Source organism: Trachypithecus francoisi, unplaced genomic scaffold (genome assembly GCF_009764315.1).
Source record: "Trachypithecus francoisi isolate TF-2019V2 unplaced genomic scaffold, Tfra_2.0 Lachesis_group3, whole genome shotgun sequence".
NCBI classification, from domain to species: Eukaryota; Metazoa; Chordata; class Mammalia; order Primates; family Cercopithecidae; genus Trachypithecus; species Trachypithecus francoisi.
In genome coordinates this window covers 33,039,765-33,483,520 of record NW_022681468.1, presented here as the reverse complement: position 1 = coordinate 33,483,520, position 443,756 = coordinate 33,039,765, and the positions used below count along the sequence as shown (strand labels likewise).

At 43.9% G+C, this 443,756-nt stretch overlaps 10 protein-coding genes and 1 long non-coding RNA gene across 45 annotated transcripts; 7 read left to right on the top strand and 4 right to left on the bottom strand.

The window, feature by feature from the left end:
* Nucleotides 1–44,755: 44,755 nt before the first annotated feature.
* Nucleotides 44,756–82,116, top strand: PTGR2 (prostaglandin reductase 2). Of its 11 annotated transcripts, none has more exons than XM_033187489.1 (10): nucleotides 44,762–44,911; nucleotides 51,866–51,949; nucleotides 53,915–54,033; nucleotides 68,954–69,145; nucleotides 71,941–72,111; nucleotides 74,745–74,954; nucleotides 75,711–75,832; nucleotides 77,233–77,320; nucleotides 78,794–78,833; nucleotides 80,771–82,116. In XM_033187489.1, the coding sequence occupies exons 2-10, from the start codon at nucleotides 51,913–51,915 to the stop codon at nucleotides 80,845–80,847; spliced, it is 1,056 nt and encodes a 351-aa protein (XP_033043380.1). In that variant the 5' UTR covers nucleotides 44,762–44,911; nucleotides 51,866–51,912; the 3' UTR covers nucleotides 80,848–82,116. The 11 variants fall into 11 exon arrangements, with proteins under 11 accessions (XP_033043389.1, XP_033043387.1, XP_033043380.1 ...); XM_033187487.1 differs by having other exon boundaries at nucleotides 44,809–44,972; XM_033187488.1 differs by having other exon boundaries at nucleotides 44,892–45,086.
* A 787-nt stretch (nucleotides 82,117–82,903) lies between these two features.
* On the top strand, nucleotides 82,904–126,721 carry ZNF410 (zinc finger protein 410). Of its 7 annotated transcripts, none has more exons than XM_033187483.1 (12): nucleotides 82,904–83,619; nucleotides 86,083–86,264; nucleotides 87,794–87,929; nucleotides 91,264–91,482; nucleotides 93,030–93,221; nucleotides 99,772–99,922; nucleotides 100,720–100,872; nucleotides 105,198–105,287; nucleotides 118,132–118,257; nucleotides 119,217–119,357; nucleotides 120,540–120,667; nucleotides 125,949–126,721. In XM_033187483.1, the coding sequence occupies exons 5-12, from the start codon at nucleotides 93,201–93,203 to the stop codon at nucleotides 125,985–125,987; spliced, it is 849 nt and encodes a 282-aa protein (XP_033043374.1). In that variant the 5' UTR covers nucleotides 82,904–83,619; nucleotides 86,083–86,264; nucleotides 87,794–87,929; nucleotides 91,264–91,482; nucleotides 93,030–93,200; the 3' UTR covers nucleotides 125,988–126,721. The 7 variants fall into 7 exon arrangements, with proteins under 7 accessions (XP_033043374.1, XP_033043375.1, XP_033043372.1 ...); XM_033187479.1 differs by having other exon boundaries at nucleotides 82,908–83,619; nucleotides 86,083–86,163; nucleotides 100,691–100,872; XM_033187477.1 differs by having other exon boundaries at nucleotides 82,908–83,619; nucleotides 100,691–100,872.
* Nucleotides 126,719–145,000, bottom strand: FAM161B (FAM161 centrosomal protein B). 3 transcript variants are annotated; one of them, XM_033187456.1, is made up of 9 exons: nucleotides 144,770–144,941; nucleotides 141,092–141,411; nucleotides 139,153–139,703; nucleotides 137,211–137,557; nucleotides 135,432–135,559; nucleotides 132,464–132,628; nucleotides 131,799–131,898; nucleotides 130,134–130,273; nucleotides 126,719–126,932 (listed from the first exon to the last, which is right to left on the bottom strand). In XM_033187456.1, the coding sequence occupies exons 1-9, from the start codon at nucleotides 144,821–144,823 to the stop codon at nucleotides 126,893–126,895; spliced, it is 1,845 nt and encodes a 614-aa protein (XP_033043347.1). In that variant the 5' UTR covers nucleotides 144,824–144,941; the 3' UTR covers nucleotides 126,719–126,892. The 3 variants fall into 3 exon arrangements, with proteins under 3 accessions (XP_033043347.1, XP_033043348.1, XP_033043346.1); XM_033187457.1 differs by having other exon boundaries at nucleotides 126,851–126,908; XM_033187455.1 differs by lacking the exon at nucleotides 126,719–126,932 and adding an exon at nucleotides 127,533–128,626 and having other exon boundaries at nucleotides 144,770–145,000.
* An 11-nt stretch (nucleotides 145,001–145,011) lies between these two features.
* COQ6 (coenzyme Q6, monooxygenase) lies at nucleotides 145,012–159,518 on the top strand. 2 transcript variants are annotated; one of them, XM_033187485.1, is made up of 12 exons: nucleotides 145,012–145,280; nucleotides 149,533–149,667; nucleotides 151,437–151,495; nucleotides 151,789–151,912; nucleotides 154,497–154,627; nucleotides 155,330–155,437; nucleotides 155,521–155,583; nucleotides 155,773–155,880; nucleotides 157,569–157,771; nucleotides 157,851–157,966; nucleotides 158,136–158,302; nucleotides 159,382–159,518. In XM_033187485.1, exons 1-12 carry the CDS (start codon nucleotides 145,118–145,120, stop codon nucleotides 159,409–159,411), a joined length of 1,407 nt encoding a protein of 468 aa, XP_033043376.1. In that variant the 5' UTR covers nucleotides 145,012–145,117; the 3' UTR covers nucleotides 159,412–159,518. The 2 variants fall into 2 exon arrangements, with proteins under 2 accessions (XP_033043376.1, XP_033043377.1); XM_033187486.1 differs by lacking the exon at nucleotides 155,521–155,583 and having other exon boundaries at nucleotides 145,091–145,280.
* ENTPD5 (ectonucleoside triphosphate diphosphohydrolase 5 (inactive)) lies at nucleotides 154,331–220,734 on the bottom strand. Of its 4 annotated transcripts, none has more exons than XM_033187474.1 (16): nucleotides 220,655–220,734; nucleotides 216,666–216,748; nucleotides 211,299–211,361; nucleotides 186,725–187,011; nucleotides 185,356–185,435; nucleotides 182,711–182,854; nucleotides 176,491–176,566; nucleotides 176,201–176,236; nucleotides 175,483–175,571; nucleotides 175,097–175,176; nucleotides 174,092–174,153; nucleotides 173,054–173,155; nucleotides 172,068–172,208; nucleotides 170,746–170,802; nucleotides 167,994–168,109; nucleotides 154,331–157,981 (listed from the first exon to the last, which is right to left on the bottom strand). In XM_033187474.1, the coding sequence occupies exons 2-16, from the start codon at nucleotides 216,719–216,721 to the stop codon at nucleotides 157,949–157,951; spliced, it is 1,422 nt and encodes a 473-aa protein (XP_033043365.1). In that variant the 5' UTR covers nucleotides 216,722–216,748; nucleotides 220,655–220,734; the 3' UTR covers nucleotides 154,331–157,948. The 4 variants fall into 4 exon arrangements, with proteins under 4 accessions (XP_033043365.1, XP_033043364.1, XP_033043366.1 ...); XM_033187473.1 differs by lacking the exon at nucleotides 154,331–157,981 and adding an exon at nucleotides 163,796–164,747; XM_033187475.1 differs by lacking the exon at nucleotides 154,331–157,981 and adding an exon at nucleotides 163,796–164,747 and having other exon boundaries at nucleotides 216,642–216,748; nucleotides 220,655–220,708.
* Nucleotides 220,735–220,753: 19 nt separating this feature from the next.
* Nucleotides 220,754–271,107, top strand: BBOF1 (basal body orientation factor 1). 12 transcript variants are annotated; one of them, XM_033187460.1, is made up of 14 exons: nucleotides 220,761–220,939; nucleotides 224,208–224,436; nucleotides 233,685–233,750; nucleotides 239,147–239,290; nucleotides 245,663–245,743; nucleotides 250,806–250,876; nucleotides 252,844–252,988; nucleotides 253,262–253,369; nucleotides 254,693–255,186; nucleotides 260,612–260,713; nucleotides 261,932–262,006; nucleotides 262,171–262,285; nucleotides 262,931–262,976; nucleotides 269,715–271,107. In XM_033187460.1, the coding sequence occupies exons 1-13, from the start codon at nucleotides 220,884–220,886 to the stop codon at nucleotides 262,973–262,975; spliced, it is 1,731 nt and encodes a 576-aa protein (XP_033043351.1). In that variant the 5' UTR covers nucleotides 220,761–220,883; the 3' UTR covers nucleotide 262,976; nucleotides 269,715–271,107. The 12 variants fall into 12 exon arrangements, with proteins under 12 accessions (XP_033043357.1, XP_033043351.1, XP_033043353.1 ...); XM_033187462.1 differs by lacking the exon at nucleotides 262,931–262,976; XM_033187467.1 differs by lacking the exons at nucleotides 262,931–262,976; nucleotides 269,715–271,107 and adding an exon at nucleotides 221,711–221,761 and having other exon boundaries at nucleotides 220,844–220,939; nucleotides 262,171–262,378.
* On the bottom strand, nucleotides 265,976–288,809 carry ALDH6A1 (aldehyde dehydrogenase 6 family member A1). Its single transcript, XM_033187471.1, has 12 exons — nucleotides 288,655–288,809; nucleotides 280,207–280,269; nucleotides 277,598–277,672; nucleotides 277,262–277,423; nucleotides 276,955–277,033; nucleotides 276,253–276,555; nucleotides 273,892–274,013; nucleotides 272,398–272,587; nucleotides 271,711–271,892; nucleotides 270,208–270,387; nucleotides 269,849–269,947; nucleotides 265,976–266,553 (listed from the first exon to the last, which is right to left on the bottom strand). The coding sequence occupies exons 1-12, from the start codon at nucleotides 288,709–288,711 to the stop codon at nucleotides 266,449–266,451; spliced, it is 1,617 nt and encodes a 538-aa protein (XP_033043362.1). The 5' UTR covers nucleotides 288,712–288,809; the 3' UTR covers nucleotides 265,976–266,448.
* A 302-nt stretch (nucleotides 288,810–289,111) lies between these two features.
* LIN52 (lin-52 DREAM MuvB core complex component) lies at nucleotides 289,112–406,365 on the top strand. Of its 2 annotated transcripts, none has more exons than XM_033187501.1 (6): nucleotides 289,112–289,309; nucleotides 296,928–297,002; nucleotides 302,538–302,575; nucleotides 304,954–305,020; nucleotides 308,631–308,714; nucleotides 405,455–406,365. In XM_033187501.1, the coding sequence occupies exons 1-6, from the start codon at nucleotides 289,183–289,185 to the stop codon at nucleotides 405,508–405,510; spliced, it is 447 nt and encodes a 148-aa protein (XP_033043392.1). In that variant the 5' UTR covers nucleotides 289,112–289,182; the 3' UTR covers nucleotides 405,511–406,365. The 2 variants fall into 2 exon arrangements, with proteins under 2 accessions (XP_033043392.1, XP_033043391.1); XM_033187500.1 differs by lacking the exon at nucleotides 405,455–406,365 and adding an exon at nucleotides 310,594–310,708 and having other exon boundaries at nucleotides 289,169–289,309; nucleotides 308,631–308,712.
* Nucleotides 322,565–323,431, top strand: LOC117069354 (39S ribosomal protein L47, mitochondrial-like). The gene has a single exon (XM_033187499.1). The coding sequence runs from the start codon at nucleotides 322,593–322,595 to the stop codon at nucleotides 323,238–323,240; it is 648 nt and encodes a 215-aa protein (XP_033043390.1). The 5' UTR covers nucleotides 322,565–322,592; the 3' UTR covers nucleotides 323,241–323,431.
* LOC117069356 lies at nucleotides 343,506–364,541 on the bottom strand. The gene is made up of 3 exons (XR_004431512.1): nucleotides 364,429–364,541; nucleotides 363,327–363,352; nucleotides 343,506–343,546 (listed from the first exon to the last, which is right to left on the bottom strand). It is a non-coding gene; the product is annotated as an uncharacterized LOC117069356 (long non-coding RNA).
* Nucleotides 406,366–420,863: 14,498 nt separating the features above from the next.
* Nucleotides 420,864–421,319, top strand: LOC117069346 (28S ribosomal protein S36, mitochondrial-like). The gene has a single exon (XM_033187454.1). The coding sequence runs from the start codon at nucleotides 420,942–420,944 to the stop codon at nucleotides 421,251–421,253; it is 312 nt and encodes a 103-aa protein (XP_033043345.1). The 5' UTR covers nucleotides 420,864–420,941; the 3' UTR covers nucleotides 421,254–421,319.
* Nucleotides 421,320–443,756: the final 22,437 nt, after the last annotated feature.

The window sequence follows — 443,756 nt, the reverse complement described above, 5'->3', positions numbered from 1 at the left end:
CTCATTTTTCCCCTGGACAACTGAAAAAGCCTCTTTAGTGGCTTCCCTGCTTCACATCAGTCCCTCCCTAATGCATTCTCCACCAGAAGTGAGAATGAACACTTCAAAAATGTAATTTGGGGCCGGGTGCGGTGGCTCATGCCTGTTATCCTAGCATTTTGGGAAGCCGAGGCAGGCAGATCATTTGAAGTCAGGAGTTCCAGACCAGCCTGGCCAATGTGGTGAAACCCCATCTCTACTAAAAATACAAAAATTTTCTGGGCATAGTGGCAATGCCAGCTACTCGGGAGGCTGAGGCACGAGAATTACTTGAACCCAGGAGGTGGAGGTTGCAGTGAGCCAAGATATGCCACTGCACCCCAGCCTGGGCAACAGAACAAGGCTCTGTCTCAAAAAAAAAAAAAAAAGGTAATTTGGTGATATATAGTCATCGTCTCGTCTCATTAAAGGAGTATTTATTGAGTGTCTGCTGTTGTGCTATGTATCAGACAGTGAACAAGTCTCTGCTGTTGAGAAGCTTATGGTCTCATGCTGAGAGAAAAGCAATCAACAAATTCATATGTTAGAAGGTGATTACAGGCCGGGCGCGGTGGCTCAAGCCTGTAATCCCAGCACTTTGGGAGGCCGAGACGGGCGGATCACGAGGTCAGGAGATCGAGACCATCCTGGCTAACACAGTGAAACCCCGTCTCTACTAAAAATACAAAAACTAGCCGTGCGAGGTGGCAGGCGCCTGTAGCTACTCGGGAGGCTGAGGCAGGAGAATGGCGTAAACCCGGGAGGCAGAGCTTGCAGTGAGCTGAGATCCGGCCACTGCACTCCAGTCCGGGCGACAGAGCGAGACTCTGCCTCAAAAAAAAAAAAAGAAAAAGAAAAAGAAGGTGATTACAGTCTCACGCTGAGAGAAAAGCAATCAACAAATTCATATGTTAGAAGGTGATAACCGTATGGAAAAAAGTAGATCAGGTAAGGGGATCTCAGGGAACATAGGTCTATGTGTAACTTGCAGGGGGTTGTAATTTTAAATAGGGGAGTAGGAAATGTTTGATCTCTAAATATCATTTCCTACTAAAAGAGTTCCTAAGAGAAATGTCTAGTTCCATGCCAGAGCTAAGAAATGCGTAAGATGATTCTGGAATATCTTGTTACACCAGAAAGCAAAGAACCTAACAAAGACCGTTGGGGTGGCATCGAAAGTACCCAGTAGCCAAGTTCAAGAGACTCTGATTTGCCAAATATGGAACAATTTGAGTGTCTGAAAGAATAACAACTGCAATGGGTTAAAATATATACATGTCCAAATACCTGAGTTTGGCCAGGCACGGTGGCTCACGCCTGTAATCCCAACACTTTGGGAGGCCAAGGCAGGTGGATCACGAGGTCAGGAGATCGAGACCATCCTGGCTAACATGGTGAAACCCCATCTCTACTAAAAATACAAAAAATTAGCTGGGCATGGTGGCAGGCGCCTGTAGTCCCAGCCACTCAGGAGGCTGAGGCAGGAGAATGGCGTGAACCCGGGAGGCAGAGCTTGCAGTGAGCGAAGATCGCGCCACTGTGCCCCAGCCTGGGCGACAGAGCGAGACTCTGTCTCAAAAAAGAAACAAAAAACCTGAGATCATAGTGATACTTTTAAAGTCAAGAACACAACCCATTGGTCACTTTTGGCAAGTTCTAGGGAACCGATTAATTATTCTGAAAACTGGTAAAGAAAAGGACAAAAATAAGCATGTCGCCTGCTTTCTCTGTGTGAAAATAACCAAGGAAACCAAATAGTTGACAAGGAAAAGTTCCTCTTTATAGACATATTCCAGCTAAGAAATGAAGAAAAAAGATAGAATTAGAATATCATCATTTTACAGCCTCTAGGGAAATAATCAGTCTAGGCCATGACCATCAACAGCTTCTAACATCGCAAAAAGAGCGAGAGCCAGATATTCAGCTCCTGACGAGTGGACACCATACATTTTATGAAGTAGTTTGGGTTTCCAGATAAAATACGCAGTATCCAGTTAAATTTGGATTTCAAATATCAAATAAATTTTAGTATAAATGTATCCCAAATGTTCCATGAGACGTACATATGCTGAAAAATGTTCAAGGACCAGGTTGGGCACAGTGGCTCACACCTGTAATCCTAGCACTTTGGGAGGCCAAGGCGGGCAGATCATGAGGTCAGGAGATCGAGACCATCCTGGACAACACGGTGAAACCCAATTTATAGTAAAAATACAAAAATTAGCTGGGCGTAGTGGCCCATGCCTGTAATCCCAGCTACTCGGGAGGCTGAGGCAGGAGAATCGCTTGAACCAGGGAGTTGGAGGTTGCAGAGAGCTGAGATCATGCCACGGCACTCCAACCTGGGTGACAGAGTGAGACTTTGTCCCCCTGCCCCCTGCCAAAAAAAAAAAAAGTTCAGGGACTGTGCGCAGTGACTCACACCTATAATCCCAGCATTTTGGGAGGTCGAGGCAGACAGATTGCTTGAGCCCAGTAGTTCAAGACCAGCCTGGGCAATATACCAAGACCTCATCCTTACAAAAAATTGGCCAGGCAAGGTGGTGCATGCCTGTGGTCCCAGCTCCCTGGGAGGCTGAGGTGGGAGGATTGCTTGATGGTTGAGCCTGGGAGGCAGAGATTGTGGTGAGCCGAGATCGCCACTGCACTCCAGCCTGGGTGACACAGCAAGACTCTATTTCAAAAAAAAAAAAAAGCTTATTATCTGAAATTAAAACTTAGCTTGGCATCTTGTATTTTTATTTACTAATCCTGGTAACCCTAGAAGTAGTCGGGCCAAAATAGTCACACCTGAACCCGCTTTAACCTCAAACTCTAACTACCAGGAAGTACAGCAATATTATAATCAGCAACATTCAGACTGTGAGAAACTGTGCTGCAGAACAGACCACTCAACTTTTTCATCAAGTAGAAAAAGAGAGGGAGAAAAAGAGACAGAATTTTGTTTAGATTCTGATTCAGAAAATCAAGGGTAGGTGCAGCCACTACAAAAATTGGTCTGGCGGGCCGGGCGCGGTGGCTCAAGCCTGTAATCCCAGCACTTTGGGAGGCCGAGACGGGCGGATCACGAGGTCAGGAGATCAAGACCATCCTGGCTAACACAGTGAAACCCCGTCTCTACTAAAAAATACAAAAAAACTAGCCGGGCGAGGTGGTGGGCGCCTGTAGTCCCAGCTACTCGGGAGGCTGAGGCAGGAGAATGGCGTGAACCCGGGAGGCGGAGCTTGCAGTGAGCAGAGATCCGGCCACTGCACTCCAGCCTGGGCGACAGAGCAAGACTCCGTCTCAAAAAAAAAAAACAAAAAAAAACAATAACAAAAAATTGGTCTGGCTTCTGAGATCCCCCTTCCGCTGACTCCAGGCTTCCCCTGGGCTTTCACATCATGGTGCAGCAACACCAAACCACTTTGAATTGAAGCCCCTTAGAGACAATCTTGAAAGATGCTTGGGGCCAAGTCTTGTTTTACTAAACCAGATGACAAGTGGAGGGGTGATGTGAGGAGAGGAGAAAAAGCTAAGATCCTAGTTTTTGGGGTGGGATGGGATGAGAGCTGAGGTGCAGCAACTGCGATGAGAGGGCACTTTGGGGAAGGAGCAGAGAGGTTTTTAAAAGGCAGTGATTGGCCGGGCACGGTGGCTCACGCCTGTAATCCCAGCACTTTGGGAGGCCGAGACGGGCGGATCACGAGGTCAGGAGTTTGAGACCGTCCTGGCTAACATGGTGAAACCCCGTCTCTACTAAAAATACAAAAAGCTAGCCGGGCGAGGTGGCTGGCGCCTGTAGTCCAGCTACTCGGGAGGCTGAGGCAGGAGAATGGCGTAAACCCGGGAGGCGGAGCTTGCAGTGAGCTGAGATCCGGCCACTGCACTCCAGCCCGGGCGACAGAGCAAGACTCCGTCTCAAAAAAAAAAAAAAAAAAAAGGCAGTGATTGGGAAGTTTTTTTGGTAACGTGTGATGTCTGCTTGTCCTTTTCCTGCTCATGTCTTTGGCGCAGGGTAATTTAGATGCTGGGCTGGATCTACAGGGCTTAGAAGTGTGGATGGGCCGGGCGCGGTGGCTCAAGCCTGTAATCCCAGCACTTTGGGAGGCCGAGACGGGTGGATCACAAGGTCAGGAGATCGAGACCATCCTGCCTAATACGGTGAAACCCCGTCTCTACTAAAGAATACAAAAAAAAACTAGCCGGGCGAGGTGGTGGGCGCCTGTAGTCCCAGCTACTCGGGAGGCTGAGGCAGGAGAATGGCGTGAACCGGGAGGCGGAGCTTGCAGTGAGCAGAGATCCGGCCACTGCACTCCAGCCTGGGCGACAGAGCAAGACTCCGTCTCAAAAAAAAAAAACAAAAAAAAACAATAACAAAAAATTGGTCTGGCTTCTGAGATCCCCCTTCCGCTGACTCCAGGCTTCCCCTGGGCTTTCACATCATGGTGCAGCAACACCAAACCACTTTGAATTGAAGCCCCTTAGAGACAATCTTGAAAGATGCTTGGGGCCAAGTCTTGTTTTACTAAACCAGATGACAAGTGGAGGGGTGATGTGAGGAGAGGAGAAAAAGCTAAGATCCTAGTTTTGGGGTGGGATGGGATGAGAGCTGAGGTGCAGCAACTGCGATGAGAGGGCACTTTGGGGAAGGAGCAGAGAGGTTTTTAAAAGGCAGTGATTGGCCGGGCGCGGTGGCTCACGCCTGTAATCCCAGCACTTTGGGAGGCCGAGACGGGCGGATCACGAGGTCAGGAGTTTGAGACCGTCCTGGCTAACATGGTGAAACCCCGTCTCTACTAAAAATACAAAAAGCTAGCCGGGCGAGGTGGCTGGCGCCTGTAGTCCCAGCTACTCGGGAGGCTGAGGCAGGAGAATGGCGTAAACCCGGGAGGCGGAGCTTGCAGTGAGCTGAGATCCGGCCACTGCACTCCAGCCCGGGCGACAGAGCAAGACTCCGTCTCAAAAAAAAAAAAAAAAAAAAAAAAAGGCAGTGATGGGAAGTTTTTTTGGTAACGTGTGATGTCTGCTTGTCCTTTTCCTGCTCATGTCTTTGGCGCAGGGTAATTTAGATGCTGGGCTGGATCTACAGGGCTTAGAAGTGTGGATGGGCCGGGCGCGGTGGCTCAAGCCTGTAATCCCAGCACTTTGGGAGGCCGAGACGGGTGGATCACAAGGTCAGGAGATCGAGACCATCCTGCCTAATACGGTGAAACCCCGTCTCTACTAAAGAATACAAAAAAAAAACTAGCCGGGCGACGAGGCGGGCGCCTGTAGTCCCAGCTACTTGGGAGGCGGAGGCAGGAGAATGGCGTGAACCCGGGAGGCGGAGCTTGCAGTGAGCTGAGATCCGGCCACTGCACTCCAGCCTGGGCGAGAGAGCCAGACTCCGTCTCAAAAAAAAAAAAAAGAAGTGTGGATGAAGGCCGAGTGCAGTGGCTCATGCCTGTAATCCTAGAGTTTTGGGAGGCCAAGGTGGGTGGATCACTTGAAGTCAGGAGTTCAAGACCAGCCTAGCCAACATGATGAAACCCCGTCTCTACTAAAAGTACAAAAATTAGCTGGGCATAATGGCGCATGCCTGTAGTTTCAGCTACCTGGGAGGCTGAGGCAGGAGACTCACTTGAACCTGTGAGGCGGAGGTTGCAGTGAGCCGAGATCGCACCACTGCACTCCAGCCTGGGCGACAGAGCAAGACTCCATATCAAACAAACAAACAAACAAAAAACCATGCCGGGCGCAATGGCTCATGCCTGTAATCCCAGCACTTTGGGAGGCCGAGGCAGGTGGATCACGAGGTTAGGAGTTCGAGACCAGCCTGGTCAACATGGCGAAACCCTGTCTCTACTAAAAATACAAAAATTAGCTGAGCATGGTGGCGGGCACCTGTAATCCCAGCTACTTGGGAGGCTGAGGCAGGAGAATTGCTTGAACCCGGGAGGCAGAGGTTGCAGTGGGCCGAGATCACACCATCACACTCCAGCCTGGGTAACAGAGCAAGACTCCGACTCAATAAAAAAAAAAAAAAAAAACGATGAGAAGGGTGGACGAAGAAGTCATGGCTACCTTCAGGCCATATCACACCAGATTCTATTTAGATCTGTCTCCCTGCCATGAACCCCTCAAGGGCACAGACTGTGTTTCCAGTTTTAGATTTCCTATTGCCTATTAAAGTGTCTGTCACTTCGTACATATCTGGTGAATAAATGAATGAATGAGTGAGTGAATGAAGCCTCCTCATTTGCAGAGATGGTGGTCTTCTGATATAACAAATTGTGGTCATCAGATATACAATTGCCTTATGGAACACTGAATTTAACCTTTGCTATTTCCACACATCAGGAAGGAATATTCTAGACTTAACAACTAGGCTCGGGCTGGGCATGGTGGCTCACACATGTAATCCCAGCACTTGCAGAAGCTGGGATGGGAGAATCACTTGAGCCCAGGAGTTTGAGACCAGCCTGGGCCACGTGGCAAGACCCTCTCTCTACAAGTCGTGATTGTGCCACTGCACTCCTGCCTGGGCAGTGACGCAAGACTGGAAGACCCTCTCCAAAAAAAGAAGAAAGGAAGAAAGGAAGAAAGGAAGAAAGGAAGGAAGGAAGGAAGGGAGGGAGGGAGGGAGGGAGGGAGAGAGAGAGAGAGAAAGAAGGGAGGGAGGGAGGGAGGAAGGAAGGAAGGAGAAAAAAATGCATAGAACATATTTGGACAATTTAACAAATAATTACAAAGCAGCTCTCTGTGTAACTGACACTTGAGTCAAGAAATAGTAATGACCCGGTATGGCAGTTCACGCCTGCTATCCCAACACTTGGGGAGGCCGAAGTGGGAAGATTGCTTGAGCCTGGGAGTTAAAGGCTGCAGTGAGTTATGATTGCACCACTGCACTCCAGCCTGGATGGCAGAGCGAGAGAGAAAGAAAGAGAGAAAGAGAGAAAGAAAGAGAAAGAAAGAGAGAGAGAGAGAGAGAAAGAAAGAAAGAAAGAAAGAAAAAAGAAGGAAAGAAGGAAGGAAGAAGGAGGAAGAAGGAAGGAAGAAGGAGGAAGGAAGAAAGGAAGGAAGGAGGAAGGAGGAAGGAGGAAGAAGGAAGGAAAGAAGGAAGGAGAAACTAGGTTCAGTTCACTGGGTCACAAGCCCTGGAGTCACTTTCCCAGGCATCTTGAGACGCTTTCCTCTGTGAATGGAAAGCCCAGCCTGCTTCCTGTTTTCTCTTGCAGTTCAGCTTTGTGAGTGTCTGCAGTGTACGTGTCTTGTGATGTGTTATGGGAGCTGTGATGAGGCTCACATCACAACCAGAAAACGACCTTGGAAGGAAAACCCTGGACAAGGCAGGAAAAATAATGAGGGCAATCAAGAGTCTGGAAAGTCCTGGCAGCTATGAAAGGTTTGAGCCATGCGCCAGTCACCATCAATGTACTCAAGAGAAAGAAAGAAGAGATGAAAGATACCGCTCCCTTCACCCTGCGCCTCTATCTAGAGGAAAGAATAACACAAAGAAAAAAAAACATGAGAGAAAGGCTGCCACGTGAAAACTCCGGGCTTGACTTAAAAGGTTCTCCTTCTATGACCATGATGTAATAAGTCATTTTTTATATCTGAATAACATTGTTCTTCTACAGCATCATCTTATGAGCTATAAATGTATCCCATTGGTATTGCCATTAAAATATTTTGGGTTTTTTTCCTGAGATTTTTAGAGGAAAATTCGGCCATCTTCGGAAAAACCGAGACTTAATCTTTTTTTTTCCTGCTTAATCATACATTTTATTCTTCAGACATGGTTCTGAAGGCTCCAAAAACTCATATTTGCCTGCAAAGGTGGAGGTTTTCACCACTGAGGACATGCTATGAGTTGGGCAGACATTATTCAGTGAGGAGGCCTGCAAAGGCGTAGAGGCAGCGGCAGCACAGGTGCAATAGTGAGAAGGCGCCCCGGGGTTCCACACTCTGTGAGGGCAGAGACCATCCACCATTGACACACAGTAGATGTGCTGTACAGGTTTGTTGAATGAATAAATGAAAGAAAGAGAAAGACTATCACATATATGGAAATATAAGTTCTTCAGTGTCTTTTAAAAACTAGAAAAAAGCGCTGGGTGCAGTGGCTCAGCCTGTAATCTCCCTTAACTGGAGAATTGCTTGAGGCCAGGAGTTCAAGACCAGCCTGGGCAAAAAATTGACAACCATCTCTATAAAAAAACAAAAAAAATTAGCTGGGTGTGGTGGTGCACATTTGTAGTCCCAGCCAGCTACTCTAGAGGCTAAGGTGGGAGGATCACTCCAGCCCGCAAGTATGACACTGTAATGAGCTGTAATCACCCCAGTAAACCCAAGCCTGGGTGGACAGACTGAAACCTTATCTCCAAAATATATATACATATACTGGGTGCAGTGGTTCATGCCTGTTATCCCAACACTTTGGGAGGCTTTGGGAGGCTGAGGCAGAAGGATTGCTTGAGCCCAGGAGTTCAAAACCAACCTGGGCAACATATTGAGACCCTGTCTCTATTTCCATTTAAAAATATATATATATATTTTTTCTAAGACTGAGTCTCTCTCTGTCACCTAGGCTGGAGTGCAGTGGCATCATCTCAGCTCACTGCAACCTCCATCTCCCGGGTTCAAGAGATTCTCCTGCCTCAGCCTCCAGAGTAGCTGGGATTACAGACACCCACCACCATGCCTGGCTAATTTTTGTATTTTTAGTAGAGACAGGGTTTCACCATGTTGACCAGGATGGTCTCAAACTCTTGACCTCAAGTGATCCACTTGCCTTGGACTCTCATAGTGCTGGGATTACAGGCATGAGCCACCATGCCCAGTCGCACCCACCCCCAAAAAATAATTTATTTCTTAAAAAGGTAAAAAAAAAACAGGATGGGCGTGGTGGCTCACACCTGTAATCCCAGCACTTTGGGAGGCCGAGGCGGGCAGATTACCTAAGCTCAGGAGTTCGAGACCAGCCTGAGCAACATGGTGAAACCCTATCTCTACTAAAATACAAAAAATTAGCCGAGCGTGGCAGCGTGCGCCTGTAATCCCAGCTACGCGGGATGCTGAGGCAGGAGAATTGCTTGAACCTGGCAGAGGTTGTAGTGAGCCGAGATCGTGCCACTGTACTCCAGCCTGGGAGACAGAGCGAGACCCCGTCTCCAAAAAAAAAAAAAAAAGTAAAAAAACCAAAACCCTAGAAAAAAGAAGCCCAATTTATCCATTATTTCAGCCTCACATAGGACCTGAAAATGGCATTTCCAGGTGCTTCTCAAGGAAGCTGAGTCCATTTCACCAGAGTAAGATGTACTAGAGCCAGCACCAGACTCCATCAGGAAACCAGCACTCTTGGGAACAGCTTTGGAATCCCAGGGGATTTGAAGGTATTTGTTGTTGTTGTTGTTAATGGAAACAACCCCTCAAGTAAAGACTACAAACTTTTTTTGTGTGGACGTTGATAGAGCCTCAGCTTTGGGAGGCTGTGTTAGTTTCCCTGGGCTGCCATAACAAAATACAACAAAGTGGGTGGCATAAAACAACATAAATTCATTGTCTCGCATTTCTAGAGGCTACAGGTCCAAAATCAAGGTATCGGCAAGGTCGTATTTCCTCTGGTAGAGGTCACGGAACCCTCCCTTGCCTCTTCCTAGCTGCCGGTAGTTTGCCTTGGCTTGCAGCAGCAAGGCTCCCCGCGTCCTGTTCTCCCTGTGGGTCTCTGTCTTCACATGGCCATCTTCTTTTTGTTGTTGTTGTTGTTGTTGTTGTTGTTGAGATGGAGTCTCGCTCTGTCGCCCAGGCTGGAGTGCAGTGGCCGGATCTCAGCTCACTGCAAGCTCCGCCTCCCAGGTTCACGCCATTCTCCTGCCTCAGCCTCCCGAGTAGCTGGGACTACAGGCGCCCGCCACCTCGCCCGGCTAGTTTTTTTTTTTTTTTTGTATTTTTAGTAGAGACGGGGTTTCACCGTGTTAGCCAGGATGGTCTCGATCTCCTGACCTCGTGATCCGCCCGTCTCGGCCTCCCAAAGTGCTGGGATTACAGGCTTGAGCCACCGCGCCCGGCCGCACATGGCCATCTTCTTACGACACCAGTCATGTTAGATTAGGGGTCCATCCTACTCCAGTGTGACCTAACCTTAACTCATTACATCTGCAATGACCTATTTCCATTTAAGGTCAGACTCTGAGATACTGGGTTAAGGGGTTAAAACGTCAACATATCTTTTTTTTTTTTTTTTTAGACGGAGTCTTGCTCTGTTGCCCAGGCTGGGGTGCAGTAGCGTGATCTCAGCTCACTGCAACGTCCACCTTCCAGGTTCAAGCGACTCTCCTGCCTCAACCTCCCAAGTAGCTGGGATTACAGGCTTGCAACCACCACGCTCAACTACTTTTTGTATTTTTAAGTAGAGACAGGCTGGGTGTGGTGGCTCACACCTGTAATCCCAGCACTTTGGGAGGCCAAGGCAGGCAGATCACAAGGTCAGGAGTTCAAGACCAGCCTGGCCAACAGAGTGAAACCCCGTCTCTACTAAAGATACCAAAAATTAGCCAGGTACGGTGGCTCACACCTGTAATTCCAGCACTTTGGAAGGCCGAGGCAGGCGGATCACAAGGTCAGGAGGTAGAGACCATCCTGGCTAACGCAGTGAAACCCCAACTCTACTAAAAATACAAAAAATTAGCTGGGCGTGGTGGTGGGCACCTGTTGTCCCAGCTACTCGGGAGGCTGAGGCAGAAGAATGGCGTGAACCCTATAGGCGGAGCTTGCAGTGAGCCGAGATCGGGTCACTGCACTCCAGCCTGGGTAACAAAGTGAGACTCCATCTCAAAAAAAAAGATATATATATATATATATATATGTATATGTATATATATACAAAAAAAATTATCTGGGCGTGATGGCGGGCGCCTGTAATTCCAGCTACTCAGGAGACTGAGGCAGAAGTGTCGCTTGAATCCAGGAGGCAGAGGTTGCAGTGAGCCGAGATCATGCCATTGCACTCCAGCCTGGGTGACAGAGCAAGACTTTATCTCAAAAAAAAAAAAAAGGTAGAGATGGCATTTTGCCACATTGGTCAGGCTGGGCTTAAACTCCTGTCCTCGGGTTATCTGCCGACCTTGCCTGCGGTGGTGTGAGCCACTGCGCCAGGTCCAACATATCTTTTTGAGGGGATCATAACTTAATTCGTAACAGGCATTTGGAGGAACACACTCCAGTTAAAACTGAGTTGAATTGGCCAGGCGCGGTGGCTCACGCCTGTAATCCCAGCACTTTGGGAGGCCGAGACGGGTGGATCACGAGGTCAGGAGATCGAGACCATCCTGGCTAACACGGTGAAACCCCGTCTCTACTAAAGAATATAAAAAACTAGCCGGGCGAGGTGGCGGGCGCCTGTAGTCCCAGCTACTCGGGAGGCTGAGGCAGGAGAATGGCGTAAACCCGGGAGGCAGAGCATGCAGTGAGCTGAGATCTGGCCACTGCACTCCAGCCTGGGTGACAGAGCAAGACTCCGTCTCAAAAAAAAAAAAAAAAACCTGAGTTGAATTCAGCATCTCAATTGACAGAGAGAATCCAATTGTTACCTGCTTGGTCACTGTGTTCTACCTGAATATGATGACCCTTATCTGTACTCTGGTACCTATTTTCACCATAGCAGCTGTCGTACTGTAGAGTGACTTACCATCTGTCATTTTTACCAGGCTGTGAGTCTTGGCTCTTACTTTCCCTTTTTTTTTTTTTTTTGATGGAGTCTCATTCTGTCACCCAGTCTGGAGTGCAATGGCAGGTTCTCGGCTCACTGCAACCTCTGTCTCCTGGGTTCAAGCAATTCTCCTGCCTCAACCTCTGGGGTAGCTGGGACCACAGGCACGCGCTACCACGCCTGGCTAATTTTTACATTTTTAGTAGAAATGGGGTTTCACCATGTTGGCCAGGTTAGTCTCGAACTCCTGACCTCAAGTGATCCACCCTCCTTGGCTTCCCATATTGCTGGGATTACAGGCATGAGCCACCGCGCCCGGCCTTACTTTCCTTTTTATTGCCTCAGTCTAGCACCACAGTAGGCATGCAAGCTTACTGAATAAAATGAATGTCATGTCATGAATCACTTTGGAGGTAGTTGATGACTACTTACACAAGTCAGTCTCCTTAAACACCACACATTTTTTTTTTTTTTTTTTTTTTGAGACAAAGTCTCGCTCTGTCTCCCAGGCTGGAGTGCAGTGGCCGGCTCTCGGCTCACTGCAAGCTCCGCCTCCTGGGTTCACACCATTCTCCTGCCTCAGCCTCCTGAGTTGCTGGGACTACAGGCGCCCGCCACATCGCCCGGCTAGTTTTTTGTATTTTTTTTAGTAGAGACGGGGTTTCACCGTGTTAGCCAGGATGGTCTCGATCTCCTGACCTTGTGATCTGCCCGTCTCGGCCTCCCAAAGTGCTGGGATTACAGGCTTGAGCCACCGTGCCCGGCCAACACCACACAATTTCTGCTTAGTGCCCTTAATAGTTCTCTGCTCACACCTTGTTCCAGGCAACCTATAGAATTGGCTGTGCTCTTTAATTTGGGAAATACCTTGGCTCCCACCTTCCTGCCCATCCCTCTTGCTCAATTCCAGTTGCCTCAGTTTCCCTGGGTTGCCACCTAACAGGAGTTTTTCCAGTGAGCAGTGACGATGGGTGTCGATTCCATTTCTGCCCGTGGGTGCTGTCTCCTGACTGTCCTCACTCCTCCCTTGGCAGCTGGTGAGCCAGGCCTGGTCACCCCACCCAAGTCACTACTCAGCACTCCGGGCTCCTGCTCAGCTGAGAGATGGGATCAGACAGTCTGTGACCTCCCTTTATATTTTTATTTATTGAAGTCCTCCTAGTTTATGTATTTATTTTGACAACTTTATTGAGATATGGTTCACACACCCATAAAATCTCCCTTTTTAAAGTGTGCAATATAGTAGCTTTAGTGTATGCGCAGAGCTGTGCAACCATCAGCATTTCCTAACTCCAGAGCATTTTCATCACCCCCCAGGAGAAACCCCACATCTATTAGCAGTCACTCTCCATTCCTACTTCCCCTTTGGCCTTAGCTACCACTAATCTACTTTGTCCGTCTTTGTGGATTTGCCTATTCTAGATATTTTATATGAATGGAATCATACAATATGTGGCCTTTTATGTATGGTTTCTTTCTTTCTTTTTGAGACAGGGTCTCTCTCTCTCTGTCGCCCAGGCTGCCCAGGCTGGAGTACAGTGGTACAAACACAATTCACAGCAGCCTCAACCTCCCAGGCTCAAGCGATCCTCCCACCTCAGCCTCCTGAGTAGTTGGCACTACAGGCACACATCACCACACTCAGCTAGATTTTAAATTTTTAATAGAGATGGGATCTCACCATGTTGTCTAAGCTGGTCTTGAACTCTGGGGCTTAAACGGTCCACCCACCTCAGCCTCCCAAATGCTAGGATTGCAGGCATGAACCACCACTTCCAGCCTGGGTTCTTTCACTTAGACACTTAGCATAAAGTTTCCTTCCTTCCTTCCTTCCTTCTTTCCTTCCTTCCTTCCTTCCTTCCTTCTTTCCTTCCTTCCCTTCTTTTTCTTTCTTTCTTTTTTTTTTTTTTTTGAGATGTCATCTAGGCTAGAGTGCAGCGGTGTGATCAGTTCACTGAAGCCTCAAACTCCTGTGTTTAACCGATTCTCCCATCTCAACCTCCCAAAGCTCTGGGATTGCAGGCATAAGCCACTGCACCCAGCTAGCATACTGTTTTCTCTGCTTTTTCTTTTTTTTTCTTTTTCTTTTTGAGACAGGGTCTCACTCTGTTGCCCAGGCTGGAGTGCAGTGGTACGATCTTGGCTCACTGCAACCTCTGCCTCTCAGGCCCAAGCCATCCTCCCATCCACCTCAGGCTCCTAAGTAACTGGGACTACAGGCACACACCACCACACCCAGCTAACTTTCGTATTTTTTTGGCAGAGATGGAGTTTCACCATGTTGCCCAGGCTGGCATAATGTTTTCAAGATTCATCTGTGTTGTAGCCTGTATCAGTACGTAATTGCTTTTTATGGTTTAATGAATAAATAGAACATAAGTTCATACCATGTTTATTTACCCACTTATCAGCTGATGAACATTTATTTGGGTTGTTTCCACTTTTTTGGCCATAATGAATAATGTTTCTATAAACATTCATGTACAAGCTTTTGTTGGAACATATGTTTTTCACTCTCTTGGAATGGGATTACTGGGTCACAAGGTAATTTTTTGTTTTAACTCTTTGAAGAACTGCCAGATTGTTTTCCAAAAAGTCTGTACCATTTTACGTTCTCATCAGCAATGTGTAAAGGTTTGGTTTCTCCAAATCTTTAACAAAATTTATTATTATCTATCTTTCTTATTACAGCCATTCTAGTAGGCATAAAGTGGTATCTATTGTGGTTTTGACTGGCATTTCCCTGATGGCTAATGACACTGAGTGTCTTTTCGTGTGTTTATTGAGCATTTGTAGGTCTATCCCTTTGTCCACTTTCAAAATTGAGTTTTTTTTTATTGTTGAGTTGTGAGAGTTTTTATATTCTGGCTACAATTCTCTTAAGATACATGATTTGCAAATATTTTTTCCCATTTTGTGGGTTGTCTTTTTACTTTCTTGATGGTATTCTTTGGAATGCAAAAGTTTTACCTTGATGAAGTCCAATTTATCTATTTTTTTATTTTGCCACTTGTGCTTTTGATGAGGTATCTGACAAACTGTTGCCTAATCCAAGATTGTGTTGATTTACTGCTATATTTTCTTCTAAGAGTTTTATAGTTTTTAGCTCTTAACATTCATTCATTATCCCTTCCCTTCATTTTTAGCTTATCATCTCCTAAAGGTAAATGCAGTTTACAGCAGGTTTGCTTGGTGTAATCTTCTCTATATCATCTATTGCTGTCTTTACCCTGGGATGAGCTATCTCCTTAATAAAACTGTTCATATTTAGTTCTGTGAAACAGACATTCATAATGTCAACAACCTTTGCCTTCCATCCTATCAAAAAACAAATACATATGTAATAAAATATGCTTTCCAGCTTCCTGTCAGCTTTGTCTGCCCTACCACAGACAAAGACTGGAGTTCCTCCAGGCATTGACAACTTTGGAAGTGGTTTGAAGCTTGGTGGTTTAAAGCAGGACAATCTCCTGTGACCTAAATCCTGAGGAAGAAGGAATACAACTGCAGAACTCTTCAGAGGGGCCCTTGCTGGTTGGCAAGCTGTCACCCCACCACAAGCCTGACCACCCAGGTCCCTTTCTGCATCTGTGGCCCATTGTTCCTGGGGTTTTGAGTATTCAGTTCAGCCATTGTCTGAGCCATTGTCTGCCAAGATGTTTGGGTTTGGAAATTTTTCATTATGCTTTTGAGAAAATAATATCTCACTTTCTCTCTGAATTCTGTATTCACTGATCTTTGTAAGTTGGTGGCAAAATTAGTTTTTGTTTCCTTGGGCGTTGGATATGTATGGCGGTTGATCCCCTCCAAATGGTATATTTGTTCTCATATTTGTTGGCAAATCTTTTAACTTTTTATTTACCGGAACACCTTCCAAAACAAGAAACAATTCACTTAAAAAAAAAAAATCAGATTTCTTTTTTTTTTTTTTTTTGACAGTGTCTCACTCTGTCACCCAGACTGGAAAGCAGTGGCACGACCACGGCTTAGTGCATCCTTGACCTCCCGGGCTCAAGCGATCCTCCCACCTCAGCCTCCTGAGTGGCTGGGACTACAGATGCACACCACCATGCCTGGCTAATTTTTTTGTATTTTGTATTTGTTTTTAGAGACAGGGTTTTGCCATGTTGCTCGAACTCCTGGGCTCAAGGGATATGCCTGACTTGGCTTCCCAAAGTGCTGGGATTACACGTGTGAGTCACTGCACCCAGCCCAAACTATTTTTTATCTGGTTAAGTTTTCTAGGCACTCCTGGAAGAACAGGGCCAGAAAGAAAGACAGTTTAAATCTGATATGTCTTTGCATATGAAGCCACTGCTTTATTCTTTTTTGAATCAAACCTTCCCAAACAATGTAGTTAGCAAGAGCTACATTTATAAATTTCTATATGAGATAATCACTTCCCCTAAGGGAGAAGCAACTAAAATCTGGCAGTCCAAAGACTTCATTTTCTAGTAAGTCACTCCACACAATACATAGACAAATCAGTCACTTTTCCAAGGGAGATTTTTGAAGCTGATGTGCATCTATTTTCTGTTATCTAATAAATTGAAATAGCATCTATTATTCAAAAAGTCGTGACTGTGTGGCTGGGCACGGTGACTCATGCCTGCAGTCGCAGCACTTTGGGAGGCCAAGGCGGGCGGATCACTTGAGGTCAGGAGTTTGAGACCAGCCTGGCTAACATGGTGAAACCCCATCTCTACTAAAAATACAAAAAATTGTCTGGGTGTGGTGGCTGGCGCCTGTAGTCCCAGATACTAGGGAGGCTGAGGCACGAGACTTGCTTGAACCCGGGGGCGGATGTTGCAGTGAGCCGAGATCATGCCATTGCACTCCAGCCTGGGTGATAGAGCAAGAGAGAGACTCTGTCTCAAAAAAAAAAAAAAAAAAAAAGAACGGAAAAAGAAAGTCACTGTGTAAGGGAACCTACAAAAGACCACAAAGCCCTTGACTGCCAAAACTCCACAGCCATTTAGAAGTGTGGATCCACGGAAGCACTTGGTCCCTTCACTGCTGATTTGTTCCCAGAAATGGCAGGTCCTCTGGTCAGAATAGCATAACCAGATCTAAAGCCCAAACAGTGGCATGGGTCTTGGCCTATCTCAGTGAGTGTCAGGATGCTTTAATGGAAATAATTAGGTTAATAACATGTATGTAAATTTTATTTACCATTGAGCCCTTAAAAGATACCCATGAGATCTTATTGATCCAGTTGAAATGAAGCAGCTATAAAATGATATGTATAGTATGAATAAAATGAAGCAGCTATAAAATGATATGTATAATATGAATAAATCTTTTAGTAAAATGTTTGTGTATAAAAAGAAATACATTCAAGTGTTTTGTTCAGGTAATAAAAATGTGTTTTTCTCATTTTACACTTTTCCAAAAAATTTTTATAATAAGTGTATTTTTACTTTTATAATCATAAAGAAAGAAAGTAGGGTAATTCTATTTTGAAAAAAAAATTAGGTCGTTACTTTTAACTCAAATGCATGTTCAGAATTTTGAAAATATGCAGCCAAGAGCACATATGTGAATCTGCTGCTCTGCAGAAAAACTTAATAAGCAGCCTTAATGGCTATGAAGCAGGCCGGGCCCAGCCCTAAATTTCAGGTCACAGGGCAGTTTGCCAGGGCAGCCGGCTCATAGGTGCTTCTGCCCCCCGGTGGGCATCTCTGGAAAGTGCAGGCTCTGGCCTGCGCGTTTCTCCAGGGACAGGGCCCTGGAGAGATGAGCGTTTCAGAACCCAGAGACATTTGGAAAAACTGGCCTCACTGCTCAAAACTGTTCTGGAAGATCTTACCATGGAGCAACTAATCATGTAGCAATCCTTTCATACTCCCTACACTCGTTTTCAACACATATGTTTATTTATTTTAATTTGCACACTTCATTCTAGACACTGATGTATGTGTAGAATATACAGATCAAATTATAAATTCCTTTTTGTGTTCCCCTGCCATTTAAAAAAAAAAAAAAAACTGTAGATACATAGTAGGTATATCCCTGCCATTTTTACAGTACAAATTATATTGTATTGTACTTTTATTCTTTTTAATTTTATTTTATTTGAGAGAGAGTTTCACTCTGTCACCCAGGCTGGAGCGCAGTGGCACAATGACAGCTGACTGCAGCTTTGACCTCCTGGCTCAAGTGATTCTCCTGCCTAGGCCTCCCGAGTAGCTGGGACTATAGGCATGTGCCACCATGCTCAGCTAATTTTTTTTTTTTTTTTTGAGACAGAGTCTCACTCTGTCGCCCAGACTGGAGTGCGGTGGCGTGATCTCAGCTCATTGCAAGCTCCCCCTCCTGGGTTCACACCATTCTCCTGCCTCAGCCTCCCAAGTAGCTGGGACTACAGGTGCCCACTACCACGCCCAGCTAATTTTTTGTGTTTTTAGTAAAGACGGGGTTTCACCGTGTTAGCCAGGATGGTCTCAATCTCCTGACCTGGTGATCCACCCGCCTCAGCCTCCCAAAGTGCTGGGATTACAGGCGTGAGCCACCGCGCCCGGCCTATTTTATTTTATTTTAGATGGAATCTTGCTCTGTCACCCAGGCTGGAGTGCAGTAGCGTGATTTCAGCTCACTGCAACCTCTGCCCTCCCCACCTTGGGTTTGAGCAATTGTCCTGTCTCAGCCTCCCGGGTAGCTGGGATTACAGGCATGCACACCATGCTCAGCTAAGTTTTGTATTTTCAGTAGAGACAGGGTTTTGCCATGTTGGTCAGGCTGGTCTTGAACTCCTGACCTCAGGTAATCTACCTGTCTCAGGCTCCCAAAGTGCTGGGATTATAGGCATGAGCCACCACGCCTGGCCACTTTTGTTATTCTTTGACTTGCTTCTTCCCCTATAGATATACCCTGGCAGGATCAGGACCAGGGTGAGGCAAGCAGAACCCTCTGTGACCCTGAGAATGACCTCCTTGCACTCTGTGCCCTTTCCCAGTACATGCAGGTTCACCTCATTCTTGTTATGCTTGCATAGTACTCTATGGTAAAAATGGAACACCACTAACCATTTCGTTTTCAATTTCTAGCTGTTACTAAAATGCTGTGTTGACACCCTAATAGATGTCTTTTTTTTTTTTTTTTTTTTTTGAGACAGAGTCTTGCTCTGTGGCCCAGGCTGGAGTGGCAGTGGCATGATCTCAGCTCACTGCAATTGCCACCTCCTGGGTTCAAGCGATTCTCCTGCTCTAGCCTCCTTGAGTAGCTGGGATTACAGGCGCCGGCTACCACACCTGGCTAATTTTTAATATTTTTGGTAGAGACAGGGTTTCACAATGTTGGCCAGGCTGATCTCAAATTCCTGACCTCAAGTGATTCTACCGCCTTTGCCTCCTAAAGTGCTGGGATTACAGGTATGAGCCACTATACCCAGCCAGATATGTTTTTATGTATGTAGTGGTTGTAATTTTTACTTTAGCATGTATACATTTTATTTTACTTTTTTTTTTCATGGAGAGTGGGTCTTGCTCCCTCACCAGGCTGGAGTGCAGTGGTGCAGTCATGGTTCACTGCAGTCTTGACTTCCCCAGCTCAAGCAATCCTCCCACCTCAACCTCCGAGTAGCTGGGACTATAGGTGTATACCACGACACCTGGCTAATTTTTTTTTTCCAGTAAATATGAGGTCTCAATAAATTGCCCAGGCTGGTCTTGAATTGAGCTCAAGCGATCCTCTCTCCTCAGCCTCTCAAACTGCTGGGGTTACTGGTGTGAGTAGCTGCGCCCAGCTGTATTTAGCATCTTATACCTTTTTCAAGGCCTTCCGTACTTTAAGGTTATAATACTATCTCCCTGTACTTCTTTTCTTTCATTTTGGACCTCAGTTGAGTTAATCTGCTCCTTAGCTCCTCAGCTCACGTTCCGCATGGTCAGAATTGGTCTGTGTGAGACATCTCTTTGTCTATTTATTCCCTTTTATCCCATTTCCCATTCCTATCCCCCCAATACACCATAGACAACACAGTAATGCATTTGATAGGTTTTACAGCATTTGCATGTTTCCTTATAGAATATATGGCCGGGCATGGTGGCTCTCGGGCTGGGCACGGTGGCTCATGCCTGTAATCCCAGCACTTTGAGAGGCCGAGGTGGGCAGATCATGAGGTCAAGAGATGGAGACCATCCTGGCCAACAGGGTGAAACCCCGTCTCTACTAAAAATACAAAACTTAGCTGGGTGTGGTGGTATGTGCCTGTAATCCCAGCTACTCAGGAGGCTGAGGCAGGAGAATAGCTTGAACCCAGGAGGTGAAGGTTGCAGTGAGCCGAGATCATGCCACTATACTCCAGCCTGGGTGACAGAGCGAGACTCCATCTCAAAAATAAATACATACATATATATATATATATATAATATACCTTCCATGGGAAGCATATAAATAAAATATGTTTATATATATATATATATATTTAGGTAAATGATATTGTGCCATAGGCCTTATTCTGACTGTCTTCTCTCAACACTGTTTTACAGCCCTTCCACATGGCCATGGTACCCTCAGTTTCTTCCTTCTAACTGCTACCTTCATCCCTTCCCCCAGCATTGACCCCCTGGAGCCTCCAACTCCCCTTACCACAAACAGCCCTGTAATGAACTACCTCATGTATAGTCCTTTGTGAGAATTTCTGAGGACTACTTTCACAGGATTGCTTACATTTTCTTCTGATACTCCTGCAGTTTGTTTTTTCTTCTATTCATATGCCTCCTCACGTTTGGTTTATCTGAGCACGTCTACCTTATGCAATGATTTTGACTCTATTCTTTTTTTTCCCCCTCTTTCTCTAGTTACACCTGCTGGAACAAGATCTATTAGTTCTTGACATTTTCCATTGGCAAAAACACTCCTAATTTCCACTTTGACCATGTTTCTTCAACATTCTATTATATTTATTTTTAGTTTATTATTGATTATTTTTTTGAGACAGTGTCTTGCTCTGTCTTCCAGGCTGGAGTGCAGAGGCATGATGGCAGCTCACTGCAGCCTCACCCTCCTAGGCTCAAGTGATCCTCCCACCTCAGCCTCCCAAGTAGCTGGGACTACAGGCATGCACCACCACACCTGGCTAATTTTTCTATTTTTTTTATAGAGATGAGATTTCGCCACATTGCCCAGGTTGGTCTTGAACTCCTGGACTCAAGCGATCCATCCGCCTTGGCCTCACAAAGTGCTGGGATTACAGGCATGAGCCCCCACATCCAGACTACATTATATTTAAGTTAGTTTTTGTTTCCGTTTTTGGAATCTCAGCTCCAGATTTGTGTTAGTAATAATACCACTTAGGTTTGGTGCCTCCTAAAGCAGTCCCTGAGACAAGAACTTGGGTGACAATAGTTTACTTGGGAAGATATCCAAGGAAGACAGGGAGGGAGAGCGGAGAGTGATATGGGAAGGAGGGAAAGCCAATGAAAGGTACACTGCTGAGCTAGGTTTCACTGACAATTGGCTCATTCTTCCTGCACACCTTTGAAGAACCATGTAGAAACCACCCAAAACTGTCCTGCTGAAGTGTGAGAGGTTGGGACATTTATCCAGCAACTTTCATCCTCCACTGGCAATCTCCCACTCCCCTACCAGCCAGCTCCCACCCCTTTCTTCTGTGGCTGTCTCTGCAAGTTGGACTGAACAAGCTTCCAAGCCAAGGGAAAATTCTGAGGCAGAAAAGCTGAGAGACTCCACTGGTGCTTGAGACGTGAAGCCATCAGCATGCATAGGAGCTGTTAGCCACAGCTGCATCACAAGCCACAGACCTCAGTTCCAGTAGATCTACAGCAATCCTGTGGGGATGCACACCTTTACTGTTGTCTGACCTACTCCTTGCCCTGCACCTTCCTATTCATATATTGACTACACCTGACCTCTCTATCCTGACGCACTCAAACCGCTTCTTGGGCCTCATCTAGGTGAGCAGCCCCTCTGCCTCTCTGGCCCAGCCTCTCCACTTACCCACCTGCCCCTGAAAATTTTGCACTTTTCATCTTGCCCAGCAGATATGTGGTTCTCATTTCTTTCCTTCTTTTCCTCTTGTCTCCCATTTACGCTTTGATCTTACCAGACTCTCCAATGGTATCATTAAGCCCTACTCAGATCATTGGCTTATCCCAACTCACAGAAAGTGCCCACACTCAGCATCAAATAATACAAATAAACAGAAGGATGCCCAATACTATTTGATCACTTACACTATAAAGCGCTGTGTGAAATGTGATTCAGTCATTATTTTCACAACAGCCTGATGAAGTAAGTACTCTCATTATGTCGATTTCACAGAAGAGGAACTGAGGCTGGGAGAACGTGACCCGTCTAGCTGATGGAGCTGAGGTTCAAGTGCTGGTATCTGGCCTTGAGGACTTACTTTTGACCACTCTATCACCAGTTAACTTAGCCATTAACTACCAACTGATCCTCAGAGACGAGACCTCACTTCTTTTATTTCTTTTGAGACAAAGTTTAGCTCTTGTTGCCCAGGCTGGAGTGCAGTGGCGTGATCTTGGCTCACTGCAACCTCTGCCTCCCAGGTTCAAGCGATTCTCCTGCCTCAGCCTCCCAAGTAGCTGGGATTACAGGCACGCACCACCCCGCCCAGCTAATTTTGTATATTTAGTAGAGACGGGGTATCGCCATGTTGGTCAGGCTGGTCTGGAACTCCTGACCTCAGGTGATCCACCCACCTCGGCCTCCCAAAGTGCTGGGATTACAGGCGTGAGCCACCGTGCCCAGTGGGACTTCGCTTCTTGTATGTGGTTTTTGACCTTTCAAGTAGAGTATAACACCTTGGCTGGTTTGTTGTTGTTGTGTATGTGGATTTTTTCTTTTTCATTTTCTTGGTTCATGGTATTACAACCATGTGATGCTTTTTTCTAGGGCTAACTGTAATGGATTTCTCTCCACCAATCTCTTGATACTAAAATTCTACAACTAGAAATTAATTCCTTTGGTCCCACCTCACAGTTATGTGGGAGAGACTACAAATTAATCCTTCTCAGCCATTTATACCTTACCATGAGTGAATTTCTAATCCTTTCCTGAGAGCTGGTTTTGAAAGAGGAGACGGAAGAATCGTGAATGCACTAAACCCTGATTAAAGGGAAACCCCTCTATGCCATCACTTTACAAAAGCTCTTGCACATGGGTATCAGGATTTAGGTGCAAGAATGTTCTTGGCAGCATTGTTCATAACAGACTCAAAGCAGAAACAATCCTATCTATCTTTTTTTTTTTTTTGAGACGGAGTCTCGCTCTGTCGCCAGGCTGGAGTGCAGTGGCCCAATCTCAGCTCACTGAAACCTCTGCCTCCCGGGTTCAAGTGATTGTCCTGCCTCAACCCCCGGAGTAGCTAGGACTACAGGCACCTGCCACCACACCCAGCTAATTTTAGTAGAGATGAGGTTTCACCATGTTGGCCAGGATGGTCTCGATCTCGATCTCGTGATCCGCCCGTCTCGGCCCCCCAAAGTGCTGGGATTATAGGCATGAGCCACCGCGCCCGGCCCAACAATCCTATATATCAGGAATAGAATGAAAGACCAGCACTTTGGGAGGCCGAGGCGGGCAGATCACGAGGTCAAGAGATTGAGATCATCCCGGCCAACATGGTGAAGCCCTATCTCTACTAAAAATACAAAAATTAGCCAGGCATGCTGGCGGGTGCCTGTAGTCCCAGCTACTTGGGATGCTGAGGCAGGAGAATCGCTTGAACCTGGGAGGCAGAGGTTGCAGTGGGGCAAAATTGCACCACTGCACTCCAGCCTGGCAACAGAGCAAGACTCCGTCTCAAAAAAAAAAAAAAAAAAGAAAGAAAGAAATAGAATGAGAGAGATGCAGCCAGGTGCGGTGGCTCATGCCTGTAATGCCAGCACTTTGGGAGGCTGAGGCGGGTGGACCATGAGGTCAGGAATTCAAGACCAGCCTGGCCAAGATGGTGAAACCCTGTCTCTACTAAAAATACAAAAAAAATGAGCTGGGCATGGTGGCAGGTGCCTGTAATCTCAGCTACTCGGAAGGCTGAGGCAGAGAATTGCTTGAACTCGGGAGGCGGAGGTTGCAGTGAGCCAAGATCATGCCACCGCACTCCAGCCTGGGCGACAGAGCGAGACTACGTCTCAAAAAAAAAAAAAAAAAGTAGAAAAACAATGAAAGAGATGCATTGTGGTGGATTCATACAATACAGCAATGAAAATGAGTGACCTGCGGTGACAGCCAGTGAGTTAGTTGTTTGAATCCCACAAACATAATATTGAGAGAAAGAAGCATGATACAGAAGAATGTACACAGTGGGAATCCACACATATAAAATTCAAATACAGGTGGTAGATTATAAAGAATAAGAAGGAATTAACATCATGAAAGTTAGGGTAACAGTAATTCTGATAGGAGGGAGATGGTTGTGATCACTCAGGGGATGCACAGGGAACTTCTTGGGTGCTGATTATTACTATTTATTTTATTTTATTTTTTTTCTTTTTGAGACAGGATCTTGCTCTGTTACCCAGGCTTGAGTGCAATGGCACAATCACAAGTCATTGCAACCTCAACCTTCCGGGCTCAAGTGATCCTCTCACCTTAGCCCCCCAAGTAGCTAGGACTACAGGCGCATGCCACCATGCCCAGCTAATTTGAAAATTTTTCATACAGATAGGACATCACTGTGTTACCCGGTCTGGTCTTGAACTTCTGGGTTCAAGCAGTCCTCTGGCTTTGGCCTCCCACTGTGCTGGGATTACAGGTATAAGCCACCATGCTTGGCCATTATTATTTCTTGATCTGAGTGTTGGTTACACAGGGGGCTGCTTTGTAATTATTTTTTAAACTGTCCAAATATATTCTATTCATTTTTCTTTTTTCTCTTGTTTTGAGACAGAGTCTCACTCTGTCACCTAGGCTTGAGTGCAGTAGCTCTATCTCAGCTCATGCAACCTCTGCCTCTAGGGTTCAAGCAATTCTCCTGCCTCAGCCTCCCGAGTAGCTGGGACTACAGGTGTGCGCCACCATGCCTGGCTAATTTTTTTGTATTTTTAGTAGAGACAGGGTTTTACTATGTTGGCCAGGCTGGTCTCGAACTCCTGACTTCAGGTGATCCGCCCGGCTAGGCCTCCCGAAGTGCTCAGATTAGAGGCGTGAGCCACTGTGCCCAGTCTTCTATGCATTTTTCCATATGTATGTTGTATTTTACTATTTTGAAAAGCAAAAATAAAGGAAGAAAGAAAAGGAGGGAAGGCAAAAGGTAAAAAGAAAGGAAGGAAGAAAAGGGAGAAAGGAGGGAGAGAAGAAAGGAAGGAAGGAAAGGAATGCCAGGTCCTTGAACCAGACCTCATTTGTTTGTATAGCTAATCCAGATAAGGTTCTGGGAGACCTGCAAGAGAAGTGGTCAGGTTTTTGGGACAAATGGCACATAGCATGTGTGAATAATCAACTGTGCTAGGTACTGCCAAATAGTTTTCTAAGTGACTGAATCCAATGTGTTCCCTCCCCAGCCATGTATGAGTTCCCATTGTTACACATCTTCTTTACCATTTGATATCATCAGATGTAAAGACATCTTATTGTTTTAAGTTGCATTATTCTGCTAATTAATGAAGATGAGCGTCTTTTAAATATACTTTTCATCTTTTGTGAAATGTCTATTTTTTTCTAGTGGGTTGCTTTTTTTTTCCTATTGATTCATTGGAGTATGCATTTTGGATATTAGGGCTTCGCTGGTTGAAAATGTCTTTTTGATGGCTTGTTGCCTGTGTTTTTGTAAGTGGGAGGGGTGGAGGCAGCAGGGGCCCACCACCTCTGAATTCCTTTGCCCGCTGTTTGGGTGCCTCGGGGAATTTGCTCAGCCTTCATGGGCAGCGGCTCCCCTTTCTGACGCAACTAGGAGTTCCTGGCACCATGACCAGGGGCCCTGCTCTCCCCTCTAGAGGCAAGCTGCCCAGGAAGCCAGAGAGGCCCTTGTGAGAATGACAGTGTGTGTGCTGTGCACACAGGGCTTGTTTTGTGTTTTCTTCCCTCTACTCTCTTCATTAGCAGAGAAAATGGAGTTTGGGCGCTGTGTCAACCACGTAAACTTTTACTCATACATCAGTGCAGAAAAGAACGAAATAGGAAAGGACTTCGTGGTCGGCCAATTTCTGAAGCCCTTTTTACTAGCCTGGATTTTAATTCTAGAACACAATAGTAGGGGCTACCTAAGAACATTAGTGCAACTGTGCCAGGGCAGAGAGAGAAGTTCCCATCTTGCCAGGGGCAGTCACATCACCTGCATCAGCATGTGAAGCCAACATGAAGAATGTCACTAATGGGCTTGGAGGTCATTAGCAACCCTGCCTAAAATACCTATCTCAATAAGGGACTGGCTCCCAGCAGGAAGTGAGAGGTAACTGAGTTGTTTCTAATAGTCTGTTCCTATTATCCTATGCTAATTATCCCTGAGAGGAGGCTTGGCTGGTAAGGAGGGAGTGGTGGATCCTGAATTTATAATCATTTAGGCAATTAATTTTTGCATGTGACAGGGACAATAATTTTTGAGGTATAATTAGTCAGTTTCTCCCTGCCCCCCAATCCCATTCTTTCCCCAACTCCAACCTCTTGAGGAAACTCTTGGTTTGTGAGTCATTGAGACTCCAACATTTGTGAACCAGTAGAGACTTGGGGGTGGGACTTGGGGGCACGCACCCACAGGGGCGCTGGAGCCTTTGGTGAACTGAAGAAAGATTTAAACAATTTCCTTAAGGTGGAATTTTGAAGCTTGAGAACTTGCTATTGTTTCAATAAGGTAGCTCCTTCCTCAACTTCCTCAACCAACCCTTTGAAAGAGATTTATTTTTACTTTATGTGAGACAGGGTCTTGCTCTGTTACCCAGGCTGAAGTGCAGTCGTCCCATCAAGGTTCACTGCAGCCTCAACCTCTTGGGTTCAAGTGATGCTTCTGCCTCCAACTGGCTGAGACTACACGCACATGCCATTACACCTGGATAAGTTATATATGTTATATATATATATAATATATATATAAATATATATGTGTGTGTTTTTGTTTGTTTGTTTATTTTTGGTAGAGACAGAGTTTTGCCATGTTGCCCAGGCTTGGTCTTGAACTCCTGGGCTAAACAGATCTGTCTGCCTCGGCCTCCCAAAGTGCTGGGATTACAGAGTGAGCCACCGCACCCAGCCTGAGAGAGATTTAGTATAGGCTTTGTTACTTTCAAGGTTGTTTGGAGTCAAATTTGCATTTCTTTTGACTAAGATGCAGCACTGATGTAGGCCTTGGGAAGGAGATGGCAGCTCAGATGTATTAGGGTGATACTGGTGTGCTTCTCTTTATCTGCTCAGCATCATCTTAAACACAAACAACACTTATTCATCTGGTATAGTTGAACAGGATGTAAAGTTATTGAAAACCTGGGACCCTTGGGATCACCCCTGAACTTCCCCACAGACATAGCCAGAGACCTGCTCCAACTCGAAGACCTGCGACTGCTCAGGTGTGAGTATATCCCTGTTATACGTGAAGATGGTTTTTGAATCTAAGGGCAGATCTTATTTATTTATTTTTTTTTGAGACAGAGTCTTGCTCTGTTGCCAGGCTGGAGTGCAGTGGCGCGATCTCGGCTCACTGCAACCTCTGCCTCCTGGGTTCAAGCGATTCTCCTGCCTCAGCCTCCTAAGTAGCTGGGACTACGGTCCATGCCACCACTCCCAGCTAATTTTTGTATTTAGTAGAGATGGAGTTTCACCATGTTGGCCAGAATGATCTCAATCTCTTGACCTTGTGATCTACCTGCCTCGGCCTCCCAAAGTGCTGGGATTTCAGATGTGAGCCACCACGCCCAACCAGGCAGATCTTTAAATTTAACTTTATCTGACCAGGTGTGGTGGCTCATGCCTGTAAACCCAGCACTTTGGGAGGCCGAGGCGGGTGGATCAATCACCTGAGGTCGGGGGTTTAAGACCAGCTTGGCCAACATGGCAAAAGCCCGTCCCCACTAAAAATACAAAAATTAGCTAGGCGTCATGGTGGGCACCTGTAATCCCAGGAGGCGGAGGTTGCAGTGAGCCGAAATCACGCCACTGTACTCCAGCCTGGGTGACATCACTGACATTCTAGCCCCTGTCTCAAAAAATAAAATATAAATAAATAAATTTAACTTTATCAGGTTCAGTCCATTGTTCCATCTTACGAGGTCTGCTTTAGGTTGGGTTTTCTCAGAAGCCAGCCCTGAGATAAAGATTTGATCCCAACACTTTGGGAGGCTGAGGCTGGAGAATTGATTAAACCCAGGAGTTTGAGACTCAGCTAGGGCAACATAGGGAAACCCTGTCTCTACAGTTTGTTTATTTATTATTATTTTTTTAATCAGCCAGGCATAGTGGCTCATGCCAGTAATCCGAGCTATTTGGGATGCTGAGGCAGGAGGATTGCTTGAGCCCGAGAGGTCGAGGCTGCTGTGAGCCATGATCGGGCCACTGCACTCCAGCCTGGGTGACAGAGAGAGATCCTGTCTCAAAAAAAAAAAGTATTTGAATGCAAGTAGTTTATTTGGGAAGCATCCCAGGAAGCATCCCTGGGATGGGAGCTGGAGGAATGGTGGGCCAAGTTGCTGCCTCACACCAAGGGAAGTCAGCAGGGCAGTCACAATGTATGTGAGGCTTTCAGAGCGTTATGGCCACTGCTTCACTTCTGCCATCCAAATCGCATGCAGTCTTTCACTTGTGGCCAAGCCTAACTCATACACTATGGGGGAGGGAATTCTGGGAAATGTAGTTCCAGTTGAGCTATATCTGCGCAACTTCACTGATGAATGCACAGAGAAAACCAGTCTCAGTACCCAGGGCCAGACCTGCAGAACAGGTATTTTGTTTTCCATATCAGTTGAGTTACTGCCTCTCTGTCCCAGTCAGACAGGCAGGCAAATATTTAACTTTGGTCATTTCTAATGTTTGGCACCTTGCAATCAGGCAAAGATTCCACAGTCTTACCCAATTCCAAGTTGAAGGTGACCTTCTTACAGTGAGTCCTGCCTGGCTGTTGAAGATCCCTGCGGAGACATTGTCCCTTTCCCAGTAGCCCCTTCAGATCTGCTGACACCTTCGTTTCTACGCCCACTTGAGACATGAGACTTGTTTGCAAGACTGAGGGCCCCAATTCCTTTCCTCTCTGGGGCTTTGCCACCTCCTTGGGGCCCTGCCAGGAAAACAGGACTAAAGGAAATACGTTCCCTTCAACTTTATTTCTTTTTTTTTGAGATGCAGTCTCACTCTGTTGCCCAGACTGGAGTGCAGTGGCGCCATCTCAGCTCATTGCAACCTCCGCCTCCTGGGGTCAAGCATCTCCTGCCTCAGCCTCCTGAATAGCTGGGATTACAGGTGCCCACTATCACGCCTGGCTAAATTTTGTATTTTTAGTGGAGACGGGGTTTTGCCATGTTGGTCAGGCTGGTCTCGAGCTCCTAGCCTCAAGTGATCCATCCGCCTCAGTCTCCCAAAAATTAGGATTATGGGTGAGAGCACCTGGCCCCCTTCAATTTTCTTAAAGACACTTCTGTAAAATTCTTGAATCTTTCTTTTTCTCCTCCTTGCATTTCTATCGCAAACCTCCTACATTCTCCCAAGGACCTGGTAAAAAAGGACAGAAAAGATTATCTCTCTTTTCCTGTTAATCTATCTTTTGTTGTAGGGGGGTCAGCCAAGAACTTAGCAATGAGTGATGAAAGATAATTACTTTTCTCCCCTACAGAGGCATAAATAAAAAAGATAAATTAAAAAAAAAAAGACAAGTTCAATGGATCTCACAAGCATGGCCACCTGTATACCAGGCCCACACAAGCTGACCCCTGGGAAGCACCAAAGCATCTAGATTTAAGGAAAGTCTTGTCAGACCTCTGGGTCTAAACAAGCTGCAGAATTAAAGGTAGCCCAGGGAGGCTGACTTTCATAAAGTCAATCCAGGAAGAAAAAGCAGCAAGCTTTCAGGTGTTCCAATGATGCAACATGCCTTGAGCTGGATTTTATGCTGTTCTTTTTTTTTTTTTTTTTGAGACGGAGTCTCGCTCTGTCACCCAGGCTGGAGTGCAGTGGCCGGATCTCAGCTCACTGCAAGCTCCGCCTCCCGGGGTTTACGCCATTCTCTCGCCTCAGCCTCCCGAGTAGCTGGGACTACAGGCGCCCGCCACCTCGCCCGGCTAGTTTTTTGTATTTTTTTAGTAGAGACGGGGTTTCACCATGTTAGCCAGGATGGTCTCGATCTCCTGACCTCGTGATCCGCCCGTCTCGGCCTCCCAAAGTGCTGAGATTACAGGCTTGAGCCACCGCGCCCGGCCGCTGTTCTTTACAATAAGAGGTGAGGTACTGTGTGTACATATATGCTTAGTATGTGGGGACTGTGTGTGCACCGGGCATCTAAGACAAGGATTTCAGCAACTGTTGCAGCACAGGCACCACAGAACATAGACAGTCTTGGCCAGGCGCAGTGGCTTACACCTGTAATCCCAGCACTTTGGGAGGCCAAGGTGGGTGGGTCACCTGAGATCAGGAGTCCTAGACCAGCCTGGCCAACATGATGAAACCCCGTTTCTACTAAAAATACAAAAAATTAGCCAGGCATGGCGATGGGCACCTGTAATCCCAGCTACTCGGGAGGGTGAGGTGGAGAATCGCTTGAACCCAGGAGGCAGAGGTTGCAGTGAGCCGAGATCGCACCACTGCACTCTTGCCTGGGCAACAAGAGTGAAACTATGTCTCTCTCTCACACACACACAAATAATAATTTTTACAAAGGCCAGGCACGGTGGCTCATGCCTGTAATCCCAGCACTTTGGGAGGCCGAGGTGGGTGGATCACGAGGTCAGGAGATCGAGACCATCCTGGCTAACAGTGAAACCCCATGTCTACTAAAAAAAAAAAAAAAAATTACAAAAAATTAGCTGGGCATGGTGGCGGGCGCCTGTAGCCCCAGCTACTCATGAGGCTGAGGCAGGAGAATGGCGCGAGCCAGGGAGGCGGAGCTTGCAGTGAGCCAAGATTGCACCACTGCACTCCAGCCTGGGCGACAGAGTGAAACTCCGTCTCAAAAAAAAAAGAAAAAAAAAGAACATAGAGAGCCATGTTGGATGACTATATGATCAGTAGAAACCCACTGTCCCCTAAAGAGCTACTTAACAAGAGTTTCTTCTTGCTGAGCCTTAAATTATAAAACTCTTTAATAATTCACTCACAGCAATATAACTTCAGACACACAAAACACTTACATCTTTATTCATGTGTTCATTACCCGCTTTGGTGCTGCACCTGTCATTTAGCTGTTTCTCAAGATGATGTTCAACAGTTGGCTGCTTATTACTCCTTTTTCAACTAGTTCCTGAAAATAGTGGCTTAATTGAATGTTCTCCCTGCAAGTAATTTCCTATTATTGTCAAGGATTTGGTTGTGCGTTGTGTTTTAGACTAGTCGCACTTGACACCCCTTTCAGTTCATCTTCGTTTCTGATTTTGTTTTGCATAGCCCTCTCCTCCCCCGTTCAAGGTACATCTTCTGCCTCCCACACACCCCAACACATCTCAGTGGCACTATGCTATCTGTCAGAGGATATTATTGCAATACCAGCCTAATGGAGTTTGTGTTCAGGTTGGTGAAATGATGAAATCAACTGAAAGAGGTATGTTCACAGCAGTGTTTATTAAGGAGATCAGAAGAAATGAGAATGGGCCAGGCACGGTAGCCCATGTCTGTAACCCCAGCGCTTTGGGAGGCTGAGGTGGGTGGATGACCTGAGGTCAGGAGTTTGAGACCAGCCTGGCCAATATAGTGAAACCCTGTCTCTGCTAAAAATACAAAAAATTAGCTGAGTGTGGTGGCTTGTGCCTGTAGTCCCAGCTACTCTGGAGGCTGAGGCACGAGAATTCCTTGAACCTGAGAGGTGGCGGTTGCAGTGAGCTGAGATCGTGCCACGGCACTCCAACCTGAAAAAAAAAAGAAGAAGAAATGGAGAATGACTACAGTCGTGAACAGATAAGTGGTGAAACACCTGAGTTTGCTGTTCATGTGACACATGTGTTGTTCACATGCACACCAGTGAGTGCTGGGAAGGAAACATGCTTCCCTCAACTCTTCTAGGCTCTTTGGCTGGTCTGTGAATGTAATTAACATAAGACATTAACAGGAGAAACACAATTTTATGTATGTATGTATGCACAGGAGTCTCTCAAAAATATAAGACGCAAGGAAGAGGCCAGATGATCCAGATTTGGGTATCATCCTCAGCTATGGAAAGGAATAGGGTTTGGGGCTTCTGGAGATAAGGTACAGACAAATGATGGGAATGTATCTATTGTACATATTATGTAATATGTACAATATATACTATATACTACAGGTTGAATATCCTTTATTCAAAACGTTTGGGACCAGAGTGTTTTGGATATGGGAACATGAGGGGAGAAAATGTATGGGGAAGGGCGGGTGCGATGGCTCATGCCTGTAATCCCAACACTTTAGGAGGTGGAGGTGGGTGGATCACCTGAGGTCAGGAGTTTGAGACCAGTCTGACCAACATGGTGAAACCCCCGTCTCTACTAAAAGTACACAAATTAGCCAGGCAAGGTGGCTCACACCTGTAATCCCAGTCCTTTGGGAGGCCGAGGCGGGCGGATCACAAGGTCAAGAGATCGAGACCATCCTGGCTAACACAGTAAAACTCCGTCTCTACTAAAAATACAAAAAATTAGCCGGGCATGGTGATGGGCACCTGTAGTCCCAGCTACTCAGCAGGCTGAGGCAGAGGAATGGTGGGAACCCGGGAGGGGGAGCTTGCAGTGAGCCGAGATCGTGCCACTGCACTCCACCCTGGGCGACAGAGTGAGACTCCGTCTCAAAAATATAGATATAGATATAGATATAGATATAGATATGTATATATATAAAAATGGAAATTCTGTATGTTTTTGTTTTGTTTTTGTTTTTGGGTGGGGACAGGGCCTTGCTTTGTTACCCAGGCTGGAGTGGTACGATCATAGCTCAGCATAACCTCAATCTCCTGGGATCAAGCAATCTTCCCATCTTTGCCTCCTGAGTAGCTGGGACTACAGGGGTGTGTCACCACACTTGGCTAATATTTTTAAGGATTTTCTGTAGAGACAGGGTTTCACTATGTTGCCCAGGCTGGTCTTGAACTCCTGGCCTCAAGTGATCCTCCCACCTTGGCTTACCAAACTGCTGGGATTACAGGCATGAGCCACTGTGCCCAAATTCTATATGTTTTTATGTCAAGGAATTTGAACTACTCATGTGCAGATATATATACATACATATATACTATATATATATGGCATAGAGTAGTGTTTATGATGTGTATCTACATCATCATATGGATGTATACATATAAATAAAGTTATTACTTAACAAAATACCACCCAGTCACATGTGGTAACTTCTTAGGACTGAATTCTGGCCACAGCAAGAGAGCATGGTAGCAAATATCAATGGGAGACGGAAATTAAAGAGCTTTTGCAAGTGCCAAGAGTCATCACAATTGAGACTGGTTGATGAGAATGCACACTGAGGTATGGATTGGCAGCTCACCTAAACCACAAGCTCTTGCCCACTATTTCTTCAGTAGCCAACAAGAAAAAGGGAATAGCTAGGGACAGATATCAGGAAGTCCCCCCGGACTATAAGAAGGGTGTCTCATAGGCTTGGCGGTACAGCTAGAGGAGAAACAGCAGCTATTATATTTAAAAGAAGTGTTTGAATGTATATGATGCTAGGGCTTATCTACTCCTGGGTTCTCAAGAATTGAACGTAGAAAAAGGAAAATGCAAAGAACAGCAGCTAAGGTTGTTCCTACAGCTCATGCTTTTACTCTGAAGGTCTCTCCTCTAAGCCGTAATTTAGCCCAACTCCTGTTTCAAGATTCTTATGAGGCTAGGTGCTGTGGCTCACACCTGTAATCCTAGCACTCTGGGAGGCCGAGGCAGGCCGATCGCTTGAGGTCAGGAGTTCAAGACCAGCCTGACCAACATTGTGAAACCCCATCTCTACTAAAAAAAAAAAAAAAAAAATTAGCTGGGCATGGTGGTACGCGCCTGTAATCCTAGCTGCTCAGGAGGCTGAGGCAGGAGGCAGGAGAAACACTTGAGCCCCGGCAGCAGAAGTTGCAGTGAGCCAAGATCACACCACTGCTCTCCAGCCTGGGCGACAGAGCAAGATTCCGTCTCAAAAAAGAAAAAAAAAAAAAAAAGAATCTTGTGAAATGACAAGATCACAAGTAAGAGTGTTATTATTGCAATAATGTACACTTCCTTTTTCCACTACTGAAGGAGAAAACTCTCTGGGGAGTGAAAATCAACACTCAATTTAACGATAGTGCTGCATAGAAATTCACATCAATATATAAAACCAACTTAGTTAAAAAAAATCCAGATAAAATGAAATAGGCCATGATAATGGTATAGTCTTTCAATGATGAGTCTCATGTTATGAGAATTATATATTATTTCCTAAATGTTGATTAAGGTTCTCAAAACCACTGGTGATAAATAGAGGGGTAGCCATTTCATAGATGAGAAAATTAAGACAAGAGAGACTCTATGACTGACCCAGAGATGAATGAGAAGTCACAAAGAAGATGCAGAACTGAATTTCTGATCTCAGTTCCTTTCTCAACTGGTTATCGAATACTTTCCCTTTCTTTTTCTTTTCTTTTCTTTTTTTCTTTTTCCTCCCTCCCTCCCTTCCTTCCTTCTCCCCCCGTCCCTTCCTTCCTTCCTTCCTTCTTTCCTTCCTTCCTTTGTTTTCTTTTCTTTCTTTCTTCCCTGCCCCCTTTTTTTTCTTTTGAGGCAGGGTCTCACTCTGTTGTCCAGGCTGGAGTACAGTGGGGTGATTACAGCTAACTGCGGCCTTGACCTCCTGGGCTCAAGCAAGTCTCCTACATCAGCCTCCCAAGTAGCTGTGACTACAGGCACATGCCACCACGCCTGGCTAATTTTGTTCATTTTTTGTATAGACAAGGTCTCACTATGTTTCCCAGGCTGGTCTCAAACTCCTGAGCTGAAATGAAACTCCCACCTCGACCTCCCAAAGTGCTAGGATTATAGGTGTGAGCCACTGCACTCAGCGTATCTAATGCTTTTCAAACCCTGACCACAGAGCTTAAAAGTCTTACTGAGATAATGCAGACAACTTGAATTAGGAGAAGAGCCCCAGATTTTCCATTAAATTTACAAATATATCTTGTACTTTTTATATATGTCAAAGATTATGCTAGGCACTGTGGCTCTAAAATGAGTAAGAGGCTGGGAGCAGTGGCTCATGCCTATAATTCCGACACTCTGGGAGGCTGAAGTGGGAGGACTGTGTGAGGCCAGGAGTTTGAGAACAGCCTGGGCAGTATGCAAGACTCTGTCTCCATAAAAAATTGAAAGAAAAAAATAATTTTCCCTGGGTCTTTGGGTCTTCATTTCTGAAGTCCTCCTGTATCTTGTAAAACCTTGATTAGCCCTGGCACGGTGGCTCATGCCTGTAATCCCAGCACTTTGGGAGGCCGAGGTGGGCAGATCACCTGCGGTCAGGAGTTCGAGACCAGCCTGGCCAACATGGCGAAACCCCATCTCTACTAAAAATATGAAAATTAGCTGGGCATGGTGGCAGGTGCCTGTAATCCCAGCTACTCCGGAGGCTGAGGTAGGAGAATCACTTAAACCTGGGAGGCAGAGGTTGCAGTGAGCCGAGATTGCGCCACTGCACTCCAGCCTGGGCAACAGAGTGAGACTCTGTCTAAAAAAAAACAAGCAAACAACAAAAAATCCCATCTTGATTAAATAAATTTGTTATGCTTTTTTCTCTTGTTAATTTGTCTGTTTTTATGGGAGTGTCAGGCATATCACACCTTTCCACCCCTACAATTATTATACAAGTCCTGGACATGTATCCATAGAAACAGTACATGCAAAGAAAGACAGAGATGATCAACAGATGGCAGCAAATTAAAGAAATTGGAAAAAATATTCTAGGATGGGTAGCTTTATTCACCACTATGAAAATATAAAATAGGCGGGATGCGGTGGCTCACACCTGTAATCCCATCACTTTGGGAGGCTGAGGTGGGCGGATCACGAGGTCAAGAGATGGAGACCATCCTGGCCAACATGGTGAAACCCTGTCTCTACTAAAAATTCAAAACTTAGCTGGGCGTGGTGGCAGGCGCCTGTAGTCCCAGCTACTTGGGAGGCTGAGGCAGGAGAATTGCTTGAACCCAGGAAGTAGAGGTTGCAGTGAGCTAAGATCAAGCCACTGCACTCCAGCCTGGTGTCAAGAGTGAGACTTCATCTCAAAAAATAAAAATAAAAAAAAAAAAGAAAATAAGATAGCTTAATTTGCTATTTTAAAAACTAACCAAGATAGAATTATCTTGGGTAAATAATATAACTTTTATTTTTTTTCTCTGTACAATGAGAGAGTTTAATTAGATCAGAGTTTCTCAGAAAAAAAATTTTAAAGCCAATGCTTTTTTTTTTTTTTTTTACAATACTACTCCCCCTTTTATTTTTATTTTACTATTTCTATAGTTTTTAGAGATGGGGTCTTGCTGTGTTGCCCAGGCTAGAGTGCAGTGACTATTCACAGGCACCATCACAGTGCACTGTAGCCCCAAATTCCTGGGCTCAAGTGATTCTCCTGTCTCAACTTCCCAAGTAACTGGAACTAGAGACATACATCACCACGTCTGGCTGTGACAATGTCTCTTTTGAGTCGCACAGAAATGTCAAGTCTTTCTCTAAAATTATTTGGAATTCATAAAATAAACAAACAGATTTCTCATAATAACCAAGTGAGGAGATTGGTACATCCAATCAACCCCCACTAGAAAAACAAAAAACAGCTATAAAGCTGGACAAAATTAACATAAGCAACCCTTTTGTGCTCCAGAAATTGACCAAAAACATACAACAATGAGAAGCATTTATGCTTGAACACTGAACTTTAGGTAGGAATCAGAGGGATCTGAGGTATTCTGACCTGGGGCTACTCCCATTTCCCTACCACCACTCCAGCTGAATATGTGGAGGTTCTGCCAGGGCAGGGCAGGTCATGAAGACTGGCAGCTTTTTTGCTGTGATGGAAGGGTGATGCTTTATTTGGAGCAGTGGACAATGTCAATGCTTAGAGCTATTGTCAATGGAAGTGACTTCTCTGAGGCCGATGAGCAGGAGAAGGCCAACAGCCTGGTTCTATGAACCTGTTGTGGTTGGGGCAAGCATATTCCTAGCTGGGGCAGAACGCATGCATAGTGGAGACCAAAGAGGGGCCAACCTATTCACACATGCCTAGCTGACACTGGAGCTGTGCATGTGTATGTAAGAGACTCGAAAAGGCCCTGTAGAAAGGAAAACATGGAGCATACTTGAAGACAGTCTCCACTTTGAATGTACGCACCTAAACATACACAGATCCATCAGCATATGACGAAAGACTTACTAGCTCAGTCTGGAGTGCAATGGCGCAATCTCAGCTCTCTGCAGCCCCCGCCTCCCATATTCAAGTGATTCTCCCACCTCAGCCTCCCGAGTAGCTGGAACTATAGGCAGGCGCCACCACGACTGGCTAATTTTTGTATTTTTGGTAGAAACGGGGTTTTACCATGTTGGCCAGGCTAATATCAAATTATTGGCCTCAAGTGATCTGCCCACCTCAGCCTCCCAAAATGCTGGGATTACAGGTGTGAGCCACCATGCCCCCTGTTTCACTCCTAATATCACTGCCACCTATTTCTCTACATCCCTTATAGGTAGCCACCTTTGTTGTTTTTGTTTATGTTTCCTGATTCTTTTAGTAAAAACAAGCATACACACACACACACCACACACACACACACACACATATATATATATATTTTACTTTTTTTTGTTTTTTTGAGACAGGGTCTTGTTTTGTTGGCCAGGCTAAAGTGCAGTGGTATGATCACGGCTCACTGCAGCCTCGACCTCCCAGACTCAAGCCATTCTCCAACATCAGCCTCCTGACTACCTGGGACCACAGGTGCACACTACCACACCCAGCTAATTTTTGTATTTTTTAGAGTAGAGATGGGGTTTCACCTTTTTGCCCAGGCTGGTCTTGAATTCCTGGGCTCAAGCGATCCATCCACCTCGACCTCCCAAAGTGCTAGGAGTATAGGTGTGATGAGTCACTGAGCCTGGCCCATATGTATGTTTTCTTACTTTCCTTCCTTTCTCACACAAATGTAGCATACTACATATGATTATTTGCACTTTACTTTTTTCACTTAGTAATATTTCTTGGAGGCCAGGCGTGGTGGGTCATACCTGTAATCCTGGCATTTTGGGAAGCCGAGGTGGGAGGATCGCTAGCTAGAGCCCAGGAGTTCAAGGCTACAGTGAGCTATGATCATGTGACTGCATTCCAGCCTGGGCAGAGTGAGACCCTGTTTCTATAAAAAGCCCGGTCTTCATAACAGTCCATAATGATCTGTCTTGAATTTTTTTGTATAGCTTGATGGTATTTTACTAGGTGGATATATCATAGCTTATTTAACCAATCTCTTACACTTGGACACTTCACGTAGTTGCCAAGATTTTACCATGATAAATAATGCTGCAACAAATAACCTTGAACATATCTGTCTCTATCTATCTTCAAGTTAAGTTTCTAGAAGTGAAATTGCGGAGCTGAAGGATAAATGCATATATAGTTTATTAGTTGCCAAATTCCCCTCATTGAGATTGTTCCAATTTTCATTCCCAGCAATAATAAATGTGGACTAGTCTGAAGGTTGTGAGCTATATCAATTGACTGTTCAGTTACAGATTGAACTCCTTGTTCTACTCTTTCCTCCTTCTTACAACTGCGCTTGACTAGTCTTTAATAATAATAATAATAATAGGGCCGGGCACGGTGGCTCATGCCTATAATCCCAGCACTTTGGGAAGCCGAAGTGGGCGGATCACCTGAGGTCGGGAGTTCGAGACCAGCCCGACCAATATATAGGAACCCCATCTCTACTAAAAATACAAAATTAGCCAAGCATGGTGGCGGGCACCTGTAATCCCAGCTACTCAGGAGGCTGAGACAGGAGAATCCCTTGAGACCAGGAGTTTGAGACCAGCCTGGCCAACATTGTGAAACCCTGTCTCTACTAAAAATATGAAAATTAGCCAGGCATGGTAGCGTGCACCTGTAATTCCAGCTACTTGGGAGGCCGAGGCATGAGAATCGCTTGAGTGAGCTGAGACTGTGCCACTGCACTCCAGCCTGGGCAACAGAACAAGACTGTCTCAAAAAAAAAAAAAAAAAAGCATGCTTGGAAGTGGATTCTTCCCCAGCTGAGTCTTCTTAATGAGACCACAGCCCAGCCCAGACTGGCAGCTTGACTACAGAGCCCTTGAGCCAGAAGTATCCAGCTAAACTGTGCCTGGCTTCCTGATCCTTCAAAACTCTGAGATAATATCATAAAAGTTCATAGTTTTTGTTTGTTTGTTTTTTGAGATGGAGTCTAGCTCTGTCACCCAGGCTGGAGTGCAGCAGCACAATCTTGGCTCACTGCAACCTCTGACTCCCGGGTTCAAGTGATTCTCGTGCCTCAGCCTCCCGAGTAGCTGGGATTACAGATGCCTGCCACCACACCCAGCTAATTTTTGTATTTTTAGTGGAGACGAGGTTTCACTGTTTTGGCCAGGCTGGTCTCGAACTCCTGACCTCGTGAACAGTCTGCCTCGGCCCCTACAAAGTGCTGGGATTACAAGCGTGAGCCACTGAAAACTTCGTTGTTTTAAACCACTAAGTTTTGGGGGTAATTTGTTGGTAGCAATAGATAACGATACAACAGCCAATCTTCAAAGGTTTTTCTTTCAAGGTTATTTTCACTTGGCATGCAAGAATTTCTAAACCTCTAAGAATTTTCAAGCTCTCTTTTCTGAAATTATGCTTCAAAGGACAGATATATTAATGGGGAACAAAAAAAAAGGTTGATCACATTTATAAATGTCCATACAAGTTGGTAATCATATGAATGTTCTTAATTTAACACCTTATATGGTTAGAGTCTTTGAAATGATTTTATGAAATGTCTCTTTCCATCAGTAACTGCAGGGGAGAGGAGAAATCTCATTCATCTCTTTCTGGGACTCTTTTTGTTAATTTTGAAGAGTTGGCATTTTTAAGGTCAGGCTCCGGATTTCATTAGTCAACATTATAAGTAAAATGTAGGCTAGTAGAGCTAAATTTTACTGGCAGAAGTGGAGGAGGAAATATGGCCGGGTGCAGTGGCTCACGCCTGTAATCCAAGCACTTTGGGAGGCCGAGGCAGGTGGATCACTTAAGATCAGGAGTTCAAGACCAGCCTGGCCAACATGGTAAAACTCCGTATCTACTAAAAATACAAAAATTAGCCAGGCATGGTGGTGGGTGCCTGTAGTCCCAGCTACTTGGGAGGCTGAGGCAGGAGAATGACTTGAACCTGGGAAGCAGAGGTTGCAGTGAGCCAAGATCCCGCCACTGCACTACAGCCTGGGTGATAAAGTGAGACTCCGTCTCAAAAAAAAATTAAAGTAAATAAATAAATAAGCTTTTGTTTAATAGCAGTGAAATAGGGAGCTTATTGCATTCAAGCCCCTAAAGAGATCAGTCATACCAATAGGAGGTACAGGGGAGAAAATTATGCTTTGCAAGTTTGAGATACATTACCCACAGTGACTTTAACTAAAAGCAGTGGGAGAAACTTCAGGTCCAACAGAGGACAACTCTGACTGGCCATGTTAGTTCCAAGCTCCCTGTGGAGTTCAACTTCTCCTGTTGCCCAGTCCTGCTTTCTTCCTCTTCCTCCCATAGGTATTGATTCAAAAGATATTCCATAATAGACATCCTGCATACCAAACTCCCCATCAGAGTCTGCTTTCCAGAGAACCCACCTTGTAATAGGCAGAAATATGACCTTTTTCTAAATACTCAATTTTTATGAAAAAGCATTTATTTAAGCTTGAGTGTCACAGGATTCAGTTACAGCATTCTTTTTTTTTTTTTTTTTTTTTTTGAGATGGAGTCTAGCTCTGTCACCCAGGCTGGAGTGCAGTGGCATGATCTGGGCTCACTGCAACCTCTGCCTCCCAGGTTCAAGCCATTCTTTGGCCTCAGCCTCCTGAGTAGCTGGGATTACAGGTGCTCACTAACACACCCGGCTAATTTTTTGTAGTTTTATTTGTATTTGTATTTTTAGTGGAGCAGGGTTTCACGATGTTGGCCAGGCTGGTCTCGAACTCCTGACCTCATGTGATCCGCCCACCTCAGCCTCCCAAAGTGCTGGGATTACAGGCATGAGCCTCTGAGCCTAGCCAGGTGTGGTTTTTATCTCCTACTTTGTTCTGTTATATCTTTATGTTGTATGTTTGGGTATGAATTTGTGTCATTATGAACAATTATCACCTCCATGGAAAAACGTTTTATTTAGCGACCAATAATCTTTGATATTGCACTAAGTGTCATATATCATGCGGGTTGGTCAAACTTGAATGATTTCTCCTAAGTAATTTGCTATCATATGAAGTTATTTTCATTTAAAAATAATTTAATGAATAAAAAAACTAAAACATGATTTAATGAGTATACAAACATATCAGATTAAGTATTTATATTTATTTATTTTATTTTTTTATTTTTTTGAGACTGAGTCTTGCTCTGTCGCCCAGGCTGGAGTGCAGTGGCGTGATCTCCGCTCACTGCAAGCTCTGCCTCCCAGGTTCATGCCATTCTCCTGCCTCAGCCTCCGGAGTAGCTGGGACTACAGGCGCCCGCCGCCTCACCCGGCTGGCTAGGTTTTTGTATTTTTTAGTAGAGACGGGGTTTCACCGTGTTAGCCAGGATGGTCTCGATCTCCTGACCTCGTGATCCGCCTGCTTCGGCCTCCCAAAGTACTGGGATTACAGGCGTGAGACACTGCGCCTGGCCAAGTAGTTATATTTATTACGCTTTTTTTTTTTTTAAGAGACAGAATCTCATTCTGTTGCCTAGGCTGGAGTGCAGTGGTGCAAACACAGCTCGCTGCAGCCTCGCCTTCCTGGGCTCAAGTGATCCTCCTACCTCGGCCTCCCAAGTAGCTGAGACAACAGGCACGTGCATCATACCAGGCTAATTTTTAAAATTTATGTAGAGGTGGGTTTGTCATGTTGCCTAGGCTGGTGTTGAAATCCTGGGCTCAATTGATCTTCCTACCTCTCAGCCTCCCAAAGTTCTGGGACTACAGGTTTGAGTCACAGTGCCTGGGTTTTTTTTTTTTTTTTTTTTTTTTTGAGACAAAGTCTTACTCTGGTACCTACGTGGAATGTAGTGATGAGATCGTAGCTAGCTGCAACTTGGAATTCCTGAGTTTAAGTGATCCTCCTGACTCAGCCTCCTGAGTAGCTGGGACTGCAGGTGTGTGCCACCACACCTGGCTACTTTTCTTCTTCTTCTTTTTTTTTTTTTTTTTTTTGCGTAGAGATAGGGGTCTCCTATGTTCCTAGGCTGGTCTGAAACTTATGGCCTCAAGGGATCCTCCTGTCTCGCTTCCCTAAGTGCTGGAATTATGAGTGTGAACCACTGCACCTGGCCTATATTTATCATGCTTGAATGAAACAATATATACTATGTATATTTTTTTGATAAGATGGAGATGAGAAGAATTGACACTTCCTTCTAGTGAAGTCTAGAAAATTATTCTCAGAGCCGGGCGTGGTGGCTCACGCCTTTAATCCCAGCACTTTGGGAGGCCAAGGTGGGTGGATCACCTGAGGGTCTGGAGTTTGAGACCAGCCTGGCCAACATGATGAAACCCCGTTTCTACTTAAAATACAAAAATTAGCTGGGTGTAGTGGCACGCGCCTGTAGTTCCAGCTACTCAGTAGGTTCAGTTGCTTGAACCTGGGAGGCGGAGGTTGCAGTAGGCCGAGATCGTGCCACTGCACTCTAGCCTGGGCGACACAGAGAGACTCCATCTCAAAAAAAAAAAAAAGAAAATGATTCTCAGGAATTGCTTGAATGATGAGAAGGGGGCAGTACAAAGTTCTGCAAAGGGGGAGGAGTAGGGAATTCCAGATTTATGGCAAATATAACAAAGGGTCAGGTGCTTGGACTGAGGGAGGATAACTTGCTCCTTTACTTATTAGTTACTTAACCTGAGTTGGTACTTAACTGGTTTAACTTTGGTTTCCTCATTGGTAAAATGGTAATAATAGTAACAGGGCTGTTTTGAAAATTAAATCATGTAGGCAAAAAATCATATAAGGCATTATCCAACTCAAACTAAGCATTATATAAATGATAGTAATCCTGGTGTTAGAGAAAATTTAGAAGTAGGGGATAAACAAGATTAAAATGTACGTATAAATCCTCTACTCATTTATTGAATTTTTGAGAACTCATTTTGGTGAGAAAAATCACACTTGTTACAAGGAGTTCACAGATCCTAGAATCAAGAGAGCTAAAACTAATTAACATACATGTATTTAAAATTTTTAAGACAAGGTATCAGTCTGTCACCCAGGCTGGAGTGCAGTGGTGTGATCAAGGCTTGCTGCAGCCTACTGAGCAGCTGAGAGACTACCAGCAAGCATCACCACACCTGGCTAATTTCATTTTATTTTCTATTTTTTGAAGAAACTCGGTTTCACCACGTTGCCCAGGCTGGTCTGGAACTCCTGACTCAAGCAATCCACCTGCCTGTGCCTCCCAAAGGTCTGAGATTACAGGCATGAGCCACTGCGCCCAGCCCCAAAACTAATTTAATATTGCAGGGTTTCTTTTCTATTTTGATTGAGTGTTTCTTTTAAATCAGGTTCTAGATTACCTTTATTTTATACTACCACTTTTTGTCTATTTGAGCATTTTCTTTTTCTTTTTTTTTGAGACGGAGTCTCGCTCTGTCGCCCAGGCTGGAGTGCAGTGGTGCGATCTCGGCTCACTGCAAGCTCTGCCTCCTGGGTTCACGCCATTCTCCTGCCTCAGCCTCCCGAGTAGCTGGGACTACAGGTGCCCGCCACCTCGCCCGGCTAGTTTTTTTGTATTTTTTAGTAGAGACGGGGTTTCACCGTGTCAGCCAGGATGGTCTACGATCTTCTGATCTCGTGATCCGCCCGTCTCGGCCTCCCAAAGTGCTGGGATTACAGGCTTGAGCCACCGTGCCCGGCCTTTATTTTTCATCATTTGGTTTAAGTCATTACAAAAGGTATTGAAGGTCTGTCTACCTGTCCATGACGGATAAAAGAGATTAGCTCCTGTCTGAAAATGTTTGCAAAGTAGTATAATTCTCCTAGTCCTTCCTGAAGCTTTCCCAAAGAAGCAAAAATATTCAGACATAAAGCTACCAGGAGCTCCAACCTGTTTGATCACTATTCCCTTGCTCACCAACCTTGTCATCTTTCAGCTACTCCATGCGTGACTTGTGCTGAGCTATTAGCTCTCACGTGAATACAAGCAATTCTTATACCTGCCTAATTCACATGATCTTTCTTAGGGTCTGAAGTCCCTGAGGATCCGAAGCTGTCCTAGGTATACACTTTGCTCAACCCAGTCCACCACAAAAGGAGACAACTAACAATGAATGAAATTGAGAAATCAGCCCACACTGGGTAATCTTGGAGGAATTTGATATTCTTTGTGAAATAAAAGAGGCACAAAGGGGCCCTGGATCAGGGTCCGGAGACAGGCGTTTTATCTCAGCACTGCCCCTAACCAGCTGAAAGGTAGGTGATGCCATCACATCAGCTCTCCGAGACTCAGTTTCCCCGTCTATAAAACAAGGAGTAGGCTTGACAGTCCCTCTCTCCCTATGATTTCCCAATCAAGGTTCAGGGAGAAATCCACAAAACAAATACAGCTTCTTCAAGGACTGCTAAATGTGAACTCGCTGGTCAAGGTTGCAAGATTTGCTTTTTGGGTCAAGGCAGTAGGGGTGGCCACAGGGAACCAATCTCGGTTAAGTTACTAACGCACTTTATCCAGACTAGTAACTCTCCCCTGACGTGCCGCATTTCCCCTGCTTCTCCCGGAAACGTGGGGCGTCCAGGAATCTTCCCTAAGCTTCCAAACCCCGCCCCTGGGAGGGGAGGGGGCGCTGAGCCGGGCCTAGCCGCGCGCCTGCGTACTGCGGTCGGAGGGCCGAGGCCTGGGGGCGAGCTGGGGTCGTGAAATACAGCCGCTTTCAGGCAAATCACGCGAGATTTCGTTTACCCGGGCTCCACTACGGTCAGTGACGCGCGAGCGGCCGCCGGGACTGTGGCTGCCGAAGCTGCTTCGGGCCTCAGCGGTGAGGGAGGAGACTCAACCAGGGTGACTTCCAGGCGTCCTCCCGGAGCTACCGGGGACACTGGCGTTATTGCCCAGAACACTGAGATAGGGAATGCTCGAGAAGCAGAAGCAGGTTTTGGGGTGTTTTTTTGAATTCTTGCGGGAAAGCAACCTGAGGTTTTGACGTAATTGTGTTTGAGGTGCCTCTGGAACTTTCATTTAACACAGATTAGTTGAGCACCTACCATGTGCCGGGCTTAGGGGATTGGACTCACATTTGTGTGTGTGTATGTGTGTGTGTGTGAGAGTGAGACGGAGTCTCGCTCTGTCGCCCAGGTTGGAGTGCAGTGGTTTGATCCCGGCTCACTGCAGACTCCGTCTCCCGGGTTCAAGCGATTCTCCTGCTTCAGCCTCCCGAGTAGCTGGGATTACAGGTGCTTGCCACCACGCCCGGATAATTTTTTGTTGTTTTTGGTAGAGACGAGGTTTCGCCGTGTTGGCCAGGATGGTCTTGATCTCCTGACCTCATGATCTGCCCGCCTCGGCCTCCCAAAATGCTGGGATTACAGGCGTGAGCCACCGCGCCCGGCCCGGACTCACATCATTGAACAAAGCAGACGAGTCCTTACCCTCTTAGCGCTGACGATCTGGGCAGTTAGTTTGAAATTCTGGGCTAGAGACGCAAATTATTATCAACTTCCATATAAAGTGGTTGGTAGCAAGAGCCATAGGGCTCAGTGAGGTCGCTGAGAAAGGGAAGAGCCAGATAGGAATCTCCACATGCAAGACTTCGGGAGGGGAAGGAGGAGACTGGCAGAGAGATCCAGAGAGACATGTGGTTTGTTTGTTGAGACAAAGTCTCACTCTTTCCCAGGCTGGAGTGTCCTGGTTGGATCTCGGCTCACTGCAACCTCAATCTCCAGCCTCAGCCTACGGTGTAGCTGGGACTACAGGCGCCCACCACCACGCCTTACTAATTTTTGTATTTTAGTAGAGTGGGGTTTTGCCATGGTGGCCAGACTGGTCTCACATTCCTGGCCTCAAGTGATCCTCCCACCTCAGCCTCCCAAAGTGCTGGAATTACAGGTGTGAGCCACGGCGTTGGGCCCGGAAAGACATGTTTTATAACAAGGTGTGGTCAACAGAGTTGCTAGTGGTAGAATAATTGCACGAAATAAGGGTATTAAAAGGTATTAGGAAGCTAATGTGATTGAAATAGTAGGTGCCGCGTTGGAGTATGGGTTCTAGCGTTATTACAAGTTTTGCGACCTTGGGCGAATTATTCAATCTTTCTGTGCCTCTTTTTTTTCTCTCTCTCTTTTTTTTTTGAGACGGAGTTTTGCTCTTGTCACTCAGGCTGGAGTGCAATGGCGTGATCTCAGCTCACTGCAACTTCCACCTCCCGGTTTCAAGTGATTCTCCAGCCTCAGCCTCCAGAGTAGCTGGGATTACAGGTGCCCGCCACCACGCCGGGCTAATTTTTGTATTTTTAGTAGAGGTGGGTTTTCGCCATGTTGTCCAAGCTGGTCTCTAACTCCTGACCTCAGGTGGTCCGCCCACCTCAGCCTCCCAAAGTGCTGGGATTACAGGCGTGAGCCACCATACCCGGCCCCTTTTCTCATCTATAAAATTGAGAGGATGATATTACCAACCTCACAGTTTTTTGGGGATGCGGGTGGGGGAGGTGGTTTAAACAGGCTAATGAATGAGTCTTTGCTCAGTTCCTGGTGTTTAGGAATATTAAGGAAACAGGTTGACAGAAGGGATTTTTTCCAAGTTCCCACCTGGTTAGAACCAGGACAAGTACTCTGTTCTTCCTAGTTAAATGACCTTTCTCTTTTCCAGGCTGCAAGGTAAACACTCAACACACTCTTTATCATCACGTCAGAGCAAATTCATCTGTTATTATTTTGGAATATTAGCACCAAGTAGGAATAGCATTCCAGGCAAATAGGATTTGCTCTTTTTTTCCCCTACTTGGGATGAATTTAACAATATACCCTTCTTTCAGATCTTGGAACTTGGTGTGTCTTATTTTAGCTGTTAATTTTATGACTAAATCCAGTTATCTATATTTTATTTTTATTTATTTATGTTTTTGAGACGAAGTTTTGCTCTTGTCCCCCAGGCTTGAGTGTAATGACTCAGTTTTGGCTCACTGCAACCTCCACCTCCCAGGTTCAAGCTATTCTCCTGCCTCAGACTCCCGAGTAGCTGGGATTACAGGCGCCCACCACCACGCCCGGTTAATTTGTATTTTTAGTAGGGCGGAATTTCACCATGTTAGCCAGGCTGGTCTTAAACTCCTAACCTCAAGTGATCCACCTGCCTCAGCCTCCCAAAGTGCTAGGATTACAGGTGTGAGCCACCATGCCCAGCCAAGTTATCTATATTGTAAATGTGTGTTTTTTTGGTACTGTGGAGGGATATCATACAATTATCCTGTATTAATTGTAGTATTTGACACTTGAAAAGTTTCTAATTTAATAGAGAGTGAGAGAACTTTAATAGTATATTTTTCATGCTGATAAGCAGTGTTTGGACAAATCTATAATATACATATTAATATTTTAAAGAAATAAAGCATACCATTGACAGTAATTAGAGAAGAGGGCAAATATGACATTTCATTTGGAAAGACTACTTTGAAAATTTAGCCGTTATGGTTCTATTACTACTTAAGGCCTCTTAGACCCACTTAATTTGGAAACCTTTGGCTTTTTAATCCTTATGTAATTGACACATATGAAGATTCTGTAGAAAGTTTTCTTTTTAAAACACGTGTAGCCCTACATGACATTATGGACCTCTTGGTGTGATGAATGGATGTGGCACCACCCTTAAAGATTCTTGCCTGAAAAATTCAACCTGAAGTAATCAAGCCTCTGGATGTAACTAGCAGTCATAGATAAGGGAAGGAGATAGAAGAGACATTTCCTTCTTTCTTTAAAAGCTAGTCATTTACCTTGTGATGGTAAATGACCCCATGAGGTAGCAGTCAAAGAACATTCTACAGACAAAGTAATGAAACAAATCAAGGGCATGAAATAGGGAGGGAGACTCAAACCGTAGTACGTGGACCTTGAGTTCTGATTTTAATGAACCAAATGTAAAAAGACATCCTTGAAACATCAGGAGGTTTGAATATGCACTAGGCATTAGATGATGATAAGGAATTACTTGTACTATTACTTCTATTAGGTGTAATAATGGCATAGTGTTTATGTTTAAATCTGTGATGGCTGGGTTTTGCTTCAAGGGGAAGTTGGAAAATGTAATCTTTTAGCTGGGCAACATAGTGTCCAGTAGGAGAGGATAGTCACTGAGGGCAACTAGCTGTTCTGTCACAACCAGTGAGATGATACAATCATTTGCCACATAATGATGGTTAAGACAATGACAGACGATGAGCCTCCCATAACATTATAATGGAACTGAAAAATTCCTCTTGCCTGGTGATGTCATAGTCATCAGAACTTTATAGTGCAATTACTTTATTTATTTATTTGTTTGTTTGTTTGTTTGTTTATACATACAGGGTCTCACTCTGTCACCCAGACTGGAGTGCAGTGGCGCAGTCTCGGCTCACCGCAACCTCCACCTCCTGAGTTCAAGCGATTCTCCTGCCTCAGCCTCTCGAGTAGCTGGGATTACAGAAGTGCGCCACCATGCCCGACTGATTTTTGTATGTTTCGTAGAGACAGGGTTTCACCATGTTGGCCAGGCTGGTTGTGAACTCCTGACCTCAAATGATCCACCTGCCTCAGCCTCCCAAAGTGCTGGGATTACAGGCATGAGCCACCACGCCTGGAGTATTACTTTATTTTTTAAGAGATTTAGTGGGGCCAGGCGCAGTGGCTTATGCCTATAATTCCAGCACTTTGGGAGGCCGAGGCGGGTGGATCACGAGGTCAGGAGTTCGAGACCAGCCTGACCAACATGGTGAAACCCTGTCTCTACTAAAAATACAAAAATTAGCCAGGAGTGGTGGCATGCACCTGTAATCCCAGCTACTCGGGAGGCTGAGGCAGGAGAATTGCTTGAACCTGGGAGGCGGAGGTTGCAGTGAGCTGAGATTGCGTCACTGCACTCCAGCCCATGCTACAGAGCAAGACTCCGTTTCAAAAGAAAAAGAAAAGAAATGTAGTGTAGTCTAAGTGTATAGTGTTAATAAAGTCTAAGTAGCCTACAGTAATGTCCTAGGCTTTCACATTCCCTTACCACTCACTCACTGACTCATCCAGAGCAACTTCTAATCTGGTAGGCTCCATTCATGGTAAGGTGCCCTATATAGGTATACCATTAAAACATTTTTTTTTGCTTTTCTTTTGGGGACAGAGTCCCACTCTGTCACCCAGGCTGGAGTGCAGTAGCGCGATCTTGGCTCACTGCAATCTCTGCCTCCAGGGTACAAGCGATTCTCCTGCCTCAGCCTCCCAAGTAGCTGGGACTACAGGCATGCGCCACCTACCCACCGGCTAATTTTTTTGGTATTTTTGGTAGACACAGGGTTTCATCATGTTAGCCAGGCTGGTCTCGAACTCCTGACCTCAGGTGAACTGCCCACCTTGGCCTCCCAAAGTGCTGGGATTACAAGGGTGAGCCACTGCGCCCCGCCCATTTTTAAATCTTTTACCTCATATTTTTACTGTACTTTTTCTGTGTTTAGATACACAAATACTTACCATTGTGTTCCAGTTGTCTGCAGCATTCAGTACAGCAATATGCCATATAGGTTTGTACCCTGGAAGTTATAGGCTAAACCACGTAGCCTCGGTGTCTAGTGTCATCTGTACCATGTAGGTTTGTGTAAGTACACTTTGATGTTCACACAATGATGAAATCACCTAATGTCACATTTCTTGACATGTATCCCAGTAGTCAAGCTGTACAAAGCACTCACAACAGTGCTTGGCACATAGTAACACTAAGGGCTTGATTTTCTAATTTTCACTGGTGGATAAAGTAAGCAAAGTGATTTTCAACAAGTCAGATAGTGCTAGTACTGGAACTTCTTTTGCTTGCTTCATTAGCTCAAATTGTAAATCCAGAATAAACTGGCCAGATGTAGTGGCTCACGCCTGTAATCCCAGCACTTTGGGAGGCTGAGATGGGAGGATCACTTGAGCCCAGGAATTCGAGACCAGCCTGAGCAACATAGTGAGACCTCATCTCAAAAAACAAAACAAAACAGAATAAACTGGTCCTTTACTTATTGGCCATATCGTGATATGGAATTTCCTATAAGGTAAGGATTTTTAAATTCCTTCGATATGTTACTTTTATTGTTAGCTAAACTATAAAGGAATTTCCTTTTTTTTTTTTTTTTAAATTCACCACTGATATTTAAAAGAAGGCAAAGGAATTTCTATTTTGATAAACAAATAGAAGAGCTTTTGGAAATTTGGTTACGTGGCTCGGCTTGGTGGCTCACGCCTGTAATCCCAGCACTTTGTGAGGCTGAGGCAGGCAGATCACTTGAGGTCAGGAGTTCAAGACCAGCCTAGCCAACATGGTGAAACCGCGTCTCTACTAAAAATACAAACAAAATATTAGCAAGGCATCGTGGTGCACGCCTGTAATCCCAGCTACTTGGGAGGCTGAGGCAGGAGAATCGCTTGAACCGAGGAAGCAGAGGTTGCAGTGAGCTGAGATCCTGAGATCACGCCACGGCACTCCAGCCTGGGTGACAGAGTGAGACTCCATCCCCGACTCCAAAAAAAAAAAAAAAATTTGATTACATATCAGTTAAGCAGTTAGTGGTTTTTTTTTTTTTTTTTCTTTTTTTTGAGATGGAGTCTCGCTCTGTTGCCCAGACTGGAGTGCAGTGGCGCGATCTCAGCTCACTGCAAGCTCCGCCTCCCAGGTTCACGCCATTCTCCTGCCTCAGCCTCCCGAGTAGCTGGGACTGCAGGCACCTGCCATCACGCCCGGCTAATTTTTTTGTATTTTTAGTGGAGATAAGGTTTCACCGTGTTAGGCATGATGGTCTTGAACTCCTGACCTCGTGATCCACTCGCCTCGGCCTCCCAAAGTGCTGGGATTATAGGCATGAGCCACCGTGCCTGGCTGCAATGTTTTTATTTTGCCACTAGATTAACTACTAACTCTGGAGGAATATATCATGTTGTTTGTTTTATGTTTTTTTCTTGTCTTTATTTAAAAACAAGTCAGGTGCAGTACTGAGAAGGGGGAAAGAGTAGAACAAAGGGGTCTGACCTGTTACTGACTGAATAATCAGTTGAGATAACTCACTACCTTTGGACTAGCCTTGTGTTGTTTTCTTTTAATCGAGCCATAGGAGGCTTATTCATGATGGTGTGCTTGAAGATGAATGAGCTTGAATTACCTGAGACCAAAAACATTTTGCCCCACTTGGGCCGGGTGCGGCGGCTCACGCCTGTAATCCCAGGCAGGCAGATCGTGAGGTCAGGACATCGAGACCATCCTGGCTAACACGGTGAAATCCCCTCTCTGCTAAAAATACAAAAAAATTAGCTGGGCATGGTGGTGGGTGCCTGTAGTCCCAGCTACTCAGGAGGCTGAGGCAGGAGAATGGCGTGAACTTGGGAGGCAGAGCTTGCAGTGAGCAGAGATTATACCACTGCATTCCAGCCTGGGCGACAGAGTGAGATTCTGTCTTCAAAATAAATACATAAATAAACAAACAAATATTTTGCCCCACTTAATCTTCAGTGAACTTGTTCCTATTAGTTAAAAATTCTAACTAGATTTAGTCTTTCTTCGTGTATTTGCTTTAGGAGGCAAACTGACAGGAGAGTTTATCTTTTTGGATCCTAAATGTGATTTTTCTCCCTCTTCTTTGGGAAACACAAATGGACTTCTTTTTTATTTTTAAATTGTTGAATACTTAAAATCTTATTTGTGATTTAAAAATTTTTCTATTTATAGGAGTATTTTATACAGAAATCTTGTGAAACCACTGCCCAACCAGAGCGATGATTGTTCAGAGAGTGGTACTGAATTCTCGACCTGGTATGTATTTGTGATGAATGAACAGCTGTGATCTTTGATAATTACTAATGCAAATGAAGGAATAAAAACTAATGTGATGTTCATGTGGTAAATTAAGGTAGTAAGATATTAACACTAGTAGAGATATTAGAAGAAACTCTTTAAATGATGTAATAGTTTTCAAGTGTTAGCTTATCAAGGCCATTTTTAAACAGTGTACTAGTTTTTTTTTTTTGAGACGGAGTCTTGCTCTGCTGCCCAGGCTGGAGTGCAGTGGCTGGATCTCAGCTCACTGCAAGCTCTGCCTCCCGGGTTCGCGCCATTCTCCTGCCTCAGCCTCCCGAGTAGCTGGGACTACAGGCGCCTGCCGCGTCGCCTGGCTAGTTTTTTGTAGTTTTTAGTAGAGACGGGGTTTCACCATATTAGCCAGGATGGTCTCGATCTCCTGACCTCGTGATCCGCCCGTCTCGGCCTCCCAAAGTGCTGGGATTACAGGCTTGAGACACCGCGCCCGGCACAGTGTACTAGTTTTTTAAGTGGTAACTTATCCAGGCATTTGTTGATGAAATAAAGTATTTTGGAATCATAACATCTGAAAGGTTACATTACAAATATATATGGCTTTTCTTTCTTTAGAGTATGTTATTATTGGTCTTAAAATTTGCTTTTTTTTAATGTGAATTGTACTAACTAATATCAGTGCTGACATGTAAACTGCATCATAAAAACAGGTATGGAAAGAACCTAAGAGATTTGGGTCACTGCTGCCCACTTGGGGAAGTCACTTAACTTTTCTGAACTCAATTTTAGTAAATTGAGCAGTTAGATTAAGATCTTTATGTACTATTCCCACCTTATAAATGTAATAATTCTATGAAGAGTAAATATGCATTAAACGTATCTGAAGATGAGTACCTTCTACTGGTAACCTTTCCTTCTTACAGATTTTTCTCATACCTCAAATTTTCTAATTTCCTACTTCCTATTTTTTCAGACTTTATTATTATTTTATATTCATTTAAGTTTCTATAATGATGATCTTTTCTTACAAATTTTTCTCATGCCTCTAATTTTTAAATTTTCTAATTTCCTAATTTTTCAGACTTTATTATTATTACTTTTGTATTCATTTGAGTTTCTATTTGCTTCTTAAAATGAGGAAGGAAAGTTTAGCCGCACTCCATCCTGGGTGACAGAGTTTGACCCTGTCTCTAAAAAAAAAGAAAAAGAAATACATACTGAGTCATTTCTATAGTTACAGAAGAATTACAAAACAATATAGATTTACTTATGCCGGTTTTTTTTTTTTTTTTGGAGACAGAGTCTCACTCTGTCATCCAGGCTGGAGTGCAGTGGCACGATTTCGGCTCACTGCAACTTCCACCTCCTGGGTTCAAGCGATTCCTCTGCCTCAGCCTCTGGAGTAGCTGGTACTACAGGTGTGCACCACCATGCCTGGATAATTTTTGTACTTTTGGTAGAGTCAGGGTTTCACCATGTTGACCAGGCTGGTCTCAAACTCCTGACCTCGTGATCCACCTGTTTCAGCCTCTCAAAGTGCTGGGATTACAGGTGTGAGCCACCGCACCTGACCCCTTGTGCCTGTTTTAAAAGGAAGTGCTCTGAATCCTAGAGTGACCCTTTAATAAGTATATCCCACCACTTTGGGAGGCCAAGGTGGGCAGATCAAGAGGTCAGGAATTCGAGACCAGTCTGGTCAGCATGGTGAAACCCCATCTCTACCAAAAGTACAAAAAAGTAGCCAGGCATGGTGGTGCGTGCCTGTAATCCCAGCTACTCGGGAGGCTGAGTCAGGAGAATCACTTGAATCCAGGAGGTAGAGGTTGCAGTAAGCCGAGATCGTGCCACTGCATTCCAGCCTGGGTGATAGAGCAAGACTCTGTCTCAAATAATGATAATAATAATAATAATAATATATAGTAAAGTGGCTTTTTTTTAGTTTATATTTTTTGCCTAATATTTTAGGAAAAAATGGTAATCCAGTGGCAGAGAATTTCCGAATGGAAGAAATCTGTTTAACAGATAATATTAATGAAGGACAAGTGCAAGTTAGAACTCTTTATCTTTCTGTGGATCCTTACATGGTAAGAATCAGGATGTTGTAACTTGGTGAAAAATAACTTTATTATTTTTCCTGTTGTTGTATCTGAATTTTTTTGTTCAGTCCCTTATAGATTGGTAAATATTTGAGCAGTTATATATTGATACTTTTTAATTATAGATTGCCTTTGTTTTTTTTTGTTTGTTTGTTTTTTTTTTTTTTTTTTGGAAACGGAGTCTCGCTCTGTCGCCCAGGCTGGAGTGCAGTGGCCGGATCTCAGCTCACTGCAAGCTTCACCTCCCGGGTTTACGCCATTCTCCTGCCTCAGCCTCCCGAGTAGCTGGGACCACAGGCACCCGCCACCTCGCCCAGCTAGCTTTTTGTATTTTTTTAGTAGAGACGGGGTTTCACCCTGTTTGCCAGGATGGTCTCGATCTCCTGACCTCGTGATCCGCCCGTCTTGGCCTCCCAAAGTGCTGGGATTACAGGCTTGAGCCACCGCGCCCGGCCCGCCTTTGTTTTTATTCACTAGTGTAATTAAGGAATGTTGTAGAGGGGACAGATAATAGTAGCACATGTATGTGATTCAGGTGCTTTCAAATGTTCAGATTACTTCCTAGGAGTAAATAAAGCTTGAAGATAGTAAAATAGGATTGCAAATTCGGTAAATAAAGCTTGAAGATGGTAAAATGAGATTGCAAATTCTTTCAGATCCACTTTATAAGAGAGGCTATGTATGAGATCTTTATTTATTTCTAGTTGACCTCCTTTTCTTTACTTTTTCTTGTTTTTAAGAGATGAGGTCAGGCCGGGCGCGGTGGCTCAAGCCTGTAATCCCAGCACTTTGGGAGGCCGAGATGGGCGGATCACGAGGTCAGGAGATCGAGACCATCCTGGCTAACACGGTGAAACCCCGTCTCTACTTAAAAATACAAAAAACTAGCCGGGCGACGAGGCGGGCGCCTGTAGTCCCAGCTACCCGGGAGGCTGAGGCAGGAGAATAGCGTGAACCCGGGAGGCGGAGCTTGCAGTGAGCTGAGATCTGGCCACAGCACTCCAGCCTGGGTGACAGAGCGAGACTCCATCTCAAAAAAAAAAAAAAAAAAAGAGATGAGGTCTAGCTATGTTGCTCAGGCTGGTCTCATGCTACTTCTAGATAAAGAAGATTTATTGAAAACGTATATATTGCCAAAGACTGCAGATAAGAAGCCATTAGGCACAGGGTCTTTGGCTCTATGAGCTGGCATCTTGCTTTACTTCTCCCAGAGGTCATACAGTCTCTTCTTTACTTCTAACTTTTTCCTATGGCCATGAGAAGCACAGCTCTATATGTCAGTTTACCCCCTGCTATTAAGAGTCTCGGCTGGGCATGGTGGCTCTTGCCTGTAATCCTAGCACTTTGGGAGGCCAGGGCAGGATTGCTTGAGCCCAGGAGTTCAAGACCAGCCTGGACAAGAGAGTGAGACCCCATCTCTACAAAAAATTAAAAATTTAGACAGGTGCGGTGGCCTGTGCCTATAGTCCTAGCTACTTGAGAGGCTGATGTGGGCGGATTGCTTGAGCCTGGGAGGTTAAGGCTGCATTGAGCCATGATTGTGCCACTGCCCTTCTGTTCAGGTGATGGAGCAAGACCCTGTCTCAAAAAAAAAGTCTCAGTGCGTGGAATCAGATTGTTGCAGTAGGGAAATTGGCCCCATGTGTCTGTTTTGTTTAACTGTTTCATAGGTTGCTGAACAACTGTATGAGTTTCATGTTGCTGTTTTAACATAGTACTATAAACTTAGTGGCTTTTTTTTTTTTTTTTTTTTGGGACGGAGTCTCACTCTGTTGCTGAGGTTGGAGTGCAGTGGCACGATCTCGGCTCACTGCACCCTCTGCCTCCTGGGTTCAAGTGATTCTCCTGCCTCAGCCTCCCGAGTAGCTGGGATTGCAGGAGTGCACCACCATGCCCAGCTAATTTTTTGTATTTTTAGTAGAGACGGGGGTCTCACCAGATTGGCCAGCCTGGTGTCAAACTGTTCTTTTTTTTGTTATTTAGGGGCTGATTATCTTTTTCATTATTGAAGACATTTTTTAAAAATGAGCAACTTGATTATTTTTATTAACATTCTTTTTTTGTTTTGTTTTGTTTTGTTTTTGAGATGGAGTCTTGCTGTGTCGCCCGGGCTGGAGTGCAGTGGCATGATCTCGGCTCACTGCAAGCTCTGCCTCCTGGGTTCACGCCATTCTCCTGCCTCAGCCTCCCGAGTAGCTGGGACTACAGGTACCCGCCACCATGCCCGGCTAATTTTTTGTATTTTTAGTAGAGGTTTCACTGTCTTAACCAGGATGGTCTCGATCTCTGACCTTGTGATCTGCCCGCCTTGGCCTCCCAAAGTGCTGGGATTACAGGCGTGAGCCACGGTGCCCGGCCTATTTTTATTAACATTCTAAATAGGTGAAATAGAAGTGTATAAAGTAGGAAGTGAAAAAATGCCCATACAAAGGATTGCTTATTGATCTGCTGTCTAGGTAACAGCAATGTACCAATGTTAATGTCCTGGTTTTGATATTATACTGCAGCTATTTAAGATGTCACTACTAGGGGAAGCTGAGTGAAGGACTGTGTACTTCATTTTATTAATTTTTAACTTTTTTGAAATGAGATCTCTATTGCTGAGGGTGACTGTGGTGGTGTGAACACAGCTCACTGCAGCCTCGATCTCCTAGGCTCAAGCAGTCCTCCCATCTCAGCCTCCCAACTAGCAGAGACAACAGGTATGCACCACCACGCCTGGCTAATTTTTTTGTTTTTTTGTAGAGATGGGGTCTTGCCATGTTGCCCAGGTTGGTTTTGAACTCCTGGACTCAAGCAATACTCTTATCTTGGCCTCCAAAGTGCTGGGATTTCAGGTGTGAGCCACTACATCTGTCTCCATATACTTAAAAAATTTAAGTTTTATTATATTCACACACTATACAATTTACTCATTTAAAGAGTACAATTAAATTGTTTTTAGTATATTCATGGAATTCTGCAACTGTCATTACAATCAGTTTTACAACATTTTCATCATCCCAAGAAGAAACCCTGAACTTACGGTATAATTAGCAATCATTCCCCGTTTCCCCTGCTCACCCTGCCCTCAGCAGTATACAACCACTAACCTACTTTTTGTTCCTATAGATTTGCCTATTCTGGCCATTTCATATAAATAAAAACATACAATATGTTATTCTTTTTTGTTACTGTTAAGAGACAGAGTCTTGCACTGTCACCCAGGCTGGAGTGCGGTGGGGTAATCATAGCTCACTGCTGCCTTGACCTTCTGGGCTCAAGCAGTCCTCTCACCTCAGCTGAGAGCTCCTGAGTAGCTGAGACCATAGGTGTGTGCCACCATGCCTGGCTAATTAAATTTTTAAAAAAATTTTTTTAAATTATTTATTTATGAATCATTGCAAAGAATAAACATTTATTTATTTATTTATTTATTTAGAGATGAGGTCTGTTTTTTCTTTTGTCATTTATACTCTTATACTTTCAGGCTCTTTTTTTTTTTTTTTTTGCAGACGGTTTTGCTCTATCCCCCAGGCTGGAGTGCAGTGGCTCAATCTCAGCTCACTGCAACCTCCACCTCCTGGGTTAAAGAGATTCTCATGCCTCAACCTCCTGAGTAGCTGGAATCACAGGCATGCGCCACCACACCCAGCTAATTTTTTTATTTTTAGTAGAGACGGAGTTTCACCATGTTGACCAGGCTGGTCTGAAACTCCTGACCTTTGGTGATCCACCCGCATCAGCCTCTCAAAGTGCTAGGATTACAAGTGTGAGCCATCACACCTGGCAGACTCATATCTAAGAAGGCTTTTCCTCACCCAAGGTCACCTCTTGCTATGAGACAGCCCAAGCTGGTCTTGAATTCCAGGGATCCTCCTGCCTCAGCCTCCTGAGTAGCTGGGATTACAGGTGGGAGCTACTGTGCCTGGCATAATATGTGACCTTTTGTGTCGAGCTTCTTTCATTTAGTATATGTTTACAAGGCTCATCATGTTATAGTTTGTACTTCTTTTTATTGCTGAATAATGTTACATTATATAGATACAGTATCTTATCTGTTCATCAGATGATGGACATGTGGGTTGTTTACACAATGTGGCTATTAGCAATACTTCTGCTGTAAACATTTGTGTATATGTTTTTGTGTGAACTGTGTTTTTGTTTCTCTTGGGTATGTATGTAAGAGTAAAATTACTAGGTCTGTATGACCTAGTACATATACTTACTGTATGTAAGTATATGTTTAACCTTTTGAGGATCTACCAAACTGTTTTCCAAAGGGGCTTTACGTTTTCCAATCCCACCATCAGTGTATGAAGATTCCAGTTTTCCATATCCTCACTAACACTTGTTATTATCTGTCTTTTTGGTTACAGCCATTCTAGTTGGTGTAAAGCGATAACTCATTGTGGTTTTCTTTTGTATTTCCTTGATGGCTAATAATGTTGAGCATGTTTTTGTGTGCTTATTGGTCATTGCATGTCTTTTTTGGAGACATGTCTATTCAGATCTCTTGTGCATTTTAAAAGTTGGATTATCTGTGTTTTTTATTACTGAGTTGTAAGAGTCGTTTATATATTCTCAATATAAACTCCTTGCTGGATATATGATCTGTAAATATTTTCTTCTATGTTGTAGGTTGTCTATTCTCTTGATGGTATCCATTGAAGCACAAAAGTTTTTAATTTTGATAAAGTCTAATTGATCTCTTTTTTTGTTTGTCACTTATACTTTCAATACTTTCAGACTTGTATCTAAGAAGGCTTTGCCTCACTTAAGGTCACGAAGATTTAGTCCTATATTTTCTGCTAAGAGTTTTATAGTTTTGCTCTAACATTTAAGTCAATAACACATTTTGGGTTAAACTTTGTGTATGAGTATGAGGAAGGGGTCTGTATTAATCAAGATTCTTTAGAGAGACAAACACAAACACACACATAGGCATGCACCCACAGACATGTACACACATGTATATGATAGGGGACTTGTAAGAGGAATTGGCTCATGAGATTATGGAAGCTGAGAGTTCCCATGATAGGCTGTCTGCAAACTGGAGAATCAGAGAAGCTGGTAGCATGGCTCAGTCCAAGCTGGAAGGCCTAACAACCAAGGAAGCCATTGGTATACTTGTCAGTCCCAAGGCCTGAGAGCCCAGGAAGCCATGGGTGCAGTCTCAGAGTCCAAAGGCTGAAGAACCTGGAGTTCTCATGGCAGAGGGCAGGAGCAGAAGGGTGTGCTGCTTTGCAGGAGAGAGAATTTGTCCTTCACCTGCCTTTTTGTTCCATCTGGGCTCCTGTTGAATGGATGGTGCCCACCCACGTTGAGGGCAGATCTTCGCCACATAGTCTACAGACTCACATGCTAGTTACCTCTGAAAACACCCTCAAGGACATACCCAGAAACAATGCTTCACAAGCCATCTAGGCATCCCTTTATCCTGTCAAGTTAAGTTGACATCTAAAATTATCCATCACAGGGCCCAACCCATTCTTGTTTGCAATCTTTTTTTTTTTTTTTTTTTTTTTAGAGACGGAGTCTCACTTTGTCACCCAAACTGGAGTGCAGTGGCCGGATCTCAGCTCACTGCAAGCTCCGCCTTTTGGGTTTGCGCCATTCTCCTGCCTCAGCCTCCTGAGTAGCTGGGAGTACAGGCGCCTGCCACCTCGCCCGGCTAGTTTTTTGTATTTTTTCGTAGAGACGGGGTTTCACCGGGCTAGCCAGGATGGTCTCGATCTCCTGACCCTGTGATCCGCCCGTCTTGGCCTCCCAAAGTACTGGGATTACAGGCTTGAGCCACCGCGCCCGGCCTCTTGTTTGCAATCTTAAACTCCCTGGGCTCAAGTGATTCTCCTGTCTCAGACTCTCAAGTAACTGGGACCATAGGTGCAAGCCCACCACACCTGACCTAACTTCATTTTTTTTTGCAAGTGAATATACAGTCATGTCAGCACTTTTTTTTTTTTTTTTGAGAGACCAGAAATATATGACCACGAAGTGACATGAACCAGCACTGTTTGTTGAAAAGATAATTCTTTCCTCATTGGTTTGTCTTAGTACTCTTGTTGAAAACCAATTGACCATAAATGTGAGGGTTTATTTCTGGACTTTCAACTCTATTCTGTCAATCTGTGTATCTGTCATGCTAGTACCTCGCTCTCTTAATTACTGTAGCTTTGTAATAAGTTTGAAATGAGCAACTGTGAGTCTTCCAATTTGATTTTCTTTTTTTTTTTTTTTTTTGAGATTGAATCTTGCTCTGTCGCCAGGCTGGAGTACAGTGGTGCTCTCTCGGCTCACTGCAACCTCTGCTTCCCAGGTTCAAATGATTCCCCTGCCTCAGCCTCCTGAGTAGCTGAGACTACAGGTGTGTGCCACCACACCTGGCAAATTTTTTTTTTTTTTTTTTTTTGAGAAAATGTTTCACTCTTGTTGCCCAGGGAGTGCAATGGTGCAATCTTGGCTCACTGCAACCTCTGCCTCCCAGGTTCAAGCGATTCTCCTGCCTCAGCCTCCCAAATAGCTGGGATTACAGGCACCTACCACCACACCTGGCTAATTTTTTGTATTTTTACAAAAAATGGGGTTTTTAGCAGAGAAGGGGTTTCAGCATGTTGGCCAGGCGGGTCTTGAACTCCTGACCTTCAGGTGATCCACCCACCTCGGCCTCCGAAAGTGCTGGGATTACAGGCGTGAGCCACTATGCCTGAACAATTTTTTTGTATTTTAGTAGAGACAGGGTTTAACTGTGTTGGCCAGGATGGTCTTGATCTCCTGACCTCGTCATCCACCTGCCTCAGCCTCCCAAAGTGCTGGGATTACAGGTGTGAGCCACCCCGCCTGGCCTGTTTTTCTTTTTTAAGATTGTTTTGGCTCTTCTGGGTCCCATGAATTTTCATATGAACCTTAGAACCATCTTGTCAATTTCTGCACAGAAGATTTTGATAGGGATTGCTTTGAGTCTGTAGATCAATTTGGGGAGTATTGTCTTCTGTGATGGTTCATTTTATGTGTCCACTTAACTAGGCCATGGGATGTCTAAATAACTGGTAAAACGTTATTTCTGGGTGTGTTTGCAAAGGTGTTTCTAGAAGAGATTAGCTTTTGAATTGGTGGACTGAATAAAGCAGATGTCCTTCTCTAATGTGGGTGGGCATCATCCAGTCCATTGAGAGCCTAAGGAGAACAAAATGTAGAAGAAGGTTGCCGGGCATGGTGGCTCACACCTGTAATCCCAGCACTTTGGGAGGCTGAGGTGGGCAGATCACCTGAGGTCAGAAGTTCAGGACCAGCCTGGCCAACGTGGTGAAACCCCATCTCTACTAAGAATACAAAAATTAGCTGGGTGTGGTGGCAGGCACCTGTAATCCCAGCTACTCAGGAGGCTGAGGCAAGAGAATTGCTTGAACCCGGGAGGCGGAGATTGCAGTAAGCTGAGATCGTGCCACCGCACTCCAGCCCGGGCAACAGAGCGAGACTCCATCTCAAAAAACATATAAATAAATAAAAGAAAGAGTGCAAGCAAGAGGATGGGGAAAGAGCCAAACTCATTCTTTTATCTGGAACCCACTGCTGCCATAATGGCATTAGTACATTCATGAAGGCAGAGCCCTCATGACCAAATCACATTTTTTTTTTTTTTTTTTTTGAGACAGGATCTCACTATGTCCCTTTACCTGGAATATGGTGGTGTGATCATGGCTCATTGCCCCACCTCGAACTCCTGGAATCAAGTGATCCTCCCACTTAAGCCTCTGGAGTAACTGGGACTATAGGCATGTGCCACCATGCCTGGCTAATTTTTGTATTTTTTGTAGAGACAGCGTTTTGCCATGTTGCCCAGAACTTCTGAGCTCAAGCAATCTGCCTGCCCCAGCTTTCCAAAGTGTTAGGATCACAGGTGTGAGCCACTGCACCTGGCCGAGACCCTGCTCTTAAAAAAAAAAAAAAAAGATTTTAGGGGAGGAAAAATGATGGAACAATAGGATTATAATATGAATTGAATTAATGATCTTCACTTAGAACACTCCCAACTTCAAAGCAAAAACAAAAACCAAAAAAAGTCTTTTTCCTCCAGGGAAGTAAATACTTTGTCTACTTACTCATTTCAGTCTTGAGAATTTTGCCTCTGCGAAGTCCTGTGGATCCCACCTCCTAAATACCTCTCAATTCAGTCAATGTCTTAGTAGTTCCAGAGAAGTCTATGTAGTCTGAATTACCATTGTTTCTTTCCTAATAGGGTAGGTACCCTTGCATACACACGTTGCCCCTTTAAGCCATTTTTCACACTGCAGCCAGAGTGCCAGAGTGATTCTTTTTATAACATCAACTAATTGTGTCACCTTGCTTAAAGTGGTTTCATGGCTTCCCATTAGTTTTGGAATTGAGACCAATCAGCCTTGACATGGTCTAAGAAGCTACATAACCTAGGCTAGGCGCAGTGGCTCATGCTTATAATCCCAGCACTTTGGGATACTGAGTTGGGCGGATAACCTGAGGTCAGGAGTTTGAGACCAGCCTGGCCAACATGGTGAAACCCCGTCTCTACTAAAAATACAAAAAATATTAGCCAGGCGTGGTGGCACATGCCTGTAGTCCCAGCTACTTGGGAGGCTGAGTCAGGAGAATCCCTTGAGCCCGGGAGGCGGAGGTTGCAGTGAGCCATGATCATGCCACTGCACTCCAGCCTAGGCAACAGAGCAAGACTGTCTCAAACAAACAAAAAAAAGCTACATAACCTGACTCGTTTACCTGTCCAGGCTCAGAGAAACCTGCCAATTACCCTTGCACTGTTGCCTCAGGGGATGTCTTTCTTTTCTAACACATCAGTGCCCCCTTCTGCTTAATCTTTGTATTAATCATGTTTTTAATTTAGTGTATTTTAGGATGTTTTGACATCTTAGGGGGCTTGTGAATCCTAGAGTAACTGTCCCTGGCAGGATTTGCTTATTTTTAGAGATAACAACTTGCATTTAAGTCTTGCCATTCATAAACAAACCAACCAATCCAAAGCCCATATCCCTAAACTCCTCCTGTATCTAACTCACACTCCCCTGCCTTAAATCACCCCAGGGCCAGATGCTGCACAACTTAAGAACCACCCCTGTATATCAGAGCCCTCTAACGTTATTAAAGCTGTCATGTAATATACTCGAGTTTACCTACCCTGCCTTGCCCCTTCTTCCCTGTGGAAACCAAAGATACTTCCTCCTAAAAAAAAAAAAAAAAAGACAGACTCTGGGCCATGCTCTTCCTCGCTCCTTTGCCCTCATGACCAACTCTCGTGCTTCCCCATACGACCCTTCTTGGCATATTGTGCCCCCTGCCTCCTTGGCAACTGTAAGAAATTCTTTCTTTCTTTTTTTTTTTTTTTTTTTTTTTTTGAGACGGAGTCTTGCTCTGCCACCTAGGCTGGAGTGCAGTGGCCGGATCTCAGCTCACTGCAAGCTCCGCCTCCTGGGTTTAAGCCATTCTCCTGCCTCAGCCTCCCGAGTAGTTGGGACTACAGGCGCCCGCCACGTCGCCCGGCTAGTTTTTTGTATTTTTTAGTAGAGACGAGGTTTCACCGTGTTAGCCAGGATGGTCTCAATCTCCTGACCTCATGATCCGCCCGTCTCGGCCTCCCAAAGTGCTGGGATTACAGGCTTGAGCCACCGCGCCTGGCTGAGAAATTCTTCTTTCAAGGCAGTTGTCTTCGTATCTATCACTTTACCATACCTAGTTAAAACAGAGTCCCAGATACATATTAAAGCAAGCCTTCATACATGTTGGCCCTCTATCTAAAAGCCTCCTCCCACTCCTTTCCCTTTACCCGGTAATCCCTGTTATTCCCTAGATGCCTGCTTTAAAGAGATTTCCTTTGGTAAATCACCCTGAACCCCCAGACTAGTCTAGACCTCTCTTTTATATTTTCCTTTTGACATTCAGCATTTATGCCAATTGAAAGTAATAATTACATGTGTGTAATTGTTAGATTATCTGTCTTCCCTAATAAAAAGTCAGTTTATGGTCTGGGTGCCATGGTTCATGCTTATAATCCTAGCACATTGGGAGGCTGAGGCAGGAGGATCACTTGACCCCAGAGTTTGAAACCATCCTGGGCAACATAGAAAGATGCCATCAATACCAAAAAAAGGAAATTAGGTGAGTGTTAAGGTGCACCAGCCACTCTGGAGGCTGAGGTGGGAGGATTACTTAGCCCAGGAGGTCAAAACTGTGGTGAGCCGTGATCGTGCCACTGCACTCCAGCCTGGGCAACAGAGTGAGACCCTGCCTCAAAAAAAACAAAACAAAAAAACAAAAAAGTTTATGAAAACAAAGTTTTCTATTTATCACTGTATCTCCAGTGACTAGCATAATGTTTATTAAATGTTAATTGCATAAAGGAAGAAAAATCACTTTGGGATACTTCCACTAGACATTCTCTATGCATCATTCCTTTAAAAAAAAAAAGTCAGGCTGGGCAAGATGGCTCATTCTGGTAATCCCAGCATTTTGGGAGGCCGAGGCGGGTGGATCACTTGAAGTCAGGAGTTTGAGACCAGCCTGGCCAACATGGTGAAACAGCGTCTCTACTAAAAATATAAAAATTAGCCGGGCATGGTGGCATGCGCCTGTTAGCTACTTGGGAGGCTGAGGCAGGAGAATCGCTTGAGCCGGGGAGGTGGAGGTTGCAGTGAGCTGAGATTGTGCCACTCTGTTACACTCCAGCTTGGGCGACAGAGAGAGACTTTGTCTCAGAAAAAAAAAAGAATCGGCTAGATGTGGTGGCTTGGGCCTATACTTCCAGCTACTTGGGAGACTGAGATGGGAGGATGGCTTGAAGCCAGGAGTTCAAATCCAGCTTGGGCAGAAAGCAAGACCCCAACTCTAAAAAATAGAAAAACCCTAAGCACCTTTTTTTTTTTTTTTGAGATAGAGTCTTGTTCTGTGCAGTGGCACAATCTTGGCTCACTGCCACCACTGCCTCCTGGGTTCAAGTGATTCTCCTGCCTCAGCCTCCTGAGTAGTTGGGATTACAGGCGTGCGCCACCATGCCCAGCTAATATTTGTATTTTTAGTAGAGACAGGCTTTCGCCACATTGACCAGGCTGGTCTCAAACTCCCCACCTCAGGTGATCTCCCCGCCTTGGCCTCTCAGAGTGCTGGGATTACAGACATGAGCCACCACACCAGGCTTTTTAAGCAGCTTTAAAAGGGAAAAGGGAGTCTAGCAAATGTTAAATAATTGAGATTTTATATCATTCCAATTCACAACTAAAATTAATCATTATGTGTACACAGTATTTTACATGATTATCCTTTTTTTTTTTTTTTTTTGAGACGGAGTCTTGCTCTGCCACCCATACTGGAGTGCAGTGGCCGGATCTCAGCTCACTGCAAGCTCCGCCTCCCGGGTTTACGCCATTCTCCTGCCTCAGCCTCCCGAGTAGCTGGGACTACAGGCGCCCGCCTCGTCGCCCGGCTAGTTTTTTGTATTTTTAAGTAGAGACAGGGTTTCACCGTATTAGCCAGGATGGTCTCGATCTCCTGACCTCGTGATCCGCCCGTCTCGGCCTCCCAAAGTGCTGGGATTACAGGCTTGAGCCACCGCGCCCGGCCTACATGATTATCCTTAATGTGCATATACAACTTGGCTTTCATATTCTTTTTAATTTTTTATTTTCATTTGATAGAGAAGAGGGTCTTATTATGTTGGCCAGGCTGGTCTCAAAGTCCTGGCCTCAAGCAATCCTCCTGCCTCAGCCTCCCAAAGTGGTGGGTTTATAGGTGTGCTTTCATATTCTTTAAGTGACTCTAATGGGAAAACTAGTTCAAATATTATTATTTTGGTGGTTAATAACATTCTGTTCTGTTGACATCATTTGTTTAGCTCTAGGGAATTACTTGTGTGATATTGTGATTTATAATAGGAAATATTTGGTCTTCTTGTTCTTTGCTGGCACACAATTCCTAAAGCCTTTGGAATCTCCAAGGTGTCTTTCTGTATTCTAATGAGATGACAAGTGGTTGGGGGGCTCCTGGATAGCCTCAGGATGGGGGCTGGTTACCAAGGCAACCAAACATATATGCTCAGAGAGTTGGAACTTTTATTCCTGCCACCTTACCCCCAGCTAGGGGACAGCAGGTGAAGGTTGAGTTTATCACCAGTGGCCAGTGGTTTAATCAATCATGTCTATATAATGACGCCTTCATCAAAACCCAAAAGGACCTGGTTGAGGAGTTTCCAAATAGCTGAACACATGATGATTCCTGTAGGGTGGTGCACCTGGAGAGGGTGTGGAAACTCCGCACCTTTTCCCATATACCTTACTCCATGCATCTCTTGTATTTGGCTGTTCATCTTTTTTTTTTTTTTAATTAATTTTTGTTCTTTGTCTTTTTTTTAATTTTTATTTTTATTTGACTATTCATCTATATCCTTTGTAATATCCTTTATAATAAACAGTAAATGTAAGTAAAGTATTTCTCTGACTTCTGTGAGGTGCTCTAGCAAATTAAACCAAAGGAGAGAGTAGAGTGGGGACCCTGATTTGTAGCCAGTTTGTCAGAAGCACAGACCATAACCTAGGGCTTGAGATTGGCATCTGAAGTAGGTGCAGTCTTGTGGGACTGAGCCTTTAATCTGTGGGACCTGACACTATATCCAGGTAGACAGTGTCACAGTTGAACTGAATGGAATTAGGGGACACCCAGTTGATGCCCTCTGCAGAATTACTTGGTTGGTGTATGGGGAAATACCCCACCACATCTGTTTTTAAAAGTGTTGAGTGGTGAGTGAAAGGAAGAAACAGCAGATTTTTTTCCTATATCTCAGAGAACTTATTTCCGTTTTTCCTACTAGCTGTGTTTAGTGTCAGGCCCTTGGTCTGGCCAGTGTCTGTGGCTGCACTTGCTTTTAAGGAATACGTGGGAGGTGGCAAACAGAAGCAAATGTATTCTTACAGAAGCTTCTGCATCAGTTCTCTGTTTCGTATTTTACCCAGTTTTACCGGGTACACAACCACATGGGATCAGGCGTCCTTCCATGTTTTCTACTTCCTGGTCCATGCTGTGGTCCTCTACATTTTGGATTTCATGATAGAGGCAAGAGTGAGCCACAGAGGAAGAGAGCCTTGACTACTACCCAGAGAAGTTGTTAGCCCTCCTCTTGAGACAGGGTGTGGTCCCACTGTGACACTCTTGTCTTCGAGGGGTGAAGAGAGCACTCATCTGAGGTTAGGGGCCATGAAATAGGGAGAGTGCTTGGTCTGAAGTTGGGATGAGCAACGGTATAAAAATTACTTCACTTCTTTTTGGCTTATTTCCACTGGGGAGACAGAATTCCTAGCCCAAAAGAAATCAAGTTTTATGGTGTATATGTTGCTAGTTTGTTTTCCATAAAAAATAGTTTTATAGTATCAGCAGCATGTGAGTGTACCTAATTGGCCACAATCCTTTGAAACCATCAAAACACTATTTTGTATTACTTTTTTTTTTTTTTTTTTTCTTTTTTTTTTTGAGACGGAGTCTCGCTCTGTCGCCCAGGCTGGAGTGCAGTGGCGGGATCTCAGCTCACTGCAAGCTCCGCCTCCCGGGTTTACGCCATTCTCTCGCCTCAGCCTCCCGAGTAGCTGGGACTACAGGCGCCCGCCATCTCGCCCGGCTAATTTTTTGTATATTTTAGTAGAGACGGGGTTTCACCATGTTAGCCAGGATGGTCTCGATCTCCTGACCTCGTGATCCGCCCATCTCGGCCTCCCAAAGTGCTGGGATTACAGGCTTGAGCCACCGCGCCCGGCCTGTATTACTTTTTGCTAGTATAATGTGTATAGTATTACTTCAATTTCCTTAAGTAATTCTTTAAAATTTTTAGCTTTATTTACTAGCATACGTTTCATGCATTTAAATGTACAATTCAGTGACTTTTAGAATACTCACAGAGCTTTCTTTGCAACTGTCACCTCAATTTTTTAATTTTTTATTTAAAAACAAATTTATTGACAAATAAAAATTGTTGCCAGGCGCGGTGGCCCACACCTGTAATCCCAACACTTTGGGAGGCCAAGGCCAGCAGATCACAAGGTCAGGAGTTCGAGACCAGCCTGGCCAATATGGTGAAGCTCCATCTCTACTAAAAATACAAAAATTAGCCAGGCGTGGTGTCGCATGCCTGTAGTCCCAGCTACGCAGGAGGTTGAGGCAGAAGAATCGCTTAAACCCAGGAGGCGGAGGTTGCAGTGAGCCCAGATCGCACCATTGTACTCCAGCCTGGCCAACAAGAGCGAAACTCCACGTCAAAAAAAAAGAAAAAGAAAAAGAAAAAAAAGAAATATGTTTACATTGTGCAGTGGTTATGTCATGCTAACATGCTAATTAACATGGATTACATCACATACTTATTGTTTGTGGTGAGAACACTTAGAATCTACCCTCGCGGCAAGTTTCTTTTCTTTTTTGAGACGGAGTTTCACTCTCATTGCCCAGGCTGGATGGAGTACAGTGGTGCAATCTCAGCTCACTGCATCCTCCGCCTCCCGGTTCAAGTGATTCTCCTGCCTCAGCCTCCTGAATAGCTGTACAGGCAACCGCCATCATGCCTGGCTAACTTTTGTATTTTTGTAGAGATGGGTTTTCACTATGTTGGCCAGGCTGGTCTTGAACTCCTGACCTCAGGTGATCTGCCCTCCTCAGCCTCCCAAAGTGCTGGGATTACAGGCATGAGCCACCGTTCCCAGCCAGTGGCAATTTTGAAGTATACAATACATTGTTATTAACTATAGTCACCATATTGTTTCAGGTCTTATGTTTAAGTCTTGAACGTATTTTGAGTTGATTTTTGTGTATTGTATGCGATATATTACTCATTATATACTTTTAGTCATTGAGTAAATTGGTAGAGTGGTTTGACATTATTGGATAAAATTATCTTAATGTTTTCTTTTTTCAGCGTTGTAGAATGAATGAAGACACTGGCACTGATTATATAACACCTTGGCAGCTATCTCAAGTCGTTGATGGTGGAGGTATTGGAATTATAGAAGAAAGCAAACACACAAATTTGACTAAAGGCGATTTTGTGACTTCTTTCTATTGGCCCTGGCAAACCAAAGTTATTCTGGATGGAAATAACCTTGAAAAGGTGATATATATATGAACGTATCTGATTTTTTTTTTCCCTGTGTAACTCTTACTTTGTGCATTTGATATTCAGTTGTGTTTGTAATCAGGGAAAAATAAAAGCATATATTTTCTTTTAGCTGCCAAAATGCGGAAAATCTTTGTTCCTTTTCCACTGTTAGCTGTATAGGGAAGTTTAAATTTTCCTTCTGAAGGTTTGATAATTGAGCCTGCTAAAATAAACTGACAGTAAACAGATTAACAGGAGAAAAACCATTTTAATTCATATATGTGCACTGGAGCCTCACAGAAGAATAGGAGACTCAAAGGAGGGACCAGATGGTTGAAGGTTTTTTTTTTTTTTTGTTTCTTTGCTTGTTTGTTTGTTTTAGAGATGGGATATCACTGTGTTGCCCCATCTGGTCTCAAACTCCTAGGCTCAAGCAGTCCTCCCATCTCAGCCTCCCAAAGTGCTGAGATTACAGGTGTGAGCTTGAAGTTCTTATAGCTTAAAGGAATGGGACTTGAGGCTTTTGGGGGAAATGGCAACAAAAAGGGAAAGGGGAGGAATTGCGTGGTAAACAAAGGTTATCTTATTTTAAATAAAGTCTCTCAGGTAATAAAAGTTGTTTCAGAGCAGCTACCAAAAGAATAGGCAATAGCCTGACTGGGTCTTTTATTTATTTATTTAGAGACAGCATCTCACTCTGTCACCCAGGCTGGAGTGATCTTGGCTCACTGCAACCTCTGCCTCCTGGGTTCAAGTGATCTTCCCACTTCAGTCTCCCGAGTAGCTGGGATTATAGGTGTGCACCACTACGCCCAGCTAATTTTTTGTATTTTTAGTAGAGACAGGGTTTTGCCATGTTAGCCAGGCTGGTCTCAAGCTCCTGACCTCAAGTGATCTGTCCGCCTCGGTCTCCCAAAGTGCTGGGATTACAAGCGTGAGTCACCATGCCCAGCCATTTTTATTAAACTTTTTGTAGAAACAAGAGTCTCACCATATTGCCCAGGCTAGTCTTGAACTCCTGGCCTCAACCGATCCTCCCGCCTCAGCCCCAGAAAGTGCTGGGATTACAGTTGTGAACCACTGTGCCCAGCCTTAATGGTACATTTTAAACATCAGTAATGAGAACTGTTGGAATTTGAGTTGATTTTTTTTTTTTTTAAGACAGTCTTGCTCTGTTGCCCAGGCTGGAGTGCAGTGGCGTAATCTCGGCTCACTACAACCTCTGCCACCCGGGTTCAAGTGATTCTTCTGCCTCAGCCACCTGGGTAGCTGGGATTACAGGCACCCACCACCACGCCCAGCAAATTTTTGTATTTTTAGTAGAGACGGGATTTCAGCATCTTGGCCAGGGTGGTGGTGAACTCCTGACCTCGTGATCCACCCGTCTTGGCCTCCCAAAGTGCTGGGATTACTGGCATGAGCCACCATACCCAGCCAGAGTTGATTTTTATAGGTACATGTTCATGTTGGAATTGCTCAGAGACTTAAAAATCTTCCAGTGTTGCCAAGTATTTTTCTGTTAAGCATTTCCTTTTTTTTTTCATACTTGGGGCATTAACAGAAAGAATATTTTGTCTCTTATGTGAGAATTGGTTTTAAAAGTTTCTTTTTTTTTTTTGAGACGGAGTCTTGCTTTGTCGTCCAGGCTGGAGTGCAGTGGCACGATCTCGGCTCACTGCAACCTCCACCTCCCGGGTTCAAGCAATTCTCTGCCTCAGCCTCCCGAGTAGCTGGGATTTGGGCACCCGCCACCACGCCCGGCTAATTTTTTGTAATTTTAGTAGAGATGGGGTTTCACCATTTTGGCCAGGCTGGTCTTGAACTCCTGACCTTGTGATCCATCCACCTCAGCCTCCCTAAGTGCTGGGATTACAGGCGTTAGCCACCGCACCCGGCCTTAAAGTTTCTTTTTAATATAAAGAGAAGTAATATTGCTTTTTTACTCTTTACAAATAAAGTATAGAATTTTAGCAAGATTGATGAATGGTTTACTCTTCTATAAACCATATTGGGTTGTTTATTATACTGATGGACTGCCATAACAAAATACTACAGGCTGGGTGGTTTAAACAACAGAGATTTATTTTCTCACAGTTCTGGAAGCTAGAAGTTCAAGATTAGAGTTCTGGAAAATTTGGTTTCTGGGGAGGCCCCTCTTCCTGGATTGCAGATGGCCGCCTTCTTGCTGTGTCCTCAGGCAGCCTTTCCTCTGTGGGTGCGCAGAGAGATAGATCTTGTTTTGTTTCTTCTTCTTATAAGGACACAAGTCCGTTTTGTTTTTGTTTTTGTTTTTTTCCTTTGAGATGGAGCCTCACTCTGTCGCCCAGGCTGGAGTGCAGTGGCATGATCTCAGCTCACTGCAACCATCGCCTCTTGGGTTCAAGTGATTCTCCTGCCTCAGCCTCCCAAGTAGCTGGGATTACAGGCACATACCACCACGCCTTGCTAATTTTTTGTATTTTTAGTAGAGACGGGGTTTCGCCATATTGGCTAGGCTGGTCTTGAACTCCTGGCCTCAGGTGATCCGCCTGCCTCAGTCTCCCAAAGTGCTGAGATTACAGATGTGAGCCACCGTGCCCGGCCACGACACAAGTCTTATTGGACTAGGACCCCACCCTTATGTCCTTATTCAATCCTAAATATCTCCTTTAAGTCCCTGTCTCCAAATAAAGTCACACTGGGGCTTAGGGCTTTACTATATAAATGTTATGGGGACACAATTAAGTCCATAACATATTGTCTCTACTTTGTTGTCTCAAAACAGGAATTCCTAGTATTATTTTTAAAGAGTATATATTTTATTTTAGGTAGACCCACAACTTGTGAATGGACACCTTTCATATTTTCTTGGAGCTATAGGTATGCCTGGTTTGACTTCCTTGATTGGGATACAGGAAAAAGGTCATATAACTGCTGGATGTAATAAGACAATGGTTGTCAGTGGGGCTGCAGGTGCCTGTGGATCCGTGGCTGGGCAGGTAAACTTTCTGAGAATTATATGATTTTCTGATTATTTGAGGATTGTTATAATTCATAATTGAAATCTGGATATATGTATACCATTAAAAATGTAAAATTGGATAATTTTTTTTTTCTTTTTTGAGACAGAGTCTCCAGGCTGGAGTGCAGTGGCACAATCTTGGCTCACTGCAACCTCTGCCTCCTGGGTTCAAGAGATTCTCATGCCTCAGCCTCGAGAGTAGCTGAGACTACAGGTGTGTGCCACCACACCTGGCTAATTTTTGTATTTTTAGTAGAGATGGGGTTTTGCCATGTTGGCCAGGCTGGTCTTGAACTCCTGGCCTCAAGAGATCCACCTGCTTTGGCTTCCAAAGTTCTGGGATTATAGGCGTGAGCTACCATGCCCAGCCAAAACTGAATAAATTTATAATGACTTACGTTTCTTGTAGAAATGGGTTTTTTTTTTTTTTTACCTACTTAGACTCTCTTAATAACAGTATAAAAAATGCAGATTTTAGTATCTTATTCTCTGTTAACCAAAAACAGATGTAGTAAACGCTAAAGCTTTGTTTTCATTATTATAAGGAAGAGAATGATAAAGAAGCTGTTTGGAATTCATGAATTAAAAGTCAAACTCACATTTTTTTTTTTTTTTTTTTTTTTGAGACGGAGTCTCGCTCTGTCACCCAGGCTGGAGTGCTGTGGCCGGATCTCAGCTCACTGCAAGCTCCGCCTCCCGGGTTCATGCCATTCTTCTGTCTCAGCCTCCCGGGTAGCTGGGACTACAGGTGCCGCCAGGTCGCCCGGCTAGTTTTTTGTATTTTTTAGTAGAGATGGGGTTTCACCGTGTTAGCCAGGATGGTCTCAATCTCCTGACCTCGTGATCCGCCCGTCTCGGCCTCCCAAAGTGCTGGGATTACAGGCTTGAGCCACTGCGCCCGGCCCAAACTCACATTTTAAATTAATATCCTCAAATAAGAAACCACTTGTTGAATTCTAGAAGTGTAAACATTTTGATAGAATTTTACAAAGTCGGCCTGGCACAGTGGCTCACGCCTGCAACCCCAGTGCTTTGGGAGGCCAAGGTGGCAGGATTACTTGAGGACAGGAGCTCAAGACCAGCTGGGCAACATAGTAAGACTCTTCAGTAAATAAATTAGCCCAGTGTGGTGGCACTCCTGTTGTCCTAACTACTTGAGAGGCTGAGGCAGGAAGAGTACTTGAGCCCAAGAGTTTGAAGTTACAGCGAGCTATGAATATACCACTGTACTCCAGCCTGGATGACAGAGTGAGACCCTGTTTCTTTGAAAAAAAAAAAAAAAAAAAAATCTTATAAAAGTACATCCTTTTATAAATAATAGCCTTTATAGGTTGAAACCATTGAAAACAAACATTGTGTCTGAGCTGCGATTTTAGTTCGCCACAAGCCTGAAAAATAATGAATTGCATGTGATGCTTTGGGTCTGAGTATTTATTCCTTTTATGAAATTAGATTTAAGTTGTGAAATTTTATTTTTTAAATTTATTCTTTGATTTTATATTTTTCAATGAGTGAAAGCCAAAAATTGTGAGATTTTAACATTTAAACTACAGATGGTCCCTAACTTATGATGGTTCTACTTTATAATGATGCAAAAGCCCTATGCATTCAGTAGAAGCCATACTTTGAATTTTGAATTTTGGTCTTTTCCCAGGCTAGTAATATCAGTATGACACTCTCTTGAGATGCTGGGCAGCAGCAACAAGCTGTAGCTCCCGGTCAGCCACTGTATGTGGCTGAACAACTCCGTGAATCATGCCCGGCTGGAGTGGATGTTTATTTTGACAATGACCATGAGGGTAAACAACTGGTACTTTGCGGTGTACCGTATTGCCACATGATTTTGCCCAACCATAAGTGTTCTGAGTACGTTTTAGGTAGGCTAGGCTAAGCTGTGATGTTCAGTAGGTTAGGTATATTAAATGCATTTTTTGCTTAGGATGTTTTCAACTAACAATGGTTTTGGCTGGGCGTGGTGGCTCACGCCTATAATCCCAGCACTTTGGGAGGCCGAGGTGGGTGGAGCACGAGGTCAGGAGAGCGAGACCATCCTGGATAACATGGTGAAACCCCATCTACTAAAAAATGTAAAAATTTTTACATGGATAACATGTAACATGGATAATTTTTCCTGGATAACATGGTGAAACCCCTCTACTAAAAAATGTAAAAAAATTAGCCGGGCATGGTGGCAGGCGCCTGTAGTCCCAGCTACTCGGGAGGCTGAAGCAGGAGAATGGTGTGAACCTGGGAGGCGGAGCTGGCAGTGAGCCAAGATCGTGCCACTGCACTCCAGCCTGGGGGACAGAGCGAAGACTCCGTCTCAAAAAAAAAAAAAAAAAAAAAAAAGATGGTTTTATTGGGACATATCCCCATCATAAGTTGAGGAACATAAGTCTAACTTTGTTCAATTTTAATAATTTTTTTGGGGGGATGACATTGTCTGCCCTCAGTTCTTTTACTTTCAAATTACTCTTCATTAAAAGCAGCGTAATCTAACCTAAATTGTAATGAACACTGTCATATACCTGTAATATCTTGTATACTTGTACATTTTTACATTTAAATGTGACAATATAAAGCCATTTAATCTTCAAATTTCCCCCCTAGATTGGCCATTTGTTAGGTTGTTCCAGAGTGGTGGGGATTTGTGGAACACATGAGAAATGCGTCCTCTTGACCTCAGAACTGGGCTTTGATGCTGCGATTAATTATAAAAAAGAGAATGTGGCAGAACAACTCCGTGAATCATGCCCAGCTGGAGTGGATGTTTATTTTGACAATGTTGGTGGTAACATCAGTGATACAGTGATAAGTCAGGTTGTTTGCTGATTTCTATTACAAATTTGAATACTGCATTTTATATGTTGTGATATCTTTTTACCTAATACTGAGAAAAAAATTTATAAAATTGGAGGGATTATTGTGACTTAATGTGATCAGTATTGTATTTAAGTGATACAAAAGAGCTTGCTGATACCTACTTCCCTTTACTTGCAGATTTGTACTATGAATTTCAATTTCAGTTATTTGCTACCAATATTATATTTTTCACTTTTGGTTTATTTTTGTGAAAAATTACAGTTGCATTGTTGAAATGGTGAAGCTCTGACCCCTAACTCACCACTGACCAACTCACAGCTATGGCCCCAGACCTTGTGTGGAGAATGGGTTTCACAGACTGCATGTATTTATGTATATTTACTAACAATATTATAAAATATCAACATGAGGTATTAACACTACATAGTCCTTTGCTGCATCTAAAATTATTTGCAGTTGAGATTATTAAATTATTTAAATCCAAAAAAATACAGTTCTACCACTAATAAGTAGCAACAACAACTAATGCAATTATTTTGCTGATTACCAAACATTTATTTGCCTCTATGTTCCTTTGGAATGTAATTATTTCTAGCTAGTTCAAATTCTCAAATACCTCTAACAGGTAAATTAAAAAAAAAATCAAACTAGTTGACAAAAAGGATTAAATAGTCAAGGAGGCTTTCATTATGGCAGCCATAAAATCAGTAAACATAGGAAAGGGATATTTTATCATCATTTTTCTTTGTGCAGATGAATGAGAACAGCCACATCATCCTGTGTGGTCAAATTTCTCAGTACAACAAAGATGTGCCTTATCCTCCCCCGTTATCCCCTGCTATAGAGGCAATCCAGAAAGAAAGAAACATCACAAGGTGTGTTCTTCCTCTTTGCCCTTATTACCGGTTCATGGGGTTTTAAATATCATAGATGTGTATGAAATCTATTGTTCTTCATAGACACTTTTTCTTTATTAAATAAAACCTTAGGTCGGGTGTGGTGGCTTACACCTGTAATCCTAGCACATCCCAAAGCAAGCAAGGTGGATTGCTTGAGGCCAGGAGTTCAAAACTAGCCTAGCCAACATGGTGAAACCCCATCTCTACTAAAAATACAAAAAATTAGCCGGGCGTGGTCGTGGGCGCCTGTAATCCCAGCTACTTGGGAGGCTGAGGCAGGAGAACCACTTGAACCCGGGAGACGGAGGTTGCAGTGAGCTAAGATCATGCCACTGCACTCTATCCAGCCTGGGCAACAAGAACGAAACTCCGTCTCAAAAAAAAAGCTTTAAAATACACATTTTTTGGCCGGGCGCGGTGGCTCAAGCCTGTAATCCCAGCACTTTGGGAGGCCGAGACGGGCGGATCACGAGGTCAGGAGATCAAGACCATCATGGCTAACATGGTAAAACCCCGTCTCTACTAAAAAATACAAAAAACTAGCCGGGCAAGGTGGCAGGTGCCTGTAGTCCCAGCTACTCGGGAGGCTGAGGCAGGAGAATGGCGTAAACCCGGGAGGCGGAGCTTGCAGTGAGCTGAGATCCGGCCACTGCACTCCAGCCTGGGCGACAGAGCGAGACTCCGTTTCAAAAAAAAAAAATACACATTTTTTAAGCCCGTTCAATATTTAGGTTTTGGCTAACTAGCTCCCTGAAAACATACTTACTGGCTTTGACTGGCCTGGATTAGGTCACATGAGGGTCAAGAAAGGATGTTACCCACAAAGGAAAAATCACGGTGCTATTAACAAATGGGGTTGTAGATACTGGGCAGACAAAAACTTACTATTTTGAGATGGAGTCTCGCTCGGCCGCCCAGGCTCCGAGCCCATACTCCGCCCAGGAGTATAGTGGCACGATCTCAGCTCACTTCTACCACCGTCTCCCAGGTTAAAGCGATTCTCCTGTCTCAGCCTTCCGAGTAGCTGGGACTACAGGCACCTGCCATCATGCTAATTTTTATGTTTTAGTAGAGACGGGTTTCGCCGTGTTGGCCAGGCTGGTCTTGAACTCCTGACCTCAGGTGATCTGCCCACCTCGGCCTCCCAAAATGTTAGGATTATAGGCATGAGCCACTGTGCCTGGCAACAGAAATTATTAATGGAAGTCTTCTACAGTTATACCTGTAACTCCGCATAAAACTATCTGACCAGATTCAATGTGATTATGTCCTAATATTTTAAGGATTAACAGATATTAGAATTCTGGAATGGTATGATCTTGGAATACCACTCCCGTCATATTCTCTGATCATTATCCTTTTCTTCCTCACTGCAGGGAAAGATTTCTGGTGTTAAATTATAAAGACAAATTTGAGCCTGGCATTCTACAGCTGAGTCAGTGGTTTAAAGAAGGAAAGCTAAAGGTAGAACTTCCATTGTTTATCAATATAATTCTTCCTGCTACTTGATATAATTTTGCATTATTTAAATGTACTATAGCAAACATATTAGTTTCATTATAAAAAACTATAAAATATAGTTTCATATTAGTTTCTTTTCCTACAAAAGAAAAGTATGCTGAATATTATAAATTAACTCTACCTCCCAGGTGAGTATAACCTCCTGATTACCAAACCCTTAACAAACCCTTGTTTGTTATTCCCTTTATCTAAAATTTTTTAGCTTTACCTTCCATAGATTATATTACAAAATCAATAGGTTTTCCCCCAAATGTAAAATTGTTATGTTTATTAATTTAACAAATATTTATGGGATGCTACTATGTGTTAGAAGCTGTGCTTTCTCAAAAATCATGTAAGCACCTCCTGATGCCTTTACCACCATACTTCTTCCCTGTCCTCCCTGGACATCCTAATGTATGTCTTAGTTGTTGATTGAAAGTCAGGAGTTATTAATCTGGGCCTCAGACATACTGGCCTAGGCTGTTCTTTTTTTTTTTGAGACAGAGTCTCGCTTTGTCACCCAGGTTGTAGTGCAGTGGCGCAATCTCGGCTCACTGCAACCTCTGCCTCCTGGGTTCAAGCAGTTCTCCTGCCTCAGCCTCCTGAGTAGCTAGGATTACAAGCACGTGCCATTTCGCTCAGCTAATTTTTGCATTTTTAGTAGCGATGAGGTTTCACCATGTTGGCCAGGCTGGTCTCGAACTCCTGACCTCAAGTGATCTGCCCATCTCAGCCTCCCAAAATGCTGGGATTACAGGTGTGAACCACTGCACCCAGACTGGCCTAGGCTATTCTTGAAACCTGCAGATGATAGGCAAAGTTGTACCTTTGTATGCTTCTGTACTTTATTTTTCTGTTTTAGAGTGTATAGCTTGTGATCTGTTACTAATTGAAGAGATTAAACAACGGGAAAATAGGATATTACTTTCAAAAAATCAATTGACGGCCGGGCGCGGTGGCTCAAGCCTGTAATCCCAGCACTTTGGGAGGCCGAGACGGGCGGATCACGAGGTCAGGAGATCGAGACCATCCTGGCTAACACGGTGAAACCCCGTCTCTACTAAAAATACAAAAACTAGCCGGGCGAGGTGGCGGGCGCCTGTAGTCCCAGCTACTCAGGAGGCTGAGGCAGGAGAATGGCGTAAACCCGGGAGGCGAAGCTTGCAATGAGCTGAGATCCGGCCACTGTACTCCAGTCCAGGCGACAGAGCGAGACTCCGCCTCAAAAAAAAAAAAAAAATAAATAAATAAATAAATAAAAATAAAAAAATCAATTGATAGGAAGCTTTTCTGGACTACCTACATGAAATAAAGAGTATCTGTTTTTAGACAGAAGGTGCTAAATAGTATTGCTGCCTTTTGTTAAGTATGGAAACTATTATATAGAAACATTGAAGTTTAAAGACTATTAAATCTACCTATTTTGATTTACAGATTAAGGAGACGGTGATAAATGGGTTGGAAAACATGGGAGGTAAGATGAATGTAGACTTATTTATTATATACTTGTGCTCAGCACACAAAGATAAAGTCTTTTTGTTTTTTTTTGAGACAGAGTCTTGCCCTGTCGCCCAGGCTGGAAACAGTGCAGTGGCGCGATCTCAGCTCACTGCAAGCTCCGTCTCCCAGGCTCATGCCATTCTCTTGCCTCAGCTCCCAAGTAGCGGGGACTACAGGTGCCCACCACCACACCCAGCTAATTTTTTGTATTTTTAGTAGAGACGGGGTTTCACTGTCATAGCCAGGATGGTCCCAATCTCCTGACCTCGTGATCTGCCTGCCTCAGCCTCCCAAAGTGCTGGGATTACAGGTGTGAGCCACCATGCCTGGCCCTTTTTTTTTTTTTTTTTTGAGATGGAGTCTTGCTCTGTCTCCCAGGCTGGAGTGGTGCAGTGGTGTAGTGGTGTGATCTTGGCTCACTGCAACCTCCACCTCCCGAGATCAAGCAATTCTCCTGCCTCTGTCTACCAAGTAGCTGGAACCACAGGCGTGCACTAGAATGCCTGGCTAATTTTTGTATTTTTAGTAGAGACAGGGTTTCAACATATTGGCCAGGCTGGTCTTGAACTTCTGAACTAAAGTGATTTGCCTGTCTCAGCCTCTCAAAGTGCTGGGATTACAGGTGTGACCCACCCCACAGGCCAAAGTCTTTTATCTTTTTATCTTTTAATGCTACCTCTCTGGCCTCCCCTTCCCTGCCCTTCCTTCCCCTTACCTCCCCTTTTTTTTAAGAGGTGATCTTGCTCTGTTGCCCAGGCTGGAGTGCAGTAGCATGATCATAGCTAACTGTAACTTATGAACCCATGGGCTCAAGCAATCCTCTTACCAGAGTAGCTGGGACTACAATTACCTGCCACTATGCCCAGCCTTTTTTTTTTTTTTTTTTTTTTAATTTTCCATAGAAACAGAGTCTCACTATATTGTCCAGGCAACTCCTGGCCTCAAATGATCCTCCTGCCTCAGCCTCCCAAAGTGCTGGAATTTACAGGTGGGAATGCCTGGCCCTTTTTTTAATTTTTGAGGTAGGGCCATGCTCTGTCACCCGGGCTGGAGTGCAGTGGTGCGATCAAGGTTCACTGCAGCCTCTCCCTCCAAGGCTCAGATGATGCTCCCACCTCAGCCCCCAGAGTAGCTGGGACTACAGGCACACACCACCACTCCCAGCTGATTTTTGTATTTTTAGTAGAGATGGGGTTTCACCATGTTGGTCAGGCTGGTCTCAAACTCCTGACCTCAAGTGATCCGCCCACCTTGGCTTCCCAAAGTGCTGGGATTACAGTTGCGAGGCCCCATGCCTGGCCTTCACTGACATTTTATTCCCATATTTTTTTTGCCTCTAGTCTTCAGATACTGTAAACAATGAACCTTGATGTACATACCAATTAAATACTTTCAGTATAGGCAAAAGTTTTTTTAAAGATGTTAATGGGGTTTGTGTATAACTTTTTACTTGAGATTTCTTTTTTTTTTTTTTTTTTTTGAAACGGAGTCTCGCTCTGTCGCCCAGGCTGGAGTGCAGTGGCCGGATCTCAGCTCACTGCAAGCTCCGCCTCCCGGTTTACGCCATTCTCCTGCCTTAGCCTCCCAAGTAGCTGGGACTACAGGCGCCCGCCACCTTGCCCGGCTAGTTTTTTTTTTTGTATTTTTTAGTAGAGACGGGGTTTCACCGTGTTAGCCAGGATGGTCTCGATCTCCTGACCTCATGATCCGCCCGTCTTGGCCTCCCAAAGTGCTGGGATTACAGGCTTGAGCCACCGGGCCCGGCCGAGATTTCTTTTCATGACAATTTTCTATGCTTAATATTGAAAATCACTGAAAAAGTTATTGAAGATAATTTTGTATTATACCTTTTGGAAACAAGTATGATAGTGGCATTTACCTTTTCAGATAATCTACTTTCTCTTTTTCCAGCTGCATTCCAGTCCATGATGACAGGAGGTAACATTGGAAAGCAGATAGTTTGCATTTCAGAAGAAATCTCTTTGTAATCGCTGTAAATGTCTTCAAGGCAATCATAGATTTCTTTTCCATTTTGCATATTTTCAAAGATACATTAAAAAAATGCTTAGAATATCCATAGCTCTTGATTTAAATGTGATCATAGGTGTTATTTTTAGTTGCATAGGGGATTTGATACAACCATTAATGGATCACACACAATAGGTTTTTAATAGTAACTTTTAGAAATTACTTTTAATTTAAAAGAATGCTTGAGAGGCACTTTGTAAAGATTTGTTAAACTGGAAAGGTTTTACATGATCTGATACAACCATTAATGAATCAGACACAATAGGTTTTTAAAAATAATAACTTTTATTAATTTAAAATAGAATGCTTAAAATAGAATACTTGAGAGGCACTTAGTAAAGATTTGTTGAACTGGAAATGTTTTACATGATTCTTAAACTGAAACTTGATGTAAAAATAGAATTGAGATGGCCTTTTTTTCACATTGTAGACAGAAAAGAGACTTAATGGTATGATGCGTACATAGGGACTAGGGGCAGAATTGGGGGGTTTCAGAGCTTGTGTAACAGTTTTTGGGATAGGAGACCAGTGGCTTTGGGTTGGGATTAGTATGGGAAGATAAATAACTTAGGTTGACAAGATTTACTCCAGAGGATGATCTCTTTGTATTTGCCAAATAATTTACTGTATAGCCTAAAAACTCAATATATATTGAGAAAAGTGTATGTTTATTTTAGGTTAGCAGGCACATACTGTCAAATAGTTGTGAAGATTGAGAGGGCAAACAGATGTAAACATCAGTTGGAGTTTTAGGTAATTAAAAAGATTGCCGGCCGGGCCTGATGTCTCAAGCCTGTAATCCTAGCACTTTGGGAGGCAGAGGCGGGCAGATCACTTGAGGTCAGGAGTTCGAGACCAGCCTGGCCAACACAGTGAAACCCCCTCTCTCTAAAAATACAAAAATTAGCAGGGCATGGTGGTGGGTGCCTGTAATTACGGCTACTCAAGAGGCTGAGGGTGGAGAATCATTTGAACCTGGGAGGGGGAGGTTGCAGTGAGCTGAAATCGCACCATTGCACCCCAGCCTGGGCGACAAGAGTGAAATTCCATCTCAAAAAACAAAAACAGATTGACAATAAAGACAGTTTCAGAAAATGACAGGACTGGGCAAATTAACAAATGTTTGTAAACATGAATGTTCAGGAACTGCTGATGTACCTCAAGAGTTTGTTTTATTAATTGTACTCAACCCTCACAGAACAGTAAAACTGAAGATTATTGTTTCTGAATGTTTTGGCTGATGATCGTCTGTCTACACACTGCCAATATACTTTTGTATGCAACATTTGTAACAAGTAGATTCAAATTGCGTTGGTAATCAGCTTCTCCAGTTTACCTGAGTGGCCCTTTCTTGTTACTTTTCCTGGACCATTTCATCTCCTGAGGGGGTTTCACCTTTTCTTTGTATGTTGCTAACTCCCAAATCTCCATCTGTATTTCTCACCTCTTTCTTGAGCACTGGACCTTTACCTCCAAGTAAATATCCTCAACTCTGGATTGGCACCTTATACTATGCTTTTTCTTTTTCTTTTTTGCCTCGCTCTGCCGCCCAGGCTGGAGTGCAGTGGCACGATCTCGGCTCACTGCAACCTCCGCCTCCCGGGTTCAAGCGATTCTCCTGCCTCAGCCTCCAGAGTAGCTAGGATTACAGACGCCCGCCACCACGCTCGGCTAATTTTTGTATTTTTAGTAGAGACAGGGTTTCACTGCGTTAGGATGGTCTCTATCTCCTGACCTCGTGATCCGCCCGCCTTAGCCTCCCAAAGTGCTGGAATTACAGGCGTAAGCCACCGAGTTCGGCCTACTCTGCTTTTCTAAAGTGGAATTATCTTCCCCTGAAACGTTTCTCCTTTATTTTAAATCACCATTAGTAATTTGTGTACCCAAACCTGTCATCAAGGCTTATCTTTAACCTTGAAAATCCCTTTTTTCGAGACCATCCTGGCTAATACGGTGAAACCCCGTAAAAAAAAAAAAAGAAAAGAAAAGAAAATCCCTTTTTAAAGGTAACTCCTTTAATTCCCATTGGTTCAGTCTCTCATTCTTCCGCACGCAAATATTTAAAAATAAGTAATTTCAAGAAGTCAGTCAAACTCACGAAGCTTTAACAAGGTGGCATCTAGCTTGGAAGTCAAGTGTTCAAGGCCGCAGTCAGGACATCCAAGAGCTCTTTACATCCTAATTACAACACCGAACCCAGACTCACTGCATACCCCGTCCCGTATATAATGCAAAACTTGATTCTGCAAGTTCCTTTCTCATGCGGTGAAACTTCGAGGTCCTCTCCATGGAGACCTCTGATAAATGTTTAAGAGTGATCCTTTCTCGTTTGCCTCCATTGCAACGCCTCCGCTGATGGTAAAAACTACTCCCTCCGCTACTGCGGGGTGGCAGTGACGTCAACGAATTAGCTGACCTGTTTTTTCGGGCTTCGCGGACCTAGGTGTCCCAAAGGCCGAGAGTGAGTGGGAGCAGGGAGGCTGCGGCTCCTCCTGTCCGGGGCGGAGCCCTGCGTCGCGGGCCTGGGCAGTCCCCGCCAGCAGCCTTGACGTCTGCTTCCCCAGCGGTGCTGCAGCCACCCAGCCCTGAGGCGAGCGAGTGGGTGTGTGCGTGGGGGGTCGGCCAAACTTCCTGTCCCGCGCTCGAGCTGCTTCCGGCGGGAGCCGGAAGACGTTGTGTGTGGACGGAATTCGGGACCGACAGACGGCCGGCCGGCTGCCCGGAACTGGAAGGTGAGCTCCGAGGTGGGCCTGGCCACACCTGCTCGGCTAGGTAGTAACCGAGAGGGTGGGGACCAGTACCGGCTACTTGGGGCCTGGGGCCGAGTTCACCCCGAGAGAGGAAACCGCCCTCCTTGGGCATCCCTCCAGGATCTGGCAGGCCTGGGAGCGGCCAGTCTGAAGCCCTGCGGCTTTGGCCCTTCCCCTCGCGGGTTTTTAGGGGCGATGTTCCTGCTCCTTTGCTTGGTTTTGGGGGCAGGGATATAGGAACGGACTGTCCTGAGAAAGCCGGAGTCAGCGAGTCCCCGGGGCGGGGGCTCTTGGACTGCACTCGCAGCCGGGGCCTGCCCACGGACCTTGGGGCCTTATTACTAAGGCCTTTGTGGTGTGGGATAGAGGATGCCAGGAGGCCTTTTCCTGAATGTTTCAGTCCAGAGCTACCCTCTCCTTTCATACCACTTACTTTCTGCGTCTGGAAAAGGGACAGCTGCCTTCTCGACTGGGCTGGGTCGCCCGTTTCACCTTTGCCTGTCAGGAGGGTAGGGGAGAGTGTGTCAATTGTGTTCACGGCCTTTATACATTTCGTGTCGAATTTATCTTCTGAAGTTTCTCAAGATAATCCAATTTATTAAAGTTTATCCCACTTGCTCATGAGGCTCAGAAATGCATTTAGGCACCATTTGGAAGTTAAATATTGTTAAGTTGGGACTTAAGAATTAGTACTTAGGTTGGCACGAAGGTCAACGCAGCATCTTTGCAGTAAATAAAAGAAACATTTGGAAGTAAAGTCGGGCATTTTGTTAGGGGGTGAGAAATTGCACTTGTTTTTTTCTTAGTGTGGTGCAGAGTAAAAGACAACTAAAGTAGCAGTCAGAAGTTTTAAGCTCTAGTTTTTTACGTTTTGCATCCAAGTAGATGTCTAATTTTTGGCAAGTTGCTGAATCTCTAGCTCTGGGGAGTTTTTCTATATAAACGAAGGGGTTTACCCTTAGGGTTATGACAATTATTCCGAAGCACTGAACTTTGAATAGAAGTGACATAAGCATTTCTTTGTTTTGGAAAGGTAACTTGAATGGCTGCCTAAAGGATGCATTGGAAAGAGGAATTTTAAAGGCGGGATGACCAGTTAGAAGCCTGTTTTAATAGTATAGTAGAAAGTTACTGAGAGACGTAAATAGGGCTTTACAGTAGGGAACAGAGAACATTCTGGGAACAGAGAATCATGGGAATTATTTTAAAATGGAGAAAGAGAGAGATTTAAAGACCTAGAATTTGCAGCTGAGTGGGAGGAAGATTGGGCGATCATTGAAATAGATAATACAAGAAGAACAGGTTTGGTAAGGAAGATAATAATCTGGATTTTGGACATTGTTAGATTTGAGATGCTGTTGGATGTGCATACATGTGGAGATACCTAGCAAGCAGTTAGAAATGAAGGTTTGGAGTTCAGAGATGACTAGAGAAAAATATGGGTATCATTTGTAGTGTCATTCATTCATTATACAAATATTTAGTATCTACCAGTTGCTTACTGGGAAGCTTGTATGGAAGCCCTTTAAGCTCATAATAAACACATTAGAAGTGGGAAGTGACTGTTAATGGACACAGGGTTTCCTTGTGAGGTGATGAAATGTTGTAAAATTGGTTGTGCTTGTACAACTCTGAATAAACTAAAGACGTTTTAATTGTACTCTTTAAATGAGTCAATAGTATGGTATATGAACAATGTCTTAGTGAAACTAATTTTTAAAAAAGATTTACATTGCAGTTTTGGAAATCTGTTGAGTAAGGAATTGGGAATACGAATGTTTAATTGCATATTTGCTGTTACACCTGTAGCCAATTAGTACGTTACTCTGTTAAAGATGAGATCCTCACAGTACACTTGATAAGATACTGAGTGCTGGCCGGGCGCGGTGGCTCAAGCCTGTAATCCCAGCACTTTGGGAGGCCGAGACGGGCAGATCACGAGGTCAGGAGATCGTAGACCATCCTGGCTAATACGGTGAAACCCCGTCTCTACTAAAAAATACAAAAAACTAGCCGGGCGAGGTCGCGGGTGCCTGTAGTCCCAGCTACTCGGGAGGCGGAGGCAGGAGAATGGCGTAAACCCGGGAGGCAGAGCTTGCAGTGAGCTGAGATCCGGCCACTGCACTCCAGCCTGGGCGACAGAGCAAAGCCTCTGTCTCAAAAAAAAAAAAAAAAAAAAAGATGGACATCTTTGGACATAGCTCTATCCATATTTAAGATAGTTTCTTAGATTATTAAAGGTTGAAATACTGCATCAAAGCATAGTATTTTTATGGGTTTTGATCAAAGCCTGTTGAGCTTGTTGTATTTTAAAACAAGTGTTTTGATTTGAATTCTTTATTTGCTTACTTGTGATTTTTTTTGGATATGTGAAGAAGTGTCTTTATGTACCTGTGTTTTCCCACTGCTCTTAATGCCCCTTCTCTCTTTTTTACCCTATTCTAGGTTAAATTGATTACCCACCTAGTACAACATCTTACAGGAAGAGCATAGTATTTCCTAGAGGAGTATGAACATAACAGGAAGGTATCATTGGCTCTGAATTAAATTTGAACTTGTCCCCTGAATAGCTACAGGTTTTGGAAGCTGAATCAATGTTATCAGATGAGTTAGAATCCAAACCAGAGGTGAGCCCAGTCAGTTTGTTTCCTTTTCTTTTGGTGGGCTATATTTCAAAGTTTATCTTTAGGGGTCAGCAAACTTTTTATTCAATGAGCCAGATAATAAATATTTTAGGTTTTATAAGCTATGTATGTTTTTCAGTATATGTAAAATCATTATACATTTAGATAATTATGTAATAAAATCTTGTAAATAAAAATATGTTTATGTATAAATATGTACTCACATAAATATGAGATACAAGCGATGTATGTAGGTGTATACATATATAAATATTTACTACTACAAGTTCTTTTGTTTATTTTATATATATAAGTATTTTCTTTCTAAATGTGATTGGGGATTTAAACATTTTTTGTTGTTCACTTTTCTTACTTTAAATTTAGCACATCTGTGTTGCAGAATGGACACTGAATTTGGAATCAGATTACTTAAATTTGAGGATTGGCATTGCTCCTAACTAGTCATGTGACCTTAGACAAGTCACTTAATGTTTCGATTTGATTCCTCAGCTGTAAAATACACCTTAAGGCCGGGCACGGTGGCTCATGCCTGTAATCCCATCACTTTGGGAGGCCGAGGCAGGCGGATCACGAGGTCAGGAGATCGAGACCATCCTGGCTAACACAGTGAAACCCCGTCGCTACTAAAAATACAAAAAAAATTAGCGGAGCCTGGTGGCGGGCACCTGTAGTCCCAGCTACTTGGGAGGCTGAGGCAGGAGAATGGCGTGATCCCGCGAGGCAGAGCTTGCATTTAGCCGAGATTGTGCCACTGCACTCCAGCCTGGGTGACAGAGCGAGAGACTCTGTCTCCAAAAAAAAAAAAATACATCTTAAATCTTACTGGGTTAATGTGATAATTAAATGAGCCAGTACACAGAAAATTGCTTTGTAAAATGTAATCAATATGATACAGTTGATTTTTTTAAGCCATTATTTTAAAATGTAATTATTTTTATCATTTCTCTGTTTGACAGAAGGTGGCAGAGGTTAACTTAATTACAGTGAAGTGTCACTTAGCAATAGAGATACATTCTGAGAAATATGACATTAGTTGACTTCATTATTATGCGAACATGGTAGAGTATACTTACACAGACCTGGTTGGTTTAGCCTGCTACATTCCTAGGCTGTATGGTATACCCTATTGCCCCAAGCTGCAAACCTATACAGCATGTTACTGTACTGAATACTGTAGGCAGTTGAAGCATAGTGGTAAACATTGTGTATCTAAACATATCTAAATGTGGAAAAAGTACAGTAAAAATAGGGTATTACAATCTTACGGGACCATAATCCTGTATATGGTCTGTTAACTGAAATGTTGTTACGCAGCACATAACTTTATATAAATCAGCTGTTCTCTAGAACAGAGAACTTGATAAAATAACTTTAGATATTATGGTGTTTAGTTTTTCTTTGAATATGGATGAGACTAGTGAACAGTCTTAATATTACCTTTTGGTAAATTCGGAGGTTTAGATACATTTCTAACAACTTGTATTTCTCAGTGTTGTCTTTTCTCCCCCTAGCTCCTGGTACAGTTTGTTCAGAATACATCCATCCCATTGGGACAGGGGCTTGTAGAATCAGAAGCTAAAGATATTACTTGTTTGTCCCTCCTTCCTGTGACTGAAGCCTCAGAATGCAGTCGGCTAATGTTACCAGGTAAAAATTAAGATCACTAGAGATAGGATAAAGAAGTCTTAAGAGCTTAGCCTACTCTATGTTACTGGTGGAATGAATATATCTCTTAATAACTGACTGGTGGAAACTGTAAAAATTAGGAGTCATGGAGAAAAAGCAACCATGAAATCATTAGTGCTTTGGTAGTTTAAGCCATAGGAATGGATATGATCACCCAAAGAGTGTGAGAGTGGGGAAAAAAGGTCAATGCAAAACTATGGAACTATTTATTTAAGGTACAGGGTAGGGCAGGAGAACTTGTAAAGGAGGAAAGAAGCAAAGAGTAAAATAGTTGGATGAACATCAGCAGAGTGGAGGCATGAAACCCAGGGGAAATCATTGTATCAAATGCTACTGACAGGCCCAGTGAAATAGGGACTAAAAGGACACCATTATTGACTTTGGCAGAACCTGTTCCATGGAGAGAAGAGGATGGAAAGTCAGGCTGCAGTGACTTGAGTGTACAAGCTTTTTTTTTTTTTTTTTTTTTTTTTTTTTGTTAAGACGGAGTCTCGCTCTGTCGCCCAGGCTGGAGTGCAGTGGCCGGATCTCAGCTCACTGCAAGCTCCGCCTCCCGGGTTTACGCCATTCTCTCGCCTCAGCCTCCCGAGTAGCTGGGACTACAGGCGCCCGCCATCTCGCCCGGCTAATTTTTTGTATTTTTTTTTTTAGTAGAGACGGGGTTTCACGGTGTTAGCCAGGATGGTCTCGATCTCCTGACCTCGTGATCCGCCCGTCTCGGCCTCCCAAAGTGCTGGGATTACAGGCTTGAGCCACCGCGCCCGGCCGCTTTTTTTTTTTTTTTTTGAGACGGAGTGTCACTCTGTCGCCCAGACTGGAGTGCAGTGGCGCGATCTCGGCTCACTGCAACCTCTGCCTCCCCTCTCGGGTTCAAGCTAGTCTCCTGCCTCAGCCTCCTAAGTAGCTGGGATTACAGGTGCGCGCCACTATGCCTGGCTAATTTTTGCATTTTAAGTAGAAACAGGGTTTCACCATGTTGGCCAGGCCAGGCTGGTCTTGAACTCCTGACCTCAAGTGATCAATCCACCTTGGCCTCCCAAAGTGCTGGGATTACAAGTGTGAGCCACTGCACCAGGCCTATCAATACATATTTTCTTTTTTTTGTTTTTGTTTTTTTGAGACGGAGTCTCGCTCTGTCGCCCAGGCTGGAGTGCAGTGGCCGGATCTCAGCTCACTGCAAACTCCGCCTCCCGGGTTTACGCCATTCTCTCGCCTCAGCCTCCTGAGTAGCTGGGACTACAGGCGCCCGCCATCTCGCCCGGCTAATTTTTTGTATTTTTTTTAGTAGAGACGGGGTTTCACCGTGTTAGCCAGGATGGTCTCGATCTCCTGACCTCGTGATCCGCCCGTCTCGGCCTCCCAAAGTGCTGGGATTACAGGCTTGAGCCACCGCGCCCGGCCTCAATACATATTTTCTAAAGGCTGTCCTGGTACTAGAAGGAAAACGAGAGAGTGATGAGATAGAGGGAAATTTTTTGTTTGTGTTAAGATCTGAGATATTTGAGGGTTGCTTTATGCTAAGAGGAAAGAACCAGTTAGAAAAGTTGAAGACAAGCCAGGTGTGGTGGCTCATGCCTGTAATCCCAGCACTTTGGGAGGCTGAGGCAGGAAGATTGCTTGATCCCAGGAGATTGAGACCAGCCTGGGCAACATGGCGAGACCTCGTCTTTACAAAAAAATTAAAAATTAGCTGGGTATGGTGGTGTGCACTTGTAGTCCCAGCTGAGGTGGGAAGATCACTTGAGCCCAGGAGTTTGAGGCTGCAGTAACTGTTTTTGCAACACTGCACTCCGTCCTGGGTGGATAGAGCAACACCTTAAAAGAAATAGTAATAATAAATTAAAAATATATATATATATATAAACAAACAATAATTAAGGAAATGAAAACAACAGAGTGTCCATCTCCCCTTAGAATGACTGTTATAAAGATGGAAGATAACAAGTGTTGGCAAGTATATGGAGAAAAGGTAACCTTTGTACACTGTTGGTGGGAACGTAAATTAGTACAGCCATTATGGAAACTGTATGGAAGTTCCTCAGAAAACTAAAAATGGAGCTACCATATGACCCAGCAATCTAACTTATAGGTATATATCTAAAGGAACTGAAATCAGTAAGTCAAAGATGTCTGTACTTACATGTTAATGCAGCATTATTCACAATAACCAAGATATGGAATCAGCTTTAGTGTTCATCAACTAATGAATGAATTTTTAAAAAATGCTTTCACCTTCTTTTCCACATTTCCTTTAGTTTTAATTTTGATTTAAAGTATTTGAGACATGGAAACAAGTATAGATAAAAGTAAATGAAAATCCAAATACTTGGGCCGGGCGCGGTGGCTCAAGCCTGTAATCCCAGCACTTTGGGAGGCTGAGACGGGCGGATCACGAGGTCAGGAGATCGAGACCATCCTGGCTAATACGGTGAAACCCTGTCTCTACTTAAAAATACAAAAAACTAGCGGGCGACGAGGCGGGCACCTGTAGTCCCAGCTACTCGGGAGGCTGAGGCAGGAGAATGGCGTAAACCCGGGAGGCGGAGCTTGCAGTGAGCTGAGATCCGGCCACTGCACTTCAGCCTGGGTGGCAGAGCAAGACTCCGTCTCAAAAAAAAAAAAAAAAAAAAGAAAATCCAAATACTTGCCTCCCAGCTCATAAAACACAGTATTACAGCCTGGGCGTGGTGGTTCACGCCTATAATCCGAGCACTTTGGGAGGCCGAGGCAGGTGGATCACTTGAGGTCAGGAGTTTGAGACCAGCCTGGCTGGTGAAACCCTGTCTCTACTAAAAATACAAAAGTTAGCCAGGCGTGGTGGCGCAGAAAAAATACCACAGCTTGAGATACAACCAGAGGTAAAAAGGTAATGGCAAAAACTGCAATAGCTTTTGCACCAAACTAATATAAAAGTTAAGAAGAGGGAGCTCTCTACAAGAAAAATAAAATGTAAATCCTATTCTTGAGCTAGTATTCATTGTATAGCTATATTTTTCAAGGAAAAAGTACTGATTTCTGGCTTCAAAAAGGACTAAATTCCGTGGTCCAAATGTGAATGGTTGGTTATTCACCAACCATTACTGCCAAGTGACAGAGAATTCTGTTCCTCACATTTTGGCTGACTGCTTTAGAACATAAAGCCATCTCTCTGTTCTTCTGTGAGACAAAGTTTTTATTTGTATAATGAGAATGCTGTCTGCTCCTATGAGGATGTTAGCTTCCAAGAGATGTTGGGTGCTGTGTATCAAAATGGTGAGCCCCTGGAGATAAAGCTGTGATATTTTCCCTTTACTAGATGATACTACAAATCATTCTAACTCCTCCAAGGAGGTCCCTTCCTCAGCTGTTTTGAGAAGCCTTCGGGTGAATGTAGGTCCAGACGGAGAGGAGACGAGAGCTCAGACTGTACAGAAATCCCCGGAATTTTTGTCCACTTCAGAGTCTTCTAGCTTGTTGCAAGATCTACAGCCAAGTGATAGCACTTCTTTTATTCTTCTTAACCTAACAAGAGCAGGTATTCTTTCCTTTTCTTGAGCTCTGCTAATGCCTAAGAAAAAAATTAGGGGTGGGGCATATTTTACTTAGTCATACTTAAAATAGAAAGAAGCTTTATTATTTTATTATTTTGGAGAATTGGTGTGTCTGGTGACCATTTGAATATGTAGAGGGAGTGGGAGGACTCTAGTATGACCCATCTTGTTTGGGAAATTATGTAGTGCCATTTACTGAGATCGAACAGGAAGAGCAAGGCTTGGGGGAGGATGATTAGTTCCAATTTATGCCTATTTATGTTGAGATTTTGGAGGTACATTCAGGAGGACGTGTCCTTTAGAGAGTTAGAAACAGGAATCCAGAGTTCTAGAAAGGTCTGTTTTGGTGCTTATCAGCATTCAGGAAATGTATGAAACAATGAGTGTGGATTCTTTGATTCAAGAGAAGTCTGAAGCATAAACAGAAAAGAAGGCAAGTCTGGGACCCTAGGAAAAAACATTTAAGAGGACAACAGAAGAACAGGAAGGAGCAGCTGGAAGGGGATGAAGAGAACTGGAGAGATTGGTAGCGGGGAAGCCAAGGGAGGAAGAAGTTTTAAGGCAGAAAATACACTAAATCATGCCAAATGCTACATGATGGGCTTATTAGTGAGAAGTGTGTGTCTGGTGACCCTAGCAAGAGCAGTTGTTACTGTGGTAGCTAAGGTAGAGGCCAGGGTTAAAGAGATGGGGAGTGGATGGGAGGTAAGACAGTAGATATGCAAGTTAGAAGGTACACTTGTTCAAGAAACTTGACTTTAAAGGAACAGGGAAGAAGGTAATAGCTAGAGAAGTACTTGGGGTTTTCTACTTCTTTTAAAAAATAAGGGTGAGAGACTTGAGTTAGGACATAGTTAAAGACTATAAGGAAATGCTGGCCGATAGGAAACTGGTTGCAGATGGGAGAGAGGAGATAACAGAAGTATATGTGAGGGGATAATTGAAGAATGAGAATGAAATACTGTAGATGGGGGTTTAGTCTGGTTGACCAAGAAAGACAGCTTTGCCTCTGAAACCAGAGGAGGCAAGGTAACGACAAGCCTGTAGACTGAAGGTAGAAAGGTGATTGCCTACTTTTCAATGAGAAGTTTGAGGTAAAAGGCGAAGGTCAGGAATAGCTTATTTAGGACATGGAGAGTTTCTGAGCCAGGCGCAGTGGCTCACGCCTGTAATCCCAGTACTTTGGGAGGCCGAGGTGGGCGGATTACAAGGTCAGGAGTTCACAACCAGCCTGACCCACGTGGTGAAACCCTGTCTCTACTAAAAATACAAAAATTAGCTGGGCATGGTGGCGCATGCCTGTAATCCCAGCTACTCAGAGGCTAAGGCAGGAGAATCGCTTGAACCTGGGAAGCAGAGCTTGTGGTAAGCCGAAATCGTGCCACTGCACTTCAGCCTAGGTGACAGAGCAAGACTCCGTCTCAAAAAAAAAAAAAAAAAAAGCGGGGGCGGGGGTACATGGAGAGTTTCTGAGCCAGGGCAAATAAAAGGCTTGCTTGGTTGCTAACTTTTCATATTTTGTTTCTTCCAGGTCTGGGCTCTTCAGCTGAGCACTTAGTGTTTGTACAGGATGAGGCAGAAGATTCAGGGAATGATTTCCTCTCCAGTGAGAGCACAGACAGTAGCATTCCATGGTTCCTCCGGGTTCAAGAGTTGGCCCATGACAGTTTGATTGCTGCTACTCGTGCACAACTGGCAAAGAATGCAAAAACCAGCAGCAATGGTGAGGCCTGTTGGCATTTTCCTTGCCACTATTCTGTGCAAAGAGATTTTGGTAATGCAGTGGCTGGTTTGAGTTGTATATAATTCAAGTTATTTTATTGATGAGAGCAGAAGGGTAGAAATCTGTTAATTTTTTAAATTTTATTTTCTGTAAAATAACTTGGCCATACTAGATTTGTGTCCAAAACCAACTAGTATTCTGAATTCTCAACTTTAAAAATGTACAGAGCCCCTTTTAAAGAAAAAATAATATACATTCTGGGGTTTGAATTGTTTTTATTGTAATGTCTCTTAAATACGCAAAAACAGAAATTCTGTGTAAACTTCATATACTTAGAGCTCTTACAACCTCATGAAATCAAAACAGTTTTATTAGTTAATAGAAATAAAACTACCAAACCCATGAAAATAAAAATAACATTAAGTCATTGTGGCAGAGGATTATGTTTTGCTGAAACTGAATTGCTGCTCATGGCAGTTTAACAATTAGCTATGATGGTTTTAATGCTTTTTCTTTTTCAGTTCAGCATGCTTGTACTAATTACTCTGTGCCACTTTTCTCTGTTCTAGTAATTTTCTTTTCTTTTTTTTTGAGACGGAGTCTCGCTCTGTCGCCCAGGCTGGAGTGCAGTGGCCGGATCTCAGCTCGCTGCAAGCTCTGCCTCCCGGGTTCACACCATGCTCCTGCCTCAGCCTCCCGAGTAGCTGGGACTATAGCCCGCCACCTCGCCCGGCTAGTTTTTTGTATTTTTAGTAGAGACGGGGTTTCACCGTGTTAGCCAGGATGGTCTCAATCTCCTGACCTCGTGATCCGCCCCTCTCGGCCTCCCAAAGTGCTGGGATTACAGGCTTGAGCCACCACGCCTGGCTGTTCTAGTAATTTTCAAAGCATTGTCACTGGTTCATTGATGTCACATGGGAACTGAGAAATGCAAACTCTCAGGCCCATGCCAGACCTACTGAGTTAAAAACTTGGTTCTGATACGTGTTAAAGCTTGAGAACCACGGCTCTATTCAGACCACTGCAGAATCTTTGCTTATGTAGCATGTCATGAATTCTTTTTTATGTCTGCCTCTGTGTTTTCTCATTAACATGTGACAACTCAGTACTACATGGTTTAATGCTATCATTATCACAAACTAAGCTTAAGCACTTAGTACACAGCTGTTTGGAGTTTATGCAGATTATTTAGTATATGCTTATTGTTATTTTTTGATTACCATTCAAATGAAAATAAAACGTTTCTAATAGAGAACTATGAATATTTTGAAACATTAAATTTTTTTTTTGTCTTCTTTTTTTTCCCTTTTTATGGAGAATGGGGTTTTGCTCTGTTGCCCAGGCAGGTCTCAAACTCCTGGACTCAGGTTCTCCTCCTCCCTCTGGCTCCCTAAGTGCTGGGATTATAGGTGTGAGCAACCATGCTCAGCCAAACTCTAAACTTCTGTTCGTTTTCAAAATACTTAGTTCTATTTATGACTACCATAGTGCTACTCAGAATGGTTCATTTTACCATTTTGGTAGGACCCTTAAAGTTCATATTCTTCCTGAGATGTATGTGCCAATCTCTGGATGCTGAAACCTTCAGCATTTCCTCTTACAGTGAAGAAATAGTGCCATATTTGCCAATGAGAAGCGGTGTAGGTAGGGGAGCTTGCAATTTAGAATCTGGGGGCTGGGATCCAGGCCTGGGATCATCATTTATCAGTTCCCTGCCTTGGGCAGTTTAACCTCCCTTAGCTTCAATTTTCTTATGATCTGAACATGGAGATCAGGCAGCTTACCTGATTGACCTGTTATGGAGATTATGTAACATTCTATCTGGGAAATGTTACAATCAGCAAAGCATTGTGTGGATGTTTTTCTTACTCTCAAAATATGTTGCCTTACTATCTTAACAACTACCTTGTATGCCTGAATATAAAATCACCCCAAATAGGCTGGGCGTGGTGGCTTACGCCTGTAATCCCAGCACTTTGGGAGGCTGAGGTGGGCGGATCATCTGAGGTCAGGAGTTTGAGACCAGCCTGACCAATGTTGAGAAACCCCGTCTCTACTAAAAATACAAAATTAGCTGGGCATGGTGGCACATGCCTGTAATCCCAGCTACTTAGGAAGGCTGAGACAGGAGAATTGCTTGAACCCGGGAAGCGGAGACTACGGTGAGTTGAGATCGTACCACTGCACTCCAGCCTGGACAACAAGAGCGAAACTCGATCTCCCCCCCAAAAAAATCACCCCAAATATAAGACAGTCTTATTTTCCAACAAGGTAATTCCCTAAAAGCCTTTTTTTTTTCTCATAACTTAGTTATGTAAACCTTTAGGCATGTAGATAAAATTAACATTATAGGTTGCTATTTGGAAACTTTATGATCTTGGTAATACATACTCATTTTATTTATTTATTTATTTTTTTGAGACCGAGTTTCTCTCTGTCGCCCAGGCTGGAGTGCAGCAGTGCAATCTCGGCTCACTGCAAACTCCGCTTCCTGGGCTCAAGTGATTCTCTGCCTCAGCCTCCCAAGTAGCTGGGACTACATGTGCATGCCACCATGCCCACCTAATTTTTGTATTTTTAGTAGACACAGGGTTTCACCATGTTGGCCATGGCTGGTCTCAAATTCCTGACCCAAGGTGATCTGCCTGCCTTGGCCTCCCACAGTGCTGGGATTACAGGCGTGAGCTACTGCGCCTGCTCCCACATAAACATTTGAATCATATGAAATATATCCATATTGCTTTTACCCACTAACACAAGCTTGTCCAACTCACGGCCTGTGGGCCGGCCACATGTGGCCCAGGATGCCTTTGAATGCAGCCCAACACAAATTCGTAAACTTTCTTAAAATATTATGAGTTTTTTTTTTTTTTAAAGCTCACCGGCTGTCGTTAGTATTAGTTTTTTTCATTCTTTTTTTCTTTTTTTTGAGACGGAGTCTTGCTCTGTTGCCCAGGCTGGAGTGCAGTGGTGCAGTCTCGGCTCACTGCAAGCTCCGCCTCCCGGGTTCATGCCATTCTCCTGCCTCAGCCTCCCGAGTAGCTGGGACTGCAGGCGCCTGCCACCACGCCCGGCTAATTTTTTTTGTATTTTTAGTAGAGGCGGGGTTTCACCATGTTAGCCAGGATGGTCTCAATCTCCTGACCTCGTGATCTGCCCGCCTTGGCCTCCCAAAGTGCTGGGATTAAGGCATGAGCCACCGTGCCTGGCCAGTATTAGTATATTTTATGTGTGGCCCAAGACATTTCTTCTTTCAGTGTGGCTCAGGGAAGCCAAAATATTGGACACCCTTGCACTAACATGTAACGAAGTGATTTTATTCAATATTTTAATGCATTTTTAACATAAATATCTTTGTCATTGTCGACACTGAAGTCAGTTTATGAGTCCTCTAGCATAGATTTTCAGAGCACATTATCTTCACTTACAATCTAAGTTGTTTGAAATACAGAAACATTTTAAGTTTGCTTAAGATGTTGTGTATTAGGTCAGCAAAGGCCTTTGGGCCAAATCCCCACCTGTTTTTTATTTTTGGAGACGGAGTCTCTCTCTGTCGCCCAGGCTGGAGTGCAGTGGTGTGATCTTGGCTCACTGCAAGCTCTGCGCCCCGGGTTCATGCCATTCTCCTGCCTCAGCCTCCCGAGCAGCTGGGACTACAGGTGCCCACCACCACGCCCAGCTAATTTTTTGTATTTTTAGTAAAGACAAGGTTTCACTGTGTTAGCTAGGATGGTCTCGATCTCATGACCTCGTGATCCGCCCGCCTCAGCCAACCGAAGTGCCAGGATTACAGGCATTAGCCACCGTGCCTGGCCAGCACCTGTTTTTATAATTAAAGTTTTAGAACATAGGCATCCACATTACTTACAAATTGTCTAAGGCTGCTACTATGGCAAAGCTGAGTCGTTGTAACAGAAACCATATGGCAGCCGGACGCAGTGGCTCACACCTGTAATCCCAGCACTTTGGGAGGCCAAGGTGGGCAGATCACTGGAGGTCAGGAGTTCAAGACCAGGGTGGCCAACATAGTAAAACTCAAATGCACTCTTTTCTGAGGGATTTTTTTTTTAAGGGAAAAATTTGCCTTATATTTCTTTGAGCATATATTGATAATCTTCATTGTTGAGCAGGAGGAGTTTCAATAATTTCTTAGTCTTTCCTTATTCTTGTATTCATTTTTCCTATTTTATGATTATATTAACATTCTTATTATATCTATAAAACTGAATCCAGAAAGCCCCTACTATCACTGATTTGAATCACTGTATTAGCATGATGTTTTTGGCCGATGCAGTGGTTCACGCCTGTAATCCCAACACTGGGTGGCCAAGGTGGGTGGATCTGTTGAGCTCAGGAGACCAGCCAGGCCGGGTGCGGTGGCTCAAGCCTGTAATCCCAGCACTTTGGGAGGCCGAGACGGGCGGATCACGAGGTCAGGAGATCGAGACCATCCTGGCTAACACGGTGAAACCCCGTCTCTACTAAAAAAAAATACAAAAAAAAATTAGCCGGGCGAGATGGCGGGCGCCTGTAGTCCCAGCTACTCGGGAGGCTGAGGCGAGAGAATGGCGTAAACCCAGGAGGCGGAGCTTGCAGTGAGCTGAGATCCGGCCACTGCACTCCAGCCTGGGCGACAGAGCGAGACTCCGTCTCAAAAAAAAAAAACAAAAAACAAAAAAACAAAAAAGTCACCAGGTGTGGTGGTGCACACCTGTCTCTAGTCCCAGCTACTTGGGAGGCTGATGTGGGAGGATCTCCCGAGCTGGGGAGGTCGAGGTTGCAGTGAACTGAGATCATGCCACTGGATTCCAGCCTGGGCAACAAAATGAGACCCTGTCTCAAAAACAAAAACAAAAAAATTTAAAAGAAAAAAGCATGATGTTTAACAGACCTTTCATTAGAAATCAATTAGCTGGAGTTCTGGGGTCGGTGGGAAGATTCCTTCATGGCATATGTATTTTTGTGCTATATGTGTAGATATTTTTTAGGTAAGCACATTTTTAAAACTCTTGGGGCAATAATAAAGAAAAAGTTAATAGTAACTAGCAGGAAGCATCCTAGGTTCTGCTCTGACCTTGGAGCAATCAGCTTTATGACTAGTATTTGGTAAAGTATAGCAAGGAGAAGATTAGTAGATGGGACAGAAACTGCCTTTGATTAACCATCAGGTTCTAGGGGTTGTGATAGGTACAACATATATATTCTACTTTTGGCTATTGAGGGGGAAATTTGGAGATACAAATCTTATTGCTAAGGTGTATATAGTGGAAAGATACACTGCCTGCATATGCTCATAGCAGAATTAAATGACTATTAATTTTTTTCTCTATTGATGTTCAAGTATTTCTTGAAGAAAGTGAAAGGACCACCACCTACTAATCTGGAATTTATATAAAAATTTTTAACTGATTTTGTTTACATTTAAGGGAGGCACTTTATACTCCTCTCCTCACCTCTCTTTATTCTGTTGAACAAAACTGCAGTAGTATTTTCTCTTATTTTTTAAAATGTGGTTAGAAATTTAAATTTTGTATGCCTTAAGTATTTTATAACTAAAGAAGGGTGGTACAGGAAATTGGAAGGTGGTGCTTAGTTTCCAGAATGACAGGAAATGGCCAAATTCATTTCAGAAGATGGAAATCTAAAAATGGCTATCTGTCAAAGAAAGCCCACACTGAACCAGAATGACTATTTCTCCTTAAAATACAGTGGGATTTTTTGTTTGTTTGTTTTTGAAACAGGGTCTTACTCTGTTGCCCAGACTGGAGTGCAGTGGTGCAATCTTTGGCTCACTGCAGCCTCCGCCTCCCGGACACAAGCAAAATACAGTGTTTTTAACTACTCAGAACTTTGTCATCTTTGTAGCATACTACTCAGGGATAGTGTTGCTATCTGTGCTTCTCCACCAAACTGTAATGCAAAGTGGGTTTAATTCTGCTTTCTAAGATTTGTAATAGCAAACCATTTTGTATATCTCTTAAATTTGTCAAAGAGGCCTAGTCTTGTGAAACAAAGCATGATAGTTTTTGGTAGTTTTTCCTGGAGTAAGGGAATAAATATGTAGAACACTTGCATTTCTATTGTTTTGTTATATTTATTTATTTATTGACAGATTCTTGCTCTGTCACCCAGACTGGAGTACAGTGGTGCAGTCATAGCTCACTATAGCATCAATCTCCCAGGCTTAAGTGATCTTCCTGCCTCAGCCTTGGAGCCTCAACTAGAGGCCTGTGCCACCATGCCTGGTTAATTTTTGTGTTTGTTTGTGTTTTGTAAAGATACGGTTTCACCACGTTGCCCATGCTAGTCTCGGAACTCCTGGGCTCAAGCAGTCCCCCCAGCTTGGCTTCCCAAGTGCTTGGGATTATAGGTGTGAGCACCACGCCTGGCCCAGTTTCTGCTGTTAAGTGCGTACACGGAGGACTGAGGAAGATGAAGATAGATATCTGATTAATGATCTCTAGGAGGAAAACATAGGAGCTTTATTGTTTGAGCCTAAGTATCTGAGTAGGGTCCTTTGCTGGATTATAAATATGTGACTCTGTTACAGGAGAAAATGTCCACCTTGGTTCTGGTGATGGGCAACCAAAAGATTCTGGGCCCCTTCCTCAAGTGGAAAAGAAGCTCAAGTGTACAGTTGAAGGCTGTGACCGGACATTTGTATGGCCAGCTCACTTTAAATACCACCTCAAGACTCATCGGTGAGCAAATCTGAGATCTCATATTTGGATATATGTTGATGCGAAAGTTGATTCTTCCAGAGGAGCTTGTCCCTCAGGTTGACAGATTACAGAAAAATAGGGACTCCAGTTAACTTCTAGTTAAGATGTCTTTTTTTCTTTAATAGAAAGATTTGCATTGTCTCATTTATCTCATTCTTGATAAATATTTAATAAGACATTTGGGACCTAAAGACCTTAAACCAAGAGTTCTCAGATTTTATTATAAAACATATTTCCTTTGAGAACTTAAAAGTAACAAGTAAGCATGGGCCCCTACCTTGAACCTATGAAATCAGTTTAAGAGGTGGTGCTAGGCATCTGTAGTTTTTTGATTTTTTTTTTTTAAAGACACAGGATCTCACCCAGGCTGGAGTACAGTGGCGCCATCATAGCTCACTGCAGTCTCAAACTCCTGTGCTCAAGTCATCTTCCTACCTCAGCCTCAGTTGGGATTACAGACTTGCACCACCACACCTGGCTAATTAAAAAAAATTTTTTTTTGAGACAAGGTCTCGCTATGTTGCCCAAGCTGTGCTCAAGTAATCTTCCTGCCTCAGCCTCCAGAGTAGCTGGGATTACAGGCTGTGAGCCACCACCCAGCTGTAGTTTTAACAAAGTCTTCAGTTGATTCTGATATATCCAGTTTTTGGACTTACTGTTTGCCTTGAGAGTCAATAGGGGCTTTGACTTGTCATCTCTAGCAAAGAGTATTTTCAGATATTTTTGCTTATGTGATTATTTTTGCAGAAATGACCGCTCCTTCATCTGTCCTGCAGAAGGTTGTGGGAAAAGCTTCTATGTGCTGCAGAGGCTGAAGGTGCACATGAGGACCCACAATGGAGAGAAGCCCTTTATGTGCCATGAGTCTGGCTGTGGTAAGCAGTTTACTACAGCTGGAAACCTGAAGAACCACCGGCGCATTCACACAGGTATGTGTAGCACCAACATTCCTTTGGGCAGTCTACTCCTTGGCTCTGCATGTTTGCCTATCCTTAGGAAAAACTCAAGTGGGAATAGAAATGAAGGTCTGGGGTTGTTGCTACAACTCTGAAGATGGGATTTCTTTTTCAAATGACTTGTGGCACTTATAATAATATTTATTGTATTTTTACCTGTGTGTTTAGAGTGGACGATGTTGATTTCTGTCTCCAGGAGCCTAACCTGTAGGGAGAGTTGTAAGACCTTCTCAGACAATAATGATGTGGGGAGATCTGGACAAAATCAGTCTGTGTTCAAATCTTTCTGAACACTGTGCAGTTAAGATTTTGGGCAGTAACATTTATTGAGTCACACAAATCATGCAGAACCTGTTCTAGGCACTAAATGGGGCAGGGTGGGAAAAAATACAAAAGATAAGATATAATCCCCGACTTTCTCGTTAGAGCCTCACAACATGAGAAACAGAATAGAGAAGTTAATTATTCTGGGTCACACAGCATGTTAATATCACAGGAACAAAATAAAGATGCCTTGACTCATAGTCTAAGAGTCTAAGGGTGATTTTCCAAGCCACTTGGTCTAGCATGTTCTAGTCTCTAGCCAAAGTGTAATCACTGAACCCAGACCACTCTTAAAATGTGTAACTATTCTTCCCCACTTTCGTTGACTCTTCTTGATTCTTGCATTGGTAAAATGACAGCAGGTAAAATTAAAAGGCGAATATATATATGGCATATATAATAAAACATAAGGCATATGTAAAATATAAAAATAAAAGGCATATATATATATATATATACTTTTTTTTGTTTTTTGTTTGTTGGTTTGTTTGAGACAGAGTCTTGCTGTGTCGCCAGGCTAGAGTGCAGTGGTGAGATCTTGGCTCACTGCAAGCTCCGCCTTCTAGGTTCATGCCATTCTCCTGCCTCAGCCTCCCCATTAGCTGGGACTACAGACCGCAGAAATGACCGCTCCTTCATCTGTCCTGCAGAAGGTTGTGGGAAAAGCTTCTATGTGCTGCAGAGGCTGAAGGTGCACATGAGGCGCCACCACGCCCAGCTAATTTTGTGTGTGTGTGTGTGTGTGTGTGTGTGTGTGTGTATGTGTGTGTGTGTTTAGTAGAGACGGGGTTTCACCATATTAGGTAGGATGGTCTCGATCTCCTGACCTTGTGATCTGCCCGTCTCAGCCTCCCAAAGTGCTGGGATTACAGACGTGAGCCACTGCGCCCAGCCTATACTGTTTTTTAAAATTAGTCAAATGCGGTAGTGAGAAGAGGGGAAAAAGTAAAACAAGGCACTTGATCTATAACTGAACATCAGTTGAGATAACTCACTACCTTCGTACCAGCCCTTTGTTGTAGCATTTGATAACACTGAACATCTTCTTAAAAAGCTTTCTTTTTTTCTTATTTATTTATTTTTGAGACAGAGTCTTACTCTGTCACCCAGGCTGGAGTGCAGTGATGTGATCTCAGCTCACTGCAACCTCTGCCTCTTGCGTTCAAGCTTTTCTCGTGCCTCAGCCTCCCAGTAGCTGGGATTACAGGTGTGCACTACCATGCCCAGACAATTGTATTTCTAGTAGAGACCGGGTTTTGCCATGTTGGCCAGGCTGTTCTCGAACTCCTAACCTCAAGTGATCTGCTGACCTTGCCCTTCCAAAGTGCTGAGATTACATATGTGAACCACCACACCCAGCCTTAAAATGCTTTTACTTCAAAATATGGCCTGATTTTCCCGTTCTTTTTTTGTTTTTTGTTTTTTGTTTTTTTCTTTCTAATTCTTTCTGACTTTTATCTCTGTTAATCTCTGAATTTTTCACCAGTTTCAGAATTTCTCGTTCCTTCTCTTTTACTCAGTGCACTCTCTTGTCATAATCTCAGACCTCAATTTAATTATTTCTCCCTAGATGCCTCACAGATCTGAATCTCAATAATAATTAATAATAATAAAAGTTAGCATTTGTTGAGGCACTTTAATATGTACCAACCACATATATATTATCTCATTTGATCTTTAAGGTAACTTTATGCCTTAGATACTGTACTTATTGACAAAGGAACAGAATGTTAGAGAGAGAAGTAACTTGCCCAATATCATGCAGGTAGGAAATGGCAGAGCTGGAATTTGAATCCTGATATGATCCCAAAGCTCTTTCAAGGATTTTATATTTAAATGCTGACAACTCAGTTTATCTCAAATGTCAAAACTGACCTCAAATCTTTATTAGTAGTATTGATAGTAATTAAAGCTGCAGTTCAGGTCGGGCGCAGTGGCTCACACCTGTAATCCCAGCGCTTTGGGAGACTGAGGCGAGCAGATCACTTGAGGGCAGGAGTTCCAGACCAGCCTGGTCAACACAGTGAAACCCCCATCTCTACTAAAAATACAGTTAGCCAGGCATGGTGATGGGTGCCTGTAAACCCAGTTACTCAGGAGGCTGAGGCAGGAGAATTGCTTGAACCCGGGAGTTAGAGGTTGCAGTGAGCCAAGATCGTGCTACTACACTCCAGCCTAGGAGACAGAGCAAGACTCCATCTCAAAAGAACAATTTTGACTGGGTACAGTGGCTCATGCCTGTAATCCCAGCACTTTGGGAGGCCGAGGTGAGTGGATCATCTGAGGTCAGGAGTTCCAGACCAGCCTGAGCAACATGGTGAAATCCCATCTCTACTAAAAATACAAAAATTAGCTGGGGCATGGTGGCACATGCCTGTAATCCCAGCTACTAGGGAGGCTGAGGCAGGAGAATCGCTTGAACCCAGGAGGCAGAGGATGCAGTGAGTGGAGATCGTGCCATTGTACTCCAGACTGGGCAACAAGAGCAAAACTCTGTCTCAAAAAAAAAAAAAAGTAAATAGAGCTGCTAATTCAGTGACTTACTATGAGGGCTTACGATGTGCCAGGCACCATGCTGAATATTTACCTGGTATTATCTCATTTAATCCTCAAAACACTTTTGAAATTGTATTATCTCCATATTATAGATGAAAAGCTGATTTTTAAAGAGATTAAACACCTTCCCCATACAAATAAGTGGTGGTGCCAGGATTTGAAGTCAGAATTGGATTAACAGACCCCAAAGGCCATGTTTTTCACCATTTTGCTGCATTGTCTTTTAAACCTGTTCCTTCTCCTGTGTCCCTTATCCCAGTGAAATAACCATCCTCTCAAGTTTCCAAATAGGTATATCCCCTAACCAGCTTGATGCAGATTATTTCATGCCATTACATTCTTATGTAGAATCTTTTTCTAAATCCTTTTCGTATTTTTAGTTCTTTAGTTACTGCCTTCTTTTGAAACATTTGACCTTGTAATTACTAAAATGTTCTGTTTTCTTGACATTTGTTCTGTTACATATATTAATATATTGTTCATTCTTTCAATAACTTTTGAGTACCTAGCATTCTGGGGTAGGGATGAGTATACAAATAAAGCATTGAAAAAAGCTACCGCTGGAGAATCGCAAACATTAAACTGTGTGGTACAGTCTAAAAGAATAATATAATCTAGCAGTGCTGTTCCCTTCTAGAAAGCTCAGCTCCCGTAATGTCACTGTGCCAGCCTTACTTGCCATTTTCTGAACTTTCCCTGGGCACTCTCAGTTTCAAGGCTCTGCTCACACTATTCCTTGTGCCTGAAATTTCCTTCCATCCTTGTCATCTTTTAGATGAACTCAAATTCAGCTGCTTAAAAAATTACTGCAAGGGAGCACTTTTTTTTCTTTTATGAATTCATTTGTCTGTCTCACACTGGTCTGTGAACTTTAGAGGATAGAGACTGCATCTTTTTTGTTTTGATTTTTTTTTTCTTTTTTGAGACAGGGTCTCACTGTCTATCTGTAGCACAGGCTTGAGCCCAGGAATTTGAGATCAGCCTGGGAAACACAGTGAGACTTCATCTCCAAAAAAATTATACTTTTAGATGGATCTAGAAACTGAATCATAAAGAAAATTGATATAAGGTAAAAATCCTGACCGCATATACAGTATTAATCTTGATATCCTCAGAGGGTGGGAATCGCTGAAGAAGGTAGGTTAATGCAACTCTCTAGCTCTTGGGCCAGGAGGGAGAAGGAAGTATAGGCTTAGAGGCAGCCATTCCAAGGAAAAGGGCAAGGCTGTCAGCGGGATGTATACTAAAAGATCATTGAGAGACAACACTTGCTAGGTAGCCCAGTTAAAATTATAACATGAATTAAATAAATCAGAGTAGGTAAGTCATTCGACTCTGAATAAAGTTGGTGGGAAAAGAGAGTAACAGGTAATCAGTTCATCAGAAGACTGAATCTTTATCTCATTTTCTGTCTCTAGGAGAGAAACCTTTCCTTTGTGAAGCCCAAGGATGTGGTCGTTCCTTTGCTGAGTATTCTAGCCTCCGAAAACATCTGGTGGTTCACTCAGGTATCAGAACCTTTGCCATTCATAGATTTTAGGAAAAGTAGACAAAAGAATAAAAGGGTTGTGGGGGTGATATAAAGACATCTAAAAAGAAACAAACTGTTCACTATAAAGATAGAAAGCTTCTCATTGTGACGGAATCAGAAATCTAGGGCCTTAATTCTTTTTTTTTTTTTTTTTTTTTTTTTTTGAGACGGAGTCTTGCTCTGTCGCCCGGTCTGGAGTGCAGTGGCCGATCTCAGCTCACTGCAAGCTCCGCCTCCCGGGTTCACGCCATTCTCCTGCCTCAGCCTCCCGAGTAGCTGGGACCACAGGCGCCCGCCACCTCGCCCGGCTAGTTTTTTGTATTTTTAGTAGAGACGGGGTTTCACCGTGTTCGCCAGGAGGGTCTCGATCTCCTGACCTCGTGATCCACCCGTCTCGGCCTCCCAAAGTGCTGGGATTACAGGCTTGAGCCACCGCGCCCGGCCTGGGCCTTAATTCTTATAATCAAGGGGGGGAAACATCTATTATTTTCAGCTGTGTTTCTAATACAGCCTTTTTTTGAACAGCAAATTTGTTTGGCACTCTGCTGGGTGCTTTATAAGTTACATGAAACGTGGACGCTCCTCTTTAGGAACTGATGTTTTTATCCTTGGGGAGGATTTCATATCAGAAGAAAGTAAAAAAAATTGATATAAGTTGTAGCAGCACCAGTAATAGTACTGCCTTCTGAGCAGGTGTTAGTGATCCTGCTTGAGTCACCATTTTGGCAGAAACTGTGCCTTTGGCAAATAGAACCACAAACCTTATCATTGCAGATGTGGAGAAGAGAAGAGAGGAGTAAGATTTAGCGACCCATTTTCTGTTTGGAGCCTTAAATTAATTCCCTGCAATTCTGTCAGTTTGCTCACTCTGAAGGTATATCTCATCTTCTCAACCAGAAGTCAGGTGCAGCCCAGGGAAAAACCTGTTATCTTGTTAGAAGGACTTTTTTTCCTGTAGGACATGGTGATTTACTTGGAAAACAAGATGGGGAAGGTAGTTTAAGAAGGGCCTAGAATGTCAGAAAGGAGAGTTTGTGGAGCCTACTGGAAGTACAACCTGATGAAAACTTGGCTTACTGAAGGTTAATCTGGCAGTGATGCAGAAGCTAAACTAAAACAGGAAGAGATGAGAAGACTTTTTTTCAGTCTGGTCAAGAAGTCTGCTCCAGTGTAGTGGCAGGGAGCATGGAAAGAGACCCAGTGAAAGAATCTGTTCAACTCCACAAATGATTGGCTATAAAGTGATACAGAAATGGAGGCAGCAGGTGAGGATTATTGATTCAAGAAGCATGGTAGTGGCCGGGTATGGTGGCTCATGCCTGTAATTCCAGCACTTTGGGAGGCCGAGGCGGGTGAATCACTTGAGGTTAGGAGTTTGAGACCAGCCTGGCCAACATGGTGAAATCCTGCTGAGATCAGCCTACTAAAAAAATACAAAATTATCTGAGCGTTGCAGCACATGCCTGTAATCCCAGTTACTTGGGAGGCTGAGGCAGGAGAATTGCTTGAGCCTGGGAGGCGGAGGTTGCAGTGAGCCGAGATTGTGCCATTACACTCCAGCCTGGGCAACAAGAGTGAAACTCCGTCTCAAAAAAAAAAAAGCATGATAGTTTCAGGAGGTTGAGGCTGCAGTGAGTTGTGATTGTGCCACCGCACTCCAGCCTGGATGACCGGGGGAGACCTTGTCTCAAAAAAAAAAAAAAAAGTGGTAGTGAAGATAAGGAGGGAAAGGGGGCTTTCCAGTTGTCAGGGTGACTCACATATTTATGAGGGGTTAGAAAAGTGTTGGATGATGAGTGCTAGAGGGGGTCTGTAGACTAGCCTTGTAAGTTCGTTGGAGGTGAGAAAAAAAAAAAAAAATCCTGGCGTACAACAGCTGTTTAGAATTTGTTGATTGAGTGAACCAATTGGAATGAATAAAAGGATTGCTAAGTAACAGTGAGTGAGGAGATAGCTGAGAGTAAGTAGCATAACTTTTTTTAGTAGATGTTCAGATTTTATTACTTTTTTCTGCTGCTGCTCAACAATTTAAAACCTGGACACTGGAGAAAATAGGTGATGGAGGTTAATCAGAACAGAGGCTTGCTGAGTAAGAGATGAACTCAAGGAGGAGAGGGATTCTAGAATGGAATCAGGTCATTGTTGAATGACGGGCCGTGGGAAACAAGGGGAAGCCAGAACATGACAAGTGGAAAGGAGGAACTGGAAGTTATGAGGAAAGCAAGCTACTGCAGCAGGAGCAAGGAAGTTGGAGATTACAATCAGGAATGTACATTTCAGAGTTGAAATATTAGGAGTGGAGCAGTGTTTTAATATGATGACAGGTTCTAAGCAGCGGTGGCAAACTGGTATCCTGTAGGCTAGATGTGGACTTCAGATGTGTTTTGCTTGGATTGTAGAGCATTTTTATTTTAGTTTACTGTGTCAGATTATGTGAAAGATTCACCAAAGTAGAGAAGTTTTTTTTTTTTACATAGCAACAGTGGTGTTATACCTATCAAAATTAATAATTCCTTGGTTTTATCTTATAACCAATGTTCAGTTTTTTCTACTTGTTTCGAAAATGTCTTTTAAAGTTGGTTTGTTTAAATCAGGATCCAACAAGATCCAATATTATACTAGGTTATTAAGTCTTTAAAACTCTAGATCTTTCTACATGGAGTTTTTGTTGTTGTTTGTTTGTTTGTTTTTCATAGTGTTGTTCCAAAACAGAGTCAGTTGAGTCCTGTAGAATACCCCACATTCTGGATGTGTTGGTTTGCTTCCATTTATGTCATTTAACTTGTTTCCCTACATTTCCTATAAATGTAAGTAAGCTCTAAAAGCTTCAAAGTTTGGAAGTTTTGGGCAAGAATATGTGAGAGATGGTTCTGTGTGCTTCATTTTGGGTCACATCAGGAAGCTCACAGTGCTTGGTTGTCAAAATTGATCCATGGGTTCAGCTGGCCTAATCCCTGTATTGTAAAGTTCCCTATGAACCTTTCACTTTCTCTCTTTTTTTTTTTTTTTTTTTTTGAGGCGGAGTCTCGCTCTGTCGCCCGGACTGGAGTGCAGTGGCCAGATCTCAGCTCACTGCAAGCTCTGCCTCCCGGGTTTACGCCATTCTCCTGCCTCAGCCTCCCGAGTAGCTGGGACTACAGGCGCCCGCCACCTCGCCCGGCTAGTTTTTGTATTTTTAGTAGAGACGGGGTTTCACCGTGTTAGCCAGGATGGTCTCGATCTCCTGACCTCGTGATCCGCCCGTCTCGGCCTCCCAAAGTGCTGGGATTACAGGCTTGAGCCACCGCGCCCGGCCTTTTTTTTTTTTTTTTTTTTTTTTTGAGACAGTTATTACTCTGTTGTCCAGGCGAGAGTGCAGTGGCGTGATCTTGGCTCACTGCAGCCTCCACCTCCTGAGTTCAAGCAATTCTCCTGTCTCAGCCACCCGAGTAGCTGGTATTACAGGCGCATGCCACTATGCCCCACTGGTTTTTATATTTTTACTAGAGATAGGGTTTCATCATGTGGCCAGGCTGGTCTTGAATTCCTGACCTCAAGTGTTCTGCCTTCCTTGGCCTCCCAAAGTGCTGGGATTAACAGGCATGTGCCACTGCACCCAGCCAACCTTTCGCCTTTTGATTTCATTCCTAAATGATGCCCGAATCCCTTATTTTTTTTTTTTTTTTTTTTTTTTTTGAGACGGAGTCTCGCTCTGCCGCCCAGGCTGGAGTGCAGTGGCCGGATCTCAGCTCACGGCAAGCTCCGCCTCCCGGGTTTACACCATTCTCCTGCCTCAGCCTCCCAAGTAGCTGGGACTACAGGCGCCAGCCACCTCGCCCGGCTAGCTTTTTTTGTATTTTTTTGTAGAGACGGGGTTTCACCGTGTTAGCCAGGATGGTCTCGAACTCCTGACCTCGTGATCCGCCCGTCTCGGCCTCCCAAAGTGCTGGGATTACAGGCTTGAGCCACCGCGCCCGGCCTCCGAATCCCTTATTTCATTGAGGATTGTAAAATGGTGGTTTTTCTTATTCATTTACTCTTTTCACATTAGTTGGAATTCTTCTGTACTGTGGGACTCTGTAGTTGGACTCTTTCCCACTAATATCAAGTAGGGCTATTTGGTCATTTGCATAGCCAAGACAGGATCAATGTGTAATTCTTTTAATTGTGAATTTTGGGAATCAGGAATTGATGCTCTAGTTACTTCTAGTATTTCATGTTTGATGCTATTTCAAATGAAATGTTTCCTTGATTTTATTTTTGAGTTGTTCATTGCTAGTATGTAGAAATATAATTGAATTTTGTACATTGATCTTGCAACCTTGGTAAGTGCTTGAGTTTTAGTAGTTTCTTTTTTTTTTTCCTTCCAGCTTTTTAGTTCAGGGGTACATGTGCAGGATGTGCAGGTTTGTTACATAGGTAAAGGTGTCTTTTACCATGGTGGTTTGCTGCACAGATCATCCCATCACCTAGATATTAAGCCCAGCGTCTATTAGTTATTCTTCCTGATGCTCTCCCCCTCCTCCTACACCCCATTTTTTTCTTTTCTGTTTATTTTTTTAGAGACAAAGTCTCACTCTATTGCTCAGGCTAGAGTGCAGTGGCACCATCATAACCCACCGAAGCCTTTGAACTCCTGGGAACAAGTGATCTTCCCACCTCAGCCTCCCCAGTAGCTGGGACTGAGGCAGAAATTTAAAAATAAATATGCATTCATTCACTCCAAGAAAAGTAACAGGCAAGGCAAAGGTTAAAAAGAAAAGAATAAGTTTTCCTCTGCCTAGCAAGCTCACTTCAAGGACAGTTAAAAGGTAACGCTGTTTGAGAAGCCAAGGCCAAAAGCTTGACTCCAGACACCCGCTCTTCCAGAGCAAGGTTGAAGGAAAAAAAAAAGAGAGAAAGACAAATTCCTTTACTGTTACTCATTTCCCTGGCTTCTTAAGCATAACTATGTTTTTCAAATGTCTGTATTTAGCCAGTTCTTATTTTTCTTTCAATGCAGTTACAAGGCCATCAGCTTTGCAAGGCCACAAGTTATGCTATGCTATAGATTATGTGACCTGTCACGATTAACTGCTTTTGTTTTACTTTTGTAAGTCTGTTTATAAAAACCCCACTCCATCTTTGTTTAATGCTCAGCTTTTTGGATGTGAATCCACTGAGCTGGTGCGTACATAAAATAAACAATCCTCCCGTTCTCCATATCAGCCTCTCCAGTCCTTAATTTCCCACAACAGGACTACAGGCTCACACCACCACATCTAGCTAATTTCTATTTTTTTTTGTAGAAATGGAGTCTTTTTGTGTTGCCTGGGCTGGTCCTGAACTCCTGGCCTCAAGTGATATTCCCACCTTGGCCTCCCAAAGTGTTGGGATTACAGGCATGAGCCACCACACCTGGCTGAGTTTTAGTAGTTTTTAAAAAACAGATTTTTTAGTGTTTTCTACATAAAAGATCATGTCATCTGAGATTAAAGATAGTTTTGCTTCTCCCTTTCCAATCTAGGTGCCTTTAATTTCCCTTCTTTTCTTTTCTTTTCTTTTTTTTTTTTTTTTTTGAGACATGGTCTCCCTCTGTTGCTCAGGTTGGAGTGCAGTAGCATGATCATGGCTCACTGCAGCCTCGACCTCCTGGGCTCGGGCAGTTCTTCCACATCAGCCTCCCAAGGCTGAGACTACAGGCGCATGCCTAGCTTTTTTTTTTTTTTTTTTTTTTGAGTCTCACTGTGTTGCCCAGGCTGGAGTGCAGTGGCACAGTCTCAGCTCACTGCAGTCTCCACCTCCCAGGTTCAAGTGATTCTTTCTTCTGCCTCAGCCTCTCTAGTACTGGGATTACAGGCATGCACCACCACGCCCAGCTAATTTTTGTATTTTTGGTAGAGACAGGTTTTCACCATGTTGACCAGGCTAGTCCGGAACTCCTGACCTCAAGTCATCTGCCCACCTCGGCCTACCAAAGTGGTGGGATTACAGGCATGAGCCACAATGCCTGGCCCCCAGCTAGTTTTTTTTTTTTTTTTGAGACGGAGTCTCGCTCCGTCACCCAGGCTGGAGTGCAGTAGCCGGATCTCAGCTCACTGCAAGCTCTGCCTCCCGGGTTTACACCATTCTCCTGCCTCAGCCTCCCGAGTAGCTGGGACTACAGGCGCCCGCCACCTCGCCCGGCTAGTTTTTTGTATTTTTTAGTAGAGACGAGGTTTCACCGTGTTCGCCAGGATGGTCCTGATCTCCTGACCTCGTGATCCGCCAACCTCGGCCTCCCAAAGTGCTGGGATTACAGGCTTGAGCCACTGCGCCTGGCTCCCAGCTAGGTTTTTAAAAAATTTTTACAGAGACAGGGTCTTGCCATGTTGCCCAGGCTGGTTTCACACTTCCTGTCTCAGCCTTCCAGTGTTGGGATGACAGGCATGAGCCACTGCACCTGGCCTTAACTTCCTTTTTTTTTTTTTTGGAGACTGAGTCTCGCACTGTTGCCCAGGCTGGAGTGCAATGGTGTAATCTCAGCTTACTGCAGCCTCTGCCTCCTGAGTTCAAGAGATCCTCTTGCCTCAGCCTCCCGAGAAGCTGGAATTACACACGTGAGCCACCACACCTGGATAATTTTGTATTTTTAGTAGAGACGGGGTTTCAGCATGTTGGCCAGGCTGGTCTTGAACTCCTGACCTCAGGTAATCCACCCATCTTGGCCTCCCAAAGTGCTGAGATTACAGGCGTGAGCCATCACACCTGGCCTAATTTCTTTTTCTGGCTAGAACCTTCAGTACATTGTTGAATAGAAGTGGTGAGGCCGGGTGCAGTGACTCACACTTGTAATCCCAATGCTTTGGGAGGCTGAGGCAGGCAGATCATCTGAGGTCAGGAATTCGAGACCAGCCTGGCCAACATGGTGAAACCCCGTCTCTACTAAAAATACAAATTATCCAGATGTGGTAGCTCATGCCTGTAATCCCAGCTACTCAGGTGGCTGAGGCATGAGAATTGCTTAAACCCAGGAGGCGGAGGTTGCAGTGAGCCAAGATCATACCACTGCACTCTGACCTGGGCGATACAGCGAGACTCTGTTTCCAAAAAAAAAAAAAAAAAGTGGTGAGAATATGCATCCTTGTCTTTTTCCTAGTCTTAGGGGAAAAGCATTTATTCTTTCATGAATAATTTTTTTTTTTTTTTAAGACAAAGTCTTACTCTGTTGCCCAGGCTGGAGTGCAGTGGTGTGATCTTGGCTCACTGTAACCTCTGCCTCCTGGGTTCAAGCAATTGTCCTGCCTCAGCCTCCTGAGTAGTGGGGATTATAGGCGCCCACCACCATGGCTGACTAATTTTTGTTTTTTTTAGTAGAGGTGGGGTTTCAGCATGTTGGTCAGGCTGGTCTCAAACTTCTGACGTGAAATGATCCACCTGCCTCAGCCTCCCAAAGTGCTGGGATTACAGGTGTGAGCCACCGTCCCTGGCCTTTCATGATTAAATTTGATGTTAACTGTAGTTTTTTTCATAGATACCCTTTATCAGATGAAGGAATTTACATTCTCTTCCTAGTTCGTTGAGAATTTTTATTATGAATGGGTATTGGATCTTGTCAAGCACCTTTGTGTGTCTATTGAGATGATCTTATTGTTTTTGTACTGTATGCTACTAATGTTACTGCTAACAGTTGATTTTTGGATGTAAAACTAACTTTGTATTTCTAGGGTAAATCCCATTTGGTCAGGGTGTATAGTCCTATTTATATGGTGCTAGACTTGGTTTTGTCATAATTTGTTAAGAATTTTTACAACTGGCTGGATGTGGTGGCTCATGCCTGTAATCTCAGCACTTTGGGAGGCCAAGGCAGGAGGATTGCTTGGGCCTAGGAGTTCTAGACCAGCCTGGGCAGCGTAGGGAGACCTGTCCTCTACAAAAAAATCAATCAGTAAGAGAGAGGGAGGGAGGGAGAGAAGGAAGGATGAGAGGAAGGGAGAGAGAGAGAGGAGGAGGGCAGGAGAGTGGAAAGGAAGGAGGAAAAGGAGTCTGTATGTTCATGAGGGATATTGGTCTGTAATGTTTTCTTGTGATATTTTTAGCTTTTCTATCAGGGTGTAATTATAGTGGCCTCCCTAGTTCAAGCGATTCTCATGCCACAGTTTTGCAAGTAGCTGGCACTACAGGCATCTGCCATGTCTTGTTAATTTTTGCACATTGTTTAGTAGAGATGGGGTTTTGCCTTGTTAGGCTGGTCTTGAACTCTTGGCCTCCAGTGATCCACCTGCCTTGGCCTCCCAAAGTGCTGGGATTATAGGCGTGAGCCACCGTGCCTGGCCTGGTTGTTATTTTCGGAGCTTCTCATGCCGTATTTATGCTTTTGACATGACCCATTTGTGTTGTTACAGCCTCTTTGCTTTATAACACAACAACAGTTCCCAGGCTTACCTTAGACTTGGAATCAGCTTTTCCTCCATGGAGTCCTGGTTCCTTATAGTTGAACCACAGTCTGGGTGCCATGTGCCTGTTGCTGTTAGGTTGTCATTGTTGGCAGGGCGCAGTGGTTTATGCCTGTAATCTTGGTACTTTGGGAGGCTGAGGTGAGCAGATCACTTTGGCCCGTGAGTTCAAGACCAGCCTGGGCAACACGGTGAAGCCCTGTTTCTACAAAAAAGATACAAAAATTAGCTGGGTGTGGTGGTACGCACCTGTAATCCCAGCTACTTGGGGGGCTGAGGCATGAGGATCGCTTGAACCCAGGAGGTGGAGGCTGCAGTGAGCCAAGATGCACCACTGCACTCCAGCCTGGGAAACAAAGCGAGACTGCATCTCAAAGAAAAAAAAAAGGTTGTTACTGTTTCTAGAACTTTTTAGTGGAAAGAACTAGAGAAGACATATTTTCGAAAATAAAATAATTGGTTCATATTGATAATTCCAATTTAAATTTTCACATTAAACAATTTTCAGGGGATTTTTTTTGTACTTTTTATTTTTTTCTCTTACACTGAAAATCTTGGTTCCTAACATTAATGCAATATTGTTTCAAAATGATAATACCAATATTATCAATTTGTCTACAGAATGAAGTTTAAGACTCTTGCAGCTGTATTTTTCTTAGAATAATACTGTGTTTAAATACCTTTTAAATCATTGTTTTAATATATCACCAGCCTGATATATAGATTTGCTTCAGTTTCTTTTTCAAGTCTTTTTAATATGTAGAGTCAAAGCTAGATGTATTCAAAAAGCCTTGATTATAGGTGTGTCGCTTTACCATGTTCCCTCCCTCCTTCTCTTATAGATATAACCACTTTTTATTTCCTATTTGGTTTACTTTTCCAGTGGTTCTTTTTGCATATACAAGCAAATGCAGGTTATTTTTCGTATTTCCCTCCCTTTTCATCCATACATTAAGTTGAGATATAGTTCACACATCATAAGATTCATCTCAAAAAAGTGTGCAGTCCGGCCGGGCATGGTGACTCATGCCTGTAATGCCAGCACTTTGGGAGGCTGAGGCGGGTGAATCACCTGAGGTCAGGAGTTCAAAACCAGCCTGGCCAATATGGTGAAATCCTGTCTCTACTAAAAATACAGAAATTAGCTGGGTGTGGTGGTGTGTGCCTGTAATCCCAACTACTCACAAGGTGGAGGCACAAGAATCAACTTGAACCCGGGAGGCGGAGGTTGCAGTGAACCAAGATCATGCCACTGCACTCCAGCCTGGGCGACAGAGTGAGACTCTGTCTAAAATATAAAAAGAAGACAAGTATGCAACTAAGTGATTTGTTATCTGTGGTGTATAGGTTCCAGGACCCCAGCAGATACCAAAATCCACAAATAACCCAAGTCTCTTAACATAAAATGGCATGATATTTGCATATAACCTACACATATCCTCCCATATGCTTTAAATCATCTCTAGATTACTGATAGTACCTAATACAATGTAAATGCTATGTGAATAGTTATGCTATATTGGTTTTTTATTTGTATTTTTTATTACTATATTGTTATTTTTTATTTATTTATTTTTTTAGATGGAGTCTCGCTCTGTTGCCCGGGCCGGAGTGCAGTGGCCCATGATCTTGGTTCAATGAAACCTCCACCTCCTGGGTTCAAGTGATTCTCCTGCCTCAGCCTCCCAAGTAGCTGGGATTACAGGCATGTGCCTGGCTAATTTTTGTATTTTTAGTAGAGACAGGGTTTCACCATGTTGGCCAGGTCTTGAACTCCTGACCTCAAGTGATCTACCTGCCTTGGCCTCCCAAAGTATTAGGATTACAGGCATGTAACACCACACCTGGCCTGTTATTTTTTATTTTTATTTTTTCTGAATTTTTTTATCTGCTTGGTTGAATCAATGGATGTGTATGGCCAACTATATATTCATATATTCATAGTTTTACAGTTTTCTCTACTGTCCAACTTCACAACATTTCATCATCCCAAAAAGGATCCCCATATCCAGGAGATGATTAAAAAAAGAAAAAGAATTCCCATTATTAGTATCATTGCCCATTTCTCTCTTCCTCCAGCCCCTGGCAACCATTAATCTGCTTTCTGTCTCTGGATTGATTTGCCTGTTCTGGACATTTCATGACTTTTTCTTTCTTTTTTCTTTTTTTTTTTTTTGAGACGGAGTCTTGCTGTCTCCCAGGCTGGAGTACAGTGGTGTGATCTTGGCGCACTGCAAGCTCCACTTCCCGGGTTCACGCCATTCTCCTGCGTCAGCCTCCCGAGTAGCTGGGGACTACAGGCGCCTGCCACCATGCCCGGCTAATTTTTTGTATTTTTAGTAGAGATGGGGTTTCACCGTATTAGCCAGGATGGTCTCGATCTCCTGACCTCGTGATCCCCTGACCTCGGCCTCCCAAAGTGCTGGGATTACAGGAGTGAGCCACCGCGCCCGGCTTTTTTTTTTTTTTTTTTTTTTTTGACGGAGTCTCACTCTGTGGCTCAGGCTGGAGTGCAGTGGCATGATCTTGGCTCACTGCAACTTCCACCTCCTGGGTTCCAGCAATTCTCCTGCCTCAACCTCCAAAGCAACTGGGATTACATGCATCCACCACCACGCCTAGCTAATTTTTGTAGAGATGCGGTTTCACCATGTAGGCTGGGCTGGTCTTGATCTCCTGACCTCAAGTAATCTGCCTGCCCAGCCTCCCAAAGTGCTGGGATTACATGTGTGAACCACTGCACCTGGCCAAAATAAATTTATTTTAGATTCAGGGGGTACATGTGCAGGTTTGTTACAAGGGTATATTGCATGATGCTGAGATTTGGGCTACTAATGATCCTGTTGACCAAGCAGTGAACATAATACCCAATAGGTAGTTTTTCAGCCCTTGCCTCATAGCTGCTTTTGGAATCCCCAGTGTTTATTGTTCCCATCTTTGTGTCCATAAGTACCCAGTGTTTAGCTCCCACTTACAACTGAGAACATGTGGTGTTTTTCTGTTTCTGTGTTAATTTGCTTAGGATAATGGCCTCCAGCTGCATCCATGTTGCTGCAAAGGACATGATTTTATTCTTTTTTATGGCTGCATAGTATTCCATGGTGTGTATGTGCCACATTTTCCTTATCTAATCTACCACTGATGGGCACCTGGGTTGATTCCATATCTTTGCTGTTGTGAATAGTGCTGCGGTGAACATGTGAGGGCAGGTGTCTTTTTAGTAGAGCAGTTTATTTTCCTTTGGGTAGATAGTAATGGGATTGCTGGTTCAAATGGTGACTCCGTTTTTAGTTTTAAGGTTTGTAATATTCTACCCTGTTTCTATTGTATAGCTTTTTTTTTTTTTTTTTTTTTTTTTGCTATGCAGGACTATTGCAGTATCTATAGCTTTTTAGTCAGTCTCTGTGATGAATATTTACGTTGTTTCCAGTATTTAGCCATTTAAAATAATGTTGCAGTGATGAATAACCTTGTGCATAGAGTATTTCACATTTTGCCACTATAATTTTGGGACATATTCCTAGAAGTGGGATTCCAAGGTCAAAGGGCAAGTGCATCTACAGTTTTTCTAGATGTGGTCAGATTCCTCCAAAGAGGTTTTTTGTATTTTGCATTCCCAGCAAAATACAATCAGCAATGAAGATTGCTGTACCATGTGTTTATCAATTGTGAATTTGTTCCTAGCATTTAGAAGAAATTGGGAGATTCTACATAAAAATCCTTATTAAAAAAAAAAATCAGAACCTGGCTGTGCTAGGCCTTAATCTACCCATGGCAACAGCTGGCTAGAGCTGAATAATAACTGCCCCTTTTCTAGGTACTCTCTAGGTTACTACGGCCTCCACTTGGCCATTTTACTTAACTTTTGCTCCCTATCAGTCCCCTACAGACATGAGTTTTTGACCTCTGCTCTAAGTATGGTTGTCTGGGTGGGTAGAATGGAGACGGAGAGTCTGGGACTTGAAGACATAGAGGACAATTTAGATTATTATGTTAGAAGAGCCACCAGTGTGAATGTTGACCCTAAAGAGGGTGGCAGGGAATATGACAAGGGGATATTAGGAACCCAGGATTGGAATCCTTGAGGAAAGCACATGTCCTAGAGGTCCATGGAAGACCATCTGAAAAAGAAGGCCTATTTTTTGTGGTTGCCGTGGTCCTATACCAAAGAGGTTTTGTGAAGGCAGCATTACAGTGAGTCTGGAAAGGACCAGGGGCTGGGAGCAGGGAGTGTGCTAAAGCCCTCCTGGTGTACTCTTCCTGCCTTCCCCCATATACTGAAGTTTGAGAGGCTGGGAAGGTGGGGAATGGGAAAAGGAGCTGCTGCTTATGTTTAGTTTAACATTCTCTGGGCTTCTCCATCTAGGTCTTGAGTTCATTCTCTTCCTGTCCTTTTGGCTTCCCTGTTTAACCTGGTCCCTGTTTCAGGAGAGAAGCCTCATCAGTGCCAAGTCTGTGGGAAGACCTTCTCTCAGAGTGGAAGCAGGAATGTGCATATGAGAAAGCATCACTTGCAGCTGGGAGCAGCTGGGAGTCAAGAGCAGGAGCAAACTGGTGAGGAGGGTGGGCAGAGTGGAGGGCTATACCTTCTAGGGTTCAAAGAGCCAAATCACTGTCCTGCCTGGTTATCTGGAAATTTTCTGATTCTGTTTTAGGTAGATAGCCCTGGTCTCATTTGATGGGCTGATGGTTTCCAAACATAGCTGTACAGTAGAATCATCTGCAACCTTTTAAAATTTATATACTTTTTGTTGCTTGTCCCCCCACCAATAAAACAAAGCAATCTGATAAATGAAATAATTTGCAAGATCCCAGAATCTGTAGTTTTAAAAGTTCCCCTAGTGATTTTGATGGTAACTAGTGCTGATCCATGAACCAGCATTTGAGTAACACAGTGATAAAAGATTTCTGCATGGCAAGAGTTTAAGCTTTTTTATTTTTTTAGACGGAGTCTCGCTCTGTCGCCCACGCTGGAGTGCAGTGGCGCCATCTCGACTCACTGCAACTTCTGCCTCCTGGGTTCAAGCACTTCTCCTGCGTCAGCCTCCTGAGTAGCTGGGATTATAGGCAGGTGCCACCACACCTGGCTGATTTTTGCATTTTTGTAGAGACGGGGTTTCACCATGTTGGCCAGGCTGGAAGCGTATTTTACTTACCAGTCATGACTACCTTTTTGCCCTGTCTGAAATTTGATAACTCTTTTTAATTGTTATTCCTTTGCCATATCTTTCCTTAATTATTCCAAATATTCCTTTCTAAAGATCCACCTATCCTGTTTCATACGCTAATTCTTCAGATGCTGAACACAAGCAAGGATCATTATCTTCTAAGGCTTACTCTTTCCCTTCTAGGTTTATTCTTATTTCTCGAAAGTAGGTGAAATAGGAGGTGGCATCCCATCTATAGGTTAACTTCTAGTAATGAAAGAGAAGGCCAGCTTCCTGTTGAAAGAAAATGAGGACTAGGCACAGCCTTGATTGCTGTATGTCTCTCACAACCTATTCTCTGTGCAGCTGAGCCACTAATGGGCAGTAGTTTGCTTGAAGAGGCTTCAGTACCCAGTAAAAACCTGGTGTCTATGAATTCCCAGCCCAGCCTTGGTGGAGAGTCCTTGAACCTACCAAATACCAATTCTATCCTGGGAGTTGATGATGGTAAGACTTCCAACTCTCCTTTATTTGGGAAAAATGGACTGCAACTAGGGGCTAAGGAACGGGGTGTCTCCACAATGTATGTTTAAATTGCATTTCTTATGAGTAGCTGTGGTATGAGTAGCATTTGTGTTCTTATTCTCTGGGGTGGATTAGTGAATCTGTTTAAAAAAATTTTTTTTTCATTGAAGATAATATAATAAAAGAATAAAAAGAAAAAAATTCTTAAGAAAAGATTATTCATAATCCTAGCATCCTTAGCCCAACTATTTCTATCTTTCCTATTGCAGTTATGGAAGAACTTAACTTTTAAAACATTTAACAGAACATAACCAGGTTTTACAGAGGAGATATAAAGCAATTTCTCCATACCTTCAAAAGCCATATCTTCTGGAGAAAAGAAAGGGCTCTCTAGGAAACACTTGCTCCTCTCTGGTATAGAAATTTCACCCAAGTTACACAGGCCAGGCCCTCTTCTCTGAAAAACTTAACAGGTGAGGTCAGCATGCATTTATTCAGTGCCTACTGTGTGCCTGGCACCATGGGAAAGACAAAAGTAGAAGATAGGAACCTTAAAATCCAGTTGAGAACTGAAAGCTTACATATATATGGGAAAGAACATTGAGAAATAAAAGACAGTATATAAGCCAACATTAAATTATGGTACAGCATAAAATAGTCATATAAGCTAGAAAACCCCTAGAAGAAACTTTTAATTTTTTGAGGGCTAAGTGGTATAACCGTAAACTATTTCCAGAAGATTTTCATGATGATCCCACTGATGAACATTTAATAACTGTGAGGCCCTGTGTTTTTGTTACTCTCATCATATTCAATTAGTAAGTGCTATTAGTATCATTGGCGACTGCTTTAAGGGTGGCTTTGGTTCCCTTACCTGCTTGCCTATGAGCTTTTGCCCATTTCATACATAGTTCTAATTCAGTTAACAGTGCTAACGCCGTATTCTAAATTCTGTATTAAGATTTCTTGCCTTTCTATTCTCTTTTTATAATACTTTCCAAATTTACTGATAATGCTCATGAGACAGGATTAACTTGGAAGAAATAGAGGAATGTGGGAAATAGAGGAATAGAGTTTTAGAGTTGTTAATGAGAGGCTTAATGATCCAGATAGGTATATCTCTGGATTCACTTTTCATTGAAACATTTTTCTGTTGCTTCACAGAGGTGCTTGCTGAAGGATCCCCACGTTCCCTGTCTTCAGTGCCTGATGTGACACATCACCTGGTGACCATGCAGTCAGGGAGGCAATCATATGAAGTTTCTGTCTTAACTGCAGTAAATCCACAAGAGGTAAAGTGGTCTCTTGCCCTTTGTTTCTGTGGCAATTTGTGTGGGGAATGATTGAGAATTTAGGGGACCTGAAAAAGTCTCCAGTTTCCATTTCCTGGAAACTTTGACACGAATATTTTCCTTTAAATTAAGCATGAGTTCAGCTTGAAAGGAGCCTGACGGTTAGGGTCTTAACGAATTGGAGATTGGTCTGTCATAGCTGGGACTCACAGCTTTAAAGTTCTTTTATACATATTCATCGTTGATGTCTGTTCCTACTATTCTCTGCCACACTAGAACATGAAGATACAGCTTTTATTTTATAAAGGCACACAGCAGGCACTGAATAAATGCATGTTGACCTCACCTGTTAAATTATTCAGAGAAGAGGGCCTGGCCTGTGTAAATTGGGTGAAATTTCTGTACCAGAGAGGAGCGAGTATTTCCTAGAGAGGCCTTTCTTTTCTCCGGAAATAACATCCTGGAAAAAGTCTCTCAGCAAAAAAGATAGTAACAAAATAATTAAACGTAATTATTGCTCATTCTGCTATGGTCATATGTCTGGAAGATACCAGGCTTAACCAAATGGGCATATACAAATTTGTTCACTTGCTTGCTAAGTGAGAACCATTATCTAAATCAGTGGTCTCCAACCTTTTTGGCACCAGGGACCGGTTTCGTTTCACCTCAGATCATCAGGCGTTAGATTCTGATAAGGAGTGCGCAACCTAGATCCCTCAAATACACAGTTCACAGTAGGGTTTGTGCTTCTATGAGAATCTATTGCTGCTGCTGATTTGACAGGCGAGGTGGAGCTCAGGTGGTAATGCTTGCTCACCTGCTGCTCACCTCCTGCTGTGCGGCCCAGTTCCTAACAGGGCACGGACCAGCACTGGCTTTGACTCAGAAAACAGAATGCAAACTGGTCAGTCTTTTAGAATCTTAGGATATTTCACTGGTCTTGTGTCATGGGAGTGGATTACTTCATCACGAGCACATTTCATATGCATAAACTTTTGTCAAAACCTATGTAGCTTGGATCCTTTCAGTATTACATTAGTTTTTATGGTGTTCTTCCATCTTTTTTTTTTTTTTTTTTTTTTTTTGAGCCAGAGTCTTGCTCCGTTGCCTAGGCTGGAGTACAGTGATGCGGTCTTGGCTCACTGCAGCCTCCGCCTCCTGGGTTCATGCCATTCTCCTGCCTCAGCCTCCTGAGTAGCTGGGACTACAGGTGCCCGCCACCACGCCCGGCTAATTTTTTTGTATTTTTAGTAGAGACAGGGTTTCACTATGTTGGCCAGGATGGTCTCGATCTCTTGACTTCGTGATCTGCCCACCTCAGCCTCCCAAAGTGCTGGAATTACAGGCGTGAGCCACTGTGCCCAGCCTTCTTTCTTTTCATTATAACCTTTATACCACAGTAAGCTATTACATCATTTGAATGATTCTGCATCCTATATTGAATATTCTCCATTATTCTTTAGTATCTTTGGGGGTACCCAGGATTATAGGGTTCTGGGCATATATGTTAATGCTTTTGCCAGGACCTTTCTTTTTATTCATTGTCATGACCCATTTTCTTTGCTTGTATTTAAAGTTTTTGCTCTTGATATCATTGGTTCTTTCCTAAGTCACTTCTTCTGGTAAGTGCTTTGGAATGAATCATACATGTCTCACAGAGTCTTCCTCTTTCTCCTCCATTTTTCTTGTCTTCATTTTTCTGTTTTAAAGCTTTTATTATGGAAATTTTCAGAATATAGTGAGAGAGAGACTAGTATGATAAACACACGTCAAAGTTAGGGCTGAGAGCAGCAGCTCACACCTATCTCCTAACTTTGACAACTTTTTTTTTTTTTTTTGAGATAGAGTCTCACTCTGTCGCCCAGGCTGGAGTGCAGTGGTGCGATCTCAGCTCACTGCAACCTCCGCCTCCAGGTTCAAGCAATTTTCCTGCCTCAGCCTCCTGAGTAGCTGGGATTACAGGTGCCCACTACCAAGCCCAGCTAATTTTTGTATTTTTGTTAGAGACAAGGTTTTACCCTGTTGGCCAGGCTGGTCTTGAACTCCTGATCTCAAGTGATCCACCCGCCTCAGCCTCCCAAAGAGCTGGGATTACAGGTGTGAGCCGCCGTGCTCAGCCCTAACTTTGACAGTTTTAATACTGTATCTGTTAGAGGCATATACTGAAATACATACAGAAGAAATGACATGCCTACAATTTGCTTTGAAATACTCCATCACAAACAGCAACAACAACAAAAGGAGGAAAGAGAAAAAACAAGAACAGTATAATGTTGTGTCTTTGTTTTTTGAGACAGGGTCTCACACTGTCACCCAGGCTGGAGTACAGTGGCACAATCACTGCTCGCTGCGCCTTCAACCTCCCAGGCTTAGGTGATCCTCCTCCTTCAGCCTCTCGAGTAGTTGGGACCACAGGCACATGCTACCACACCTGGTTAATTTTTTTTGTATTTTTTGTAGAGATGGGGGTCTTATGATGCCCAGGCTGGTCTTGAACTCCTGGACTCAAGCAATCCACTTGCCTCCGCCTCCCCAAGTGCTGGGATTACAGGCGTGAGTCTTGGAATTGGCTTCAGAGCATCCATGTGTAATAGGTGCTGCCTATTTACAGCCTCAGGGAGACAGCATAACACAGGCTGCCTAAAAAACAGAAGACAGACCTCGGTGTGGTGGATCATGCCTATAATCCCAGCACTTTTGGAGGCTAAGGTGGGAGGATCACTTGAGGCCAGAAGTTCGAGACAAGCCTGGGCAACAGAGCAAGATCCTCTGTTTACAAAAGGTTTTTAAAAAATTAGCCAGGCATAGTGGTACATACCTGTAGTCCCAGCTACTCCAGAGGCTGAGGCAGGAGGATCAACTTGAGCCCAGGAGTTCGAGGCTGCAGTGAACTATGATTGTGCCACTGCACTCCAGCCTGGGAGAGATCCCATCCCAAAAATCAAACAAAAAAAAGGAAGTATGGTCTTCACTCCAGGAGGGCACAAAGGGCCTGCAGGCCCTAAGTACCCAGTTTCATAATGGAAGCCCAAAACACTTAGAAAAATATTAATAACACAAAGGGGAAAGTGCTGTCCTTGATGTAGCTGAAAATCCTGCACTGTCACTTTTTCCTCATGGGTTTTTGTATATTTACAAACATACCCTCTGTCTGAGCCTCACTTATTTTGTGTTTTCTTCACTTTTACCATTCTCCTCCTCTCATCACAGGCATTTCCATTGCTTATCCCCTCCTTTTCTTTCTTCACTAGCTTGGGTCCTCCAATACCTTCCGTTTTTTTTTTTTCAAGCTGTGAGGTCCTCAGGGTTCCAGGCTTAGTCCTCTTCCTCATCCAAGGTCTAGGTAATAACTTGCCATTTCTCCAGTGAGTGAGGAATGTTGATTGCTTAAGAACTTTCAGGTGCCAGAGAAGGTGAAGGCTATTTGCAACACATGTCCATTTCACCTTTTTGGAGATCACCAAGCACTATAGATCAAAATCTACTGATGAACTTGTAATTCCTGTAAATATGCTCTAAAAATAAAAATAGCTTATCAAGAATATCAGAGAACAACCAAATCTGTTATCAGAAATTGTCGTGAGGGGCTGGGTGCGGTGGCTCATGCTTCTGATCCTCGCACTTTGGGAGGCTGAGGTGGGAGGATCAGTTGAGCTTAGGAGTTTGAGACCAGCCTGGGCAACACAGGGAAACCCCATCTCTACAAAAAATAAAATAAAATTAGCTGGTCCTAGCTGTAGCTGCTTGGGAGGCTGAGGTGAGAGGATCACTTGGGCCCAGGAGGTTGAGGCTGCAGTGAGCCATGATCATGCCACTGCACTCCAGTCTGGGTGACAGGGCCAAACTCTGTTTAAAAAAAAAGAAAGAAAATAAATTACCATGGGAAAAATATCAGAAACTACAAGTCACCTCTCTTTGGTTCAGATGGAAAATCTCTTTTTCCTCATCATTGTACCACATCTGAGAATTAGATGGAGGACTCCTTGCACAGGCCCAACTGGGACCCCCAGGGCTTTGGGCTCTAATACTTAAAGGTCATTCTAAATGGGGCTCCATATTGACATTGAGTTCACATTCTTGAACTCAAGAACCAGTATAAGAGATTCCCAGCTAGGGTTGACTGCATCTTAGATTGCTTTCCAGATAAAACAAGGCAAAAATAGAAATTACAAATTCTATAATATTTCTCATGAAGTACCTTTGCTAAGTTTGACTGCAAAGGTCTGGATCTTGGCCTCCATTAAAAACACACTATTCTTAACTTTCCTGCCACACTTACTAGATTTTAGTAAGTTCAGTTTTTGTCCTGAATTTTACTGAATTATTCCCATCTCATTTTTGTTTGTCTGAAAACAGTCTCACTCTGTCACCCAGGCTGGAGTGCAGTGGCATGATCATGGCTCACTGCAGCCTCAACCTCCCGGGCCCAAGTGATCCTCTCACCTCAGCCTCCCAAGTAGCTAGGACTGCAAGCATGTACCACCATGCTGAATTTTTAAAATTTTCTTGTAGAGATAGGGCCTCACTGTGTTGCCCAAGCGGGTCTCAAATTTCTGATCTCAAGCAGTTCTCCTGCCTCAGCCTCCAGAAGTGCTGGGATTACAGACGTGAGCCACTGCATCCAGCCTCATTTTGTTTTTATATTAAAATGGAAACCAATTTCATTTATTATTTCAAAAGCTCCTTTGAATAGAGCCTTGTGTACAGAGTAGAATGTTAGTGGTAGCTGCCATTGTGCAGGAGTCCCTTAGGCTTATCTTCCTTCATCACAGCAAAGGTATTCTTGTAAGCCCAAGGAACCCCTATATCTTTTATGAGCGGGTTTCAGCTCTCATATAGTATTTACAAAGGAATAGCTCCTCTTCCTATTTCCTTCTCCTACTTGAGTCTTCAGCCTGTCCTTTGGCTGACATGTATAAGATTTTGGTTCCACCATTTCTGTTTTCCCTGTAAGTTAAGAGATTCCTCTGTCACTGACTGGTGAGTAGATAACTATACAAACAATAGTTTGGCTTATAGACTCAGAATATTCTATTGCCAGAGTTAAAATGCAGCCTCATGACATGGCTAAAGTGCTGTCTCAAGGCCACAGTGACATCTGTCAGTCTGTGCATGTGTTTGCTTTGGAATAGATGCCCTTCATTTACCCCTTCAGTGCACTCTCCATCCTCCACTCTTAATCCTTTTCCTGCAGTGCCTTTTCCATCCTCCTTCTTACTTAGTATGAATTATTTTTTCTGTAATTCAACTGTAACCTAGATTTGCTTTCCATCTTTTACAGTTACTAAACCAAGGAGATTTAACTGAAAGACGGACATGAGCGTGGGTGCTGACTCCTGGAAGAGCAGCTCTATCTGATCTCAAAATGCATAATACTGGGAACAGGATGCCATAGCCCACAACAGAACCAGAATGAATCTCTGAAGGACACGACTCTGCTTTTGCCACTCTTCCTCTTTCCTGGTATAGAAGATGGATGTAGCAGAGCTTCTTTTCTAACTACCATTTGATCCAGACAAGGAATGAAGCAATGACTGTGGGCTGGGAAACTGTACCTACCTCTCTTCCCAATGCAAAATTCTGGGATAGACCAAAAGTGAATTTGATTATGTGTTGGCTGAAGTTCTTCATTCTGACTGTTGAGGGGAGGTTTTCCTTTGAAGAGTTTTCATCCCAGACTCAGCTGTCTTTTCACATGGATGAAATAATTCCTGCTACCAACAACAGACCTTCACCAGGAAGTTGAGTTTTCAAGATGCCTTGTTGCTTTGAAGAAGGGAGTGATGTCAATTCTCTTGTTACATTCTCCCTTTAGCAACCTGAGTAAGAGACTCTGCCACTGGGCTGCAAAAAAATAAATTACTTGAATCTCCCCTTGGCCCAGGCTGAGGTACTATCTTGTCCTATACACTTCTACTTGGTCACTTTGCTTTCTTCGTTAATGGAACGTACAGTAGCATGTTGAGGGATTTCATGTTTTTGTTTTTTTAAAGTTAAAAATTACATGATGCAGAGATTCAGGTTTTCCTTTAAATAAACAAAACAGCCCAGTCAGTCCTTTGGCTCTTGTTTTACACAAAATTTGTTTTATTAGAGATTAAGAATTTAGTCTTTCTCTTTAAGATAGTGTACTAATTTACCCTTAGAATTCCATGCAGGTGAAACTGAACCGAGGAGTCTTAGGAAACAACAAGAACATTGTCATTTCTTAAGCCCAGGTGGCAGTTACTGGATTATCACTCTGTCACCACCAAAAAAGATACATCTGAGAAAATGGCAATAAAAACAGAGACTTTTGAATTTTTCCAGAAAGACAGTTTTTTTAAAAAAGGATGAGAAAGGTGCTTTAGTTAGAGCAGGCACTCTTGCTATCATCCTGTCTCCACAGCTACTGAGAAAATATCCAATCATCATCATTATGATTTGAGATAGGGTCTTGCTGTCACCCAGGCTGGAGTGCAGTAGTGTAATCGTAGCTCACTGTAACTTTGAACTCCTGGGCTCAAGGCATCATCCCACCTCAGCCTCCTGTATAGCTAGGACTACATAGGCATGCACCCCCAGTCCAGCTAGCTTTCTGTGTGTTTTTTGGTAGAAATAAGGTCTCACTATGTTGCCCAGGCTGGTCTTGAACCCCTGGCTTCAAGTGATCCTCCTGCCTCGGCCCCCTCAAGTGCTGGGATTACAAGCATGAACCACTGCACCGGGAGCCACAATATCCAATTATTGGTGAGAAGAAAAGTATTCCAAAGTTCACCTACTAGTAGAAAAATCTTGGTTGTCTGGGAAATTTTAAGTTTATTTAAAATGAACCTCATGCTTACATAAACACACAGGCACATTCTAAACAGGTAACAGGAGAGAATTGTTTTAAATTATTCTTAATTTGTTAATAACATGCGTAATCACATAGTATGTAGACTGTGTTCGTGGCAATTACTTGTATTCTTAGAATGCCAGTTTTTGCTTCATGCAGCCTTTTATATTAGAGCAGTGGTTCTCAGCCAGGGACATTTTTCCCCCTTGCAGACATCTGGCAATATCTGGAGACATTTTTGGTTGTCACAACTGGGGAGAGGGGTACTACTGGCATCTAGCAGGTAGTGGCCAGGGATGCTGCTAAAGGTTCTACAATGTACAGGACAGTTCCCTTCCCCAACCCTCAACAAAGAATTAGGTGGCCCAAAATATTAATAGCACTGAGGATAAGTCTCCTACTGCCTACACCCACTCCACTGATGCATTTATGTTTCTGCACTAGCCCCTATAGGCATTTGGGCCTGTGCTGTCTTTTCTGTACCTATTCTCTAAATGTGAGGCACAAAGCAGGAACCCTTAACTCTAGGCTATGATCCCTCTACCTGGGCCTCCCCATTTTGATTTCCTTCAAACATTACCTGTTATCTGCTACTTTTTTTTTTTTTTTGAGACAGTCTTGCTCTGCTGCCCAGGCTGGAGTGCAGTGGCATGATCTCAGCTCATTACAACCTCTGCCTCTTGGGTTCAAGTGATTCTCTTGCCTCAGCCTCCCAAGTAGCTAGGATTACAGGCACGTGTCATCACGCCCAGCTGTATTTTTAGTAGAGACAGAGTTTTGCCATGTTGGTCTCAAACTCCTGACCTCAGATGATCCGCCAGCCTCAGCCTCCCAGCGTGCTGGGATGACAGGCGTGAGCCACTGCGCCCGGCCTATTAACCTGCTACTCTCATTGCCCCATCTTCTAGCAGTAGCCATGGCTCTAAACCCAAGTTTTTCCTGCCTTGACTCAAACCCAAGTTAGCTGCTTAATATTTTTCAAAAGCAGAGATTTTAAGTGTAGTGATTAAGCAAGTGATAGATTTTCTGGTGATTGATGAGATAGCTCCTCCAGTACTTTCCTGGGGCTTGCAGGCTGTTCTAGAGATCCTTCTAAACCCTGCTCTGGATCTCTGATGCTGAATTTTGTAGTTTCTTGGAACCTGCAGAATAAATGAAAACACAAAACACACAAAAAAAAAAAATTTTTTTTTCAGACAGGGTCTCACTCTCACCCAGACTGGAGTGCAGTGGCGTGATCTCGGCCCACTGCAGGGTGGACAGCCCAGCTCAAGCAACCCTCCCACCTCCACTTCCCAAGAAGCTGGGGTTATAGGCACGTACCACTGCACCCAGCTAATTTTTCTTTTTACTTTTTGTAGAGATGGGGGTTGCCATGTTGTCCAGGCTGGTCCCAAACTCCTGGGCTCAAGCAATCCATCCACTTCAGCCTCCCAAAGTGCTGGGATTACAGGCGTGAGCCACCGTCCCCGGTCTGAAAAAAGAAAATCTTGCCGGGCGCGGTGGCTCAAGCCTGTAATCCCAGCACTTTGGGAGGCCGAGACGGGCGGATCACGAGGTCAGGAGATCGAGACCATCCTGGCGAACACGGTGAAACCCCGTCTCTACTAAAAATACAAAAACTAGCCGGGCGACGTGGCGGGCGCCTGTAGTCCCAGCTACTCGGGAGGCTGAGGCAGGAGAATGGCGTAAACCCGGGAGGCGGAGCTTGCAGTGAGCTGAGATCCGGCCACTGCACTCCAGCCTGGGCGACAGAGCGAGACTCCGCCTCAAAAAAAAAAAAAAAAAAAAAAGAAAATCTTAAAGCACTGTGTAAGGTTTAAGAATGGTCTCTCCCAGCACTTTGGGAGGCCGAGGCAGGCGAATCACGAGGTCAAGAGATCAAGACCATCCTGGCCAGCAAGGTGAAACCCCATCTCTACTAAAAATACAAAAAATAACTGGGTGTGGTGGTGGGCACCTATAGTCCCACCTACTTGGGAGGCTGAAGCAGGAGAATCGCTTGAACCTGGGAGGCGGAGGTTGCAATGAATCGAGATTGCACCACTGCACTCCAACCTGGTGACAGAGCAAGGCTCTGTCTCAAAAAAAAAAAGTATCAACATTATTACTATTTTATATGGGATGTAAAGGAAACTTTCTAGGGGTATAAAACAGATAGGAATTAGGGTAGGGGCTGCTAGGATCTAAGATACAAAACAATTGAGAAGAGTGGAGATAGATACTATTTTCGTCCTTTGACTCAATATCAAAATGGGTTATGGAGAAGGTGATACTAATGAGCTACCTTTAAGGAATGCTAGAAAAACAGTTTTATAGTTTCATAAGAAGTCAAAATATACATGATTTTTCTTCAAAAATAAAGTAGAAATAGTTTCGGCTCATGGAATTGGAACTGGAATTGGAAAATGATCTGTTTCAAAATGGAAGAAAACGAAACATAATTTGTCAGATTTTATTCACAACTGCACCACTGTCTAAAGTCAAATGTGTTACTTGGAGGGAGATCTCTGGATTACTTATGAATATTATATAAATATAGGATTATGATCTCAAAATACCAGTGGCTATTCTAAAGTTTCCTCCCAGTGGTATTACTGGGTATGACAATTTAGAAAGCTGCAGAATGACAGCAACATCTCAGGTTACCTGGGAAAATCCTTGACTTTGGTCTCCTTCTCTTGAACAGCCCCAGTGCCTTGACCCTTGTTTCTCACAAAGTCTTCCTCCAGCCCAGCCTGCTTCAGGGTGTCTAGATAGCATTGTTCTGCTTCTTTCTTGGCTAGATCCTGTGGGATGGAAATTAATCTGTTGTAGCTATCTTATGAATTACCAGACAATTCTAAAGTACTTAATCAGTATTCTTACAATACTGCCACTACCACCACCACCCTTATTATGGGGCACGGATTTGCATGAAAATTATTTAACCCTTGTTTTCGAGCTTTATATAAATCACCTGAGGTCTTGTTAAAATGCAGATTTCACATTTGGTAGGTATCAGATGAGGACCGTAATTGTGTATTTCTGACACTCCCCAGAGATGCCAAACTGTTGATTTAGGAGCCAAAATTTTGAAAAGCAATGACTTAGACTTTTGGGAGACAAATGAGACCCAGATTTAAAAGGATGGACTAAAAACCTTCTAAGATTTTAAAGCAACAAAGCATTATCAGGAGCACTAAAATAAAAAATAAGCTACACCAAGACTCTTAATGGAAGGACAGATGGTCTGCATGTGGACCAGAAGATTATTATTTTTTGTTTAAGTATTCCAAGAAAAACATCATAGAGTACTTTGTATTTTTCCTAGACAGGTGAAAGACCTGTTGAGATCTGAAGAGCGAGCCTGCTTAACATTAACATAAAGAAGCATGAGAGATTTTGAACAATGCAGGTTGCTAAGTAAATCCAAGACCATGCGTGCTTGTGTGTGTGAGAGCAGAAAGATTTACGGCGGGAGGAGGAAGTGGAGCCAGCAAATGCCTAGACTAACTATAAGATGGAGCTAATGCCCCACCATTGGAACTAGGTCACTAGGGAGCCCCAACTTGTCTGAAACTGGAGAGGAAAGGGATCCACAGAGCCTAATGCAGCAGAACCAGGGCATCCTTACATCCTTATGGAGATCTCAGCTGAGTCCAATGTCCCTAAAAGTCTATAGAGAATATCTTAAAATGATAGTCTTCCAGGATACTTTGGGTACACTGCCTATGGGTTAGCCCTGCTCCACAAGGAACACACACACACACACACACACGCATACAAAATAAAAGAAGAAAAAAAAATTTCAGGCTTCCAGCCTGAAAGCCACTTAGTCTAGAAAAAGCCAGTGGGGTGTTTGTGGGCATTCTAATCCTTGGAGACTTATAAATGTGCCATAGCTCTAGAGACTGGGGAGGCCCAGGGCCAGCAGCACAGGCAGAAGAGAGAGACCTTTCCAGCACTGTGAACAGTGGCTCCAGAGCGCAGAAAGAGCCAAATGGTCCCTGTGTCTCTGGGGTTTGATGAACTCTGAATGCTATCCCTGTGTCTCTGGGGTTTGATGAACTCTGAATGCTAGACTACAGTGAAAGTTCTAGGAAGTGAAATATCCCCTTACCAATGCCTTTGGAGTCCACTCTTGGATGAAATCAACACAAGCAGCATTCTCTACTATACTATTTATTTTGGGAAAAGAAGGCAGTAATGAAATCAGAATTTCTGGGCCTCAAGGAAATTTTTAATACCCACATATTAAAATTGTTTCATAATTTCTTTCTCAGAGCCTTTTTATCTAAGGCAGAAAGAAAACAAATGATGGTTTAGTTTTACCTTGGCAACTTGTTCAAAGAGATACGGCCTTGTTTGTATTCGCTTCTTCATTTCTTCCAGTTCTTTCTTATATTCTTTCACTCTTTTACGGTCATTGTTCCTGGAATTAGCAAGATTTTTAGAATTACATCGTTTCTAGGCCAGGCGCGGTGGCTCACGCCTGTAATCCCAGCACTTTGGGAGGCCAAGATGGGCAGATCACGAGGTCAGGAGATCGAGACCATCCTGGCTAACATGGTGAAACCCCATCTCTACTAAAAATACAAAAAAAAAAAAAATTAGCCGGGCGCGGTGGCGGGCGCCTGTAGTCCCAGCTACACCGGAGGCTGAGGCAGGAGAATGGCGTGAACTGGCGGGGCGGAGCTTGCAGTGAGTGGAGATCGCGCCACCACACTCCAGCCTGGGCGACACAGCCAGATCTGTCTCAAAAAAAAAAAAAAAAAATTACATCGTTTCTAATCCCGAATACCCTTCATTTCCAGTTAAGCAGTGTAACTCTCATGTACATTGTAAATTCCTATCTGACTTGGAAAATCATGACCCCGCCGCTGTGATTACAGGAGCCTACCTACCCCAGTAACTCCATTTTGCATTTTCTGGCAACAGGCCAGTGGTCTGTTGGATCCCAAGGCAAGCACCCCTTTTGACACATAGGGGATACTGACCGGTTTTCTTTCAGTTTTGCTTTGAACACTTCCTCCAGGCTTTTATGGGGATCCATGGCTTTTGCACGCAAGGTCACAGATTTGGACATTGCTTGAGACTTCTTTTTGTGTATCTCCAGCCACTGAATACTCTCATCTGCTTTGTTCTTTTTTTCAAGTGCACTTCTAAAGGGAGGAGGCAGAAAGAGAGTATAGATTACCAACCTGGGCATACTGAAAAGCAATCTCAGGCCAGGCGTGGTGGCTCATGCTTGTAGTTCCAGCACTTTGGGAGGCCAAGGCAGCTGGATCACCTGAGGTCAGGAGTCCAAGACCAGCCTGGCCAACATGGTGAAACCTCAACTCCACTAAAAATACAAAAATTAGCTGGGTGTGGTGGTGTGCACCTGTAATCCCAACTACTTAGGAGGCTGAGGCAGGAGAATTGCTTGAACTCAGGAGGCAGAGGTTGCAATGAGCCAAGATCGTACCACTGCACTCCAGCCTGGGCAACAGAGCAAGATTCCATCTCAAAAAAAAAAAAAATTAAAATAGCCGGGTGTGGTGGTTCATGCCTGTAATCCCAGCACTTTGGGAGGCCGAGGCGGGCAGATCACAAGGTCAGGAGATTGAGACCATCTGGCTAATACTGTGAAACCCCGTCTCTACTAAAAATACAAAATATAAGCTGGGTGTGGTGGCGTGTGCCTGTAGTCCCAGCTACTTGGGAGGCTGAGGCTGGAGAATGGCGTGAACCTAGGAGATGGAGGTTGCAGTGAGCTGAGATCGCGCCACCGCACTCCAGCCTGGGCGACAGTGAGAGACTCCGTCTCAAAAAATAAATAATAAATAAATAAAATAAAATAAAAGCAATCTTAGTAACCTTTTCTGGAAAGTAAGTTGGTGTTTTCAGTGAATGTGGCATGTAATTTACCTCAACTGGCATTTTAAAAAATAATAAAATTCTAAGATTAAATGCACTGGCAGATGAAGCCTTTCCAGCACTAGGGACATAGTGACTTCCTACCCGAGAAGTGCATTTACTGAACTGGAGAAATGTCAGTTAAAATACCCTTACTTAGGCCAGGCGCGGTGGCTGACGCCTGTAATCTCAGCACTTTGGGAGGCTGAAGTGGGCTGATCACGAGGTCAGGAGTTTGAGACCAGCCTGGCCAACAAGGTGAAACCCCATCTCTACCAAAACTACAGAAAAAATTAGCTGGGCGTAGTGGCACATGCCTGTAATCCCAGCTACATGGGAGGCTGAGGCAGGAGAATCACTGAACCCAGGAGGCAGAGGTTGCAGTGAGCTGAGATTGCGCCACTGCACTCCAGCCTGGGCAACAGAGCAAGACTCCATCTCGAAAAAATATATATATATCCTTACTTAAATAGCCCAACACTCAATAGGTCTTCACCTATTGATCCAAAATAATACTAATAGCTGGCATTTACTGAGTTCCCTATTAGGAATCAAGTACCATTACATTTCACGTAGTCCTCCTAACTGCTGTATGAGGTAAATACTAAATCCCCTTTTTATAGGGGAGGTGATTGAGGCTCAAAGGAGGTAAGCCACTTGCTCAAAGCTACCCAGCATGTCAGTGGAAAAGCCCCTATTGGACCAGGATCTTTGGCTCCCAAGCCTCTGGCCTTGACCACTCTGCTGTAAACAGTGGGCTGGAAGGTATCTGGGTTCATGGTCCTTTGGGAATACAAATCTGCATATTCAGAGAGAACTGGAAATGAGCCTCCTTCAGTGCAAACTATTTGGCTTCAACTTGTAGCACTTAGTTTGTTCAGTTATCTAAAAGGTAATATGCTGAATTCTTCCAAAAGGAAAATCAGTCAAGACTCTTCTATTTGGATGTTTACATTCAAATGGACAGACTAGGAAGGACATGCAAATTTAATCTGCTCATATGTCACATTCCCTGTGGCTGGAAAGCAGTTGTGGATGTCCTCCATAGGTGGGCCAGCCTCTTTGTTCATGAGGCCTGGGTTCTTGGGCCCTCAGGATACTGAGCAATTAGCCCTGATTTAGTAGGTCTAACTGAAGTCTGAAGAAGAAAGGAGTATCCCTTGGACTGTAAGTACTTTTCTACAATCCGTGCTGTGGGGCTTAAGGATCCAAGTAGATTCTGAGTATTCCCCTACATGCCCCATGGGAAGGCAGTAAGACATTAGTCCTCTCCCTGGCCTAAGCTGCTCATTACACCATGACCTCTCTTGCCTACTTCAGCTCCGAAGCCTGATGGAAGAACCCTTGCTGGGGGCTGGCTCAATGAGAACAACATCGTAACAGAGTCAGGTGAGTTGAAGAGTTAAAAATAAGCAGGTTCTTGCTGCCCAACGGACTCTGACATCTTCCCAAGATGAATCTCAGAGAATCTCAAATCTAGGCAATGGATGTCTCATCTTTGCGGCAACTTCAGCCACCTGCTAGCATGCTTCTCTGAATTCTTGTTCCCTGTTACTCCCTTCCTCTCATCCATGGGCTTTTATCCATGTTCTGTCTGGAACCTTCCTTCTCTCCAGGCTTTGTCTGGCCAACTCTTCCTTGTTCTTCAGGTTTCAGGTTTCACTTTAGACATCTATTCCACAAGACAAGACCCTCCTGCTCCAGGCTGCCCAGTGCCCTCACAGTCCCCTCTACCCCCCATCATTGCACTACTCAAAAAATACGGCCATTGCTTCTTTGCTTTTCTCTATTTCAGACTAGACAATAAACTGTAGGTTCTCGAAGATCTCCAGCCTTAACACTGTGCCTGGCACAGAATAAGCCCACTGTGAATATGTGCTGAATGATGGCTAGCTGTTCTCCAAGCCCCAGGTGTGGAGAACCGCAATTGTTCCTGTCCTGATCAGAAAATTCCCTTTGACCCCTTGAGGTGTCTCTGATAACAGGAAAGGAGGTCCCTCAGTAGAGAGGTTTCCAGCATTTGGGGCCAGAATCAGAGCATGGGTCTTGTGCAGCCTGACCACTCACCTGACTGCAGATTCCCTCTTCCTGGAGGCATCTGTGATGTGCACAGGGAGAGTGTTGGCAGAGAGGGAAGCAAGGCCACTCAGAGAACGACTCCTTGGCAGGGGTGGAGCTGGTGGCTGTGGGGAGTCCTAGAAGAAACAAAGGCTGGTATTGGTGGGACAGCATGTGTGATTAGTTTCTCTCTCTTTTTTTTTTTTTTTTTGAGACAGAGTCTCGTCTCGCTCTTTTGCCCAGGCTAGAGTGCAGTGGCGCAATTGAGGCTCACTGCAACCTCCACCTGCCTGGTTCAAGCAGTTCTCTTGCTTCAGCCTCCCACGTAGCTGGGACTATACAGTTTGTGAGCCACCATGCCCAGCTAAATTTTTGCAGTTTTAGTAGAGACAGGGTTTCACCATGTTGGTCAGGCTGGTCTCGAATTCCTGACCTCAGGTGATCCACCCGCCTCGGCCTCCCAAAGTGCTGGGATTACAGGTGTGAACCACCACGCCCAGCTGTTTTCTATCTTTACTATGATTCAATTTAACTGAAGGACTGAAAATGAGAATCTTTTTTTTTTTCCTGGGAATAAGGCAAGGATAATGAGATCTCAATTTTCGTAATCAACCCAAGCCTTGGATATCAATCCTAAAGTTTTGAGTCAAATGAGAAGAGTTCCTTGGAATTGGTATAGGGACATCAACAACTGGTCCCACCTCCTTGCCTCTCAGGCCTGCTTGGACTTACTTCTGTGAAATCCTTCTAGAGCAAGGGAGGAAGAGAAGTGTCCCTATGGTTTGTTTTTGTTTTGTTCTGTTTTTGAGATGAACTTTCACTCTTGTTGCCCAGGCTGGAGTGCGGTGGTGCAATCTCAGCTCACTGCAACCTCCGCCTCCCAGGTTCAAGCAATTCTCCTGCCTCAGCCTCTGGAGTAGCTTGGATTACTGGCGCCCGCCACCACACCCAGCTAATTTTTGTATTTTTATCAAAATTAGAGATGGGGTTTTGCCATGTTGGCCAGGCTGGTCTCAAACTCCTGACTGCAGATGATCTGCCCTCCTCAGCCTCTCAAAGTGCCGGGATTAGAGGCGTGAGCCACCATGCCCGGCCTGTTTTTTGGTGTTGTTTTGAGATGGGGTCTCACTCTGTTGCCTAGGCTGGAGTACAGTGGCGTAATCTTGGCTCACTGCAGCCAGAAATTCCTGGGCTCAAGTGGTCCTCCCACCTCAGCCTCCTGAATAGCCTGAACTACAGGTACATGCCACCACGTGTGGCAAATGTTTGCTTTGTTTTGTTTTTAAGAGATGGGGTCTTGGCTGGGCGCGGTGGCTCAAGCCTGTAATCCCAGCACTTTGGGAGGCCAAGACGGGCGGATCACGAGGTCAGGAGATCCAAACCATCCTGGCTAACATGGTGAAACCCCGTCTCTACTAAAAAATACAAAAAACTAGCTGGGCGAGGTGGCGGGCGCCTGTAGTCCCAGCTACTCGGGAAGCTGAGGCAGGAGAATGGTGTAAACCCGGGAGGCGGAGCTTGCAGTGAGCTGAGATCCAGCCACTGCACTCCAGGCTGGGTGACAGAGTGAGACTGTCTCAAAAAAAAAAAAAAAGAGATGGGGTCTCTATGTTGCCCAGGCTGGGCTGTGGTCTGGAGTTTATAGGAAAGTGAATCTGTTTACAACTGAGCTGGTGTTTTAAAAAAAGATAGGAAAACCTTGTTGAGAAGTGCTTTCCAGAAAGACCTGGCCCCACCCTGTATTTCAGGCTTTAGCCCTGACCCTCCCACAGCTTCCTGGGCTCTCACCGGCCTCCCTCCAGTGGTGGCAGCATCGCAGGGCCGCTGAGGGTGGTGCAGGTTGGAGGTCCTCAGCAAGAAGGGCTTGTTGCGAGTGGCCTCTTGGGTTTCTCTTCTTTTGGCTGCTTTTCTCTGGAAGGCCTTGTAAAGGGCCTCATAGTCAGGGACCATAGGATTCACCCGAGGCTGGAATCCAAAGTTAGTGTGCAGAAACCCAAGCTTTTCCTGCTGGGTTCGGGTGGCTGTGCGGGGCTGTGGGTTAGCCCGGTTACTAGAGGAGGCGATAGGGGAAGAGGCCATCTGGAGCATGTCCAGGGCTCTCATCTGGATGCGAATTTTCCTGAAGAGCTCAGCTTCTGTGGAGAAAGGATGGTGATGGGTAAGAAAGGACCAGGCATGAAACCTACAGGGTTGGAGAACCTTCCCTCCTTTACACGCTAGCCGTAAGTGTACTGGAGGCAACTATGAACTTATCAGGAATTCTGACACGTTAACATCCTTGCGATGCTTGCAGGTGGCCTTAATAGGAGTATTTATGCCACAGAAAATAACAAACATTACAAACCAGCTTGCTTGCTTTTTTCTGGAGAGCTTGTTAATAAATGCCATCCAGAACACCACTGCCTGTGCCAGTCAGGCTGCAGAAGCAGCGACCATCTACACTCACTGAGCACTTTCTATGACTACTTCTTTAGAGATGAAGCAGAGGAAGTGCGCCAGTCACCTGCTCCTCTCCCATGTTTCCCCATCTCAGAGAAAGGCCCCACCATCTACCCAGCTGCCCAGGCCCTTTGCCCACATCACTGACTGCTCCATGTCTCTCATCAGTCACAAGTTGTCACTTCCTCCTCTTTAACCTCTCTCCAGTCCATCCTCTTTTCTTCATCCCTGCAACCGGCTGCATAATTTCTCAATTGAACTGTGAAATAGCTTCCTCTTGGCTCAGCAGCCCTCCAGTCTTGCTGCCCTCTTGGATTATCTACACAGCAATCAGAAGGATCCTTCTGAACTAGATTTCTGATCATGGGTCACCCTGCCTCAATCCCTCAGTGGCTCCCCTGTGCCCTTGGGATGAAGTCCAGACTCACTAGCGTGGCTTGCAAAGCTCCTCATGTCTAGCCCATGCCTGCCTCTCCCTTCCCACTCCCTCTTCTCTCAGCCCTCTACCTTTCCAGCCCTTGCAGATGCTCCACTTTCTCTCCCCTCCATGCCACATTCTGCCTGCTCCACTTCTCCTCCCTCTTCGGCCCTCCTTTAGTTCAGCCCCAGGACCCACTTTCTTAGGGGACCTTCCCTAACTGCTCCCTTCCTTCACCAATCCCCAGGTTAGGTCCCTCTGATATATGCTTCCATGCTTCCCCCTTTAATCCTTGTAACTAACTCACCACATTTGTATGTATTTGTCTTTATCTGTTGTCCTCACATGTCTACAAACTCCATGTCTGTGTGTTCACCATGGCACATGCTACTGAAAAGTGAATCAAGTCTGAGCCCCTTATTTGGAGCTATACTTTTTGAAATGTATAAATAATCATCCCCCAGGTAATTTCAGTGACTGATGCCACCTCACCAGGACGAAGGGGCCGTGGGGGAGCATCTCAGGGCAGTATGCTGGTGGTGGCATGAGCCCAAGCTGGTCCTCAGGTGTCTCACTGGTTCTCTATTCCTGCACCTCTTGCTGGTACAGAGGCCCTCATGTGCATTCACTCAGCTGTCAACAGGATGAGCCTTGGGGACACTGTGGGACCTTTCAGTCCTTCCTCCATACAGGCCCCTATTGTGTAGACAGACCTAACCCTCCCCGATGGCCTGCACGAAACGTGCAGCCTCTAGTGGGTCCACCCAAGCAGCAGATCTCCAAGCCACACCAACCACTGGGCCCTGACTAAATCCCTACGGTGGAATTGGTACCCCAAGGCAGGAGGTAGCAAGGTGGCAAGGATGTCTTTACCCTGGAGTTTCTCCCCAAGGGCTGGCTCCAGAATGGACTTGGGGATCCTTCTGGTGGCCTTCTGCTTGGAGATCTTGGCTTCAGCTGTGGCAGCCAAGTCTCTCTGTCGAGCAGCTTCCTTTAGTTGCTCCTCCTTCTCCAGGAAGCTGAAGGGCTTCAAAGAAGAGAGGAGCAGTTCCTTCCTCTTCTGAATCCCTGCCCGCCTTCGGGCCTCACTGCGCTCCATGATCTCTTGGTAGAGGGGCAGGTAGACATGTGCAGGCACAGGCTGTGCCCGGAACTGCCTGTGGCACTCAGCCTCTTCCTCGCCCTGCCTCTGGGCCCGCTGCCTCTCCTGCTCAAAGGAGGCAGGTGAGCCCAGCCACTCGGCCTTCTTCCGGGCCTCACGCAGTGTCATGCGGAATGGCCGAGGCACAGTAATGGATGATGCCCAGGAGCCAACACTTCTGTGCTGGGAGGGAGGCCGGGAGCCTGAGGGTGGCTGGGTCGGAGCCCTGGGAATGTTGGAGGGAAGGTTGCTCAGGGAGCTGCAGCGCCTTGTGGAGCCACACCTGGGAAGAAAGCAGATCCACGTGTGGAGGACAGGGCAGTCAGGAGGCCCTGCTCCCTCCAGACCTCCTCCCCAGTCCTCCCTTCCCACTGGTCACAGCTGGCTGCTTGGCCTAACACCACAGCCCCACAGGCCTCTATGTCCATGACCTTCCCACAGACAATCCTGGCAGCCCTAAAGGAAAGTCTCTTCTCAGAAGTGATCCCAGAACTGCCACTTTGCACTCTAATATTTCATATGAGAGAGAACAATGAGCAGAGTAGAGCGTGAGAGTCAGACAGGCCTGGGTTTAAATCTTGCTTCAAACTTTGAGCAAGGTTCTGTTAAAACCTCAATTTCCTCCTACATAGAATGACAAAAATTAATGTCTACTAACCAGGTTATTGGAGGATAAAGTAAATATTAAATGATATAAGGTAATGAGATAATGTACACTTTATCTCATTAAATATTTACTTTCTAAGACTTGACCAAGATAAAGGTACTATGTTGTCATTCTCAGGGAAAGTGTATTTAGGAAAGGCTTCCCTGTATTTTTTTTATTTTTTTATTTTTTATTTTTTTTGAGATGGAGTCTTGCACTGTTGCCCAAGCTGGGCGTGATCTTGGCTCACTGCAACCTCCACTTCCCAGGTTCAAGCAATTCTCTGCCTATGCCTCCCGAGTAGCTGCGATTACATGCACCCGCCACCATGCCTGGCTAATTTTTTTATATTTTTAGTAGAGACAGGGTTTCACCATTTTGGCCAGACTGGTCTTGAATTCCTGACCTCATGATCCACCCACCTCAGCTTCCCAAAGTGCTGGAATTACAGGCGTAAACCATGATGCCCGGCCCATTTTTAATTTTATTTTTATTTGTTGAGTCAGAATCTTGCTCTGTCGCCCAGGCTGGAGTACAGTGGCATGATCTCAGCTCACTGCAACCTCCATCTCCTGGGCTCAAGGGATCCTTGTGCGTCAGCCTCCTGAGTAGCTGGGATTACAGGCACACACCATGACGAGTGGCTAATTTTTGTAATTTTAGTAGAGATGGGGTTTCACCATGTTGGCCAGGCTGGCCTCCAATTCCTGACCTCAAGTGATCTGCCTGCCTCAGCCTCCCAAAGCGCTGGGAGTGCAGGTGTGAGCCACTGCACCTGAGGTAAGGCTTCCCTTTAATTAATTCCAGTGCATCACTGGATTAAGTGTTGCCCAAAGTGATGTAGGATTCCTGGGGAGGAATCGGAACACCTGTTTGGAACCAAAAGCTGATTCTGAGCTACAGCCTCAGTAAATGGCAACTTGCAGAAGTGCTCTTTGCTTTACAGAGGAAGATGAAGCCCAGAGACACGATGTGACCTGTGTGGAGGTGTGGAGTGAGGCGGCCGTGGAGCTGCAGTGCCTTACCTGAGAGCCTGGGGGCACTGGACCTGTACCTTCCCCCTGCCCTTGTCTCGGAAGAAACTCTCCAGGTCCTCCTCATCTTCAGAGAGGTTTTCATCACTCTCTGGGTCAGACTGAAAGAGAGACTCCAACAGACACGGTCTGCCTTTCTGCTTCAGTATGTGTAAGGTCTGGTAAAAGCTCCCAGTTGAGTCAGAAGTAGAATCTATCTCCTCCTCTGGGCTGAGGAACTCATCAAGTTTGCTGGCCCTGGGCAAAACCAGCCCATCCCCAGACAGCTCCTCTCCTGCCTCTGTGTCTGGGGAGGATCTGGGGGAAAATATCTAAAATAGAATAGAAGTAGGCTGTGAGTGAAACAATAATTTCAAAGGTATTCAAATCATAACTTAATTTCACTTTGAATAAGCCTCCGTATATTAGGGACTGGGGAGAATTTGGGGTCTGCCAGGTGTGCTGGCTCATCCCTGAAATCCCAATACTTGGGGAGGAATTTTTAAAAATAAGATGTGTTTCTTGCTCTAAAGACATTTCACAACTTGGTCCATGAAGTGCGCTTCATTGAAGGGATGGAGAAGGAAGTGAAGAGCTGAAGTTGGTTCCCTACGCCATACAGTGCAGTAAGCTTTTACAGAGTCCCTCACCTGTACCATGCATTCTGACCCCTGCGCTCCAGGAATCCTGCCCATGATGATGGCCGCACTCTGCCTTACTTGGGTTCTACCTACTTCTTGCTCATCTTCCTTACCCCCCTTCCCTTGCCTCTACTCCTCTGCTTTCCTCATGTTCTAGCTAATTTGCACTCTGTCAAGGAATGGATGATGGCTGGGAGCAGTGGCTCATGCCTGTAATCCCAGTATTTTGGGAGGCCGAGGGAGGTGGATCACCTGAGGTCAGGAGTTCAAGACCAGCTTGACCAACATGGTGAAACCCCATTTCTACAAAAATATAAAAATTAGCTGGGTGTGGTGGTGGGTGCCTGTAACCTCAGCTACTGGGGAGGCTGAGGCAGGAGAATCGCTTGAACCTGGGAGGCAGAGGTAGCAGTAAGATGAGATCGCACCACTGCACTGCAGCATGGGTAACAAGAGCGAAGCTCCATCTCAAAAAAAAAAAGGAATGGATGATTAACAAGAGAGACAGTACGGTCTGGCTGGAAGAGCAATGTCCTAAGAAGCAGGACACACAATTAACTTTTTCAGTACTCCATTCATTCATACCATATTTACTGGGTCCCTGATGTGCACTGGGCATTTGGCTGAGAACAAGACAAACAAGATCCCTACTCCCTTGAAGCCTACACTGTAGTAAGAGAAGACAGACAATATAAGATGATAATAAATTCCATGGAAACCATAAACAACTGTGAGGTTATAAAAAGATGGAGTGCTGGCCGGGCACTGTGGCTCATGCCTGTAATCCCAGCACTTTGGGAGGCCAAGGCAGGCGGATCAAGAGGTCAGGAGATCGAGACCATCCTGGCTAACACAGTGAAACCCTGTCTCTACTAAAAATACAAAAAATTACCCGGGTGTGGTGGCGGACGCCTGTAGTCCCTGCTACTCGGGAGGCTGAGGCAGGAGAATGGTGTGAACCGGGGAGGCGGAGCTTGCAGTGAGCCGAGATTGTACCACTGCACTCCAGCCTGGGTGACAGAGACTCCGTCTCAAAAAAAAAAAGATAGAGTGCCTATGGAAAGCTTTTTGGTTGATAAAAGTCTATCAGATTAAGATTATTAAGAATGTACTTGTAATCGGTACATCAGTTAGGTTTATTAACTTGCTGCAGGACACTATGGAAAACCATAGGGAACTTAGGTCGGAGGTGTGATTTTTATAGGGCTGGCCAGCTTCCCTGATTGATTCTGGAATGGTGTTGTCATGAAGTGGGGACAATTTAGTAAGTGAATGATTGAGCTTTTTTTTTTTTTTTAGGCAGGATTTTGCTCTGTCACCCAGGTTCTGGAGTGCAGTGGTGCAATCACGCCTCACTGCAGCCTGAACCTCCTGAGCTCACGTGATGATCCTCCCACCTCAGCCTCCCGAGTAGCTGGGACTACAGCACGCACCACCACATCTGGCTAATTTTTAAATTTTTTGTAGAGACGGGGTTTCACCATGTTGCCCAGGCTGGTCTCCAACTCCTGAGCCCAAATGATTCGCCTGCCTTGGCCTCCCAAAGTGCTGGGATTACAGGCGTGAGCCACTGGGCCCTGCCCAAAGGCAATTCTTATTCAAAAGGTGAGAAGAATAAAGTAGGGTGGATAACTAATTGATCAGTAAGCAGTATCCTTTGGAAGAAGGAGTGTTAGTAATTTTGCACCTATAGTATGGACCTGAAACACTGTGTCCTGATGCTCTTGCCATTGGCATTATCTATGCCTATGACAGTCTGAGTTATACTTTCTCAGTCCTGGGCTGATTTTTATTTTTCATTGTGGAGGAACTTTGAATTGACAATTGATTGATGAGGAGCCAGCCTTACTAAAATCCAGGGTAAGAGTCAGAGGTATGTAGGCACCCTAGCCCTGACTCTGCTACAAAGAGTGTGCGATCTTGGGCACATTTTTTCTTTTTTTTTTAAAGACAACTTTATTAAGATATAATTTCTATACAATATATTCGCTCATTTAAAGTGTACAATTCAGTAGTTTTGATATATACACAGAGTTGTGCAACTACCATCACAATTTTAGAACACTTTCATCGTCCCTAAAATAAACGCCATACTCTTTAGTAGTCACTCCCTATTTCCCCTAACCATCCACACCACGCCCCACCAGCCCTAAGCAATCGCAAGTCTACTTTCTGTCTTTTAAGAATTTGGGGTGCGCGAGGCGCACTGGCTCACGGTAATCCTAGCACTTTGGAAGGCCTTGGTGGATCACTGGAGGCAGGCGCCACCACACCTGTTTTTTTTTTTTTTTTTTTTTGAGACAGAGTCTCGCTCTGTCGCCAGGCTGGAGTGCAGTGGTGCGATCTCAGCTCCCTGCAAGCTTCGCCTCCCGGGTTCAAGTGATTCTCCTGCCTCAACCTTCCCAGTAGCTGGGACTACAGGCGTGCGCCACCATGCCCAGCTAATTTTTGTATTTTCAGTAGAGACGGGGGTTTTGCCATGGAAACCAGCCTGGTCTCGATTTCTTGACCTTGTGATCCGCTTGCCTCGGCCTCCCAAAGTGCTAGGATTACAGGCGTGAGCCACCGCGCCTGCCTTTTTTTTTTTTTTTTTTTTTTTTTAATTTTTAGTAGAGACGGGGTTTCACCATGTTGGCCAGGCTGGTCTCGAACTTCTGACCTCTGGTGATCCACCCGCCTCGGCCTCCCAAAGTGTTGGGATTACAGGAGTGAGCCACCACCCCGGTCAAATGTGGGGGGCAATTTTCTTAATCTTTGTGTGCCTCAGTTTTCTCTTCTACAAAAAAGGGACGACAATTGGTCATAGAGTACTAACAGAATAAGCGAAAACTTATGTGACATTGCCTATAAGGAGCCTCGTATGAAGTCCGAGAGGTTCCGGTCTCCAAATCAGAATTCGCCTCCTGGTCCCTAAACGCTCATTTTTAACCCCACGCCCCTCCGTGACACGCCCCGGCTGTCTGTTTCCAAGGCAACGCCAAACAGTTTCCTCTCTAGGATTCCTTTCCCGGGGGCAGTCCTGCTTCCTCCCTTCTCTTTCTCTCCTCACCTGACAGCTCCCCTCCGCGCCTCCGGGGGCTCCCTCAGGCCTCTCCACGGTCATTTCAGCTGGACAGAGGCAGCAGCCGCTGTAACAGCGATAGGGACAGCAGCAGCTGCAGCTCTAGCTATGCGGAGCCAGGGTCCACCCCTTTGTAGCTTTGGCGTCTGATTGGCTTCCAGGGCAGCCCGCCCGAGGAGGCAAAGTTCGTTTTCCGATTGGCATATTCTCTTCGCGCATTTTATTTCCGGTTCTGAGGACGCCGCTGAAGCGGGACGGGATTGGAGTGCCCTGCTCCGGAAGCACTACCTAGTTGGGCCTGCCGGAGGCCTGAGTGAGACGGCGCAGGTCTGCACCATGGCGGCACGGCTCGTTAGCCGATGCGGGGCTGTGGGTGTAGCTGCCCACAGCAGCCCGCTGGTGTCCTGCCGCAGGTGGTCCGGCGCCTCAGCAGACACCGTGTATGACGTGGTGGTGTCGGGTGGAGGCCTGGTGGGCGCTGCAATGGCCTGTGCCTTGGGTAAGCTCCTCTCCAGGCTACTAGTGGCGGGAAACTGGGCCGCGGAGGCCCGATGAGAGCCGTGAGAGCCCTAGCACGACTTGTCCAAAGACAGTTTCTCCCCTGCCCTCCTAGAGGAACCCCAGGGCAGGCTGGAATGCGTGTGGTCCTTCAGGGTCCAGTAGGGTCAAAAGTGGGAGGGGCGTTCTGAGTCTATTCTACTCATGGGAAAGCAGGTCTTCCCAGGATTATTTATATATGAGAGTTCCAGTTTCTCCAGATCCTGGACAGTGCTTGTCATTGTCTTTTTGTTTATAGACATTGTAGTGGGTGTAAGTAAAGTGGGATCTTCAGGTTTTGATTTGTATTTCCCTAATGATTAATGATGTTGAATATCCTTTCACACGTGTTTTGGTCATTTGTGTGTCTTCTTTGGAAAAATGCCTATTCAGACCCTTTGCCCGGTTTTTAATTGAGCAGTTTGTCTTTTGAATACTGAGTGGTAAGAGTCATTTTTATTTATTTTTCGAGACAGGGTCTTCCTCTGTGCCCAGGCTGCAGTGCAGTGGCATGATCACAGCTCACTGCAGCCTCAACCTCCCTGGCTCAATTGATCCTCCTGCCTCTGCCTCCCAAATAGCTGGGACTGCAGGCATGCGCCACCACTCGGCTGATTTTTGTATTTTTTTGTAGAGATGAGGTCTCACTATGTTGCCCAGGCTGGTCTGGAACTCCTGGGCTCAAAGCAATCCACCCGCCTCAGCCTCCCAAAGTGCTGGGATTACAGGCATAAGTAACCCTGCCTGGCCATTATTTTGTTTATTCTGTATACAAGTCCCTTATCTGATAAATGACTTGCAAATATTTTCTTCCATTTTGTAGTCTTTTCACTTGCCCCCGCGCCCTCCCCCCAGACGGAGTTTTGCTCTTGTTGCCCAGGATGGAGTACAATGTCACGATCTTGGCTCTCTGCAACCTCTGGGATTACACGCACGTGCCACCACACCCGGCTAATTTTTGTATTTTTAGTAGAGACAGGGTTTCACCATATTGGCCAGGCTGGTCTCGAACTCCTGACCTCGTGATCCACTGCCCCTGCCTCCCAAAGTGCTGGGATTACAGGCATGAATCACCATGCCTGGCCCATTATGAGATATTTTTTGCGATTTTTTTTTTAAGCTCCTCAGCTATCATTAGTATTAGTGTTTTTTATATGTGACCCAAGACAGTTCTTCTTCCATTGTGGCCTGGGGAAGCCAAAAGATTGGACATCCTGATCTGAGGACAGCTATTCTACCCTATGATCCTCATCTCACAAGATACACAAAATTTAACTTAAAGCAGATCATAGACTTCTGTAACAGGGTGGTTCTCATGGCTACTTGGGAGGCTGAGGCAGGAGAACTGCTTGAAACTGGAAGGGGGAGGTTGCAGTGAGCCGAGATTGTGCCACTGCACTCCAGCCTGGGCAACAAGAGCGAAACTCCATCTCAAAAAAAGAGAAGAAGCTAGTGCCCTCTACAGAGCCTGTGCCCCATCCTCCACAGCAAAAGCTGCTGTGATACTGCAGCAAGAGGGGCCGCTCACTGTATGGATGGAGCTAACTTTCTTTTTTTTTTTTTGAGACAGAGTCTCCGCTCTGTCACCCAGGCTGGAGTGCAGTGGCAGGATCCCAGCTCACTGCAACCTCTGCCTCCCAGGTTCCAGTGATTCTCCTGCCTCGGCCTTCTAAGAAGCTGGGACCACAGGTGCCCGCCATCACACCTGGCTAATTTTTGTGTTTTTAGTAGAGACGAGGTTTCACCATGTTGCCCACACTGGTCTCAGACTCCTGAGCTCAAGTGATCTGTCCGCCTTGATCTCCCACAGTGCTGGGATTACAGGCGTGACCCACTGTGCCTGACTTTTTTTTTTTTTTTTTAAGTTTTTGAGAGAGGGTTTTACTGTCCCCCAGGTGGAGTGCAGTTGCACAAACATGGCTCAGGTGTGCCACCATGCCTAGCTAGTTTTTAAAAAAATATATTTTTGTAGAGACAGGGTCTTGCTATGTTGCCCAGGCTGGTCTTGAACTCCTGGGCTCGAGCGATCCTCCCACCTCGGCCGCCCAAAATGCTAAGATTACAGGCGTCAGCCACCATGCCTGGTCCCCCTTTTCTTTTTTTTTTTTTTTTTGAGACGGAGTCTTGCTCTGTCGCCCAGGCTGGAGTGCAGTGGCCGGATCTCAGCTCACTGCAAGCTCCGCCTCCCGGGTTCACGCTATTCTCCTGCCTCAGCCTCCGGAGTAGCTGGGACTACAGGCGCCCGCCACCTCGCCCGGCTAGTTTTTTTTTGTATTTTTTATTAGAGACGGGGTTTCACCGTGTTAGCCAGGATGGTCTCGATCTCCTGACCTCGTGATCCGCCCGTCTCGGCCTCCCAAAGTGCTGGGATTACAGGCTTGAGCCACCGCGCCCGGCCCCCCCTTTTCTTTTATAAACTCTAATTCTTTTTTTTTGAGGTGGAGTTTTGCTCTTGTTGCCCAGGCTGGAGTGCAATGGTGCAATCTTGGCTCACTGCAACCTCTGTCTCCCAGGATCAAGCGATTCTCCTGCCTTAGCCTCCCGAGTAGCTGGGATTACAGGTGCCTGCCATCGCTCCTGGCTAATTTTTTTGTATTTTTAGTAGAGACAGGGTTTCACCATGTTGGCCAGGCTGGTCTCGAACTCCTGACTTCAGGTGATCTGCCCACCTTGGCCTGCAAAGTGCTGGGATTACAGGTGTGAGCCACCTCACCAGCCTTTATAAACTCGTAATTCTTTATTCTTGGTTTAATCTTGAGACTGCATTGAATTTTGCTTATTTATTCCACTTTTTCTTTTGAACAGGAGTTGTAATTTTTAGTGACTTTATTTTATTTTATTTTTTTTTTGAGACGGAGTCTTGCTCTGTCGCCCAGGCTGGAGTGCAGTGGCCGGATCTCAGCTCACTGCAAGCTCCGCCTCCCGGGTTCCCGCCATTCTCCTGTCTCAGCCTCCCGAGTAGCTGGGACTACAGGCGCCCGCCACCTCGCCGGCTAGTTTTTTTTTGTATTTTTAGTAGAGACGGGGTTTCACCATGTTAGCCAGGATGGTCTCGATCTCCTGACCTCGTGATCCGCCCGTCTCGGCCTCCCAAAGTGCTGGGATTACAGGCTTGAGCCACCGCGCCCGGCCTCTAATTCTTTTTTTTTTGAGGTGGAGTTTTGCTCTTGTTGCCCAGGCTGGAGTGCAATGGTGCAATCTTGGCTCACTGCAACCTCTGTCTCCCAGGATCAAGCGATTCTCCTGCCTTAGCCTCCCGAGTAGCTGGGATTACAGGTGCCTGCCATCGCTCCTGGCTAATTTTTTTGTATTTTTAGTAGAGACAGGGTTTCACCATGTTGGCCAGGCTGGTCTCGAACTCCTGACTTCAGGTGATCTGCCCACCTTGGCCTGCAAAGTGCTGGGATTACAGGTGTGAGCCACCTCACCAGCCTTTATAAACTCGTAATTCTTTATTCTTGGTTTAATCTTGAGACTGCATTGAATTTTGCTTATTTATTCCACTTTTTCTTTTGAACAGGAGTTGTAATTTTTAGTGACTTTATTTTATTTTATTTTTTTTTTGAGACGGAGTCTTGCTCTGTCGCCCAGGCTGGAGTGCAGTGGCCGGATCTCAGCTCACTGCAAGCTCCGCCTCCCGGGTTCCCGCCATTCTCCTGTCTCAGCCTCCCGAGTAGCTGGGACTACAGGCGCCCGCCACCTCGCCCGGCTAGTTTTTTGTATTTTTTATTAGAGACGGGGTTTCACCGTGTTAGCCAGGATGGTCTCGATCTCCTGACCTCGTGATCCGCCCGTCTCGGCCTCCCAAAGTGCTGGGATTACAGGCTTGAGCCACCGCGCCCGGCCTTAGTGACTTTAATACTTGAGATTGGAAAGAAACTGGTGTGTAAATACTATAACTTTTTCCATTCATTTTTCCTTTCTAGGGCTTTCCGTTTGCTAGTTAGGTGTTTGCCATTACTTGCTTCTTGGCACGTGGCATGTAGTGGTCTTTGGAGAAGGCTTACAGTGGTGGGCAGGGTGGTTCTCATGGCTAAAATGGTGGTATATGTTATTGCTTAGGACTCTGCATGGGTATAGTGTTTACTTTATGTTCTCTGTAAGAAATTCATACTCTAAGGGTTAAGTAGTTACTCTGTTGTTTCTCTTGGTAATGGGAAAAGAAATACTTGATTTTCCTGAAATGATATAAATTTTTTATTTTATTTTTTTAGGGTATGATATTCACTTTCATGACAAGAAAATCCTGTTGCTAGAAGCGGGTCCAAAGAAAGTATTGGAGAAATTGTCAGAAACTTACAGCAACAGGGTCAGCTCCATTTCTCCTGGCTCTGCGACGCTTCTCAGTAGTGAGTAGAAGATCCTCCTTCAAAGATCTAGTCTCCTTTCCCACTCAGCTTTCTAGTGTATCCCATGGGGCAGAGTCATCAGAGCATCTGACAAGGAGGGAATTCACTGAGATGGGTGGAGGGGGGTGGGATTGGTAGTCTAATGCAGATGTGGACCCCTGCAATTGCCACTGCATCAACTCCCTGTCAGGAATGCATCCTTGAGGCATGTGGGTCCATCATGTTGACTTCACTCGTGATGTTGTGTCATTATGAATTGGTGGAACTGAAATCATATGAACTAATCATGAACATTCACTTTGAATAGCAGTGCTCTCTTCATCCTGAGTCAAGCCCTCTAGCAAGCTAGGGAGCTTGCATGTGAAATGCTCCTGGGGTGCAATGAATAATGTGTACACGTGGAACCAGTTAGCCAACTGTCATTAGGTCTGCTGGATATTTCCCTCAGACCATCCTGTCTGAAATCACCCTATCTCAAATTAAACTCTTCCATCACTTTCTAGCCCCTTTCCCTGCTCTATTTTTCTTCATAATGCTTACTACTACCTGGCATTATATTATGTGTTTGTTTTTTATTGTCCATCTCTCCAATTAGAATGTTAACTGCAGAAGGCCAGGGACTTTGTCCGTTTGGTTTCCCGCTTTACTGTATTTGGCACATAGTTGGTGATCAGTAAATGTTTCCTCAGTGAATGAATCTGTTCAGTGCTATGAAGAGCTAAAAAATAAAAAATAGGCCAGGCACAGTCATGTGTACCTGTAGTCCTGGCCACTTGGGAGGCTGAGATGGGAGGATCGCTTGAGCCCGGGAGTTTGTCTAGCCTGGGCAAGATACCGAGACCTTGTATCTTGAAAAAGAAAAGACCAATGGGCCGGGCGCGGTGGCTCAAGCCTGTAATCCCAGCACTTTGGGAGGCCGAGACGGGCGGATCACGAGGTCAGGAGATCGAGACCATCCTGGCGAACACGGTGAAACCCCGTCTCTACTAAAAATACAAAAAACTAGCCCGGCGAGTGCCCGGCCACTGCACTCTAGCCTGGGTGACAGAGCGAGACTTGGTCTCAAAAAAAAAAAAAAAAAGACAGATGGTTTTAAGTTTCTAGAAATCCTTTGTAAAATAATTTTTTAAAATTTGTCTTTAGGAGTTTTATAACTTCAATAGGATGATGAAGAAAAAGAACAATGCGGATTTGGTTTTCTTTTTTTATTTCCCCTACTTTATGTGATTCGACCTTTTGATCATGGAAGCTGGGTCTTTATTTATTTATTTATTTATTTGAGATGGAGTCTTGCTCTGTCACCCAGGCTGGAGTGCAGTGGTGCTATCTCGGCTCACTGCAAGCTCTGCCTCCCGGGTTCACGCCTCCTGGGTTCATTCTTGTGCCTCAGCCTCCCAATTAGCTGGGACTACAGGCACCCGCCACAACGCCCGACTAATTTTTTGTATTTTTTAGTAGAGACTGGGTTTCACCGTATTAGCTAGGATGGTCTCGATCTCCTGACCTCGTGATCCGCCCGCCTCGGCCTCCCAAAGTGCTGGGATTACAGGCGTGAGCCACCGCGCCCGGCAGAAGCTGGGTGGTTTTTCATGCTATGCAACCTGGAACTGGGGAACAGAGTAGCTTAGGTACTAACATCAAACAAGATAGAAGTGGAGAGTGTTATTGAAGAACACTGAAAACAACCCTTTACATAACAGGATGGAGGGACAAGGGGGAGCCCAGGTCCCTGTGAGGTCACTCTGGTCTATAGATCCTTTCTTTTGTAGGTTTTGGTGCCTGGGACCATATCTGCAACATGAGATACAGAGCCTTTCGGCGAATGCAGGTGCCCCTTTTATGTTTTTCAATTTTGTCAAGATGTTTTGGTCTGTCTTGTGTTAAGCTATCAGAGTCCACTTTCTCCAAGTGTTCTGTGAATGTAAGAGGAATCAGACAAGGTTCACAGTCCGAGGAAGTGGGGAGAAGCATTCCCAGAATCTTCTTCTAATTTTATATTTTCCTGCCAGAGAGGGTGACAATTGTGATTTTCTGCTCTGTCACTTGGGAAAGCAATATGGTTTCTGATTGGAGTGATGTTTCTTCTTGGTTTTAATGCAAACTTTCCTTTTGTGTTTCCAGGTGTGGGACGCCTGCTCAGAGGCCCTGATAATGTTTGATAAGGATAATTTAGATGATATGGGCTATATCGTGGAGAATGATGTCATCATGCATGCTCTCACTAAGCAGCTGGAGGCTGTGTCTGGTGAGGCCCCCATCTTCCATCTTGCATTCATTGGGAAGTGAACTGCTTAGGACTTACTGGAAGAAAGGATCTCTTTTACAATATTCAGTGTCCACCATAAAGAAATCCTCTGATGGCCAGGTGCGGTGGCTCACGCCTGTAATCCCAGCACTTTGGGAGGCTAAAGCGGGCAGATCATGAAGTCAGGAGATCGAGATCATCCTGGCTAACATGGTGAAACCCCATCTCTACTAAAAATACAAAAAAAAAAAAAAATTAGCCAGGCGTGGTGGCAGGTGCCTGTAGACCCAGCTATTCGGGAGGCTGAGGCAGGAGAATGGCGTGAACCCAGGAGGTGGAGTTTGCAGTGAGCCGAGATTATGCCACTGCACTCCAGCCTGGGTGACAGAGCAAGACTCCATCTCAAAAAAAGGAATCCTCTGATGATTATTTCACAGTGCTGGATACTTAAGGAATTGCTGGGTCACATAATAATTCTATGTTTAATATTTTCAGAAGCTGCCAAACTTTTCTAAAGAGGCTATGCAGTTTCACTTTCCCACCAGTATATAAGGGTTCCAATTTCTCTACATCCTCACCAACACTTATTTTCCTTCTTTTAAAAAAAAAACTGTAGCCATCCTGTTGAGAGTGAAGTGGTATCTCATGGTAGTTGTGGTTGCGTTTCCTTAATAACTAATGATGCTGAGTATCTTTTCCTGTCCTTACTGGCCATTTGTGTATCCACTTTGGAGAAATGTCTGTTCAAAATCTTTTGCCTGTTTTTTTTTGTTTTTGTTTTTTTTTTGAGATGGAGTCTCGTTCTGTTGCCTAGGCCGGAGTGCAGTGGCGCGATCTCCGCTCACTGCAAGCTCCACCCCCCTGGTTCATTCTCATGCCATTCTCCTGCCTCAGCCTCCCAAGTAGCTGGGACTACAGGCACCTGCCACCATGCCCGGCTAATTTTTTTGAAGTTTAGTAGAGACGGGGTTTCACAGTGTTCGCCAGGATGGTCTCAATCTCCTGACCTCGTGATCCGCCTGCCTCGGCCTCCCAAAGTGCTGGGATTACAGGCGTGAGCCACTGTGCCCGGCCTTGCCTGTTTTTAAATTGGATTATTTCTCTTTTTGAGTTATAGGAGTTCTTTATATATTCTGAACATAAATTTATCAGTTACGCGATTTGCAAATATCTTACTGTTCTAGAGAGAGAAAAATTGGAAGCAACTTAAATGCTTTTTGATATTGAATAGTAGTTCATGTAATGAACCACGATGTACCTTTTAAAGATAATCTGGATCTAAAATTTAGTAACTCAGAAATTTGTTCCATAATATATTGGGTCATATGATTACACTTGTGTGTGCATGTACATGCATAGGAAATTGTCTGGAAAGCCATACACCAAAGCTGTAACTGCAGTTGTCTCTGAGTAGTTTCATTAAGGGTGATTTTTCCCCACTTTAACCTTTCTTTGTTGTCCAAACTTTTTTTTTATTTTTTTATTTTTGAGACGGAGTCTCGCTCTGTCGCCCAGGCTGGAGTGCAGTGGCCGGATCTCAGCTCACTGCAAGCTCCGCCTCCCGGGTTCACGCCATTCTCCTGCCTCAGCCTCCCGAGTAGCTAGGACTACAGGCCCCCGCTACCTCGCCTGGCTAGTTTTTTTTTGGTATTTTTAGTAGAGACGGGGTTTCACTGTGTTAGCCAGGATGGTCTCGATCTCCTGACCTCGTGATCCGCCCGTCTCAGCCTCCCAAAGTGCTAGGATTACAGGCTTGAGCCACCGCGCCCGGCTGTTGTCCAAACTTTTACAGCGAGCTTACTATTACTATTTAAATCGCTTTGTTGAGGGTATGACTGACTGACTGACTGACTGACATACAAAAAGCTGTAAATGATGCATACAGTCTGATGTTTTTGGAAATAGTGTTTTGTTTTGTTTTGAGACAAGGTCTTGCTTTGTTCTCCCTGGCTGGGGTGCAGTGGCTCAAGCAATCCTCTCACCTCAGCCTCCTGACTAAAACTGGGACTACAGGTGCGCACCATCATGCCTGGCTAATTTTTTGTAAAGATGGGGTTTTACCATGTTGCCCAGGCTGGTCGTGAACTCCTGGGCTCAAGTGATCCTCCTGCCTCAGCCTCCCTAAATGCTGGGATTACAAGCATGAGCCACCCGTGCCTGGCTATAGAGTTATTGTTTTTATGACCAGAAAAATGAAATGATTTCCAGCTGGAAGAAAAACTTTTGTAGTCTAGGATTTGTTTCAGCCTAGGGTATTCCCAGCTTGTCTACTGTAAAAGCACACACGGGCTCATTTAGGCGCAGAGTGAAAATGGAGGCGCAGAAGCATGTGGACAGTAAGAAAGAGTGCCTCTGACAGAGTTCACTGGGAACTTCAGTGTCTTTTTTTGACATTGAATTATCTCTGTGGCTTCTGTCATTTATTAGCTCAGACCATAGCATTAATTACTGATTTTTTTTTTTTTTATCTTAAATGACAAGACACTGCTGTCCTGGGGCCTTGCTTTAGGTTTAGTTACGGCTTTTTCCTCAGCCTATGTGGCCCACTTTTCTAATTTTCTTTTCTCTCTTTTGAACTCCCCAGACCGAGTGACGGTTCTCTACCGGAGCAAAGCCATTTGCTATACCTGGCCTTGTCCATTTCCCATGGCAGACTCCAGCCCTTGGGTTCATATTACCCTAGGTGATGGCAGCATCTTCCAGACCAAATTGTTGGTAGTTGAAGATTCTTATTTTGCTAGGGGTCTTGTATATCTACATCTTATCCTAGATTCTAGGGATTCTGGTTTTAGATCTAAGCTCTAGTTTAATTTTAGGCAAAGCTTTTGGTTATAAGGATCAGTACCCATTCAGGCCAGCTCAAGTTGAGATGGTCTCATCCTAAATCCTGTACAGGAAGCAATCTCATGGGCTGTCTTAGGTCATGAAATAACAGATAGCTGGGCCTCACAGGGCAGGCACCAGAGTGTAGGGAATGGAGGCTGTTCTTTCCCTCTGAGGAGTCTGTGGTCATTGATCTCTTGCCTCTCATTTTTCTCCTTTTGCAAGCTTCCCTTTTTGCATGGCAGCCATTCCTAACCCTACATCAGAACTATTCAGCTCCAGTGTGTGCCCCATACTGAAACTTTCCTTATTGCTCTCTAGTTCAAGTATCAGGAGGGCCTGGCTGAGTTTAACTCATGGCTGGCACCTTTTGCGTCATGTCCAGCTTTGGCTCTGTTGGCTGAGGCTGAGGTGACACAGTGCAGGGGCTCCGCGTCTAGGGGCTCTGAGTGGAGCAGGCCTGATGGAATTATTCTGCCACAGAATGGGCTCACCAACAGTCAGAGCTGGAGGAAACTTTAGCGGGCAAAGAAAAACTTCTGAAGCAGTTTAAGGAGAGGCTGTAAGACTTAGCAGGCTCGTGTGTCCATGCAGATAGGTGCAGATGGTCACAACTCCGGAGTACGGCAGGCTGCTGGAATCCAGAATGTGAGCTGGAACTATGACCAGTCTGCTGTTGTGGCTACTCTATATTTATCAGAGGTAAGATCCTGAGCTGCCATCTGGGGACTCTATTCATAGGCACTAGGTACTTCGCAGAGAAACTTTTCTCCTCTCTGTTGCAGGCCACAGAAAACAATGTAGCCTGGCAGAGATTTCTTCCCTCTGGGCCTATTGCTCTGCTCCCGGTAAGAGGTCCTTCTGGCCAGTCTGCCCACATGCATGCAGCCTTTCCTCTTCCCTTTCTCTCAGCCTTTTTCTGGTTTCAAGGGAATCTGTCCAGGCTGGTTGTAAGTTCCCTTCTTGTCTTTTTATGCTTGAGAGTTCCCAAGTGCAGAAGAATCTTAGCCCTTGGTATTGGTGTTCTTTTGACACAGCTCTCAGACACCTTGAGTTCCTTGGTTTGGTCTACATCCCATGAACATGCAGCACAGCTAGTTAGCATGGATGAGGAAAAATTTGTGGATGCCGTTAACTCTGCCTTTGTGAGTATCAATATACCCAGCTAATGATGTGTTGCAGGAGGACGTACAGAAAGGTGTGGTTTTGTTTTGTTTTTTTTTTTTAAACAGAGTCTTGCCAGGCTGGAGTGCAGTGGCGCGATCTTGGCTCACTGTGCAATCTCTGCCTCCCGGGTTCAAGTGATTCTCCTGCCTCAGCCTCCCAAGTAGCTGGGACTACAGTCATGTGCCACCACGCTTGGCTAATTTTTGTATTTTTAGAAGAGATGGGGTTTCACCATGTTGGCCAGGCTGGTCTCAAACTCCTGACCTCAAGTGATCTGCCTGCCTTGGCCTCCCAAAGTGCTGGGATTACAGGCGTGAGCCACCATGCCCAGCCAGAAAGGTGGTTTTGAGTCAGGAAAAAGGAGTAACCAGTCAGCTGTCCCTTTGTACTTTGTAACTATAGTGCTTGGTCTGGATTATGTGGAGGAGGGCATACAGGGAAATGCAAAACAATAGAAATAATAATAACCTTTTGAGGGTTGTGGGCTGCTGTTAGGCTGACTGAAACAGCTGCCTGGGTGGTGGTTATCATTGGCCTTTTTTTGAAGCTGTAACACTTGCATCACTTTCAACAGTTCTGCTAGGTTCCAGCTACCTGAACCTTTCAAGCCTAATTCATTGGAAGTATTCCTAGGGAAAGGCTGAGCGAATGTCAGCATGGGGCTTAAGAGTAAGCTTAGTAGGTGGGTTCAGTACTGGTTCTACCTGTTCATTTCCTGAAAAATGTAGATAGTATCACTAACTTCTCAGGATTGAATGAAGACTTTCAAAATGAGAGAACTTTTGTAAAATGCATGGAACATCTTTAGTACATTGTAGGTGCTCAACAAATACAAATAACTATTCTGGAGTAGACACAGCCTTTGGATAATAGGGGTACCAGTATTACTTTTGGAGCCTAAATGACACTCAAAGCCTGCCACCTTCACACCAAAGAACTGAGACTCCACTGCTCTGTAGTAGCAACAAGAATAAAAGGAACTGAACATACTGAAGTGGATTCTGAGATAAATGGTGAACACTACCCCACTGTGGGCCATTTAGTATATATTCCTGGCACAGGTCTAGGACCTCTGCAGTGCAGTCATTCACCATTAATTGTCCTTTCTATGTAGCAGGCTCTGGAGATATTGAGAACAGTCTCTGCTTTCAGGAAGTTCATAGTTAGGCGAGGAAGACCGTAAATGACAATCTCCGTACAGTGATAGAAGTATGCATAGGATGCTGGGGAAGCATACAGGAGGAAACACAGAGAAAGACTGGAGGAGTTAAAAAGAGGCGACATCTTCTGGATGCTCTGAGGTGTTATCCTAATGAAATAGAGACGGGCATTCTAAGCAGACGAGAGTCGTGGAGGTAGAAGGATACTGTGTGATGAGCTATACTGTGGCCGGTGTATGGTTATTGAGGGTGGGGACTAGTGAAAGGTGAAGCTCAGCAGTAGGCAGGGGCCAGCTCATGTGCAGTTTGGCCTGATCTTAAAACCTGTGGGGAGTGATGAGAAGTTGAGCTTTGTACTTGAAGGGCTTATCACTTGTCAAGATCAGTGTAGGCAAGTTGGGTAGCATTAGCCTAAGCTTTGGTTACAAACAAGGTTTCTTTGTTGAATTTTTAATTCCCTGCTACTCAAATTTCACCTTGTGTGTCTTGTGGCTGGTGCTGCTCAGTGGAGTGATGCTGACCACACGGACTTCATCGACACAGCTGGTGCCATGCTGCAATATGCTGTCGGCCTTCTGAAGCCCACGAAGGTCTCGGCTCGCCAGCTGCCCCCAAGTGTAGCCAGGGTGGATGCCAAAAGCCGAGTTCTGTTTCCTCTTGGGTTGGGACATGCTGCTGAGTACGTCAGGCCTCGGGTGGCGCTCATTGGGTAAGATGATAACAGAGCAGGGCCACTCCCTTCTCACCTTGCTGCCAGAGGTCACACCTGAACTCTGCTTTATTCTTAGGGACGCAGCCCACAGAGTCCATCCGCTTGCAGGACAGGGTGTCAACATGGGCTTTGGGGATATCTCCAGCTTGGCCCATCACCTCAGTACGGCAGCCTTCAATGGGAAGGACTTAGGTAAGGATTCAGGTACTGTGGAGAAGTATCCAGAGGTCATATACTTAGGCAAAATCAGGGCCCACAGTAGCAAGAGGGAGTGGACATAAAATATATATGGTGGCTTGCTAGGAGAGGGAAGAAAACCTTATTACTGGATGAGGGATTTAATCTTTCCTCTGCCTTTCAGGTTCCATGAGCCACCTCACAGGTTATGAAACGGAAAGACAACGTCACAACACTGCTCTTCTGGCTGCCACAGACTTACTAAAAAGGCTCTATTCTACCAGTGCCGCCCCGCTTGTGTTGCTCAGGACATGGGGCTTGCAGGCCACAAATGCAGTGTCTCCACTCAAAGTAAGAGGTTGCTCAGAGGAATGACTTTGCAAACAGCTCTCAATTTCTTTTTTTTTTTTTTTGAGACAGAGTCTTGCTCTTATCGCCGAGGCTGGAGTTCAGTGGCACAATTTCTGCAGCCTCTGCCTCCCAGGTTCAAGTGATTATCCTGCTTCAGCCTCCCAAGTGGCTGGGATTACAGGCACCTGCCACCACACCCAACTAATTTTTTAATTTTTAGTAGAGATGGGGGTTTCACCATGTTGGCCAAGGTGGTCTTGAACTCCTGACCGGTGATCCACGTGCCTCGGCCTCCCAAAGTGCTGGGATTATAGGCATGAGCCACTGTGGCTGTAATTCTTTGAATTAATTTTCTTGGCTGTAAAATTATTATCTTTATGTGTCTGCCTTCTCAAGGGTTACGAGCAGAAGAGTACTTGCTAGGCTTTTAGGTGTTACAGCCCACATCTAAGTAGTAACTTTATGTATAAGAAGGGCTTAAGAATAGTGAATAGGGAGTGTTGTGGCACATGCCTGTAGTCCTGGCTATTCAGGACACTGAGGCCAAGAGGATCATTTAAGCGCAGGAGTTTGAGGCTACAGTGAGCTATGATCACATCACTGTACTCAGACTGGGTGACAGAGTAAGACCAGTCTCTTGAAAAAAAAAAATAATAATGAATAGGGATTTCTAATGATGAAGATGTTTAAGCTCCTTTTGCTGCTTGGCTGGTTTCATCCTGAAAACTTGCATTTAAAGATATGTTTTTTCTGTTGGGTGCAGTGGCTCATGCCTGTAATCCCACCACTTTAGGAGGCTGGGGAGGGAGGAGCGTTTGAGTCCAGGAGTTTGAGACTACAGTGAGCTATGATCATACTACTGCACTCCAGCCCAGTCAACAGAGTGAGACCCTGTCTCCAAAACGTGTTTATAGATATGTATATATTTGTTTTTTTAGCCAAAATAAAACAGGGACTCTTGGGAAGAATATCTACATGATTATTATCTACAATAATAATTCAGTAGAGAATTATCTACAATAATTATTTTCTTCACCTTACAGTGTTAAGAGTTTCACTCACTTATATTTTTTCTCCAGGAACAGATTATGGCCTTTGCAAGCAAATGAGTACTCCTCTCCTAAAGATTATGTTGATGAAAAAGAACATCCTCTCCTAAGACCCATCATACATATTTTCAAGATCTTATTTAATTTAATAAACTTACTTTACATTAGAATTCTCTTTTTCTTCTTTACTTAATGGGCCTGTGGCACCCAAATAATGAATGATAATTTGCTGTGAGGAGTGTACATTAGCCAGACCAAAGGAAAAAACTTTGAAGGAAGATTTACAATGTGGTTGAAAAGAGCTTTTTATTACTAAAAAACCCACAAGGTGCTGTCACACTCATTTCCAATTGTTAACAATCATTTCTAAAGAGAAAATTTACAGTTTTTTTGTTTTTGTTTTAGTGTTGGTCTTAAATTTATACAGTTTTTTTTTTTTTTTTTTTTATTTTTTTTTTTTTTTTTTTATTTTTTTTTTTTTTTTTGAGACGGAGTCTCGCTCTGTCGCCCAGGCTGGAGTGCAGTGGCCGGATCTCAGCTCACTGCAAGCTCCGCCTCCCGGGTTTACGCCATTCTCTCGCCTCAGCCTCCCGAGTAGCTGGGACTACAGGCGCCCGCCACCTCGCCCGGCTAATTTTTTTGTATATTTTAGTAGAGACGGGGTTTCACCGTGTTAGCCAGGATGGTCTCGATCTCCTGACCTCGTGATCCGCCCGTCTCGGCCTCCCAAAGTGCTGGGATTACAGGCTTGAGCCACCGCGCCCGGCCTACAGTTGTTTTTTGATAGAGGTAAGAATTAGAAATAGTTGATGCATTTTTGTTAGAATTGCTGATTAAAAGTTAACATCAGAATGCAAATTAAATATAAATTGCTTTAACCTTTGTTACAGGTGCACTGGACTTTCTGAAAGGAAAACCAGGTCTCATTAATGCTAGTTATTACTTTATCACAGCACCAGATTTCCATTTTATTTATGGTTCCTCTCTGGGACACCACTGTCTGTTTAATAAAACAATAAATAATTCATTGCACAGATCTGAAGACCTCAGGAACCAGATCACAAGGGAAACCGATTAGCAGCAGAATTTGTTCGTGTTTGGTGGCCAACTGGTGGCCAACTGGAGGGAAGGGAGTTTTACTGTGGGTTTTTGAAGAGGTCTCTTCACAAGACCAGAGATGCCACTTGAAGAGATTTTTAGGTTGTGGATTTGCTTACTCTGAAGAACATCTTGCCCAAAAGTCTGATCTGAGATGAAATGAGGAGAAACAGTCTGCTTTTGAACCAAGTAAGGTATTATTGGGAATAATTTTTAGAGCCATGGGAAATCTATTCTTGTAGGGGCGCTTTTCAGGCAAATGCAGAAAATTTAAAAGATTCTAGAACAAAAAAGTGACAATGTCACAACCTTCCTGGAATCTCAGGAAAAAGAATTAAAGATGGCAGCTGCTGTGAAAAGCTGTGTGACTACTGGCGGAGACTGCAGGGACAAGGTCATCTTTCACAACAAATGGAAAGGTGGCCTAGATGAGGAGGACACAGACTCTCCAGAAGTTATGCAAACAAAATCAGGCAAGACGAAGAATTTTAAGGCACACCTCCATTGGCCCACAGAGTGTTCTTCATATGACAATGATGTTAAACACCATCTGTCATGTACCAGGCCATGTCCTAAGTATTTTAAATATATTAACACATCTACAAAGAGGAAACCATTAGAATCTGTAGGACCTCTTAAGAAGCCCAAAGGCTCTGGCCGGGCGCGGTGGCTCAAGCCTGTAATCCCAGCACTTTGGGAGGCCGAGACGGGCGGATCACGAGGTCAGGAGATCGAGACCATCCTGGCTAATACGGTGAAACCCTGTCTCTACTTAAAAAAATACAAAAAACTAGCCGGGCGACGAGGCGGGCGCCTGTAGTCCCAGCTACTCGGGAGGCTGAGGCAGGAGAATGGCGTAAACCCGGGAGGCGGAGCTTGCAGTGAGCTGAGATCCGGCCACTGCACTCCAGCCTGGGTGGCAGAGCAAGACTCCGTCTCAAAAAAAAAAAAAAAAAAAAAAAAAAAAAAGAAGCCCAAAGGCTCTACTGCAGGCAGGATGGGCCTTACAGAAAAAAAATAAAAATTCTCATTCCAAATTGCTCCTAAGATGGACAAATTGGTTACTTCTCCAGAAGGTCTAATCAAAGTTAACAAAATAGATATAGGTAAGTTTCTGGAGTTAGAATGCTTCTACCTTAGAGTTCGGAGGTATTTGGGATGACCAAAGGAGTCTGTTGGACGGTATTTGTGCTTTACAAAATGGCCCCCGCCGTGATTAAAGACCAGAGACTCTTGACATCTCTGCATTTGTCAAGCTGGAACAGTCTTTAGTGAAGGCAGCTTATGTCTTGTAAAATACTGGTTTCTACTGGAGGAAACATGGACAACATTAGTGTTATGTGACTGGTCTGGCACCCTACTTTTATTGACAAAGATCGGAAGGGGTCTGAACGTCATGTCACTTAATAAAGAACTTGGGAGAAGCTTTCCTCAAAAGATCCAAAGATTTTGGAAGGAGAGATTAGAGAACTAAGACCACTTAGAAGACAGATATATTTCAGCTCAATATAAGGAATTTTTTTTAACATCGGTGCGGTTCCAAATGGAATAAGCTGTTTGAACATGCCTTAGCAGAAGCTGAATGACAGCCTGTTAGGAATTCTAGGGAATTCTGTACCGAGTACAACCTTGGCTTATTTCTTTGGACTGTTTCCAATTCCAGATTCTGTTATTTCATTATAAGCATTTTGAGGAAGGCAGTTGGTATAAAGGTGACCTTAGTAATAAAAGTCAGTGTGAAGTCTAAACAAATTCCACAATGAATTTAAAGAGAAGAATTTTAGGGACAAGGAAACAGAAATTTGCCTAGTAACTTGCACGTAGCAGATGGTAAATATTTATTGACTCAATGGAGTAATGTTAAAAATAAGGTTTCGGCCGGGCATGGTGGCTCATGCCTGTAATCCCAGCACTTGGGGAGGCCGAGGCGGGTGGATCACGAGGTCAGGAGATCGAGACCATCCTGGCTAACATGGTGAAACCCCGTCTCTCCTAAAACTACAAAAAAATTAGCCAGGCATGCTGGTGGGTGCCTGTTAGGCCCAGCTACTCGGGAGGCTGAGGCAGGAGAATGGCGTGAATCCAGGAGGCAGAGCTTGCAGTGAGCCGACATCGTGCCACTGCACTCCAGCCTGGGTGACAGAGCAAGACTCCATCTCAAAAACAAAAACGAAAAATAAAATAAGGTTTCCCATGGACTGTGTGAGGGCTAGGCATATTTAACATCCTTTGTGAGAGAGCATGGAAACAGTCTACTGTGAAAGCCACCAGTTTGGGGAAGTACAAACACTCCTGGAAAGAAGCTGGAGGTTAAGAACCAAGGCAAAGGGGCCAGACCACAGGGAGGTCTTCCAGGTCCAAGAGCACTACAGGGCAGATGAGAAGCAGGGATGATTATGTAGAAAGTGCAAGAAAAAGGCCGGGCGCGGTGGCTCAAGCCTGTAATCCTAGCACTTTGGGAGGCCGAGGCGGGCGGATCACGAGGTCAGAAGATCGAGACCATCCTGGCTAACATAGTGAAACCCCGTCTCTACTAAAAAATACAAAAAACTAGCCGGGCGAGGTGGCGGGCACCTGTAGTCCCAGCTACTCGGGAGGCTGAGGCAGGAGAATGGCGTAAACCCGGGAGGCGGAGCTTGCAGTGAGCTGAGATCCGGCCACTGCACTCCAGCCCGGGCCACAGAGCAAGACTTCGTCTCAAAAAAAAAAAAAAAAAGAAAGTGCAAGATAAGGCCAGGCACGGTGTCTCATTCCTGTAATCCCAGCACTTTTGGAGGCAGGTGTATCAATTGAGTTCAGGAGTTGGAAACCAGCCTGGCCAACATGGTGAAACCCCATCTCTACTAAAAATACAAAAATTAGCCAGGAATGCTGGTAGGCGCCTGTATTCCCAGCTACTCAGGAGGCTGAGTCATGAGAATCGCTTGAACCTGGGGGCGGAGGTTGCAGTGAGCTGAGATTGCGCCACTCCACTCTAGCCTGGGCAACAGAGCAAGACTCTGTCTCAAAAAAAAGTGCAAGATAATGAATTTGGGGTAAATAATTCACAGTCAAGAGCTCTGAGCACTTGGATTGAAAAAGAGAACATGAGGGATATTAAATATGGTTCTCCCTGGAAATGTTGGTCCACTGTACTGACGTGGGCTGAGACAGCCAACCAAATCCAAGTGGGCTTTTGTCAGGAACGGTATTGGAAACTCTGAACTAGATAAATAATTCAGAGGATATTAGCGAAAGTGGTAAGGGGCCACGACAGGAAGGTACTGTTACAAACGGAGAGAATAAAAGAGTAAACTGAAATAACAGATCCTGGAATAGCACAGACACTGACCTCTGACCACAGACCAAAAGTTAGGGCCTAGTTGTATTTCTTAGAAATACAAAGAAAACAAGTTTAGAATCATAGAAAACACTGTTAACACATTAGCCTGGGAGGTGGTACTGGCACTGAATATACACATACCCATAAAGTCGGATATGTTCATTAATCCCAGAGTTGACTGATAAAATGCTGATTAAAGAAAAGGTAGGCTATATGAGGCTGCCACACCCTCCCAAAACATGTCCCCAGAGACTGGGTGGCCTCCTTTCTTAAGGCTGTAATCTATGCACAGTTAGGAGTTACTCTCCATCCTATTAATATTTAGGATGGCTCTCAGCTGGCTGATTGGAGCTAACACAGAATAGGATCATACAGATTCTGATATGGTCCCATTTTGTGTTGTTGAATTATACGTGGAAAGCAAAATCAGGTATCTTTTTTTCTCTTTTTCAGGGGAGGTGGGTGCAGATAAGGGTGGGCAGGGCACTGTACAGGGAGGAAAAAAACTACTGATATTGATGGGTCGTGGGATTGCAGTAAGTCAACTTAGTTTACCATTTAAGAGGAAAATTTAAATATTCAGTGGAATGAGGCACTCAAAGAGTTGAAATGAGATTTTTCTTTGGTTCCCAGGGACCTATCCCTGGGCTGTCACTCCAAGGTTAAGTTCCAAAGCTTCTTGGCTCACAGGGCTCTCTGTGATGCTCAGGTACCAGCTGTGTACTCTTGAGTGGTTAGGCAGCAGTTCACATTAGATATGTAAAATTAATTAAACCTAAATCTCTAGGCTCAAGTCCAGGATGTCCCCAGACTAGCTCAGAAACTGAGTGCTCTCTCCTCCCCTTAAAAAGGTGTTGGCAAATGCAGGCCTCCAAGGAAGTGTGTGGCCTCAATGGGAGATGCCCAAAGACTGCAGCAGGTGAAAGGTGGCCCCCAAGGCCCAGCCCGTCTCTATGTTGTTCACTTTCTTTGTGAGCTGTTAAGAAGAAAAAAAAGTCTTCACCTTTTCATCCAATTTCCAACTCTAGCAAGCACAGCTCTTGGGCAGACGATATTGGCAAAGAATATCCACATGGGCAAACCATGGCGAAACTGACAGGAGCCAGTCTTTGCAGGCTTCCCACTACTCTGTAACAATTTCCTTCTGGCCATGGCCCACTGGCCATTGCCCCTACACCTGCCATTCTCATCTCTGAACTGAATGCTTCTGGCCCAGGTCGTGGCCCATCAGGCCTTCTAGAGAGATAGTTTAGGCCGGGCGCGGTGGCTCAAGCCTGTAATCCCAGCACTTTGGGAGGCCGAGACGGGTGGATCACAGGGTCAGGAGATCGAAACCCTCCTGGCTAACACGGTGAAACCCCGTCTCTACTAAAAATACAAACAATTAGCCGGGTGAGGTGGTGGCGCCTGTAGTCCCAGCTACTCGGGAGGCTGAGGCAGGAGAATGGTGGGAACCCGGGAGGCGGAGCTTGCAGTGAGCTGAGATCCGGCCACTGCACTCCAGCCTGGGTGACAGAGCAAGACTCCGTCTCAAAAAAAAAAAAAAAAAAAAAAAAAAAAAAAAGAGAGAGATAGTTTAGACAGACAGTATTCTGAACTCTCCCTAACCTTGAAACTACACAAAGTATCCCCTGCTTTATTTTCTGATTCACTAATTTCAGATAAGGCAACTTACAATGTAATGGTAATAGATGCAGTAGAAAGGGCATGGTCAGGAGATGAGAATAGATTTAGGGGTAGAAAAGAACAAACCAAGCTTCTCAACTCCTACTACATAAGCGAGTGCCTCTTCCTAAGCACTAATGATAACCAAACATGGGGCCAGGCACAGTGGCTCACACCTGTACTCCCACACTTTGGGAGGCCAAGGCAGGCGGATTGCTTGAGGTCAGGAGTTCAAGACCAGCCTGGGCAACATGGCAAAACTCCGTCTCTACAAAAAAATTAGCCAGGACTGGTGGCACACACTTGTAGTCCCAGCTACTCAGTGGGCTGAGGTGGGAGGGTTGCTTGAACCCGGGAGGGGCAGAGGGTGCAGTGAACTGAGATCATGTCACTGCACTCCAGCCTGGGTGACACAGCAAGACCTTGTCTCAAAAACAAGGCCAGGAGTGGTGGCTCATCCTATAATCCCAGCACTTTGGGAGGCTGAGGTGGGTGCATCACCTGAGATCAGAAGTTTGAGACCAGCCTGATGAACATGGTGAAACCCCATCTCTACTAAAAATACAAAATTAGCCAGGCGTGGTGCCGCATACTTGTAATCCCAGCTACTTGGGAGGCTGAGGCAGGAGAATCGCTTGAAACCGGGAGGTGGAGGTTGCAGTGAGCTGAGATTGCACCACTGCACTCCAGCCTGGGCAACAAAAGCGAAACTCGGTCTCAAAAGAAAAAAGAAAAAAATAACCAAATAGGGAACTTAACACATTATAAGCCAGTATCTATCTCAATTAGCTTAGTGACCTTGGGCAAAACTTTAGACCCAAATTCCTCAACTATATAAGAAGAGGATTAGATTAGTGTGTATCCGTTTTATCAATTTGTTTTCTTCAGAATTTTAGGGGTTTCTTAGAAATGCTTCAAAGGAAAAAGGGAGGCCAAATGATAGAGGAGTTTCAGGCCCCCAATCTCTGCTTCAACCAGAATAATTTTGTATTACTGATTTATTTTTTTTTGAGACGGAGTTTCCCTCTTTGTTGCCCAGGCTGGAGTGCGATGACGTGACCTCTCCTCACTGGAACCTCTGCCTCCCAGGTTCAAGTGATTCTCCTGCTTCAGCCTCCCAAGTAGCTGGGATTACAGGCACCTGCCACCATGCCCGGCTAATTTTTGTATTTTTAGTAGAGATGGGGTTTCGCCATGTTGGCCAGGCTGGTCTTGAACTCCTGACCTCAGGTGATCCACTCGCCTCAGCCCCCCAAGTGCTAGGATAACAGGCGTGAGCCACCACACCCGGCTGTATTACTGATATTCTACGTAAGTTTTCGTTGGATAAAGATGCTACCACCATCAAAAAAAGTCTGTAAACCAGTTGATTGTTCTCTGTTGACCTGATGTAATCGAGCCTAGACATGTACCCAAAACTGGGGATAAATAACTTACTACAGATAAAGTAGAGCCTGCATGTATTGAAACAGATGGAGAGAGACAGGAGGACAAAGAGAGACCTAAGATTCAAGAGGCACTAAATATACGAGGCACACATGAAATATATATGACACATTATATATGCATGAGGCATTCAGTGTTCATGAGATCTTAAATAAGCCACTCACTGGTGACACCCTTTTGGTCCCTCATGTCCTCTGCCAAAGAAAACACATCGTACATGTTGATGGCTGAGCTAATGCTACTGGCCAGGTGTGTCTGCCACTGGGGCCTCTCCAAATAGGGCAAGTTTGTGTGGTGGCCTCAGGCACTTTTGTCTTTGTGCTCCCATGACCAAACTTCAGCTCTAGTATGTGTAACCACTCTATTAGCAGCAGAGAGAGGCAGGACATATAAACCCAGGACAAATGGAACCCAAGATTTAGAGAGAGTGGTACTTGCATCCTGCTTGCATCGTGTCTTCTGTGTTCATCTCTTCATTTCTTTCCCCTTGCTTCTCACCCTGAGTTCTAAATTGATTTAATAAACCATGTGGGCCAGGTGCGGTGGCTCACTCCTATAATCCCAGCCCTTGGGAGGCCGAGGTGGGCGGATCACCTGAGGTCAGGAGTTTGAGACCAGCCTGGCCAACATAGTGAAACCCCATCTCTACTAAAAATACAAAAAAATTAGCTGGGAGTGGTGGCGCACACCTGTAATCCCAGCTACTCAGGAGGCCAAGGCAGGAGAATCACTTGAACCCAGCAGGTGAAGGTTGCAGTGAGCTGAGATCATGCCACTGCACTCCAGCCTAGGAACAAGAGCGAGACTCCGTCTCAAAAAAATAATAATAAGTAAATATATAAACTATGTGACTTGGCATCTTAATTTGGGCTGCTAGTCTTTCTGTTCTGTGTCCTCTGCAATAGCTTGCCTGGTAATACACTTGGAGGCTACCATTGCATCGAGGTAATTTCCCACATTCATGGTGCCCAGCACAGTACCTTGTCCATAGCCCAAACAAAACTACCTCGTAATTTCACTTCTAGCTACTCTGATTACTGAACAAGCTCTTACTCCTTCTCAGCCCCCACAAAAGAGGGCTGTTATGGGACTCTGGTGTCCTGTCTCTTACCTGTAAGACTGTGCTGTCTGCAAAGCCAAAGCCATCCTTTAACAGGGCAGTGATGTAGCTGAGATCCATGCACAGGAAAGGACTGCCTGAGGTGAAGTTTTCCAAGTTATCACACACTGAAAGAAACAGAGTAAACAGTGGAGTTCAAGTTTGCAACTAACTGAGAGGTGTAGGATTTTCTCTTAGAAAGTAGAATAGGGGGCCAGGCGCAGTGGCTCACATTTGTAATCCCAGCACTTTGGGAGGCCGAGGCAGGTGGATCACCTGAGGTCGGAGTTCAAGACCAGCCTGGCCAACATGGTGAAACCCCAACTCTACTAAAAATATAAAAATCAGCAGGGTGTGGTGGTGTGCCGCTATAATCCCAGCTACTCGGGAGGGTGAGGCAGGAGAATCACTTGAACCCGGAAGGCAAAGGTTGCAGTAAGCCGAGATTGAACCACTGCACTCCAGCCTGGGTGACAGAGCAAGACTCTGTCTCAGAAAAAAAAGACGATGAGGAGAAGAAGAATAAGCAAAGCAGAAGTCTCCCTCTGGTTAATGCCTAGGCATCTCAGAGGCTAGACAATGCGCTGACTGCCTCTGTAAGACTGCAGCTTCTGAAGAACTTGCAGTTCTCTGGTATGATTATCTATTCACATTTACATGGGCTCTAGTTTATTTGCTAAGTTTCTTTTTTTTTTTTTTTGAGATGGAGTCTGGCTCTGTCGCCCAGGCTGGAGTGCGGTGGCCGGATCTCAGCTCACTGCAAGCTCCGCCTCCCGGGTTTACGCCATTCTCCTGCCTCAGCCTCCCGAGTAGCTGGGACTACAGGCGCCTGCCACCTCGCCCGGCTAGTTTTTTGTATTCTTTAGTAGAGACGGGGTTTCACCGTATTAGCCAGGGTGGTCTCGATCTCCTGACCTGGTGATCCGCCCGTCTCGGCCTCCCAAAGTGCTAGGATTACAGGCTTGAGCCACCGCGCCCGGCCTATTTGCTAAGTTTCTATGACCTATTGTGGGGGCTTAGTCCTAAGTCCCTTATCTATTTTTTTTTTTTTTTGAGACAGACTCTCACTCTGTTGCCCAGGCTGGAGTGCAGTGGTCCGGATTCACGCCATTCTCCTGCCTCAGCCTCCCAAGCAGCTGGGACTACAGGCGCCCGCCACCACGCCCGGCTAATTTTTTGTATTTTTTTTTTAGTAGAGATGGGGTTTCACCGTGTTAGCCAGGATGGTCTTGATCTCCAGACCTCATGATCCACCCGCCTCAGCCTCCCAACGTGCTGGGATTACAGGCGTAAGCCACCACACCCGGCCCTAAGTCTCTTATCTATTATTAATGCTGAGGCCCAGAAGACAAGGAGATATCATTTAACCCTACTGTGGGTTACTGGATAAGATCATTTGTATTTTATTTTTTAATTTTTAAAAACTTTTTATTAATTTTTTTTTTTTTTTTTTGAGACGGAGTCTTGCTCTGTCGCCGGGGCTGGAGTGCAGTGGCCGGATCTCAGCTCACTGCAAGCTCCGCCTCCCGGGTTCACGCCATTCTCCTGCCTCAGCCTCCCGAGTAGCTGGGACTACAGGCGTCCGCCACCTCGCCCGGCTAGTTTTTTTTTTTTTTGTATTTTTTTAGTAGAGACGGGGTTTCACAGTGTTCGCCAGGATGGTCTCAATCTCCTGACCTCGTGATCCGCCCGTCTCGGCCTCCCAAAGTGCTGGGATTACAGGCTTGAGCCACCGCGCCCGGCCAATTTTTTTTTTTTTAGAGACGAGGTCTCATGCTGTCACCCAGGGTGGAGTGCAGTGGCATGATTGGAGCTCCCTGCAGCCTCAAGCCCCTGAGTTCACATGATCCTCCTGCCTCAGCCTCCCACATAGCTGAGACTACAGGCTCAAACCACTGTGCCTAGCTCTCATTGGCAGTTTTGATCCTCTCAAGGAAGCCTCTGTGGCTATTTCCCATGTCTTTTGATGCTTAGTGTTTCATTAACACTGATAACACTATTTCAATTAAAAAAAGAAAGCGTAGAAGAAAAAAAGGTCTTCACCATTTCCCTAAAGCCCTAAAGACTCTTTTTTTTTTTTTAGGTGGAGACTCACTCTGTTGCCCAGGCTGGAGTGCAGTGGCACGACCTCGGCTCACTACAACCTCTGCCTCCCAGGTTCAAGTGATTCTCCTACCTTGGCCTCCCGAGTAGCTGGGATTACAGGCGCCCACTGTCTCGCCCGGCTAATTTTTGTATTTTTAGTAGAGACAGGGTTTCACCATGTTGGCCACGCTGGTCTTGAACTCCTGACCTCGGGTGATCTGCCTACCTTGGCCTCCCAAACTGCTGGGATTACAGGTGTGAGCCACCGTGCCCGGCCTCCTGAAACCTCTTATATTCCCATATTCTTGCCCATAATTATATGCTGCATAAAGCTGAAAAAAAAAATGTTTTTTTTAGAGACATAGGTCTCGCTATGTTGCCTAAGCTGCAATGCAGTGACTATTCACAGGTGTGATTATAGTGCACTATAGCCTTGAATTTCCGGCCTCAAGCAATCCTCCCACCCTGTGTAGCTGGGACTACAGATGTGTGCCACCATACCTGGCTACCACCCAGTGCTTCTAACTTTTAGCAAAGACTGGAAGACTCAGAAAGGAAACTAGCCTTCTGACAGGCCTTCTGTGCTGACTGAGGTGCTTTAGGTCACTTTAGGTCACGAGAGTTGGCAGGCAGTCTCACAGGCTTACCTTCAAGGGCTTCCCCTGACACTCAAACTCACCTTCCCTGGCTTTTCTTTCAAAATCTTCAACTTTTAAAATACCGCCCTTTTCATAATCTGAAATAAAACAAGATTATCTGATATCAGAACGCCTTCAAGGAAGCATAAGGAAATTCATCCATTATATACACATGTACATAATCTATGCAGCCTATTTTTTTTTTTTTTTTTTTGAGACGGAGTCTTGCTCTGTCACCCAGGCTGGAGTGCAGTGGCACGATCTCAGCTCACTGCAACCTCTGCCTCCCAGGTTCATGCCATTCTCCTGCCTCAGCCTCCCGAGTAGCTGGGACTACAGGCGCCCACCACCACGCCCGGCTAATTTTTTGTATTTTTAGTAGAAACGGGGTTTCACCTTGTTAGCCAGGATGGTCTCGATCTCCTGACCTCATGATCCGCCCGCCTCGGCCTTCCAAAATGCTAGGATTACAGGCGTGAGCCACTGTACCCGGCCTATGCAGCCTATTTTATTTATTTACAATCTATTCCATGTTATGTATATTTAACCACAATGAAAAAAAGAGACCCATAAAACACAATAGGCCGGGTGCGGTGGCTCATGCCTGTAATCCCAGCACTTTGGGAGGCTGAGGCGGGCGGATAACGAGGTCAGGAGTTCAAGACCAGCCTGACCAACATGGTGAAATCTCGTCTCTACTAAAAAAAAAAATTAGCCGGGTATGGTGGCAGGCGCCTGTAATCCCAGCTACTCAGGAGGCTGAGGCAGGAGAATCGGTTGAACCCGGGTGGCAGAGGTTGCAGTGAGCCGAGATCACACCACTGCACTCCAGCCTGGGTAACAAGAGTGCAACTCTGTCTCAAAAAACAAACAAAAAAACAAAATAACAACAACAAAACCCCCACAACAATAGGAAATTAATTCGTATCTCTCAGGCCATGACAGATCAGGTACATATACTGTCACAGTTAGGCAAAAATATTACTTTTGTGATAAGAAGAAAAGTTATCATAAAGAGACAGGAGGAAACTTTTTGGGGTGAATATGTTTATTATCTTCAATGTGGTGATGGATTCATGGGTGTATACATGACAAAACTTAACAAATTGTATACTTTAAATATGCACTTATTGTATGCCAATTATACCTCAATAAACATGTTAAAAAAAAAGACATCATATAGTTGTTTTGGTCATCTCTCAGCTCCAAAGATTCTAAGTCATTTCTACCCTTTTGTTCGAGTGACTAGAAAAGAGGTGGGTAATCAGCTCAACAAAGCACCTCAAGTACTCTTTCTCCTTGACCTTCCCCACCACAGCCCTACCCACCTTCCTCTCTGGACTGACACCTGGGGTGAACTCACCAATCATGTCTGTGTCAACAGCTCGGTCGTAATAGTAAGAGAAAGCATAGAAGGAGCCTCTCTGGACCTCCTCTGGCTGGTGAAGTTTTCCTTGTACCACCCTCAGCACTTCGGCATAGCAGGGATCAAAGCCCACCTCCCCTGCCAGGCAAAGGTGCACAGGGGTAAGGTGAGAACAACGCTGGGGGAAGGGGACACTCTCTGAGGCAAGCTGCTAGAGACAATGAGGGAACAGCAGGAAGGTCAAGGAAAGCAAGAGAAGGCTGATGCCTGGGACAAGAGGCTTCAAAACAAAGATGAGCAAACGTCTGCAGCCTCACCACTCTTATTTCTCCATGCCTGCTCCCCTGCCTAATCTGTATTCACCAAATCATGGCCAACCTGTGCTGCTGCCTAGCATTACATTCCACAGCATTTGCAAGCAAGTAGCTAAAGGGCTCGCCTGCTTCCTTCACTGGGAATTCAAGTTCATTCCTTGATATTCAGGTATATACCTTTTATAAGAAGATGAATCATTCTTGTCGTGGTTTTAAGTTTTACTATAATTTAAATAGCTAACTATTAACTAAACAGGGTTTCACACTGCTGCATTTGACCTAGGCTTAGATTAGATTTCTTAATTAATTTGTAAGAGGTGGGGTCTCCGTTGCCCAGGCTGGAGTGCGGTGGCATTGTGCACTACAGCCTTGAACTCGTGGGCTCAAGTGATCCTCTTGCCTCAACCTTTTGAGTAACTGGGACTCTAGATGTGCACCACAGCACTTGGCTAAGCGCGGGTATCTAATGGGTCCATGACACTTGGTCGATGCAGAATGACAGCTGCTTTGTTCACTGTCACTTCATGTTAGTCTTTGGAGGCATGCCAAGATCTCTGGAACAAGTCCCTGCAACAAGATAAGCTTGAGTTCTGGAAAAAGCTTCCCATGGGACTTTTCCAGAGCTTCCATTGTAAACGTAAATTTAACCAGTGAAAAAACATCACTTGCCTTCTTGGTTGCCACCATACTGGTATTTCACACCCCCAAAGATCCACTCTGCTTCCAACCATCTCGGTAGACAGGCACTCCGGAACGTGTGTCCATCAGTCCCTGAAAGAATCCAGGGCACAAGGTAAGAAGTAAGTAAGTGAGAGAGGGAGGAAGGCAAACAAGAAGCCAGTGAGGCGGAAACAAATCACCATGGGGACTGGGCCTTAAAATCCGATGACATTAATTCCGTGACAACATCCTGTGACAGGAATCCTTAACTCAGGGTTCACAGACAGGCTTCGTGGGGTTGGTGAACCCCCTGAAACCAGAAGCCAATGTTCGTGCACATGTGCTTCTGTCAGAGGGGTCCATATATCTCAAAGATCCAAAACCTACAATACAGTAAGTTTTCACCTTTCTACAAACAAGAAAGAAATGCCGTGCTACTTTCCTCACTGGTTGCTGAGAGGCTTAAATGAAATACACTTGAAGATGTTTTATATACTCTGAAATGAAAAATAGATGCCATCCCAATAACAGATCACTGTACAAAGTGCCTTAAATGCAAATTCTCATTTACTGTGAGGAAAGGGGCACAGATAGGTTACTTGCCTCAAATCACAATGCTGGGACTGAACCCAGTTCTGCCTGACCTCAACTGTGAAGAGATGAATGGAGTTACTCTGTTGTTCCACCTGCATATAGAACAGATCCTGCTTCCTGTGCCTCCAATGTAAAGCTCAGGGCTTGAGCAAGCTCCTGCTAAATGCATTCTTAAAGCCTGGGATTTCTGCAGACACTTCACCTGCCTAGACATAGGCTGTTCCCCCTGTACAGGTAGACCTCATTCTAAAAATGGCTAATAATATACATCAAAACTTCTGAACTTATAAAATAGAAAAGGATTTGCTATTATTAGGTCCATTATACAACATTTGCCTCCCAATTCAACATAATCTTTTCCTGCATAGAATGGCTATCAAAGAAGGGAAGAAGCAAGCAGAGTATCTGTGTCACCCTCACCATTCCCCACCCAGCACAGGTACCCAGACAAACCTTCTGTCTCCAGGGCTCCCAGGGTTGCTAATCTTGCAGCTTTCAATCCAAATCCCAAGTAACTGTAAAATACAGGATTGACCAATTTCATGCTGGTCCTGAAGTTCTCTAGCCTAAAGCTACCTCTTTCAAAAGTAACATGGTTTCTGTTTCCCTCTGGAAGTATGAAAACCTTGTTCTGTCTCTGTGACATATTCATCTCCTGTGGTCAACAAGGGGTAATTTCTGCACAGTTTGGATCAAGGCTATACAGTAAGAATTCCCCACAGTTATCCTTCAAAGGCCAGAGACGGTGACAATTCCTAGGGTCCCACACTAGGAACCATTCCCAGAAAAACTCTCTTTAGCTTAGCTCCTAGCCCCAACTAGGATCAAATTCCAGGCTGGATTCTGAACCTCTGAAGGCCAGCTCAAAGGAGTTGGCAAGGAGCTTTGCCTGAGCCTTCTTGAAGTGTCCTCTCCCTAGAGAAAACTTTTGACTCTTTTTTTTTTTTGAGACCGGGTCTTGCTCTGTTGCTCTGGCTGAAGTGCAGTGGCATGATCTCGGTTCACTGCAACCTCCACCTCCAGGGTTCAAATGATTCTCCTGCCTCAGCCTCCTGAGCAGCTGGGATTATAGGTATGCGCTGTCATATCCAGCTAATTTTTGTATTTTAGTAGAGATGGGGTGTCACCATGTTTGCCAGGCTGGTCTCAAACTCCTGACCTCAGGTGACCCACCCACCTCAGCCTCCCAAAGTGCTGGGATTACAGGCATGAAGCCAACTGCATCCAGCAGAAAATTTTTGACTCTTAAGTCATATATTAATGCTTTTGAGGCCAAGAATGGAGAAGGCTTGTAGGTTCCTTGGGCTTTGTAAGTGGCCTGGGTTTCAGTGATAGGCCTTAGGGAATTGGCACAGACTTTGTTTTGCTGATCAGATACAATAACAGATTTGAGAACACTTAGAAAAGTTAGGAGAACATACAACATGAAATATTATTCTTCCCTGTCCCTGTTCTCACCTATGCGTATAGAGCTTATAAGTGCTGTTAAACATCTCAAAGGAAGTGAGGTAGCCCCTAGGAGTTTGTTCCAGAGTTTTCTGCAAATCAGAAAAAGAAAAAAGACTATTCAGGATCTGTAATTACCTGAAGATGTTCACACCACCACCCGTCCCTCCCAGTAAAAAGTCAGATGAAGACAGATTAAGCGGCTAATCTCATTAGGCTTGAGGAATCAAAGGGATTCTGAACAGTGAGATGGCAAGGGAACATTCACCCAGTTATTAACTGACTTGACTCTGCCTAAGCGTGGTAGAACTGCTGGCTGAACATGGGACTCCTCTTTCTTGGCACCATGATATGCCTGCCAAGTGCACTTCTAACCAGATCTTCATGAAATGACTCACCTCAAACTGGGGTAGGAACGTGATTTGGGTGGAGGCTCCCCCTAGGTCCAAGGTCCCCACAGTCTCCTGTCTGTGGTCATGCAGCTGACCTGTCAAATGAGAGCCAGCTCTAAATATCCTCCACATCCTGGGCAGCCCAACACTTGTTTCTCTTGTTCTTATCATGCACTGAAGGTATTCCATACATACTCCACTGCTCCCCAGCCCTGATGCTGCAGGTGAATGTCAACTCAGAAGGACTCTCATTGCAGCAGAGGCCTTCAAGGCAGGTGTTTTTTTTTGTTTGTTTGTTTTTTGTTTTTTGAAGGCCTTTTTGGAGACAGAGTCTTGCTCTATCATCCAGCCTGGAGTGCAGTGGCACAATCTCTGCTCTCAGCTCACTGCAACCTCTGCCTCCTGGGTTCAAGCAATTCTCCAGCCTCCCGAGTAGCTGGGACCACAGGCACACACCACCACGCCCAGCTAATTTTTGTATTTTTGGTAGAGACAGGGTTTCGCCATGTTGGCCAGGCTGGTCTTGAACTACTGGCCTTAAGTGATCTGCCCAACTCAGCCTCCTAAAGCGCTGGCATTACAGGTATGAACCACCACACCCAGCCTCCTTTCCTTTTTTAAAGAAGAAGAAACAATACAGAATGAAAGAAAGGGCTTTTTTACTCTTCTGACTATGCATGTAAAAGCTAGTTAAGCTCTAGAGATAAACTTGAGGATGTATTACCTGTCAGAAAATTCACAGTAACCCAAGCTAATATGCCTAAAAAGAAAGAAAGACAAGGATTAGATCCCAGAGCATATTTTTCTCTTTCCTGGCCCCATCCTTTTTTTTTTCTCTCTAAATTTCATGTCTAGAGCACATGTTCCTTCTCCCTGTCTTCTATTTCCTGCTATCCCATTCCTTCTGTTTATTCCTTTCTCTTCAGGACCCCGTCTCTGGCCCCAGTTCCTTTAGTTAGATCTTTCACTGATCCTGCCCCTCTCCCCCAGAACACATATCAACACCTCTCCCACCTTCGTCGGATCCATCCATGATGCCAACACTGTCCTTTGGTACCAGGAAAGGTGACTTCCTGAAGATCTCCTTTACCTAGAGAAAAAAGAAGAAAAAAAAAAAAAAGAATTCCCTAAGGCAATATTTCCATACTTTGACAGTGTCCTGTAAGACTTAGAAAACTACTCCATTTTTCCTAGATAAAATTTTGGCAAAACTCATTTCTTTGCCCTAAGAAACTAGAGAAGAAACTAGGCAAGCCATTACCAGTTTCTTGCAAAAACACAAACACAGGGATTCCTTTTACTTTAAGTAAAGCTAAATCAAACCATCTAAATATATAGGTGAACTGGACCTACGGAAAGGCATATATTTAATCCTGCCAGTTCAAATCAGGATCCTGTAACTTTTTAAACCTGATAAACTCTACCAGACATATACTGGAAACTAGGAGGAGCCTTCCCACTCCATTCCTTAGATAAGCTGACATGAACCCGCCGTGGTGGAGTTCACACCTAAGGGCTGAGGTACTCTGCTGCCAGCACCGGTTAGATTCTGGCACATGGCTAGGGCCTCTAGAGTGTAGGGAGATTCCAGATCTAGACTTAAGGAACCCTGTTTCAGGAGATGGGAATGAACATCTTGCAAAAACATCTTGCCTCTCCATAATATAGACCATTGATATGGGTGTTATGTCTTATGTTTATATAATTATCAAGGGAAAGGAAAAAGAATTCTCCAGGATAGGAAGAACTCTAGTCTGTTTGCTGTTCTCATTTCTGATAGGATAAAACATACCACATGATGACCTCTGGACCCTGTTTCAACCAGGAAAAACCAGTTAAGTGATATATAAACAAACTTTTAAAGAAAAGACAGATAAGTGAACAGGATGAAGCACAGCAAGAGAGCTTCTGCTTTTGCCTTCTCTGCTTTTCACCCCCATCCTACAGTTTGTTCTCAAAACAGCAGCCAGAATGGTGCTTTAAAAATGGATGTCGCCGGGCGCGGTGGCTCAAGCCTGTAATCCCAGCACTTTGGGAGGCCGAGACGGGCGGATCATGAGGTCAGGAGATCGAGACCATCCTGGCTAACATGGTGAAACCCCGTCTCTACTAAAAAATACCAAAAACTAGCCGGGTGAGGTGGCGGGCGCCTGTAGTCCCAGCTACTCGGGAGGCTGAGGCAGGAGAATGGCGTGAACCCGGGAGGCGGAGCTTGTAGTGAGCTGAGATCTGGCCACTGCACTCCAGCCTGGGTGACAGAGCGAGACTCCGTCTCAAAAAAAAAAAAAAAAAAAAAAGGATGTCAAATCATGTTTTTCCTTGGCTCAAAACCTTCCAGTGGCAGCCAGGCGTGGTGGCTCACACCTCTCAACCCAGCATTTTTGGAGGCCAAGGCAGGTGGATCACCTGAGGTCAGAAGTTCAAGACCAGCCTGGCCAACATGGTGAAACCCGGTCTCTACTGAAAATACAAAAAAATTAGCACGGTGGTGGGCAACTGTAATCCTAGCTACTTGGGGGGCTGAGGTAGGAGAATCGCTTGAACCCAGGAGGCGGAGGTTGCAGTGAGTGGAGATAGCGCCACTGCACTCCAGCCTGGGCAACAAGAGCGAAACTCAGTCTCAAAAAAAAAAGCCAAAGTAATTACACTGGCCTTTGAGATCCTACATGATAAGCACCCCTTAGCCCCGCCTCTCTGACGTTACCTCCTACTTACCTCTCATATTACTCTTTCCTCTCCAGCTATGCTGACCTCCTGGATGCTGTTCCTAACATACCAAGCTCATACCTGCCTCTGGCCTTTGCACCTGCTGTTTCTTTAGCCTGGAATATTCTTCCCACAAATGTCTTGTATAACTTGCTTCTTCATTCCCCTCAGATCTCTGATCAACTGAATTTTATCAAAGACATCTTCCCCGACTGCCCTATTTAAATTAGCATTTCCCCCACTCGTATCACCAGATTCCCTACCTGCCTTTCCCTGCTTTTTTTTTCCCCTCCATAGCACCTACAGCACCTAATATAACTTTCTTTTGACTTGTTCAGATGTTTATTTTTTGTCTTCCTGAAAGTAGAATGTAAGCTCCAGGAGTGCAAAGACCATTTTTGTATTTTTGGTTCCCTGCTGAATGTATTCCAGTAACTTCACCAGCGCCCAGTACATAGTAAGCACTTTTTTTTTTTTTTTGAGACAGAGTCTCGCTCTGTCACCCAGGCTGGAGTACAGTGGCCCAGTCTTGGCTCACTCCAAGCTCCGCCTCCCGGGTTCATGCCATTCTCCTGCCTCAGCCTCCCGAGTAGCTGGGACTACAGGCTCCTGCCACCACGTATACCTAAGTTTTTGTATTTTTAGTAGAGACCGGGTTTCACCACGTTAGCCAGGATGATCTCCATCTCCTGACCTCGTGATCCGCCCACCTAGGCCTCCCAAAGTTCTGGGATTACAGGCGTAAGCCACTGCACCTGGCCCAGTAAGCACTCTTATATTGAATAAATGAGGAATAAATCAGGAATCAGGATTCAGGTTCTCACAGAGACATACTAGGCTGCTTGTCCTTGGATAAGGGACTTAAGTCCTCTGTACTGACAGTCAAAGGAAAATGGATTTAGGGGATTGAATTAGTACACCTGTAATACGGAGTCCTTTTTTGCCGTGATTTTTTTTTTTTTTGAGATAGAGTTTCACTCTTGTTGCCCAGGCTGGAGTGCAATGGCCCAATCTTGGTTCACTGCAACCTCTGCCTCCCAGGTTCGAGTAATTCTCCTGCCTCAGCCTCCCCAGTAGCTGGGATTATAGGTGCCTGCCACCACGTCCAGCTAATTTTTGTATTTTTTATTAGAGACAGGGTTTCACCATGTTGGCCAGGCTGGTCTTGAACTCCTGACCTCAGGTGATCCACCCACCTTGGCCTCCCAAAGTGTTGGGATTACAGGCATGAGCCACCATGCCTGGCCTACTGTGATTTTTAGCTTCAATCTTTTTTTTTTTTTTTTTTTGAGACAGAGTCTCACTCTGTTGCCCAGATAGGAGTGCAGTGGCGCGATCTCAGCTCACTGCAAGCTCTGCCTCCCAAATTCAAGCAATTCTCCTGCCTTAGCCTCCTGAGTAGCTGGGACTACAGGTGTGTGCCACCATGCCCAGCTAATTTTTGTATTTTCAGTAGAGATGGAATTTCACCATGTTGGCCAGGCTGGTCTCAAACTCCTGACCTCAGGTGATCTGACTGCTCTGGCCTCCCATAGAGCTGGGATTTTGGGTGTGAGCTACCGTATCCGGACTTAATTTTTTTTTTTATAGAAATAAGAGTCTTGCGGGCCGGGCGCGGTGGCTCACACCTGTAATCCTAGCACTTTGGGAGGCCGAGGTGGGCGGATCACAAGGTCAGGAGATCGAGACCATGGTGAAACCTCGTCTCTACTAAAAATACAAAAAAAATGGCCGGGCGCGGTGGCTCAAGCCTGTAATCCCAGCACTTTGGGAGGCCGAGACGGGCGGATCACGAGGTCAGGAGATCGAGACCATCCTGGCTAATACGGTGAAACCCTGTCTCTACTTAAAAATACAAAAAACTAGCCGGGCGACGAGGCGGGCGCCTCTAGTCCCAGCTACTCGGGAGGCTGAGGCAGGAGAATGGCGTAAACCCGGGAGGCGGAGCTTGCAGTGAGCTGAGATCCGGCCACTGCACTCCAGCCTGGGTGGCAGAGCAAGACTCCGTCTCAAAAAAAAAAAAAACAAAAACAAAAAAAATTAGCCAGGCGCAGTGGTGGGCGCCTGTAGTCCCAGCTACTCAGAAGGCTGAGGCAGGAGAATGGCATGATCCTAGGAGGCGGAGTTTGCAGTGAGCCGAGATCGCGCCACTGCACTCCAGCCTGGGCGACAGAGCGAGACTCTGTCTCAAAAAAAAAAAAAAAAAAAAAAGAAATAAGGGTCTTGCTTTGTTGCCTGGACTGGTCTCAAACTCCTGGCCTCAAGCAATCCTCTTGCTCTGGCCTCCCAAAATGTTGAAATTACAGGCATAAGCCACTGCACCCAGCCTGATTTTTTGTTATAATGAGATTCTGCTTATATTCTTCACAACATGAAATTTAAATCTTATTAACTTACATGTTTATTGCATAACGAATATGTACAATAACATTTAAAAATATTGAGTTTGGCCAGGCGCGATGGCTCATGACTGTAATCCCAGTACTTTGGGAGGCTGAGGCGGGCAGATCACCTTAGGTCAGGAGTTTGAGACCAGCCTCACCAACATATAGCGAAACCCCGTCTCTGCTAAAAGATACAAAAATTAGCTGGGAGTGGTGGCACATGCCTATAGTCCCAAGTACTTGGGAAGCTAAGGCAGGAGAATCACTTGAACCTGGGAGGCAGAGGTTGTAGTGACCTGAGGTTGCACTACTGCACTCCAGCCTGGGTGACACAGCAAGTGTCTGTCTCTCAAAAAATAAATAAATAAATAAGAATAAAAATATTGAGCTTAACAAAACTCTCTATACTTAAATTTTTGATCTGAGTAAGAAGAGAGTTGAAATATATGACTTGGGGCCGGGTGCAGTGGCTCACGCCTATAATTCCAGCACTCTGGGAGGCTGGGGCAGGTGGAGTTTGAGGCCAGGAGTTTGAGACTGGCCTGGCCAACATGGTGAAACTCCGTCTCCACTAAAAGTGCAAAAATTAGCCAGGCATGGTGATGCATGCCTATAATCCCAGCTACTTGGGAGGCTGACACAGAAGAATTGCTTGAACCTGGGAGGCGGAGGTTGCAGTGAGCCAAGATTGTGCCACTGCACTCTAGCCTGGGCAACAGAAACAAACAAACAAACAAACAAACAAACAAAAAATATATATATATATGACTTCACCAGGCATGGTGGCTCATGCCTGTTCCTATAATCCTAGCACTTTGGCAGGCCAAGGCAGGTGGACTGCCTGAGCTCAGGAGTTTGAAACCAAGCCAGGGCAACATGGTGAAACCCCATGTCTACAAAAAAAATTATAAAAATTAGCCGGGTGTGGTGGCACACGCCTGTAATCTCAGTTAATTGGGAGGCTGAGGCAGGAGAATTGCTTGAACCTGGGAGGTGGAGGTTGCAGTGAGCCAAGATCGTGCCACTGCACTCAAGCTTGGGATACAGAGTGAGATTCGGTTTCCAAAACAAAATTCAAACTCTTCTCAAAAACTTCATGCTGAGAGGAAAAAAGCCAGATATACAAAAAAAAAAAAAAAAACAAAAAAAAACAAAAAAAAACCCCTATAATTCCATTTATATGAAAAGAATAAGCAAAACTTATTTATAGTCACAGAAAGCAAATTAGTCATTGGTTGGTTTCAGGGGTGAGGGAAACTCACTTATTATAAAAGAGCATGAGGAAATTTCTATTTCTTATCAAAACTCATTTAACTGTACACCTAATTTTTTTTTTTTGTGATGCAGTCTTGCTCTGTTGTGCCGGCTGGAGTGCATGGTGTGATCTCAGCTTACCAGAACCTTAGCTTCCTGGGTTGAAGCGATTCTCCTGCCTCAGCCTCCTGAGTAGCTGGGACTACAGGTGTGTGCCACAATGCCTGGCTAATTTTTGTATTTTTAGTAGAGATGAGGTTTCACCATGTTAGCCAGGCTGGTCTCAAACTCCTGACCTCAGGCAATCTGCCCGCCTCAGCCTCCCAAAGTGCTGGGATTACAGGTGTCAGCCACCGTGCCCAGCCTAAAATAGATACATTTTATTGTATGTAAGTTTATCTTAATAAAGTTGATCAGAAACAATTTCTGAAATCTGCTTTAAAATTCTAAAAGAATGAAGAATACCGGCCGGGTGCAGTGCCTCATGCCTGTAATCCCAGCACTGTGGGAGGCCGAGGTGGGAGGATCACGAGGTCAGGAGATCGAGACCATCCTAACACAGTGAAACCCCGTCTCTACTAAAAATACAAAAACTTAGCTGGGCGTGGTGGCGGATGTGTGTAGTCCCAGCTACTCGGGAGGCTGAGGCAGGAGAATGAAGAATATCCTAGATAGAAAGTACTTTAAACTTTTTAGGAAAAGCTCTATACATTTAAGAGTGATAGTTAAAAATGTAAACAACTAGCTATAACAAGCGGTCAGAGTCATCATACTGCTTTGGCAGTGGTGGAATATTGAAGATGGTGGTCACATTCCAAAAGACTAAAACCTCATTAAGTATTCACATAGGGAAAAGGGCAGAATGATCCAAGATGCAGTTTTAAACTTACCTCAAAGAGCAGAGCCTTGGCTTTGTGTTCTGGCAGTAAGCGTAGTCCTGCCGTTGCCTTTAGAACCACTGGGGTCTTTTTCCAGTGACTTCGGGGGATTGAGTCTTTGGCCACCTCTAAGAGCCCCTGAACGGTCTCAGCACCCTGCAAAAGAGACAACCCATTCATCTGATGAACAGTCCATTTAGTGGCTGGCGCTGGTCTATTCTGTCAGCATACTTTGTGGGAGCAAGAGGAGGGAGGTGGCATAGGGCTCCAACCTCTCTCTGCTCTGTAGCAGGAGAAACCTAGAGAAGTGGGCCACTTTGAAGAAGGAGAATCCAGGCCCGGTGTGGTGGTGGCTCACACCTGTAATCTCAGCCCTTTGGGAGGCCAAGGTGGGTGGATCACTTGAATTCAGGAGTTCGAGACCAGCCTGATCAACATGGTGAAACCCTATCTCTACTAAAAATACAAAAATAAGCCAGGCATGGTGGCACACGCCTGTAGTCTCAGCTACTCAGGAGGCTGAGACAGGAGCATTGCTTGAACCCGGGAGGCAGAGGTCGCAGTGAGTCAAGCTCATGCCACCGCACTACAGCCTGCGCAACAGGGGGAGACTCTGTCTCCAAAAAAAGGAGAATCCATTTTATTTTGACAGTCCTAATAAAAATCCTTCTTCTTTTTATTTGAGACAGTCTTGCTCTGTCGCCCAGACTAGAGTGCAGTGGCGTGATCTTGGCTCACTGCAACCTCCGCCTCCCAGGTTCAAGCGATGCTTGTGCCTCAGTCACCCAAGCAGCTGGGATTACAGGCATGTGCCACCACACGCAGATAATTTTTGTGTTTTTAGTAGAGATAGGGTGTCACCATGTTGACCAGGCTGGTCTCAAAAACCTGACCTCAAGTGATCCACCTGCCTCACCCTCCCAAAGTGCTGGGATTACCATGCCTGGCCAAATTATTCTTTTATATCGTGATCATTTTAGTTGATTATTTCTTTTTCTTTTTTTTTTTTTTAGGTGGAGTTTTGCTCTTGTCGCCCAGACCAGAGTACAATGGCGCGATCTCAGCTTACTGCAACCTCTGCCTCCCAGGTTCAAGCGATTCTCCTGCCTCAGCCTCCTGAGTAGCTGGGATTACAGGCGTGTACCATCACACGTGGCTGATTATTTCATGTTTCATATAAATCAGCTTTAGGCTGGTATAGTGAAGAAAACACAGGAGTTAGAGTTGGAAGACTTGCTTGCTAGCCCTGTGGCCTAACTTCGGTCATTTGGCCTTGTTGGGACTTGGTTTCCTCACGTGTGGGATGGGAGCTACACCTCCTACCACCACTAAACTGTTGTGTGCATGAGGCAGAGTGAGTGTGGTTCAAGCTGTGGCAGCAATGATGTGATACCTTTGATGATCTCCTAAAGAACATGTCAGACTCATTTCTGTATCATCATATGGCACACAGTAGATGCTCAATTTGTAATAAATGAAAACCATTATTTTAAATCCATTATTTCCCTGAGTGAACTTTTATTCTGATATCTGACTGCCCTTTGATCGTTGTTAGCAACTATAACACAATCATCTTTTCTAAATGCCAAGTCAGTTTCTAATAATGTAGTTGCTTTCAACAGCTCCTAATTTTTCTAGTAGATTTGCTATCCATGTACTACTGAACTAAGAAAATACATCCTCTCAGAGCCGGGCATGGTGGCTCACGCCTGTAATCCCAGCACTCTGAGAGGCCAAGGTGGGCAGACCACAAGGTCAGGAGTTCAAAATCAGCCTGGCCAACATAGTAAAACCTCATCTCTACTAAAAATACAAAAATTAGCTGGGCATGGTGACACATGCCTGTAGTCCCAGCTACTCAGGAGGCGGAGGTTGCGGTGAGCCGAGATCAGGCCACTGCACTCCAGCCTGGGTAACAAAGCGAGACTCCATCTAAAAAAAAAAAATATATATATATATCTCCATATATCCTCTCAGTTCTCCAAACTCAAATCATTTTTAACATCAGGCATTTGGGTAATGATTATTCTTGTGACACTGAATAATAAATACCTTTACATTTGCTCCCCAAGTTTAACATTCTGCCTTATTCTATTTCAACGTGGCCTCAGACACATAGGATGCAATACGTTGTGGGTGCTCAAATATGAAATACGGTTACCACAAACTCTCTATTCATCTTCTACCACCAAAGATTTTTGTCATCACAGGTTGTTGCCTAATTTCTCAAGTATAGGTATGGTTCCATCCTGCATCAAGGCACTCTGAAATGGAATTCACTGCTCACCATCCCTTCAACTGCCGTGTTTATGCATCATACCCTATAGAACTTCATGTCTATCTTCTGCATTTACATGAACAAATGCAACTGATGGCTTCAACTCAAAATTTTAAACAGTAAGTACACAGGGAACAATCTCTTCAAAGCTAGTGTCATCCTTAAATTACCACAACCAATTTACCAGCCTTCTTCCGCCCAGCCTTCATGAGCGTGGGAAATATAATTAATGTTATCCAGGAGATTAGCTGAGGAGAGAAAGCTGATCTCACACATGACCTCAGTCTCATTAGTGAGTAGCAGGAAATATTTAACAGCAGTGGTGTCATCAAGTTATCAAGGCATTGAGAATCTAAACATCATATCATAAGAAACTCACCTGCTTAGGTTGATCTACAAAAGCAGAAAGTCCTGGCTTCACAGAATCAAAAACTTCCCCTTCTAGAATTGGAAGCTGTCCTATTTTGTCCATGGAACAAAACAGAAGAGAGAGCTGGTTACCAAAAGTTAGGCTGCTTCAGATCCTGGGCTCTGCAAGCTTTCCTATGACTTCCCTGAAGTTATCCCAAATGATCCCACTTGTGAGGAATATCTTGCAGGAGTATAGAAAGAGGGACTAGAGCAACCTCTGAGGGTCTATTTCTGCTACCATTTCTCTGGTGGACACCTAGCTCCTCCGCCTTTCCCCAGGCGCCATAAGTTACCTGAGGAAAAAAAACTGACAATGCAGAAAAAGTTAATCTTTCAGGGTCTCCTAGCCTCGTGTCCAGCGATGGCAGTGAAATTCTCACGTGATCCTTCTCCCAAAACCACTCCCCATATTCTGAATATTATGGATCCCTGGAGTATCGCATGTTTAGAGAAGAGGAAGAACAAATTATAGCTATTCTTTTTGAACACATGGGTTTCACACTACAGGCAGCCCAGCTCTCTCCTAATTTCACACTGAATTAAAACCATGTGCTCTGGGCAAGCATGGTGACTCACATCTAAAATCTCAACACTTTGGGAGGCCGAAGTGGGAGGATCACTTGAGCCCAGAGTTTGAGGCCAGCCTGAGCAGGTCTCTACAAAAAATTTTATGGTTTTTTTTTTTTTTTTGGAGATGGAGTCTTGCTCTGTCACCTAGGCTGGAGTGCAGTGGTGCGATCTTGGCTCACTACAACCTCCACCCACCGGGTTCAAGCAATTCTCCTGCCTCAGCCTCCTGAGTAGCTGGGATTACAGGCACATGCCACCACACCCAGCTAATTTTTGTATTTTTAGTAGAGATGGGGTTTCACTGTGTTGGCCAGGCTGATCTTGAACTCCTGACCTCAGGTAATCCCAAAGTGCTGAGATTACAGGCGTGAGCCACAGCACCCGGCTACAAAAAACTTTAAAATGAGCTGGGCATGGTGGCACACACCTGTAGTCCCAGCAACTCAGGGGGCTGAGGTGGAAGGATTGCTTGAGCCCAGGAGGTCAAGGGTGCAGTGATGTGTCATCATGCCACTGCACTACAGATCAGGCAACAAAGCAAGACTTTGTCTCAAAAAAAAATTTAAAAAATAAAAATGAAAAAAAACAAACAAAAAAACTCCAAATAAACCATATGTTCAATTGTAGTTCAAAGTTCTCTGAAGAAAGATATCTGCTAGGTGTTCAATTCTGTAATTCACATAATAAACTCTAAGCGTATTTGTTGCTGGGAGGAGATTCTAAAGTGTGGATTTACAGACTCTAGTAAGGGTCCCAGTTGCACTTACCTGGCATTTTCTGCACAAAGGTGTAAACATGAATTCGAGTTCCAGTGCTCCCTGCATCAAACATAATTCCATACAAGGTGCTGGCGCTGACACTGATGGGGCACATGGAAGACAGGAAGATACCCTCAAACCAGGTCTGCTGGTCCCTGTGGCAGGCAGGGCTGCAAACACAGGATACCACCAGCATGAAAAAGACTGCGCCCTGAGAAGTGGCCATTCTTTTCCCAAGATGTGGCTGGGTGGAGGCTTTTGTTGCAGAAGCAATCCTGTTCACACACCTGCAGAGGCTTACAGGACAAAGACACACAAGTCAGAGCAATCACCTTTTTTAGTTACACCTGTAAAAGCAGAAGCACTCACTCCTGGGCCCAGGGTGTTCCTTCTCTGTTCTAATAACCTGCACAACAAGCCAAACCAGCGTCATGTGGGCTCTTAGCACCTTTTCTGAAGGCATCTGGTTCCAAAAGGAAATTGGAATTGAAGATATATTTTCCCATGTTTTGCTTTTTAAAAATTAATACAAATTGTACATATTTATGGTATACATGTGATATTTTGATATACGCAGACAATGTGTAAAGATCAAATCAGAGAATCTAAGATATCTGTTACAACATTTATCATTTTTTGTGTTGGAAACATTTCAAATCCTCTAGCTATTTGGAAATACACAACAAAATATTGTTTTTTTTTTTTTTGAGACGAAGTCTCGCTCTGTCGCCCAGGCTGGAGTGCTGTGGCCGGATCTCAGCTCACTGCAAGCTCCGCCTCCCGGGTTTAGGCCATTCTCCTGCCTCAGCCTCCCGAGTAGCTGGGACTACAGGCGCCCGCCACCTCACCCGGCTAATTTTTTGTATTTTTAGAGGAGACGGGGTTTCACCGTGTTAGCCAGGATGGTCTCGATCTCCTGACCTCGTGATCCGCCCGTCTCGGCCTCCCAAAGTGCTGGGATTACAGGCTTGAGCCACCGCGCCCGGCCCAAAATATTGTTAACTATAGTCACCCTACTGAACTATCAAACACTAGAACTTATTCCTTTTATCTAATTGTAAGTTTGTACCCATTAACCAACTTCTCTTCATCTCTCCACACCCCACCACCCTTCCCAGCCCATCTGGTAACTGTCATTCTACTCTACTTCCATGAGCTCCCATATGTGAGTGAGAACATGCAGTATGTATCTTTCTGAGCCTGGCATATTTCACTTAACATAATGACCCATGCTTTGCTTTTTTTTTTGGAGACAGAGTCTCACTCTGTCGCCCAGGCTGGAGTGCAGTGGCACAATCTCAGCTCACTGAAACCTCCGCCTCCCGGGTTCACGCGATTCTCCTGCATCAGCCTCCTGAGTAGCTAGAATTACAGGGGCACACCACCATGCCCAGCTAATTTTTGTATTTTTACTAGAGATGGGGTTCCACCACGTTGGTCAGGTTGGTCTTGAACTTCTGACCTCGTGATCCACCAGCCTCAGCCTCCCAAAGTGCTGGGATTACAGGTGTGAGCCACTGTGTCCAGCCATTTTGCTTCTAATTATAGAGTGGGGGCCAGGAACAGTGGCTCCCGCCTATAATTCCAGCACTTTGGGAGGCCCAGATGGGAAGACTGCTTGGGTCTAGGAGTTCACTACCAGCCTTGGCAACAGAGCGAGAGCCCTGTCTCTATTTAAAAAAAAAAAAAATTGGCCGGGCACCGTGGCTCATGCCTCTAATCCCAGCACTTTGGGAGGCCAAGGTAGGAGGATCACGTGAAGTCAGGAGCTCGACACCAGCCTGGCCAATATGGTGAAACCCCGTTTCTACTAAAAATACAAAAATTAGGCCGGGCCCAGTGGCTCATGCCTGTAATCCCAGCACTTTGGGAGGCCGAGGTGGGCAGATCACTTGAGGTCAGGCGTTCAAGAACAGCCTGGCCAACATGGTGAAACCCCATCTCTAAGAAAATACAACAATTAGCTGGGCATGATGGAAGATGCCTATAATCACAGCTACTGGGGAGGCTGAGGCAGGAAAATTGCTTGAACCTGGGAGGCAGAGGTTGTAGTGAGCAGAAATCGTGCCAATGCACTCCAGCTTGGGTGACAGAGCAAGACTCCATCTCAAAAAAAAAAAAAAAAAAAAAATTTAGCTGGGCATGGTGGCAGGAGCCTGTTAATCCCAACTACTCGGGAGGTTGAGGTGGAAGAATCACTTGAGCCCGGGAGGTGACGATTGCAGTGAACTGGGCCTCCATATCTGGCTTTGTTTTTTTTTTTTTTGTAGAGATGGGTTCTGCCATGTTGCCCAGGCTGGTCTTGAACTCCTGGGCTCAAGAGATCCACCTGCCTCAGCCTCCCAAAGCGCTGGGATTCCAGGCATGAGCCACTTCACCTGGCCATATTTGTTATTACTGGGAAATAATTTTTTAAATGTATAGGAGGTTTTTTTTGTTTGTTTTTCATCATTCTGCAACAAAGCCATTATAGTGAGTTTGAATGGTCTTAAAACCTGTGATAAAAAACACTTGTGGGCCGGGCACGGTGGCTCAAGCCTGTAATCCCAGCACTTTGGGAGGCCGAGATGGGCGGATCACGAGGTCAGGAGATCGAGACCATCCTGGCTAATACGGTGAAACCCTGTCTCTACTTAAAAATACAAAAAACTAGCCAGGCGACGAGGTGGGCGCCTGTAGTCCCAGCTACTCGGGAGGCTGAGGCAGGAGAATGGTGTAAAACCGGGAGGCGGAGCTTGCAGTGAGCTGAGATCCGGCCACTGCACTCCAGTCTGGGTGGCAGAGCAAGACTCCGTCTCAAAAAAAAAAAAAAAAAAAAAAAAAAAAAAAAAAAAAAACTTGTGGCTGGGTGCAGAGGCTCACACCTGTAATCTCAGCACTTTGGGAGGCCAAGGCGGGTGGATCACATGAGGTCAGGAGTTCAAGACCAGCATGACCAATATGGTGAAACCCCATCTCTACTAAAAATACAAAAATGAGCCAGGCATGGTGGCGTGCACTGGTAGTCCCAGCTACTCGGGAGGCTGAGACAGGAAAATTGCTTGAAACTGGGAGGCAGAGGTTGCAGTGAGCCAAGATCGTGCTACTGCACTCCAGCCTGGACAACAGAGTGAGACTCTGTCTCAAAACAAAAACAAAAACAAAAAAACACTTGGTAGTGTTCAATGGAATAATGGCATCCATCCTTCATAGTTGCTTTACTAGCAACTTTTTTCCCTCTTTTTTTCTGGATGGACATTAAATGAGAAACAAAAAAATTAAGTGCTTTTTGTTTTGGTGATTTGTATCTGGCCTCCTGTAAAGCTCAGACTGTGTCCTGTGTTCTCATCCACAAAGGAGAACTGGAGTTCCTCAAGGTCAGGGTTTCTTAATCTTAGCACTGTTTACATTTAGGGGCCAGGAGTAGTGGCTCACACTTGTAATCCCGGCACTTTAGGAGGCCAACGCCGGCAGATCACTTAAGATTAGGAGTTCAAGACCAATCTGGCCAATGTGGTGAAATCCCATTTCTAATAAAAATACAAAAATTAGTTAGTTGTGGTGGTGTGTGCCTGTAATCCCAGCTACTCAGGAGGCTGAGACAGGAACATCACTTGAACCCAGGAGGCGGAGACTGCAGTGAGTCAAGATTGCACCACTGTGCTCCAGCCTGGGGGACAGAGCAAGACTCTGTCTCAAAAAAAAAACAAAAAACAACAACCAAAAAAAAGCAAGACAATTAGGGCTGGATAGGTTTTTGATGTGGGCACTGTCCTGTGTAAGGTAGGATGTTTAGCAGTATCCCCAGCCTCTACCCACTAGAGGTCAGTAGCACATCCCACCCCTCCACCCACAACCAGTTGTGATAAACAAAAACGTCTCCAGACATTGCCAGCTGTCTGCTGGCTACTTTTCTTGCTCTATACATTTACATATAAAATATATTCTAGGTATTTTAATTTTATGTTTATTTTTAAAATATTTTTTAAATAGCCTGTAATCCCAGCCACTTGGGAGCCTGAGGCAGGATAACTGCTTGAACCCGGGAGGCGGAAATTGCGGTGAGCTGAGATTGCACCATTGTACTTCAGCCTGGGTAACAAGAGCAAAACTCCATCTCAAAAAAAAAAAAGTATATATACACATATTTTTAATATTTTCATATATATGTATATAAAAATATTTTTTCTCTGCCATTTTCTTCTGGTATTAATGAATAATGCTGTATCTATCCTCTAAGGCAAGGCCTCCTGACTTGCACTTTATGTACTTTGCACCAAACAGTTTTGGGTCTTCTGATCCAGCTTTCATCTCTGGATCTCTTATGCAAGTCATAGTTTACTAGTTAAGTGACAAGATCTCATTCCAAAGTTCCCATTGCCCAGGGCCTTCAGCTCTAAAAAAATACTTTGGAGTACAGATTAAGGATTCCCAATCATCTAAACTTTATTGAGTATCTAGGGTTTATCAAAATGTCTCCCTCCCCAAGGTGACATATTACATAAAATAAAGCAAATTAGGCCACGCGTGGTAGCTCACGCCTGTAGCTCACAAGCTCGCGCCCGCCACCTCGCCCAGCACTTTGGGAGGCCAAGGTGAATAGATCACTTGAAGTCAGGAGTTTGAGACCAGCCTGGCTAACATGGTGAAACCCCGTCTCTATTAAAATACAAAAAGAATTAGGCATGGTGGCGCATGCCTGTAGCCCCAGTTACTTGGGAGGCTGAGACAGGAGAATTGCTTGAACCTGGCAGGCAAAGGCTGCAGTGAGCGGAGATTGTGCCACTGCACTCCAACCTAGGCGACGGAGCAATACTGTCTCAAAAAAAAAAAGGCTGGGCGTGGTGGCTCAAGCCGAGATGGGCGGATCACAAGGTCAGGAGATCGAGACCATCCTGGCTAACACGGTGAAACCCTGTCTCTAATAAAAAAATACAAAAAACTAGCCGGGCGAGGTGGTGGGCGCCTGTAGTCCCAGCTACTCGGGAGGCTGAGGCAGGAGAATGGCGTGAACCTGGAAGGCGGAGCTTGCAGTGAGCTGAGATCCGGCCACTGCATTCCAGCCTGGGCGACAGAGCGAGACTCCGTCTCAAAATAAAAATAAATAAATAAATAAATAAATACACAAAACTAGCCGGGCGAGGTGGCGGCGCCTATATTCCCAGCTACTCGGGAGGCTGAGGCAGGAGAAAGGCGTTAACCCGGGAGGCGGAGCTTGCAGTGAGTTGAGATCCGGCCACTGCACTCCAGCCTGGGCGACAGAGAAAGACCCCGTCTCAAAAAAAAAAAAAGAAAAAAGCAAATTAAAGTTAAATGCAGCTGGGTGTGGTGGCTCACGCCTATAATCTCAGCACTTTGAGAGGCCAAGGCAGGCGGATCACTTGAGGTCAGGAGTACAAGACCAGCCTGGGTAACACGGCGAAACGCCGTCTCTGCTAAAAATACAAAAATTAGCCGGGCATGGTGGTACAGGCCTGTAGTCCCAGCTATTTGGGAGGCTGAAGCACAAGAATCGCTTGAACCTGGGAGGTGGAGGTTGCAGTGAGCTGAGACTGTGCCACTGCACTCTAGTCTGACAGACAGAGTGAGATTCTATCTCAAAATAAATAAATAAAATAAAGTTAAGTATATTTGAATTTTAAAATATTTAGGCTGGGCAAAGTGGCTCATGCCTATAATCCCAGCACTTCAACAGGCCAAGGTGGGTGGATTGTTTGAGCTCAGGAGTTCAAGACCAGCTTGGGCAACATGACGAAAGCCCATCTCTACCAAAAGTACAAAAATTAGCTGGGCATGGTGACATGCACCTGTGGTCCTAGCTACTTGGGAAGCTGGAGGTGAGAGGATCTCTGGATCCCGGGAAGGTAAGGTTTAGTGAGCTGTGATTGCGCTACTGCACTCCAGCCTAGGTACAGAGTGAGACTCTGTCCCAATAAATAAATAAATAAAATATTCAAAATAACTAGAGTTGATCTTAGGTACTACAAAAGCATAGTTGGAACCATCCATTTGAACGCTATTCAAGGTTGAACTTCTATCCTGTAGTTAAGAATAAGAGCTGTTGGTTAGGAGAGGAACAAACAAAATTGTTTGACCTTTTACAATCCCAAACAAAGGAAACGTCATCCCAGGAAATCAACCACTGATACAGGACAGCTGTCTGGCCAGGTTCACACTCTGGCTGATTCTTTTACAGCAAATGAGCTAGACATATAGATCAAACTAAATAACTCAAAACAGAAACAACTCTTCAGAGTCTCTGAGTGTTAACAGATCCTTGCTTTGCCCAACTCTTGGTCCCTCTTCTCCCTCAGAAAGTGAATTAACGGCATTCTAGGCAGCAGCTTTCCTTCCTCTCTGTGCCTGCAGTTTCTTCAGGGGTCATCCATATTTTGTATTAATATATCATTGTAGTTTTTGAAAAACCTCTCCAGGTTCTATTTCTATTAAGTAAATATTTGTTTTTCTTCCAGAGATTTCAAAGGTGAAAAAAAGCATCCTAAGTATCTGTTTTCACAAGAAAACAAAGAACAAACAAAAAACCCTGCAGAGTCATACCAGTTGTTCAGTGTAAAATCAAACGATAGATTTGAGAGAAAGCAAAGGATGAACAAATAGAATGCCACTTTCTGCTCTCAGTAACTACATTCTAACACCACTTGCAATCACACTTTTAAGATTAGTTATTTTTAAGTGGCATTAGGTATTATTTTATTTTTTCAAATTTTATTTATTTATTTATTTATTTTGAGGTGAGTCTCACTCTGTTGCCCAGGCTGCAGTGCAATGGTGCACTGTTGGCTCACTGCAACCTCTGCCTCCCGGAATCAAGAAATTCTCTTGCCTCAGCTTCCCTAGTAGCTGGGATTACAGGCGCACACCAACACACCCAGCTAATTTTTTGTATTTTTAGTAGAGACGGGGTTTCACCACGTTGGCCAGGTTAGTCTCAATCTCCTGACCTCAGGCGATCCACTCGCCTCGGCCTCCCAAAGTGCTGGGAAAATAGGCACGAGCCACCGCACCCGGCAATGTAAGCCATTTTAAAATAATGCGCCAGGTGCAGTGGCTCACGCCTGTAATCCCAGCACTTTGGGAGGCCGAGGTGGGTGTATCACTTGAGGTCAGGAGTTCGAAACCAGACTGGCCAACATGGTGACAACCCATCTCTACTAAAAATACAAAAAATAGGCAGGTGCAGTGGCAGGCACCTGTAATCCCAACTACTTGGGAGGCTGAGTCAGGAGAATCGCTTGAACCTGGGAGGCAGAGGTTGCAATGAGCTAAGATTGTGCCAGCACTCCAGCCTGGGCGACAGAGCAAGACTCCATCTCAAAAAAAAAAAAAAAAAGGCTTACATTTATAGAATGACATTCTATTTTACAGAACCCCAGTCTGTACAGCTTGCTCATTCACTATATTAAAATCTTTGCTCAAATATGTCAGCTTCTCAGTGAGACCTTCCTTGTCTACCTTATTTAAAATTATAACCCATCTGACCACATGCATGTTTTCCTTCCTTCCTTTTCTGTTTATTTTTCTCCACAGGACTTTTTATCATCTAACACATTATATAATTCACTTTTGTTTATTCTCATAATTCCTGTTTCCTGCTACCTTTACCCACTATGTGAACTATACATAGGTAGGCAGAATTTTTTTTTTTTTTTTGATACAGAGTCTTGCTCTATCACCCAGGCTGGAGTGCAGTGCACCTCACTGCAACCTCCGCTTCCTGGGTTCAAGCGATTCTCATGCCTCAGCCTCTGAAGTAGCTGGGATTACAAGCATGTGCCACCGCGCCTGGTTAATTTTGTATTTTTAACAGAGACAGGTTTTGCCATGTTGGCCAGGCTGGTCTCAAACTTCTGGTCTCAAGTGATCCGCCCACCTCAGCCTCCCAAAGTGCTGGGATTACAGGCATGAGCCACCTTGGCTGGCCCATAGGCAGGAATTTTTATCTGTTTTGTTTTTTATGTGTTCCTGGTGCTGGAATGGTGGTGTGAGCACACAGTAGATATTGAATGAATACTCCAAAGGGATAAACAATAATACAGTAACTCAGGCACTAGATCTCATCCATTTAATAAAAATATAACAGCTGGTTGGGTACAGTGGCTCACACCTGTAAATGCGCCACTGCACTCCAGCCTGAGTGACAGAGAGAGACTCTATCTCAAATAATAATAATAATAATAATAACTGACTGTTTTCCAAAAGGAGATTACCTAGCCCTTGAAAAAATCACAATTCCAAGCTTCCAGTGAAGGTTTTCCCCACATTTGTTATATAAAGGTGACATTTATCCAAATGTGTCAAGTTTTATATGCTACTCAAAATAGTACAGATAGGCGTACTTTTTATAGACTAGGGAGGTATGTATACATCAGTACATTTAAATCTACTCCTTTCAGAATTGGTCTTCTCATTTTCTCCTGCTCACTATCTCTTATTCACCCCCAACAAAGCCCTGTTTCCAATTCTTTTTGTTGAGACTCCGGTGCCAGCCAGTGTTTGTCACTATCTCCATCTCCTTCTATGGTCTTTTGTGTCTCTTTATACCTGGAGTAAACATGAATCCTCCCCACTCAGCTTTCCCAGAGCGTCACACTCTGGCTTCCCTTCTTTCATGTCCCCAGAAGCCTGAGAGACCACAATCGCAGAGGACCTGGGCCCCATTCACGTGCTCACCTGCTGTGTCTGCCTGTTCCGAGTCCTTGCTTTCGCTGCAGGTTGCCTTTTGCTCTTTGCTCCTGTTTCAGCTCTTCTTAATCAAGCAAGCCTCATGAACCACATTCACCTTTGTGCCAGTTTGCAACTAACAGTGTGGCATTTTGCTAACTCACTCCCTTCTCTATCCTTCTCTCCTCCCTTACTCTCTTTTTCTCTGGGTACACAATTGGTTCATCTACTTTTATGATAGTTAACTGCCAACTAGTAGGATTAGTGCTTATAGGGTGGAAGTTGCTCAGGAACTAATTTCTGTGTTTTTGTTAGCCAAACAGAAAAGTTAATAGCACTTCTCAATGCCTTCCATCCGTGACACAGAATTTAGAAACATGGTTGGAACATAACTTGGTCTCTTAAAAAAAAAACAACTTTAGATACCTGGGCATTGAACTGTCTAATTAATAAGCATGTACTGAGTATCTAATATATACCAGCCACTCTGCTAGGTTCTTGATATACACAGTGGAATCAGATATAGGCTCAGATATAGAAGAAATTTCAGCTTACTGGAGAAAACAGGGCTGGGCACAGTGGCTCATGCCTGTAATCTCAGCACTTTGGAAGGTCGAGGCAGGAGGATTACTTGAGGCCAGGATTTCAAGACCACCCTAGGCAACACAATGAAGCTCTGTCTCTACAAAAATAAAAAAATTAGCTGGGCATGGTGGCATGCACCTGTAGTCCCAGCTACTCAGAAGGCTAAGGTGGGAGGATCGCTTGAGCCTAGGAGGTCAAGGCTGTGTGAACCATGATTCTATCACTGCACTCCAGCCTGGGCTACACAGCAAGAACCTGTCTCAAAAAACAAACAAACAAACAAACAAACAAAACCCAGACAAGTAAACCAATGGCTGTAATGTACTGTGATAAGTTCTCTGACAGAAATGCACATAAAGTGCTACAGGAACCGATTTAAGGGGTTAGAAACTCGGCTTGGAAGGGAAAGGTGAAGGTGGGATGGGACTGGGAGGCTTCTTGAGGGAAGAGAGGTAGGAATTATCCTGGGAAAATGACACAAGGAGAATTCTGAGAACTTCAAGTATTAAGAGCTGGGTATAGCTGGAATATCGAGGTGTACCAGAATAAAGACGGCCAATAAAAAAAGGGCTCTGGAAGCAGAGAACCAGATTTCAAAAGAAGTGGACTTGTTTTCCTTTCCCATAGTGACATGTGATTGTTAGTTATGTCTTTCTGTTCCCTCCCTAAGCAAATATCATTTTGATTGACTTGGATAAAATGACACAGTATCTCACAACAGTGGACAATGGGATAGCTGACTAGAAAGGTCCACCAAAAGGTCCAAAAAGAGTGAAATGTAAAAGCTCCCACTGACAATTCATCTGAGCTCCATAGAAAAGCTAGCCTTAACAAGTTAAAAATTAAACATAAGACAAGTTTAAAATGTAACTAGAATGTAATCAGTAAGCTGAACTATGGAACCAATATAGTCAAACCACCCAGTGTGTAAGTAAGCCAAGGCAAGCAAAACCAAGGTAGGTCTAATAAGCTAAGTTCAAGACAGGCTGCAGCAGAGTGAGATATGCCTCATTTGAGGATATAACTTAAGACCTACATACCTAATACAAAGGGCCACAGCCCTGACACACCTTGCTATCTGAAGGATGTCTAAGGTGGGGGGTGCATGATATCTTTTGTATTCCCAAAGTCAAGAATTAATATTAGGCCTGGAACATGCTGGACACCAGTAACTGAATCCCAAATGGACTTGGTACAATTAGGCTAATGGAATATGCAGGCAGAAGCAATAGGGCAAGGAGTACTCCCTTTCCCAGTGTCCCACGACGGCCTGTGTATCACATGTCCAACTCCCAATTCCCCTCCAAACCAGCCCATGGATAGGGCATGTGAAGCCTATTTATTCACATATTAATTCTTTCATTTGGCCATTTGTTACAGGCAGAAAGAATGAGGGCTGTGACCAACTCAGTATACCACTGGAGGCTATATGAGCAAACAGAAAACTGTTCTCATGAAAGCAGAATGTCGGAAAACTGACAAACTGCGTCTGCCGCCAGAAGCGGTGCTGAGGGCAGTCATATCCCCAGCGCAATGTTCTTTGTGATTATCTATAGGAACATCTGAAGCCTGTTGTACAAAGAAAGCAATTATGTATACCTGTGATAAATCAAGCAGCTGACCAACTGTTAACTCTCCCTCCCTGCTCTTTCTACCTAATAAATACCAAAGGCTGTAGAAGCAGCTCAGGGCTGCCTTTGCTCAGTAGAAGCAAGGAGCCCCCTGACCCCTTCTTTCAAAACAGATCCTTTTGTCTTTGTCTTTATTTCTGCGTTCGTTCCCTTTGTTCACCCTGTAGTAACTGACAGTGACAGCCATTCCAGAAATTAGCAATTTCTTACTGCTGCTTGCAAGTACAGCATCCAAAGATAAATCATCTAAGAAACTTTAAGAAACCCTAAGAAGGCCGGGCACGGTGGCTCAAGCCTGTAATCCCAGCACTTTGGGAGGCCGAGACGGGTGGATCACAAGGTCAGGAGATCGAGACCATCCAGGATAACACGGTGAAACCCCGTCTCTACTAAAAATACAAAAAACTAGCCGGGCGAGGTGACGGGCGCCTGTAGTCCCAGCTGCTCGGGAGGCTGAGCCAGGAGAATGGCGTGAAACCGCGAGGCAGAGATTGCAGTGAGCTGAGATCCGGCTACTGCACTCCAGCCTGGGTGACAGAGCGAGACTCCGTCTCAAAAAAAAAAAAAAAAGAAACCCTAAGAAACTATACTAAGTTGGAGAAAAAATACATGTCCATAAATTACCTCCATAAGGTGAAAATGTGTCAAGCAGCACAGTTACTATGCTCTGAAACTTGAAAGCTGGGATGATAGAGAAGGCTCTGTGAAAAAGGTGGTATCTGAGGAGGGGCCTGAGGAGGGAAATGAATTAGGACAGGCAAGGAGTGCTTTTAAGGAATAAAACCATGAATCAAGACATGGATGTGGAAAAGGGATGGGGGTCCCTGGGAAACAGTGAATGATCAGTTTGACCAACTATAGTAGGAAATAAAGTTGAAAAGGCAGGTTGAGTTCACATAGTAGAGGACACCAAATACTCAGCTAAGAAGTCTGGACTTTACTCTGCAGGTGATAGGAAGCCACTGAAGATATTGAACAAGGGAGTACCCAAATACAAATCTGGTAGTTACATGTAAGGACTGCAATCAGGAGCCTCGTCAGGACCACACAACTGCTTAATTGTACAAATGTTTACTGATGCCTACTAAGTGCTAGATGCCAGAAAAGTAAAGGTGAGGAAAACAGACCTTTTTATTCAAGATGATGAGTCTGGCAGAGGTGGCAGACATATATAAAATAACCGTAACCTTTAAAACTAAGCATAAAAATGGTAAAGAAGCTAGCCGTGGTACCTCACGCCTGTAATGCCAGCACTTTGGGAGGCCGAGGTGGGCGGATCACCTCAAGTTAGGAGTTCGTGACCAGCCTGGCCAACGTGGCGAAACCCCGTATCTACTAAAAATACAAAAATTACCCAGGTTTGGTGGCACAGGCCTGTAATCTCAGCTACTCAGGAGACTGAGGAATGAGAATTGCTTGAACTCAGGAGGCGGAGGTTGCAGTGAGCCAAGATCGCACCACTGCACTCCAGCCTGGGTGACAGAGTAAGACTCTGTCTTAAAAAAAAAAAAAAAAAAAAAAAAAGGCCGGGCGCAGTGGCTCATGCCTGTAATCCCAGCACTTTGGGAGGCCGAGGTGGGCGGATCACGAGGTCAGGAGATCGAGACCATCCTGGCTAACATGGTAAAACCCTGTCTCTACTAAAAATACAAAAAATTAGCCGGGCATGGTGGCGGGCGCCTGTAGTCCCAGCCACTCGGGAGGCTGAGGCAGGAGAATGGCGTGAACCTGGGAAGTGGAGTCTGCAGTGAGCCAAGATCGCGCAACTGCACTCCAGTGTGGGTGACAGAACAAAACTCCGTCTCAGAAAAAAAAAAAAAAAAAAGGTAGGCCGGGCATGGTGGCTCACTCCTGTAATCCCAGCACTTTGGGAGGCCGAGGCAGGAGGATCATAAGATCAGGAGTTCGAGACCAGACTGACCAATATGGTAAAACCCTGTCTCTACTAAATATACAAAAATTAGCCAGGCACGGTGGCGCGTGCCTGTAATCCCAGCTACTCAGGAGCATAAGGCAGGAGAATTGCTTGAACCTGGGAGGTGGAGGTTGCAGTGAGACAAGATCGCGCCACTGCACTCTAGCCTGGGCGATAGAGCGAGACTCCGTCTCAAAAAAAAAAAGGTAAAGGGCCAGGAGCGGTAGCTCACATCTGTAATCCCAGCACTTTGGGAGGCCCAGGTGGGCGGATCATGAGGTCAGGAGTTCCAGACTAGCCTGACCAACATGATGAAACCCTGTCTCTACTGAAAATACAAAAATTAGCTAGGCGTGCTGGCATGCCCCTGTAATCCCAGGCACTGCACTCCAGCCTGGGCGACAGAGCGAGGCTCTGTCTCAAAGAAAAAAAAAAAAAACAAGGTAAATAAACTGAAAACACAGGACTAACTCCCTAGAGGATTTGGAAACACATCAAGAAATGGCATTTGATGCCAGGCACAGTGACTCACGCCTGTAATCCCAGCACTTTGGGAGGCCAAGGCAGGCAGATCGTTTGAGCTCAGGAGTTCAAGACCAGCCTGGGCAACATGATGAAACCTCATCTCCACCAAAAATACAAAAACTAGTCAGGCATGGTGGAATGCTCCTGTAGTCCCAGCTATTTGGGAGGCTGAGGTGGGAGGATTGCTTGAGGCCCCTGGGAGGTGGAGGTTGCTGTGAGCCGAGATTGCACCACTGCACTCCAACCTGGGTGACAGACTGAACCCTGTCTTAATTTAAAAAAATATATATATATATATAAACATATATAAAAGAAATGGCTGGGCACAGTAGCTCACACCTGTAATCCTAACACTTTGGAAGGCCAAAGAGGGGGAATTACCTGAGGTCAGGAATTCGGGACCAGCCTGGCCAATATGGTGAAACCCCGTCTCTACGAAAAATACAAAAATTGGCCGGGTGTGTGGTATGCCTATAATTCCAGCTACTCGGGCGGCTGAGGTGGGCGAATTGCTCAAACCTGGGAGGCGAGGCTGCAGTGAGCCAACATCATGCCACTGCACCTCAGCCTAGGCAACAGAGCGAGACCCCGTCTCAAAAAAAAAAAAAATGAAATGACATTTGAAGCGATCATGAAAAATGAACAGAAATAACTACAGAAAGAATAGAGACCAGATATGTATAAAGACCAGAGGGATTATGAACAGATGATAGGAAAAGTATAGTTTGATTTCATTTAAAAATTTCTTCAAGAGTCACACGCAGTGGCACGTGGCCACAGACCCAGATACTCAGGAGGCTGAGGAAGGAGGGTCACTTGAGCCAAGGAACGCAAGTCCAGCTTACACAACATAGTGAGACCCTATCCATATGAAAATTAAAAATAATGATGAGGCCAGGTATGATGACTCATGCTTGTAATCCTAGCACTTTGGGAGGCCAAAGTGGGAGGACTGCTTGACCCCAGGAGTTTGAGACCAGCCTGGGCAATATGGTGAAATGCTATCTCTACAAAATATTTAAAAATTAGCAGGGTGTGGCTGGGCACAGTGTCTCATGTCTGTAATCCCAGCACTTTGGGAGGCTGAGGCGAGCAGATCACGAGGTCAAGAGATCAAGACCATCCTGGCTAACACGGTGAAACCCCGTCTCTAATAAAAATACAAAACATTAGCCAGGTGTGGTGGCAGGTGCCTGTAGTCCCAGCTACTCAGGAGGCTGAGGCAGGAGAATGGCGTGAACGTGGGAAGCACGGTTTGCAGTGAGCCAAGATGGCGCCACTACACTGCAGTCTGTGCCTCAGAGCGAGACTCTGTCTCAAAATAAATAAATAAACAAATAAAACAAAAATTAGCTGGGCATGGTGGCACGCACCTGTAGTCCTAGCTACTCGGGAAGCTGAGGCAGGAGAATCGCTTGAAGCTGGGAGGCAGAGGTTGCAGTGAGCCCAGATCGCACCACTACACTCCAGCCTGGTGAGAGAGCAAGACTTCATCTCAAAAAAAAAAAAAAAAAAATAGCCAGGTGTGGTGGTACACACCTGTAGTCGCAGCTATTTGGGAGGCTGAGGTATGAGGATCATTTGAGCCTGAGAAGAGGAGGCTGAGGTGAACTGTGATTGCACTGCACCACTGTACTCCAGCCTAGGCGACAGAGTGAGACCATGTCTCAAATAATAATAATAATAATTAAAAGCCGTCCTCAAGAATTTTTTACATGAATTTAAGAAACAAAAAGTAGAAGACGAGTGAAAGACGATATAGAAGAAGAGGGTTAGCATTTAATACAGAGGATAAAGATTGTGGTCAAAGGAACATAATCTGAGATTTTAAAAAAATAGTAACCAATATTTATGGAGATCTTAGTAGATGCCAAGCATGATGTTAAGTATTTTACATAGATTAACTCATTTAATCTCACATTACTGCTCTGTGAGTTGGGTACTATTATTAAGATTCCAATTTTATAAATGAGAAAACTGAGCTTAGAGAAACTACGTATCTTAAGATCACATAGTAGTTAAGTGAAAAGAGCCAGAAATCAAACCCAGATGGTTTAATTCCAGAGCCACAGTCTTAACTACTAGGCCACCCAAGAAAGATTATCTAACAGGGCTCTTGGAAAAGATGGATATGGGAGTGGGGAGGCGAGTGTAGAGCACAGAATAGTCTGGGATGAGGCTGGAAAGTGAGACTTCTATCAGGATGTGAAAGTCTTACAGCAGTCTGACCTTCCTATATACAACCAAGAGCTTATTTATTTATTTATGTAGAGACAGAGTCTCATTATGTTACCCAGGCTGGTCTTGAACTCCTGGCCTCATGCAATCCTCCAGCCTCAGCCTCCTGAGTAGCTGGGATATACAGGGTCGAGCCATTGTGCCCAGCTAATCAAGAGCTTTTGAAGATCTTAATTTCCTGCTGTTGAATATATTTCCAGAATCCAACCATTTCTGACCACTTCCATTGCTACCACCTTCGCCCAAGCCACTATCATCTTTCATGTGATCTGCTAATATTGCCCTAACAGATCTTCCTGCTTTTATCCTCACCCCATTGGAGTCAGTCTCCCTTTAAAAGCAACCAAAGTCATCCTTTTATATAAATTAGAGTATGTCTCTGTTTTATGCAAAATCCAGCACTGGCTCCCCATTTCAGAGAAACAAGGCCCTGACAATAGCATTCTGCTTCCAACCCCAGTACATCTCTGACCCTATCTATTAATAGTTTTCACCTTACCCTCTTCCCCAACACTGATCTCTGTGCTTATGCAACTCAGGCTGCTGCCTCAGGGCCTTCACTCTAAGCTGTCCCCACTGCCTAGAAATTATTTTCCTATATATCCACTTGATAAATTCCTGCAACTCTTTCAAACACTTGTTTAAATGTCACTTTCTTATTGAGACCTATTTAATACTATAACCTCTCTTTCGCGTGCTCCCACCTCTACCTGCTTTCTCAACTCCCCTTACTCTGATCTACTTTTTCTTTTTTCCACACCACTTATCACATTCTAACACACTGGAAAGGCTACTTATTATATTTAGTGTCTGTGTTCCTCTGATAGAATACAAGCTCCTCAAGGGCAGAAATCTTTTTGTTTACTGATGTAACCCAAGAACCTAGAAGAGCGCCCAAGGTGGAGTTCAATAAAAACTGACAATAGAAATGGGCTGGGGTTTCTCTCAGCCTTAGCACCATTTTCTTGGACACCTCCACACCAAGAGAGCCAAGCGGAGGAAGAAGCGAATGGACAGGCTGAAGTGCAAAAGAAGAAAGATGAGGCAGAGGCCCAAAAGTAAACCGCTAGCTTGTTGCATCATGGAGGCCACAGGAGCAGAAACATGGAACGCCAGATGCTGGGGATGCTGGTACGAGTTGTGGGACTGCATGCTACTGTCTAGAGCTTGTCTCAATGGATCTAGAACTTTATCGCCCTCCGATCGCTGATCACCTCTGAGATCCACCTTGCTCATAACCAAAACTGCCCATGTTGGTCTTTTGCCCTGGACCTGTGACATTCTGGACTATTTCTGTGTTTACTTGTGGAAGAGTGTAACCACCATACAATAAATCACCTCTTCTGCTGTCTTAGCTGAAGAATCAAAAAAAAAAAAAAAAAAAAAAAAGAAAGAAAAGAGAAATTGACTGGGTATGGTGCCTCATGCCTGTAAATCCCAACACTTGGGAGGCTAAGGCAGGAGGATCACTTGAGGCCAGGAGCTTGAGACCAGCCTGGGCAACACAGCAAAACCTTCTCTATTTAAAAAAAAATTTTTTTTAAATGAAAAAATCAGCCAGGCGTGGTGGTGCACATTTGTAGTCCCAGCTACTTGGGAGGTTGAGGCAGAAGGATCACTTAAGCCCAGGAGTTCGAGGCTGCAGTGAGCTAGAATCATGCCACTGCACTCCAGCCTGGGAGACAGAGCAAGACCCTGTCTCAAAAAATAAATTAATAAAGTAAATAAGTACATTTATTAAGCAATAAAAATATTTATTATCTCATCCCTTTTTTATTTTTTTGAGACAGAGTCTCCCTCTGTTGCCCAGGTTGGAGTGCAGTGGTGTGATCTTGGCTCACTGCAACTTCCACCTTCTGGGTTCAAATGATTCTCCTTTCATAGCCTCCAAAGTAGCTGGGATTACAGGCGCCCCCCCACCACACCAGCTAATTTTTGTATTTCTAATAGGGATGGGGTTTTGTCATGCTGGCCAGGCTCAAACTCCTGACCTCAGGAGATCTGCCTGCCTTGGCCTCCCAAAGTGCTGGGATTACAGGTGTGAGCCACCGTGCCCGGCCTATCTCACCATTTCTGTGGTTTGGGAATGTGAGAGTGGTTTAATTGGATAGTTTTGGCTCTGAGGCTCTCATGAGATTGTAGTCAAGATGTAGGCTGGGGCTGCAGTCAATCTGAAGGTTTGACTAGGCCTGGAAGACCCACCTCCAAGACGGCTCACTCAATGGTTGGCAAGTTGATGCCAGCTGTGGGCAGGAAGCCTCAGTAGCTCCCCGTGTAGATCCTCCATAGGGCTGCTTGAATATCTTTATAATACAGTAGCTGGCTTCCTCCAGAGCAGTCAATCCAAGAAGAGCAGGGCAGAAACAGTAATGTCTTTTATGACTTAGTCTGGGAAGTCATACACTGTCATATTTCTATATTCTAATGCTCATGCATACCAACCCTGATGAAATGTACAAGGGGACTACACAAAGGCATGAATATTAGGAGGTGAGCATCATTGGGGAGCATCTTGGAGGCTGGCTACTGTAAGATGTAACCAGTATTTGTGTAATATTTTGTGGGTTTTTTTTCCCAGTATACCGTATATATATTTCAATAAACACATCTTACATACTTCTTATTTTAGGAACTGCATGTTATTCCAATGATAGTAACTGTTTTTGTTCATTTGTTTATTCTTAGAAAAAAATAATATATAGAAATAAGCCAGGTTAGCTGGGCGTGGTGGCACATGCCTGTAATCCCAGCTACTTGGGAGGCTGAGGCAGAAGAATCGCTTGAACCCAGGAGGCAGAGGTTGAAGTGAGCCGAGATCGCACCATTGCACTCCAGCCTGGGCGATAGAGTGAAACTCAGTCTCAAAAAAAAAAAAGAAAAAGAAAAGAAAAAAAAAGAAATAAGCCAGGTGCGGTGGCTCATGCCTGCCTGGGCAAGAGAGCGAGACTTGGTCTCAAAAAAAAAAAAGAAAAGAAATATAGGCAGGATTTCACTATGTTGGTCAGATTGCTCTCAAACTCCTGGCCTCAAGCAATGCTCCACCTCAGCCTCTCAACATGCTAGGATTACAGGTGTGAGCCACCACATCGGCTGATATTAACTCTTAAAAATGAACAACTGGCCAGGCGTGGTGACTCACGCCTATAATCTCAACATTTTGGAAGGGCGAGGGGGGGCGGATCACCTGAGGTCAGGAGTTCAAGACCAGTCTGGCCAACATGGCGAATTCCCATCCCTACTAAAAATACAAAAATTAGCTGGGTGTGGTGGTGCACACCTGTAATCCCAGCTACTTAGGAGACTGAAGTAGGAGAATTGTTTGAACCCAGGGGCGGAGGTTGCAGTCAGCCAAGATCATGACACTGTACTCCAGCCTGGGAGACAGAGCAAGACTCTGTCTCAAAAAAAAAAAAAAAAAAAAAAAAAATTAGGTATGGTTGGGCGCAGTGGCCCACGCCTGTAATCCCAGCACTTTGGGAGGCCGAGGAGGGCAGATCATGAGGTCAGGAGACCAAGACCATCCTGGCTAACATGATGAAACCCCGTCTCTACCAAAAATATAAAAAATTGGGGGAAGGGATAGCATTAGGAGATACACCTAATGTAAATGACAAGTTAATGGGTGCAGCACACCAACATGGCACATATGTAACAAACCTGCACATTGTGCACATGTACCCTAGAACTTAAAGCATAATAAAAAAAATATATATATATATATATATAAAATTAGCTGGGTGTGGTGGTGCATGCCTGTAGTCCCAGCTGCTCAGGAGGCTGTGGCAGGAGAACTGCTTGAACCCGGGAGGCAGAGGTTGCAGTGAGCTGAGATCACGCCACTGCACTCCAGTCTAGGTGACAGAGCAAGACTCCATCTTGGGGAAAAAAAAAAAAAAACTGGTACTGAAGAGGTATTGAGTGAAAAGGGACACGACTGACAACTGGAACAGATTTGAAAACCATAGAAAAATTTTATAGCAATATTTTTCAAGTCAATAAAACTAATAAAAAGGTTTATTTAAAAGTCAGCTTTTGAGCTGAGCATGGTGGACACACACCTGTAGTCTCAGCTACTCCAGAGGGTAAGGCAGGAAGATCTCTTGAGCCCAGGAGTTTGAGGCTGCAGTGAGCTGTGATTGCACCACTGTACTCCAGCCTTGGTAACAAAGTGAGACCTTGCGTTGAAAAAAAAAATTTTTTTTTGGGCCGGGCGCGGTGGCTCAAGCCTGTAATCCCAGCACTTTGGGAGGCCGAGACGGGCGGATCACGAGGTCAGGGATCGAGACCATCCTGGCTAACTGGTGAAACCCGTCTCTACTAAAAAATACAAAAAACTAGCCGGGCGACATGGCGGGCGCCTGTAGTCCCAGCTGCTGGGAGGCTGAGGCAGGAGAATGGCGTGAACCCAGGAGGCGGAGCTTGCAGTGAGCTGAGACCCGGCCATGCACTCCAGCTGGGCGGCAGAGCGAGACTCGTCTCAAAAAAAAAAAAAAAAAAAAAAAAAAAAAATATATATATTTTTTTTGAGATGGAGTCTCATTCTGTCGCCAAGGCTGGAGTGCAATGGTGTGATCTCGGCTCAGTGCAACCTGCACCTCCCAGGTTCAAGTGATTCTCCTGCCTCACCCTCTAGAGAAGATGGGATTACAGGCACCCGCCACCATGCTCAGTTAATTTTTTTGTATTTTCAGTAAAGATGGCGTTTCACTATGTTGGCCAGGCTGGTTTTGAACTCCTGACCTCAAGTGATGCGCCCACCTTAGCCTCCCAAAGTGCTAGGATTACAAGCATAAGCCACCACCCTGGACAAAGAAAAAAAATTTTTTTTTTTTTTGAGACGGAGTGTCGCTGTGTCGCCCAGGCTGGTGTGCAGTGGCGCGATCTCGGCTCACTGCAAGCTCCGCCTCCCGGGTTCCCGCCATTCTCCCGCCTCAGCCTCCGAGTAGCTGGGACTACGGGCGCCCGCCACCGCGCCCGGCTAGTTTTTTGTATTTTTTAGTAGAGACGGGGTTTCACCGTGTTAGCCAGGAGGGTCTCGATCTCCTGACCTCGTGATCCGCCCGCCTCGGCCTCCCAAAGTGCTGGGATTACAGGCTTGAGCCACCGCGCCCGGCCGAAAAAAAATTTTTTTTAAACTCAGGTTTTCTTATATCATTGTCAAGGACTTACATACAATAAGACCAGTGAACATGCAACCTCCGGGGGAGAGACTGAACAGAATGAACTTCCAACAATATGAGCCAACAATATGAGCTGCCTCAAACTGGTAGGGAGAGAAGGGTCCTTGCTCCAAATCTGATCATGTTTCCAGAATAGATTCCCAGATCAGAGGGCTAGTTGAATGATATAGCCGTTTATTTTTTATTTTTTTATTTTCTTTTTTTTTTTTTCTGAGACAGAGTCTCGCTCTGTCGCCCAGGCTGGAGTGCAGTGGTACGATCTTGGCTCACTGCAACCTTCACCTCCCGTGGGTTCATGCCATTCTCCCGCCTCAGCCTCCCGAGTAGCTGGGACTACGGGCGCCTGCCACCTCGCCCGGCTAAATTTTTTTGTATTTTTAGTAGAGATGGGGTTTTACTGTGTTAGCCAGGAGGGTCTCAATCTGACCTCGTGATCCAACTGCCTCAGCCTCCCAAAGTGCTGGGATTACAGGCCTGATCCGCCGCTTCCGGCCCAGCCTTTTACTTTTTCTTTCTTGAGACAGGGTCTTGCCATGCCCAGACTGGTCTCAAACTCCTGAGCGCTAGTGATCCTCCCACCTCAGCCTTCCGAGTAGCTTGAATTATAGGCTCATACCACCATGCCTGGCTGGATATATCCTTTAAAGTCTAACTCTAAAATCAAATACTGTATCTGCTAATTAAGAAATGAGAATTGATGTCACTGGTAGTTACCAACAAATACATAATTCTTTCCTGTAAACAGGTCATTTTTGTATGCACATTATTTCATTTTATCAAAACGTCATTAGACAAGTGTCAAGAAGGCCCATTCTGTACAATGAACTCATTTGGGTATAATAACAAAATGAGTCAGGCATGACCTCATTCTCCATTGTTTCAGGCTTGACTTCGCTACAATAATCACTCCTCAGGAAAGCTGTTGCTATTGTTGCCTCTCTTTCTTCACATATCAGGAGGTCTTTTCCTGCCCATTCATTAAGAATCAAAGTCCTGGCCGGGCGCGGTGGCTCAAGCCTGTAATCCCAGCACTTTGGGAGGCCGAGACGGGCGGATCACGAGGTCAGGAGATCGAGACCATCCTGGCTAACACGGTGAAACCCCGTTTCTACTAAAAACTACAAAAATCTAGCCGGGCGAGGTGGCAGGCGCCTGTAGTCCCAGCTACTCGGGAGGCTGAGGCAGGAGAATGGCGGGAACCCGGGAGGCGGAGCTTGCAGTGAGCTGAGATCCGGCCACTGCACTCCAGCCTGGGCGACAGAGTGAGACTCCGTCTCAAAAAAAAAAAAAAAAAAAAAAGAATCAAAGTCCTTTAGATAAGAAGATATCAATCAGGAGGGGGTTCATATTGCCCCAATGAAAAAACAGAATGAAAATCTGAGGTGATGAGCTCTGCCTCGAAACCCATATCCACTGTGGGAGGCACTATGTACAGAAGAGTAACTGCCACTAGGATTAGTGCCACTGGGCACCGTTTACATTGGATTTTAACTTTGGGAAGAGAATAAAACATTTTCCCTTTCTTGTCATCAACTGAGAACAGTTAAATCAAACAGTTAAATCAAAATGAAAAACATAAGAAAGATAAAAATATTACAATGATAGTTCCATGTATAAAGGAAGGACTAGGCTGGGTGCGGTGGCTCAAGCCTGTAATCCCAGCACTTTGGGAGGCGGAGACGGGCGGATCACGAGGTCAGGAGATGGAGACCATCCTGGCTAATACAGTGAAACCCCGTCTCTACTAAAAAATACAAAAAACTAGCCGGGCGAGGTGGCGGGCGCCTGTAGTCCCAGCTACTCGGGAGGCTGAGGCAGGAGAATGGCGTAAACTCGGGAGGCGGAGCTTGCAGTGAGCAGAGATCCGGCCACTGCACTCCAGCCTGGGCGACAGAGCGAGACTCTGTCTCAAAAATAAATAAATAATAAATAAATAAATGAAGGAAGGAAGGAAGGAAGGAATAGCGGTTCCCCATAATTACATTTTCCCAAATTTGTCTTTCCCCCACCAAATGTGCCTTCAAGATGCTTCCTTCTAAATACCAAAAAAACTTCAGGTTTTAAAAAAAACTTATTTTTATTGACAAGGTCTTGCTCTGTCACCCAGGCTGGAGTGCAGTGGAACAATCACAGCTCACTGTAGCCTTGAACTCCTGCAATCCTCCTGCTTCAACCTCCCAGAGGGCTGGGACTTCAGGCATGAACCACTGTGCCCAGATAATTTTTATGTGTTTTCAATTTTTGTTGTTGTTTTTTGAGATGCAGTCTCGCTGAGTTGCCCAGGCCGGATGGCGTGCAGAGGCATGATCTCGGCTCACTGCAAGCTCTGCCTCCCAGGTTCATGCCATTCTCCTGCCTCAGCCTCCCGAGTAGCTGGCACTACAGGCGTTTGCCACCATACCCGGCTAATTTTTTGTATTTTTAGTGGAGACGGGGTTTCACCATGTTAGCCAGGATGGTCTCGATCTTCTGACCTCGTGATCTGCCCGCCTCAGCCTCCCAAAGTGCTGGCATTACAGGCGTGAGCCACTGTACCTGGCCGTGTTGTCAATTTTTTTTTTTTTTTTTTTTTGAGACGGAGTCTCGCTCTGTCACCCAGGCTGGAGTGCAGTGGCGCGATCTCGGCTCACTGCAAGCTCCGCCTCCCGGGTTTACGCCATTCTCCTGCCTCAGCCTCCCGAGTAGCTGGGACTACAGGCGCCCGCCATCTTGCCCGGCTAATTTTTTGTATTTTTTTAGTAGAGACGGGGTTTCACCGTGTTAGCCAGGATGGTCTCGATCTCCTGACCTCGTGATCCACCCGTCTCGGCCTCCCAAAGTGCTGGGATTACAGGCTTGAGCCACCGCGCCCGGCCGTCAATTTTTTTTATAGAGAAAGGAGTCTCGCTATGTTGCCCAGGCTGGTCTCAAACTCCTGGACTCAAGTGATCCTCCAGCTTCAGACTCCCATGTCCCAAACCTCTCAAGGGATTACAAGTGTGAGCCACTACACCTGGTTCCACTATAACACTTTAACAGTGTTTGGTAAATGTGTTTTCGGCCAGGTGTGGCAGCTCACACCTGTAATCCTAGCACTTTGGGAGGCCGAGGCGGGTGGATCACCTGAGGTCGGGAGTTTGAGACCAGCCTGACCAACGTGGAGAAACTCCGACTCTACTAAAAATATAAAACTAACTGGGCATGGTGGCCCATGCCTGTAATCCCAACTACTCGGGAAGCTGAGGCAGGAGAATCGCTTGAACCCGGGAGGCGGAGGTTGCAGTGAGCTGTGATTGAGCCATTGCACTCCAGCCTGGGCAACAAGAGCAAAACTCCATCTCAAAAAAAAAAAAAGCGCTTCCATTGTGAATTATATAATTTCCCACAGGGAATACCACCTTTTATTTATAGTTCAGAGTCATGATTATGATTATCAGTTATGTTTTCCTGTAAAACTGAGATGCTTCTAAGGGCTACAGTAGGTCTACAGGACTGTTTGCCCTTCTGTCACCAAATGGCCCCAGCTTGCTATCCTTTCTGAGCTAGTTTTTTCTGACATCATGCTATCTATTATCACTGATCAGTATTGTCATGTGCCCAACTCCTTCAATAAACCACCATTACCTCCTAATTTTCTTTTTAAATCTGTTGTAGGATGTAAATCAGGAAGCCATAATTATTAGAATTTCAAGTCAACATAAGCAAATGAGGGCCTCTCTAACAGAATAAGGCTACTGGACTTTGTGACAGCTCTTTCAGTGCCTTATAGACCCTTTTCCATCTACTGTGATCTCTCAGCTAGGAACAACAAAGCAGAAATTGCAGAAATCTGACCTATGAAAAAGTGAGGTATTATATATGTTACTTACCAATTTTTTCCTTCCTTCTGAATTTTCTCCTTTGTTCCTTTAACTATTATATCACTTTTCAACCTGTGTAAGATGGAAATGAATAATTATGAGAACAGTTTCCTTTTTTCCTCTGCTGTCAGTATGCCTATTTTTGACTCAGTTATCTCTTCTACATTTTCATTTCTAATCTTTCCAGGCTTTGGAATCCAGATCATCAAGCTCATCTCCTGACTTGTAATCTAATGCTCTCCAGCTCTTTCTCCTCCCCTACACTTTCTTCTCAAATTACAACCTCAGCCACTTTACCACATATCCAGCTCATTTAAAAAGTCACCAACAGCAAGAGACGCAAGTCACACTCCCTCTAGAAGCTGGTGTATATGTGTGTGTAAAGGTGGAGAAGGAAATGACTAAGGAGCTAATTCGTAAGTAAAGTACACAGACTGGACGTGGTAACTCATGCCTATAATCCTGGCACTTTGGGAAGTCAAGGCAGGCAGTTAGCTTGAGCTCAGGAGTTTGAGACCAACCTGGGCAACATGGCAAAACCACAACTCTACAAAATACACAAAAAATTAGCCAGGTGTGGTGGCATGTGCCTATAGTCCCAGCTACTTGGGAGGCTGAGACAGGAGGATTGCTTGAATGTGGGAGGTCGAGGCTGCAGTGAGCCGAGATGTGAGGTCTTTTTTTGCTGCTAAAATGCCAGCCATATGTTCCACAATATAATCAATGAGTGGCTACTATTACATGCACGAGTATGTGGTTAAAAGGGACCAAGCAGATGGGGGCTTGGTGGCTCACACCTATACTCCCAGCACTTTGGGAGACTAAGGTGAAAGAATCATTTGAAGAATTTGAGTTTATATATTATTTTCTATTCCCTCAGGAACAAAAAAGTTAAACTTACCTACACAACATAAATCTGAAGATGACACATTGAAGACAGGATTTGAATTATGGATATGACTCATGCAACCAATGTTATAAATTCTAACTATAGGGTCTCCAAAGTAAATATTTCTTTTTTCTTTGAGATGGTGTCTTGCTCTGTTGTCCAGGCTGGAGTGCAATGGCATGATCTTGGCTCACTGCAACCTCCGCCACCTGGGTTCAAGCAATTCTCCCGCCTCAGCCTCCCGAGTAGCTGGGATTACAGATGCCCACCACCATCCCCGGCTAATTTTTTATTTTTAGTAGAGAGGGGATTTCATTATGTTGGCCAGGCTGGTCTTGAACTCCTGACCTCAAGTGATCCACCAGCCTTGGCCTCCCAAAGTGCTGCGATTATAGGCATGAGCCACTGGTGCTAGCTGGGACTCATTCATCTTTGAACACTGATTACGTAACAGAGTACAATCTGGCATATATGTTTGTTTAATGTTTGTTAAATAAATTAACAAATAAATAAATCTCGTCATTCTGCTTCTCAAAATTTTCATTAATGTCCCACTGTCCACAACAGAAGTTACAAACTCAAATACCTACAGGCACCAGGCAGGAAATGTAAATAAGTAAAGGTGTGTGTAAGACAAAAGGAACTGGTAGGGATTGTGGCAAACTGGACAGCATGTGTCCCATCTGAAGGGGTAGCTTCTTGCTATTCCCACCAATTGCTACCATAGTGGAATGTAGGCCCCATACTGCCAGGTCTTCTGATTTTTCAAGGTAAGCTGAAAGCACAGATTTCTTTGTAAAATCTGCTGATTTTTAAATGATGACAACTAATTCCATTTAAAATCCCCCAAAAACACACCTTTCAGGCCAAAGAAAACACATTCTTTGAGCCAAATCCAGCCAAGTCACAAGCTGGTGGCTCTAGTCTGCAGGATAAAAGACAAACGCCCTGCCTGACATTCTAAGTCGTTCACAACGAGTTCCCAGCCTATCTTTTTAGAGTTTTTGGCCTACTCATTCCATACAATAACCCTCTGCTCTAGTCTAGTGGTTCTGAAACTTTAGCATGCATCAGAACCGCCTGGAGGGCATAGATTGCTGGACCTCATTGCCAGTATTTCTGATTCAGTAGGTCTCAGGTGGGGACTGTGAAACTGCAGTTCTAATAAGTTACCAGGTGATGCTGATGCTACCAGTCTGTGGACCACACTTTAGGAAACAATGTTCAAGTTTAAGCATACTCTGAATTGTGCTCACATTGTTCTAACTTCCCAGATGAACTTCCCTCTGCTTTCAGTCCATCTCCTTCTGTAAACTTTCCCTGACTACGACAGTCTTAAATGCCTCCAAATTCAATAGCACCTAGGGTTTGGGCCAAGCTTAGTCAACCCACAGCCCATGGGCCGCATGCAGCCCAGGACGGCTTTGAATGCAGCCCAATACAAATTCGTAAACTTTCTTAAAATATTATGAGATCTTTTTTGTGATTTTTTTTTAACTTCATCAGCTATCATTAGTGTTAGTATATTTTACTTGTGACTCAAGAGAATTTTTCTTCTTCCAATGTAGCCCAAGGAAGCCAAAAGATTGGACACCCCTGGTCTACACCGTCTCTCCTTTATCAATCCCTGCTTGGTACTGTTTACTGTTAAGTGTTTGTGGATGGGTGACAATGAGGTTGTATATTCTCAGAGATCAACATCCAGGTCAGAGCTTTACACATCTGACTGTAAACAACTTGAGGGCAAGGGCCTTCTCTCGTTCCTTACTGTACCCATCAAGTTATCAGACAGGTTGTTATACAGTTGGTATTCACTAAATGTTTCTTTTCTTTTTTTTGAGACGGAGTCTCCCTCTGTCGCCGAGGCTGGAGTGCAGTGGCGTGATCTCAGCTCACTGCAAGCTCCACCCTCGGGGTTCACGCCATTCTCCTGCCTCAGTCCCCTGAGGAGCTGGGACTACAGGTGCCTGCCACCACGCCTGGCTAATTTTAGTAGAGACGGGGTTTCACCATGTTGGCCAGGATGGTCTCGATCTCCTGACCTCATGATCCGCCCGCCTTGGCCTCCCAAAGTGCTGGGATTACAGGCGTGAGCCACCGCGCCCGGCCTCATTAAATGTTTCTTAAATGAATGAACATTTGACAGATCCATGACATGAAAATGCAGACAAGTGGGCCTAAAATTTGGGTAATTTTTCTTTGCTTTTTTAAAAAATTAGAGAGGATCTTGTTATGTTGTTCAGGCAGGTCTCAAAATCCTGGGCTCAAGCAATCCTCCTACCTCGGCCTCCCAAAGTGCTAGGATTACAGATGTGAGTCACTGTGCCCAGTCCAGGTAAGTTTTCTTAGAGAACTTTTAGTCTGTGGCTCTGTTGGGATGGACAACTAATAAAAATGGGATATTTTGCAAATAAAGTAACAGTAATTAATAATTATTTGTAGGCATCGTGGTGCACGCCTGTAGTCCCAGGTACTTGGGAAGCCGAGGTAGGAGGATCTCTTGAGCTCAGGAGCTTAAGTTCAGCCTGGGCAACATAACAAAACCCCATCTCAAAAATATATGGCCAAGCATGGTGGCCCACAACTATAATCCCAGCACTTTCGGAGGCTGAGGTAGGAGAACCATTTGAGCCCAGGAGCAACACAGTGAGACCCAGTCTTAACCAAAAAAAAAAAAAAAAGAAACAGCTGGGCATGGTGGCACAAACCTGTGGTCCCAGCTACTCAGGAGACTGACGTGGGAGAACTGCTTGAGCCCAGAAGATTGAGGCTGCAGTGAGTCATGATTGCACCACTGCACTCCAGCCTGGGTGACATAGTGAGACCCTGTCATTCATTCAGAAACAAATAAATTAAATAAATAAATAAATATCTGTGGTAATGTATCTTGTATATAAGTAAAACAGTGAATGCTTTAAATTTTAAAAATTTATCTAAAAGTGATAAGATGAAACCCTTGACCACCAGGATTTCTTAAAATGCCCCTGGAGAGATGTGAACTAGTTTTAGTATCACAAGAAAATGTCAATTTAGTAGAATTCTATATTTGCAGCACATGCAATAAAAAAGCAGGATGAAAGTAACTCCTGGCCAGGTGTGGGTGGCTCAAGCCTGTAATCCCAGCACTCTGGGAAGCCAAGGCAGGCAGATCACCTGAGGTGAGGAGTTCAAGACCAGCCTGGCCAACATGATGAAACCCCATCTCTACTAAAATACAAAAATTAGCCAGGCATGGTGATAGGCGCCTGTAATCCCAGCTACTCTGGAGGCTGAGGCAGGAGAATCACTTGAACCTACGAGGTGGAAGTTGAAGTGAGACACGATTGTGCCACTGCACTACAGCCTGGGCGAAAGAGCAAGACTACCTCTCTCAAAAAAAAAAAGTAACTCCCAAGAGAAACACTGATTAGGCCGGGCGCGGTGGCTCAAGCCTGTAATCCCAGCACTTTGGGAGGCCGAGACAGGTGGATCACGAGGTCAGGAGATCGAGACCATCCTGGCTAACCCGGTGAAACCCCGTCTCTACTAAAAAATACAAAAAACTAGCCGGGCGAGGTGGCTGGCGCCTGTAGTCCCAGCTACTCGGGAGGCTGAGGCAGGAGAATGGCGTAAACCCGGGAGGCGGAGCTTGCAGTGAGCTGAGACCTGGCCACTGCACTCCAGCCTGGGCAATAGAGCAAGACTCCGTCTCAAAAAAAAAAAAAAAAAAAAAAAGAGAAACACTGATTATTCCCTTCAAATACAGTTTGGATAATAATATATTTATTTAGGATTCTAAAGGCTATGTAAAAACAAAATCTAAAGCTGTTCACTTAGCCTGTTCTACCTATAAAGTACCATCTGCTATAAGGTGATTTCAAGAATGATTTATGAACAGAAACATGGCTTCTAAGGTAAACCCAAATAAAGTTACAGATGAGTTTATAAAGTAAACCCAGTTCTGGAGCTACTAGAAGAAACAAGCAGAAGTACTACCCCTGTCTCCCCGCACCCCTGCCCTTTTTTTTTTTTGAGAAAGAGTCACACTATTGCTCAGGCTGGAATACAGTGGCACAATCACGGCTCACTGAAGCCTTGACCTCCCTGGGCTCAGGTGGTCCTCTGAACTCAGACTCCTGAGTAAGCTGTAACTACAGGTACATGTCACCACACCTGGTTAATTTTTGTACTTTTTGTAAAGACAGGGTTTTACCATGTTGTTCAGACTGGTCTTGAATTGGGCTTAAGCAATCCACCTGCCTTGGTCTCCCAAAAGTGATAGGATTACAGACATGAACCACCATGCCCTGCCAGAAGTTCTATCTATTTTGATACATAATAGTTCTAAATTTTATATATGGTTTATTGAACAAAATTAACATCACCTGGCAAAATAGTAGAGAATTAAATTCAGGAAAAAAAGAAAACCACCATTCAGGAGCATTTGAAATACATTTACAACTTTAAGCTGGTGGAGATATTACCTTACATCTGGATACAAGTCCTACCTAACAGCACCATAATGATCTTGTCTGTATGAGGATTCAGCCAAGACACTCCACATTTCTTTGTTGACCAGGAACAAGGAAAACTGGACAGAAAAAGAATTACAAAACCAAGTCAACAAAACGAAGTGGTTTATTCCAAGTTTAAAAGCATTAGTGTTCTAAACAATGAAACAAAGCAAATTTATTTAGTAATAATTCCTGAAACTTCACAGTAAAGGCACCTACCAGTAACTGTGGAAGGAAATGCTACCACATGAACTACTAAAGAGCAACTTCCTACTCTACTATCCACACTATCAGTTGTTGCTCACCAGCAGATGACAGTAACAACATTCAGTTTTTTGGTAGAAAATGAGGGAATTGGGCCGGGCGCGGTGGCTCAAGCCTGTAATCCCAGCACTTTGGAAGGCTGGGACGGGTGGATCACGAGCTCAGGAGATCGAGACCATCCTGGCTAATACGGTGAAACCCTGTCTCTACTTAAAAATACAAAAAACTAGCCGGGCGACGAGGCGGGCCCCTGTAGTCCCAGCTACTCGGGAGGCTGAGGCAGGAGAATGGCGTAAACCCGGGAGGCGGAGCTTGCAGTGAGCTGAGATCCGGCCACTGCACTCCAGCCTGGGTGGCAGAGCAAGACTCCGTCTCAAAACAAAAAACAAAAAACAAAAAAAAAAAAAAGAAAATGAGGGAATTCAGAAGACTGTAGACTCTAGACCCACCTCTACCGAAGTATGAAATCTTGGCATTTCTCTGAGTCATATTCATGTCACAACAGCTTTATCTACAAAATCAAACTTAGTCAATAAAAAATATATACAATAAAATAAACTAGGTCAGGTGTGGCTGCTCATGCCTGTAATCCCGGCACTTTGGGAGGCAAAGGCAGGAGGATCACTTGAGCTCAGGAGTTCAAGACCTGCCTGAGCAACATGGCAAAACCCTGTCTCTACAAAAAATACAAAATTAGCCAGGCGTGGTGGTGCATGCCAGAGGCTGAGGTGCATGCCAGAGACTTGAGTCCAGGAGGTCGAAGCTGTAAGGAGCCATGACCCTGCCACTGTACTCAAGCATGGGCAAGAATAAGACCCTATCTCAAGAAAACCACCAAAAAACCCAAAAACCAATAAAAGAAACTAAAAAGTACTATAACTAAGGTACTATGCATATATTAATAATCTTGTTATAGTCAAATTTTTGTTTATAAATTAATTAATTTATTTATTTATTTTTTTTTTGAGACGGAGTCTGGCTCTGTCGCCCGGGCTGGAGTGCAGTGGCCGGATCTCAGCTCACTGCAAGCTCCGCCTCCCGGGTTCACGCCATTCTCCTGTCTCAGCCTCCCGAGTAGCTGGGACTACAGGCGCCCGCCTAGTCGCCCGGCTAGTTTTTCGTATTTTTTAGTAGAGACGGGGTTTCACCATATTAGCCAGGATGGTCTCGATCTCCTGACCTCGTGATCCGCCCGTCTCGGCCTCCCAAAGTATAAATTAATTTATAAGCCTATGTTCAAATAAGGAGTCTTGAACTGACTTTCATATTATAAAGTTACCAATTTCTGGCCGGGCTAGGTGGCTCACACCTTTAATCTCAGCACTTTGGGAGGCCGAGGTGGGAGGATCACAAGGTCAGGAGATCGAGACCATCCTGGTTAATACGGTGAAACCTGGTCTCTACTAAAAATACAAAAAATTAGCCCGGCGTGGCGGCGAGCGCCTGTAGTCCCAGCTGCTGGGGAGGCTGAGGCAGGAGAATGGCATGAGCCCAGGAGGCGGAGCTTGCAGTGAGCTGAGATAGCACCACTGCACTCCAACCTGGGCGACAGAGCAAGACTCTGTCTCAAAAAAATTAAATAAATAAAGTTACCAATTTCTAGAATAAATTCCCGAATATACAGCCTGTGACAGAAGATGCCCTACTCTCTTTTCGGCAGCTTATCAACAGTGTGCTTTTTTAGAACCTTACACATACAAAATTAATAGTAACTTTATAGATTTTATATCAGAGATAACCCCTTCAATATATGGCGATTCCACCTATGGATTCACGGGAGTGTGAAAATGTACCAGAAATACAGTCAGAAAAAGCCATGATCAGCCAAGTGCGGTGGCTCATGCCTGTAATTCCAGCACTTTGGGAGGCCGAGGCGGGCGGATCACCTGCGGTCAGAAGTTCGAGACTGGCCTGACCAACATGGAGAAACCCCATCTCAACTAAAAATATAAAAGTAGCCGGGCGTGGTGGCACATGCCTGTAATCCCAGCTACTCGGGAGGCTGAGGCAGGAGAACTGCTTGAATCCGGGAGGTGGAGGTGGTGGTGAGCCGAGATCATGCTATTGCACTCCAGCCTGGGTGGGCAACAAGAGAGAAACTCCCTCTCAACAAAAAAAAAAGAAAAGAAAAGAAAAGAAAAAGCCATGATCATGCTGACAGATGGTATGTATAAAAAGGTTTACGCCAGCCTGACCAACATGGTGAAACCCCGTCTCTACTAAAAATACAAAATTAGCCAGGGATGGTGGTGGGCGCCTGTAATCTCAGCTACTAGAGAGGCTGAGGCAGGAGAATCGCCTGAACCCGGGAGGCGGAGGTTGCGGTGAGCCGAGATCGCGCCATTGCACTCTAGCCTGGGCAACAAGTGCGAGACTCCGTCTCAGGGAAAAAAAAAAAAAAGTTTACAGCCGGGGGCGGTGGCTCACACCTGTAATTTCAACACTTTGGGAGGCCGAGGTGGGTGGATCACCAGAGGCCAGGAGTTCGAGACCAGCCTGGCCAGTATGGTGAAACTCCATCTCTACCAAAAATACAAAAATTAGCTGGGTGTGATGGCACGCACCTGTAGTCCTAGTTACTGGGGAGGCTGAGGCAGGAGAATTCTTGAACCCAGGAGGTGGAGGTCGCAGGGAGCTGAGATGCCCCACTGCACTCCAGCCTGGGCGACAGGAGACTCTGTCTCAGAAAAAAAAAAATTTACATGGCTTATCATTACCAAATCGGCATGTTCCCTCAGAGCAGAAACAGAACTTCAGAAACAGAAATCATGCAAGTGGCAAAAAAGGTGGGGGGGAGTAATTAGAGGTCAAAGACCTCGGGAAGGGGTGTATGAATTAAGTCCTCCATAGAGAAATAGTGAGGAAGGATCTACAACGACATTTAAAATAAACTTTTTAAATTGAAATGGAGTATAACACAGAGCAGAGCTTCAACCACAAGTCTCCTACTGGCTTGACACTCAGAATACCGTATCTTCCTTAATGACTGAGTCTCATTGAAAAATGAGAATATTTGTGAATATACTCCTTTTCAGAGGTGTATTCGGGATTTCAGGAGTCGGGGAAGCAAGTTGAAGAGCTTTCAACTTTATGTAACTTTCAGGAAAGAAGGCTGCGGACGGGTGAGGTATTAGCAAATCGAAATCCGGGGGCCGGTCGTGGGCGGGAAGTATCGGCCACACAGGACCCAATGAGGCCCAGGACCCTGCTCCCGACCTCGGTGGCAGCACTCCCCTCCCTGCCGGCTCTCTGGCGTGCTACTGCTCTTGGGAGGCAGGCAGCCTCGCCCCCAACCACCGCCCTCGGGAAAGTCCTCAACAGCCTATCAAAAAACGTTTGGCCTGGGACGTCCGCTGGCTGCGCTATCCCTTACAGAATCAGCAAGGATGAAAAGCCAGGAAAGGGATGGAACTCAAAGAAGTCGGGCAGTGCCGGGAGCGGCGGAGATGGAGCGGGGGCGAGGGCTAGACAGCCGCAGCCACGTTGGCTGCGGCGTGGAGGCACGGAAAAGGGCTGCGGCTCAGACCACCGCGGCGGGGCGGGCGGACCAGCGGGGATCTAAGCCTCCTGAAGCAAGGGTGCCCCGACCGCAGCGACTCCTGACACACCCGGGCCGCAGGACGGAGCGCTACCGCCCGGGGCTGCCAGCTCGCGCCTCCCGCCCGCGGAGCCCGGGCCCCACATAGAAGATCAGGAGCAGCCAACTCTCGCACACTCACCGCGCGCGCGCCACCCTGGCGCGGCAGCCCGCCACCCTCGGCGCGACCTCCGCCCCGCCCCGCGCGCGGCAGCGTCTGGGCCACGTCACGGGCGCTTGCGCTGTCCGCGCGCCGCCAGCGGCGGGGGCGGGGCGTTGCCCGTTCGGCGTCCAGGTTCCCTTGGAGACGGAGCCGGCCAGCGTGGCGGCGGCTGGGCAACGACGACAGCTGAGCCGCTGGGGAAGCCAAGATGCCGTCGAAAGGAAAGGACAAAAAGAAAGGCAAGAGCAAAGGCAAAGACACCAAGTAAGGAGAAGCCACGCGAGAGTCCCCCTCTCCCTGGGCCTGCCTGAGATTTCGGGTCTGGGGCTGGTTACCTGGCGCCCCCTGCGCCGGCCCCCTCGGACCCTCTTGGCTCTCCCGGCTTGAGAGGATTACAGTTCCCATGTCCATAGTCTGACACATCTCTACTATGTGGTTCAGATGATCTTAAACGTGTAGCGGATGTATAAAGCATTTCCTTGGGCCTTTTCAGAGATCTCTTTTGGTTCAAAGGGGACATCTGAAGTATTTTACCAAGTTGGATAATTGTTGAGGTTTTCCCAAACTGATCCGAGCCACTGAGGTGGGTAATGTTCTAGCACTAACCCCTTACAGGCCTGGAGTTGCTGCTAGATTGCCACTAGCCCTGTTAGGGGACCCCGGTGGTTTCAATATCATATATGGGAACACAGAGTTGGCACCAAACTTGAGATGTTTGTAAAGTAACTTAAGAGAGTAATTCATGCTCAATACAGAAAGTTTGGGAAACATGGGAGGTACCAAAAGAGAAAACAAAAACCTGTAGTCTCATTATCCAAAAATAAACACTACTATATTTTGGAGTATTTTATTTTTTAATAAAATGATAGCCCAATGTACATACTTAATGTGACTTTTTTCTTCCCGTGTATTAATGTAAGTATTATCTTATGGGTTTTTTGTTGTTGTTGTTTTTACATAGCTGCACAGTTAGTCTAGCACTTAAAGTGCCAAGGGCTTATCACATTCCTAGAACTCACTCACATATGTTTTCAGATTTTGACCATGCTTCTACAGTACACATTTGAACAATGAGGAACACTGAGGGTAAGAGACCTTATTCCTTGGATTTTCCATGACCCATTGTTTGAGAAACCTGGCTTTTTTTCTACAGTGAGTATAAGTGGTCCTATTTAGAGTGTCTTAATTTCTTGCATCAAGTACTTTTTTTTTTTTTCCTTGAGACCAAGTTTTGCTCTTGTTGCCCAGGCTGGAGTGCAATGGCGTGATCTTGGCTCACTGCAACCTCTGCCTCCTGGGTTCAACCAATTATTCTGCCTCAGCCTCCTGAGTAGCTGGGATTACAGGTCACCATGCCCAGCTAATTTTTTTATTTTTAGTGGAGACGGGGTTTCACCATGTTGGCCAGGCTGGTCTTGAACTCCTGACTTCAGGTGATGCACCCACCTCGGCCTCTCAAAGTGCTGGGATGACAGCCATGAGCTACCATGCCCTGTCGCATCAAGTGCTTTGAGCCACTTAGACCTGATACCTGGATGGTCGTAGTGAGACTGTGTATCACCAGTGCCTAAATCATGCCAGAAAGGGACATCAAGAGTTATAACAGGCTGAGGGGTTGAGAATGGAGCTGGCCTTAATTTGAAGAGAACAAAAGGTGAAAGTGGGACTTTGGTTCTCTCCATTGCAAACCCATTACCTCTGTGGAAGAGGACTGAGAACCAGAGGTAGGAAAGTGGATGTGGAGGGTGGCAGCATAGAAAGGTCCACATATACACATGTGTGAAAATATTTAGAATTCAAATACAGGTGAAATATTCTTTTTTTTTTTTTTTTTAGTAGAGACAGGGTTTCACCATGTTAGCCAGGATGGTCTCGATCTCCTGACCTCGTGATCCGCCCGTCTCGGCCTCCCAAAGTGCCGGGATTACAGGCTTGAGCCACCGCGCCCGGCCGAAATATTCTTAAATATTATGTACGTATTTGTGTATCATGGTACCTACTATATATAAGGAGTAGTGTTTTGTTAATGCTCATACGATAAATATTTAGAAAAATCTCTTCCTTTACCACTTTAATCTTCGAATCCCTCCTTTTTCCTCTCCACCTCTATATAAATGATTATGGTTTCTCAGGCATCCTTAAAACCCGGTGGGCGGGGCATGATGGCTCATGCCCAGCACTTTGGGAGGCTGAGTAGGGGAAGATCACTTGAGCCCAGGAGTTCAAGACCAGCCTGAACAACACAGGAAGACCCTGTCTCTACAAAAATTTTTGTTAAAAATTAGTTGGGCATGCTAACTCATGCCTGTAGTCACAGTTACTCAGGAGGTTGAAGTGGAGGATTGTCTGGGCCTGGGAGGTCAAGGCTGCAGTGAGCTGTGTGTTGCTACTACACAACATCCTGGATGACAGAGCAAGAGCTTGTCTCAAAAAAAAAAAAAAGTCCGGTGAACCGTGGCACCAGCTGATAAAGTATTTAACATACTTGTCCTAGTGACTTGACTTTTTGTCCAAGACCTAGCCAAAAACAAACCAAAACAAAAACAAAAAAACTCAAAAGTGGAGGGTGAAGTGGGTGGGAGATTATAGTTACACTACCAATGGGTATACTCATGCAGAAAACGAAAAGAGATAATGGGTTTGCAGTGGAGAGAACCAAAGTCCAGCACTGAGTGAGTAGGAATAGAAAAGATAGTTTAACTACAGGAGAATCAGGCCAGGGCACTGGTTCACACCTGTAATCTCAGCACATTAAGAGGCTGAGGTGGGAGGATACTTGAGCCCAGGAGTTGGAGACCAGCCTAGGCAACATAGTGAGACCCCATCTCTATTAAAAAAAAAAAAAAAAGGGAGAATCAAATAAGTAAATGAAAAGATATAAAAACTGTCCAGGCACAGTGGCTCACACCTGTAATCTCAGCACTTTGGGAGGCTGAAGTAGGAGGATCACTTGAGCCCAGGAGTTCAAGACCAGCCTGGGCAACATGGCGAAAACCTATTTCTATGAAAAATACAAAAATGAGCTGGGCATAGTTGCGTAAGCCTGTAGTTCCAGCCACTTGGGAGGCTGAGGTGGGTGGATGGCTTGAGCCCCGGAGGCGGGGGTTGTGGGGAGCCGAGACCGTGCTTCTGCACTCCAGCATGGTGGTGGAGCCAGGCCCTGTCTCAAAAAAAAAAAAAAAGATATGAAAGCTTTATGAAATGAGTTTGGTTTATCCTGTCTTTTCCCTTTGTTTTTCCAGTCTTTTCGAGTTATGCTCCGGGGCTCGCCTCTTCCAGGAAGAGGCACTTACTTAATTCTCTTACGTGAATACGAGTGAATATGTATTTTTTTTTTCGTTTTTCAAATGTGAATATGTATTTCTTGTTAACTTATTCATTCAACAATGTTTTCTCATGTGTGCCAGGCAATGCCAAGCAAAACAAATTCAAAAAGAGAAAAATTTAATAGTAATATAGTAGAGTTATATACTGTCTGCATATTAGAGTTGTATAAATAGTCATATACTGTCAATGTCCTCTTCCCATGCAGGAAGTTAATAAAAACAGATGAATCTGTGGTGGACAGAGCCAAGGCCAATGCCTCCCTTTGGGAGGCCAGGTTGGAAGTCACAGAACTCTCTAGGATTGAGTATCGTGATACTTCACGGACACTGGCAAAAAGTAATGAGGACTTAAAGAAAAAGCAATGTAAAATGGAGAAAGACATAATGTCAGTATTAAGTTACCTAAAGAAGCAGGATCAGGAGAAAGATAATATGGTAGGTAGGTAGAAAACCTCCTCGGCCTCATTAACTACCTCTATGGTGATACTGATGTGGTTATGTATTTCAAAGATTTTTAATTCCTTGAAATCTTAACATATAGTTAAGACATTTCAATTGACCTTTACCCTCCTTGAAGCAAGACACTTTTTCAGAATGGTTTTACTGTTATTGGCTCTCTTATTTTCAATCCTTGTTCCATGTTTTCTTCTCTGAAGCAAACAGAGATTGATGATCGTAAGGGAACATTATGATCCACTTTATTTTAAGGACAAGAGCATGGTATATGATCTATATATTTTTTGATGCTAATTTTTAGTTTTAAAAATTTGTAAAGCCGTTCACTGGTAATCTGTGATAATGTTCTGAACCCAGCAAGTTGAATCTTGTATCTTATTGTACCTTATTAAAGTGTTGAGAGTAAAGCTATCATTTTATATTTGGAAGAAAAAGGGAGGCCGGGCGCAGTGGCTTACGCCTATGATCCCAGCACTTTGGGAGGCTGAGGTGGGCAAACTGCCTGAGCCCAGGAGTTCGCAACCAGCCTGGGCAGCACGGTGAAACCCCGTCGCTACTAAAATACAAAAATTAACCGGGCATGGCTGCATGTGCCTGTAGTCCCAGTCACTCGGGAGGCTGAGGCAGGAGAATTGCTTGAACCCGGGAAGCAGAGATTGCAGTGAGCTGAGATCATACCACTGTACTCCAGCCTGGGCGACACAGTGAGACTCCATCTCAAAAAAAAAAAAAAGAAAAGAAAAAAGAAAAAGAAAAAAGGAAGGGAACTAACATTTTGGAGCCACTACAATGTACTATACTGGGTGCTTTACCTCTCTGATTCTTTTACTAACCTCCTATTATTTTAATAACCCCGTGTAGCTATAATATTGTTATTTCCATGTTACAGATGAAGAAATTGACTCTCAGAAAGGACAGGTAACTTGCCCAAAGTCACACCCCTAGTGGATGTTAAAAGTAGAAATTCAGGCTGGGTATGGTAGTTCGTGCCTATAATGCCAACACTTTGGGAGGCCGAACTGGAGGATAACTTAGCCTAGGAGTTCAGGACCAGCCTGGGGAACAACGCAAGACCCAGTCTCTACACAAAATAAAAAAATAGCCAGGCATGGCAGTGTGCATCTGTAGTCCCAGCTACTCAGGAGGTTAAGGTGGGAGCATCACTTAAGCCCAGGAGGTTGAAGCTGCAGTGAGCCATGGTCATGTCACAGCAGTCCAGCCTGGGCAACAGAGCAAAACTCTGTCTCATATTATTTTATTATTATTTTTGAGACAGGGGCTCACTCTATTGCCTGGTCTGGAGTGCAGTGGTGTGATCATGGCTCACCACAGGATCGACCTCTGGGCTCAGATGATTCTCCTGCCTCCATCTCCCAAGCAGCTGAGACTGCAGGCACGCACCTCCATGCCTGGCTAATTTTTTGTATTTTTGGTAGAGACAGGGTTTTGCCATGTTGCCCAGGCTGGTCTTGAACTCCTGAGCTCAAGTGATCCACCCACATTGGCCTCCCAAAGTGCTGGGATTGCAAGCATGAGCCACCATGCCTGGCTGATTTTTTGTAGTTTTTATAGAGACAGGATTTCGCCATGTCACTCAGGCTAGCCTCGAACTCCTGGGCTTAAGCAATCCTCCCAACTCAGCCTCCCAAAGTGCTGAGATTACAGGTGTGAGCAATAGCACCTGGTCCAGCAATTTCTATCTTTATTTTATTTATTTTTTGTATTTTTAGTAAGGACGGGGTTTTGGCATGTTGTGGGCCAGGCTGATCTGTAACTCCTGGCCTCGAGTGATCCGCGCCCCTCACCCTCCCAAAGTGTTGGGATTACACGCATGAGCCACAAAACCTGGCCAATTTTTATTTTTAAAATTACTCTTTTAATAGTAGGTATTATTAAATTGCCCTCTATAAAGTATTATTCTAAAGTAAGTTGTTTAGTCAGCCATAGAAATAATTTCCAAATGCATTACTTAGATACTTTGTTTTGTGGCTTGTAATAGCTCATTTGTATTGGTCTATATCAGTATCACTTGCATTTTCTGATTCTCATCTGCCTCATTATATCAAAGGGCAGCATCTGGCAGTAACAAATGGGTAATTTTTGTAATCACGGATTGCCATTAAACCAAAACAACCAACCTTGGGAGAAAGAAACAAAGTAGACTAAATATATCCTCATTAACTAGCTTTCCCATAGTTTTGATACTCATTTTGCTATATACTAGAAAGATGTTATTATGTTAAACTTTGTTTAAACTGTTTATAGCCTTATGTTAATTATAGAACTATTAGAAATGAGATGTGTTTTTTTTTTTTTTTTTTTTTTTTGAGACGGAGTCTTGCTCTGTCGCCCAGGCTGGAGTGCAGTGGCCGGATCTCAGCTCACTGCAAGCTCCGCCTCCCAGGTTCACGCTATTCTCCTGCCTCAGCCTCCGGAGTAGCTGGGACTACAGGCGCCCGCCACCTCGCCCGGCTAGTTTTTTTTTTTTTTGTATTTTTTTAGTAGAGACGGGGTTTCACCGTGTTAGCCAGGAGGGTCTCGATCTCCTGACCTCGTGATCCGCCCGTCTCGGCCTCCCAAACTGCTGGGATTACAGGCTTGAGCCACCGCGCCCGGCCGAGATGTGTTTTGAAAACTATTTTACTGTGAACAAAATTAGGAGATTCCCCTTAAGAGAATTTAATGCTGTACTGAATTAATCACAAAATAATCTCATTAAATGTCACACCTGTTTTATGTGATTTAGGATTGTCCCAGTTTGTTTTTTAGAATATCTAGATTTTTTCTTAAGGTGGTCTAAAACATTGTACACAGTATCTCACTTGTGTCAACAACCATGTCAACAAGTCTTCAGTTTAAAAAGCTACTCATATTCCCTTCTAAAACAAACCAGCATTCCTTGGAGAAATGGTTCATTTCAGGACTGGAGCAGGGAATATAAAAGATGAGGCTGGGCTATTCATGGTGGCCCACGCCTGTAATCCCAGCACTTTGGGAGGCTGAGCGGGGTGCATCACATGAGGCCAGGAGGTCGAGACCAGCCTGGTCAACATGGTGAAACTCCATCTCTACTAGAAAAGTAGCTCTCTCTACAAAAAATTAGCTAGGCATGGTGGCGCATGCCTGTAGTCCCTTGAGAGGTTGAGGCACAAGAATCGCTTGAACCCAGGAGGCAGAGGTTGCAGTGAGCCAAGATTGTGCCACTGCAGTCAAGCCTGGGTGACAGAGTGAGATTCTGTCTCAAAAAAAAAAAAAAAAAAAAAAAAAAAAGAGGCTGGCCCGTAATCCCAGCACTTTGGGAGGCCAAGGCGGGTGGATTACTGAGGTCAGCAGTTTGAGACCAGCCTGGCCAACATGATGAAACCCCATCTCTACTAAAAATATAAAAGTTAGCCAGGTGTGGTGGCAGGCACCTGTAACTCCAGCTATTCAGGAGGCTGAGGCAGGAGAATCATTTGAACACGGGAGGCAGAGGTTGCAGTGAGCCAAGATCACACCATTGCATTCCAGCCTGGGCAACAAGAGTGAAACTCCATCTAAAAAAAAAAAAAAAAAAAAAGAGTGTGGAATATGTAATTGTGCCAGAAAATAAAAAATTTTAAAGGACATGGCCTTGTTTGAAGGGGCTGCCATTGGCCAAATCTGGGACAATCAAAATATTAGGTTGGTGCATTAAAAGAATGTCAAAAACCACAATTACTTTTGCACCAACCTAATAAAGAATAGCAAAAATGGCTGGGTGCAGTGGCTCATGCCTGTAATCCCAGCACTTTGGGAGGCCGAGACGGGCAGATCACCTGAGGTCAGGAGTTCAAGACCAGCCTGGCCAACATGGCGAAACCCTGTCTGTACTAAAAATACAAAAATTAGTCGGGTATGGTGGTGCGTGCCTATAATCCAGCTACTCAGGAAACTGAGACAGGAGAATCGCTTGAACCCAGGAGGTGGAGGTTGCAGTGAGCTGAGATCGCGCCACTGCACTCCACCCTTGGGGACAGAGTGAGACTCTGTCTCAAAAAGAAAAAGAAAAAGCCGGGCGCGGTGGCTCAAGCCTGTAATCCCAGCACTTTGGGAGGCCGAGACGGGCGGATCACGAGGTCAGGAGATCGAGACCATCCTGGCTGACACGGTGAAACCTCGTCTCTACTAAAAAAATACAAAAACTAGCCGGGCGAGGTGGCGGGCGCCTGTAGTCCCAGCTACTCGGGAGGCTGAGGCAGGAGAATGGCGTAAATCCGGGAGGCGGAGCTTGCAGTGAGCTGAGATCCGGCCACTGCACTCCAGCCCGGGCGACAGAGCGAGACTCCATCTCAAAAAAAAAAAAAAAAAAAAAAGAAAAAGAAAAAAAAGAATGGCAAAAACTGCAATGCTTTTGCAGTAACCTAATAAATAATGACAGTAATAGATTATAACTTATTGAATGAAATAAAAATCCACACGTGTATACTACTAATAAATACATACATTAATAAATAAGGGAGAAAGGAAGCTTTTTTTTTTTTTTTTTTCCGGATGGAATCTCGCTCTGTCACCCAGGCTGGAGTGCAGTGGTGCGATCTTGGCTCACTGCAACCTCCGCTGGGTTCAAAGGATTCTCCTGCCTCAGCCTTCTGAGTAGCTGGGATTACAGGTGCACCACCACCATGCCTGGCTAATTTTTGTATTTGTAGTAGAGACAGAGTTTCACCATGCTGGCCAGGTTGGTCTTGAACTCCTGACTTCAGGTGATTCACCTGTCTTGGCCTCCCAAAGTGTTGGGATTACAGCCATGAGCCACCTTACCCGACTTTTTTTTTTTTTTTTTGCGGTAGAATGCCAATTAATAAATTTCCAAGGATAGATGGAGTTAGAAAAATCACCCTTTGGCATCATAGTAATAACTGAATCAGTCAAGAATCATCAATGGATGCTAAAACCTACTGGGTGAAAGTTTAATGAGGAGGATAATTGCATAGTCTCAAAAGATCTTCTCACAAATTACTTAATAATTGCAAAAGAAAAAATAATAACTTTTAGGTGGAGAAAGTGGGCAGACACAACTTTAACCAACTGGTTAAAATTAGCATCAGTCAGTACACACTAATGATGTGATGTACTGAAAAGGATACATCATCACTTGGTACTATATATAGCCTACCAAAAATGGACAACTTGAATCTACTCATGAAGAAGTATCAGCCAAGCCCAACCCTGGCCAATATCCTTTTTAAAAGGTCAATTTAAAAACAAAGACTGAGAAACTGTTCCAGATTAAAGGGGACTAAGACACATGACAGCTAAATGCGATGCATGATCAAGGGTTGTATCCTAGATAAGAAAAATACAAAATTGTAATAAAGGACATTATTGGGATAATTATAGCAGAATTTAAATATAGAGTATATATTACATAATACTATATTAATGTTAAACTTCCTCATCTTTATAATTTTATAGTGCTTTTAAAAGGGAATGCCCTTTTTCTTCAAAAATAGATACTGAATGGCCAGGCATGGTGGCTCACGCCTGTAATCTCAGCACTTTGGGAGGCTGAGGCTGGTGGATCACCTGAGGTCAGAAGTTCGAGACCGGCCCGGCCAACATGGTGAAACCCCATCTCTACAAAAAATACAAAAAATTAGCCAAGCGTGGTGGCGCATGCCTGTAGTCCCAGCTACTTGGGAGGCTGAGGCAGGAAAATTACGTGAGCCTGGGAGGCAGAGGTTGCAGTGAGCCAAGATTGCGCTGCTGCACTCCAGCCGGGGTGACAGAGCAAGACTCTGTTTCAAAAAAAAAAGAAAGAAAAAGAAATAAGGAAATAGATAATGAAGTCTTTAGGGGTAAAAGGTCATCTTGAAATTGACATTACCCTTTACCACTAAAAATACACACACACACACACACACACACACACACACAGACAGAGAGAGGGAAAACAAAGGTGGCAAAATTAATGTATATGAGTGAATAGTATGGTAATATTTTGTACTTGTCTTGGCTAGGCACTATGGCTCATGCCTATAATCCCAGCACTTTGGGAGACCAAGGCAGGAGGATCACTTAAGCCCATGACTTTGAGACCAGCCTGAGCAACATGGCAAGACTCCATCTCTTTTTTTTTTTTTTTCTTTTTTGAGACGGAGTCTTGCTCTGTCACCCAGGCAGGAGTGCAATGACGTGATCTTGTCTCCCGAGAATCGCTCCCTGTTCAAGCGATTCTCCTGCCTCAGCCTCCCGAGTAGCTGGGATTACAGGCGTGGGCCACCACACCCAACTAAGTTTTGTATTTTTTGTAGAAACAGGGTTTCACCATGTTGGCCAGGCTGGTCTTGAACGCCTGACCTCAGGTGATCCACCTATCTCGGCCTCCCAAAGTGCTGGGATTACAAGCTTGAGCCGCCACGCCCGGCTGACTCCATCTCTATTTTTTAAAATTATTTTTAGGCCGGGCGCGGTGGCTCATGCCTGTAATCCCAGCACTTTAGGAGGCCAAGGCGGGCGGATTACGGGGTCAGGAGATCGAGACCATCCTGGCTAACACAGTGAAACCCCGTCTCTACTAACGAATACAAAAAATTAGCCGGGCATAGTGGCGAGCACCTATAGTCCCAGCTACTCAGGAGGCTGAGGCAGGAAAATGGCGTGAACCCAGGAGGCGGAGGTTGCAGTGAGCCGAAATTGCACCACTGCACTCCAGCCTGGGCGACAGCAAGAAAAAAAAATATTATTAAAAAAAAAAAAACTTTTTGGCCGGGCGCGGTGGCTCAAGCCTGTAATCCCAGCACTTTGGGAGGCCGAGACGGGCGGATCACGAGGTCAGGAGATCGAGACCATCCTGGCTAACATGGTGAAACCCCATCTCTACTAAAAATTACAAAAATCTAGCCGGGCGAGGTGGTGGGCGCCTGTAGTCCCAGCTACTCGGGAGGCTGAGGCAGGAGAATGGCGGGAACCTGGGAGGCGGAGCTTGCAGTGAGCTGAGATCCGGTCACTGCACTCCAGCCTGGGCGACAGAGCAAGACTCCGTCTCAAAAAAAAAAAAAACATTTTGGGTCAGACACAGTGGCTCATGCCCGTAATCCCAGCACTGTGGGAGGCTGAGGCGGGCGGATCACCTGAGGTCGGGAGTTCGAGACCAGCCTGACCAACATGGAGAAACCTCGTCTCTACTAAAAATACAAAATTAGCCAGGCCTGGGGTGGCACATGCTTGTAATCCCAGCTACTCGGGAGGCTGAGGCAGGAGAATTGCTTGAACCCCGGAGGTGGAGATTGCAGTGAGCCGAGATCATGCCATTGCACTCCAGCCTGGGCAACAAGAGTAGAACTCCTGTCTCAAAAAAAAAAAAAAGAAAAGAAAAGAAAAGAAAGTAAAAAAAGAAAGTTTTTCTTTTTTTTTTTTGAGACAGAGTCTCACTCTGTCGCCCAGGCTGGAGTGCAGTGGCCGGATCTCAGCTCACTGCAAGCTCCGCCTCCCGGGTTTACGCCATTCTCCTGCCTCAGCCTCCCGAGTAGCTGGGACTACAGGAGCCCGCCACCACGCCCGGCTAGTTTTTTGTATTTTTTTAGTAGAGACGGGGTTTCACTGTGTTAGCCAGGATGGTCTCTATCTCCTGACCTCGTGATCCGCCCGTCTCGGCCTCCCAAAGTGCTGGGATTACAGGCTTGAGCCACCGCGCCCGGCCAAAAGAAACTTTTTTCTAAAAAAGTTATCCAGATAAGGCTGGGCACAGTGGCTCACGCCTGTAATCCTAGCACTTTGGGAGGCCAAGGCAGGCAGATCACAAGGTCAGGAGTTCAAGACCAGCCTGGCCATATGATGAAACCCTGTCTCTATTAAAACTACAAAAATTAGCTAGGTATGGTGGCATGCACCTGTAGTCCCAGCTACTCGGGAGGCTGAGGCAAAAGAATCACTTGAACCTAGGAGACAGAGGTTGCATTGAGCTGAGATTGTGCCACTCCACTGTAGCCTGGGTGACAGAGAGATTCCATCTCAAAAAAAAAGTTACCCAGATAAGAGAAATGTAAATAAAAACGACAACAAGATATCACCTCATACCGATTAGAATGGCTACTGCCAAAAAAACAAAATAAGTGTTGGCAAGGACGTGGAGGTGTTAGAACGCTTGTGCACTGGTGGTGGGACTGTACAATGTTGTAGCCATTGTGGAAAACAGTATGGAAGTTCCTCAAAAGATTAAAAATAGAAATACCAATCTCACTTCTGGGTATATTTAATATATCCAAAACAATTCAAAGCAGGAATTCTGTTGTTGTTGAGACAGGATCTCACTCTGTCACGCAGAGTGGAGTGCAGTGGCGTGATCTTGGCCCACTGCAACCTTCTCCCCCCAGGCTCTAGCTGGGATTACAGGTGCTCACCACCACACCTGGCTAATGTTTATATTTCTTTGTAGAGATGGGATTTTGCCATGTTGCCCATGCTGGTCTCAAACTCTGAGCTCAAGCAATCCACCCACCTCAGCCTCCCAAATTGCTGGGATTACAGGCATGAACCACCACGCCCAGCCCAGAGCAGGATCTTGAAGAGATATTCGCATGCCCATATTCATTGCAGCACTATTCACAATAGCCAAGAGGTGAAAGCAACCCAAATTATCCATCGATGGGTGAATGGATAAGGAAAAGGTGTATGCATGTGGTGCAATATTATGCGCCTTAAAGGAAATCCTGTCACATCGTATGACATGAATGAACCTCAAGGACATTATGCTTAATGAAATAAGCCAGTCACCAAAGGGCAAATAATGTATGATTCTACTCATGAAGTATCCAAAGTAGTCAAAATTATAGAAACAGAAAGTAGAGGATGGTTGCCAAGTGCTGGGGAGAGGTAAGGGGAAATTAGGATTTATTTGGTATAGTTTTAGTTTTGTAAGATGAAAAGTTCTAGAGATTTGTTGCACAGCAACATGAATATACTTAACACTACTGAGCTATATGTTTAAAATGGTTAAGATGGTAAATTTAATGTTGCTTTTATTTTTAACCACAAAAACAAAAAAAAAGTTGCCCAGGTACTTCTGATGATAGCCAGGTTTTAGAAACTGGCAATAGCAGGTTGAAGGTATGGGAAATTTCCTGTCCCCTCTTCTTCTCTTTCCGTCTCACTCACCTTTTTTGCCATACTGGTTTTAGTATTGTTTGAAACTAGTCCACTTAATAAAGGTATAGACATAGAGCAGTTTCTCTATCTTCCCGACCTTGTATTTTGATTTTCCACAGATTGAAAAACTGAAACAGCAATTAAATGAAACAAAGGAAAAAGCCCAAGAGGAGAAGGATAAATTGGTGAGTTATCTATGTATACTAATACTCCACTTACTGGATGGTCAGGTTTCTGGCAAGCTTAGGTATTTAAGACCCAATGACGGTGAGTGAGTAAGTTCTCTGGGTAGCCTAATGACCTTAAAGCTTGATTGTATAGAAATTCAAAAACAAGGCTGGGCATGATGACTCATACCTGTAATCCCAACACTTTGGGACGCCAAGGCGGCAGATCACCTGAGGTCAGGAGTTCAAGATCAGCCTGGCCAACATGATGAAACCCTATCTCTACTAAAAATTTAAAAATTAGCCAGGCATGGTGGTGCACGCTTATAATCCCAGCTACTTGGGAGGCTGAGACAGGAGAATCGCTTGAACCCCAGAGGTGGAGGTTGCAGTGAGCTGAGATTGCACCACTGTACTCCAGCCTGGGTGGGAAGAGTGAGACTTCATCTCAAAAAAAAAAAAAGCTATTGTAAAAAACATATGATATTCAGATTGCTTCCTGATACTGAATTTGTTATTGTTTCTAGTGCTTTTCAGTGGATGGAGCTAGGAAATGTAAGTTTTTTTAAATATTAAAAGAGGTCATAACTCCATATTAGTACTTTCAGTTTAGATGCAGGAATACAGAATTTTTTTTTTTTTTTTTTTTTTTTTGAGACGGAGTCTCGCTCTGTCGCCCAGGCTGGAGTGCAGTGGCCAGATCTCAGCTCACTGCAAGCTCCGCCTCCCAGGTTTATGCCATTCTCTCGCCTCAGCCTCCCGAGTAGCTGGGACTACAGGCGCCCGCCACATCGCCCGGCTAATTTTTTGTATTTTTTTTTTAGTAGAGACGGGGTTTCACCGTGTTAGCCAGGATGGTCTCGATCTCCTGACCTCGTGATCCACCCGTCTCGGCCTCCCAAAGTGCTGGGATTACAGGCTTGAGCCACCGCGCCCGGCCAGAATACAGAATTTTTACTTAACTTTATCTGTGTCTCCTTTATCCCTTGACAAAAGTCCTTCTTCTTAATGATACCAATATAATTACCTAGTTGCTTAAACCCCAATATATCAATCTCAGAATACTAATATTACCACTAAAAATAAATTACTGAAAACAGTTTAAGATTTTGGGGGGCATTTTTCTCCCTTAGGATGTATACCAATAAGGATCTATGATAAAATTGCAAGGTTTAAGAACCATTTGAAATTCTTTTCTATGAGGTTATTCCACCAACTCAACAACACATTTTGCTTTTGGTTTTTAGAGGTTGCTTTTTTTTTTTCTTTTCATTTTACTGTATTTATTTAATTTTTTTAGAGATGGGAGTTTTTCTATATTGACCAGGCTGGTCTTCAACTTCTGACCTCAAGCAGTTCTCCTTGCCTCAACCTCCTGAGTAGCTGAGACTACAGGCATATCCCACCACACCTGACTTAGAGGTTGCTTTTTAAAAAATTAGTTTTGCCTATAAAATTATGTAAAATATTTACATGGTTCTAAAGTCTGTAAAACAAGTTATATGCTGAGAAATCCAACTTCTTTTTTTTTTTTCCTTTTTTTTTAGATGGAGTCTCATGTCACCCAGGCTGGAGTGCAGTGGCGCGATCTCTGCTCACTGCAAGCGCCGCCTATCGGGTTCACTCCATTTTCCTGCCTCAGCCTCCCGAGTAGCTGGGGACTATAGGCGCCCGCCACCATGCCTGGCTAATTTTTTGTATTTTTAGTAGAGATGGGGTTTCACTGTGTTAGCCAGGATGGTCTCGATCTCCTGACCTCTTGATCCGCCCGCCTCAGCCTCCCAAAGTGCTGAGAAATCCAACTCCTATCCATGTCTTTTCCACACTATCTTCTCCTTCTCCCTGTAGAAAACCATTTTATTTCTTTTGTGTTTTATCCTCTCTTTAAAAAAAAGTTGCTAAAGAAATTGTTTCCTGGCCGGGCGCGGTGGCTCAAGCCTGTAATCCCAGCACTTTGGGAGGCCGAGACGGGCGGATCACGAGGTCAGGAGATCGAGACCATCCTGGCTAACACAGTGAAACCCCGTCTCTACTAAAAATACAAAAACTAGCCGGGCGAGGTGGCGGGCGCCTGTAGTCCCAGCTACTCGGGAGGCTGAGGCAGGAGAATGGAGAATGGCGTAAACCCGGGAGGCGGAGCTTGCAGTGAGCTGAGATCCGGCCACTGCACTCCAGTCCGGGCGACAGAGCGAGACTCCGCCTCAAAAAAAAAAAAAAAAAAAAAAAAAAAAAAAAGAAATTGTTTCCTTATCGGAAAAGCTAAAAAAAAGTCATAAACATATATATATAGATAGAGAGAGAGATTATATATAAGGAGATTATATATATAGATTATATATAAAATCTTTCTTAGATAAAAGGTAGCATGCAATATACATAGACCTGCACCTGCTTTTTTTATTTAACAGTATGCCTTGGTGATCACTCCGTAGCAGTATGTAGAGACATTCCCTTTTTTTTTTTGGCTTTTTTTCTTTTTTTTTTGAGACAGGATCTCCCTCTGTTGCCCAAGCTGGAGTGCAGTGGCACAATCATAGCTCACTGTAACCTCAAACTACTGGGCTCAAGGGGTCCTCCCACCCCAGCCTCCGGAGTAGCTGGAACTATAGGCGAGTACCACTACACCTAGCTAAATTTTGTATTTTTTGTAGAGATGGGATCTCACTGTGTTACCCAGGCTGATCTTGAACTCCTGGCCTCAAGCGATCATCCCAGCTTGGCCTCCCAAAGTGTTGGAATTACAGGTGTAGGCCACCACGCCTGGCATCATTCCCTTTTATAGCTATGTGATGATTATTGTGTGGATGTATCATAGTTTATTCAAATGATCCCTGTCTTAGTTCAGGCTGTTATGACAGAATACCATAGACTGAGGTGCTCAAACAACAAACATTTATTTCTCATCATTCTGGAGGCTAGAAGGTCAGGGTGCTAGCATGGTTGAGTTCTTGGTGGAGTCCCTTCTTCTGGTTCACAGGTGGCCACTTCCTGCTGGATCCTTACTTTTGGCAGAGAGAAAGCTCTGGTTTCTTCATCTCTTTCTTCACCAGTCCCATCATGGAGGCTCCACCCTCATGATCTCATCTAAACCTAACTACCTCCCAAAGGTCACACCTCCAAATACCATCACATTGGGGATTAGGGCTTCAACCTAGGATTTTTTGGGTATACACATACAGCTCATAGCAGTCCCTTTTTGATGGATAGTTGGATTGTTTCCAATCTTTTTCTATTACAATGAATGTGCCAGTAAAGAGCTTCATGCATATATCTTTTCACATTTTGGCCATTATATCGTTGGGATAGATTCCTGTAAGTGGTATTGCTAGACCAAAGAAAAGTATATAATTGTTCTAGATATTGCCAAATTTCCCTTTATAGATACTGTGCTGTTCCGTAATACCATTAGCCATGCATGAGATTGCCTGTTTCCTCACAGCTTTACCAACAGAGTCTTTTGTCAAAGTTGATTTTTTTTTTTGAGACAGTCTCACTCTTGTCTCCCAGGCTGGAGGGCAATGGCGCGATCTCAGCTCACTGCAACCTCCGCCTCCCGGGTTTAAGCGATTCTCCTGCCTCAGCCTCCCCACTGGCTGGGATTACAGGCACCCACCATCACACCTGGCTAATTTTTGTATTTTTAGTAGAGACAGGGTTTCACCATGTTGGCCAGGCTGGTCTTGAACTCCTGACCTGAAGTGATCTACCTGCCTTGACCTCACAAAGTGCTGGAATTACATGTGTGAGCTACTGTGCCTGGCTTCAAACTTAATTTTTGCAATGTGATAGGTGAGAAATGGTGTTTCAGTGTCATTTCAATTTATGTTTCTCTCTCTTTTTTTTTTTTTCTTTTTTTGAGATGGAGTCTTGCTCTGTCACCCAGGCTGGAGTGCAATGGCGCAATCTCAGCTCACTGCAACCTCCACCTCCTAGCTGCAACCTCCATCTCCCAGGTTCAATTGATTCTCCTGCCTCAGCTCCTGAGTAGCTGGGATTATAGGCACTTGCCACCACACCTGGCTAATTTTTGTATTTTTAATAGAGGTGGGGTTTCACAATGTTTGCCAGGCTGGTCTCGAATTCCTGACCTCGTGATCCACCTGTCTCAGCCTCCCAAAGTGCTGGGATTATAGGCGTGAGCCACTGCACCCAGCCCAATTTGCGTTTCTCTTATTCGGAGGTAGTTTGGAAGGCAATTTGCATTTCTTTTAGTACCTTTTGTTCATTTGTTGTTAATTGGCCTTTCCTTCTTCCCCACTTATTTTTCTCTGTTCTCTTACTTTCTCTTCCCTTTCCTCCTCCTGTTTCTCCTTCTCTTCCTCTCTTCTTTTATGTCTCTTTCCCCTTTTCTCCCTCTTCCTTCTTCCTCATCCTCCTTCTTCCTCATCCTCCTTCTTCCTCTTCCCTTCCTCTTTATTTTTATTTTTTTATTTTTGAGACGGAGTCTCGCTCTGTGGCCCAGGCTGGAGTGCAGTGGCCGGATCTCAGCTCACTGCAAGCTCCGCCTCCCGGGTTCACGCCATTCTCCTGCCTCAGCCTCCCGAGTAGCTGGGACTACAGGCGCCCACCACCTCGCCCGGCTAATTTTTGTATTTTTAGTAGAGACGGGGTTTCACCGTGTTAGCCAGGATGGTCTTGATCTCCTGACCTCGTGATCCGCCCGCCTCGGCCTCCCAAAGTGCTGGGATTAGAGGCTTGAGCCACGGCGCCCGGCCCTCCCTTCCTCTTTATTTATTAGGGATATTTACCACTCTCCCTTTGACTCCTAGCTAATTAATTTTAACTAGTTTGGGATGTTATTTATATTAGAGATAAAAGATGTGTTTAGTCTTCTCATATCCCTTTTTAATAAACATCTGCATTTTTTCCTTTCTATACAATCAGCTTATATAGAAACTTTTCCAAAACTTTTTCTTATTCACACAAATGGTATCTTTTTACAGAAATGAAAACTTTATGCAAAAATAAAAGGGGGGCTGGGCATGGTGGCTCACGCCTGTAATCTCAGTACTTTGGGAGGCCAAGGCGGGTGGATCACCTGAGGTCAGGAGTTCAAGACCAGCCTGACCAACATTGTGAAACCCCATCTCTACTAAAAAATACAAAAATTAGCTGGGCATCGTGGCAGGCACCTGTAATCCCAGCTACTCGGGAGGCTGAGGCAGGGAGAATTGCTTGAATCTAGGAGGGCAGAGGTTGCAGTGAGCTGAGATCACGCCACTACACTCCAGGCTGGGTGACAGAGTCAGACTCCATCTAAAAATAATAATAATAATAAAATACAAATAGAAAAAAAATAAAAGGGGGTATTTCTTCAAAGAAGATATGCAAATGGCTTAAGGCTTCAAATGAAACATGACTCTGTGGGACTTCTGTTCTTTTTCCTAACTCGTTTACCTCTTTTTTGAATACAGGAACAAAAGTATACCAGGCAAATCAATGAACTAGAGGGACAGTTCCATCAAAAAGCCAAAGAAATTGGCATGATTCACACAGAGCTGAAAGCAGTAAGACAATTCCAGAGGAGAAAAATCCAAGTGGAGAGAGAGTTAGATGATGTAAGTTTCATTCCTTTTATACAAAAAGGAAATTAGAATTAACTATTTAATGCCTACAGAAGGCTTCACAAACATTTACTCCTGTGAGACAGCAAAGAATTCTCTTTGACATTTTAGAAATTATTTGAGAGAAAAAGGAGAAGACAGACTGGATGCCAAAGGTCTTGACTTTAGACTTCTCTTTTTCTAAGCACCGATTTCTTTGGGAACCCACCAAATCTCAGCCAACACATCCTCCTCTGTTTATCAGCAGGTAACCCTTTGGATTGACTTCAGTAAGAAACAAACTACAAGTTCTTACAAAACCTCAGGGGAAAAGTAGCAGACTTCTAAATAAAAATGTTTAGGCTGATGAATGATAGTTTTAGAGAAATTTAGAAGGCTCTATGGTAGGGATCAGTGGGGTGAGAAACACTGAGTACTTTCAGAAAATGTATGTTACCTTGCTGTGCTCTTTCTCTTACTTTCCTTGGCTTGGAATATAGTTTTATTACATTATTGATAATTCAATAAGTGGCACAGGTGAGTGCCAAGAACAAGTAGCTGAAATCAGCTTTGTAACTATAGGCAAGTTACTTAACTTTTCTATACCTTGGTTTTCTTATCTGTAAAATGGGATAGTAAGAGCTAGTATCTCAGCCAGGCATGGTGGCTTATGCCTGTAATCCCAGCAGTTTGGAGGCCAAGGTAGGAGAATCTCTTGAGGCCAAGAGTTCAAGACTAGCCTAGGCAACATAGTGAAATCCCACCTCTACAAAAAATTTTTTTAAATTAGCCAGGCATGGTAGCTCATGCCTGTAGTTCCAGCAACTTGGGAGGCTGAGGTGGGAGGATCACTTGAACCCAGGAGATTGAGGCTGCAGTGTGCTGTGATTGCACTACTACACTCCAGCCTGGGTGACAGAATGAAACCATGTCTCAAAAATAAAGTAAAATAAGAGTTACTATTTTATAGAATTGTTATAGGATTAAATGAGTTAATATACGTAAAGTGCATAAAATAACATGTCACATGGTAAAAATTATATAAACAGTGGTGTGCAGCTCTCTGTTAAAATAAAAAAGGTCTTGATTTGTAGCATTTGCTGATTTCTCTGGAGGAAATACTTTAGTATAGCACAGGTTACAGTCATCTGTCTTAAGGCTTGATTGGAGCTTGAGGCTCTGCTTCCAAGGAGGCACACTCAAATGACTGTTAAGTTGGTGCTGGTGATTAGTGGGAGACCTCTCCTCCTATGAGCCTTTTTTTTTTTTTTTTTTTGACACGGGGTCTTACTCCATCACCCAGGCTGGAGTGCAGTGGCACGATTTCAGCTCCCTGCAACCTCCGCCTCCTGGGTTCAAGCGATTCTCGCTGCCTCAGCCTCCCCAGTAACTGGGATTACAGGTGTACACCAACACCCCCAGCTAATTTTTTTTTTTTTTTTTTTTTTTTTTTTTTTTTTTTTTTTAGTAGAGTCAGGGTTTCACCGTGTTGGTAAGGCTGGTCTGGAACTCCTGACCTCAAGTGGTCTGGCCACCTCGGCCTCCCAAAGTGCTTGGATTACAGGCGTAAGCCACTACGCTCAGTGCATATGGGCCCTTTTATAAACTGGTTGAGTGTTCTCATGACTTGGTGGATGACTTCACCCAGAGTAAATAATCTGAGCAAGATCTAGACAGAAGCTATCTTTTTCATGACCTAGACTTCAAAGTCACATAGCATTACTTCTACCATATTTTATTATTAATAGTTAAAAGTGAATCCTTAAGTCTGGCCCACATTCCTAGCAGTGGGGAATTAGGTTCCATCATTTGAAGGGAAGAGTGTCAAATAACTTGTAGACATATTTTAAAACTACCATACCACTACAGTCCAGTGTATACGCAGCTACAGAAATACTTTTAAAATTATCACAGTTCTTTTTTTTTTTTTTTTGAGATGGAGTCTTGCTGTGTCGCCCACGCTAGAGTGCAGTGGCGCGATCTCGGCTCACTGCAACCTCCACCTCCTGGGTTCAAGCGATTTTGGTGCTCAGCCTCCCAAGTAACAGGGACTATAGGCGTATGTCACCGTGCTAAGCTAATTTTTTGTATTTTTAGTAGAGACAAGGTTTCTCCATGTTGGCCAGGCTGGTCAAGAACTCCTGGCCTCAGGTGATCCGCCTGCCTCGGCCTCCCAAAGTGCTGGGGTTACGGGCATGAGCCACTGCACCTGGCCTAAAATATCACAGTTCTGATCATACCTTTCAAGAGTTGTCTTTAGGTGGGGCACAGTGGCTCACACCTGTAATCCTAGCATTTTGAGAGGCCGAGGCAGGTGGATCGTCTGAGATTTGAGACCAGCCTGTCCAACATGGTGAAACCCTGTCTCTACTAAAAAATAGAAAAATTAGTTAGGCATGGTGGCATGTGCCTGTAGTCCCAGCTCTCCAGAGGCTGAGGCAGGAGAATTGCTTGAACCTGTGAGGCGGAGGTTACAGTGAGCCAAGATCACGCCACTGCACTCCAGCCTGGGTAACAGAGTGAGACTCTGTCTCAAATAAAAATAAAAAAGTAAAATAAAAAAGAGCTGTCTTTAGTGTTTCTCCACTGTAAACAGAATATTGTCCACACACCTTAATGTTAAAGTCAAGACCCTGTACCTGTCTGGGAACATTATTATCTCCTTTTACTACATCACCCACCCACCTCCATAATTCCTGTAATTCACCCAAAATAGATATTCATTAATCCCTGAAATCTTGTCTCTTTGCTACATTGTTCACACTGTTTTTATCTGGAATATATTCCTGGTAGGTCTTTGCCCATTAAAATATTATCTTTCTTTTTTTTTTTTTTTTTTGAGACGGAGTTTCACTCTGTTGCCTAGGCTGGAGTGCAGTGGTGCGATCTCAGCTCACTGCAACCTCTGCCTCCCAGGTTCAAGTGATTCTCCTGCCTCAGCCTTCCGAGTAGCTGGGACTACAGGCACGTGCCACTACACCTGGCTAACTTTTTATATTTTTTAGTACAGGTTAGCCAGGATGGTCTCGATCTCCTGACCTCATTATCTGCCTGCCTCGGCCTCCCAAAGTGCTGGGATTACAGGCATGAGCCACCACACCTGGCCTCTTTTTTTTTTTTTTCTTTTTTTTTCTTGAGACAGAGTCTTGCTCTGTCACCCAGGTTAGAGTGCAGTGGTGCAGTCATGGCTCACCTCAGCCTCTACTTCCCTGGGCTCAAGTGATCCTCTTATTTCAGGCTCCTCAGCAGCTAGTACTACAGGCAGGTACCACCACACCTGGCTGATTTTTTTCTTTTTTTTTTGAGATGGGGTTTCGCTCTTGCCGAGGCTGGTCTCAAACTCCTGGGCTCAAACAGTCTGCCTGCCTGGGCCTCCCAAAGTGCTAGGCTTATAGGCATGAGCCACCATGCCCAGCCACCTGTCTTTCAAAGTCTCAGCTCAAATTCATGTTCTCCATGAAGCCTTCCCCTAGAGTCCTGTTTCAAAGTAATGATTTTCGGCCAGGCGTGGTGGCTGATGCCTGTAATCCCAGCACTTCGGGAGGCTGAGGCAGGTGGATCACCTGAGGTCTGGAGTTCGAGACTAGCCTGACCAACATGGAGAAACCCTGTCTCTACTAAAAATACAAAATTAGCTGGGCCTGGTGTGGCACATGCCTGTAATCCCAGCTACTCAGGAGGATGAGGCAGGAGAATCGCTTGAACCCGGGAGGCAGAGGTTGCAGTGAGCTGAGATCGCACCATTGCACTCCAGCCTGGGCAACAAGAGCAAAACTCCATTTCAAAAAAAAAAAAAGTAATAATTTTCATTTCTGTGTGTATCCATAGCATTTTCTGTTTTATACCACTTAGCCCCATTCCGTCTTTTTTATCTTGTCTTTTTATGTACCTAAAGATATTGTCTTGATATTACATTTATTTATCATTTATCTTATCTCCCCTAATAGATTGCACTCATTTAAGGCATCAATAGTGTTGTCCTTTGTATTCATTGAAATACAAGATACACAGTAATGTTGAATCAATCTTCGTTAAATGCTGAGTGGATCTTTTGTTAAAAACATAAATGAAGGAATGTCAACTTTTCTGGAAGGAATACAAGTTATGTTTTATATGAAAATGCTGTAGATTGAATCAACATAATTAACTTTTCACAAACTCTTAAAATAGCCTATGTACAGGTATACATTCTGAATCAAAATGAATTAAGAACTAGTTGTGCATATTCAAGTAGGCCATGATGTAATTTTTTTTTTAAGAACAGTGTTGCCACCTAGTGGAGAAATAGATTTCAGACCTTTCAAAGTGGGCCGTTGAGGAAGGCTTAAAATTCAAAAGATATTGGATTATGGGAAAAAATAAGGTGGTTCTGTGGAATCCCAAATGTAGCAGAATTGTGGCGGGTGTGAGGGCCCATGAATTTTAAATTAGGAGGTAAACATTAGGGAAGAAAATTAATTATACTGTGTATATAGAATTCATTATACAAATTACATAGAGAACTATTAAATTGAGATTCTCAAAAGGTATTCAAGATATGTTTTAAAGAAAAAAATTATTTCTGGCTGGGCACAGTGGCTCATGCCTGTAATAACAGCACTTTCAGAGGCTAAGGTGGGAAGAACACTTGAGCCCAGGAGTTCAAGACCAGCCTAGGCCACGTGGCAAAACACCATCTCTACAAAAAAAATCACTGCACTCCAGCCTGGGCAACAGAGCCAGATCCTGTCTCCAAAAAAAGAAAAAAAAAGAAAGAAATGAAAAATTAAAAAATGATTTCCATATACCTGATTAACAGAAGAAGCATATATTGCATATGTTGTTAGATTGCAGTTATTATTTTAAAAATAGTTTTAATCTTTTGACAAAATGATAATACTCATTACAGCAAATTTAGTTTGGCTGATAAAATTAGAAAATAAAAATACTCTATCCCTTATAATTACACTATGTAACCATTGTATAGTTTCTTTTTTCCTCTGCTGTAGAAACATCTAAAAATAACTATGTGTTATTTTTATAAAAGTGAAGTCATGATATAAATTGTTAACCTGATTTTTCACTTTATATATTGTGAACGTTTTTCAATGCCATTAAACATTTTCTGCAAAATTTTTTCAATAGATGCATGGAATTCCATTGGGGTAGATATATCTTAATTTATTGATTGGTTGCTTGCTGTTGGACATTTGGACTTTTTCCTCATTTTCACTATTATAAACTGTGGGGATCATCTAAGGAATGAACTCTTTTTCTATATCTTTAGTTTTGTTTTTGTTTTTTTGAGACAGAGTTTCACTTTTATTGCCCAGGTTGGAGTGCAATGGCACAATTGGCTTACTGCAACTTCTGCCTCCCGGGTTCAAGCAATTCTTCTGCCTCAGCCTCCCAGGTAGCTGGGATTACAGGCATGTGGCACCACACCTGGCTAATTTTTTTTTGTATTTAGTAGAGACGGGGGTTTCACCATGTTGGTCAGACTGGTCTTGAACTCCTGACCTCGGGTGATCCTCTGCCTCGGCCTCCCAAAGTGCTGAGATTGCAGGTGTGAGCCACTGTACCTGGCCTATATCTTTAGTTTTTAGGATAACTTCTTAGTAGAATTTATGGTTTAATGAACATGAACTTTTAAAGGTTTGTGATCTGTGCTGCCTACTTATCCTTTGAAAGCTTTATTAATTTATAGATTTTTGAGGGAGTCTAATGGTAGATGAAAAATCCATCTCCACATACCATGAGATAGTAGATATTTTTATAAACTTGTATGTTGATACTAATTTTGAAAGTCTTGTTAATGTTGTCTCTCTCTCTCTCTTCCAAAACATCTTTTTTTTTTTTTTTTTTTGAGATTAATCTCGCTCTGTTGCCCAGGTTGGAGCAATCTGGGCTCACTGCAGTCTCTGCCTCCTGGGCCCAAATGATTCTCCCACCTCAGCCTCAGTTCTGGAGTAGCTGGAACTATAGGTGTGCACCACCACATTCAGCTAATTTTTGTATTTTTTGTAGACAGGGTTTAGCCATGTTGCCCAGGCTGGTCTCAAACTTCTTCAAGCAATCTGCCCACCTTAGCCTCCCAAAGTGCTGGGATTACAGGTGTGAGGCACTGTGCTCAGCCTCCTAATATTTTTGAACCATCGTTGACTGCAGTTATCTGAAACTGCAAAAAGTGAAACTGCACATAAGGGGGACTACTGTACTAATGTCATCAATCTGTAGAAGATTGAGGGAAATTTGGTACTCAGAGGCAGGAACACAGATTTTTTTCTGTGTGTTCAGGATTAAGAGGTAATGTATAACAGAAAACGTTTCCTTATTGATAATTTCTGAGTATATGCCCAATGAACCCCATTTTCTATTGACCATTTTTGTTTGTTACTTTAATTTTAGCTGAAGGAGAATTTAAGAAACACAGAGCGGATACATCAGGAGACTCTTAGAAGACTGGAAAGCAGATTTTTTGAAGAAAAGGTACAGATTATTAGGGTTAATTTAAAATGTTTTGTTTACTAGAGCAACATAAGTGTATTTACATGCATTCTGAAACATCAACCTTCCATTTGGTATCTTAATAGAAGATTAGAAGATTGTTACTAAATTATAGCACAATAAAATCAGGGAAAATAAAACCTTCTAGAAATCTCAAAATCTAGTCCTTGTTTTCATTCCCATTCAGAAATTCTTGTCCTCTTCTGAAGGCTTTGGGACATGTCTCCCTCAGCTTGATACTCCCCTGGTAAGACTCCATTATATAGGGAATGTACTCCATTATATAGGGAAGATGGGAGTGGAGAAGTCACTCTCATATGTGTGCAAAGATGTTTCCTTAGTCAAGCCGAGCTAAAGATGCTAATAAAAGGCCGGGCACGGTGGTTCACACCTGTAATCCCAGCATTTTGGGAGGCCGAGGTGGGTGGATCATCTGAGGTCAGGAGTTTGAGACCAGCCTGACCCTATCTCTACAAAAATACAAAAATTAGCCAGGCGTGGTGGCACGTGCCTGTAGTCCCAGCTACTCAGGAGGCTGAGGCAGGAGAATCGCTTGAACTTAGGAGGCAGAGGTTGCAGTGAGGCGAGATTGCACCACTGCACTCCATCCTGGGTGGTAGAGCAAGACTCCTTCTCAAAAAAAAAAAAAAAGTTCCTTAGCACAACACAGCTTCCAACTTTTTCTGTGTTTCTGAAGTTAACTCTCCAAATTGTGGGAAGTACATTGGAACACTTCTACAGAATCCTTTCAGAGGATTCATGGTTGTTCTTTAATCTTTTCTTTAGTTTTTTATTCTTCGGAAAGAATTAAATAGATTATTTCAGAAATTGGTAGGAATGTAGGCACTTGAGGGTGGGGCAAATGAGGTTTTGTTTGGTTACTTGTTTGTTTGTTTGTTTGTTTGAGACAGGGTCTTACTCTGTCGCCCAGGCTGGAGTGCAGTGGCGCAGTCACAGCTCACTGCAGCCTTGACCTCCACCTCCTGGATTCAAGCAATCCTCCTACCTCAGCCTCCTAAGTAGTTGGGGCTACAGGCATGTATCATCACACCTAGCTAATTTTTATTTTTTGTAGAAATGAGGTCGTGCTGGGCCTGGCGTGGTGGCTCACGCCTGTAATCCCAGCACTTTGGGAGGCTAGGGTGGGTGGATCATTTGAGGCCAGGAGTTTGAGACCAGCCTGGCCAACATGGTGAAACCTCATCTCTACTAAAAATACAAAAATTAGCCAGGCATGGTGGTGTGTACCTGTAATCCCAGCTACTCAGGAGGCTGAGGCAGGAGAATTGCTTGAACCCCAGAGGCAGTGGTTGCAGTGAACCAAGACTACTCCACTGCACTCCATCCTGGGTGATAAAGCGAGACTGTCTCAAATAACAACAACAACAACAAACTGAAATGGGGTCTCACTGTGTTGCTGGTCTTGAACTCCTGGGCTCCAGCAGTCCTTCCACCTTGACCTCCCAAAGTGTTGGGATTACAGGCATGAGCCACCATGCCCTGCTCCTGTGGGGTTTAGATAAAATGAATTGCTATAGAAAGTGGCTCTAGGTTTCCAGTTTGTGTATGGAATAACCAGAAGGAAATGGGGCAAGAGCAGCACTCTGGTGCTTTCCCTCTGAGACCCTCCGTGGCACTGTCAGGAATGGAAACCCTCAGGAATAGGCTGTTCTCAGGAGCCTATTCCATCCTAATCTTGATCTCTTTTCTATTTGGTGTAGAAAATAAAGGTTAGAAAGAGTTGATCAGTTTACAGAATACCCGAGTAACAGTGCTTATGTAAACATGATTTTTATATATGAGAGCAGATGGCTGCTGACCTTTCCTTCATGGTTACAAGACAGTTACTGCAGTTTGAAGCTTTGTGTTCAAGACAAGAAGGGAGACTCCAGCTGTGTCACTCCCTTTTATCTGGAAGCCATAACAACTTGCCCAGAAGCAGCTAGCACATTTCATCTTACATATCACTGACCAGAACCATGTTATAAAGAATGCTGGGTGGCACACACTGTCGTCCCACCTACTGTGGAGACTGAGGCTCGAGGATTGCTTGAGCCCAGGAATTCGGGGCTGCAATTATCCATGATTGTGTCACTGTATTCAGGCCTGGATGACAGAGCAAGGCCCTGTTCTCTCCTCTCTCTCTCTCTCTCTCTCTCTCTTTCTGTTTCTCTCTCTCTCATACATACACACACACACACACTACTGGGAAAGTGAATGTTTTGTTTTCCTCGCCACTAGTGGAAGCTGGGAAGGAAAAAGAAGGATGGGAATGAATGTTCACATCACAGTAGGGTCTGCCTTCCCATGTTAGGTGTAAACTTTGTGGATATTTCTCCTGTGCTAGTTTGAGCCCCGATGCTGCTGCTTCATGGCTTTGGGCTTTCCAATAGGCCTGTTCATTTACTTCATACCTCAGCATGCCCCAACCGGCCATATAAAGGATTTCCCAGGTCATTGGTGTTTGTTTGACTTTCCCATTTATTTCTTTCTGTTCTTTGAATCACAAAGCCCTGTCCTACATACACACACACACACACACCACACACACACACACACACACACACACACACACATTTTAAGACAGGGTCTCACTCTGTCACCCAGGCTGGAGTGCAGTGGCATGATCTCGACTCACTGCAACCTCTGCCTCCTGGGTTCAATTGATTCTCCTGCCTCAGCCTCCTGAGTAGCTAATTTTTGTATTTTTAGTAGAGACGGGGTTTCACCATGTTGGCCAGGCTGGTCTCGAACTCCTGACCTCAGGTGACCTGCCCGCTTTGGCCTCCCAAAGTGTAGGATTATAGGCATGAGCCACCACTCCTGGCCTCTACATCCATATTTTTATATTGCTAGTCCCTCTTTCTGGAATGCTGTTCCTCCAGCTCTGGATTATTCTTATTTAGAGCTCATATATCATTTCTTTAGAGAGAGATTTCCTAAACTCTAATCTAAAATGAAGCTGGGCACAGTGGCTCACGCTTATAATCCTAGCACTTTGAGAGGCCAAGGCTGGTGGATCACTTGAGGACAGGAGTTTGTGACCAGCCTGGTCAACATAGTGAAACCCTGTTTCTACTAAAAACACAAAAATTAGCTGGGCATGGTGGTGCACGCCTGTAGTCCCAGGTACTCGGGAGGCTGAGACATGAGAATCACCTGAACTCGGGAGACAGATGTTGCAGTGAGCCAAGATCGTGCCACTGCACTCCAGCCTGGGTGACAGAGTGAGACTCTGTCTCAAAAATAAGAATAAATAAATAATAAAATGACCTCCTCTAGTTACTATCTACCTTATTACCCTGTTTATTTTATTGATAGCATTTATCACAATCTATAAATTATTTGTTTACTCGTTAGGGGACTGTATAGCATCAGATTGCCTGCATATAAATCCCTGCTCTGCCACTTACTAGCTTTGTGACTTTGGGCAAGTCACCAACCTCTTCTCTTTTTTTTTTTTTTTTTTTTAAGACAGAGTCACCCAGGCTGGAGTGCAGTGGCACAATCATGGCTCACTGCAGCCTCCACCTCCCAGTCTCATACAATCCTCCTGTCTCAGTCTTCCGAGTAGCGGGACCACAGGTACACACTACCATGCCTAATTAAAAAAAATTTTTTTTTGGCTGGGCATGGTGGCTCACGCCTGTAATCCCAGCCCTTTGGGACGCTGAGGCAGGTGGATCACCTGAGGTCAGGAGTTTAAGACCAGCCTGGCCAACATGCTGAAACCCTGTCTCTACAAAAATACAAACATTAGCTGGGCATGGTGGTAGGTGCCTGTAATCCCAGGTACTCGGGAGGGTGAGGTGGAAGAATTGATCGAACCCGGGAGGCAGAGGTTGCAGTGAGCCGAGATCACGCCATTGTATTTCAGCCTGGGCAACAGAGGAAGACTCCCAGAGATGGGGAGTCCTAGAGCTGGGTTCTAACTCCTGAGCTCCAGTCATCCCACCTTGGCCTCCCAAAGTGCTAGGATTACAAACATGAGCCAGCACGCCCGGCCAACCTTTCTTTTTCTGTTTCCTCAGTCCCTGCTTTTGGGCATAATAGTAGTATCTATATTACAGGGTTGCTGTGACAGATAAATGATACATGTAATGTTCTTAAAACTGTTCCTGGCACATAGTAAATGCTCAAAACATGATAATTATTGCTTATTGTTTAGATTTCACCCTAGAATATAAGCTTCATGAGATCAGGGACCTTGTCTGTTTTGTTCACCACAGAATTTCAGTATCTAAAACAATCTGTGTTAATTATTAGTGCGCATAGTATTCTTTTATTTTTTATTTATTTATTTATTTTCTTGAGACGGAGTTTCGCTCTTGTTGCCCAGGCTGGAGTGCAGTGGCGCGATCTCGGCTCACTGCAACCTCTGCCTTCCGGGGTCAAGTGATTCTCCTGCCTCAGCCTACGGAGTAGCTGGGATTACAGGCATGTGCCACCACACCCGGGTAATTTTGTATTTTTAGTGGAGATGAGGTTTCTCCATGTTGGTCAGGCTGGTCTTGAACTCCTGACCTCAGGTGATCCACCCACCTTGGCCTCCCAAAGTGTTGGGATTACAGACGTGAGCCACCGTGCCCAGCCAATGCTCATAGTATTTTGTAGACTGACCAAGCACTTCTAATTTTTATTTTCTATACCAAGTAAAAAAGAAATCAAGATTAGGGTGGAGTAGAGGGAGAGGCTACTGAGAACAGCCTAGTCCTGAGGGCTTCCATTCCTGAATGAATACATGAATAACTCTCATTTCAGTGCATTTAGCAGAAATTCCTCCTGGCTCTGCTTTCCAATATGGAAGTGATTTTTCTCCCCTATTTATATGTCATATTGCTTGCTTAAGTGGGGAAATGGGGCGGTACCCTAAGGTTCCTGTGTTTACACTGTCCTCTTTTTTGGCTTCTCCACCAGCGCTTGGGAGTTCTTCTTTCAGGTCATGGGGATAGGAGTTTTTTATTTGACATTCTAAAATACTTTTTGATGAGTAAAATTTGTTGTTAGAGGCATAACTATTTAAGCAGCCCATTTTCTTTTTTAGCACCGACTAGAACAAGAGGCTGAAAAGAAGATAATAATGCTGGCAGAGAGAGCCCACCATGAGGCTGTTGTGTAAGAGACTGCTGCCTCCTTTCTGACTCTGATAGCCTCGCTTGCCTCTTTGCTGGTCTGTTTTCTTCTTACCTTCTTGTCTTCCCCCTTCTGTTCTGGCTTACTTGCTTCAAATGTTCTGGTCTACTGTCCCTCACTGTTTTTCTTTGTGTACTCCTACCCCCTTTCTCCTCCACTCTTTCTGTGGCAGCAAGGTGTGGTGGGAAGAACCTGGGCTTTGAACTTATTTTTTTTTATTTATTTATTTATTTATTTATTTTTTATTATACTTTAAGTTCTAGGGTACATGTGCATAACGTTTATATCATGTATAACTCCCCAATGCAATCCCTCCCTCCTCCCCCCTCCCCATGATAGGCCCCAGTGTGTGATGTTCCCCTTCCCAAGTCAAATAAAAAGTCAAATAAAAATAAATAAAAAATGTGAACTTATTTATTTATTTATTTATTTTATTTTTTTGAGATGGAGTCTCGCTCTGTCACCCAGACTGGAGTGCAGCGGCATGATCTCAGCTCACTGCAACCTCTGCCTCCCAAGTTCAGGCGATTCTCATGTCTCAGCCTCCTGAGTAGCTGGGATTACAGGCACCCGCCACCACACCCAGCTAATTGTTGTATTTTTAGTAGAGACAGGGTTTCACCATCTTGGCCAGGTTGGTCTTGAACTCCTGACCTCAAGTGATTCACCCACCTCGGCCTTCCAAAGTGTTGGGATTACAGGCATGAGCCACTGTGCCCAGCCTGAACTTGACTTTGGTTCTCAACATGTATACTAACTAACCATAGGAAGATTTCTTACCTTTTTGTTTGTTTCTTTGTTTTTGAGACAGGTTCTGGCTCTGTCACCCAGGCTGGAGTACATTGGCGTGATTGTGGTTCACTGCATCCTCCACCTCCTGGGCTCAAGTGATCCTCCCACGTCAGCCTCCAGAGTAGCTGGGACTACAGGCATGTGCCACCACGCCCAGCTAATTTTTGTATTTTTTGTAGAGATTGGGTTTTGCCATGTTGCCCGGGCTGGTCTTGAACTCCTGGGCTCGAGCAATCCACCCGCCTTGGCCTCCCCAAGTGTTGGGATTACAGATGTGAGCCACTGCGCCAAGCCACATTTCTTAAGTTTCTTGAAGTTAAATTTCTTCATCTAAAAGTAGGGCTAATTTACTTCTCCCAGTAATCTGAGTTTATAAAAATAAATAGATAATAAAAGCAGGGCTAATAATAGCAATCTTGCAGGGTTGTCATGAGGTATATTAGTGGAAGTATATCTAACTCTCAAGTCTTAATGGTTTATTTCTTGTTCATGGAACAATCCTATGTGGGTCTGGCAGCTCTCCTCCAGAGATGATTCAGGAACCTCGCTGCTTCCTTCTTGCACCTCTGCCATGTTTGAGTTTTTCATGTCCAGTCATGTGGACAGGAAACAGCATGGGAGACTCATACCTGCTCTTAACTGCCTTGGACTAGAAGTAACCTGTCCTTTTTCACTTTATTGATTTATTTATTTTTGAGACAGGGTTTCGTTCTGTCACTGGTGCAGTCATGGCTTACTGCTGTAGCCTTGACTTCTTGGGCTCAAGTGGTTCTCCTTCCTCAGCTACCTGAGTAGCTGCGACAGACTACAGGTGCAAACCACCATGTCTGGCTAATTTTTTAGATTTTCTTAGAGATTGGGTCTCACTGTGTTGCCTAGGCTGGTCTGAAATTCCTAGACTCAAGTGATCGTCCTGTCTCAACCTCCCAAAGTGCTGGGATTATAGATGTGAGCCATTGCATTCAGCCGTTTTCACTTTTTTATTGGGCAAGAACTTAAATTACAAGATTCCCACCTAACTATTGAGTACCCACCATAAGCTAAATAAGTGGTGGTCACTATTGCTAATATTGGGGGGTGCAGGTGGTAAAGCAATCATTTTGCTATTTTGGCGATATCTAAAAGACCTGTGTTTTGAGATCTTATATCTATTTCAGGCAATTGAACGATGCTGGAAGAAATGTTTTTAAAGAGAATGTTTATCTCCAGAAAGCCCTGGCATATCACCTGAAGGAAGCTGACGCTCTACAAAAAAACTCCCAGAAGTTGCAAGAGAGTCATACTTTACTTTTACATCAAAAGGTTCCCTCTCATTTAGACTTGGTGTCCTTTTTTTCTTTATTTAAGGATTGGGTTGATAAATACCAAAAATCGAGTGTAATAATGATATATAAGGACAATGAGACCATTTTTCATCTGTCTGGATGATGTACTTTTTTTATCTGTAAAGGTTAAATACTCAATCTTATAATGCTTATAAGAAGCATTAGACTCAACTTTATAAAGAATATATCAGAAACATAAATAAGACCCTTATCCTCTACTACCTTAGAATATTCACTTTTCTTTGCCTAGAGTTGGTCCCTGAGTCACTTAGGAATACATTTAGCTGTGAGTAACAGTCCTGACATCAGTGGCATCACCACACAAGGGTTTATTCTTTCACCTAAAGGAGTCCTGGAGGTAAGCAATCCACAGCAGGAATGGTAGTGCCACAAAGTTAATAGACACTCAGCTTCCTTAACTCTGCTCTGCAACACTTGGCTTACATCCTCAAACTTACCTCACAGCCCAGTGGGGGCTGCTGGAGCTCTAACCATTCCTTTAAATAGCAGGAAGGAAGAAAAAAAGAAAAAAGTGTGCCTTTAAGAGGTCTTTCTGGAAGTCCTACACACATTTCTATTTACATATCATAGACTAGAAAATGGCTATGCTGAACTTCAAGGGAGACTGGGAATTTTCAGATGGACTTAACTGCCTTTCTGAATGAAGTTGGGGTTTTACTACTAAGGAGGAAAGAGAAAGGGAAAATAGATATTGGTATAAGCAACAAGGATATGCCACAGTTTCCAATATAGTTATTAATGTTTTGCTGTATAGTTTATATATGTGTGTGTTTGTGTATATATATATAGAGAGAGAGAGACACACACACACACACGGGGAGAGAGAGAGAGAGAGAGAGAGAGACGGAGTCTCATTCTCACCCAGGCTAGAATGCAGTGGCATGATCTTGGCTCACTGCAACCTCTACCTCCTGGGTTCAAGTGATTCTCCTGACTCAGCCTCCTGAGTAGCTGGTACTACAGGCATGCACCACCATGGCGAGCTAATTTTTGTATTTTTTAGTAGAGGCAGGGTTTTGCTATGTTGGCCAGGCTGATCTCGAACTCCTGACCTCAGGTGATCTATCCACCTTGGCCTTCCAAAGCTCTAGGATTACAGGCATGAGCCACCATGCTCAGCTCTTCATTCTTTTTTTATGGCTGCAAGAAAGTTTCTTAATTAGCAAAATTCACAATTAGTAGATTGCCTTCCCAAGTCCCGACAAGGATCCTAGGATGTTTGTTACTCTCTACATACAATACCAAAATATCACCTCAGCCTGGCATAAAACTCAAATCTCATGCAGTAATGGAAATTAGTGAGGAACTTCCTAAGTTCTGGAATGATTTAAAAAAAAATCCGCCAGGCACAGTGGTTCATGCCTGTTACCCCAGCCAAGGCAGGCGGATAGCCTGAGGTCAGGAATTCGAGACCAGCCTGGCAAACATGGTGAAACCCTGTCTCTACTAAAAATGCAAAAATTAGCTGGGTGTGGTGGTGGGCACCTGTAATCCCAGCTACTCAGGAGCCTGAGGTAGAAGAATTGCTTGAACCCAGGAGATGGAGGTTGCAGTGAGCTGAGATCGTGCCACTGCACTCCAGCCTGGGCGACAGAGCGAGACTCCATCTCAAAAAAAAAAAAAAAAAAAAAAAAAAAATCACCTCTCTTTCTATTTTTAGGAGATCAATGATCTGTTGATTAAGGAAAAGATTATGCAACTTGTCCAGCAGAGATCACAAATCCAAACCCTTCAGAAGAAGGTAGTAAACTTGGAGACTGCTCTGGGTTACATGACCAAAGAGTTTGAGAGTGAAGTTTTAAAACTGCAGCAACACGCAATGATAGAGAACCAAGCGGGTCAGGTAGAAATTGATAAGCTGCAGCACCTTCTTCAGATGAAAGACAGGGAAATGAATCGTGTGAAGAAGCTGGCCAAGAACATACTGGATGAGAGAACAGAAGTGGAAAGATTCTTTTTAGATGCTCTACACCAAGTGAAGCAACAGATCCTAATTAGCAGGAAGCATTATAAGCAGATAGCACAAGCTGCTTTCAATTTAAAAATGAGAGCAGCATGTGCAGGAAGAACAGAATATCCCAAAATCAGAACATTTGATGGCAGAGAGCACAGCACCAATAGTGTGAATCAGGATCTTCTGGAGGCCGAAAAATGGTACTAGCAATACTTTATTATCTTTTCTTGCTGCTATTTTTGTGTCCTTTACAGAAATAGGAAGTCTGAAAAGTTTAGTTTTATAATATTCAAGTATTGAATAGATTTCTCAGTAGGTTACTTGAGGACAGGAACTGACTTATTCATCTTTGTAATCTCTAGGCTTAGCATAGCATGTGGGGCTTTGGATGTATTCATAGTACATTCCCCTCTGTCTCATGATAGAAGTCTTGTTAAGGAGACTATTTGTACCATAGGTTGTTTTTTATTTAAGATATATAAGGTCATTATGTATCTTTTCACTTGTTCCTTTGTTTCCCGTAAATTGGAAATTTGTTATAAAAGCCTGATTAGATTCAGGTGAAAATTTTTTTTTTTTTTTTTTAAAGACAGGGTCTCACTATTTTGCCCAGACTGGTCTTGAACTCCTGGTCTCAAGTGATCCTCCTGCCTCAGCCTCTCAAAGTGATGGAATTATAGGCATGAGCCACTGCATCCAGCCAGGTTAAACATTTTTGATAAGCATACTTTCAGAAATATTTTGTACTATTTTCTTTACTATCCTGAGATGAAATTCATAGGTAATAATATCCAACCATATAATTAAAAAAATTAATATAACAATTATTTGTAGGCCAGGCATGGTGGCTCACACCTGTAATCCCAGCACTTTGGGAGGCCAAGTCGGATGGATCACTTGAGGCCAGGAGTTCAAGACCAGCCTGGCCAACATGGTGAAACCCTGTCCCATTAAAAATACAAAAATTAGGCTGGGCGTGGTGGCTCACACCTGTAATCCCAGCACTTTGGGAGGCCGAGGAGGGTGGATCACCTGAAGTCAGGAGTTTGAGACCAGCCTTGGCCAACATGGTGAAACCCTGTCTCTACTAAAAATACAAAAATTAGCTGGGTGTGGTAGCACATGCCTGTAATCCTAGCTCCTTGGGAGGCTGAGGCAGGAGAATCGCTTCAATCCAGGAGGTGGAAGTTGCAATGAGCCAAGGTCATGCCATTGCACTCCAGCCTGGGTGACAAGAGCAAAACACTGTCTTAAAAGAACAAAACAAAACAAAACCCAAAAATTAGCTGGGCGTGTTGGCGGGGGCCTGTAGTCCCAGCTACTCAGTAGGCACAAGAATCGCTTGAACCCAGGAGGCAGAGGTTGCAGTGAGCCAAGATCGCATCACTGCACTCCAGCCTGGGCGACAGAGTGAGACCCTGTTTCAAAAAACGAACAAAAACCCAAAACAATTATTTGTAACAATTCTTTGTTATAGAGAACTGTCCCATGGATTGGAGGATGATCAGTAGTGCCCCCATCATTGTATTAACCAAAAGTCCCCCAAAATTTTGTAAAATTTTAGAGATCTGCCACTATGATAAAGGTAACAGAATATTTGAGACAGTTTCAGACTATATATTACATAATGATTAACTTTGTTTCCTGTCAGCATTTTTGTTTCTTAGAGCAGTCTCCCCCCTATAAACCATGGATTAAATTATAGTCCATTTTGAGGTTATTCTGAAATAAAATTATTTTATATTCCAATGCAATTAGATTCTTCAAAGGCCCTAACTCAAGAAACTTAAAAGGACTGCAGCCTGGAACTCCTGGGCTCAAGTGATCCTCCTGCCTCGGCCTCACAAAGTGCTGGGATTACAGACACGAGCCACCATGCCCAGCCTAACATTTTCCGCATGTTTTTTGCTTTAAATTATTTTTAAAGGACTAATTTTATAGGTTGTTTTGAATTACATGGCTGTTGAGAAGGTTGGACATGCTCATTAGTCTCTGATAGATAAGATTCTTCTTCAAAATGCCCAAACTATAATTTACTTCTTGTCATATTCAGAAATCTGTAATACTACTACTGTTACCAAGAGATTTGCTGTAATTTCTCTTTTTTTTCTCTTTTTTATTTCATACATCAAGTAAGTTGAGTCCCTACCATATATAAGGCAGTTTTCTTTATACCCTTTTGTTTATGGAATGCTAAGTGTTATACATTTTCAGAGGAAGTTAAATGATTGTCTACATTGTTACTGCAGTAACTGGACTCTTCCTATTCTGTGTTCTATGTGACATTTTTGCTACTGACCACCTTAACACTTTAGTCTTAGTGTCCTATTGCCTCTATCAGCAGGGCAGAAATGGTGGTTAAAATATTACATCATCGGGCGCAGTGGCTCATGTCTGTAATCCCAGCACTTTGGGAGACCAAGGCAGGTGCAACACGAGGTCAGGAATTCAAGACCAGCCTGACCAAGATGCTGAAACCCCGTCTCTACTAAAAATACAAAAATTAGCCGGGCGTGGTGGCACACACCTGTAATCCCAGCTACTCAGAAGGCTGAGGCAGGAGAATCGCTTGAACCCGGGCGGCAGAGGTTGCAGTGAGCCAAGATTGTGCCATTGTACTCCAGCCTGGGCGGCAAAGCAAGACTCTGTCTAAAAAAAAAAAAAAAAAAAAAAAAATTACATCATCTATTTAAATGGTAGATTGGAAAAGGACAGTTGAAGTATATGGTAATCGGCTGGGTGTGGTGGCTCATGCCTGTAATTCCAGCACTTTGGGAGGCTGAGGCAAGAGGATCATTTGAGTCCAGTAGTTAAAGACCAGCCTGGGCAAGACAGTGAGACCCCACCTCTACAAAAAAACAAAACAAAAAGTAGCCTGGCATGATGGTGTGCGTCTATAGTCCCATCTACTTGGGAGGCTGAGGTGGGAGGATTGCTTGAGCCCAGGAGTCCAAGGCTGCAGTGAGCCATGGCTGCAGTGAGCCATAATGATGCCACTGCACTCCAGCCTGGCAACAGAGTGAGACCTTGTCTCAAAAAAAAAATAATAATAATAATAAATAATTTTTTTTTTTTTTGAGATGGAGTCTCACTCTGTTGCCCAGGTTGGAGTACAGTGGCCGGATCTTGGCTCACTGCAAGCTCTGCCTCCCGGGTTTCCGCCATTCTCCTGCCTCAGCCTCCTGAGTAGCTGGGACTACAGGCGCCCGCCACCTCGCCTTTTTTTTTGTATTTTTTAGTAGAGATGGGGTTTCACCGTGTTAGCCAGGATGGTCTCGATCTCCTGACCTCGTGATCCGCCCGTCTCGACCTCCCAAAGTGCTGGGATTACAGGTTTGAGCCACTGCACCCAGCCATAAATTTTTTTTAAAAATGAAGTATATGGTAATCATAAGATGAAACCTAGACTTTTAAATTTAATTAATTTATTTATTTTTTTGAGACGGAGTCTCGCTCTGTTGCCAGGCTGGAGTGCAGTGGTGATCTTGGCTCACTGTAACCTCTGACTCAAAGGTTCAAGCAATTCTCCTGCCTCAGCCTCCCGAGTAGCTGGGATTACAGGTGTGTGCCACCATACCTGGCTAATTTTTGTATTTTTAGTAGAGACGGGGTTTCACCGTGTCAGCCAGGATGGTCTCGATCTCCTGACCTCGTGATCCACCTGCCTTGGCCTCCCAAAGTGGTGGGATTACCGGCGTGAGCCACCACGCCCAGCCACAAAAATATTTTTTACAATACCAGTACTCTACATGTTAGCTTTTATTATTATTATTATTATTATATTATTATTATTTTGAGATGGAATCTCACTGTGTCGCCAGGCTGCAGCACAGTGACGTGATCTCGGTTCACTGCAGCCTCTGCCTCTGGGGTTCAAGCAATTCATCTGCCTCAGCCTCCCAAGTAGCTGGGACTACAGGCGCCCGTCACCACACCCAGCTAATTTTTGTATTTTTAGTAGAGACTAAACAACTTTTTTTTTATCTTGTTCCCTTTGTGTGTATTTCATTTCACCATGTTGGCCGGGATGGTCCGATCTCTTGATCTCATGATCTGCCCGCCTTAGACTGCCAAAGTGCTGGAATTACAGGCGTGAGCCACTGTGCCAGGCCTCATGTTAGCTTTTTTTTTTTTTTTTTTTTGAGACGGAGTCTAGCTCTGTCGCCCAGGCTGGAGTGCAGTGGCGCGATCTCGGCTCACTGCAAGCTCCGCCTCCCGGGTTTATGCCATTCCCCTGCCTCAGCCTCCCGGGTAGCTGGGACTATAGGCGCCCGCCATCTCGCCCGGCTAGTTTTTTGTATTTTTTAGTAGAGACGGGGTTTCACCGTGTAGACCAGGATGGTCTCGATCTCCTGACCTCGTGATCCACCCGTCTTGGCCTCCCAAAGTGCTGGGATTACAGGCTTGAGCCACCGCGCCCGGCCTTCATGTTAGCTTTTATAAACAGAAAGTAGACTATGAGTCCTCTGGGAAAGTTGTAGTGTAGATAGAGACCTGTCTGGAAAGCTTACCTGCAGCTTTGTTTGAAGGTAAGAAAATAGACTACGTAAGTTTTGCGTTATTTTTTAAATTTTGTTACACTGTTTTCACAATAAAATATTTAATACAAAAAGAAATGTTAATGGAAAAACACGTCAGTAATTTCACCAAACAACTTTTTTTCTTTTTTTGAGACAGGTTCTCGCTCTGTCGCCCAGGCCAGAGTGCAGTGATGCCATCTTGGCTCACTGCAACCGCCTCCCGGGTTTAAGCGATTCTCCTGCCTCAGCCTTCCGAGTAGCTGGGACTACAGGCACGTGCCACCACGTCTGGCTCATTTTCTTTTTTCTTTTTTTTCTTTTTTTTTTGAGACGGAGTCTTTGCTCTGTCGCCCAGGCTGGAGTGCAGTGGCATGATCTCAGCTCACTGCAAGCTCTGCCTCCGGGGTTCACGCCATTCTCCTGCCTCAGCCTCCCAAGTAGCTGGGACTACAGGCGCCCGCCACCACACCCAGCTAATTTTTTTGTATTTTTTAGTAGAGATGGAGTTTCACTGTGTTAGCCAGGATGGTCTTGATCTGCTGACCTCATGATCCGCCCACCTCGGCCTCCCAAAGTGCTGGGATTACAGCCACCGTGCCCGGCCTAAAAAACTTCTTTTTTTTCTTGTTCCCTTTGTCTGTGTGTGTCTCTAGATAAATAATGCTATATTACAGTTTTTTATTTTTTTTATTTTTTTTGAGTCAGAGTCTCACTATGTTGCCAAGGCTGGAGTACAGTGGCATGATCTCAACTCCCTGCAACCTCCGCCTCCCAGGTTCAAGTGATTCTCCTGCCTCAGCCTCCTGAATAGCTGGGACTACAGGCATGTGCCACCACGCCTGGCTAATTTTTGTATTTTTAGTAGAGATGGGTTTTCACCTCATTGTCCAGGCTGGTCTCGAACTCCTGACCTCAGATGATCCACCCGCCCCAGCCTCCCAAAGTGCTGGGATTACAGGTGTGAGCCACGGCGCCTGGTCTCTAGTTGTTTCATAATATTCAATTATGGTACGGAATTTATCACATTATATATTTTTTAAAAAGAGGAGAAGCCTATTTGATGATATTTTTCCTTTTTGCATGCTTTTCCTCTGAAATTCTTCAGGACACATATTGAAGGAAATGTGGATATTGGAGATTTGACCTGGGAGCAGAAGGAAAAAGTCTTGCGATTGCTCTTTGCAAAAATGAATGGCTGTCCTTCTAGGTAACTCCCAATTTCTGCATTGAAATACCAAGTTGCTATCAAATCTAGAAACCACGTAGGAATAATGAACTTATTTTTCTTACTTAGAACTAAAGGGATGGGAAAGGACCAGAAAATATAAAAAGGCCCTACTGCTTAACCACTGCAGCTCCCAGAGATAAAGAGTGGGAGATGAATGAGCATGAAAATGAAAGATGAATTGGAATTACAGGGGGAGGGGAAAGATTCATCTTAGATGTTTAAAGTAGTGCTTACTAAGAAGTTACAATATTGCTCAGCTGAATGAGTGGCAACTGAAGATAAACATAACAATATTAAGATTTTATTCGTTTGCAAAGATAAGTAAATTTTTTTTTTTTTTTTGAGATGAGGTCTCATTCTGTCACCCAGGCCAGAGTGCAGTGGCACAATCACAGCTCACTGTAACCTCCACTTCCCAGGCACAAATGATCCTCCCACCTGAGTCTACTGAGTAGCTGAGACTACAGGCATGTGCCACATGTGGTCTGGCTAATTTTTTTTTTTTTTTGGAGAAGCAGTCTCATTCTGTCGCCCAGGCTGGAGTGCAGTGGTGCAGTCTCGGCTCACTGCAACCTCTGTCTCCTGGGTTCAAGTGATTCTCGTGCCTCAGCCTCCCGAGTAGCTGGGATTACAGGCGCCACCACCATGCCCGGCTAATTTTTGTATTTTTTGTAGAGACGGGAGTTTCACCATGTTAGCTATGCCGGTCTTGAACTCCTGACCTGAGGTGACCCACCCGCCTCAGCCTCCTAAAATGCTGAGATTACAGGCACTCAGCCACTGTGCCCAGCCCTAATTTTTTATTTTTAGTAAAGACAGGGTTTCACCATGTTGGCCAGGCTGGTCTCAAACTTCTGACCTCAGGTGATCCACTCACATCGGCTTCCCAAAGTGCTGGGATTACAGGCATGAGCCACTGCACCTGGCCAGTTGTACATTTTAAAATAACTAAAAGAGTATAATTGGATTGTAACACAAAGGATAAATACTTGAAGGGATGGATACTTCATTCTCTACGATGTGATTATTTCACATTGCATGCCTGTATCAAAACATCTCACGTACCCCACAAATACATATACCTACTATCACCCACCAAAATACAAAATAAAAAAAATTAAAATATGAAAAGAAAATATGACGGCATGAGGAGACACTGCCTCATTCATTATCTTTGTTGACTTTCACCTACCACAGGAAATACAACCAGAGTTCTAGACCTCCAGTTCCAGACTATGTTGTTTCTGACAGTGGGGAAACAAAGGAATTTGGGTAAGAGCTCTCTTGCTAAAGTAATAAACATGAGCCCAACATGATGGTTCTTGTGGGCATCTTGAATGTGCTAATTGAAAGTTAATATGACAAGTCTGTTATTCTAAACCAGGTTTTCTGTGTGTACAGTTGTTGATGGCTCTGTTATTTTGTCATTATTGCAGGGATGAAAGTAAGCTTCAAGACAGAATCTTCATCACCCAGCAAATTCCAATATCAGACTCTTCTGGTAAAGTGGTGCTACCCACTATTCCAAAAGGACCTCAAGAGTCTGACACAGTAAGGAGTCTCTCTTATCAAACAATACATATTGTTGTCACCCTTCCCCATGTTGCTTCTTGCTAAATCAGTTATTTTCTCTACTAGTTAAGAGACGTCGGCCGGGCGCGGTGGCTCAAGCCTGTAATCCCAGCACTTTGGGAGGCCGAGACGGGCGGATCACGAGGTCAGGAGATCAAGACCACCCTGGCTAACACGGTGAAACCCCGTCTCTACTAAAAAAAAATACAGAAAACTAGCCGGGCGAGGTGGCGGGCGCCTGTAGTCCCAGCTACTCGGGAGGCTGAGGCAGGAGAATGGCGTAAACCCGGGAGGCGGAGCTTGCAGTGAGCTGAGATCCGGCCACTGCACTCCAGCCTGGGCGACAGAGCGAAACTCCGTCTCAACAAAAAAAAAAAAAAAAAAAAAAAAAGAGACGTCAGGGATCAGTAGAATGAATAATAAATAGCATTAGTAGATTACATAAAATTTTAAAGCAGTATCCATACAAATGCATATTATACTAACGCAAATGCAAATGTGTGCCTCTTTTTGCGTGGAAACCTATAGGTTGCCTTTTGAAGTAAGCAGCCTAGCCACAATGTGTACTATCTTTTATGTAAGAGTAAACATAGTGACCTTGTGACTCTTGGCTTTCCATCACAGGTGGGAAGTCAGAGTCATTACAACCTAGAGGACAAAGGCTTATAAGGAAATATGAAATGATTTTTTTTAAGCCAAGTTTTTCTCTTTGAGTTTTTTATTTATAATTTGTTATTCATAATCAATTAGTACAATGTAGAATCTGAGAAATTTCAAAGGAAGCCACATTAGAGTAAAAAAAAAAAAGAAAATACTGACTTTTTAGCTGCGATCACATGAATATAACTGATGAGTTTTTTTCATCTAAGAAATAAGAAACTCTGAGCAGCACAATTCTGATTAGTGTGTTTTTTAGAAGTGACTTCCCTTAAATATAAGGAAAATGTTAGGAGTCTCTGTGACTACATTTAATTCCACTTGGAATATAGACAATAATGACCTTTTATTTAACCCAGCCTATAGTTGTTGGATTGGATTAAATATCACTACCAGGGCCAGGCATAGTGGCTCACACCTATAATCTCAGCACTTTGGGAGGCCGAGGCGGGCGGATCATGAGGCCAGGAGATTGAGAACCCAGGAGGCGGAGGTTGCAGTGAGCTGAAATCATCCCACTCCACTCCACCCTGGGCAACAGAGCGAGACTCCATCTCAAAACAAAACAAAACAACAACAACAACAAAATCACTACCAGTTGCCAGCTGTGATAAGAGCTAAAACAAGGGGCACTGTAGTCTCAAATTATAAATTTCTATTGCCTCATCTTTAGGAAAGCACCAAAAAAAAAAAAAAAAAAAAAGGCCCAGTAGGGTCATAAGTGTATTTTACAAAAGTTCCAGTCACCTTAAGTGATTGAAGGTTTTGACATTCTATCCAGCCAGGTGGTAGTAATAAGCCTCAGATCCACAGGGTACACAACATTTTCAAGGTCTTTTTTTTTTTTTTTATCATCCTTAATTCATGAATAACCCCCATAGTGTAGGTTAGTTAGCACTATCAAAGTGACTAGTAAGGACGCAGGAAAATAAAGAGAGGATTCAATTGGGATGGCACTGCAAAAAGAATCCATTCTGTTCAGCACATGAATTTCTGTTCTAATCTTAAGTTTAGATATATCAAAGAAACAAAAAGCATAAAGGCGGCTGGGGGTGGTGGGACACACCTGTAATCACAGCACTTTGGGAGGCCAAGGCAGGCGGATCACCTGAGGTCGGGAGTTCAAGACCAGCCTGACCAACATGGAGAAACCCCGTCTCTACTAAAAATACAAAAACATTAGCCAGGTGTGGTGGCGTATGCCTGAAATCCCAGCTACTTGGGAGGCTGAGGCAGGAGAATTGCTTGAACCCGGGAGGCGGAGGTTGCAGTGAGCCGAGATCACGCCATTGCACTCCAGCCTGGGCAATAAGAGCGAAACGCCATCTCCAAAAAAAAAGCATAAAGGCAGTTGAACTAATGGCAGAAGACTGTCAAAGCATTTTTTTTTAACCACTTTATGTCATGAAAAGCTTTGAAGTTTCTTAGGCCCAGTCAATTGCTCTACATGAAGAATTCTTTTTTTTTTTTTTTTTTTTTTTTTTTTTTGAGGCGGAGTCTCGCTCTGTCGCCCAGGCTGGAGTGCAGTGGCCGGATCTCAGCTCACTGCAAGCTCCGCCTTCCGGGTTTACGCCATTCTCCTGCCTCAGCCTCCCGAGTAGCTGGGACTACAGGCGCCCGCCACCTTGCCCGGCTAGTTTTTTGTATTTTTTTAGTAGAGACGGGGTTTCACCATGTTAGCCAGGATGGTCTCGATCTCCTGACCTCGTGATCCGCCCGTCTCGGCCTCCCAAAGTGCTGGGATTACAGGCTTGAGCCACCGCGCCCGGCCTGAAGAATTCTTTATTAAAAAAATCACTAATTAGAAATACAGGCAAGAGAAAAGAATATATAAAATTTGGCAAGTAATAGCAGGTTACATTGCTTAAGGCAGGTGTCTTACCCTTTTTTTTTTTTTTTTTTTTGAGACGGAGTCTTGCTCTGCCACCCAGGCTGGAGTGCAGTGGCCGGCTCTCAGCTCACTGCAAGCTCCGCCTCCCGGGTTCACGCCATTCTCCTGTCTCAGCCTCCCTAGTAGCTGGGACTACAGGCGCCCGCCTCGTCGCCCGGCTAGTTTTTTGTATTTTTTAGTAGAGACGGGGTTTCACCGTATTAGCCAGGATGGTCTCGATCTCCTGACCTCATGATCCACCCATCTCGGCCTCCCAAAGTGCTGGGATTACAGGCTTGAGCCACCGCGCCCGGCCCTGTCTTACCCATTTTCATGGTTGGAATACTCCTTGATTTCTGGACCTAAAATAACTTTTGAAATAATTTTCTAAAGAAAATTATTTGCATCTGGCCAGGCACGGTGGCTCATGCCTGTAATCCCAGCACTTTGGGAGGCCGAGGCAGGTGGATCACCTGAGGTCAGGAGTTCGAGACCAGCCTGACCAACATGGAGAAACCTCGTCTCTACTAAAAATACAAAATTAGCTGGGTGTGGTGGCACATGCCTGTAATCCCAGCTACTAGCGGGGCTGAGGCAGGAGAATTGCTTGATCCTGGGAGGTGGAGGTTGCGGTGACCCAAGATCGCACCATTGCACTCCAGCCTGGGCAACAAGAGCAAAACTCCATCTCAAAAAAAAGAAAAAAGAAAATTATTTGCATCTGAATTAATGGCTGAAGCATTAATTAATGATTGCTGAAGAGAACCCTGAAAGTTAGTACTTGGCACATATAACAAAAAGTTGATTTGATTTATCCATTGCTTACTGAGGTATCCTTGAGAAGTGATCTTAAGAAGCAGGAACAGTGACAATGATAGAACTAATAGTGGTCATAAATTACTAGGAAACAAAGTGGCATTGAGCAGAAAAGAAAGAAGCTGTTGCCATAACTTTGGGATATATAAAAATGGATTATATCTTGTGTATTGTGGGATAAAAGAGGGGCTAAAGAAAGCTTTGCGGGAGGTCTCTCCCAGTGGCATTTAGGTAGTGCTATGTTTGAGGATCAACCAAAAACAGTGAGTTATTTCTGTCCTGTTTCCCCATCTAAGAGTTCTTCTTGCAATTATTGGAACATTTTCTTTTTTTACTTTTTCAATTTTTTTAAAATAGAGACAGGGTTTCGCCATGTTGCCCAGGCTGGTCTTCAACTCCTGGGCCCAAGCAGTCTGCCCACCATGGCCTCCCAAAATGATGGAATTACAGGCATGAGCCACTGTGCCTGGCCGGAACATTTTCTTTACATACACTGGTGTTTCTCCCCTTCAAATCATCAGAAAAGGGGAATCAGGTTTAAGCACTAATTTCAGATAAGCATTTCATAGTTACAACAGTTACCTCAAAAATGTATGAAGAGCAAGTGAAAAATCTGATTTCATTGTTACACTAGGCAGCTCCCTATAGAAACTTTGCTGGGGTTAATAGTCCTGAGGAAGATTTTAGTTACAGTGTAGTCCAGTCCCATAGATCTGATCTGAGCAAAGCTGACAAATGAAGCTGCTCAAAAATAAAGGGAGATTACTCAGGATGGACTGAGTCTTAAACAAACTTATGTCTAACGGCCCATGGTAGGCATGACAACAGCAGGTGAGGAAAGAGTAGCATCCTCTTCTTTCCACTGAGAAGTAATGGTCTTTAACTGAGTGTAGAATTGGATGCCCTAAGGAAAACAGAAAAAAAGTTAGCATATATTTCTGGGGTTTCATGATTCTTCTTTTAATTAGCTTTTGAAGGAGGTATTATAAAGTGCTACTCACGGCCGGGCGCGGTGGCTCAAGCCTGTAATCCCAGCACTTTGGGAGGCCGAGACGGGCGGATCACGAGGTCAGGAGATCCAGACCATCCTGGCTAACACGGTGAAACCCCGTCTCTACTAAAAAAATACAAAAAACTAGCCGGGCGAGGTGGCGGGCGCCTGTAGTCCCAGCTACTCGGGAGGCTGAGGCAGGAGAATGGCGTAAACCCGGGAGGCGGAGTTTGCAGTGAGCTGAGATCTGGCCACTGCACTCCAGCCTGGGTGACAGAGCGAGACTCCGTCTCAAAAAAAAAAAATAAAAAATAAAGTGCTACTCACTTTCCTAATTGAGAAATGTAATCAGAATCCAATATATATTGTTCATAAGATAATTGATCTAAAACATTTAACATAATACCTGGCAGATAGTAAACAATCAAACCTTAGCCATCATTATTATGCTGAAACTAGTATTTCTTTCTTTTTTGTTTGAGATGGAGTCTTGCTCTCTCACTTAGGCTGAAGTGCAGTGGCATGATCTCAGCTCACTGCAACCTCTGCCTCCCAGGTTCAAGCAACTCTCCTGCCTCAGCCTCTCAAGTAGCTGGGATTACAGGAACCTGCTACCATGCCTGGCTAATTTTTGTATTTTTAGTGGATATGGGGTTTCACCATGTTCGCCAGGCTGATCTCGAATTCCTGGCCTCAAGTGATCCGCCTTCCTCGGCCTCTCAAAGTGCTGGAATTACAAGTGTGAGCCACCGTGCTCCCAGCCATTATATAGTAGGCCATTTATCTATCTATCTATCTATCTATCTATCTATCTATCTATTTAGAGAAGGAGTCTCTCTCGACTCACTGCAACCTCTGCCTCCCAGGTTCATGTGATTCTCCTGCCTCAGCCTTCTGAGTAGCTGGGATTACAGGTGTGTGCCACCACACCCAGCTAGTTTTGTATTTTTAGTAGAGACGAGGTTTCACCATGTTGGCCAGGCTGGTCACCTGACTTCAGGTGATCTTCCAGTCTTGTCCTCCCAAAGTGCTGGGATTACAGGCATGAGCCACTGTGCCTAGTCGGCTATTTCTGATAATTATCAGAGATCATGAGCTCTATATTGAAGTGGCAAACCCAAAGCATCTTACAAATCTAAAGTAAAATATCTGACATTATACAAATTCACTTCTAAATTACCTATAACATGTGAGCCCAAAAATTCAGCATATTTAACTCTCTCTCTATATAGATAGATATAGTTTATTTTATTTTATTTTTTTGAGATGGAGTCCCACTCTGTCGCCCAGGCTGGAGTGCAGTGGTGTGATTTCAGCTCACTGCAAGCTCTGCCTCCTGAGTTCATGCCATTCTTCTGCCTCAGCCTCCCGAGTGGCTGGGACTACAGGTGCCCGCCACCACGCCCGGCTAATTTGTTGTATTTTTAGTAGAGATGGGGTTTCACCATGTTAGCCAGGATGGTCTCGATCTTCTGACCTTATGATCCACCCGCCTCGGCCTCCCAAAGTGCTGGGATTACAGGCGTGAGCCACCGCACCCAGCTAGATATAGTTTATTTTAAAGAGTAGGCTTGAGCAAAAGAGAATAATACATTGTGCAGATTTAACACATATAATTACTAGCAAGCTAGAATGACATTTTACCAGATTACCAGAGTAATTTATAATAATTAAATTGGGGGGTGCAGCCAAGAGTGGTGGCTCACTCACACTTGTAATATCAGCACTTTGGCAGGCTGAGGCAGGCGGATCACTTGATGCCATGAGCTCGAGACCAGCCTGGCCCAACGTGGCGAAACTCCGTCTCTACTTAAAAAAAAAAAAAAAGGCCGGGCGCGGTGGCTCAAGCCTGTAATCCCAGCACTTTGGGAGGCCGAGACGGGTGGATCACAAGATCAGGAGATCGAGACCATCCTGGTTAATATGGTGAAACCCCGTCTCTACTAAAAAATACAAAAAAATAGCCGGGCGAGGTGGCGGGTGCCTGTAGTCCCAGCTACTCGGGAGGCTGAGACAGGAGAATGGCATAAACCTGGGGGACGGAGCTTGCAGTGAGCTGAGATCTGGCCACTGCACTCCAGCCTGGGCGACAGAGCGAGACTCCGTCTCAAAAAAAAAAAAAAAAAAAAAAAAATTAGCTGGGTGTGGTGGCCGGTGCCTGTAATCCCAGCTACTTGGGAGCTTGAGGCAGAATTGCTTGAACCTGGGAGGTGGAGGTTGCAAGTGAGCTGAGATTGCACCACTGCACTCCAACCTGGGCAACAGAGCAAGACTCCCATCTCAAAAATAAATAAATAAATAAATGAGAGGGTGGGCAGGCAACAATTTTTAAACAATAGTTGTACTCTGTTTTGCTTAAAAGAAATGTAACTAGTATCAAATTAGTCATTTTTACAAAAGCTGTGACTAAGCCGGGTTCAGTGACTCACTCCTGTAATCCCAGCACTTTGGGAGGCCAAGGCAGGCAGATCACCTGAGGTAAGGAGGTTGAGACCAGCCTGGCCAACATGGCAAAACCCCATCTCTACTACAAATACAAAAACTGGGGGGCGTGGTGGTGCGTGCCTGTAATCTCAGCTACTCAGGAGGCATAGACAGGAGAACTGCTTGAACCCTGGAGGCTGAGGTTGCAGTGAGCTGAGACCATGCCACAGCACTCCAGCCTGGGCAACAGAGCGAGACTGTGTCTCACAAAAAAAAAAAAAAAAAAAAAAGTAATAATGTCTGCTACAAAGAAGGTGCTCAATAACATTTTTTGTAAATGCATAACTATTACAGAAAAACTACGTGCAATGGGAACACACTGGGGGTCACACCACCCAGCACTGAGGGAGGGGTGGTGGCAGTTGGAGGAGGTTTTCTGGAGGAGCTCATTCTTTAAATTGAGACATGACAGATGATTAGGAGTTAGTCAGATGAAAGGGGAGAGATGGCGAAGAGGGTCACACGCTCAGGAAGTGGCATATACAAGGGCTTGGACTTCCCCATACTCTTTCCTCAAAACTTTGTTGCTTTGAGTTATTCAGGAAGCAGCAGCTTTGGCAAAATTTTGTTAACTTTTAAATCTTTTTTAGGGAACCTTCTGAGAAGCACTGATTATGACCCCACAGATGCTGCTGGCAGGCCCTTCCTTACAGAATCCTTGCTCCTGAATATCTTTAAGAAAATTTCTTAAGGGAAAAGACAAAAATTTTAACTCAGAAGTTACCTGTTTGCCATAGAAATTGGTGTCTCCCCTGAAGGAGGATCGAGAGCCGGTGAATGAGAACATTGGCAAAGGCACTGGAATGGGGACATTCACTCCCACCTAAAACAGAACAAATCCATGTCATACCCTAAGGACAAAGAAACTCTCCATTTGGAAGCACAACGGCATCAGAGACCAGTTTTGAATACCCACCTTCCACCCTGTCCTCTACCCCATGAACTTTCATTCCTGAGGAAGAAATGGGGCAATGTGGGAGGTCATGGGGACAATCTTAAACCAATGACTCAGTATTATTTACTGTTTCCTCTTAGGAAACAGTAAATAGATATAAGAATCTCTTAAAAATTCTGTTCACAAACCTGTCCGACATCCACCAAGTGGGCATATTTCCGAGCAGTGGCTCCATTGGTGGTGAAGATGGCAGTTCCATTTCCATATGGGTTGTTATTTACAATCTGGATGGCTTCATCCAATGTTTCTGTCTCCAGAACCACAAGAACTGGACCAAAAATCTCCTCTTTGTAACAGGTCATATTTGGCTGCCAGGAGTGATGCATCCAGAAAAGAAGTCAGCTTTTTGGATTCTGAGTATTTTACACTTATTTGGTACTTTCATTTACTACACATCATTTACATGGACAACTTTCATATTAGTAATCTCTTTTCATTTCAAATCACCTATTTTTAAAAAAGTCCTCTCTTAACTGTGTTCCATCTTCCAAGTTACCAATCATATAAAAAACTTGGAATTCCTATCAACAGTAACCACACTTCCTCTAAGGGACTGTATTTTTAGTTCATGACCCATCATTAGCTTCCTTTTTAATACCTGAACAACTTGTTTCATCCAATTGTTATCAAAAAGTTACATGAAAATTTATTTTTTATAAATCCAATCTATATTAAATATACCAGGATAATTTTTCTCTTTATAGAAACCCAATGCTGTTTTCTATAACATAAACAATCCATTCTTTGCCTCCCAAATAAGTCTGTATGTTTATATTTTGGTATCAGGTCATAGACACTCAAAACATCCTTCACCATGCAATTAATGTTTGTTGCTGGTAAATGGACTTTTCTGTATGGTTCTGTGGCAAGAGATTTCATAATTTCTACTGCACTTACATTCAACACTTGATGATTCACTATTATACTAGGGCTATATGAATTTCAAAAAATGCCTCATTACCTCAATTTTTAAGTCATGTTAGCTGAGAGACTTTCAAAGTTTTGATAAATAAAAATTGACAAGTCAATTTTTTTGTCACTTTCAATAAATATCGGGTGGTTGATATATTGATTGAGACACTGCAGTAGCCATAAGCTAGGCAGCAAGAGGGAGACAGGAGAGAAAACATTAACAAGCCAGTATAAGATAGCGTTTGGCAAACTATAGCCTGTGGGCCAAATGTGGCTTCCTGCCTGTTTTTGTACAGTCCCCAAGTTAAAAATGGTTTCTGCATTTTTAAATGTTTGAAAAAATATTTAATCATATATAAAATGATATGAAATTCAAATATCAGTGTCCATAAATAAAGTTTTATTGGAACACAGCCACCCAATGTTTATGGCTGATCTCACACTACAACATCAGAGTTTAGTTGCAACAGACACTATATTCCTGCAAAGCTGAAAATATCCCTTTATGGAAAGTTTGCAGACTGCTGGTATAGTGGAAAGAGTTTGGTTGGGAGTTAGAAGGGGAGGCCAATTCAGACTCCAGATAAAATAACTGATCAATCCTGGCAAGAGATGAAGTGTTAGTCATTAAGTATTTTCATTAATAAATTAGAGGGATGAGATTCTATAGCCTTTAAGGTGCCTTCAGCTCTCATATTTGTGAAATAAAAGTTGTTCACCTTGACATTCGAGATGATGGTTGGTCCAACAAAGTTACCATTTTCATAGCCTTTCACTTTAATTTTTCGTCCATCAAGAAGGATGGAAGCTCCCTCCTTTGTTCCACTATCAATCAGATTACAGACTCGCTCTTTGGCCTGGGGAGTGATCAGCGGGCCAAGATCAGCTCCAGGCTGATCTCCTGTAAAACAACACAGAAGAATTTAAGGTCCTCATTAACATAAATTATGACTGCTGTCAGAGCTCATGCCTGTAATCCCAAAACTTTAGGAGGCCAAGGCAGGAGGACTGCTTGAGCCCAGGAGTTCCAGACCAGCCTGGGCAACAAAGTGAGACTTCATCTCTACAAAAAATAAAAAAATTAGCCAGGTGGTGGTGCACACCTGTGGTCCAAGCTGCTCAGTAGGCTGAGGCAGGAGGATCACTTGAGCCCAAGAGTTTGAGGCTGCCATGAGCTAGGATGGCACCACTGCACTCCAGCTTGGGTGACAGAGAGCCTCTGCCTTTAAAAACAAAACAAAACAAAAAACTGCTAATGAGATGAATCCAAATGACAAGTACAATATAAAGAGAGGAAATGGCAAGAATAGACATGATTGTTCCCACTGGCCAAGGCCAGTGACAGAACCCAAGAGCTTAGTGCCACAGATGCAAAATCTAAGGGAGCAAGGCAGGTGATTGATTACCTGCATTGACTCTCAGGTTTTTGGCACGCTCCACCAGCTCTGGCAGCCACTTCTTGGCTTCTCCCACAAGGACTGCTGTTGAAAGAGCCATGCAGCGCTGACCAGCAGCTCCAAATGCTGCCCCAACCAACTGGTTCAGGGTATTTTCCTTATTGGCATCTGGCATGACTACCCCATGGTTCTTGGCTCCCTAAAAAAAAAAATACAGAAAGCACAGGAATCTTCCTTGGGCAAATACAATTAAGCTAAGAAATTAAACAGTGGACCAGGTGCGGTGGCTAACGCCTGTAATCCCAGCACTTTGGGAGGCTGAGGTGGGAAGGATCACTTGAGGTCAGGTGTTCAAGACCAGCTTAGGCAACATGGTGAAACACGATCTCTACAAAAAATTAGCCAGGAATGATGGCACAAGCCTGTGGTCCCAGTTACTTGGGAAGCTGAGGTAGGGGGACACCTTGATCCTGGGAGGCAGAGGTTGCAGTGAGCCAAGATCACACCATTGTACTCCAGAGTGGGTGACAGAGTGAGACCCCTGTCTCAAAAAAAAACAAAAACAAAAACAAAAAACACAAAAACAACAAAAGGAAAGAATTTGTTGTCTGCTGGGTTTTTCAGTTATAAGAAGAGCAATGTTAAAAAAAAAAAAAAAAAGAGAACTTACAGCCTTACAGCAATAATGCCAGTAACCAGCTGAAAGGCAAAACAGAAAGTAGACCTCTTGATATAGAATTTCAAGAAAGAGCCAGACATGGTGGCTCATGCCTGTAATCCCAGCACTTTGGGAGGCCGAGGTGGGCGGATCACTTGAGATCAGGAGTTCGAGACCAGCTTGGCCAACATGGTGAAACCCCATCTCTACTAAAAATACAAAAATTAGCCGGGTGTGGTGGTAGGCACCTGTAATCCCAGCTACTTGGGAGGCTGAGGCACGAGAATTGTTTGAACCTGGGAGGTGGAGGTTGCAGTCAGCTGTGATGGCACCACCGCACTCTAGCCTGGGTGACAGAGTAAGACTCTGTCTCAAAAAAAGTGATTAACGTGACTTAGAATGAAGCTCCTCTAAAGGTTCATGATTAAAGAGAAGACATTCAGGAGGACATGATAAGGCTTACGTCTGTAATCCCAGCACTTTGGGAGGCCAAGGCGGGCAGATCACGAGGTCAAGAGATTGAAACCATCCTGGCCAACATGATGAAACCCCATCTCTACTGAAAAAAAATAGAAAAATTAGCCAGGTGCGGTGGTGCATGCCTGTAGTCCTAGTTACTCAGGAGGCTGAGGCAGGAGAATCACTTGAACCCAGGAGGCAGAGGTTGCAGTGAGCCAAGATAGTGCCACTGCACTCTAGCCTGGCGACAGAGAGACTCTGTCTCAAAAAAAAAAAAAGAAACACTGACATTGGGGTGGGATTAGTGGCCTCTCTGCTGAAGGTCTGTTCCTAGGTAATTTTCATATATAGAATAAAGATTGGAGAAAAAAGGAATAAGAAGTCACCATATTGGCTTGAACCCTCTTGCCATGTCTTGATCCTCTCTCGAAGATATACTCTCCTGCCTGGTTGGATCCCACAAAGCTGATTGCTTTGATGTCCGGATGATCGCAAATAAAATTTACAGCTTTAAGAAGAAAATAAATGATCACTCACAAAGGAGCAAATGGATTCTCAACATGGAAAATTTCCCCTTTCCCCACTGTTATGAATTTGAAGTTTTCCTGTGTTTTTCTTTTCTTCTTCTTTTTGTTTTTTTGAGACGGAGTCTTGCTCTGTTGTCCAGGTTGGAGTGCAGTGGTGCGATCTTGGCTCACTGCAACTGACGCCTCCCAGGTTCAAGCAATTCTCTGTCTCACCCTCCCAAGCAGCTGGGATTATAGGCACCTGCCACCACGCCTGGCTAATTTTGTATTTTTAGTAGACACGGGGGTTTACCATCTTGACCAGGCTGGTCTTGAACTCCTGACCTTGCGATCCACTCGTCTTGGCCTCCCAAAATGCTGGGATTACAGGTGTGAGCCACTGCGCCAGGCCTGTGTTTGTTTTTCTATACTGGATTCTCATTGTAAAGTTCTCTCCTTGTACCTTTTAAATTCTATTTAGCTGGCTGGACACGGTGGTGCATGCCTGTAATTCCAGCACTTTGGGAGGCTGAGGCAGGTGAATCACCTGAGGTCAAGAGTTCGAGTTCATCCAATATGGTGAAACCCTGTCTCTACTAAAAATACAAAAAAATTAGCCAGGAGTGGTGGTGGGCGCTTGTAATCCCAGCTACTTGGGAGTCTGAGGCAGGAGAATTGCTTGAACCTAGGAGGCAGAGGTTGCAGTGAGCCAAGATCATGCCATTGCACTCCAGCCTGGGCAACAAGAGCAAAAGTCCATCTCACAAAAATAAAAACTAAAAAATAAAAAAATGAATTCTATTTAGCCTCTTTCCTTTCATGATTTTTCTCATGTGCTACTCCAGAATTTCCACTTCTAATCTAACTTTTATTTTTTTATTTTTATATATATTTTTTGAGACAGGGTCTCACTGTTTCACCTAGGCTGGAGTGCAGTGGTGCAATCTTGGCTCACTGCAACCTCTGTCTGCCAGGCTTAAGCCGTCTTCCCACCTCATGGGACTACCTGCACATGCCACCATTCCTGGCTAAGTTTTGTATTTTTTTTGTAGAGACAAGGGTTTTGCCACATAGCCCAGGCTGGTCTCGAACTCCTGGGCTCAAGTGATCCGCCTACCTTCGCCTCCCAAAGTGCTGGGATCACAGGTGTGTGCCACTGTACTCGGCCTTAATCTAACTTTGAAGGCTGCAACTCCTATTTTCCTCGAAAACAACAGTCTTTGAATACTGAACTCTTCTTTTTTGTCCTTTAAGAATAACAATAGGCAGTGCACGGTGGCTCACGCCTGTAATCCCAGCACTTTGGGAGGCTGAGGTGGGTGGATCACCTGAGATCAGGAGTTTGAGACCAGCCTGGCCAACATGGTGAAACCCCGTCAGTACTAAATAGTTTTACCAAAATTAGTGGGGCACGGTGACACATGCCTGTAATCCCAGCTATTCAGGAGGCTGAGGCAGGAGAATTGCTTGAACCTGGGAGGCAGAGGGTAGAGTGAGCTGAGATCGCACCACTGCACTTCAGCCTGGGCAACAGAGGGAAACTCCATGTCAAAAAAAAAGAATAACAATATTTCCTCAATGGTGACTATGTACTGGGACACTCAGACACTATTGTGTTCTCATGTGAGAGGTCATATAGCGTAGTTTTTAAAAGCAAAAATCAGAGTCAGCCTTCCTGAATGGGTATACACATCCTGGCTTTGACGGTTTCTAGCACTGTGACTTTGGGCTAATTAATTTTACTATGTCTCATTTTTCTCTTCTGCAAAATGGAAAAAATAATACCTATCTCAAAGGGTGATTATAAAGATTAATAGATAAAAAGCACTAGGAACAGTGCCTGAAACACAGACGCACTGTTTTAAGTATTAGCTATTATTACAAGAATTGGAAGGCCTTCAGTATCTCTGAGATCTGCAAATTCTCCAAGTTAAATCCTCATGTATTCTCTTCATATTGAAGAAAAAAGTTTCTTTTTTAATCTTATCTGTGTCTAGCCCTAATCCAGATTTCTAGTGTCCCAATATGTACTGTAGGGCAAGAAGCAAGAAGCACTGCTATTCCCCAGTTGGTTACCTTGGCGCACAAAGATGGCAAAATCATCAACAAACATGGAGGTTAAAATGAGTAAATACTTTCCTCCTTACAAGTAGGTTCCTTATCCTAAAACATCCAATCATCACTAAACACCTTGATTTTTTGGTAGCCAGATTAAGTAGCCATATGCAGAAGGGCAGTTACCTTCATGTTGTCCATGGATGATGTTTAATGTTCCATCGGGGGCACCAGAATCCTGGAGCAACTTAGCAAGAAGCATAGTTGCTCCAGGGACCCGCTCGGATGGCTTCATTAGGAAGGTATTTCCACACACCATAGCCATGGGAAACATCCAAAGGGGGATCATGGCGGGAAAATTGAATGGAGCAATGCCTGCACACACTCCCAGAGGCAGACGGTAGGAATAAAGGTCCATGTCTTTGGTGATGGATGGCATGGTCTCTCCCATCATGAGGGATGTCACACTACAGGCATGCTCAACCACCTCTGGAACACAGAAGTCAGGCCATCAGCTCTCCACACTGTGTACTAGTTAGCTTTGTCCTGTTCTCTTCAGCCCTGAGGACAGGAAGTGGCTCAGGCCAATGAAGGGGTGCAGGGTACACTGACTTGCCCTTCCAAGTTAAGGGTTTGTGCAAAATGAGATTCTCTGAATGGGAAAAATACAGCGATATGTATATACCCACTGGAAGATCATTTGAGTAAAGAGTAAAAGTAAACCAGTCTTAGGGATACTGAATACTGCCATTTTTCACAAGCGTTAAAAAAGATATCATGGGATGGCAAAATCTATATAAAGGAAGAAGCAACCTCCCATTCTGCGATCTGTGCCTCCCATCTTCCTTTGCTCCTTCCCAAAAGTCCCATAAGGGGCTCCCAGCTTACGAAGGCCTCGAAATACATCTCCTTCAGCATCAGCTAGGGTCTTCCCTTGTTCCAATGTGATTAACTTGGCAATTTCTTTCTAGAGAGAAAACACACAGATAGAAATTAATGCAAGAATGTTCCTCTTTTAAATTTTCAGGTAGCCAAGGAAGAATAAGACTGGAGGAGATGCAGTACAAGGGAGAGAGCCATGATCAATGTCTCTGCATACTGCAGAGTAAGGGAGGGTGGCTGAAAAGGTCTCTGTGAGAGTGACAAACATGCCCTAGGTGACAGTTTGGAAAAGCATACCATTCAGATTTCATACCAAGTTTTCTTTAATAAGTTGTTGATAGCGGAGCAAGACCTGCTGGCGGCTTAATACTGAAGTGTCTGCCCATGCAGGAAAAGCACGTTTGCAGGAAGCAATGGCTGCATCCATTTCTGCCGTGGTGGCCTGAGGGACCCGACCAATGACCTCATTGGTGGCCTGATGAGAAAAATAAGCACATGATCCTTTGCCCCTGACTCACCTTCTCCACTGTACATCTAGTCACAGAAGCAGCACTATGTGCTTTACAATAGACACCCAGGTCCCTACTTGCCCATTATGTCCCTAGAATTCTAGGCTCCTAAGTTGAAGTCCCAAAGCAGCTTCGCTTACTGGGTTGTGGATCTCGATCCATTTGTCACTTTTGGATTCAACAAATTTCCCATCAATGAAGAGCTTTACAGCTGGCTGAAAACAAACAAACAAACAAAAAACCATGAAACTTTGTATTAGTTAATTGCTTTGCTTTTCTCTTTCCCTTGTACCAAAAGGAAAGAAAACAAGTTGATAATGGAATCTTCTAGTCTTTAGAAATGTTACCACTAGGAAAGAGACACATAATATCCTTAGCTATTTTGTGTGTGTGTGTGTGTTTATGTTTTTTTTGAGACAAAGTTTCCCTCTTGTCCCCCAGTCTGGTGCAGTGGTGTGATCTCGGCTCACTGCAACCTCCGATTCCCGGGTTCAAGCAATTCTCTTGCCTTAGCCTCTCGAGTAACGAGATGACAGGTGCCCGCCACAACACCCAGCTACTTTTGTATTTTTAGTAGAGACGGGGTTTCACCATGTTGGCCAGACTGATCTTGAACTGACCTCAGGTGATCCACCCACCTCGGCCTCCCAAAGTGCTAGGATTATAGGTGTAAGTCTCTGCATCTGGCCCTTATTATTATTATTTTTTCTTGAGACATGGTCTCACTCTGTCACCCAGGCTGGAGTATAGGGGCGTGATCATGACTCACTGCAGCCTCAACCCCCAGGGCTTAGGTGATTCTCCCACCTCAGCCTCCTGAGCAGCTGGGACTACAGGCACATGCTACCATGCCCAGCTAATTTTTTTGTACTTTTGATAGAGACGGGGCTTGGCCATGTTGCCTGGCTGGTCTCGAACTCCTGGGCTCAAGTGAGCCACCCGCGTCAGGCTCTCAAAGTGCTGGGATTACAGGCGTGAGTCACTGTGCCCAGTCTATAGTTTATATTAAGATGTGGCAGAGCCTCTCAATACTGTGATCTCTCTGAGAATGGGAAATTCCCTGCTATTCACACAGTGGAACTTCATGAGTGGAAACACGATATTGTGAAGTTTATACTAAAAAAGCAGCAACTCTGTTAACAAAGATTAGCTACTATGAGTTTTTGGCCCAGCTGACTGTTAATTACTGCGAGCATGCACTACCTTTATGATCAAAAGATTTTTGGCTGGGCACAGTGGCTCATGCCTGTAATCCCAGCACTTTGGGAGGCCGAGGCAGGTGGATCACCTGAGGTCAGGAGTTCAAAGACTAGCCTGGCAAACATGGCGAAACTTCGTCTCTACTAAAAATATAAAAATTAACTGGGTTTGGTGGCATGCACCTGTAATCCTAGCTACTTGGGAGGTTGAGGCAGGAGAATCGCTTGAACCTGGGAGGCAGAGGTTGCAGTGACCCGAGATCGTGCCACTGCATTCCAGCCTGGGCGACAGAGTGAGACTCCATCTCAAAAAAAAAAAAACAAAAGATTTTAAAAATGTTTCTGTATATTTTTTTCTGAGATATAGCTCACTGTCACTAATTTTTTTTTTTTTTTTTTTAACATGGAATCTCACTTTGTCACCCAGGTTGGACTGCAGTGGCACAATCTTGGCTTACTGTAACCTCCGCCTCCCAGGCTCAAGCAGTCCCTCCACCTCACCCTCCCAAGGAGCTGGGACCATAGGTATGCACTACCGTGCCTGGCTAATTTTTTGTAGAGATGGGGTTTCACCATGTCTCCCAGGCTGGTCTTGAACTTCTGAGCTCTGGCAATTCACCTGCCTCAGCTTCCCAAAGTGTTGGGATTACAGGTGTGAGCCACCGCGCCTGGCCTCTTTCACTAATTTTTTTTTTTTTTTATTTGAGATGGAGTCTCGCTCTGTTGTCCGGCTAGAGTGCGATGGTGAGATCTTGGCTCACTGTAACCTCTGCCTCCCGAATTCAAGTGATTCTCCTGCCTCAGCCCATGAAGTAGCTGGGACTACAGGTGCGTGCCACCATGCCCAGTTAAGTTTTGTATTTTTAGTAGAGACGGGGTTTCCCATGTTGGCCAGGATGGTCTCGATCTCTTGACCTCGTGATCCACCCACCTCAGCCTCCCAAAGTGCTGGGACAGTAAATTTTTAAAGCGGTCTGTGAACCAAAAAATGGTGATCTACTGTGTTACAGTGTGTGCATACTTCTGTGTGGAAAGAATTTGAGCAATAGTGCTTATTTATTAGATTTTAGGTGCTGGAAGTGGTTGACAGACAGTTGATCTGTAAAAACCACTCTAAAGGTTGTTAAGAAGAAGACAACTGTCTGGCAGAGTTAGCAGAACTTCTAGAAGCCATGAAAATGTTTGTATCTTTTGACACAGTAATCCATTTCAGGAGGAAAATAATCCAAAAGGAGGAAAAAACTATATAAACAAATGTTTGTTTTATAATATTGAAAAACTGAAGCAACCTAAATGTTATGTAGGGAAACTGTTAATTCAGGCTATATCTATTTGATGGAATATTATTGCAGCCATTAAAATTATAACTATAAAGACCATCTTGCAATATTGATAATGCTTACAATATAGTAGATCTAGTATTAGATAAGAAAACCAAGATAGAAAGTTTCACATACACTGTGATGACAATTATGTAAAGAAGATAGAGATACCCAAAAACTATACTGAATTCCTTCTCAGAAGTCAACCTCTATGCCATATAAACTCACCACTGAAGAAGAGAAGGAAGATGTTGAATACCAGGCGGAATTGGATTTCACCTTGGAAGAAACCTGTGAGGCAAAAAAATGATTATTTTGATAAATGAGAGCAGAAAGTTATTTAAAATTTAGCAAATAGCTACTATATGCTTAATACTATACTAGCTACTGTGGAGGTATGGAAAAGGACTTGATGTTTCTCTCAGAGGCCACATAGCCGTTAAAGAGAAAAGGTATGAATCTATGACACAGCAAACTATGAACGAACAATAAACCATAATAATCATGTCCTATATGTCCAGGATAGTACTGATTCAAAAAAATCTTTTTGTCATTATGTTTTCCTAATTTGGGCCTGGCAAAATGTACCATAAATCTAACAATATGAAAATACTTAGCATGGTATCTAACACAATAGGTACTGAATTTAAGATCATATAAAATCAATATGCTAGGCATAGTGACTCATGCCTGTAATCTCAGCACTTTGGGAAGCTGAGACGGGTGTATCACTTGAGTCTAGGAGTTTGAGACCAGGCTGGGCAACATGGCAAAACCTTGTCTACCAAAAATACAAAAATTAGCCAGGCATGGGTGGCGCATGCCTGTGGTCCCAGCTACTAGGGAGGCTGAGGTGGGAGGACTGCTTCAGCCCAGGAGGGTGAGGCTGCAGTGAGTCATGATTGTGTCACTGCACTCCAGCCAGGGAGACAGAGGGAGACACTGTCTCAAAAAAATAAAAAATAAAAATAAATAAAATCAATGAAAATATAAACCAAATAGTTTATTACCAATGCAATTAAAATTATGTCCTTATACATACTTGAAAAATGAATGTTCATAAGAACTTTATTTGTAGTATCCCAAAACTTGGAAACACCCCAACGTCTACCATTGGATGGGTGAATAAGGAAACTAATGTGGTATATTCGTACACTGGAATACTACTCAGCAAAAAAAGGAACGACCTACTGATACATGCAATATAAATAGTCATAATAATTATGACAAAAGACAAGTTAGATAATAAGAGTACATACTGTATGATTCTACTTATGTAATACTAGAGAATGCAAACAAATCTGTAATATCAGAACAGTGGTTACCTGGGGATGAAGAGGGAAACTTTTTGGGGTGATGGACATATGTTCATTATGTTGATTGTGATGCTATTTTCACAGGTGTATACAAATGTTAAAACTTATCAAACTGCATACTTTAAATAAGTACAGATTGTTTTATGTCAATTTTATTTTAATAAAGCTGTATTGAAATGCCATAGGTACGTTATAGGAAAAAATGTGTTGGATAGATATTTGATGGGGTAAAATCAGTAAATAGGGAGGGAAGATCAGTTTCAACAAGATAACTCTCAAACTGTAACTCACTAAAAAAAGTCTGTATATATGTTATCAAAGTTGATTTTTTGAGATGGAGTCTCACTCTGTCACCCAGGCTGGAGTGCAGTGGCATAATCTTGGCTCACTGCAACCTCTGCCTCCCGTGTTCAAGCGATTCTCCTGCCTCAGCCTGCCAAGTAGCTCGGATTATAGGTGTCTGCCACCATGCCCAGCTAATTTTCTTTCTTTTTTTTTTGAGATGGAGTCTGGCTCTGTCGCCCAGGCTGGAGTGCAGTGGTACAATCTCGGCTCACTGCAAGCTCTGCCTCCCGGGTTCACACCATTCTCCTGCCTCAGCCTCCCAAGTAGCTGGGACTGCAGGCGCCTGCCAACACGCCTGGCTAATTTTTTGTATTTTTAGTAGAGATGGGGTTTCACCGTGTTAGCCAGGATGGTCTTGATCTCCTGACCTTGTGATCCGCCTGCCTTGGCCTTCCAACATGCTGGGATTATAGGCGTGAGCCACCGCGCCTGGCCTAATTTTCTTTTTATTTATTTTTTGAGACAGAATTTTGCTCTCGTTGACCAGGCTGGAGTACAGTGGCATGACCTTGGCTCACTGCAACCTCCACCTCCTGGGTTCAAGTGATTCTCCTGCCTCAGCCTCCTGAGTAGCTGAGATTACAGACACCTGCTACCATGCCTGGCTAATTTTTTTTTTTTTTTTTTTTGTATTTTTAGTAGAGATGGGGTTTCACCATGTTGGCCTGGCTGGTCTCGAACTCCTGACCTCAGGTGATCCACCCACCTTGGCCTCCCAGAGTGCTGGGATTACAGGCGTAAGCCACTGCACCCAGTCTATATATATGTTATCAAAGTTGATTTAAGAAATATTTCAGCCAATCAAAATGAGCAAACTAAAATACTCAGGACTGGGATATAAAGGAAAGCTGCAATCTAATAATCTTTTATCTTGCCTGAAAAGGGACTCTGTTAACCACAGAGTATAGGGCTGCATGAAGGGTGCCTACAGCACTGCCCAGGAAAAGATGGTGGTCCTTTGGTCCAGCAGATAGTCCTTCCAAATACCTCATCTGCTTGCTCTCCTATTCCCTACCAAAGCCATTTCAAACCACTGACACTCTCCTGGAGCCCACCATGTCTTATTTATAGCTATGTTCCCAATACCAACATAGCACCGGGTAGGTAGTAGGTGTTCAGAAAATATCTGCTGAATAAAATAGAAGCCCACTGCTGTCTGCTTCTTACCCCAAACTAGGTTAAGAGGCCCTTTTTTGTCCTCTGAAAGCAGCCAATACTTCCCCTTTCAGGCGTATCTCTCTGTGTTGTAATTGTTTGGGGTCTTACTCTGTTTTGTGTTGCTATAACAAAATACCTGAGACTGGGCAATTTATAAGGAAAAGTAGTTTATTTAGCTCATGATTCTGCAGGCTGGGAATTTCTTTTTTTTTTTTTTGAGACGGAGTCTCGCTCTGTCGCCCGGGCTGGAGTGCAGTGGCCGGATCTCAGCTCACTGCAAGCTCCGCCTCCTGGGTTCACGCCATTCTCCTGCCTCAGCCTCCCGACTAGCTGGGACTACAGGCGCCTGCCACCTCGCCCGGCTAGTTTTTTTTTTTTGTATTTTTTAGTAGAGACGGGGTTTCACCGTGTTAGCCAGGATGGTCTCGATCTCCTGACCTCGTGATCCGCCCGTCTCGGCCTCCCAAAGTGCTGGGATTACAGGCTTGAGCCACCGCGCCCGGCCCAGGCTGGGAATTTCAAGGGATGGCCCTAGCTTCTGGCGAGGGCTTCTGTCCTGTGTCATAATGTAACAGAGAAGATCAAAGGGGAAGCAGACCTGTGTGAAGAGGCAAAACTGGGGGGGGAGGTATCCTGGCTTTATAGCCCACTCACACAGGAACTAATCCATTCCCATGGGAACTAATCCAGTCTCAAAAAAGCAAGAATCCACTCACTACAGCACAAAGCCATTCATGAAGGATCCACCCCCATGACCAAAACACCTCCCACTAGGTCCCAACACTACCACATTGGAGATTAAATTTCAACATGAGTTTTGGTGGAGACAAACCAACCATATCCAAGCCATAACACCTGGGTACTTATCTGTTACCCATAAAGACTCTCAGTTTCAGGAGGGTTGACACTGCATCTGTCTTGTTCACCTACTTCACAGAGTTAAAAATTGTAGGCCGGGCGCGGTGGCTCAAGCCTGTAATCCCAGCACTTTGGGAGGCCGAGACGGGCAGATCACAAGGTCAGGAGATTGAGACCATCCTGGCCAACACAGTGAAACCCCGTCTCTACTAAAAATACAAAAAACTAGCCGGGCGAGGTGGCGGACGCCTGTAGTCCCAGCTACTTGGGAGGCTGAGGCGGGAGAATGGCGGGAACCCGGGAGGTGGAGCTTGCAGTGAGCTGAGATCCGGCCACTGCACTCCAGCCTGGGCGACAGAGCAAGACTCCGCCTCAAAAAAAAAAAAAAAAAAATGTAACTGATCAGGACTGTCCAGTTATAGAAAAGTAGCTAGCACAAAGTTGGTACTCATTAAATCTTATTGTTATGTCATTGTAAATAACGGCATGGTGATTTGTGCCTATAGTCCCAACTACTCAGGAAGCTGAGGCAGGAGGATCTCTTGAGCCCAGTTCAAAACCAGCTTGGGGAACATAACAAGACCCCATTTCTATAAGTAATAAGTAAACACTTATTATTTGTTTTCACTCTTTGCTATTCCACAACTTTATCTTAAAACTCCCAACTCTACTACTTCCTCTTCCACTTTCAGGAGCTGACTTTGTTTTTCTTACTTCAGAGCACATAGAAACCATCAGATGAGAACATCTCAACTCCCTACTAGCAAACCTACAAAACTGAACTCAACCTAAGGAGAAGGTAGCCAGCAAGCTCCATGCAGGAAAAGTGACTGAGACAGTGGTGCATGATCAATATATGTGGACTGGATGAAGAGGTATATGCTTTTGTTTTTTTGAGACAGGGTCTTGTCCTGTCTCCTAGGCTGGAATGCAGTGGCATGATCATAGCTCACTGCAGCCTGCAACTCCTGGGTTCAAGCCATCTTCCTGCCTCAGCCTCCCAAGTAGTGAGACCACAAGCACGTACCACCACACCCAGCTAAATTGCTTTTATTATTTTATTTTTTTGAGACAGAGTCTTGCTCTGTCACCCAGGCTGGAGTGCAGTGGTGTAATCTTGGCTCACTGCAACCTCCGCCTCCCAGGTTCAAGTGATTCTCCTGCCTCAGCCTTCTGAGTAGCTGGGATTACAGGCATGCGCCACCACACCCATCTACTTTTTTGTATTTTTAGCAGAGATGGGGTTTCAACATGTTGGCTGGTCTCGAACTCTTGACCTCAAGTGATCTGCCTGCCTTGGCCTCCCAAAGTGCTGGGATTACAGGTGTGAGCCAACACACCTGGCCACATTTTTGAATTTTTAGCAGAGACAGTGTTTCACCATGTTGGCCAGGTTGGTCTTGAACTCCTGACTTCAGGTGATCTGACCATCTTGGCCTCCCAAAGTGCTGGGATTACAGGGGTGAGCCATCATGCCAGGCCGCCATTAACTCTTTTAAGTTTCCCAAGGCTTGGTCCTAGGCCTTCTTTTCTTCTCATTCTGTATATGCTCCTTGGGTGATTTTTATCAACTCCCATGGCTTAACTATCTAGATCCTGATGATACCCAACTCTTTAGTCCTTGGCCAGAATTTTCTTCTTCAGGTGATACCCACGTAATTATCTTTACCACATCTCTATTTGGATGTTACATAGGCACATGTTAAAAAAAGGTGGCTGGGCACAGTAGCTCACTGTAATTCCAGCACTTTCGGAGGCTGAGGCACTTTGGGAGGCTGAGGTGGGAAGATCACTTGAGTTCAGGAATTTGAGACCTGCCTGCACTCAGTGGAGTGCAATGGCGCAATCTCGGCTCACTGCAACCTCCACCTCCCAGGTTTAGGCGATTCTCCTGCCTCAGCCTCCTGAGTAGCTGGGATTACAGGCATGTGCCATCACGCTTGGCTGATTTTGTTTTTTTTTTTTTTTGAGATAGAGTCTCTGTCGCCCAGGCTGGAGTGTAGTGGCGCGATCTCGGTTCACTGCAAGCTCCACCTCCTGGGTTCATGCCATTCTCTTGCCTCAGCCTCCTGAGTAGCTGGGACTACAGGCGCCCGCCACCATGCCCAGCTAATTTTTTTGTGTTTTTAGTAGAGACGGGGTTTCACCATGTTAGCCAGGATGGTCTCGATCTCCTGACCTCATGCTCCACCTGCCTCCCTCCCCTCCTGGTTCATGGCCTGCTAGTCCTACAACATTTGGCTCTTTCCCTAGATCTCCACAGTATCCCTGTGGAGGTCACTTCAGAAGTTTCTCCAAATGAATCAGAAAATACATAGTGTCTGTTTCTGAAATAAAGTACATGGAAAGATTCTTCTCCTTGATGGAAAAGGACAAAATATTAAGTATTTGGGTTTCTCCTTCGGCAACTTGGTAAAGGATAAACACTCCTATTGTTTATCACTTATTGCAGTACAATAAAGGAACTTTCAGTGAGCATTTCACTGTAAGCCTATGTCAGTGCCTAACATAGAAAGAGATGGCAAGATTTAAGTTCTGAATTTTCAGCTCCATCAGTTACTAGTTCGGTAACCATATCACTGAAAGTGCAAATCACTACATCTTTTTAAGAGTAATTTTCTTGCCCAGGTGCAGCAGTTCATGTCTGTAGTCCCAACACTTTGGGAGGCTGAGGTGGGAGGATCGCTTGAGTTTAAGAGTTCAAGACCAGCCTGGACAACATGGTGAAACCCTGTCTCTACAAAAGATACAAAAATTAGCTGGCGTGGGGGCACGACCTGTTGTTGCAGCTACTTGGAGGGTTGAGGTGGAAGAATCACTTCAGCATGGGAGGTCGAGGCTGCTGTGAGTTGTGATTGCACCACTGCACTCCAGCTTGGGTGACAGAGTGAGACCCTGTCTCAAACATTCCTTTATCTCTGAATGGGAGTGATAATATCACAAGGAGCAGAAAGAGGTTTTAGGTTAAGTTTGACTACTCTTCATAGCAGAGAAAAATAAGCTGAATACTTAAAATAATTGAAAACGTGAACTCTCTATAAATCCTTTTGATAGTTCTCTAATATTCATGGCTGCCAAAATCGAGGGGTTTTTTTTAGACGGAGTCTTGCTTTGTCGCCCAGGATATAGTGCAATGGCACAATCTCAGCTCACTGCAACCTCCGCCTCCCGGGTTCAAGTGATTCTCCTGCCTCAACTTCCTGAGTAGCTGGGATTACAGTCGCCTGACACCCGGCTAATTTTTGTATTTTTAGTAGAGAAGGGGTTTTACCATGTTGGTCTGGCTGGTCTCCAACTCCTGACCTCAGGTGATCCACCCACCTTGGCCTCCCAAAGTGCTGGGATCACAGGCAGGAGCTACAGCGCCTGGCCTCTAGGCTACTTTTTATCAAACTTTTAATCAAAGTTTCATGTTACAACTCCTAGTTGGCTGAGGATTACTCTATCTGTTCTTTTCCAGGTCACTTCAGAAGTTTCTCCAAATGAATCAGAAAATACATAGTATCTGTTTCTGAAATAAAGTACATGGAAAGAGAGATTCTTCTCCTTGATGGAAAAGGACAAAATACTTTCTTAAGGTTCTCAATGACTCATTGTGATGGGAGGGGAAGAGGAGGCAAAGGAAAAAAGCCAATTTCAGTAAAAGATTTCAAGAAGTTGGTAAGAAAAATATAGGGTGGAAACTTTGTTTTCCTGCTACTAAAAAAAGATACTAGAACAGAACAAGGATCACAGCAAGAAATATGAGCGAGGCCAGACCATATGGCAAACCCTTCAAACTCATCCTTTCTACCGTCCCCATTAAATAGCATATTTAAACGTGAATCTTTGCTGACTCTGCCAAGAATCTTGAAAATGCCCAAGTTTCTGTACTAGAACTCACGGAAACCTGGTGAATACTAATATTAGCTAAAAGCGCAGCAATATAGAGGAAATTCTCAGACTGGATGTGATGAATAAGAAGGCACTGTTGTTTGTTGCGGATTGTTTCTTGCCTGCAGTAAATCTTGCCTCATACTCTAAATCCTCGGTAGGCCATGAACAGGGGAAAGACTATAGAGTTGGAGATTACAGGCCTCAGGCATGCATCTCCTGTAGCTTTACCATTTCTCCTTAGGTTGGCTTCAGAAAGGACTCAATCCCCCAAGTGCAGAGATGAGGGTGTGTGGCACTAGAAGAGCTGATTTGGGGTGGGAACTTACACTTCTTGTCTTACCTGGCTCCCACTTTCTATCACCTGTTTTGAAAATGTTTAGTACCTTGAACGTACATGGAACATACTGGTAGCGTTAACTGTGTGCCCTTATCTACCCTATGTAGATGTGCCCTATCTATGTAAACTGTTTAACTTGGCTGAAAGTTTCACTGAAAGTTTTGGCAAGAAAGGGGACAGCCAGTCTATGCAAAATACAAAGAGCCACACTTAGGGAAAATAACTTAGTAAATGGCTGCCTTTGGTGAAAATCTAGAGTCCACTTCTAGAAGAAAATTCAAAGTTCATACACTGACCCTCGCCCCTCGCGTTCCCCTTACCTCGGATCACCACGGACAGTGAAGTAGGGTGGGGGAAGGGAGCAATGGCAACGTGGACGCTCAAGGCAGGGGACAGAGTAACCAAAAAGAGTAGTTTCTGGGGGAGAGAGAGAACGCTGGTGCAGAGGTGAAAGGGAAAGACGGTTGGCGGATGGAGAGATGAGGGCAAGAGACTGACAGCAGGGAGCAGGCAGAGCTGGAGAAGGAGAGTGGGCGAGAGCCAGAAAAGAGGAGGCTTAGGAGTAAAAGGGTAGAGGGCCAAGGGTAACAGCCCAGGACTGGATCCGGGACGAGGGAGGGTATGAAGTGAGGGCTGGGCATGGGACAGGGCCGCACAGGTTAGGTAGGAGATCCGGCCAAAAAGGGGTTGGGCCAAGAAGGTCGTCCCGCCCGAGGATAGCTCAGGGAGCAGACGGAAAGGATCCAATTCCTAGCTTCATGGTGCCTTGGCGCCACCCTCACTCGCCTGCAGGATCCTGGCTCGCACTGCCGCCGCCGCCGCCGCCGCCACTACTGCCGCCATGGCTCTCCGCAGCCCTAGCTCCGCAACCCGCTCCTCTACAGCCCAGAAGCACTACAGCTGCCAGGCCTCGCCCTCCATCCTGCCGGGCTTCCTCATTGGTGGGGAGGACTATTTTCTTCAGCCAATCACTCGTCCTAACACCTGATTCCTCCTCTCACACCCCAGTCCTGGGGATAAGTGATTGGTCAGGAGCGAAAATGCTCTCACCCTCTCCCACCTCAGCCAATGCCGTTGGCGGAGGTAGAGAAGACGCCCCTGACTTGGACACTCCATACTGAGCACACGGGGAAGACGCCCCCCAACCTGGAACTCCGATTGGCCAAGGACGCAACCGAGGCCCCACCCCTTCACTGAGGAAAGTAAATAAGACCCTCCAAGAATTTTGCTGTCGCTCCACCTCAACAACTGCGTAAGGGGCGTGGCTATAATTAGGGGAGGGGCTGGGCGAAGATTGCCCTATGAGGCGAGGGAATGAGACGTGGCTGCGAGTTGGGGATAGGGTTTCTCTTTGGGGGCGTGGCTTATGGATCCTCGTTTTCCCGCCGACGGTTGGCCACGTCACGTGACATGGGTTGGAAGATGGCGTCTCCCACAGACGGTAAGAGCCGGCTTAGCGATCTTTGCCTGCAGCCTCCTTCTTTGCTCCATGGGGAACATCCACTGTCTCTGCCCCTCGAACATACATTTCTTTCTTGGGCTCTTCTCCTTTCCCTTTTGCTTTTTTTCTTGCGATCCATCACCGTCTTCAGCTCACCGGTTCTTCGCAGCAGCTTCAGAGGTGCCCAGTTTCCCCGCTCTGTACCAGGCGTGTGGAGGAGGGCACTAGGGAGGGACTCATTCTGGGTAAAAGGACAAGGGGTCGCCCTGGCCCTTCCTTATCTCTATTTGGGCGAGGCTGAGGGTCGAGGAGGAGATGTTGCTGGAGGACGTGCCTTACTGTAGTTTTCTCCTTGGGGTATCCCATTGAAAGGATCAGTTCTCTTCTGATTGAGCGCACGGATGGAACGATTCTCAAACCCTCGCAGGGGCTGCTGGCTGACCCCATCTCGATAGTGAACCGCAAGAGAAACGTGATCTCTCTGCTGTCTCCTCAGTTTGGGACCATTGCCGTGGCAGCAAAGAAGCGGGGGACGTTCTCGGCCCCTCGCCTTGAGAGTCGCCCAGAGAATGAGTATTGAGCTTTTAAGTGTTGTCTTGCACAGGTCGCAACCGCTCTTCCATCTGCTTTACGTGTTGTTTCTTAAGGCTGAGTGAATGAACGATTTCTGTTTATATGTTGTGTAAAATGCAAGTCATCTCAAGTAACAGGTTGTTTTGGTAAATTCCCATGCTTTTGCTCTTGGTTCTGCTTTAGAGAGGGTCTTGCAGTCATTTTTAAACTCATTTTTAGTTCTACCATCCCCATCCCAACTATATATCGATTTTATTGATATATAGGTTTCCCTCCCTTAGACAAACAGATTTTGTATTTGGAAGGAATCTTGGAAGTTCATTGCAGGAATGAAGAAATTGAAGCCAAGATGAGCTGTATTGAGTACCTACTACATGAAAGGCATAAGGCTAGGTGCTTTGGGAGACCAAAAGATGACTCAAACATATGCACTTTTTTTTTTTTCCAGTTTCAGTTCTCTTTTTAGATGTCACTTCCCAAAGAGTTTTTCTTAGAACACAGTATCTGGAGTTGCCCTTCCCCACCATTATTCACTGTCTCAGTATCTTCCTTGTCAGCATAGTTACTATGTTAACTTTGACCCTTTTACGCTAGATTATAAACTACAAGTTTGTCTTGTTCATAGCTGGATCCCAGGTTTAGCACAGTGCCTGATGAACAGCAGGTCTTTAATTAACATTTATTGAAAGATTGATTAGATATGTGCAGAAATAATACATTACTTGATCTTAAGTTTTACGTTTAACCGAGTCTTAAATTTTGTAAGCACAGGTACATACTGTATTAGAAATTATGGCCGGGCGTGGTGGTTCACACTTCTAATCTCAGCACTTTGGGAGGCTGAGGCAGGCAGATTGCCTGAGCTCAGGAGTTGAAGATGAACCTAGACAACATGGTGAAACCCCATCTCTACAAAAAAATACAAAAATTATTTGGGTGTGGTGCCACGCACCTGTAGTCCCAGCTACTTGGGGGGCTAAGGCAAGAGAATCGCTTGAGCCTGGGGGTGGAGGCTGCAGTGAACCATGTTCATGCCACTCTACTCCAGTCTGGGTGACAAAGCGAGACCCCGTCTCAAAAACAAAAGGAAAAACAAGAAATTTTGGATGTTTGGAGTCAAAAGAGATTCTCCTTCCTGGGGGCTCTCTTGCAAAAATCTCCTTCTCTTGCCAGAAAGAAAGGCATTTAAAAAGGCAAGGGAATAGGGAGTTATTGTTAATGGGTACCAAATTTCAGTTTGGGAAGGTGAAAGTGTTCTGGAAATGAATGTGATGATTGCACAATTAATGTACTTAATACCACTGAACTGTATACTTAAAAGTTATTAAAATGGTAAAATTTATGTATATTTCACCACAGTTTTTTTTTAAAAGCCAAGTAATAGAAATAGAGGTAATTGTTGTTAAATTTTTTAGTTTATTTTTAAATTGTTTTTACAAATTTTGGGGATTTTAGAGATGTGTTCCTTGAGTTTGATTTTTTTTTCCTTGTCTTCTCTCAATTTAGTTTCCTTTCTTTGGCCAGGAGGAGTATTAAAAATATTAAATTTTTTTCCTTTGGTCTTCTAGCCATCCCTATGGTCACTTTATTTGCACTCTTGATTTTTAAAAGTTTTCATTCTCATCTCTTAAAAAGTTTCACTCCTCTCCACCTAATGTTTTCTTTTAATCTGAAAAAATCAAGTCAAGCACTTTGAACTTAAATTCAACTTCTCAGTAAGTATCTCATTCCAAAATATTCCATGGCCTAGCTCTCTCACTTCTATTTTTAGTGTTCCACCTGTCACTGTCTTTAAAATTTAATTCAGATAATACTGACTTGAAAATGTTTGTCATTTACTCTTTTGTCTTTTTTGTGATAAATTTGCTGGAGCTTCTTTGAAAAGGAGAAAACTGAAATTCAAATACAGCCATCTAATTACTTAATTTATGAGAGTAAGACTCACAGCAGAGTCTGAGTTCTATCCCAGACTGTGGTATCATAAGGTCACCCATGTAGGTTATTAGATTGTACCCCCAATAATTTTTTTTTAAACTTTCTTTTAGAGATAGGGTCTCTCTCACTCTATTGCCCATGCTGAAATGCAGTGGTATGATTATAGCTCACTGCACCCTCAAAAGGCTCAAGCTATCCTCCCGTCTCAACCTCCCAAGTAGCTGGTACTATAGGCTCACACCACCATGCCCAGCTAATTTATCATTATTATTATTATTATTTATTTTGTTTTGAGACGGAGTCTCACTCTGTCACCCAGGCTGGAGTGCCGTGGCACGATCTCGGGTCACTGCAGTCTCTGCCTCCTGGGTTCAAATAATTCTCATGCCTCAGCCTCTCCAGTAGCTGGTATAACAGGCACACACCACCACACCTGGCTAATTTTTGTATTTTTAGTAGAGACAGGGTTTCACCATGTTGCCCAGGCTAGTCTCAAACTCTTGACCTCAGGTGATCCACTCATTTCAGCCTCCTAAAGTGCTAGGATTACAGACGTGAGCCACTGTGCCCCGCCTTATTATTTTTTGTAGAGATGAGTCTCACTATGTTGCCCAGGCTAGTCTCAAACTCCTGGGCTCAGACAATCTTCCTGCCTCGGCTTCCCAAAGCACTGGGATTCCAGACACGAGCCACCACATCTGGCCCAATAACTTTATTTTTGTTATGGTTGAACATTCCTCAGAAATTGGTAACAAAGAGAAGCTAATTTTTGATGCTTTAGTTAAGGCAGTGTATTAGTTGAGTTCTTTACAATTAAAATGCCATTGGAAATTCCTTTGGGATATTTGGCAAAACAAATTCAGTTTAGAGAAAAGTACATGTTGAAAAATTTTGTATGTATGTATATTTTCTGGGGAGTGAGTTATTTTTTTCCCCAGATTTCCAAAGATGTGGCTTACTCAGAAAATGTTAAGAACTGCCGTTTATAGCATTAAATGAACTAGTTATGCAACTGGTTAGCATACTGAGCATACAATAAAAACTCAACGAATGTTAATATTGAGTACTACTCTGTGCAAGGGAAGAGTGGAAGAGAAATGATGTCAAAGAATTAGGCAGAGGCTGAGTAAGATTTTATAGAGTATGGTAGATACACATTCACAGATTTAACTGGGAGGAACTTTAAGCTGGAGAGTGACACGAACTGATTGACATTTAAAAAAATCATTTCTGGCCTCTTTATGGAGAATAGATTTGGGGGCGTGAAGGGGAAAGGGTAAGAATGGGAGCAGAGAGATCTGTTAAGAGGCTGTTGAAGTAGTCCAAGAGGAAAGTGGTGGTTCCTCGGGTTATTTGATTTCAAGGTGTATTTTGAAGGTAGAAATGACTAGATTTACTCATGGATTGGTTATGGAAGGGTAAAGGAAAAGAATGCATGAAGGATGACATCTGGGTTTTCGATTTGAGAAGTAGAATTTATGGTAGTGCTGTTTCTTGAGATGGGAGAAGATTGGGGGAATATGGTTTTGAAGATAATTAGGTTTAAGTGGGTTTTTTTTTTTTTTTTTTTTTTTTTGAGACAAGGTGTTGCTCTATCACCCAATCTGGAGTGCAGTGGTGTGATCTTAGCTCACTGCAGCCACCACCTCTGGGCTCAAGCCATCCTGCCACCTCAGCCTCCCAAGTAGCCGGGACTACAGGCTGACACCACCACACCTGGCTAATATTTTGCTTTTTGTAGAGATGGGGTTTCGCCATGTTGGCCAGGCTGGTTTCAAACTCAAGCAATCCACCCACCTCGGCCTCCCAAAGTGCTGGGATTACAGGCATGCACCACTGCATCTGACCTTAAGCGGTTTTTTCATATGTAAATAGAGAGCGATTCAAATAACTACTTGGACATAAACCTTTGTAGTTCTTTAGAAAGGTGGGAATGGAAATATAAATATGGAATCATTGGCATACAGATGAAGATAAAGTCCTCATGTTGAAATAGGAGAGTTCCCTAACCCCAGGATATGCGACAGGGGTGTGGCTTGTCTTTGTGCAGTCAAACCTTTTACGGGAGGGGGAGCATGCAGATGGGCGGGTGTAGGAGTCAGGGCAAGCACTTTTGGGCTCCATTCCCATGGTAGCATCTAGGGGTGGGTGACTCCCAAAGCCCAAGTGGGCATGTATAACAGTGCACTCTTTTTTTTTTGTTTTTTTGAGATGGGGTCTCGCTCTGTTGCCCAGGCTGGAGTGCGGTGGCGTGATCTTGGTTCACTACAACCTCCACCTCCCAGGTTCAAACGATTCTCCTGCCTCAGCCTCCCTAGTAGCTAGGATTACAGGTGTGTGCCCCCACGCCTGGCCAATTTTTGTATTTTTAGTAGAGACAGGGTTTTACCATGTTGGCCAGGCTGGTCTTGAACTCCTGACCTCAAGTGATCCACCCGCCTCGGCCTCCCAAAGTGCTGGGATTACAGGCATGAGCCACCATGCCCTGTCAGTGCACTCTTAGCTTTGCTGTCTGTAGATGCTTAAGTGTTAAGTGGCTCAGTGCCCTCTTGGTACCAGGGTCCTTGTCTGGTGTCCAGGAAAAATCAGATTGCGCATGGACTTGAAGGATGGTGAATGTGTGCGTTTTATTGGGTGGTGCAGGTGGCTCTCAGCGGGATGGATGGGGAGCTGGAAAGGGGAGGGAGTGGGAAGGTAATCTGTCCCTGGAGTTTGGCTATCTAGTGGCTGATCTCATATCTGACTGTCCCCAGCCAAACTCCTCTTGGCATTCAGATGCTCCTTCTCTTCTCTCTGCAGTTCTTCTGCCCTCTGTTCATCTCCTTGTGGAGCCTGGAGTTTGGGGTTTACATGGGTATAGAATAGTGGGGCATGGTGGGCCAAAAGGCAACTTTTGGGCATGAAAACAGTAATGCCTGTTCCCATTTCTGGCCGCAGGTTTCCAGGCTTGAGGGTGGGGCCTTTGCTCTGTTGGGAACCACCCTCTTCTTCTACCCAGTATTTTCCTGTTTTCTGTGTGTTTCAATTTATGCCACTAAAGTGAGGTAGAGAGAGGAGCCAGTGTAGGATGGGGCCTGAATGAAAAAGGAGAAGGAAAAAGGAGAGTCAATGAGGTAGGAGAGAAACCAGCACAGTAGTTTTATAGAAGCGAGGAGTAGTATTTCAAGGAAAATGGTCAGTGTGTGGGTGCTGCAAAGACATCACATGAGACAGAACAGGCTGAGTATGGTGGCTCACACCTGTAATCCCAGCACTTTGGGAGGCTGAGGCAGGTGGATCACCTGAGGTCAGGAGTTCGAGACCAGCCTGGCCAACATGGCGAAACCCCATCTCTACTAAAAATACTAAAAATAAAAAATTAGTGGGGCATGGTGGCATGTGCCTGTCATCCCAGCTACTTAGGAGGCTGAGGCAGGAGAATCACTTGAACCTGGGAGGCTAAGGTTGCAGTGAGCCTAGATCACGTTATTACACTCTAGCCTAGGAGACAAGAGCGAAACTTCATCTCAAAAAAAAAAAAAAAAGATGGAATAGAGAAGTGACCTCTGGATTTGGCAACATAGGTCATAGATGCCTTGACAACAGCAGTTTCTATGTATGTAGGGACAGAAGCCTGATTGTTGTACACTAAGGAGAGAGGGTGATGTAAGGAAGTAGAGACAGCAGAAAAGACAACATAAGAACTTTTGCAGTGAAGGGGGTATGGAAGAGGTCATGGAGTCAAGGGAGAGGGTTTTTGGTTTTCTTTTCTTTTTTTTTTTTTTTGAGGCGGAGTCTCGCTCTGTCCCCCGGACTGGAGTGCAGTGGCCGGATCTCAGCTCACTGCAAGCTCTGCCTCCCGGGTTTACGCCATTCTCCTGCCTCAGCCTCCCGAGTAGCTGGGACTACAGGCGCCCGCCACCTCGCCCGGCTAGTTTTTTGTATTTTTAGTAAAGACGGGGTTTCACCGTGTTAGCCAGAATGGTCTCGATCTCCTGACCTCGTGATCCGCCCGTCTCGGCCTCCCAAAGTGCTGGGATTACAGGCTTGAGCCACCGCGCCCGGCCTTCTTTTTTTTTTTTTAAGCCGTGTCCCACTTTGTCATCCAGGCTGGAGTGCAGTGGGACAAACAGAGCTCACTCACTGCAGCTTTGACCTGCCAGGCTGAAGTCATTCTCCCACCTCAGCCTCCTGAGTAGCTGGGACTGACTACAAGGGTACACCACCATGTCCAGCAGGGTTTCACTGTGTTGCCCAGGCTGGTCTTGAACTCCTGAGCTCGGCCTCCCAAAGTGCTGGGATTATAGGCATGAGGCACCCTGCCTGCCCTGGTCGTTTTTTGTTTTTTTTTTTTTTTTTTTGAGATGGAGTCTCATTCTGTTGCCTGGGCTGGAGTGCAGTGGTGCGATCTTGGCTCACTGCAACCTCTGCCTCCCAGGTTTAAGTGATTCTCGTCCCTCAGCCTCCTGAGTAGCAGTGATTACAGGCGCCTGCCACTACACCCAGCTAATTTTTTGTATTTTAGTAGAGACGGGGTTTCACCATGTTGGCCAGGCTGGTCTTGAACTCTTGACCTTGTGATTCACCTGTGTTGGCCTCCCGAAGTGCTGGGATTACAGGTGTGAGCCACCATGTCTGGCTGGGTTGTTTTTTTTTTTTAAGCACATATTCTGCAACCGGCTTGATTGCTACTGAGCATGAGGCTAGAGAAGGTAGAAACTGATGGTACATGAGAAAGATGATATTCAAGTGATGTCCTTGACAAAGCAAGAGAAGATGGCATCTAGAGTGCTATCAGAAGAGTCTGTTTCATGGAAGTAGAAACACTTAATTCATTCTAACTGGAGGAAAGCACAAGAGTGTGAATGAAGATGCAGGTGGGTTTATTGATACTCATTTTTCTTAACATTCCCAATAAAATATCACTCTCATTCATAGATTGAAAGAGTGAGGTTTGGTAAGGGAGAATGATGTATTTGTATTCTATCACGGACCAGTGGCATCAATAGTTACAGAACTCATATCTCTAGACTTCCAGGTGAGTGTTCCAGTTTATGTCCTTTGAGACTGAAGTGTCATATACATTAATGTGTTTCCTGTCTTCTTGGTTCATCTGGATGTTTTGTTCTAGGGACAGATCTGGAAGCATCTTTACTAAGTTTTGAAAAACTTGACCGTGCCTCACCAGATCTTTGGCCAGAACAATGTAAGTTTTTGCTTTCTTTATATTAGAGTCAATGTAGGAGAAACAATATTCCTTTTTAAAGAGATTTTTAAAGAGTTATCATTTATTTATTTGGTAAATTTTTATTTATTTTGAAGCTAGTCAAATTTAGCAGTGGGGGATTGTATACAAACTTTAGTGACACTAACATTAATAAGTTCTGATAACTGGCTGAGCCTGTTGGCTCATGCCCGTAATCCCAGCACTTTGGGAGGCCAAGTTGGGAGGATTACCTGAGGTCAGGAGTTTGAGACCAACGTGGCCAACATGGCGAAACCCTGTCTCTACTGAAAAAAAAAAAGAAATATTACCTGGATGTGGTGGAACACGCCTGTAATCCCAGCTACTCAGGAGGCTGAGGCATGAGAATCTTTTGAACCCAAGAGGCGGAGGCTGCAGTGAGCAGAGATCGTGCCACTGCACTTCAGCCTGGGTGACAGAGTGAGACTTTGTCTCAAAAAAAAAAAGAAGTTTTGATAACCCACTACCATCAGACCAGCCTGAAGAGTTATCATTTAACTTTAATGATTGAAGTTTTATTTTATTTCAAAGAGAAGAGACTGAAGTCCAGTGTTAAGAGTAGCTGTTTGGTGGTTTAATTTTTTCAGAACACAGTGTAACTCAGAAAATAAGGAGCCTTTAAACAATAATAATTGTTTTGTTTGAACCAGAGTCTCTCTCTGTCTCCCAGGGTAGAGTGCAGTGGTACACTCGGGTCACTGCATCCTCTGCCTCAGGATTCAAGCGATTCTCCTGCCTCAGCCTCCCAGGTAGCTGAGACTACAGGTCTGTGCCACCACGCCCTGCTAATTTTTTGTGTTTTTAGTAGAAACGGGGTTTCACCATGTTGGCCAGGTTGGTCTCGAACTCTTGACCTCAGGTGATCCACCCACCTCGGCCTCCCAAAGTGCTGGGATTACAGGTGTGAGCCATCATGCCTAGCCAACAATAATAATTATTATTTTACATATATACTTTTTTTCTTTAGATGGAGTTTTGCTCTTGTTGCCCAGACTGGAGTGCAATGGTGCGGTGTGGGCTCACTGCAACCTCTGCCTCCTGGGTTCAAGCGATTCTCCTGCATCAGCCCCCTGAGTAGCTGGGATTACAGGCATGCGCCACCACGCCCGGCTAATTTTTTGTATTTTTAGTGAGCCAGGGTTTCGCCATGTTGGCCAGGCTGATCTCAAACTCCTGACCTCAGGTGATCCTCCCACCTCGGCCTCCCAGAGTGCTGGGATTATAGGTGTGAGCCACCATGGCCAACCATTAATTACTTTTTAAAACTACATTTATAGGCTGGGCGCAGTGGTTCATGCCTGTAGTCCCAGCACTTTGGGAGACCGATGTGGGTGGATCACTTGAGGCTGGGAATTTGAGACCAGCCTGGCCAACATGGTGAAACCCAAAAATACAAAAATTAGCTGGCCCTGGTGGTGCACACCTGCCATCCCAGCTATTCAGGAGGCTGAGGCATGAGAATTGCCTGAACCCGGGAGGCAGAGGTTGCAGTGAGCCAAGATTACACTACTGCACTGAGTCTGGGCAACAGAGAAAGACTCTTTCTCAAAAAAATCCCCCAAGCTATATTTGTTTGTTTGTTTGTTTATTTGAGATGGAGTCTCGTTCATGTCGCTCATGCTGGAGTGCAAAGGTGCAGTCTTGGCTCACTGCCACATCGAGCTCACTGCAGCGTCCACCTCCCTGGTTCAAGTGATGCTCATGCCTCAGCCTCCTGAGTAGCTGGGATTACAGGCACTCGCCACCACGCTTGGCTAATTTTTGTATTTGTAATACAGACAGCTTTTCACCAAATAGGTTGGTCTTGAACTCCTGACCTCAGGTGATCCGCCCACCTCGGCCTCCCAAAGTGCTGAGATTACAGGAGTGAGCCACCACACCCGGCCCCCAAAACTACATTTATAAGAAATTCACATAATACTGAGATACATTAAGCATTTTCTCACCTCTTTCAAATCACTCTGTTTTTTTTGAGATGGAGTTTCACTCTCGTTCCCCAGGCTATGGAGTATAATGGTGCAGTCTTGGCTCACTGCAACCTCTGCTTGCGGGTTCAAACGATTCTCCTGCCTCGGCCCCCCCAAGTAGCTGGGATTACAGGTGCATGCCACCACACCTGGCTAATTTTTGTATTTTTAGTAGAGAAGGGGTTTCACCATGTTGGCCAGGCTGGTCTTGAACTCCTGACCTCAGATGATCTGCCTGCCTTGACCTCCCAGAGTGCTGGTATTAGAGGCCTGAACCACTGCACCTGGCCCACTCTTACAAAGTTAATCACTTTTAATCACACAAATCCTTGTAAAAGGTACAACTCCAGCCAGGTGTGGTGGCTCATGCCTGTAATCCAAGCACATTGAGAGGCCGAGGCGGGCGGATTACCTGACATCAGGAGTTTGAGATCAGCCTGGCTAACATGGTGAAACCCAGTTTCTACTGAAAATACAAAAAGTTAGCTGGGCGTGGTGGCACATGCCTGTAATCCCAGCTATTTGGGAGACTGAGGCAGGAGAATTGCTTGAACCTGGAAGGTGGAGGTTGCAGTGAGCAGAGGTTGCAGTGAGTGGAGATCACTCCATTGTACTCTAGGTTGAGCAACAAAGAGTGAAGCTCTGTCTCAAAAAAAAAAAAAAAAGGTAGACATCCTTTTGACCTGTTTTATACTTATACAGATAAGGAAATAATAATTTTTAAAGTATATATAAGAGAGTTTTTTTTGTTCATAATGATGGAGTCATGCATGTGGCCTGCCACTTAACTTACTCCACATATGAACAGTTCCATCTTGGTATGTGTATGTCTACTTCATTCTTTTAAATACATTTCATTGTATGGATATATTATAGTTTATATATTCATACATTATTTGGAAACTTAAGTTATATGTAGTTTTTTTTTTTTTTTTTTTTTTGAGACGGAGTCTCGCTCTGTCACCCAAGCTGGAGTGCACTGGCCAGATCTCAGCTCACTGCAAGCTCCGCCTCCTGGGTTCACACCATTCTCCTGCCTCAGCCTCCCGAGTAGCTGGGACTACAGGCGCCCGCCACCTCGCCCGGCTAGTTTTTTGTATTTTTTAGTAGAGACGGGGTTTCACCGTGTTAGCCAGGATGGTCTCGATCTCCTGACCTTGTGATCCACCCGCCTCGGCCTCCCAAAGTGCTGGGATTACAGGCTTGAGCCACCGCGCCCGGCCTTTTTTTTTTTTTTTTTAATTTGAGCCAGGGTCTCACTCTGTCACCCAGGCTTTGTGCAGTGGCATGATCACAGCTGACTACAGCCTCAACCTCCTGGGCTCAAGTGATCCTCTCACTTCAGCCTCCTGAGTAGCTGGGACCAGAGGCATGCACCACCGCAACCAGCTATTTAAAAAAACTTTTTTGAGGGAACAGGGTCTCACTGTGTTGCCCAGACTGGTCTTGGACTCCTGGGCTCAGGCTGTCTTTCCACCTTGGCTTCCCAGAGTGCTAGGATTACAGGTGTGAGGCACTGTGGCCAGCCTATATCTAGTTTTTTATTTTACAGATAGTTTATCAGTGAATACTCATGTATACATATCTTTGTATACATGGAAGAGAATAACTGTATGAGGGCCCCTTTCCTCACATACTAGCCAGTATTAGACGTTACTAATCTATTACTTTCATTTTGCATTTCCTTTTTGGTGAGATTGAACTTTTTTTTTGAGACAGAGTCTCGCTCTGTTGCCCAGGTTGGAGTGCAGTGGCGTGATCTCAGCTCACAGCAACTTCCACCTCCCAGGTTCAAGCAATTCTCCTGCCTCAGCCTCACAAGTAGCTGGGACTATAGGTGCATGCTGCCACACCTTGCTAATCTTTTGTATTTTAGTAGAGACGGGGTTTCACTGTGTTGTCCAGACTGGTCTTGAACTCCTGAGCTCAGGCAAAGATTTATTTTAATTATTTATTTTTTTAGAGACAGAGTCTCATTCTATCACCCAGGTTAAAGTGCAATGTCACAATGATAGCTTACTGCAGCCTCCAACTTCTGAGTTCAAGTCATCCTCCTGACTCAGCCTCCTGAGTAGCTAGGACTATAGGTGTGCATTACCATGCCCAACTAACTGTTTTTTTTTTTTTTGAGGCGGAGTCTCGCTCTGTCGCCCGGACTGGAGTGCAGTGGCCAGATCTCAGCTCACTGCAAGCTCCGCCTCCCGGGTTCCCGCCATTCTCCTGCCTCAGCCTCCCGAGTAGCTGGGACTACAGGCGCCCGCCACCTCGCCCGGCTAGTTTTTGTATTTTTAGTAGAGACGGGGTTTCACCGTGTTAGCCAGGATGGTCTCGATCTCCTGACCTCGTGATCCGCCCGTCTCGGCCTCCCAAAGTGCTGGGATTACAGGCTTGAGCCACCGCGCCCGGCCTGTGTTTTGTTTTTTGTTTTTTTTTTTTGAGACAGGGTCTTGCTCTGTTGCCCAGGTTGGAGTGCAGTGGTGTGATCATGGCTCACTGCAGCCTCAACTTCCTGGGCTCAAGCCTTCGAAGTAGCTAGGACTGGGGTTCATGTCACTATGCCTGGCTAAATTTTGTATTTTTTGTAGAGATGGGGTTTCACTATATTGCCCAGGCTGGTCTCCAACTCCTGAGCTCGAGTGATTCACCTGCTTCAGCCTCCCTAAGTGCTGGGATTACAGGCGTGAGCCACCGCACCCGGCCCAGTTTTTTAATTTTTTGTAGAGTCTGGAGTCTTTTTTTTTTTTTTTTTTTTGAGACGGAGTCTTGCTCTGTCCCCGGGCTGGAGTGCAGTGGCCGGATCTCAGCTCACTGCAAGCTCCGCCTCCCGGGTTTACGCCATTCTCCTGCCTCAGCCTCCGGAGTAGCTGGGACTACAGGCGCCAGCCACCTCGCCCGGCTAGTTTTTTTGTATTTTTTTTAGTAGAGACAAGGTTTCACCGTGTTAGCCATGATGGTCTCGATCTCCTGACCTCGTGATCCACCAGTCTCGGCCTCCCAACGTGCTGGGATTACAGGCTTGAGCCACCGCGCCCGGCCAGAGTCTGGAGTCTTGCCTTGTTGCCCAGGCTGGTCTTCAAGTGAGCCTCCTGCCTTGGCTTACCAAAATGCCCAGCCCTGATTTTTATTTTTCTGCCTTTTAATGTGATTCTTTCTGTGAGAAACTTAAAAGAAAGAAAATCGGATTGACAATAGCATCTCTAAAAAGGCAGTTTAAAGTTTCTGGTAAGAGATACTGTATCTTACCACCCTCCCAACCAGCTAACTCCTGGTCCTTCCAAGTTCAGTTGAGTCATTATTTTCCTTGAGAAGCTTTTTATGCCCCCTGGGTCTGACTTAGCTTTCCATTTTTTGTCTTCCCATAGCCCTGGCATCTTTCTTTGAGGACTGAAACAGTATTATAGTTATTGGTTTATTCTTTCTCTTGTTCTAAACTATAAGAAAACAGACAAAGCTGTTTTCTTATTATTTGGATCTTCTATGCCTGAGCAATCATACTTATTGAATAAATATTGTTTTGTTTTTCTTTTAGTACCAGGTGTTGCTGAATTTGCAGCTTCCTTCAAAAGTGTAAGTAATATCCCTTACCTACTGAGGTTGATCCAAAGTTTCGCTCCTGGGTAAAAGCTCAGATCTCTCTTTTTTATTTTATTTTATTTATGACAAAGTCTCACTTTTCGCCCAGGCTGGAGTGCAGTGGTGCAATCTCGGCTCACTGCAACTTCCACTTACCAGGTTCAAGCAATTCTCCTGCCTCAGCCTCCTAAGTAGCTGGGATTACAGGTGCCCACCACCATGCCTGGCTAATTTTTGTATTTTTAGTAGAGATGGGGTTCACCATGTTGGCCAGGCTGGTCTCAAACTCCTGACCTCAAGTGATCCACCCGCCTCAGCCTCCCAAAGTGCTGGGATTACAGGTGTGAGCCACCGCGCCTGGCCTTTTAAAATTTTTTGTGGAGATGAGATCTCACTGTGTTTCCCAGACTGGTCTAGAACTCCTGGGTTCAAGCGATCCTCCTACAGGTCTGAGCTATTGTACCTGTTATTATTTTTTTAATGTGAAAAATGGGAAAAATAACACCTATTTTATAGAGCTGATTTGGAGGTAAATGGCTTGATGCATGTGAAGTGTTTTGCTTGTCACATAATAGGTACTGAGTACATTTTAATGGAAAAAAAGAGAAGGATGCAAAGCTGAAATAATGTTTCTCAACTCTACCTTTTGTGCGTGACAGAATCATCAACATGCAGCTATGGAGCTCTTGAAAAATGCACTGTAACAAATGAGCACCAAGAAAAAAATAATAATTATAAAAAAGAAAAACACATATGAGGAGTCCCTTGCTCTACTTTTTCCGCTGGACCCTTCCCTACCCTTCATATTCTAAATCATTATGTCTGGAGTGTGGCCAAGGCATTTATATTTTTAAAAGTTACATAGGTGATTCTCGTGTGCAACTAGCATTAAACTGCTGACCCAGAGCTATTCTAAGAATGGACTTTCTTTCATGTTTTTTTGTTTTTTTTTTTTTGAGACAGAGTCTGGCTCTGTCGCCCAGGCTGGAGCGCAGTGGCCAGATCTCAGCTCACTGCAAACTCCGCCTCCCAGGTTCACGCCATTCTCCTGCCTCAACCTCCCGAGTAGCTGGGATTACAGGCGCCCGCCACCTCGCCCTGCTAGTTTTTTGTATTTTTTAGTAGAGACGGGGTTTCACCGTGTTAGCCAGCATGGTCTCAATCTCCTGACCTCGTGATCCGCCCATCTCGGCCTCCCAAAGTGCTGGGATTACAGGCTTGAGCCACTGCACCCGGCCTTATTTTTTTTTTTTTTTAAGACGGAGTCTCGCTCTGTTGCCCAGGCTGGAATGCAGTAGTGCGATCTCGACTCACTGCAAGCTCCGCCTCCCAGGTTCATGCCATTCTCCTGCCTCAGCCTCCGGAGTAGCTGGGACTACAGGCGCCTGCCACCACACTGGGCTAATTTTTTTTTTGTATTTTCAGTAGAGACGGGGTTTCACGGTGCTAGCCAGGATGGTCTCGATCTCCTGACCTCTTGATCCACACGCCTCAGCCTCCCAAAGTGCTGGGATTACAGGCGTGAGCCACTGCGCTGGTCCCTTCTTTCATAGTTTTAAGTTCACTTTCATAAATGAAAAATTGTAAAATTCTGAAGTTTTCTAAAACCTACAATAAAATTGTGAAATTCCAAGTCATGACCATTCTAGATTTCTCTCACTTAGAATGAGGATTTTCTCATTCTTGATTCTTCTTTGAATCTTCCCCTATGCCAGAGAATGTTACTTACTGATTAGTGTTTCAAACAGTTGAATTGGAGTCTTTTACCAGAACTGAATTTCAAGTAATTTCTTTCATTGCTATACTAACTTGTTATGCATAAACCAGTAATAGTGGTCATAACTATTCTTCCACAATAATTTCTCTGAGACTGACTTTAAAGATGAGCCATGCTTTTTACAGTAACTATTTGTAGGACATAGCCAAACTTGGAGAAATCCAGGTTTTTTAACTTATAATCTGCCAGTATTTTCAAACAACCTGAAGGCTATGTGACAAGCTGCCTTTTTTCTTTTTCTTTTTGAGACAGAGTAATACTCTCACCCAGGCTGGAGTACAGTGGCATGATCTTGGTTCACTGCAACCTCTGCCTCCCACATTCAAGAGGTTCAAGCAATTCTCGTGCCTCAGCCTCCCAAGTAGCTGAGTTTACAGGTGTGTGCCACCACACCTGGCTAATTTTGTTTGTATTTTTAGTAGAGATGGGGTTTCTGCCTGTTGGCCAGGTGGGTCTCAAACTCCTGACTCCTGACCTCAAGTAATCCGCCCACCTTGGCAGCCACCGCATCCGGCCCAGGCTACATTTCTTATAAGAATAATAGGGTCTCTTCACACTTTTTATGTGTCTGAATGGATATATTATTTTTTGACAGCCTATTACTAGTTCTCCGCCCAAATGGATGGCTGAGATAGAACGTGATGACATCGACATGTTGAAAGGTAAGTGATGCTGGTTACACTTTTAACTGGATATTTATGTTTTTCCATAAACCACCTCTCCATTTTTTTTCCATTTCCTTACAAATATTTTTGGCTTCAGACTTCTCATTTAAACTTCCTTATTTGTAGTTTTTCATGTCTGTAATGCCCTTCTCTACCTTTTCCATGTGTAGAAATCCTGCCAATTCAAGACTCAGTCTTTTTTTTTTTTTTTGAGACGAGTCTCTGCTGCCCAGGCTGGAGTGCAGTGGCCGGATCTCAGCTCACTGCAAGCTCCGCCTCCCGGGTTTATGCCATTCTCCTGCCTCAGCCTCCCGAGTAGCTGGGACTACAGGCGCCCGCCACCTTGCCCGGCTACTTTTTTTGTATTTTTTAGTAGAGACGGGGTTTCACCATGTTAGCCAGGATGGTCTCGATCTCCTGACCTCGTGATCCGCCCGTCTTGGCCTCCCAAAGTGCTGGGATTACAGGCTTGAGCCACCGCGCCCGGCCCAAGACTCAGTCTTAGTGAATTCTGCTGCTGCTGCTAAATTCTTCTAATGTGAACTTAATTTTGTATAATACAATTAACGAATAGCTCTAACATAAATTTTTTGATTTAATTCCCATAAAGGTCCTGTGAGTTGGGTATGATTATATTCAAAGTTCATAAGTTAACCAAGATAGAATGAGTTAAAATTTGGCTCAGCATGGCTCACGCCTGTAATCCCAACACTTTGGGAGGCCGAGGCGGGCGGATCACCTGAGGTCAGAAGTTTGAGACCAGACTGACCAACATAACGAAACCATGTCTCTACTAAAAATACAAAAGTCAACCAGACATGGTGGCAAGCTCCTGTAATTCCAGCTACTCTGGAGGCTGAGGCAGGAGAATCATTTGAACCTAGAAGATAGAGGTTGTGGTGAGCAATTGTTCCACTGCACTCCAGCCTAGCTGACAGAGCAAGACTCTATCTCAAAAAAAAAAAAAAGTTAAAAAATTTTAACTCTGATTTTTTTTTTTTTTTCAGATGGAGACTCGTTCTTGTTGCCCAGGCTGGAGTGCAGTGGTGCGATCTTGGCTCACTGCAGCCTCCGCCTCCCGGGTTCAAGCGATTCTCCTGCCTCAGCCTCCTGAGTAGCTGGAACTACAGGCACCCCCTACCACACCCGGCTAATTTTTGTATTTTTGGTAGAGATGGGGTTTCACCATATTGGCCAGGCTGGTCTCGAACTCCTGACCTCCAGTGATCCACCCACCTCGGCCTCCCAGAGTGCTGGGATTACAGGTGTGAGCCACCATGCCCAGCGTAAACTGTGCTCTTTTAAGTCTAGTCTCTTTCCAGTATAACACAAGTGCCTTATTTAGAATTTACTGCCATATATTATCAGTACTATTAAATGACAACCTCTTAGTGGGTTAAGACCTATTTTTTATTTTTTTATCCCATCACTTTCTTCTATAAAGAATATTATAGGTAGTGAATATTGTTGTTTGATAAATGATTTGAAACTCAATCACAAAGTGGAAATTTAAATTAAAAAACATTAATTTTCCATGATTTTTGCCCTACTTTATTTATTTTATCATCCTTCTGGTGATAAGATTCATGATGATTGTGAAGTAATAGACTGAAATTAAGGTAAAAACCTGGGATTCTTGAGGTTTTTAAACAGCTGAACATATCAAGAAAGTCTACTTATGCTAGGTGTAGATAATGACTATGACATGATAAATGAGATTAAAAAAACACCTTTATTTGATTTTAGAAGTAATTCATTGTTCTTCATGAAATGCTTAAATGCAGATTCCCTCCTCCCGCCATGGAAAAATTAAGTCTCAAGGGCATCTCAGGTTCATTCTTCTAATGTTTCAAACAGACATTTTTATAATATCTCATCAGCATGTGTTTCTTAAGGCAACTCTAAATTTTTAGTGAGGGATCATAGCATTATATTCTATGCAAACTGACCTGTGTCTTAAACCTAAAAGGAATTGAGTGCTGTTTAAATAAAAATTCAGGAAAGAAAATGTTTAAATATTGTCTTTGTGTGTGTGTGTGTGTGTGCAGGAGACTGGAGGTTTTTTTTATTACTCAGTCTCCCCGAGAATTTGGGGATCAGAGTTTTTAAGGATAATTTGGTGGGCTGGGGGGACAGTGAGTTGCTAGTGCTGACTGATTGGGCCGGAGATGAAATCACAGGGAGTCAGAACTGTCCTCTTGTGCTGAGTCAGTTCCTGGGTGGGGGCCACAAGATCAGATGAACCAGTTTATTGATCTGGGTGGTACCAACTGAGCCATCAAATGCAAGGCCTGCAAAATATCTCAAGCACAGAAACACCCAATAGGAAACCACCACTGCAGAAGTGTAACTGTGATGGTGAAAGAGATCTGACCTAAGCAACTCCCATTTGCTCCTAACCTCCAACAATGTGCTGTCTTTTTACTTAGTAAACTTAAAGATTTTTATAGGAATTTGGTTTGAAGGGAAAGTTTAGATTTTTATTTAGTCTTTGTTTTATAAACTTAGGGAAATGGGGAGTAGTAAGTTTTGTTGCCACTTTATTATAAGTTGAAATAATGTGGACTTACAATTAACAGTGGAGACAATATCCATTTTGTCAGCTCAGATATGTCTTCAAGTCTTTCTTAATGCTGTATCAAAAGACAAGGTTTTACATTTTAATGACGTATTCCAAACGAATGTTATAAATAATGTTTCCTGAAGATGAAACACTTAACTTGTTATTTTATTATTTTTTCTTGTTTTACTTGAGAAACGGTCTCCCTTTGTCACCCAGACTGTAGTGCGGTGGTGCCATCATGGCTCACTGCAGCCTTGACCTCCTGGTGATCCTCCCACCTCAGCCTCCTGAGTAGCTGGGACTACAGGCATACACCACCATACCCAGCTAATTTTATTTTATTTTATTTTATTTTGAGATGGAATCTCACTTTGTTGCCTAGGCTGGAGTGCAGTGGTACAGTCTCAGCTGTCTGCAGCCTTTGCCTCCTGGGTTAAAGTGATTCTCCTGTTTCAGCCTTCTGAGTAGCTGGGACTACAGATGCCTGCCACCACACCCAGTTAATCCTTATATTTTTAGTAGAGACAGGGTTTCACCAGCTTGGCCAGGCTGGTCTTGAACCCCTGACCTCAGGTGATCTGCCCACCTTGGCCTTCCAAAGTGCTAGGATTACAGGTGTGAGCCACCGTGCCTGGCTGAATTTTTGTATTATTTTTATACAGGTGAGGTATCATGTTTCCCAGGCTGGTCTTGAACTCCTGGGCTCAAGCAATCCTCTTGCCTTAGCCTCCCAAGTCGCTGGGACTGCAGGCATGTGCTACTGTGCCCGGCTAATTCTGTTTTTATGCAAATTCGTTTATTATTAAGTGGGTAAGCTTATCTGAGGAATTTTGCCATAGTGGGAAAATTCCCTGATTTGTGTGTGTGTGTGTGTGTGTGTGTGTGTGTGTGTGTAAGATTGGGGAAGGAGTTACGGATCCATTTTCTACTTATTCAGTGGTCATTAAGCTTGAAAACTTGTATAACAAGAGTTCCCAACCCAAATAAGTTGCTACTAGAGAAGAGTGGAAAGAAATGATGTTGAAATAAATGATTCTGTTTCAGAACTGGGGAGTCTCACCACAGCTAATTTGATGGAGAAGGTACGAGGCCTACAGAACCTAGCCTATCAGCTGGGGCTGGATGAGTGTGAGTACTCCAATTGCATTTGTTCAGGGTTACATGCTGTGTATTATCACCATGAGCTCCAGTTATAATTCAGAAAGTATATTAGGGAAAAGAGAAGCATTCTGAAGGTAAGAAGTCAATCTAATTCGTTGACTTTTTATGGTGGAGTGTGGTGGAATAATTACTGGATTTACTAGGTAACAAGTATTTTTCTTTATACAGTAAAACTATATTGAAATCCCCTCAGGTTATTATCTCATTTTTAAATAGACAAGAGTCTTACTATGTTGCACAGGCTGGTCTTCAACTCCTGGGCTCAATTGATCCTCCTACCTTAGCCTCTGAAGTAGCTGGGACTACAAGCATGTACCATTGTGCCTGGGTAATTTAAAAATTTTTTTGTAGAGACAGAGTCTCACTATATTGCCCAGGCTGGTCTTGAACTCTTGGGTTTAAGTGATCCTCTTGCCTCAGCCTTCCAAAGTGCTGGGATTATAGCATGAACCACCGTGCCCAAACAGCATTTTACTTTACAAATAAATTTAAGGCTGGCCATAGTGGCTCATGCCTGTAATCCCAGCTACTTAGGAGGCTGAGGATGGAGAATCACTTGAAACTGGGAGGCAGAGGTTGCAGTGAGCCAAGATCATGCCACTGCACTCCAGCCTGGGCGACAGAGTGAGACTGTCTCAAAAACAAGAAATTTAATTTAAAATTTCTGATTTTCAACTGATAGTCGTCACTTCCTCAGGCCTCTTTATCCTTCCTTTATTTCTATTACTGTCATCAGCAGTTGGCTCTCTTTTACCAAGAAAACATTTTTGAATTGGTTTTGGAATCAAGAAATAGAGAACAACAAACTGCTTCAAGTTACGGTTGTTAGCTGGTCTGCTAAGTTCACACATTAATACCTAACTCTTCTCTATATACTGGTAATTTATTTCTTATGATTAAAGTTTATACTTTGGCAAAATTACTAGTTACCATGTATGTCATGGACCTCCTTGATCTATAATGAAAAGGCAAATCTGTGATTAGTAAGTTCATGAATGTGAGACTTTCATAGTTGATTTTGTTCCCTTGATTTTGTTTCTAGCTTTGGATAATAAATGCTGTAATGATCGTTATGATCAAGGCTTTATCTCTTTGTGTCAGTGTTTTTCAATGAAGTAAATGTTATGCTTGTTATATCAAGAAGATGCTATATTACCAAATAGATTTGTCAGTAGTATTATCTATAGTTATAGCTGAAATTATGGTCCTTTTAATTAGTTTTTCTTTTTCTGCTTTCCTACTGAGAAAGGTGATGAAGTATTTTTTCCTGCTTTTTATTATTTATACCAAAGTAGAGTGAACGGAATAATGACCCATGGCCCAACTTCAATAATCAACATATAGCCAATCTTGTTTTACTTATAACAATTTCCTATAGCTACTTTAAAGCAAATTCCAGGCATCATATTACCCCATTGCTGAGTAACTTTGTATGTGTTTCCAGAAGACAAGGACTCACTTTCTTTTTCTGTCTTGTTTTGTTTTGTTTTGAGGCAGTCTTACTCTGTGGCCCAGGCTGGAGTTCAGTGGCACGATCTCGGCTCATGGCAACCTCCATCTCCTGGGTTCAAGTGATTTTCTTCCCTTAGCCTCCTGAGGAGCTGGGACTACAGGGATGCACCACCATGCCTGGCCAATTTTTGTATTTTTAGTAGAGATGGGGTTTCACCATGGTGGCCAGGCTGGTCTCAAACTCCTTACCTCAAATAATATGCCCACCTTGGCCTCCCAAAGTGCTGGGATTACAGGCGTGAGCCACCACACCTGGCCTGTTGTTGTTTTTTTTTTTTTTTTTCCTTTCTCTTCAGGAACACTGACACAAAATGTAAGATTTTTTTTTTTTGAGATGGAGTTTTGCTCTTGTTGCCCAGGCTGGAGTGCAATGGCATGATCTTGGTTCACCACAACCTCCGCCTCCCAGGTTCAAGCAATTCTCCTGCCTCAGCCTCCCGAGTAGCTAGGATTACAGGCATGTGCCACCACTCCCAGCTAATTTTGTATTTTTAGTAGAGATGGGGTTTCTCCATTTTGGTCAGGCTGGTCTTGAACTCCTGACCTCAGGTCATTGGCCCAACTCCGCCTCCCAAAGTGCTGGGATTATAGGCGTGAGCCACCGTGCCTGGCTGTTTTGTTTTTTGTTTTTTTGTTTTGTTTGTTTTTTTTTTAAGAGACTGGGTTTTTCTATGTTGCCTAGGCTAGACTTGAGTTCCTGGGCTCCAGCAATCATCCCACCTCAGCCTTCTGAGTAGCTGAGACTACAGGCACATACAACTGTGCCTGGCTTTTTTTTTTTTTTTTTTTTTTTTGAGACGTAGTCTCGCTCTGTCGCCAGGTTGGAGATTGGAGTGCAGTGGCGCGATCTTGGCTCACTGCAACCTCCGCCTCCTGGGTTCAAGCGATTCTCCTGCCTCAGCCTCCCAAGTAGCTGAGATTACAGGCGCGCACCACCATGCCTGGCTAATTTTTTTTAGTAGAGACGGGGTTTCACCATGTTGGCCAGGATGGTCTCAATCTTCTGACCTGGTGATCCACCTGCCATGGTCTCCCAAAGTGCCAGGATTACAGGAGTGAGCCACTGCGCCTGGCTGGCTACTGTTACTTTTTAAAAATATAACAGTAGTTTCATTATTAAGCCTAAAATTTTTTTTACAAACTTGTTAAATATCATCAAATAGCCAATCAGGGTTTAGATTTCTCCAGTTGACTCATAAATGTCTTTATACAGTTCATTTGTTGGCGTCTGGGTCTAAATAAGGTTCATATACTGTATTTCATATGTCTCTGAAATCTTTTTTAGCCTATCATACCTACACCTGCATTTTATTTCCCCTTGTCGTTTGTTAAACCTAGTCATTTGTTCTATAGATTTGCAAAATCTGGGTTTTGTTGATTACATTCCTGTGGTGGAGCTTAACATGTTCACTTATCCCTTTTTTATCTGCTGATTGTTAGATCTATAAGCTTGCACAGATACAGGCTTGATTTTTTTTTTTTTAATTTTGTCAAGAATATTTCACAGTTGGTGTTGGATACATTATGTGTGCTGGTCTTTCTTTTTGTGATATTAAGATTAATAGTTGATGGTTTCTAGATCTAACTATCAGGAAATAAAAAGGGATAGGTGAATGTGTTAAGCTCTACCACAGGAATGTAATCAACAAAACCCAGAATTTGAAAAATCTACAGAACAAATGACTAGGTTTAACAAATGATGGGGAAATAACATGCAGGTGGAACTATGACAATCAGATGTATTCATTGTAATATTCTTTATCAGTCTTATACCTAGAGTAGCAGGCTTTGATCACAGTCTAGATTTACTATTTTATTATAGGTTGCAAGTTAGTAATATTCTGTCATTTCTCTTATTGACTAGAATTTTTCTGAAAAGACTTTATCTTATTGACTATTTGGTTACTTTGAAAGCTGCTCCTACTGGCGTGATGGGATAAATGATTCTTTTTCTTTCTTTATTAGTTTTCAGAATAATGAATTTGTTCCCTAAGCATCAGTAAAGTTTATTTTAATGGCTTTCAATGGAATCAAAAACTTGGTGTGGCATTTGTTACTTTTTAAAATCCACACAGTTAAAGCCATTATTACTGCTAACTGTTTATATTTCTAAAAACTTAAGGCTTTGGGGGTGGGGGTTTGAAGCCATTTAATTCAGCCACCTTCAGCACTAAACCAAAACTGTACAAGAGAAATGCTTGTTTCTGCCAAATGAGTCCCATGAGCACAGCTGAGATTTTTCAGAATTATCTTCTAGTTCAAAATTTGGTGTTGTTTCAATTTCTGTAGCAGTGCTTTGCAACTGATTGCCATTGTCCTTGACCATTGTGAATTTAGCTGACATGAAATAGTTTTAAAATTTAGAATTAGAAACAATTACATTGATGTGTATTGAACTTCTTACATACAGTCTCTCTTTGTTTTATTGTGTGTAGTGTATTTGCATAAAAACAAGATTTTTTTTGTCCTTACAGATTATTCATCTACTCTAGGAGTTGGCTTTTACTTGACACCCTAATCTGGTGTTTTGATGTCTAAATCCTCTTTCCTACATTAATTGAGAGGATGACATGGATGAAAAATAAGCAGTAGGAACTGATGAATCCCCAAGGACCAGTGATCCTGTTTTTATGCAAATATCTGCACTGATAAAGATGATGGAAAGAAAAAAAATGCAAAAAATATTTGTCCTCAAAACATGATTGTTTGTCACTTCCCAAGAGCGTTGTTAAATGTTAGTATAGAAATTATATGAACCTTCTAGGGCTGATAGTAACTAGATTGTGTCTTTTGGAAGATGAATGCTACCCTTTGAATTGGTACATGATTATGCCTCAGATAACCCTTTTGGTGTGCAAATTTTGGAATGCAGTAACTTTTCTTATAGGCATTTATAGTCTCTCAGATGATTGAGGCCTCTTGGCTTGATTTGGGCAGTTAATTTATATGAAATTCCCTTGAAATATACAGAAATATTTTAAAAAGTAAAACTCTGCCTTAGCATATAAAGAATTCCATTTCTATTATTTCCATCTGAGCTCAGAGTCCTCCCTCTTTTACTGGAACTATGTTATAGTCACCTTCTAGCTGGTCCCTCTGCCTCTCAACTACCCCATTCCAGTCTATCTTGTTACTGCTGCCACATTGTTTTTATGTTTGTTTTTTTGAGACAAGGTCTCACTCTCATCCAGGCTGGAGTGCCATGGCATTATCCTGGCTCACTGTAGCCTCGAACTCCTGGGCTCAAAGGATCCTCCCACCTCAGCCTCCCAAGTAGCTGGGACTGCAGGTGCAGTGCCACCATATCCGGCTAATTTTTTTGATATTTTGTAGAGATGAGGTCTCACTATGTTGCCCAGACTGGTCTTGAACTCCTGGACTCAACCAGTCCTCCCTCCTTGGCCTCCCAAAGTGCTGAAATTACAGACATGAACCACCATGCCTACCCTGGCCTGATTTGTTTATTTTTATTTATTTATTTATTTATTTATTTTGAGGCAGTGGCTTGCTTTGTCTCCCAGGCTGGAATGCAGTAGTGCAGTCTTGGCTCACTGCAGCCTCCACCTCCCAGGCTCAAGTGATTCTTATGCTTCAGCCGTCCAGGTAGCTGAGATTACAGGTGTGTACCACCATGCCCAGCTTTTTAAAAATATTTTTAGTAGAGATGGGATTTTGCTATGTTGGCCAGGCTGGTCTTGAACTCCTGTCCTCAAGTGATTTGCCCGCCTGACCTCCCAAAGTGCTGGGATTACAGGTGTGAGCCACCACGCCCGGCCCCAGCCTGATTTTTTGAAGTACATTTTCTTCTCTTTGTCTTTTGCTCATAAATCGTTACCCACAGGATAAAATTTAGGCCCCTTGTGTGGCATTCAAAATCCTTTGCACTCTGGCTCTCACCAGATTACTCTAGCCTTCTTACATCTCCCCTACCAAAACACGTTCACTGTCTCTGTCTGGAGCTTCTGGAAATTGCTCTTTTTCTGGGCAGTTGCTGTTTTAGTGATGAGATGTAATATTTGAAGGTCTTGTAATGTCTGAAATGTCTTCTTTTATGACAGTGGATGGTAAACAGCACAGAATAAATACAGTGTGAAACTTGTTGATGATGGCTTGGTTTATCTTCTGCTTGAACCCTACTCCATCACTATTATTACATGCGTATGATCCTGATTTAGACCTGTTAAATTTCAACACTACATGGCTTCCTTTGTTCCTAAGATTCATTATCATGAATCCTATTGAATACTAGTTCTCAGCAGTTTTAACCTCACTCTTTTTGGAATAATTCCCCATCTTCTTAGTTTTACTCATGCTATTCCTTTTTCTCAGTAAGCTGTCCTTCTTCTATCAGCCTTCCCTTTTCATCCTTGATTTAGAAAGTGAACATTCTCTGTGGCCTCTCAAATTGCCCCTAGAGCAGTTTGTTTGTTTGATTTGTAAGGTGCTTTTACCATTCTTCTTGGAGATTTTTGGTACATGTCTCAGTCCTTGGATTGATTATAACTTTTTAAGATAAGAATCATATTTTTACTTTTTCAGCCCATAGATTTTTTCCCCATCTCTGAAGACCACAAACCAGTTAGTAGTCATGCACATGACCTACTTACTAGCTATCTTTGAAATATGTTTAAATAAAATGTGAAAACTGGGAAAGCAGAGGATCGTATCATTTGAAACTAGGGACCCTGATGCATTTGGTTTTTTTCTCTTTTTTTTTTTGTAATGGCTTTATTGAGATGTAATTCACATAGTCTATAATTCACCCATTTATAGTGTGCAATTCAGCAATTTTTATAGAATTTTGCAGTCACCACCACAACCAATTTTACAACATTTTCATCATCTGAAAAACCTTGTACCCATTAGCAGTCACTCCCTATTACTTCCCAAACTCCCCAGACCTAGGCTGTTACCTATTGGTTTCATGTCTCTCTGGATTTGCCTCATCTGGACATTTCATGTAAATGAAATCATATAATATGTGGTTTCTTGTGACTGGATTCTTTCTGTTAAGATGTTTTCAGTGTTCAATTATGTTATAGCATGTATCAGTGCTTTATTTCTTTTCATGACTGAATAATATTCCATTGTATAGATACTCCACATCGTATTTATCTACCTGGTGATGGCCATTTGAGTTGTTTTCAGTACTTGGCTACTATAAATAATGCTCCTGTGAACATTCAGGTTCAACCAAAACACACAATTTTTTTGGTAAACGTGTTTTCATTTTCTTAGGTTTATAGCTAGAGGTGGCATTTCTGGGTCATGTGGTAACTCTATATCTGATCTATTGAGGGATTGTCAGACTGTTTTCCAAACTAGCTGAACCACTTTGCATTCCCACAAGCAGCGTATAAGTGGTCCAGTTTTCTCACATCCTTGCCAACACTTGTTATTTGTATTTTTTTCTTTTAATTATTTTCATGTCCCTCATAGAGGGTGTGAAGTAGTGTCTCATTGTGGTTTGGATTTGCATTTGTCTAGTAATAATGGTGTTGAGCATGTTTTCATGTGCTTATATATCTTCTTTGGAGAACTATCAATTCAGATCCTTTGCTTATTTGTAAATTGTATTGTTTGTGTTTTTATTATTGAATTGTAAGACTTCATTATATATTCTAGAAAGAAGTCACTTATCAGATAGATGATTTGCAAAAGTCTTCACTCATTCTATAAGTTGTCTTTTTACTTTCTTAATGGTGTCCTTTGAATCACAAAGCTTTAAATTTTGATGAAATCCAATGTATCTATTTTGTTGTTGCTTGTGTTTTAGTGTCCTGCCTGAGAAACCATTGCCTAATGCAGGGTCTCAAAAATTTATGCCTGTGTTTTCTTTTAAAAGTTTTATAGTTTTATCTTTTAGATTTAGGTCTTCGATTCATTTTAAGTTAATTTTTATATTTGGTGTGAGATAGGGATCTAAATTCATTCTTTCGCATGTGGAGATCCAGTTTTCTTAGCATAATTTAGAAGCATCATTGAAAAGACTATCCTTTTTCTGTTGAATTGTCTTGACATCCTTGTCAAAAATCAGTTGGCAGCTGGGCATGGTGGCTCACACCTGTAATCCCAGCACTTTGGGAGGCCAAGGTGGGAGAATTGCTTGAGCCCAGAAGTTTGAGACAAGCCTGGGCAACAAAGTAAGACTCCATCTCTACAAAAAAATTAAAAATTAGCCATATGTGGTGCTGTGCACCCATATTCTCACCTACTCAGGAGGCAGAGCCTGGGAGGTCGAGGCTTCAGTGAACCATGATCACACCTCTGCACTCCAGCCTGGGTTACAGAGAGAGACCCTGCCTCAAAATAAAAACAATTAGTTGGCCGTAAATGTGAAGGTTTATTTCTAGACTCTCAATTCTATTCCATTGATTTAATCTCTCCTTATGCCAGTAATTAACTTTCTTGCTTATTGTAGCTTTGTAGTAAGTTTTGAAATTGGGGTGTGTGAACGTTCCAACATCAACAATGTTTTGCAGTTTTCAAAGCATAAATATTATACTTCATTTGTTAAATTTTTTCCTAAGTACTTTATTCTTTTTGATGCTATTATAAATGGAATTGTTTTCTTAATTTCATTTTCAGTTTGCTCATTGCTACTATTGAGAAATAGATTTAATTTTTGTATATTGATCTTGTACCCTGCAACTTCGTTGAACTTATTTCTTTAGTTCTAATAATGTTTTAGTAGATTATTTGTAATTTTCTATATAGAGAATTGTCATTTGCAAATAAAGACAATTTTGCTTCTTCATTTCCATTCTGATTGCCTTTAAATTAATTCTTTTGCCTAATTGCCCTGGCTAGAAATTCCAGTACAGTGTTGAATAAACGTGGCAGGAGTGGACATCCTTGACTTTTCCTGATCTTTAGGAGAAAGGATTAGGTATAGTGTTAGCTGTGGGTTTTTTGTAGGTGTGCTTTAATGTAAATATTACCTTCTAAAAAAGCTTTGAGGAATTTAGCTTACTTTGATATAAGTAGTTGTTTCTACTGATTAATCATATAATTATTAATCTCATAATTCTGTATGTTCGTGTAGCAGTTTAATAGGACTGTTATTTGGTTGAATTTAATCACTGTTGTTTTTTAAAAGCAACATTTCATTGTAAAAAGATTGAGAGGGATGCCAAGGAGGGATGACTTCTTGAAGTCAAGAGTTTGTAACCAGCCTGGGCAATAAAACCAAGACTCCATTTCTAAAAGAAAAAGATTGAGGCCAGCGTGGTGGCTCACGCTTGTAATCCTAGCACTTTGGGACGCTGAGGCGGGCAGATCACCCGAGTTCAGGAGTTTGAGACCAGCCTGGCCAACATGGTGAAACCTTGTCTCTGCAAAAATACAAAAATTAGCTGGGCATGGTGGCGCACACCTGTGGTCCCAGTTACTCGGGAGGCTGAGGCAGAAGAATTGCTTGAACCTGGGAGGCGGAGGTTGCAGTGAGCTGAGATCATGCCACTGCACTCCAGCCTGGGTGACAGAGTGAGACTCCATCAAAAAAAAAAGGCCAGGCATGGTGCCTCATGCCTGTAATCCCAGCACTTTGGGAGGCCAAGGCAGGCGGATCATGAGGTCAGGAGATCGAGACCATCCTGGCTAACACAGTGAAACCCCGTCTCTACTAAAAAATATCAAATATTAGCTGGGCATGGTGGCAGGCGCCTATATGTAGTCCCAGCTACTCAGGAGGCTGAGGCAGGAGAATGGTATGAACCTGGGAGGTGGAGCTTGTAGTGAGCCGAGATTGTACCACTGTACTCCAGCCTGGGCGACAGAGTGAGACACCATCTCAAAAAAAAAAAGATTAAGATGTCCCCATTCAAAACTTAATACTTTATCCCATCAATCTACATTGATGAAGTTGTCTATACAGCTTTACTATTTGGTACTTTATTTGATGGTAGTAACTAAGAAAAACTTCTGCTATCAGGAAGCAGAAGTTTCCACAGCACTAACCTGTAGTATACTAGACTTCTCTACTCTCTGGGCATGTGATTTTCAAATAAGTGATTATTTACATTTAGAAGTTGTTTCCCATCTAGATAAAATTCTAAACAGCTCTTTTGATTTGTAATTTTAATATATAAAGGAGGGAAGGGAGAGTATAACTGTGATTCTTATACCTTTTTGTTTTTTTGGAGACCGGGTCTCTGTTGCCCAGGCTAGAGTGCAGTGGTGCAGTCATAACTCACTGCAGCCTTGACCTCCCAGGTTCAAGCAGTCCTCCCAGCCCAGCCTCTCGAGTAGCTGGAACCACAGGAGAGTGCCACTATGCCTGACTGATTTTTTTTTTAATTTTTATTTTGTAGAGATGGGGTCTCCCTGTGTTGTCCAGGCTGGCTTCATCCTCCTGGGCTCAAGCAGTCATCCTGCCTCAGCCTCCCAAAACGCTGGGATTATAGGTGTGAACCATCATGCCCTGCCCCTGGGTATTTTTTTTCTTTTTATTATTTATTTATTTATATATTTTTGTGGGCTAACATCAAAATTATTTGTCTGGCTTCCCTTATTAGGCCTATTAAGTTCTACCTCTCATATAATTAAATTAATAGCCCTTAACTGAGGAGAAAAATCATCTAGCCTTTAACCTCTAGATGGCAGCATGAGTCTTTCTGTACCACTAACAGACTCTTGAACTGGATTTTTGATCTATATAAAAACTTATTGTGATTTCTTTTTCTTTATTTCTTTTTTTTTGAGACAGAGTTTCGCTCTTGTTGCCCAGGCTGGAGTGCAATGGCTTGATCTTGGCTCACTGCAACCTTCGCCTCCCGGGTTCAAGCTATTCTCCTGCCTCAGCCTCCTGAGTAGCTGGGATTACAGGCATGCACCATCATGCCAGGCTAATTTTGTATTTGTGGAGAGATGGGGTTTCTCCATGTTGGTCAGGCTGGTCTTGAACTCCTGACCTCAGGTGATCTGCCCACCTTGGCCTCCCAAAGTGCTGGGATTACAGGCAGGAGCCACGGCGCCTGGCCTCTTCTTGTGATTTTTACCAGACTACTTGCCTAACTTTGTTGATACTTTGTTGATTTTGATTTTTACCTTTTTGTTTTTCTTTTTATCTCTTCATCTTTTTTTTTTACATGTTTCCTTTTTTTTTTTTCAATTTTTTTTTTGAGACAGGTTTCACTCTCACCCAGGCTGGAGTGTAGCGGTGCAATCTCAGCTCCCTGCAACCTCTGCCTCTGGTTCAAGTGATTCTCCCACTTAGTACAGAAAAATTCTAAAAATGTGATTGATTCAATACCTTTTATATCTGCATATAAGACCCTAAAAATGGGTTAAGTTATCTTATCTCAATAATTTCCCCTACCAGTGGCTTATCTTGTATCCTTGGACTCTGATGGTTTTCATGTGATATCAGGCAATGAATGCTCTATTACATTAAACAGGAATGTTAGCTAAAGTTGATGAAACTACCTTGGAATAATTAGTCCTTCAAGAAAAATTTAATTGTTTTAAAATAAAGCTTTCAAATATTTAACCATTTTGAATAGCAAAAGAATGAAGTGTCCTGTTTAGCAACTGTTTGGGTGACTACTTCATGCAAGGCTCTGTAGGGGATAGGAAGATAATTACTGTCCTCGTGTAGATTAAAATCTAGTACGAAAGGAAGATAAGACAGCTAAGGTAAATGAGTCTTAAAAAAATAGAGAGGAGAAAAGCTCTGTGACAGTACAAAGAACTATATGGATAGGGGAGAAGAGGACAATTGCATCAGATTGCTACAGGAGTGCTGCCTGTAAAAATAAAGTAAGTTTCATTTTATTTAGTAAGACCTGCCTAGAACCATTGAATTGAGAAGGATTTTGAGAGGGAGCCTAGATTCAGAGGAGAAGGCAATTAGTGATGTCTGTTATAGACAAGGGAAATGAGTGTGGTAATATGTGCAATTTCTGGAACATTGAAAATAAACCTGGCCAGGTGCGGTGGCTCACGCCTGTAATCCTAGCACTTTGGAAGGCCGAGTTGGGTGATCACCTGAGGCCAGGAGTTCGAGACCAGCCTGGCCAACATGGTGAAACCCTGCCTCTACTAAAAATACAAAAATTAGCCGGGCGTGGTGGCAGGGGCCTGTAATCTCAGCTACCCAGGAGGCTGAGGCGGGAGAATGACTTGAATCCAGGAGGCAGAGGTTACAGTGAGCTGAGATGATGCCACTGTACTCCAGCCTGGGCGACAGAGAGAGACTCTGTCTCAAAAAAAAAAAAAAAGGAAGGAAGGAAGGAAAGAAAACCTTAAAGAACACAGAGATGGGTAGAAATGGAAAGGAGCATATTCTAGGTAGAGCGAATGTTAAAGAGTTTGAAAGCAACAGCTATGTTCAAGGAATGGTGTGAGTGGTTGAATCTAGACCCCAGGTTATATTAGGTCTCATAATGATTAAGACTAGGAAGGAGACAGAGGGGCCAGACTGAGGAGGACCTTGAACTCCAGGGGTAAAGGAGTTATACTCAGTGGTAGTAGGGAGCATGTGAAATGTTCTTTAAAAATTATCTTGGCCGGGCGTGGTGGCTCACGCCTGTAATCCCAGCACTTTGGGAGGCTGAGGTGGGCGGACCACGAGGCCAGGAGATCAAGACCATCCTGGCTAACATGGTGAAACCCCGTCTCTACTAAAAAAATGCAAAAAAAAAAAAAAAAAATTAGCTGAGTGTGGTGGCGGGCGCCTGTAGTCCCAGCTACTCGGGAGGCTGAGGCAGGAGAATGGCGTAAATCCGGGAGGCGGAGCTTGCAGTGAGCTGAGATCCGGCCACTGCACTCCAGCCCCAGCGACAGAGCGAGACTCCGCCTCAAAAAAAAAAAAGAAAAGAAAAGAAAATGGGCCAGGCACCATGGCTCATGCCCTAATCCCAGCACTTTGGGAGGCCAAGGCGGGCAGATCACCTGAGATCGGGAGATTAAGACCACACTGGCCAACATGGTGAAACCCTGTCTCTACTAAAAATACAAAACTTAACCAGGTGTGGTGGCACATGCCTGTGGTCCCAGCTACTGGGGAGGCTGAAGCATGAGAATCGCTTGAACCCAGGAGATGGAGGTTATAGTGAGCCAAGATCAAGCCACTGTGCTCCAGCCTGGGCAAAAGAGTGAGACTCTGTCTCAAAAAATAAAAAATAAAAAAAGTACATAGTAAAACAAAGTTCAACATTTGGGAAATAGCAGGTCAATTATACTGTTACCCATACAGGAGAATACAATGTAGTCATTAAAAAACATTAAAGGGACTGGCCACGGTGGCTTATGCCTGTAATCCCAGCACTTTGGGAGGCCAAGGTAGGCAGATCACTTGAAGTCAGGAGTTCGAGACCAGCCTGGCCAAGCTGGTGAAACCCCGTCTCTACTAAAAATACAAAAATCAGTCACTCGTAGTGGTGGACACCTGTAATCCCAGCTACTCTGGAGACTGAAGCAGGAGAATCACTTGAACCCGGGAGGTGGAGCCTGCAGTGAGCTGCCAAGATTGTGCCATTATACTCCAGCCTGGGTGACAGAGTAGGACTATGTCTCTAAAAAAAAAAAAAAAAAAGCACTAAAGGGCATTTCATGCCAGAAAGGTATTCATTATATATAAGGATAATAGCAAGTGACAAAATGCAGAATATAAAATTTTACAGCAGTTTTTTTGTTTTTTTCTTTTGAGAGCGTGGACGTAGACAAGTGGCTAGAAGGAAATACATCAGTATGTTTTAATGGCTATCTTGAGTGGTTTTTTAAAAATTTCTAAATTTTCCAAATTAACAATAAACACATTCTAGGCTGTTGAAGAGGAAAAATACTACTTAAAAAAATAGGGAAAAGTTGTATGCCATTTTAGAAACAAAATTGTACTTACATCTCTGAATTTTCTAGGCAGTTAAATTTTTGAGCTCTTCTGTGGACTGTTTCTAAATAAAAATGAGTAGATCCATTAACAACAATTGATCAGTTTATACAAGTGATAAATAGCAAGGTGATCGTTTCCCATACATATCTCATTTCCCATACTTAGGATGCCTTTGCATAAATCGAAATTAGGAGCAAAAGAAATGGTAGGCTGTTGGGTTATGGGCAAGAGATGATTTAGTTGGCCAAAGGGCATATTTTCTTAAGCAAATGTTGGCCAAGATGTTACTTTATGTTTTCAGGCTGTCTTTGCTACAGTTGGAGAACTGTGAACTCTTAGTATTAACTACTCAGTAGGAGCAAAGAACCATTTGCAATGTCTGTCAGTCTTAAATAGAACTGCACCTGTTTGGCTGAGAGGTGATATGGACCTGGATTTTTTTTTTTTTTTTTTGAGGCAGGGGGGCTTTGAAAGTAGTTTTGCCCTAGTTATGCGAAAACATGGCTGCGGCAGGTTTGGCCCTTCTTTGTAGGAGAGTCTCAGCTGCCCTGAAAGCTTCCAGGTCGTTAATAACTCCTCAGGTCCCTACCTGCACAGGGTTTTTTCTTGGTTTGTTGCCTAAGAGTACACCAAATGTGACATCCTTTCACCAATATAGATTACTTCATACCATATTGTCAAGAAAAGGACTAGAAGAATTTTTTGATGACCCAAAAAACTGGGGGCAAGAAAAAGTAAAATCTGGAGCAGCATGGACCTGTCAGCAACTAAGGAACAAAAGTAATGAAGATTTACACAAACTTTGGTATGTCTTACTGAAAGAAAGAAACATGCTTTTAACCCTAGAGCAGGAGGCCAAGCGGCAGAGATTGCCAATGCCAAGTCCAGAGCGGTTAGATAAGGTAGTAGATTCCATGGATGCATTAGATAAAGTTGTCCAGGAAAGAGAAGATGCCCTAAGGCTTCTTCAGACTGGTCAAGAAAGAGCTAGACCTGGTGCTTGGAGAAGAGACATCTTTGGAAGAGTCATCTGGCACAAGTTCAAGCAGTGGGTTATACCTTGGCACCTAAATAAAAGATACAATAGGAAACGACTCTTTGCCATGCCTTATGTGGACCATTTTCTCAGACTGGAACGTGAGAAATGAGCCCGCATGAAAGCACGGAAGGAAAATTTAGAGAGAAAGAAAGCAAAAATTCTTCTAAAAAAGTTTCCACATCTTGCTGAAGCCCAGAAGTCAAGTCTTCTCTAAGATGTCTGAACTCTTAAATTCACCATTTTGTTTTTCTTGAATAGTCTGTGTACAAGAGTAAATATGTTAAGTGGTTTATAAAGAAATTCTGTTTTTAAAAAAAAAAGAAAGAAAGTAGTTTTGGTATAATAAAGAGGTGATGAGAACTATGTGATTACAAAAATGTTCATAGGAGTGCAGTTTCTTTCCAGCCTTTGGGTTTGAGAATGAATGTTTCTGCCCATGGGGAAATCAACTGGCATTTTTCTGATTTTGTTTGTTTGTTTTTTAAGTTACTGATGTTCTAGAAATTTCAACAAAATAAGGAGTGTTTTTGTATTTCAAATGTAGTGCCCGTTTCTTTATTTCTTTCTGGTTCTTTCCACTGGTGTGTGTTGATAATATGATCTGGAAGGGTAGTGATAGTGCATGGGAATTTGTAAATGATCACAAAGTACTTTGTCACAGGAAATCTAGAGAAATAATGACTTTGGCATATGTATAAGAGAAATATATCTAACTGTTAGGTCTAAACTAAAAACTTGGTACTTTGCTTTTACTTTTTGGTTTGGTATAACCAAAAAAAAAATTGAAAAATAAAATAGAAGCAATGATTTGTTTTCTCAGGTGTAGCTGTATTTGACTGACTCTATTGTAAGAGGACACATTTAAGACTGAATGGTTGGATAATGGTAGTTGAATCTGATAGGTTGAAGTTTTGGATATGGAATGGAAAGAGAAGAGAGAGCTGGGCAAGCTGAGAATTCCTGTAGTTCCAACTACTGGGAAAGCTGAGGTGGGAGGATCATCTGAGCCCTGGAGTTTGAGACTGCAGTGAGCTATGATCATGCCACTGCATTCCAGTCTGGATGACAGAGTGAGACCCTGTCTCAAAACATAAATAAATAAAAAGAGGAAAGCGCTAAAATGAGAATTCTGATTCAGAATATAAAAATATTCTACTGTCCCATTATTTTTTGTTCTTTAATAAGCTTTAACATTGACGTATAATGGATATAAAGAAAAGCACACAAATTATAATGTGCAGCTCAATGAATTTTCATAAAACTAACACTCCCCTGTAACCACTGGTCAAAACAGACTGAGATACAGAACGTTGCACCTGGTGCTGTGGCTCATGCCTGTGATCCCAACACTTTGGGAGGCTGAGGCTGGCAGATAACTTGAGCTCAGGAGTTCCAGACCAGCCTGGGCAACATGACAAAATCCGGTCTCTACAAAAAATACAAAAATTAGCCGGGCCTGCTGGTGCACACCTGTAGTCCTAGCTACTTAGGAGGCTGAGGTAGGAGGATCCCCTGAACCTGGGAAGTCAAGGCTGGAGTGAACCAAGATCACACCATTGTACTCCAGCCTGTGTGACAGGAGTGAGACCCTATCTCAAAAAAAAAAAAAAAAAAAAAACACCTTTCTAGTATATAAATAGAAAATTTCCTTTGTACCCCTTCTAGTCCCTACTTGCCCTTTCCTCTCAAAGACAAGCATTACTGTGACTTATACTATCATAGAGTAACTTTGTTTATCTTTGAACTTTATGTAAATGGAATAACAAATCACATACTCTTTTGTGTCTGCCTTCTTTTGATTAGCGTTTAAATTATGACATCAGCCATATCATTTGGGTTTTCCACCATTGCTATGTAGTATTTCATTGTAAGAAGTTACCATGATTTATTTCCTCATTCTACTAATGATGGACATTTGGACTGTTTCCAGCTTTTGGTTATTACAAATAAATACTGTTAGTATTTTTAATATATGTCTTTTTTTGGTACATGCATTTTCTTTTTTTTGAGACACAGTCTTGCTCTGTTGCCCAGGCTGGAGTGCAGTGGTGCCATCTCGGGTCACTGCAAGCTTTGCCTCCCGGGCTTACGCCATTCTCCTGCCTCAGCCTCCCGAGTAGCTGGGACTACAGGCACCCGCTACCACGCCCAGCTAATTTTTTTTTGTATTTTTAGTAGAGATGGGGTTTCACTGTGTTAGTCAGGATGGTCTTGATCTCCTGACCTTGTGATGCACCCACCTCAGCCTCCCAAAGTGCTGGGATTACAGGCATGAGCCACCGTGCCCGGCCAGTACATACATTTTCATTGGATATACAAGTAGGAAGTGGAATTGCTAGATCATAGGGGTATATGTATATTTAGCTTTAGTAGGTACTTCCAAATATTAACAGTTTTCCAAAGCGGTTATATCAATTTACAAGCCTAACAGCAATTTCAGTTGCTCCAAGTCCCTACCAACAGGTATATTCTCAGTCTTAACTTCTAGCCATTCTAGTAAATGGTATCTTAATGTGGTTTTAATTTGCGTTTGCTTAATGACTAATGAGGTTGAGCACCTTTTCATATGTTTATTGGCCATTTGGATAACATTTTTTGTGAAGTCCTTATTCGTGTCTCTTGCCCACCGTGCATCTTTAAAAACTGGATTATCAATCTTTTTTTTTTTTTTTTTTTAGATGGAGTTTCACTCTTGTGGCCCAGGCTGGAGTGCAATGGCACGATCTCAGCTCACTGCAACCTCTGCCTCCTGGGTTCAAGCGATCCTCCTGCCTCAGCCTCCCGAGTAGCTGGGATTACAGGTGCACGCTGCCACATGTGCTTAATTTTTGTATTTTTAGTAGAGACAGGGTTTCACCATGTTGGCCAGGCTGGTTTCGAACTCATGACCTCAGGTGATCCTTCTGCCTCGGCCTCCCAAAGTGCTGGGATTACAGGCATGAGCCCCTGAGTCTGGCCTGGATTATCAGTCTTTAAAAAAAATGATTTGTAAGTTTTGTTTATATACGCTGGATATCCACCCTTTGTCAGTCCCATAAATTGCCACTATTACACTTTGTAGCTTCCCTTTTAATTTTCTTAATGGTATGTTTTAATGAACCAGAGAGTTTTTTCCACCAACTTTTTATTTGTTGAAATTTGAAATCTTTAAAAAAGTTTTGGCCAGGTGCGGTGGCTCACACTTGTAATCCCAGCACTTTGGGAGGCCAAGGCCGGTGGATCACCTAAGGTCAAGAGTTCGAGACTAGCCTGCCAAATATGGTGAAACCCCCGTCTCTACTAAAAATACAAAAATTAGGCCAGGCATGGTGGCTCATGCCTGTAATCCCAGCACTTTGGGAGGCCGAGGTGGGCAGATCACCTGAGATCAGGAGTTCGAGACCAGCCTGGCCAGCATTGTGAAACCCCGTCTCTACTAAAAATATAAAAATTAGCCGGGCATGGTGGTGGTTGCCTGTAATCCCAGCTGCTCAGGAGGCTGAGGCAGGAGAATCGCTTGAACCTGGGAGGCAGAGGTTTCAGTGAGCCGAGATCGTGCCATTGCACTCTAGCCTGGGCAACGGAGTGAGACTCCCTCTCAAAAAAAAAAAACAAAACCCCAAAAATTAGCTGAGCGTGGTGGCGTGCGCCTGTAGTCCCAGCTACTCAGGAGGCTGAGACAGGAGAATCACTTGAACCCAGGAGGTGGAGGCTGCAGTGAGCAACTGCACTCCAACCTGGGCAACAGAGCGAGACTCCATCTCAAGGGAAAAAAAAAAGTTTCAAGCAAAGCGTAGTGGTATGCACCTGTAGTTTCAGCTACTCTGGATGCTGAGATGGGAGAATCACTTGAGCCCAGAAGTTTGAGTCCAGCTTAGGTAACATAGGGAGACCCTGTTTCAAAAAAAAAAAAAAAAGCTTAAAACTCTTCAAAAAAAAAAACCTATGTAGTAGGCACAACTGTTTCTAAAAATAAACTATACAGGGTAGATTTTCCCCTTGGAGTCAAAATTGTAAATTCTTTCAACACAGCATTGACCTAAATCATTATAACCCAATGAAATCAGTGGCTCCCATATAATTCCCAGAGGTTTCCCTGTCCCCACCCAAACAACTTTTCTCTATTCAGCAATTGTCCATTGCTTAGATCTGCTCTTTCCATTCTATATTATTGATTTATTCTATATTTTTTATACCACTAGCCATAATGATTTTCATGCATGTACAAACAGATTTCATCTGTTGATTTGATAAGTAAGTGATGCAAGTTTTAATGACTAATATGAGACTAAAATTTTCCTTATTCGTTCCTTTACAATTCTAAGATATTTTAATGCATCAACTGAATAGTGAAGTCATTATTGCAAATGCTTTTATCACATAGTGCCCAAGTTAGTCAGCAAATAGTTAAAGATGCTTTGGTTTTTCCAGGAAAGTCGTTTTCCAAAAATTTTCAAGTAATGATGGTAATACATTTAAAAATGTATCACTCAACAAGGTTGTCAGAAAACTTACACATCAAATCAAAAAACCAGTGAGTTAAGGAAAGAGGAAAACACACCTTCACTTTCTTTCTTTTTTTTTTTTTTTGAGACAGAGTCTCACTCTTCACTTTCTTTTTTTTTTTTTTTTTTTGAGACAGAGTCTCACTCTGTCACCCTGGCTGGAGTGCAGTGGCGCGATCTCAACTCACTGCAACCTCTGCCTCCCGGGTTCAAGCGATTCTTCTGCCTCAGCCTCCTGAGTAGCTGGGATTACAGGCGCACACACCATGTGTGGCTAATTTTTGCATTTTTAGTAGAGATGGGGTTTCACCATATTGAACAGGCTGGTCTCAAACACACCTTCACTTTCTCCACTGGAATTTTTGTTTATCATGTAGCCAATAATAATATTCCCATATTCCCATGAGGAAAAGAGGTTGAGGAAGAAAATAATTCACACTAGTAATTTAGTATTTTATTTCTGAGATGCTACAGCTTTGACATTATTATAACCCAAATTAAAAGGAGTGTCATTAACCAAAAAGGAGAATATTGATAAACCAAACTGCAGTAAAATTTAAAACTTCTGTTCAAATTGGAGACATCTTATTATGCATTAAAAGTCAGATAATTGTATTGTGTTAAATTTTTTGAGTTTGTTAATTATATTGTAGCTATGTAGGAGAATATCCTTGTTCTTAGGAGATAATGCTGAAGTATTTAGGGATGAAGTATCCTGGTGTCTGCAGCTAGCTCTCAGATAGCTCAGGAATAAAACAACAAAATTTAAAAATATAAATAAATAAAGCAGAGTTGGTGAACAGGTGAAAAGTATATGATTATTCATTGCAGTATTCTTTTTTTTATTTTATTTAAAATATGTTAGAATATTTTAGGTTCTAGAAAACTTCACTCTACACTTGTGAGAGAGTGAGTGAAAAGAGCATCTTAGTATTATACAAATAGTTTTGATCTGTCCGGGTGCAGTGGCTCACACCTGTATTCCCAGCACTTTGGGAGGCCAAGATGGGCAGCTCACTTGAGGTCAGGAGTTCAAGATCAGCCTGACCAACATGGTGAAACCCTGTCTCTACTAAAAATATAAAAATTAGCCAGGTATGGTGGCAGGCACCTGGAATCCCAACTACTTGGGAGGCTGAGGCAGAAGAATTGCTTGAACCTGGGACACAGAGGTTGCAGTGAGCCAAGATCATGTGCTGCTGCACTCCAGCCTGGGTGACAGAGTGAGACTCTGTCTCTAAAAAACAAACAAACAAAAAACAGTTTTGACCTAGTGGACCCCCAAAAGAAGTATGGAGAGCCCAGGATCTGCAGGTGTTCCCTGACCACACTTTGAGATTTGTTGCCTTAGAGTATTATTTTGATGATTTGATACAGCCTTATTTATAAAACTCTTAGCTCACTGTCTGGATCTTAATAAGTGCTTAAAAACTATTAACTGTTGTTATTCTTATGAGCAGCATTTGAGAAATTTTAAGCAGAGTAGACATCTGATCATATTTACGTTCTTAGGTCACTTTGCCAACATGGTAGAAGGTAGATTGGTGAGGAATGAAAATAGCAACAGGGAGATGAGTTAGATTCCTTTAGTAAGCTAGACTAATATAGTAACCCTTGAAGTAAGACAGTAGAAATAGAATTGGAGAATAAAGAATGGGTTCTATAGATCCTGGTAGGAAAATGGAAAGTTTTAGTGACTGATTGGATGTATTGGGGTTGGGAAGTCCTGGGCAGTAAGAATGAGGAACTAAGAACAATTCTTAGGTTTCTAGCTTAGGTTTATATAGGAAGAAGAAAACCTTTGAGAAGAAAGATTAGGGAGTTCAGTTATAAGTGTATCTGTAGGCCATCTAAGTGGAAATAAATACCTAGGAGACAATTGAATAGATACTAGAGCACAGGGAATTTGGATCCTTGATCCACAGGTTTTAGTTAAAGCCATAGATGAGAGAAGCCAGGAGGATGTGTAACATTAAATATAGAACTAAATATAGTAGGCACCCACTAAGATGGTCCCCAATGATCCCTGCTATCAGTGTGCCCTTGTTTAATCTTCTCTTGAGGGTGGGCTGGACCTAATGATAGTAAAAGTGATGGAATGCCACTTCTGAGATTAAGTTACCAAAAGACCATGGCTTCTGTTCTCCCCTTCTTCCCCAGAGATGCAAATTGCCATGTTGTGAGTATAAAGAAAACTAGCTTGGGATTTCAGAGATCCTGGTTATTGGAAGTAGATCTATTCTACTTACTGACTTGATAAATAACCACTCTCTGAGCTTCATTTTCCTTTTCTGTGAAATCAAGGTAATAATAATGCCTCTCTTAATAGTTGTTGAGAGAATTAAATTGGATGTTGATTATAAAATGCTTAGTATGACTCTTCATGATCTTGGATTTTGCCATTAATTTTTATTTGTTTATTTTTTTTACAAGATGATCATGAACTTTATTCATTTCCAAATTGTAATGTTCAGATATGTTACTGGACTCAAAAAGAATTGAGCTAAGTTCCTGGAAACAAAATAAATAAACCAACTAAATTCTATATACAAGACAAACAGATAAAAAGAAATTAAAAATACCATCTAAGATGTCAGACAGTAATAAAGATGAAGTACATCTACAGAATGATGTATGTAAGATATCTATAGTTATATAATAATACTCCATGGAGAGCCTTTGTAAAAGACCAAATGAGTGAATATGAATAAATACTGTAAGTAGATTAGAAAGCTCAGTATCTTAAAGATTCAGTTTCTCCCAAAAACATTCATGGATTTAATATAATTCAAATTACAGTCCCCCAAAATGTCTCAAAACTTGAAAGCTCATTTTAAAATTTTATAGAAAAGCAAAGAACCAGTGAAAGCTAAGAGGCTCCTGGGTAGGTGCAGTGGCTCATGCCCATAACCCTAGCCCTTTGGAAGGCCGAGGTGGGAGGATCGCTTGAGTTCAGGAGTTTGAGACCAACCTGGGCAACATGATGAAACCCTATCTCTGCAAAAAATACAAAAATTAGCCAGGCGTGCTGATGTGCACCTATAATCCCAGCTACTTGGTGGGGCTGAGGTGGGAGAATCACTTGAGCCTGGGAGATGGAGGCTGCAGTGAGCCAAGATTGCACCACTGCACTCCAGCCTGGGTGACAGAGCAAGACCCTGTCTCAAAAAAAAAAAAAAAAAAAAAAAACTGTGAGAGACTGTTGATAAAGAAGTGACCATGGGTTTAGTTATGACACCAAAAGCACAAACAACAAAAGGAGACATAGATATGTTGAACTTCATTAAAATTAAAAACTTTTGGCCGGGCGCGGTGGCTCAAGCCTGTAATCCCAGCACTTTGGGAGGCCGAGACGGGCGGATCACGAGGTCAGGAGATCGAGACCATCCTGGCTAACATGGTGAAACCCCGTCTCTACTAAAAAATACAAAAAACTAGCCGGGCGACATGGCGGGCGCCTGTAGTCCCAGCTGCTTGGGAGGCTGAGGCAGGAGAATGGCGTAAACCCAGGAGGCGGAGCTTGCAGTGAGCTGAGATCCGGCCACAGCACTCCAGCCTGGGCGGCAGAGCGAGACTCCGTCTCAAAAAAAAAAAAAAAAAATAAAAACTTTTGTGTGTCCAAGGGCATTATCAATAAAGCAAAAAGACAACCAACAGAATGGGAGAAAAGTTTTTCAAATTATGTTTTAAGTTTTAATAATATATTAAATATCAAATAATATATTCAGTTTTTCTGATAAGGGTCTAGTATCCAGAATAAATAACTCTTAGAACCCAACAACAAAAAAACAGCCCAGTTAAGAAATGAGCAAAGGACTTGAATAGACGTTGCTCCAAAGAAGAAATACGAATGGCTAACAAGCACATGCAAAGATTTAGTCATTAGGGAAATCCAAATCAAAACCATGTGATACCACTTTATACCCTCTAGGATGGCTATAATTAAAAAAAAAAAAAAACAGAAAATAAGAAGTATTGGCAAGGATATGGTGAAATTAGAACCTTCATACATTGCTGGTGGCAATATAAAATGGTGTACCCCCTGTGGGAAACTGTTTGGTATTTCTTTAAAAGGTTAAAAGGTAGAATTACCATATGACCCAGCAATTCCACTGCTAGGTATATACCCAGAAGAACTGAAAACAGGCACTCAAACAAATGCTTGTACACAAATGTTCACATCAGTGCTATTCACACGAGCCAAAAGGTGGAAACAACCCAAGTGTCCATCAACAGATGAATGAATAAACAAAATGTAGTATATCCACACAATGGAATGCTATTCGGCCATTCAAATGAATGAAGTACTGATGCTACAACATATAAATGAATCTTCAAAATATTATACTATATGAAGGCAGTTAGACACAAAAGGACACATAATGTGTGATTTCATTTACATGAAACATGTAGAGTAGGTAGATCCAGAAGACATGCAAAAGCAGATTGGTGGTTCCCAGGGCCTAGAGAAAGTGTTGAATGGGGAGTGACTACTTGATGGATTTGGGATTTTTTGGGGGGAGGTGAAAATGTTTTGGAACTTGATATAAGTTGTGGTTTTAACATTGTGAATGCACTAAATGCCACTGAATTGTATACTTTAAAAATGTGAATTTCACCTCAATCAGAAACTACCTAGTATGGTGTTTGACACCTAGCAAGCTACCAATAAATTTAAAATATTATTGCATAGTGTAACCTTTATCAGAAATTTGCATCGTGACTTTGGTCATCAGTTTCCCGAGCTAAAAAAATGAAGTTGTTGGAATAGAAGACCTCTAAGGTCCTTACAGCATTAAAATGCTACTATTTTAAGGCCTAGTATTTCTAATTCATATAGTTAATATTTATTGTGTAACTCTAGGGTACTATGCTAGGCAGCAAGGACTTAGCAGTAAATAAGACAGACATGGTTCCTGCTGTCATGAAGCTAACATTCTAGTAGATAAGGCCTTATACAGATGATTATTTGCTGAAACATTGTTCTAAGTACAATGTGGGACAAGGCTTAAGAGGGCAGGGATGGGTCTCTTGAGAAGAAGGTATTTCAGTATGAAGAATGAGTAGGAGTTAACTGGGTAGAGAGAAGGGAGACGAGCTTTCAGAAGGGAACAGCAAAGTCTGGTAGTGGGAAAGTGCACAGTGCCTTTGAAGAACTGAAAGAAGACTAATATGATGAATTCAGACAGTGACTGGTGAGATAGACAAAGGTTGGATCATGTGAGATTTCTCAGGTTTACTAAGGATTTTGGATATTATACTGAGAGCACTGGGAAGCCACTGAAAGGCTTTAAGCAAACAATATTCAGTTTCTGATCATGTAGAAAATGGTTTGCAGGAAGGCAAGCGAGGAACTAGGGAAATAAAGTAGGAAGTCATTGCAATAGCTAAGACTGTGCTTCCTAGAACCAGGGTACTGGTAGTGGACATGGAGAGAAGTAGTTAATTTGAGAATGATTTAGGACACAGAATAAGTCTTTTTTTTAAATTAATTTTTTTTAAGAGATGGGGTCTTGCTATGTTGCCCAGGCATATCTTGAACTCCTGGCTTCAATCACTCTTCCCATCTCGGCCTCCCAAAGTGCTGGGATTACAAGCATGAACCATGCCTGGCCAGGACAGAGAATAAGTCTTGATGGACTGGCTGTGGGAAAGGGGAAAAAGGTGTCAGGGATGACTCCTAGATTTCTCTTGAGCATGTAAGTCAGTGGCATGCAAAGAACATTGGAGGGACCTCTGCTTTTGGTTAACTTGGTATGTCAGGGACTAGATTCACCTTCTTGCTTGAAACAGTTTTTTTAAATGACAAAAGATATGAAATAATGATTTTCAGGATGCTGGACATCAGGCAACAAAGGACAGTAGTCACCAAAGAGAAAGGATATAAAAGAGGTGAACTTTGTGACTGCCCCAAGCTTACTGCTTTGAAAGAGTTTCCAGGCTGTGGTGCAGGGAGAGGTTGGCGGGCTTCCTGAGTTGAAGAAATGGAGCTGAGAGTATGGAGGGGCCAAGGCAGCTAGAGTTCACAGGACAGCAGAGTACCGGAGAGGAGAGGGCAGCACAGAGAAAGAAGAGAGATCCACAGAGGGTCGTCCTGGAGTATTTAGCTGAGAACTGATCAGCACATTCACGTGAGGGAGCTACTTGAGGATGAAGAAAGAACCATCCAAGAGGATTGGAAGGAACAGTGCCTGGCACCACTGGGCCAGTAATAGTGCCTACTCCCACTGGACTGGAGAAACGTCATCATTCACAGGACACCAGGGAGGACTCAAAAGGATCTTGCCTCTGTAGTGTGGAATACATTTGTCAAAACATATCAAACTGTGCACTTCAAATATGTGCATTATCATGTGTGAATTATATCTCAGTAAAGCTTTTTACAAAACAACGCTGTGGCCGGGTGCAATGGCTCATGCCTGTAATCCCAGCACTTTGGGAGGTCAAAACAGGCAGATCACTTGAGACCAGGAGTTCAAGATCAGCCTGGCCAACATGGTAAAACCTCGTCTCTACTAAAAAGTGCAGAACATTAATCTGCTGTGGTGGTGCACGCCTGTTATCCTAGCTACTCAGGCTGAGGCATGAGAATCTTGAGCCTGGGACACTGAGGTTTCAGTGAGCCAAGATCGTACCACTGCTCTCCAGCCTGGGCAACAGAGCAAGACTCTGTCTAAAACAAAACAAAACAAAAACAACAACACTGGAGGAGGAACAGATTGTAAGGAAAGATTATGCATTTGGTTTTTGATATGGGGTTTGGCTTTGGTTGTTAACTGGAGACATTGTTTAGGCAATTAAATGTATGAATGAGTGAGGTAGTTTTAGTGGGATGGTAGAGGCAGTTTGAAATGGAGTGAGGAAATGAGTGGAAGGTAGGAAATGGAAATAGGAAAGGGAGATAATTCTTTCAGAGTGACTCTTAAGAGGGACAAAGGGTGAAAGCTAGTGAGAGAAGTGGAGTCAGAGTTTAGTTGCTTTAGGATGACAGACTTAATATATATTTAAATATCAATGCCGTGATAGAAGATGCAGGTGAATCAAATATAAGTAAGGTTTCCGAGAGGGTTTGAAGGCATAGCACTTAGAATACAGATATGTTGGCTTTAGATTGGAAGAGAGCTACTTTGTCTACTCTTGTATAATAGGGAAATGAGAGGATAGATGAAGATCAGGTTTGTGAGTTGGTGGAAAGATGAAGTGGTGCTTATATGTTGGATCCGAGACTTTACTTTTCTGTATCTCTAAATTATATGAAGCCAGGCACAGTGGCTCACACCTGTAATCCCAACACTCTGGGAGGCTGAGACGGGAGGACCACTTGAGTACAGGAGTTTGATATTACCCCAAACAACGTAGTGAGAACTCGTCTGTACAAAAAATAATTAGCCAGGTGTGGTGGCACACACCTGTAGTCCCAGCTACCTGGGAGGCTGAGATGAGGATTCCTTGAGCCTAGGAGTTCAAGGCTGCAGTGAGCTGTGACCATGCTACTTTACTCCAGCCTGGGGGACAGAGCGAGACCGTATGTATAGTCTGTTTTCATGCTGCTGATAAAGACTTACCCTAGACTGGGAGGAAAAAGAGGTTTAGTGGACTTACAGTTCCACATGGCTGGGGAGACCTCACAGTCATGGCAGAAGGCAAGGAGGAAAACATCACGTCTTACATGAATGGCAACAGGCAAAAAGAGAGCTTGTGCAGGGAAACTCATTTTAAAACCCTCAGATCTTGTGAGACCCACTTGCTATCAGGAGAACAGTATGGGAGAAACTGCCCCCATGATTCAGTTAATCTCACACCAGGTCCCTCCTACAACACATGAGAATTATGGGAGCTACAGGATGAGATTTGGGTGGGGACAAAGAGCCAAACCATATCACCCTGTCTCAAAAGACTAAATAAATTACAGGAACACATATTAGGGAATGAAGAATTTATTAAATAGGCGGTTTTTTTTTTTTTTGTTTTTGTTTTTGTTTTTGTTTTTGAGACATAGTCTCGCTCCTTCACCAGGCTGGAGTGCAGTGGCTCGGCTCACTGCAACTTCTGCCTCCTGGGTTCAAGCGATTCTCCTGCCTCAGCCTCCCAAGTAGCTCGGATTACAGGCGGGAGTGTACCACCACTCCCGGCTAATTTTTACGTTTTTAGTAGAGACAGGGTTTCATCATGTTAGCCAAGCTGGTCTCAAACTCCTGACCTCAGGTGATCTACCCACCTCGGCCTCCCAAAGTGCTGAGATTACAGGCATGAGCCACCACACCTATCCTAAATAGGCCTTTTTTTTTTTTTTTTTTTGAGATGGAGTCTCGCTCTGTCACCCAAGCTGGAGTGCGGTGGTCTTAGCTCACTGTGACCTCCACCACCAAGGTTCAAGTGATTCTCGTGCCTCAGCCTGCCAAATAGCCGGAATTACAGGCACGTGTCACCATGCCTGGCTAATTTTTTTTTTTTTTTTTGAGACAGAGTCTCACTCTGTCACCCAGGCTGGAGTGCCGTGGTGCGATCTTGGCTCACTGCAAGCTCCGTCTCCCGGGTTCATGCCATTCTGCCTCAGCCTGTGGCGTAGCTGGGACTACAGGCGCCTACCACCACGCCCAGCTAATTTTTTGTATTTTTTAGTAGAGACGGGGTTTCACTGTGTTAGCCAGGATGGTCTCGATCTCCTGACCTCGTCCCGCCTTAGCCTCCCAAAGTGCTGGGATTACAGACGTGAGCCACCACGCCCAGCCTAATTTTTTTGTTTTGTTTCATTTTAGTAGAGATGGGGTTTTACCATGTTGGTCAGGCTGATCTCACAGTCCTGACCTCAAGTGATCCACCCACCTCGGCCTCCCAAAGTGCTAGGATTACAGGCATGAGCCACCATGCCCGGCCCTAAATAGGCTTTTAATTGTAGAACTGACAACCAAAAATTTAAATATAATTTAGGAATTAAATTTTTTTATTATTTATTATTTTATTTTTTATTTTATTTTTTTTTTTTTTTTTATTTTTTGAGACGGAGTCTCGCTCTGTCGCCCAGGCTGGAGTGCAGTGGCCGGATCTCAGCTCACTGCAAGCTCCGCCTCCCGGGTTCCTGCCATTCTCCTGCCTCAGCCTCCGTACTGGGACTACAGGCGCCCGCCACCGCGCCCGGCTAGTTTTTTGTGTTTTTTTAGTAGAGACGGGGTTTCACCGTATTAGCCAGGATGGTCTCAATCTCCTGACCTCGTGATCCGCCCGCCTCGGCCTCCCAAAGTGCTGGGATTACAGGCTTGAGCCACCGCGCCCGGCCTATTTTTTATTATTTTATTGAGACAGGATCTCTGTTGCCTGGCTGGTCTCAGACTCCTGGGCTCAAGCTTTTCTCCTGCCTCGGCCTCCCAAAGTACTAGGATTATAGGTGTGAGCCACATCGTCCAGGCCAGAAATTAAATTTTTTATTCTTAAGTATTCTTATTGTCAATTTGCCTTCTAGGCTATCGTGCAACAAATAACCAACCCAAATCCCATCATCCATTGTCCCTTATACTTTGTCAAATTCTATAGTTGTGCTTTTCATGGCTGTTAGCAATCTTGAGTAAACCCTGGTGTCAGCTTAGAATTCCTAAGTGCTGTGGTGTTTGTAAGTGAGATTGAGGGATATCCAAGAATAAACTTTGTTATTTAAGTGACTTTTTTTTTTTTTTTTTTTTTGAGATGGAGTTCCACTCTTGTTGCCCAGCCTGGAGTGCAGTGGCATGATCTCAGCTCACTGCAACCTCCACCTCCCTGGTTCAAGCGATTCTCCTGCCTCAGCCTCCTGAGTAGCTGGGATTGCAGGCGCCTGCCACCACGACTGACTAATTTTTTGTATTTTTAGTAGAGAGGATTTCACCATGTTGGCCAGTCTGGTCTTGAACTCCTGACCTCAGGTGATCCACTTTGGCCTCCCAAAGTGCTGGGATTACAGGCGTGAGCCACCACGCCTGGCCCTAGGCTTAAACTTTTTAATACATGGCCATTTTATAGCTGAAACATTATGTTTCAGTATTTTTAATATACATTTCTTTGGTTGCTAATAAAGTAATGTTTACTGGCCACTTGTTTTTCTTCCTTTTATGAATTTCCTGTTATATTGTTATAGTCCTTGTCTTTCTGTTGGTTCAGTTTCCAGGATTTAAAGATGAGGAAACTAAGATCTAAAAAATGTGACTTTCCCAGGACCAACTAGTAATTTAGTGATAGAATCAATCATCATAGCACATTAAAGCTGGAAGGAATCTTAGAGATTGAGTCACCACCCTGTAATATTACAGATGCAGAAACAGAGGCCTAAATATATCTTAGGTGACTTACCTGAAGACAGCTACAAAGCTCGTTAGTGACAGAACCTGGCATCTGAATCTTGAGATCATGAAAAGGGAAAGGCATGTTAACATTTATGAGACTGTTATGTTTCTTACATGTGTTTTCTCATTTAATTCTCACTGTACTTTATTATTCCCATTTAAACAGATGAGGTAACTTGAGGTTCAGAGCTTCAATTATTTGCCCAGAGTCACAGTTATTTGTAAAACTGGGACTGGAGTCCAGGTCTTCTGATTCTTAATCTAGGAGCTTCATTGCCTCATAATAGTAACAGTGGATGTTTCTTCGCTTCACTCAAATGCTCTTTTGATAAAATACGATTTGCTTCTTGGAGCTTGTAAATAAACCTTTATTTCACAGTTCCTGTTGATACTGGACACCAGTCTGACACTTAAGACACTTGGAAGCTTAAAGAAATTTTTGTTATAAACAAAAACAGATCAAATACTATCTTATGCTTATTGGGTGAATAGAATTGAGATCCATGCACTATATGTGACCTAAGTGTTTTTTAGGTTTTGTTTTGTTTTTGAGACAGAGTCTTGCTCTGTTGCCAGACTGGAGTGTAGTGGCACAATCTCAGCTCACTGCAACCTCTGCCTCCTGGGCTTAAGCAATTCTCCTGCCTCAGCCTCCCAAGTAGCTGGGACTATAGGCACGCACCACCATGTCCAGCTAATTTTTATATTTTTAGTAGAGACGGGTTTTCACCATGTTAAACAGGATAGTCTTGATCTCTTGACCTCGTGATCCACCCACCTCGGCCTCGGCAAAAGTGCTGGGATTATAGGCGTGAGCCACCGTGCCCAGCCATGGCCTAACTTTTTTATGGTAGTGATAGTCTGGGTTGAAACTCTTAGCATTACCTTAGAATCTATAGTCTTGGTTGAAACCCTTAGCATTACCTTAGAACTATTTTTATTCCAAGGAGAATAAAATCTTAATATATAAAATGAAAATGACATTTGGGTTCTGTGAAGTGTAAAATGGACCTCAAATCAACAAGGGGTCAGATAGGAACAAAATCAAAACCATGTCGATTGCATCCTCCATATCTGTAAAAAAGCCCCATTTCTTGACGGGGCTCAAAATTTCAAAATCTATCAGAGCTAACTTGGTTGAGGCTTCATCCTATGGAGATGCACAAAGATTAGTATTGACTTGTGTATAACTTTAATGACACTCTTGATTTGGTCCAGTTATGTAGAAGTTGGTAAAATCTGTGTTCTGCCTTTCTGCTTTGCAGAGAATCTTCTAAGTGATTGGGTTGGTGTTTTTAAAACCTGCTAGTCGCATCTAAATGAGCTGGGGAAGATGGAAGAGAGCAGCATGTGATAAAATGTTCCTTTTTTCCCTTCACATACTATTTTGTTAAGTCTCCTAGAATATAGGTACCAAAAATTAACTCACTTTCTTCTTTCTAGTTTTCAGTAGTGGGGATCTGTTAAACCTTATTATTTAAGAAATAGACATTAATTCTTATCTCTGGTATTTTTCTGATTTGCTTTATTGTAGCAAGAGCTGCACATTAATTAACACATTAATCAGTGCATGCAGAGATGGTTACATAACAGTCTGAGCCATTAACTCAGTCCACTATTGAAAATTAAGTATCTCCAGAAGTAATTCTTAATCTAGTATCAAACATAACAGTCTTTTAAGATTTCCTTTGGAATGTTGAAAAGAGATCAAATGAAACCTTCAGAATGGTTATTTATTAGGGAACAAGAAACCTCCAATTTCATTCACCTATTGTAGCTCCACTTTCTCATTTTAATGCTCAATCCACAGTGGCGATGGTAAAAGATGTCCTGCACCTACAGAGATGGCAGTGGGAGAGGGGACATCACCTTTCCATTTATTGCTTGTTGCAATTTGGCCTGTTTACAGACAGAATTGCTCTGTGGGTTCTTCTAGTGGAGAGTGGAGGAAATCAAGATAGCAACAAGAAATCAGCATTTACACATGACCCATGAATTGGCTAATTTTTAACATGTAGTTAAGAAATGATTACAGCCTGCAGAGTCATGACCTCAACTTTTCATCAGCTCCATTGGATTGTGCCTCAGTTTGGAAATGAAGGAGGTATACGGGAAGTTTTAATTGTACCTGTGTGATTTATCCCTAGTCAGCTCTTTAATTTCTTCTGGCTGTCTGAGGTTTCCGACATGCTGTAAATTTCCCCAACTTTTTCATTATCTGCAATTTCTTTATGACTCGTGAATCGGAGTGGAGAGAGAGTGTGGATTTACAACAGAGATAAACATGTCCATAAAGTCTGTATCTGTGTCAGTAATTGTACTGCTGTCAGTGACTGTCCTGTTTTACAGGCCTCTCTTGGGAAAGGAACAGGCTTCACTACCAGCAGCACTGAAGTGCTTGCTTTGATTTGCATTAACTTGCTAGGAGATTAGGTAGGAATGATGGCACAGGAATTGGTACTGGACCTTGGCCTCTCTTGTTTGTTTGAGGTCAAATGACCTCCTAGGATAACTATGTGTTGAAGATAGAACATGGACAGACAATGTTCATTTCCTAAATGAAAATGCAACTTGAATTGATATGGTAGATGTGAAAAATCCTTTCTAACTTCATTTTATAATGTACCTTTAAGGTGACTTCCCTATCACTGTTGATAATTCAACTTAGGTTCCCTCCGGCCCCCCTCCCCCATTTTCCTTTTCTTAGAATTAAAACACAGGGTTTCTCTTTTAGAGCACACATTTCTGCTTAAGAGTGGGCCAGCTAGAGTTAAGGTGAAGACTACATCTGCCTCATCTTAATTCTCAACTATTATTGGCTCTTTCCCATCTGCTTAAGGTGGTATGCCCACAGCCATTTACCATGAGAAAGGCAGTCTCAAAGAGCAGTTCTTAATATTCCTGTCTTTAAAGGGCCCTTTAGGAGCTCTCTCTTTAGTGTTTTCTTTCCTTGTAGTAATTTTGAAAGAAACTGAAATTAAGAGAAGTCCTTTTTAAGTAGATGGAAAAGCAAACACATCGTTTTCTTCTAGTACATTTCATACTCAACAAATCCCTCAAGAACCAAAACTGTCCTTGCATACCCTGAACCTTCTTTGAGATAGGGTTTTGTTGTTGTTGTTGTTGTTTGAGACAGAGTCTTGCTCTGTCACCAGGCTGGAGTGCAGTGGCATGATCTCTGCTCACTACAATCTCCGCCTCCCGGGTTCATGCAATTCCCCTGGCTCAGCCTCCTGAGTAGCTGGGACTACAGGCGTGCACCACCACGCCTGGATAATTTTTTGTATTTTAGTAGAGACGGGGTTTCACCGTGTTGGCCAGGATATTCTCGATCTCCTGACCTCATGATCCGCCCGCCTCGGCCTTCCAAAGTGCTGGGATTACAGGCAGGAGCCACCACACCCAGCCTCCTTGAGGTAGTTTAAAAGCAGAGTAGGTGACAGAAGAGTTTAACAGTGAGGGGATAAGATGTATGATAAGCATCAACCTATAGTCAGCCCAAAAGTCCAAATAATATAATGAGCAGTTAAGTTGACTTCTCCATAACTTGTCTGCTTACATTCCGTTTTGACTGCAACTGACCATGGCCATTTTTCTATCCTGGGAGTGGGAAGATTAAAAGAAGTGATGTGATACAAAATTGTTTGGCATCCTGCCAGAAGCTGTGGTGAAAAGTGTGGTAAAAATTGTGGCAAGAATACAATTTGAAATTATCTGTGGTTTTAATTCCTTATCACACCTCTTGCCATAGTAGAGTTTATTCTTTCTTAACAAGGGATAAACTACTTTCTTTGAGCAAGAGGGATAATCTATTCAGGCCTCTTTGTCAGTCATTTCTTGTCCTCCTTTAGAACAGGGAGTTTTTTTTTTAAACTCCTTAAAACATTTTTTTAAATAACACTTTACTGAGATATCATTCACATACCATAAGGTTTATGTGTTTAAAGTTGACTCTTAATTGGTTTTTAGCACACTCAACAATAAAAAACTATTTGGATATCTAAACTATTGAGATAGTTTTCTCCTTTTCTTTTTCAGTCCATGCTAGCAGTATTCCTCATGGAGTAAGCTTGTGAAATTACATTGTTACCTAATTCTGGTTTGAGGAAACTTCTAGTGTATCACTTGCTATGTCCAATGTAGCAAACAAATACAATAACCTAAAAACAACCTAATAAAACCTAGAGTTATTGTGTTAATACTGTAACTCCTTGTTTTAGGAACTTAAATTTTTTTCTTCAGTGAATGCCCATGTTGGAAGTGCTTGGCATTCATTTTGATGCAGACCTTTATTTTTTCTTTTATTAATTTTATACAATCTGATTGTAAGCACAAGTGTGGACCAAGTTAAGGAGTTTCACCTGTTTACCCAGTCAATTTGTTGAAAGAAGAGGGAGAAGTCTAGCTGGGTCTGATTATGGAAATAAGCTTTCTAATTGCTCAGGTTGAAAAGTTTGTTATTACTAACAATTTCTCCTCCCAGAAAATAGTTGGAAAGGTGGGGAAAGTATAGTATTCTAGCTTTACAGGGGAAGCATTTTTCTTCTGATAGGAGGGAAAATAGTTTATGGTTGTTTGCGTCCATTTCTGCTGCTGTCAGCTGTCAAGTTCAGTAAAAACAAGGGTTTAATTAGCCAACAGTCTCACAGTGTTGGAGGAAAATGTCATTTAAAAAAATACAATAAAATATTATTTGGATAATAAATTGTGTACCTACTATTCTTTGAAATGACTCTGCAAGAGGGATTGATAACTTTGTATTAAAGGTTTAATAAATATAGATGCTAGAGAATGATTCAATCACATGTCTCCAGGTTGAAAGAGGACCGGCAGCTGCCCCTTTAATCAGACTGAGAATGGAATACAATAGTAGCCAGGCTTGAAACTAAAGGGAGGGTTGGAGTATTGATCTGTTTACTTGTAGAAGGGATAATTCTTGGGTTAAAATCCTTATGTGGTGTTTTACTTTTTAAAATCCCAGACTTCCTTGAAACTATAGATTTTAAAACACTTATTTCAAATTATCAAGTAAATGAATATCAATGCCACAAATAGGTCAGGAAAGAAGCCCCTCTTCACTAAATTAAGAAGAAAAGTCATTAAGTCTTCTTTTCTTCCAACAGTTCATTATGAAAAAATTTTAATCACCCAGTAAACCCCACTCTGTATGTGTATATTTTATACATGAATATAGATTTTTAAATCTATATTACATGTGATATTCTCTTCTTCCTCAGCCATTTAGAAGTAAATTTCAGACATCATGGCACTTTACCCCTAAATGTTTAAGAATACATCTCCTAAGAATAAGGATAGTTTTCTATATAATATTATCACATCCAACAAAAATTAATAATAAAAACAATCTAATGTTTTCACATTCAGACCTCCCCAATTGTCCCTAAAAATCTTGTGTAGCGTTTTTATTAAAACCAAGATCCAGTCCAAGTTCTGGCATTGTAAATGCCATTACATTCTTGATAGGAGAACATTGAACACTAAATTCTGCACAGCAGTGCTCTTCTTTTTTTTTTTTTTTTTTTTTTTGAGACGGAGTCTCGCTCTCTTGCCCAGGCTTGGAGTGCAGTGGCATCATCTCAGCTTACCACAACCTCCGCCTCCTGGGTTCAAGTGATTCTCCTGTCTCAGCCTTCCCAGTAGCTGGGACTACAGGCACACACCACCATGCGCAACTAATTTTTGTGTTTTTAGTAGAGAGGGGGCTTCACTATGTTGGCCAGGCTGGTCTCGAACTCTTGACCTCGTTATCCACCCACCTTGGCCTCCCAAAGTGCTGAGATTACAGGCATGAGCCACCGCGCCCTGCCTCACAGTAGCTCTTTTAATAAATATTTACCAGCTTTTTCCTATGGTGAACATATGTTTACTCAAATGACTATCATTTTCTTCTAGAATATTGAGTTTTGAGTTCTCTCTCTACAATAAGCCTGCTTTATCAAGCTTCTTTATTTCTGATATTCTCTCCTTCTTCCAATTGAATTACCTGTAGAATTGATCTTTTCTCTAGTAACTACTCTATTCCACAGAGTCATATTTTTGAAACACAAACTGACATGTGACCTCATTCCCTTCTTCTTAAAATCTATCAACGGCTTCTCATTGTTCTCAAGATCAAGTCAAAAACCTTGAACTTGGCCTTACAGCTCTGCCTGATCTGACCTTTTTCACACCATGCTCCCTTTCTGAGCATGTGTTCTGCACATTCAGAAAACAAGAGGGAAAAGTGAGCTAAATAATCCAGGAAATACCTCTTGGAAGAGATGAAACTTGAAGTAGAATTTGATGTCTAATATTTGTATATAAGAGGAAAGAATACACTTCAGAATGGGAAGGAATTTTTGAGAATGGGATAAGAGATATTTTGGGGGGAAAATTGATAAATTGTAACAGACTAGAGAGATGAAGAGTCAAAGTGATTTCAAGATTTTAAGCCCTTGTGACTAGGAGAATACAATTTAGTGGGGAACTGAGATATGCATTATAAAACTTCAGTTTTGTTTGCTAAGGTGGTGTGAAAACATCTTTGAAGGCCAAGGTGGCATGATCACTTGAGGCCGGGAGTTCAAGACTAGCCTGGACAGCATACTGAGTCCCCATCTCTACAGAAAAATTTAAAAATTAGCTGGCGAGGTGGCTCAAGCCTGTAGTCTCAACTACCTGGGAGGCTGAGGTGGGAAAATCACTTGAGTCCAAGAGTGAGGCTGCAGTGAGCTGTAATCCCACCCTTACCCCACCCTCTATCCTCTGCACTCCAGCCTGGGAGACAGAGTGAGACCCTGCCTCAAAAAAAAAAAAAGCATCTTTGAAATTAATAACTTGATAACTTAAACTACTATCAGGGTTACATAGGCGAAAAGGTTGTGAATATATAGTCTGTTAATTATGATAAAGTACAAGCATATATAACAGGAAATCTAAAATAATTGTGGCCTACACAAGGTAGCATTTTTTTTCGACAAAAAGGAAGGCTGGAGGTAGATGCACCTAGCATGTAGGGCAGTTCCAAAGGTGTCATCAAGGGCTAAAGCTTCCATCCTTCCATCCTAAATATAGTTTATGCACGCTAGAGCTCTAGCCATCGTGCCTGAATTGTGGGCCAGAAGTAGGTGGGATAGGAATTTAATTTAATTTAATTGAAAAAAAGGGATCCCACACAGCTGACACTTTTCTTTTTAAGCAGCCTTCCTGGAAGTCCCGCAGAACTAAATCACCTGGCCTGGCTGAAAAATAATGTAATCGTTTATTCTGAGCTACAATTTTGGTAGTGAAAAAGGTGGTGAATACAGAGGAAGGGGAACATGGATCTTGGAATAGGCAGCCAATATTCTCTGCCATAGCAGAGGACGAGAGACCTATGCAAGAGCAGTGGGGTCAGTAGAAGGATGTGAGGTGACGGTTATGTTGAGAAAGAAGCTCAGAATTAATGATTTTACAGGTGCATGTATGGACTTAGTGATCTTGTTTTCTTTACCACATTAAGCTTGTTTGGTGCTCCATAAATGAGAGTGACTGCGTGCCCAACATGTCCTGTTAAGGGATCTTGCATACCGTTTTTTTCCCCTCCCTTTGTCTATTTCTCCAAGTAAATAAATATTAGAAAATCTCAGCTCTTTTTCATCTTTAGGGAACAAGCCACTCAAGAAATGGTCAGTTTTTAAAATTGCTGAGTAGAACCTGCTATAGATACTTCTAGTATGGAGAAAAGAAACACTTGGATTTCTGATTTCTGTATGTTTACCAAAACAGATTCTAAGATACAAGAAAAATATAGCTAGAGTAATATTTTCTTTTATGCAACTAGCATAGACTAGTGAGTCCAAGAGTTTATTTTTATTTTCACTGTGTTTCACACAGGCTTGATTATAATAGGCTATTGGTGTTGTTGAATGAATGATTGAATTATTTCTGAAACCCATATGAGGTAGACTGTGGTGATATTTAGAAGTTAAAGGCAGTCTTTACGGTTTAATGTAATAAAATGTGCTTCATAGCTAGTAAAAAAGCTATCCTCTCTTTTATGATATATACAGATTGTATAATTAATATAAAGCGACAGTAGCTTTATTACTAATTTAAAATTTAACTCCTAAGAACGCTTTTCAGCAAAAACACAAAAATGGATTCACTTAAAAGCTTTTTAAAAATAGCTTAGCTGAAAACACCAAATAAATTTAGTAGGGTTTTGCTGCTTTAAATGTAAAAAGCAGCATTTTACTGTTAGTATTTAAAGGCGACTCCTTACCTTCTTGTAGCACTTTGTCTACTGCAGAATGTGCATGACTTTGCCCTACTTATGGTGACTGGATTCTCATCCTCTCAATAGGATCAATATTAAGCTAGCCTTCTTTACCTCCTCGATCCATATTAAACCTGTCTTGGAAAGAGCCCGTTTATTGGATAATATAGCTACACCGGGGCTCTATGACAATATCTTTTGCTGCCTCATTAACTCTCGAGCATTAGAACAAGATAAAAATGCCCTAAAGCCTCTTATCTGATGTCTGGTGTAACCTGCTGAAAGCAGGATTGCCATTAGTTTATGTTAGAAATCAAATGACCCTCTCCAGTGCAGGAAGTACTGATTAAACCTGAAGTGTCCCCGGAGGACTCTACAGCTGTCAGAGGGGTGGTGGCTGTCCCTCACGAAAAGGGAAATCTGGGCCAGAGGTCCCTTTGGGGCGGTGCTTTAAGAACCCGCACGTGGCTTCCCCAGCTGTTCTGCTTTGCCTAATGAATTGTTTTACAAGAAGAGGCTGGGTATTATCATCACAAGCTGCCTTCCTTAGGGACTGGAGCAGGCCAAATAATAAGTAATGTTAGTGATGGTAATTGAAATGTGATGGCTCTCCTGAGATCTCTATGGCTCAGGAGCTGGTTGGCACTTGTGGATTGTCTTGTCCTATCAAGGCCCAATTGCCTTGTCCTAGCAAGTGCCTTATTTTTTTCTGTTTTGTAATACCGTCGTGTGCGTTTTTCTCTTCTGTCCCCCATGGAAATTCATTAATAAAAGCTATCTTAGGAACATTACAATGATGTTAACTACAAAAGGAGTAGTTTTAACTTATTCATTTGAATTATCAACACTGTAATAGTAAAGAAGTGGTTTCTGGAGGAAACCACTGCAAAGATCTCTTTGTGCTTTTAAAGGAATATGTTAAACTTATACAAATAATACAAGCTCTTGATTTTAAGAATATTTTAAAATAACATGAAAGGATATAAAGTGAAAAGTAAAATCCTTATGTGCTGAATTTATGAGCGATAACTGCCACCAACAGTTTCTCCATGGATGCTTCCAGACATTTTCTGTACGTAGTAAAGTCTATATACATTACCATACACAGATGCAGTCATAATATACATACTGTTTTGTCGCTTATCTTTTACCCCACAACATATCTTGGATATCTTTCCATAGCAGTACACATAGATCTGCTTCATTGTTTTCCAAATGCTTCATAGGATTTAACCATATGAATGTACCAATTCAAGACTCTTTGTAGATAATTTGACTTGGACCTTACGAATGAAGCCTTACCATACAAACAGGTTGCATCCACTGACTTGCGTTCCATAGTTCAAACTCTGCTTTTACATGAAGTGATTTTCCTTTCTTCAGGAATGTTACATTTTAGTCCAGTATTGTTTTAAAATAAGATATGCTAGAGGTAAAACTTTTAGGGGTGAGGTAGTGTGAGTATTGTCATGCATCATTAGCTGGACATATGTGTAGTGATATGCACCCCACTGTGTGCTTTTAATTTGTTGCTTAGTTAAATGAGAAGTATTCTGTCCCAGATAGGTGGGGAAAACAAATGGCCTTTGATGAGTGTTGTCCAAGGCACTGACTGGCGGCTTCCTCTAAAGTTGAATGAGTGTTTTCTCCCCTAATTTTCTACTTCAGAAGTTCCAGGAATCAAGTTTTGAATGCATTAATGGACTTGGGAAATGATTTGTCAGCACGTGGAAATGAGGACTTAGGTTTCTTGTGTAACAGCTTGGCTAACAAAGCAAGTTTGTGCCTCATGAACTTTAAGGGCCTTGCTGGGAGTGGCAGTGAGGTGAATGAAGCAAAGCAGTTTTCCAGGAGCATTTCAGGTCAGCGATGGGAGAAATCAGTTGTCTTCTCAGTCAAACAGAAACTTAATTTTAGTTGCGTCTGTCTTGATAAGAGAATCTGTATGCAAATTGAATGGTAGAAATTCCACATCCACCAAAGATGGGAGCATTGCAAGCCTTTTTTTAACTCAAAGCTCTTTAGTCCCATTCTCAACACTTCAAAGTTGAAGTTTGACCAAATATTATTGAAGAGATGTACTACTAAATTGCAAAATGCAAACTAGTTTTGTTTCAGACTTTTTATACAGTGTTTTTCCTGTCCTTGATGTTAGTCATTTGAATTGATGGCCAATCCTTAACTTCTTGTCCAAGCCTTTATTAGATTCATGGGATGCAGGTATACATAGATTTCTGGGACTGTTCTGGGCTATTGGCGATCTTGTAGACCTAAACTGTTCAAAGCAGTAGCCCTAACTGCATGTGTTTGTTTAAAGTTAAATTAATTAAAAATAAATAAAATTTAAAATCTAATTCCTCAGTCACACTAGCAAATGCTCAGTAGCCACGTGTCACTAATGGCTACCACACTGGACAGCACTGATCTAGACCAAAGGTCAGCAAACTATGGCTTGCAACCTTTCTTTGTATTCTCTAAGAATGTTTTTTACATTTTTGGGGGCTGTAAAAGTAAAACAAAAACAAAAGCAGAAGAATCTGAAACAGACTGAATGTGGCCTACAAACCTAACCTTTGATTGAATGGGCCACATTCAATCTGTTTGGTTCTTTACAGAAAACCTTTGCTCAGCCCTGGACCTGTGCTTCCTCTTGGTGACATTTTGGCTTTCTGATCAAATTAAGTTAGGACTTTCCATAAGCCATCAGAAGACTAAACCTAATAAGCAAATAGACAAATTTCAGATACAGTTTCTTACTACAGATAGACTATGGAATGAGTCCAGAGCATACACAAATCAGTTCCCTGAAGATAGGACAAGTGGGGTGTGCATTTGAAATAGGAAAATACTTCATAGTATAAATTATCAATTTCCTACAGGCTTTGTGCATAATACCTATAGTTTAACAGAACGTCTTTCTTATTTTGCACACTTCTATGTTCTATACTCTCTTACTCTGACAGAAACAGAATGAGGCTGGGCATAGTGGCTTACGCCCTGTCATCTCAGCACTTTGAGAGGCCAAGGTGGGAGGATCACTTGACCCCAGGGTTCGAGACCAGCCTGGACAACATAGAAAGACCCTGTCTCTGCTAAAAAGCACCAATAAAATTAGCCAGGTGTGGCAGTGTGCCCCTGTGGTCCCAGCTACTTGGGAAGCTGAAATGGGAGGATCCATTTGAGCCCAAGAAGTAGAGCCTGCAGTGAGCTGTGATTGCTCCACTGCACTCCAGACTGGGCAACAGAATGAGAAGCCTCTGTCTCCACACAGCCCTCCAAAAAAGCAGATGCACTTTTTAACAAAGAATTTACTGTGAAGATTTTTTTAACTATACAAATGATAATTTTTTCAAATTTTTAATTGATGCATTATAATTTTACATGTTTATGGGGTACAGTTTGACATTTCAATGCATATATGTTATATAAAGATCAAATCGGGGTAGTTAGCATATCATTACCTCATGCGTTTATTATTTCTTTGTGGTGAGAACATTCAAAAGCCTCTCTTCCAGCTATTTCGTAATATATGATACCTTACTGTTAACTCTAGTCAGCCTGCTGTGCAACAGAACACCAGAACTCCTGTATAATTATAATTTTTTGCCAATTGACCAACCTCTCGTCATCCTCCTCCCCTGCCCTCTTCTCCCCTCTTCTCAATCTCTGGTAACCACTCTGCTTCTATGATCTCAATTTTTTTTTTCTTATATGATTCCACATATGAGTGAGCTCATGGCAGTATTTGTCTTTCTGTGTCTGGCTTATTTCACTTAACATGATGCCCTCCGGGTTCATCCATGTTGTCACACATGACAAGGTTTTATTCTTAAAAAAATTTTTTTTTTTTTTTTTTTTTAAAGACGGGGGTCTCGCTCTGTCACCCAGGCTGGTGTGCAGTGGTACAAACATGGCTCGCTACAGCGTTGACCCTGGGCTCAAGGGATCCTCCTGCCTCAGCCTCTCAAGTAGCTGGTGTGGTAGCCACACCCAGCTAATTTTTTTTTTTTTTAATTGTAGCCACTGGGGAGGGGTCTTACTTTGTTGCCCAGGCTGGTCTCGAACTCCTGGGCTCAATCAATCCTGCCACTTTGGCCTTCCGAAAGGCAGGGATTACAGGTGTGAGCCACTGTGCCCAGCCTCAAATTATTTTTAAACCATCACATTATTTCAGTCTCTCCTAGGAAGAATGCAGCAAAAAAGATTCTTTTTCTGGTATTCTCAACATTTGAGAGATTGTAAGATGTTAAGAAATGTAACTCTAACAAATTCTGATTAAATATAAGATCTATGAAATCTACCTATAAAATGAACACCTGGCACTTCTGTGGTAAATTAGAGAGTCAACTTGTTGCTTTCAAGATAGGACCTTGACATTCATGAGGTAACTTTACAAATTTCCAAGTTTGTGATAACTCATAGTGTATCATTTTCCTTCTAAAATGTGGAAAAGTACAGTTGAAAAAAATTGTTACTCTTTGGGCCTTTGGTATGAATTATTCTATAATTAGAAGTAACTAAAGTATTCTCCCACTAAAGTAAGTGTTACGCTGCAATATGTTTAATTACAAATAGAAATGTTAACTGGAACTTATCTGAATCTTCAAACTCAACATGTCAGATGATCATGAGTTTTGTGGTTGAGATCATGAAGTGTGTACTGAGCCACAGAAAAAGTGACACTTCAACAATAACCTTGAGAACAAGGCACGTGGTAGAAGAGATAAGGGAGATCACTGTGAAACAGTATTCTGAGAGGGAATCTTTGTGAAGTGATCGCTTCTTTCTAAAGAACTCTGAGTGGTAACTGTGGTTGGCTTTTATTCCATGGTATGAAGTCAGTGCAAATTTTAGCAGTTAAAGCTCTATCCATTGATCATAAGCAGTTATGGTGTCAATTAGCTGTTTCTCTGTTAGAATGTTGACTAAATTTACAAAAACCCAAAAAAGTTCTTCTAATTCTTCAGTGTCATCTTTGCCATTCTTTGCCAACTCATCTGTGAGTCTTCTTGCTTTTTCAGTTCTCCCACATCACTTTTATGTGTGCCCTCCAAACCTTTGCCAACCTCTTGCCTCTCCAGTATTAACATTGTATTCTTCTTCATTGCCTGTGAAAATAGTCTTAAAGTTATACACTGCCTCCTTCCTTACAGTATGCCAGTAAGCATCCACTCTTGTGGATCACCTGATTTCCAGTAAAAGATTCTCTGTGGAATCCTTATATAATCAAGGATGTACCTCTTCTAAAGCTGCCTGTTAATAAGTTTGCTATCTTTGTCCATGGCATTTTTTGATACAATGAAAGTGTGGCAAAGTCAAATGCCTTGAGCTTGTGTCTTACAGTCTGGTCGAAAAGTCAGAAGTATTCAGAGGAAGGAACATCACTTAAGGATTTAGAATTGTGAATGATAGCCGTTAAGGATAGCCTTCCACATTTTCCACAGTGGGGAGAACTTGAAATTCAAGCTTAGACATTTCTGGCACTAAGTGTTTTGTGTTTTTGTTTGTTTGTTTCTGGGCCCTTCTAAGAGACAAAACATGAAATGTTTTTGAAACCAGTCCAAAACACCTTGCCCTGTGTCTGAGGGTGTTTTTTTTTTTTTACTGGACTACCAATAGTTGGAAAGACATTCTTTTTATGTCTTAGGGTTTTCAGATTAGTAGGGAAAACTTGATTTTTTCATAAAGACTGCAGATTCTATAACGTGAAATAGTCAAATCTGATTTTAAACTCCCTCATAGAGCTCTATGAGGATATCTGGGTATTTGCAGATTTCACCACTGAATTCCCAACATTTACCATACTTGGTACATAACACATAGGTGCTTACTTTTCCCCTTTCATTATTTTTTCCCAAATCACATTTTGGTCATAAATCCCATGTTTCCTGAATCATCATCACTGCCTTTTCAGAGAAGTATGTATTTTTCTCTGTATTGATGAACGTTTTTGATAAAAGCTGGCATACTTGTTAAAACGTTCCCACACATGGCTGGATACATTATGGAACTATTCATGTCATATATCTGTGCCAGCCCTAAGAAAAGTATGCCTTCCAAATTCCTTTTAGTTCTCTTCAGTTTCCGTAAAATGTTATTTTTATCACATGTGAGAGTACTGCTCGGGAATATCATAGCCATGGTGGGATGCAGGTACTGGGTGGACCACTAGGCTCACTGGCCAGCTAAGTGAATTGATCCTTCAGTGTGTGCTGTTCAGATTTGTTCCTAAGCAAAATTGCATATAAACTCCTGGGTTACATTGACTTTCATGCCTTCATAGTAGGAAGCCCACAGATATTAAAGACTTGAATTCAGATACTAGTAACAATTATAGATTGATTGTTCAGAATAACTTGGTTTCCTTCTTAAGGATAAAGTACAGAAAAATCAACACTGACAAGTTAATCCTAAAAATCACATGGAAATAATTGCAAGGGACCCAGAATAGCTAAACAATCTTGAAAAAGAACAAAATTGAAGGACTTACACTTCCCAGTCTCAAAACCTACTACAAAATTACAGTAATTAAGACAGTGTCGTAGTGGCATAAGGATAGCCATATAAATCAATGGAATATAATTGAGAATCCAGAAATAAACCCCCATATTTACAGTTAATTGGTTTTTGACAAGGACACCAAGATCATTCCATGGGGGAAATGTAGTCTCTTTCAACAACTGGTGCTGGAAAACAATATCCACATGAGGCCAGGCATGGTGGCTCATACCTGTAAACCTAACACTTTGGGACACCGAGGTGGGTGGATCACTTGAGGTCAGGAGTTTGAGACCAGCCTAACCAACATGATGAAACCTCATCTCTACTAAAACTACAAAATTAGCTGGGCATGGCGACGCACACCTGTAATCCCAGCTACTCGGCAGGCTGAGGCAGGAGAATCGCTTGGATCCCTGAGGTGAAGGTTGCAGTGAGCCGAGATCGCACCATTGCGCTCCAACCTGGGCAATAAGAGTGAAACTCCATCTCAAACAAACAAAATATCCACATAAAAATAAAATAAAATAAAATTGGACCCTCTACCTCATATCATATAAAAAATTAACTCAAAATGGATCATGGACCTAAATGTAAGAGCTGAAACTATAGAACATAGGCATAAATCATGACCTTGAATTTGGCAGTAGTTTCTTAGATATGATACCAAAAGAACAAGCCCCATTAAAATTAAACACTTCTGTGCTTCAAAGATACCATCAAGAAAGTACTTGGGTAGGACGGGTGTGGTGACTTATGCCTGAACTCACAGCACCTGTGTTCATAATAGCATTATTCACAATAGCCTAAAGGTGGAAGCAATCCAAATGTTCATTGACGGGTGAATGGACAAACAAAATGTAGTCGATACATACAATGGAATATTATTCAGCCTTTAAAAAGGAAGGAAAATCTGACACACAACCTTGTGGACATTATGCTAAGTGAAATAAGCCAGTCACAAAAAGACAAAACACTATGTAATTCCACTTATCTGAGGTAATTAGAGTATTCAAATTCACAGAGACAGAAAGTAGAATGGGGGCTGGGAGGAATGGGGGAGTTATTGTTTAACAATTAGAGTTTCAGTTTTGCAAGTTGAAAAAGTTCTGGAGATTGGTTGCACAGTGATGCAAACACACTTAATGCCACACTGAACTGTACACTTAAAAATGGTTGAGATGGAACATGTTATGTATATTTCACAGTTTTAAAGTGGGGGAAGGTGACTTTTATGCTATGTGAATTATATCTCAAGTTTTTAAAAGTTATATGGGAAAAGAAGAAAAAAGAAAATAAAACCTATCTAGGAAGCCCAGAAAGATTTGACAAAGTCTATTATAGGCCTGCTCCTAATCAAAGGCCTTTTTTTTTTTTTTTAACATGTAGTGATTTTATATTCCACTTTCCTCAATTCATGAATAAGTCCCTTCTAACTCTCCTCTTCCCTTTATTCTTTTGCAAAATAGATTGGAAATAACCTCCTGATCCTCCCCAGTACTTACGTTAACATCTGGGACCCCACCAAAGGTTCACATCTGTTTCTTAGGATTTTGATATTATCATAGTAAGTAAATATCTATTATGTAAACCAATGTGCTAGACACTGGGTGTCAAAAATACATAAGCTCCTCTCACGGCACTTATAATCTGACTAGAGAGACAAGGCAAATGTATAAAAAGTTTGATCACAGTACAAGAGCATATGTACTGAGCTACTCGAGGGGCATAGAAGTTGACAGAAATGAGAGCCCACAGTAGGCCAAAGGTGTTTGGAAAAAGTCTTATAAAAAAAGTGGAATATAAACTGGAACAACAACAACAAATCCTACTTATCAACAGTGGCAAATTGGTTTCCTTCTTGCTGTAAGATTCCATGTAAAATGTAGTATTTTATATAGCAGTTGCTATTTGATTAACCTGCAAAAATTATTTTTTTCTCATATTCGTTTCCCTTGTTAGTATCCCAGTTTGTTAGTACAGAAAAGAAATTGCTTGATTGTCTATTCCTCCACATATAGATCAGTATGTTAAGGAGGCGAAGTAACTTTACATCATAATTTGGCCACTGGGCCATGCAACAGCCTGTCTAGCTTTACCCTGCTAATCCTGTAAGTGGCAACAAAGAGATAAGAAAGCCACTATCAAGTGTCTGTGGCTTAGGATGAGTTTGACCTGCACCTTGACAATGATTTTGATTATTTCTATTTCCCATGGTGAATGGATTTACTACCTATCAGAGTCACAAAAACCCCCTAATTTTTAAATATTTTGGGGTTTTTCTTCTACATGTTAAATGTTAACTCCTGTGACGTGCGGTGATGATTTCTGAATTTTCAGTGGGCACAACTTATTGTTGAAGCACCGAAGTAGTTGGTTACTATTGCAGCTAATTCTTATTTAAATGAGTAAGAGTTCTTTGGAATGATTAGGCAGCACAGTTTTAAAAATTCACAGCAACACTGATGTATATCAGTTTTGGCTTGGCCGACTTTGACCCAGGGCTGTGCAGTGTTTTATAACCCTCAGCTACATAAGGACACATACTTGTAGCATCACTTTTGTAGCAGATATTTTTATAACTCTACAAAACGATTAGACTGATGTAAAGCAATTCTCTAAATTCATAGGTATTAAAATATTCTGGCAGCTGTCTCCTATTTGCCTTTAAGTTGAGACATCATGATGAGATAAGACTGTACCAGGCCTGATAGGTACATGAATGAGGTTATGCGTGGTATTCTCACATTATTGACAAGGGTCTTTGTCACTATAAATAGGAGAATTATTGGGGGAGGGGTTGCCATTATAGTAATTCCGATTCAATTCCAGCAATATTCTTGTTTTTCATAAACCCTTTTCCTTCAAAACACATTCCATGCAATCAGATAAGAAAGAATGATATAAAAATGCCTTTGAATTCTAACTAAAATAATTCAGCTTATAGTTAAAATATATAATATCTTTATCTGGGAGTCTGAGTTATTGATTAGGGTTAGAGAGTGTTTAGGAGAACCTAGATGAAAGAAATCTACTGGTAAATTGGCTGTAGGGTACAGTGATGTGGGATACAGACTCTTCTGTTTGCAAAATAGGCTTCTACCAACCCGTAGACTCCAGGTCATAGTCCTCAAGGGGGACCAAGAGTCTGGAAAGGTCTTGTGTTACGATCTTAGCAGCTCTCTAATCTCTGTTTCCCTAAGTGCTTCATACTGCTTCTAAGTGTCTCAAATTCTTTTAACTAAGAACAATTTATAGTTAAAAGATTGTCCCCCTGCTGAGAAATAGGAGGCTTTAAATGGCAGATGATTATCAGTACAACCATTTTGGAAAACTGTTAGGCAGTATCTACTAAAACTGATCATACCTCTACCCTATGCCTCAGTAATTTTTATGCTATGTACACTAGAAATACATATGCATACATTGTGTGCTGAAAGATAAAGATATATACAAAAATGTTTGGAGCAGCACTATTTTTTAATTGACCCAAACTGGAAACAATCTCAAATCAATTGGCAGTAGAATGAATAAATAATGCAAAAATTTATTATACAAGAACATAATAGAATACTGTATAGCCATGAAAATGAACCAGCTGTTGCTACATGCAACAATATGAATGAATCTCAGGAATATATATAACATTGAATCATGAAGCTAGATACAAAAGAGTTTATATTGTACAGTTTCGTTTCTATAAAGTTCAGAAACAAGCAGAGCTAATCCATGGTGATACAAATCCAAATAATGGTTGCACTGGGGTTATGATGATGGCTGGGAGGGGGCCTGAGGAGGAGGCTTCTGCAGTGCTGGTAATGATTCTCTATGTACCTATACATGGTTGTTACATAGTATCCTTAGGATTTGTACATTTTTCTGTTCATATGTTATACTTTTTTAAATTAACTAAAAAAATATTTAAAGACAAATAGTGACTGAGATAAAAACGAAAATGAATACACTCTAAGGGCTAAATAGCCCGTCTGACCTTAAATTGAAATGATAGCACTTAAAGCCTTTCTGGTTTGATATGGGAAGCTCATGAAAAAAGGATATTGAGCATCAGTAGTTTTCCAGCCAGTTAGGAAAAGAAGATGTTGAAGATGAAGGAAACCAACCCTCCCGCCCCCCTGCTCCAAGCTTCAGATTTCAAAATATTTCTTGAGCAGGCCTTATGTAATGGGATATGAGTAACTGGAATTGTTTTCTAAGGTATTTTTGTCATGGGCAGCTATGAATGTACACAACCTTTTCTGCCTTAGAGGTTTGTTTTTTAACATAAGCCTCCTTAAAATACAATTTTTATACCCAGAGTCATTAATTGAGGTCACCGGAATAGAGAAAGGGTGGTGATGAATGTGATTCGGTAGATGGCAGTATTCCCTTTGAAGTTTTTAGTTAAAATGTGGGTATACTGGGGTATAGCAACTTTTTTCGGTGGGAATGAAGAAAAGTCACATACTGGGATAATTAGACCAGAAAGAACATTTTATTATTTTTGTCCATTTGTGTTATTACTATTGTGAATGAAGCGATAATAACAACAGCATACAAAGTAAGAGGAAGTTTGTTTAAGGTAGTATTGCTTTAAGTGGGCATTATTGGATAGAACACTTGGAAAATATTTGGCCAGTGTCTTTTTTTCCTGTCTTATATTTAGGAAGATTGAGATAATGACTAACTGCTTTGTACAAAGATGTCAGTGAAATTTATTAATGAGGTGATTAGGATGCAGTTGAGCAGAAATTAAAAGAAAAAAGTGATTGACCAGTCTGGTTTTGCTGGTTATTTTAGTATGAATCAAATGCTATTTGAATAGATTCTCTTTTTTAATGTTGAAATTTTCTTGTAATAGTAGCGCTTGGTGGGCTTTAAGACTCTTTGCCATATAGGGGTTTTGTAAGGAATTTGACATGGATTATAGTAACATGCCATAGAAGTCAAGAGTTATCAGCCAGTTAAAAGGATGAAACATGGCTATCGTGCAGAACAAGAGATCAAGTAACAAACTAATCAGTTGGAGTCAGAAGAACTACATTCAAGTTCTGACTTTGCTCCTTATTAGCTAGTGACCTTGGGCAAATCACTTAACCTGCCATTTTTTTTGTTTTTTTTTTCTCATCTGTGAAAAATATAGTTGATAAATAACTGCTGTGCCTTCCCCACAGGTTGTTAAGTTCATCAAATGGGTGCATTGTCTTATTTAAGAGTGCTGTGTCAGGCAGAGTGCAGTGGCTCACGCCTGTAATCCTATCACTTTGGGAGGCTGAGGTGGGCGTATCACTTGAGGCTGAGGTCAGAACTTCAAGACCAGCCTGTCCAACATGGTGAAACCCCATCTCTATTAAAAATACAAAAATTAGCCTGGCATGGTGGCACGTGTTTGTAATCCCAGCTACTTGGGAGGCTGAGGCACGAGAACCACTTGAACCCGGGAGGCGGAGGCTGCAGTGAGCAAAGAGTGCTGTGTTAATGGTGATGGACTCTGCAGATGGGCTCTACATTGTTTTTATACTGTTCAATTGACTTTTGTTTCCTCCTGTTCTGCCTTTAGTCATCAGGTGCCTGCTAAGAAACATTGATAATCATTACTTCAACAACCATCATTATGAGTTCCTACTAATAGGTACTTCACTAAGTGCTTTAGGTACATAGTCTCTAAAGCCTCACAACAGCCCTGTAAGTTGGAACATTGTCTCCATTTTACAGTTAGCAAAGGTCTGGACTAGCTCAAGAGCTGTGAATCAATCCAAGCCAGCTGACTCCATAGCCGTTGCTTTTAGTTTATTATGCTATGCCTGCCATTATGCACTTGAGTTTTGACTTTTCTGTATCTAGTATTTTAGTAGCCAGGGCCAGCTGGGCGCGGTGGCTCACGCCTGTAATCCCAGCACTTTGCAAGGCCGAAGTGGGCAGATCACAAGGTCAGGAGTTTGAGACCAGCCTGGTCAACATGATGAAACCCCATCTCTACTAAAAATACAAAAATTAGCTGGGCGTGGTGGCACATGCCTGTAATCCCAGCTACTCAGGAGGCTGAGGCAGGAGAATCGCTTGAACCTGGGAAGCAGAGGTTGCAGTGAGCTGAGATCGCACCACTGCCCTCCAGCTGGGGCAACAGAGCAAGACTGTGTCTCAAAAAAAAGCCAGGACCATAGATAGTATTTTTATGTATTAGATACTTAAATGAAAGACACTGAACCTTAGTGGAAAAATTTATTATTGTATTTCCCTTTGTAGTTAACAGAATCCTAGTGCATGCAATAACTAATTTGGGAGGGGGAGGAGTTGTGCTCCTGACCTGAGCCTACCTTTTATCTTTACCAGAGCACATGCAAATCACTTCTTGAAGATTCAGACAAGGAGAGGAACACAGTAAAGAATCTAAAGAATGTTAATGTCTGGTTTGAGAATATATTATAATTTTATTTGCAGATACCCCTCCCAACTATATTCTAATGTTAGAACTAGTTTGTTTGTTTTTTTCTTGTGTGTGTATGCTTTATGGGGGTTTCCCATTCATTGTAATAGTCATTGATATTTTGTATGGGGTTATCTTCTTGAGAATACATTTAAAACTGGTAACTAAATATGCTAATAACTAAATATATTTTTGCTATTCATATTAGGTTAAAAATAAATAAGTATATATGAACATTTTCATTTATAAACATGTTATCTTTTAATATTCCAAAAATATTGTTTTTAATGGAAAATGATTTTTTTTTTTTTTTTTTTTTTGTGAGATAGAGTTTTGCTGCGTCGCCCAGGCTGGAGTACAGTGGTACAATCTTGGCTCACTGCAACCTCCACCCTCCAGGTTCAAGCGATTCTCCTGCTTCAACCTCCCGAGTAGCTGGGATTATAGATGTCCACCACCATGCCCGGCTAATTTTTGTATTTTTAGTAGAGATGGGGTTTCACCATGTTGACCAGGCTGGTTTCGAACTCCTGACTTCAGGTGATCCACCTGCCTCTGCCTCCCAAAGTGCTGGGATTACAGGCATGAGCCACCATGCCTGGCAGAAAATGATTTTTTAAAGCTATATCTTTTCTTGTAAAAACATAAAAATTATTTATGTTTTGGCCAGCTTCTGATTTAGTTTATAAATTGTCACTAGTTGTTTTTCAGTAAATTATAAATTTTAGAATATTTTTAAATTTACAGGAAAATTAAGAAGGAGAGTTCCCATATAACCCACATGGAATTTCCCCTGTTGTCATTAGTGTGGTACATTTACTATAGTTAATGAACCAATAAAGTCCATACTTTATTCAGATTTCCTTAGCTTTTCCTTAATGTTTTTTTTTTTCTGTTCCAGGTCCCATCTAGGATACTATATTACATTTAGTTGTCATGTCTTCTTAGGCTCATGTTGGCGTGACAGTTTCTCAGACTTTCCTTGTTTATTGATAGCCGTGACAGTTTTAAAGAGTACAGTCAGGCATATTGTAGAATATCCCTCAGCTGGGATTTGTCTGATGTATTTCTCATAATTATGGTTTGCTTTTCACTATGTAAACTAGGCTATATGTGGAGGTTGCTCTTAATCATAATGAGCTCTATAAGGAAGGCAGATTAGGATTTGAAAATATTGACTGTGGTTAACCAAAGATAAGCACTGACATCATTCTTTGTTGGATCTGAAACACTGGCCACATTTTTTATATTTTATCATTTTTCTGAAGCAGCCAGTCCTAATTCTGGCTAGAAGTAAGAGTCTAGGTTATATGATCTGCTCATATCCCTGAAACAGTTTCTTTTCTAATTGCACCTATTGGGGCAGTTGGGATGGGTTTTAATGTTACTCCTAAGAGCTTTATTTAATCTGTATTGGCCTTTTAATTAGTAATGGGCAATTCTGGGTGAATTGCTAATTGATTAGAGTTGTGGAAATTATCCACAAAGCTGTTTTGTCTCTGCAGCCTAGAAGATACAAGATTAAAACAGGATCTGGTTTAGTTACTAGTGTAAGATGAATGCTTGAAAAGTATTATTTTAGTGGCTTTGGTTTGTATTCCAGCCTGGTGTTGGCTTTAACTCTGCTAAGAATTATTGTCTTTTAACTCACTGAGGTCCTCAATTCTACTCCATTAAGGGCCACTTTTCTGCCAATCAAAAAGCAGCATCCCTGAGATTGATTTTTGTTACAGTGAATAGTAATGGCTGCCTAGTGACAACATTTCAAACTCTTTTATGTAAACAGAAAGCAATCAAATAAGTACTAATCCAAGGATTATGTGGACCCAAATCCTGTGGCCAAAAGAATCTCTGCAGTGTGTGTCTCTGGCTCTTTGCCTTCTAGTGCCAAGCAGCCCCTCTTCTTCTTCCTGGAAAGCTTGCTTTTTGCTTGTGCTGCTGCCTGTTAGATTTCAGTGTGCTAAAATCAAAACACTCCTGCAGCTCCTGAATGAAATTCAAAAAGACACTTACATTTCCATAAATAAATTAGGAATTCAGTGGTTTCTTCGGGCTAATCAGGGCAGGCTGATAAACCTTGCTAGCTGTTTAATAAATGAATTGTGACTGATTACCTATTAATATGGACGCCTCAGGAATTCACCCTGGGGGAAGCAGAGCAGTGAAATAGAGAGGGGCATGGCCCCTTGGGAAATCAGGGCTTCATGTTTGCAGCTTAAATATCTCTGTGAAGTATCAATAAGGAGGTAATTGAATTTTGAACACAAACATGAGCGCCGGATGGATGAAAGGGGGTGGGGGATCTGATCGTCTCTTCTCTGCCCCTTCATTCTCCCCTCCCATTTTCCTTGGAGACCACTCTAGTAAAGATAGATGCTAAATCCATTAAATAAAGATTAGACTTGGTCATAGTAGAAAATGGCAGCTTAGCTAGATCCCCAGGCAAATTGGAGCCTTTTGCAATACAGAAAATTAAAATATACATTTTTAACAAGTGTGCTGTCTTCCTAGCAATAATTCTGGGCTAGCTTGTGGGGTTTGCTCCTCCTTCAGATTGGCTTTTGTTTGGGCAGATCACTTTCTCTTGTATTAATGCCAATCTTTTATGTATTCCTGGAGCAGAAGGGACTGGGTTTATTTATTTATTTTTAAAGCTTCTGTTGAGGCCTTTCCTCTAGCATCCTGCTTGCTTGTAATCAGAGGAGTGGGAAGGAGATTAGTGTCCCATGAATTGACGGTAGATAAATGTTCCCTCCCCTTAACTGGTGGGTCCAGAAGAGCCCAATCACTTGTATTTCAGGGATGATTGGAGACTGTACAGCCAAGCAAGAAAAGGGCTTACAGATTGAAATAAACATTGATGTTTTAGATGCAATTTTACTTGGCTTTATTTCCTGTAGATAAGGTTATTGATTTGCTTTGTCCTCCTATTTTAAGCCAGGTAAAGTCATATTAATATAGGAAAAAAGAATTGGCATTATTTGGTTACAGATTATAATATTCCTTTTTTAGCAATAACAAAAAACAAACATCAAGCCTTAAATGCTTTTGTTATGTTGATGTGAATGCCCAGTATTTTTTTTTTTTTAGAGTAACCCTTGTTTACATGTCAATCTACAATTCTAATAACCCTTTCCTATAGTCAGTCTATCAACAAGTATAAATTGAGCATCTGTTAAGTGTGTAGCATGGTCAATGGTGAGAAAAGTCTATCCTCTGCTACCACAGATACTTCTTTTCTTTGTTTTTGTTTTTTATGGTTTTGTTTTTTGTTTGCTTTCTTTTTTTTTGAGACGGAGTCTCGCTCTGTCGCCCAGGCTGGAGTGCAGTGGCCAGATCTCAGCTCACTGCAAGCTCCGCCCCCCGGGTTTACGCCATTCTCCTGCCTCAGCCTCCCGAGTAGCTGGGACTACAGGCGCCCGCCACCTCGCCCGGCTAGTTTTTTATATTTTTTACTAGAGACGGGGTTTCACCGTATTAGCCAGGATGGTCTTGATCTCCTGACCTCATGATCCGCCCGTCTCGGCCTCCCAAAGTGCTGGGATTACAGGCTGGAGCCACCGCGCCCGGCCGCTTTCATTATTTTTAATTGACACATAATAATTGCACATATTTGTGAGTTATAGGGTGATATTTTGATACATGTATACAGTGTATAATGATCAAATCAAGGTAACTAGTATATCCATCACCTCAAACATTTATTATTTCTTTGTGTTGGGAACATTCAAAATCTGCTCCTCTGGCTATTTGAAAATATACAATAAATTGTTGTTAACTATAGTCACCTTACAGTTCTATAGAACACTAGACCTTAGTCCCCCTATCTAGCTGTAATTTTGTATCCATTGACCAATCTCTCCCTATCCTTACCTCTCCCATCCTTACCTCTCCCCTCCCCTTCCTAGCCTCCAGTAACCACTATTCTACTCCGTACTTAGGAGATCAACTTTTTTAGCTTTTACATGTGAGTGAGAAAATGTAGTATTTATCTTTCTGTGCCTGGCTTATTTCATTTAATATAATGTCCTCTAGTTCCATCCATGTTGCCAGGAATGACCAAATTTCATTTTTTTATATGACTAAGTAGTATTTCATTATGTATGTATACCACATTTTCTTTTTTCTTTTTTCTTTTTTTTTTTTTTGAGATGAAATTTCGCTCTTGTCACCTAGGCTGGAGTGCAGTGTTGCGATCTTGGCTGACTGCAACCTCCACCTCCCAGGTTCAAACGATTCTCCTCCCTCAACCTCCCAAATAGCTGGGACTACAGGCATGTGCCACCACACCCGGCTAATTTTTGTATTTTTAGTAAAGATGGGGTTTCTTCATGTTAGCCAGGCTGGTCTCGAACTCCTAACCTCAGGTGATTCCCCCACCTCGGCCTCCCAAAGCGCTGGGATTGCAGGCGTGAGCCACCATGCCTGGCCTCCACATTTTCTTTATCCATTCATCTGTTGATAGACGCTTAGGTTGATTCTATATCTTGGCTAATCACAGATACTTCTTTGAAAACAAAGTGTATCATGGCATATTCCTGCTATATATATATATTTTTTTTAATTTATTTATTTATTTTAGAGACAGGGTCTCACTCTGTCACTCAGGCTGGAGTGCAGTGGTGTAAACTTGGCCCACCTCAGCCTCGACCTCCTGGGCTGAAGGGATCCTCCCACCTTAGCCTCCCAAGTAGCTGGGACTACTCACCACCACACCTGACTCATTTTTTGTTATTTTTGTGTGTGTGGAGATGGAATTGCTCTGTGCTGCCCAGGCTGGAATTATAGGGATGAGCCACCGTGCTCAGCATACTCCTTCTTGTCAGAGTGCTGTGTCTGCTTGGGTCCTACAAGATAAAATTCAAATTCTCAGGCTTTCAAAAAGTGCCTTCCTGACATTGATCCAGGCTTTCTGTAGTGTCATCATTCTATGGGATCTACGCCTGAGGCTCTGGGGATTTCCTTTGGAAGAACAAATGTGGAACTTCTTGGTCTCAGATTAAGGACTTTGTGCATCCTTTGCCAAATGGTGTTTCAAATGTTCACAATTCTTTCTTTCAACTTCAGAGGTATACTGTTCAGATTTTCAACAATTTGCCCTTAGGACATTCACTTTATAATTTAACTTTGTTTGCAGCAATGGAGGAAACCTTTCTTGTTAAGACAATTAAGATGTCTGTGCTTTCTATCATCACTGCTCTCTCTTTTTTTTTTTCTTTTTTTTTGAGACAGAGTCTCCCTCTGTTGCCCATGCTAGAGCACAGTAGCGCAATCTCAGCTCACTGCAACCTCCGCCTCCCAGGTTTAACTGATTCTTGTACCTAAGCCTCCTGAGAGCCAGGATTACAGGCATGCGCCACATGCCTGGCTAATTTTTGTATTTTTAGTAGAGATGGAGTTTCACTATGTTGGCCAGGCTGGTCTCAAACTCCTGACCTCAAGTAATCCTCTCGCCTCAGCCTCCCAAAGTGCTGGGATTGGCCGGGCGCAGTGGCTCAAGCCTGTAATCCCAGCACTTTGGGAGGCCGAGACGGGCAGATCACGAGGTCAGGAGATCGAGACCATCCTGGCTAACACGGTGAAACCCTGTCTCTACTAAAAAAATACAAAAAACTAGCCGGGCGAGGTGGTGGGTGCCTGTAGTCCCAGCTACTCGGGAGGCTGAGGCCAGAGAATGGCGTAAACCCGGGAAGTGGAGCTTGCAGTGAGCTGAGATCCGGCCACTGCACTCCAGCCGGGCAACAGAGCGAGACTCCGTCTCAAAAAAAAAAAAAAAAATGCTGGGATTACAGGTGTGAGCCATCGTGCGTGGCCACCCCCCTCCCCCCGCCACTGCTGTCGTAAGTTATTTCATCCTTTTTTTTTTTTTTTTTTTTTTTATTCATTTATTTATTTGAGACACAGTTTTGCTCTTGTTGCCCAGGCTGCAGTGCAATGGCGCTTTCTCGGCTCTCTGCAACCTCCGCCTCCCGGGTTCAAGTGATCCTTCTGCCTCAGCCTCCTGAGTAGCTGGGATTACAGGCATGCACCATCACGCCTGGCTAATTTTGCATTTTTAGTAGAGACGGGGTTTCTCCATGTTGGTCAGGCTGGTCTCAAACTCCCGACCTCAGGTGATCCACCCACCTCGGCCTCCCAAAGTGCTGGGATTACCGGCGTAAGCCACTGCGCCCAGCCTTAAGTTATTTATTTCTAGAGATCAGAAATCGAATTTATTTAACTCTATCACCATAGTTCACAAATGGCCCTTAATAATTTTGAATGCTGTTACTCAAAGCCAAATAACACAAAATTTCAGAATTTTCTTGCAACTTCTTATGTTGCAAGTTAAACTGATGTTATATCCAGATGGTTATAGTTTTCCTCCCAGGTCTCTCAAATCTCTGCTTCCAACTGTGTTGCTGGGCCTCAGAGCTCTTTCTAACACAGGGTTGCTGGGGCCATGGGAGGCAAACATTTAAAAGCTCTGTTTTCCTAGTGGTTGGGTCTTAACTATTATAAACTACGTGTTTTAAATCTAATTTAACATTAGCAGATTAATGCAAGTGAAATATGTTTTCTTGTTTGTATTAATTATATTCAGTATAGAGTGTATCTTTTTATTTAATTATAAGATTTAATGCCAGAAATTCTGAGCTTAAAAAATTATCTTACCCAAGTTACCCCTACGATTTTTAAATAAAATAGTGTCATTTACTTTATCCTTTTAAGAGAAGATCTCTTGGTAATTCACTTTCCTAAAGCTTTCTGGTGATCTTAGCATAACCTTCATTCAACAAAATATCTCTTGCCTGTCTTTGTATATATATGTAACAGAGTACCATTAGAATTATCTGCAGTATAATGTTACTGCTTACACAACTACTGATTTAAGTTTCTGTACATATGTGGATAAATGCTCAAATTGTCTGTCTTGTCCAGGCAGATTCTATAGCCATGGTTCTTAACCTAGAGTCCTCATGTGTGGGTTTTGTGTGTGTATGTGAGATGGTGTCTCACTCTGTCGCCCAGGCTAGAATGCAGTGGCATGATCTCAGCTCACTGCAGCCTCCGCCTCCTGGGTTCAAGTAATTCTCCCACCTCAGCCCCCTGAGTAGCTGGGATTATAGGCATATGTTACCATGCCCAGTTAATTTTTGTATTTTTAGTAGAGATGGGGTTTCACCATGTTTGCAAGGCTGGTCTCGAACTCCTGACCTCAAGTGATCCACCTGCCTCAGCCTCCCAAAGTGCTGGAATTACATGCGTGAGTCACCGCACCCGGCCTTATGTGTTTTAAAATTATGAAATTGTGTTTGTGTGTGTACATGTATAATTTTCAGCAGAGAGTCTCTATGACTTTTATCAGATTTTTTAAGAGATCTCTGTTATGGGTTAAATTTTGTCCCCCCCAAAAAAATATGTTGGAGTCCTCATCCTTATTTGGAGATAGCCTCTTTACAGAGCTAATTAAGTTAAAATGAGGTCATTGTGTGGGCCCTAATCCCAATATGGCTGAAGTCTTTATATAAAGGAAAAGTTTGGACATAGAGACAGACATGCATAGAGGGAAAACAGTGTAAAGAGACACAGGGAGAAGATGCCATCTACAAGCCAAGGAGAGAAGCCTGCAACAAAGCCTTCCCTCACAGCCCTCAGAAGGAATGGACAATTCTAGCATTAGCTCAAGCTGCTGTATGATGTAATTGTGTGAAGGATTATTTATGGACCCAAATACCCTTCTCTCTACAGGAGTTTATAATCTCTATAGACTAAAAGGAATTAGGTCCCCAAGGTTGCTGCCGTTCTTAGTTAGTCTAGATTTAAAAACCTTTAATTTTTCACTATCAACTTTATGTAGTTCCATATGCATATGGAGATTTCAAGATCATTAGGTGAAAATTACTCTTTAATTATTCATAGTAAAGGGAAAGGGTTTGCCTTTTTAAAAAAGTATATCTTTTCCATTTTTCTAAATCTTCTACAGTTAATCCCTTCTAGTTAAAGTCTACCAAACACTAATTAACTTACTCTTTACTTTCTCAAGCACTAATGGAAATACTGGATTATAACCAATCTAATACTCTCTGGGCATTTCTACCAGACACTTTGCTCAGTGTGATTTAAGGCAGTTTATAATCACCCCTTGTGGTCTTGAGGCCAGTTTTCAATTCATGAGACTCATATATCCTAGCTAGTTTTAATTAATTTTGCAAGGAAGTTGCCAGGAGAAGCAATATTAAATGCTTTCTTATAATCAGGTTATTTCATCTATTGCGTTCTCGTCAGCCACTAATCTTGTAATTTTATCTCAACAAAATACAGAACTTGCTTTGACGTAGTTTGTTCTTTACTCATTATGTTTTTCAGTACATAGAACTTATGGTTTGGGTAACCTTATATTCATGATTGTCTTAACATTAGGATTTGGGGATGGACCTTATATAGTATCACATTATGTTTCATGTATTTGGTCTTTTTGGGTAATCATATCAGCCAAGAACAGTCAGGAGTAATTTGAACAGGGAAAATTTTATTTATTTATTTGTTTGTTTGTTTGTTTGAGACAAACAAACAGGCTGGAGTGCAGTGCATGATCTCAGCTCACCGCAACCTCTGCCTCCTGGGTTCAAGCGATTCTCCTGCCTCAACCTCCCAAGTAGCTGGGACTACAGGCATGCACCACCATGCCCAGCTAATTTTTGTATTTTTAGTAGAGATGGGATTTTGCCACATTGGCCAGGCTGGTCTCAAACTCCTGACCTCAGGTGATCCACCCTCCTCAGCCTCTCAAAAGTGCTGGGATTACCGGTGTGAGCCAGCGTGCCTGGTCTGAACAGGGAAAATTTAAAATAAAAAATGTTAATTAGGTGAAAAGTGGTTAACTTCTGAAAGGAAGAGTCAAAGGTGTACAGAGGTAGCAGAAAGCTGATAACCCCTAGGACTGAAGGAGAGTCAACAGAGGAACTTAGCAGAGGTCCCCACAAGGCTGAGGTTCAGTCCTCTGAAGGGAAGACACACGGCCACAGGGACATGCTGCCCACTGCCAGAGGGCACTCTGCTGGTGCATTGCAGGAGCAGCCCACCCGATGGCAGTGAAGAATCTTTGGGGGAGGGAGCCCCACCACTGAACTGTAAGGACTGCCATTGCCAAGGTGAACTTAGCTGAGACCCTGCACGCCAACCTGCTTGTCGCTGCACAGAAGAGCCACACGGTACAAGAAGAAAGAAAAGGCCTTTTTCCTGCCTCAGCTTTGCAGCCTTCCTCCAGTGCCCTTTATTGGCAAAGCAAAGCACCAGGGTAAGTGACAGAGGAGAAATGTAGCCTGCTGTTAGGTCCAGCTCCAGTATCACAAAGCAGGGCAAAGGGTGAGTTAGGAAGCGAGAGACAGTAAATGGATAACTGGCACAGTGAGTAAAAGCTTTGTGTAACTTTAAATCTTACAAATTAAATAACTATTTTGCATCATGGAGTTTAATAACTATCATTCAATTAACAGGTTTTAACAAATTTTCAGAAATAAAATATCGGACAGTAATTGGAAGATAACAAAGCATAAGTGTGAATAAAAGTTTGCCGCCTGTAATCTCAGCACTTTGGGAGCCTGAGGTGGACAGATCATTTGAGATCAGGAGTTCGAGACTAGTGTGTCCAATATGGTGAAATCTCGTCTCTACTAAAAATACAAAAACTAGCTGGGCTTGGTGGTGCACACCTGTAATCCCAGCTGCTTGGGAGGCTGAGGCAGGAGAATCACTTGAAACCAGGAGATGGAGGTTGCAGTGAGAGGAAATCGCCACTGCATTCCAGCAGGAGCAACAAAGTGAGACTCCATCTAAAACAAAAAACAAAAAAAAGATTGCTCTCCCACCCTCTTAACCTCATTGAATTTTCTTTCCTTATTAATTTTTTTTTATTGAAAAAAAAAATACTCGAGATGGGGTAACACTATGTTGCCCAGGCTGGTCTCAAACTCCTGGGCTTAAGGCATCCACCCACTTCAGTCTCCAAAAGTGTTGAGATTACAGGTGTGAGCCACTGCGCCCAGCCAAATTTTCTTAATTTCATGTACGACTAATTTTCTCTTCTAATCGTTTCACTTTTCTTGAATTGTTACTATTCTCCCCCAACTTTTCTTTCTTTAACTACATTGAGCTCTCCTCTTCCTGTCTTCCATTAGCACCTTTCCTAACAACCTTATTTGTTCTTCAGTTGTTATTTATGCTTGTCTTCTCAACTAAATTGTAAGGCCCTTGTAATGAACTCAGGGACTGTGCTTTATATTACTTCTGTATATTACAGAATAGGACTGTACAAGTGCATGTTGAATAGATGGAATCGTTTTATATTTACAAAATAAGAAAATGGAAACGTAGTCATCAAAGCAGTCAAAGAACAGATAGGCACTTACCCTTTCTTTTCTCCCTTGCTACCTTCTTTTTTGTTGGTTTTGAGACGGGGTCTGGCTCTGTCTCCAGGCTGGAGTACAGTGGTACAATCTGAGCTCACTGCAGCCTCAGCCTCCTGGGCTCAAGCCATCCTTTCACCTCAGCCTCCCAGGTAGCTGGAACTACAGGTGCACACCACCATGCCCGGCTAATTTTTGTATTTTTGTAGAGATGGGGTTTCACCATATTGCCCAGGCTGGTCTCAAACTTCTTACCTCAAGCAATCCATCCACCTCTGCCTCCCAAAGTGTTTGGGTTACAGGTGTGCACCACTGCACCCAGCCTCCGTTGCTACTTTTTCAGAAGCTGTTAATAGTCTACCAGCTGTCTCTTGCTCTCTAGAAAGAATATAGCTAACATTAGAAATGTAAAAACAAAACCAAGGTAGGAGTAGAGGGGATGACAAAACAGTTATAATCATGGGAAAACTAAAAACATCTGAAGTGAAAAATAAATGTGGAGAGAGGGTACTTTCAGGTTGCTGATGGTTTTAATGTACACTCTGGCTTTTCTTTCAAAACCCTACTAAAACAATTTTTTTAAAAAAGATAAGCGCCCTCAAGGAGAGAACAGGAGAGATGACAACAGCAGCAAGATTTTGGAAGGTGAAAAGTATGTGAACTTAGCAAGCCTATGAAAAACAGTACTCAAGTGAGGAAAGCCAAGAACCAAGGCAGTTCACAAAACTCCAAAGGCTGAAGATTGGTGGTACAGGTGAAGGGGGAGATGGCTTAAATAAGGAGGATTAAAGTGTATGTAGGAGTCACATACCTGTGTCACCTGCTTTATTCTCTCCCACAAAAGACTGGAGCTTTATTCTCTAAAGGTTAAAACACAATGGTTACTCAACTAGTGGATACTAGACCAGTGGAAGATGGGGTCTGTACTGAAAATGGTTTTTTTGTTTGTTTTTTTCCTTTTGAGACAGGGTCTCACTCCATCACCTAGACCGGAGTGGAGTGACACGATCTCGGCTCACTGCAACCTGTCTCCTGGGTTCAGGGGATTCTCACATCTCAGCCTCCTGAGTAACTGGGAGTACAGGCAGGCAGCACCATGCCCAGCTAATTTTTATATTTTTTGGTAGAGACAGGGTTTCACAATGTTGTCCAGGCTGGTCTTGAACTCCTGACTTCAAGTGATCCACTCGCCTTGGGCTCCCAAAGTGCTGGGATTACAGGTGTGAGCCACGATGCCCGGCCTGCACTGAAAATGTAGCAAATTATGCACACATCATATGCTGAGGCCATCTCTTCCCGCCACACCCAGGCCTTCACTCTCCAATCAGGAAATTAGAAGAGGCTTCTCTGGGGAATCTGATCAGCCCAAGAAGAATAAAGGCACTGACACTGGAAGTTCTACAACTAAACAGCCTGATCACACTGTAGCAAAGCTTACAGTCAACAAGCCTAGCTCCTACTTGAGTTTTCAAGCAGCTTTTTAGTCTCCTGTTCTTACATAGGAAAAGAAATTACCAATGTTTGAGAAAAGCCCCTAAAATGAAAAATAAAGACCGAAGGCAATGAATGGAAGGCAACTTGGAGAAAACAGAATATGCCTTCAAGAAGGTAAAATTGAAAAACCGCATGATACATTTCAATATGTTAAGTTTAGACAGCAGGCAGACATAGTAGATTCTGTGGTTGATTTAGAGATAAGTACAGAGAAAACCAAACAAACTGAAAAACTCAGGGAAAACAAAAAAACATGTGCAAGTAAGGAAAAGTAATCATAGTTAATAACATGCCTTAGCTGTAAATAGTATTTGTATAATCATAACACTGTACAAACTGAATGTTAATTTAAGTTACCATTTATAACCCTGAGGAGATAGGACACTTGCCATGTGTATTATGAGGAATTAAGGTGGGAAGGGGGAAAAAAAGAGTCAAGTTATCACTTCCTGTATTGGGGGAAGTCAATAGAAAATGCCTCAAATTGAAAAATCAAGAGGTACCAATGCAGGCACTTTTTTCTTTCCTTTTCATTCCTAGGAATACAGGCATATCGTTTAGTCATTTAAGACATGAAGGTAATATAAAATAATCAGCTAAACAGAGTGAAAGTGATTGCCACAGGAAGGAGTTAATGGAGGATTACAGGTTTTCTTTTCTTTTTTTTTTTTTTTTTTGAGACAGAGTCTCGGTCATCCAGACTGAAATACAGTGGCACAATCTTGGCTCCCTGCAACCTCTACCTCCGCGCTTCAAGCGATTCTCCTGCCTCAGCCTCCCAAGTAGCTGGGATTACAGGCACACACCACCATGGCTGAGTAATTTTTGTCTTTTTGATAGAGATGGGGTTTCACCATGTTGGCCAGGGTGACGTCAAACTCCTGACCTCAGGTGATCCACCCACCTCGGCCTCCCAAAGTGTTGGGATTACAGGTGTGAACCACTGTGCTGGGCCTATTTTCTTATTAAACATTGTTTAGCCTTGTTTCCATAAATGTTACGATATCCAGTCTCTGTCCCTCCAATTACCTATTTCACTTTTTTTTTTTTGAGATGGAGTTTCGCTCTTCTTGCCCAGGCTAGAGTGCAATGACATGATCTCAGCTCACCACCACCTCCACCTCCTGGGTTCAAGCAATTCTTCTGCCTCAGCTTCCTGAGTAGCTGGGATTACAGACATGCACCACCATTCCTGGCGAATTCTGTATTTTTACTAGAGACGGGGTTTCTCCATGTTGATCAGGCTGGTCTCGAACTCCTGACCTCAGGTGATCCGCCCTCCTCGGCCTCCCAAAGTGCTGGGATTACAGGCATGAGCCACCACGCCCAGCCAAGATCTTTAAATTAAAACGTTGTTGCTCACATATTTTCAGTTTTGTGTTATGAAATCTGTGTACCCAAACAATCCAAAATGTATAATTTACTTTCTGGGTGGGAAGCAACTATATTTCCTCCTCATGATGGGAAATAGAACCCAAAATTCAAGGCTTTAGCAGTATGTTGATGACACAGTCTGATTAAGGAATTTCACTTTTTCCCCTCTTTCTCCCTTGATGTAAGTGGTATTTTCCTGAATGTCTAGCTGGATTGCAATTCACTTGGGAAAAAATAAAATTCTATGCCAATTTTCATTATTAAGGTCCTCTAAATATTGACCTCTGGTAATTGATAGGTTTGGTGGATGGAATTTTACTTTTTTGACATGACATTGAATTGTACATTTAGCACTGGGTCTGGGTGATCTCTCTGGGGACAGTGGAATTGATGGTTCTTTTCCTGTCAGTCCCAGGTGGCCTGTCAGGAGAGCAGGTGTTGCTGGGATGGTGCATGCATTCAAGAGTCATAGTGCAAATCTCATCAAGACATATATCCCCAAACCACTCAGGCTGGTATCTCTCCTGGGGAAGAGGCCAACACTGGCCTCCTCTGCTGCTTTTTTTTTTTTTTTTTTTAAGAAAAAGAAAGAAAAACTAATTATCAACCTAGAGCAAATGTCATTCAACTCAAATCCACGAAGGATAAAGGCATAGGTGACAAATGTTCCTGGAGAGAGGGTTGAGCTGTCACTTGTCTTTTTAATGGATTGTTTGGCTATAGAATCACATATTACTTCATCTAATTGTGTATTTCATCTGAAGAAATACTGAATAGAATTGTACAATTTTTATAACCCCTCTGGATTTGAACAGAATCCTAGCATCAAGGAAGATATAAGAGGTTAATTTCATTGCTCTTAAAACATTCAGGGGATGGGTGTCTATTGATTTAGTCAATACTTGGCTAATGTTGGCCAGGCTGGTCTTGAACTCCTGACCTCAAGTGATCCACCCGCTTCAGCCTCCCAAAGTCTTGGGATTACAGGTATGAGCCACCACACCTGGCCTGTGCCCAGAAATTCTTAACATGTAACCCAATTCACTCAGGTTTTAGATTAAGTATGTTTCCTTTTACTCTAAATGCTGTTTGACAAGTGAAGTATTGTCCCTAATACTTCACCTATTTTTCCTTTTTTCAGTTTTTATATTTTTTATAGAGATGGGGGGGTCCCACTATGATGCCCAGGCTGGAATTGAACTCTTGAACTCAAGCAGTCCTGCTGCCTCAGCCTCCTGAGTAGCTAGGACCACAGGTGTAAGCCAGTGAGCCTGGCTTCCTTTCTTTTACTTACAGTTATTATATTCCATTTTATCTACCTTGACTACACCATGGGCAGTTGGGCAGTGATCCTTGTCACATTTCAGAGGGCAGAATTAGGAACAATGAGGAGAAGTTAGAGAGAGGTTGGATTTTTGTTTTGGGGTTTATTTGTTTTGCCACACTCTTGGAAGAACTTTCCAAATGTCCAAAAATTAAATGGACCCTCAAAAAGTACTGAATTTCCTATCAGTTGGAATGCTCAGGCAGAGCTCTGCAACTAACTCTAGAATGTTATGAGATACTGCTAGTTATTAGGTGGGAGTTTAGATCAGATATCCTTTTCAACTATAAGAATTAAGGATTCTATTATTTTTGCTTTCCACAGAAGATATACAAAATAAATAGCTAGTGTCCATTTTGAATTGCACCATTGTTTATAATAGTTCTGTTTATTTTTAATCTTACAGACCTGTTATAACAGTTATTACTTATTAATGGAGATAGCAATGCTGTTAATACTTGCCTTGAATTAGTAAGTATTCTGATAGAAAAATTAACCAGCTTTGCCAGGCGTGGTGGCTCACGCCTGTAATCCCAGCACTTTGGTAGGCCGAAGCAGGTAGATCACGAGGTCAGGAGATCGAGACCATCCTGGCTAACACAGTGAAACCCCGTCTCTATTAAAAATACAAAAAATTAGCCGGGCGTGGTGGTGGGCGCTTGTAGTCCCAGCTACTCGGGAGGCTGAGGCAGGAGAATGGCATGAACCCAGGAGGCGGAGCTTGCAGTGAGCAGAGATTGTGCCACCGCACTCTAGCCTGGGTGACAGAGCAACATTCTGTCTCAAAAAAAAAAAAAGAAAAGAAAAATTAACCAGCTTTTCAAACAGCGTTTAGTGTAAAAGGAAACATACTTTTACTCTAAACTAAAACCTGAGTGAATTGGGTTACATGTTAAGAATTTCTGGGCATAGGCCAGGCGTGGTGGCTTACACCTGTAATCCCAACACTTTAGGAGGCTGAGGCAGGCGAATCACTTGAGGTCAGGAGTTTGAGACACCTGGCCATCATGGCAAAACCCTATCTCTACTAAAAATTAGCTGGGCATGGTGGTGCGTGCCCAGCTACTTGGGAGGCTGAGTCAGGAGAATCACCTGTATCTGGGAGGCGGAGGTTGCAGTGTGCCGAAATCGCGCCACTGCACTTCAGCCTGGGCAACAGAGTGAGAATCTTGTCTCAAAATAAAAAAAGACTTTCTGGACAGAAAGGAATGTTAAAATTTGGAAACTGTTTTATGGGCCTTGAAAATGAAACAAATTTTCATATCTGAGATGTCTCATTGACTTGAGCCTTACCTTAGTGACTGTTTCTAAAATGTCTTCTTTTCACACATCCCCAGTCCACATTTCTTTTTCTATTGTTTCAAGAGAAGTTCCCTTTTACCACTAATACCTAGACTATCTTGAGTAAACCTTCTTCTTTAATATCGAAATCCTTTGTGTCTCTTTTCTCCTCCCTTTTTCCCAATTCCAAGAAGTATCCTTTCTCTTAAGAGTTACCTTCCTTTGGCCGGGCGCGGTGGCTCAAGCCTGTAATCCCAGCACTTTGGGAGGCCTAGACGGGCGGATCATGAGGTCAGGAGATCGAGACCATCCTGGCTAACACGATGAAACCCCGTCTCTACTAAAAAATACAAAAACTAGCTGGGCGAGGTGGCGGGCGCCTGTAGTCCCAGCTACTCGAAGGCTGAGGCAGGAGAATGGCGTAAACCCGGGAGGCGGAGCTTGCAGTGAGCTGAGATCCGGCCACTGCACTCCAGCCCGGGCGACAGAGCGAGACTCCGTCTCAAAAAAAAAAAAAGAGTTACCTTCCTTTTCCTTGTGTTCCGGTTGCTGTTTTCTGCTGACTTGTAAGGGACCTTCAGCCTTATTTCCATGTTTTTTCCTCTCTCTCAGCATCATAAGTCTATTCCTCTTCCAACATCATTTTCTCTCCAACATTTCCAGTGGAAGAGATCTCATTTCCATTGCCAGACAATTAGAATCATCCCAATAGAATTCTCCCATCTCTCTACTTATCTTAATTTGTAGCCACAGTTGTTATTTATGATGTTAGTTGCAACACAGAAAGAAAGCAAATTTCTCTTACACATAAATAGTTCAGTGTATTTGAAGAGATCTATCATAGTACCCTCTTTTAAAACGTGTTCATGTTGCCAATCATGTGTTTCTGTTTTTTCAAAATTAGAGCTTATATTATGCCTCAGACACTGTTTGATTCTAGGATCTCAAAGACAAAACTTCTGTGAGATACTTATCCAGTGAGGGACAGGCATGTAATCAGATAACTGTATTTCAGTGTAAAAGAAGTTTGCACGAGGTTCATGGCTGACACGATGGAAGGAATAAGCAGCTCTGCCTGAGTGGGGGTTTCAGGAAAAGCTTCACAGAAGAGACACTTGAAGCTAGGTCTTGAAGAGCACATAAAAATCTGCCAGATGGACATCAGCAGTACTGGAATACTAAAGAGGGAAGGAGTGATGTAATTAGAATAACATGCACAGGAACAGAAGTGTGAAGTCACGTGGTGCATTTGAAGACCTGCTAGTTATTCCTGTGTAGCAGGAGCATATGGAAGAAAAGCAAGAGACAAAGTTGTTCATTAGATATGAGCTCCATGAGAGTCAGGACCTCACCTGGCCCATTCATTATTGTATCCACATTGCCTAGTGCGTAACAGATGCTTAATAAATATCCAGTGAATAAATAAATAAAGAGGTAGGTAAAGGCCGGATCTAGAAGTGGTTTTTATCTAAATTCCACAAAGACTGACGTTTTTTGCTCTTTTAGGACTTGTATATCTTCTACAGGTTCTTAAGCATAATTATTAATGGGCATTTTTCCCTTTTTGTATGTTTTTTAGGTAAATATGAACTATTATTCGATTACCTGCCAGAACTCATAGTGCCACATTTTGCCAAATTATCAACCTCAAAAAAAAAGGAAATAATTTTTATTGAGGTGAACTCTATAATACCCTGTTTAACTTTGTAGAAGTTGCCTTAGAGTTTAAATGTTCCATTTTCTCCATTAAAAAAGGAAGAGATAGAAAAGTTAGAGGTTTTAAGTGTGATGTTTCATATTAGACTATAGTGTGATATATTATAGTTTCTATAAGCAATAGAAACTATAGAGATAGATATAAACTGTCCAAAATTAAGTACTGAGAGAAAAATATTAAAAGCAAAATTAATAGAACCTCAGTGGGACAATATCAGGCAGTTTAATGTACATGTAACTAGAGTTCCAGACGGAAAGGAGTTAGGTACAGGCCAGAGAAAAAAATATTTAAAGACATAAATGATCCTGGGCATGGTGGTTCACACCTGTAATCCCACACTTAGAGAGACTGTGGCTGGTATATTGCTTGAGCTCAGGAGTTTGAGACAAGCCTGGGCAACATAGTGAGACCCCATCTGTACCAAAAAAAAAAAAAAAATTAGCTTGGTGTACTCTATATCTTTAACATGTTTCTGAAAAATTCTGCCATTAAATGAAAGGTATTAGCCAGGCATAGTGGCTCACGCCTATAATCCTAACACTTTGAGAGGCTGAGGTGGGTGGATCACTTGAGCCCAGGAGACCAGCCTGGTCAACATAGCAAGACCCCATCTGTAAAAAAATTAACCAAGTGTGGTGGCATGCACCTATAGACCCAGCTACTTGGGAGACTGAGGTGGGAGGATTGCTTTGAAGGTCAAGGCTGCAGTGAGCTACAATTGTGACACTACACTCCAGCCTACATGACAGAGTGAGAGACTGTCAAAAAAAAAAAATCCCAGACAAAAGTCTATTGTATTTTTTACACCAGAAACAATTAGAAAATAATGTTTCAGAAAGATGATTTTCCCAGTTGTAGTAAGAATATAAAGTACATTAAGTTTTAATCTGCCAAAAATTTTATAAAATTTTTGTGGAAAAAAATTGTAAATTTTATTGACAGACATTAAAGAAAACCTAAATAAATGTTATGAACTACAAGGAAAACAAAAGCCATTATACTAGAAACTTAGTAAAAGAATGTTGTCTAAAAAGTAATGAACAGTTATATGAGCAAAGTCAGAACTTACACAGACCTAGAAATTAGAAAATGAATTTATTATTGTATGTCTCTCTTCATTTTAATATTTTAATTTTTTGTTTTGTTTTGTTTTTGTTTTTGTTTTTGTTTTGAGACAGAGTCTTGCTCTGTCACCCAGGCTGGAGTGCAATGGCGCCGTCTCTGCTCACTGCAACCTCTGCCTCCCAGGTTCAAGCACTTCTGCTGCCTCAGCCTCCCAAGTAGCTGGGGTTATAGGCATGCACCACCACACCTGGCTAATTTTTTGTATTTTTAGTAGATACAGGATTTTGCCATATTGGCCAGGGTGATCTCTAACTGACCTCAGATGATCCGCCTACCTCAGCCTCCCAAAGTGCTGGGATTACAGGCATGAGCCACCACGCTTGGCCCATTTTAATTCTTAAAGCAAACTTAAGTCATATTTCTTGGGGAATTTGTGTCTGTAATGTTTGAAACATTGAATGCTGTTTCTTCACTATTGAAAGGCTTTGTCCATTTCTCTAGCTTTTCTGTGCTCCTACATTCTTCTGTAATAGCACTGTCATATTACATTATAATGGTATATGTATCTCTAGTGTGTGAACTCTTTTACATCAGGGACCATGGGGAGATAACTGTAGCAAAGCCATTAAGAACACAGGACCTGGAGATAAGGCCACCGGGATCCAATGTTGCCTCTGCCGTTTACTGGTGGTGTGATCTTGAACAAGTTATATAACTTCTCTCTCTCAGTTCCTTCATTTATAAAATGAGAATAATAAATTATATCTACTTATAGGGGGGTTGTGAGAATTTTAAGTAATAATGCATGTTAAGTGAATATGATCACAAAGAAATGTTAATGATTATGGTTCTTAGCTGTTCCATAGCACAAACTCTTCACTGCGTGTGCTCTAAGTTTTGATCAACGTATAATAAACAGATTAGCATTACAGTGGTGTCAGGGGCAACTTAGAACTGAGCAAGTTATGTGATGTGATGTGTGGAGAAGTACAACTTGTTTTCAGTAAGAAGTAAGCATAACATCAAGCCAGCACCGAAGAAAGATGGCCTTTACTGGAACCAGTGAGCACTTTGCCTCATTAATATAATAAGAATGTAGTTAGATCAGAAAATGTTGTACTCAAATAGCCACACAGGACTGAATGGCAGCCACATAACTAGTGTGATGATTGTGGAGTTTCTTATGGGCCCTTTGAGAAATTATGCCATCAGAATAAGTGTGCTAACTTGTTTAGTGAGTTTCTGAATATTTTAATCTCTTCAAATTGTGAATGCAAAAATGTTTAGAACTCCTAATCCTGTATAAAATTGTATCCAATAAATACATATTGAATGAACCAATTAGAAACTATCAATATTATTTCTCAGTATCTTTCAAGTGTAACACAATACTGACATAGAACCTATAATTAAATGCTTTTTGTATAAAAAGCATTCAGTTGTTCATGATCTGAATTTGGATTGCTGATTTGGTTATTACATTTAGCCAATTATTTACATGCACTAAGGATTACTTAGTGTGTTTTGTTTTGTTTTGTTTGAGACAGAGTTTTGCTCTTGTTGTCCAGGTTGGAGTGCAATGGCACGATCTCAGCTCACTGCAACCTCTGCTTCCCAGGTTCAAGTAATTCTCCTGCCCCAGCCCCCTGAGTAGCTGGAATTACAGACATGTACCACCACGCCCGGCTAATTTTGTATTTTTAGTAGAGACAGTGTTTCTCCATGTTGGTCAGGCTTGTCTTGAACTCCCAACTTCAGGTGATCCGCCCACCTTGGCCTCCCAAAGTGCTGGGATTACAGGCATGAGCCATTGTGCCCGGCCTGGATTACTTAGTTTTTATAGCAATATTAATCTTTCATTTTATGGATTTTGATATGTTTAAATATACAGCTTTGTTAAATGTTTTTGTATTTAATGCATTTGCATTCATCTAATCTACTTACTTTAAATCTAACTGTATCCTGACTTCCTGGCACGAGTGGTTAAACAAAAGGAATATTTTTCAAATAATTATTCATAGTATCTAAATAACCTTAAGTACGATACTTTTAAGTCAAAATATAGTATCTTTGTTATTAAAAACAGTGCAGCATAAATGCAAATTCTGATGTTATTTGAATTTAAACAGAATTGAATTTATAAAGTATTTTGGCCGGGCGTGGTGGCTCAAGCCTGTAATCCCAGCACTTTGGGAGGCCGAGATGGGCGGATCACGAGGTCAGGAGATCGAGACCATCCTGGCTAACATGGTGAAACCCCGTCTCTACTAAAAAATACAAAAAACTAGCCGGGCGAGGTGGCAGGCACCTGTAGTCCCAGTTACCTGGGAGGCTGAGGCCGGAGAATGGGGTAAACCTAGGAGGCGGAGCTTGCAGTGAGCTGGCATCCAGCCACTGCACCCCACCCTGGGTGACAGAGTGAGACCATCTCCAAAAAAAAAAAAAGTATTTTTTCTTTAATTATATGGCAGTAATGTCCCAATGCTCAAGTTTTTTATCCAGAACATTGATTAATTAGATTTTCTGCCAGTTATCTTGCAAGAACAAAGCCAGAAGGACAGGGCAAGCTTCCTTTGGGCTTCAGGATAGAGGTAAGAGGTGCCTTTGTCTTTAGTGAAGAAACCCAGGTTCTGTTGCCATAGATCTCCTCTTTGTGAATGAAGTCTTTCTATCAGGTTTGACTTGAACCTGAGGTCTTTTTACACCTCTGCATTTAATTTTTGCTCAGTTCTAGACATCACCTACTTTCGAAAAGAGCTTTATTGAGATACTTTCCACATACAATAAAATTCACCCACTTGAAGTATACAAGTCAGTGGATTTTTAATACAGTCATATAGTCATATGTTAACTCTGGGGATATGTTCTCAGAAATGCAACGTTAGGTGATTTCATTGTGTGAACATCATAGTGTATTCTTACACAAACCTAGATGGTATATAGCCTACTACACAAGTAGGCTATATGGTATAACCTATTACTTGTAGGCCACAAACCTGTACAGTATGTTACTGTACTGAATACTAGAGGCAGTTGGAACACAATGGTAAGTATTAGTGCATCTAAACATAGAAAAGGTAGAATAAAGATACAGTATAGGTGGGCTTGGTGATGGGCACCTGTAGTCCCAGCTACTCAGGAGGCTATGGAGTGGGAGGATTGGTTGAGCCCAGGAGTTCTGGCCTGTAATGCATTATGCCGATCAGGTATCTGCACTAAGTTCAGCATCAAGATGGTGACCTTATGGGAGAAGGGGCTACCAGTTCGCCTAAGGAAGGGTGAACCAGCCCAGGTTGGAAACTGAAAGTCAGAACTCGTGTTCTTATCACTAGCGGGATCATGCCTGTGAATAGCTGCTGCACTCCAGCTTGGGCAACAAAGTGAGACCCTTCTTTTAAACAAACAAAAACTAGAACAGTATAATACGTTAAAAAAAAAAAATGGTACACCTAGCCTGGGCAACATGTCGAGGTCCCATCTCTGCAAACAAATTTAAAAATTAGCCAGGTGTGGTGGTGCATGCCATGGACCTAGCTACTCAGGAGGCTCAGGCAGGAGGATCACTTAAGCCCTCAGTTAAGGGAGGTCAAGGCTGCAGTGAGCCATGATCACACCACTGCACTCTAACCTGGGTGACAGAGTAAAACCTTGCCTCAAAGAAAATAATAATAATGTACACCTGTATAGAGTACTTACGTAAGTGGAACTTATAGGACTGGAAGTTGCTCTGGGTGAGTCAGTGAGTGAGTGGTGAGTGAATGTGAAAGTCTAGGACATTACACTACTGTAAACTTTATAAACACTGTACACTTAGGCTACACTAAATGTATTAAAATATGTTTCTTTGATAATAAATTAACCTTAGCTTACTGTAACTTTTTTACTTTATAAACTTCTAATTTTTTTTTTTTTTAACTTTTCAACTCTTTTGTAATAGCACTTAACTTAAAACACCAGGCTGGGGCATGGTGGCTCATGTTTATAATCTCAGCACTTTGGGAGGCCAAGGTGGGAGGATCAGTTGAGCTGAGGAGTTCAGGGTTGCAGTGAGCCATGATCAGGCCACCACACTCCTGTCTGGGCTAGGTAGCAAGACCCCAGGATCACTTGAAGCCAGGAGTTCAAGACCAGCCTGGGTAATATAGCAAGACCCTGTCTATACAAAAAAAATAGAAATTAGCTGAGCATGGTACTGTGTGCCTAAGGTCCCAGCTATTCAGGAGGCTGAGGTAGGAAGATCACTTGAGCCCAGAAATATGAGGCCACAGTAAGCTATAATCACACCACTGCACTGCAGCCTGGGTGGCAGAGCAAGACCCCATCTCTTAACACACACACACACACACACACACACCCATTATACAGCTACACTAAAATCTCCTTATTTATATCTTTTTTCTATAAGCTTTTTCTGTTTTTAAAATTGTTTAGGCCAGGTGCAGTGGCTCATGCCTGTAATCCCAACACTTTGAGAGACTGAGGCAGTAGGATCACTTGAGTTGAGGAGTTCAGGATTAGAGTGAGCCATGATCAGGCCACGGCACTCCTGCCTGGGTGACATAGTGAGGCCCAGTCTCTAAGACACAAAACACACGCATTAACCTAGGACTACACAGGGTTAGGATCATCAGTATTACTGTCTTCTGTCTCCACATCTTGTCCCATTGGAAGGTCTTCAGAGGCAATAACACACATGGAGCTGTCATCTTCTATGATAACAGTGCCTTCTAGAATACCTCCTATAGGAGCTGCCTGAGGCTGGTTTATAGTTAACTTTTTTTTTTAATTATTGAGATTGAGCCACGGTCTGTTGCCCAGACTAGAGTGCAGTGGCGTGACCTCAGCTCACTGAAACCTCCACCTCCTGGGTTCAAGCAATTTCCGGCTAGTTTTTCTATTTTTAGTAGAGACGGGGTTTCACCATGTTGGCCAGGCTGGTCTCAAACTCCTGACCTCAAATGATCCGCCTGCCTTGGCCTCCCAAAGTGTTAGGATTACAGACATGAGCCATCGCACCCAGCCATAGTTAACTTTTTTTTTTTAATAAGTAGAAGTACTTTCTAAAATAATGACAAAAAGTATAATAAATACATAAACCAGTAATGTCATCTATCATTATCAAGTATTATGTACTAGACATAATTGTGTGTGCTAAACTTTTATTTGACTGTCAGCGCAATAGGTTTGTTTACACCAGCATTACCACAAATACATGAGTAATGCGTTGCGCTATGATGATATTACAACAGCTACAACATCCCTAGGAAATAGGAATTTTTAAGTTCCATTATAATCATATGGGACCACCATCATGTATATGGTTCATTATTGGCTGAAATGTTATGCAGCACATGACTGTATTTACAGAATACTTCAGCTATCAGCACAGTCTAATGTTTTAATATTTCTATCACCCCCAAAAGAAACTCCATATCCATTTGAGTCATTCCTTATTCCTCCTCACTCCCCCCACCTGCCCTGCTAGACCAAAGTAACCACTAACTTACTTTCTATCTCTGGGTTTTATTTCATTTTATTCCAAATAATATTCCATTACATGGATAAACTATGTTTTGTTTATTCATTCATCAGTGGGACATTTGGGTTGTTTCCACTTTTTTTTTCTTATTATTTTTTTGAGACTGACTTTCCCTCTTGTTGCCCAGGCTGGAGTGCAATGATGCGATCTCGGCTCACTGCAACCTCCACCTCCTGGGCTCAAGTAATTCTCCTTCATCAGCCTCTCAAGTAACTGCACTTACAGGCATGTGCCACCATGCCCGGCTAATTTTGTATCTTTAGTAGAGATGGGCCTTCTCCACGTTGGTCAGGCTGGTCTCGAACTGCTGACCTCAGGTGATCTACCCACCTCAGCCTTCCAAGGTATTGGGATTACAGGAGTGAGCTACTGCGCCCGACCTATTTCCACTTTTTGACTGTTATAAATAATGCTGCTGTGAACATTCATGTACAAGTTTTGTGTCATCATTTTCTGCTTTCTTTTGATGGTAAGGGGATGTTTGTATATTATGCCATAAGATATACATCAGAACACCCTGGATAAAGTTTTAACTTAATTTGGGTATAACATATATCATCCAGTAGTCCAAATACATTTTACTAAACTGATAGATCACTCAACCATTCATTAGTCTCTCCTTTGTCTTTTTGAGTTATTTAGAAACTGTGACTTAGTAAGCAAAAACACAGCCCTTTTTGTTTTCATCAGTCTGAATATTGGATTTCATTTCAAGGGACTCTAAAGTTTGATATTTTATGTCTTGAGCTAGGATGGAAAAGAATGACTTATTGTGAATTCATTTACAGTTGGTTGGCTATCTTGAGGCATGAAAAGCTGAATGACAACAATTGGTCATACCTCTGTTATGTTGTTTTTATTTTGTTTGTTTATTTATTTATTTATTGAGACGGAGTCTTGCTCTGTCACCCAGACTCGAGTGCAATGGCATGATCTCTGCTCATTCCAGCCTCCGCCACCTGGGCTCAAGCAATTCTCCTGCCTCAGCCTCCTGAGTAGCTGGGATTATAGGCACCCGCCATCAGGCCTGGCTAATTTTTTGTATTTTTGGTAGAGACAGAGTTTCATCATGTTGGCCAGGCTGGTCTCAAACTCCTGACCTCAAGTGATTCACCTGCCTCGGCCTCCCAAAGCACTGGGATTACAGGTGTGAGCCACTGCATCCCGCCTGTTGTTGTTTTTAAATCTCAGTCATAGATTTTTGTTTCATTTTTGCTTAGAGTGTAACTTTGCGAGAAAGAATCTATACACTTAAAATGCTGAACAGATTCTGGCATATAGAAATTAATTTTTATATTGACATTAACCTCAAAGACACATCATTGATTGTACAGATGAAGTGAATGTACTCAGCAGCTCAAGCTGAACTTGAGCAATAATGGTTCAAAGAATGTGATTAATGGTAGGAATCTTTAAGTGTGTTATTCATATTGTCTTTTGGCTGTTGACTCAATTCTGGATTTCCGGATTTATTAGAAATAGGATCCCTTTATCAAACCAAAGCTAGATTAGTAGGGACTTAATTAATAAGTAGTCTTTATTAAAATAATTTTTTTTTTTTTTGGAGGTAGACTCTTGCTTTGCTGCCCAGGCTGGAGTGCAGTGGTGTGATTTTGGCTCACTGCAAACTCTGCCCCCCAGGTTCAAGTGATTCTCGTGCCTTAGCCTCCCGAGTAGCTGGGATTACAAGTGTGTACCACCACACCTCTCTAATTTTTGTATTTTTTAGTAGAGACGGAGTTTGCCACGTTGGCCAGGCTGGTCCCAAATTCCTGGCCTCAAATGATCCACCCGCCTCAGCCTCCCAACGTGCTGGGATTACAGGTGTGAGCCACCACACCCAGCCTAACTTTTGTAGTTCTTCTACCTTCAAAAAAAAATACAGAGGCTAGACATAGTGCCTCGTGCCTGTAATCCTAACACTTTAGGAGGCCATGGTGGAAGGATCACTTGAGGCCAGTTCAGGACCAGCCTGGCCAACATAGCGAGACCCCATCTCTACAAAAAATAAATAAATAAAAATTAGCTGAGCATGATGGCATGCACCTGTAGGCCCAGCTACTCAGGAGGCTGAGGTGAGAGGACCACTTGAGCCCAGGATTTTGAGGAGCTATGATCACGCCACTACACTCCAGCCTGGGCAGCAGAGTGAGACCCTGTCTCAAAAACAAAAAAATACAGTAATAGATTTATAAAGGCTTATTCAAGCACATCACTCCCTTTCTAAAGCTTTTCCTGTCTATCCAAACCAAGTCTTCTGCAGAATTAATTATCTCCATTCTATCCTTATAAATGTGTTCTATACTCATATAGGATTCATAACGTTGTTTGATAATAATTTATTGCCCAGGCTGTCTCCTGCCAAGATTCTCAAGGTTTAGGACTGTATTGTAGCCTTAACACTGAGTACAATAGATAGTAATAAAGAGAGGGCTATAGTTTTGGTAAAAATTCTAATTCTTTGGGCCAGGCATGGTGACTCATGCCTGTAATCCCAACATTTTGGAAGGCCTAGGCAGGTGGATCATTTGAGGTCAGGAGTTCGAGACCAGCCTCACCAACATGGTGAATCCCCATCTCTACTAAAAATACAAAATTAGCCAGGCGTGGTGGCACGTGCCTGTAGTCCCAGCTACTCGGGAGACTGCGGCAGGAGAATCGCTTGAACCCGGGAGGTGGAGGTTGCAGTGGGCCGAGATCAGGCCACTGCACTCTAGCCTGGGCGACAAAGTGAGACTCCATCTCAAAAAAAAAAAAGAAAAAAAAAAACTAATTGTTTGGCTAAATGTTCTCATTTTTCCTTCTGTTGGTCATATTTTCTAAAAGATACCCCCCTTGTGGTTTAATTGTGAGAAATATGCTTTATGATTATAATTTTGATAAAATAAAAGCCTGCCTCCTCTGTTAGTAATGAATTAGAGCTGCAGGGAACTGGAAACAAAATGAAAGAACCTGGATAATATAGGCTAATGGTTCTCTGACTTTTAACATGAGTTAGAATCACCTGTAGGGCTGGTTAAACCATGGATCCTGTGCTCAAGCTCTTGAGTTTCTGATTCAGTAGATTTGGTATGGAGCCTAACAAGTTCTGAAGTGATGCTTATGTAGTTGGTCCAAGTACCATGCTCTGAGAACCACTAACATTATAAATTCTAACTAACCTACCTGAAAGACATTCAGTTTACTGAAGTAGGTTCTGTTCCTGATATCCGCACCTGGCCCTCTCTTCAAGGTCTTGTGGGGGAAAGTACTCCATATTTGCAAAGCTCTCTACCTGCATAGTGTCTACACAGAGGATGAACTCTTGGTGAGCAAACTTAAGTGCTAAAAGGAGGGAGGAGGAATTTTTTAAGAAAGAATGGGAGATCTCTTTTGGTGTCTCATTATTTGCAATTGTAAGAGCACATAATGGGCACACAGTAAAATGTCGACTAACTGATTAAACTAGTTTAGAACTCTAACCTTCTGATTTTGAGGCCAGTGGTCTAGCATATAAAATGCTTCTTTTCACTTTCACTTTGGCATTGGTTTGAATGCAATTAAAATTATTGAAGTGAAAAAAATACATTTTAAATTTAATTATTAAGAATTATAGGCCAGGTGCGGTGACTCACGCCTGTAATGCCAGCACTTTGGGAGACCGAGGCGGGCAGATCACGAGGTCAAGAGATCAAGACCATCCTGGCTAACACAGTGAAACCGGGTCTCTACTAAAAATATGAAAAAACTAGCCGGGCGTGGTGGCAGGCGCCTGTAGTCCCAGCTACTCGGGAGGCTGAGGCAGGAGAATGGCGTGAACCCAGGAGGCAGAGCTTGCAGTGAGCCGAGATCCCACCACTGCACTCCAGTCTGGATGACAAAGCGAGACTCCGTCTCAAAAAAAAAAAAAAAAGGAATTATAGGCCTGACTGGGCACAGTGGCTCATACCTATATCGGTACTTTGGGAGGCTGAGGTGGGAGAATCACTTGAGCCAAGGAGTTCAAGACCAGCCTGAGCAACATAGTGAGACCCTGTCTCTACAAAAAATAGAAAACTTACCTGAGCATGATGGTACGCACTTGTAATCCCAGCTACTCGGGAGACTGAGAGGTGGGAGGATCACTTGAGCCAGGAGGTGGAAGCTACAGTGAGCCATGATTGTGCCACTGCACTCTAGCCTGGGTGATGGATCAAGACCCTGTCTCAAAAAAAAAAAAAGAGTAGAGGGCCAGTTGCAGTGGCTCACACTTGTAATCCCAGCACTTTGGGAGGACAAAGTGAGAGGATCACTTAAGGCCAAGAGTTCAAGACCAGCTCTGGCAACATAGCAAGACCTCATCTACAAAAAAAATTTTTAGAAAGAAAAAAGCCAGTCCAGGCATGGTGGCCAGCTATTCAGGGGGCTAAGGTGGGAGGACTGTTTGAGCCTAGGATGTTGAGGCTGCAGTGAGCCATAATCATACCAGTGCCCTCCAGCCTGGGCAACAGTGAGACCCTGTCAAAAAAAAAAAAAAAGAATTCTAGTAAATGCTTATGCTTGTATAGAATCTAATTAACCAGATTCTCCCCCCATTTTGTTTTGCCACATTATGTATAATTTATTTTAAGATCCTAAATTATGGTCTGTATTATTGAAACAGTATTCTTTCATTTAATACACATTTACTATATATTAACCATATGCAGGTTAAGCTGTAGAGTTTCAGTGATACAGACTATTATACTCAATATAATTTTCTGGTGAGGATACTTTTGTGTTCTAATTATTTTAAACTAGTAGTTCATGAATTTTTAAATAAGATTATTCAGAAACATCAATATCAAATATTCTGAAAAAACAGAAAGTTTACTAGCGGTTATTTCTAATCACAGGGAAAATAACCACTACCATATGACTTCCTAAGTAGACACATTAAGTTCTTACCTGATTGTGATGTGGTTTTAAAACAAATTCATAAGCAAATGAAGACAGAAGTTGTTGTACCTTTGTACTGCTACATGATTTTAGAGGAAAAAGTTTTTTAAAATTAAGACTGACTAGATGGCTACTGTATATTGTGCTTTTTATTTATTTGTTTATTTCTTTTTTTGAGACGGGGTCTCACTCTGTCACCCAGGTTGGAGTGCCGTGGCGCCATCTGGGCTCACTGCAACTTCTGTCTCCCAGGCTCAAGCAGTCCTCCCACCCCAGCCTTCTGAGTTGCTGGGACTACAGGTGCATGCCACCATGCCCAGCTAATTTTTTGTATTATTTATGGAGAGGAAGTTTTGCTGTGTTGCCCAGGCTGGTCTGAAACTCCTGAGCTCAAGCGATCTGCCCGCTTAGGCCTCCCAAAGTGCTAGGATTACAGGTGTGAGCTACTGCGCCAGACCTATTAAGCATTTTTTCCAAGTCCGTTAGAGAAATTATCTTTAAAAGTATTTTCACATTGATGAATTTATTGTTCAGTCAGGTTGAGAAAATGAACCATATTTATTGAAACCACAATGCAAACAATTAAAAATCAAATTATCGGCCGGGCGCGGTGGCTCAAGCCTGTAATCCCAGCACTTTGGGAGGCCGAGACGGGCGGATCACGAGGTCAGGAGATCGAGACCATCCTGGCTAACACGGTGAAACCCCGTCTCTACTAAAAATACAAAAAACTAGCCGGGCGAGGTGGCGGGCGCCTGTAGTCCCAGCTACCCAGGAGGCTGAGGCAGGAGAATGACGTAAACCCGGGAGGTGGAGCTTGCAGTGAGCCGAGATCTGGCCACTGCACTACAGCCTGGGCGACAGAGTGAGACTCCGTCTCGGAAAAAAAAAAAAAAAAAAAAATCAAATTATCAGTTAAATTATCAGCTAAGTAATGTAGATGCTGATTTGTCCAAAGAAGTAAAAGAATGTTCACAGTAAAATTGGATTAGTGAGGTCATCATTTATATACACAGTTATTGATAGTGTGAGGGCAAAGCATTAATAGTAGAAATTTAGTTAGACTAGTGGAAATTTAACTTAAGCTATTCCTTTTTGTGACTTGTTAGCTATCAAGCTGACCTGGACCTTAAAGTTAGTCTTGCTACCTACCTCAAAAGCTTCTTTTGAGAAGATTCAGTAAGTAAGTAACCAAGAACTCTTTCTCTCCACTTGCCAGCAAATTTTGTAGAAGCAACATGTTGAGCCGGGGAGTTTCCCTCATAGCTGTTTTATGGGCAAAGTGAAAATTGTGTTCTTAGATTCATCAGTATGATTTCTTAAATATTTAAGAGAGAGAAAGGTTGGAAGGTAGTAGCTCCTTATTATTAGGCTTAACCTGAGTTTGATTTGGTAGATTTTTAAAAAATATGTAATCTGTGTTTGATTCTTGGTTGTATGTAATTTGTTCCTCATCCAAAGAATTAAACGATGGAAATAAACATTCGTGACATGAAAAGTTACCCCTTTCTTTTTTTTTTTCTTTTTTTTCTTTTTTTTTTTTTTCTTTTAAGACGAGTCTCACTTTGTCACCTAGGCTGGAGTGCTGTGGCGCAATCTCGGCTCACTTCAAGCTTCACCTCCCGGGTTCACGCTATTCTCCTGCCTCAGCCTCCCAAGTAGCTGGGACTACAGGCGCCTGCCACCACGCCCGGCTAATTTTTTTTGTATTTTTAGTAGAGATGGGGATTCACCATGTTAGCCAGGATGGTCTCGATCTCCTGACCTCATGATCCACCCGCTTTGGCCTCCCAAAGTGCTGGGATTACAGGCATGAACCACCGCGCCCAGCCGAAAAGTTACCCCCTTCTAAAGCTTTTTCTGTCCATTTCCAGGCCCTAAGCAGAATTAATCATCTCCATCTCTGTTCCCTGGCCTACTCTTCCCTGAGTACTCATTCATGTTGCTTCTAGCTTATGAATGATGATATGATATGTAGTGATAATGAGCAAAAGCTATATTTCCAGGGAAGCATTTGGCAAGGTTTTCTTTTTATTATGGAAAATTTTTAAGCTAACTAGAGAGAATATTACAATGAACCCTATGTACCCATCCCCAGCTTCAAAAATGATCAACTTTCTGCCATTCTTGTTTTATCTGTACCCCTTTATCACACTTTTTGTTGTTTATGTTGTTTGCTGGAATATTTTAAGGCAAATCCTAGATGTCATACTATTTTGTTCATAATACTTTAGTACATGTCTCTGACTAGAAGATCCCCCGTTTTTGAAACACTACCATTATTAACACATCAAACAGAATAAAATAATAATTATTTAATAACATCTAATAGTCCATGTCCAGTTCGGCTCAAAATTGTTTTTTACAATTGGTTTGTTTGAATCAGGATCCAAATAAGGTCTGTACATTGCATTTAGTTGACATGAATCTTAAGTCTCTTTTAATTTCTCCATAACTGCATCCCCTAGTTCCTCTGGGTTTTTTCCCCCATTAATTAATGAAGAAGATGGGTTGTTTGTCTGGTAGGATTCCCCACATTTTCTCACTCTGTCATCCAGGCTGGAGTGCACAGGTGTGATCTTGGCTCACTGTAGCCTTGACATCCTGGGCTCAAGTGATCCTCCCACCTCAGCCTCCCAAGTAGCTGGGACTACAGGCACATGCCACCATGCCTGGCTAATTTTTGTATTTTTTTGTGGAGATTGGGTTTCTCCATGTTGCCTGGGCTGGGCTCAAGCGATCCACCCACCTCGGCTTCCCAAGGTGGTGGGATTACAGGCATGAGCTACCACACCTGGTCCCCACATTTTAAGTTTGGATAATTTTATCCTAGTGATATCATTTAACATGTTCTTCTTTCCTGCCAAATTTCCTGCAAGCTGATAGAGCTAGATAATGGATTGGGTTTGGATTCAGCCTTTTTGGCAAGAATACTTCATAATGGTACTGTGTGCTTCCTGTTCCTTCATATCAAGACTGACATGACATCTGTCTGTTCCAGTTTGAGTGAAGATCAGTGGCTTTGGGTGGTATCAGTCATGTTATTTTCAAAATAATAACAGTAATGATAATAACAGTTATTATTATTCTATGAAATAGGCAACTGTTTGGCTTCCCTGAAATGCAGTTCAAAGAGAAATGGCAGGAAAAATGTTAAATTTTTCCTTTTTTAATTTATCAATTTTCAGAATGAGTTGAAGTGGCAGGACTTTTTTTAAATATCGTAGATGTTTGTATTTGTTGTGTTTAGATCTACTAAAATCATTATTCTTTTTTTCTTCAAAATGGTCCCATCTTTAGTGGGCACCCCTTCAAGTTGGCTCCTGTCTTTTGACATGACCCCAGTAAATTTTTTTCTTTTTTATTTCTTTTTTCTTCTTTTTTCAAATTTTTTTCTTATTTTTTGTTAGACTGAAACATGGAAGACCCTAGTAATCTTCGATAACCTTCTTGCTTTCAGGAAAGTCAGGATATCCCTGGTTCACTTACTTATCCAGACTTGGACTCTTATCCATTTCTCCAAGGAATCTAGGCACTAATAGTATTGCTTTTAGTAGAAATCTAGGCACTAATTTTAGTAGAAATCTAGGCACTAATAGTATACATTGTTAAGAGGCTGTCATTGTCTCTAGGCCTGTTCTGTGAACAGGGTAGGTAAATATGGTTTTTGTGAAAAGAGAAAAAGGAATTGTATTCTTTCTTTTTTTTTGAGACGGAGTCTCGCTCTCTCACCCAGGCTAGAGTGCAGTGGCCGGATCTCAGCTCACTGCAAGCTCCACCTCCCGGGTTCACGCCATTCTCCTGCCTCAGCCTCCCGAGATAGTTGGGACTACAGGCGCCACCACCTCGCCCGGCTAGTTTTTTGTATTTTTAGTAGAGACGGGGTTTCACCGTGTTAGCCAGGATGGTCTCGATCTCCTGACCTCATGATCCGTCCGTCTCGGCCTCCCAAAGTGCTGGGATTACAGGCTTGAGCCACCGCACCCGGCCAGGAATTATATTCTTACCAATAGTGCAGCCAGTTCAAATTTAACATATTTGGGGGTTTTTATGTAATATATTTGATTTTATAATGATTTCTGTTTTTAATGCTGAAAATCTTGGTTCCTAATAACTAACATAATTATTTATTTAACGTACAATAGAAGTCACTTCAAAATAACTAACTATATATAACAACAAGACCCCTGAATGCAGCTTAAGGTTTCTTTCTATTTATTTATTTATTTTTGAGACAAGGTCTCACTCTATTGCTTAGGCTGGAGTGTAGTGACACGATCATTCCCCTCCCTACTGATGGACATTTGAGTTGTTTCTCATCTTCGGTTATTACAAATAGTATTGAATTGAATAGGCATGTGAATACCTCTAAAGTGGAATTTCTGCGTTAAAGAAATTTCTGGGTAATTTTACTTAAACAAAAATATTTGATGCTTGGTGTTTAACTAAGAACTGAGGCCGGGCACAGTGGCTCACGTCTGTAATCACAGCACTTTGGGAAGCTGAAGTGACTGGATCACTTGAGGTCACGAGTTCGAGACCATCCTGGCCAACATGATAAAACCCCATCTCTACGAAAAAACACAAAAAATTAACCAGGCATGGTGGCTCACACCTGTAATCCCCAGCTATTTGGGAAGGCTGAGGCGGGAGAATGGCTTGAACCCAGGAGGTGGAGGTTGCAGTGAGCCAAGATGGTGCCACTGCACTGCAGCCTGGGCGACAGGGCGAGACTCCGTCTCAAAAAAAAAAAAAAAAAACTGAAAAGGAAATAGAGTTCCTCTTTCCTCATATATGAATATATTATTTCAACAGATACATTGTTGATCACCTACCATATGCCTAGTATTGTTCTAATTGCTGGGGATACAGCAAGAGGTTCTGCAGAACTTCATGGAGCATGAAAGTAAATAAAGTTAATTTCAAGGCCAGGCATGGTGGCTCACACCTGTAATCCCAGCACTTTGGGAGGCTGAAGCAGGAGGATCACTTGAGCCCAGGAGTTCAAGGCTGCAGTGAGCCAAGATTGTGCTACTACTCTCCAGGCTGGGCAACAGAGCAAGACCCTGTCTCGGGGGGAAAAAAAAAGTTAATTTCAGATTTTGTTAAGTGCTATAAAGGAAGTAAATGGGTTGATATTCAAGAAAGCACCTGAAGGCCAGGTACGGTGGCTCACACCTATAATCCTAGCACTTTGGGAGGCCGAGGTAGGCAGGTCACAAGGTCAGGAGATTTTTGGCGGGGCATGGTTGTTCATGCCTGTAATCCCAGTACTTTGGGAGGCCAAGGCTGTTGGATTACTTGCCAACATGATGAAACCCCATCTCTACTGAAAATACATATATTAGCTGGGCATAATGACGCATGCCTTTAGTCTGAGCTACTCAGAAGGCTGAGACACAAGAATCACTTGAATGGGAGGTAGAGGTTGCAAAGAGCCAAGATTGCACCACTGCACTCCAGCCCAGGTGACGGGGTGAGACTCGATCTCAAAAAAGAAAAAAAAGTAAAGAAGAAGAAAGAATTTCATACATTATCTTATTTAATCTCATAAGAGTCTGCAAAGTTTATTTTATAATTCCCATTTTACAGAGAAAACCCGTGTTCAGAAAAATAAATTACTTGTTTGTAGTCTTAAAGTTTGGAAAGGGGGGCTGGGGTTTGAATATGTTTAATTCCAAAGCCAGATAAGATAAATCCTTTTTCAGTGTATTGCATTGCCTCTATTAACCAAAAAGAAAGCAAAAAATAATGAGTTGTCAGAGTAAATGGTTTTGATTCTCATTTTAACCTGACAGAAATACATATTTTTTTTCTTTTAAAGTACTGCTCTTGTTTATCACTGGATTATTACACATTCAAAATATATATGTTTGTTTTATTTTGGGGATATTTGTTATATAAGAAAATAGAGGAATATGCCTTTTTGTCCAAGCTAAATAAAACAACTTCAGTATCCATTTTTATTGTTTTTTATTTAAAGATGGTTCTACTTTTAAAATACCACAGCAAAAATATCTTACAGGTATTTCTAGCCTTTTCAAATTATGTGCCTTCTAAGTGTCCTATTTATTTATTTCACAAATATTTGTTAACATCTGTGTGCAAGTTACTTTATAAGTGTCTGTTGAATTAACTTTCGTAAATGTAATAGCAAAAACATTATACAGGGTTCTGTAAATAGCCATAAAGTTAATCTTAGGGGGAAATTTTTTTCTTGTGCCAGCACTTATTGAGCACTTAACTGTATTATCTCTAAGTCTCACAATAACTCAGTAAGGCAGATACCGATCCCCACTTAACAGAGGAAGGAACTGAGGCACAGAGAGCCTGTGTAATTCATCTGAGAGCACCATCTCATACATGATGGATTTACACCTAAGGTAGATGTAAATCCCTCATGATCATAGGTTTTTTGTCATAAGTATTAAAAGTTTCTATTAAACAACAAAACAGTTTATAGGGAAATATAATATTTGTCCTGTCTAGTATTTTAAATTAAATCCTTAATGTTGTCCAATGAACCATACACAAAAATTCATAGCCATTTTTTGTGTATGCCTTAAACTAGAACTAGCTGCAGTTAAAACCAGGATTCTAATTTTACAAACAAGGCCACCTCTAACAATATTAAAATAAAATGATATTATTCCTTGGCTTAAAGAAAAATTCTCCAATATCCATGGGAATGCTTGTGATATGAAGACAGCATCTTAAATCTCAATGCAAGTCATACACAAAGTGTTATTGCGATGAAAAAATAGTGGCGTGAATAATACCTGCTCACAACCCAAGACACTTGATGTATCTTGGGCCTCAGTGTTTGTTGGATTTTACAATTTCATGAGGAAGATTTGTATTTTTTTTAAAGTTCTATATTTCTGTGTGTTCCACTTGATGTCAAATCTGTATTCTTAGGTTGTAGGGTTCCATTAAAAAAAATAAATAATCTCAGCCCCTCCTCCCTCCACTCTCCTTTCCCCCCACACTCATTTTGTATAATATGGTAATGATATCACCGTAGCAGTAATTACGGGTCATCTTCATTTCTTTCATCTCTGCCTGTTCTGATGGCTTCATTCCTTTGACGGAAAAGATTTGGCTCTGGGTGCTATGATTATTTTGTTAAGCGTTATTCGAATAGACAGGAGTGAGAGAAATTAATCAATCCAAATGCAATTAGCATCATGTTTAACCCAGTGATGGACGTCTCAAGGTGAAACAGCCAGGGGAGTTTCAGACATTATTATTCAATCCAGTGGTTCTTATCTAAATTATAATCAAGAGAGGTTTTTATTGGCTTCTCAGTGTGAAGATGTAACCCTTTCCCTGCCCTGGGGGTCAAGAAGACTAGGCCTTCATCATCCCTAGACTTTAGCTGTTGCCAGCTGCCAGCCCCTTAAAGTCAGATAGACAGGGCAGGAAAGTTGTCTGAATATGCAAGTCATTTGAAATTATCTATACTGTGATCCTGGTCTGATTTTCCTGAGAGTGGAACCTAGCCTATGAATAAGTTACTCTGTCTAACTTGGGGCAAAATATTTTGTGTTCTGATCAAGTCACTTTGACTAGTTGTTGTTCTTCTATCTTAACCTTACATAATAGATTATTATTGCTGTTCTTACTTTATGGATGAGGGTATTAAGACTGTGAAGCTACTAGCCTTTGGTCATAATAAGTGTTTCACCAGGATGTATTACTGTGTAAAGGCCCTGAAGCATGAATGTTCTGCACAAATTTGTGAGTATTTAATAAAAGTTCTAGCCCCCAGAGTATTAATTAATTGCTTTGATCTCACTGCCTTTCATTCAATTGAGTTTTCCCCTTGAAAAGGAAACCAAGTAGAACTATGAAATAGATCTGTCAGGTCCTCTGAAAAGGAAACAAAATACAACTAAGAAGTTGTTAGCTCTCATTTCTCGAACACAGATCTTTGGGGGGTTTTTGCTGTTGTTTTGGTTTGTTTTTAGTAGGAAGAAAGATGGTAAGAATACATTTTTGAAATCTAGTCTTGTTTTGCTCTTAAAAGAGGGCAGGGCAAGAAGAGTTGATGGAGAAACAGTCTTTCACTTGGATGCAACATTTTTCAAATGCCTGACAATTAAGATTCTTCTACTTCTGCCTTCAATCATCAGGCATCATGGCTGACACTTCCCATATTTTATGTTCCTGCTTGATGTTTTATATTCTGAAAATAAATCTGTTGGCTGGATATTTCTGTCCTTTTTTTCTGTTATGAAAAGCCATTAAAATTATTTTCCATATTGGAACTGTCCAAATTTGTTTACCTGCACGTTGAGTCCTGGCTTTTCCTTTTCATATTACTTCTCGGATAAAACACTCTGCAAATGGGTGTTACTATGAATTGAAGAAAAAAGTTTGATATAAAATTATCTTTCTCATGCCGGGCATGGTGGCTCATGCCTATATTCCCAGCACTTTGGGAGACTGAGGCAAGAGGATTGCTTGAGGCCAAGAGTTCAAGACCAGTTCAACATAGCAAGACCCCATATCTACAAAAAATTAAAGTTAAAAAGTAAAATAAATAATAAAATTTTCTTTCTCAGAAGTCACTGGAGGAAACATTGTTCTTGGCCACTGCACCCTTTTGGAAGAGTCCTGATAGAGAGCCAAGATACCCAATAAAAAGATAATCTAGAAAGTGTGCTCCCAAAAAGATTTTTTTGAGAATACTGAGGACAAAAATTTTGATAGTCTGTGATAGTTTGATCCAGACCATTCTTTTCTCAGATATATAGTATTTTAGCCTCCTTTTTGAAATGTTTTATTATGCCTAAATAATTTTTTTTTTTTTTTTTTTTTGAGACAGAGTCTTACTCTGTCACCCAGCCTGGAGTACAATGGCGCGATCTCGGCTCACTGCAACCTCCGCCTCCCAGGTTCAAGCAATCCTCCCCCTTCAGCCTCCCAAGTAGCTGGGATTACAAGCGTGTGCCACCGTGCCTGGCTAATTTTTGTATTTTTACTAGAGATGGGGTTCCACCGTGTTGCCCAGGCTAGTCTGAAACTCCTGACCTCAACTGATCCGGCAGCCTCGACCTCCCAAGGTGCTGGGTTTATAGGCGTGAGCCATCATGCCCGGTCACCTAAAGAACTTAAGGCAAAAGCCTCAAGGCTGCTGACCTTCAAATGCTACTTTTATATATTTTAGAGACAAGTAAGATTTACACCAAAGACTGTTGCTTGTGTGTACTTCTCCACAAGAGTTGACTGAGAACAGGCGGTGGACCTTATTATAGTTCCACCACCTGCTGAGGGCCACCAGGTGTCCTAATGGAATGAAACTCCAAAAGACCCCTCCTCATCCAGTGGCACTGTGTGCTTTTCACAGCTCCTTCTGCTCTTGACAGTGACTCCAGCACCAGCTGCTCTCATTATCAGAGGCATTAAAAGTGCTTAGTCCTTGACTTATTGATCACTTAGTGATACTTTTCCTGTGGAGATCTGACACAGCCGGAGTGTGGTGAAGAGTCTCAGTCTGGCAGACTGCCCTGGAACTGCTGCTCTGCTGTACACCAGCTCTGTGCCAGAGTCACAGGGAAATGTTGCACATTCCTGCGAGACAGAAATCAGCATTATAAATCACATTGCTCTCTTTTTGTTCTCTGCCAATCCACCAGAATGCTTGTTAACAATGGCTAGCCCCATCTTAAAGGCAGCATGGCCTTTGAGAATAGTCTCTTTCTGTGGGAAAGCATGTCTTTGACTTTATTTGAATCTTCCTAATATCTAATACATAGTGTGTGCTCCATGAGACTGCCTTCGTTCTTCACCACCCCCTCTATGCTTCTTTTCTTCACGGCACACAATGATAACTGATCAGTAGGTCCCTTTTGTCATAGCTGTTAGAATACATTCAAGATAGAATACATTCAAGATTTCAGGGACCAAAAAAGTGATTTCTAAAGAACAGTCAAAACTATAACAAATGGCATCATTTCTATAAAAACATCTTTTATGAGGCCAATTAAATTAACAGCCTTTAGCACATTGATTTAAAGTAAACTGGGATTTTTTTTTTTTTTTTTTTTTTTTTTTCAGATGGAGTCCTGCTCTGTCACCCAGGCTGGAGTGTAGTGGCTCAATTTCGGCTCACTGCAAGCTCTGCCTCCCGGGTTCACACCATTCTCCTGCCTCAGCCTCCCAAGTAGCTGAGCCTACAGGCGCCCGCCACCATACCCAGCGAATTTTTTTGTATTTTTAGTAGAGACGGGTTTCACCGTGTTAGCCAGGATGGTCATGATCTCCTGACCTCGTGATCCGCCTGCCTCAGCCTCCCAAAGTGCTGGGATTACAAGCGTGAGCCACCGCGCCCAGCCACTAAATTGGAATTTTATGTGTTCCTTTTGGCTAGAAGTATCTACTGGTATAGTTAAGGAAGGTAGCTGCCTCCACTTAGTACCTGGCATTACTGCAGCCAGGCTTAATACGCCACAGTATGCGTTACACAGATGCAAGTCTTTCGTGTTACCATTTGTCTTGCATTGGAAGATCTTTTTAGAAATAAATAGGTCTCCTTTTGCCACTCCTGGTGCTATGTATGTGCTTACTTGATGTAGATCTGGTACCTCCTGTAAAGCAGCAGCTAAGGAGACTCCAGGGCTCACTGTGACTGACAAGAAGGCCAAGGAAGGAAGCAAGACTGACAACAGTGGTTGGTTTTGTTTTGGTTTTTGGTTTTTGGTTTTTGAGAGAGAGTCTGACTCTGTCGCCCAGGCTGGATTGCAGTCACATGATCTTGGCTCACTGCAACCTCCACCTCCTGGGTTCAAGCGATTCTCCTGCCTCAGCCTCCTGAGTAACTGGGACTAGAGGTGCACGCCACCATGCCCAACTAATTTTTGTATTTTTAGTAGAGATGAGGTTTCACCATGTTGGCCAGGCTGGTCTCGAACTCACCCCTCAGGTGATCCACCTACCTCAGCCTCCCAAAGTGCTGGGATTACAGGCATGAGCCACCATGCCCTGCCAACAGTGGTCATATTAATTTGAAGGTGGAGGGGTAGGATCGTTCAGTGGTGCAGTCTAAGAGTAAGAGGCATATACCACTTTGTAGACTAATGAAAGCTCATTGTGAACAACAGTTTATCAATGAGGCAGATCAGATTCCAATTTGATGGGCCGCCGATTAATGAGATAGACACACCTGCACAGTTGGAAATAAGGATACAATTGATATGTTCCAGCAGCAGACAGGAGGTGTCTACTACAAAGGGAACCTGCTCTTTACTCCAGAAATCTATTCCCACAGACCAGGAATACATTCTCAGAAAACTACAACTCCATTGAACTCCATCCTGACTACAACAGTGTGGATTTTTTCTATCCTTTTGTGTACCCCTTTCTCATTCCTTTATTGTGCGTAAAGTGGCTGGCATTTGTGCACAAGCATATTGCCTTTTTATTTTTTAAACTAAATGGCCAATGATATATTTTGATCAACAGCAGATGGAGATAAGATGGGGATAAATACTGATTCTGTGGCAATGCCCCCCTTCTCCATTAGCAGCATGTTCATTCAGCTCTTATCTTTATACTTCATTAAGTTATTTTGCTCTCATCATTTAATAAAAATCAATAACACAGAATCCTTCCATACTTAAAGCTAGTAGTTCAAGATCCTGTCTCTACAAAAAATAAAAAAAAATGTAACCAGGTGGTGCACGCATATAGTCACAACTACTTAGGAGGCTGAGGCAGGAGGATCACTTGAGTCCAGGAGGTTGAGGCTGCAGTGAGCTATGGCTGCACCATTGCACTCCAGCCTGAGTGACAGAGCAAGATCTTGTCTCTTATTAAAAAAAGAAGAAAAATCCTTCCATACCTTGTTAAATTGGAGAATTTTGGTGTTTTTCACTTGTCATTCTAAAACCAACCCATTTTTAAACTCTCTTGTACATAGCTGTTACATGTAGGGCAATATGTCTTTAAGCAGGGGTACTCTTAAAGAAATGAATCTTAGATAGTTTTCCCATCAGGCATCCTATTGCTTAAATAAACTTCGTGTTTGAAATGAAAGAAATAGTTGTACAGTAGCAAGCATTTATTGAATGCCTATGTGACTTTGTATTAATCCTACCTTGAATGGATGAGGAAAGGAGCTCAGAAAAATAACTTGGTAATTTGCCTGCGTGGGCCAGGGTCAGTGTAAGAGCTGAAGTCCTGTTCTTTTCACAATATTATGTTGTCTCCTTTGTTTCCTGGCCACTCATATTAGAATCTGCTAAAAGCAACCTGTTAACTGCTCTTCTGAATGGGAGAAAACCAGTGGAAAGCAATTCGTGCCCCCTTCACAAACATTTTTAATTATATTGAGGCATAGAAATATTTAAAGTAGTTTGCATTGGAATTGAAAAACTGAACTATGAGTTTCTTCCACTTCATTAAAAAGTTACTTAAACTTTACATTGTTCCCTACATAAAAGCTGAGCAGAATGTTATCAGGCAATTGCCTCAAGGTTATAATCTGGACAATCTTTCTGTAATAAAACCCATATGTCATTGGCGAAAGGTGCAGAGCCCTGGCAGAGAGGGCTGGTCTCGAGAGAGATTCTGCACCCAGTCTCGTTAACCAGGGTGCCTCTGGTAATCCCTCATCCCCTCACCAGTGGGAAATCAATCTGTACCACTGAATCTTTTTCAACCAGCCACCAGAAAAATTTACTGCAGAGAAGGCAGTTTGGGGATAGTCATTGTGGAAAGTGAGCCAGAAGCAAGGCTAAATGTAGGGTGGAGGAATTGGAGAGTCTAAAGAAGATTATATTAAACCACACACCACTTTCAGAGCAGGCACAGTGGAGTCCTCCTTTCAGCCCTGACCTCTCCAAATATACCCAGGTATTTACAGCTGCCATGAACCGGATAGCCCTGGAGAAACTACGAAATGGGTGGGGGGTAACAGAAACAGTGGAAACCTGGAAGTTCATTGTAGTCTATCCATTTGCTGTCTCTCGCTGTGTAGTAGCCAGTCCCCTCTCCACACTCTCTGCAGCATTTCACGTGTTAACCCTATGGTGACAGTCTCAATTGTGGCTTTCTCAATTTGTGATCTATGTCCAACATAATAGGGCCTGTAAATCATGACTTGACATAGGGGTCATGCTTCTCTCCTGCACGGCATGCAACAGTGGCTGATGACCAGTGGGCCTCTCTTGGCATAGTTATTAGAATGGAAGCGGTGTTGCCTTCCTGTGAAACCTTGTAATCTTAGAGAATAAATCCAGAATCAAAAAATAGTTGACAGGCTGGGCGAGGTGGCTTGTGCCTATAATCCCAGCACTTCCAAGGCGGGCGGATCACCTGAGGTCAGGAGTCCGAGACCAGCCTGGCCAACATGGTGAAACCTTGTCTCTACCAAAAATACAAAAAATTAGCTGAGCGTGGTGGTGCATGCTTGTAATCCCAGCTACTTGAGAGGCTGTGGCAGGAGAATCACTTGAACTGGGGAGGCAGAGGTTGCAGTGAGCTGAGATTGCGCCATTACACTCCAACCTGGACAACAAGAGCGAGACTCTGTTTCAAAAAAAAGAAAATAGTTGACAGATTTCACTGACTCTAGATAACACTCTCTCCCAATCTTATTGTGTCTAGAATTGTTTTCTATATAATATAATACATTATGGGGAACAAAGAAACAGGAGAAAATGGAGGAACTGGAAGTGCCAAGCTGAAGAATATGTAGTCTTATGCTGGCTATTCATTCTAGAATTATACCAAGCTATAACCATTGTGAAGACGAAGGGAGAGAACTAGGCAGTGGGGAATAGAAATGGCTTTCTCTTCTCTGTAAGCAGGCAGTAGTCATCTCTGAAGGTTTTTCCCCAAAGAGATTTGAAATTCCTGATGGGAGCTTAAAAAGCTAAGAGTAAAATACGTTTATTTATAAGACCCTACTAGAAGAGATTGTGTGTGTGTGTGTGTGTGTGTGTGTGTAGACGAGAATACAGAATAGTAGCAGAAGGCTGTCTCCCTACTCCTAATGGGATTTTGTAGCAGCATGTGCGAGTTTGTTTCAGAAGTCAAAAATGAACAGATGTTAGTATAAATTACCTCTGTGTCTGATGTCTTGCAAATTAAAAGCGCAGTTGGCATCACTAAACAATTTCACTAGGTTTGGGGGGGTGCGGTTAGCGGGCGGTGATTACTGTAGCAGGTCGGTAAGAATCTTCACACTGCAGCAGAGCAAGGATAAAGAAATGAGGAATACAATAAGGGCTATATGAATTAATCAGAAATGTTAACATCTCTGATGACAAGTGAACAGGAGGGCACGTGCTCTGGAGCAGCCCCTGACCCACAGCAATTTCTCTGTGCACAAAAAGGGGTTGGTGCTTAGCATCTGATTTATAGGGCACAGCCCTCTTTTAGGGAGCGGCTGTGTCATACATTCGTATATCTCCTATATGGGACTGGCGAGTAGGAAAACTTTCTCTCCTCCCATGTAGGAGATGATGTCTTTTGAATTACTTCTACTTTTACAGTGGTTTCCTGCAGCTCTGTGTACTTGGATTAGGTTGAAGGGGGAGGAATGATTGAGTGGAAAAAGGGTTGTTGAAAAGGATTGGTTAAATTCAAGGAGAGCTTGCCACTGAGAGACTTCTTGAAAATAGAATATCTATTTATTTTTCCTTTTAAACCCTTTTGACCCCTTAAATTGTGTGGATTTTTTAAAATTCTAAGTCTTAAAAATATTGGTCATTTTCCCATTTGGGGAAAAACAGTAAGGAGTTGGTGGGTCTGACGGTCAGCAGGCAGAAATCATTAGTTAGAGCAGTGCAGTGCTCCAGGCCCAGGATTTTTGGAACCAGGCTGTGTTCTCTCCAGAAGAGTTTTGTATTGCCCATGTTTGGTTTCCAGAGATCCTGCTTCTAGCCATGTTGCAGGATCATTTGTTGCATGTTTAAACTTGAGAGTAGGCAGATAACCCATCTAGTAGAAATAAGTGAGACCAATCTGCCCAAAAGTATAAGGAAATTTCTTTTCCTTCAAACTGAGGGAAAAGATTCCAAGGAATGGAGTTTTTTGTTTGCTAGCCTCCCTTTGTGCAGTTTGTTCATTCATTCATTCATTCATTCACTTACTCACTCAGAAAATACTGAATGCAAGAGAGCTTACCCACCTCTGGAAAATGTTGTGTTAATGATTAGCACTATACCCAGCGTGTTCATTGCTCATATCCAAGAGAAAAGTAGGGTGTTAACATACCCTCCGTTACAAATGAAGAGACTGAGGCTCAGAGATCTGCCCAGCCCAGGGTGTCACCCTGCTGCTAAGTGCTAGAGCTGGAACTTAAACTGAGTTCAAATCCTATGTTCTCTGCAAGAAGCCCATGCTACCTCCTATGGGCAAGACAGTACTTGACTGGATTTTCTCTAGAGTAGTTAGTCCTTGACCCCAATCTCTCCATTAACTTGGCATTGTTTGTATTAAGGGAAATGATTTTCTTGTCAAATAAGCAAGGCACATTTTAAAAGACTCCCATCATGTAGAGAATGGAGCACTGAGGGCCACTAACTAGTCATACTTGTTGATGGAAAGGAAGGAAACTAACATTTTTTGCATTTCTGGTTCTAGTTCTTTGGTGTATTATAATTTATCCAGTCCGCTGAGTCTGTAGCAGGTCGGTAAGAATCTTGCACTGCAGCAGAGCAAGGATAAAGAAATGAGGAATAAAATAAGGGCTATATGAATTAATCAGAAATGTTAACATCTCTGATGACAAGTGAACAGGAGGGCATGTGCTCTGGAGTTTGCATCTAATTGTTTGGATCTTTTGCCGAGGGAGAAAAGTCCAAAGCACTAAACAGTCTCTGCCTTCAGTACATTTTAGTAGAGGAAGACAACTATATAAGCAAGTAATTGCATGCAAGTCTTATAGGAACTTTGCTTTTACAGGATTTGCTATAAATCCACAAAGGAAGGAATGGTCTGTTTGATTTGGTCTGGGTTGGGATTGTGGGCACGTGAGGCAAGACCCAACACTGGGCTTCTATGCCTAGTTAATGGAATTTCCTTTCCCTTTGTTGGAGCACAGGAACTAGTGAAAGATGGGGAATGTGTAGATTGAAGTTACCAAAAGCCTCCCTGTGGTCCCAGAGGTTGTGTTGTTTTATTTCTTCATTGTACAATAAAACAAGAAAACTGTTAAATTTAAGTTGGGGCAGAGGGGAGCGGGAGGCCATTCATCTAGCTCCGTTTGCTCTGGACTTGGGAAAGGCAACAAGGAGGCCCAGGTGAAGTCCTTCTCATTCCTGAGGGTGCCTCCCTAGCCTCCTCACTTCTTTGGTCATGATGGAGATGTGTTCTTGGGAGACCACACAGCCTGCCCTGTGCCTACTGCATGGTTCCAGAAGGCCTGGCTTCCAGAGCCAGCCATCAGCCATCAGAAACTTTCTGCACTGTTAAATCCATTTAAGAAATCTGAAAACATGGCCTTGCAGGATGAGGATGAGGAGGGGGCTGTTACACTACATATGCTTTCTGAGATCTAAAATAGGGGACCTCTGGAGTGGCCCTTGTAACTGAGAAATGTTTTACTTTCATTTTGGAACCTTCTATGTAGGAAAGTAGCTGTATAAACCCACTTGTAACTACAGCATTCAAAGATTGATGGTGCTGAAAGCCGGAGAAAGACACATAAACCTTGGCTGGCTATATTAAATATCTAAGGACTGACAATGCCAAGGGAAAGAAGACCAAAGCTCTATAAACCCTACTTTATGACACCATCCACAGATGAACTGCACTGAGGGAATATAAACCCTGTTATATTACAGTATCCAGGGACTACCACTGCCGAGAGATAGGGTAAATGATCTCTAATTTTGATTTGAGATTATAAATGTCCAGACACCAGCAACCCAGAGAAGACTAATCTTGGTTGGATTTTAGGCTCCCAGAGCAAACCCCCTGAGATAGTGAACATGAGTATTAGGTTACATTCTTGAGACAGAGATAGGTTTTGGGGGAATCCCCTGGTGATTTGTTTAAATATGAATGATAAAATCTTTCCCAGTCATTTGGTGTGTATCTCAGTTGCCAACTTCAGAATAGCTTTGTAGAGTTGTAGTTGTCTATAGCGGTTTGTTTTTACCCCCTTTTAGGAGGTTAGTTGGTGATGATTAAATCTGTTGTGATAGCAACTTGATATATAATTTAAATCAATCTGCATTTTTAAGTTAAATCTTTCTATGATTCTTTTTTCAGATTTTAGGTTTTCATTGATCATTTGTTTGCTTTGTGATTCCAGCCAGAGAGATGACACGGGGGAAATTCCTCAATATTCTAGAGAAGCCCAAGAAGTAGCAGCTGCTTGTGGACAGGATGTCCTGGGTTTCGAAACCAAGCTGCCTTCCCGGTGCACCTCTAACAATGCACACCTCACTGCTTGCTTGGGAGAGACCAGAGGGTGTACCTCCAGGACTACCCTCTCCCCTGTTCCTGGCACTCTGCGCGTCTGAGGACATTCAGCAGCAAGAGAAGAATCTGCTCTACCCAAGGATCATTGCAGTTACTCAATCAGCTTTCAGACTTGAACCTTCTTAGCCTCGGATATTGGTAACAGCTGAGGGCATATCATTCTTAAAGGTCAAAGTCCTGCTTTCTCATTTCTGGAAGTGATTCAGGAGCCCCAGGATCTTACGGTTGATTTGACTCAGTCATGGCAGTCAGTTGTGACATGTTGATTGGATGGGTTCTTTTGAATTGTTCTTGATCTCTTAGGAAGTGTTTTTGATTCAAGGAGACCAGAGACCAACTAGATTCTGGACCAGACCATGCAGCCTGACCTGTGAACTCTCCAGTATATACTAAGTTCCCAGAATCCCCAGCTGGAGAAACCAGAATCTTCTTGAAATGTACATCTGTTTTTTAAAACTTCTATACCTCTTATGATAGTCCCATTTGCTTTTCATTCCTTACTTCCCAGCCCCACCTTCCAGTTCTGACTTCGGGCGGAGGGATCCCTGAGTCCCTCCTGGAATTAGCTTGTGTAATGAAAGGCTTATCCAAGGTTGCCTTGGGTTCTAGATCTAAAGACCAATGTGGGCCGGGCGCGGTGGCTCAAACCTGTAATCCCAGCACTTTGGGAGGCCGAGACGGGCGGATCACGAGGTCAGGAGATCGAGACCATCCTGGCTAACATGGTGAAACCCCGTCTCTACTAAAAAATACAAAAAACTAGCTGGGTGAGGTGGCGGGCACCTGTAGTCTCAGCTACTCGGGAGGCTGAGGCAGGAGAATGGCATAAACCTGGGAGGTGGAGCTTGCAGTGAGCTGAGATCCGGCCACTGCACTCCAGCCTGGGTGACAGAGCAAGACTCCATCTCAAAAAAAAAAAAAAGACCAATGTGAAGGTGACAGAAAGGACTTTCGAGTTCTAATTAATCTGTTACAGATTCAAGCAAGAAAGTCAGTGTAGCCTGAAAGACAAGAGAAACGGGATGGTTTATAGGAGTTCCCATTTGGTTGAAAGCTAGAAGCCCTAACCTTAAAAGAATGTGCTATGGTATGGTGGGATCGTCCCCTCTGACAGCACGTATGAGATAGTTCATCTATATAATAGAAACACACACACACGAAAGAGAATCTTCTGACTTAAATACAACTTTCATGGAGTTCTTCACCACTTATCTGTCCCTGTTAAAATCTGAAAATCTAGCCCATGGGTAAAATCTATTATATGTGTTCTCCATATTTCTCGTATAAGCCAGCCCCCAGCATCTGATGTTTTGAGAAGTGCATGGAGTTTCCTAAACTTTGCACAGAAGAATATCCCGGGGCCGGGCGCAGTGGCTCATGCCTGTAATCCCAGCACTTTGGGAGGCCGAGGCAAGCAGATCATGAGGTCAAGAGATCGAGACCATCCTGGCCAACATGGTGAAACCCCATCTCTACTAAAAATACAAAAATTAGCTGGGCGTGGTGGCACAGGCCTGTAGTCCCAGCTATTAGGGAGGCTGAGGCAGGAGAATTGCTTGAACCGAGGAGGCGGAGGTTGCGGTGAGCCAAGATCGCGCCACTGCACTCCAGCCTGGGCGACAGAGTGAAAGTCCGTCTCAAAATAAATAAATAAGAATATCCTGGCCAGGCAACTCATACCTGTAATCCCAGCACTTTCGGAGGCTGAGGTGGGCAGATCACTTGAAGTCAGGAGTTCCAGACCAGCCTGGCCAACATGGTGAAACCCTGTCTCTACTAAAAATACAAAAATTAGCTGGGCGTGATGGCACATGCCTATAGTCTCAGCTACTTGGGGGCCTGAGGCACGAGCGCTTGAATCCGGGAGGTGGAGGTTGCCGTGAGCCAAAATCATGCCACTGCACTCCAGCCTGGGCAACAGAGTGAGACTCTGTCTCAAAAAAAAAAAAAAGAAGATCCCTGTGGCAATAGTCTCATGGTGTTTGGACACAAGAAAAGTTATGGTCAAGTTTTGAGTCGTGAGTGTTTGCTAGGGCATGGCACTCTTCAGTTTAAAAGCTGATCCATTAACCATTTTCTAACATTTGTGCCTTGTTCTCATGCTAGAATTAACGCTGAATTTTTCTCTCGTTTGGCCATCCATGTAGTTTTACTTATTGAGAGGAAAAAAGACTGAACATAAGATATGAAAGATGAGTATGAGAAGTAAAACATTCTACTGAGATGCTACATAGAAGGTTAGGTTGTAGGGGCTTTGATTTTAATTTAAACTTATTATCGATTGATATTTCTGTATCTCACTAAATGCGGTTGAAGAGTTTGTGTGTGTATGTGTGTGTGGCCAAAAAATAGTGCCATAATGTCAGATTCTTCCTTTGCTCTGTTTTTGAGAGTTGATGACATCAGGCACTTTTAAGTGTTTGGGGAAATTGATTGGGATACCTCCCCCAAACCAACTCAAGTCTGTAACTGGAAGCCAGGTAGTTGGTTTTCTGGTCGCTTTGGCCTCTTTCTTTTACCATCATCCTATTCACCAGCACTTAATGTAAGTAGATGTTTTAGAATTGCTATATTTATTGGTTTTGTATTTGTCATCCTTAGAAATGTTAATGATGTATTTTTATATTGATAATATAAATTGATGTACAGTGTGTGTGTATATGTATTTTAGGATGTTAAAGGATTGTACTTTGTATGTGATGGTTTCTGTGTCTTCATAATAAATATGTCCCTTTTACAGGAGGGTGAGTTTTTCCTCAGAGGGCCGAGTTGGATATTTAAAGCACAGACCTCATCAGAAAGTACAACTATAATGATAAGTAATCCACTGTCTTCCTCCTTAATATACTTAGTGGATAGTTTGGGGCTTTACCGTCATCTGCTTGGTCTCCTGCCTTCCAGTCTATCCTACCACTGCCCAACACCCTACAGTAGTATTTAGAAACCTTTAATATCTTCCCATGTCTACTAATAAAGTCTCAATCTCTTGACCTGGCATTTTAAGACTCTCTACATGTAATCCTAATCAACCCTTCCGTTTAGTTTTCTTACTCTCCTATGTATGAAGTCCATGTTGCAGTTACTCTGAACGGTTCCCAGTTTCTCACTTGAGTGCCTTTACTCCTGCCTTTGAGTTCCTAGAAGATCTTGTATCCCTTTTGCATCTATCAAACCTATGCTTCCTATAATCCCCTGATGATCCAGCTGGAAATGGTCCTTCCCCTACATTCCTATAGCATTTACCCATATCATCCCTGTGACTCTTACCACACTGCCTTATATTTAAGTGGTCTGAGTACTTTTTCTTTTTGAGACAGAGTCTCGCTCTGTTGCCCAGGCTGGAGTGCAGTGGTGCAATTTTGGCTCACTGCAACCTCTGCCTCCCGGGTTCAAGCGATTCTCTGCCTCAGCCTCCCTAGTAGCTGGGATTACAGGCACATGCTACCACACCCGGCTGATTTTTGTATTTTTAGTAGAGACGGGTTTTGCCGTGTTGGCCAGGCTGGTCTCAAACTTCTGGCCTCAAGAGATCCTCTGGCCTTGGCTTCCCAAAGTGCTGGGATTATAGGCGTGAGCCACTGCGCCTGGCTCTGAGTACATATCTTATTTCTCCTACTAAATTCAAAACTCCTCAAGGTATAGCTGTCTCCTACACATCCAGTTCTTCAATGTCTTCTTTGAACTGGGAGTTCAAAACCTATTTGCTTGCAGACTTCTGGTTACACATGATAGATTGAAAACAAGTATGTATCTGCCATCTACTAAATCCCTTAGTGTAGGTTCCTTTTCAACCATGTTCAAGAACTGGAAAAGAGGAAGTACTCATGACTGCTACTGCTATCACCCATTGATAGTTTACCTGCTCTAGACCAGAATATGCCCTTTGAAAGAAAGCATTTCATTTTAAGGACAGCAAATGGCTTCTCATCATAGGCCCATCATTTCCAAAAAAGACATCTGGATGAACAGTAGATTTCTGTGATCTAGAAAAAAGCATGGCTGACTGACTAAGCGGGGACAGCGTTATGAATGTTCTAAGTCTTCAGAGACTCTTTTTACAGTAAATAGTTGTTTATTATTTGCCTACAGATCTTTTCTCCCTTTTCCGTTGCCATTCCAAATACCATCCTGGAAAGCATCTGTTAACTGAGCAGCAGCATTCTGAAAAGCATAGTATTGGAGCTTGGAGACACGTTTGCAAATTCTTATTAACATTTTTTTTCTTACCAGCACTCATTACTTCTTGCTGTCTTCAGTCTCGCAGAGTCTAGGCCTCTGCTGATGTGCTTGGCCTGCCTTCCATAGGTTAGAGGGCTTCAAGTTCACAGGGTATTCACTGTGTTGATATTGAAATACCATCATTTTTATCTTTCCATTTTTGTCATATTTTTTAAATGGACACTTGCTAACTGCTCCATGGTTTTAGTTCTCTAGCTGCTCTTCTGGACTCTCCCAGATCAAGGCAGTGAAAACAGAACTGATGGAAGTCACCCCCTTGTCCCTGTGGCTTCAGAAGGGTGTTTTGACTTCCACAGGAGCTTTGAAATGAAGCCGAGAAATGTCATTTCCGGTGGGATGCCCTGACTCCTCCTGTTCTCCTCCAGGATTAAGCCATCACAGGAAGGTGAACAGGCAGAGCAGGAAGTGAGGAAACGGACAGTTGGGCCAAGGTGGATGATCCCAGAAGCCAAATAACACAGTCTCTTACCAGTTCTCAGCTTCTGCACTAACTCCATCTCCAAGCATTTGGTTATGTTCTCCATTTTCTGTTTTCTTCATCTTGTGAGAGCTACAAGGATACCTGATCCCTGTGTGGCCTTTGTTTCACCAGAATCTTGCAACCCCCAACCCCAGAGAGTGGCAAAGGGTGGTGTCTCCACGGTTGTAAGTTCTGGTGGACTGGAACTGACTTTTCCTATCTATGTAGGCTTTTTGGCATTTGGGGTGTGTGTCCCTGTCTATGCCTAAAGAGGCCACTGGCCTTCCCACCCTTTGCCTGGCACTTTTTCCTCTCGAGCAGCTGGGGGCTTCAGACGATCCCAGGTGTAACTGTGAGGCTCCTGGTTGGCGTGAGTGCTGGCAGAGCCTGTTAATTAGCACAGGAACACCCCAGTGCTCCATTAGCTGGGCCAGGCATTTGGAACCTTCCCCTCCTGTGGGCCCCTTCCTCCTAATGAGAGCTGGAAGAAGGGCCCTCACAAAACACTGCCTCAGAATAATATTCTGCTTTGTCCCCACCAGTAACCAGGGCTGACAGGATCACTCTGTCCATTTCTCTTCTAATTAGCACAATTCCAGCATGGCCTGAGCCAGCAAATAGAGAAAAGCGATCAAAAGCGATCGGACAACCGTACCGAATCACAAACACAAAGAGGGCCATTCCCTGTAATTAGGTGAGACAATTCCTCAGTCTTTTCTCGGCTGGAGTTTGCCGCTAAGACTCTTGCTGTTTGGGTCCCAGCAACACAAGTTACATGTCTCCCTGGGACACTAATAAGCCCCAAATTGTCTTCCGCTTCACACAACTCTAACCAGAGGACAGACATGGGGTGGTGGGGCAGGTGGCGAGGAGGGAGTGGTGCAGTGCAGTGAGGGGACAGGGTCTCCCAACAAGCAGCTGCTGCAGTGTTTCCCCAACTTCGAGAAGCAGACACTGGCGCTGTGGGCAAAGAGGTTAGAGTCAGTTGACTTGAGAGAACTGCTCTGGGCACAGCCTGGCCCCTGTCACTTGAGCTGGAGTCTGAAGCACTGAGAAATTCTGACCCTCAGGGGAAGCCCCCTCTCAGCCATTTGCCCCACTCTGTTCATTCGCTGCCTCCTGTCTATGGCCTCGTCACTCCTCCCACCCCTGCAGACCGCTGGCATCATTCCGGGAACTACACTGAGCCCTTCACAAACTGTAAGCCCTATACAACTACAGTTACCATTGCAGAGAAAGCTAACACACAGCACATGAGTGAATTCTGCCCTAGAAGACTGCATGACCTGGAAGGGGCACCCACTGCCCCCCTCACTCTGGCCCTCATTTCTAGCACCCATCACCTTCATGTCTCTGGTTGTGTCCCCAACCCCTGCCTACTATCTCCTCTCTCCTGAAAGATCTCTGTTTGTTTAAAACAGAAAAGTGGCCCATCTGCCAGGGCAAGAAGCCATAACTGGCCGCACTCCATGTGGCTCAGAGGTTGGCCACTTAATGAACAAAAACAGCTCCCCCAGGATTGCAGCCCATTACGGGGATTACTTGGGGCGATACAGCCGTAAACTTGGTCATAGCCAGGGACAAAAGAATGCAGGGGAGAGTGGCAGTTGGAATCTCAATTAAACTCAAGTTCGGAGCAGCACTGGGCTCACATATTTTCATTTTCTCTCTTGCCCTCTGCTTTCTGTCTTGATCTCTATACCTGGTGTTTTTGAAAGTGACCTCCAATACAAAAGGAGATTCAGTTATGTAGAATCCGAGAAGCCAAAAAACTCAAGTAATCAAAGTGGCATTGTTTTTCTACCTTCATTTTTCTGAGACATAGAGAGGATAATGATAAGATCTGACAAAAATAACTTTTGGGACATGCCAAAGAATTGATCCAAATTTGTTCAATTTCCTGCAGTTTCTTTGGTTATAAACAGAACTACCTGGCACATAATAGGTGCTAAAATAAGAATGTGTTGAAAGAATGAACTGTGCCTTGACATTCGGTGTTCATAGCCTCATTGCTGGTCAAAGATATAATAAGTGCTTGGATTTTGAGAGAAAGGCAGGGGTGATCTTGTGTAAGTTACTTCTCTCTAAGCCTTGGTTTCCTTAGGACTTTTTCCACTTTAAAGAGTCGTATCAGCATCATGGATAAGGGCACAGGCTCTGAAGTCAGGCTGCAAATAGCACCTAACTACTAGGGTAGCTGTAGAGATTAAATGAGTATTGCAAAGTGTTGAGAGTGGTGCATGGCATATCTTACCCATTATGTATATAATTGCTTGATAGATATATAAAACAGATTCCATGTAGTATTTAATTTTTTATTATACTCATATTTATTAAAAATTGACAATCCCTAGACCGGGCACGGTGGCTCACACCTATAATCCCAGCACTTTGGGAGGCTGAGGCAGGTGGATCACTTGAGGTCAGAAGTTTAAGACCAGCCTGGCCAACATGGTAAAACCCTGTCCCTACTTTAAAAAAAAAAAAAAAAATTTAGCTGTGTGTGGTGGTGGGCGCCTGTAGTCCCACCTACGCGGGAGGCTGAGGGAAGGGAATTGCTTGAACCTGAGAGGCAGAGGTTGCAGTGAACTGAGATTGCATCAGTGCACTCCACCCTGGGTGACAGAGTGAGACTCTTATCTCAAAAAACAACAACAAAAAAAATGACAATCCCTACAGGGAAAATAGAGTAACTTCTGGTTACCTTGACTAGTCAGTTAAGCAGAATACTATTTCTGTAACCCTTCAGAAGAGCTGACAGTTTACTATTTCTCCTACCCCCATCCTTCCACCCACTGAGGCCCTGTGCCACCATGGACATTCAGTAGAAACCATTGTTGACTCTACAGACAGGGGCATTAAGCAAGGGAAGGAAAGGTGTTCTTTGTGACGTTGGCAGGTTTCTGAGCTGATACTGAACTTGGCATACATAAGCTTCAAATCACTGTGCTTTGCTAATCTTTGTGGTCCTAGTATTTTCTGAGCATCCATGCTTTTCTAGTCACTGTACAGGAACACACTTCCCTGTTGGATTTGGTCATAACCCGCGACCCCTCACCCTCCAGTCCTCCACATTCCTCCAGATAGTTTTTCCCGTCCCTTCCCTCCCCTCCCCTCCCCTCCCCTTCTCTACGCTCCCCTTCCCTTCTCCCCTCCCCTTCCCTTCTCCCCTCCCCTCCCTTCCCCTACCTTCCTTCCTTCCTTCCTTTTTTATCGTGAGGACAAGGTCTCCCTCTGTCACCAAGGCTAGAGTACAGTGGCACGATCTCAGCTTGCTGCAACCTCTGCCTTCTGGACTCAAGCAATCCTCCTGCCTCAGCCTCCAAAGTAGTTGGAACCACAAGCACATGCCACCACACCTGGCTAATTTTTGTATTTTTTGCAGAGATACGGTTTTGCCATGTTGCCCAGGCTGGTCTCAAACTCCTGGGCTCAAGTAATCCACCTATCTCAGCCTCCCAAAGTATTGGGATTACAAGCGTGAGCCACTGTACCTGGGCCAGATAGTTTCCTATGGTGTGAGATTTGTCAGGTTCTCGCTCCCTTTCCAGGACTAAGCAGGGTCCACTCAGGCTTCTGCTCCCCTGGCAGCCTCCTCTGGGCTTTGCCTACTCTGGGAACCCATGGAGAGACCCTGGCCTGACTCTGCAGCCTGAGGCCTCAGGGTCAAGCGAGCCTGAAAGTCACATCCCAGGGCCTTCTTGGATGTAGCCAAGCTCCAGAAGCCAAGTTGGCCTGAGCCAGTGACTTTGCACAAAGGAGCAGCTGAGAAGAGTCAAGTTGGGAAAGTCAGTGACTTGAGGCTGAGTGGAAATGAGGAGTGCTGGCTGCAGCAGGACCCATGAGGGATATGTGAGGATTGGAACCAGAAATGGTCTCTGAGGAATGAGGGGGCTCATGGGAAAGCAAGGTCCTGAGAGCTGCTTCACCTTGGCCTCCTGCTTCCTGCCATCCACCTCTGCTGCTGCTGCCTCTGCCTTCAAGTGGCCCAAAGGCTGTTCAGATGTGCAGCTGTCGAGTAAATCATGGTACATTCCCATAGTGAACTACCAGGCAGCCATTTGGTGTGTTTGCAAAGAGGTTATGATATCATGGAAGAAATGGTTTTGTCATAAGGATAAGTGAAATAGCCGAATGTAACACAATTACAGCAACGTGGGGCGGTGAATGGAAGGCGATAGGCGAAGGTGGTAATAGTGCTTGCTGCCTGGTTGGAGGAATATGGGGTATTGTTTTCTTCTACGTTTTCCAAGCTCTCTACGGAAACAGGTATTGATTTTACAATACAAGGAGAAAAAAGCCTCTGGGGCCGGATATACAGATTTTAAAAGCCCTGCTTCTCAACTCAGTCTGTTATCCTGCACACACATGCACACATACATAGTTCATTGATGACCTTTGTATATGGTAATGAAATTTGTTCTTTAGTATGCAAATGTGTATCAATCTGTACACCAATAAGTGTTTACTGAGCACCTAATAAGCATCCAGCTATGCCCTAGGAGCTCTACTCCATTGCATGTAATGTGGAAAAAAAAACTTGTTCCCTATTCATGACAGTTCCATCTCTCCCCACACTCCTCAGAGCCTTTGCCCAGGAACAGAAAAAATCAGTCAGTAGGTGTTCAGTGTTGCCAAATAGCTATCTTTTTCCTCAGTCTTTCCCGACCCTGAGAAAGTATGTCTCACCTAACCTTGCTGTAGAGTCTTAGCGTTAAGTATCCCCCAGCTCTTGGGCATGCAGCACCTTACTTCAGATGTTGTGTTTGCGAGAGTTTCCTTCACTGCTTTCTCCCTCCTTACCTTCCCCTTCCCAATTGGAGGAGAAGGAAGAAAAAATGAGCTGGGGGTCAGGAGTAGGAATGGGTCAGAGAAGAATCTGGAATTATACTCATGTTTTCATCACAGACAACCAGTTGGGGGCGCTGCACTCTCAGGAAAGACAAGGAAGTGCGTTTCATCCGAGTTGGGGTCTGGAAGACACAAGGGATATGTAGGAGGTGGTTCTCACTTTTATTGGGAGACAAGTGTGTATATAAAGTCAGTCTCCCTGCAGGATGAGAAGCATAGTCATGGAATTGCTAAAGAAGATATAAAAGCCTCAGGACCAAATGACATGAGAAAATAGTGGAGAAGAATTGACCTTCTCCCCAAGAAGTGACTTGACCACATCAGCCCCAAGTACCCAGAATATACAAGCCCACACATCTGACTAGGCCTGGGCTAGAAAATGGGGGGGAATGGGGAGCACTCCCCATTTTCCTTGATAGAAATAGATGCAGCAGTGAGTAAAATTCCGTGCCTGCCACATCTGCTGCCTCCTCCACTATGCACTTATCCATCCTGTTTGCCAAAGAGGGACTGCTTTCTGCCCAGCTCAGGAGAGCAAAACGAAGAAGGAACAATGTCAGCCATGTGTAGCCCTGAATCCTGCCTGACCGTTGCAGTTGCTCTGGGGCTTTCAGCCAGAACTGGGGTGGCCAGATCTGATGAGCCTTCCAAAGGAGAGAAGAGCACTCCAGACCAGACGGCTGAAGCAGTTGTTACGGCAGCAGCATTGCAGGGCAGGCAACACTTCTAAGCATCACCAAAGATTGATGCAAATTGGTTTGGTTCTGACCCTGTCACACCAGGAAGGATAATGACTCCAGCAGCGCCGGGCATGGGAGGGGGCACGTGGTGGGGGCCGTGAGGATTGGTGTCTCACTTCACATCTTCATTAATGATCTGAAAGACAGGGGTAAACAGCATGCTAATGAAACCTGCAGATGATTGGTGTTACAACCCCCAGAGAGGACAGAGAAATAGCACACCGAGACCCAGAGAGCTTAGAAATATGGGCAGGAGACTGTCAAATGAGACTCGTCCTAGGAAAATGAAAGTTGACGTGTCAGGGAGGAATGATGAAGGTGCCTCTGGGTGGGGGCCTGCAAACCTGAAAAGCAGAGATGGGTGGCAGGGTCAGGAGGTTGAGGGATGTGATAAGGTTTGAGGTGTGTTGGAGGGAGACGGAGGAGCTGACCTTGAGGACCCAGGGGACAAGTACCCTTGTGCATTTCTGGTCAGGACTGACCATGGGGCCAACAGTTTGTGCAGCCGGGGTACCAAGCAGGTCGCACTGGCCCATTGGCCTGTGTCAGCCCTGGAACCCCGCTGCAAGCCAGGACCTCTGATTTCACCGTCACAAGCTGTGCCTATTTGCACCCAAGCCATTAAGGCTAAAAGCGCCATTTTGACCTGAACTACTATTTTCCTAAAATGAAACAAGCCAAAATACATATTTAAAATTTTGCACTAAATTACTGGGGATAGGATATTCAAGAGCAAAGAAAGGAAAAAATGTCTGTGTTTTCAAGGGTTTCCCATTCAATAAAGATTTATCGGAGGCGTAACTCATTTATATTAAATCTACAAATCTGAAGTGAACAGCACAATGATTTTTTTCCTTGACCAAATCACTTCACCAAGTCTTGGTTTCCTCATCTGAAATGAGCACAACAGCAGAACATATCTCACAGCTGTGTTGTAAAGATTAAATTAGACTCTGTAAAGCCCCTTGGGCACAGTAAGTACTCACATATGGGGTGATTATTATTACTGTTTATTATCCTCTAATTTTATTCCTTAAGCTTTCCTCTTAGCTCCCTAAGTAAATGATTAATTTCTTGAAGTCAAGGACTGCCTTAAACTTCTTTTCAGCTCATGGGTGCTGAATAAATCCTTGTTTGATGGATTAATGCGTTAGAAAATTATTTTCATATAAATAATTTTATTCTTACCCAACTCAGATCTACTTTAAATGAAATCGCTTTCTTCAAAATAAAAGAAAAACAAGTAAAATCCTGATATCACGTGAGTGTTTTGAAGACAAAATATTCTGCCTTGAGTCTGTGCTAACACCACGTGCTATCTGGTGAAATGTTAGGCCAGAGGAAATCCCAGCCTGATGATTAAGAGCTCACTTTTGGGGCCAGGCGCGGTGGCTCACGCCTGTAATCCCAGCACTTCGGGAGGCCGAGGCAGGTGGATCACGAGGTCAGGAGATCAAGACCATCCTGGCTAACAGGGTGAAACCCCATCTCTACTAAAAATACAAGAAATTAGCCAGGCGTGGTGGCGGGCGCCTGTAGTCCCAGCTACTCGGGAGGCTGAGGCAGGAGAATGGCGTGAACCCGGGAGGCGGAGCTTGCAGTGAGCTGAGATCCTACCACTGCACTCCAGCCTGGGTGACAGAGCGAGACTCCGTTTCAAAGAAAAAAAAAAAAAGCAGGCCGGGCGCGGTGGCTCAAGCCTGTAATCCCAGCACTTTGGGAGGCCGAGACGAGCGGATCACGAGGTCAGCAGATCGAGACCATCCTGGCTAACACGGTGAAACCTCGTCTCTACTAAAAAAATACAAAAAACTAGCCGGCGAGATGGCGGGCGCCTGTAGTCCCAGCTACTCAGGAGGCTGAGGCAGGAGAATGGCGTGAACCCGGAAAGCGGAGCTTGCAGTGAGCTGAGATCCGGCCACTGCACTCCAGCCCGGGCAACAGAGCGAGACTCCACCTCAAAAAAAAAAAAAAAAAAAAAAAAAAAAGCTCCACTTTTGAATCCAGTCAGGTTTGAATTAGGGTGACTAACTGTCTGATTTGCTTGGAACTCAGGGGTTTCCTGGGAGGAGGAACAGTCTTGACCATGTGACAGTTGATCATTCTAGTTTGAATATGGGTTCTGCTACTTAATAGCTTTGGGGTGTGGCCTTGGATAGGATTCTTAGCCTTATTGAACTTAGTTTCCTCTTCCATTAAAGGGGGAAAATAACTACTTCACCAGGTTGTCAAAAGGACCAAGTGTCCCCACTGCGGTGGTTCACACCAGTAATCCTAGCACACTGGGAGGCTGAGGCAGGAGGATTACTTGAGTCCAGGAGCCAGAGACTAGCCTGGGCAACATAGTGAGACCCCATCTCTACCAAAAAAAAAAAAAAAAGATGTTTCTTAATTAAATAAAATTAGCCAGCGCAGTGGCACATCCCTGTAGTCCCAGCTGCTCAGGAGGCAGCACCGGAAGGATAACTTGAGCCCAGGAGTTCAAGGCTGCAGCGAGCTATGATCACAGCATTGCACTCCAGCCTGGGCCACAGAGTGAGACCCTGTCAAAAAAAAAAAAAAAAAGGACAGGGGGTGGTAAGCATGGTGGCTCACACCTGTAATCCCATTACCTTGGGAAGTTGAGGCGGGAGGATCACTTGGGGCCAGGAGTTCAAGACCAGCCTGGGCAACATAGTGAGACCTCATCTCTCCAAAATTAAATTATCCAGGCATGGTGGTGCACACCTGTAGTCCCAGCTACTTGGGAGGCAGAGGCAGGAGAACCACTTGAGTCCAGGAGTTTGAGGCTGCAGAAAGTCATGATTGTGCCACTGCACTCCAGCCTGGGTAACAGAGTGAGACTGTCTCAAAAAAATAAAAAAGAAAAAAGAATTCAAAGAATATGCTTATGCCTATTCCACTTATACCCAACAAAAATGAGTTGACACCAAAAGACACATGCGAAAACAATAGCAACTTCATTCATGCAAGTAAAAAACTGGGGGAACAAAGGCCATCAGCAGGAGAATGGATAGATTGTATATTCTGTGTGGAATGCCAATTGGCAATAAAGAATGAACAAACTACCATGCTGCTTCACACAGTAATATGGAATGAAGGGCACATACCATATGACTCCATCTGTATGAAATTCTAGGACAGGCAGAACCAATCTAGGTGATAGAAGTCTAAATAGTAGTTACCTTGGAGGTATTAACTGGAAAGGGGCCCAGGGAGCCTTCTGGGGTTTTGGAAATACTCTCTTTCCTGATCTGAGTGGTGGTTAACACAGGAGGGTATGTGTATAAACATTCATCGAGCCGTGCAGTTAATAGCTGCGCACTTTATGTAAGCTGTGCCTCAAAAGAAGTTAAGGTTCTCTGAGCCTCTAAAGGGAAGCGCTGATGAAAGCTGTTGGTTTTTATGTTTCAAACCACGCCATGAAAGCTATTTGGGGCAATAGCATAGGGGAATCTAGAGGATCCCAGACTCACCCTGGGTTCAGCTATGAAGTCAGAAAGAAGGACAGAAGATGGTCAATATGTCCCTTTGGCAGCTGCCACTCATGCTCCACCAGCGACTGAGCATAAGGACTAGAGGGCCCTGTCCTGTGCCCTCACTCTCTGTGACCTCAATGCGGGGGAGGGCTGTCAGCCAAACTCCAAGCCCCTTGCTGCACCCTTGGGCTCTCCTTCGAGGGAGCACCGTTGTCTATCCACCCTTTACAGAGAAATCAGTCCCCAGACTGTGGGCTCCTCAAGAGCGAGAACCAGATATGTGTTTCTGTTTCTCCAGAGCCTGACCTATCGTAGAGGCTCATTGCACAGTTGCCAAATGGATGCCTCCAGTGACCTAACTCATCACTTAAATTCTTCCCAGGTGGAACTGGCCACTGATCTCAAAGCCATAGATATGTCTTTTCACTCATGGATCATTCACGTGTTCCTTCCTAAAATAACTGGGATTCCAAGAGAGCTACCAGCATCTCTGACATGCTTCCTATCAGTGCAATTCTGATTCTGTTATAAATGATCTTCAGGCTGGGCGTGGTAGCTCACGCCTGTAATCCCAGCACTTTGGGAGACTGAGGTGGGTGGATTACCTGCAGTCGGGAGTTCGAGACCAGCCTGATCAACATGAAGAAACCCTATCTCTACTAAAAATTCAAAATTAGCCAGACATGGTGGCGTGCGCCTGTAATCCCAGCTACTCGGGAGGCTGAGGCAGGAGAATCGCTTGAATCCAGGAGGCGGAGGTTGCACTGAGCTCAGATCGCACCATTGCACTCTGGCCTGGGCAACAAGAGCAAAACTCCATCTGAAAAAAAGAGAGAGAGAGAAAAGAAGAAGAGGAGGAGGAGGAGGAAGAAGAAGAAGAAGGAGAAGGAGAAGGAGAAGGAGAGGAAGAGGAAGAGGAAGAAGAAGAAGAGAAAGAAGAGGAAGAAGAGGAAGAAGAGGAAGAGGAAGGGAAAAGAGAAAAAGAAATAAATAAATAAAGAAAGAAAGAAAGAAAGAAGAAAGAAGAGAGGAAGGAAGGAAGGAAAAGAGAGAAAAAGAAGAAAGAAAAAGAAAGAAAGAAAAGAAAGAAGGAAAAGAAAGAAAGATGGCCGGTCGCGGTGGCTCAAGCCTGTAATCCCAGCACTTTGGGAGGCCGAGACGAGCGGATCACGAGGTCAGCAAATCGAGACCATCCTGGCTAACACGGTGAAATCCCGTCTCTACTAAAAAATACAAAAAACTAGCCGGGCGACGTGGCGGGCGCCTGTAGTCCCAGCTACTCGGGAGGCTGAGGCAGGAGAATGGCGTAAACCCGGGGGGCGGAGCTTGCAGTGAGCTGAGATCCGGCCACTGCACTCCAGCCCGGGCAACAGAGCGACACTCCACCTCAAAAAAAAAAAAAAAAAAGAAAGAAAAAGAAAGGAAAGAAAGAAAAAGAAAAAGAAAGAAAAGAGGTGACATCCTGGGAAGTGCCACCCCCAGCCGCCCGGGACTCGGGTGATCGCTGCAGCTCGCTCGTGCCCCGGAAACTGCCCCTTTTCGGGGGTCATGATGGGCAGCAAGATGGCGTCTGCCACTAGGGTCGTTCAGGTAGTCAAACCACACACTCCATTAATAAGGTTTCCTGACAGAAGAGACAATCCTAAACCCAATGTATCAGAAGCTTTGAGATCAGCAGGGCTACCACCTCACTCTTCTGTAATTTCTCAACATTCTGAGGGAAGTAAATCACCAAATTTGCTGATGTATCAGGGTCCACCAGCCACTGCAGAAATAATAAAAACATTACCTCAGAAATATAGAAGAAAACTTGTGTCTCAAGAAGAAATTGAATTTATCCAACGTGGAGGTCCTGAATAACTATGGTGGCTGCTGTTTGTCATCAGACAATAGAATTGTCTTTACAATAAAGGACTTCCAAAATGACAGATGAGAAATTGTATATTAAACACCTTTAATAGATAGTATGAAAAAAATGAAATATAGAAAATTGAGATGGACACTTGTATTTCCTAATTTATGTATCTTGGTCAGCTTCTCCACAAGCTTACCTAATTGTTTATATACTCTATACTTATTAAAGTATACATTTAAAAGAAAGAAAGAAAAGAAAGAAAGAAAGAGAAATTGAAAAGAAGGAAGGAAGAAAGGAGGGAAGGAAGGAAGAAAGGGAAGGAAGGAAGGAAGGAAGGAAGGAAGGAAGGAAGGAATCTTCAGTTCTTTCTATAGCAAAGAGCCTGTGTTTACACTGCAGGAAACTCTGGAGTTATCAGTGGTGCTGGTGACAGTCACTGGGTTTGGTATTCCCTTAGATGGAGGCCAGGGTCAGCTGAATTGTTAGTTCCCTTGAAGAAATTTCTGTGCTATCCCAATTAGTAGCCACTAGCCACATGTAGCTATTAAATCTAAATTAAAAGTAAATAAAATTAAAAATTCTGTTTCTGGCCAGGTGCCACTCCTATAATCCCAGCACGCTGGGAAGCTGAGACAGGTGGATCATTTGAGGTCAATTTGAGACCAGCCTGGCCAACATAGTGAAACCCTGTCTCTACTGAAAATTTAAAAAAATAAAAATAGACGGGCGTCGTGGTGCACACCTGTAATCCCAGCTACTCGGGAGGCTGAGGCATGAGAATCACCTAACCCAGGAGGCAGAAGTTGCAGTGAGCCGAGATGGTGCCACTGCACTCCAGCCTGGGGACAGAGTGAAAAAATAAAATAAAATAAAATAAAATCAGTTTCTTAGTCGCGCTAGGCACATTTTAAGTGCTCAGTAGCCACTTACGGCTACTGACTACCACTGTATTTGACAGTGTAGAACTGCATACATTTCCATCATCATAGAAAGTTCCAGTGGACAATGATGGATTCCAGATGATCCTCTTGGAGCCTGTAGGGGAGGGGAGGAAGGAAATAGGTGGGTAGGACTGGGCCTCCACCCCCAGTTCAACCAGAGGCACTTTGCCTATAAATTCAGATTTCAAGTTAGATTTCATTTGGAAAAAACAAAAAAACAAAAAAAACTTGTATGACTTTTTAAATACTTTTTGAAAAGGTAGTAAATACAAACTATATTTAAAACGAACAGATTATGAAAAAAGACATCTCCTTGCCATCCCATAACCTTCAGACCACTAGTTAGCAGCTTGTGGAAACTACACCTGTTCTGCAGCTTGCTTTTTTTTTTTTTTTTCTATTTATCTTGGATCTTGTTCATATTGGTACCTAGAGATGTAACAGCTACATACTGTTCCACTGTGTGAATGTGCCTTCAGTTACCTAGCCAGGTCCTGTGATGGACATTCAGGTCATTTCCTGTCTTCTGCTACTACAAACTATGTTGTGATGAGCAAATATCCTTGAGTTTAGGTATCTGTGGATATATCACTATTAGGGGAATTGCTGGATCAAAGACTGTGTGCATTTTAAACTTTAATATCTATTGCTGAATTGCATGCCTTGTGCCCAAAAGAGATGGTAACAACAAGAAGGTCTTTTCCCCACACCTTCCACCAGGCTACTGTGATCAGGCCTGCAGGTGTCCTGCAGGGTAACGGTGGCTTATCTTGGGATGGGGTTGCCATTGCTTCCCCACAGCCCTGGCGCCTATTCAACCCACTCACTCTCTCTTCCTGTCACTCCTTCCTGCCACCAAGAATAGTTAACTTTTTATTTAAAACAATTTTAATGGACTAGTTAACATTTGACTGGGCACTCATCAGACCCTTGGGTACAAATCCTACTCAGCCTTGACCCTGCTCATTCAATTCACAAATTTGTCCTTTACCTCAGTGTTTCATGGACTCTTCACAACAACCTCCTGTGGCAGGTACCATTATTATTCCCATTCTACAGAGGAGAAGCCTGAGGTTTAGCAATTAACTCACTGGTTCACAGTCACCCAGCTGGTTAGTAGCAGAGTTAGGATCCAGTCCCAGGTCTGTCACCCCACAGCCTGTGCTTAGTTCCAACAGGCTGCCCCACTCACCCGCTTCCTGTCACCCCTCCTCCTTTCATGGACACCAGCTCTCCCTCCTGCCCTCGGGCCCTGTTAAATACCCCACCTCTCTTAGGTGTCTTTGCTGAAGTGCTCACAAGCCCTCACTCCCTGCCCACTCTCTCCCTCTTAAGGTCAGAGCATACACCTCCATGCAGACCCTTCCTCCCTCACTGCCTTGGCTTCCTCTACTCTTGGCCTTGGGACTGCCCCACCTGAACTCCTGGGTCGGCCCATTCCTCCCCCAGGTGATCGCCTCAGCCTACAGTGGCTGAGAGCTGGGGAGGGAGAAGCAACGGCTTCCATCACCTGACCCTACTCAGCCAATTCACGAAGACAAGATGTCAAGTTAATGAGCCTGTGGGCCTCTAATTAGCTGTCAATTACCTCAAATTAATCACCTCCTCGCCTAATTAAGCATTATCGGCAGGTGGGCACAAAGCAGACCATTGTGTGAGAGCCATGAGAAAAGCTGGGCTGGCAAACTTGGTTAGGATCAGCTCTGTGCACTGCGCCCGCCTCCCCACGGCGCTCAGCCATGGGCCCAGCTGAGAGGCCCTGGGGCCCTTTGCCCACCACTGTCCCCAGACACTGGGGTACTTGGGGACCTCCTGGGAAACTGAGTGGACTGGGAGGGAGATGCAGAGCCTAGAGGCAGGTGAGACAGCTTTGGGGCAGTGGGGTGGTAGGAACTGGAGGCCATGGAGAAGGGCGGGGCTTCAAGGCATGGTGACCAGCTCCTGGCACTTACTGAGAGCCAAGATGGGAGCTGGGCAGAGGGGATGCCAGGTCGTGGCTGGGCGTCCAGGCCTGGGCGGGCAGGCAGAGCTGGCTTCCGATGCTGGCCTGGCCACTTGTGAGTTCTATGACCCCAGGAAGAGACTTAATGTTTTTGAGTCACAGTTTCCATCCCTGGGAAGAAAATTTTTTTTGTTCTAAACACTGTCCTGGGTCTTTGTGAGGGTTCAGTGGGATCATGCTTGTGGAGCGCCCGCCACATGGTAAATATTCAGGGTCTTTAGTAGTGATGACAGTGGACATGGGTGGTTTAAGACCCAGGGCCACCTCACATAACGACTGCCGAAGCTGTATTGTATCCCCAAATTCTGAGCCCCCAGACCTCAAGCATGTAGTGCACCCCTGAAAAATGTGAATGGACTGGCCAGGCATGATGGCTCATGGCTGTAATCCCAGCACTTTGGGAGGCCGAGGCGAGAGGATCACCTGAGATCAGGAGCTCAAGACCAGCCTGGCCAACATGGAGAAACCCCGTTTCTACCAAAAATACAAAAATTAGCCTGGTGTGGTGGCGGGCGCCTGTAATCCCAGCTACGCAGGAGGCTGAGGCAGGAGAATTGCTTGAACCTGGGAGGCAGAGGTTGCAGTGAGCTGAGATCGCACCACTGCACTCCAGCCTGGGCAACAGAGTGAGACTGTCTCAAAAAAAAAAAAAAGGGAGAGAAAAAAGAAAAATGTGAATGGGCTGCTAGCACGCATGGTTGCTGAATGCTGGGCTATCTGGCTACCACTTCCTCTCCACTCCCTCCCCATCACCCAGTGCCTTCCAGGGATCAGAGCTCCACTCACAAAGGGCCCTTGGTGCCATATGGAGCTCACCAGATGAGAAGACCACAGTTCTCTAGAAACCAGGAAGAAGAGGGCCCCTTGGGTCTTGGGGCTGCAGGGCCTAAATCAAGGGGGGGGTCTCCAGGCAGCCCCTGGGCACTGAGTTCATGCCCCCAGCCATGGTCCTGGGAGGCGGAACAGAGTTCCCACTCTCCTCAGCACAGGGCAGGGTGAGGCCGGTGGCCACCTGGGCAGCTCTGCGCTCCCACTGACTGTCAAATGCCAACACTCCCATGCCAGGTCTGTCTGCTTACCCCACCCTAACCACCCTTTGTAATCTGTACCCGCTACTTCAGCCCTGGCACAGGAAGACCTTTCCCAGTCTCCTGTGGCAAGAGAGACCCTCAGGCCTCTCCGCTGTGAAAGCTTGGAAACATCTTCCCCCTCCCTGGTCTCAGTCATTTAGCAAACATTGTACCTTACTAATTAAGCTCAGTGTAAAGGGGTGATGGTCGGGTGAACACAAATCATTAATGCATGCTCTGGAGAGACAAATAACAAAAGGGGCCTAGCAGTTATTAAGTGCCTACTGTGTGCTGACAGGAGTAGTAAGAGATTCAGTGAATGTATTACACCTGTATATACTGTTACGTTTGATGAAGTATTTATCAAAATAGGTAATACATGTACACACAATTTTTAAACTAAAGGGTGTAGAGGAAACCATAGGCTTCCCTCACTCCCCTGCCCTCCAGCCATCTGATTCCCTTTCTCAGAACCAACCAGTAACCAGTTTTTCATATACTTTTCCAGAAATTAAAAAATATTTATATGTATATACATATTTCATTTTCACAAGTAGAAAAGACATACTGTCCATCTTCCTTTTTTAAAAATAATACTGTCGGCTGGGTGTGGTGGCTCATGTCTGTAATCCCAGAAATTTGGGAGGCCAAGGCAGGCGGATCACCTGGGGTCAGGAGTTCGAGACCAGCCTGACCAACATGGAGAAACCCCATCTCTACTAAAAATACAAAATTGGCCTGGCATGGTCTCACATGCCTGTAATCCCAGCTACTCGGGAAGCTAAGGCAGGAGAATAGCTTGAAACCAGGAGGTGGAGGTTGCAGTGAGACGAGATTGTGCCATTGCACTCCAGCCTGGGCAACAAAAGCGAAACTCCGTCTAAAAAATAAATAAATAGGCCGGGCGCGGTGGCTCAAGCCTGTAATCCCAGCACTTTGGGAGGCCGAGACGGGCGGATCACAAGGTCAGGAGATCGAGACCATCCTGGCTAATACGGTGAAATCCTGTCTCTACTTAAAAATACAAAAAACTAGCCGGGCGACGAGGCGGGCGCCTGTAGTCCCAGCTACTTGGGAGGCTGAGGCAGGAGAATGGCGTGAACCCGGGAGGCGGAGCTTGCAGTGAGCTGAGATCCGGCCACTGCATTCCAGCCTGGGTGGAAGAGCGAGACTCCGTCTCAAAAAAATAAATAAATAAATAAATATTGTCTTGGAGATTGAATGTGGAATAGCAGCACAGTATTCCACTGCATGAACGTGAACTTTTTTCTTCTTCTTTTTTTTTTTTTTTTTTGAGACAGAGTCTCGCTCTGTCGCCCAGGCTGGAGTGCAGTGGCCAGATCTCAGCTCACTGCAAGCTCCGCCTCCCGGGTTCCCGCTATTCTCCTGCCTCAGCCTCCCGAGTAGCTGGGACTACAGGCGCCTGTCACCTCGCCCGGCTAGTTTTTTGTATTTTTTTTTTAGTAGAGACAGGGTTTCACTGTGTTAGCCAGGATGGTCTCGATCTCCTGACCTCGTGATCCGCCCGTCTCGGCCTCCCAAAGTGCTGGGATTACAGGCTTGAGCCACCGTGCCCGGCCTTTTTTCTTCTTTTTAAAATTACATAAAAGTTGGTCAGGTGCAGTGGCTCACACCTAGGAGCGTCTATCCGTTAGCTCGTATGTCTGTCCAAATGGAAGTGCCTCCCTGGGCTGGGTGCGGTGGCTCACTTTGGGAGGCCAAGGCAGGAGGATCATTTGAGCCCAGAAGGTCGAGGCTGCAGTGAGCCTTGGAGGCATCACCATACTCCAGCCTGGGTGACAAAGCAAGACTCCGTCTCTAAAAAACGGGGTGATGGGGCTCTTCCGAGTGAAAAGGTGGAACTACTGACTTAGTCCCACCCTGTCAGTTCATCATGAGGAAACAGGCTAGAAAAGGGATTGACTTGTCCATAGTCTGGAGCTGCCTTGTCAAATTCTTCCAGGTGCCATTTGAGCACGTGGACGGGCTGGCATTAGCAGTGCACACTGGGCAAATGCTCCGCCGCCCTCCGTGCTCTGCTGGGCTTGGGATGAGTATGCAGTGGGTGACATGTCCCTGATGTGTTGTGCCTTCAAGGAGGCCCTTTATTTATTCATTTATTTATTTATGTACAGCTGAGTCTCACTCTGTCACCCAGGCTGGAGTGCAGTGGTGCTACCTCAGCTCATTGCAACCTCCGCCTCCCGGATTCAAGCAATTCTCCTGTCTCAGCCTCTCGGGTAGCTGGAATTACAGGCAGGCGCCACCATGCCTGGCTAACTTTTGTATTTTAGTAGAGACGGGGTTTCACCACATTGGCCAGGCTGGTCTCGTACTCCTGACCTCAAGTGATCTGCCCGCCTTGGCCTCCCAAAGTGCTGGGATTACAGGCGTGAGTCACCGCACCTGGCCCAGGGAGGCACTTCCATTCGGACAGATGTACAAGCTAACGGACAGACGCTCCTAGGATGGGTGCTATGTATTGCTTAAGAAGGGGAGCCTTTGAGGACCCTTGAAATCCCTCCCCTCTGAAGCCTCGGAGGAAGGCGGACTGGCCCAGATTCCCGGACGGGCATCGCCACCTGCCTCTCTGGTCTCCTCCCACCCCAAGGGGGGTCGCGCCCGCGCTGCGCCGCCCGTGCGGCCACCGCTAGAGGGAGCCGGGAGCGGCCCCGAAGGCTCCCACTTGCGGCTTCTCTCAGGCGCTGCCTTTCACCCGCCTTGCAGGGACTGCAAGGCTCCGACAAGACTGGTCCCCTCTTGTCATTAGGCCCTAGGCCCGCAGCCCTCCGCGGCCCCGACCTGTAGGAGGTGCCCAGCACCAACAGGCTGACATTATGCCTCCTACCCAGCCCTCTGCTGTGAAAACGCTAACGCAGATCGGCTACTGCCCCCATTTTACTAATTAGGACACAGAGAGGCTGACAGATGTGCCTTGGGTCACACAGCTAATGCGTGGCAGAGCCAGAAACCCAGGGGGCCTGGCTCCGGACCCCCATGCCTCAGAGGATCTCAAGCACCTTCCTGTAGCCTTCTGTTCAAGGGGAAACTGAGGCACAGAGCAAGTCTAGAGTGTACTGTGTGGGTGGCCCAGCCTGTCAAGGACCAACTGGAGGCTAAAGCTAGGCGGCCAGCCCCTAAGCAGATGACCACAGCAGAAAAACCTATGGGGAGAAGAGGTGCCAGCCTGCCCCAAGGTGGGGGTGCAGGGGGCTGTTGGTGCCTCCCAGGATGGGTGACAGCTGCAGCCTTGGGTGGGAGGCCAGAGGCCCCACACGATAATAACTTTCACTCGCTGCCCAAGAGCTAATCCCATTACTTTGCATGGACCCTCTGGGACCACCTCCCTAACCCTCCTTAATCCCCTGTCTCCCTCTGGGAATGGTCCAAGGGCCTCCCTGCCAGCCCATGCCAGCCCCAGGCACAGGCAGACCTTGCCTCTCAAGCTCTGTCAGACCACCTGTGCCCATGAATGCCCATCCATGCCTGATTCTTGGGGCCCCAAAGGGACAGCCAAGAAGGGTGGAGGTCCCACCTCTCTCACTCACCTTCCCTGCCATTCCTGACCTGCCTGCCAGTCCACAAGGCACCTTCCCAAGATAGCCTCCGGCTGGGATCCAGGTTTTCTGAGCCTCGTGTTCCTTTCTAAGCAGGCTTCTGGGGCTTGTTACCGTTTTTGTTGAAGGAATTGGCAGGAGAGAGCTTGGGTCCACAGTATACTCATCTGTAAAATGGACACAATCATCCCCACGTTCTATAATCATTCTGAGGATACAAGGAGATGCTATGAGACACTGAGGAGACAATGAGACACAAACCTCCGGAGTGTTATTATCAGTGGTACAGAGCTGTGTTCAGATATGCAAAGGATGTGGATTTCTTTAGTGTGTTGCCAGAGGGAAGCTCCATGGCCAGAGGGCAGATGTTAGAGAGGAAGATTTTAAAAGATACACACCGTCCTGTAATGGTGATAAGAGCTGCCATGTACTTGTCTTGATCTCTTCATAAGGCGCCAGGCACTTAAGCTTCACAGCACCCTAGGAGGTAGGTGCTGTCATTACCTGCATTTTGCAGATGTGGGAACTAAGGTTAGGAAGCGCCACACAGTGGTGGAGTTGGAATCAAAAACAGCTCTGACTCCAGAATTTTCTGGGGCATTCTGCCTCTCAGGATCTGCCTCTAAAAGGGGGAGCTGATGTCTGAGAGATACCCCCACCCCCAAAGTAGTGAGCTCCCCACTTGCCAGAAGTGTTCAAGGTGATGCTGAGGGGCCACACCAGGAACCACCAGTCAGGAACCCTGAGGTCCCGTGGCAGCCCCCAATCCTCCCAGCATTCCCAGGCGCCCGTTTCCAGGAGGAGCCAGGCCACTGCCCCCTCCCCAGCCTGGACACTGGGGGGGCTCCCTTTGGCGCCCTGGGCCTCCCTCTCCCCCACCTTCTGCTGCTCCTCATTTACATAAATTATCTCTCTCCAATTATCCATCCAGCTGTCCCAACGGTGATCTGTGAATGAATTAAAAATGGAATATAATTTAATAATGGCTGATTAGAAGGAGATTAGTTGTTATATAAAAATGAAAAGCCAAGAGCCAGCTAGTTGCCCTTAATCTGAGCCAATACCATCGTTATTCCGGAAAGGCCACCCCGGCCACCATCAGGCAAGGCAGGCAGACACGGGGACAAAGATTGGGGGAGAGCCAGGTGGGGCCAGACCACCCCAGAGAGAAGATAAAGCACTGGGAGCTTGGAATTTGCAGCACCTCTGAGCTGTGGGGCGTGAGCATCTCCTGTGGTTTCCTTCAAAACAGGTTTGGGTGGCTTCTGGGGTCCCTTTTTGCTCCAAATTCTAGGCACCCTCAGATCAAACCACTGGGCTTTCCCAAGGCAGCCACTGACTTACACCAGACCCTGCTAGGCATAGGATCTGGGGTTCAGGCATCTCGTGCCTGTTCAGGCCCTGCCTCTCAGAACACACAGCAGTTGGGAACACAGACCTCCCCGGAGGGGGCCTGTCTGTCTAGGATAGGTGGTCAGAGAGGGTCTCAAGCTTGGTTGACCCAGAAGGTCCATGGAGGATGGACTGGCTGAGACAAAGAAGGGTGAGTGTGCCCAGTGGGACCTCTGGGCCATCTGAACCTCAGGTTAATGACTAGATCTAGTGAAGGGGACTAGCGCCCCTCCTCCAGGAAGCCTGCCCTGATCTCCTGGGCTTTGGGGTGTCCCCCGTGTTTCTATAATGCCCTATGTTTTCTCCATCAGTGCACTGAGCACTGCCCATGGGGTGTTCATGCCCCCCTGTTTGTGAGTTCCATGGCTGTTTCATCTCTGTATCACCAGTGTTGGGCGCACAGTGGTTGTTCTACCACATCATTGAACAAATAAAGACATCACCTCCAAAAAGCCTCTGTGATTGCCCTAGTGTAGGTTACGCGCTCCTTTCTTTGCTCCCAAACACACTGTGATTATGCCTTTAAAAATAAGGCAAGTGATTGCTGTGGAGAATATAGAGAAAGACAAAATTGTAGGTAAAGATGGATAGATGGAGAGAGAGCAAAGTGGTTAAGAGGAGCAGTTTGGAGTCAGACTGCCTGGGTACGCATCCCAGGTCCACCTCTTATTGCTGTATGACCTGGGTGGGTCATGTTACTCATCTCTCTGTGCCTCAGTTTCCTCATCCATACAATGGGTGTATATAGTACCTACTCCATAGGATTTGTGAGAATTAAGTGGAAGCACTTGTGGTTCTTATAATGCTTGTCACACTGTTTAGTACTTGACCACTGACTGGTCTGTTTCCTCCCCAGGCATGGGCTCTCATCTCTGTTGATGGTGCTGGCTGGACAGTGGGCCTGCACAAAGCCATCCCAACAGCCCTAGCTGCTGCTCTCACACTGCAGGGCCCACAGGGACACAACACTGTGGCGGGACCAGAATGTTTCACTGACCTCGGGCCTTCCCGAAGAGACTCACAGCTCATGGACTGTGACATGCCCATGGAGAGGGGTCTGAGCCCCAGGGCTTGGTCTGGGCAGCAAGGCCTGTGTGACTGACATAAGAGGATGTCTGCTAGGCCTGAGCTTGCACAAAAGGAATGAAAGGCCTGGGTGGCCAGAGGAGATGGCATCCAGACCAGGCAGGGAAGGCTGAAGAGCTCTCTGCAGCAGCTGACTCAGGCCTCTGGGGCCATCATGGAGCAGACAGCAAAGGAAATATTGTCCACAGTACCAGAGGCTGGGAATGAATGGAGTGGACACCGGAGGAGGCTGATTCTCTCAAAATGAGAGGCAGTACAGATTGTGCGCAGCAAGTGTTTGTTGACTGGCTAACTGAGCTGCACCAGATTTTTCTAAACTTTCTTAGTCAAGAAAATCTTGATTTCTTATGTTTGTGGAAGGGCCTGGGAATCTGCACATTTGATAAGAGCCCCCGGTAAGTCTCATGAACAGGAGGTTTTGACCCCAAATCCCATCTGTCCCTCAGTCACTGCTGCAGTGTCCTCTGGGAGTGGGGGCTGACTGGTGACCCCCACCTTGCCCACTACCCTCTGACACTCACTCCCATCTCCCCAGTCTCAGCCTCAGTCACTCCCAGGACAATCTCCCTTGTGAAGCCTGAGCACATCCGTCCATATTGCAGCCGGGGGAGGCGTCCCAGACCAGCCCAGGCTGTGGGATAATTTGATATTCAAATCCTGGCAAAGACCTGCTTCAAATTGCTGCAAATTAAGCTGATTTTGCCTCTCTGAATGAGGGATTTGCTCCTGTGGATCAACCCTCTTCCCAGGACTTGATGAGGTCAGGATTAGAGACGGGGAGAAAAAGCCTGAGGCCTGGGCCGGAGAGCTGGAGAGCTGGAGAGCTGAGGGGCGGGGGGAGCCGAGACCCTGGAGTTAGCGAAGGTTCCCAGGGTCTCAAAAGGCAGCTCTACCCAGTGATGGCGCAGCCTCTGAGGCCCAAATAGGTCAGTTCCACTCCTCCATCCCCCCCAGGAGAGCACAGCTCTGTTCCCAAAGCAGTTTGTGGACCTCATCCAATCTTTCCAAGCACCTGTGTCCCAGGGCGGACCTGATCACCCCCGTTTCACTGATGAAAGGGGAGATGAGGCTCTATTGGCAAAGACAATCTGGACTCAACCACTGCCACCGACTTGCTATGTGACCTTGAGCAAGTGACCTCTCTGAGCCTCCTTATAAGGATGACTGATGATGCATGCACAGTGCCAGGCACATAGCAAGCCCTCCACAGCATGGGTCAATGTTCCTAGCCAAAGCCCTGAAGCTAGAAAATAGCTGGATGGAGAACGTGGGGCTCTCTAGACCTCAGGAGGAATCAGTCTCCTGCCTTCTCCTGGAGTTCCGTGCCTTCTCCCAACTCTACCCCCTCCTGACAGGACCTCCCCCATCCCCGGCAGAACCTCATTTCCATCTGTTTTATCAGGCCCTGTACTGTATATTGCAGCAATTTCGAATTGCACCATTAAAGATTTTATGCTGGAGACGTTAAAATTAAAAAGATCTATGTGCAAAGAGTCACAACGAATTTAATCAACTTGATTTAATAGAAAACAGCAAATGGAATTTATGATGCTCCAAAAGACAAGGGAATTTTTTTTCAACAAAGAATAATAAAAAGCACTTTGTGGAAAACAGAAAGTGGAGTGGGGTGGGGGTGGGGGCTCCCCATCTGAGAGTTGATCAGAACCTAATCCGCCGCGAGCAACCCCAGTCGGGGCTGTTTGCCCACTAATCCCAGCTGCCATTAAAATATTAAAGATAAATCTAATCGTCTCTTTATCCAAAATAAGCGACTTTTGTGTGGGGAGAAAACATCTAACCCTTTGGGAGGAGAATTAGTCCTAATGCATCAAATGGAATTCAGTCCAGGCAGGGGCAGAATAGGGTTTAGAGGCAAATGAGATGGTAATAGAAATAAAACCCAGAATAACAAATTAAAAACCCTCATTTACACGAATTAAAACGGCTCACAAAAGAGCTGGAGGCCCAGCTCTGCCCTTCTCGGCCCCAGGCCCATTCCCCCCCTTCCCGGTCTCACCCACCCGCAGGCCCCAGAGGAGCCAAGGCCTGACCTCATCCTTGCAACTTTTGCCCCACACCCTTCTAGATACTTACAGGAAGATGCACACAACATCCACGCTCGAAGCCCAGGCGCAGGCTCGGTTTCTGAAGGCTCTCACCGAGTCTTCATTCATCTCCCCATCTCCCCTGCACCGGCTTTGGGGTCATACAGAACTTCATGCTTGTCCCAGTGCCCTCTCCTACTATGTGAGGTCTTGATTTGTTTCTATTTATTTATTTAAAGTGTATTTTTTAGAGACAGAGCCTCACTCTGTTGCCCAGGCTGGTGTGCAGTGACTCAATCGTAGCTCACTGCAGCCTCAAACTCCTGGGCTCAAGTGATCTTCCTGCCTCAGCCTCCCGAGTAGCTGGGACTACAGGTGTGCACCGCCATGCCTGTCTATTCTTTTTTTTTTTTTGGTAGAGATGGGATCTTGCTATGTTGCCCAGGCTAGTCTCAAACTCCTGGACTCAAGTGATACACTGGCCTCGGCCCCCCAGAGTGCTGGGATTAGAGGCCAGAGGCGTCAGCCACCACGCCTGGTCCTAGTTTTATTTCTTAAACCCCCTGAGCCCCTATTACTTGGGGAAAATGAGGATAATAACGGCTCCTGTCCTCACACAGCCCTTCTCCCCAGCCTTGACCCCCCACTGCTGCTCCCTGGCCTGGCTCCATGGAATTTGATGAGGCAGCAGCATATGGAAGGCCCAGCACTGTGTCTGATCCATGGGGACTGCTCGATCACAGGCTCTCACTGGAGTTTCCCCTGAAAGGATTCTTAGTCAGCTCAGCACTGAAGGACCCTAGGGAAGTCAGGCCTCTGTCCCTGGGAGGAAGGACACCTAGCCATGGGCCCACCAGGGGGACAGAGGGAGCAGGCAGCAGCCAGTTTGAGTAACTACGTGGGGTCACCCCCTGAGTTGTCACTCGTGGGGGCTGAGGCCACTCCAGATCTTCAGGGTTCTCCCTAAGCAGCCCCTTGCCCCACAAGGTTGCCTCAAGTTTGGCCCTGTGGCTCCTCCTGCATACCCTCCTCCGAACTGGGAACCCCTCCCCTGAACTGGGAACCCCTCCCCACCTTCTGCTCAAGGTCTGGATGCCCTCACATTAATAGCCTGCTCTCTGCCTTGGTGGCTGGACACTTCTCAAAGGAGACACATGCTCCCTCAGGAGGCTCCAGGGCCCTCTGTGAGCCATCACAGATTCATGAGGCCTCGGTACAGACAAGTGTGACAAACCCCTTCCTGAGAGCCTGTTTGGCCTGCCGAGGGGAGAGGGTGAGGAGGGGGCCCTTGTGCCCGCGTAACCCCCACCACACATACCCTACTGGAGCCCCCACACCAGGAGGGCCGGAATACACCTCTGACCTCCCCAGCCTTCCTGACAAATCCACTTGAACAGGAAACTCATGTTGACAGCATTCTATTATGGGATATTAAGTGGAATTGGATTGTGGGGCTAAACCTTTCCCTGGCTGGGTTTCTGCATTCGTTTGGCCTCCTCCCCTCTGCGCCTACCACAGTCCTTCCCTCCAGTAGGGCTCAGACGGGAGGGAGGGGGGTTTCCTGCCCACCTTGGTCAAATTCTTTCCCCAGACTCCCTCCCTGACCCTTAGACTATGACAAATGGTGATTCTAGTAGTGATTTTCAAGAGAAAATTGGGCTGTGACCGTGTGAGAGTGGGTGACCTTCTTCCCAGCTTCTTCCCAGGATGGCTAAAAGAAAACATGAGGATGACTGGGCGCAGTGGCCCACACCTGTAATCCCAGCACTTTGGGAGGCCGAGGTGGGCAGATCACCTGAGGTCAGAAATTCAAGACCAGCCTGGCCAACATGGTGAAGCCTTGTCTCTACTAAAAATACAAAAATTAACTGGGCCTGGTGGCGCGTGCCTGTAATCCCAGCTACTTGGAGGCTGAGGTAGGAGAATCACTTGAACCTGGGAGGCAGAGGTTGCAGTGAGCCGAGAGTGCGCCACTGGACTCTAACCAGGGTGACAAGAGCAAAACTCCATCAAAAAAAAAGAAAGGAAGAAAGAAAGAAAAGAAAGAAGGAAGGAAGGAAAGAGAGAAAGAAAGAGACAGAGAAAGAAAGAAAAGAGAGAGAAAGAAAAGAAAGAGTAAAAGAGAAAGAAAGAGAAAGAAAGACAAAGAAAGAAAGAAAGGAAGGAAGGAAGAAAGAAAGAAAGAAAGAAAGAAAAAGAAAGAAAGAAAGAAAGAAAGAAAGAAAGAAAGAAAGAAAGAAAGACAAAGAAAGAGAGAAAGACAAAGAAAGAGAGAAAGAAAGAAAAAAGAAAACATGAGGAGATGGTGGGCAGGGTAGGATTTTTCCAGAGGGGTGTCCTAAGCCTAAGATTTGATGGAAAAGCGTTGGGAGGTGATGGTCACAGGCAAAGGAACTGGGGCCTCACTGCTGCAGGCCAGTGATCATTCTAGTTTCATAGTCCAGGCCCCCTGTTGCCTCCTCTAGGAAGTTTTCCCTGCGTGGCCCATATTAAAAAGGAGAAACTGAGGCATGGTGAAAGCTAAGTTGCCAGGTCACACAGCTAGCAGGTGGTAAACGGGGAAATTGAGCCCAGGATCGTGTAATTTAAGAGCCAGTGTCATCAACCACTACACCACGCTGCCTTGTAGGTGATCTTTTCTTTTTTATTTTTTTGGAGACAGTTTTGCTCTGTCACCCAGGCTAGTGTGCAATGGCTTGATCTCGGCTCACTGCACCCTCCGATTCCCAGGTTCAAGCAATTCTCCTCCTGAGGAGGAGAATCAGCCTCCCGAGTAGCTGGGACTACAGGCATGCACCACCACCTCCAGCTAATTTTTTGTATTTTTAGTAAAAACGGGGTTTCACCATATTGGCCAGTCTGATCTCAAATTCCTGACCTCAGGTGATACACCCACCTCAGCCTCCCAAAGTGCTGGGATTACAAGTGTGAGCCACCGCGCCTGGCCCTTGTGGGTGATCCTGGCCTGGGAGGAGGTCTGGAAGAAGGAAAGGCGGAAAGACCCAGCACGTGCAGCGCGCCAGGGCCTGTCTGCATGCTTCATTTCCATCATGTCCCTAGGTTCTCTCAGTCTCACTGCAGAGCAGGTTCTCAAAAGAGATTCCCATTTTACAGAAGGAAAAACAGAATCGAAGAGGTTAAGGGAGCCTTTTCTCCACCTTTGTTCACGTTACAGGCCTTCCTCGGGAGCCCTCTCTTCCTCCCCCTAACACCTTGCCAAGTAATGCCGACCTGTCTTCATGCTCATAACAGTGTTCTGGGCAGTCTCCCCGGATGCCCCTTTCCTGAGACCTTGGCCCTGGCCCTCCACCTCCACCCTACAAGCCTTGCCATCTTCTCTCCCACTCCAAGTTCCCCCAGAATATGGCCATTTGCATCTCACCTCCCAGTCTTGCCCTTTGCCACCCACAGGCTTCTGTGCTCTGTCCCTGGCCAGTCACTGAGTGCAATGAGGCAGAGGCCCCGGCATGATCCCCCCATGGACCCATCCCAGTGCCAGGGTTTGGCGAGGCATTGAGAGCAATGGGTGGTTCTACAGGTGGATTCTGTTGGCCTTCAGTGGAAAGGACTTGAGCTTGAGTCAGGGAACGCCCACAGACATTTAGTAAAGGTGTATCAAAGAGGGGTAGAAGACACTTGGGATATATTACAATGTATTCAGGGAGGAAGAAAGTTTACAAAACAGTATACAGAAGGATCACTTTTTAAAAAATAGAAACAAGGTCTCACTATGCTGCCCACGCTTGTCTCAAACTCCTGGGCTCAAGTGATCCTCTTGCCTCAGCCTCCTGTGTAGCTGGGATTACAGGTGTGAACCACTGCGCCTGGCTCCCCATTTTTGGGAATACAAGTACTTACATGTTTACAAAGCTGCCAAACAACAGGTAAACCAAAATGTTAATGGCAGTTATCTTTGGATGATTTTAATGTTTTTCTTTTTATTTATCAGTATTTTCTTATTTTTCACCATGAACATGTATTACTTGTATAATAATAATAATAAAGGTATGTTGGAATGAGGTTTTCCTGACAAGGCACTTTTCAGAATCTTGGTGATTTATCTAAGTTGTTGTTTTTTTTTTTTTTCCTGCCCAGGCTGGAGTGCAGTGGTGTGATCTCAGCTCACTGCAACCTCTGCGCTCCGGATTCACATGAGCCTAGCCTCCCAAGTAGCTGGGATTACAGGTGCCTTCCACCATGTCTGGCTAATTTTTGTATTTTTAGTAGAGACGAGGCTTCACCATGTTGGCCAGGCTGGTCTCGAACTCCTGACCTCAAGTGATTGGCCTGTGTCGGCCTCCCAAAGTGGTGGAGTTATAGGCATGAGCCACCGAGTCCAGCCTTTCTAATTCGTGTTTGCCCCTACCCAGCCACTGGCAGGGAACTTGGGTGTAGCAGGGGCATCTGGGAGTCATTGAGGCTGGCCCTTGTCTGAGCCCGGCAGGCTGGGGAATGGGAAGAGGTAAACCTAGGTCAAGAAGTGGGGTGGAGTAGAGGGGCCTGGAAGGCTCTGGGCCATTGGTGGCCCCTGGAATTATTGGAAGCACCCTTGGGGCTAAGGAAGAAGGGGAAGGAGAAAGGCCTAGCAGTGGGGCAAGGATGACAGAAGGAGGGGACAGAAGGAGGTCTAGGAGACAAACCATGCACAAGAAGTGCCCTGTGGGAAGAGGCAGAAGTTGAAAGCCAGTGAGCCCATGGGAAAGGGGCAGGAGGGTGCTGCATCCCAGGTTGAGGCCTTGGAATAGAGACGGCAGTGACCCTTGGGATGGGCATCTAGAAGCCCAGGGCCCAGCCAGGACTGAAAACAAAGGGGCTCTGGAAAGAAGAGGTTTGGGGGGACCACTGAGGTGAGGCTTCACTGCAGAGGCAGGATGGGTTTGACCAAAAGAGGCGAGTTCAGATGAGGCTTCTACATGGCCATGGAGTAGGGTCAGCACCAAGACTGCTTCTCTTCAGCATCCTCATCACCAGTCTGGGAACTGTGCATCTGGTAAGGTAACAGGTTGGCCAATGACATTTGAGTTCTTTTGGGGAAGGCCACAAGGAGCATGGCTTTTAGAGTGTCCTGGGCCTGGACTCAAACCTCATCTCTGCCACTCACTTCTCTGTGGCATTAGCCAAGCTACATACCCTGTCCGACCCTTATTCTCTAAAATAGGATTTGTAACATAACAGGCAGAGTGTCTTAGTTAAGATCTTCTTTAGTTGATAGCGTGACAGAAACCCACGACGAACTGATAGGAAGGCTGGAACATTACAGCGCAACCTTGGCCAGGGCAGGAAGGTGAACTTGAGCCAAAGGAGTGACTGGAGAGGGGACTCCCATGTTGGCCAACTCCTTCATATCATCCTGATGCTCTGGCCATGGACTTTCTTCAGAGGCAGAAAAAATGGTTGCTGACAACTCTCAGGATTGTTGTGTTACATCTTCTCCACCACCAGCAACAGACTAAACCCAAATCTGTCTCAAATCCAGAAATCCCAAGAAATTGTGGGGGGACCTAGGTCAGGTACCCATCCCTGAACCAACCAACTATGGCCTGAGAGATGAAGTCATTTAGAACACAAAGAACAGGGTCAAATGATCCACCTACCTTGGCCTCCCAAAGTGCTGGGATTACAGTCATGAGCCACCATGCCCAGCCTATTCCTTTACTTTCTTAATAAACTTGTTTCACTTTACCGTATGGACTCACACTCTCTTGGGGTCTGGATCAGGATCCCTTTCTGTGACACTATGGCTTTGCACTGCTTGGATGTCCCTTAAGAAAGAGCTTGCTATTCAGTGCAAGAGTGCAGTTAGTAGATGGCCTCTAGCTGTAGCCCCTCTGAACTCCACTGCAGCGAACTCCAGAGTGACACAGGATCTGGCCATTTCTGCCCAGCTCAAGCTCCTCTAATGGACAGCCTTTGCTCTGAGCTCTGTTAGGTTGGCTGAGACGGCCAGATGTACACTGCAGTTTGAGGCTTCTTCTACCCAGTCCTGCTTCCTCCTCTTCACCTTTCACAGGTGTCACCCCTCCCTGATAAGCCACTTGCACTCCCCAGATTGTGTCCCAGCTGCTGCTTCCTTAGAGTCCTCAAACTGTTTGCCACAAAACCTCATTCCCTGAATTCAAATACAGACTACACAACTTCACTAGCTGCCTGACTGTAACCATGCTGTAACTCAGTTTCCTCATCTATAAAAAGGAGAAAATAGAAGCACCCACCTGATGGTTTTTTGTGAGTTTTAAATATGATAATCTGTGTACAGTGTTGAGCAAAATGCCTGGCACATAGTAAGCACTCAATAAACGTTAGCTGAGATTGCTAGAGGTAGTTGTAAATCTCAATAGATCAATGCTAGTCATATGTAAATGACAGAGAGTAGAATACCAAGTCAACAGGAAAAAATCTTCAGGTGGATCTTCAAAAGACTGAAGAGTAAGAAATGTGGGAAGATGAGTCGCAATTGTGGACGAGTATAACACAGAAAAAATAAAGCTTATAAATGAGATGGTTGATATACTCTGAGTTATCATTTATAAACAAGAAACAGACGACCAGACATCTGCACAATCCTTCACCATCTTTGGAACACTTTTCTGAGAGGCCTCTAAGAAAGCCAGGACAGGCCTCACTATCCCCACTTTACAGATGAAAGAACTGATGAACAGAGAAGCTAAAAGACTCGCCCCACAGGACACCACAAGTACTAGAGGCAGGATTAGAACTGTGGCTGTAACCCTGCTGCAGGGCAAGGGAGCCCCCAAATTGGGGCTCTGTCTGGGAAGGTTTTTTTTTTTTTTTTGAGACAGAGTCTCAGTCTGTTGCCTAGGCTGGAGTGCGGTGGCATGATCTCGGCTCACTGTAGCCTCCGCCTCACAGGTTCAAACAATTCTCTGCCTCAGTCTCCTGAGTAGCTGGGATTACAGGCGCCCACTACAACGCCCGGCTAACTTTTGTATTTTTAGTAGAGACAGGGTTTCACCATGTTGGCCAGGTTGGTCTCGAAATCCTGACCTCAGGCGATCTGCCTGCCTTGGCCTCCCAAAGTGCTGGGATTACAAGTATGAGCCACCGCACCCTGGTGAAAACAGCTTTATTGAGATGGCAGTGTTGCAGCTCTGTGACTGCCTCTGCAGAGCAGGACTAACTCACAGGCAATGTGTTGAGAGTAGCAGCTCCGGGGCAGGTCCGCAGTCACATTTATACCCACTTCAAATTGCATGCAAATTAAGGGGTAAGTTATTCAGAAATTTCTAGAAAAAGAGTGGTGACTTCTGGGTGTTGCCATGGCTACGGTTAACTGTCATGGTGCACTGGTGGGTGTGTCTTATGGGAAGGTGCTTTAATCTCTCCTCTGTTTCAGCCAGTCTTCAGTCTGGTCCGGAGTCGAATCCAGCCTCTGTCCTCAGCTTTTTCTGTGCAGAGAATGCTGGGCATTATGGAAAGAAAAAACAAAACGAAACAGTAAGGAGCTTCCCAGTAGCAAAGCCAAAGTTGGTGGTACCTAGACCACTGCCAAAGCTATTTTAGGGGCCACCACTCAAGACGTGGGAGAAGGCCATCTAGATAGCAGGGAAGAGAAGAGGATGAAGTGAGTATCGAGTTTTATGAGGCTGGAGAGGAGAGACAGATCCAAGAAAGATTTCTAGCTGTTAGGACTTGGGGACAAACCAGATCTCTGCTATGACAGCAACCCTTCCATTTTCCGGCACGTCAAAATGTTTGATTTCAAATGTTTCTCCATGGTATCACTGAGGAATCACTTGTGGCCTCTAGTAACAGAGATCAGAGACTAGCGGCTTAAACGCTGAGCTCACTGGGGCAGTCCTGGGCTGATATGGTGGCTCATGGGTTTTTAGGCACCCAAACTCCTTCCTTCTTTCTGCTGTAATGTTGGCTTCCATTTTCAAGGTCACCTCACATCCAAAACGGCTGCTGGAATACTAGCCATCATGTCTGTGTTTCAGAAAGGAAGCCAGAAGAAAGGTGAAAAGAGCAAAAAGGGTGTGTGCCAAATGTCTTAGAGTCTTCTAGGATGAAGGAAGCTGGGAAGTGTAGTCTTTTATCTAGGGATAGTACCACTGAAAAAAAATAGGGTTGTCATACTAAGAAGGAAGGAGAGGATGGAAATTGGGATGACAGCCATACACATAGAGCCAGAATTTACAAAGAGATCTCTCTCCAAAGCCTTTCTCTTTATAATCCCATGCCAATCACAGCTCAAATTTGACCCAAATTAGATTATTTAGAGAAATTAACGTCCCCAGCTTAGATTGTGGTGGAGAGTAGGGTTAGGTACCACATTCACATCTTGTAATAATTTGAGTTCTGGGTTATGAGCAACTCTGATTTCACCAAAAAGGGGATTTACTAGAAAGATACTGAGCAGTGGCCAGGCATGGTGGCTCAAGCCTGTAATCCCAGCATTTTGGGAGGCCGAGTTGGGCAGATCACCTGAGGTTAGGAGTTTGAGACCAGCCTAGCCAACAGGGTGAAACCCTGTCTCTACTAAAAATACAAAAATTAGCCGGGCATGGTGGTGCTTGCCTGTAATCCCAGCTAGTTGAGAGGTTGAGGCAGGAGAATTGCTTGAACCCGGGAGGCGGAGGTTGCAGTGAGCCAAGATGGCACCATTGCACTCCACCCTGGTGACAGAGCTATTCTGTCTGTCCCAAAAAAAAAGAAAGAAAGAAAGAGAGAGAGAGAGAGAGAGAGAGAGAGAGAGAGAGAGGAGAGGAAGAGAAAGAAAGAAAGAAAAAAGAAAGAAAGAAAAAAAGAAGAAAGAAAAAAGAAAAGAAAAAAGAAAGAAAGAGAAAGAAAGGAAAAAGAAAGAAGGAAAGAAAGGAAAGAAAGGAAGAAAGGAAAGAAAGAAAGGAAGAAAGAAAGACACTGAGTAGCTCAGAGATTCACCAGTAGGTTTAGAGACCAGAATCAATGCCCAAAATCTTGCCACAGTATTAGTCTGATGAAGCTACTATGATTACTGTCACCTTCACTGGACCCTAGGCAAGTGCTGAGGCTCCCACTGCTACCACCATCAACCCTGGGCACGGAATTCTGTTGCAAACTTATTGCCCTGCAACTTGATCTTGGCTGCAACCACTACTGCTACCAGAGAAGATTCTCCATGGTTCTTGCTCTTCATGTCACTGACTCTGGCTAAAAGTCCAAGATGATTGCTTCTGATCGGTGGAGCCCAGGTCACATGGCCACATTCTAGCTGCAAGGGAAGCTGGAAAAGCAAATGTTTGACATTTCCAGTTTCATTGCAGAATAAGAACTCTGGGCTGGGCACGGTGGCTCACAGCTGTAATCCCAACACTTTGGGAGGCTGAGGCAGGTGGATCATGAGGTCAGGGGTTTGAGACCAGCCTGACTAACATGGTGAAATCCCATCTCTACTGAAAATACAAAAATTAGCTGGGCATGGTGACACATGCTTGTAGTCCCAGCTAATCAGGAGGCTGAGGCAGGAGAATCGCTTGAACCCAGGGGGCGGAGGTTGCAGTGAACCTAGACTGCACCATTGCACTCCAGTCTGGGTGACCGAATGAGACTCCGTCTCAAAAAAAACAGCAACAACAACAAAACACACACAAAACTCTGTCTTCCACTAGGACTCGTAAGTTGGGGAATTTCCCTAAATAGAAATCAAATTGAAATGTAGAACAGTCCATAAAATAATCACTGTCCATTATAAGACTTTACATTGTTTCATGCAATCCTCACAACAACCCTCTAAAGTAGGCCTTACGTTCCCATTTTTTGCTTGAGAAAATGGAAGTTCAAAGAATGAAGTAACTTTCCCAAGGTCATTTAAATAGAAGGGCCAAGCTGCGTACCTCAGAGAGCCAATAAGTACGGAATCTGGAAATGTCTTCTTGGGATCAGATCCTGGTGGTGCCTCTGCAGCCCACATCCCTTTCCTTTCCTTGACAAGATGCCCCATGGCCATGGCCTCTGGCCCCCACCTGCTTTCTGGGTCTTTGGGGGAAGCTACCTTCAAGGTCATGTGCTCTCTGCCTTCCTCACACCCACCTGCCTTTCCACACATTTACAACAGCTTAATAGCTTAATAGTAATGGCTGCTGTGGGCACCGACTGTTCATCGTGTGATCCTAGCTTTGACCCTGAATTTGACAAAGAGTTGGAAGCCAAACTTCCAGGAGTCAGAAGAGAGGCTACAGAGCCCTCGACCCAGGAGAAGCTGACATGGGGGCTGCTGGGACTCTGTTGGGAGAACACAGAAGTGGTTTTCAAAAAGACTTCAGGTTCCAAGGCCTCTGAGCTACAGACTATCGGAATCATACTCTGCCTTGGAAGAGCACTGGGTACTTTCAAATTTCTTCTGTGTAAATCCCAAGGCCATCTCTTCTCTCCATCTCCACTGCCACCCTCCACCCTGAAGCCATCCCCTGCTGGCT

Coding starts and splice junctions, on each gene's coding strand:
- FAM161B (XM_033187455.1), bottom strand. CDS start 144,823: ATGACCGTGGAGAGGCCTGAGGGAGCCCCCGGAGGCGCGGAGGGGAGC. Junction 141,412..144,769: donor GCGCGGAGGGGAGCTGTCAG/GTGAGGAGAGAA, acceptor ATTCTATTTTAG/ATATTTTCCCCCAGATCCTC. Junction 132,629..135,431: donor AAGAGGGAATCTGCAGTCAG/GTGAGTGGTCAG, acceptor TCCTCCCTTTAG/AAGTGCACTTGAAAAAAAGA.
- ENTPD5 (XM_033187473.1), bottom strand. CDS start 216,721: ATGTGGAGTGTCTTGGCTGAATCCTCATACAGACAAGATCATTATGGT. Junction 211,362..216,665: donor GATCATTATGGTGCTGTTAG/GTAGGACTTGTA, acceptor CATCTTACACAG/GTTGAAAAGTGATATAATAG. Junction 182,855..185,355: donor TTGTAGATCAACCTAAGCAG/GTGAGTTTCTTA, acceptor TCTCTTTTGCAG/GGTGCTGAGACCGTTCAGGG.
- ALDH6A1 (XM_033187471.1), bottom strand. CDS start 288,711: ATGGCGGCAGTAGTGGCGGCGGCGGCGGCGGCGGCAGTGCGAGCCAGG. Junction 274,014..276,252: donor CATCCATGGACAACATGAAG/GTAACTGCCCTT, acceptor TTCTTCTTAAAG/CTGTAAATTTTATTTGCGAT. Junction 272,588..273,891: donor AGAGGGTTCAAGCCAATATG/GTGACTTCTTAT, acceptor TTTTTTTTTTAG/GGAGCCAAGAACCATGGGGT.
- COQ6 (XM_033187485.1), top strand. CDS start 145,118: ATGGCGGCACGGCTCGTTAGCCGATGCGGGGCTGTGGGTGTAGCTGCC. Junction 145,281..149,532: donor TGCAATGGCCTGTGCCTTGG/GTAAGCTCCTCT, acceptor TTATTTTTTTAG/GGTATGATATTCACTTTCAT. Junction 157,967..158,135: donor CTTCAATGGGAAGGACTTAG/GTAAGGATTCAG, acceptor TCTGCCTTTCAG/GTTCCATGAGCCACCTCACA.
- BBOF1 (XM_033187458.1), top strand. CDS start 220,884: ATGCCGTCGAAAGGAAAGGACAAAAAGAAAGGCAAGAGCAAAGGCAAA. Junction 252,989..253,261: donor CTTTACTTTTACATCAAAAG/GTTCCCTCTCAT, acceptor TTCTTTGCCTAG/AGTTGGTCCCTGAGTCACTT. Junction 262,007..262,170: donor GGGGAAACAAAGGAATTTGG/GTAAGAGCTCTC, acceptor TCATTATTGCAG/GGATGAAAGTAAGCTTCAAG.
- ZNF410 (XM_033187477.1), top strand. CDS start 86,232: ATGTTATCAGATGAGTTAGAATCCAAACCAGAG. Junction 105,288..118,131: donor ACATCTGGTGGTTCACTCAG/GTATCAGAACCT, acceptor TCCCTGTTTCAG/GAGAGAAGCCTCATCAGTGC. Junction 120,668..125,948: donor CTGCAGTAAATCCACAAGAG/GTAAAGTGGTCT, acceptor CATCTTTTACAG/TTACTAAACCAAGGAGATTT.
- LOC117069354 (XM_033187499.1), top strand. CDS start 322,593: ATGGCTGCGGCAGGTTTGGCCCTTCTTTGTAGGAGAGTCTCAGCTGCC.
- LIN52 (XM_033187500.1), top strand. CDS start 289,183: ATGAGACGTGGCTGCGAGTTGGGGATAGGGTTTCTCTTTGGGGGCGTG. Junction 297,003..302,537: donor AGATCTTTGGCCAGAACAAT/GTAAGTTTTTGC, acceptor TTTTTCTTTTAG/TACCAGGTGTTGCTGAATTT. Junction 305,021..308,630: donor TGACATCGACATGTTGAAAG/GTAAGTGATGCT, acceptor ATTCTGTTTCAG/AACTGGGGAGTCTCACCACA.
- LOC117069346 (XM_033187454.1), top strand. CDS start 420,942: ATGATGGGCAGCAAGATGGCGTCTGCCACTAGGGTCGTTCAGGTAGTC.
- PTGR2 (XM_033187489.1), top strand. CDS start 51,913: ATGATTGTTCAGAGAGTGGTACTGAATTCTCGACCTG. Junction 51,950..53,914: donor GGTACTGAATTCTCGACCTG/GTATGTATTTGT, acceptor CTAATATTTTAG/GAAAAAATGGTAATCCAGTG. Junction 72,112..74,744: donor GTGGATCCGTGGCTGGGCAG/GTAAACTTTCTG, acceptor TTTCCCCCCTAG/ATTGGCCATTTGTTAGGTTG.